The 576,716-nt window shown below is 40.7% G+C and overlaps 12 protein-coding genes and 4 long non-coding RNA genes across 59 annotated transcripts; 7 read left to right on the plus strand and 9 right to left on the minus strand.

The window, feature by feature from the left end:
* Window positions 1-369: 369 nt before the first annotated feature.
* XXYLT1 (xyloside xylosyltransferase 1) lies at window positions 370-35,293 on the minus strand. The gene is made up of 4 exons (XM_057421846.1): window positions 34,875-35,293; window positions 27,406-27,553; window positions 14,509-14,641; window positions 370-973 (listed from the first exon to the last, which is right to left on the minus strand). The coding sequence occupies exons 1-4, from the start codon at window positions 35,283-35,285 to the stop codon at window positions 577-579; spliced, it is 1,089 nt and encodes a 362-aa protein (XP_057277829.1). The 5' UTR covers window positions 35,286-35,293; the 3' UTR covers window positions 370-576.
* Window positions 35,294-35,375: 82 nt separating this feature from the next.
* On the minus strand, window positions 35,376-103,699 carry ACAP2 (ArfGAP with coiled-coil, ankyrin repeat and PH domains 2). 8 transcript variants are annotated; one of them, XM_057421842.1, is made up of 26 exons: window positions 103,567-103,699; window positions 85,461-85,518; window positions 82,651-82,770; window positions 81,408-81,461; window positions 77,749-77,807; window positions 77,067-77,250; window positions 74,748-74,792; window positions 73,894-73,989; window positions 68,821-68,895; window positions 67,457-67,468; window positions 62,069-62,181; window positions 58,666-58,686; window positions 55,423-55,474; window positions 53,986-54,086; window positions 52,955-53,060; window positions 52,348-52,556; window positions 52,062-52,131; window positions 50,616-50,710; window positions 49,061-49,245; window positions 48,621-48,725; window positions 48,152-48,244; window positions 46,679-46,866; window positions 46,287-46,396; window positions 45,177-45,287; window positions 44,876-44,937; window positions 35,376-36,231 (listed from the first exon to the last, which is right to left on the minus strand). In XM_057421842.1, exons 1-26 carry the CDS (start codon window positions 103,617-103,619, stop codon window positions 36,173-36,175), a joined length of 2,436 nt encoding a protein of 811 aa, XP_057277825.1. In that variant the 5' UTR covers window positions 103,620-103,699; the 3' UTR covers window positions 35,376-36,172. The 8 variants fall into 8 exon arrangements, with proteins under 8 accessions (XP_057277825.1, XP_057277821.1, XP_057277822.1 ...); XM_057421838.1 differs by lacking the exon at window positions 35,376-36,231 and adding an exon at window positions 39,138-40,022; XM_057421839.1 differs by lacking the exons at window positions 35,376-36,231; window positions 67,457-67,468 and adding an exon at window positions 39,138-40,022.
* A 3,945-nt stretch (window positions 103,700-107,644) lies between these two features.
* PPP1R2 (protein phosphatase 1 regulatory inhibitor subunit 2) lies at window positions 107,645-120,751 on the minus strand. The gene is made up of 6 exons (XM_057421675.1): window positions 120,618-120,751; window positions 115,908-116,015; window positions 115,369-115,449; window positions 114,979-115,082; window positions 113,590-113,769; window positions 107,645-109,090 (listed from the first exon to the last, which is right to left on the minus strand). The coding sequence occupies exons 2-6, from the start codon at window positions 115,988-115,990 to the stop codon at window positions 109,023-109,025; spliced, it is 516 nt and encodes a 171-aa protein (XP_057277658.1). The 5' UTR covers window positions 115,991-116,015; window positions 120,618-120,751; the 3' UTR covers window positions 107,645-109,022.
* Window positions 120,752-121,794: 1,043 nt separating this feature from the next.
* APOD (apolipoprotein D) lies at window positions 121,795-130,629 on the minus strand. 3 transcript variants are annotated; one of them, XM_057421665.1, is made up of 5 exons: window positions 130,510-130,629; window positions 126,459-126,612; window positions 126,059-126,180; window positions 124,226-124,314; window positions 121,795-122,957 (listed from the first exon to the last, which is right to left on the minus strand). In XM_057421665.1, exons 2-5 carry the CDS (start codon window positions 126,579-126,581, stop codon window positions 122,722-122,724), a joined length of 570 nt encoding a protein of 189 aa, XP_057277648.1. In that variant the 5' UTR covers window positions 126,582-126,612; window positions 130,510-130,629; the 3' UTR covers window positions 121,795-122,721. The 3 variants fall into 3 exon arrangements, with proteins under 3 accessions (XP_057277648.1, XP_057277647.1, XP_057277649.1); XM_057421664.1 differs by having other exon boundaries at window positions 130,495-130,629; XM_057421666.1 differs by lacking the exon at window positions 130,510-130,629 and adding an exon at window positions 127,105-127,774.
* Window positions 130,630-135,898: 5,269 nt separating this feature from the next.
* Window positions 135,899-149,503, minus strand: LOC130605866 (uncharacterized). 2 transcript variants are annotated; one of them, XR_008973814.1, is made up of 6 exons: window positions 149,282-149,503; window positions 149,010-149,120; window positions 140,506-140,656; window positions 137,845-137,949; window positions 136,915-137,092; window positions 135,899-136,745 (listed from the first exon to the last, which is right to left on the minus strand). It is a non-coding gene; the product is annotated as an uncharacterized LOC130605866 (long non-coding RNA). The 2 variants fall into 2 exon arrangements; XR_008973813.1 differs by lacking the exons at window positions 135,899-136,745; window positions 136,915-137,092 and having other exon boundaries at window positions 137,782-137,949; window positions 149,282-149,303.
* A 3,465-nt stretch (window positions 149,504-152,968) lies between these two features.
* On the plus strand, window positions 152,969-169,736 carry BDH1 (3-hydroxybutyrate dehydrogenase 1). Its single transcript, XM_057421672.1, has 7 exons — window positions 152,969-153,102; window positions 154,418-154,549; window positions 157,591-157,663; window positions 159,724-159,834; window positions 164,784-164,925; window positions 166,508-166,660; window positions 167,930-169,736. Exons 2-7 carry the CDS (start codon window positions 154,467-154,469, stop codon window positions 168,397-168,399), a joined length of 1,032 nt encoding a protein of 343 aa, XP_057277655.1. The 5' UTR covers window positions 152,969-153,102; window positions 154,418-154,466; the 3' UTR covers window positions 168,400-169,736.
* A 48,178-nt stretch (window positions 169,737-217,914) lies between these two features.
* Window positions 217,915-381,705, plus strand: DLG1 (discs large MAGUK scaffold protein 1). 32 transcript variants are annotated; one of them, XM_057421725.1, is made up of 25 exons: window positions 217,915-218,044; window positions 218,338-218,469; window positions 231,805-231,971; window positions 278,245-278,409; window positions 316,702-316,800; window positions 320,436-320,489; window positions 322,882-322,932; window positions 323,938-324,062; window positions 325,374-325,543; window positions 325,963-326,102; window positions 328,768-328,912; window positions 334,780-334,906; window positions 337,024-337,180; window positions 338,316-338,418; window positions 350,515-350,629; window positions 357,066-357,242; window positions 358,013-358,082; window positions 363,270-363,369; window positions 366,760-366,801; window positions 369,906-369,956; window positions 372,556-372,657; window positions 372,908-373,080; window positions 376,651-376,760; window positions 377,141-377,232; window positions 379,972-381,705. In XM_057421725.1, the coding sequence occupies exons 1-25, from the start codon at window positions 218,026-218,028 to the stop codon at window positions 380,076-380,078; spliced, it is 2,793 nt and encodes a 930-aa protein (XP_057277708.1). In that variant the 5' UTR covers window positions 217,915-218,025; the 3' UTR covers window positions 380,079-381,705. The 32 variants fall into 32 exon arrangements, 31 of the variants coding, with proteins under 31 accessions (XP_057277708.1, XP_057277710.1, XP_057277715.1 ...); XM_057421727.1 differs by having other exon boundaries at window positions 363,273-363,369; XM_057421732.1 differs by lacking the exon at window positions 363,270-363,369 and adding an exon at window positions 364,075-364,108.
* A 2,516-nt stretch (window positions 381,706-384,221) lies between these two features.
* MELTF (melanotransferrin) lies at window positions 384,222-402,212 on the plus strand. Of its 2 annotated transcripts, XM_057421674.1 has the most exons (16): window positions 384,222-384,682; window positions 386,967-387,121; window positions 390,747-390,846; window positions 391,750-391,932; window positions 392,219-392,375; window positions 393,241-393,308; window positions 394,126-394,313; window positions 394,504-394,684; window positions 395,598-395,749; window positions 396,149-396,245; window positions 397,085-397,279; window positions 398,391-398,547; window positions 399,640-399,707; window positions 399,806-399,993; window positions 400,830-401,028; window positions 402,036-402,212. In XM_057421674.1, exons 1-16 carry the CDS (start codon window positions 384,637-384,639, stop codon window positions 402,104-402,106), a joined length of 2,205 nt encoding a protein of 734 aa, XP_057277657.1. In that variant the 5' UTR covers window positions 384,222-384,636; the 3' UTR covers window positions 402,107-402,212. The 2 variants fall into 2 exon arrangements, with proteins under 2 accessions (XP_057277657.1, XP_057277656.1); XM_057421673.1 differs by lacking the exon at window positions 402,036-402,212 and having other exon boundaries at window positions 400,830-401,604.
* A 330-nt stretch (window positions 402,213-402,542) lies between these two features.
* PIGZ (phosphatidylinositol glycan anchor biosynthesis class Z) lies at window positions 402,543-405,103 on the plus strand. The gene is made up of 2 exons (XM_057421771.1): window positions 402,543-402,711; window positions 403,268-405,103. Exons 1-2 carry the CDS (start codon window positions 402,594-402,596, stop codon window positions 404,827-404,829), a joined length of 1,680 nt encoding a protein of 559 aa, XP_057277754.1. The 5' UTR covers window positions 402,543-402,593; the 3' UTR covers window positions 404,830-405,103.
* A 2,232-nt stretch (window positions 405,104-407,335) lies between these two features.
* On the minus strand, window positions 407,336-408,144 carry NCBP2AS2 (NCBP2 antisense 2 (head to head)). Its single transcript, XM_057421772.1, has one exon. The coding sequence runs from the start codon at window positions 408,090-408,092 to the stop codon at window positions 407,817-407,819; it is 276 nt and encodes a 91-aa protein (XP_057277755.1). The 5' UTR covers window positions 408,093-408,144; the 3' UTR covers window positions 407,336-407,816.
* Window positions 408,145-408,209: 65 nt separating this feature from the next.
* Window positions 408,210-411,202, plus strand: NCBP2 (nuclear cap binding protein subunit 2). The gene is made up of 4 exons (XM_057421700.1): window positions 408,210-408,333; window positions 408,447-408,628; window positions 409,467-409,605; window positions 410,170-411,202. Exons 1-4 carry the CDS (start codon window positions 408,253-408,255, stop codon window positions 410,239-410,241), a joined length of 474 nt encoding a protein of 157 aa, XP_057277683.1. The 5' UTR covers window positions 408,210-408,252; the 3' UTR covers window positions 410,242-411,202.
* A 1,790-nt stretch (window positions 411,203-412,992) lies between these two features.
* LOC130605892 (uncharacterized) lies at window positions 412,993-422,962 on the minus strand. Its single transcript, XR_008973817.1, has 2 exons — window positions 422,895-422,962; window positions 412,993-413,228 (listed from the first exon to the last, which is right to left on the minus strand). It is a non-coding gene; the product is annotated as an uncharacterized LOC130605892 (long non-coding RNA).
* Window positions 413,680-416,620, plus strand: LOC130605893 (uncharacterized). The gene is made up of 2 exons (XR_008973818.1): window positions 413,680-413,960; window positions 416,370-416,620. It is a non-coding gene; the product is annotated as an uncharacterized LOC130605893 (long non-coding RNA).
* A 5,708-nt stretch (window positions 422,963-428,670) lies between the features above and the next one.
* On the minus strand, window positions 428,671-449,155 carry CPB1 (carboxypeptidase B1). Its single transcript, XM_057421691.1, has 11 exons — window positions 449,025-449,155; window positions 448,843-448,918; window positions 447,089-447,213; window positions 444,737-444,836; window positions 443,169-443,270; window positions 441,750-441,851; window positions 439,384-439,494; window positions 439,195-439,285; window positions 438,286-438,488; window positions 430,067-430,151; window positions 428,671-428,903 (listed from the first exon to the last, which is right to left on the minus strand). The coding sequence occupies exons 1-11, from the start codon at window positions 449,093-449,095 to the stop codon at window positions 428,716-428,718; spliced, it is 1,254 nt and encodes a 417-aa protein (XP_057277674.1). The 5' UTR covers window positions 449,096-449,155; the 3' UTR covers window positions 428,671-428,715.
* Window positions 440,395-449,905, plus strand: LOC130605882 (uncharacterized). The gene is made up of 3 exons (XR_008973815.1): window positions 440,395-440,554; window positions 448,778-448,956; window positions 449,626-449,905. It is a non-coding gene; the product is annotated as an uncharacterized LOC130605882 (long non-coding RNA).
* Window positions 449,906-476,070: 26,165 nt separating this feature from the next.
* On the minus strand, window positions 476,071-494,174 carry AGTR1 (angiotensin II receptor type 1). 2 transcript variants are annotated; one of them, XM_057421767.1, is made up of 2 exons: window positions 493,709-494,174; window positions 476,071-477,656 (listed from the first exon to the last, which is right to left on the minus strand). In XM_057421767.1, the coding sequence occupies exon 2, from the start codon at window positions 477,601-477,603 to the stop codon at window positions 476,524-476,526; it is 1,080 nt and encodes a 359-aa protein (XP_057277750.1). In that variant the 5' UTR covers window positions 477,604-477,656; window positions 493,709-494,174; the 3' UTR covers window positions 476,071-476,523. The 2 variants fall into 2 exon arrangements, with proteins under 2 accessions (XP_057277750.1, XP_057277751.1); XM_057421768.1 differs by having other exon boundaries at window positions 493,683-494,174.
* Window positions 494,175-576,716: the final 82,542 nt, after the last annotated feature.

The following is a 576,716-nucleotide window of genomic DNA, read 5'->3' on the forward strand; positions in this document are numbered from 1 at the left end:
AGCATTCAGTTTTTATTTGTAAGTAGCCAAATTTAAAGCAGCTTTTCAGTCTTTAAAACCCTCTCACCTTTCTGGAACGCTTCAAAAGGAAGATAACCTGAGGATGGTGTCTTCTCTCCAGAGGGATGAGACAGATGCTCTGCATGAGGTGCAGAAATGGACCAACAAGGAATGCCAAATGAAACCCAACTGCCTGGTTGTGGGCTCCTGCTGCTCATTAGACAAGGCAAGGCTGCACAGCACCCTGCCACATGAAAAAGCAGCAGTCACCTTGGCTGTCCGCATGCCTGAGTGCCTGTGGCACAGATGGGCACCACGTACTTGCCCCAAGAAGAGCCAGGAGCTGAGCTCCAGGCATGGTGAGTGTGAAATGTCCTGCTCCAGCTACTGGACTGCACTTCCTCCTGGAGGGGTGAGGCCATAGGCAGTGAGATACTGAACATTCTTGGGATCCTAAGGGATCCCCTGGGATGCAATGGATGGGGGCTGGCCACCCTTCCCAAGGGATTGCTGGTGCAGCCACTACAGCTCTGCAAGGCTGGCTGCAGCCCGAGCTGCTCCAGGGGTGGTGGTGCCCTAGTCTTCAGGGATTGGAGTGTTGCAGTTCCCATGATAAATTTTGACCTCACCCTTGCACTGGAAGTACTGGTCGAACACGTCGCTGTATCCATGGTCCTTCCACCATGTGCAAAGCTGCCGATTCCACGTACAGTCAAGCACATGGAAAAGCTCTGGGTGCTCCATCCCCACCATGGTGAAGAAATCCTGGTCCCCAAGGTGGCCCTTGAAGTGGTACTTCTCTGTCAGATTTTGCAGCATGGAGGGCTCCAGCAGCTGGTTGTAGAGCTTGGACTGCCTCATGGCTTCCAGGTTCAGGAGCAGGACACCGCTGTTGAAGCCAGGCAGCCCATCAGGAGGGGGCTCCCCCACTTTGGTTTGGGGGTTCTCGCGGCGGTACTGCCAGAACGTGTGCCTGCAAAGAGAGGAAAAACAGGAACAGGGGAGTCAGGGAGTGCAGCTCAAAGAACAGCCATGTCAAGCCTGGGCACGTCTGGATCACAGCACAGGATCTACCACTCAAGGGATCTCGCAGTGTTTGTCTTTTGCTGGCTGAAGGCACCCAGAGCAGCCTGCTGCTTCACAGGCTGTGTCACTCTCCAACCCCCTGCACAGGATGCTGCCCAGACCTCAAACCACTACTCTTGGTCTCTCCTAAAGCCCCTTTTGTTTCTAACAGCATCACTCTGGCGAGCCAACTGGACACAGGATCGTGTGACAGCTCACACGGCTGTGCGGGTAGACAAAACCACATCCCCAGTGCCTAGGGGGAACCAGCAGAAGAGCCCCCTAGCTGATACATGCCAGGAAAATGTCCTGCAGTTAATGGGATCTCAGCAGCAGAGCTCACAGCATCATTATTATTTGATTACAGGGAAGCTCCAGATCAAAGATCAGCCCCAGCTTGAGGCTGTGCAAAAAGGCTTGAAGTAAATCTGAGTAGCAGAAACAGTTCTTAAAAATAGAAGAAATCCAGTGGCAACAGGTCATTAGCTAAGCGAGCACTGCTGTAGTAGCTCTAGCAGATGCAATCTTCACTGGCTAATTTCCAGCTGCCAGGGAGAAAAGAGCAGTGCAAGTATAGCAATGCACAAAACTAACTCCAGAGGGTGATTCAAACGGGAAAAATTTAGACTACCTGAGCAAGCAGCCCAAAAATGTCTTTGGCTCCTTCCTCAGCCCTGGGGCAGTGAGCACACCCCACCATACACACACTGGCTGCTCCCACTTGCAGGAATTGAATTCATCCCATGCTATTAACCAAGTGGCTGGGGTTGAATCAGCCCCAAAAGACCACTCCCATTCAGACTGAAAGCCTTCTGCCCCAATCAGCACCCTTTGCTGCAAAGCTGGGCAGCTGAGAGCTGGCTGAGCCTGTGGTTCAGAGGGCAGGAGGGACCTGTGGTCCTATCCCACCATTTGATAGCCCAGGCCTGCCAGCACTGAGGTTTTTTTCCAGCCCTAACACTTCAGGTAAAGCTACAGCAGTTTTGGGTTTTGGCATTTTGCACCTTGCTGTGAAGATGCCAGGGAGAAACACTGTTATAAAGAATAAGCCAAGCCTGTCACTGGTTCCTCTCCAAATCTGTCAGACACTGACCAGAGTCTCCATGCATTTCCCAGGAACAAGAAATTTTTGGTACATGGTGTGAATTTAGCACCCAAAGGTTTAAAGTGTTCCCATGCTTGAAAGCTGAAGCTGTGCTAATTCAGATGTAAGAAGATGCAGGGACATTAGCTGCTGGGACACCTCCAGAGCCACAGTAGGCAGTCCCCCACATTTAAATTGAAATCTTTCTTGTAAGAAGCTGTGTTCAGGTCCAACAGGCACTTGCTCAGGAAATCCTACAGTTTGTACAGAGATCAGATATTAAATCCATCCTTCTGGCCTGTCCTCCGGATCTCCAGCACAGCACTGCAAGACTGGCCAAGGTGAGAGCCAGGATTCAACAGCCACCAGCAGAATTGTCCCAGCAGAAAATGTGGGTCTATTAACGATGCCAACTGCGAGCACCTTTTCTATTCCCTGATCTGGAGCACCACAACCATCATGCAGCATTGCTTCCTTACAACTGTCCATTTAGATGCTTTAGAATCAAACCTCTGATATTTCTCATTTCAGGAAGGGTCTTTACACTGCTCCCTTTCACCCGTTTCAGGACAGAAGGGGGTTTTCCAAGAGCCAGTCCTCCATGGAAGGAGGGCTCAGACTTTGAGCAGCCATTTCCAGGCCTCCCAGGGAAGGGGAGCGGAGGATGGCTGCCTCACCAGAGCCCACAGGCACCAGCACTCCTTTGATCTAAAGGGCAGGGAAGGGATAAAAGGGCTCTGCCTCTGCAAAGAGCAGTTATGTCTTGAGGAGAGGCACCAGGTCACTGCGAAGACAACTCATGGATGCTCATGCAAAAAGGAAGGTGAAATGCTCTCCGCACTGCATGAGAGGGAAGCTCAACCTGCAAAGACAAGACACGGCCAGGGGCTGATCAGCCTCCCGAAGTGCTCAGGTCCAGGGGACTGAGCAGAGACTGGCTCAAGCCCACCTCTGCACACTCTGCTCTTTCTGCTTCTCCCTGTCAGTGCCAGGAAAGCCATTGCTATGTCCAAAAATTGATGCTGGAATCTGGCAGGAGGGAAAGTGGGAGCAGTGCTGTGGAAGAAGGCACCTTTATACCTCCACCGCAGCAGAGCTGACTCCTTCCACATTCTTACCTTTAAAACACGCTGCCCAAGCTAAGGCATGGGATTACTGCCCCTTGCAGCTAAGACAGGAAAAACACAAGAGCCCAAGCCCTCAGTATCTCTAGGCCATAGTGGGGTGAAGCAGATCTGTATCAAATGACTCAATTTTTCAGCAGCGCCATTCCCCAGTGGATTACTCAGTGATGGCTGATAACAAGGAGGGAGTAATGTGCCCTTTTCTTCAGACTGAGAAGTAGCAATTGTTCAGCCCTTCCTCCCGGCACTGGCGTGATGGGGCCATCCTCCTCTGGCTGCGCATGGGGACCATGGGGAAGCAGGGCTGGGTGGGGAGGACGGGGATGTCTCCAGGGAGTGATGCCGGGGAGAGATTCAGGATGCGATGAGCTGTGGGTGGCTCTGCAGCACAGATGGCTTGGGAGCCTGGCCGAAGCACACCGCAGCCTTGCCAGTACTGGGCTCAGGCCAACCAAGGGAAAGGTATTCTGGTATGGCCACTGGCAGCACGTGGATTTCACTTGGCTTTTATCCTTCTAATCGAGAGTTTTGGTGCTGTCCTTCTGTTGGGGCCAGGACAAAGAAGAGCGTCAAAAAGCACCTCCACCCATTTGGAAGTGGAAAGAGCAGCGGGTACAAGAGCACTGTTTTCTTTGGAGGAGATGGAGCTGGGGAAGCACAGCAACCAGCCAAACAACTAACCCAGCCTGTGCCCTTCACTGCTCTGTCCTGCCCAACATCAGCCCTTGGCACCCACCTCAAACTTTGGCACAACATGGGGGAAAATCTCAAGGTTTGATGAGCACGCTGCCAGGATGCAGAGAGGGGGTGTCTAGGCTAGCCCTAGAGACAACCATTTAGGAACTGAGCCCCAGTTGGATACAATGGAGATGTCTCCCTGCCCCAAGCCCCTGGAGCAGGTGGATCTCCCTTGGGACAGGCAGTTCAGGCAGGGCAGCCTGTGACCAGCCTTGGCTCTGGGGTGCCCTCCTCCCTGCCCCCCAGCAGTGAAAATCACGGCAGGAAGGCAGCCTGGAGATGCCGGGATGCAACAGGGCCAGGATGTAATGGGGCAGGAAGCTGCTGGCCGGGATGAGGGGAGGAGAAAGGAAGAGGAGGCATTTCAGGCTTTTGTTAACCTCTAGACTGGAGGGGAAAGAGGTGACCCTGGGCTCCAGCCCCTGTAGCATGGTGTGGGGGAGCCGTGTGGGGCTGCTGCCGCAAGCACCCGCTTGCAGCCCCAACGGGCTTTGCTTTGAGAAGCTGTTTATAAACAGAGCCGGCGTGTGCTAGGAAACATCTGGAGAAGAGCATTTCCAAGCATTCAAATGCCGGGCCCAGGCAGCCCAGATAAAAACCCCTTCTTCCACCGTGACTTCCCTTGCTGCCTGGCGCAGGGCGCTCCCGGCACCTCCCCTGCCTCGCAGCCCAGTGATCATGAGCCTCAGCTCAGGCAGAGCTGCCATCGCACCCTTTAAAACAGAGGATAGCTGCCAGAGGCAGACAGGACTGCTCCAGCTGTCAGCTGTATTTTGCCTGTCCTTCCCTTGCTTTCATGCACAGCAAGAGGAAAACACTGGGTGGGTGGAAGACTTTGTCCAAATCCATGGACTTGTTTATTTCAGCTCTGGGTTCTGGGACAACTTCGTTGGATGACTTGGAAACTGCTGGTAAAGCAGCAGGGTGCTCTTGCTGGAAGGAAAGGTAAGGTGCCAGCTGGGTGACCAACAGCAAGCCTCGAGCACTGACCCCACAGGCAGCAGACTGGGCTTTTGTGCCTGTACCCATCTGAGATGTTCAAGAAGCTGCAACCTTGCCACATCAGCTGCATGGCTGCCACTGGCCTTGCTGATGAGGATGTGGATCCTCCCCATGCAAGATGGGCAGCAGCAGTGGGCCAGCACTTTGAAGACATGCTTTGTTACCAAGTCCCTTTCATGGGGATCAAGGCTGGGAGACCCGGAGCCCCATCCCGCCAGGCACAGGGCTCCTGGCACAGAAGGGAAGCATGGGCTGTCGGCTGTCCCTCTCTGCGTCACTCCAGCAGCAGCCCTGCCAGCCCAAACACCAACTAAAACAACAAGCGCACGCTCTCGCTACTTCTAAATACGCTTTTTGGTTCCTGAGCCAGAAAACAAATGTCTGGCGGCATTATCCCCAGCTGCAGCTGCTGGCAAATGCTGCTGTTCCTGTGCAACAAGCATCGAGGCGTGAGCGTGCTGCGCTCCTCACTCCATGCCGCTACTAGCGCTCCCCTGGGAGGGCAGGATGATGAGGCATGTGGCTGCAGTTCGGACGTGCAATCCCCAGCCAAGCTGCCCACCTGCTGGTGCCCAGCGAGCCGGCTGAGGCAGTGGAGAGTATGGGAAGTATGCAGTGTTCTGAATGGTATGGAGGACATGGCTGAAATGGAGGAGGGGAGAGCAAACAGAAGGGGTAAATAACTGTAAAGGCTTCTGGGGTAACAGACACATGCTTAAAAGCAACCTTGTCCCCTGCAACCTGGATGATGGTGTCTTCATCCAGGGGATGATGGTGGCTTTTGCCCTTAATCGTCAGCAAGAAGTAAGAGCACAGCCAAGAAATCTCCCTGTACCTTTCTCATCTTGGCTAAACCTTGCTGTGGCAGGCAGCTGCCTGCCCCTTGCCACCACTCTGCTCAACCTAGATTAACTCTCTGGAAAAGGCTGTTGTCCCTTCCTCCAGTTCCCCTCCAAAGGCACTGCTGCAGTGAAGATGGGCCCTTCTGACTTTCTGCCACAGCTGGAGGTAAGCAGCTCCCCCAGGGCTGCATTCAGAGTAGCATCTGATCTACACTCCCCCTTCCCACCCCAGCACTGACGGACTCTGGCTGGGGTGAGCTCAGCCCTGCTGCATACACAGGCTTTGCAACAAAGTGGCCCTTGTTGCTAATTGCTTATTGCACACGTGCAAACACTAAACCCCTTAAGGAGCTGGGGTGGCAGGTTCAGTACCAGGCTGGCACAGAGAGCCTTAGCTGAGGCTGAGCAGCTTGTGTAACCCAGGAAATCTCAGCTCTGTGCTTCTTGGGAGCAATGGCATCCCCAACACAGTGAATACCCCTTGTTCTGCAGTGAAAAACATCACCATGGTGCAAACCAACCCCCATTCCCAGCCCAGGACAGCATGCAGGATGTGTTTGTTGGTGTGCACACCAGGACCACCTTACCCTCCTCTGATGAGTTCATAGCGAGGGCCCAGCTCACGAAGGACTCCAGCCCTCCCTTGGAAAATGCTGACAAATTGCGTTCTTCAATGAAGACATCAGTAATTCCGTAATAGATTTCTCACGTAATGCACAAATTATGTCTCTGCAGCACTGTTCCCTACTACAGCAGCATCTGCATGCCAAGCTTTTAAAAGGCCTGTATTTGGAGCAGCAAATTGATTCTTGATGATTACATTTCTGCGTGAACTTAACAGTCCAAAAACGGGCACACTTAAGTGAACTGATCTTAAGTAGGTGACCAGTAGCAACTTGTGACACAGCTTGCACGCAAAACCCTTCCTTTGGACATAGATTTACAACTTTCCCCCAGATTTTTGCACCCCAGACTGGTGCTGAAATCACCCTCTGAACAGAGGTGCGACCATAAATCCTTGTCTGGGTTGTAGATTGGTTTCCTTCCCTTTATCAAGCATGGCACTAGTGGCAGGGGAGAATGATTGGCTGTGTGCATCAGACCATCTGCTCCTTCAGCACTGGGGAAGGATGGGGTCAGCCTGTTCGTGAGGCACTTTAAAACACTGTGAGCCTAATTAGTGCCAGAACAGCAGATTTCTATTAACTGTGAATGGACTCTGCTCTGGCAGTGCTCTGCTGCCTGCCTCAGAGGCACAGGCAGTCTGTCCCGGGCCACCCTTCCCCACCAATGGGTCTCTCAGGAACAGAGAAGATGTTCTCCCTTCACAGATGCTCACCTGGTGCTGTGGGGAGGAGAAATAAAAGGCCTCCATGCCTGTACAGGAGTCTCAGCCACGGAACGTTTTGCTGCCACAGGGGGGTTCTGGCACTGAGTTCTGGAGGGAATTGCCACTGAGCTTCAGAGAGCAAGAGGACATTGTGGGAACCCCTCCAGAGGATTGTTGTGAGCTTCCTTGTGTAGCACCAGCACCGTATCACTCCACTAAGTATTCCAGCTATGCACCCAAACCTCTCCACTTCCTGCTGTTTGTTTGTTCCTCCATCAAAGGGCTTCAGCTCTTGGAAGCTCCTTCTCTACTAAGTGCTGGTGAGGAAGCCCTTGGCTGAGGGGCCCCATCCGCTACTCCCTGGCCCACCTCCGGATGCTCAGCCCCAGCAGTCACTTTCCAGAGTAGACTCAAGAGCTAAGCTGGGCTTGTTTGAGACCTCTGCTACCATCTACAGCCCAGACTCCCCTCTCCACCATGCCGCAAAACCTTCTCAGGTGCAAGGAGATAAGAACGCCTGCACTGCAGAGGCCACTGCCCATGAATAGCATTTTTCTTAGCAGCCCCAAAACAGGTTGTGACCTCCTTCACAAGCATCATTGCCCAGCATGGACCTGCTCTTTTTTCAGCACATGGTTTCCCATGTCAAAACGTAACTACTGAAGATGACAGCAGTTGTGCAAATACCCAGCTGGATCTAACCACCAGCTCACATTGTTCAGCATGCAGAGGCTGGTGAGCTACCAGTGCAGCCAGGTATTCCAGCAACCCCAAGATGCCATCAGTGTGACACCTACCTCTAGACACTGAAACTGAGATGTTCAGGAACTGTAACTGAGAAGTTCAGGAGTTGAAGACAAGTGCAGGCACGGTAACTGATGCATGTTCACCCGATGCATCCTGGACTCGTGTGCTATGGCCAACAAAAAACCTCAAACCAAAACAATATAACAAAGTCACAGCAAACTTCTCAGGCAGCCCTTGCACGGTAAGACTGCCATCCACGTGTGCTCTCTGCAGTACTGCAAAGCAAGTGGAAAGCAAGCTTGAACCCATTCTTGAAGAGACCTGACTGCCTCAGCCAAACACACACAGGTGTCTTGGTTACTGGAAAAAAATCGTGGCTGTAATGTCCAATATGTCCAAAGGGACAGTTAATAGTATTATCAAAAGTATTCATGCTAATTGATGCACAGTTGTGGTTGTCAGATCTTGTCATATTTATTAATTAGTTTAAAATGACATTTCAAGTTTGCTTGGTAATGGGAGTAAGTGCAACAGGTCCTATATATCACTGATGTGCAGAGATGTAAAACAACAAAACCCCTCACCTTTTTTTTTTATTTTTTAATCAGAAAGTAATGCTGCATTCCTGAAATCAGTTCTGCTGCCAGTTCTTTACAGGTTCTGCTTGTTCCGTAATTTTGGCTGCTTCTTGGTAGCCATTGCCAAAGAATTCCTAGAACTGTTCCCTGTGCATCAATCAGCAGCATGTGCTACAAATGAAGTCAAAGCCTTGAAATGGTTTCAAATCCAAAGCGTCCAGGGTCTGGCTTGCAGGGCTGTGGGCAGGCAGCACTGGCATCACCATGCCTGGTGGGGCACAGGCAAGGCAAATTCCCCTGCCTTTGCTGACTGAGGGGCTTGGGAAACAGCCTGTCATGACAGGCAACTCCCTGCTCCCCAGGGGAAAAGCATTTGGGAAAACAGCAGTCTCCACATAAGGGCAACGTGCCTGCATGAGGAGCTGTGAAACCAGGAGAACTCAGGCAGCAAGACCTGCCTGCTGGAGATGGTTATCTGCAACCCTGGAAAGCTCCATCCCAGGCAACAGCCCACCTGCACTGCTGTATCATACAAACACCACCCCTGCCTCAGCTGGTACTCCGGGAATCCAGCTGCTCCCCTTGCCTGCAGCTGTCTGCAGCACTTTGGGTTTTATTTAGATCCCAAGAGAAGGTACAGGACGTACTGCCTCAGCCCAGACATGCCGACAGCCCAGCCTTGCTGTGGATTCAGCATTAGCCTTCTTGCAGCCCAGGATAATTCCATTCGTCTTCCAAACATCTGACAAACTGACTTAGCACCGCTGCCGCTGAGCTCCCAGCAAACACTGAGCACTGAAAGTGCCGTGCCTCTGGGTCTGCAGGTTGCACAGGCTTGCTTCCAGTCATTAATGGACTTCTCTGGGTTATTTTACCAGCTCTCAAACAAACAAAACCCATGCGACAGAGCACACAGCACACCTACAGGAGCTCTCACATGATCACAAGCAGAAACAAAGTTTTTCCTTTCACAAGACAATGTCTCATGCAAGCTCTCCCCAGGTTTGAGGCAGAAGCAAATGCAAATGGCCTTGCAGCCATACAAGGACCAAAGTGTTTCTCCTTTGTAGTCTGTAGCTGTCTCTTTGATGTAGATATCCTTTCCTGCAGGACAAACTTATATCAATCCCAGCAGTGTGCATTCCCAAGATGCTTCTAGCTTTTATTAGCTTCTTGTCACACAGGCAGCAGTGAAGATCTCACCCAACATCAGGAATGGAGGCTGCAGCCACCCTTCCAGTGCCAGCTATGTTCATCCTTGGACCTGAGAAGGTCTGAGACCTCTCCTGAGGTCCACCATCGCAGCAGTACCTTGCTCCAACCTGGAGCAAGGGGGTAAAAGCAACCACCTGAGGACCTCCTATGGGTGAGGTGCTTTCTGTTGCCAGCAGACCATTCCTCTCCAGCGAGAACTCAAGGGGAGCAATGTAAGGGCAGCACTGAGGGCCCTGGGTGGTACCAGAACTAGCAGGCACCCAGAGTTCACCAGCACACGGCAATGCCAGTAACACCACCGGCATCACATAGGAAGTGAAGAGGCCAGGATGGCGCTCGGTACGGGACGGAGAGCATGGCAGGGCACACTGGTCCAGGGTCAGCCCGAGGTTGCCAAAAGCAGCTGTGCAATCACTGTTCTGCTTCCTCTCACACACCACCAATGTGACCGGAAGGATCTATAACCTGGCAACTTGGTGAGAAACTCAATAAGAATAGGGGTTAAGCTCTGTCTTCTGTAATCGGAGAGTTTCCAGGACATTTCTGGGAGTGCCGCAGTATTTCCCCTCTGTGTTCATCTCAACCGTGGGACTGCTTTGAAATGGGCACACTTCTCCCTTTAACACCTGGCAGTGCTGAGCACCTGACAAATGCTGAGCCGAGCCAGGCTGGCAAGGAGGCTGGCAAGGAGGCTGGCAGGGAGGTCTGGGTTGCAGCAGCATCTGCGTGAGGATGCCCAACGGAGACCTCTGCTGTGCCCCAGGTGCAGCCCCTGCTGCTCATGCCTGGTCAGGAGGCTGACCTGCAGCATGCCCTGCTTCACTTGGCCATCACCCAGCTCCACTGCAGGGGTGACCATGGCCAAGCCACTCTCCAGGCCAGATACATACCCTGCATGCACATAGAGGACAGTGACCTTCCTGCTTGCCTGGTAATAGGCTGGCAGGCTGCATCTGCAGTGCATGTTTCTTAGCAGGGCTAATTGCACAGGAGGACCTGGACGTCTCCATTTGGCAGGATCTGGCATGGAAGGCTCAATGCAACATACATATTTACACAGAGCATCATCATTCACCCTCTGTAGCCTGGTGAACAGGACACTGCCAGCACTCCTGAGTAGCTGAAATGCTACAGGGGACAACAGCATTTTTAATTAAGGTTACGAAGTGCAGAAGCACTTCATAGCACAGAAAGCCTTTTGGACCAAGCAAACTTAGATGAAGATTTTAATCTTTCCATCAAAATCATTCTCACTGAAGCAGGAGCTTCCAGTCTTGGCTGTGTGTGGATCCTGTTCAGGCAGACACACGAGCAAGCATATGTCAGTGCTGGGAAGAGGCTCTGCCTGCAGGCCAGCATACAAACATCAACCTGGCAGGAGGCATCCAGTGCTGCCATGGAAAGCCCACAGGTGTCTATGACCCTAGTGCATAGCACCAGTGACTCCAACAATCCTGGCAGTGGGGCAGTCTCCTGTGGGATAAAGCTCTGCCTGTGACTCCATTCACAGAGGTGTTGACCATAACTGGTGTAACACATCGCATCCAGAAGCCGCAGGAAGGACAACACGCCTGACCCACGGACAGAGTGCCGCTTCCTCCGCTGCAGCTGAAGAGAAGCAAACCCTATGCCAATGGTCTTGGGCCTCAGAGCAACTCCTGCACCTGACATGGGCTCCTGCAACCTTCCCCTCCACACCCAGGACCCTTGCCAGACATCAGCCTGTGGGACATGGCCAGGAGGTTGATTCGCAGGGCCATCCACATACAGCTTCAGCAGGAGCTACTGCCCTTCACAGGCTGCTCCAACCCACCCTGAGCAACCCCACAGGCTGTGCAACAGTTAAACCCCAGAGTTTGCCTTGCAGGAGGGCCAGGAGATCCTGTTGCTCAGAGAAATGCATTTGTCCAAGACAAACAGTGGCCAGGCATTGTTTCAGCATGAGTCAAATGAGTGGAAATGCTCCCTTGCCATCCTGTTTTGCTGTTTGGAGGTTTCTCCCTACCTTCAGGATGTGCAAGCAGGCTCCGGGATGTTTCCCATTTGCTGTTCCCTTACTCCTCCATTTCCTGTAAGCATCTGTGCTCAGTACTGCTCAGTGTGCACCAGTGCAGCAGCATGGGCCTTGTGCAGTCCCCAGCCTGTGCTGGGAAAATGCAGCCTAAAGCCAGATAGCCAGCGAGCTTCTGCTGAGGACAGCACTGCTTCCCAGAAAACAGTGCACTGTCTACAAAATTTGCTGTTCTGCACTTATTTACCTTCTCTGATGTGCCAAGTAGGTAGCAGAGATCCAGCACAGCCAAGAGGACTGACCTCCATGCATCTTCTCCACTGCTACAGAGAGGGGACCCAGGCGTTTCCCAGCCACCAGCTTACCCTGCCCTGAGGGTGCCAGTCCACAGCTCTGTGAGCAACCTCAAGAAAGCTCTGCTGGCTCACCCCAAGCCTCTGGGGCAAAGTTGGTACTTCAGAGAGGGCAGGACAATCTGAGTGCCAATGGGGAGAAACCACCACTGCTCCATAACCCTCCTCTACCCCCACTGCCACTTTTCCAAGTGATGCTCCAAGCCTGCGCATGTGTCAGATCACACGTCTTGAGCTGGCACATCATATTCACACCTACAACACATTTTTATGTTGCTGAAATTATAAAAATAGTGAAAATATATATATATATTATTTTTTTTTCAAAGATGCTCATGCTTTGTCAGCTTGTGTTTTCGTCTGGAAACTCTTTTAGTTGCAAGGTGTGAGCCCTGCAGGGTGCAGGCTTGGCAGGAGGGCAGGCTGGCGTATGCACAGCCTGCCCCGCGGCGGGTAATTTGGCAGCAAGAAGTATCAGGAACTTGTTTTCACAGGAAGATCAAAACAGCACAAGAAGAGAAGCACAACATAGCCCAAAGTGACCCAGAGTGTCAAAACTGCAACAACAGAAAGTTCAGCCCAAAAATGCAGCCTGTGAGGGCCGTTACTGCTTGCCCTGTTTGTCCCCACCACAGGTGGCAGGAGGGGGGAGAACACAGCTTCAGCTTGGGTCAGATATTCCGTGCTCAGCCCTGCAGTCCCGTGCCTTGTCCCCTGCCGTGCTGGAGAGCTCTCCCTCCAGCTGAGCACCCCAAAGTTTAACTTGGCCCCCTCCAGGCACGCCCAGTCCCACAAATCACATCCAGGCAGCAGAACACCATCCCTGCACCATAGCTACGTGTGGAAATAATGCAAAACCAATCCCCGCAGAGACAGAAACACAGCGATTCCAACATGGACCAACTGAAGACAAACAAATGCTCCATTTGTGCTGTTACAGGCTGCACTGCTAATGAGTGGGATATGCCCTGCTGGGCAGCACTGACTGATGCTGAGAGTCCAACACAGCCCAGTGGCCACACTCAGCTGCTGTTTCCACACTGCTTTAAGCTTTAACAATTGGATATGATAAACTAGGGCTGGAATTACCATTCTGCGCACCAAAATCCTGCCAGGACACCCAAGGCAGATACAGGAGTCCTCCAGGGACTGCAGACTGTATAGGGCCTATGGAGATGAGACCTCAGCATCCATGTTCCTCTGGACCCATCTCTCTCTGCCACGAGCGCAAGCCAGGAAGGGAGGTGACACTTCTGCCACAGGCACAGAGATGTCTTTTCGCAGCCTGGGAACAGTGGTGACTTCTGCAGTCTGAGCAACCAGAAATGCTCTCATGAGCATGCTCTCAGTTGGCTTGGGATTCTAGGAAGCGATTGGTGGTGATTAATGACCACCAATTCCCTGCTGAACTTCTCTCTGTCCTTACCCTCATCCCTTGTGGATGCACTTGCAGCAGGAATGGCTGCTCCAGATCTTTGCAGCTCAGCTTTTGCCTAAAAGTGCTGGTGGACATGTCTTAGGATGTTCAGTTATTGATCTTACTATTAAGGTTTCCAGTATGGAAGGAAAAGACATACAGAGCTCTTAAGCCTTTTTATCTTTCTCCAAGAACATTTCCATTAGGATTAGTGAATCTAGCCGAGCCATCTCAGATGCTCAGACTCTGCTCAGCTGAGAAACCATTAATGTACCCTGTGTTGATTATATGATTCACCCTGGATTAAAAAAAAACCTGAGGCCCATTCTTGGAACAATGCAGGTTAAATTAAATAAACTTTTTAAAGCATCAACCTGGAACTATGTCCCTGAAGAACACCAGTGGTTCCTGAATGGGAAGAGCTGGGCCCACCCCTTGTGGTTCCGACTACAGTTCACACAGGCTGATGGACAAATGGTCTGAAGAGCAAGAGACCATGGGGCTATTCTCATGTTTGCAAGCCCAGGTCACCAACAGAGCTGCTCACTCAGTCTTGGCTGGGGGAATAGTTCTTCAGCAGAAGGTGCACTGACACTCCAGGGACACAGAACCTCTCTCTTGCCCAGACTCAACCCCTACTCTCTACAATATTCACAGCCAAAACATCTGAGCCCTGACACACAAACTGATGCTCCAGAATGCAGTCACAGCACCTCAGCAGGCATGGCTGGGCAGACACTCCTCTAGCAGATATACTATAATCTAGGTATGGATTCTGGCACTAATGACCAGGATCTTGGCTCTGGAAGCGCTGTGATGGTGCGTGAGACCAAGGAAATCACAGGGATGCTGTACAATTTTGTTCGTATCTACAATTCTTAGATTAAGTCCCCCTGCAGGGATTAAAGCAGGGAGACTGCTTCCCCACAGATTTTCTTCCAAAGACCAATGTGAATTGGAGACACTGCCCTCCCACTGCTTCCCACGGGGAGGGGGCTGTACCTGTACACTGGCTGCATTTCCCTGGCAATCCCAATGACTGCTCCCTCTGGAAAGTTGTCAAATTCATCGAACAGGTCTCGGATGTTGGTCTTGTACTTCAGGTCCAAGTCTACCTGAATGACCTGTGTTATTTCTGAAAGAAAAAAAAGAGGAGAAAATCAGCTATATAAGCCAAAATTATAAGCAGTGATTACCAATGGCTACTTGATGAATTACACCCAATAAGGATTTGGTGCCATGAGCCCCACAGACAAATACAATCCAGCTTCAACCTCTACATGAAGCTACCAACCTTTAACCATCATGACAGCATTTACCACTGCATATTTTAGGAATTATTCACTTCAGAAACCATTTTTGGTGACCTCCTGCTTCTATTCACTCCCTCCTTCTTCCAGAAGACTGGTTTTCCATGACTGACAAAAGCAGGAGGTAGCTTCAACCCTGCTTCCTCTCCCTGTCTGAAAGTGCTTCTGCAGGAGCAGCCACACAAAACCTCATGCTCACATTCTGCTACATACTTCTGGGAAAAGCTACCAACTCTATGAGTGTTTCCCATCTCCAGCCTACACAGCATCCACCCCTGGCTTGAAGTACCAGACTGATTCCCCTCACAGACAACATCAGTAATTCAGTCAGTCACATAGGGCCCTTGGTAACACCTGCACAAGCTCATTAGCTGCCAGCAGTCTGACACGGGCTTCCCTGAGGGCATTTTTAACATCCCCCCCCCCCCCCCCCCCCGCCTACACAGAACTGCTGACAGTCTGCAGCAGCCTTGAAAACGTTATTACTGCCAGCACTACTGTCGGAGACAAGGAGGGTCAGGCAGACACGGAAGCATTTTCCACTTGCAGGGGGAAAGTCAAGAGCAAGGGGAGGCTCGAGGGCATCATTATGAAGGCCAGGCCTGATCTCATTAACAGGTCAGGCTCCTGCCTGCATTTGTCAGTCTCCTCTGCAGCACATGAGACCGACTGATGGAGATGTTGCTTGGGAGAGGGTGCAGGAGATGTGTCTCGTCAAGACTGTTTGTCCCAGGCGGATCTGGGAATGTTGTACAGACTGCAGCAGGCCAAGCGGGATACAGAAAACAGAAACACTATGAGAGATCAGACCATCAGCTGGGTTCCCCAGGCAAAGCCACGGTCACCTCCTGTCCAGCCATGCTCAGCCCTCCCTGGGGACCGTGAGCAGAAAAGAGCCATCTCCCACAGCATTACTAATGCCACACTATTTATGTGCATTGTAACAGCCAAGAGCAAGATGGCCAGGTTTCTTAGCCCTCGGCACTAACTGGATTATAAGGATCGTCAACCTGTTCTGGCCCCACTCATCATGCACAGCTGCCGTTACAGCTTCCAGCAGGCTGCATGTACGTCACCTCTGCCTTCCAAGCAAACCAGGCCCTCATCCTTCCTCCTGCCCTCCAAACCAGCCTGCCCTCATGCTCTGCTGCCTGCATCCTCCGTGGCTATGGGCAGGTCTTCTCATCAGGCTGGTCTCACCCTCCTGCCTTGACACCACCAGTGTGCTTGGGACAGGCTGCTGGCCACCACAGGTCTGCAATCACTCAGTTTTCAGCCTCCAAAGCCACTGTCGAGACCAGCGACACAGAAGCACTGAGAGCAGGCAGGCACGGGCTGCTGCCCTCCAGCACAGGAATGTAGCTTTGCCGTTTCAAATGTGTTCATCACTCAGTGTTTGTGCGTCAAGCAGCTGCTGGGCTGTACAGCAGCTCTGAATTTTTTGCAGATCCTGCACTAATCTGGGGCTCTTGGCAATTGGTTGTATCTACCACACTGTCCTCATTTAGAAGGAAAAAGCTCTGTGAGGTTAAGCAAAAAATATACTGCTTACTCTGCGAAGCATCCAAGCAGAAATATAAATCAAGGAGAAAGAGTATCTGAGCTTCAACCCAGGCTGTATCTCAATTTATTTTTTTTTAACATCCATCACTCCCTATCTGCTAAGAGAAAGGCCACACTTCTTTCACAGCCAGCAGTACGGCAATCCCCAGGCCTACCTAGTATTTACCACCACCATAATCCTCTGTTTGCAAAGATTTAAAACCTAGGCATAGTAATTCACTAGAGGCTAAAGCAGGTCTTGACCTGAAAGCAATTTCCCTCAGCCTTCCTAGATGCCTTAGAAATTGCTAGCACAACTCAAGCAGATGAACAGGCAGAGTGAAGGCTTTATGCAATGGAGAAAAAGACATGTATTGCAAATACCTCAAACATCCCCAGTGGTCCACACAACAGTGGTGCAAAATCCCAAAACCTTAATGCACTTGAGAACATCCAGATCTGTCACAAAACTCTATGGTGAAGATACCCCAGATCTGCAGCACAAGCTCAGCTCAAGAGAAGTAGGACTGCGGGGAACCTGAACCTTCTGAGGTGCTGCCAAGGATGGGGAGAGGGGATGGAGCTCCCAGGAGGTTCCCAGCATGCTCACCCCAGTGCACAGCAGCCCCCTGATGCCTCATCGGGTTTGAATTAAATCACCCACGACACGTCATCCGATTGTTCTCTAACATTACAGATGAGTGCAAACTGCAATTAATCACAGTGGAGAATGAAAGCTGAGCTTGGGGGACGCTGCAGTCCCACCCCTGCCTCAGCGCCCCAGTGGGCAAAAGGCTCCGGAGAGTCCCAGTGCAGCTGCTGAGAGCCTTGGGTGCAGCGGGGAGCAGAGCATGGGTACAGCTGCAGTGCTGGGCAGAGATGTCAGCACCACAGCAAGTCCAGTGTGGATAAACATGGCTTTTAAAACAAAGATGCTGGGTTCTCCATCCTGCCCTTCATTAGAGGCTCCCTGTGCTTGGTTCACCCTCCCTGTGAGCTGGCCCCTGCTGTGCTGGCAGAGCCCCCCAGGAAAAACTCATGACAAATTAGACCCACATAACACAAAGTACTTTTTCCTTCAAGCACGAACTGCAACACTGAGACAAAAAACAAGCATGGGTGACATTAAGCGCCACTTTGCGAGATGCAGCGTGCACGGATAGATTAATGGCAAAGATTATTTCTCTGCCTGGGACTGGCAAGAGGCCAGGCACTAATATTTATGATGCATCATTCTTTTTTGCCCTTCCACCAAACACTTTGTCCTGGCTGCCATGTGGGGATGGAGGAATCGTGTGCTCTCTTAGGCACAAACTGCTTGGAGGAGTCCAGCTGGAAATGTGGGAAAGGCTGAGAGTGTTCTTCTCGGCAAGGGATTTTTCTGACTTTGCCATGCTGCATATTACCCCTTGCTCCTCTACTCCTTTCAACTCTGGCTCTTTCAGCCATAGTGCATAAAGTGGAGTTATGCCGCTCAAAGCGGAGATGATCTCCATTAGCAGTGACAGCTTTATGGCACAGGCTGGCCCCATTTAAAGCTCATAATGTTTTACTGCAGCCTCATACCAGTAGCCACAGCAGGGCTGCTCTCCAGGCTTGCCTCAAACCCTCCCTCCAGCCATGTCCACAGGAGAAAGACCAGCTTCAGGGATGCGCAATCCTGCAGCAGTGTCTGCGGTGCTGAAAACCAGGAGAGAAAGGCACCACCAGTGCCTAAGCCACCCTGGGCACTGCTGCCAAAGAGAGAGAGAACCAAGGTTATCCCAAAGAGACAGCTGCCAGTTGCAGACCCCATTTGTGTAGGTGCTCCCTCCTTCCTGCAGGAGCCTCAGCCCAGCAAGGGGCACAGGCAGGCAGAGGTCACTTCCCTGTGCCTGCTGCCCAGCATCCTGTGCCAGGACCCAGCAGAGCGAGCAGGCTCCCCAGCTGTGTGCTGAGACGCCTGTCAGGTTGTATGGATGCTCTGAGTGGAACTCAGGAGCCCCTCTGCAGGGGACAGCTTCTGCAGCAAGTCTGATGGCCCTTCCCAGGAGGCACAGTGGGGACAAGGCAGTACGGGGGCAGGCCCACCCCACCAACATGTGCTGTGACCCTTAGGAACAAATTGTTCTTCTCAAGGCTGGGAAAGTGCTGGCCTCAGCTTCTTCCATACAAACCATGCCAGATCTGGGGCAGAGGCATGCCACCACTGGCAGCCACCATTGTGCTGTGGAAAAGGGAAAGGAGTGAAAATAACTTGTGTCAGGGAACAAATAGAACATTTGAGAGCTGCCATCACAACACAAAGGGCAGAAGCTGTCCAGCAAATGGTGTGGTCTTAATCATTGTTGATTGAGCAGTGGTTTAACAGCTTCAGAGTAGAAGCAGCAAGAATTGGAATCTCCTAGAGGTGGTGTAGCCCTCCAGCCCATTGACAAGTTCTGTTCCCTCCTCAGAGTACAAAATCTGCCAGCAGCTGGTCTGGCAGCAGACACACTGCAGGTGACAGTGGAATGGCAGGAGGGGACAGGCCACCACCCTGCCAGCCTGTTCTGTGCCCAAATCTCACACACACTCCTGAGGCAACTGCTTGTCACCAGTGCTGGTAGTGATTTTGCCCTGCTTCCACCATCCTCTTCACCAGCGTCTCCATCTATTTCAACAAACCTGGTTTTGAGGACCTAAGCACCCTGATACACCATGGTAATGAGGACACACTCCCTGAACATAGAATTATTTAGGTTGAAAAAGACCTTTAAGATAGAGTCAAAACGTTAACCTGGCATTTGGCATGTATCTTGTGCTTTCCCTGCATCACAGCAGCGACATCTGGGGCCAGAGCCTGGCACCCTGTGCCCATAAGAGCAGAAGAGGTGAGATCAAGGGGGACACCGCTGGGACTGCCAGCCTCGCGTACTGTGGACCTCCCCCTGCAGAACCACAGCAGTGAGCTCTGCAGCACAAGGAGGCAGGAGCCCCTCCACCCTTCTGGAGATGGCACAAGGGGCAATGACCTCGATGGGAAGGTACAGACAGCTGCCGATGTGGAGGGGCTCAGAGACTCTTCTGCAGGGACAGCAGTAGGTGAGACGGCTGCGTGACACGGCACAGTGAAGGGACAGGAGTGTCCCCTGCTGGCTGCAGCTCTGGGTGTCGTGGGGCTGCTGCAGGGGTCTTGGAGGGGCCAGGGGGTGGCTGTGCATTTTGCCACTTGATTTGAACTGTTGGAAGGAAGACGGCTGGGTGGACCAGGCTCTCCAAGCTGGGGTCAGCAGGATTGGAGAGCTCAGGTCCAATGGTCTGCAAATGCTGGGCATACCTGCACAGCTTCCCCTCCATTGCTTTGTGTTTATCTCTGACTACCTGACTTTGGCCAGGTTTTGTAGCTGTCCGCATCACAACAGGGCTAGATTCCAAGGAAAGCAGGAGGTGTGAAGGCCTAGTAGCCACTTTTGGATCACTGCCTTGGGCAATAAAGCTCTCGGATCAGGGTGGCAGCAGCCCCTGCTCCAGCGGGCAGCGTACAGACCAGCAGCAACTCAGGGCACTAAAAAGCTGCCCATGCTGGCTGCGAAACCAGGATCCTCTGCCCGCAAGAGAGACGCGTGGCCAAGAAAAACACCGCTCCCACGGCCAGCACCAGGACTGGGCATGGGCGCGGGGGGTAGGGGTGGGTGACAGGGTCTGGAGGGTCCCTGTGCAACCAAGGTGGTGCTGCTCAGCAACAGCAGCAGCCAGCCACCCTGAAAAGCCTCTGGTGTAGCGGGGAGCGGAGCATGAGTGGAGATGCAGTCCTGGGCGGATATGCCTGCACCCCAAGCAGCCTACTGTGGATACACACACCTTATTTACACAAACACGCTGGGCTCTCCATACTGCCCTTCCTTAGAGGCTCCCTGTGCTTGCCTCACCAACCCCAGCGATGCCAGCTGCCCCTGGCCGTTCTCCCTCCTGCTGTCAGCAGGGCTGTGAGCAGCTTCCTCTCTGGCCATGTGCTCCCCCTGCAAGGTCTTATTTTCTCCACAGTCTCCCTCTCTGCTTCCAAGATTAATCACTGCTGCCCTGACAGCACCAGAGAGTCTCACCCAGAGGAAGGCAGCCAAGGTAGGAGCATGCACATGTCTGCAAGCACAATTCACGCTCCACAGAGCTTGCTTCCAGCATGCTGGTGACTGGGGGGGGGGGGACTGCAGTCCCCATCCCAGGGCCTGGTGCTGCTCCAGAGCCCACCCTCCCAAGAGAAGATGATCCTACAGAGCCCTGCACTGGCAGGGCAGACAGCTTGCCTTCCAGGTGCCAGCTTAAACACAGGTCCTTGCCCCTGCTGGGTGGCCAAGGGTCCCCTCTGTTCCTTGGGGCAGTCTGGCAACCTCCCTTCCCTGCAAGCAGGGCACCAGGGGAGGGCAGGCAGTGAGGGGGATGTGCCCAAGCACCCCAGTCGCTAACCAGGTTTCTGCAGCAGTGATGAGGCACCCAGCAGAGCAGAGAAGTGCTGCTGCACAGCAATCCCAGCCTATCCGCTAATTACAGATTTAGGCTGCCTGCCAGAGACAGATGACAAATCATCACTGCCACCCACAATGGGCAGCACCCAGCTGAACTCGGGGTCTGGTGCAGCAGCAATGATCCTGGGTACCAACAGCAGCATCGCCCCGCTTGCCTTGCTCCACATCCCGTAGCCGTCTCCAGAGGGACGGGAAAGAATCGGCAGGAGATGGATGTACTTTGTTCCAGGAAATTATTTTTTCCTGTGCATCCTAGTGTCTCCTTGTAATCCATCAAGGTTTGAGGGACTAATATTTAACAGTGCTCAACACCTCGGTTCTTAACCAGACTCCAAGGCAGCGACACCACTGAGCATGTGACAGCTTTCAGGATGGAGCTGAAGGTGTTGCTTGCTATGTATTTAATATACACTGCTGCTGGGGGGAGAGTGTGAAGACACTTTTTGGAGCTGCAGGAAGAGCAGCAGGAAACCTTCTAATCAGAAAAAATAAGGTTTAATTCCAGATTGCCATAAATTACAAGGCAATGTGGATGGAAAGCTGTGAAGTATCGGATGGATGAGACTGAAAGGGAAACCAAAAAGAGATACAGCAAAATAAATGTATTAAGGTAGATGAGCTCACATCCCGATTAACTGCACGTGGTGGTGGAAGGGGCTGCAGGCAGATTTTTCTTTGCCTTTTCCTGCTAAGCATTAATGAGCTACGCCAGCAGGGAGCAAGGCCATGGGGAGCGCGGCCCCAGAATCAATGCTGGGTGACCCCCAGCAGCTTCACCCTTTAGTGCTAGGGGAGTGGGGCTGGCTGAGGAGGGAGGGGCACAGTACCCACCGAAGCACCAGGTCCCAAGACCCTGACGCTCCACATGGAGGGGGGAGTAGCCACACGCGCCTGCCCCCATCTGACAGATCTAGGGCATCCAAAAAGTAACCGATGGTGACACTGCAGCGAGGGGTGGAACGATGAGGAGTGACACCACCCCCACGGGCTGCGGGTTGCACTGGCCCCTAGCAGCAACAGTGCTGCAGGGAAGGGGCTTCTGCCATGCTGAAGCACCCAGGGGGCTGCCAGGCACCTGCCAAGCACCATCTGCAGCCCTTCCTGAGGGGCTCTCCTGCCAGGGAGAGACCCGTCCTGCAGGCAGCTGAATGGGGTTATTGTCTCAGTTTGGCAGGTGAGAACCCCCATACAAGGCAACAGCCTCCGGGGCCTTTACCTGGGGTGAACTTATTTAGAGGTTTGCTGTTGCCTGCTCCCAAAAAGAACCACGAAAATAACTCCCCTGGCACAACAGGCTTGCCCCAGCAAGGAACAATGGCTGGCACCACCCTCCCTGTTGCTCGCAAATCCATCACTCCAGCCTCTTCTCATCACAGGATCTGACGTGAGTGCGAGCAGCCCAGAGACACACTGGGGAAGGAATCTGGCAGCTGTGGCTGCGGTGTGAAGCAGGCAGGGAGGTTATGAGAGCACAGCAGAAACCATTAACACCTCCTCCATCTCCATAACGATGGGAACATTTTTGCCAGAAAATAAGCCCTTCAGCTACTGCAGCATCCTGTGGGAACTGCGGCTTGCAAGGATGTGGCTCTGGTGCCAACTCCCATGGCTCTACCACAGACTCCCATTTTCTGTGTCTCTTCACAACATCTCCACTTTGATGATGTGTGATCAGGCCTGGAGCATCTGGGACACAGGCACTCTCCTCCTAGCACTCTTCCAACCTGCTGCATTTCCGCATACCCCCAACATGGTGGGGCTCAGCAGGGACAGCAATGTTCAGCCAGCAGGAAAGGATTAGGAGTGATGCACTCAAAACGCTCATTTATTATAGTGTAAGCCACTGAGTTTTGTGGGTAGCTGCACCATGCACCAGTAATTGCTCTACAGCGGACAGGAGGAAGAAGAAGAGGTGATGCTTCCCCATCTCCCTCTGCCAGGCTCCACTTTACAGACCTCTGATGCACATTTCCTTGTTCACTGTGTGACACAGGATTAGTGCACCATAACCCACTGCACACAGGTGCTGTTGAGGGGAAACATCACATGTAGTCACCTGGTACCCTGTGGGCAAACAGAGCCCAGCGTAGGCAATCCTATATTACAGATCCAAATGTTTCAGCTGCAATAGCAAACCCTCACAGGCAAGGACTTACAAATGCAGCAATGTTTTCAGGATACTGCATGCCTGCTTTCACAGAGGGTACTAGCAGAAGACAGTTACTTGCCAAGGCATTGTACCAGCAAACAGACTATTTTCCTGACACCTTTCTGCTTAACCCATTCCCCTAGCTCCCAGGCTCTCCACCTCTACGGCCAGCAGCAGAAGTGCTCCAGGTGCCCAGCCCCTGAGAAGGCAGAGCTCAGCTCAGCACTTGCTCTAACATGTCCCCTCCCTGGCCTTTGCCCTTCCTCCAGCTACGCTCCGTGAGAAAGGCGTAAACCGATGCTCACAGAGGCCGCTGTCTCCAGGCCAGGACTCCAGAGTAGGCAAAGGCTGATAGCAGTTTTGTGAGAGATCAAGCCAGAGCCAGCAGCTGGAGTCTGCTGCAAGCAGCATCAAACCCCAAGCAGCCTGAGGCTTGGTCATTAACAGGCAGCTTTGACAAACATCCTTATAATCTGGTCTATGCTTCATAATCAGTGCAGACATTGATAATGAGCTGCAGGAATTGCCCCATTCAGAGCCTGAGCCCAGGGAGACTGCTGGACATCCCATTTGATCCTGCTGTGTCACAGATGGTAAGTCTGGACACCCACTGTGAAGCCAACGGCACAGCTCCCTGCTGGCAGCCATAAATTTCAGCAACACATAATGATCAGTCGCTTCTCATTTTCATTTAGTCAAACGGAAACATAGCCACTTCTTCCACCCAGCTCCTACTGCTCTTATCCATCACCTCTCATGAGCACTGCAACCAGTGGTCCTAATAATTTAGTCATATGTCACCTCACCAATGTCAATAGTGATAATTAGTCCAGTATTTCCTCACCAAATGTTTTCTCCCAAATATTTTTCAATACATCCGCTTTCTCACCCAGATTCCTAACAACAGAATAAACCAGATGAGGAATTGTCTCTCTTCCCCATCTCGTCCCATGCTTTCAAAGTATTTAAAACAGGCTGAGCGTGAAACAGCATTTGCCTCTCTCCCTAGATGTTAGCTAGACACCTTCTGATGGCTCTCGCCATGTGCTCTCGGACCCTTCAAACACACAAGTCATCTCTGGGATGAAACAGACATCAAAGCACAAGAGAGGCTGGGCACGAGGCGGAATCATCCTGTTGAGCTCCTTTCCGGGAGATCTCCAGAACTAACTTTATACATATGCTTGTAAGAGATCCCATTAGCAGAATTAAATGTTGCACTCACACCCCTCCTGCTCTGCACTCTTCCCTCCACTGCCCATGTGAAGGCATTAGGCTGAGCCACATTAGCCCAAGCAGGGGGCCACTCCTGCTGGCACTCTCTCTCCTTGACGTGTCCATAAGGAGGGTGATAAAAAGCTTGCCAGGTCCTCTAAAGTTACATGACTAAAAAGACAAGCAATTAGAGGGATCGAAGCCAGTTTGGAAGTGAGAGTTCACTTCTGGATGGGCATACTGGAAAGGAAAGTGAAAACGTTTGAGTTCTTGTCCTCCTTCCTTCTCCTAGCACGGCTCTGAAAGTCCCCAGAGCATTTCATGCTGGCATCATCCTCATCCTGGCAGCTCCTCCAAAGCTTGAACCCTGCTCGTCCCTCTCCCTGTGTAAATTTCCCATCACTTCTCCCTTGCAGAACCATTGTGATGCATGAAGCCTTCTCCTCCAGCTCCTCAGGCCTGGCCACACCACATTAAAACAGGATTTATGAGCCTCAAGCAGACAAGAGTTATGCAGTCTGCACTTCTGCACGCTGCATACCAAGTCCCCAGCTGGTTTAAATCAGATTAACTCCACTGATGTAAGACATTTAAGGCAAGAGCATTCCATGATTTACACCAGCCAAGAAGCTGTTACATTATAGTTTGGCAGCTGCAGGTTTTAGATCTGAAATTTTTCGGGCGAGGATCCCAAACAACAGTGAAAGACAGCAGCTGAGTGGCAAAACCCATTTATCCTCAGTGCAATATGCTCGCAGCCAGCACGTGTTCCACAAAAGTCCTTAGAAAAAAAAAAAGAAAACTAACCCTGGTGTTCCGTTTCTGGTCTGCAAAGTCAGTGCCTGTCACAACTCCAAGGCTCCGCACAAATCCCTAAGTCATGACACCACGGAAATGGCTCTCTTTAAAAAATGATAAATCTGGGACACTAAAGCCAGGCAACTTTAATGCAAAGGTTGCCAGCTATAGACTGATTAATACAAATGCAAACAAACACACAAGAGAGTTTAATATTCAAATCAGGGCCTTCATTTCTGATGGAGGATGATTAAGCTTCCAATCAAATCTGGCTCCCACAAAGGAATGGTGCTAACAGCATGGAGCCAGATATACCTGCAGAAGCGCACAAGAAGATGCAGCATTCAGGGCAGGAGAAATGGCACAGAAACGTACCAGGAAACTGCTTGAAAAGGAGGGTTTGGTTCTTTCTCTTCCAACTCAGCAAAGTGGCTTCTTTACGCCAGCAGAGGCTGTTCAGGGCCAGGAGAGTGGCAGGAGCTCAGTGCCCTTCCCACGCTGCCTGCAGCCTGCAAGCGGGCAGCAGAGCTGCAGCCTGTCCTGCTGCCTCCCATCTGGTGCTGGCTACGCAGGGAAGAGGCCAGGGAGCCCCACCAGCTCCATAAATCACCAGGCACCCAGTGCAGCAAACCTGACTGCCCTTGCAAAGGAAATATAAATCAGCTTTACTAGCAGCTTCTGAAACAAAACCTAAGCTCCTTTGACTATAAAAATGCCTCTTTAAACATTGTGTGCCCCGAACAGGCCATTGAAAGCCCCATCAGGCCAAGGGAGAGCAACAGGCTTTCCAAAAGATGAGGCAACTTGCAGATTGACAAACCGAGAAAAAGCACTTCAGACTGAGCTGGTTCTTGCTGGCAGGCAGCACGACACGGATATCTTTAGCACATAGTAAAGACAGGGCAGGGAACAGTGAGGAGTGAATTAGTCGGCATTAATGCCATCATTTGTATTCAGCCTACTTCAAGGCACCCAAAATGCAGACATCATCAGACACAAAATAACCTACCCAAGTCTAACGGAGAGTAAAGTACAGCACATTTGCTGGAGCCCACTGAGCTATCATCAGTAGGGGCTGGACTGGACCCTCAGGGCCACCTCGCTGCACAGGCTACCTCCCTGCCTGCTCTTCCTTAATGCCTGCCTGCACAACTTAAACACCACTGCCCCATGGTTTCATAAGCTAGCATGGGATGGTTGTACCAGGAGGACAAGGGTTAAGTTCAGAGGAAGCCTCACAAACCAGTGCAGAGGCAGGAGCTACTGGGCAGAGCCAAACTGAGACAGACACAGCTCAGCAGGGGCACAAGGGAGTCACACACTCCACTCATATCTCAGCAAAAGCAAGACTGTGCCTGAGATCCATGGTAGGACTTCTGCAGGGAATATTATGGCTGGGCAGAGGCTACAGATGCAGAGGAAGCTGCTGATGCCAGTGGTGCTAGCCATGGGAACACCTATTTCAGCAACACACGTGGAAATGAGCCACCACCATGTACCATCCACAAACAGCTTTGAGAGGCTGGTCACCTCCTGGGGTGGGCGCATGGCCAGGCAGGACCCCAGGGCTCCCTGCTGCCACTGCCACCTGCGCCCTGCTGCAGCACAGGAAGGGCACCTGGCTAGCCTAGGAGGAGATGCTACCATCACTGGTGTGTCAGGCCAGCAAGGCAGCCAGCTGCGAGAAAACAGGGACCAGTTCCAGGAAGCAACAGGCAGGTCTGTGGGGAGCTCAGGGAATGGTGTGAAGTCCAGGAATGAAACACCCTCTTTGTGTGACTGGTACAAGTCTAGAGACTATGCTGGTCCCAGAAGAAGCACCAGCGGTACAGCTGGGAAAGGAAAATATGGCATCAACTGAGCCAAGCCTCTGCTGCCAGCTGCCTTGTTTTCCTGTGATTTATTGTAGTTTCCACACTCAAAAACAGGCACAATAAGGAAACTTAAGCGATCAGAGGCTGCTAATCAGCAAAGCTTTCCAAGAGCTCACCAAAGCCAAGGGGAAAGGCTCAACAACCACTCTCTGCTGATGTCACACAACAGGCATGTGGCACCTCTTTCTGCTGACACCCCAAGGGGAAATGGGGCTGTAAACACACAAGAGCAAGCATGCTTGCTCCTGTCTCACCTCCCCTACCATCTCAGGCTGCAACACCAGGGCTAGCTGCCGTGTGGCACAGATAACCTCCTGCTACTCACACCAATGGAGTCCTGGATGTGGGCAGTCTTGGACTGAAGGGCCTGCTACTCTGCAAGAAAGGAGCAGAACCCCAGGAGCCCATCCCCAAAGTTTATTAACTTTCCTTGCATTTCAAATAGCACTGGATAACATCTCCATGCAGAACAAAAGGAGAGGCTTGTTTCCAGAAGCAGCTGCTGCTGCATCTCAGAAGTGCCTTACCTTTGGGCATGATGCGATGCATTGCCACCGACAAGAAGAAGATGGAGTCACTGTAGTAGGTCCCTGATCCTGCGCTGAAGTGTTTCTGCATGGCTTCAACGATTGGAAACAGCTTTTCTGTCAGTTCATTCACATCATGGACAATTACCTGGGAAAGACACCAGAAACACCACTGAGCTGCTGCTTCTAGGGATGGGCCCAGCTCTGCAGCCTTTGCTCAGCCTGCACCAGCACGGGCAAGGGGGCAGGCTGTTAAAGCACAAATACAGCTGGTGGCACTGCAGCTGCACAAAGGGGTCTGACTGCCCCAGTCCCTGCATGTTCCCCACGACAGCCAGCCAAGTGCAAGAGGGGAAAGAGGGAAGGATTTTTACAGCCATTTCATAACTGTGAGATGGGTAGAGGCTTGAATCCACTGACACAATTAAGCGTGTTCAATGTCTTGTGGTTTTTTCTGGTCTGTTCCCACTGCCTACTGCAGCCACATATCTGGTCTTCCATATGGAGTCTATCAGAAGAGGCGGCAGTTTGCTCCAGGCTCTGGCATCCTGCTGTTCTGAAGCAAGCCAGACCATGTCACTTACCCTGAGGAGCAAGACTTGCTCCCTGCTCCAGAGGCAGGCTGTGACAAGGATGTAGCCCGGATTTCCTGAACCTCACCCCAGCATGGAGGCAAGCTTTGCAGCACGTCCCGCTGCAGCTGGAGGGGGAAAGGAAGGATGGGACACAGCACGCCGAGAAAAATCCAAGCACCAGGAGTTACAGCAGAGCTGAGAAACTTCTCTAAATGGATCTCAGCCCACTTGTGCTGGGGCTTTTGCTCAGCCCTGCTGGAGCCCATGGACCAGCACCAGCCCTGGCATGCCTGTGCAGGTTGTGGATATAGGCCACAAACAGGAGCAATTGCAAATGTACCCTTGTCAGCTACTGAAATGTTACAAGCTTAGAATTAATTTTGGTCAAAGTCCAATGAACAGGAACTCTGATGCAGGCTGATGCTCGTTATGCACACAGAAGGACACAGGTCACTGAATCACATAAGACAACCAGAGGGATTGTCAGGGTAATTAAGAGGGACACGACCCCGGGGCGGATAAGGGGGAGTGCAGGAACTCAAATACGGAGGTTGCGCTGCCTTCTCCAGGCCAGGGAAAGCAGGAAGAGTCCTGCAGGAACTGAAGGCCAGCAAGGACACAACTTTGAAGCAGTACTTGAATTTCAGAAAGGGGAGACTATACCTCCTGTCTGAGGGATATCGAGGCACTGCCCCAAGCTGGCCCTGCCTTCAGGGGCCATGATCTCCATAGGTCACTTCCAAACTAAACTATTCAATGATTCTATGGTTTCACTCCTTTTCCCTAAAAATTTAACTCCTTAAGAGAAAGGAGCCCTGCATTATACACTTAAACACGCAGGTCTGTAATGCATGTAAGGCATTTGCCTTAAAAAAAACAATCAAACCAACAATTGAACCAAATCAAGTGCTTCAGAGGAAAAGATAGTTCTGAGCTGAGGCAATGACCGTCCTCTTTATGGGATGCACCAGGGGCTGCTGTGATGTTCAGCAAGGCTTGCACAGAGATGGAGGCAGCAAGAAGTCTCTACCTTCTTGCCCCCCTGCCCTTCTTGCGGAAAATGTTACCCATACAAAAGCACTTTCACATTAGAGCAGAGCTCACTGGAGGCAGGAAGCCGCTCATGGGACCCACCGTATGCCGAACACGGCAAGGTGGTGGACCCGTCCTGACCATCTGCACAATGACAAAGTTCATGGTGGGGTACATACAGCCCTCATGGCCCCTGCCCTGGGGAGAGCACCCCAAACACCCATCACCACCCGGGCACTTGCGCAGGCTCCGTGGCCAGGGCGTCCCTCAGTGGGATGGCCACGCTGCCGGCATCCTGGCTGCTGGGCCTGGGGCCAAGCGCCTGCAGGAGGAAAAACACAGAACACCATGTACCAGGAAAATGCATCGGAGAGCTCATCAGCAGCCACACCTGGCTTTGGACAGCACAGTATATTCCCCAAGACACAACAGGAGAAGAAACACTGTTACCAGTAACATTACAGCAGCCGTGACAAGCTGTGCGCCAGCATCACCATTACAGTTAGCACCAGCAGCACTGCAGGAACAGGCAGCAGAGCAGCTCAGCAGCATCAAGCACTGCTGCCAGCAGCGATCCCAGGTGACCAAATACAGCAAAACACCACCACTGCCCAGGGGCAGAGGCACTTGCCTATGCACGGAGCTGAGCACTGCCAGCACCTCCACCACTGGGATGCACAATGCTCTGCTCCCAGCCCAGATCAGCAGAGACAGCTTCGGGGCCTGGCCAGACTGAAGAGAAGCGTGGAGGAGAAACACAGACCCGCAACCACCCTCCTGCACTCAGGAAAGGCAACCTGAGGTCTGCACAGCACACAGGAAACAGCTGAGCAGGGGGAAAACAAAGTCAAACTAATACTAGTCATCTCTGAAATAAGCAGTGCCAAGCACCAGCGGATAAAAATCATGGGAAAAATACTCCTGAAACTCCAGACACAGCATCAATCTGCCTCCCATCCCCTGCCAATGAAAACAGGAAAATTTGTGCCTTTTGCCCACCCTTTGGTTAGGCACTTCTGCAAAGCAAACTCCTGAGCAGCTGAATTTTCTTTCCGCCGCCACAGGCCAGCCTCTCCAAGACTGTGAGGGCTTCTCCTCTCCCTGCTGCTGACTTTAGCACAGCTTGTTGATCTGCTGCTAATTTTGTACTTTGTTATTTATTTGTGTAGCAGCTTTCAGTAAATCCCTGTGGCTAAATCTGACCATGTTTGCTGAGGGCATTAATGAAAGTAAGTTCTAGGGGTTTCCTCTGCAAGCAGTTTTATAAACACACGTCCCACACAAAGAAAAGACCTTTTCAATTCATTCACTAGGAAAAAACAATCCACATTTTGTTTCTCTTCAACTTTCTCTCCTTCTCACACCAGGAATCTCTTCAGCTCTCTTGTAAGAGGACAACCACAGCAGCTCAGTTACATTCACCTTAGCATCTCTTCTCACAGCACCAGACCCACAGAGGAGTCAGCATTTGGCAGCATCCTGCACAGGGCTGATCTACACAGGCCAATAGCAAGAGAAGTGAGCAGAGCAGTTAATTTTATTCTCGCATGGGAACGGAATAAATAAGCGATATGAATCAGCACAAGGAGTCAGGAGCACGCAGCCCAGAGCTGCAGGAAACGGGGCGAGTCGGGGCTCTTTGTAAGCACAGTATCGGTCACTGGGACATGTCCATGCTAGCCCCGGGCGTTTCCCACTCGCTGGGAAGCAGGAAAGGCTGCAGGATCACCCGCAACCCACGGGACAGGACATGCCCTCTGCAACTGCCAGTGGAGAAGCTCTCGTAAAAGTCCAGGCTGTCTGAGGACGAGGCACGGGCGGGAAGGCCAGGTCCGCGCTGGGCTCCGGCGTGCGGCAAGTCCTTCTTCTGGCACCGCTGCTCGCAGTGCTTTCCGGCCAACTTCCTCAGGCCGCACCGCTCTCCACTCCACACCGAGCAGCGGCGCGAGCACCACATTGCAGAGCAGGAGCTCCATCTGCCGCTCACCGCTGTCACGCTGCGCTCTCAGCTCCGCATCTGGGACACATCTGTACAGACACTGCGGGACCGGTAACGCCACGTCATGACTGCCCCAGCTCTGCCCTGTCCTAGGGCCCAAGCTGCTTCACACGCCCTACTGCCGTGCACCCCAAAGCCCCTCTGCTCTCTTCCTGGCAGGCGGCAGCCGGCTGCTTCCATCTCCAGGTGATTTTGAAGGTTCCTGAACTGCCTTAGGGAAAGAGAAGAGCTGGCTCGTGACCTTATCCAAGGGTTGGGATTCAGGTCTGATTCCTGGGCTTCACTCCAACAGAGGACCCAACTAATCCCAGCTCTGTTGAGAGAGGGGACAAGGACAGCTCCAAAGGGAAAACCCAAATCACAACCTCATGAGGAAAAAGTTGAGGGATTTTATCAGTCCTGTGTTTTATCAAGCTTTGTCTCTGGGCCTGCTGTAAGAAAACAACATAAGAACCAGTAAAGTGTCCTAGGGACACCAGGTGAACCAGGAAAGAAGTCTTAGGATGGAAATGGGTTGCTACTGGAGCTATGATTCTACCTGAGCATTCAACATTTTAGTGGCACCAAAGGTCCAAGCTAGGGTGATGTTTCCTGCTGATAAAGAGGAGTAATGGGGTAGGCTACACCAAAAATAAAGACCACTGTCGCCCACTTGCCCACCAGAAACTATGCAGAGCTAGGGGCAAGGCTGTACGCTTGAGCATCAGGGAACAGTGTCTGCTCTGCACTAGGAACTCTACCCACAAACAGGTTAAGTGAATGAACTGCCTGCCAGTCACAGGCTAGCTAATGAAACCAGGGCAGAGAGAGGAAAGAAGGTGTCCCATGAGTACATCCCCATGAGATCTCACCTGAGCCCTGCAGACCATACTGCTTGCTTACACCCAGCTCTGGCCCAAGACCTAATCACCAAGCTGTCAGCTAGGCTTTGCTTTGAGACCACAGCACCAAAGATGCCCACCCTGGAACAGGCACATTGCTGCAAGCCCCACCCCATGCATATTCAGCTCACAGGCCTGTGTCCCCCTGGAGACATGCTGGCAAGGCTGCCTGCAGAGGAGTAATTAGGTTTCTTAGAAGAGCAGACAGCAGTGCACCACGTGCACCAAGGGGAGTATGGGAGGGATCTGCACACCATGTCCTACTCCATGGGGATACAGTATCACAACCATAAGAGAGGGTGCCACATCCCGCATTTGCACTGCACTGCCATGAGGCAGCATGAGTCCACCCCGCTGTGACAGGCACACAGAATCACAGAATCAGCCTGGTTGGAAAAGACCTTCAAGACTACCAAGTCCAACCGTTACCCCAGCACTGCCAAACCCACCACTAAACCATGTCACTGAGGGCAAACTGATCTCAAGATCAACCCTTACGGCTGCTCCGCATGATCTCCACTCATAGCCACCCCTCATCTGCCCCCCATAGTGGCCCACACTGCATAGCTGCTGCCACTACCCCCACCACGGTCATCCCTCACACCCCACAGCTGCCCTTGCTCCCCCCTCATAACCTTCCCTCACGATCTCCTGACTGTCCCTCACCCCTCATGGCCACCCCTCACATCCCATGGCTGCCCTTGCTCTCCCTTCATGATCTCCCCTCATGACTGCCCTTTCTCTTCCTCATGATCTTTCCTTATAGCTGCCCTTCCTTTCCCTTCATGATCTCCCCCATGACTGCCCTTCACTCCTCATGGCCATCCCTCATCTCCCCTCAGTATTTCCCATCATGACTGCCCCTCCTCCCCCCTCACCATCTTCCCTCATGGCCACCCTTCCTCTCCCCACATGATCAACCCCCACGACAAACCCTCACTCTTCATGGCCAACCCTCATCTTTCCTCACACTCTCCCCTAACGGCCATCCCTCCTCTCCCCTCACAAATTCCCTTCCTCTCCCCCTTATGCTCTTCCCTCAAAGCCACCCCTCCTTTCCCCTCGTGATCTCCCCTCATGGCCAGCCCTCCTTTCCCTTCACGATCTTCTGTTACGGCTGCCCTCCCTCTTCCTCTCATGATCTCCCCTCACAACTGCCCTTCACTCCTCATGGCTACCCCTCATCTCCCCTCACAATCTCCCCTAATGGCCATCCCTCCTCTTCCCTCACGATCTCCCCTCAAAACTTCCCTTCCTCACCCCTCACGTTCTTCCCTCCTGGCTGCCCTTCCTCTCCCCGCACTATTTCCCCTCACACGACCCCTCATCTCTCATGGCCACTCCTTGTCTCCCCTCAGGATCTCTCCTCATGACTGCCCCTTCTCTCCCTCACCACCTTTCCTCATGGCTGCCCCTCCTTTCCCCTCACGATCTCCCCTCATGGCCAGCCCTCCTTTCCCTTCATAATCTCCCGTCATGACTGCCCTCCTTCTCCCCACTCATGATCTCCCCTCATCCCTGATGGCCACCCCTCATCTCCCCTCATGACCTCCTCTCATGACTGCCCTTTGCCCCTCATGGCCCTCCCCTCATGTTCAACAGTGTTTAAATTAATATTGTCCCGATTTTGTACAACAGCCACATGTATGCACTGCAGAGCCTGTTTCCAGCTCTCCTCCCATAATGAGGATTAATCACGTGCTATCTATTGCATATACTCCCTTCCCCACTCTGTGTACTTCTGCCTCTGCCTCTTTTTGCTTCTCCCACTATACAAACCTCACCAACTTAGCTACAAGGCCAGATCACAGCAGAGCAGACTCCTCTCTGCACTTCATGCAGGTGGGTGTTCAGCACGTTCTGGACCAGGATCTGATCCTCTCTAATGCGCGCCACTGTGCACATCCCCTCCCTTGCAGACCACTGAGCACAGCCGGCACCGTGCAGGTCACCGGCTACAATATGGGACCTGACCAGGCACCAGCACTGCTAAAGTACTGTTTCAAGTAAAAGCAGAGGTGGGATTGTTTACCAACGACAAACAATCTAATATGAACAACACAGTTTACATCTCCAGTTACATCTCAGGAGAGTTCGGCTAATATTAAATACCTGAGAGATGAGAAATTAAAAGTTACAGCAGAAGTAGAGGGCACTTCCAAGCAATACTCCACAGCAGCACCTCAGGACACGAGTCAAGTTACCCGAGTCTCTGAACTTAATGCTTCTCCAGCTTTCAGACACTTGTTTAATGTGAAAGAAAACTTCACTTTGCATGGACTGCACCGACTACATTTTTGGGAGGTAGAACCGTATCTCTGGGAGGTGGCAGGATGGAAATCCTCCAGCCTTTGCAGGCTCTCCATTCCTTTTATTGAGAGCCTCTAGCAGCGGGGCGAAGGCCTTTTCTGAACACAGTCCCACAGAACCACTTGGGAAGCCATACACACAAGCCTATGTGGTGTTTCTCCCGAGGGGCTGAAGACAGGGTCTCTGAAAGAGAAACTGCGTTTCTCATAGCCACTGCTGTCCTTCAGCACAAGTAGTTTACTAGAGATGCTCCCAGGTCATGCAGCTAGCCGGTCCTGGGTAAGAGAACCCCGGACAGGGGAGAATCCCCCACTAGGACACCTCTGTGCGAGGAGCGGCAGCGAGTGCAAGGTCTCCGCTCACATAGAACAACAAGCCCTCCAAAGGCTTCCCTGGGGAGGGCACTGGGGAGAGCCGCAGCCGTCCCCAGTACAGACGGGAAGCAAACACCCTCTGTGGGAGCTGGAGCAAGCACTGTCAGTGAGAAAGTTTCTCTGTGGGGAGCTGCTAGAGCGCTGCTCCCTTCGCCTAACAGGAGCACCAACGCTGCTGGGAGCCCCCTCACGATGACTTCTAGCAGAAAGGCGGCTCAGCCAAAGCCCAGAGGACGCTCCGCATTGAGGCATCCCAGCGGTCCGCGACCGCGCCCCCCCGTCCGCCTTCGCCCCGCACCTGGTGCCGGAAGGCGGCGCCGCGCAGGTCCCGCAGCAGCCCGAGGCCGATGTCGCGGCTGGGGCCGTCGGTGACGAGGTGAATGTGCAGCGCGTCCCCGCCGCCCAGCCGGCCGTGCCGCAGCAGCGACCGCAGCGCCGCCTGCCCCTTGGCGCGCAGCGCGGGGCTCCGCTCCGCCTTGGTGAACATCATGAGGAGGTGCAGCTCGCGGGCCGCAGCCTCGCCGCTGCGCTGCGGGTGCCGGTGCGCCGGCGCGGGCGGCGTGGCGCGCAGGCGGCGGGTGGCGCTGGAGAAGGTCTCGCCGCCGCCGCCCAGGTAGTAGAAGGCGCAGACGGCCAGAGCGGCCGCCGCAGCCAGCGCGCACGGCTGCCAGCGGGCCCAGCCGCGCGCAGCGCCGGACAGCGCCGCCATCACGGGGCGGGGCCGCGGCGGCGGGACACGGCCCCTCCCGGTCCGATCCCGCCCCTCTGGTCCGACACCGCCACCCCGGTCAGAGGCCGGTCACAGCATACAAAGGTTTAATCGAGTCCGGTATTTACAGTCGTTACAGGATGTACAGTCGAGTGGCTACAAAGGTAATAAATGCGTCTGCTCTCATTTACAACGACCGGCTACAGAAAACTACATTCAAGTTTTAAATACAAAGTCTACAGCCTGACTGAATGGTTGTAAGTTCTTTACAGCTGCGCCTTAAAGGGGAGGAGTGCATAGGAGACCACAAGCATTTTCCTGCTGGAATGCTTAAAAACCAAGTACAGAGGGACACGTGGATAAAGGGGAAAAAAATAAAAATCATTCTTTCACACAGAGCAACCTCTCCACTAAAGGAAACGATTTCTCAATGATTTCTATCAAAACATGGAAAATCTGACACTGTAACAGAAAAGGGAGTGGGGGTTTTTATCCTCCTCTGTCATCTCCTTCCATGGGAAGAGAAACAAGAAAATACTGTATGCAGAAAGGTAAAGCAAGCACATGAAAGGGGCTAACACACAGTGGTATATTCATCCTTTTCCCCAGTATTGCCTTGCTGGAGCTGTCCCTGTTTTAAAAATGTGTTTCTGTGTGAGCAAGACCTTGATGGTTCTCAAGCTTCACAAACAAGTGGCATGAACTCTAATTTGGGAAAAGGCATCCACCTGTGAATGGGCAGAGGGCAGTTTGCAGAATTGACTCTCAAAGTACTTTCAGTGTATTAAGTAATCAGAAAAATGTCCTTTTGACAGTGTAAAAATATGACATCCGTAGAACTTGTACATCATTTGTAACTTTCAAACGGTCCTTTTGCACATATTGTGTCACTTGAGATTTTCATGATGAAGAAGCAGAGTTAACATCCACACTTCAAAACAGATGGCTGCAGAAAAGCACCAAAGTCGTGGGAAACAGCATAGCCAACCCTACCCTTAAGTCTAGTTCTCCTCCTTTTTTTTCGTCAGTGCTACAAAGTTTTTGCTCCATCCAGGAAAACTCTCATAATTTGGACAACATTTGCGTACTGACGGCATACTGCAAAACAGGAGAAACTTCCTCTTGTATGGGGGTTTGCTGACAGTGATTGAAAGGTCTGGCTGCATTTTCTAGGACTGTTTCAGCTCAGTATAAAAACAGGTAAAACATAAAACCCCAAAGTGAAAAATGCAGTATTCATACAGGTCCTTTAATGCACCGACAGTAAAAGCCACAGAAGGTACAATGCTGCTGAAACCAGGGGGAAGACTGCCACCGATTTCAGTGACTTCTTGGATTAGGTCCCAATTGCTAAGGAGATGGAAGTCCACAATGTGCTAATGAACAACCAAAACAGGTGTTCAGACTGCGATAGCTGTAGCTTGTGGAAGCAAAGACAGAATTCTACAATTTAACACCTTCACCCAACTTTATAGGAACAAATTCCATGTCTAATATACTTCAGTGGCGTAATTCAGTATGATAAGTGTACTGTACCGGCATTAACATAAAATATGAAACCTTATGAACAATGAAAAGAATGCAGACCACTAAGGAGATGCCACAGACATCAACATGCAACAAAAGTAAATTACACCTCTGAAATCAAGGTGCATTAGGATATATGTTGAGCTCATGGACTTCTGTCTTTCCAGGAGACTTTTGGGACACATGATCTAACGCTGGCTGGAAAAATATATATAAAGAAAAATAAATCATCTTTCAATGGACTATCTAGTAAATCACTAAAAATCCATGTGAAAGCTGATTTTAAACTGTGTCATGCATCTACTGCTCTGTATCTCACCAATTATAACCTACTGTATTTCATACCTACATAGAAAAATGAACTGGAATTGAAGCTTTTTAATATCAGGTACAGAGCAGATGATAACCCACAAAAGAGCCTGTCTACTATTCTAGTTATACTCAGATTTATATTGTAATAAAAATGGAAGTTTCCTAATGTTACTGAGTAAAAGATTAACACTTGAGAACTTGATATGGAATCCAGATCTTCAGCGCCCTGGTGATAATCATACTTTGTACTATTATTGGGGGTTAAGTCCTGTGAGTTAGAGAGGCTTCAGAGCACTGAGCTGTCCCATGTCTCGTAGGACTAAGCCCTCAATACATTTCATGTAACTTAATAGCATTTTCGTTGATGAGCAACATACTAACATGTATTGAACCTGATCTGGTAAAAAAAAAAAATAAAAAGCTTTAACTAAATGTAAGTAGGACATCCTAGCGTTCCTGTAAGGATTGGGGAACAAGGCTGCAGGATCAGAAGTGACACACATACTCCCTGAACCATTAAAACTCCGGAGCTCCTGACAAGAAGTAATACAACCTGTGGGTCAGGTATGTTAGTAGTCCTTTGGCATAAATAGACTGAAACTGCTTCTCAGACAGATGGGATTTGGGAATGAAGCACACTGATCTGCAGAGCTACAGGAAAGAAACTTTTTTGTCTACAGGAAGTCATCCTGCAAAATTTGTCACAGATTTTTGCAGCCGAGAAGGAAAATACTAGTGGAAGTGTCTCAAACATTTTCCAGCAGTATCGATTGAGACAGTGATTATGCCATTAAGTTTTATGTAGCTTTACATTACAGCCAATCGCACTACATATGGCATACCTGTCATGTAGGCTTCAAAAGACAAATCTGTAGAAAAAACTATGTGTAAAGTGTATACTATACATAGTTACATTGTCCCATCTGTACACTGGGAATTTTACTTTCTCTAAGGTCTACTAAAACATCCACTGCTGCTAAATACTGCAGATTAGGAAGTATATTATCATTTCAGATAGCTATTTAACTTACTTGAAATTACTACTTACAGGTGATATTCCTAAATTTCTTATTATTCAGACTATATGGACTCTTTAAATGGGCAGATTCTGCTTTTCCTAGCACAGTAAGACCACACATGAAGCAACAAATGGCTTGTAATATTCTTCTGCTTGGAGAAAGAATCTATTGGACAATTCTAAAATGCTATTAACTTTGCAGCAATAATAATCCAGATGTGATGCATTATTATATATTTGATGCAAAATTATAAATATTTGAAGTGTCTTATTAAAATTTAACATGTCAGAAAGTTTAATTTTACCATAGGTTACAGAATTTTTGTACCCAATTTTGCTGATCTTAGCCAGCTTGGAGAAAAAAAAAAAATCATTTCCAGACTATATTTAAATAGCAGGTTAGCATAATGCCATGGCTGTTAGGATTATTAAAACTTCACATTGATGCTATGCTGCCTAAAAATTCTCTTTGAGTTGTCCACAAGGTAGACAGAGCATAAAGAATTGCATTTGCTAGTTTTGGGCTTCAGGTGATTACTATCCAGGTATTAAATAACCTGACACAAGCATGTATCTAGAGACACCATTTATGCATGCACATTTTCAGAGTGGAGCTCACTCCTGAATCAAGCAAGTTGTGTTGCTGTCCTCGGAACACAGCTGGAGACTATGTTCATCATTACTTTACAAAACGTGCAGTGAAACTCCTAGGTCTTCTTGTGCATATTTTAGTTTAGACAGATATATATACACATCTTTGCAGATTATATAAAGGATACTGCTTCCCAACATAAATGACTCATTGCCCTAAATATAGGGTGGCTGCATTACATGAGAGATTTTATATATTCAGCCTAGGGCTAGTAGTGAAGACATCAAAAAGTAACACACAGCCTTCCTAGGTTTGTTCTACACAAACTCCATTAGCTCAATATTTACTTTCATGTCTCAAATTTCAAGTCTTGATGTCAAAATACTACAAATCTCATATCATGTCCAGAGGATTAAGTTTATTTTTCATTAAAGGTTCCACATACTTAAAAGTATACTTGCTGCACAGAAAGCTTCATTTAAGAGACAAAAGGTAAATAGACTGCTCTTAAAAGTTTGGTCCTCCAGGATATATACCTATTGTGACTGACCCGCAGCCACTAGCATAAAGGCCAGCCTGGTGTAAAAGCTTCCACTGTGAAAGAGCTTGCAAAAGAGCAGGAATTACCACATCTTGTTATTAATAGCCTACCTCTAACCAGGGTCAGCATAGGAACAAGAGAATCTGTTAAGTTACAGACCCACAAACAGAAGGACAACCAAGTCAGTCGTTACCTGATTTCCCTTCCAAACAGTCCCAGAAAATGCAATCCAGACCTTCTTGTCAGAGGCACATTCTTTACAGCAACAGGGAGACAGATGACAGTAGGCAGACACTAAATAGCAAAGCTGGTCTGATCATCCTGCCATCCAGAGTCTGCAATGCACGCAGCTTTGCTCTGCTACCTTATGGTACGAACCACAGACAAGGTTTGCACTTGCTAACAGGTACTGTTTTTATACTGAGCTAGCAGGTATTCCTTTCTATAAACATTTTCTTCAGCTGCTGAGGTATACATACTGTAGAACATAAAACAACTCATACTTTCCCCCAGCTACCACAATCTAAAGCTACACTGGAATGGTCATTTTACCCAAACTATCTAACAAAACATGTATAATTCATTCTGTTAAAGTAAAAAATGACTTGCACTACAAGGATCAGGTTATTTTTCTTCTTGACACTTAAGACTTCTGGGAATCTGACTGCTGGAAACGGTTTAGCTTCTCTGGATTATTTGATGCCATTTGAGAAAAGTCACGGAAAATGTCCTGATAAATTTCATCTCCTAGGTAGAAAAAGAAAAGGAAAAGAGTTTTAAATACATTTGCATTAGTTAACATCACCCACCATTACACAAATGCCCTATTGTGCTACCAATTACTGTGTAACACTTATTCATGTCTAAAGATTGCTTAAAGATGGAATGATGCTGATGTGAACTCTTTGGGACTGTTTACTTGCATGCATGTTCTGTAGAAGCAAATTAAACAAAGCCAAACTATACCTGAAAGTGTATACCTCACAGGCAGCCACACAGAGGAAAGTTCAGAGTTAGAAACGAAAAAATGAAAGCATTTTAAAGCAATGTAAAAAGAAAAATGTTTATTAGCCATTAAAGAATAAAATCCTTGCTTTTGCAAGGAGGTGCTAACCAAGATTCTCTTCAGAAAAGTTGAATTATAGCATAATTTGTAATGTAAATAAGGTTTACTTGGAAACATAGGTCAGAAGTCTTACAGACAGAACTTTCTATGAAAGAAACAAATCAGCAAGCAACAGTATATAAAAAAAAGCAATCCTAAGCATAGAAATTATTGTTCATATCTCCCTTTGGTCTATTACTTCAGCGGATATAGATTTTTACATGTATTACTGAGCATCCATTACATCTTTTAGTTTTATCTAAAAGAGTGATGATATTTTCCTTAAACATCTTTACCCTTTGTGCTTAAACACAACTCGACTACCAGGGCGTATCCCAAAATGAGGGATAGCAGCAATTTCCACCAAGCCTGTCTCCCTCCCCCTTCCTGTCTACACAGGAAAACACGTTCAGGAATGATTACTTCTTGACCCCCTGCCAACTCATTCTTTTGCCACTTTAAAATGGACATTTTTACATTCATCTGCTGCAGCATTCTGGGCCTTGAGTTCAGGTTTCATTTTAAAACATTAACCATACCCTATTGCCCTTCAAAGGAAATTAAATGCATAAAACATTTAGTCTGGTCAGGAACTATGCAGCTATCCAAATTTTACTGTCTTCCCAATGCAGATAACCACAGAGGACACAAGATCCCAGCACTACGGTTTCTTGCTGACAGCTTGATTAATAGCATAACAAAGAAATCAACCCGAAAATCTTTCTCACCATGTATTTGAACATGAAGATTTTATCTGCCCCCCCCCCCATGACTGCAGAAGTATTATTCCAGAACTATTTTCCCCAAATGGCCATTTAAAAAATGATATTTTTGTGTTTAAAAGTTTGCACTACAGTGAAAATCTGTATTGTCTGGATTTGTCCATCTTTTAATGCACATTTCCAACAACAGAACTATTATTCTTTCAGAGATGAGATTCATTCATCTGAAAACACTTTCAGAAATGATAACTGGCCTTTCAGATGTATTTAATGTGCATGGCATGCGGGTTTATATCAAACTGTAATGATACAATTCTTCCCAGACTTCAAAAGATAAAATTCATTCCATTCTGCTTTACTAGGATAAGTCAGTTCTAGTGAAATTCCCTTTTGGTTTTCAGATTTAGTTTCACGTATGTTCTAGAGATGAAGCAGGCACAGGACACGTTTTTTACCGTAACGGTTTCTGGTTAATACTTGCACTGGGAGATAAACGCAGAATGGAGTTGTAACATTCACCAAGAGAACAGCTATGATGAGCACAAATCATAGTTAAGCTTGTATGATAAAACCAATAATGCTTTTAATACAGCAGTGGGTTCCACTGGTGAACTAGTACTGTAGGTCAGGTTGCCATATTTGGTTCTTTAAAATTCAGTTGAAAGAAAAAACAAAAGCTATTTCTGCAAGATACACTGAGGCTCTGGTTTTAGCTCTATTACATAACAAAAATATTACATACAAAAATAGACTAAAATAAAGTGCCCCTTTAGTTTGTATGCTGCATTAAAATACTTAATACTGTAAACCTTATTATAATTATTTTAAACTCCTACTTTAAAATTGAAATCTGGAAATTCCCTTTCTAAGCAATGTTTTTTCTAAAGTGCAGATTTTATGTACAAATACACTATAACACTGCTTTACTGTGTAACACCAGAGTAACTCAAAAGGCACACATCATACATTCAAGAAAAGATAGGAAGAAAAAGTAGCATTACTAGTATCAGATAGTTAGCAGACATACTGTAGCACCAGAAGATGAGCACTCCAGTATTATACAAGAAACAGTACAATGGTGCATATGGCTTCTACCACCAAAAATGAGCTTTTTTGTGGAACAAGCTGGTTTCAGCTAGCTCCCATTCTAGGAATATTTTGGAAGACCAACTGTACCTTGCAAAGCAATATATAAACATTCTCTCAGTAGCTCCTACCAGATGGGTATATTTAAATTAGATATGTTGATGCCATTACCTACATTAGTAATTGTTCCTCAATTGCATTACTAAACTGGAGAAATAGGCAAACTCACACATTGATATTTAAACTGGAGAAATAGGCAAACTCACACATTGATATTTACCCTCATGTAGCTTCCAGCAAACATACAATTGTCTTGAAAATTCATTATTTTCATTTAGAATCATAATTTTGGAAAAGAGGGGTTCTAAAATAAGGGTGGTGCAGATAACTTAACAAGCATCTGCAGCGAAACAGACCAGCCTCCTCTATGACTACATAAAGGTATCATACCTCACAAGAGCAGAGACAGGTTTTGTGTGTACACTTACACACTGACACAACCGTTCAACAGCAGGCTAGCAGGCATTAACATTTAGGATGCTCAAATATTTGCTTCAACTTTCAGAAGAGACTTCAGCAGCAAGTAAAGAATCAAGCAGAGGAAGAGCTATGCTGTTCAAAGATACAGCAAGATCTCCTGCTGGGACACTGTGCTACAGCTTGCGGCCTGAATTTAACAATAATTCTAATGCTACCCTTCCCAACATTTTGGGCAAGCTTCACCCATTGTGGCAGCTCTACTAGCCTTCGTCAATCTCGCCTGTTCACAAGGATCAGATACCAACTGTAAAATACCTGGATAAGATTGTATCAACTGCAGTCTCTAGGTTCTACTGTAATACAAACTGATGCAAAAGTCACAACGTTTTGAGTGACAGACTTACCCAGGTTTCTATTTCCCCTACCTAATTGAAGAATTTGTCTAAAAAAACAATTTAATCAAGATGTCAGGGAAAATAGTCTCCACCACCTCCAGTTTAAACACGTTCATATTTCCATGTAAGTACTGCCTGTATTTGTTATGAATGAAACATTTTACTAAATATTTGTAATGTTTAACGACCAACTAAGGCTTTTTGTACAGACTACAGTAACACATTTTCTGGTTTATAATAATTTTGGATTTGTAACAGGTCAATTAAGTGATCTAAAATTTTAATTTATGATTTAGCACAGAGCTTTTGAACCAAAATACCTATCGCCCTTAAAACAGTGGCATCTTACTATTTGAAACTGATAGTTACTAGTTCTACCTCTTAAAATAAAAATGAGGAGACTCTAAAATACTTCAGTATTTGTTATGTTCAGCCTGTCAGTGAAGTAGTATGCATTGTATCAGAAAATAGCTCTACATTCAAAATGGCCAAACTGGCAAAAGCCTCTTTCATATACGTAGCCTGCTGCATTTTTTGAGTGTGGAATTTTTACTCATTTAGGCTCATAATCAAGGGTATACTTTTAAGTTATCTGTTGCTTTATCAAAGAAAGCATTTGGATGTCTGAGTGTCTATAGAACTTTTACTGTTTTAACCTGAATTTCCTAGAAGATCTGTTTAAATTTGATAAACATCTATTCTTAAGGAGAAACTAAATAAATTTGGTTTATTTAACAGAGTTAATCTGGAATATCAACATGACACTCAGCGTTGCCCCTTGAGTATATTCCAGCCCCGATCTGATAACAGGCATAAGCACACACAGTCCTTGTGAATCGATAAGAAATACATAAGGGCTTTATAGGGGTGAGCCAAGAGTACTGAGCATTCAACCTTAAAAATAAGGCTTTCCTTTCGCTACTGCCAGGTACAGCAGCATGTTTTTAGCTGTCTAACTTAACAAAAAGTGTGCTTTCATTACTGACATTTGTAGGAGATGAAATTACATTCCTATGGAAGCATACCATAACAGAAGAAATGGTTTGCATAAATATCGCATCAGAACATAGTGTAAATTGGGACTGAGTGCCTGAGAATACAGTTTGTTTAATTAAATAGTTTGTTACTTTCTTGTAACTGTTGGCTCGAATGTCTGCCAATTTTTATTATTTTAATCAAATGGTAAGATACTATGCGTACAAAAATACATAAGAATGACTGTTTTGTTTCTTATTTGTATCTTAACAAAAAGTATTTAAAAATAAAAATCTGAGGAAAAAATACTTTCCTATTTCTGTTTGAAGTAATTTTGAAATGTTTGATGTACATTCTTATATTGGTGTGCAAACATTTTTTTTCTTAAAATAAAGAAAAAACAGGAGCATTCCACAGGAAGGAAAATGATATCCTGTCATAAGATGAACTCAACTGCCTCTGAGCAACCTGGGTCAGAAGGCTGCTATTGAATAATGTCAGGTAAATCCTAACGTGACATGAGTTTCAATGGAACATCAATAGGAGAAAACTGTATAGACAACTAGCAGCAAAGAGGTTGGTAATGGCTGTAGTAACCTACACAACTATAATAATGTACTTTAAACACTCTCCTTTTAGGTCCCCTAAATACTCTGACAAAGTCACACCAGCAAATTTCAATGAAGCTTTAACATGTGTCAGTTGTTGATAAAAAACATTACTCTATGAAGCTATTTTAAATTTCCCTCAGATCCTAAGAATCTAATTGTAAACTGATAAATTCCTGAATACATTTCTTATACTGCATTTCAGTATGGTTATTAGTAGAGTATTGACCTGGCTGTCCATAGAGTCCTTCTGATTCACGCATTTCTTCATTCATCCTTGCTAAACGCAACCTGTGATTTAGAAGACAAGAGAACAGTGTCATATTTGAAGCACTAAGAGACTGCAATTCAAGACCTACAATGCACTTCTGAACCTCACACCAGAGGGGGCATCTATGGATACTGCACCCTCTTTGATTTTTCTTTTGCTCTGCCTGTTTTTATGTAAAGGAATTCTGACATTTCTTTTATTTTTAAAGTTGAAACAGAAAACTCTAGTTACCCGGGCAAAACCAGGAGGTACAACTTACAATGTTACAATATCTGCATTTGCAGCTTCTACTGCTATACTCAATGGATCCTTCCCATCTTCATCAGTGGCATGCTGGTTTGCTCCTCGTTTTAGGAATAAACACACTTGTCTGTTTAGAAAAAGCATTTAAAAATCATTTCCATAACAATAAAGGAAGAAGGCAAATAAATTCAAACTGGATGCAATGTATTTGGCTTAAATCACCCAAGTCTCTTGAACAGATCAAAACAGCACTGCTCATCTAGAACAACTAAGATGTTAACACACTAGTAAGCAAAACCTTACTTATTTAATCCACATTACAAAGAGCCTAACTCAAATCACGCTAGCGCAGCAAGAAGTTGAACCCTTCAGAAGCAAGCCTCTACCCTCCTGTATTACCCTCAGGTTGTAGAACCAAAAATCTCATCCCTTTCACGACAACAGACAAGAAGCACTGAGCAGGATAAATCAATACAGGAAAGAATACAGCTCACACATGCCTGATTTACCCAATAGGAACTGATTTGATTTTTATTCTGCTACTATAATTTTCCATCTTTATAAATGGGCAAACTGACCAAGATTACACCTTGAACTCTCCCAAGCTGTTGTACTGTACTTAGAATTTATGAATGCAGTTTGAGCACTACAATCAGATTGTTGTGTCCTCATCTGAGCTGAACTGTTACAGGGTTTCAGTTAAAAGCCATGATTCCAAAACTCGAGATGTAATGCAGTACATTTTGAAATGAGATATACTCCCAGTGCAACACACAAGAGGCATGAGTGAGCAAAAGCCTTGGCTGTTGCACACCATTTCTCCTATTTGTATCATATTTTCTGAGAAACTAAGAAAAATCTCATGAGTCTTCACCAGAAGTTCACACTATTTCAAAGCATTATTAAATACATGTTTAAAATTAGACTAGAGTGTTTTTAAAGGTGTGCTTTGCTAGTGATGGGACTGCCAATTCAAAGTGTTATTTCCTTTCTCTTCACAAAAGTTAAGAAAAACCTAGATCATGAAATGTACTAAAATGCCAGAATATTTGGTGAAATTAAGAAGCTTCACATTAACAACTATAGTAAAGGATGGCCATGTACAGATCCTGGAGCAATGAGTTACCCAGTGTGTCCTAGAACTGTGGCGTGGTGCAGAGGTCCCCTTCCCTTCATGTCCCTGATGTTCACATTGGCCCCATTCTGCAGCAAAAACTCACAAGTAACCAATGAACCCTATGGAATAAAAGCAAAGAAACAATTCAGCACCAGATCTCTAGAATAAGAGCCAAACCTGCTCTGCCTTCTCACTGAGTCATGTGGCAAAGGGAACAAAAAGAATTTGCTTCCATATCAAATTTAAACACTGCTACGTTATACAATTCCAAACAAAGCATTAACAGGAAAAAAATAGTTCAGAAACAACTTTGTTGTTAAAAAAAAACCCAGTGACACAGAAATATCCCTGTTATTCCACTTCCCTTACTCCCACATCAGTTAGTGCTGTACATCACATACCCCTCGCACTGCCTGAATGAGTGGTGTTGCTTTGTTTTCTTCTAGGTTGACCCAGTTTACTTCAGCTCCATGAGCCAATGCTTCCGCCATATCAGGAAGATTCTTCTCAAAGGCAGCTTGATACAGCTGCAATCCTGGACTATGCTGCTTAGAGTTGCAGAACACAGAAGACTCGTGCTTGTCTCCTTCTGGAGGGAAAAAAAAAAAAAGCTTATCCAACCTCTTTTTATTAGGTACCTCCTGGAATTCTGAGCAAAAATGTAATTTCTCTGGTGTAAGGTAGCTCCAGTTTTGCAGAACACTATGCATTGTTGTCTCATTCTGCCAGGACAAGTCACAGATGCCTTTAGCTTGTTCCAGCATTCAGGCATGGCCACTTCACAGAATTATTATTGCGTAGAAAACATTATCTCCCCCAGTACTGGCATGTGTGCATATCCTTCAACTTACAAATTCCATATAATTTTTAAGAAATTATTTCAGGTTAGCAGTGTGGTTTAACCTATACAGCAAGATATGAATAGCACTAATTTCCTGCATATAGTCATACAAATATACCTTCATCTGCAACAGCTGGATAGAGTTGAATATGAGACTAATACTGTTCTGACCTGATTTTTGTTAAAAGATAGCATTGTTATTTACTGATTACTTGTGCTGCTATAATCTTTTGGACTAAAGCATAATCTCTCTTATCATCTTGATAAGTTATACGGAATGAAGTCTGAGAGATAAAGACTTTGTCATATATAAGCTTTCATGAGCTACAGCATCCTAAGTGTTTCGACAACGCAGTCAAAAAAAAGCATCGAAGCCTCATACTGCTTGCCTACAAACCACAGCTGTGAACTACTGGATTTAAAACATACCTCAGAAGAGTGCTTTGATGTAGAAGAGTAAGTTTGCTTTACAAATAATGTTCTGAATATTTTGACAGACCATACTCAATACCTCTGTCAGACAAGAATGCTAATATTAAATAGCAAATAATTTCATCAATAAGTTTATAAAACATTCAGTAAAGAGGGAGTAATACTTAAAGACATGGTCGATTCCACATAAGCAGAAAACAGAACAATTAAGCAAGAATACTCAAACAACATGTAAAAGCCCGTTATCTGTGACTTAATAGCAATTTCATCGCCAAAGATTTAACTATTTATAAAAGGATTATACATTTCTGTGGAGACTTGTCTATAAAAATGAAGCATTGCTCTGTCTGTGAAAAAATGCAGTTCTGGCTTAGTATCATCTGACTGGAAAAAAAAATTACTCTTTGAACTCATTTAGAAGGATTCAAAGTCATTGTTGCTACCAAGCCCAGAGGACAGAAAGGTCACTCAAGCAATTACCACTATTATTAAAAATGTTTCAGCCCACCAGGTAGGAAAGACATGAATCATATCTTTTTTACAAGAACATGCTACCAAGAAGTGATTAAATTTTCATTTTACAATAGAAAGCTCAACACACCTGGTTCATACAAGCTGTTGGCTGATACAGTAGAGGCAAGGTGTTCTCTGCTGTCATTAACACTCTGCTGGATCCCACTGTCACTGCTTTGCACTGTTTTGGAGAAAAACTGTGATTACTATGCAGACTTCAAGTTACCTGCTCTTCACAGATACCATGATAATAAAGCAAACTCTTATACTTGGTCCCGAACACATAGGTTTTTTTTTAATGACTAGTAATTATTTGATAGTGCATCCACAGAAAAATATGAAGACACATATTGCAACCATAACATCTGTAATAATAATAAATGTCAAAGATTATTAGAAAGGAAAAGATCAGGATAAGTAAAAAAGCTTAAGTTATTTCATGAAAACACTAAGCAATGCAGTAGCCTGGAGGAAATAGATTCAAGGCAGGGAGATGGCCACAACACACAATGGATCACTAGTGCAAATACTGAACACGCCATAGCTGTAGTACTTACTACTACGTAGTTTTGAAGAGGTATCAAAGTAGGAGAAGAGTGAATCTAGTTCATCGGGACAGAACAGAGACTCCCGCCTCGCCTCGTCGCTACTTACAGCAACCGCTGGGACATGCAAGTTAGCAAAGCACAAAGCAGGCAGTAAGGAGGGGATAGGGCAGGAAAGAACGTTATTGGAAAAAATAAGAAGAATGAAAATATGGAGGAAAGAAGGTGGTTAATATGTTTCTGAATAAGCATCCCCACTCCAAACTCTTCCCCACCTAAAAATGCACGTCTGAATAAACCTTTTCTCCCCCATACTTTTGAACTAGGCTATGACCTATTTAAAAATCAGATTCTGGTTTCTCTGCAGGAGGCAGGAAATCAATTAATACAAAAAATATGTTACTTAAAAAAGAATGTGGGTAACATAGCTAAGGAGAGAAGTGTGTAAATACCTTTATGGGCTGCCACACCCTGTTCCCCTGCCAAAAGGGATTTTTCAGGGCCACTGTGCCTTTTCTCTTCCTTACTTTGAGGCAAACCTTTTGTTCCAGATTGAGGCAGAGATACTGATGCAGGCTGCTTCTCTACAAACTTTCTTTCCACATATTTTGCTCTGATGTATGCCTCCTTCTCCTGCCTGTCATATAGAAAAATACTATAGTTCATAAGCTAATATTTTAGTATTAAAACAATGTCCACTTCATACTAAAGCCAGTATCCAAAACTGTAGTTTGGCGTTGCATGTAAGACACATTTTCAGTACATTTTCAGAAATACAAAAAGGACGTTGTATAACTCCTTCTGGATTCTTGATTAAATTTTGCATAAAGCTCAAAAGAAGGTAATCTTGTTAAGTTCGTATATGTTGGTTTTCTTATGGTTTTTTTTCTTCAGGCAGAGGACTTATAAAGTGGTATGTGGAAGAAATAAGCATTAATTACTGTATGTTACTTCTCAGTATTAATCCTTTATACATGTTTTACATTGTTAATAACCAATTAACACAGCATACATTTAGTTTCTTAGGTAAATATAAACTGCAACATTTGTTAAAGAACATCAAGATTGCACAAGAAAACAATAATAATTAGCCTCAGGTAGGCACAGCCACCAGTTCCTTAACGTATACGGAAATAGTTTTTCTTGTAACCTGAGGTTATCACCTTAAAACACACACTCTACTTGTGACAAACTGATGAAATGGCCTATACAAGTATTACTATAGAAACTCCTGATAAGTAGTTATCCCTAGAAGGAAAATGTAGCAGATCTCCTACACTATTTATGTTATCGTTGTCTCCTAATTGCCAACACTTTATAAGCTGCTGTTTTCTTTACCACAAAACTGCCTGATAGAAAGAAGTACAAAACGGGAAAGCTGGTAAAAAAAAAACAAACTTTAAAAAGAAATCTTATGCAGCAGAACAAAACATTAGGAAACCACCTTCAAACACAAATTAGTGCCAGAGAGAAAGGGAAGACAACAGTACAATCATAAGAAGGTTGCTGTAAAGCAGCAGCACTCATGTACAATGCAAACAAAGAGAGCATTCTCGGGATCAGGGAACAAAAGTTGAACTCAAAGTCACTGTAAACAAAAGGCACAGCTACAGGTTCCTTCCAGGAGCGCTCACAGACCAAGTAAAGCTGGCTGAGATGGTACAAAGCAGACGGGAAACAAAAGCAACATGCCCACACTAGTGAGACAGAACAGGATACTATAGAGTTGTCATCAAAAGGAGAGACCAAGATCAGAAAAAATAAACAACCAACCAATCCACATGAACAGAAACGTAAACAGAACATGAAGCACAAAGGGACCAACAGAAGGAATTCCCAGTAAAGACAGAAAGTGAGATAAAGGGGAACACAAAACATACTGATGATAGGGGGAAACAGAGTAAATCACAGTTAACAGTTAAACACAGTTAACTGACAGTGTCTTTTAAAGCTGGAGGCTGAATGAAGCAACATGAAAAGGAAGAGGCACTGCTAGTAAACTCCTACCTTTGGCTTCCATGTTGTGGCTTCTTTACTCCCACTTTTTCCAACTTGGCTTCATAAATTCTATTTATGACATCATTTCCCAATTCACACATAAGCTATGAAGCAAAATAAGTAAATTCAAATACAGCTACAAAAGGCTTCATCTACTTAGTTGTTTTTAACCTCACTCAGCCTATTTTTACAACTTAGTATTTTTATTGGTAAAAGTACACTTGCAAAACTAAACATGGGTTTATATCATGATAATGAAACGATCAGTGAATAGAGAGCCTAAATTCTGAGTAAGACAGCAAGAAAACATGGTCACTCTTAAAGCACGATTCCTTTCTGAAAAAGGACTGCAAAAATTACCATCTGTCATTCAAGATTTTTTTTTTTGTGCAATCAGAATGACATCTTCAGGCCTCATTAACAAAGGTACTCTTTTCCACCAGCTTTGCTAGTACCTATTCCTATCCCATCAGCAAGAGACAATTAAATCAGTTCCATTCCATCTTGTCCCACAGACAGTTTTGCTAAACCATAATGTGTTATGTCTACAGAAAAAGACCAAAGGCAGTAAGTAAGCCTGCAGACACTACTTTAAGGAGAACTTGGCCCAAGAAGTCCAACTTACTGATGGCAACGAACAGGCTTCTTGCTTCCAATACCAGGTAGAACATTCTGCTCTGGTATTTACATGAGCAAGACAAGGGGTGTTGTTTTGTTTTTTTTTTTTGTTGTTGTTGTTGTTGTTGTGTCCTCAGCATGAACACACTGATACTAAAATTATTTAAGGTTAAACCACAGGACAAACACCCCTACTTATATTGTGTCTTTTGATTATTCAGAATGGAGAAGCAATACCTAACTACCAGAACGTCACAGCTAGAAACAAATGCCTTGCATTAGTTAGCCAATTGCACACAAGCCTCCCATGCATGAGTTCCTATTTCGGTATTTCAAAGTTACCCAATTTGCATAACCATGTATTTCAAGCTAGAATTTTGGCACACGAGCAGTTGCACAGGTGTCCCCCTACAAGCCAGGACAGTACGGAATCAAGATTTCACTGTAAGAGCTGGTATTTGAATTTTCAACTATGACCATGCTTTAGGCTGATGTAACACTTCCAAAATTTTTAAGCCCACTACATTATTGGTCTGTAAATAGATTTCCCTTTTTATATATTGAAGTACCAGATGAAACTTACTACTCAAAGTGCATTTGCAAACCTGAAGGTGTCACAAGTTCCTCTGACTTGCAAATTTGTACCAGGAATGACTACTGCTACCACATGTATTATAAGAAAGTATGAACAAAAAAACCCAACTATGAACATTTTCTACTCAAAGGCAGAAACATGCACTAGGAAAAAATGCGCTTCCCCCATTGAACTTTCTGATGCAGAGGCTTTAGAACAACAATTTAAGTACCAAATAGAAACTCATTTCAAAACTATCATACCTTTAGAAGTTCAGGTTCCCATGAATCCAGTGTTAAAGATCTTACTTTTGAAAAGTGGACTCCCAAGCTCCTAAACAGCATGAAAAAAATACTAATCTGTAACTACATGCTATGTCTTACCTCACACAGCTTTACCATTAATTTATGCAAATAAAGCAGTTACCTTAATTCTGTTTACAAACAGGGGTCTCTAATCATGCTTCAGTATACATTTGAAGAGGCAAACACCACCCTTCCTAATTAAGTCAATGCATACATCAAATACAGTTCTGAAATGTTCCCCAACCTGTGTATCCCAGAGCACTCAATGCACAGCGTGATTCCTAAGTTGATACTGGCCCAGCGAGGATCTGCCAAACCACAATCACAGCAGGCAGCATTACCAGGAATACACTGAACTCGCTGCAGAGCACTTTCTCCCTTTAACAACTTCTCTTTTGTCTCACTCCCAGATTCTAGGCTTCCAGCAGAAGGGGATGATTTCTTTTCCTGTTTCTAAAAAAGGAAACAAACAAAAACAGAAACACACACCAAATTAAAGAAATAAAAGTCCTATGGATACCGACTGGGCACTAGGATCTTAGAAAAGTAACTTCTGCATTTAAGGCCAAGGAGGGCCAGACGACTGAAAAAGCTATTTTAGAAGAAATATAGAACCAAATATAGGAGTAGCTTATGAATTTTAATCACACTACAGAAAAATCTCATCAAAACATACAGGCCAAAGTAACATTATTAAGATTAGTAAACACAGCCTTCAAAGTTTCACTGCATTTCCACTGGAAGACAGTGGATTCTTTTTGTTCCTCTCCACTTGCAAAAAGATGTTTTCTCTATTTTTAATTTCCAGGATCTAAAGGGGTGGTTATTGTTTGGTTGATTTTTAAACTTACCTCAGATTCATCCCCTTTCTCTCTATATGCTGTAGCAATACTGGTCTGAACAGCTTTAATCCATGCCTGCCGCAGCTTTTCCGAGTCCGCCTGAAGCATGCAGCTTCTGTGACAAATTACATGTGTACTCAAGATTCAGAGACTGACCAAGCAGCTAACATCAAACAACAAATTGTTCAATAAAATAGAGAAAGTCTCTTTTATCACAAGTATATTGTTTAGCAGGCATCATCTAATATACCCAATTATTTTGAGAGAACAAAACAGCTAACCTTTTATAAGTGACAAACTTTTCAAAACTATTTGCAGGTAGTGCTAAAACACAGATACAACTCTTCAAATAACCCAGAGAATAAGTTAGCTTCCTATTCCCTTTCTTCTTCCAATTTTGTCATTTTTATATGCTCACATGCATTTTACCTCTGTGACTAATTACACAAGACAGAAGTATCAGTCTTACATATACAGTTTAATTAATGTAAACCTAATTAGTTTACAATTTAATTAATGCAAATATGGTCACATCTAAAATCATTAATGAGAAATCCACATCCTGCCCTTGCTGTATGCAGCAGGACTGCCATACTTCTCCAAATACAGCTGATAAACTGCACTGCTAAAGCTGAAAGATAATCTTTATTTGGTGGCTTCATTTATTGCATTATGAAATGTAATTTAACACTATTGAGACAACAACTTATTAATATGCTTCTCTTTCAATACACCAATCAAATCTGGAGAAACCGAGATCTGTTTTTACATTACTGAGTAGCTCACTAGTATCAGTAACTACTAAGTTACAACAGCTCCTCGCAAGAATGCATGTTTATTTTAATGCCAAAAGTGAACTAAACACTAGGAACACTTCTCACAGCATCACTTACTGTTAGCCAAAATTTCAGGGAACAGAATTGTTCAGATACTTTTCCTGTTTAGATCTGTCCCAAGAGAAATGTTAATCTCCCATTTGAAGACAACTGAATGTAACTACTTTTTATATTTTTAAATAAACATGCTCCATCTCTTCTTACTTTGTTGGAGAAACCACCTCAAAACAGAAACGTCTTTCTATGTCTTCACAGTGCTTAACTGTGCAAAGCCGCAAGTCTTCAACAACTACTGTGGGATTATCCTAAGAGACAAAAATTAACAAAAAAAGTCAGAGGAAAGCTAAAGTTGCCAAGAGTTCCATATTATCTAGAATTTAATTCTATTTGCTTGTTTACATAATTTTTTTTTCTCCAAAATATAATTTTAATTAGGTGGAATCAGAGGTACTTTGCAGGAAATATTTAGATACATTTTAATGCTTAGTTATATTTAATGAACATTTACCACAAACTTTGTAAATTCCTTTTTGCCTACAATCCACTTCACTAAATAATCAACACCTTATTCAAAACAACAGTATTAAAAAGAGTTTAAAGATACTTTCTAAGAAATACAATTAACTCACAAATAACAAATATTATTTTGAAATTTTGAAAATTTTCATTCTGAAAATTTGATTCAATTCATACAAATCCTGTTCTAAGCTAACAGCTCTTCAAAGCTGTATTGAAAAAGTAATTGGAATTCACAAATGCAGAACGCCCAACTCAAATGTGCTCATACAAACTCAACTGTTTCTTTTCCCACTACAAAAATTAAGATCTTTGATTTGTTACCACCAGGTAACAAGGGACATGCTCTGAACCTGGTCTGTTAAGACTGAAGAGAAATGAACTCAAACTCTTCCTTCTCTACACCCCACGCCCCCACCCCACCCATACAGTTCTCTGCTTTTTTCCAGAATGGAAAACAGCTACAGCTATGTGGCACAAAAGCAGATTCTAGAACAGTGAACAAAGGAGCATAGGCCCAAATGTTGCTTGAAAAGGCTGGCTTTACAGCCTGGGGCAGTGCTATGCTTGCTGCTGTAATATACAACTGTACTTTCTCACCAGCAGAAAAACAGATACTGCTGAACCACCCCACATTTTTAGTATTAAATACACGTATATGGTATTCCTGACTGTTTCCTGACAAATGATTTCATGCCATTTTTAATCCTCTGCTCTCTCTCCAGCTGCTAAATTGGGTATGTGAACCCAGTAAGTAACAGGAGGGAACAGGTCCTGAAAGAGTTAAAAACAACTGCTGGAAGAACAGGATGGAGTATTTCCCAGTCAGCAAGTGAGTACAAGCCTTTTGGGACCAACAACTTTTAAGGCTCTTCAGAAACCTTTTCTGCAACAAGGTAACAAACCCCAAGCCAATAATTATGTGCTTACAAGTCACTACACAGGAATCCCAAAATCTGTAAGCACAGCTATTAATCTAATTTTACAAAGGAGAAACTAATTTAGAAACAGCAGTAGGCTGTTGAAGACCACACAGGATGCCAGCATCAGCACTGTTTGTCCTTCCCCAATCAATCAGGAAAACCATCACCCAGGCCCCAGACTATGCCAGCTTTTGATACCTACCTTAAATTTCTTCTGGTACACAAGTTGGTTATTTTGTATTGAGAACCAGCGCCTATTCAAATGAAGAGACATCCAGAGAATACATAACTAATTTTACAGTGCTTATTTGACTGAAATGTGCTAATACACAGTCTACAGAGAGACTGCCTAAAAGAATTCACAAAATTAATGCCATAGTCAGTTTTGCCAAGTATTGAGAGAACAATGAAAAAAAGGTAAAGCAGAGACAAAACAGAAAAGAGAGCAAGGTTCAGATAATTTGAGTCATAAACAAATACATTCATGTTACGACATTAGTTAAGATACCACACAAAACATTTTCATTTCAAAGAGCATGTACTTCTGTATTTCAGCAGTAAATTACATTTTAAAGTAATTGTTTGATAAGACAAATTCAGACAGTTTGAATAACAAAAATCCTTGAACTATGTGAGCTACTCACTCCTGAACTATTTTTGAGTATAACTAATAAATAGCTTACTAAGGCACTAAAATTCCTACCGTTGCTCTCCCCATGCAGGTTTTACATCTATCTATAGTTAGTATTTCTTAAAATTTTAGATGCTGAAACAAAAAGATTGCATACAAAACCAAAGCAAAACCAAGAAAACCTTTTAAGTAAGATCCTAACTTAAGCCTCAGCTTTGTAGAAAAATATCGAACAAAAGATTTAATGAAGGCAGCCTATAAAATCCAAAAGATAATGTAACACTTACAAACTCCTCTGAACTCTATCCTTCCTTGTCAAACTCACTGTGCAGATAGGATACTGTTCATAAAGAACGGAAATATCATTCATGTTTTGGAAAAAATTGCAAGTCCTTCAGATCTCTAACAAGGCATTTTATCAGACTGCTAAATATAAAAAAGCGGCAAATATAACCATACATGTCTAGCTCTTCTGGGGATGAACAAAACAAAAGCTAACCAATCATCACTGGTTTTGAACTGACAAAAAATGAAGGGAATGTAAAACATAACTGAGCCCTGCAGAGAAATGTACACTTCTTGGTTTTGTTCAGGTTTATAATGTGAACCTGTGTTTATCACAGCATAATTCCCCAGTGCCTCAAATACTCCACTTATACCACATTTCACTTTCCCCTGCACTGCAAATAGTTTGAATGGCAACACGATATAAAATACTGAATGCAACATATCTTGTTATTCTCCACAGGCTGTTGAACTTGTAGATACAGGTTACTACAATTAGTAACAAGAAGGGTCCATGTAGTTTTTCAACCACCACAAGCCATTCATGAAAAGAAGCGAAGATTAAGAAAAATTAAGATAAAGTTAGATTCAAATCAGAAATTCTAATATTTGTTAGAAAAGTTAGTATTTCATAGACAGATGAGATTCTACCTTTTAAGAATATTTTCAAATGTTGTGCAGATATATTTAATTTTAAAAGTAATTTTAAAAGGAACAACAGGATCTTCTTTTAATACTGGGTTTCAAACATAGTAACAGACATCTTTCTGCCTTAAGTTAACTAAACAGAATAATGAAAAAGTTAATTACTTCTTCAATTTATTAACAGTAGTAGTTTTGGTCACTGCTATTTAAAAGGTATCACCTTTACCATGTATTAAAAAAAAAAACCAAACCCTACAGATGCAGTAACTAAGCCTCAAATATGAGCGTAAGTTAGGTTATTGCTAATATTTAAATAGGTAACTTAAAAAGTAGACTAGAAAATAAATTCCAGCTTTTTTATGTGCTTTTGTCAAACAGAACAGCAAATAGAAAAGCACGGAAAGCAGTGCTTAAGTGATAAGGAAGAAAAAATAAAAATTAAGCCTTGCCCCAAGATAACATGCAACAGAGCAAATCCTTAACAATAGCCTTAGGTGGTGTAATTAACTTCATAAATGTAATGCTTCATTTATTCTACAGCTAAATATTTAGTGAGTTACTGAAGTAAGAAAGCTCCAATCTGATTCACTGGATATAGGTGAGCACACAAACTGTAAAACAAATTTGTGTCATCTTTAAACCCTAGTCTAAAAATTTTCAAAGTATTTCAGACCCTTTTTTTTCCTAGTAGAGAAATTAAATCTGTTTAAGAGAACTTTCAAGTGCAACCAAAAAAGGGGGAGGGAGTTGGTATTTATTTGTTTTAAGGAAATATATTGAGCAAGATCAACAATTTAGAATGTAGTATAACTTGAAGATCACACTTCTGAAGTAGATGTCAAAAGAAAAAAAAAAGTTAACACATTTTATTGTATGCTTGAAAAAACAGAAGTGTCAGACTGCCCTCCAACACATGAGCACCACAGCAGTTTTATTCAGGCCAAAATATTTGAGTTATTTCATATTAACTATGTACCATCAATAAATTCCATTAATTACTGTAAAGAGAGAAACTGCTGGGGGTCTACAGCAGTAACAGCCAAGAGGCTTTCAGGTACAATAAATGTACAGAAGGTGCTATTATACAGTATGCAACCTCTATCCTGTTGTAAGATTTATTGCTCGTAAACCTTTAGGCAACATGTGCGTATTAAGTACTGACCATTGTCAAAGTTTCTTTAAATGCGTCATTCTGTCAGTAACAGGAGAGGAGCATGGTGAAGGAGAAAACATACTTGGGGAATCTTTGAGTAATTTGCACTGCCTCAGTGGTGCTTAGATATAGCTGTTTGGGTTTAGAAACTGAATGTTTTCCAACATTTATACCCACACAATAAAAAATCTAAAGTAAATCAGAAACAATACAAAATTCATTGAAAAACACTGCAAATTTTTGAGAACTGAGTAATAAAAAAAATCCAAAACCTTAAATTTTTATAATTAAAAAAATGAATCGTGCTTATTGATTCTCAAAAGGAAATCTTTTTCTTCACCAGTTGCTATCAGCATGCAAATAAACCAGAGTGATTTAAGAATGCACAACATTTAAAAGTCACATCTTTATTTCCAATGCAGTTGATAAGAAAAAAATCTCACCAACTTCAACTGGAAAAAGTCAAAAACACCGATCATATAACGCTCACAAGTTTGAGTGCAGAAACTTTAATTCCTTTTCAGCTATATCTAGCTCTATCTTTCTTATTCTTTTAAAGTTGTTGAGCAGCAGGTATACTGGGGCATCCCAGGCAGAATCCTTCTGTTATTTTCTTAGACTAAGCCGTTTATACATCCATTGCAAGTAATCAAAATTAAATGCAGGGTTAATGAAGAGCTGTTTGCGTGCCAAAGAAACATCGGGAAGGTAAAAAAGAAGCTGGTTGGTACCTGATGTGATCTGGCTTTTTCCTGTCATGTGAAAAAATGGGGTAGGATTAAAACATAAGGGAAAGAAGGAGAAGGAAATGAAAAATGCAAAATGAGCAAAATAAGCAAAGAATTAGCATGATCTGAAAATACAGCAGAATTAAAAAGGAAAACATTTAACACATCCAACCTAAAACCTATGCAGATTATAGCAGGGCATAATAAATGTGTTTCTCCCTACACACATTTATTTATGTATATCTTTGTTCATGATACAGACTCATTCTTCATTTTAATTTCTAGGAACTAAAACAGCTTTCCACCTGCTGCTCCACAATAATAAATGCACCTGATTTCATCTCCTGATGCCTTAAGAAAAATGGTATACGATGAGATATTATTTACAAACAGACATACTTCCAAAAACCAGGTCTCCATTGCTGTAAGGCCTTCCAGTATAAAGATATGATTTTGATTCCACTAAAGTGTATTATCTGAAATACTCACAAACATTATATGCTATCAATTTAGTCACAACAAAATGAGGCTGCAAAATCTTCAGCTCTTTCAAAACACAACATTGAAATGCAAACAGCTTGTGGTTTACTTTGTAACCTGTTCAAACACTATTTGTTTCTCAAGTCAGTGTCATGCAGAACTATTCCAAGAACATGAAATTTGATGCAATAGCCCAAATAAGTATCAAGTCTTGAGACAATGAAACCCAAGATGCCAGCTGATCCAGGAAGAAACTACATCATCCTAGAAAGAAACTAGCTTGGATTGAAAACAAACCAGGTCTTCATTTATTAGAACAGATTTGCCCCACTTCAATGGGCTGCATTACATGTTTTTGTTTTTAATTTCTCTCCCAGCAACCAGACTTCTCCCAAAATAATCCACTATGGTGTCCATAGATTCATTGACCAAGACATGGACGAAGAATCATAGAATGGTTAGGGCTGGAAAGCATCACAATTTTCTAATTTGTTAGCTAGATCCGTACTGATGTGCATCAAACCCAGACAAAAGTCATTGTAACATTTCCTTTTATCTTATGTTTTTAATGCTGGCAATTATATACTAATAGTGGTACTTGCAATGAATTCTGGTATCCTTAATTCTGTCTTAAGAGTACTTGAAAAGGCCTAGAACCATCAAAATACCAACTGATACCAACAGAGGAAAAAGACAAGCTATCATTTCCAACACAGGTTACTACTGACAGTGCAATAAGCAGTTAGCAAGGAAGATCAGTGCCATCATCTTTGGTTCAGAACATCAGGAAATTCCAGTATTTCTTTCTAGGCCAGTTTTGTTTCAGGTGGTTGATTTTCCACCCACTTCCCAAAAAGACAGGACATAAAATGAAGCAGCAAACTACCTATCCAGTAAGAACACTGAAAATATCTTGTCTGGCTTGGGGCTTTTCACTTCAGCTCTGAATTCCCTCACATAAAGTATGTAATTCTCTAAATGTTTCCTCCTTTGGTATGTCATTATAAATTTTTAAGCACAAAACAGTTTAATGCAATGACACAGTCCTTTCTTCTGCTCTGCCTTGTGATCGGAAAAACACTCACCTCTAATAGATGGTAAACTTTAATCGGTATTATCTCCCAGCAGCTGAAACTGCAATTGTACCTAAGCAAAGCATTCCATCACTGGAAAGAGGCAGCGGAATGTGGCAATGACCACTTCAGTGCCTACCATGTAGCAAGCAACTACAAATGTATCCAGAAATAAAACTAAGATAAAACCACATCTTTATTTTTAGTAAAATGGGTCTAGATTCAGAAATTAATATAAGTTGCCTTCATTAAGAAGATCTCAAACATGTATTTTATGTATTATAATAGTAATTTCATAAGAATTAGAAATGGTTTGTGAATGTGAAATACAAAATTAAAATGACTGATTCAATTTCTAAACTGTGTTGATAGATAGCTATTCTCTGCCTAATTCTGAAGCATCCCACTAGCCTACTGCAGTTAGATAAATTATCAAGATTTTACATTTAAAAAAAAATTAAAGGTTTAGCTCGACTGAATACTCCTGCAACAAGCAGAAGAAAAAAACTATAAGCAAATAAAAATTATATAGTAAAAGTAGGTAACCTTGACTCATTACCGAGCTGTTTATCTTGGCTCTCTTAAATACTGTTTTTATATATGTTCAAACCCATAACTTAACCTGAAAGAATGCCACTGCAAATCTTAATTATGACTTTCCCATATTCATTTTGTGTCCATTCACACCAGGAACCTAGGAAGCATATCTCCCAGTTTTTTTCCTTTCACTGTCCTTTAATGCCCGGCAGATTTGTTTTTGGGAACTCTGAATTCTGCTTGGATGAAACTAACCTAGAAAGTACATTACAGATGGATAATCAGACCACAGGACCAGACTAGAAGTAGTCCAAAGCAAAATCCCTTATACTAGTTGCACATGACTTGGTAATACAGATACAGTCTTATTGACACCAGCGGCCCTTGTAACAGTCTATGGGTTTAACTGAAGCAATCCCAATCTGTCATAGACTTGTGGTGTTCTGAGATGCTCAATGAATTATAGAATAATTAAGATTGGAAGGGACCACATACCCAAATGCATATTCTGGCCTTTGAAACACAGCAAGTAGTTTAACAGAAGCACTGCTCTAAAAATTAGAGAGAATAAGATAGTAAAAAGACCTCTATTATCACAATAAATTAACTCTGAAATGCAAGAACTGTATCCAACTATACTGTAAATGCTTCAGCATATATATATTTCCTTGAAAAAAAGCTTATACCCTTGGAAGTACAAATGAAATCCTGTTCGGGGAGAAAAAGATGTAAATAATCATAAAATATACATTGTTAAAGGGACATGACTAACAATGTATTTTGAATTGCCAACTGGAGATTCAAAACTACTAAGCAGAATTCACCTCACAGAACAGGAATTGTAAAGGATAACAATTATGTGCTTATCTTTCAGGAGAAAGAACTTCAGTCTTTCACCAGGTTTCCCTGCTTCCAATGGCTATCTAACTTCCATTTTATTTGTCCTCTAATGCTTATTTTCCAAGCACAGAAATTTGCATTGCTTATTGCATACAATCATAAGGATTGCTCTGTTTTAATCTCAAAGTAAGGCCAAAATGCAATTACAGAGCCAGACTGTACACAAGACGACAAGGTTTCTACACATAGGACTTCTCCAGATTAAAGATAACACTTAAAAATGCTTGCAAACAACTAGGACATAGAAGAAGGGAAAAACATTTTTGAAGTATAATCTCTACATTAATTAACAGAGTCATCCAAGTGTTCTGTCAAAACTGCGAAATCAGTGAGTGGCATAGGTCATAGTCAGACCAGAACTTAACTTAACAAGCAGTATCTTAACAAACTAGTAAATAGAGGTTCTGAATAATTACCTGTTCCAAGTCTTGAAGGCATTGCTGGCTCGCTTAAATAGATAGCCTTCCATAACAATACCATTGGCTGCATCTACATTGTATTCTAGTTTAGTATCATCACTGGAATAATCCTAGTACAAAGGAACAAGACAAGAAAGAGACATTGCAGTTTCAAATGAAAATTCCAACTATGGACAGTATTAGTGTCAAAAACAGTAAACACCTAGGAACAATGTTTTGCTTGCAACACTCATTAGTCAAGCTACGGTTCTAAGCCCCAGCATTTGTTTTTAAAGCATTTTTAGGAGATCAGAATGGTGAAGATTTTTACTTTACCTGCACACAAGGGGAATTTCTTGCTCAGGTATGGTGACCTCTATAGCCAAGTAGAGGGCAAATATTACTGACAGAGCCCCTGATGCTTCAACTGTCTGCTCAAATGGTCTCACATATATTCCAAAGAAAGGGAAAAGTAAGGTAGAGGAAAGCAAGCAATGGGAGTTAGGAGTCAAAACTGAAAAGCAATTGCAGACAACTGTATGGAACCAGTCATGCTTTAGCATTTTCTTCAGTTCTGTGATCTTGAGAAGTGAGCCAGATTGGAACTTAGAAAATAAGTAATCAAATAAAGACGATGCTATCAGTTATCTCTAAATTAAAGTGGTCAGGGTGTTGACAATGACAACAAGAACTTAGCAGTAATTTTTTTTTAATGATCTTTGATAAAAATATGAACCTAGAAGTAAGGCAAGGGAATACACGCATCCATCAATCTAGTAACAATAACATCTAATAACAGTTAATAATGTATGTGGTGATTATTTGCTTTCCTATTGTCTGAAACAGCATGGACTCTTCCTGGGTTGCTACAGAGCTCAGGTATTCAGCGAGAGGGAGGCTAACACCTACTAGGGGTGCATGCAAAATCCACATGGATATCATTTATCATAAGCTATGTCCAGAGATCAAAATAATATTATAACAAATATTTTATTTTATATTACATAATTATATTATATAGTATTATAATAAACATGTTATTATTTAATTTCACTGTTAGTAAAATATACCCTTAAGGCAAACTAACAGTATATGGCTTCTTCCCATTAATTAGGGCAGAATAGACAAATCACTGAAAATTAAGTTTCAGAACAAAAAACCAAAAAAGACAAAACAAAACAACCACCAACCCCAAACCCCACCAGGTTAAATACAGGACACTTCACAATGTTACTGTGTCACACTCAGGTGTTTTTTTGTAAATTGAAATATTAGCTCTGCATGAAAAGTAAATCTGCATTTTGTACCTTGCTTTTTAGAAATTTGTCTACAGTAGAGGAAAAAAAGCTATACTAAAAAAAATAAAAGTTTCAAAACCAATGCATTAACCCTATGTAATAGTCCAACACCCCCCCCCCCCCCCCCAACTTTTCTTCTACACACGGCATATACTCTTATACATGCAGACAGCTTGGTCCTGTCCAAGGTTAATTAAACAAGACAGCAAAGTGGTTACAAATATCAAAACAGCCTTTTACACTCCCAGGCCAGCACGGCACCAAACTCCATAAATCTACAGCGTTTTCATCCATTACCAATATCTGAGCAGACTAACTAAATTTGAAATGTTAAACCTAGATTTTTATTAATTCAGAGGCTGAAGATCAATGCAAAAGTAAGAGTTCCAAAACAAAACATACTACAGTATCACTGCCATGTAGTGATCTGAATGAACATACAGGCTGCAAATAAAAGCTTCTCAAAAAACACAGATTTGTGGATTTACTATTCAGTACTTAATAACTTTTTCTGCCTGTTTTCTAGATCAGAACATGCTGAACATTAAAGACTTCATGTAAGCACAAACAGCCATATATTACAGTGCAATTTTAACTTAAGTATTTCACAAACATGAAAGTGTTAAAAGTCCTGTTTTTTTCCTTCCCCTCTCAAAAATAGAAGGGGGGAACCCCTATAAGCACAGACTTGGACATGCCGATGTCACATTCCCTCCCTCCCCCAAAACCTGGTAAATTAACTTACCAGCTCCCAAACATAATGAAACCTGCTAAAGATTTGCATCTTCCTGCCTCAGTGATGCCTGCAACTCCTTGTCTAGTGAAGACACCTTACATTCCCTCAGCCTTTTCTGTCCAAACTACCATGTAATCACATTTTCCTCCTGGTTTGGAGAACTGCTGCAGAAAACCTGTGTTTTTCCAGTGTATCCAGATTCACACTTTGAAGACATACACAATGATGACAGAAAAACTCCTTTGGATCATTTATCACACTACGCTCTCAGTCCAAATTGTCTAAAATACTGAGTCTTTCTCATGAAGTACACTCAGTGTCATTTTTAATGGCTCCCCTAATTGACTTCCACCTTTATACAGCAGATAAAGACACAAGAGTATACAGACAGATGTTTAATATTTTCCTAACTATACACAGCAGACTGCCAAATGGGGGTGGGGGTGATAAAACCTCCATATATTGATAAAGTGGTGGTCAGGAAAAAGACAAACTAAAAAAAGAAACAAACAACCCCACACTTAATTTCAGTTAAAAGGATAAAACTAGAAAAAGGAAGTAGATAAGCAGTCTCTGCTATTTTATAATTAAAGAGTAGGAGAAAACCAGTCATATTATAGTTTATTTTTATCTTGGCACATGGAAAAGTTTAGTGAATCGTGAAAAATAATCAGGGGGTGGAGAAAAATACATCCATATCTTTCCAGTATCCTGCATAAGAGAATCACATGTTAATAAACCCAGTCACTTTATGTGATTCAGAAATTCATATTCCTTAAGCAAAAACTCATGATAAAGACCAAATTTTAAACATTTATTTACTAATTAGATGTCAGTTAGGAGTAAAGTACATTTCACCTAATCAGAGCTAAGAAAATTAAGCCAGTATTATTAAAGTTACACTGAAATGCTATACTGCACATTTCATTCAGATCTGAAGGAAGGAATATCTATGGCTTCTGTTCTGACAGTTGGTTGCCCAGCTACTGGAAAAGAAACATGTAGAAGTGGGCTATGTAAGCGAAGCAGACAGCATGCTTTCATGCCTGGTGTTTTCTTCTTTGAATGTCCATGAGGCATAGCAAACTAGCTGGCAATGGAAAAACAACTTTCACTTCCACAATTAATACTAATCTGATGGGTCACAGAATACTTACGAGTCTTGATGGTCTTTTAGTGAATGCATTTTCATAGAAACTTATAAATTTATCACATATATTGGATTAATTTCATAGCTTGCACGTTTTCTGCTTCTCTACATATAATTTTCTTGTTACCAAAACATAAGCCCTAGTACTTTTTCAGCAGCAGCAGTTTTCAATTTACTTTCAATATGAGGGTTGCTAGAAAGTCATGAAAGCTATTCAAGCCATTTTTCCAGTAAATCTTAGGGACTGTATCAGCATTTTAATATTGAAAATATATTCAATATGGGTTTTATTTTAGAGAAACAGATTGTTTTAAGTTTTTAAAAGGCAGTAAATGGGGGTGCATAAGTACCATATAAAACACTACTCTGTAAAGTTACTCCAGCACATACTAAATAGAAGACACTGTGTGATTCTCTCATTTAGAAAGTTGCTTCCATTTCCTTCCCATCAGCAAAAGAATGTCATGCTTAAGTCAAAAGTCCCTTGAGAAAGGGCTTAAAACAACAACACACACAAGTAACAACACTTACATTCCAAGATGAAGTGAAAGAAAGCGAGATAGTGACGGAGTATACATGCCACTTGAAATACTGGCACATCCTTGCTTTTTGAGACAGGATTTAGTTTGCATTACTTCTCAACAGCAGCTCTGATTTATGCCTGCTTGCTGACTGCAGTAGCATCTGGTTTCCTATCACCTTGCTTATTCAAGATGTTAAAAATTTTCACATCACTCTCACTCCAGCTGTTTCCTGAGCAGCTCTTTGGAAGTAGAATATTTTTCTTTTAATGACAAAGGGATTTGAATACAATAAAAACTATTTCAAGTTCAATGCAAACATTTTTCCTGTTTCATTTCCCTCATTTTAGAAATATCAGCTTTGTCCCCAAACCAAAAGCCATAATGCTGTTTACACGTTCAACTGATTTTTAAATTATTTCTTAATTCAACATGTTACTACAGCAATGGGGTGCAAACTGCTCAGAAAACAAAAGTCTTAAGTGATATTGACACTCTGACCACTGTGACACCACTCTAGATACAAATCTTTCCCTATGAAAATACATGGCAAAACATTCCCGGAATGATCATGGCATTTCTAGATTAATTCATAGTATGTGTTGCTCCAGATTAATACAGAAAAATATAATTTCTTACAATAAAAAGTCTCCTGCATATTTTCTGAGTAAATAAGACCACAAAAGTTAAAAAAAAAATGAGACATCAATTCTCTGAAAATTGAAATCAGACTATAGTGGTGACCAAGCCCTTCCACGGCTTTTGCATTAGCTTCTCAGACCACAACCTAATTAAACAGGATGATGATTATAAAGAAAAGTGAGATGAGTTAATTAGTGCAACTATTCTGCATGCATATGCACATATATGCAAACACAGGTAGTGTGTGGGCAGGTGTGTGCACATGTGCACTTACCTAAACATTTCAGAAAAGGAACTGTTCTTTATCCACACAATGAAGAAAAGGCATCATTCTGAAGCATTAGATTAAAACTTCAGTATATTAAATGCATATATACCTCATGGAATATTTAAGACAAGAAGCAGAAGTTTCAGTAGTTATAAAACATAAAAGGATTTGGCACTGGGAGATTTGGGAATATATGCCTAAGAGGCAGCCCAGTGGAAAGCAACATGACAAGCCATGAGAACAAGGTTGCTATCCTGGTCAGGTTGACCAGATGACAAATAGAGAACAAGATCCAAGGTCTAAAGCAGTTCAAGATTCTGAAATCCTGATGAGCTGGAAGCAAGCTTGGTGGTAAGGTTGGGAAAAGCAGGTAGAAAGAGACAAAAAAACAGACAACATGATCTGAATAAGAAACAAAGAAAATTATTTGACAAGATGTAAGAGGAACCTGCAGTAAACCATGCCCTCCAAAGCCCAGATACATTCATCTAGGCATTGTCATCACAAAAACGCATCAGTGACTTCACTGATAAGGACAGGAGACAACATACATAACTTGAAACACAGAACTTTAGAGGACAACATATAATACAATCTGACTGCCCTGATTATATTTTAGAGAGTGTAAAATTGTCATTCACTTAAAATAAGGAACAAAATAGAAATAACCTCTGTGACTACAATTTGTACTAGAAAGCAAGAATATTTGTACTATGCAAAAGATAGAATTTAATTAGTTTCATGAAGCTTAAAAGTTTCAATAACCATTGATACTATTAGGAATATTTTACCTGTAAAGCAGCCTTAAGCAGCATTTGAAGAAAAAACAAAGACTGTAAACAGCACTGGCAACAGCAATTACCATAATTCACAGTAATATGTCATTATTTCTATGGGCAATTAAAAGAAAATTGAGCATAACTTACACCCTTCACCAAGCACTGTTGTTCTGTTAACACTAAAATCCTCAACTACTGCCCACCCCTGAAACACGGCCTATTCAACCCAAATTAAAATTTGAACATCAGTGTTAATTCTCCAGTTCCATCTCTTTCCTATTTTCCTTCTTTCTTCCCATTCCTCACCTGCAGTTACTTTCTGTCTGCCCCCAAACAGAGCACATCAGCACTGCCCTAAAATCCATCATCATGCCTGCTCAATTTCACAGCAATCCTAATGCTTCCCACCAACTCCAGGAGGCATGATGGGATGAAGCAACAAACCCATTTTTAGCAACCAAAAGCATTACCTTTTCCCATCAGTATTAATATTGATTCTTACTAAAGCTACCTAAATTATAGTCTTAACAAGTTCTCATTCCTGAATTTACTGATCAGATTTAATTTACATTAGGCTTTTTTTTTTATGTCACCTGAATGGATACAGAATGTATTTGATTGAGAGTAAGAAGTGTTGCATTACCTTTAAACTGGTATCTAATCCCTTTCAAAACTACCTGCAGTATTATCTCACTACCAGAGAGTTCAGTGGAAATATTTTTAACTTCTAGCATTATACCTGCAAAACCAATACTAACCTAGAGCTTCTGAAACATCCAAACAACAGAAATCATTCCCCCGCATCCCAGTATGGATTACCTAAATTGTTCTCAACAAGCAAAAATATTGCACATACAAATCTTCTCAAAACAGCAATTTATTGTTATCACTTTTTTGTACACAATTGAACACCGTACATTAGACAGCCTTTATGAAAGTTTACTTTTGCTCTTTCTATGCAACAACAGCTGCCACACTACCTAAAAGTGCTGCATTCTTATTTGGCACAGTCCAGAAAGCAATACATGACTGAAGGACTGTGCAGTATAAACATCTCTTCTACAGACACACTGGAGGGAAAACCAACAACCTTTATAACTAAATTCCTATTACAGCTTAGATTGAATAAAGAGTTCTATTGAAATGTTAGAGTCCCAGCATTCAAATACACTGTTGTATATGCTTCATAACTAAACAATCTTCTGTAATACAAAATTAGTATCTGCAATCCAATCCTAAGCTTAATGATGCATAAGTCTCTTTCTCTGCACTAAAGATACCATCCCTCAGAGTACTGATGCAAAGATGCACTGCTGGGAAGAAATGCTAGAGACAAAAATGTGTGTGCAGTCTGCCTTTTACATTCTCTCAAGTACCTTTTGTTGAATAGTGGAGTGCTTTTGCTCCATATCTCTCTTCTCCTTTGCAGCATCTACAGCCAACTGATCCAGCTGTAAAGAGAAACAGAAAATTGTATCTTTAGATATGAAGAGAAATTTGGCTCAGTAGATTTCATAACACTGACAAAAAAAGAACACATTATGTCTAGACACTGCATGACTTTTCTTTTATTTGCATAGTATAATTACTTCTCTGGTCAGAAAGTGTTTACCTTGAATAACCACTGAAGCCTTGTTTAACAACGCACTGTACTACCATCCTGAATTAAACTCTATGAAAGGTATACATTTCTTGTAAGCCTTAGAAGAAATGTTTCAAAGAACAGCATGGTGCCAAGCATATGCGACTCTATACCGCATTGGTGCTCAGACTCTGAGGAGAATGACTCATGCTTTAGCTGCTCTGGCTGGCTGGCCTATGCAGCAGCGCTGGCATTAGCAGCAAAAACTAGAGGGAGCAAATGCTAGTGATTTTTCTCCTCCACAAAGTGGAGGGATGGCCCCAACCAGCCTTTTGTACTAATAGTTTTGATCAGGTCACCAGCAGCACTTGAGTAAGTCTCCTTGAAAACTTAGGTACAGCCATTCAAACTGTTTCTAATTTCAGAAGAAACTGTAATATGATTTTGCACAGGAGACTGTCACCACAAAGAGGGTTTCAGTTAGCATCCTTACAAAGTCTGTGATGACTGAGGAAAACCCCACCCCACTACCAAAAACTTGCTGTGAGCTTGTCTATAGCACTACCATATAAACTTTTTCCTTTTAATACCAGAAGGGGAAAAAAAAAACACAGCAGGAAATTTAAGATATCCCATAAGAAAGTTGCATTTGGATTTTTTTGTGGTTGTTCTGTTTAGGGTTGGTTTGTTTCATTTTGGTGTGGTTTGTATTTTGGTTTGGGTTTTTTGGGGGAGGGGATGTTTTTTGTTTGGTTGATTTTGTAGGTATTATTGTTTCTGGTTGGTTGGGTTTTGGGTTTGTTTTTTTTCAGACTTTGATGTTTAAATCAGAAATATGGTGAAGTGAAGGAGCAGACGCTGCTCAAATGACCAGCAATCCTTGTACTTATGTGACATGCTGCGACATCAGATGAACTCCTCCTTATCCAGCCTGTAATACAAGACTGCCATTAACTCCAGTCACTGCATCTTACTGAATTAACAATGTAGATGCAATCCTTAACACAGCAGTACCGCCTGAGGCTTTACACCTGTGGGACAGACCTTGCCCCACTCCAGGCCTAGAACAAGTAAACGAGGAACAGCACAACAGCAGCTTTCCAGCTGAAGTGAGTCACGTGGCAGAGGGCACAGTATGACTAACAGAACCTCTAATTCACGCACACAAATAGCGCCGCCTCCACCCACTCTCACAACCACAAGTGAGAACCCCTGCCAACTCTGGTCATTTTCCTGTGTTGAACTTCTCCTGCTTGAAATCACAGAACAGAATCACAGAATATCTTGAGTTGGAAGGGACCCACATGAATCATCGAGTCCAAATCCCTGCTCCTCACAGGACTACCTAAAATTAAACCATGTGACTAAGAGCATTGTAAATACACTCCATGAACTCTAATGGGCAATGATACCTATGAGACTAAAAAGGGACAATGACTGACTCTTACACCCTTGTGCTAGACAGTCTCTAACAATTATGGAGCCATCAGACAGCCAGGATATCTGGATCTAATTCCATATTCTGTCACTTCTCTTAACTCCTCTCTCTCTGATTTCTTCTCCACTAAAATGGCCATTACCAGCACTTTTACACCTTACAAATATTTGTGAACACGGACATGTTAAAGACTGAAGTGTCCAGGCATCATATTTATGCAGCTACATGACTCCAAAATTATAGATGAGCCTCTAAAACAGGCTGTGCTACCACTGTAATCAAAGACAGTTTTGCACCAAGAACCCTGGGAAACCCACTCTTTTGTGATAAAGGTGAGAACTAGCCTGAGGACTGCTCAAGACTTTATAGGAATCAAGTTTCTTACTAAAACCTCAGAGTCAGGAATCTGCACATGGCCTCCAAGAAATTCTTTCCCCTACCTTGCTAGATCAAACAAGACTGCCAAGTTCAGATTAGGGTAATGACTTCTAAGTTATCTTAAACAAAAGCGTTTGAGGGTACATATACCACAGCATAAGTGCCAAAATAATGTTCTTAACAGCAGTTCACTTCATCATTTACTTTTGCTATCAAGACAGCATTGTATCATCCCAGTTTTCAAGCTCAGACCAGAATTTCCTCTTCTGAAGTGACCAGCACATCAACTGCCTTAAACAAAAATGACCAACAGCATGCAGCTGTCAAGAGCTTTGGCCAATCAGATAACTGAGCAGTCGAAATCCCTGTCATTATACCACTACTTAATCGTCTCCAAAAACCAGGGTTTTTTTTTCACAATACTGCATTTACTGATATATCATAGATTCATGGAATGTCTTGGGTTCATCCAGTTCTAGACCCTTCCACAGGCAGCGACACCTTACACTAGATCAGGCTGCACCAAGCCCCATCCAACCTGGCTTTGAACACTGCCAGGGATGGGGCAGCCACAACTTCTCTGGGCAACCTGTGCCAGTGCCTCAACACTCTCACGGTAAGGAATTTCTTCCTAATGTCTAATCTACATCTTCCATCTCTCAGTTTAAAGCCATTTCTCCTTGTCCTATCACTACGTGCTCTTGTAAATGTAATATTTTTTATAAACATGTAGTGCTGTAAGTGGTATTCTGTAAAGAACTAAATCACACATAGTTTGTCTGTTTAGCAAATGTTTAGCTTTTTGAACAGACATCTTGGAATGAAGATTCAAGTAAGTTTTCTTTTTAAACTAACACATTTCACATGAAAAATACCAAATACTGTAGTTTCCATGCAAAAGCTTGTATTACATTTGTGCACCATTGAAGATTCCCCTACAATGATCTGATTCACAAGTAATCCTACCCTGACCTAAAATACCCAGAAAGCAGAAATTGCTCAATCCTATTTCATCATATAAACCAGTTACTTTGAAAATGCAAACCAGAAGAGCTACAAAATAACTATCCTCTTTAAAATCACTTCAATTTTAATGTCTTGGGTGCTGTTAAACCTTGTAATTAAGATCACCCACAAAATTTACCTGTGAATGAAAACTCACCAGCAGAAACAATATAACCGTATTTTCAGAAAAATCTAGCAAATCCCTGTTTTATATCACAACATACCTTCTCTCTGACCAGTTAAAGACAGAGGCTTCAACCAGTGCAAACTGCAAAGCCATTCATTAACTGTTAAACTTCCATAAGCTATTTACAAGTCTGTTTCTGTCATGAAAAATTCCAATCCTTAAATGTCAAGGTCTGCCACAAAAGAGTACTTCAGCAAGGTGTACAACTCCAGGGTCTTTAGTCTACCTTTGTTCCAATTGTAATATATTTTAAACATTCTCAGTTCTGGATTTTCTAAATTTAACTCCTTCAGTTGCTATGATACCAGCACCAAGATGTGTTACACAATGCTCCTTACCAGATCAAGGAAAAGGATGCCCAGCCACTTGAAAATAACCTTTTGTTCCTTGCTTAAATAATTTCAATTAAATGAAAACATTAAAGTGTAGCTGGTAGCATAAACCACTACCAGCTCCATAGGTTTTGTCTGCTTTCCCCATCCCCTCCTCTGCAGAGGTACAGGACACGCATTCTCTACCATCAAAACACTACAGTTCAAGAATTACAACCCAAAAGGGAAGGATGTGAATGAACAAAAGTCATAACTAAGGACAGTCGTGAACACCTGAACCTTTCTAGTGTCACTATTGCACCAAACACAGAGGTCTGTAGCTGTACAGTCACTTCCCTTCTTGATGGCAGTGCCAGCTCAAGCAGCCTATCTCTCTTCTCAACTCAAACACTTGCCACATGCATACACACACACAAGCACACACCTCCCTGACGTGTATTTGTACAACTAATTAAGACCCACAGTAACTTGACTGGGGACTAGTCTAGCAGAAAAATAACTATTTAAACATTTGATTGTTGGAGTTATTTCCTACAATTCCCGATCTGCTTCACTGCACAGACACAGTAGAAGATTGAGGGGCACAGATGACAACAGCACTGTGGCAGGAATAACCAGCTCAGAACAATGTCATTTCTTAGACATTCAACGACACATATACTTTAGATGAATGCAAATAAACAGTTGCTGTCATTTATTTCCTTTTGTTTCTGGAGATAGAATTTGGGTTGGCTTTGTTTTGTGCATCAGGTTCAAAAGAGGCAAAAAGAGGGCTTTGCATCAGTGCAGCTGTTGCAAGCCCTTGGACAGAGGAAAAAGGGGGGGGGGGATGTTGCACAAGTATTTCCAGGTCTATTCAACTTGCAGTGAAAACAAGTCAAGACACCACTGAGTCTTCTTCCTACACCACAGACAGATCTTCAGTTGAATACTGCAAGCTCTTATTCTATTTTGCATAACCATTTTCCATGTCTCCCGTGTGCAGTTGGCTGTGGTCCAACCTTTTTATGAGTCTGTCACTGAACACCCAAAAGCTGAAACTGTGTGTTCTTAAAACAACAAAACTGGGCAAGAAGGACTCTGCACTAGTTATTAAAATCAGATTTCTGGTTTATGGTCTAAGCTGCTAACATCATTTTTTTTTGTCATATTGCCTAATTTATACAGTAAATAATGTATACAATTAGAAGGAAAAAACCTAATCTGCTCCTTATCATTAAATATATTTACAACATGTCATATACAAAGCTTTTTAAAATAAAATAATCCAATGTCCTGAATAGAGTTCCTCAAAATCGCACTACATGGCTATGTTAAATATGTACTACCTAAACACAGAATTTTAGAAAACAACTTTCAGTTTATAACTACATTCATTTAAACCACAATGTATTTTTAATGCTTTGCCTTTATTACACCACAGGCCCCTTTTTGTGGAACAGATCTACAATGTACCTGATATATACTAATATATCAAATTTTCATCCAGTCCAGCTTACAATTATGGATTTTAAAGTAGTTTGTTACCTGTGCACCAAGATCTTTCATGTAAGGCTCAAGTTCACTAAAAAGATCGTAGCCTTGATGGAAAAAAGCCAGATGGGCATACATAAATGATAACATCTAGAAAGAAAAAAGGTATGTTTTTTAAAAGGATAAATGTTTATAAACTATCACATAAATATATCGCTTAACTAGTCCACATGAACAAACTTAAAATACAGTTCCAAGCTTAATTTCTGCTTTCTTGTATCCTGGCAATTTTATCTCAACATCTCACAGAGCTTCTAATGATGTAAATAAACATGCAAGGAACCAAGCCAAAAATCTCAAAAGTTAGTTAACAGGACTAACCCCATTATCAAAACAAATCTACTTAAGGGCAGAAAATTACTTCTAATTTGGGTCCCCTGAAACTGTAATCATCTCCTGTTTAACTAGAGAAGGGCTACAGAATGTATTTACTAATGATCCAAAGCCAAAGCCCTTATGAACATAAAGAAATACCCTTCTTGTAGAAAGAGCTGAATCCATATTCAAATAGATTCTAAGTATTACTTATTGTTTATAAATGAATATAGCAGACCTAAACAGCAGAATTCTTGGCAAAGTTTGATTTTAACCATGGAACACATACCAAAGAGTCCACAGCAGTGAAAACCTTAAAGTGTTCAAATTTGAACCAAAAGGATTGCCAAGAACAATTAAGCATGAATGCCCACTTACAGTAAAGGCTAAACTGATAGTCACCAAAGGGCCAAACGTATTGATAATGTTTTGACAGGTCAAAGAACTAGCTTTTTAATATACTGCTTTTAACCACATTTTTCGTTTCAGATGTATTTAAATATTTTCTATACAGAAAATAAACTTTATCTTACCGATTTCAAGATTTCTGCTCTCCTTTTAGACTGAAGAACATTGATCTGGGAAAAAAACAACAAAACAAAATTTAAAAAAGAAAAAAAAAGCAAACAAGCAACTTACTTCATTCTACTTTCCCCATAGAAAGTAAACTTCAAATTACTTCCAAATAATCATATCAAAGCTTAGAACACTGAAAGAGCATACCTCCACATCAGACTGCACAAAACATGTTTAGAAGATGCATGCTAGTTTTGTCATGATATTAAATTGATGCAATCAGAAAAAACTTGCAAAGCTAGAATTTCACAGCAGTAGTCACAACTTTCATATATTAGAAGGGAAAATAAAAGACACCACATGCTAGCTAGAAGTAATATAACACACCTTTCAAGAGATTGAATTCAACATGTTTGAAATATCCTTTCTGACAGTATGAGCTAACCCAGCCCCCAACTTCTTAAAGAAGCTGCACTCCACACACTGCAGTCTCCTGACAAGGGAGAAAAAAGGACAGGGCCATGTTTATTTTTCCCTATGCTGACATTGTCTAAAGTGTCCCAGAACTGGGATATAACCCCAACCTCTGAAACAAGCAAGAACATGCTAGCTTCAGTAAGTAACTTCTCATATATACCTGCACTTTTAAGCTAACTGAAGTCACTGATCAATAGTTTTGCCTTAGAACTTGAAGAATTTCACATTCTATAGAAAAAAAAGTGATATAGTGATATTTTACATTCAGCTAGTCCCTCTATCCTTTTTGGTCCCTAATCTTTAAGGCTGCCATCCAGAACTACAGATTTCACTTTAAAGCCCCATTTAGCAGAAACATACAGAGGTGTTAAATTACAACACCATGCATCAATTTAAAATTCCAGCGAAAGAAGTAAACTTGCTGAAGCTCTAATCAAAACCAGATTGTATTTCAAAATGGTCAGTAATTTTGGAAAACCCTCTGCAGCAAAAATAATTAAGATCTGTTTGCATAGAACAAACCTTCAACTTGCAAGGCAAAAAAAATGTTGAAATAAAGTTAATGCAAAGGTTCTGAAATACAGTTTAAAGCCAATATAACTACAAAGAAACCAGAGCTGTGGAACCACTGTTTGAGAAGAGTCACCCAAGCAGAAAGAATTCCTAAAGCTGAATTCATTTTAGCCTGTATTAATTAAGAGATGATGAAACTTTTCCTTGTTATTTTAAATGCATCTTTATCACAGGAACTGCTCATACTTTAATATACGAATTCTAGGAGGCAAACAATTTGCAGTCCAATGCATACACAAGGAACAGTCCCAAAGTAATGACTAACAGCTTTCCCCCCCCACTATTTGATGTTAGCACAAATAATTAAGTGGTACATAATTCCCATGACTTTTTAAACATCAGAATGAACTTTGTCCTTAGTGCACGAAAGGCAGGAGTGCAGTGTTGACCACTGACCACCATATCTGTGCACTTGCCTGGGCTGATCCAATCAATTCTGCTTCACTTTACAGGTAATACATGTAATTTAAAGAACAGTTAACTAAGCGTTAAGTAACTGACTGTCGCAAATCAAGATGATAAAGTCCAATATAAAACCAACATAATTTTAAAGGGTTGTTCTGTGCTTGATCATAGGAGAAGCCAAGACCCTTTCAGGAGCCCCCAACTCCTCATACCATCCGAGTTGCAATAACCCTGTTTTGCTGTAGTTGTGGGAAACTGTGAAAGAGATGAATGATAACTATCAACAGAAAATATGTTAGTATTTCACAGGATTCAAAGTAGTAGGACAAAGAACACCTTCAACACCCTAGGAGATGTGCACTAAAAAGCAAAGGAGTAGCTACATTCTTGATTTCACCTATGGCACAGTGTCAGACTCTGACGCTTCTAGACAAGTAGGATTTGTTAAATAAAACCCAATGCAAGCAGCTGAAAATGTAGTAGTAGACAACACCCTAAATCAGAATTATTCATGTAATTCATATTTCCTAGGCTAGGTTATATTTTTAAATTCAAAGATATAAGGAACTACAGCATAGCCAATCATAAATACTTTAGGTAAGTATCAAGCAAAACCTGCTTTTTCACAAATAATGTTCAAGTTGAAAAATAAATTGTCATTACAGCAATGAATAACGAAGCACTAAACAATAAGAATGCATCATGTAAATTAATTTTGCTTAGATTTTATTCAAAAGAGAAATTACTTGCAAAGTTACTCCTTTTTCACTTAAATCCCCATAGCTTCCAAGAAGCTTACAGCAAGAACTTCTAAATGACAGATCTTTTAACTATATGCAACAGATAGTTTTGAAGAATATAACTTTTATTGCTGCACTTACCTGAAGAACATAATCCAGAGCTATGTGTCGAAAACATTTCCGTGTTGCAGTCAAAATATTGGTTGCTTCCTCTACTTCATGTTGCTTATTCCTTTGAACTTGTGCATTTTTCACTAGAGCATTCTCTTTTTCTTCACTAACTTTTTCAAACTGTTTCTTAGCATCTTTAAATTTCCTAATATCTCTAAAGAGAAAGACGTATAACAAATTAATTCCAAAGCATGAAAAAAGTGTTTAAAGATGAACTAGATAAACCATGCTCATGACTGTTATAGCTATTTCTTTTGTTTTCATACCCTTCAACAAAGGCTTGGATCAAATGGAAATCACACGAAGTATGATGGAAGTTTTGCCGTCTTTCTCTTCTGAGTAAAGGACAAAATTAAAATTTAAATAAATGCATCTCATGCGTACTGTGGAAAAGCTCAGGTAAGCACTTTTTTGCTAAGCTTAGACAACGACAACGTGTAATTAAGATCAGTAATTCATACTATTTCAACATCTCTGTAGCTGGAACTAAAGCCTCACTGATTTGGGATGGTTTTTGACAAGCCTTAATATGCACTTTTCAATTTATGGCTAGCCATTCTCAGGAATGATGTTTCACCAATTCCCACAAATCAGATGTTTTAAAATTCTATTTTACCTATAATTTTCCCACTATAAGTGCAAATTAACTTACTCTTTAACGAAAGTCTGAAGCTGTGCTTTAATTGACCTTTGGGTTTGGTCAAACAGGATCTGAAAGAAAAGCATTACCATGTAGGTCAATAACTTTGGGGTATTCGTAACTTTCAACTTTAGATATACACAGTTACTATGCAATATTAGATAGGAATTAGAATTAAACCAATGTATGTCTTATATTAAAAGATAAAGCCCTTCAATGTAGTTTTAAATAAATAAATAACGAATAAAATAGGGAAAATAACACAAACCCAGCAAGTTTTTCTGGTCTCTTTTAAAAGGCTGTGGTTATAAGGAGAGAAAATAGCTTCTGGCATCTTATTCTTTAATCCTGACAATGCAGGACATGCCCATTCTCATAGAACATGTTTATTATTATTATTAAACAGTCAAGAATATTGCTGTACTAACAGCCTTGAAGCAACAACTTTGAAGTAACCACTTTTTTTATTCTTACAGGCTTCCACTACTAAAAGACAAATGAAACCACAGAAAGAATATGCCTTTAAGTCTCGGCAAAAAAAGTCCAGACCAAAATTAATCCTGAAAATGTAACATACATGAGTAATTAGTACTAGCTCCTTTACATAATACGTTTGTAAAAAAACCCCAAACCACCCACTGTTGAACTAAGAAGAATGGATGCGTCTTTTGCTAAGATTAAGTGTTCTAAACCATGCTTGTCAAATTTCTTATGATTTGGCGAGGCCTGGGGGTGGGAGGCAGCACAGAATATAATCTACTAACTCAAATCATAAAGCATGAGAAATTTGTTACACTTCCAAGGCCAAAGCACACCTGAATGTTAGACAACTTCTATTTTCTCTTATGACCCCAGAAATTCTAATAGAGGAATGAAAATGCACATTCCTTCAGCTTCATGTCTGTCCTCTGAGTTACAGGATAGAATGGAAAAGGTCAAGGACCATGAGACAAATCCTTTGCACCTCCCATTGTGCAGACTACAAATAACGCCTTAATTTCCAGCTCCTCTACACCTCCCATTCTGCATTGTTGAAATATGCAAGGCATGATCACAAAGAACATATGAAGAGGTGAAAGAATATATGTAAGTAGCAGTTGGCCCAACTCTCCAGAAGCTCTTCCAAAAGGTAAAGATGATATTTAAGTGTTAAATAATTTTATTCGAAGAGCAAGTCAAGAACCTAAAGTTTCAGATCAATGCTTTATTTAAACATTCAGTCTGGTTTTTTTTTAATAAAAAAATTGGGAATGACAAGCCATTCAATGCCAAGCACTGACAGCAAAGCCCTTACCAGCTTATTTCTCTTTTCTAGAAATACTAAATGAAGGAAAACATGATGAGCTTAAGTCAGTCATTAATAGTGGTACTGTAACCTCCATCCAGTCTCCATTTTCGGAAGTTTTCAAGACGAAACGGAATAAAACTCTAAGCAATCTGCTCCAGCCTCAGAGGTGACCCTGATATAGGCAGACAGTTCCATTCCAACCTGAGACATCCCATATCTAATAGAAATACATGGAAGACCCTGTTTGTATTCCCACTTTGGGAAAACAGAAAAACAGACAACTAGGATAGGTAAAGAACTTCTTGACAAGCTGGACGTCATGCCGGGACTACTCCCACTGCTGACATTTAAGCTTGCCAGTGCCTGAGGAGTACACCAATCAAGATCAATACCGAAAGTGTACAACCAGATGGCAGATGATTAGTGGACTCCCAGAAATACAAGCCTTGCAATTCTGCTTACAGTAATGATGAAGAAAGAAGTGCTAGGCAGAAAAATACATACAGAGTTTTCCCAAGAGAACAGAAAAAAGTACCCAGACCATGATCTGACTAGATTTACAGCCTTTCCAACACATCACCTTTCATGTACTCCAAACCTAGTCTAAGAAAGTTGCTATTTGACATAAGTTGTCAAAGCTACTCCCCCACTGCTGAATCAGTGAAGATGCTGCATTAGTCTGGTTTCTAGCCTTATTTCATAGAATCACAGAATGGTTTGGGTTGGAAGGGATCATATAGTTCCAAGCCCTCTGCCATGAGCAGGGACAATTTCCACCACGTTGCTCAAAGCCCTGTCCAATCTGGCCTTGGACACTTCCAGGGATGGGGCAGCCACAACCTCTGAGCAACCTGTGCCACTGCCTCACCACCCTCACAGTGAAGATTTTTTTTCCTAGTACCTAATGTAAATCTACCTTCTTTTATTTACAGCAAAGCCTTCTACGAGAAAGCTGACAGTCATCCAAACCTCAGGGGGACCATCTCCTCCCTCTTCCCACCTTTCTCTGGAGGAAACCTATTACTCCGCTTTTTTCCTCTAATTTTTTCTCATGATGGCTCTCCTGCCAACTTGATCAACAACAGAGCTGGCATTCTGAGCTAGTAAAGTCCTGCTGAACTAAACAGACTCACAAAAGCAACACAGGACCGCAATGTGTCTGGCAAAGCTCTACATCAGAATGCTGTAGCATGCCTCACTTCTCAGAATTGTGCTTTTTCGTAAAGGCCACTGTTCTACTTGCTATGCACAGAGCAAGGAAGTACAGGGAAGAAAATAAACCAAAAAACCTCCGAAGCAAACAAAAAGCCCCACAAATGATCCTATGTAGATCTGCAAAGAAATCTTCTTTTAATATGGTTTATTCTTTGCTTTCTGCCTTCAAACTGCCCTAGAGGGAGAGCTGCGCTGTGCCAGATTTTACCTAAAAATACTGCAAGCCACAATCACATAGGACAACGGCAGCAGCAAGAATGCAGAACCTTGGTCAGATGTGTCAAAGAGAACACCATATAGCAAAGACATGGTTAAGAGGATAACCATCAGCAAGAACTGCTTGAACTGCATTCTCTGAATCTCATTACATTTTGAACTCCTAGAAATATATTAAACAAACAAACAACAAAGTTAAGTGCCCTGAATATTCTCAGCACTTTGAAGACATTTCAGTTGGTTTCTAGCAATTTGCTGGAAAATAGAAGAAAAGCAGTAGGGGCAAAAAGAAAAGGAATAAAATAGAATGACAAACACATCCCTTTGGCTCTCAGGATACAAGACTGAAGTCTTCAGAGCAGGAAATAAATCCAAAAAATAAAAATAAAAAAAAAGTTATTTTCCATCCAGGCAAAACTGAGCTTTCTGATGATGTCTGACATGCTGGAAACCAATATTAGTTTTAAACCTCATCATTTTCTCCTTTTTCTCTACACTTGTCTAAATCTGTCACATTTCCAAAGAGAAAACTACACATAGATCAGAGGTGCTTCATTTTGTGCATCATAAAGGATGAGATAAAAGTAGAAATCATGGAAAAGATAATCATTATTTCAGTCCAGCAAAAAAATATGCTCATAGTTTGTCACTGCTGCCCATCAGTTTGATTAAAACTGATAAACCAACCCAGTATTTACCCTGCCTTACACAGCATTGGGTTTTAGCAAAGCTTATAAACTCCAAGCAAAAAAAAAAAAAAACTGCAGAAAAGGGGATATTTATAAATACTTCGTAATAAAAATATAAATAAAATATTTACAAGTATAAAATGAGAGATACTCAATACTACTTAAACCATGACTTTGTAAAAACTATCAACATTGATTTTGGCATTATTCTCTTATCAAATATAACTGGAAGTCAGTGTCATATTTCAACTAGAAATACTTACATTGTGATAATTGATCATTTCCTGTAATGTATCAGAGAACTTTGTCAAGCTGGTCTGTAAAGAGAAAACCAAAGTGGTTAAAGTTAAACCCTGCCAAACACACAGCACAAGAGCAACAGATTTAATGAAAAGAACCTGGGAAATAATTTTCCTTAGCATGATTGTAAACTAAAACCATTGTGCTAGAAGGAGAACATGGGGGTAATATCAAGTAAATCCGTTAAAGCTATAAGCTTTAACCTACCTAAAATAAAGGGCTAAGGAGAAGCACAACAGGAAAAATTCACATTAAGTTGACTAAATTACAGGAAATTCACATAATTTAACATATTAATTTAAAATATTCAATATTACAGTACTTATTATTCATTAATGTTTAATACTCTAACTCCAAAAACCTGGTTAACATGTTGTAATCATCAGTACACACATATTTACTGTAGGAACTACTGCCCCACAGCTAATGTGCTTAGCAACATCAATCTGTAGAATCAATGTCTTAAACACCATTAGAAAACAGTGATCCCTAATATGTCCAGAAAACTGCTTAAGCTGCATTCCTAGCAAGTAAATTTCCAGACAAAAGCAGTTTCAGTTGCACACAGACTATATTGAAGTTTGCACCATATCTCTTCCAACTAACATGTGAAGATGCATACATGTAATTGATGTTCTATTGCAGAACATGCATTAGATTATATACACGGAAGCTTGCACATAATTGCACCTGCATATTACACAATTTCATTCTTCATTTAAAGTAATAGACATAATACTAGGTGTTCCAAATTAGCCTAACAACATCAGTCTGAGGTTACACAATCAAAGTGGGCTCTGTACATTTAAAAATTTGATTTCAATTTATTAGAAAGTGCCAGGACCCAAGAGATCAACTCAGGAAATTTTATTGCAGAGAACCATGACTAGAACTTTAGCAAAATAGGGGCAGGAGTTCATAGCTTCAGCCTTTCTCCACTCTTCCCAGGATGACTAATCCTAACCTAAACCACATTTTCTGGAATTTGGAGAACCCCTGCCATCACAGGTTAAAGCTGAAATTAAACTTTAATATCAATAAATAAGACACTTGCAGTGCACCACAATCAAAAGACATTGCAAAGAAAAAAGGAATAAAAAGGCAAGTAACAGTATAAACTTCAAATACTTTTCTTGCTAACTACTATATTTCATACCTTTTAAGTTACACTTTTCTCCTTCCATTTTCACCTCTTAAAGAACTTACCTCAACCAATGCATCTTTACAGGAATATTGTGCAAGGTCTCGAATTCCATTCATGAACTGCTTGTTGGCTGTACAGAATGCTTTCCCGGTATCAATCATTGCAATACACAGCTTCACCAGCTAAAAAGAGGAAAAAAAAAAAAAGACAAAGTGGAAGTTTGTTAGTTTTGTTTTATACACCACCATACAAACATGAGATACATTGAGCTTAGTTAACTCTAAGAAACAAAGATTTCAAAAGTTAAATTCTAGAATTACAGAGCCCCACATTTATGAAAAGCTTTATACTGTACAGAGATAGCTATAAAATACTATTCCAGGTCAACTGCTATGCCACTGAGGAGGTTACTACTTTTTATATTTTTTTCATTACGTTTTATTTGTTTTATTGTTAACATATTGCACATATTTCAAGACAGTACTCCATGAGGGCAAAGAGCACAGCAACTAAAACATAGCTGGTTAGAACCCAAGCAAATTACAAGTCGTTCGTGGCTTCTGAGCAAAAAAAAAAAAAAATAAACCAAAAAACCAAACAAAATAAGCCCATACCACTTGTTTCATTCAGAACACAGGCACAGGAAAGCGAAACACTGTGCACAAAGCACAGCTGAAGAGATACGGTTACATCTCAGAGGGTGAAATAATCATGTTTTCACTCATACAACAGACTAGACTTTCTGTGATGGGTTTCTACCATTATCACTCATTGCTTCTTTCAGTACCTTGGCACATCAGACTTTAGCCATCAGTCTTTTGTAATGGATGTTTTCCCACTTTTTGAACCACTTCTGCACTGGGCCATTAATAAAAGAATGATTAGTGCAAACACTTAGATGCTTTCTTAAGAGAGGGCATATTATTATCAAGCTCCCCAACCCTAAACCAAACTGAGAATAAAATCAGAAGATTGAGCCTCTCCCTCTGAAGGATTTTTCAAGGATGTAGACAAGCTTTCATGAATAACAACACCAAAGTGTTTGATCCTATGTTGGGACAAAGAAACCACCCAAGTGACCATTGTGCCTCATTTACCCAGTAATTTTTCCTAAGAGAATCTGAGTCAACATAAGACGAAATCTGAACATTTCCCACATTCTGACAAATGGCCAAGATGATTAAACAATGGACAGAAAAATCACTGACAATGTGATCCTTTTTCCTTCACTTTTGCTTACAGTTCACAATCCTGAATCCAGTGTCCTTTCTTCCAGAGTGGAAAAAAAAAAAAAAAAGCAGATAATATAGCCCCAAGTCACAATTGTGGGATAATAAAACAAAATTTAGTATGAATAACTGCGCAGAAAAAGGTACCAACCAAGTCTAGACAAATCATTACCCTCAGGCCATAGTTACTTCAGCTCACACAAAAAGCCTGGCTTTCAACTTAAGCATTAAACTAGATCACTTATACATCACATTACAATTAAACTACTTAAATACTTACCTTGTGCATTTGCTTTCTTGTCAAGGGAGCAAATGTGTTTGGGCGATTTTCTTTTGAGGAGTACTAGGACAGTCTCTCAGGGCAAAGGGTAATACTACAGCTATAGCTTTTACATGCTAAAATGGTATATTTGGTATAGGCCTGCTGTAAGATGCTGGGGGCAAGGCACTGAATAACACCCCTTAAGGAATCCGAGAATTCTTTTCCCCCAGAATAACCCTTTTAGACTGGTGGAAAACACAAACTTCCAAGACAGACTTTTCAGATCCTTTAAATACTTCCATGGTTTAATCTACCAAAACACATTCATCACACTTACAGTAAAAATGTGTCTTAAACCCATCAGTTTCACCAAAATTCACACCAAATCAAAGAACCTTAAATTTATTTTTAAAGAGCATATTGTTATATTATTAAGTACAAAAGCTAGAAATATTATTAGAAGCAGTAACAAAGTCTTCAGACTTAATGCTTCATTGGACACTGACTTTGTCTCTATCTTTCTGCAGCCAACTCACAGCTGCAGGAACAAAAGCTTGTATTCAAAAAGTAGCTAAGAAGGTAAACAAATGACATCTGCCTCCCACATTAACACACAAGCAAAAATAATTTTAAACATTTAGCATAAAATGCTAAGGAAAGGACACTTTCTACAGATGTAAAACAAAAAAATGCCACCTTCAAGATACTAGCAAAGAAAGAACTAAAGCCTCCAAACACTACTGGTTCAGGAACCAGTAAATGGATTGTAATGCATTTAAAAGATGCTACAAAAAACCTTTTATATACATGCACAAAGCATGACACAAAGTTTGATGAATTTTACAGGAGGTCAGTCCTCCAGACAAAAGCGTGTGTGTATATATATATATATATATATATATATATATACACACACCCCTATCCGGCTGTAACTGTGCTGCAAACTACCAAAGACAGAAAGCACTGACTGACTTTAAATCTCTAAAACAGAGTATCCATATGTGCTTGCAGTATGCTGCTGTCATCATACAATATAAGCTCTCACTGCAGAGATGGCCAACCCTTGGCTTTTAACTCACATGAAAACTGAATTAGTCTGCATACAGCATACTGCATGACTGCAAAGGGGCCACGAATTCAGAAGGGTATTGCACAATCCCAATCCTCAGCTGGTGGAGAAAGGGAATTCACACTGGATCTTGCTGCTCTTACGAAAGCTTGACCCTCTGAGGCCCAGCTGTGCACTGGACCCAGATCTATTTCCTCTCCAAGATCTGAATGTTTGGTTGGCTGCTGCCACTTCCCAGCTGTGAACTTTAAAACAAAACCTAAACACATCTTTGTATATTTTTCAGAACAGACATTGTTGAATTACTCGTACCTTGTCAAGTTTCAGTTCCAGTTCTGTCACATCTCCTTCTACTTCTTCTAAAGCTGCCCTGCATGGATGAAAAATTTTTCATTAAAATTTTCCCTTAAAACTTTACACAAAAATAGTCTGGGACTGGACAGAAGGAGCATTAATTTAATTAATTTAACACATATATTGCCATCATAGTTTCACTTAAATTTCAGCTATAAGACAGCACAGATTTTAGAGAACCACAAGAACTGCAGAAAATTTGATGGTAAAAAGAAGGAAAAACTACATCACTGATAAAACAAATAGCTTAGTAATAAAGCTTTCAGATGAAATTTTATTAATTCTAGTGTTTGTCACACTGAAATAGTTTTACTTTGTTCTTGCATAGCTGACAGTCTGTATGTTTGAAGGTAATAAAAAAAGGAAAGAAATTAGAAGTCTGAGTGAATTTTCTTAAATAATTACTTTGGTGACTCTCGTGGCTCAAAACTGCAAACCTAAAAACCTACAGGTATTTGAAAAATGACCTTGTCATTAGATTATGAAAAAACATAGCATTTGCCATGAGTCAGCTGTAGTAACTTCAGTTACTTAGCAGTAACTTCAGATGCCACACTTGATTATATCATTTGCCTCTAGTCTAGATTGGTTGCAACTTTTAGGCCACATTTTACTTGCCACTATAAAAGTTGCTTTCCTGAAGCATTTCTAAAACATAACTTTGCTTGAGAGTTGATGTTTCCTTTGACACCTCCTTCCTTGCTTTTGGCTACCTGAAAAAAATAGGGAAAGACTAAGAAAGGATGACACTTTGTTCAGGGAATTTATGAACACTGTTGTTCCATCAGGCCGCTGCCTTGAGAGCTTGAATGTACTAATTTCTGGCAATGAATGAATGCCCTTGCTCCTATCAGAGGGTACCTCATTCTTTCAGTGATTCCAGCATAACTGTTCATGGAGCCACACTGTTCACCAGTAGTAGGTCCACCTTGTAAAAAAAACTAACAGGAGGTTTTCTGTTATGCTTTCTGGAAAATTGGATCAGATGCATTTCAGTCCTACAAAAAACTCTTCCTGGAAAAAGTGAGACAAGCAGGGAAGTACGATTTGGACCAGGAATTTCTTAAGCCAGCTTTACTGCTGAGGAGAGAGTACACAGACCACAGCTTTACCGACTGTCTCTTGCTAATTCCTTTCTACTCACATGAGTTCAAGCCAAGAACAAAAAATAAATAAAAAAAAAAAAGACTGGATCAGGCCCCAGACTCAGGAAGAGCAGTTTTTACAAGAATAGTTCTGAAAAACACTGCCAATTGCCCGCAGTTCTCAAATGACAGGCATGACATTCCCAGCTTTTGCAGACTTCATTACACATAGTTGCATTCCAGCTTTTGTATCTAAAGGCATTCCCACAGTTACATCCTAGGTTTTGTATCCAAGCACATTCCTGTGCAGTTGCATTTTGGCTTCTGCCTCTTCTCTAGCTTCAGACCATGAAGTATGAAGGAATTCAGGCGACATCAATTTCTCTTTTATTTACTTTGTTTTCTTCCATATTCGATTAATTTCCATTTAATTAAATTGGTGTATTGTGTACAGTTCTGGTGTCCTCAACATAAAAAGGACATGGAACTGTTGGAACAAGTCCAGAGGAGGGCCACGAGGATGGTCAGGGGACTGGAGCACCTCCCGTATGAAGACAGGCTGAGAAAGCCCGTAGAAGAGAAGGCTGCATGGAGACCTCATAGCAGCTTTCCAGTATCTGAAGGGGGCCTGTAGGGATGCTGAAGAGGGACTCTTCACTAGGGACTGTAGTGATAGGACAAGGGGTAATAGGTTAAAACTTAAGCAGGGGAAGTTTAGATTGGACATAAGGAAGAAGTTCTTTACTGTAAGGGTGGTGAGGCACTGGAATGGATTGCCCAGGGAAGTTGTGAATGCTCCATCCCTGGCAGTGTTCAAGGCCAGGTTGCACAGAGCCTTGGGCGACATGGTTTAGTGTGAGGTACCCCAGCCCATGGCAGGGGGGTTGGAACTAGATGATCTTAAGGTCCTTTCTAACCCTAACTATTCTATGATTCTAAGTCTCTAAAGTTAAATCCTATTTTTCCAGAGAGCATTACAGAGAATAAAAAAAAAAACAATCCAACACACACAAAGGAAGGAAAAGTATCTCAATATTCAGACTGCAGTTTTTATTTATTTGTTTTTGATCACAGTGCAACAAGGTTTTGTTTGTTTCTTTAGTGTTAACATAAAAGCATGATTAAGTAGTTTGTTTACAGAACTGCAGCAAGATCTGATAAGAATTGTTTTTTTAGTGTCTTTAACTAGCAAAGAGTTCCAGCTCCACAGGAATTAATGAGCTAAAAAGTCAGATTCATGATGAAGATGAGAGAGAGGCAGTTAGAGCAGGCAGAATGACACATCTGCTCAGTAATTAAAGCTCTGTTACAAGGGGAAAATTTTAAGAGAGAATAAGCTCAACCAAAACAGAAGTAACAACAGAACATCAAAAGACTGAAAAGATATGGGGCAGGCCAAGAAAGAAGGATAAAGCAAAGCAGAAAGAGATATCATGCGAGAAGGGAGACACACAGCCCCTCCACCACCAGATTCATTGCAGATCATGTCTGAACTACTACAGGCCCCTGAAGCACCAGGCTGGTTCTCCAACTTATTTCCCACCGCTGTCACGTGGAAGGAAGACACATCTGGCTGGCCCTTACAGCTGGATATGGATCAAACGGCTGTTAGGTTCCAGCCAAATCCTGTTTAAGCTCATTGTTCCTTTTCACAGAACTCTCTACTTTCACTATTTCCATTATAAACTAGAAGAAAAGTTATTCTCATGCAAACATATACACAGTGTTAGACCAATACTGGATTACAAGCATATGAACAATGGAGAGATTGCCCTCAGAGTATCGGAATACAGTTAGATACCTATAGCTAATAATTTATTAACACCAACTAGTCACAAAGATTGTTTTCATAGCGGGTTAGGGAACACATTAGGAACAGCTGATTTGAGCTGGGCTACGGTAACATTACCCTTTTTTTCTTAGTACGTTTTGAAGCCACAGAATACAAAAGTGCATTTCTTTCTCCAAAACATCTGTGTCAGGAATTACTTAAAGCTCACAGAAAATTGTCATAATTCCAAGTAAATCTCACTTTCACGGCCAAGACCCAATGTCCAGCTACAAACACAGGAAGTGGTCATAAAACAGTTGAGGACTAAGTCCAGACCTGACATGTACCAAAAATGCTGCTCCTTAGTGAAGTGAGAGCTGGGAGCAGGGTTTGCATCAGAGTAATCTTAGCCAGAAGGCTCTGGCACTGGGTACAGAATAAAATCTGCCTCAGTACATGAATCAAACATCTGTGGCTTCCCAAGATTTTCAAACACTGCATGGAAACTCACAGAATCAGAACAGCTGTTTAAGGGTGGAGGACAACTTTTATAAATGACCAGTCTCCCATACTCTTCACACTCCTTAATGTGGACTCTCAGGAATGTGTTTCTCCCCTCTGCTGCTCCTCCTCTCCTGCATGTTCCCTCCTAAAACACAGTTAAGTTTGCTAGATACAGCTTCCTGCAGAACCACAGCTGGGGAATACAGAACATGATGCAAGAAAACTCAAGATTCAACAGTCTTTTTAAAGGAGGATAATATCAGCTGGACAGTTAGCTAGTCCAGCATAATGATGAAGGAAAGCTGAACTCTAGTGTCCATCACATCACTCCCCTCAACTGCCCAGTGAAAGTCCTTCCTCCAGCTTAAGGTGCGAGGGGGCTTTAAGTATCCCAGGAACCAAAGGGAAAGGTGACAGCTAAACTCTCATCTAGAAAGAGAATCGGTCCCTCTTAGGCCACAAGTTGTGGACACGTGCTAAGGAAATAACTTAGTCTGGACTAAACCGCTATATACTGCTGACCATAATGCCAAGCATACCGTGGCCACTGGCCAGTGTCTGCGTAAAAGGGGGCAACGGTGAATGCTTTTAAAGTCAGCTGTTCTTCAACTGTTACCTAACTGCCATTGAAGCCACCTCCTGGCTTTAGTCTTTCACTCATTCATCATGTTTAGAATGTGTTCCTGAAAGTGACGAGGCTGGAATCAGTAGTCATTATAAATTAGATGCTGACAAGCAACCAATTGGAGAAGTCAAAGGTGATATGGATAATTATCAATTAGTTATTGTTAATTCTCGAATTAACACATCTCTCTATTAAAAAACATATTCAAACTAAAAGAAGTCCATTAATGAAGTATTTTCCCACAGTTTTTTTTGTTGTGTTTTTTATTGTTGTCATTACTTTAATATTTTTATTTTTTATTTTAATTGAGGAACTTTTCAAACCTAAATCTTCAATCCACCTCTTGAATATACTTTCAGAAGAACAGGAAAAAGTACACAAAATCAAATGCTTTCAAACTGGGACTTCTGAATACATTCATGCATTGGACTCATAAAATGGGAGTAACAGATTCTCACCATCACAGTTTTAATAACGTTAAAGTCTGGACTTCAACTTGGAAAGACAAAGCTCCCCTATTTGCATGTATTCTATGCAGAATAGCCCCTTGATGCACAACTTAGATTACACTGCAGGTGACACATCCCTTCAGTTATCATCTACTGCAGTTCAACAGCATGAATTTCACATTCAAGACTAGCCATACACTATCAATAGCTAAATCAAAGTATCTGAGTAGTCATATTCAAGTATGACTACATTCACTTTTTCTCTCATTTACTGCCATATCTTTTCATGAGACCAGCTGTGTATCAGAAGAGTGCATAAAGAAGCATTACCATGCCAGTGGAGAACAATCCAGCCTTGGAGGGGCAGAGAACACTAAGCACGAACCAAGAAGCAAATGGTACTGTGATTAACTTCCCTTTGTTCTCTTCAATTGCATTTAATTTTAAACTTTAGGGACAGTAGGAAAACTGAAAAGCAGTTACAAAGATATGTACAACTTCCTAATAGCAAAGGTCATAGCTGGATAAAGCTGGTATGTAACTAGCTGAAGTAAAAGCAATTGATCATTCTAACTCTCATGTTAAACACAAACCCCATACAGACACTAGTAGAGATTAGCTGCAAGCTATCTGTGCGTCCCACAGTGGTATCACAGATTAAGATGAAAAAAAAAAAACAAAAAAACAAACGATCAAAATTACCAAGCACTCATGCTATAGCTTTATGTGATATCAGACTTAGGTTTCAACCTGTGCTGCCCAAATTCAGACAAAAAGGACAGCAAGATAGTGACTTCTAATCCTCTTGATCCCAATTATCAGAGTGAAATGAACTCAGCAATGGAGTTGCTTATAAACCACTCCTGACAGTGACTGTAGTCAGCATTCTCAGTAACAGAGGGCAATAGGAGTAAATCAGTCACTAAGTTTCTTAGTGATACAAGAGACTTCAAAGCAAGCTAACTTCAGAACACCTTAAAGACAGCTTGGGAAGGGGGGGGGCGGAGTACTACTGAATGTGAAAAACTGGATATAAGATAAAATACAGAAATGCAAGATAAAAATATGCACCTGATGATATATAGCAATGTCTCCTCTATGCCAGAGCCTATCAGGGAACAGACAGCTAAAAGGCTAGTAGACATTAATCAGAGGAGGACTACAAGGTGTAAGTATGATGCAAAGGCAAATTAACATGCGGGTATACCACACGAGGTATTGCACTGGCTCACCTACTGTTCTGCTCACTTGCTCACTCTTTCTCCACACTTACATAGCAGCTGTACCTTGGTATCACACTTCAGATGCTAAGCAACTAGTTACAGATTTGTTTAGAAACAGCCACAGGCTAACTGCTGTGAGTAAAGGGCCAGGGCAAAACACATACAATGACTAATGTCACTGTACAGAGAAAGACAACACTGATAGCAAAGTCCTCTAAACAGAAATCTATTGTGAATGTCATGGAAAAGATAAAATAGCAATACCATACCAAACAAGTAAACAGTCAGCTTTACTTGAGACATGTTTCAAGCCTCTCTACCTCATGAGCCCTCTATTAAAACACCCAAGGAACAACACACACTTCACCTACAACAGATTGTAACATAATGCTGCTATGACAAAAGCACTTTTTTGTGGTATAATTTGATTACATTATTAAACCCAAAATAAGTTGTGAGTGCTTTCCTTCATTTTGGTAATATCTTTCTTTTACTAGCAGGGCCCCAAATTGGTCACAACACTCCAGACTTAGCCTTGTGACAGCTAAATACTGTGTAATCATCTCTTCCCCCAACTTGCCAGCTATGCCCTTGCTAATGCAGCCCAATATACTGCCAGTTTTCACAGCTGCACAGACATGCTGATGACAGATGGTCCATTTGCTGTTCAGCAGGATGCAAAGGTCCCTATCTGCCAGCACAGCTGCATGGGTTCTTTCCTTTTCAGAGGAAGTCTTCACATTTGCCTTGGTTAAACTTCAGGAGCTTTCTACTTTTACTTTCTTCTACCCTGCTGAGGTCCTTATGAATGACAGACCCACCCTCCAGCATATCAAATGCTCCCTCCAGTCACTGTGTGCTTTGATTTTCTTCATCTATAGTCAGATATAAAAAGGTATCTAGAGGCATCTTAACCAATATGTTGACAAGGATTACATTTGGTACATGTATAATAGCATCAGACAACCACAGATCAAAAAAGAAACATGACATATTGAAGGACAAAAAAGTCACATGACTATTGAAGGACAGAAAAGTCACACACTGATAAATAAGACGTAGTAACCTTGGATAACAGCACATACAAGGAGAGCTTTATAACTCATGAGATGTGTCATATGGTCTGAAGAACATACACTATTGCAGCCTGTCACAGAACTCATTGAAGCCCTGGTTTGGCACCACAAAGATTTTTCCCTGCTGGCACAGAGCCGCTCAACACGGAGGAGAAGATGATGAATGCTCCCTGACATGCCGAGATAAACTTCCTCATTCATGTTAGTACTCCGTACATTATTAATTCTTCAGTCATTGCCACAAAGCATTTCATCAATAGCTTGAAAAAACCTCATAACATGAAGAGTAGGACTTCCAATCAAATATGTGACATTTGCTTCATCCTTACTATGAAATCCTAGACACTTTCTATGAGCTTGGTGGACTGAAGTACAGAAATGCATTTCCTGAACCGAAGATTATCATGCTGATGAATAAGACAAGTCTTCCTGGGCCTGTAGCAAGCACTAACCACATTTCAAATTTCCCAAGAGAAAAGAAATAAGAATCAAGACCTCAGAGCTTTTCTTCACTCCTCCCAAGTCAGGCTTCTTTTATAAAATAATCAAATTAAATAAGACAAAGGTATTTATTGAATTCACCTAATCATTAAAGCAAAAGTCTGCTTGTAGATACCAGTCCTTAAGGGCTTCTTCACCTACAAAATTTAACTGATCCTAAATCACAGTCTCTGCTGTAACAAACCAAGAAATAGGACAAATCCCTTTAAGATGCATGCTTCACTTGATTCATTCTTTACTGCAAGACTACACATGGCTCAAAAGATAATTAGCATTATAAACAAATCAGTCTTCGAAAAGGAAGAAGTTCTATTGCATTTAATATATATGGCTGAAAGTCAAAGTGATTACCACTAAACTTGCAGCAGAATTTTATGATCATACACAGCCTGCCAGGACATCTGTGCTACCTGCTAGCTCTGAATTGTCAAGTTTTTTTTTCTCATTACTCTTTCGCAGTAAATTACCAGAAATGCCCAACAGTATTTTTTTCCCCCTACTAGTTTTGCCTAATATTTTTCCACTAAACTTCTTTACCTTACGAGAGCCTGACAGTAAACCTATCTAGGAAACCAGCAGGCCTTCCACAAAGATTCCGATAAGCAGGATTTTCTTCATCTTTCAACTTAAACGTTTTGCTCATGGTAGGACAGTTGCTAACAAGATGAGGACACAATGCTGACCATGAAAGCTTCAAAGACAAAAGGTTGATTAAAATTGCTAAATGTAAACTCAGATAAGAATGCAACACATCACAATGCCTGTCCTGAACAACTTTGAATAGTAATTCCAACATCTCAAGAATGAGTCAAAAGGAGGCCTTACTATCAGATAAGGAAGTAGGACTACAGTATCAAGATGCTGCAATAAAAAAAGAGCAGCAGAAACAAGCTGAAGAAACTAATAGTGCGGTGCAGAAACTTCTTGTTGCTGAAAACTTGTGAACATTACAGGGCTCCTTTAATCTTGAAGCTCAGCAACCACCCAGGAGCTTGAACACAAAAGCAGCAGAAGGAATGAAGGATTTCAATATTTGAAAACTCAAATACGTAGTAAGGTCAGGAAGTGGAACCACAAATATAACCATCAAACAACCCAATTGCAAAAGATACAAGGTAGGACATCCTTCCATCTAAATGCTACACCCTAACTATTGGCCTCAACAACTGGAGTTAACTAATAAGATGCTAAGGAGGCAACCCTTCTTTTAAAAGCTACGAGAGACAACATCTGTGGAAGAATGACAAAATTAATCCCTGATAGGGAAAGATAACTCTTATTTATCTCAAATGCAAGCAATATAAAAGACAGGGTAGCAGTACCTGGAAACTCGGAGAGTGATTCCCCCAGTACATGGTTCTCCATATCAGTATGTTCAGAACTGATACAGCAAGACTTAACCACCTGTACAGAAAAACTCCTATAAAGCAGAGGAAACTGAAGATCAGAGTACCCTCTAATTATCTAAGCGCATACTTTACAGGTATCATATAATCTTAAAATGAGCCCTGTGTTTGATTTCAGAAAAATAAGGCAATATCTGTCCCCTTCCTTTTGTCATTTCATAGAATAGTTAGGGTTGGAAAGGACCTCAAGATCATCTAGTTCCAACCCCCTAACATGGGCAGGGACACCTCACACTAAACCATGTCATAATTTATACCTACTACAGTTAGAAAAGTACTGTTGTGCCCAAACCACCATAAGACAGCAAAGCCTTTAACACTGATCACCATGTTTCCGAAGACCTAAAGTTCAATAGCTCTCTACAATTACATCAGGTGGGTCTTCTCTACCAAAACCAGAGGAAAGTTTCAGATTTGCTATGAAGACAGTCCTCAGCAAGTATTAACCTTTTTTGTCCATTTCAGAAGCTGAGTATTTTGGTAATACATTTTCACAAAATCAGAATGCTCTATTTGACAGTCAGAGGGGAAGTTGCAGGCTTTGTTGCAATAGGCAAATTCTGGATTTGATTTTTTTGTTTAGCTATTAGGTGCATACACAGATGCATATCTCACAGCTTAAATTCTACACCTCTGATTTGCCAGGCAGAAGGGATGACGTTCATGGCCAAAAGTCAGATTCTGAATGCAACAGGCCTTCCCTTTGTACTAAAGGAGTGAATTCAATTCAAACATCAATCTACAAAATGTCATTTTAAACATCAGTACACAAAAATCTGCTACATGATATACAGCATTACTTAAGTTATGCATCTTTTTAAAAATAATTACAAGATCACTAACAACTGAAGACTAGGGTATTTTAAATGCATAGAAACACTGAGTGTGTTCAATACCTGTTTTCCTACTTAAATTAACATCTGGCACCCAGAAAGATGGAAATCTGAAACTCTTGCACAAAACCCCTCCCTCCCCAATTTTGACAGAATATATTTCACTACATATGGCTTAGCCAATTTCCTCTTTATCAAGCTTAAAATAAAATAAAACACATTTTGGAAGTTTAGAAACTTAAAAATCACAATGTGCAAACTAATCACTAGCTCTGCTTTATGTTTATTCATGCAAAATTGCCAACAGCGGTCTTCCCTGAATGACTATTATGGAAGTTATATCAAAAATTCGTGAAAAGAGTAAAGGTAGTTTGTGCATGTGCACTGACTGCTGCTTGTGCAAAGCCACAATATGACTATTTACATCTCCATTATTACTGACATAGGAACTCTAAAAATTAGTGAAGAGTATCATGTCTGCATATTGTAGAGTCTTAGAATTTCAAACATAAAACTTACAAGTATCAAACAGAAAGTGTGATTCACAGAAAGATTCTTGCCGCACACGTCAGTCTGCCAATGACCTTTTTTTTAGTCTATTCTTGCATCTTGTCAGTTTCAGAATGTATATAGGACTTCATCCCATAAATTAGTTATTTACAGTGCATCAAAACAACTGTTTGCCGTTATTTACATTGCATCAAAACAACAGTTTGCTGTGTGGTTCAGCTGATATGCTGGAGGGAAGGAATGCCATCCAGAGGGACCTTGACACACTTGTAAGGTGGGCTGATGCCAACCTTATGAAGTTTAACCATGACAAGTGCAAGGTCCTACACCTGGGTCGGAGCAATCCCAGGCACAGCTACAGGCTGGGCAAAGAAGAGATTCAGAGCAGCCCTGCGGAGAAGGACTTGGGGGTGTTGGTCGATGAGAAAATGAACATGAGCTTGCAGTGTGCACTTGCAGCCCAGAAAGCCAACTGTATCCTGGGCTGCATCAAAAGGAGCGTGACCAGCAGGTCGAAGGAGGTGATCCTGCCCCTCTACTCTGCTCTTGTGAGACCTCACCTGGAGTATTGTGTGCAGTTCTGGTGTCCTCAACATAAAAAGGACACGGAACTGTTGGAACAAGTCCAGAGGAGGGCCACGAGGATGGTCAGGGGACTGGAGCACCTCCCGTATGAAGACAGGCTGAGAAAGCCTGTAGAAGAGAAGGCTGCATGGAGACCTCATAGCAGCTTTCCAGTATCTGAAGGGGGCCTATAAGGATGCTGTAGAGGGACTCTTCATTAGGGACTGTAGTGATAGGACAAGGGGTAATGGGTTAAAACTTAAACAGGGGAAGTTTAGATTGGACATAAGGAAGAAATTCTTTCCTGTTAGGGTGGTGAGGCACTGGAATGGGTTGCCCAGGGAAGTTGTGAATGCTCCATCCCTGGCGGTGTTCAAGGCCAGGTTGGACAAAGCCTTGGGCGACATGGTTTAGTGTGAGGTGTCCCTGCCCATGGCAGGGGGGCTGGAACTAGATGATCTTAAGGTCCTTTCTAACCGTAACTATTCTAGGATTTACCCTAGGTCTGAGGCCTTGCTACTTTTAATATTCACAAAGCAAATGTTATCTATAAAGTAACTATTCTGCCACACATGCAATGACTCCTCTTGAAGGGATGAGCAGGATGGAAAAAGTGATGTTTTGATCTATTTTACTGGACTGCTTAAAACTGTTTAGTTTATGATCATAATGATAGCGTCTACTGTTTCTCATGGTCTTGATCTAATCTTTTAGTCATATAAAAGAGTGGCAACAAAACCAGGACTCTACTTGTCACACAGATAAATAGCAAAAACTCCTGCATATACTAAAAATCGTCACAGTCCATATGCTCATCTGTATTTCCTCATAATGGTCTTCCATTGCATACAGCTATTTTAGCTGTTGTTTTTGTTACAAATCTGCCACTATCAAAAAGCAAACCACGTCATTCATCACCTAAACCTCAAACAAACAGCACAGTTTCTGCTCAAAAAGCTCACAGATGCACTTACACAGTTTAAGCTTCTATACATGTTTTTAAACTGAATTCTGCATTACAAGTGAGAGACAGAAAAAAACCCAAGTAACTAAATCAGTCAGAATTTATTCCTTTATTTCCTACCCACGTAAACCTAAGGCGATGCAAGACATAACGTTAAGTAACCAGGTGAGGGTTTTGGTGGGGTTTTTTTGCACTCCCTCATGACACTTCTGCATTTGCATCTCCTTGAAATACTAAACTAACTGATTTAGTCAGAAAGGCCCACATGAAGACCCAGGTAAAGGGTTCTTGGCTCTCTAAGCTGTAACTTCAGTGGGAACATTTCTGTAGTCAATGAAAATTAGATATTTTCCTTTCTTTTTTGTCCCAAAGTAGGTTTGATTTTCTCCCAGATCAGGATAGATTTCACTTTGGAGACTTTTCAGAATAATTTTCTATAGTAAAAAATTACCAATAACTTGAGTCATATTGTTCACTGCATGAAGTAAGAACAGGAAAAAATGCTGACTCCACATAAACCAGTTCTGAGTACAAGGTTGTCAAGAAGCTAAGTCTGAAAGAAGATCACAGGATACTGCTAACAGAGCCAAACCAGCACATTTGCTATTCAGTGGCCAATGATTCCACAGATACTTTCAGGAAAAAAACAAAGCTACCCCAGCCCCATCTAGGTGAAGATAGACTATTTTATAGTTGCCTCTTCCTTAATCAATACTCTATTCGGTAACCCTACTTTTCAGATATTTTAATATTGATATTCCCCCCCAAAACATAAGACTGTCATCTCCATAACTTTAGTTCATAATGTAATTACACGGGATGAGCTTAGCTGACATAAATGAGACACCCCAGGCTAAAGAACCAAACCTCTTAAAAAACTATATTTAAAACCTGTATGACTGCAGGAGCTTGTATAATTACAGTTATATTGTACACATACAAATAAGCTGTCCTTCTAATACTGCAAGTGCTCATTAAAGATCAGTTGCATATGCTTAATTAATATCAGCTCTTCAGCTACTGATCCTGTGCTACAGCAACATTATGAAAGCTGGCAGATTTTGTTACTGCTTCCACTGTAAGTACCCTTCTCACTGTGGTTTTTTTTTCAAACATGCCTAGAGAAAAACTTAAAAAGACCAAACCCAAGGAAATGAACATTTTAAGTTCCTATTAGCAATCTGAGATATAGTTAAGATTTTTTAGTTTGCTGCTACTTCAGGTAACTCATATCAAACAACAAAGAAATAGAATCAGATTCGCCATTAAAAACCCCAATCTTTGTAATTTATAACAGCCAACTTTGTTATAATTAAATAAAAAATGTAGGTGCTCAAGACGACCTGATTTCAGGACACATTTATCCAACTTCCATTTGAAAGGACTGTAACAACTTCATGTTAATATGAAAAGTCTTTAAAAGGTTTCAGTATGATAGATTATGATGAAACTTCTTTAGTACAATTGGTGTAAAAGAAAACGTTCTAACATTGGGGTTTACCTTCCAATACACCCCCCTTTCCTAGATCAATTATTTTCTTAATGAATTTATGAAAGGGGTAGTCACAGATTTAAAATAAGAGTAGAACAGCACATTCACTGCAATCTCCACAGAAGTGAAAAATTGGAATTCTAGAAGCACTCTGTTTAACTAACTCCATCAGACTCCTAGCAGTGTAGACTGACATGGTACACGTGTAACTCACCAGCATCCTGCCAAAATAGTCCTCCATGTCACTACACTTCAGCTATGAAAAGTTCTGCTCTACAATCACCTACTGAGAATTATAAACATAACCACATTAAGTATGAAAAATGGTAAATGCAAACTTACAAGCAAATGCTTGGCAGCTTTCCCTTTGAACTTACTGTATCTTTCTTTTCCTCTTCTTCAGCAATACTTTCCACCCTGCTTTGCCAAGTAAGTTACAAACTTGCTTTTCAGTCCCAAACACCAAGGGCAGAAAGCCCAGACCAATCATTTCTTTGAAAAGTCCCCCTAAAACAGCTAGGTAAGCCTCAGGAAAACAGATTTTGCATGCAGACACAGTTCTTGGTCACATACCTCTTAACACCTTAAATGCTGAGTTTACCCATGTGAGCAGCCTCAGTGATTTCAGCAGCACCATCACCACACACAGATTATGGGTGCTGTAACCCATACCGAATAAGAGGGGTTTATTTGCTACTTGCAGTACTGCAACGAAGCAGGCTCAGAGGCAGCCTGCACTGCAGCACTGGACCCACTGGAAGTCACTGCAGAAGGGACAAGATTACCGATATTCCAATTCCTATGTTTTCTTCAGAAAGAAATAAGCAGACCAAAGTATATGGGTTATGCACATATGATAAGTTCTCTGACTACTGGACAAGCTCTATTCCAAATAGGCTAAATAAATCACTTTTTTATATTCAGGTTTTAAAGTGAAAAACACTTCCTGTTACCTGGGAAACTGATGCTTAATGACTACACTTTGGTTACACAGTACTGGAGAGGAAAAAAAAAAAAAAAAAAATCATAAATCTAGAAAGCTATAAAGTAGCATGAGTGAGCTATTCAGCCTGCATCCCCTACATAACCCTGAGGTACATCTCAGCTGGCCCCATTCAGGTAGGCCAGAATCAAAGCCACAGAAAACCAACACACATACCAGGGAACTTCAGTAACAAGCCAGTGGAGGCCTGCCTACAGAAATCAGTACTTCAGTTCAATATAAACGGAAGACTCCTCAGACAAGTCCCCCTGAAGGAATACACTAGAACCACAAGTTCCACACATAAGCAATCCATAATATACTTTTACTAAGAATGGCAATTTGCACCAATTTCATGTTACATTCTTTCACCTACCTCGTTCCTCCATCATCTGCTCTGCAGCTGGGGTTTCAGGAAGCGAACACAAAATCAAATGAAAATAACTTAAACTTCAGCAACAGTAACAGATAAGGACAAAGAAATGATCTCAAAAATGCACAGCTTTTTACTGATGCTTATTTAAAGGCTGGAACAGACTGAAGGCTCTTCTGTAGAGTTCTTACAATTGCACACATCTCAAGCAACAGAATTTCGCTTTTCTATTGTTTGCTGTTTATCAAGATTGCTCACTGTTGCCCGGAAGCTGATGTATTTCCACAGCACTTAAACTTGCTTCTCCTTTCTAAAAATTTAGGTTCAGAGTGATTCATGTGGCTGCTACAGCGCATACCTCATTAGGAGAAAACATGTTCTTTTGGTACAAGAATTAAAAACGAAAATGAAACACCAATACAAAATCCTGCTCCATTAAGCACTGAAGCTTAAATTCTCATGGTTTAAAGATAAGGAGAAAGTATACTTTCACAATGCTATTTGTATAACAAAAAAAAACAAACAAAAAAACCAAACAACAAACACTCCAGGAATTCCTAGTTATATACATAGAACTTGCCAGCACAGCTCAGTTCTTAGTACTCAAAGACTGCTCTAAGGCCCCTGCCAGGCAACTTCTTCATTTGATGGGAAGTTATGGACACACTATATTAGAACTGCAAACACATTTCCTTACTAGATCTTTGGTCTGTCCATACTTTAAGAAGGGAGTCATGAGGGAAAAGCATGTGATTTCAATGAGATTATATTTCAAAGTGGGTTTAAAAAAAACATGATTGCAAACTTGCAACAGTGTGCCTGAATTCATACCCTTTTCAAAAGCAATTTCTAAATATCAAGTTTCCAATCCCAAACTGATCTGGTATAAACCTAGTGATGCAATAGGCCATCATTGCTTCAGTTTTTATAATTCAGAGATTTCTTTATCTACTGGGGGAGGGGAGCATGCCTTACTATTAAATAGCCCTCCATACTTCTGACATGAATCTTTACAGCCATTATTATCTAATCACATATCAGCAACTCAACAGCAACAACCCATGCTCCCTCTATATGCACTTCAAGCAAGCAAACGAACCTTTATTTCTTTGATTCAAGTAACTATGATATTCCCAATTACATCTCAAAGCCAAAAGACACCAACATGAACTTCACAGGAAGCAGATAAGCAAGTAAGTCATGTGTCTGAAGGTGTACACAGTGGTATGTTTTAAAAGATTTCAATCATTCCCTGTGAAAATAGGGATTTGGTGACTCATGAACTCCAACTCACCCATGTCCTCCCAGTTGTCTCCACAACCATAAGAAACTAGACCATGACATTTCTATACACTCTATGCCTCCCAACAGGTTTATTTAACTGCTCCAACAGGTATGCTGATGGGAAGGATGAAGACTACACCCACCTACTCAGCAAGATCAGGAGGAAGCTGCAGCTCTGCTTCGTTATGAGGAACACAGCACAGGAAGGCGCTTTATGTCCACACTACTCCCTGTAAGAATGCCAGGACATAATGACCTTGTTCTACATTAGGGTCTCTATCATCCCTTAACAAAAACACTGCAGTAAAATTCATTTGGAAGGTTTCTAGTATTTGGTTTAGGTACATGAAAAACACTACAGGATGTTTACTTCACAGTTTTAGCCACTTCCTGTTAGTTAAAGGTTGGAAGGATATTTTGGTGGCATCAGTTAATTACACCACAATGCTTTCTGCAATTTCTTCAAAGGCAATAGTTTCAGAGACTGTCAGAAAGACCATAATGCACTATACAACCCCAACAAAAGGTTTTCCTTAGCTTCTCTCCTTGCAGTAAAAGAACCAAGAGGGGCAAAAGGAGAATGATACAAAGTGAATCCAAAGTAACTAGTATGTCTTAACTTGAAAAGACAGCAGCATGCTTCTGCTCACAAGTTTTAGTCACTATTTCTTGCTTTCAAACATGTATTCTACACTTCAGCAGGTATTGATAATTTAAAGAAATTATACTTAATGGTACAGCTCTATGGTTAAGCTAAGCCAACCTAAGATTGCATGGTCACCACAATGGACCCAAATTAAACATACTCATGACAGAAAGTACATAAACTAGCGAGCATGTCCAGCTCAGGGCAAAATTTTGTGGATCCGCTAAACCAATATAAAAGCTGCCTGCTGCCTCAGGGGAGGTCTCACTCCCCACTGCCTTCACTAGTCTTGCTTCTGGCAGTGAAGTTTCCTCCTCCTCCTCCCAGTAAGCTTTAGTAGGTCTCACACCCTTCACAATGCTGACTCAACTCACTAGCCTAGCAGATAACCATCCAGTCTCTTCTGCCAGGGCGGCAAGCTCACAGAAAGGTCCAACAATACAAGTCACCAGAGAACCATGTGGCAGAAGCAGCAAGGGACAAGCTGGCACAGAGAAGAAAAAGAGGGAAGAACAGGAAGTCCACCTTCTGCCAGGGGTAAGCCATTCAAACCTTCTTCAACTTCCTCCACATCCTAGAACCACACGATTGCTAAAGCTGACACAAAGAGGAGGCGTGAACACACAGACACCAGAGGAAGCACAAAACTATTTCCTTCAACAGCCAGAGCTCACCCAGCCTGTGCAAACCACAGTGCCACAGCCACTCCAAACATGGGCTCAGTATGGGACAGCAGGGGACAGCAGTGACAGATCTCATCAAGTCAAGGAGTTGTTTGCCTCTCCATCAGCTAGAAAGGTGATACCAGGCACGGACAGTGGGTCTGTGCATACAGACCAGCCACACATTCAACAGAATTACACTGAGTAGACACAATGGAGCAAAACACAGAGAGAGAATGGCTAAAAGCACAGGGACAGGTAAAAGGGAAAGTTGCCTAACACAAGCAGAAGTAAACCTACAGGACCGACAGTCACTTGAGTGGGGAAAAACAAAAGAGCACATGCCTTGGTCTGACAACAGGAAGTAAGATTATACCGAGCTTGTTTAGTACTGGCACCTCAATAGTGGGCAGACTGAGCATGGTCAGATGTAGTGGACGCAGGCAGGAGGCACTGGGAGCTGAAGTGTAAGCACAACCATGAAGAACTAGAGACGGACCAACAGGAGTTCACGCTCTTGAGCTGGATCAGGCATTGCTTCAGCTACTGATCATTTCCCGCACCAGCTGCCTACCACCCTCCATCTGCTCAAAGGGGGGTGACCCCAGCAGCGCTCACTGTAGACTGTGCCACCGCCGCACCAACCCCAGTCCCACGTACTACAGATGCTGCCTCTCTCCTTGAACTTCCCAGCTCCCGCATCACCCTCCTCAGAGCGCCCTCACACTCCAGCAACGCCCTCGACCTACAGAGTCCCACAACAGATCCCTCCTGACCGCCTCACATCGCTCCTCGCAGCCACCCCTCCACACCCGCTGTCCCTGTCCTTCCACTCTACGCTCCCCAAACCCTGCCCCTCTCCGGTCCCAGATAACACCGCCCAACACAGCCCCGGCCTCATCCTGCCACTCTCCAAGGAGCCGGGCGCCCACAGCTCGCCGCCACCTGTCACCCCCAGGGTCCCCAAGCTCCCGGCCCGCCCCGCAGCCCCCTCCCCGCCCCGCTGCGCGGCCTTGCCACCCTGAGACACCCGCCCCGCTTCCTGCCCTCCCTGCACGGCCCCCGCCGCTCCACCGCGACCTGTCCCCCCGGCCCGGCCGCTTCCCGGCGGCACCTGAAGCGCGGCGAGTCCTTCAGGCACTCCTCGAAGTCCACGGTCACCTTCATCCTCTCCTGCCGCGGGGCGCGCCGCTGCCTCCGCTGGTGGCGGTTGTGGTGGTGGCAGGGAGAGCCCGAGCCGAGGCCGGCCGCCGTGCGGGGCGGGACTAGGCGGAGGAGGCGCTCATGGAGAGGCGGTGAGGGACGGCAGCGGGACGGCTGCGGCGGGAACGCCCCGCCGAGCACCCCTCTGCCCGCCGAGCACGTCCAACCTCGACTGACGGCCCGGCCAGCCAATGGGCGGCAGCAAGCAGCAGAAACAGCCAACGAGACGCCGGCGCAGGCGGGGCTTCCTCCAAATCATCGTGGAGCCTCGGAAGGGCAGCCTGCCCACCCAGTCGCAACAGCGGGGAAGCGCTCTGGCCAACCACAAAGCGAGAGGGGCGGGCATAACAGAACGACAGCCCTCCTCTTGAGCGCCACCCAGAGGAGGCAGCCGGGTGCCACAGAGATCACTCCCGCACAGGGCGTCCCTGAGAGTGACAGCCTGGTGAGCCGACGGGAAAACAGCCTTTGGCCTCCCACCAATTGTCAAGTCCCACTGCTACGGCTGTCCTGAAGGCCAATCCCATCGCTGAGGGAGCCGCTCCAGCGCTGCGATAGGCTGCCCCTTGTCACTCGTTGCCCAAGGGGGTTGCGGCGCGGTGGTTGGTGCCGGTGGTGCGGGGCCTGTGCGGGCCGGGCCGTTCGGCTCCTCCGGGTTAACCGTGAGCAGGTGAACCCCTGGCATTCGGCCGCCCGCCTGTGGAAGCCGGGCCGGTTGTAGAGAGCAGCTGGTCCCGCAGGGCCGCGGCGCGGGCAGGCAGCCCTTGCCCTGGGAGCTCCCCCTCGCTCCGGCGGGGAGCCCGTGTCGCTGCCGGGGGTGCAGCAGCAAGTGGTGAGCCACGGAGGAGAAGCGGCAGTTCGGATGCTCTCCGGGGTGTTGCAGGTCCCGATCCTGGCGGTGGCCGGAGATCTGTGTTGCTCTGTAGGAGGGAGGCGAACAGCAGGGCTTTCTGTACTAGGAATGCCACGTGTGCGTACATGGGTTTTCACGGAACGTTTGCCTGGGAATACTTACTGAAGGATTTTCGGGCAGCAAAGGGGCTGTATCATAGAGTGGAAAGGATCGTGTTGGTCCTCTCCTTCTTCATACGGAAGGACAGCAGAACATTGGTGATCACTGATCAAGAAAAAAAAAAGGAGAAAGATCGGCTCTGGCACGGCTTAGTGTTCCCAGCTGTAAAAATGACAAAGGCACATCAGCCATCCACACTTATCCTCAAAGACAGTGACCGAGGAGGACAACTTACTGTACAACTTAGAAAAAATGAAGCAATGTCACACCAAGTCACGGGCTCCATCCAGCAGGATGCGGTGCTGGGAAGCAGACACGAGCTGATGGCAGTCATTCTCAGCTCCTTCAGGAACCTGGAGCCTCTGTACCTGCTGTCATAGAGCCTGCTCACTCCCTGCGGTGTTCAGGCTCCATCCCTCCAGTGCCCCGTCATCTGCACCAGGCTTCGCCTGGTTTTTTTTTAACCTTTTTTCTCATCCCACCCTTTCTGGCTCCCCTGATGTCCTTTTGGTAGCACAAGAGAAACAATGAACATGGAAGGATGGAGGGAAATTTTAGACTCCTCTCCTCATGGTTGAATGCCTGCTACACCCTTACTGTCCTTCCCTCAGTTACAGTGTCCTTTCAGAGAAGCAAAGAGAAATGTTTCAGTTCAGTCAGTTGTGGTTTAGGGTGTTGGGTTTTGTTGCTGTGTTCCCCCCCCCCCCCCCCCCAAGACTGGTGAAACATCAGATGTAAACTGAGTTACACAGGTGTAATGATTGTATATTATTGTGAGCTGCCCCTCACTGAAACTAACCAAACTACCACTCCTTTAGGTTAGGAGTTGAGTACCTCTATCATACCCACAGAGGAAAAGCAGCAAGTTAAGAAATGTTTTTATCACTTGGGCTGCAAGTGTTGTGAAAACCACTTTTCAAATAAAGTATGACATTGGAAAGAGAGCCCAGCTCTTCTTTTCCTTTTAGGAACAGTTTTACTTCCTGAGGAGTAGTTGGTGTTAGTCATTTTCCATTACTCAATGCCAGTAAGCGATTACTCAATGCTGACCATGAAGACAGATCAGTGTTGCTTTAAATCCTACAACACACAAAGAAAACTACCTTGGAAAATGCAACCTATTCTGTGGTGCTGCTGCCTTAAATTCATGATTCAGGCCCCAGATCTATGCTACACGCTGTAGCCAAGCATGTACAAACTGATGCACATCAGTTACACTAAAGAATACTTCCTTCTTTGCAGTGATGAGGAAACCGCAATATTGGTTTAAGTATTTGCCCATGAACACACCCCACAGAGGCTGCCAGTTTCTTCTGAAAAGCTCCAAGAAGTCAAACCAATACACCTAGTGTTAGTGCCATAAAGCAGCAATGAAAACAATGGTTTTATTTACACTGTGACATTTAACACTGGTTTCAAACAGGACAATTACATTGGTGAGGTGGTATCATGATAAACGCCACAAAAAGCATGTTACAGAAAGAAAATTCTAGTAAGATACACAGGTTTAACATGAGAGCAAGCTGTGGAAAAAAAGTATTTGCAGTTTCTATGAACTGCAACTTTTCACACAAGTGTGTGAAAGAAACTTTAAGGACAGGGAAGAAAAACTTTAAAAGGCAGAGTTAAGGCTCTTATTGCAAGTTGTCTTGCTACTGGAAGCATATTGAAATTACTTCCTCCAAACAGGGTGCAGCGTGGGGACTTATCCCTGTGCATGAAGCTTTACAATTACGATGCTGTGGAACTCAGTCTCCATATTAGTAAGGGATGCATGTGTTGTCCTTCCTCTTTACTGTATGAATGAGATTTTACCATAGGTTTCCCCAGATGAAGATATGCATGCAACCTGAGTCCCCATCTAATGTAAAAATATAAAAGGCATTTCCTTTCTTGTCCCCATTTACCAGGGGACTACACTTTGTATTTCCAGAATAGAAGGAAATCAGATATCCCTTTGTAAAAGAAGCTATATCGAGTATATGTAGTTACTGCAAAGTAAGCTTGCCTATTTTAGGTTTTAAAATGCATGAAGGCATAAACCTGAATGAAATAAGTAAACCAGGCTTTCAGTTAAAAGTGGTGTCAGGTGCATTGGGTTGGACTCTAGGTGAGCAAGACAAGGGAGCACAATTTTTGCTGAAGAGAATGAAGAGTACAAAGCCTTTAATAACACCCATAACTTAAACCAGCACAAGTTCCAAAATGGCATTTAAATTGGAAGCACCAAAAAGGGAGATCACCCAGATAGCACAAAATAGCTGACTGATGAAGGGATGTTCTTAGGTTCATTCAAAACCATCTTGCTGCATTTATGTACACTGTACCTCCCTCAATGCTACATAACCATTTCAGCCAGGATTTTGGAAGCCATTACAAGAAGGTTTTCACTGGAAATTAGCAGAGCCTTTTTTGTTTATTAAACAAAATGCTTTGTAGGCATTGTAGCCTAGAAAGCTGAGCACCAGAATGAAAATGAGGTCTTGAAAGACCAGAATGTGAGTGACAGGAGGGCAAGACATAAGCTTATATAAAAGCTGCTTCTGATGGGTTCAGCTTTAATTGCGGGAGCAAAGTACCCAATTGTACTTACCACAAAGTACAAGTCATCTGTTTTACAGCCTTGCAGAAGACATCTGCATTACCCATACACATTGGTCAAATTCTCTATATTGATAAACTGGCATCACTACACTAGACCAAACAGTGTTCAAATCTTTCTTGTGAAAAGATGGTATTAATCCTGATCCAGGCCGTTATTAAACCAAATATCCCACAATGGACAACCCTGTGGAGAGGAGAGGATTGGGAAAGGAACACTACAACACCCAGTTAGTACAACTCACAGGTATCTTTGGCAATGCATCCATTCCCGTTAATTACTCCCGTATATATCTTCCAAAGAACAGCATCCTATTACCTTATTCATTCTCAATCTCTGTGGGATTTCATGAAAGCTCACACTTGAGAAGGCACGTAACTGTAAAATAACTTTCATTCCTTTATTCAAACTTCACATGTACAGTGGACAAAAAGACATTTTAAAACAGGTCCATATAATTATATGGATTTTTGCAACATATCAAATTCAGATCAAAATTAAGATATACACTATATTTCATAACCAAGCTAAAGCTTAAGTGTATACTTCATTTGTGTAATAAAACCCAGAAACTATTCTGTATACTGGAACATTCACCAGTCAGATTTCACCAAGTGGAAAGTTGTTTACAGCAATTTGCAGGTTCAGAATCCCTCTTTATAGGGACTGTACAACCACACTGTAGGCAAGTATCTGAGTTAAGGAGTTTCCCTTCTATTTTTCCAAAGAGCCTTCACTTTACAAAACCAGCTGCTGTCAATTGCAATGGATACAGGAAGATTTAGACCAGCAGTTTTCAGTATGCAGGTTGCCAACCCCAGAAGTGATCAGCAGCAGTTATCTTTATATAAAGAACAACCAGAGCCTAAACTCAGCTCATCTTCAGTCCTGATGTGGTTTTGCTTATAGTTGGGTGTTTTTTCCTCAGATGCTAGTAGCAAAAGCACTCTTCATGAAACTGAAAAGGACCAAAAGTTTGATACAAGAGCCAGAAGAGTGACAGTACATGTGGTTTTAAGAGAAAAGCTGGAGGGAACATCCACATTCTCAAGATAACCTGAAGAGAGCTCCACAGAACATCCAGTCCCGATGGAAGAGATAAGGACAGTTAAATGCAAAGTTCAAGTTAGCACATTTCCAGTGTAAAAACATTCCCTCCACCAGATGTTAGTACTGCCTTAGTCAGAAATAACAACCAGTTCTGAACACCAGTCAAAAAGTAATACAGTTCTTCTAAAGATGGGGAAAATACAGGTAATAACGTACTGAAATCTAAATTAACAGGTCCACACTTTACAAAAAAGTTGTAAGACTTAAATAATCCCTTTTTAAACAGCATAACACATTTGATAAATAGCTTGCATGTTAATCTGATATATGCTGTACCATTTAGCTCTTGAATCCAAAACCTTTCCATAGGAGACATCACACCTAGCACACTGTCAAATAAATAGTGAAAACCCAAAAGATACTGTTTCAAAGCGTGAAGAGTTAACAGTACATTACGCAAGATAATCAGCGTTATACATACAGGGAATGCCATACTGGTTGAACAGATTATGAAGCAGTATTCTCCATGAAATACTAGGCACAAGAACAAATCAATTAGACAGGCTTTTTTCTGCCCAAGAGACAAGTCTAAAATGAACATTCTTGGCAATACAACATTGTAACTGATATGGTTCTCAATATTTAAGAGCCTTAATAGCAAAAATTGTGAAGCGGTGTTTATATTTGTGTCCTTGACAAGCAGTTACAGTTCTGGACAGATTTCTTCTATGCTGTGTGCTCTACTTTCCAGCTGGTCACGAGTAGCATGTGCTGCATAAGAAAGATTACACACAAAAAAAATAGAATAGGTAATTCTTCACACTCCTTGCATATTTTCAAAACACACACAAATACCCTCCTGAAATCATCTTTGCTTCTCCACGGGTAATGTTTGCAAAGCCACCTTAGCAACGTACAAGCTTTTCGTTCGAGCGCACAGAAACTTCTAGAATAGTTATTTCACCCTCATGTTCCAAGGGGATGGCTAACAGCATTGTTCAGCATAGCAAGCACTGAATGCTCACCACCCCTGGTACTGGGGGGACGTTTTAAACCCTCAATTTGCAAAACTAACACATGAGGTTCCTGAAACACAAGCAAGCATAGTGCTTTTCAGGACAAATTTCAGTTCCAGATAAGACAGTTTAAAACTAAACAAGCTCATAAATGAGCAAACAGAGTCTGTTGTGTTTTTCAGGAAGTCGTTAAACTCATGGTTTTGACCCAAAGAACATCAGTAAATCAGAGAAAGCTCCTTCTCATTAGTGCATATGAAAAAGCCCATCTCTCTCTATATGTATATACATATATATATATACACACATACAATGGGCACCTCAAAAAATCAGTGGCATAAAGCACAAATCAAACCACATCCAGATTATAATAATCTCTAAAAAAGGTCAGTTAGGCTTGCACATGAGTTATGCTTGGTATAACAAGTGCAGTTTAACAAGCACATAACATAGCTAACAAGTGAAAATGATGAGTGTATGCTCCCAGGCTTCTCACTTCAGTCATCTTCAGGGTGATACCCACCCTGGTTAAGAAAACACAATGTATTCTGTATCTCCCAAAGGCCAAAAGGGCACACTCAGTCATCTGAGAGCTAAATTCAGGAGCAGTATCTGAGCAGTGCTATTATAGCAATAAATGCTAAATGAACCATAGAGAGGGAACAATAGTTTTACTGCTTGTCAAATGAACTGCTATCGATCACACCCTTGCAGCTGATACTTTTGTGTAGCAGAATTAAAAGACAGATCTGCACTGAAATCATCATGCTTAAATTTACCTACATCAGGCATCTTCAGTGATTTCAAACAAAATTTCTAAAGGAAAAGTGTTTATGAAGAGGAACAAAGGTCACTTCTGCTATTTATGCCGTTTGCAGAGTAATAAATAGGGAGTAGCCAAAAAAAAAAAAATCCAGAGAAGCTGAAATGCTAAAGCAAGCAATCCTAATGCAGTCTATTACAACTTTAGCTTTCTTTTCTACCAAAATGCTTGGGTGCTAGAACCCATGCACATGGGATAAGGTACAGTTACTTGAGGCAAGAAGGAATGACCTATACAGTTAAAACATTTGGTAGCCCAAGATGAAAACGGGCAAAAATACGAAAACAGTTCTCACCATTACTGACTGGACTGGCCATCTTCATTTCAATCAGCAAGAAATCTCAGTCTGTAACCAGAAGTGCAACTTACATTAGCGGATCTGGTGGTAGCTGACAGAAACTTTCTTAAATACCTGTCCTAAGACTTTAGTCCTTTCTTCAAAAGGAGAGTGTAGAGATTAGGAGAGTATTGTTAGTTTTACTCATATACAAACCAGACAGGATTAGAGTGCGGAAAGGAACATCAGATAAGAGAAGCACAGGACCTTTAAGGATCTTCATGGACAAAAAATAAATATTTCTAAGTGAGAAAAGGGTCTTAAACTGCCTGAAAAACAACCTAGGAGCTATCAGGGCCCTGCAGTCACAACAGACCGCTAGGAAAAACCTCTTATGTCACATCTTGTCCTAGAATAACCATCATAAATCATGCTATTCCACTGGAATAGAAAGACACAGGATGCCAGGTCCTGCTTACATAGATTGACAGACTCAGACATAACAGGGGACTGGTGGCCACATCATCAGATGATATCCAACTTCAGAAGCAGCAAGGTTGAATGAAAGAAATTATCAAAATGTAGCCACAATACAACGTGCAGAAAGACAGACAATTTCTCTGCACTTAAAGTTCAGCATCAGAGCTGTTATTTTAACAGGGCGAAGCCAAAATAAGACATCGCCAAAACCAGGTCCTGCACCACCCAGTAATACACTGAATAAAGAAAATCCTCCTTTTCTGCTCTGTAAGAAAGCATTTCAAAACACTACTTGAAGTCACACAGCTCTTTGAAGAGCTCATCCAGATGAATAATCTTTCCACACACTTAAACCGAACAGGGAACTTTCGGGAACAAGAATATTAACAGCATTTTAATCCATTTCCATGAAGGAAACAAACAAACTGAAATACTGTTTTAAATACCCAGCTGCTCAATATGATCAAAAGCATAGCATGACCAAACGCACAGACTAGCAAAAAAACCCCAAGTAGCGAGTGTTAAAACCAGCTATTTGAGGAAACGCTCAGTAGCTGACATGTTTAATTAACATGTGTAAACAAGGAGATTCGTCTGTGCCTTCAGAATACAGATGAGAGTGATAAAGAGATGTCACCTTAAAAAAGTTATTTCAGTAAACTTTGACATTATTTTAATATAGCTGTGTTGCTGAACATTTATCATCAGTATAGCAATTTCTTAAAACATGGGCAGTGGCAGAAGATACAGAGGTTTATTAACAGTTTTATCCATATTCAGCATCCTCTGACTAACCCTGCCACAAAGAACAACACATGATCAGTCTGAGGGCTTTAAATTCACCAGCTGCTACAAAAGGAAGACCACTACTTGACCTCAGAGGAATGATCAGGTACAGAGACCAAAAGCAATGATAGCTGATAGAGACATTAGGAGACAAAGAAACATCAGAGTTTAAGCAGAATGATAGAAAACAAAAGTGAAGAACTGAAAACTACATCAGATTAATGGCAAGTATTTCTATATGCCCTGTTGTGGAAGTGAACTAGTTAGTTAACAGGTTAATAAACTGTCTAGCAGTTATGTTAATAGAATCTATTGGCCATGAGCAGTCTAAAATTGATAATTACCAGTGGTGGCTCTGAAGCTGGTTATGAAGGAAGGTGGAATGGACTTCAACAATAGAGATGGAAAAATGCTGCAAAGGTGTGCCTTCTTTCCACTGGTGAATGTAGCTGGCGAGCGGAGTTGCCTCTGTTTTACAGCAGAGTGCAGGATGGCAGCTTCAAGCCATGGAGAAAGGTCATAAGGTTGCCTATTGGAGCCCTCCTTTCCCCTGGAGAGTGAAGTTCTAGTAAATAGCCATTCTAAGGCATATATTAAGTTACTGGGTAAAGTCAGTCCATTATTAGGAGGTCTCAGACACATACCAAATGACCCTTTTGGATCATTTATGAAGGCTTTAGCCCTTCTGTAATTAGTAATGGGACTAAAATGTGCAACCCACAGAACTTGAACATACGCAACTTTGCAAATCACCTTTTTATTGTGTGGAATTTATTCTAATTTTAGAAGAGACCCTAGTTCATATGGTTATGAAGAGCAAGTGTGAACCAAGTTAAACCCATGCAGCATCTTCCCAAGTTTGCAGACCGTGCTAACATCACATAGCTTTGCCAAGCACCAGATGAATGAGGCTTACAGACTTCATTGCCACTACTCTCATGAGCAACAGATGTCTATTTTTTTTAGTGCCAAAAACTTGTTCGAAGTGCTGTTAAACACAGAGGTGGTGAACACAGGGTAGTGAACAGCTGTAATGATTCAAAAGAAGGCCACCACAAAAAAAAGAACAAAAAAAAAAACAACTAAACAAAAAAAAAAACCCACACCACAAAGACCTTCATTATACAGTCTACCCTTTTCACCCAAAGAGAAGCTTAAAAGATGGAAGAGGAGGTGTCAAGCTCTAGTTTTAGGAGTTTCCTATCAAGAGGCAGCCCTGCAGCAGGTTCCAAAAGGGCTCCCAGCTAAAATCTGACTTGCTTCCAGCAGCTGCACTAAAAGCAAAGCTGCACTAAAAGCAAAGCTGAGGGTCTTATCCTATGCTATAGAAAAGAACATTACTGCTTAAGGACAAGAGCATACCAAAGTCCTAACAGCAGTTTTACATTACAGTAAGACAGGCAGAAGTTCTTATGCAGGAACTTAGATACACTACTCTCAACAGGGAGGAAGCATTCATGCTAGTTTCCCACTGCTGCCTACAGGATGGTTTGGGAGCAGAACAGGAACTGAACCACAACATAAAGCCAGGCTCCCCTGTGTGGCCACAGCTTTAACTGCTCCATACAAGGCAGCTCTTCCTTTAAAAAGGAAGCTGGCAATTTCACTACCAAGAAACAGTTATGTTGGGGAAGACAGTAGGAAGCAGAGATGTTCGCTCTTCTGTTATGTCACAGCAAACAAAAGCCCACACCCTATTTAGCAATACTGATGGTTTTGGTACCATGCTACAGATCTACCTATCCAGACAGCATGCAGTATTGCACATGGAGAGTTCCATACATACTGTACCCTTTCTGTTCATTCTCACACTTAAGTGTGTCCACTTCCCAACAGCTGAAAGGACCACTAATACTTATACACATTTTTTGATTAACTGGCAGCTCACCATGATCGGCAACTTCTGTATTCATTGTTTCTACATCTGCAGCATCATCCATCTCTTCATCCTCATCATCATCGTCCTCTTCACCTTGTAGTTCTTTTGCAATGAGCTGTCTTGCCAGTTTGATGTTTCGCCCTTCATTGTAGTGCATTTTTCTCTTCATTTCAAACTGTTTCTTTTTCTCTGTTGACAAATGCAAATACTTATTTAGTCCCTTAAAAAAAAAAATCAGCTTATTTTCTCTTCAGAGATGCACTAACTGCTTCCTAGGTCAAATTTATCTACCTTGAAATTCCACTGATCACATGATAAAAAATCCCTGAACTAAAATTATTTTCTTCAAGCAGTGGAGCATTCTTTTGAATGAGTCTGACTTATAAAAAGGCCAGTAATTAATCGACCAGAAAGGCTGAAGCACTTGTAAAAGAACCCAGCTCAAGTAAGAGCAAGTCTGAACCAAGAGAAGCATCTAGTAACAGCAAACAAAATTCTGAAGTTCCATAAGCGTTGTTTCCAAGTAAACTTAAGGACAAATTAAAAGTACTGATGGGACAGAAGATGAACTTTTGCAGATGTCCAACTTGACTCCTGGCTAGCTACCAAAGGCCAGTTATGAGAGATATTTACCACATGAAGAAAATATTTTCCACTGTCTCCACGGCCTGAAGCCTAACTTTGCTCCACATATTAAACATTATCAGGTCTAGCAGTAACGCATTAAAATTAAACTAAACTTTGCTTCTTGGCAGCCCCAACACTGTGGGGTTTTTTTCCTTCCTTTAAAATAATAACGTTACACAATCAAAGTTGGGGCCAGGAAAGATGAGAAGCTACAGATAGATAATACAAGCCTGAAACCTTAGAAGTATTATTGTTTGACTGTTTCCTCAAAATGTTCTAGCCCAAGCCAACACAAAACATCTCTTCTGAAAATGTGATCTGCTTCAGAACAAATGTAGATTTCCTGCTGGATTCATCTACCAGTTGTTTTGAAAACAACAGAAATATCATCTGTATGCTTGCAAGCAATTAGCAGCATCTTAATTGTGGCGGTACTCATTGAATTATTAAGTCTACCTGAAATATTTTTGGAATAGGAACTACTCCCTCACCCCAAAACCGTAAGAGCTGCTTATTTGACAAGTCTATGTTTCTTAAGAGGAACACCCACACCTTAAGCTTGTACACAAAAGGACAGACAGTAACAGCAAATTCCTGTTTATTGTGTAGATCCCAAACCAAATGGTCCTGATTAGAAACAGTGTATTTGTTCAATCTCTCTTTTCAAAATCGCAACATTTTTCTGATAGTACTTCTTCCCAAATATATTTACCAAAAATCTGAAACTATTTATAGGACAAAAACAAAACAAAGGAAACAACTTATGCCTACCTCGTTCTTCAGGTGTTAATTCCTCATCCTCTTCCTCTTCCTCACTGCTTTCCTCTTGCTTTGCCATAATCTTGGGTCCTTTGCCTTCAGCTGCAGCTGCCAGTCTACAAAAAACATGCAAAACAAAATGCTAAACCAGCAAGTTTTTCACATACATTATATTTCAGAGCACTCGGCTTTGCTCATTATTTTTGCTATATTCATGTGTACTAACAACCTGCGAGAGGTTTAAAGTACCAGTAGCACTATAAAACACGGAAAACGACTAGATTTGTCAATAGCAAAAGTTGGACTTTACAGAAGCTAGCAAAAACTTTCCATAAAGAAAAAATACTCCAGGAAAGAGAAAATTCTCTTAAAAATTAGTCAATTTTCTATGACAATACTTACTTTTTACTCAACACATCTGGTCTTACGGGCTCATTTGCTTCTGTATCACTCACTGCATCTTCATCATCTTCTCCTACCATGCTTGGAGGGCAAACAAAAAGTAGCCTTTATCAATAATCTGCTGCTTAAAATTTGCTTGATAAAACAGTGAAAACCTTACAACACTCCATTAGAAGACTCCTTCAGTACTTTCAAAACTTTCAAATCTAATCTAAATATCAATACAACTTTATATTCTACTATACAGATGTTAACTGAAAAAAAAAAAAAAAAATCAATACAAGTCAGGCACACCATTCAAAGCCTAAACCCTGCTAGACAAAAACCTCCTAAAAATTGACTTTGTCTTTTTGACAATCTTCCTCAATAGCTATAAGCCTTATTCAGAAGCTTTTTAAATCTGAATGCTGTATATATCCAGTAGGTAGGCACATTCTGTCAGGCAATCAGCTGTAATAAATATTACCCACAAAGTCAATTTTGTCATAAAACTACTATGTCTCCTGCCCTCATTTAGGGCAGCAGTTTAGCAAGCCTACCTGCGATAAGGAGTAGCTGGCTCATCTATTTTCATCAAGCCATAATCTTTCCCTGCTGGGTGGTACGTAGCTATGATGTTCATTTCATCCCACTTCTGAGATTTTTTACTAAAATAAGAAAACAAAGTCAAATTTTCTTTTAGTCTAAAAATACTTAGTTCTGTTTGGCCACGGGAAGAATGTTTAGAAAGTGTTTTGACCTCCACTGCATACTAAGCACACAGAATATTGTTATGACACACAGGAACATTCAAAGAATGGCTGTTAAATACTGTTCTACACATACTTTAGTTAAGTCATGACAAAGTATCAATGCAGCTGAATTTCCCTGGAAATTCACAATAGCTAGATAAACTCAGTGATCCATAAAAGCATTCTTATTCACATAGTTCAAGAGACTATTGGCCCCATTCAATCATTGTCTTGTTAGCTGTCTACTCTTGCTACAAGTTAGTGTAAAATCATTCTTCCTCTTATTACAACCCACAACACCTCAACAAAACCAAGAACTCCCACCTCACCTCTGCTCAGTGGATGAGCTATGATTATTAGTAAAACTGCTACATAAATAATATCAACCAACAAACAACTTCCTGCAGTAAAATAAATAGCACTGAAATAAGCTGGTTATTAGTACTACTATTGTCATCTAAAATTGGAATAATAAACCACAACTGATTCACTGCTGTAATTAAACTTAGGGAGTTTCACAGTTTACACAGACAGGCACCAATGATGTTACATTATTTAGAATTTCCTCAGCTAATCAGAGAATGTACCATTTCATGTATATTTGCAGAAACAAAAGCCCACCCGGACTCACAAAAGTCACAAGGAAAACAACTGCCTTGTGACCAGAGTCACCCCTCCGCTGATTTAAAAGCCACATGCAAGGTGGTCTTTCCCTTAGACTAAACCAAGGCATTTAACTTTAGAATAGTACAATAATTCCACTAGTTAATATTTCCTTGCACATTAGCATATTAACGTATTTCAAATTATTACTTTAAGGAAGTCATTGTTACAGTGCTTTGTTGTTTGAGGGTTATGTTTTGTTTGGGCTTGTTTTTTTTTTGGGGCTTGTTTGTGTTTTTTTTTTGGGGGGGGACAGTTGGCTAGAGGACTAACTGAACTACTCTTATTTAAATACAAACAAATTTGAAATATAAATTCAATCTCAGTAACACAATTGTTCTTGAGCAGAATGCTATCTGTAAAACAAAACTGATAAAACAAAATTCCAAGTACAGACTAAATTTTGTATTTATGGAAAGCATAATTACTTTCCAAATTATGGACTGCATAATACAATAGGGGAAAAAAACACAACCCAAACCTAAAGGGATTTAAAAAAAACCCAGGTGTGGGAGTTGATGCTGAATCCTATATGCTAAAGTCTTATATTCCAGAAATGAATACACATTAAGCGAGCTTAATCCCCTTAGCATATAGCAACCGATGCCACGCTCTCATATTTGAGGCTTCTATGTAATCATTTTGCTCTAACACAAGGACTGCAAACTAAGCAGGCAACACGTGAGTCAGATTGCTTGCTCTGGCAGGATGGAGAGTCATGAGCTTCATGATGACAAAGCAAGAGCTCTACTTTAGGAATGCCAGCTATTCAAACCTATCTATTCAGGAGCTGAAAAGTCACCAGTTAAACATCAGCTAAACATCTGCTTAAAATTCACCTATGACTAACACAATATGATCATACAGTTACACAGGGAGCGCATGTAGATTTTTACTAGCCATAGCAGTTGGACAATGGCATGCAGCTCCTGTGAAAAGACAGAGCTTAGTTGAAGAGGAAATACGACAGATCGCAGAAACTCCCATCACATGTCATATGCTCACCACACTTGTCCAGAGAACATCATGGCTTATTGCTTGGACTCACGACTTAATACCTTGTAAGAATACTGGCAATCTTAGAAGAATCTTTTTGGCTGCTCTCTAAATTACTCTACAGTTAGCAGTTCAGTAACTTACAAACACAAGACTGAGGGACCTTTTAGTGGTTTAAGTTTTTCACACTCATTTCTTTCAGCTCTGATTCCAACACTAAAAGCCTTGGCTGCGGAACACCTCCCAAAGCACAATTTAAAATTCAGATAGGAAAAAAAATACCCTCATCACTAGCGGCAAACAGACAAACATGTCATTTCACCCCTCCATGTAAAAAGCCATCACAGGAGAGTGACTAAGTACTCTAAAAACCGACACCTCCCTTGACTGCGATTTGGCATGCTTAGGCATGCTTGAGCAGCATAACATTAATGACATAATTTAGGACTATCACAGGCAAATGCTTCCCGACACCCTTTCAGATAGAGAAAGAGGAAATCTAATCTTCCTTAAGAAAATGAGTTTTGAAAAAATCTCAGGGGTGCTCATTTGTATTCTCTCGCATCTTTAAATATACATAACAGTGTGATATTTTGACATGACACCTTGACAGGCAAAAGGTTTCTGCAGCAGTATTACTCACAGGAACACCTCTCACACCTCACTTACTCCTACCATAAAAGAATCTTCTCTTGTCTGTTCCAACACATGTACTTTGGGCTTTTTACAGTTCCTTTGTAAAAGGATCAGATTGGTCACAGGCTCTTACAGGACCCTTAAGGCAAAAAATACTTTATACAAGAAATGCCAAGAATGTATCTACCATTAGACCACAATCTCAGCTTTTAGGATGCAGTTCCAGTGGTGTCCCAATTTCACGAGTTCCCTCTCACACCATATTTTCATTGAGGAAGTTTTCCAAAGAATTTTGCCATCACTAATAACAGCGCAAAGTCAGTGATGATGCAAATACATGACAGCTCTACTGAACACTATGCTTTGAAAGATGACAGCTGACACAACAAGCTCTTTCATCTGCAGCTATTTTTAAACCTATTTAGACCTGAATTTCAGCATTAGAAATAAGCAGAGACTGCTGCTAGAGATGTATGAAGAAAACAGGTACTGGAATATATAAAGCAATTTCTAATCTTTGAGGAAACTCACAGCTATACCACTTGCCATTCCTTTAAGTAAAACATTATTTTGCTGAAGTCAGAAATAACACTGTCTTAATGAAGCACTGCTGATCACAAATAGTATCTACACACAAACCTAAATACCCTATACTGATGTTTCCAGGAAATCTAATGCAGCCAACAAGGTTTAGACAATACCCTTTAAGCTGCAAGGCAATTTCAAAATTAATCTAATTTACTTTATTTACTCATATTGGTAAACAGGAGACAAACCTGGACTTCTGCCCTCTTACCAGCATGCAAGAAATTATGTGTACTGTAACCAATATACCAATATACTCAGCTCACCAGTTTGTACTTTAATTTCCCATCATTCTTCAAGATGGTACAAAAGAGACAGCAGAAAATGAAACAGAGGCTACCAACAGCCAGTTTTACTTCATGTCTGATGTGGCAGTAAACACCTTGTGCTACACTATATTAAAACTAAAGAAGACGGGAAAAAAAGAATCACAGTGTTTATGTAGCACATTGCTACTTACAATCACCTCCTTCAAAAACATCATCTCATTTTTCAGTTGCAATAATTTCTGCCTGGAAAGCAAGAGCAGCTGACACAGGCAGTAAACCAAATACTTTTCCTTCTTGCTTTGCTGACTTTAGACTTTATTCATGACTTAGGCAAAGAGGAGAGGAATATTATCATATTATTTAAAAAAAATATATAACTGCACATCAATTTTATCATTATTTCCCTCCTTGCAACACTGAGCAATGTCACAAATAAATATAAATGACAAAGGCAATTTTATAGAGTTCTTGTCAAACCCTGGACATCACAATGTGAAGGAGTCTCAGAGCAACGTTGGGCAGTGCATACTGGGTGCTAGCATCAAGAAAAGCACTAGAATTCTTACTGTCAAAGACAGCTACTTGGCTGGCTGAAGGCCACTTCCTCGGTATTGGGACTAATTCAGCATGTTACAATTAAACCAAGACCTTCCTGTCACTCAAAACACAAACCACACGGACAGTGCCTATTCTCAAGCGTGAGATCTTTACAGATGAATCTAGCATGACCAGAAATACTTCTTACTTACGTTTCAACGCAGAGGTCTTCTCCCCAGGTACATGCTTCTGCTTACAGAGAAATAAGCTACCTTTAAGAAGACTGAGAATAAACCTGCCATGGCAAAGCGCATGTCTCGAGTGGTAAACTGTCCTCGTAGCATCGGTAAAACTTTTCTGTTCATCTTTCTGATCGAGCATTAAAAAACGATACTATTTCTCCCAGGGTTTCATGAACAGCAAAGTATCACAGCAGCAACCTCAGCCGCCACTCACCCACTCTAAGCAACAAGAGCCAGGACGGAGTTTCCCTGCCCTCCCTGCAGAAGCCCTTGCTCTCCCCGCCTAGGCACGCCCGTTGTGAACACGAACCCGTTGCGGGCAGTACCCCGGCCTCGGCGGGCTGCCTGCCGACGTGCGGAACGCCGCTGCAGGGCCGCGGTGCACAGGCAGCACACGGGCACGACCCACTGACCCGCTTACCGCGTTACTGCCCCGCCCGCCCAGCAGCACCCCTTGGAACCGGGAGCCCCCAAGCGGGACGCGCCACCCCGCAGGGCCCGCTCCGTTCCCGAGCGGGGACGCGCTGCAGGGGACCGCCGCTGCTGCCTCACCAGCACCGAGGCCCCGCGGGGCTCAGCACGGCTCTCACCCATGCTCATCTTCGTCGCGGGCCGAGCTGACCCGTCGCGCCCCAGAGGCCGCTCCATCCACCTGTGCCTTGCTGCCGTTCTTCTTGAGGATGCCCTTGATGGGCGCGCTGTCCGCCGAGCCCGACGCTGAGCGGCCCGACGCTGAGCGGCCCGACGCCGAAGCGCCCGACTCCGAGGGCTCGTCCATCGCCACTCCGTCCGCTTCCGACCTCCTCCGCCGCCGCTGCCTCCGCCTCAACTAACGCCTCCCCACCGCGCGTCAGAACGGCCGGCGCGGGAAACAGGCCCTGTACCGCCACCTCAGCCCGCCGAGGCCGCGCCCCCTGGCGGCAGGAGGACCGCCATAGTCTTCCTCCGGGATGCTGTGCGCATGCGCGAGCGTGGTTGCCGGCGCTGGGGGGTGCTGCCCGCCCGCGGAGCCCCGGCGCGTGCTTCAAGTCGTGCGCGAGGCGAGGTCCCGGCAGCGCGCACCCGTTGGCGTGCTCCCATCCCTGAGAGCCGGGCAGCAGGAGACTGTGCAGCAGCGGTGAACTGACCCGCATCAAAATCCCGAGGCCCCTGGCAGCCCCCGTGCCGGTGTCAGCGTCCCGGCGGGTCCCTCCGGCACCCGTACAGCCGGGGTGCGGGCGCTGCGCCGTTAGGATTTAAACCTTTAACGGGGATAATGGCTAGAACGTGGCAGTTGTTTCCGGTGTTCGCAGGGCCTCCCTCCCACCTCAGCCTCGTCCAAGTGGTGAAAGATGGTGGGAACACTGGCTCCCTGCTCAGCTCCTGTAGCTCTCCCAGGGCACGGAAGTGCTTTGCTGCACATCTATGCCAGTAAGGGTCCCACCACAATGTGTGGAACATTTCCTGCAGGTTTAGAGTATGCTACATCTACACCATTGTTTTTCATGTCAGTAAAAGCAGCAAGAGAGGGGGGGTCACTGCCAGCCAAAGCCACAATGCTGGCACAGCTCAGACAGTGGTGGAAGCCTGCACATCCAACCCCAGAGAGCTGGAAAGACCTCCAGGCTCCTGAGGCAAACCATCTAACTTCAGACATGGTTTCTTACATGGCACTGCATTCCTGGTCTGGTGGTGCTGTGGCCTCAGAGGAGGGGCAGACCCCACACACCAGGCCCCTCAGCCCCTTGGAACGGTCATGCATCTGGGAAGTACAAAAGCCCCAAAGCGGATGTTTTAATTTCATTTTTAATGAGCTGCATCAGTGCTATTCAAGCAGAGTTGTCGTGGTGCCTGGTGGACACCTGCCAAGGCAGTTGCAGTGCCAGCGGGCACTCAGTGCGTACAAAAGCGGTAAGCAGGACATCAGGCAGAGCCTGCCATCTCTTCGTGTTCAGGGAAAAGCTTCCAGAAGAGAGGACAGTGGAGCAGCCCCATCTCTTTCTGTCTTCTTATGAGCACGCTCAGAGCTGACCCCTTGGGTGTGCAGGACCAGCCTCACTAGAGGCGAGAGAGGACACATACAGACACTGGGGATGGAGCCATGCTGAATTTCTGGACATTTTTAGACTTTAAATACAAAGGGCCAGATCTGATTCCTAGTCAGGAGGCCTGCTGATGTGGCAGCAACGTATGCCAGCAGGCCTGCACCAGAAAACACTCAAGACCACAGTCTAAGTTCCAGGTCTGCAGGACTGACACACTGTGTTTGGATGCCGCCCCTTGTAAGGCAGTGCCTGCAGTGTGGCTCAGACACCACAGACTTGCAGCAAGCCCAGAAGCATCAAGACAAAAATGGAAAACAAACCTGGGGCTGTGCGATGAAAGGTTTCTCGTGGGATGAATACTTGTACATCATGTCTCATACCCTTTCCCATCCACACAGAGGAGAACTCACAGAAACAGCAGAGCTTCACGCTTGCACTTCAGAATTTCTTTTCTTCACCCATTAGCTTTGAATCAGTCAGTTACTCTGCGAAAGTCAGAGTGAGAAAAAAGGGGAAGAGTGATAGAACAACAGCAAAGCATAACTCAAGGCTGGCAAACTACCGTTAGCAAGGGATTACTACATTTCTCTGTTACATAGAGAAATTCTAATGGATAAATCAGAAAGCAACAAAGTTCATCACTGTCTGGTGCTGTCACTGCATGCCGGAGTTACATCTCGGAAGGGCAGTTAAGTTGATCCGTGGGCATCATTTTCTCAGTGTCGATCTTGTAGGACTGGAGAACACTCTTCAGGTGCTCCACGGTTTCTGGGTGCATGTCTGGAGCTCTTGATAAAATCCAGGCATAGTCAATGTGGAAGAGCCAGAGAATGTTGGTGCAGGAGTAAACCAGCGAGTAGTTTTCATAGTCAGTGGAGATGACCCAGTAAGGGGCTGAAGGCATGACTAGGAGAAAGAAGAGCACCATGAACGTGATGCATAGCTGACTCTGCACTGCTCTGCAGCATTAAAGCCACAGCTCCTGGTGCTGTTCCCGCTTTGGCTGCTCCTGAGCCATGTAAGTATGGTCAGTATAGGGAGCTATAATTTATGAAAGCCTAAAATAAAAGCCTATCAGGACTCCTTGTTCTGTCCAGCAGGGCTCGAGAAAACCACAAAGCCCTGCCTAGGAAGGTCTTGCTGTAAAGTTAACACTGCCCTCATCAGCTCATCCAGGCCACCAAAAGACAGCCCAGCTTGCACCCGTGTGAGGGTGCTTGCTGTAGAGCTGGGAGCTGACACTGGTGATCTGAGGAGCACAAACCAGCACCTCTCTCCACGCCACCCACTGCCCCAGGGTGCTCTGCTCATAGAACCAGCTGGAACCCAGGCAGTGGAAATCAGTATGGCCCAGTCCATCCCACCAGCACCAGCCACCTGGGACAGATCCTGTTCTCCATCAGGCTGCTATGCCTGAAGCATTTGCTCCAGTGGGGGACAGCCACTTTGCTTCAAACCATCAGGCACAAAGCAGAGGTGGGTCCAGGAGGTAGGCAATATTTGTTTCTGATGCACTTAGGAGTGCAAAGTGCTGTTTTCTTGAGGCTCACATTCTGTAAGGATGGTTGGGGTTGCACATGTTGTGGCTGAAACGGCTGCAGGTGAGATACCTTAGCAGAGCATAATTAAGACTGGCTGTGCTCATGAACAATAATTGTATCTCCTTTGCAAGTGTCCTGCTCCACCCATTTCTCCAAATAACCTCTGTATGTGAGTGCTGTGAAATAGCCAAGGAAAAGGTGTGAAGGAGCAGAATAAAAAGGGTGCCAAGGCAAGGCTTCTGCTCACTTTCCAAAATGTTGCTGCAAAGTGCTGTGCAATGGGAATAAAACACACTGCACCTCAGCAGGCCCATCATGTATTACCTTGACAAGGGAAGCGAAGGCAAACAAAACCATATTATTAATGGTTATTAAAAGGCACTTGTAAGCAGAGGCAGGGTGGGCTAGAAGCTATACCACTACATTCAGAAAAACAAGCCTATCGCTGACCCTTGTTGCAGCTCCCCCATCTCTCCCCTCCCAGTCCCCATCTGTGAAAAGACCTGAAGAGACACTAATGCTGCTGGTCCCTCTTGCTTTGACATCAGCTGGTGAAGACCGCTCCACCACTGTGACTGTAAGTGATGTATAAATGTCACCAGACCACTGTGAGCCTTCCAGCCACACACTTACACCAGTTAAAGCGGACACCCAGCTTGGCCGGCTCCTTTACGTCCATGTGCATGATTTCTCCTTCAACCTCGTTGACTTTGCCATTGGAGCTAAGGGGAGAATGACAGAGTGAGAAATTAAATCAGATCACTTTGAAATCACTTTTTTTTTTCTTTCTGCTACATAATCCCTCGTAGTGCATCCACCTGCCAAGAGGAGGCCAGCTAACCACAGCATCCCCGTAGGGACAGCTCACCCCGGGGATGGTTTCAGCAGCACCCTGGGCACACCAGGTCCTGGCCCAGGCACAGCGGGGGACATGCTCTCCCAGGTTAAAGCACCCCAGCGCCCCAGAGTGCCTCTCTCCAAGTGCCCTGCCACTGGGGTGTGCTTCAGTGCCAGTGGGACAGTGACAGAGAAGAGAGAGAGCAAGACCCCTCTGCAGGATGGGAGGATCCCAGCACCCATGTGCTGGATGTGCCAGGAAGCAGCTCAGCTTCTGCTAGCTGTGGAAGGCATGTGCTCACCTCTGCTTAATCACCTGCATTTTTCCCAGGGCACAGCACATTCCTGCACACACACATTACCTGTCCCTGCTTGGTAAGCCAGGATTTGTTTCACTGCTGGTTCAGAGCACTGCCCTGCTGGCAACAAGCCCTACGACTCAAACTGCCTATCTTATAATTGCATCTTTCCCTGGCTGTCTCAAGACCTGGACGCTGCCTGTGGGGCAGGAAAGTTTTGTGCTTCCCTATGAAACAGGAACACCCAAAGAGGCAGAAGCTAACGCTGCTACCAGCAGAGATCACAGGGCTGATGCTGGGCCATGCACAGTGCATACCTGAACTAAAATATTCAGGGTCCTGAGCTGCTGCAGTGGTGCCACCACCGGTCAGATTGATCTCCCACAGATCAATGCAGGCACAGATCAATGTCCAGCTGTTTGACCAGCTCTGCCCTAGCAGTGGAGCTGCAGAGACAGTGCTGCGCAGTCAGTGAGCGGCATGGACACTGTTCTTTGCCAGACACAAGGGATGTGTGGCTGCGTTGTTGTCATTGTGAGCCAGAACAAAGTCCCCATGCCATGCCAAGGGAGCACAGGGGACAGCGCTGCGTTCACCCCTCACTCCCTCCCTCTCATTCATTCAGCTGCTCAGAGCAGCACCAGCTGGGGATGGTGGTAGAAGCAGATTAATTAATGTCTACATCTGCCCATGTGGAAAGCCAGGAGGGCTCGAGGTAATTGCAAACCATCACGTATAATAATGGGAACAATCAGTCCATTAGCTTTGCTCACTGATTTAAACTGGCAACAATTGCTGATCCCCTTACACAGCAGTTACTACCAGTACAAAGTAAATGCTACAGAAAAAAGCTGACAAATATTTGCTTAAGTAAAAATGACGCGTGTGCTTCACCTTCCCTGGCTCTTTTCATCGGGTCCCTTTACTCTGGAGCACAGAGCACAGGCATCTCTCAGGTCACGGGCACAAGGTGGTGGCTGCCATACCCATATGCAGCCCTATGACCCTCCCTGGGACAGGGGCATCCAGCTTCCCCGCCATCACTGGGGATCAGAAACCAGTCAGGAGGAGACCCAGGCTATTTCACACTGGAGGCACCACGTGCATGTGATCTGTTTTCTCACAACTCACCTTGGATAACAAGACAGAGACCTGGTGAGCCCCAGGGAAGCAATGGCAGAAACCAGAGACCTGCATCTCTGCTGTAACCACAGCAAAGCCCATTGTCCCAGCAAAGCTACCACAACCACAGACCAGAAACAGGCAATTTGGAGACAGGACAGGAGCGCCACCGCTGCAGGGAGGACACAGCCCAAATGCAAACACTTACAGCAGCTCCTTGTTGATCACCTTGAACTTCCCATTTTCCTTCAATGAGTAATTTGCCTGGATGCAGCTTCCTTTCTCGAAACCTGAGGGCAGCTTCTCTATCTCGTACCATTTGCCTAAATACTGATAGAAGAAAGCCCAAAGAGATGCTTTTAGCATGAGAGGACGGAGGCAGAGCGCCCTGCCTTGTTTGCCAGCACAGTTTTGTATGCTCAGTTCATTTGAGTCTCCCCCTCTGTGGTGCAGGAGGCTGTGGGGGTTAGCAGGGTCGCAGACCCTGGCATGAGGTATCAAGACCAGATCTGGCCATCCTCCCATGACCCAGGCACTTTGCCATCCATCCCATGCCCCCTTACCCTAACTCACTGCCTGCCCTGAGACTTTTAGAAACCTTTTCACACCTGGTTGATATCGAAGTCTTCTTGGACTGCTGGGTCTGGGCATGGTCCCATATGAAACATCTGGCATTTCCCAAAGCCAAGGAGGCTGAACAGGACCAAGAGCCTCACTGCTGTGGCCAGCATGGCTGCACCAGGATGCAGGCGGGAAATGGACCTGGGGAAGACAAAAATAGCCCAAATGACCTGTGGCAGTGGGGTTGGAACTAGATGATCTTTAAGGTCCCTTCTGACCCAAGCATTCTATGATTCATGTGTCAGGATTTACACAGCACTGCAGGACAGGGAAGTTGTTCAAGAATTCAATCAGCACCAAATAAAACAAGAATCGACTACCAAAAGCATGCTGCAAGGAGAGGAAGGATACATTTTCCAGTGGAGCAGAGGTGGGAGCTGTGCTGCTCACTCCCAAACAGCCCCTGGAGCCAGGATGCTGCCCATGTGTTTCAGGTACTTGGGGCAGGTTGGCACCTACAGACCCTGCAGCACGGGGCTGCTCTGCTTCCTTGGCCAGAATCTCCGCCATAGGAACAGTGCATTTTGCCCAAGTTTAAAAGAAAAGCCCATTCTGCCTCCAGCTGTGAGGCATGGGCTCTGCTGTGGACGCACACACAGCTCCCAGTTTGAATCTCTCATTTCAGAAACGTACCTTGGCTGAAGAGATGGAGTGATGCTCTGATGAGGGCCAAGGCTGCAAGAACAGCTCTGTGGTGAGCTGTCCACACCACCACTTTATAAGCGCACTGCGATCATCATTATTCAGCATCAGCACAAGCCACTCCCTGGTCCTCAACGTGTTGTGTTTTTTTGGCAGGCCAGTCAGCTGCCTTAGATCTGCAGCTGGTACGAAGCTGGAGATGGGCTGCAACTTGGCCGCTCACCCAGGCAAACAAAGGCACCCCATGTGTCTGCGTATCACTCCACAGCTGCAGAGCTCTGTGTGCAGAGCCATTCAGCTGCCCTTGAGAGCCTCAGACCTGGGTGCAAACAGCAGGGGACTGGGACAGCAGCAGCTCCTGTCCTGCTCCCTCTGGACCCAGAAGGAGCCATCGCCATGCTTGAAGGGGGGACATGCAACTTCCTCTGCCATGGGCCATTTGAGCCCTGGAGACCTTCCAGGTCACTGCAGCATCCTCATCCTTATTACAGTCACTCACAAGAGTACATGGGGAGGGTTAAGTAGTGGGGGTCATTGCTCATCTGGGTGGCTGCAAGGCCTCTCAGTGATTTGTCCTCTAGACTTTGAAATCTCATTACAGGGAAAGGTGGTGCAATTAGTTCTGTGCTGACCTGGCAGTTTTTCCAACAGGTGCCCAGCAAATTACTTTGACAGCAGAGCAGCCATCTGTGAAGGCAGCTGGTACTGAGAGTTATGCAAGGAGAGCCAAGTAACAGCCAGGATGCTCTCTGTGTTTAATTACATCTTCTTTTAATCTGATCTCTGTTGAGACTTTCTTCCTAGGTGTGTTTTTACATGCTGCACCTCATGCCTTACACATGCACACACATACTCTTGAGCCCCTGGCTGCCCAAATACCCCCCCCTAAAAGCAACAAATAGCTAAGTCTTGTCCCTTTCCAGGGTGTAAGGGACACACTGCCGAGGTGTGCTCTGAAACATGGCTGCAGCCGAGGTCCTCCCAGCACCTCAATGGCCATCAGGGCTGAGCGTGGCTTATCCAAAGCAGATGCAGACCCAGCAGTGCCAGCTGGGGATGAAGAGCTCAGGGAAGCACCACGACCCTACCAGCAGCATTTGGTGTGGGGCAGGGGAACACCCAGGGTCTCTCCCTCACTGCACACAGCTCCCTCAGTGATTTGGCACAGCCTGTCCCTGATGGAGTTGCTTTGGCTGACCATGTCAAAGTCAGACCCTCTGCAAGCCCCCTGTTCATCTGCACCTCTTGTGATACAAGCAGGTTAGCAATTAGAAGAACCTGACCTAAACAGTATGAGAGCTGCCATATCATAGTGCACTGCAGAGGTGGGATACCCCACACGCAGACCAGCAAGCTCAGTTTTAATCCTGAAGTGGGCTGCTTGCATCCTGCGGAGCAACGGGAGGAGAAAGCGCTGCAGTTTTGGCTCCCAGCACCGTGTGGCCAAAATCACTCCAGAGCAGTGAGGCATTTACTCCAGCTGTGCTCCATGAAACCCACTGCAGGAGTGTGCATTAACCTGGGATATGGTCAGGAGCGATGAGGAGCCATCAAGAGCTGACACTCCTTGAAACAAATCTATGTCTTGGCAGGAAACACAGGGGTCCCACCTCCACCCAAAGTCAGCACCTTCAGAAGCCCAGGGGCTGCTGCATGTGGAGCCCCACTCCAGTGGCTGCTGCCAGCCAAAGGGCATCCCATGGATGCCGAGGCACCGCATGCCTTGATGTACAGATGATGAGACCTGACAGCTGAAACTGCTGCTGGCTGCTGGGACCCGTCTCCATGCAAGTGCTGGCTGCGCCTTCCCCAGGGGCACATTTCTGGGCTCTGCCTGACCACAGAGGGAAGCACCCAGGTATGTGCTGCTCCTGTGTTGGAATGGAGCAGGCTTGGGCTGCTGCAGCTGAGTCCCTGCCCAGGGCCACCAGGACCCTCCTGTTATCTCACCTCCAGCACTCACCAGCACTGCTTACCCACACAGACCCAGGCCCTGCTCCATGCCCTGCCAGAGCAGGACTCTGCTCGTGAGCCTGTCCACCTTCAGTGCACACAAGAGCAAGGGTTTGGGGAAAAGCGTAACATTATAATCACACCTAATTGTGGGGTGGGGAAAAGTCATCTCTACCTGGTAAGCAGTTCATACCCTGGAGCAGAGGAGGGGAGGCACATCAAAAGGCAGGAAGCTGGAACAAGGTTGGGAGGGCAGGAAAGAGGAGAGCTGGAGGGTAAAACAGGGCAAAGAGGGGGGGCACCAGACATGCTCTGAGCGCTTCATGCAAGAATGAAGCCTGCCCCACATTTCTGGGTGATGAGGAAGCTGCAAGCTGGGTGTACAGGGTGCGTGCCCAGTGCAGGGAGCATGGAGAGCTGCAGGGCTTGGAGGACAAGGCAGCATTGCGTGCGTGGGTGCAGATGGGGTGTATGGGCAGTGTGCGTGCACGGGGAGGCAGAAGTGGATGCAAAGCCTACCCCACACTGGGGTGAAATGGCAGGAGCTTTACAGTATGTTCAGGTGTGGGCAGGTGAGGCAGCCCACTGTGCGGGGCACATATAGGCTGTGCATGGGGTGAGGCAGCACTGGGCACATGCTGGGCATGGGGTGAGGCAGCACTGCATTCGGGGCATGTATGCCTGGGCTACATTGGCCAGGAGTTTCTTGTGTTACTAAGTTGTGTATTTCAGAGACAAGGCTTGTCTGGCTCTGGGAAGAGGAGGCAACAGCACTGAGCGCTGAATGCTCCCTTGTCAGAATAAAATGGAGCTGCCGATAAAATCCAGGCCTGGGACCCACGAATTCCTGCCTGCAGCCAACCTGACTTAGTGCGGAAGTGAGATGGTCCTATTGCGCACCCTAGGCCACCCTGAAATCAGCTCCTGGCACATATGTAACAGAGGTTTAGCTGGCCAGGTCTGGTGGGGACCCCGCGCCCCAGGGAAAGGCTGTCTTATCACGCTATATCCCCATGCTGGTTTTCTCCCTCCTCTAAAGGAAACGGGGTTTTGGGTTGGCCAGACAAGTTGCGACATGTATATAGAAACAAAAATGAACTTGCAGGAGAAAAGGCAGAGAAAGGGAAGGCAGGTGGGAATTTTCCTGTTTCTAGGAGTGGCAGAAAGTGCTTTGAAATCTGTTTATGCAAAATGGTGTAAAATTACAAATCACAGTTATGACAGTAAAGGAAGTAAACAGGCTCTGGAAGCATGAACTGGCCTCTGAGATATGGAAACTCAATCTAAGGCAAGTGCACAGATGTTGTGATTCACATATATACAATTACTGAATAGTTCTCCACCATGGAAATTATCCAATTAGGTAGTCAAAACACAAGAAACCAAAGAGAGAGATTTATGAAGCTGGAAAACTAAAAAAGATATTACATTTAAGGGACAAACCCTATTGTGGCAGGACAAGCAGTGGCTCTCCTGGGCTCTCAGGAAAGTTCCCTGAACTGCTTGGCACTGCTGCCAAGGTCTGAGTCCCTGGAGAGAGAAGCCAGAGGGATCCTTATTCTTCTGAATGTAGAAAAAAGCAAAACAGAGAGAAGAAAAACAAGAACAAAGGGGGATAAAAGCGACAGCAGGCAGGTCTCTGCAGACAGGGCTACACTGCAGGGTTGGACTGGTGATAATGCTTTGGCCCTGCAGCATCTCACCCCTGCAGATGTGCTCAATAGAAAAAGCAGAGTCCAAGCAGTGCACCTAATCCTGGCTTTTCAGTATGTCCCAGAAGTGCCTCACATTGAGCAGCCATTTGCTGCTAAATAACATTAAAAAGTGTTTGTTTTTGCAGTTTGTTGCTAGGTTATCACAGCACATGCCAGGTACTGCACAGGGTGGGCATAGGCCAGGAAGCACATACAGAAGGGGGCAGACTAGGACTTCTCCAGTGGATGCGGGAGCAGATCCCAAGCTCTGATCCCAGGGCCCTGGTATGTGAATGCCTGCTCAGGTTTAAGTGCTGGGGTGCTACATGGCCCTGGCTGCTGTAGCTCAGCCACAGCTCAGGTCAGGGTGCTGCTCCCCCTCTGCCAAGCCGAGCCTAAACAGGCATCCTGGTGTTAATGCCAGGCTCTGCACCCCGCTTCTTGGAGGATCGCTCCTACATTCCCCCATGGATTCACAACACTTTTTTCAGGACTCTTTAAGCAGCCCCCACCATACTGAAACATAATTTAAAAGCTTTAAAAAATGTCATTAAATATACTTACAGAGTGCCTCTGCAAAGGAACTTTGTTTTCCCAGAGGCAGTGATCTGTTCACAACACCATCAGCTCTAAGAGATGCCCAAGTAAGGCTGTTTAAAGCCCACAGCCCTATTTTCTGCAGCTAAATGCTATTTCAGCACCTTAATTCAGGAATGCATTACTGGAGTTACACAATTATATGACCTGTATACAACCTACATCTTCCTTGTGACACAGATTTACAATGTGTGTGGAAACCGCAGCTCTGCTCACAGGAGGAGAGAAAAGACTCTATTGCATTAACAAATACAGTTAAGAAATCTCCTGCAGATGATGCTGTCCTGCCACCCAAGTGAGGAGCCCATCAGCAGGGACAGGGACTCTCCTGCTGCAGGAGCACTTTGGAGCCAGCTTCAAGTCAGCAATTTGCAGCAGCTACCAGGAGTGCAGGAATCACGTACAGTGTTTGGGGTAGCCTCAAACCCTCAGATACCCTCTGGTCTTACACACCTCAAGATTGTTCTATATATATTTATGTATGCATCTGGAAGACCTAAGGGTGGCACTTTAGCCCTGATGGACTCCTCCACCAGCCAGGACAGCATTTTCAAGTCCTGTCTCTGAGCCACCCAGTCTCACACCACAGTCAGAGGAGAATTCTAAGAATCGCCTTTCTGAAAGAGCAAGTCACATCTCACAGCCTGCAGAGCGCAAAGACACTGGCATATGTGTTTGGCTTTGCCCATGAATAGCTGTACTGAGGCCAGTGAGCCCAAGCACACATGCCTTGCTTTGCAACACAGGCCCAAGTGTTTGCCAGACTGAGCTTTACATTATACAGAAAATAAGTAACAGATTTGGTGGTCAATGCTCTGACTTTGATTTAATATAGTTACGGTCTGAAATAGCACAGAGATACCATTCATAGTGAGTTTCACTTGTTGATAAAGGGGTGCAGGGAGGGGATGAGGCTGGGACTTAGTGCAGGGGCTGAGAGTATGTGAAGATGACGAGGAGAGATGCTTCCTATATGTGCACATGGTGCCTTGGCAGTTCCCAGTAAAAGCACCAGCACCTTCTCCACAACAGTGCTGGCCCCAAGAAAATTCAGTGTTGGGAGTGCCTTGTTGGGATGGAAAGACCACTGCACCCACCAGATGACTCCATCCTGCACCCACCTCCTCTGAGCCACCTCATGCCACATAGCCAAGCCACTGTGCTATCTCACCCTCTTTAAAAATAGCCTTTCCCAAGCCCCCAGGTGTATTTTCTGCAGGCACTTTCCCCCTATGAAAGTGCACCTTGGCTATATAAGAGTACTTGATCTCCATCTTTTCTGAAGGGTTGTCAGGGTACCTATCCGCACAAGCATTCATGCACTGTTTTTTACCACCTGCTCCAGCCACCCACTGGATGTCCCTGGTGGGATGTAGGGACTGCCACGTCCCTCCCTGCAGTAGATGATGGAGGTGTGGGGCCTTATCAGGGGGTATTCCCTCTCCTGCCAGTTCCCTCATTAGCCATGGTTGCACTTCATTAGCGTTGGAAAGGGAAGGTGTTTCGCTGTGGTCTGAATGCTTCAACACCTCTGAGTAGACAGAAACCAGGAAAGGAATGTAAAGACGCAGGGTGCTGTCATAGTAACCCTGGTTAAAGTCCCACCAGGAAAATGACTTCTCCTGCAACACTTGACCCCACAAGGTGACAGGTACCACCAGCACCCCTGGGAGCACAATCACTCTGGCAGGCAGCCAGAAAAAGACCATGAAGAGCTTTCACCCAAGCTGCAGTTCAAGGTCCCTGGATAAGGTGCATGTGGGGTTATGGTTAACCCTGGTGCCTGCTAAAAGCAGCACAACAGTGTTAATGGCTACCCTCATCCCTGGCACCTTCTTCCCTGAAGCTGTAAAAGTTCAGAGAACTTCATAAGCCACCTGTAGCAGTTTTCCTGCAGGAGACTGGAAATGACACATTTTTTGTTCTGCGACAAAAAGTAATCCAGCCTCTGGAAAGTGGGATAACACTTATTCTGGCATCCATTATAACAACAGAATGAGCAAACAGCACTGTGTTGCATTGCAATGTGTACTTTGGGGTTTTCTGCTTTACAGCATGGGTAGGGTGGTGGCAAAGATGCTGGAATGGTAATGGAGCTTGGTGTAGGCAAGTGACTTGTTCAGCACACATAGCAAGCCAGTGACAGTGCCAGGACCAGAAGTGCTGGATCTCAGTCCTAGACAGAAGCTTTTCCACTATACCATTAAAACAGACCAGCTCTTACCTGGTTACTCCACTGGGTGCTCTCTTTACAATCAAATCAGAAATTCTTTCTTTCATTTTACCTGTCTCTATTTTAATTGATGTCTTGGTAAACACAGCAAAGGAAGATCTGCTAGGCTTGCAGGTGAGCAGGGCTGATCCAGCTGTGTGCTGGAGCTGTTAAAGGCTCAGAAACTTCACTGCTCTTCACAACATCATCTGCAGGTCCTGCATGAGAAAGAGCTTTTGTACAAGGGGCTATGCTAAGGGGATGGACAACCTTGTGCCATGCTGGCTGGGAACAGGCAGGCACAGGGGATGGTAAAAGCAAGGAACTGGTAGGCAGACCAAATGTCACCATGTGCTCTTCAAAGCAAATCCATAAAACTCACGGTATTTGGGCCACTTCTGTGATGCAAGGGCTATGAAACTGCAAAGCTGGCAATGGAACAGCAGTACTGTAGAGTCTTAGAAACACTCACTCTTAAAAATACAGGTATTTTTCCATGGAGCCAGAAAAATTCAGACTCTTTCTCCATGTTGATTCCTTGGGGCTTGAAGCTGCCTGATAGCAGTCATTCCTTCAGTAAAGGTGACCTGATAATGATGCTCCTTATCAGAAGAGATCAGAAAAATGCCTTCCTGACCATACCTATGGGATAAAACACAAGCAACTTCTCTGTTAAGGGCAGAGGAAAGCGACATACACAGGAAAGAGGATGGGCAGAGACCCACTCTTTTACTGCACTGTGGACAAAAGGTGTTGTGGGGGTAACTGCCCTCAGGGGACCAAATTAAACCACCCTGAGGGAAGCAAATTGCTGCATGTTCACTGCACCATGTGTGTGATAACTGCACCTGAACACTGCCTGAGGCAAGCGCTGTGCCCAGAGCTGGCCCTTACACCAGCGAGCCAATGCCACTGGCCAGCCTTGCTGCCCGTGTGCCTGGAGCAGGAGATGTGCTCACCACACAGCGCATCAGGTCAGTACACAGCAATCCACACATCCTGAGTGCTCTCAGAAGCTGCTTCACCAACAAGACACCACAAAAGAAGTCACTGCATGCTGCAGCAGACCTGTGCATGCAGCCGCTTTGTGCCTCCTGGTAGCTTCTGTCAGGGCACAAGTGTTATTTCTCATCCCTATTTTGAGGTGGACACAGGTCTGCTCTCTTCCTCAAAGGGCACCAGGGGAGCAGATGATATGGCTGTATCAGCAGTACCCCTGTGGCCCTTCCAGCACCACTGTGAATGAATTAAATGCACCTAGCTGCAGGCCAGGCCCCAGAGGTGGAATTGGCTCTTACAAATTCTCCTGCTATTTGTAGCATCTCTCCAAATCCCAGGGCTCAGGCTGCTGGCTGAGAAACCTGCTGGTATCGGGTTTGGTTTGTTTCTAAGACATTTCTAAGCATTGTGATTACACAAGATGCTGAAACCTCATGTTCCAAAACCACAGGCAAAAGGACAGGTGCTGCCATTGCTCTTTCACAGCATCATCATGTTTGAGGGATGTCCAAGCTAGAAAGATAAACCCATCCTGGATTTCCTAGATCTTAACATTTCCAAAATGCTAAGCAAGGCTCCTTTCTGTTCCAGGGTGCGCTGGGTGGCACTGTTGCAGAGCTGGGTGCCGATGAGCAGAGGACTCTGCAGGAGCACCAAGCCTGTGAAGGCACCCTGCTCCCTGCACTGCCCTGGCTGCAGGCACAGCGGCTGGGCCAGCATCACTCTGTGCAAAGCAGGACCTCAGTGGCCTTTCTGACCTGTTGCAACTGTTGCAGAGTTCTGTAGTACAGCTTCCTAACCTTCATTTGACATGTTTAGCACTTAATCTTTTCCAACTGATAGTGCTGATGCTTTTCTTTGATCTTTTTTCTCTAGGAAGACAAGGACCTCCCCAGGAAGCAGCCTGCATGAGAAACACTGGGTCCCCCACACAGAGACTTTTGGGAGCAGGGAAAGCACCACTAGGGAAGCAGAAGCAAGGTCACGACCTGGAGCAGAGGCAAGCTGTCCTGAGAATCTCCTATTCCTGGGACGTTTTGATCTGTGTTTTCAGGGCTGTTGTGATGTGTAAAAGCACTGCCATCACTGGCCTCCTTTCCCCAAAAGCATTTCTGGCAGTGGGCACTTCCTCAGATGCAGGTTTAGAGTCAGACATGCAAGAAGTGCTTCTCAAATCCTAAACTTTCCCCTAACATTAGTGACTCCATCCCAGGTGTCAAAGCAACAGGTTACATAGCAGACACTGCCAGCACACCATGAATCAGTCATACACATTATCTGAGTGGAAACAGAAGCATCCTTTAGCTTGGAGCTACTAGCCAAAGGACAGTGGCTGCTTTGTTAACACTTGGCATCTCTTGCAGATTTGTTTCTTTGCCAGTGTTCAGTAACCAGACAGCATCTACAGGACCACCACTTAAGAGGAGAGTGGCATACTGAAGTCTCCTGATTGTCAACATTATCTAAGTGAAATCACATCCTGCTGCCTACAAACATTCCTCCAAATGCTGGGTCCTGTCCAACAGTGCCAAACAGGTTCCCAGTAACACAACATAGGTCATAGTTGTATTGGCTCTGCAACTTTTCGAGATCTTCAGCTACATCAGAACAGCAAACCTAGGACATCAGCCACTTGTGACACTGGTAAAGACTTTTGAAGCCCAGAGGAAGAAGCATTCATTCCCATCCTCTGCATCGCTCATTGTAAGGATAAACACATACAGGACTATCAATATAATACAGGACAATCAAGGGATCTCTATAGCAACTTGCTGCTTCTCACCTCTGCCCGAAATGAACCATTTCCTCTGCAGCTCTTGCCACTAAGAAGACCCTTGGTTTCTCTCAGCTTTTAAAGATCATCTTCATTTACTTCACCTGCAATAAAGTGTCTTATAAACTCTCCCTTTGCAGCTAGTAGAGGTTTCATGTTGGGCTAAATCAGGAACCACAGGTGTCATGAAGCCTGGGACATACACTCAGACTTGCCACTGTTTCGGGACTTGTTTTTTTGGTCAAGACAGAAAGAACTGAAGAAATCTGGAGTATCTAGACTCACAGTGCTTACCTGGGAGAACCCAAGAGGCCCCTTGCTATGTTAAGGTAAACCAGAGCAAATGTGACATGCAGAGGAGCACCTTTTGGTTTCCAGAATCATTGTAGAGAGCCATGCAGGCCTGAAAGGGAAAACACAAACACTTTACAAAGGCTAAAGGGTGCACCAAAGACCTGGATTATTGCTGTCTTCCAAAGCATTGTGAGAAACGTGCAGAAAAAGGCAGGACACTGCCACAGCCTCAGCATCTGGCCCCTGATGGGGGAAACAACAACAAAAAAGTCAGTCACCTTTGGCAGTCTAACTCCCCGTAGGATACCACAGCAGCTATGAGCATGGACTTCCAGGGGATTCCACTGAACTTCCTTCTGGCTGCTCCATCCTCCAGCTTTAAAGATTAGTGTCAAATGGAACTGAGATTTCTTCCCTCTGTTACTCATCAACAAGACAACAATCTGTCCTCAATGCCTGCATTAATGCAACACTATGGCAGAACAAGGGTCTGGCTATCTCAGGGAATGGATTTCAGAGCCAGATTTCATCTTGGCTTTGCTCTGCTGGCTCAGAGACACAATCATCTGCACAGCACAGAAACACTTAATACTTGCTCTTCCTGCCCCAGCACTCTGCTGCTCTTGCCACAGAGCTCCCCACCCAGGCAGCCATTAGATCACTGACAACTCACCTGAGCACTTCTCAGGGAGGCAGAGGAAGGGACTGGAGCTCACATGCTGTGATAGCCTAACCCAGACTCAGCCACGAGGCCTTGTATGGCTCTAGACACTTCTTGGTTTGCAAGTCTCCATTCTGTCTGAGAAGAGCTCTTTATCACCACTATAGAATTTGGATTAGTTACATGCAGAGTGCTGAGGCAATACATAATGCTCTACACCACTCTCTCAACACTGTCATTTGAGGGGAACCACACAAAGTACAAACACTGATGGTGTGTGCTTGCAGAGAGGCCACTCTAGCTGCCTTCTGCTGATGAAATGGGTGTGCTGCCTATTCTGCTCCAGGCAGTTCTCACCAAGCCTTCATAGTCCCACTACCTGCTGAACTACCACCACCTCCTTAATTACTGAGCCCCATTAAATCTCAACCTGAGCTTCAAAGTGGGTAGAAAAACCAGTGTAGGAATGGGCACTGGAGACATGTGCTTTAAAAATCTCAGTTTATTTTATTTTCTGTGCAAATCAGTACTACTTAACATTACTCACGTTTCACAGTGCAGCGGGCAGAAATTATTACAACACTGCATAAACTGCAGCTCAGTGAGATCGTTCTGGGTCCTGGATCCCAGGCAACTTCCATGTGCTGATGATCTGGAATAGAAAAGAACTGCACAGCCAGCATTTCCAATAGCTGTTACTTGTAATACAAGCTACCTCCACAGCATCACCAAGGGAAGCCTCCTTTCCTCCTCAGGTATCACAGTTGCATGCAGACTCCAAGCATTTACAGCCAGTGGCATATAGAAAGCTTACAGTAGTTTCTAAGTCAGAGCTAGCAAAGACAGATGAGGAAAGAGTAAATGATAAACTCTTTTCATAGCCACTTAATCTCATGTAGGACAAAAGAGAACGAAGTTGAGCAGTGGAAGGGAAAGCTGGCCCCTAGAGTAAGAGGGTATGGTCCCGGCCTGGCCAGCAGCACCCACAGCTTGCTGGCTGCTCCACTAGCAGTCACCACTGGGACAGAGGGAACAGGGCATGAAGCCAGGCAGCCCTAGCACTTGGAGAACTGACTGAAATCCTGTGTATACCCAACAGGAGAGACCCTTGGGGATACTGTACAAAAGTAGCTCATACCAGTTATCAGGAGGTTTCCTGAGAAGACAGTCATGTGTGACATGGAAATTTCATTGTGCAATATTAAAAGAAATGTGTCATTTAAAGCACCCTTCCAGAGCTCAGTCAGGCCACACTGATTTGGGAAAGCAAGAGCCAACCCCACACCAGCAAGAGGGACCCCAGCATGAGGTGGTGACATGAGGGAAGCAGAGGGACGGCTGGACAGCATCTGTACCGCAGTTGGATAGTGCAGGCACAGGTCCCTAAAGTGCCATGAGAGGAGCCACATTTGTTTGCTACATCAGATTCAACCCTGTCCCACAAAGCTCATTAGCAGTGGGTGGGTGGAGAGGCTGCAAGTCGCAGCATCCACAGGGATGCTGAGGGATGGCTCAGACCTCACTCATTACTAGAAGGGCTTTCCCCTGCCCAGCCTGTCTGCAGTCCCTGGATCTGGCACCTCCTGGCCACTGGAAGGTAAGAACTCTCCTTTGAAGAGATCTGACCCCCCCCACCTAGGTAATGAGGCTGTTTAGAGGCAGTGCTGCTGTTTTCCAGGAAAGAACAGACAGTCACAGAGCAGCAGAAGGCTGTGACTGACCCATTTTCGATCAAATAGAAAACTGTTTTTGTTTCCCATTTTAGTTTCTCCCTTCAAGACATCTCATAGCAACAGCTTTGCTCTGCTATTAGCAGCCTACCCTTGTAAGGAAAAGCAAGAGCCCATTAATGAGCCAAATTTATCACCGGGAGAATTCTGCTGACCTAATTTACACTAGCCAAATATCTTGACCCATTATGTTAACCTTCCTCTGCCTCCTCCACAGTTAAACACTTTTCACCTTTAACCGGGACAGCAGGGAATACAAACAGCGAGAATTAGGAGAAAAAAGACCAATACAAACCAAAAAGCCATGCTGTTCTCAACATCCACAGGACTCCATTACACAGGACTTGAAGCCATAACCCAAAGTGAAAGCACAGAGAGGAGACTTGACGTTCTGCTGTCTGTGGGAAGCAAAAAGCAATTGTCCCAACTCCCACCAGCAGCCCACGCCAGTCCAGCTGCAGAACTCTGGCAGCTTGTGTTAGATCCTGCACTGCCTAGGGACAGTGACAGCAGTGATCACTTCTCTGTGTGTACCTGCCCTTCCCCAAGACAAGATGTGTGCAATTATGGTTTCAGATGCACTTGAACAGGCCCTTTGAAATCTCACCAGCTATTTATACAGAGAGATGTTTCACAGCCATGGAGCATGACACCCTTCTGCAGCTTGAAATTTTAGCTGAGAAACAAGTGGGCAGCTCTGCTCTCTCATTCCACACCTAAGTACAGCTTGGAGGGACTGTGAGAACCACCTGCTGACCTGATGGGTAAGCTACCTCTTGTGAGAGGTGCCTTGCTTAGTGGGTACTTCCTTTCTGGAAATGGTATCTGAGCAATCTTCTCAATATAACCCCATTTCATCCTCACAGAACACACAGCTGTGCCAGCATTCTCCCACATGTACTAAATAAAGCAGCTCTTCAGAGTTCTGCTCATACATTTCTTTTTTTTTCTTCTCCTATTTTTTTTTTAATAGGAACTAAAGACTTCTGATAAGACTGTTATTTTGTAAGGTATTTAAACTGGCTGTTATTGACTCATTTATTCCACCACTGCCACTCTGCAAGCATCTGCTGAATTGAGTAACATGAACGGAGAAGATTTAGTTATCCAGACGCAAGCACTTAATGGATGCTGGATGCCAGGATCATCTCATCTGGCCTCCAGATTACTCTTTTTCTAAAGGTGGGCTGGAGTCCTGTATTATATCTGCCAACACGGCACAAAGGTCTCCCATACCCTAGGATGTCTAAGATAGCACCTGCTGTGTAGGTGCCTGGACTGCCCCAAGAGTGGCCTATACTACCAATTGCTTATACAGAACGTTCAGCCCTGCTGCCTAGTTTGGCTGTGTGCCCCAGACCCTCCTTGGACTGCACAGGCATTCCCTGAAGCACACTCCAAGTCATGATTTTTAGCTACATCTCTTTGCTGTGCTGCAAAAGCTCTTTCCACATCTTGCCACACTCCCCACCATGTACCTTTAGCTCTGGGAATGAAGGCAGGGAAGAATTTGTCATTCTTATGGTGCCCTACAGGCTGATCTCTGCCACCTTCTTGTAGTTGTATAGACTTGCAAATTCTGCCACTCTGAAGGTGAGATGCCAGCATTGTTCACCAGGACCCACAGACCTGCCAACAGACACATGGTTAGAGAATGTAATGAGGAAAAGTGTCACAGAAAAGTCACCTTCTTTGTTGCTCAAGGTAACCCAACCCCTTGACAAAGAGCTGGGTGCTTCTATAGAAAAAAATTGTAGAGAAAACCAGCAAGAAGAAGACACACGCTCTTGGTATAGCAGAAGTGAAGCTGGGGGGGGGGGGGAGCTTGTTTGGAACACCTGGGAGAGTGATGGGGCCACACAAGCATTGCTTCCCTCAGTGGCTCCTCTAAGGACAAATCCTGCCCTGGTACTTGGTACAGCTGGATCTGTCTTACCCTCTTTTATGCCTCCTGTCAGTCCCAGATTTGTCTTCACTCAGTGACTTTCATCATGGTGTTTGCAATTTGGAAGGGGCTGGACTTTCCTTCAAAAGTATCTTGGATATCTAAATCCCCTTCACAACTCTGACCCACTGTTTCAGACAGTGCACGGTACCGATTTGCATGTTCATGGCCTAGTTAAAAGCCACTGTATTTTACTCCAGGTATTTGGTTTCCCTCAGCCCTAACTGTGGCAAACTTACAACCAACCCTTAAAACTACTAGACTTTAAAAAAGAACATCTTTTGTACATGCAGTCCTGCCACCCTTGACTTGAATGCACTTACCAAGAGATTCTGCACTGAGCCCTTTACATGTCCAGGACTTAGCAAGTCACTGAGGATTTGACCCTTTGAAGTGATTACTGCAGGAGTCCCAGGGGCAAGTGTATTTAGGACTGAGTCCATACTTTAAGAATTTGTTGAAGCACAGGACTATGCAGCCAAAAACAGGAGGAGGAACAAACAAGAGCTGGAACAAGATAACAGAGTTGTTTCTCATTAGGCATCCTGCCATACACCATGGTTATTTCTCACTTTGTAAGTACTCAGTTGAAGTCTCTTTCCACTTCCCAATCTCCCTCTTACCACCAAGAACACACACAGGATTAAGAAAGAGTCTCCATGTCCAGGGAGCTCTGACACTGCTATCAAAAGCACCCACATCATGCCACCCTGTTGATAAAGTTTATTAAGCTCCCTCTCAAAGTTTTTGGGCTGTTTGCCCTGTCTCTGTTCCATAGCTTCCTGCCTGATGTATGAAAGTCTCGACTTCCAGCCTATATTTATTCATGGTCAGATATAACGTTGTATTGTACCAAACACAGCCGTCTATGCAAACTGCAATATTCCACCATTGTCCAATACATACCAATGGAATTTATCCTCCTGGTGCATTTAAAAACACCAACATGTTCTTGCTAGCCCGGCTCTCTGGTCTCACACCAGGCCTAGTAACCCTGCACTATACTCAGCTAAGTCTGCTCTCCCTGAAAGCTGATGGCCTTCACAGAAAAGCTGTGTACAGCAGACCAGAGAGTCACATGCTACCCAGTGATAACAGTGCATTAACCATTTCCTCATGGTCTGTCCCGGACTGGATTTGCCTTTTATAGCTGCATTCCCATATTTTCCAGCTCTCACATAGTGATCCCAACATCCTTTTGCCCAGCACACCTGTCTCTGACTGACAGTGGTGAAGATTTCTTCAGTTCACTGGCCTGCAGCTACATCCTCCTCCAAAATAACCCTTTCCCAATCCCCACCGGGTCACAACAGCCCCAGGGGCTGTTTGGGATGCCAGCTAAATCATGGCCTGCAGCAAAAGCCAGAAAAAACATCTTGCTCAGCTATCCTTACTTCTGGTTTTATTAATTCAGGTTTCTAAAGGCCCCAGTTGGGTAGTTCTATTCCTGCTCTGCTCAAGATCCCCTGCCCATCACCACTGGCCTTACTGAAGCTGCCAGCTTTAATGGGCCAAGATAACTGAAATTCACATTCATCTGGCAGCCAGCACAGCATCTCAATCTGAATGGGGTCCCTTGCATTGCTGCAAAGCAGGTTCTAATCACTAGCAGGAGGACCACGAAAACAGGACATGGATGGTGTAATTTCACCAGGAACAAGAAGCTATCCAGAGCAAATTTGGCAGGGATTTGCTAAAGCCACAAAAGGCTTAAACTTTCAGTCCCAAACTGACCTCTGCAGAGTATTCCTGACTCTAAGTTTCAGTATGACAACTTCCTGTTTCTTGGGTTATGAGGTTAGATTCAGGGATGTTCACTTTATTGACAATAGCTCATTCTTGGAAGTTCATCACTCACCAATCAGGCCACATTATATACAGAACAAACTGCTGACATGTACCCAGTCACAGGGCTGTTTGCTAGTCAGGGGTATGTTTATTGAACAGGACCTTATCACTATTACTTCTTTAGTGTCAACAATACAGTGGGAACTGCTAAGACTGAAAACAAACAGGGGCACTCCTATCAAAATGAGTTTAGCCTTGTGTACACAGAACATGGAGAAGAGGTATATGAGTACAGTGCAAGAACAGTTCTGCACTAGCTCCTCTGGGGCCACACTCTGTGCAACAAGCACCTCTGTGCAAGTCACCTCGGTCTCAATAGTGTCTGGGGTTCCATCCTTACTTATTGAGCACTATTTCCTGGCAAGCCCCAAACCTCAATCACATTGATGGTCTTAAAAAGAAGCCTTTGCTGCTTTGCACGCTGTGCTGGAGCAAACAACTACAGGATAAGGCTCTCAAGAGCAGGAGGAACCAGTCCAACTTGCTGATCAAGAATGGAAGACTTTTGTCCCTGCTTCACAGAGGGTTTTGCAAACACTGCTGCATTTATAGAAGCAACATAGCTGCTCCCTTACAAGCTTTTCCTCAGAGAGAAATGGTTCTGTGCCACCACTGCTGTTGCTGTGCTCTTCAGGAACAGCTTGAGAAGCTGTGAAATGTATGACAAGGGCCGGGTGACTGTGTAGGAAGAAAAATCATGCAGAGAGAACGTGTGGGATCCGAGCTTGTACATTACTCGGTTATATTTCATATGCTTGTTTTAGGAGGGTGTGCTCATGTAATTTGTATGAAGATTAGAGCTATTGTTATTTACTAGCCTTATACTTGCTGGGAACAATATACTTGCAGGCCCATAGCAGTGTTATCCAAGCTTTAAAAAGAGCAACCACGCTCCAGCCACCCGAGCCCAAGGTAGTAAGAACACGATGGCTCTGCTTTCCTGTCTGTTCTATTCCTTTCTTTCCTCCCTACCCTGCTAACAATAGAGATTGTTACTATTGTGGGGTTATTTTTGTTTAGGCCAACATAAGCACAGTTCAAACTCCAAGTTTTACCTAGTCACTTCCAGACAGGATTACTGCCTAAGCCTTACAGCCTTGCTCAGGTGAGACACAACAAGTAAAACTGAAAAAAGCACAGATTAGCCATGCATTTCCATAGTGGGCTCAAGGTGTAATTCACCAAATTACTTCTTGAATCACAGGCTCTGCCACATTAGGGAGGAAAAAGTTATGAATTGGTGAGTCACCATGCCTGGCTGCCACTCTTCTTTAGCACTTGATACCAACTCCCACAGCACAAGGGCAAACAAGGTGAGCAACCCTCCCACAGTCACCTGCTCAGCTGCCTCTGAGCCAGGCTGAGCTAAAAAACATGTAACCATCTAGTCTTTTCTATATATATCTTGGGCTATTTAATGAACACAGTATACAGCATCTCACCTCCACCTTTAGGCCAATAAACAATGATGTGTGGTGAAGGAAAAGAGCTGAAACGTCCATTACAGCCTTGAAAAAAACAGGGTAGCTCTCAAAAAAAAAAAAAAAATAAATATAGTTACGTTGGCATTATGACAACAGTAGGAAGGAGTGGCTGGCCCCACAGCTGTGTACCATTTCACAACTGACTTATTTCCAGGTAACACGAAACAGCAAATCAAGACTTGAAGCTCTTTCAGTACACATCAGACACTGACATTCCAGCCATAGGCCAGCAGCTTTAAAAAAAAAAAAATCAGTATAAATGGTTTGTATTATTCATATTGAAATGAATTTTCCCCTAGCACCAATGCAACTCAGTCTGCAAAGTTACCTTACCAGCTACAATTGTTATCAAAACATACTGATTTTGGAAGATTGACTTCAACATGCAGTATCAATTGGAACCACTTTTCATAGCTGCAGACACCACTGAACTGTAAAACAAATTGCTTAACCCTTATGCATGGAAAACCTCTTCACAAATGAAGCAGCCACGTATTTTTACAGACAGAAGTGAACATCATCTTAGGCTCTGTGGTTCTTCAGCAGTAAAGCACATTCTCTGTTTTCCTTCTTGTTTTTTTTTAACAGTAGATTTAACTGTAGGCCTTCATGGCCTTGGGACCCACCAGCAGGAACACACAGCAGTGTGAGTCGAGTGGGGTCCTGGCAGCAATGGCCCAGCTGCAAAAGCTCACTTCCTCTCCCTTTGCTGTCACGGTTTTTGTCAGATTTTTGTCCTGCTGGAGGATCTCCCAGCTTCCCTATCCCAATCCCATCAGAGCTGGAAGCTGCCCTGCCCCAGCCTAGTCTGCTACCCAAGTACTCTCCAGAGGCCTTCAGTGGGACTTAGCCATTTCCTCCCCTGTACCTCATTTCCCCCGGTTATCCTGCCTCACCGCCCTGCACGCTCTGGCTGCCCACCCCACCCTCTGCCCAGCACGGGCAGCTCCAGGACCACAGGAGCCTTCACCACCTCACAGAGCAGCCTTGCACCAGCTTTTGGCTGCTTCCCTTTCCCCTCGGTCGCTCCTCGCACCTGCTCTGGTTTGGAGGATCCCAGTGCAGCCGGTGGTGGGAAACAGACAACACCCAGGGGCTTGTTAGGAAAGAGCCCTCCTGTAACACACCAAGTCACGGATTTGTCCCAGGGAAGTTTGTGGGATTCAGGATTAAGCCCTGGCAAGCACTTGGGCACCACCAGCAAGATGTCAGTGAGGATCAGGAAGCCACAAACACAATGCTCAACACCCATGAATCCAGCCAGCCTGCTCCCTCTGTGCAAATCCCCCTGCCTCCCCTGCTGCTGCCTATCCACCCGCTCCCTTCCTGCATTTCCTGACCAGAACACCTCACACTTGTCATCACTGGATTACACCCAATTGATTTCAAACTCTGTCTGGTCTATTATCATAATTTTGAACCCTATTCCCCAAAGGGCCTGCAATTTTCCCTGCTTTGCAACATGCACATTTCCTTCCAAGTGAATTCTCTATTCCAGGGAGCGCTTCCAAGAAAATTTCCCTGGGACTGAACAGCAGTCACAGGCTTAGAGTGCAAGTTTGCTCACAAGACTATCATGAGGGACTGCGTCAAAACCTGTATACAGGATACATTTATTCCTTTCCCTTTAACCACTCCGCTGCTTAGCCAGAATGAGATTAGACTGACATGGTACAGCCTGTTCCCAGGAACATACAGACAGTGTGTATCACACTATGAGCTAGACATGTGTAAAATTGGCAGATCAGCGTGACGCAATTTCATCTAGCACAATGAAGGTGAGCTGCCTGTTTGGAAATTTCAGAGGTCTGCTCCCTTTGGGAAGAGAAAGGCAATAGCTGCCCTCTTCCAGCCCTGTGGAAATGCCCTGGCCTCCAGGTGCTCCTGAAAATACCACCCACAGGGCAGAAATAACAATGGCTCATCCTTTAAATGCTCTTCAGCATATTTTGTCAGGCTTGGTGAACTTGTACTCATCCATTTATGCAAACATTCCCTGTTCTTTCCCTTTTCTTGCCTGCAGTCCTCATGAAAACTGCTGGTAGAAGGTGCCTGAAAACAATTTATCCTTTTATTTTCCAGTAAGATCTAAGAAAATAAGACAATGATTATTTCAAGGTTTTCTGTACATTCTACTTTTCAGGTTATTTTGTAATCTATTTCTATGTGGCTTTCCATCTTAATCCTGATATATTAAACATTCTCTGTGGGCTTAACTTGTCCTTGCTAAACGAAAACCCTTTTGCACTTGATCTTCTCCAGTTCTATCCCAGCCTTCTTCAGTATTCTTGCTATTCCTGCAACTTTATTTCCTGCAATTGACTGTCTGATCATTAAAAAGCTCCTGATACACCCGAAAGTGTATCATCTTGTATTAATGCAAGAGTTTTCTGTGGTAGTTAGTACATCAGAATCCTTTTAACTCCCCATTAAAAAAACACACAAGTGATGATGGACTAACTATGAATGAACTAGAGCCTGGCATCTGCTCTATGACAACTGCCTCCACACCTGCTCTGACCCTGCAGTGAATCTACAGTAGCTCATACTTCTCTCATGAAGGATAGGCTTCCTTGAGTTTGCCATGAGCAGTTCCATGCACACTGCCAGTTACACGGTAGCTGCATCCTCAGCCACATTGCATGTGCACTCCTTCACTTACCAGCAATAATCCCTCATATAGTCATATCTTGTTCTTCACAAATGATCTGACATAACAGCTTCCTGCCTTCACTGATGTTTTCTGCTTCTTTTGGATCTACCATTCTTTTCTGTAGTCACCTTGTACTTTCTTTTCTTGAAGTAGTCAGCTCTAGATTTATAACCATTTTCATCCTATATACAGTCTATCATTAGGTTCTCAGTAAGGTCCTGCTTATCAAATTTTAAACTTCTAGGCTACCATGTCCCTCAACCATGTAAAACACAAGGCTATTCCATACAGGATGTTGTGTGTCCCAAGAATTAGAGAAAGCATTCGGCTGCAGCATTTTTGCAAGGGCTATCCACCAGACCCTGCCCTTCAGATGCACCTAACAGCACTAAGACAACACTAACAACCCGGGGCAGGGGGTGGGGAAGAGGAAGCATGAGTGAAGACCTGGGGCTCTGAGCCCAGGTCTCCTGAAAATTTATTAACACACAGAACAAGAAAAAAAGTCACATGATCCAACTCCCTACCCCTTTAGGGTCAAGTGCTCAGTTAATCTCCTGAAAGTCACCTGCAGATCAGCTATGATTGGTGATGCATTTTCCACTTCCACATGAAAGAATACAAGTATGGAGCCACGAAAATTTTGGTTCCAAGATGTTACCACGCCAGATCACAGGGGATGCTGAGAGCTGCCCAACCATTTGGGGACAGGTAATAAGTAATCTGTGATCAAGAGGTAATTGTGGTGTGTTTTTCCATCAATAAAAAGAGCAAGCAGGGCTCACTTCAGGAGCAATTAGTTTCTTTCTGTGGCTTCAAATGGAGCCTGGCCCTCTGCACCACATTAGTGTGCCGACTTCTGAATAGCCCTCTCACACTACCCCATCTTCCCTCTCATTTCTGTTCCCTACATCTACTGCTCTGCACAGTAAGTGCCTGACTTGCTATCACCACAGAGACAGGCATCCCAAAGCAGTGTATGACATGCCTACTGAAGGATTTACAGAGCCTCCACATGGAAATTTCCAGCCAGTGGCAATTTTCCAACAGGACACTCTTGCTCTCAAGTTACACAATATGTCAGCTGATAATAACTTTCCCTTCTGGTGTGATGGAAGAATGCAACCTTCGCCAAGATCACACAAGCAACAAAGAACACCTTTTTTTTTGTTTATCACCTTCCACACTACTCAAGAATCTGTAGTCATCACTCCCTGAGCACCTGTGCTGAATGGCCACCTTTGAACAGAGAAACAAGTGGGTATGAACTGATTTTGAACAATTCAGGTCAGAAATTACATGAGGTTTGACTAGCAAAGAAGAAAAAAAAACCAACATAGCTAGGATGAGACCCCAGCTGAGTTGGAAGTGGACTTGTCCCAGTTTATAAAGAGGATTACGTAACACAGTTACCTGCATGACCAGGGACTGGGATGATGGGTCTGCAACCCATTCTGATCCAGTGTGCCTAAAATGATCTCTTACAAGTGATGCCACATGCCATAAACAGGTGACAGAGTGAGGCCTACATACATCAGAAAAGATTCAGCTATCCAGAAACTGAATAGCTTCTACAAAAGCTGTAGAAGCACAGCTGGAAGACATTTTGGAAACAGAACCTGAACAACGGAGGAGAGGTGGCTTGGAGATGAGTTTGAGGAGAGTGCCCCCAAAAGAAAGTGGCAGAATGAAAGACGCAACAGAGATGCCAGGGAAGACAGAAAGCCATAATGCCATAGCAATTTTGGACTATCAAGATTTATGGAGTGTTGTGGTATTACTGAGAGGCTTCTAGCAGTGAACAATACCTTACTGTGCAAGCTACTGTAGAAACATTCAGTTAACAGACACTCCCTGCTCCAAAGAGCTCAGAATTACAGGACTGACAAGATGCACAAGCAGATGAAGCAATGAAAGATGCAACAATCCCTGCCCACTGCACTTCTCCCACGTCTTGGATGAGGGCAAACAGAGGCTACACATGAAGATGCTTTCACTTGAAAAGCACTTTTCTCCAACTAGAGAAGAATTTTGATCAATATTACTACTCACCACATGCAAGTATCCAGCAAAAACAGTAAATCCCTTTGCATGAAGCTGTTTTGCCAAGGCACGTCCAAAACCTTTGTCACAGCCTGTTATTAGCACCGCCTTCTCTTCAGCCTGCATGTGGAAAGAAAGCAATACAGTATCATCAGATATTGCAATGCTGCAGGCATCACCAACACCCACCGATACAGCACAAGAGCAGCTTGCAGCCCTGCAGCCAGGGCCAGCCACTGCTTGGGAGGTACAATTCCACCTATACCTGTCTGCACACTAACCTGACCGCAGTCTAAACCCCACAGTTTCAATGGAGCTTCTGCCGGTCAGACAGTGTAAACAAGGTGACAAGATTCTGGTGTACAAACACAACCAGCTCCCAGCGATTGTGTGAACCCCCAAATTTATTAAGGTGCTGGTCTGTCTCAGTTTCTGTTGCCTTGATATCCAAGCTAGAACAGCTAAACTCTCTTTCGATTATCAGTGGCCAAAGTAAAATGGAAACATTTTAAAGGAAGTTATCTACCAGCCCATACGCATTACAAGAAAGCATAGAAAACATCCAAATGGTAGTATGCCACCTGCTTGAGCTGTACAGTAGCTCTTTTAACTGCACAGTGACTTTCTGCTCTCTGTTCCCCACCTACTCCTACTTCATGCAGTACTTTTTATACTGTATTTCAGCATACAGGTTAGGGTTTCCTTCTGAAACACTGCAGTCTTAAGAGGAACAACTTAGCAAATCCTACAGTTCTCTCCTACATTCTTATTATCGTTTGAGTGATGGATAAATTAAGGGAGGTTTCATACTCCGTATGATATAACATAACAGGCTTGTGATAGATCCAAAACAGGAATCCCAAATCTTGGAGAGAAACCTATAGCAAAACACTGCCCATTCACCCTCTTTCTTCGCTGAAAGCCATCTCGCCCCTGCTTTTCTCACCACAGCCGCAAAGCAATGAACTCCTAATACTTAACCCAACCAGCAGGCACTCAGCTGCAGTGCTGTACATTGCTCCAAACTGAAACAATATTCATGAGGCAATAATGTGATATAGATCTGGAGAATGCAATAAGGAAGTGAGGTCACTTCCATGTCTGTGGAGGTATCTGCAACTAATATTCACTGTAACTGTATTGACAGCAGATGAAATATGAACAGTTGTATTTTATAATACTCACTCTTGAATTGCACTGGCTTGTCCATACACTTTTTTGGACAAAAATGAGGCAATCACCAACACTCCCTGATTGAACTTGTTTTGCTGACATGCATGGTAGTGAAGTGGAAATAAGGAATAATTGCAGGGTGATAGTGACAGAGCATTGCTGCACAAACTCAAGATGAGCCTAAGCAGATAATAATACGCAGATAAGCTACACCCAGTTCTATAACTCAGGCTAAACTTACTGCTTTCAAAGGGAAGTCATGATCTGAAGTTGAAATGAGAACTGATCAAAAGCCTATCCTGCATTTTTCATACAAACACCTACATTAACACAGACAAAAAGCTCTCAGCAACAGGCTAGCTCTGTTAAAGCTCTGAAAGTAGTTAAAAGACAAACATAAGTGATAACTAAATATAATGTGCTCAGTCCCAATTTAATTTAAAGTGCCACAGCTCAAAAAAAGATGAGGATTAAGTACAAACCAGATCACAGAATTTGCCAAGAATTTCCCACAATAATTCAGCAAGATAGCCCATGGAAAAGAAAGGATTTGACTTTTCTCTCTGCCTCACCTCCATAGACCCTTTGCCTCTGAATCCTGAAAACAAAAACCTTCCCCAAAGGATGGGGTTTGTACAGGAAATAAGGACTTATAATCACTTCCAGAACCAAGGCTAAGCAGACAGAAAAGATACCCAATCCTCATCATCATTAGCTCCTTCATCAGCCAGTCTGATAAGGAAAGAGCTCAGCTGCAAGACATATTGCAAAGCAAATGGCTGAGCTGTGCTATGTACAGAATTATGTACAGCTAGTTTTAGCTCTCTGCAGCTGGTTTGCTTTCTGTGATTAAACCCATTCCCCCCCCCCCAAAAAAAAAAATCCAAACCAAAACACAAACCCAACAAAAACCCCACAAAATGTAGACAGAAAGGGGAAGGTTTAAAAATCTTCTCAGCTGTCAGTAATAGGGAAAAAAGTGAAGAGAAACTTAAAACCTTCCCAGTATGGGAAGGTTCCTGTGGTTATTTGTTACTTACCCTAATCGCTGGTAATAAAACATGTGAATACTGCCTCATCTTTGTGCCATGCCTGATGGAAGGACAGAGGGCTCCTAGGGTTAAGAGCAGATAACAACTCCATTCCTAACAAAAAAAGATCCAATTCCCAAACATCTCTGAACACAGAAAAGCTCAATCACCCTTATCTTTTGAAAGTCCCAAGCTAAGGCCTTATGGGCCTCATTCCAGGAGCTTGATAAAGTCAGTTTGCAGCTTAGCTTGACACAGTGCCAAGACAGGCAGAGAGGCCCAGTTATCACCCCTGTAGCAGGCATCACTGTGACCTTATCAGCATTTTGAGGAACTTCAGGTGCCTCACTCAAGTAATGGTCAAACAGTGCTCTCAGGAAGCGCTGCTCAGGAGAGGCATTGTGTACAGTGCTGCCACGCCACCTGAGACCTGCTAAGAGTGCAGAACAACTTCTACTGGGGATGCTGCTGGGGTAATACTGACTGTGTCTCCCTTGTGTGGTACATAGCACTGTAATACACATTCCATGCAGTTCAAATGGTCCCAGAGAGGCAGCCTGATTTTAACCTGCAGCCAGCTCAAATGCACACACCTCATGAGCTTTTCCTACTGGGATATGATCACTTTCTTAAATAACAGAACTTATTTTACTCATGAGGGTGATCTATCAAAATAATACATATTTATCGCAAAAGAAGCTAAGTAAAGCGAAGCTATGTTTTTTGCCAGTCTCTCTGGATAATGTGGGAATCCACCACACTTGCCTAGACTTCATCTTCTTCTACTGCGTCACTTGTTTTCTGGTCCTGTTCCCTTTTAGACCCTCCCCAGCCATCTGCTTGTTATCAAACGTATTAATGCAAAGATGAGAGCAGTTACACAGTAGACTTTGCTTGTTTTCTTTTTCCATAGTCAGGAAGTTGAGGGTTTGAATCCCAGGAAAAGCAACTGAAAATATTCACTAAAGGGAAGGTATTTCGTCAGGTGGGACAGTGATGGGGAACATGAGGAGCAGAGCAGAAGAGTGAAGTGGGAGTTTGCAAACAGGCCAAAGCTGTTATCTGGCCGTGCCAGGCCTGGCACAAAACCATGTTCACTTGCAAGTTCTTCCCAGTGCCCGCAGAAAGGTTGTCTGGAGCATAAACAAGGGCTAAGTTAATTCCAATCAAATGAAAAATAACTGTGTGGTTTTGAAACATACAGAAGAGAGTGGTTATGCAATTCTGTTCCATTCACAGGGCTTTCTTCCTCCCTTACGCTCATCTCCATACTTAAAGCACTGGAATCAAACCCACGCCGCCGCCGCCGCCGCCGCCGCCGCCGCCGTCGTTTCGCGCCCCCCGTGGAGCACAGCGGGGTCACGGCCCCCGCCCGGGCTGTTCGCGGCTCCGCACTTCATCGCCCCTCGCCGGGCCCGTGCGGAGGTTCCACGCGCGCAGGCGCGACGTCTCAACCGCGGCTCGTTAAACTGCAGAGGTAGCCCTGAAGGCGGGCGCGGTGTCATTTTAGGCCCCGTGGGAGCCTCCGTCGGTCTCTCCCCAGCTAGCCCCAGAAGGGGCTGAAGTCCCCGGCCCTTCGCCGCGGTACTCACGGGCAGGGCAGGGCAGGGCACTGCAGGGCAGGGCAGGGCACGGCACGGCACGGCGGGACCTCCGCAGCAGGACAAAAAGGCGACGGGCCAGGAACCGCCCGCCAGCGGCATCGCGGCACCCAGCGCCAGAGGCACCATCGCGGCTCTCCGCAGTGGCCGCAGCCTATCGCCGCCGCGTATCGCCGCCACCGCCCGCGCCCGCCCCAGCCCTTCCCCCGACCCGCCCCCCGCCGCTCCCCGGCAGCCGGGGCACCGGCCCAGCCTCATTCAAACAGCAGCAGCACCCGGCAGGCCCGCGGGCTCCAGGTAACGTGTGGGTGGCTCGTTGCCGCCGCCGCCGCCTCAGGGGCCTCCAAGGAAAGGGGGCAGGCGGGCTAGGGGGATGTCGCGGCGGCAGCGGTAGGCCAGCCCTGCCGGGTCGCTGGTTGCCGGGCCGCCCGGGGATTGACCTTGCCCGCCCGTGGGGAGGTAGCGATGCTGGCTGGGCAGGCCGCGGCGGGAAGCGGGGGGGATGGCGCCGGTATCAGCCCCTGCGCGGCCTCCGCCTGCCGCCCGCCCCAAGTCGGTCACGCGTGGAAGGCCGCGCCCCGCCGCTGCCCGGGCGCGGGACCGACACGCGCTCGCGCCGCCATGGCGAGGCCGTCAGCCCGTCCCGGGCCGCGGGAACCGCCGGGGCGTGGGGCAGGGCCGCGGGCGCTGAGTGGGGAAGGCCCGGCCCCGCGCCGCCTCCTTACAGCTTTCCTCACGCAAACTGTGGGCGTAGCGACCGAGCTCCCGAATTTGATCAGCAACCCCCCGGGTTTCTGGGGGGTGCCGAAGTCACCGGGGCCTCCCGAGCACAGACCTCCTAGCCTGAGCTAGGAGGTGCCCCACCGCGGCGCTTTCTCTAGTAGCTGCCCCAGTTTTCGGTCGAGGCCTGTTTCCCGCAGGCCCCGAAGCTGCCGCAGCAGCAGCCCAGCCCCCGGCAGAGATGCAAATGAGCCCTAACAATTAGACACCGCTTCTCTGCTATAATAAAGGGGGCTGGGCATTAGGCTGGGGAGGTTGTTTTGTGTGTGTGTGTGTTGGATCGGATTTATCCAGGATATATGTGATTGAAACTCAATTTCTGTACTTAATTCTCCTTCTTGAGCATTTTTTACCCCATAGTGCACAGTGATTCCCTGTGCACAGTGCAGCATCACCTTCTACTTAATTAGAAATAAATGTATTTTTAACTGCATGGTTGTACTAGCTGAAAAGCCCAAGGATTGCTTTCAGAACATGTAACAGCATCCATGACTTGAAGTTTTATTTTAGTTTAGCACTGTCTCATATAGCTCACTTGAAATAATCTATTCCATGAAGGTACCTTAATTTTTAGCTGGTTCAGAGTTAAAGATGTGCCGAAGAAGGAGAAATTTAGATTTTCTTTAGATGCCTAACTGCTGGTTACTTCACTTATAATCTTTTTTCCTTACTTAAAAGCATCTTGAGGCAGTTGAAGGTTGAGCTGTTTATCTCACTGTGAGGGACTGCAGGGGGAAAATATGAGTTCCTTTGGACTTTATTTTCATGTTGAAATATGGAGTCAGCATGACTTACAAAATAATTGAGCAACAGGTGCTATCTTGTATTGCAGAACAAAGGAAGAACAGTACTGCAGTTGGTAGAGTGTGCTAATTGAAAGCATGTTGGCTACTAAACTGTCCCGGCCTCTCCTGAGCTTCTCTGTGAAAGCCCTGAATTTCAAGGACCCAGGGAATGGCCTCAGGTAAGTAACTAGGTGGAGGAGAAGAAGAAAGAGTGAGATCTTGAGTAAAGCATATATAAAGGGCTCATATAATTTCAATGGGACAGTTTATTTACAGAATCAAAAGATGGTTGAGGTTGTAAGGCTCCTCTGGAGGTCATCTGGTCCAGCCCCCCTACTCAATCAGGACCTCCTAGAGCTGATTGCTGAGGACTGTGTCCAGGTGGCTTTTGAGTATGTCCTAGAATGGAGACTCCACAACCTGCCTGGGCAACCCATGCCAGTGCTCTGTCATTGAGCTGAGTACAGATGGACTCTATCTGCAAGGAAGGGTTGGCAACATGTTGTTTGGTGTTTTTTGCACTTGGACAATCATCTGCAGCCAAAAGGAGATTGAGCAGAGCATTAATTCAGTGTCAAGCAAAGATTTATTTCTGAATATCAGCAAGTAGGCTTTGCTGCAGAGCAAGAAACCCTCATGTATTTCTGTGACTTCATCAAAGAGGCCATGAATCACAGGAAATAAAGAGAAATTTGAGGGGAGGGGTTTAGTGAAGACCAGAGGTGGGCTGAGTAATGAAGCTTTTTTTTTCTGAACATGTACAGAAAATTGCCTATCTAATTCCTAGCTCTGAAAAAAAAAAAAAAACCTTTTATTTTGATATATGATCAGAACCCTACTAGTCCAAATTCAGAGCAAGTTGAGTGCTTTCACTGGCTTAGGGCAGGGTTCCCAAACAATGGTGTGTTTACCACAAATTGTTCGTAAGCTGTTTAAAAATGGCTCATGGCCTGCTAAGCAAGAACTGCCACCTCCAGTGTTTTTCTACTGCTGTTGGTAGTGGTGTCCAGCACCATCACTGTCAAGGACGGCTCCAGTAACAGAGCTGTAGAGAGCAAAGACAGCTAAGCTGTTAGAGATTTCCTGTGCAAACAGACATAGGCCTTATATCTCCTATTTACTACACACACATACCCCAAAGCTGCACCAGCCTTAAAAGTACAAATTAATGCTTGAAAAAAGAATTATTGACTTGAAAAAAGAATTTTCAGCATATTCTTCTATTTTGCTTACTGTGTATTTGTGCTTCGTGTGTCTTGTACTCGGGGCAAAAATGTGTTGCATTTTTTGAAGTACCCACAAGCTGCTAAACCTGAAATGGAAATTTGTTCATCTGGAAGGCAGTGTTGTCATTATACTAGTATCTTAATACCTTGAGGTAGCATTTATGTACTTGACTCTTCAAGCTAAGGACTGCCTTTTTTGGTGTAAGTGAAAAAAGTGGTCCATGGTTACAGGCACAGATTCAATTCGAGGACCATCTGTGCACTTTAGAAGTCTCAGTTGTGGTCTCTAGAATTCAGTCATGCAGAATGACAAAAATGGCTTGTGGTACATTAGCATACTGTGTGGGGACTAGCATTGTATAGGCTTCGTAGCTGTTTCCTCTGGTGATGTTCCTGCTTATCAGCAGCTGGCACCTATTTGATGCCCTTGGCTTCAGGTCAAGGTAGGCAGAATGTCAAGTAGCTATTCTCTGCAGGTTATTATGAATAGAGTGCAGCAAATCAGTGCTCTGCAGTGAAATAACAGGACCAGACATGACACTGAAAAATAAAAATCAAGTTCATGCAACTAAAAGAAATGTTATCAACATTTCTGGACACTTTTAAGATACACAGAGAAGCTTATTTGTGAGATAAAAGTTCCAGGTCATGTTTGCAGGTCAGTGATGTTAACACAGACCTTGCCTGGGGACTGACCTTTGCAGCGATTATATCGGCTGTAGCTGTTTCAAGAGCTGATTGGGTTTGTGACACTCAAAGGTAGAAAACAAGCTAAACTGTTGCAGGAAGGTGAGTGAACACTGTTGCCTGAATATAAACAAGCTCCATTTCCATCTGGTTCAAAGCTTCTGCCCAAGCAGACCCTTTTTCTAGCCTTGTTTTCCCAAGGTGGAGCTTAGAAGCCAAAGTGTCTGCAAGTTGCTGTTCAGTGTAGCACAGGTCACCCTGGGAGTGCTTGTAATGTGAGCAGGAGATAATAGTGAATGATGATGCAGATTCACTTACAGGATGGAAGAGCAGCCTGGAAGATAAGCTCTGCTGACAGACAGATGTTGTTAGGGTAGATCAAATACAGCAAATCTAGGGGAAGGCCAGAAGTCTCTGGGAGGGCAATGTCAGTGCCCAAAGCAAAAATGAAAAAGCAGATACAGTTCAGAGAGGATGTTGGCAAGGACAGAGGCTAGGGTCACTGTGGTGTGTTGTCTAGGCCCAGTTTGATGAATGATGGCAAGACCTAAGACAGCATGATGCTACTGGTAGCATAGCTTTTCTAAGTAGAGTCTTACTCCATGGAAGGCATTGTTGCTTTGCTTGATCTGTCTTTGTGAACATGGTTTGTCTTCCTGTGAGTCGGACATACTATGTGGAGGAGCTTCAGACCTGCATGGCAGGTATTGCTGAAAGATGTGGTGTCTCTTAGCTTAAACAGTTGCAAAGAGGGGATATAAAATCTAATAGTATCTAAAGCTGTAGAGGAAGAAATGTCATCTAAGATGACAGAAGAGTAGAGCGGTGTGTAGAAGCAGGAAGACAGATCCAAGCAAGTTCAGCCTTGGGGTAGGTATCAGAGTCAATGCTATGGCAGAATACTTTCATCAGGCAAATGAATAACTTCCTCTACCTCAGCTTTGTGCAACTGTTAAGTGAGAGTGTTGTTGCTGTTGGAAATGAAAACACTCTACTGCCCATTTTGCAGTGGAAGCAGCTCTGTGCCTCCAGACCCGGAGCTGTTTTAGAATTAGTGATATCCGGACATCTTCTGCAGCTGGAAATAACATCAAGCTCTTTGAAGAAACAAATGTTTCATACAGTAGAAAACACACAGGCTCAGACTAAGGAGAACTGTAGGCTGGATTCTGTCTTCTGAAATGACAGTATACATCATGCATAAAGACAATACTACATTCCTTTTCATGTGTAAGCTGCAGGATGAGGGTGCAGACAGGATATTCTGTGCCTGATTGTTCTGTTGTTTTTGTTTGTTTTACCAACAGACCTGTGCAAAGGTTTTGCTTCCCTCTCTTGTCCCCATGTGGCAGCCGCTCTTATGCAAATGAAGTTGATCAGGTGAGTATGATTGTGTTTTCCAGGAACTAGTTCTGTTGAGCTGAGGTTTTAAAATCCCTGAAGCCTGGTGACCAAATTCTTCTTTCCGAGTTGCCAGAAAGACTCTGAGCTGGACCTCTCCAGCATACTCCACATTCTTTCCTAGCAGAGAGCTTCCATTGACGTAGCATGGTGCTAGGGATGGAAATAATCAGACTACTTGGTTTCTTCTATTTTTGGAACTCAGCAAATGAAATCTTCCACCTTACAGTGGAGGGAATTTGCATAACAACTTCCTAATACTGTGCTCTTTCTGGAGTATGGTTGTGTAAAGAGATGTAAATAAATCAGTGTGTCCTCACCTTTTGATCTGGAGAGTGGCCATCTTCCTTAAGGCCCTCTGCTGGAAGGTGCTAGTTTGCCAGGAACAGTGCCAGGCAATAAGAAGGGGCATGTTTTGCCCCCTTACCTGAGGCACAGAACTCAGCACTGTAGCAGTGCTAGAACATGCACATCTTGCTTCGTAATCCCTGAACAGTCTCAGAGGAATTCATATATGGCCCTTGCATCGCTTCTGGGCTTCCGCTGTGACCCTGATGAATCCCTGTGTATGCTGGGGAAAGCCAAATTGCTAGTTTGTTAAGAGATGAGTTGGAATGATTGCAAGTAATTATTATCTAATCCTACCCACAGCAGCACCTTGCTGCATGTGCACTTCTTGCTGCTGGAATGTCCGGTAAGCCATGCAGCCTTTAACATGTCACTTAACTGCTGGCTCTCTTTGGGTTAGAAGAAGGGGTCTGGAGAAAGAAGGAGGTATACTTCTGTTTTAAGTTTTAATTGGAAAAATAAGATGACCAGCAAAGAAACAAAAAGACCTATGAGCAACCAGTTTTAATTTCAGATATTAAACCCACTTGATTCTGCTTACCTTCTGAAACCCAGCACTAGAGGGTTTACATGCTAGAGAGAGAAAAATGAATGAGCAATCAGTAATGTCAGTCCCTATTCTTTCTTCAGCTAAGCTATCTACCCCATGCCCTATGGGCTGCATGGCACACAAGAGCGGGCTCCTGCCTGCTTTGAACATATAGGAACAGTTCCTACTGCAGGAAAACACATCTGGGAAACTGTCTGGTATATTTTCACATTTCAAGATGGGTGTGAGCTGCCAGAGAATGGTGTGCTTGGTCTCTGCCTTGGGACCCTGTTGCCACAGGTGCCTGTCGTGATTTAAGCCCAGCCGGTAACTCAGATCCATGCAGCCACTTGCTCATTCCTTCCCTCCTTCCCCCTGCTGCTCCTGGAGGGACGGGGAGGAGAATCAAAAGAATGTAACTCCTGCGGGTTGAGATAAGAACAGTTTAGTAACTAAGGTATAACGCAAATCACTACTGCTACCACCAATAATAATAATGATAAGGGAAGTAACAAGGGAAGAGAATATAAAACTAAAAGGGGAAAAAGAAAAGACTATAATAAACACAAGTGATGTACAATACAATTGCTCACCACCTGCCAACCAATACCCAGCCCAATCCAACCAGCAATCTGGGCTTTCTGGGTATCTCCCCCCAGTTTATATACTGAACATGACGTGCTGTGGGATTGAATACCCCTTTGGCTAGTTTGGGTCAAGTGTCCTGTCTCTACTTCCTCCCGGCTCCCTGTACCCCTCCTCACTGGTAGAGCCTGAGACTGAAAAGTCCTTGATGGGAGTAAACATTACATAGCAACAAGTAAAAATGTCAGTGTGTTATAAGCATTGTTCTCAGGCTAAAGTAGAAAACAGCACTGCACTAGCTACAAAGGAGAAAAATAACTGGTACAGCTGAACCCAGGACAGTGCCAATGTTCTCTGTGTTGGAGGGACAGTGATTCTGCCTCACCGGAGTGAACTACATATGAAACCTTCGTTTCTTGTCTTCAGGAGGCACTGGGTGGCAGTATTGGCAATGAGAGCAGACAACATCCCTGGAACAGACTGCTCCTGGCAAAGGACATGGTTTTGTTCAGTGTACTACCAATCACTGATTTCAGATACTCAATTCCAGCGCATTTTGTTCTGTTCTGTTTTGCAGATTGGTAGCAGAGCTGTGCTTATAACAGGTTGTGACTCAGGCTTTGGATTTGCCTTGGCCAAGCACCTGCATGCCAAAGGCTTCATTATTTACGCTGGGTGCCTGCAAAAGGTAGGGAACACAAAAACTGTATTCTTCATCTGTGGCATGTGAGCAGACATGTAGCAAATCCAGTCTTCCCCCTCCACTCTGAACAGCTTTCTCCCTGCGAGAAGGAGGGCAGTTGATAGCCCAAAGGGTTATCATGAGTGCTTGAATTTCATAGAGCATAACCTGGTCTGGACCAGAACCAGGTCTGAACATGGGGAGATTCTTATTTGAATCACAACATTGTGGTCTGTTCCATATTTGATGGACTGGAAACCTGAACCTGACTTTATAGGCTTATCCATAAGCAAATTTTGGGATCAGGTTAAGTCTGGACCATTGGCCCTGCTCTCGAACTACACATATTTGTGCAGGGTTTATCTGTAATTGTGATGTACACCAAGCCACCAGTGATTCTATGGCATATGGTATGAGCGTATTTTTCTATATTCGTAAGTAAAGCTTTACCTCAGTGTGTATTGAGGATGTTCTGAAATCACTGTGAAAGCAAAAAGAGTTCCACTAGTGCAAGTGAGAGCAGAATCAGGCCACAGACAGCTTAGTGGTGAAATCTTGACACATTCTCCAGGAGCGCTCTGTACAGCAGTCAGAGGTGCCTGGTCATGGAGAACAGGAGAGAGCTTTAGCCTCTCCCTATGAAGTGCTGCCCTTTTTTAGCTGCATGTCCATTTCCCAACAGAAACAAACTTACTCCTTGGGGTATCCTGGGGTGGGTCTGATGATCCTAATCTTTGAGCTTACTCATCACTGTAAGTGATGGTTTAGTGTGAGGTGTCCCTGCCCATGACAGGGGGGTTGGAACTTGATGATCTTAAGGTCCTTTCTAACCCTAACTATTCTATGATTCTATTCTATAAATGTATGTTGAATAGTTATATTATTCAAAGAGAATTTGCCAGCTGTTTTTTTATGTTATCCATACCCTTTGTACTGTTATTTTTTCCACTATTACTATGTTTTGCTTAAATTACTAGTTTCTTTCTGCAGCATTTTTTCAAGAGAAGGTTGTGTTTCTATAGCTCTGTTCCTTGTGTCTCAGCTTTGGGTCAGGGGTTTATTTGTTAACCTGTGCTCCCTCTACAGGCTTCACAGCAGAACAAGACGTCTTATAAACTGCTGCTTTTCAAAAGGTGTCAAGAAGAGAGAGGGTAGATGAGTACTTTTTTGGCAGATGTTTCTACTCAGCTCTTTTAACTGTGGATCAACATTAGAAAATACAAGAATGTTGCAGACTTAAAATCCATTGTTTAGAATAAGAGCCTGCCTCTATGTTGGCAGGATTCAAAAATTTGAGGGCTGCAAAGTTACTTCTAAGTTTCACTTCCCCCGTCTGAGCTGCCAGAGACCTAATTCTCAGTGAGCATGCCTTTAACTGTCACTGAAACTTCCCATTTGGTGTCTTCAGTACTCATTCCACTGAATGCATGTTAGTGGAAAATCTGTGCCTCTGACAATTTTAGCATAAGCTGACATGCAGCAGCATGCCAGAACTCTTTTAGGCTTTGATCAACATTTATTTCATTGCCAAAAATCAGCAAAAGGCTCTGCGGTATCACTGTGTAATTAAATATTTATTCTGTAGCTGGACTCTCATCCCATGTTCCAGAATTTGTGTGACTTTGGCAAGACTGGAAACAGAAGTTGTCATCAGAAAAACACTGTAAAATGCCAAAGCTCCTTTAGTTAACCAGTTGGCCTCCTGTGTGCCTTCATGGCATATATTTTATGTAGAACTGCCCTGTAGAACTAAAACAACTCCAGGAGACTGAGCTGATTTCTCATTGTGTCTCAAGTTTCACTAACAAAACTATAAGCAGAATTCTGATCAGTATAGTTATTGCTGGTGCTGATTTTAGGGCAGAAAATGCCTGGTGTGTTTTTAGATGCTAGATAGAAGTGGAAGTAGAAATAAGAAGCATCATTTTTTGCTTGAGTGTATTTGACCTAGCCCTGACAGTGAGGAAATGGCTATGAAACTTCAGTGTTGTTTTCACAGGACTGTTTGTCACAGCACACCTGCACATCAGAAGCATACTGCAGCTTGGGGAGCCATCATGTCCTCAGGGTATGCACTGTTCTTGGGAACATCACATCCTTATTGAAGATCAAAAGTGTGTGCAGTGCTGACTTTTCATTCAGGAAGGGTTTTCTAGAGAGCCAGATCCTGAGCATCTGACTGTTTTTACTGAAGGAAACCTGAGAGAAGTGTTTAGAGCCACAACTGAGGGGAGCCTGACGATGGATCTGTGCTAACAGTATGCTATTTCACACACAGTTTCTTCCTAACATTTTCACCAGCAAACAGATTCATGTGAGGGTTGTGTTGGTACTTCATTGCCAAAAGACAGCGGTAGACTGGATCCAATGAATGATCATGCTGCAGCTGTCTTATTTTTTCCTCTTTGGTCAATAGCTGGAGGAGCTAGCTGACACAAGATGAAGAAGGTATTTTTCCATCAGTATCTCATACCAGTGGACATACGTGATGTTTGTCATGGCTGTCAGGAGTGTGATGGAATCCCTGTTTGCTTTGCTTTGTGTGCTCGGGCCTGCTGTGGCTTACAGGAGTATGAGAAGGCAGAGGTTATCTGAGCAAGCCAGCATGCAGACCAGTTTCTGTATGTCTCAGAAGAGTGCTCAGAGTCACAGGGTGTTACATACCACTTGAAGGACACACTGATAGAGGTACAAACTAAAGCCCATGGGCCCCAGAAGATAACCATGCTAAGAGGAAGATGAGGCAGCAATGTGTTTTTTTTCAGTATGCAAGAGCTGAGTCCTCTTGCCATGGCCCTGGGGCTGACAGCAGAGATGTACTGGTCTTTTGGTATAGCATGAGAAGGTCCTTCCACTGCTGGTTACTGGCCCAGGGTTGTGGGACACGCTGCATCCCGCACCAGGACAGCATGACACAATCACAGGGTGCCTGCCTTAAACACCACCTATCTGCCCTTTCTGGAGAGCCAAGGGAATGGCCCTATGAGTCTGGGTTAATGCCCGGAGCCCAACTCTCGACCAGGTTCCCAGCCGCAAGGGTCCCTGTCCAAGCACCTGGCTGCTTGGTGGAAGCGAGATGCTCCCTTAAAGGAGGAAGAAGAGGATGTTGTGAAGGTCCCAGTAGAGCTTACAAGGCCTCTGAGGCTGCTGTGTTGCTATGGCCCAGGGATTTTGTAGCATTTTTGTAGATCAGGGAAATAAGCATGTTGGCCTTATTGTTATTCCTTTTCCTTTTAGTTATATCTGCTGTTTTCAAGGGACTTGCATGCTTGTATTTGCTGATTCCCTACTGGTATTCTCACATGTGCCACTAGTATGTTTTTTAACGCTTTGCCATACACACTGGCTTTGGCACCTGTTGAGTGAACAGCAAACTCTAGCACAAAACGGTTTTCAGTCACCGTAGAAACAAACACTACTGAGCTATGCATGGGACTTTTAACTGCTCCTTTGTGTATGCAGTGCGCTTCTGTGTGAAGAGAGTGCAGTAGATGCCTTCTCTTAAGAACAAATACTAACCAGTATTAACAGCTTGCAATGGAGTAAGGAAGGGTGGAGAAGAAGACAAGAGGGGACATCAGGTATTTAAGTTAGTGAACTGTGTGAGAACAAAGGATAAGCCCAGGAATGAGAGGAGCCAGGAGAAGGTTTTCTGGAAGTCAGGTGGCACAGAGACAGGGGGACATATGGCCATCCTTGTGTGGTATCTGAAGTGTGGTGTCTGAAGGGAGCTCTCACTTGAGGCAGAAAATAGGCAGCCTGGATTCAGACTGCAGAGATGGGCACCACTTCATTGTCAGCTGACTGCTGGCAGTCTCTGATGGGGAGTGCCTGTAGCTTGAGGTGTTTAGAATGATCTAATGTCATTCAGCAGGCAGAAGACAGCCCTTCTATGAAGAACCGGCCTGTTCCAGGTCAGAGGGAGAAAAGCTATCTATCCAAAAAAGCCTCATCTCTCAGGAGCGAAAAGCACTCCAGTGCTTGCCTGCTGATGCTGACACAGGAGTGGGGCTACCTGGAGAGTTGAGTGGTGGGGGTGGAGCACATCAGCCATTAGATGATCCTGTGGGACACACTCCATATCTAGCCTGTTAATGGGGAGTAAAAGACTTCTAGTGAGGGGTGATATTGAGGGGACAGAAGGAGTTCCTCACAGCAGAGGTAGGGTTGTTCCAAAAAAGTGATTATTTTCAGACCTAGACCTCATCATCCTCTACCAAAGTACCCTGGAGTGGCCAGCACAGTCCAATAGCTTACAACCATGAGAATGATTCAGGGATAGTCTCAAACTCATATTAATAACCCGTGTTTCTGTCCTGGAAACACCACAGCCACATTTGACTGCTGTGAAGGGACTAGCTCTGGGTGCAGTAGCCTTGTTGCTAGTGGTGTGTGGCCCATATGAAAGGTATCCCAGGGGTTGGCTGCAGTTAATTGGCTGGGTTGTGAGTGGATATGTGTATACTGAAGGAATCTGTTGTTATGAGCTGGGAATAAAAGAATGGAGATGGGAAACCAGAGTGAGAAAAAGCTCATGGTGGGAGGCAGAGAAGAGAGCAAGATGCTTAAAGGACACCAAGGGGAACCTGCAAGCTAAAGTGAGAACTGCACCATGTTCCCATCACTGCAGCAGGGGGGCATAGCTAGATCTCAGGAGCTTGTACTGGGCAGGAGTCGCCTAGCTGTCACACATCCAGCTCTGGCTTCTTTCTTGGTGGTCAAAACAGTTTGTACCAGGTGATTCAGTGGCAGGGCTCCTGGTCAGATGGAGAATTGGAGGAATGGTGTTCTGCAGGAGCAGCCCTGTCCATCCCCTTCCTCTTAGAGCTGCAGGACTTCTGATTTTTCTGTGACTGCCTTGTGCGCTCTTTTGCTTGATCTGATGGTTGCTATGTGTATGATTTTCTACACAAGTTCTTTGGCCAGATTCAAGCCAATGCTTTCTTCCCATCTAGGACAAGGGAGAAGGTGGGTCCAAGGAACTGGACGGTATGAACAGTGATCGAATGAGAACTGTCCAGCTCAATGTCTGTGACAGCAAAGAAGTAGATCGAGCTGTGGAGCATGTGAGTAGCAGCTTGGAGGACCCAGAGAAAGGTAGGTGTCTGCAATGGGCTGTAAGGTCACATAGATAGCAGAGCTCCCTTAGCTGGGCTCTGAGAGCATTTTCAGGGTATGTTTAAAAAGCTGAGCATATGGTTGAAGGGCACAAAACTCTGAGGAGCAGTAGTGCAGAGCAAATGGCCTGTTAAGTGTTGTGCCATGACAGTTAAAGAAGAAGTGGGAAGAAAGCAGCTTCCCACTTAAGACAGCATCTAGAAAGAAAACTGCTTTTTTTCTCCACTAGCTCCTATAGGGACACTAGTAGAAATCAGGGTGGTGGTTAAGGCCCTGGGATTAGTGCTCTGTTCCTGTGACCTGAAGTTTATTGTGACTCCATTTATGTTGTAAAATCTGGCTAGCGCCCAAAGCTTGGAGATTAGCAATGGAAATGTCTCCTGCAAACACAGAAAAGGCAAAGGAAATGGAGAGGTTTTCCAAAGGATTTCCCTTTTCATGAAGCTAGCTGATTATCAGTGCTATTGCAGATACTATCATACATTACAGAGTTCAGGGGGTATCTGTAACTAACTGACTTTCTTAGCCTGCCTACCTCATTGTGCTTAGGTGATGACAGCAAATTCTGCTCTGGTACAGTGAAAATCCCAGTCCCTGAAACCTTTTCACCCTTTGGTAAACTGCACTTTTTTCCCCTAAAGAACATCCACAATGGAACATGCGAAGATTGTTTAAAAGCAGAACAACCAGTAACGTTTTATTTTGGATTTTGCATAAACCTATTTCTTTCACTTTTCTTTAAATACTATTTTCATATATGGATCTTCTATATGAATTGAGTTTTCTAGCCCTGTGTTCTCAAGCATAGGCCAGAACGAAGTTGCCTTTTCTGGGCTGCTTCTGAGAACACAGATCTGGACACAGTCAACAGATAACAGTGAGTTTTTCGAAACAGCAGAGAGAAGCCATCCCAGACTTTGCCCAGTCTGTTTCCTGTGCAATCAGAATGTTATATGAATTGAGTTCATTTTGTCCCAATTTCCTTTTTAATCTTTCTTTTCATTGCCAAATGAGTCGGTAGTTTCAGTTGTTGCCAATTTGGATGCAGCAGAGTAAAAGGAAGAGGCTATTGTATGTGTCCACCCATGCCTCCTTCCCAGCATTGCAGACATTCTAGTTCTTATGGTGACACAAGGAATTTTATTTTGAAAGAATTTCTCTTTTGTTTCTTACAAGGTCTTGCATATTCTTATTATTTGCATCTAGAGACTAAACTTTGCTGCTTTTAAAAATTCACAATGGGTAAAAAGAGAATGCAAGGAGAACAGCTTAGACAAGGATGAAGTTCTCCATTTGCTGGCTCATAACTTCCCTTTAAGGGAGTCTTATTCATGGCACTTTGTGGCTGCAGTGTTGGGCAGTGCAGGCAGATCCTGATTGTGGTTACATTTGCTCAGGAGACTGAAGTTTGCTCTGGACTCTCTTCTGTCTGGCTTCCATCATTAGAAGTTGTAATGAAAAGCTCTATTGTGTGGTTCAATAATCTATTAGAAAGGCCTTTTCCAAGCTTCTCTTATTAGTCTCAGAGAGGGAAAGCTTTCTGCTTGATTTTATTTTCTAGGGCTCTGGGGACTGGTTAACAATGCTGGGATCTCCACATTCGGGGAAGTAGAGTTCACCAGCATGGACACCTACATGGAGGTAGCTGAAGTGAACCTGTGGGGGACTGTGCGAACTACCAAGGCTTTTCTCCCACTCATCCGGAGGTCTAAGGGTGAGTGATCTCCTCTTGACGTGGAGCAAGTCCCTCATCCTGCCCCATGTCTTACTGTGTTAGGGGCCAAAATGTTCTCTCTGCACACTGGCCACCTTCGTACCTTTACACCAGAATGTGACCCACAGCATACACACAGATGATAGATTACCTAACTGCTCTGAGAAACACTGCAAGGCAGCAGTCCTGAAAAACAGTTCACCCTAAATTCGTGTGCCAGGTGCAATCATCCCCTCTATACAAAAACCATCTGTGCCAGTGCTGGCAGGGTGAACAGCAGCAGTGCCCTATGGCATGCTTATTGCAGGGAACTTGTCAGCTATGAGCTGTGTTACTTTGGGAGCTTGTAATGTATGAGAGGTGGGGTTTGTACAGGAAATGAATGTAGACCTGGAGCTTGCATGGGTCTTGGCATAAAGGGGCAAAAACTTTCCTCTACTTAGCCCAACTACCTGACTAAATGAGAATATTTTTTACTCTTGGAGCATGCACAGATGAACAGTGTTGTTCTGTTTTGCAGACCTGGGCTATATGGCCCAGGTAGCACTTCTTCCACCATGGAAGGGTATCTTCTTCTGTGGTCAAAGTTTCTCTTTCTAACACAACTCAGCAATGAGCAGATTGAAGGTGCAGAGAACTTCAACTTCTGATTAGAATGCAGCATCCACAGTCTTCTACCAGCATTCTCCCCAGCCAGAACTGATGGCTTCTGAAGAGGAGAAAGGCCCCAGCTCTGTGCCTGGAGCCATAATCCAGCTGTTACCCAGAAAGGGTGCAGTGGATTTAGACTCTGCCAGTTTGTGGTGCAGGAGCAATCCATTCCCTTTTAAGAGGTACACATTATAAGCCATCATTGGGCTCCTGAATTTTGTGCCTTTGACTTGCAAATAAACAAGCTTAGCCTTGGTACCAGAGGCTTTCTTTGCCTCTTGTCTGGGCTCAGCCCTGATTGCTGCTGAGCAATCCTGTTTCTCACTATGCAGGCTCTGTCCAGCCTCTTCTCTGTTCCCCATAGTACTGAGCTTTGTGTGTCACCATGTTCATGTGCCCTCGAGTATAATGAGCCAGGGCACACAAGCAGTGGACTTAATCTCCTGACTGAAAGCTGTTGCATAGAACAGCAGTGCTCAGATAGAGCAAGAGCAGGTTTGCCAGGCAGACCTTACAAATGTGTAGTGGGCAGGTGGATGCATGTGCAGGAATGTGTTGGGTGGTGTGTTGGGTATCCGCTCTGGATGAGGTACAACAGTTGAGCTGTGCTTTGCCTAGGTCGTGTGGTGAACATCAGTAGCATGATGGGCCGCATGGGCAGTCCTGCCCGCTCACCATACTGCATCACCAAGTTCGGTGTGGAAGCCTTCTCCGACTGCCTGCGGTATGAAATGCAGCCCCAGGGGGTGATGGTCAGCATCGTCGAGCCTGGCAACTTCATTGCTGCCACCAACCTGTACAGCCCCGAGCGCATCAAAGCCATCGCAGACAAAATGTGGGATGAGCTCCCTGAGATAGTGCGCAAAGACTATGGCAGGAAGTACTTTGACGAGCAGGTCAGCAAGATGGAGACGTATTGCAACAGTGGCTCCACAGACACCTCGCCAGTCATTGAAAGCGTGACCCACGCGCTCACCTCCACCACCCCCTACACTCGCTACCACCCCATGGATTACTACTGGTGGCTGCGTATGCAGATCATGACACACATGCCTGCTGCCATTTCCGACCGGCTCTATGTCTACTGAAGCTACCCAGGTGGGAAATCCATTGTAAAGAGAGCATTGTACACACTTCCCATTCGTCCTTTTAAAGTTTTTCTAACCTCATTTCAGAGTACTGTATTTTAGCTCTAAAGGGTTCATTTAAACATCTGACATAACCTAAAGGGCAATAATTTGCAAGGGTTGCTTCATAGGCAGGAATGCATTATGTTTGTGCAGGGACATTGATTCTTTGCTATTTATTTCATGTAATAGTTGGGGTTTTTTTGCACCTCAAATTCCAAGTTGTAATCATTATTTAAACTGCAGTTGCTTTGAAATGTTTTTCAGAATAATTTTTGCTGATGGCCAAACACAATTTTCACAATTCCTGCCTAGGATGCAGCCTTTCACACCATAAAACTGATTTGCCCTCCATGCTGTAATGGCAAATCACTGCCTCCTAATGACAAAGAGTGTCCAACAGACTTTTCCAGGTCACAGTAGCCCAAGGCAGAGCAGAGAACTTCTTTAATTTGGAAGCAGAACTCAGAGTGCTGGAGGTGCTGAAACTGAGCAACTGACCCTGTGCATTTCTCTCTTAGAATTATACTGAAACCTTAGAGAAAAAGGAACCGGTCTGCTTTTCTTACACGCATCCAGGGACTCAATCCTGCAGACCTTTCCCACTCCCAGTTTCTTACTCACATGAGCATTCCCCTATGTGAGCAGCTTTACGCACAGGACTGCAGGAGTCAGGATTGGCCTGTAGTAACACTTCTCAGTCATTGTGCATCAACTCCAGACTTAGTTTGGAGAACAGTTTCACTCAGCTCCTGTAACTGTGAGGGTCACCGCTAAGCAGAGGGAAGCAGCAAGGGTTATAGCCCCATCAGACATGCCATTCTTACCGGGGACCTCAAGTTTACGCTGAAGTATTTGTACAGCACCTGCACAGAAGGCCCTTAACCCTGACCGGGGCCTATAGGCACTGTTGTGGTGCAGGTGATGATAACAACGGGAACTTTCATTGAAGGAGTCACTGAGCTGAAATTCATCTAACATAAATCTAACAGAACGTCCATGACAATAAAGTTAATTTTAAGAGCCGTTTCATTTCCATGATGGTTGTTTATATGTCTGAGAAACATTCATTTTGTACTGTAAGAAAAGACAAAGAAAAAAACCCATAAACCATAGAAGAGCCTTTCATGGGAATGCAGACAGATTATTTTTTTTAGGCTTGGAAGACAAAAAGTAATTAAAATGACCATTGTTAGTAAAGTTAAAAAGAAGGGATCTCATGTGCTTTAGTAGCATATTGTGACATGATCAAACTGCTTTGGCTTAATAAATGTATACATGAATGGTAACAAAACTCAGAGGCTGCCTATCTGTTCTTTAAATATTTAAGGTGAAAAGCTCATATTCTTTAGTGGTGTTTTTCTAAATCTGGTGAGGTTCATGCCTGTTATGCATACACACTGCAGTCAGAGGCTGATGTGCAGTCTTGGGTCTTGCATGTCCATGTTGGATAGTGCACAGCTTCTGCAGGAGTACCAGATGTATCCTGCGTCTTGTGGCAAATATGGCTAACCATTGGACTCTGTGTATTCTTAAACCGGCATCTGCACTGAACTCCCACAGATTACAAAGGATTATTGGGGATTATTCCCAGTGAGCAGGAAGAGCAACTGAGCTCTGAAGAGGGGAGGGGGATGGCAGTGATTCAGCAGGGCAGCCACAAAACAGATCACTGACAGACCCCAAATAAAACCCTGGGAGAGACTTGCTGGCTTCCAGATCCTCATGATTTTCTCCAGAGCCCTAGCAGTGGTAACTGCACCTTGTGGGGCAGGACATATTGCCTCATTTCCTAATACGTGGACTTCTCTCTGGTTCAAAATGTAAGAGTATGAGCCACAAAAGACCCAGCAGGCACAAGGGCTGACTTGCAAGGCAGATCAAAGCAGCTGGATAACAAGGTTTTGCAGATAACATAGCAGAAACAGAAAAGTCTTTATGAGAAAGTTCTTGTAGTCTAAGAATTTAGCCCAAGATGCACAAAAAAAAATCACGTCATTCCACTTGAGATGCTAGCTCTCAATTTTACATGTACTGCTGGGTTTTAATGCCGACATTAATGAAGTTAAGATATGGAAAAGCCTGAGTGCACAGCTGAGTTATCTCAGTTTAGCTCAGATATCCCCGAGACCAATGTAGCAAATGCTGAACAGTACCACATTCATTCCCAGCCAGAAAGATAAAGCTCATCAGTGATAACTGTGCTCACATCTACCCAGCATCTCTTCTGGAGGCTTCTGCGTTCTTTTGCATGAGGTGCCCACAGGGGGCTCTGAAGCTGCCACCACTCTGGAGCCAGAGGAGATGTGATGGTACTGGGGCCCTGCAGTGATTCATAGGGGACCGTGTGGCCACTCACAATGGGGAGGCCATGGCGAGTGTGCTCCCATGCATCGCAGCTGATACAGGTTTCTGTGCAAGTTGTCCTGACATTGGGAGGGTTTGGTAGCCAATTCATGGTCAGGAGGGCAGCAAGCTGGTTAGTTTTCCTGCTGGGATCTAGGCAATCCCACAGTCCTAGGGTTTGCCCTGAGAAGTGCATTAAAGGCTAATCCCCTCAGGTTTTGCATGACTGTCCTTGCAGCCCAGCGCACTTGAGGTCCTGCCTGCACAGTGTCACCACGGCTCCTGGAGTAGCTTCACCCACCAAGTTTATCTGAAAACTACTAAGAGCAAAAGCTTAGCAAATGAGGATTTGGCCGGGCACCTGGTCTTCTGCACTGCCAGAGCTGCCCCACTTCCCCCTCGGGAGGAGCTGGGCAGCCTGGAGGGATCACTTTGTGGTGTGCCCACCCCCAACTCTAGACCTAGTCTGATCCCAGGTAGGTAGAGGGGGGCAAATTTCTCTTCCCAAATTTCTTGCCAAAGACTGTTGGCGATGACGCAACAAATCTTATGTGCAGCATTCCTTGGGCAACCTGGAGTTAAAAATAACTTTCCCTTGTGTGGTGGGAGGCAGCAGAGATGGGATAATTTTAACTCATAGCTGTTACATCTTGTTCTGAGCCTTAATGAAGAAATCATGAAGTCCTACTCACTTCAGAATTTTTTGCTCCTAGTGATGAGGGTGGTGAATGCTGCATTAGCATTAAGTGACCCCTTCCTGCCGCATTTTCTGGATGAAGTGCAGGGATTTCCCAGTTAAACAGGGAATGATTTCACCACCAGGAAATCCCTCAGCTTTGGGAGAGCTGGTCCCAGGCCCGTGCCTCAGCTCCCACATCCTGGAGAGGTCTAGCCCAGCCTCTCTCCCAGGTCTCAGCCCTGTGTGTCTGGCTGAGAGTCAGAGTCCTGGGCTGGCAGTTCGGAAACAGGACTGCTCTTGAAACAGGAAAGAGGAAAAGACCGCTCCTGTTCAGGCAGTGTTAAATAGCTTGAGCACAGAGTGTCTGACTCAACTGAACTAAATAGAACAGTTAAACAGATAGATGCTCAAATATATGAGTGGCTCAGTTGCTGAGCTGTAAAGTCAAACCTCCGTCTGTACTACAACCAGACTGAAGCCAAGGGGCCTCGCTGCAAAGTGCATGTGCAGCTGCTGCACTTTGTGGACCATGGCTTTGAAAAGAAGGTATCTTCCCAGCAAACAAGAAGGCAATCAGGAGCATAACTCACAGATCTGATGACACCTTCCTGGGGAGATACCACTCAGGAGCACAGCACTCATTTGTCTTCGCTCTTTCCCAGCAGTGATGTAAGGCTTGCTGGTGCAGCCTTGGGGTGCTGCAGCTTCGGGGTGCTGCAAGGGGAAGGACGCTTTCTGGTTCTTCCCTGTGCAAGATGAAGCGTTGGTCTGGTACCACCAGAGCAGTGGGCAGCAAGTTCTTCCTCACTGTGCACAAGTGCAAGAAGCAGGAGCTGCTGCTGGGGTGAGGATCAGACTGTGCACCGGTCACACAGACGGCAGGTAGCAGTGGCAGTGCCACCCCCTGCTCATCACCTGGGCATCACAACCCTTGCTGAGTGGTGGGTGAAAGGGATGCTGTGAATGTGCCCAAATTCTGGCAGTCAGCTGGGATGACACATGCTGGGTCAGATACCCTGCCACCATCATCACCTGCCAGCAGAGTGGGGAGGGTGGCGATGGCAAACACAGGACTTCCAGCTTGGCCTGTGTTACTGGGGACTTCCAGTCACTGCTGTGGAGAGAGGGACATGCAGTGGCATAGATGCTGTCCTGCAGCTCCCCTCCAGTGGGTGAGGGACAGGCAGAGGTAGTCATCACCACCTTCTGCCTTCCAAAGGGCTGCAGGACTTCAGCATCACCTGGAAAACTGCAGACCAGGCTGCTCTGCTCCCATAGCCAGAAGGCAGCTCACTGCAGGCTGCAGGAAGCACAGGGATGAGGAGTCTGGCTATGATGTAGGCTGCTATCTTAAAATAATTGTTGCTAACAGGGTTTTGTTTCCTACAAAGTGTAGTTATTCGAAGATGCCTTTTTGTCAGCATCTGTCCCTGATCAGTTTGTCTTTCTGGGTCTCTACCACTATAATTAACTGGAAGAGGGACTGGACCTGGCAGCAGGGTCCTCCGGTCATCCTTTCCCCATCCTTCTCTAGCACAAGGTTGTGTAATGATTTGTGGGATGTGGGACATCCTTATCAGAAAAGCCTGGGAGACCTGTCCTTGCCTCCCCTATGACGCATGGGGAAACAAAGCTTTCTCAAAGCGGGGATGCTCTGGTTTCACAGCCATGCAGCCAGCAGGTCATTCACACACAAACCACTTGGGATCTGACTGATGCTGAGCAGCTGTGCCCTGGGATCCATGGCCTCACTGCAACTGCCCCAGTCCCTTGGCAGGGACTTTGGCCCATCCTCCCTTTGCAATTCTGACAAGCTTCAACATGCTGGTCCTTAGGGTATTTGCTCCCCTCGCTGCTTACCTCTCCATCAGCATACTGGGCTGGGCACTGATGAGGGGTCATGCCTTTCCCAAGGGAAGAAAGGACATAGATGACTAAAATCCCCTTCCCAGGGGACAATAAATACCTACCTTGTGCAGGTGTTTGTCCTTGAGCACAGCCTTACTTTATTTTCCAGCCAGAATCATGTGTTGGGAAGTAACAGCAGGCTTCTATCCCCCTCTTTGAACACCAAACCCCCAGAAAGCTCCTTGCTGGAGCCAGGGGTGAAAGTGTGATTGTTCCCATCCTCATTTCTCCTTGGCTGTGAATGTCAGAACAGCAAATAGGAAAATGCAGTGATACCTGGCGTGATCACTGCGGTGGTATTTCTGTCTTGCCTGGAGCAAGATGGACCATAAATCTTGTGAGAGAACATGTTGCCACAGAGACTTCCAGCCAGTTTTTCAGGCCTTAGGAGTCTGAACGCTGCTGGGGAACCTGAACCAGCCCACTCAGGGCTGGGCACTGCTAGCACAGAAAGCAGCAGGTTTCTGTTGTACCCATAAACACAGGGTATTTGCTGCTTAGGCTGTCATGAGATCTTGAGGGTATTGTGGGAAACCTCACCAGGAGCCAATCCACCTCACAGTGAAACTGGGGTATGGGTTGTCACAAGACTGAAAGTATAACTGGTCCGAAGGAGAGACCAGGAAAAATTACTGATTCAGCAGAAGCTTTGAGTTGTTGGTGCCATCTGTAGATCTGCAATGAGTTGAAACCACTGAGAAGGATGTTCCTCCCTGATGGATCAATGGATCATCAGGACTTGACCAGCCCCAGCTGGGATTCCCCTGCCCTGCCCATGGCCCAGGATCCCATTTCAGCCCTGCCTGCGGCATTTCATCCCCACCCTGGGGGAATGGAGGGTGCTGGTCTTTAGTGCCACTGGGCTGGACTGACCCCTACAACCTCTCCCTTCCTCCAGTGGAGAGCCCCTAATCCTGCACCAGGCACAAACATCACTGGGAGCAAGGGCTGGCTCTGCTCTGACGGGGATACTCCTGGCAGTCCTGACGCTGCTTTTACTCAACCCCCTGCGCTTGCGGATGGTGCTGGTAGTGCCAGGAGGTCATCCCCTCTCTCCTTGTCCTGCCGTTGCTTCTTGACCCTGCTGCTGCTTCTCACTGCTGAGCAGTCCCTGCAGCCGGTGGCTGTGCCTGTGGCTGGGCGCTGCATGCAGCAGAGGGTGCTGGATCAGCAGGAACAGAAGGAGCCGCTTTCCTCTGGCTCACCAGCACTTTCCCAGAAGCTCCTCTGGATGCCACCCTGCCTCTCTGAGTCTGCTCTGCAGGGATTAGCTGTGCTTGGCAGAGGAAGGAATCGCCCTCTGCTCCACGGAGGTGGGAGTTTGCGTTCCCTCTGCTAACGCTGCGGGCCAGCTGTGCCTCTCTGTGTTACAAGTTTCCTGTAGCACTGAATCCCTCAGTCCAGCTCACCCGCTGTGGAGCAGCATTTCTCACGAGTGAGCCCACCAGCACGTCCAGAAAGCCCATTCCTGTGCAGGAGAGAGGGGGTCAGACCTCTGGCACAGCACAGCCCTGCCTGGCCCTGCTTGTACTGCTGCTGCCCAGGCAGCATCCCCCAGGAATGCAACCCTTCCTCCTCCTCATCCCTTGCCTCCTTCTCAATCCCTCCTCTGTTTCTCAGCTCCTGAGACTTCCCTTGGGATAACTGCTTGGTCAGATCAATATGTGTCCAGCTGTGTTCTGGCACTGATCAGCAAGGGGCTTGGAGGGGTGAATGTCCCCGGGGCAGCAAGTGGCACCTGGGTTCCTCTCCTCAGTGGCTGTTTTTGTCATGGTGCTTGCGGCTTTGTGCTGTGCCAGGCTCGTGTCCCTCTGTTTCAAGGGTCTCACCAGTGCAGGGGTAACTCATGTCGGAAGCTGTGTCAGGTAGAGGCCACCTCTTCTGTTTGGGGTGACATGTTCAGGGCTGCGGGTTAGGTGGCCCAGGGGGTAATGTCCCTGTGTTTTGCAATGCCCCATGGCTATGGGGGTGTCCACTCTACATGTTGTTGCTGAAGAGGAGACAGAAATGCAGCACATGCAGGTGTGTATTTGGAAAGATTTTGCTCAGCTGTAGTTTGCCATCCAAAATCTTTTCTGTGCCTGGGGGACAGTGACCATCCCTGACTGAGCTCTCTGCATCAAAACTGGGAATGCACCCATAGCTAGAGCTGCTGGACCCTGTGCCAGGGAAGATGAACCACTGGCAGGGATATCAGGAGCACCTCAACAGGCTCGTAGATGTTTCCCCCTCCTGTTGTTGCTTAAAGCAGGTTTTACTCACAGATTCAGCTGGGACCGTGGTGCTGTGGGGCAGCTCGACACAGGGGCACTGCTGGGTGAGACAGGCACACAGGGGTAGGGCAGGGGTGCCATGGGGGATGGTGTGGCATCTTGGGGAGGCTACAGGGGCACAGGGTAGCCTGCTGCAGGAGGGTTGTGCGGGGATGTGGCTGGACAGTGAGTCCCTGTGTGCTCCTGAGGGATCTGGGAATCTGAAGCAACTCTGCCAGCTATGGCAGGGAGCCGGCTCACCCTGACAACAGCTTTCTCATGGGCAGTGTTTCCCCTGGCCAGAGCAGCCCTGGAAAGCTCTGAGCCCACACTGTGCTAGCGCCAGAGCCTCCAACCTTGGCACCGCTGGAAGTCACTTGTCTCTAACCTGCTGCCAAAACCAATGCAGGTCAGTGACCTGAGTGAATCTGCTGCACCACCTCCAGCCAGCTCCTGCCCCAGCTGCACAGGAGGGCTGTGCAGTGGTGGGTCGGAGGATGGGCTGCCCCCAGGGTACTGGCGCCAGGTTGAAACCCCTGGTTCCTTCCAGCTACCTGGCTTCTGCACACAGAGGGGAGCTGGCAGTCCATCTCCAGCTCATGGTATGAGCATGCAGCAAAGCCTCTCTTATGCATCAGCCTGGCCTCCTAAGTGGAAGAGGTGGTGGGACTGAGGTAGGCAGATACCCATGCTCCTTGGCTGTAAGCATTGAGCCATTGCTCATCCCTCTCCCTGGTGCAGCCCAAGGAGGTGAGGCTAGCTTGTCTGCAAGGCCAGGCACCCAATGAAGCCCCATATGTGGTGCCTTATAGCTGTGCATTCCCTTCGGTTCCACTACACATGCAGTGGGTGTTGGTGCTGTGGCCCAGCTGGGTGCCACAAGCACTGGGTGTCCTGAGCACTAGGCAGAGGTGAGCAACAGTCCCCAGGCCCTGGCAAGGTCACTTTCAGCCCCAGCAGATGAGAACAAGGGGCAATGCATCTGCCAAAGCCAATGGGGCCGCCAGCACAAAGTGCAGGTGGAGCAGAGCCACGTGGTGCTGCTGGCCATGCACAGGCTGGTACTGCACCATGAGGCTGAGCCCAGTCTCGTCTGCCACCATGAAAGGCTCTTTGTGGTGCTGGCTGCTGCAGCTGACCTTGTGCCACCCCCTCTGGTCCCCAGCCTGCGGCAGGGTCCTGCACACAGATGCTTCTGTGGCTTTCTGATTTGGTGTAGCCATGCTCTGGTTTGCGCAACTGAAACCCATGCTGAATTGCTCCAGAAATCCCTCAGAGTGAAGACTGGAGAACCAGCAATATGCATGCTTGGGGTTTGTTCTAGATGTGGCCACTTCAGAGCTGTTCTGGGCAGAATGCCTTCAGTGCTGGTGTCCAGGGTATGATGCTCTCCCAGGACACGCACGGCATCAAAATGCCATATGTCCCGTATGATGTTGAAAGTCACCAGCTCCATTCCCTAGCAAAGACCCATGCCAGAGTCTCTCCCATTGCCTTGAGGAGCTAACCTGGCCCAAGGTGCGCGCTTGCACACTGCTCTGCCCAGCAGCACTGAGGCTTTGCTTTGCACTGTTTGGTCTTCCGTGGGATAGAGGATTTGCTGCTAATGCTGTTACTTGTGAGTAATCGGAGCCTGAGGTGTTCCTAGCCTGGGCTGAGTGGTGGTGTGTGCCTGGCATGTGCAGGGGATCGCACCAGGAAAGCAGAAATGGGGCAGATGTCCTGGTATCTAACAGTGGGCATTTCTTTTTCCCATTCTAGAAAAATGTTGGTGCCCTGGAGGATTGTATCTTCTGACTGTTGTTCCCCCTCTTCTGTAATTCTTTAGGAAAAAAATCCAAGCATGCTTACTCTGTCCCAGAGATGGAAAAAATGTGTCTGAATTCCCAGCCCAGCTGATAGCCAGGTCTCGGAGGAGGCAGGACATACGATACAGCCCTTGTGCTTGGCATCTCCAGGGGATGCCCGCCAGGCTGAGCTCCTGCTCCTGGAAAACACCACCCCAGCGCTGCCTCCTTCCCATCTACCCAGCTCCCAGCCGGTCGGGATGGGACTGCCAAGGTCACCGTCTTCGAAATGTGCTTTTCGACAGGATTCACCCTGGTTCGATAGAGCAGAGAGAAAGGGAATCCGCAAGGAATTACCCAGGGGCCTGTAGATGGCTGTTAGACTGCGGCGAGGATGAAAGCAGATGAGCTTTTTTTAGGACTTGGCTGGAATGCTCTTTAAGATCCCCTCTCAGTAGTGCTTTGAGCTGAGCCGGCGGCTTTGATCCGCAGTGCGCTGGGGGAGCTCTCGGGAGCTCCTGCAGCGCCGCGGTGGGCAGGCAGGAGATGTGGAGCTAATAACAACGTTCCTAAAGCAACCACAACTGTTTCGGAGGATTCCTGGCAGCGAAGGCAGCAAAGGGGCAGGGCTGGATGTTTAGCCAGCAGGTAACCAGGCGGTGGATGTGTTAAGCTGTAACCGCAACAGTGCACATCGCACCCCTACGGCAGAACTCTTAAAACATCGCATTCCTTAAAAGACCTGATTTTGGAGGTGGTACAAGTAGTGTCAGTGGCAAAACCTACTGAAGCTTCTGCAGCAGCAGCTGCCGAGCAGCCGGGGGGAAATGCAGGCGTGGCTGTTGAGATGCTTCCCCCAGCCTGGCAGTCTGTGTCCGTTGGGATGAGCTGTGGGGTCATCTCACTCGGGCTGTGACCTCCCCGACAGCCAGGTCCTTCTCACTCTCCCACCCCTTTAGGAGCAGCCCTCTTCCAGCCTGATTACAGGCCTGGCTGGAAACGCAGACAACTCATGGTTTCGGTGTGAGTCACAGAAGGTTTGGTGGCTTTTCTCTCTCTGCAGCTCCAGGCTCTCCCGGCTGGAGCAGTTAGCTGGCAGCGTCAGCCTGCTCGCCCCAGGGAAGCAGATCTGCAGCCCTTGTACTCATGAGAGAAGTTTGGATACTTCCTGAGCAGGCTCCGGGGGAGCAGTAACAGTCCCAGGAGTTACTGTGAATCCCTTCCCCTGTCTGGGGAAAAGAGACCCCTGACGTGCGTGCTGGGGAGACTGGGCTGCTCAGGGACCCCTGGGATGAGGAGATCTGCTCATGGGGACCTGGGTTAAGTGCCTGCCTTTCCCGGCCCCAAGGCTGGCAGAGCCACTCAGCTCCATGGGGAGCGCACAGACCTGCCAGACTCGCTCCCCTCCACCGGCAGAGTTCCTGCCCTGCCAGGTTTGCACGGAGAGGCAGGTTTCTAACTGAACAGACTGTTACAGCTGGAGGACACAGGCAGGTGCTCGGGCAGCAGAACCCTTCCGGTGTCTGTTGGTCCAGTGCAGGACCTCAGCTCGCCCTGCCTGCTCCTTGCACTGCTGGGGACAGAGATGGCAGTTCTGGTATGCAGCGTTGCCCCGGAGGTCATGTAACATCTGGGAGGCGAGGGGAGGCCTGTCTGGGCTGCAGTCACAGAGTGCTTCAGAGAGGGAATGTCTTATCTGTGTGATACATGCCACTGCCTTTTATCTGGTGTGCTGTGCTTGGGGAGAGCATGGTGCTGCGATAAGGCAGGGACCCGCAGCTTGGTCCCCCCCATGCACAGGCACTGCCATCAGATTCTCCCAGGTCTTCTAAACCAAGCACCCAGACATGCATTTGAGCACCAAGTGCCACAGGACTGGGACGGACCCTGGTGTTCCCACAGACCAGCTGTGCAACATGGGCTCTACCACACTGTTTGCTCAGGTACAACTGTGTCTGGGCCCCACAGTGTTTGCAGCGTCTTCCATCAGGACTGTGCAGGACTCCAGACATCCCCCATCCTCTGCTCTGTAACCTTCCCTGTCTTTCCTCTGCCTGGGACTGGAGCCTGGCAGGGACAGGCAGTTCAGGCTCAGCGGGCTCCCCTGAGCACCCTGCTCAGACTTGTGACACCTTCTTTGAGGCTTCTGCACCCTCCAAGACTGCTCCCAGTCTTCAAAGGTGCTGATAAGCCCTTAGTACTCAAAGGCTGAAGGAGCCTTGCAGCAGCTACAAACTGTGGGAGCTGTCTTCTGTGTAAAACACTATCATTTTATTTTGTTTGCACTAAATAGCTTGGAAACACTGTCAATGAATAGCTATGGAAACACATCCCAGAGCAATATGAAATGTCTCAGGGTGAACCTCTGCAGTGGGCAGCACTGATGTGCTGTCTGGGAGCCCAGTGACTCCAGCACTGCTGCTGCAGCTTCAGCATTGGTTTGTAGTATCAACATAACCCTTCAGTATAATAGCAGCCCTGCCATTTATGCTTACTTATCAGACTGTTTATAATATTTCTAAGCAAGCCTGTTATTTACTGGGATAAAATTGGCTATTCAGAGAGGCTGAAGTCTGCACAGGGTTAGGAGGAACATGAATACCCATTTTCTAGCTCTGACACTATAAGCTTCCCAGAGGCGAAGGCTGTCAGTGCTATTAGCAGACATCACTGCACAACGGGAAGACAATTACTGTGGGAGAACCGTTTCTCCTGGGCTTAATGATTCACCAGCACATGAGAGTGCCATTAATCCCCAAGGGACAGGTGGCTATTCCCTGCTCCAGCCTTGCAGTGTTGCTGGCGATGCTGCAGAGAGGTTCTCCCTTGCTCTGGGTGTCTCAGAAAACACCCTGAGAGGGAGCAGTGCTGCTCTGCAGCTCATGAGGGGCTGCACTGGAGCTCGATCACTCTGAAACTCTTGTGCCAAACAATTAGATGGTTTGTATTAAATCATAGGTGATTTCTGAGCATAGCAGGCACAATTAAAGGTATCATGATACACAGAGGAGCTTACACAGAGGTGCTTACACAGAGGCTGCAAAACGAAGACATTCTCCTTCTCAGCAAATGCTTGTACACTGGATACCCTGACTGCCTTTGTGGAGGGAAGGTGTGTAAGAAAAAAATGAATAAAAGACCTTCTTTCCCCCCAAGCTTAAAAAGCCTGGTAGAAATCCTTGTTCTTTTGTTATTCATTGCCACAAAATACTTGTCTGACAGTTGTAATCACTGCTAGCACCTCCAGTGTGTCTTAAAGCTCACTTGCCTGAACTTTTCTGTTAGCAATGAGATAATGCAATGACCTTCTTCTTGCCTCAACAATTAATTTATCCCATAGCAGCTTGTGGCGCCTGCTGCCTCCTCCTTCAGCTCCATGTGCCACACTCCTGCGAGCCTCCACGAGGCACAGCACGTACAGCGGAGCTGCAGTGGGTGGTGATGGAGGTGAGGAAGCCTGGGGGAGGAGCGGCTGTGGGGACCGGGAAGGAGACATGGATGAGGCATAAACATGAAGAGTTAAGCCAGCGCGGATCCTTCCTCCAGAGCGTTCCACCCAGCAGGTGGAACAGTGCCCAGGAGCTGGGGTTTAGGGCTCCTCTGACAGAGTGCAGCTGGGGCTGGCAGGGAGCGGAGGTGCTGCTGCCCTTGACACGGGTCAGCTGAGGGCTTTGTGTGCTCCCTCCTCGCCCTGTTGCAAGAGATGCTCTTGCTCAACTGAGCAAGAGCATCACCCAGGCGTTCAAGTCACCCTTGAACCCCCAGGTGACTGGTTACTCGCATGGCCCCTGCAACAGCTCTGTCTCGGGTACCTCCTTGGTAACAGCAAAGCCACTGGAAGGAAGGAGGAATTGCTCTCCTGTGTGCTCCAAAAGGCAGCATGATGTGAAACTCATTACCTTCAGAGTAGTTTTGCCCCCCCTGTAAAATACATTTTGTGTCTAATCTTGGTAATGCAATGTCTCTTCGCCACCAGCCTGGCAGCACGTTTCACTGCTGATGAGTAACAAGAAGCCTCGCTGCGGCAGCGAGAGCAGCCCTGCCTGGCAGGCACATATGGTACCCTTTTTCTGGAGATGTATTTTCCCCTGTCAGGCTGTTTTGAGCTTCCTTAACTTGAAACCACCAGCACTTGTTTTGCAACGCATCATGCGCCAGGTGAGATGTCGCCTCTCTAGCTCTGTGACAAGATGGATGTGCTCCAGGGATGGCATACAATGCTGAGCTTGGGTTCCAGCCCAGCTGCTCACAGCCCTGGGGTAGGCATGGAAGCATGGGGCTTGTATGCCTCCAGGAAAGCCTTCAGCCCATGGTCAGAGACTTATTGTCACACCTGCTCTCCAGAATGAGCTATGACAGCTGTGTTAGACCAGGACAGAGTTCATTTCTCCTTGTGGACACCTATAGCCCATTGAAATCTATTTAAAACAGTCTGCAGAGAGGAGCATTCCTCCATTCTACCTGCAAAGCAGATGGTGCTCTGCGGGTCCCATGTACAGAATCCCAATCTATCTTCAGTTCTCCACTGAAGGAAGGCAGAATAAATGTTACTGGTTATGATGAGCCTTTGCTGAACAAGGGAGGACAAGCTTTTATGTAATGTATCAGGTTGGAGGAGTTAGTTAAGGAGAAAGCCAACATCTGGGAGAGGCTGCAGAACCAGCAGAACCACTGCGCGCCTGGAGCTGCGGGCAGAGGCTGCCAGAGCCCCCGGTGCCTGCACCAGCCCTGCCTCCTCCTGCACAGTGTGCCTGCCCTCCAAGCCCTCTGATGCCCTTACCAGCTCTGCTTACTGTCCCCTGCCCTGGGATAATCCCAACCACTGGTTGCTATTCAGTTCACGTTTTGGAATAGGGGGAGGAGGGTGTAGCATCACTCCCGTCCTTGTTCCAGAATGAGTCACCAGGATGAAGGAGCTGAGCAACAGGCAAGAGGATAATTCGCCTTGTGATGGTGATTCAGCCTCTGCGGGGTGGTGACAGAGTGAGCAGAGCTATTGTTTCTCCCCTTTAGCTGATGACAAAAGCGCTCTTGCCCCTCTTATTTTTCTATTTCATTGTAGAAGAAGAAATGAACAAGGTGATGTGTAAAATAGTGGTGAGTGATTGTCCCAGCTTCAGGAACACCCTCTGGTTCTCAGTCTACCCTGAACTCAGGGCAGCTTGCTGTGCAAACAGCCAACCTCTCTCTTTACCCAGCGTTGCTGTTGCTCCTTGCCAGTCCCAGGAGCACACAAGGGATGAGGCCATCTCCGCACATGGAAGGGATGGCAGCCAGCTCAGTGTGTGCACACTGGGGAGCACTCTGCTGCAGCAGCCTTCCTGTGCCACGCCAGCTGCTCCTACATCAGCAAATTCCTTTACCTGCGGATCAGCCAGCACAAAGGCATGCACCAGCACTGTCACCCCAAAGAAGTGGTTTGTTAGGGATGAGGCACAGACGTGCACTGCAAAGATGATTTCAGGTTTGAGCAGCTTCCCCGCAGGGGAAGGTTCAGTAGGTTAGGATGGTTCTAGAGACTGCAAAACTAAATGATCCAGGGAGAATATTATAGAGTCTACTAGATGCTGAGTGCTGTGACAAATAGGGAAGAATTATCCTCTGCCTCTTCCCATATGAGGTTTGGGGGCATTAGGTAAAACTAGCAGAGCCCTGTTTGCAACAACAAATGAGGAGAAACTCCTTTACAAAATTTGTAGCTAAGCTGTGAAACTCTTCACTGTGTGGCATAGAGGCGACTAAAACTTTACAAGGATTCAAAGCAATGATTCATTGGATTCATGGAAGAAAATACCTGGTAGTCACTAATTCAAATACAGCCCCAGGATTGAACCAAGTGTCAGCAGAGGGGAGGACATTCAGGAGTCATCTCTGCAAGCTTCCCTGGACACTTACTCTTCCCTTATACTTGCTGGGGAGATGCACCACTGGTCTGACTCACTGTGTTTCCATGTCCCTTTGCTCAATATACGTGTGAAGTTTATAGGTTTCTCCGTAAGTAATGTGCAGACTTTCAACAGATGCTGCCTGATAAGTTACTGCTCCAAAATCCAGTATGGCAAAGTCAATATGAAGCTGAACTGGGAAACTGTAAATCAGCTTTTGCTGACGTTATTATTTCCTTCTGGTTCTTTACATATTTTGCATTTGCATTTTAGATGAAGTCCTAGGAGCTGTGTGTAAGATTAATGCAGCATGTAAGCAGCTTCAGGATATTTAGGCAGCAATAGTAAGTGTATTATTGACAGTGAATATTCATAGGGATAGATCAGCTTGGGGGATTAAAAAACACATCCTAGAGGGATGGATAGGATGAAAATGGGGGCAATCAAGTGAATAAAGCAGAAAAGGTGCAACTTAACTGGCCCTTTACAGTCAGTGTCTCTGAGTCTCCTTCAGTTAGTAATTACTGTTGCCAGAAGATAACAACTATTAGCAGTGGTTAGAGATCCCTGGCCTCTTTGAAGTCCTAAACATTAGAACACAGGAGGTGCTACAGGACCTTCTTCATTGTCTTAGTCTACACCATCCCTGGGTCATATAAACCGCTGCTGGCTGTTTCCACCAGCAGCATTCCCAGTCACCTTTGACTGCAGCCACCCTCGCAATAGCTTTGAGGAATAGGCTTAATTTTGGTAGAATAACAATAATTTGTTGCCTGATCATATCAAAACAACTGCGAGGAAGGCAGTCCCTATATCTGCCTGGGCAGAGAGGAGAGGTAGGCTGGTTTGGGCAGTGCCGAGATCCCACGAGGGAACTTTCTCCCCTCCTGGCCAAGTGGCTCAGCCCAGTGACAGCAACATCTCAAGGCTGAAGTGGGGTTTGTCGTGGCCATGGTTTTGTGCAAGTTTGAAATAGAGCATTGGGCTCATCCTTAGATCCAACAGGCACACTGAGATGCAGAGGGTGCAGAAGAACCAGCACTTAGCTCTCAATTAAACCTGCAATCTAATACCAAAATCTCAAAATTAAACCCAACATGGCTCTTTAGTTCAAGTGTGTTTTCCTTAATTGCTAACAACTTACAAAGAGATTCCTCCTGCGCACAACAAAAGCCATAGATACTTTTTAATTTCTCCGTAAGATAAAAACACCATTTAACTGTTCACCATGTGGTTTTGCTTTAATTTCATGCCATTAGGATGTTAGAATCTGGCAGCCCTGCTTTCGCACACCACATGGGGACAAGCAGATGTTTTGTTGGCTTGCCCACTGCCAGCTGATTTCATCTGTTTTGTCTAGGGCTTTGCAGCACCAGTAATGACTGTGCTGAGCATGAGGGGCTTACGTTTCCCATGTGCAGAAGCCATAGGAAGGTCAGAGCTCTCGTTTCCTGCATGCCTGACACCTGCCAGGTGCTGCTCAGGACTTTCTGCACCATTTTTGCACAACACCCTTGTTATGGTCTAGGAGCAAGCATGAGTGCCTTTGTGGATGGGGAGAGTGCTTTGGTATCTTCACAGGTGTTCTCTGACTTAGCCAGCTCTGAACGTGAAGGCAAAACCACCCTATCCTTGATCACCAGGTCAGGAGGAAATCCATGGATCCTCAAATCTGATCACATTCCATCTCATGCAACCAGATGATGTAACCCCTTTCAGAAACAGCAGCGCTTGGCCTGCGCTATTCCTATATGGAAGCTGCTGCAGGCTCCCACAGTTCTGATGGGGGATTTTGGTTTAGGGAAAAAAAAAAAAAACAACAACAAAAAACCAACAGTATCAGAGCCTGAGTTTTAATTGTGGCCAGATGATATCAATTTGTTCCTGTGGCAACACCAGCCAAAACCAGCTCCGCTTACTCCCAGCTGTTCAGGCACCCATTAGTATATAGTCACTTCTGCTCTGCTGTTTCATTTCCATAAGGGAAGGTGTGAGACTGGTGGGGGTTCATCTGGATTACCAGTTTGATGGTTGGGTGAGTACATGACAGGGTGACAGCAGCATCATGCAGTGCTGTAAAATACCATGGAAAGTGGGAGTGAGGGCTCTGCAATAACTGGAGGTGAAACTGACACATCTTAATGTAATAGAGAGGTGGTGAAAGGTTTCGTACCCCTAAATCAGTGTTTTGCTGTAATCAGAGTAAGGCTGCTCTTTGAACAGTGTAAATACAGATATCCTGCATGAGTGAATTTGTTTTAGACCTTGTTATTTGATTCATCTCCTCTTGCTGTGCCCTGTGGTGGGTGCGATGGAAAGCACTAATTTCAGTCTTGCTTTTTACTTCAGCAGTTTTAAGTATGTCTTGAGATACCGCAAGAAACTCTGAAACATGCCCTCTGTGTCTCCAGGAAGTCTCTCCACTGCTCCATCTCTGAGGCTGGGGGTTTAGCTGTGCTTTGTACTGTGGGTGTTATCTGCTTCTTCAGGGTCTCCCAAACTATGCCACAAGCCTGGAGATGCTTGATGCATCTCTGAGTCTTGACTTGCCCCCTCTTGCATCCCAAAAACTTCCTGAGCTTGACAGGTTCAATTGCTTGCCAGGAAAATGCTACCACTCTTTGGAGAGTACTCCAGGGAGCTGCAGTCCAGTAGTACTGGCAAAGTCCCGCCCTCTCCCAGAGGGTGAAGCACAGGGTGTGCATCCCCTTCCCAGCCAGTGGGCAGCACCTTTGTTATGTACACATCTCTGCAGTATGTGAAGCTGGAGTTAGTGGGCAGAGATGTATTCTAGTGCCAGGGACATCCCCCTTGCCTGGACCTCTTCTGCACCTACCTGAACCAGCTGGGTCATCCTACCCTGCTCATGCCTGTGGGGCCCCTGTTCTTCCCCAGGTCTTCCTTCAGCCCCTGCACTGGGGGCTGCTGATGTGAAGCAGAGGGGCTAAGGAGGCAGAAAACAAGACCCTCATCCCTAGCCATATAGCCACAGATCCTGAAAACTTCAGGATAACGCAAACCTTTTGTTAGAAGCTGCTCATCCACCATAGCCTTGACTTTCAAGCTGAATCTACCTGTGTTTAACCTGTAAAGCCATTCTCCTAGCCATCTGATGTGATGTGAGTCCATGGCTCTGCTGGAAATCCTTGCTGTCAGGTTTGTGATTCAGTGTGCTGGCTTCTGGTTCTCCAGGGTGATTGCTGCCTAGTTTCCCCTTGTCTAGCATGCTGAACTTCAGAATTTTCCTGTTGCCTCTAATGAGGTTATTTCCTTGCTTGACTGTTCCCAGCAGCCTCTGCCTTTTCCTATGCCCATCACTGTTGTTCTAGAGAAAAGGAATTAAAACTGCTTCCTTCTTACAGACATGAAGATCTCTAGTTCTGCCCCACCATCACTGTGGCACAGCCTCACTTCTTTCCTTGCTCTCATATGCATGGTCAAAAATCCCAGTGTTATTTACTGGTAAATTGTCTCTGCAATCTCAGTGCTGGCTGCTGTTCCACCTTTCCATCTGGCTCTGGGCTCTGCAACTTCACAGGGCTCCCTCCCCCAACAGCTGGATGTGCGCATTCTTTTTATGCTACCAGCAAGTCTTTTCCTCTTCATCTTGGGTTCAGTTTTTCCTGGGCTGTGCAGCACAGAGTGGCTTGGCAGCTCTTGGTGCTGCAAACAGCCCCTGTGGTCTGGAGCTGCCAGCAATTTTGCTGTGTAAGAGGTTTCCTCCTCTCTGTTGCTCTGACTTTTCCCTGCTCCTGTTGCTTTACCAAGCACTTGCCTTGCCTGGGAGAGCAAGAGGTTCCCTTCTCATCCTGGGAAGCAGGGCATGGTAGGATGTTGGTGACCCCTGCCCTGTGCTGGAGCTGGTTTGGGGCATGGGTTGCCTGTGAATTAGCTGAGTACAGGCAGGTCTGTGGGTAGATGTTTGCCAGGAGGAGACAGGCGAGAAGCTGTTGCAAGGGGTCTGGGCTGTGTTATGGTGTATCGCTGGGTACCAGGCAGGCTGGTCCTGGCAGCATCCAAACTGGGACAGATGCTTGTAACTCTGCAGCCCACACTAGTTAGCATTGCCTTCTTTTTTATTCGTTTTGTTTTTTTTTTTTTATTTATTTAACCATCTTCATCAAGGTTTCTAGGTCTTCTCTTTGATTTCTCTGCTCTGTGCACACTTGTGCTTCAGTTTCTCATGGGTGGTATAAAGCTGATGTTTGCTCATGGGTCTGAAAGCCTTCAGATGTTACAAATGCTCCTGCTGTCCAGGTGTGAAGCACTGCTCTACCAGCAAGTGGGGGAGGTCTGCCCCATGTCTGGTTCTCCACTGTGTCTCCATCAGGAGGTGGTGTGGAGCATGCTGGCAGACACAACTGGGGCTCAAAATAATAATGAATTGCTGCAAAAGAAATCTGTGGCTTGAAATGATATTTCTGCAATAGACTTGTGGAAACAGAAACTTCACTCACATTTTGCTGACATCTATTGCTGTCAAATGTCTTTGTTTTTGCCTTTGTGCTTCTGTATTGCTGTAGATCACATTCTGCAGGCAGGAGAACCTGTCCCTGATGGCAGCATGAGAGCTCTCTGTGGGGATATACAGTAATGTGTGCCCTTTGTAACCATCATGAGATAACCTGGATGTTGCTTTCTGCACAGCTCTTGGTTTTGCTATTTTTGCTGCCTTGCTGAAGATCCCTGTGTTTCCTGACACTGTTTTGGTTTTATTACAGCTCTTGCCCTTCAAAATACCCTGTTATTTCCAGGTTTCCCATCGCCTCCCAGCTCAGTGAATCAGATCCTCATTAGCTTCTGTCCCCTGCTGCTCTTTCCTGCTCTGCTGCTTTAATCCTGCTCTGAGCTGACAAACAAAGCAGGTTGAAACAGTGGCTAGGATATGCCCTGGAAATAATGTTTCTCTTTTGAACCTTTGGTAATTATCTTTGATGCCCCAAAACTTCTGCTTATTTTAGTCCAGTTGTGATACCACTGCCTTCCCTATATTGACTACTGTTATCTGCTGCCAGATACCTTCTCATTAAAACCACTGATGCTTATATCCTCTATGCTGTGTAACTTAAGAACACAATGGTAAAGCCACATCTATTTTTAACTGCATACAAGACGCAGGGAAGTTACGCACCATAAGGCAACTGTGTACCATGCATGTCCATTTGCCGGTGGGTGTGCAACCAGAAAGCAGGATGGCTTTTGTCCTGTGAATGTGGGGTGCCAAAGGACTGCAAGTGGCTTTACCAGTTCAATACATTGAGCTGTCTTTGAGGGCTTGCAGGTTGGGACTGAGCTTTTTGTGACGCTTCCAGTGTACACCCCTTTAAGTGTCACTCCTTTTAGTGGCCCCAACAAGGGAACTGCTGGCGGACTTATGCTTGGCAGGAAAAGTTAACAATAAAACTTCAGTTCAGTAAAGTATTTCCTGGCAGGGCCTGTGGGTGTTTAAACCTAGAGAAGGTTATTAACTCTCCAGTGAGTGGAAAAATGAGGACTAACTGACAAGGCTCATACTGGTGTGATAGGCAAGCTGAGTTTGTGTTTTCCCAGGAACTATGGAAGGGTCCAAACCAGCATCCTTAAACTTCAGAACAACCTTTGTCCATATGAAATCTTTCACTGGCCCCTTTATCAGCTTTGAGGTTACCCTGAACCTCAGATTTAATTGCTTCCACACTGCTGCAGATCTGTTCGCTTGCTGTTGTACGCTGCCTAGAAAATTCATTGCAAAAACCAGCATGTGAGTTATTCAGCTCAAGGGCCTTGGCTCGTCCTCATTCAAAAGCCATGTGTGCCGATGAACATCAGCACACAGAGCAGAGACCTGGGGAGTGACAATCTGTTACAGATGGGGCTGTGAGGCAGGAGATGGGCAGTTTTCACTGGAGGGGATGATGAGTTAGAGCCCTGAAGGGAGCAGCTGGGGAAGGAAGGGGGGAAGGGTGAACAACTGGACATAGGCTCAAACTTTGCGGGTTTTTGTAGTTTTGCAGCACCAGTATTCAAATGGTCGCAGATTTCTGATCATTCGCTTGATGCTTTAGAGGGTATTGCAAAAAAAATACCCTGTTAATGTGGAGTGCTGCTCTATAATAATACTAAACACTGATGTAATAGTGGCAAAAACGTTTTAAAGCATTACTCTAGCAGCATCTTGCATATGTCAGTCAAGAAATCTTCCTTATTACATGGAGAATCCAGTGACGGTGCCTCTGTGCCATGTTGCATCTTGTTTCTGAATATTCATTATTCTCATGCTTCTGAGTTCTCATTCTTTTCCATGTCTGATGTGTGAGGTAGGAGAGAGGGGGAAGAAATGAATAAATCAGAATGAGGAAGAAAAGTTGCTCTATTTGCATTCAGAGTTTTGAACAGTCTACATATAGGCCTTTTTCACAAACCCCAGAATGTAGAAGCGCCAGTTGTCAGCAAGGAAAAATATTAATAGACAATTGCAAAACATTTGTTCCACAGGAAAGGGCCTTGCAGCAGCCTGAGGCAATGTTTCCACAGTTTTCCAATGGCTCTGGTCACTTATAACGGGTTTTCTCTGTTTTATGCAGCTGTGGTCTGGCATGTTGTATGACAGGGAAGATGTTCGAGTTATGGTTTGCAGACACTGGGTTATTTAATAAGTCCTGTACAGACAGAATAATAACTGCCTGGGTTTGGGTTTTCTTCAAAGTTTGAATTCTTTTATACATATATTTTTCTTTCATCCTCAAAACCAGCAGGCTCCAAACATAATTTTTCCAAATGCAGGATGATTTTGTCCTTTCATGTGTGAAAATATGAAATGAGTCTCTGCACCTCTGCTCCTATCATACAGGGCAAAGGGTAAAGGTTCCTGGATTTTTGCTTTTTTTAGTCAAATTATCTAATCCTTTTTGTGCCTTTGTCCAAGCCCGGTACATGTACCTACTTTCCATGCTTGTCCTGAAAACAAGCACTGCAGAAATTGGAGTTCTTGTATTGAAAGTGTAAAGAGAAAAGAGCTGTTGCTTTCTTCATGTGCTGGCCTTGGAGCAGGTGCAGTGCCTGGGAAGGATTGGTTTGCACATGGCATTAAGGTGGGATATGCTCAGATTGGGTGCTGGCAACGGGTATCATGCTTGCAAGGTGTAGATCAGGGACTTTTGGTTCTTAATACTGAGCTTTTGTTTTACAGCTTGATGAGCAGAACTAACCGTACTCAGTGCTGTAGCCAGCAGAAACAGATAAATGAAGCCTGATCATTGCCAGATGATGCCCAAGGCATTAAAAGCAGATATGGTTTGCATAACACTGCAGCCGCCACTAATGGTTTTCTGGTGGGACAGAACTATGCTTCAGAAAAGGTCTCATTCCAAAACAAAAAAAAACCTAGGTAGTAATGCAGAAGTAACAAGCCTGTATTGATCCACGAAAGAGAGACTCGCCTCCCAGCAGGCTGGTTTCGTTTGTGTTTTGCTATGGCAGATACTTGGTCCTGTTCTTCCCTCCCTCATGTCTTGTTCCTGTATTCCACCCTTTCAGTTGTGCATATGTAATAGTGCAAAAGCCTTGCGTAGAAGAAAAATCCAGGGAATTAATAAAGTAACAGGAATACCAGTAAATTCTTATGCAAAAACTTTCTTGGGAATAACTCCCTTTTATACTCAAACTCCCCTGGCTGTCACAGGGGCTGATGTCCGTCACTGGAACTGTCCCGAATAATTTCCCCAGGCACTGACCCATACCGAAGTCCTGTGTTTTTGCCAGCAGATTTGTATATGCAGTGGATCCATTTGTAATGCTATATTAATGTACAGTGAATGGCAAAATTATGCACTATAACCACTGAATTCAAAGCAGAACACCCTCACAGGTGTCCGGTTTCACCTGGTGTCAGACAGGGTGTTTCTGAACACCACTGCTGCTTGTCTGGAAAAAAGAGCAAGTTAATTATTCCCTGCCTGACATGGAACTGGTTTTGTGCGATTTGCAGATTCTGATCCTTGTCTCCTTAATCTGCTGTTTTTCTGTCACCACCCACACAAAGCTTCTCTTTCTACCTACTTCTAGCTCCCGTGTGATGATACCAGTTATTACCTCCATTCACGGTGCCAGGCCTAAAATATTCTGACATCAGTCTCCTGCCGCAGCTGATGGAAGCTGCCCTGTTGTGCTGCGCACCCAGGGAGAGCAGCCAGTGGCTGTCCTGACCTGCTGCATGACCGCAGGTGTTGACAAACAGCACGATCTGTCCATCCATCAGCACCGCAATTGCTGCTATGCCCAGGGCCTTGCTGGGTGCTCTGCAGGCAGCACAGCTGCACTGCCTTAGACAGGCAGAACTGGCAAAAAATCAAGTGAATTGACTGGCAGCCCAGGACAAAGCCTTATTTTGTGGATTCTGTTCATACATAAACCTGGAAAACCCTCCTGACTTCCAGTAAAACCTTATTTATGTGGAAATTCTTTAAAACACCTCAGTGCATTGCTCCTTTGTGTACCATTATCTGGAGGGGTGTGTTGGTACCTGCACAAATATGCACAGGTGCAGCAGCAAACAAATGTCAATATGAATAAGACTGATATGGTTCTGTATATGCAGATGTTTGCTGACCTTATGTTTTCAGCAAGAGTGGTATACTGTAGGCTATGGATTGGGCAAACAAGAAATGCCTTTATTTACTTTTAATGGGCCTCATGTTCCAAGCATTATTATCATTTAATTAATGAAATGGACTTTCAAGGTGCTAGTTGTAATACTTACCCCACTGTGAACTAATATAATTCTGTTCTGGTTTTTACGTTAACTGATGGAAAAACTATTGTATGCATCTATGGGGCCCTCTTTTTTGGCTTGTTTCTTGTAGGAGGTAAACTGGGAAGCTTTTGCTGATTCAACTCGAAGCTGTTTCTCTACCTGTTATCTTTTCACGTACTACAGACCAGAGTCAAGTTGCACTGAATTTGCCAAGGAATTGCTGCTTCAGACAAAAGTTAAACTGGGGATAGGACTTGAAGTTATTCATGTGAATTTATGTATGAAAACTTGGTTTTAATAACTTTCCACATCACAAACATTTCTCACTAGAGAAATAGGTCACGATGAAAATCACCTATTTGCATATTTTTCTGGTTCTCTGGGAGACTCAGTAGTTTGACATTGTACAAATATTTTGATATTTGTTCATCTGGCACTGCAGTGAGTTAGAACCATTGTTGTAGTAAGCACACAAGCGAAATAAAAACCAAGACACATTGAAATATGTAGTGCCGTGAATATAATTACTAGATGAGACATAAACATAAACCTGAACTTCTCCATAAAGTGTGGTTTTACTGTTTTGCAAGATTGTTCTTTTATCAAAAAGGACAAACGTGGATCAGTTTGTTACCCAGATGTTTCCAGAGGTTTCTGCCAAGGTCATTCCTCCTGAGTGCAAGACAAGTGATGTAAGGATTAATGGGCAGCAGAACAGAAGAAAGCTGTGGTGCTTGCAGGGGGATGTAATCACCCTGGACAAACCCTTGCTCAGTGCTGCATGTGCATCTGCCTACTGACTCCTGAAGAAGAAGTAAATGTTTCTCTTGCAAGCAGAGTTTGTAACTGCTCTAAGTGAAAGAAAGCCTGTCACAGGGTTAGAAACAAAGCTGAAATCTCCATTTTCCCCTCACCCTAGCCTTCTGTGAGAGAGGTTCAGGCCTGTTTGGGGTCAAGAGGGAGGCTCGCTTTGGTTTCTGGCACTCGCTGTAGTAACATCTTGCTTGTAAAGTGCTCATCTTCCCGCCCCCCCCCCCCCCCCCATCCCTTGTCCCCAGGGAGCCCAGGCAGAGCAGATGGGACAGTCCACCCCTTGTCCCATGACTGGCTGCAACAAGTGCATTTTAGAAATGCAGAGGTGATACATGCTGAGCTTCCTTGTGTTATTTGCCCCTGTTGAATCCATTTGGCACTCTTCAGCTCCTCTCTGCCTTTCTGTTCAAGGACTCCTGAAGGGCGGATACTGCTCTGCAGGAATGGCTGGGACAGCCATGTCTCTGCTTTGATACCTCCTTAGCTCTTTACCTAGCACTCTGTCATAGTGTCACAGTGCAAGCTCATGCTCTTCTGATCACTGTTGCGTCCTTTCCAAAACTGTTGTTTTCCCAGCTGTTTGGCAGTTTCACTGTGACCATGACAGATGGAGACTATTAACCAGCAGGAACTGGGGTGCTACGAAGCGGCAGGGCTCAGGAGGTGGAAAACTTGTCCCACATTCTGGGTTTATAGACTGGGAGCAGAATTAATATATGTGTTTCAGCATGACTTCATTCATTTGCCTGGGAGAGCTAAAGCTATTGTGGTATCACAGGCATAGCCAGCCCTGGGCAACAGCTTGGGCTTGATGCTTGGACTGAATAGCTTGAAGGCAGGCATAGCTGAAGGTCAGGTCCTATAGGCACACACACCTCGGTGACCAGAGCTTCCCTCAGGCAAAATGACCTGCTGCTCAGGCTTTGAGGATAATCTCTCATCAGCTTCATAAAGTGAATGCAGCCTCTCCATTTCTGCTCTGTGCAACAAGACCTGAAGAGACTTGATGTGGGCCACACCAAGAAAGGCTGAGGAAAGCTCAGGTCTCTTTCCCGTGGTGATGGTGCCAGTATAACTAGCAAGGCTTTGCGGAGAGGTTGCAGAACTCTGGCCGCTACTAGCTCATAGTTGCAGGAGCAGTGCAAGAGCTCTACGCTGCCTTAACAGAAACCCAACTGGTTGAGCAGTGGTAAGTGTCCTTATAGCTGCCTAATAGAGCACAGGCTTGTTTTTTTCTAAGTTAGTGCTGTTATTTAGCACTGCATTGTAATGTTCAGCCTCTAAAAGTACTAGTGGAGCAAAAAACAGCAAAGGGAATGCTCCAGCTTTCACTATTGCCATGGTACCGTAGAGACAGATGAAGAATGATGTAGGGGCACACAAAATGCCCCATTTGGATCAAAACCCTTTCTGCATATTGATGTCCTTTGTAAGACTGTGCTTTTTTAGGCTCACTTCTGTAATTACGAATTGCAAAGGCACATCCATGACTAACTACACTTCTATGTAAGGCTGAGTTACTGTAGTAAAAGGCTTTTCAGTTACTAGCCTGACACAAGATCACTACATTACTAGCAGGCAGCAGCAGGTTTAAATGAGCTCTGCAGTATCATGGAGGTAAGATGATAGCTACAAAGGGGATACAGCTTTAGGATGAAGACTGAACAGTCTATATTAATTAAGTAGTGATGGGAAGCAACTGGTAAATATCTACAGCAAACCATGGGGGAAAGACTAGGTGTGCAAACATTTTGGAAAGTTTGGCCTTTGAAGGAGATGCGGAGATCTCTGCACAGTTCCCACATTTGTTCCAAAGCAAGGATTGTTAATTTTCTCTCTATGCAATTAGCCTTGCTGTGAAAGTTCAGGGAGGGATATTTTGCCATGTCCCTTGAGAACCTGGTTCATTAGTTTATAATTTTAATTAAAATGGGGCTGGTTAATTTCTTTGAACTATACTGACTTCACCGGAATGGTGCCATTATCTTGCAGAACACAAGGACACACCTGATGCTGGCTGGCTTTAACCACTGCTGTGCACTGTCCTGAAGGAAAACCAGAAGGCCCAGGCACTCTTAGTACTTGCAAGAACATGCAGTTTCTGGGAGCGTTTGCCTGATACGTGGCCATTGCCACCTCCTGCACCCACCATTTGGGTCCCATTGCTGTTCCCATCCCTGTTTAACAAGTCACTAACTTCCTTGATGCTGCAAAACACTGGGCATGTCTTCAGTGGTGGACAAGGCAGATCATAGATGCAAGAGGCAGAATGACAGGCTGGGTTTGTGCAATCCCATGGTGCGTTGCTGGGATGGGAGATAAGAGAGAAAATGGACGTACCAGTGAAGAACCCCATGCACACCTTAACTGGCAGTGCCTGGCCGATAACCAGCCACATCAGTCGCAAAATTTGCTGGAGATTAACAGTGGAGAGATGTATTAAGTGCCCTGCAGAGCCTGAACAATGAAATTAACCTACAAGTGAGGAAAGAGCCTGTGCCAAGAGATTTTTATCTTCCATGAATGAGCTGGATACTGAAGGGCTCCTGGCTTTATGAAAGGCAGGAAACTCAAGCTACTATTTTATGAGCTGAGAGACTTGACCACTGTGAAGCAATGTCTGTGTCAGTAACTTGGCCAGACGGCCCAGAATATGTCAGGATAAGGGCAATGACTAATGCTGCTAGAAGTGTTCCCAAATTACTTGGGAATTGCTGCTCCAGGGGGACCCGCTGTTACCAACGGGTCTATCCCAGCAGCACTGGCCAGTGTTGCAGATGTACCAGTACTATGGCAATTTGAAGTGAAACTCTGCCCAAGCACAGGTGGAATGAAGCAGGCAGCAAAACAGAGGAGCTGCGTGTTTCTAGGGAATGGGATGACTTGCCTAGTGTGGATGACTCCATGTAACTGCACCCACTACCCTGTCCTGTCTGCTGCTCTTCACAAGTGAATCCCTTTTGATCTGGAAATGAGTTTGGCTTCTTGTCACGGCTGCCCTAGCAGTGCAAGGGCTAATGCATGCCAGGTGTACCCCAGCCAGCCTGTGCTGCTGCTGTTAATGGCTGAGATGACTGTTTCTTCTCTTGGGCCTGTTTTCTGGTCTGTTTTAGAGAGGAATGTGGTGGTCTCTGTTTTCCTTTTGAAGCCTGAACTATCCAGACATTCAGTCCTTGCTGAAGCAGGCTGTACCCTCTTCTGGTGGTACCCTGCTTAGTGTCTGTTGAAATTAACTCGGCTCTCTTACATGCAGGTGGCAAGAGCAAACTTCATTTGTTTACATCTTTTGCATAAGAAAATACCAAACTCAGTGGCAGACTCTTAAGGACCCGTGGTAGTAATGCCTCCCTTGTAGCCAGTCCCTCCCTATGTTCTATCTTGTCTTTCAGCAGGAGCATTTTCAGTTTGCTAATCTCCCTTTGATCAGCTGCTTCTCTGAAGTCTGAAAGGATCAGCTCTAAGGAGCTTCTTCTGGCTTTCTAAGGAAAAAAGAATAAAATCTGACAATTTCTTTTTGTAAAGTCCATATTTTGTTATTGTCTTCTTTGTTACCTTGTACTATTACAAAAGCTGTTTTATCTTTCTGCTGCAGTTAGATCATGGGGCCTCAGTCTTTCCTCATCACTTCTCTCAAGTATAGATATTGGTTTGCATTTCCCTAGCCATATGGTAATGTCCCAGACTATGCTCAGATACTGCTATTGCTGCAGCTCCATGTGTCAGCCCACTCTAATTGAGTATGTGAAACCCCACCTCTGGGCTGAAAAAAATCAATGGCCAACTACAGTATTTATCTATAATATTTATCATATTATCCATCTCATCTTTTACCTCAAATCCAACATTACTGTTTTCCTATTGAAAAGTAAGGCAAAGAGTTAACTTAACCTGAAGCCATCCTGAAATCAGCATTTACCTCATTTTCTCTGCAAAAAGACCCTCCCTCCTCCTTTCTTTGATCTACCTTTTCTCATGTAGTTGACTAAACTTTTCTGTTTGTTTAATACCTACTGTGAGGTGTTGTTTGATTTGAGGATTGCTGGAGGTGATAACAAAATGTTTTTTGACTTGTCATGTATTGGTACTTTTGCTTTTATTCCCTATGCATTCCACGTGGAGTCTGAGTGCTCTAACTACTCATCTGAGGTGGTCCAAACTTGAGCCTGCAGTTCTCCCCCAGAACTTAACCCTTTTGCACGAGATACAAGTCCTAGAGCAGTTTAAGAGCTTTTCTTCCACTTTTGGTCCTTGAATTCCTCAATTCCTCAGCTTCACTAATTCCTCATTTCCTGGAGCTGATCAATTTGCCTTTTGGAATTTGGAATCTGGAATCACACCTATGTTCAGAGGTTTGGTCTAAATTATATATGTGCTGAATTGATAATTTATTTTTATCCATTCCATTTTCACTGGCACTACATGCTGAGGCAACCATCACCATGTGTCCCTCTCAAGGGTTATGTATATCTAGTGGTATTTCAATCTCCTGTCTCTAAGCATTCCCTTCACACTGCCTGCATAAATGTACTCATCTTTGTCTCTGCCTCCCAGGCAGGTAAATCCCTGTTCTCTTCACTGCCCTTGGCTGGTGACTGCTTAACTCCTTCACTCTACTGCCTCCGTCAGCCCTGCCCTTTCATTTAGGGCTCAGCAGTTCATGTTCCATCAGCTGAGTGTGAAACTTAAATAGGAAAAGGTTTATTCACATGGATCAGGTGATGGGGCACTCCTGTAAAGCCTGGCCTGGGCAACACAGCATTTTTGGGGCTTGGCAAGTTGCCTCTAAACATGCAAAACCCACCTCCTGTGCAATTCCTTCTCTTAGGGGAAGGGATTCAAACCTCCCCACATAGCCATGGGATGCATGTGATTGTGTAGGCACACATGGCTGCCATGCCCTTGGAGGAACTGGCAGAGGGGATCACAACTAGTTTTAGCTTCCTTCTTATCAGCTTTAGCTAAAAATTAATAGCATAAAAGCTCTCTCCATGCTGTCAAATTTGGGCAGCCAAAGCCTTCCCTTGTCGTGGTTCGCAGATACACACATTCTGTTAATTATATAATTGAGATGTTTTCCAGTGATTTAAAAGACTTCTGACTAAGCTGTTGGCATAAAGGGGGAAAACTGAAAGCCAGAGTCAGGGGGGAATCAAGAATTCAACAGAAGCCTTTGAACCAGCTTTTGATTTACATATGAATAAAGTTGATCTGCAAAGGGAATTGCATCCAGTCATCCCCAACAGAGGCACCAGGCAGGAATCAGCTCCTTGCTGGGAATGCTCCCCCTGTTCCTACTAGGATTATTTTCTCTACAATGCTTTCATGACCACCTATTTCTGCCTAGTTACATAGGATATCGTCCAGATAAAAATTCCCTCGATCTCAGAGACGTTGAACCACAGAGTGCAGATTTGACTGTGGTATATATAATAGGAGAGATGTGTAGTCCTGGGGGTCTGGGAGGTATCGCGTGCTGATGTAGAAACAGAAGCACGGAAGATGTCGAAGTGCCCCAGTGCCTGTGGTGGTGCTGGGACCCTTCTGCAGGGACATTTGCTCTGCTGCACAGGGATGAGGTGATAACTCTGCACTGTGTTCTGACCTTGTGATGTGTGTCAGCTTCTTGTACTGCTGGTTGCCAGTTCTGTTGTTTCTGAGGGTGTTGGAGATGAAGGATTTTGTCGTTTTGACTTATAGGAGGCACTCGAGCATGATGTATAGCCTATAAACTGCTTAGGAGACTCTAAGCTTTACTTACTGTTCCTTCTGGGGTAACCAGCATCATGTGCCTAGTCTGACTAATGCTTTTTAAAATGCAGTAGATTAAAGGTGAATGTGTTGTTTTGGATTCAGCAGTGAACTGACAGCATTTCTCATCGCTGTTCACATACAGTTCATCTGGGAAGATGAACACTTCCTCTTCCTGAAACCTGCCAGTCATTCCTGAACACGACAACAGCAGTTCAGTGATTGCTTCCCTGCCTTCTTCACACATATCCATAAAACACCTGTACGCTGTTGCCTTAGCTTCACCTACATGAGGATATATTAGCAAGTCAAAGCTAGAACTTTCATATACAGGCATTATGATTTTTTTGAATGACACCTAGAAGCTGTAGTCAGTAGGTTGGTAGTTTGCATTGTTACCTGGCCACATGGAAGGGGGAACTGGCCAGAAGTGTTTTGAGCAGTGTACAAGAAAAGAAGACTTGCAAATACTGTGTGTCTCTCTCGGCACAGGCTGGCGATCCATCCCTAAAGGGGGCTGGCTCTGCATCCCCACACCTTTGCTCCCATTTGCAGTAATGGTAGTATGACTGTAACTGAGACTGAAACTGTACTTTAAATCTTGCATAGTCCATGCAAGCCTTGTTTGGATCTCGGTGTCACTCCAAATTCCTTAGACAGCATAGGAGATAACAACCAGTGGTCACTAGGGCCCCCTGTACTCACTTGGCTTCTTTCCTTTTTGATCACTCTACCCTGCATTTTGCTGCTTCAAAACTTCTTTTGCACTGCCCCAAACTATTTTTTGGTACTGATAGCTTTTAACTGACCTAGGGTTTGATTTGGGATTTCTTGCTTTGGTTGCAGGGAGAAGTGGGGAGATACTCATAGGCCTTATTTTTACTTACGAGCACTCTGTTCTCTATGCCTGCAGTACACCACAGGACATGTCATCCCTGTCTTGCTGGAGCTGCTTTAGACCAATCCCACATTCACAGCAATTTATATTTAATCTGCTGTCCAGATCTAGTGTTTCTGAGCCACTTCAGTCCACGCGCCTCCTTCTCCTTCCTATTTTGGGCTCCTGGGTGTGCTTTGACGCTTCTGTGTAGCTCAGCTTTCCAAGCTTCAGCTTACGTGAAATCCCCAAGACAGCCAGCTTATGTCACCATCATCCAGCAGGGACAGCCACAAAGAAATCTGCAGCTCAGGAGAGCTGTTCTTGCTCCCGTTCCTTTGGGAAGGGGCAATATAAGCTTAGTTAGAAGGCAGGCACATTAGAGTTGTGTACGTAACATCATGCCATTTAAATGAAAGAAAATGTAAAACTCAGATTTGTTACAAACCCCACTTTTGAGTATGTGCTACATAAAGCAGTTATGTGCTGCACTTTATTGTTAGAATTAAAAAAAAATAAGTCAAGCATCCTGTACAGATATGGTGGTTCTTCTCTTGGCAATAGGGAATTACTTTATTCCTGAGATGATGTGGAGGTGTCCCATAGAGCTTGCCTGAACATAGGGTACCAGACACAGACAGTGTATGTCTCTTGCCTCTCTTTGGTGGAGCTTGGCCTTATCACATCTTCTGTTTCCTCCTTGCAGGGCTGATGGAGGCTCTAAGTGAGGAGCGCTCTCTTGTTCTGCCACCATTTCAAAGGCTATCAGCTGTTTTGCAGAAAGGCTAGCAACTTCTGCATCCAGTGACAAATGAGCTGTTCCTGCCCTATGGCAAGCTCAGGGCGCCATGCCCAGGTCACGATCACTCATTTCAATGGAGCCTCAAATGCAGCTCTGCTGCTGGTCTGCTTGGTGACGTTGGTCAAGTCACTTTGTCTCTCAGGTTGCCTCTTTGCTGCTCCTTGCCCTGCCAGTCACCAGGGACTGGGCTGCACCTGCAGTACAGATGTGAGACAGTCCAGAGGTTCAGCTGGCCCCATGGGCTCCTTGGCAGGCATCAATAAAAGCAGAAAGAGAGCACAAGATGAGGGCATTTGACAGCCACTCTTCTGCACACACTGCCTAGCACAGCAGAGACCCAATCTTTGTGAAAGAGAGCAGCCACCACAAAAGAGGTAATGGAGTGTAACACCTCTTGTTACTAAGCAGGTAGCTATTATCTGCTTCTAAATCCCTTCTGGTCCTTACCAGATCTACTTGCTATTTGTTTCCTAAACAGCCTTGTACCATGCTGTTAAGTAACACAAGAATTTTGTGCTTGAGGAGTTGGATGCAGGTCTGGTCTCTTAAATGGCTGTAGTTCTGTGTTACAAATCGAGAAGATTGCACTGGGTTTGTAATCAACAACAATTAACTTGCCACAGAGGTTGCAAGAGAAAACTTCAGCCCACATCACAGGGTCTTCTGATCCTTTCCACAGCTCACATAGTTGTGTATGTCTTGCACAGCTTATTTTCTGCACAGAAGCAGGGCTTGAGATGCCTGGAGGACTCTGTCCCGTAAGCCGAAGTCACCATTTGGAAGTGCAGGAGTGAATAACCTGGAGTTAACGGAGTCCCACAGAAATGTGTTCTGTGCCATGTCACTTTTGCATGCAGACTTGGCTTTCACCACCCCATGCCAGGCTGCCCTCCACAGGGTGAGTGGATAACTGGGACCGCTCTCCATAGCAGTGAGATACAGGAAAGCCTGAGCTCCCTGCAGATCCCACAGGGATCTGTGCTAACCTGGCATTTCTCTCACTTTCCCTCAGGATGGACAGAGCACCTATAAATATGCCCTGGGCCAGAGCCTCCATCCAGAGACCTACTAAACTTGTGTTGAATTTCCTTTTAAAGAGGTTTAACATCTTTTCTGCCTATCCAACCCTGCCTTTCCTGGGCTGCAATGCCGTAGTGAGTCCTCCTTCATTGGACTTGAGCGGGCGTCTGTAACCCCTGGGACAAAGGAGCTTATCTGGCTTGTTGCTTAGGGAATGTGCCATCCTTGGAGCATGGCTCAGTGCTCTGCCCCTCCAATGAAGGCAGGGAGCCAGATGACCAGCCAGCTGCTTGTGCAGATAATTGCAGTATCTGAGACATAATTAGATTATGCTTATTTCACGATCAGTTATGTTCAAGCTCTTACAGAGACATCTTTATTATGTTAAATTAAAATTAATTAATTGAATCACTGATTCTGGGGAAAGATTAGCATATAAAATCTGTGTGAGACTTACAGGGCTTGCCTTGTTTGTAAAGGCTTGCTCTTGTGAAGTCAAGAATGGAACATGAACTGCATCAGCTACAGTCAACTGGATGTAGGACCTGCATAGGAGTTTGGACTCAGCTCACGCATCGCTGGTAACTGCCTGCTTCAGTTTTGTGGTGCCTGTATATAAACTGGCTCAGCTGGTGGATGGCTGAGGGCACCTGCAACGTGCCTGAGAATGGTAGCCAGGAGGCAGTCCATTTTGGGGCAAGGAATTCAGTTTGGTACCTGTGGCAAGGGGTGCTTGCACACATGGATGTGGAGGTAGCTCTGGCATCTCTCCCCCACATCAGAAATACTCCTACAGATGAATACTGCCCTTGTCCCTCCCTGCCCACAACTGGGAGACTGCTTCTCTCCAAGCACAGCCGGCAGATATCTGGAAGGTGAGAAAATATTGCCATTTTTACCTTAATTATCCTGAAATTTCAAGGTATTGGGGGATCACAGTTGTGTAAGAAGATGAGACTCTCTAATCCATATTGCCTATATCCAGAACTAAAAGATGGAGCAGCACCATACCCAAAGACTCCAGCTAAAAGTGTACTAGCAATATGTTTGAAAGCAGACAACACTGCTCCTGTAGCGGCCAACAGGAGATAGTAGACAAGCACTCTAATCAGTTTCTGAACATGGGACTCACTATTCGGTGTCCATGCTTTCCAAGTGGCTTTGGAAGTAAACTTCAGTGGGTGAGCAGCTCTTGTAACCTGCTCTACCTCTGCTGTCTTCCTGCCTGCTCCCATACCAGCATAGATGTTCTGACAGCTCCGAGACTAGTGTTTTATTTCTGTCATTCCAGTTTTTCTCATGTATTGTTAGATCAAGCTGGATCTTGTCTCTGTCTCTTTTCCTTCATCAAATCCGCTATAATCTAAAAGCAGCGCTGACAGTGTTGCATTACCCCATCTACAGGTATTTATCAGCAAAATTCTCACCCCAAAAGCAGAGTAGCTCCATAGACACTATTTGTGGATGTCTCTGCTGCGGTGAGAAGAGGATTTTCCACCACTGTGAAAACCACAGACTATAGGACGTGCCCTAGGTCAAATGTTCCAGAGTAATTCTTTAAGTACAGATCTCAAAAGGAGATTCGCATCCCACTACACAGACTTTTTCCAGGTCTTTGATGCTTTCAGGCAAAACATTGCCCATTTTTGTTGGAAATTTTCTTTGAAAAGGGACTTCAAGTAAAATCCTCACTGTGCTGAGGAAGTGTTACCTAGCTGTGTATCAGGTCAGGTTTGCTGTGAGCATAGGTAAGATCAGCTCAGTCTCATCTCCCAGCATCCATGAGATCCAAACCCAAAGCAGAATGCAAGCCTCCTGGCCTTAGGTACCTTTGGCTGAATCTATTCTGCTTTCTTTACCCGTTTTCTGCTTCTGTCAGTTTTGAGACTGAAGGAGCAGGAGTAAACGCACCATGTACATCAGATGTATATTGCATTGATACAGACTTTGACCTAAAAAAGGAAAAATACTCTTCATTTGAGTCCCATAACCTGTAACTGCTATTTACCCCCTTCCTTTTCAATTTCTTTATGGGCTTTGGAGGGAAGGAATGACTTGCTGCAAGAAGAGTTATAGGGGGAAAACCACCCACCTTTCTTTAATGGACTTATGTCTTTCAGGAAATAAATGACAAGCTGCAGATGTAAAATAAGGGGCAGTGTATATTTATCATGTGTAGTTCCCCTTTGATTGATGGGTGTCTGCCCTGGCTCGTGCTATTCATGTAAAGTCACAAAATCCATGTCTCTGTTTTACCTCCTTGTTTCTTCCCCCTGAGGGAAAACAACATTGTAAATTCCTGTGGCTCGGGCAGGGGTATTGAATTCCCTGATGATATAGCAGCTTTTCAGACTTTCCTCATCCTCAGGGGACAGTGGGTGTGTGCACTGTGCAGTGCCAGGAAACGAACACTGCAGCATTCCTGTTCTTTGACTGGAGAAGTTCACCTGAATATTTAATTATGTATTTCATATCACACTTAGATGGGGCTAAGCAAGTACAACTCCTTTGGCTCCATGGGATAGGTGTCTTGCTCTGGGTCCAAGCTTGGCTGCTCATTTTTAAACATGATTAGAGTTCAGATTAAATTGCTTCCAGCTGCTTTCCTACAGCCCCAGATGTTGCCAGGGTCCCACATGGTGTCCCTCTTCTGCCAGACTGTGGCCTCCTATAGGGAGTTCTTCAAAGACCAGTTTCAACAAAACCAAATTATTTTGGAATATAATTGCTTCTCATCCCCTTAAATTTCATTGTGCTCCAAAAAGTTTCCTGTAAATAGATCTCGTTCTTTAGAGAAGCCATGCTATTCTGCAGTGCTGGCGGAAGCCAGCCCTCGCCAGGCTCTGCTCCATGAGCAATTCTTGGACATGCAGTGCTTAAGTAGCTTGTTATGTGATAAAACGTCACATTTCTTTTCCCCACCACCACTTGTGCTGATATTCAGCTCCTGCAGGAAACCATATGGCTTCCAGAAGCCTACCCACATACCTGTATGTGCCTACACAGTCCGTGAGTCACATTTACTGTTTGGATGCCCCCTGAGTCATGCCGAAAATCTGTGAATTTTCCACGTTTATTTTCCATGCAATCTCTTACGAACTTTAGGCAGTTATGCATAACCATTTGCATATGTATAGTTTTTCCTTTTCTGCTTTCAGTTTCATGGGTGGTAATGCAATGGCACTTCTTTTGAAGAAAGTCGAGTCTGGATGATTGCAGAGCACTGACTGCAGCTCTCTCAGGCTATGGGATTGCACTGATAAAGTGAGAGCCTTTTAAAAGTAGGGCTTCAGAAGCAGGAAGTCCAACACAGAAACCCATGGACATGGCTAGTTGCTTTAGCCCTTTCTCACTGCTCTGGCAGAGCCATACCTGCTCCCTCTTGGCCCTTGCTGTATTTCTGTGTCCAAAGGCAGCTGCTGCACTGCCTTCAGTGGGATGTGGGCACCCCGGATGGAGCCTTTGCTGCTGCTTCACTGCACTAAAGCCTGGTACTGATGGAGCACACTGGGATCACACAAGCATGTCCTGGGGGACCGCGTGAGGTCAGCAGAGGAGCAGGCGTCTATCTTCATGCCATTAGCTCCTCAGCTTATGGACTCAAGCCTCAGACAAGTCTATCTGCCCTTTATTGGTCTCATTACACGGTAATTTGGCTTCCTCAGCACAGCGCAGGCAACTTTGCCTGTTGTGGGCTTTTTTTTTTTTTCTGAGGAAAGTGGAGCAAAGGTAGCTCTTCCATCTTCCTCTACAAAAGGCCAGCACTGAAGATGCGTTATAGCCCAAATTAAGAACAGCAGCCCAAGGTTTGCTGCAGCAGCTCTGAATGATGCAACCAGCCTGCCAGAAACAGAGCTATTTTTGCAGCTGTACCCCAAATACTAACAGTGTTAAGTGTTAAGCAGAAAAATCTCACAACCAGACTAAGGGGAAGGAATGTGTAGACACGCTGTTCTGCTGTGGAGCATGTGAGTTGGCTGTTTACATTAAAAACAGCTATGTCCCCTCATAAGCATTCCCCACCCTAATGATAATTCCGTGGCTTTATGGAGCTAGAAGAAGCATCAGAGGTTACACGTGAGTGTTTTGTGTAGCTGGAAGAAGCAATGTGAGATTGTAGAGAACTTCTTGCTGTAATTTAGCATAGTAAAATTGGCAGAAATATTCATTAGGGCAAACAATCTAGCCACTACCCTCACTGTGACAGAATGTTACTTTACTCATCTGCCCAGAAATGTTGCTCAGTGGAGGCAGGGGCTTTCCTAGAGCTACTGTACCGCTGTGAAGTGTCTAACCTGGAAAGCTGAAAATCGGCACACAAAACCATTGCTAATTTAGCCCCCTCCCACCCTCCTTTCACATTGGTAAAATTTCAAAATTCACTCTTTTAAAGTTCACCCTGTAGGATTAAAAAAATCCCAACCAAACCAAAAAATACCCCCCCCCCCCCGAGCCATTTTGCAAGAATGTGCTCGCAAATCTGGACAACTTGCTGTATAGTATTCAAACAATATTGAAAACTGGTAGTGACTGAAAGGATTTAGAGTCTGATGGCTGCTCTGGAATAAGTTTTTTTCAGCCCATTTCCAAGAGGGCAGGTTTGATGAGCGTAGGCAGTTTTGGTATTTCTTATTAGCAGTCCTATCTGAGACACCATAGAGGATATGTTTGCATCCTTCCATGCAATGTTCAGATGCTTGAAGAGCACCTGAATGCTGAAGAATGTTGAAGAGAGCTTGAAGAAAGCTTTCCTTTGGCTGCCTGCACAGCATCTGTTCTGGGAAATTACTGAGTTCAGGAATGGGAATACAGAGCCCTTCAAAAACCTTAACAGCATTTTTAATTTATAATAAAAACCCCCAGTTTTAATATTATTTCAGTGAGCTTCAAGGTATACTACATACAAATAGGACAGGAGAGTAGAGAGCAGAACTTAAGGATCGTGGGTACATGAGACGACAGGAGGGCTTTAACAGAGAACTTCACTGAAAGATCCTTCGATGCAGAGGCTGCAGGGGTGCTGGTGTGCCAAACCACTGATAGAGCACTGCCAGAGGAACAGTTCTGCCTGCAAAGGGTACATCACCACTGAATAGACAGCTGCTTGAAATACTGACAATAACATGTTAGTTAATCAGAAGAGGAATAAGAAGATGAAGTGTAAGTAGAGATTGAAATATCCTATCTGAATGTATGCTTTTGCATAAGCATCAGAAATAAGCTGGGTGGCTGCTTTTAGGAAGATTTGTTCCACAAGTGCTGCTGGAGGGTTTGGTGTAACAGATCTGAGCCCACGTAATGTAGCTCTTTAGGAAGAAGAAAGTTTACAGGTTGTTTCTGGCAGAGTCTATGATCACTTACAGCAGAAAAAATGCTGCAGTGGAGTGTCTGTGTCTCAGGAAGCTTTCTGGTGGTCCCTAAGAGCCCTTGCTGCCTTGTCAGCCCTAGTGGCCTGCTCTGTAAGAGCACATCACACCAGGCAGCCCTCTCCCCTGCACCAGGGCTCTTCTTATTCCTGAGGGGCATTTCTGAAGCTGTCTCGGGTTCAAGCAGAGATACCTTAGGTGATCTCAGCTGTTCCAAGGAACTCAGTCTCCAGCTGAGCCTCCCAAAAACTCCTAGGGAAAGGTGGTGTTCCTCTGCAGCTTTCCAGGATGAAGAGGCATGCAGGAGTAGGAGCAGCAAGCCTGATACATGCATGATAAGGCTGGGCACCCCTGACCCCTGCTAGCTTGCGCTACTCCATCAACACAAACTATCAAGGACTCTTGTTTTGCACTTCCCACACATTACCTCATCTTTCCTTCCAGCTGAGTGTTTTTCCTCAAATGGTCTCTGGACCTCTGTAGGATGGGCTGCTTTTAAGGATATTCTAAAAGTGAACCGAGAAATTTAAGCTTATTGTTTTATGAGTCTAGAAGTGATTCCCCAGGTCTGCACAGACATTGAAAAGCTTTTAGGAGTCTGTAAAATGAAAACCTGTGTTCTCCTTTCAATATATATCATTGCTGTGACTGTTGTGGTATGAGGCCAATGATTTCATTGTGACTGTGGGGTGATTTCCCCAGCCTTAACAGTGACACTGTTGTGAGGATTGGACTCTGGCTGCCTGAGCCTGCAGGCTGCTTTCCACTGCAAGCAGCAGCAATGAAATGGAGTTGGTGCATGTGTGGGCTGTTAAAATCTGCAGGGTATTTGGAGGAGTTTTATATGTTTTCCACGTTTTCAAAAGTACTTTCCATCCATCCAAAGAGTTTACAGAAATAACTTGCTGCAAAAATATAAAAAGCAGCAAGTGTTTGTATTATGTGGAAATGTTAATTTAAACTTACTGGGGCTAGACCACATAGTTTACTTCCTAGCACTTAGTGCATGGCAGTAAGCATACTGCATGCTTTCTGAAGCACCATGAATCAATAAAGACTGAAAGTCAGCCAAGGCTCCTTTGGTCCCCTCACTGGTACGACTGCAGCCAGCAAGATGCCATGGCCTGGCATGGAGAGCACGGTGCTATGTACGCTTAGGGAGTGTGGAGAAGGGTAGCAGCAGAATGGAATGCATCTTGACTAAGTGACTTGTATGAAGTCCACATAAGGAACCCAGCAAGTGACATCTGAGGGAGCTGCTTTATTCTGATGCAATATCAATATGATGCTTGCAGCTCTCTGGGCCTATATAAAAAGACAGACGTGATGGGTACCTAGCAGCTAATTTCAGCCACAGATAGAAATTAGCACACTTCAGTTGCTAATTCCTTGAAGATACAAGCTGCTTCTGATATAAATATTAGCATGAGGCTCACTGTGCAGTGACTACCCACAAAATTATCATTTTTAGTTGCATTAAGCCAAAGCAGAGAAAAATGAAATCTACAAAGGCAAAGATGCATCAGAAATTCCCTGGAACTACACTAAAGATGTACCCTGCATAAAAAGCCCTAACAAACAATAATTAACACTGCCAGCATGCTTCATCATACTGTTAAAGAGAATAGAAACAAGTTAGTTAATCCCATCTGAATTGTAATGTAACACCATACATAATGATATAGTCTTCTTTCTTTGGACTGTTGGTTTTAAGTGATGGAATGTCTTCAGAGAATCTAAATTTACTGTTCACAATGAAACTGGATGCTTCCTCCAGTATGTCACAGAATCATAACCAAATGAGGTTTTTAATTAATAATTGAGTAAGTCCTTAGTGAGTTTCTGAAATGTGAGGCATGTTCTACATCTGCATGATGCCAGGAGATCTATGAGGATTATCAGCTGTTTCTGATTAGGAAAGTAAGTAGGAGTCCTTGAATCTGGACCAGTGATGGTGGATTGAGCTTTCCTCTCAAGTCTACTGTTAGTGCACAGATCTGGAATTTCAAAGCAATCCTAGAGCACAAATGTAAATTCAGTGCAGCTTTGAGAGGAATACCACTTCTGCTCATTAGCTGATTTTTGCTCCTTCCTTGATACGATTAAATATAAAGCAGTAAAAAAAGCAAACCCCAAACTAGCAGAGCTTTTACTCTGTCCCTTTTGTCACCTCCCATTCACCACAGCAGCGTATCTGTTGTTTTCCTATGCTAGAGATGTCCTCAGCTCTCAGAATAGTCCTCAGGACTCACGGCTTTCAGTTATCTTGAAGCCGCTGTACCTTACAACACTGTCCAGATCACCTACCAAAGGGCCTCAGAAAAGTCAAGTATGAAGGCACAAGAGAAACTGTGTGTGAGAGAGAATTTACTGGAATAAAGTAAAACCAAAATCTGTATCTTTGTTTCCCCTCAATATAGAGCAATTTCAATGCAGTTACAGCCCGAACACACTTTTCTATTTAAATACGTGGTGCAGTCTGTGAGTATTTGAGGACCTAAGGCACCAAGCCTCTAAGACATAAAATTGAAAAGCCACTGTGTGCACTATAGAGAGCAATGCTTTTACTGTGTTCAGTCTACTGTGATGTGTGGCTTCATCAAGTCTCACCTTGAGAACAGCTAAGTGACTTGTGTGTACTCTTCTATTTAGGAAGCAGCTTCAAAGCTCTTGTCCCAGGAAGCTTTCTGGGGGAACCTTGTTCTTTTTCCTCAATAGCCTTGCAGACCTGAGAGTATTCTCTGGGGCTGTGCATTCCAATCGTTGTCCCAGAAGCTCTACTCTGCCTTCTTCTAGTGCAAATTCACCTTTGTTGAACACAGATGGTCGTGGTTATGTATTCTAAGTGAGACTGGATTCTAAGTGAAGTCTCACTAGTGTTTTGTACAGGACTATTAGGATAACTACCTGCTGAAAATTTCTGTCCTGAAGCCCACATCTCAGGTTCTCTTTTCATGGTCACGTCTCCGTAAGAGCTCCCAGTCATTCTGTGTTGAATACCCACGTTTTTTGCCTCTCCCTCCTGCCTGGTATGACTTTGATCTGTATGCTATTCAAATTCACAGCATTTCTTTTGCTGTAGTTTTTCACGTCACCCCACGCTTCAACTATAAGTCTGCCTCTGCAGAGTGTAAAATATTTACTAATGAAAGAAAAATATTTTACCTTTAAGTCCTAGTCCATATGGCCTCTTCAACCAAAAATAAATAAAGGAACTTTGCTGCTTTCAGCATTAAGCAAATACATAAATGTAAACTATCCCAGAAGACGGGCCTGAATATCAACAAATTAAAGTTTTCTTCTGACACATTTCTAAAGTATCAGGGAAATGGGACAAGAACGGCAAGCATACACCTGTCTTCCAAAATTTCTTGTCCTTATGAGTCAGTCTTGGTATCGGACAAACCAGTTACTCAATGTGCTCTGCTGTTGCAATAGTGTAGATCTGAGAAGGAATGTGGTACAACCTCTGGTGATATCATGTTCTACCTTGCAAAAACCACAGTTGTGGTTAGTGGAAGATTCTGCTCCCACTCACCCCAAGCAACCCCCTATAATGGAAATCTGAAAATAAGTTTGATAGTGTATCTGGAAATAATCTGTATTTTGAGAATAAAAAGCAAATGGAAGGAATTAGGGTCACTGGAATATCAGTAGTAAATAGCCTTACAGTACTTGTCTCTGAGTGTGCATGTTTGATTACTGTGGCCAGCTAACCTGTAGCTTTCTGGAGTATATAGCTAGATCCTTGGACCCAGCTGGAGAAGTCAGCTCTCTGTGCAAGCCTTTGCCAACAGCAGTAAAATGTTCAGGTCAGTGTGTTCAGAAGTAGTTCTGATTCTGAGAGTCTAATATAAGATCTTTCGAAAGTTACCATCAGAAAGTGTTAAGATGCCCACTGCCCTCAACTTGCAAAAGTATTTGATCAGGGAATTGGAGCAAGATAAGCGATATGCAAGCTGCAAAACTTAAATGTGCTTTCACAGAGGATTTACTGAAAGGATGAACTGGAATCTGCATGTAACAGGGTCTTTGGACTCTGATAATCTCTTTCATATTCAGTAAGAGTAGACACAATACCACCAGGATTTAAAGTGTGGTTTTTACAAAATCCACCACGGCTCTCTGAAAAGTGCTTTCTTGAGAACACAGCAGGTTTACAAGGACTTTCTGCACCTGGTGCTGGCTCCAGTAACTCCTCATCTCTATTGATCTCTTTGCAGAAAATTTTTACAACCTTGAAGAGCAGGCAGTGAGGAAGGGATACTAGAGGGGAAGCATGGAACTTGGGTACCCGTAGCATATCCTGTAGCTAGTAGCAGGCAGAATGTTACAGATGGAGCTGAGGTTTATGAAGAGCAAGTGAGCAGTCTGCTGTCTGTGCTCTTGCTAATAGCTCTCAAATATGTATTTCTTAAATTATCTGGTGAGTTCAAAAGATAGGTGTTGGCATAGGAAGAGGGGATTTTAAACAAGCTGTCATCTCAGGTAAGAGAGAGGGGTTACTATAGGAGCTTCACATGCTCAGTGTTTTCCTGCAGTGTCTGGAAATACTCAGTGTTTGGTGTGAATTAATACCTTGCAAGAAAACTGCTTGGAGAGTGATTCTTAGCTTTTAAAAGAAGGTACTTTCTGACAAGTATGATTTTGATTCCTATAAAAATCACTGCACACTTCCTTTTTAGTTTTCCCACTCACCTAATGTAGCGACATGTGTCTGTAATTCCAAAATACAGGGACTGTTTCTTCAGGTACATGTGACGGACAACGTGGTGGCAAGCAGATGTATGTGGATCTCAGCCTTGTGTAAGAGGCATAAAGCTGGGCACAATCCTATGCTCTCTGCTACAAATATTACATTGTTTGGGTTGGGAAAACAAAGGTATCTTGATGTGATATGCTGTGATGTCATTTTGCTGTGTGCTACTGGATCGCGTGGTTCAGGCACACCACTTTCTGGGGTCAGGCTTGTACTTAGATGCTGTAGTGTCTGAGCTGACACTAAGACAGTGCAAGGACTCTGGCTGAGGTGGATTCTCCAGAGAGCAGCTGTCTGGAAATTAGAAGAGAGTAAACAGAGTGATGCATAGTGGTTCCACTTCAAGGCATGCTGTGGAGTGTGCTGCAGAAGTAAGGAAAAGGCATTAGAGTATAAGTAGCTTCTGTGCTTCCTGGGAGAAGCTGCTACTTTGCATGGTCTGTATCTGAATCCCATGGTGAGGTTTAATAGTACTTTCTTGTATTTTGTCTGAATTGGATAACCTTGCTATTTTGGGGGGATTTGTTACATGTTCATATGACGTGAAGAGTTAAATTTATTTTGAATAGAGTTTGTTTTAATTGGGTAACACTTAAAAAAATTCCAAATTAACTGTTTAAACACAGCGTTTAGCATTTGATCCAGCAAAACTCAAAGCAGCTGCTGCACTTCTCTCAGGAAAAGACTGCTGAAGAGCACCTAGCCTGCTCTTTGAGGGTTTATTTCTTGGGCCAGGTTTTCACACAGACACACTCATTCCACACAATACACCAACCTCTCTGCTTAATTTGACTGAGAAAGTTAAAATAGGCAGGTTATGTAATGATGTTTATCTTTACATCAGGAAGTCAACTAAGAAGCTGTTAAGCTGATATTATATAACGCAGCCCTGGTTATAGAAAGTGTGGAGGAAGATGATCTAGCCTGATGCATGTCATATTGGTGGTAACTGTGAACGGTTATAATTAATATTGGTTTGTATGCCTTTGTTTTGGATGTTTGGCAGCCTTCCAGAAGGTGTTTGAGCATTAGCAGCCAGGCACTGAACTCTTAATTGTTCATGGGCATTCCAGTTGTACTATTCTATACATTAGTTAAATATACTTAAATATTCAAATAAAATAGAAGTTGTGTATCATTTCCTATAAAGCTCTAGCTCCTGAGGTCACTGGAAAAATAAAATTCACTCTTTTGTAGGATTGTGAACTGTCTCAAACTGAACAGATATTATAGGAGCAAAAGAAAGATGAGATGATTTTACAAACATGGCATACAACACCTAATTAAACAAGAGCTCAAACAACTTTAGAGCACACAAACTGCACAATGATGGGGGAAAAAAGAATTATTATTATTTTTTTTAATTAAAAGAAAAAAGACCAATTCTCTTACTCTCCCTGTAAACAGGAACATGTTCATCTACTAGTCATACTCAGCTGGACTCTCTAACAGTAAGAATAAAGGCATCCTTTATTCTGATCAAGGTCGAATTAACCTAAGGCAAGTTTCAGTTATGAGGATAAACACTGGATGTATGGTTCACAAATTAAAAATAATAAGCTTGCATTACTGAGGAAACAGTCTTCTCTGTGTGAAAAAAATTAAAATCAAACAGATGCGTAAGATGATTCCATAAAAATTCTACTGAGTAGGCTTCATTAAGCTAAACCATGATTTTTAATACAACTTTGAATTTAACAACTGGAATAAAATTGGATTCTTCTGTGTGTGATAGGCAGCAACTTATTTTACCCACAAGAATGACGATGATAGAAAAGAGTGAGCTTGTATTTTGACTGTTAACAGTATATATACCAGGCACGTGACTCACTGGTTGTCAGCAACTGCACAATACGATGAGAAGAGTAGCTTTAATCTTTAGTAGCCTCATGAAAATTAGCTGTATGTAGTAGCTCTTGCAGAAAAAGACATGCTACCATGCCAAGCTCTCATTCAAGCAGAATGCTTCTATAAGAAGTTGTTTGCATCTCTTAACCCACAACGTTACAGATCGTATAGAAAAGGCATTCCGCTGAAAAGACAGCTCCTGGAAAGCAAGGCTGTGGCATGTGATCCAACCTTATCTGACATCAGAGAATCCAGATGAGTGGAGGCATAATGAACAAGCTAACTTCACTCAGACTGCATTCTTTATTAGCCACGGGAAATTAGGCTTGATTAGTTTCATTGCTTCCGCAGTTAGCTGTGAAGCATTGCACTCAGTTTGCAGGGGAAGTGAAGTGAAAGCTTTTCTGCAGCTGTCAGAGATCCTTTCATGAGTAACAATTCCCAATTTTGTATGAAAACGGGAAATAATCAGCTCTGTATACTATGTAGTGACTGCTATACTATATGGTAACTTCGGGCATTAAACAGATGACAAATACAAGATAAAAAGATCCAATTTTCTTGTTCTTGTGTTTTCTTATACTAATAAGCACAATATAAAAAAAAAAAACCCTCTTCAGTTTTACTCTTTACTCTTCAACTGGCAGCAATTATTTTGACTAAAGTTAGTATTATCAATGCAAGCAATATGCCCATATATACCAGTGTCCAACTTGAAATGAGTATGAATACATGTACCAGTATTTATTGAGTAAGTCTACCCCACCTTCTAAGTTTGTCTGAGCTTATTACTATTGTATTTATTTGGCCATACTGATAACTGGAAACTCTTGCAATGTAGCGATGTCTGCTGTCCTTTTTGACTTGGTTTTCAAATGGTTATTGTTGTGTTGATAGGTGTGTTATGTATGGATCTTGTGAATGTTTCTTGAAGACTCTTTTAAAGTTCTGAGTTCATCAAACCTCTCCAGTTACTATGTGGGGTGCCAGCTGCGACATTCAGAAAGAACAGTTTTCAAAGTGGTGTCTGGCAGCTGGCCTGCCTTGAGGAGATAGGAGCTGGTGTACGATCAGGTACAAATTCCTAGCAGAGGTCACTATTGTGATTTTTCAGAGCAGGCAACTACCAACAAGCTCTGGCATAGTTTCTCAAAATGGAAAAGCATTGTCTCTGTTTCACTGTCTGTGTGTAAACTGGTTTTATTAGCCTCTCTCCCAGGGCCTGCTTTTCTCATGTGCACAAATGTATGGACTAGGAGCAGGTGGCTGTTATGGAAAGTATCTTCACATCTGGGTAACATGCTTGTGTTGTGCTTGCCTCCTTGCTGCCAAAAGCCTCCTGCTCCCATATCGCACACCCCTCTAAACACCATGTCTTCAAATGGGTAGAGAGATACATGTGTTGAAGCAAGCTGCTTGCTTGTCCCAAACAGAGCATCCCACACAGGTGTACTGACAGTGGTTGCCAAAGAAGGGATTTTAACTGAGATATGAAGGCAGGGAGAGAGAGCTTTAGGTCAGACCCTCAGCCACTTCTCGGGCCAAAAGGGCTACAGCGGTGACAGGCTGCTGCTTTGTATAATTGTTCTGGAGTTACTACACCAAGGGTCATGCTGGAACACAGCCAGGATGTGTTTAGCACAGCATAGCATAATGCTGATTTGTATGCTGACCACACCAGTCACAATTTAAGTACAAGCCTTTCTGTATGCTGCCTATAAGGTACGATTAAGTGATATTGCTTAAGCCATGGCACAAACGATGCTCTGGTTCATACCCAGTTTTCTCCTCCTCCAAGGGAACTACACAATTTCCTGAAAACTGGAGCCTGAAAAAAAAGCGATGTGTAATACAGGGCAGTTTTGCAACAGTGGCTTGCCATTTTCCATTCATAAGGTTTTCTATATGCACTGGAATTTCAAAACTACTTTATATATCGAAGTTTAGTACTGTGCTTTCTGGTTCAACCACTTTCAATCGACAAATATACTCCTCTAACTGAAACAGAAGTGCCGGGAATCAACACAGCTCTCTGAGGTACAATAAGGCTCACCTAATTGCTTCCTGTCTTGCTGATCCATCATCCTGACCCCCTCTTTGATGTCTTTTTTTTTGTTTGTTTGTTTTGTTTAGTTTTTCCTGGAGCATTAGTAACAAGTGAGAAACACTGTCTCAGGGTGTTATATACGGGATTATTTCTCTACCCCCAGCACAATGACCATATGTAATGGGATTACCTCTTATTTTAAATAAAAAAGCCTTGGAAACATCAAATACTGTTTATGAAAAAGTAGTTTCTTTATTGAAAAAAAAAATCTTTGTAATAATACATTTTTGTCAGTCAGCAAAAGCAGCCTAACTGCTGCAGATGTCTTCTTTCTGCTCACTAAATTTAGGCTGTTCTTCCTCTCCTTCTGTATACATATTCCTTTGACATCAAGAGGACTGTGGCCTCTTTAGAGTATATTTATTGCTGTTGTAAACAGGGAAAACTGATGAGGCCAGATGCTGGAGTCTTCTGCAGTGTTCCTTCTTAGCATGCTTTAATTTCAAAATACTTGTACCATTAGTGCCAAAATTCTGAAAGTATGAAAATACAACTGGAAATGGGGAAAATGGGAAATGTGTGTCAGCACTAAATGTATATTCTGTTTTCTTCAATGAGAAATGAACAATTTCACAGGACATAGCTGTGGGAGGAGAAGAAAGTCCTGGTGCAAACCTACAAAACATGGGACTATCGAGGAGAGGGGGAGAAGACAGAAAGAGGCCTTTTCTTGATCTGGGTTAGGTTTTTTGCAGTGTAAGTTGTCTGTAAAATTAGGACTTTGCTACAGCCAAATCTAGTCCTGATTTTTAGACTTCAAATTTGCAAGAGTTGCCCAGGAGATTTTTTTTTTTGGTACCTGGAGTAAGCTCTTGTACATTTTTAGTTGTGCCTAAATCAAAAAAGTGTAAATGAAAATGCAAACTTCAATCAAAAAAATCACATCAGCAGCGTTTGCTTTGAACTTTCAGTCCTCTCTGCCTCTCATACGCACATCCACGCAGGGTATGAAGTGTTTCAGATCTGACGGTCTGTTTGAGACCCGATTGAGAAATAAGTAACATTCCCCCTCAGTACAAGTATTTGAGTACCCCTAAATTCACCAATTTTAATATACGTTTTCCCTTTAATAGGGCTCTAGAACATGCCACAAAGATCATCATGTTTCTATCCAAGTCACCCATTTTTATGCCGTCTCCTCCTAGCTGTCATGCAAAAAAAGCAAGCTGTTTGTATTGCTTTTGAAGGCACTTCATTACTATTTCTGTGCCAGGTTTTAGAAAGCAGCTTTCATGATTCTGATCAGTCCATGCTGTCAGCCTACACAACCCACTTCTTAAACTTTCAGATAAGCAAGGCTTTTCATGCTTTCTCCCATGATGTCCTCACATTAACCTTATGCCCTCTGTTAACCTCAGCAAAGTTATTTCTTTATCCTCCTTCAAATAAGCCCTTCCTCCCTTTCTCTTTGCCAAGATGACTGAAGCAAAAAGCCCAGCAACAGGTGGATGCTGGTGCTCTATATTGCTCGGTAAGGTCTGTAAGGTTTCTCTATTCCTCCATGACTTTCTGTCGTGTAATTGGGCCGTCAACTTCTCGGAGCAGAACATCTAAGCACGTTATTTGTACGGCAGGTAGCACAACAGGAGCTGATCCGTACCTGGGGCTCTTACCGTATCACTGCCAACACAGTTATTTAGTCCATTTTTGCCCATTAACTGCTGCCAGCCACGTACACGTTCGGCAACGCGGTCTAAGGGGGATAACCGGTACTGCCAAGTAACCCGGTGGCACAGTTGTACCTGCCCCTCCCTCCTACAGCACACACCGGCCACCACCGCCGGAGCGCCCGGGACAGCGGCCCCACCGCCGGGCACGCTCGAGGGCGGGGTTCGCCGGGCGGAGCAGCCCGAGCCCGGCGGCGCCGGCGGGAGGAAGGGACGGAAGCAGGGAGCACGCCGCCGGCCGCGAAGGGGTGGGCGGAGCGGGGAGCCGGACCCGCGGGGCTCCCGGCGCCGTGTAGCGGACCCAGCCTCTCTTTCTGGCGGCGGGCTGGCATTTGCTCCCCGGCGCCGCCCGGGCCCCGCCGGCTCCCGGTGGCAGCTGCCAGGCGCCCTGAGGGCCTGGGGTGGGGCGAGACGAGTCCCCGCGCACCGCCATCCCGTCGCGCGGACCTGGGCGGGGCCGTGCCGCCGGGCGCCGGCCCCTTTAAGGCGGGCGGCGAGCGCTCACCTTGCCTCCTCCCCCCCCGCCCCTCCGACTAGGTACCGACCCCGAGCCGAGCCCTGATTGGGCGGCCGCTGGGCCCGGTCACGTGGGGAGTGTGGGGGGGCTCCCCACAGCCTCCAGGCCGCCATTTTGGCTGGAAAGTTTGGAATTTCTGAGCAGTGCGAGCGGGAGGTGGCGGGAGTGCCTCAGCCCTGCCCTGCCATACCCTAACCTACCCTAGCCTGCCCGGTACCGGCCCGCCGCGACCCGGCTCCCTCGGAGGTGCCACGGCGGAGGGAGCCCCGAGCGGAGGCGCTCGGTCTCTTTGCCAGCCGACCGGCGGGTGTGCGGTTGGGTCGGTCGGCGGGTCGGTCAGGCGGGGCGGCCGCCGTGCTGCCCCTCCCGCGCCCGGCCGGCAGGGGGAGCCGCGCCGCCGCCGCCCCCGCCGCCGCGCCGCCCCGGGTCGGGCTCAAAGTTTGTGAGGCGGAGTCCCGGTCGGTGGTGGAGCGCCATGCCTGTTAGGAAGCAAGGTGAGCGCTGGGTGCTGAGCGGCTATTAGAGCCGGTGCCCGACAACAGCTGCGCTGGGCGGCGGCGGGACGGGCGAGGAGGGGCGGCCGCTGGTCCGCGGGCTGCGGGCGGTGGGAGTCCGCCGAGGGACATGGTCCCGCCCGCGCTTTCTTAGCTGCGAACAAAGAAGCTGCTGGGCTGGGCTGGGGCGGTCCCGACCGCGGGGGCTTGCTGCGTTCTCCGCGAGTGCATGCATCCCCCGTCCTCTTACCTGGTGCTCCGGGGTCAGCCGTGTCTCTGGTCTCCGCTTGCAGATACCCAGCGAGCCCTGCGCCTCCTGGAGGAGTACCGCTCCAAGCTGAGCCAGGCGGAGGACCGGCAGCTGCGAAACTCCATAGAGCGTGTCATCAGTATCTTTCAAAGTAACCTTTTCCAGGCTTTGATAGGTAAAGGCTGACTTCTTTCCGTTTGTGCTTAAGCCGATCGTTTCTTGTTTGTGCTATCACTTGTAGCGTTAAGGAAAAAGAAAAGGTATTTTCCCCTTATGTTAGAAGCCACGTGCTTTTTGTCGTTGTGTTTTTGTTTAGCATAGTAACACACGTGCTATTAGAGAGCAACAGTTCGCTTGTTTCATGTACCGCCTTTATTCGAGTGTTTTTGACTAGCCCAAACTGCTTGAAACTGGTGCAGTTTTTTCTTTGACTTTTTTTTTGTCGATTACTTTAGACTGGTTTTCCACGTAACTGTTTGCCTGAAAATTTTCTAAGGAGTATTTTTTTATTATTTTTTTTTTTTTTTTTGGCGAGTCCGTATGTAACAGATTAATTAATGAGTTAAAATGATTTTAATGTGAAGTTGGATTCAGCAGATGTTCCTGAAGAAGAAACTCTAGAAACATCATAAAGCATGTATCTGAAGCGCAAAGTTAACTTTAAGAAGAAACTTCTGATGCCTCAGGGTATACTGCAATGATTTTTTTTTCCCCCTCCATGTTAAAGTGTAGTGAAAACACTGTTAATTCTAGAGAATTTGTAGTGCTTTGATTAAAATTTTCACACAAGTCTTGTTGTACTAACATGTAGCTTTTAATTTCCTTCATGAATGTCTGGGGGGAAGGGGGGAAGCATAAGTACAACTTTCAGAATTCTGACTTTATTTGGAAACTTCTGCAGGGAAGCCCTGAGCTGTATTTTCTCCTTGATTTTGATTGTTACTGCCTTTTTGACAGCTAATGGATGAAAGGGCTTTGTTAGTTTACCTTGGAGTAAAATTTGTCAATTTCTGCATGCTTGTTTTCTAACAGAGTAACCTGTGTCTGAATTGTACCATTAACAAACATTGTAGCTACATTTATTACTTGGCTTACTGCGTGGTTAATGTCATACAGGTGTGTATCTTACTTCATAGAACCACAGCCTAGAATCATAGAATAGTTAGGGTTGGAAAGGACCCTAAGATCATCTAGTTCCATGGACAGGGATGCCTTGCACTAGACCATGAATCTGTCCAGTCTGGACTTGAAATATCTTTTTGTGTTGTGACAGAAACACAGGCCAGGCAAGACATAAACATGCCTCCCTGCATGAGTGTTTTCTTCTGGATCATATATCTTAAGTAGGTTTTCGGAAGATGGTAATCTTGCTGTGTCTTTCTTATCGTGTATGTTTCTGAAAGGTAGCTGTGAAACTAGGTCAGTTACAGAAATCTTTTACTTGGAGGAGCTCTGTGAATTTCTCTTCAGTACTCAGTTGTCATTAACCAACTCCATCATGAAACGCTAGAAAATCTTTGTGGGATACATATGAAGAGGATTCACTATTGGTGATCACAGTGTTGAAGTCTTGTATCAGAAGCTTAATGTACTGCAGTTGTACTTTTTATTTTCACCTGGCAAACTTCAGTGTTGATTACCATTTTTCTTGTTCTGTGTGTGTACATGTGTGGTGTGTTTTTTTTTTAAATTACTTTGTTATTATTTAAAAAAAAAAACCTCTTGAAGATCCATGCAGTAATCCATTTTTCCCCTTCACTGAATAAGTTACCCATCTATTAGCTTTTGATAGTCTAACCTGCAAGACACAGTTTCTTCTCGTATCCACGTACGGATATTCATTGTTTTACTAGTAGCACTAAACTTGAAACAGCAGGCAGCCTCATGTCTGTTGGCTTTTCTGCAGGAGCGTAAAGCAAGCATGTGTTCCCTGAGTGGGCTACATGGCCTGTTTTCTGGTCTTGTTAGATGTTGCACGTTGCAATCATAAGACCCTAGTTTTTGTGCATACATAATGGGTGTCATGCTTTTTTTGGGAATATTACATTAACTTTGCATTTACTGGTTCAGTGTATAATTGTTTGTTACAGAGCGTATGCGTGTGTTCCCAAACTGCTTTTCTGAAAGGTGCTTAATGCAGAAGGTTAGTACTTCTCAAGCAGTTTATGCTGTCAGCTTGAGTCTTTCCATGGAAATACATCAGGGGAATTCTTGCTTATGGAAGGGTGCTCCTGGCTATGGTTTTCCTATAAACATCTTTTTATGTTGTGACTATTTCATGATGGGGGTAAAGAATTGGGGGACTCTGTGGAAAAGATGCAGTCTGGAGGATGGATGCAGTTACTGGAAAGACCTCGAGCCTGTTCCTACCTGTTGTTTTTTTATGAAGATCTGGGAGCAGACTGAATGAAGTATTTGGTTTTTCTTCAGGATAGGCTCACCTTGAATACTGCATTTCATGTTACTTTGTGGCTGATTAAGTGTGCCTTATAGAGAAGTTGTGATCTGTTCCCAACTTAAATACCTGATGATGTTCTGACAAAGTTTCAGGTTCAACTACCAAGTTATTTCTCCTGTAGATACTTCTTCCAGAAAGTGTGCTACTTATAGTTGTGGGTTGGTGTGTGTTTTCTTTTTTGTTTGGTTTTGTTGTGTTTTTTTTTTTTTTTAATAATACTGAAAGAGAACTTAATTCATTTATTTTCTGGTTTTTTTGTTTGTTTTGTTTTTAGTTTTTTTTTGTTTTGTTTTGTTTTGGTGTTTATGTATTTGGTTTTTCTGTTTGTTTTTTTTTCCAAGACCTGCCTGTTCTTGGTAGGTGAGAATGTTTGTGAAGGCTGCAGTCAGGATCTGCTGTCAACTTCATGTTATCTTTTGAGTATAATTTTTAACTTGGCAATCAAATGCTGTTCTTTCAAACAATAAATAGACATTACTTTATGCACAGAAATGTATCTTTGGGTTTATAATGGGGAAAATGAAATATTCCTTAAAACTACAGATTTTTTCAATATTTCATATTTAGGTACACATAAAGTAATTAAAGGTTACTTCTCCCTGAATTTGCATTTGGATGCTGAAAAGTAAATGATATTATTTTATATTTGAGCCCTTTTTTTAATGTTGTCCTCTCTTTTTAATTCTATCAAATTTTAGCTCAACAATCTAAAAATTTGACCTGTTTTTTAAATATGTAATTATGGCTTTAAATGATTTGAATTGGACCATTAGCCAGTCAGTGTGAACAACCACTGCTCTGAAATTGACATCACAGCAGTGTTACATCTTAAATAACTGTAAGAACTTTATATTAGTAACAAAATTGATAACCAAAGGTGGCTCCTTAAAACAGTTTGTGAAAAAGCCCATGGTATTTCCCACTGCCATTGCTTCAACCAGCCAAGTGTAATGATGTCTATGACTTTAATTGAATAGCAAGGGCCTGTAATTAAAATTGGCTTGAGAGTAGTGTCAGTTTTAGGTAAATTTCCCATTGCACAGGCTGAGAATTGTATGGTATCTTTTCTATCTTATAATTTCTTGGTTGTAGTTAAAATAGCTTGTTACTGATACTCTGATGATAAGAGAGGTGAGTCAGTTATTAAGACACCAAAGTAAGATATCCACATATGAAAGCATGAGATACTTAATTTCACTTTGGTGAAGAATTTCAGATTTGTCTTCAAACAGTGAGGTAACAGTTCTGCAGAGAAGTTCTGCTTCTAATTTAGGCACTTTTACCTTCTTGAGAAGGTACGGGTTCTTGTGAAGGTATAGATATGATGTATTTATCTTTTTGAAAATATAAGAGGAACATATGCGTGCATAAGTCTAGCCTTTCTGAGGGGAAAAAACCAGACTTATCTTTACACACTATCTTTTTTGTATACTTTAAGTCTGTTTTTAATGGGTTAAGTGCTCCAGTTGACCGTATTAAAATAGTCTTCTAAAATTATCACTAGTTATAGGTGGAAACATAAGGTAGTTTACTACTTTAACAATATTCCTTTTCCTGACAATAAACCTCCATTTACACAGGTGTCAGAACAAAGGAATTCTGAAAGAGTCATCTCTACATTCTCTCGGTGAAGTTGGCTGTGTTACCTTTCTTGCCTTGTCTGTCTTAAGTGATGGGACAGTTTGCATTATTGGAGTGCTGCAATGGATGGCTACAGGCTCTTCAGAAAGGATAGGCAAACAAAGAGAGGCAGTGGGGTTGCATTGTATGTCGGAGTGCATCGACTGCCTGGAACTTAATATTGTGAGAAGGTTGAATGTTTGTGGGTGAAGGGGGAAGGCCAACCAAGCAGATATTCTGGCTTCCCAGGGAGGTGAAGGAATTGCTGTCCCTGTGTTCAAAAACTGTGTACATGAGGCCCTCAGTGACATGGTTTAGTGGTGGACTTGGCAGTCCTGGGGTAAAGGCTGGACTTTATGATGTTAGAGGTCTTTGCCAACCTGGTTGAATCTATAATTCTATTTTTTTTTCCTATTTATTATTTTATAGCTATGCATATAGAGGCTTTTTGGTATAAATTGGCAGATCTGACTAGGGGAGCTTGAATGTGTTGAACTTCATATGTATAAGCAGTCTGATTTATTTCGCTTGGAGTCCTTTTGCATAAAGATCTGCCTTGAGAATTGTGCTTACACACTGGCTATTCCTAATGCTAAATATCCAGTGTGGGAATTTTGCAGAAAAAAATGTAGTGGTTTCAGTAATCCTGACTGAACCAAAGAACAGCTTGCCCCCGGTAACCATTAAGGTTTTTTTTTTTATCATAGTTTGGATTTGTGAGCTTTATGAATCGGACAAAATATTTAAAAAATGCTGTTAAGATGTTTTTACACACCAGAAAAAGAGGTTTGGTCTCTGAAATTTATGTAAAGTTGATGGTTGCGTTAAGGTAAATTCTTTGTTCAGATTTATCAGCAGCTTGACTGGGCTGAAACATCTAGGAACGTGAAACATACTCTTCAGCTTCCTTAGTGCGGTTCACACTGACTTTCTGAACTGAATTCACAAAACAACCATAGATTTCAGGCTGGGTCAGCACTCCTCAAAGTTGGTACCCCTCAAAATGGACTGACCACATTCCTGCTGTAGGTGACAAGTGGCCCCGTTTATCTGAGCAGTGTGTGGTGTCTCTAGATGTTCTTGCTCTTTTAGCTCCCTCTCAATTAGCTGGCATGGAAATACTTTCTGTGCTTGCTGGCTAAATTGAAATCAAACATGGTTAAAGCAAAAGCTTTTCATAACTGAAACCAAAAGTACTTGCTTTTGGTGAAAATTCAGTATCAGCTTTTCTTGCAGTGATACAGTTAGTTAATAGAGCATATGGCATGATGACACAGTTAACTTGTCAAGTCAGCCTAGGCCTTGTAGAGAATTTTAGTTGTGGGTATGTGTCACTGTGTAAGACTGCTCTTCAGTTAACACAGAGAAGACTACTGGGTGAACTGCTTCCCATTTCTAAGTGTCACTGAGGCCCCACTACAAGTTCCTTCAGATTCAGTTGAAAAATATTTACATTAAGAGTCCAAAAATTTTTGGTATCATTGGGCTTTTTTTATTACTACTTTTTTTAATTATTATTAAAGGTTAGAGAGAGTTGCATCTTCCGTTATATATAATGGAATATTGCATCTTCCGTTATATATTAGAGTTCCGATACTACTGGAACTATTGCAGATGCTAGACAGGGTATTTTTGCTTTGAAATCCTACCCTTACTGCATTTTTTGTGAATTTTTCTCCAGACTGCATCTTCTGTAATACATCTTTGCTCATTTGAGGCTGACACATCCATAGAATATAAATCTTGCAACTTTGAGGTGTTTGCTTTTCAGACAAGTTTCCTGATGATATACTGTGTTTATGCTTATTGTTGTCTCCTGAAACTTTTGCAAAGGTGGGTCAGTTTCAGAGAGACTTAACCTAGGGTTGTATTGTCAAAGTTAGTTGAGTACTTCATGTATTTTTGTTTATCCAGATGGAGGGAGGATAAAATGTTTTGGTTAGTGTCCAGATGATTGGAGTGTTAACTCAGTCTTTGTTAGCATGCTTCTGTTGTGTAGTTTGTCACTGCTTCGAAATGTCCCAGTTTTTGCAAGAACTTTACGTCTTCCCTGTCAAGGTACCTAATAATCGGTCTCATTGCTTCTCCTGTTTAAAGAACTACCTCTTGTTTTGTATGCAAGTGATGCAGTTCAGTAGCATGGAGAGTTTTGGGGTTGTTGTGTACTTGCTTTTTAAAGTGTTTTCCATGCTGTATTACATCTGTGTGTGACAGTGCAGTGTACTGAATTTTTGGGATTAGGTGCCGCTTCTGGTAGCCTAAAATAGCAAGTAAGACCAGTGTAAGTTGAGGAGCTACTGGTATGCAGATAAATAGTATTGTGGCAAAAGATTATCCTTGTGGTCATTATCCTGACTGTGTATCCAGTGTTGAATAGCTGCATTGTAGAATTTATCAGTTGCAGTATTCTCTTCACAGAGTCTCTATTAAAAAGGACTACTGACAAGAAAACTTTGTCAGTAAATCTGCTGTTCATTCACGGGCTGAAAAGAAAGTTGAAATTGGAATAATTGGTATAGTTTCCAGGTTCTGGGGAAAGTTTTTCTTCTATCCTGTTCTTGCTTCGCTTTATTTCCTATGTGCTTTTACCTGTTTTTTCCCTAGTTCTGATGCCTGTCTCCTCCCATGCTGGATATCTGGCTTTTCTCCTAATTTCCTTCAACATTTACTTCCGTACCTGGGTAAAGTACGGAGGAAAGGGGGAAAGCATGAGGCAGGATATTTGGCCTTAATCTTAGGCCTGCTTCCATGATGACCCCAGCAGCAAGGGCAGAACATCTTGTTTAGCTCTGCAGCTGAAATGCCATGTGCCTCCTGTGCATCTGGTTTCCTGTATTTTGCAGGATGGTGCTTGTCTTTATGCAGGTGGTGTGAATCTTTAGAGAAACTGAACTCTAGCAGCTGACTAGTCTCCTTGCACAGATGGCGTCCCGAGTTATAACTAGGCCAGATTTGCAAGAGTGTTAAAAGACCACAAAAGGTGTAGGGCTGGCACTAGAATAACCTCCTTAGCTTCATGTTCCTTCTTCAAATTAGGGGCAGCTCTAGAGCTCTTTGGTAAAGCTTTTATAGGAATCTTGTGCATGTGAGTATCTTCCCAGCCAAGTTCTCATAAAAGCTGAGTTATTTTGGCTTGAAATTAAAAAGTTGGTCTAAGACAGAGGTGCAGTAAGGAAAACGTGTGGAGAAACTGTGACAGCATTGCAAATTTAAGTCCTGTTTTCAGAAACATGGTTAGAATTGAGGTGCAGGAAATGTGCAAATGTTGCCACTAGTAGAGATACTGGATGTTACCACTAGTGGAGATGCGATGCTAGCCATCCTTGTATTGCTGACAATGTCAGATAATTACCTTGGAGCTTCTGAGCTTATTGTGGGTAGAGGAGACAGCACAAGCATCAGTTTCTTCTTAGCTGAGTTTAGAAGCAGCACACAGTACCTGTGTGAAAGCTCTACTTGGAATGTTGAGTGAACTCATCCTGAAAGTAGTTTCTTTTTTTTTGTTATGTCCTATATGGACACTCTTTGAGGCACATCCTACATATAAGATTTAACAGTAAAATTTCACTTGTTCCTGAGAGTTGTTTAGATCCAACTAAAGGCAATAGTAAATACATCCTTTAAAGAAAAATAGTATGTTATTCTAGTGGCTAATATGCAACTGGGGTTGAGGTATTTGTAGGGAGTGAGATAACTGGGAGTTCATTTGTAGTTTCAGTGAGGTTTTTTGTTTGTTTGTTTTTAGGCTTAGGTTGATGACTAAGAGAGCATGATGTGGTGTTAAAGTGAAAGGAGTCTGGAAGAGCAGAAGATTATTATGTCACTTTTTTGGCTGTGTGATGCCAACTTAGATTTATTTATTTATTTATTTATTTTGTTCCCTACCTTAGTTCTGAATGTAAAGAAGACCCTGTAGGTTTCTGGAGGAAAACTGGGAAGAGGCAACGTGCAGATATGGCAAGATGATTAGTAAGCAATGAGGAAAATGCGAATGAATAGTTTGGAAAGCATAAGTGGACAAACTGGCAAGGAGTTGAACATGTCTGACTGCAAAAAGCAGCTATAGGAATAAAAACAAACAACTAGATCCGAGGTTAGATGAGGGCAGTTTCAGTTGAGTGCAAATTAAGGAGCATTTGTGTTAGAAGTGGAAAATAGCATCTCTTGGAGTTTGAGTTTAACAAAGTGTATGCTGAAGGGAGGTTCAAAGTGTGGGACACAAGTTGCTGAAAAAAGTGGAAGGGCTGAGGATAAGTAGCTGGATGCTGTAGCTTGTAGCAAAGGGTACCATAGAATAGAACTTGTGTGGTGAGAAAGCTGCACTGCAACTTGTAACTTTCATTTGTAAGAAGTCTTTATTGCACACAGCAATAGTCTGTTTTTAAAGAAGAAATAAACCTTAAACAACAAAACCCCAAACCAAAATAAGACAACAAACCTTGAAAGGGGCTTTACATGGGTTGTGATGAGGTTGGTTTTCACTTTTCATAGTATGAATACAAACATCTATTTTTGTCCAGACGCACCAACCGTGACACAAGACATCCAACCGATGAATACACAAAGAGAATACTTTGTTGACTCTGGTCATTGTTTGGTAAATAGATATGAAGCTTTTCTTTGTATTTGTATTTTCTTGTTGATCATTAATCGTATACTTTAAATTTTGGTTTACTACTGTTAAATGGATATGGAGAAGAAATTTTTCTTAATATCCAGTCTAAACCTCCCTTGGCACAACTTGAGGCAATTTCCTTGTCCTGTCACTTGTTACTTGGGAGACTGACACCCCTTTGCTACAACCTCCTTCCAGGAGATAAGCAGTAAATTCCGATGAAATTTTAGTGATTCCTTCTATACCATAATATTAAAAGTCCAACATCAGCTACCTAAATAACAACATGACATAAAAAAATGCAGTGAGGTGCTTAATAATTGTTAGAAAGCCAGAGCATACTAAAATATGGGCAGGGAAGAACAGGGAATGGGAGACTGAGTGGTACAAGGGGTGCTTCCCATGGAGTTGTATGGGATTGATTGTTTCTTCTCACTGTTGTGTTTTCTTGAGGTTACTTTTGACTGCTAATATGCTCTGTGCTTTGTTCTTCAGTACGTTGTAGTTCCATATTACAATAGAATTTCTTGCATATACAGTCTGTTTTACATATGCTGGATGCTTGTTCTTTATTCTGTTATCCCTTAAACTGTTCATGCCAAGTTCACAAGGTTGATCTCCTTTGACCAGTAATTAGCAATTGGGTTGCTTTTAGCCTTGAGGTCTCCAATATCAACCTGTGCCTTTATTTTCAAGGCCTCTGCTGTCATTGTGTGCTTGGGTTCCTCTATGCAGCTTTTTGTTCTGGGGTCATAGGCAACTCGTTTTCTACAGAATAACTACTTGTTATGATTCCTATTAGCTACAGAAATACATACATACTTTTATGTATAATCTGTGTGTGTGCGTGTACTGAAGTACAGCTTTTTACTTGGCTTCGAACAATTGAGTGACGTAAACCCTATTGGTTTTACATACAAGTATATATGGAATGTAGAGAACATTTATATGCAAATTTATATATTTAAATATTTAAGTATTATTACTGTGTAAGTTGTGTGTATTTTATATATAAATATTTATTAAAATAGGTGTTACATCACGCAATCATCTGAAGCTAAGTGAAAGCTATTCAGATTAGGTAAGTCACCTGGTCTTTAGATAATTGCTGTTGGACAAGCTAAAACAAAGCTCCAGGTAGGCCAAGACAAGTCCATATGCCTGGTTATTAGCTTAGCATGGGGCTCATGGTCTGTTATAAGCAATGCCAACACCTTGTTTACAGGGTTACACCATTAGCTTAAGAAAATGCAGTTATAGGTATCTGATCTTTGACTTGCAAAGTTACTGTTATCAAAAGGTTCCTGCATAAGTGAATGCAGAGAAGAATTCTGCTCAGCTTTATTTTACTGGCTGACTATACTAAAATTACGTATTCCTTTCTATAGGAAAGGTGCATGTAGAGATCTTGCCTTGACAGATTTTTAGAACATGCTGATGTTAAGTTACCCTTGATTACAAGTGTACTTTATGAATATATAGCAAAAAATATCAGACACTCCGCATACCAGTAGAAATGGCAAGCAGAGGCCTTGTGTCTGATTACTAAGGAGCAGGGAAGAAATCTATCTGAAGGAATGGTGTCATGTTGCAGCTGGAATCCTTGTCCTCAGAGGCAGATCCTCTAGACAGAATTGTTGTAGGTTCTTGCAGTGCCGTCAAATACAGTTAATTTACAAGATGTTGTAAGAATTTGTTTGCTTCTGCAGTTCTGCTGCTCTTTCAGTTACTGTGTTGTAGATTTAGTAAACCTGGAACTCCCCTGTGAAGTTGATTTGGGTTTGAAATTATATTGGGTAGGTAACTTGCTTGTTTGCTTTAATAATGAGCAGTGTTAGCTTCTAGTGTATCACAATACTGGTGAATGAACCTATTCAAAGAACAGCTAAGATGAGTGGAGAATATGAGGTGAGAGGGAGCAGGGAGTGCACCAGCAACCTGCTTTCAGTTGGTCAACTTCTACTGTAAGGAATACTGAAAAAAACCACCGTGTTTGTCACGACTGCTTAGCTTTTCACACTACTAGTAAGTTAAGAAGAAAAGTTTCCTAAGAGTCCTCCTGTTCAAAACTGGTGGTCTGTCACTTGCTTTGTATAGACTTTTATTCTTGTTGCCATCCCACATATTGCTGATTTGGTCACTTAATGTAGTTTTACTTGTAAGCTGATATGATTCCAGGATGATTTTCTGTGTTGCCTATCATAAATCACTTTTTGTCAATTTGGCTTTCCTGAAACTTTTCCCCTATTATTTTCTAGTGTCAGTCAGCTCTTCTAGTGTTTCCCCTCTAGTTAGAAATGTTCCCCATCTGTGTTTTCCTTTTGTGTAATGTCTGATTTGAATTATTTTTCTGTAACTTTGTTTGAGCTGTAATATATCTTGGAATTAATGTGGGAGGAAGGGGCTGGAACATTTAAAAAACAAGAACGAAGAAAGCACATCTAGCTTTAAGAGGGAATCTAACCACAAGTATAACTAAAAAACCCCCAAAACAGCCCAACAAAAAAACTTAGTATTTTACTACCTGCTACTTGTAAGAATTAGGAAAATGTTAGAACTTTTCATATGCTAATAATGCATCCACTGATTAATGACTTAAGTAGATATTTAAGTGTGCTCATGTGATTAAATAATTTTGTGAGCTGATACATAGCAGTAGACCAGAAGAAGAAATATTTTAGGTTGAATGAGGTATGGCCTGAATTTCTGTCTTTAAAAAAATCCAAGTGTCTAGCACTTATTCTCTATAGGCCTAATGCACAGGGTGCATAGACTGCTTGCCTACACTCCTAAGTACTTAATGTTTTCATTCTGAATAGCAAAAATGTAAATAAATTTTAAAAAAGAATAGTGCATATTATTATATAGACACCAAGTTCCTAGAAACTTAAGGGATTTTGGAGCAAGTTCAGGATAAACAGAAACTAATACTCAGAAATAAGTAGTGTATATATTTCTGACATCTTTCAGTAATAAGCCTATTGTAGTGTTTTCCACAGAGAAGTGGAGAAGATGTTTGGGAAATAACATACTTTTTGAAACAAGTTATTCTGCAGTATGAGTAAGTGGCTACCTCCGCTGGCAGGGACTTAAAAGAACAGTAGCAGAATTGAGAAGTGGTGCCCTAGATTTCTGCTGCAAAACAGTTGCGCAAATAGCCCCTTCCCATAAATAATGTAGTGATCTTCCTGGCTTGGTTGCTGGTGATTGCAGCTATAGAATCAACTGAAAGCACTGCATATTTTAATATACAAAGTACTCTTGGGGGGGGGGGGTGATTACCTTATTGTTCTTGATTGATATATTACTGTTAATGCAGCTACAAGGCAAATTTGCAACTGAGGGAGCTAATGTGAAAGATGGATTTAAAGGCAATTTGTATCTCTTAGGCTGCTTTGCTCCTTTATATCTAGGTCACTTAACATCTTCAGCAACCCACACTGCTACTTCTTCCAATCAGCAGCGCTAAGAGCAAGTATAACTTTAAAAATTAATGTAAGCAGTTGATAGGAATTTGACTCTTGCTCAGGTAAAGGATACAAATGGAAAATGAAAATAGCAGTTTTCTGGACTAGTAGAGAGCAGGAGTGCAGTGTGTGTGTGTATGTTTATATATATATATATAAAAAAATAATCTAAGACTGGACCACCACCAACAGTAAGGCTTCTTTTATGTGCATTGTCTATCTTTTGTGGTGCAGGTCTATAAAAGAGTTAATTGCTATGTCTCTGCTATGACCCTGAACAGCTGTTGAAAACTACAAGATTTTGCAGTTCAGTGTCCTTATTTGTGCCTGGGTCCTATTTACTTCTTGGACCAACTGTATCTATATATTTGTCTTCTGTGAAGTTGGTGTAATTTACAGCTCCTCTTTAGCAGATTTATACCTCACAGAAGAGACTAAAATCTTTACAAGACAACTTCTTTGTCTGCCCTTTCCTTAGCCTGTAACTTTTCAGATGTCTTAATTTTATCTTTTTTAATTTGAGCGTTGATAGATGTGTTTATAGTTGTGGTAGCAAATTTCATATCTTATACTTGATAGAAATACCTTTGATGCTGCTTTAGATTGTGTTATTTTTATTGGTGCTTCATGTAGTGGATAGGATGTCAATAAAAAACCCTAATGCCACTAGGTATTTGTTCTACCGGAGTTTCCAGTTGAGTCTTCAGGGTTATAAAAAAAAGAAAAAAAGTGTTTATTAATTCGTAAGTATGACTTTTAATTCATACTGTTAAAAGTTTCATCCAAGTTGTGTTACTTAGGCTGAAAAAGCAGATGATGATATGTCCTGATCAATCTTCTTTTTCCTAATTTCTTGCAACTTCTCTCTTGGTGATGTCATCAGTATATGTATATAAAATGATCACTTTTATTTCTGTGGTCATTTAATTAAAACATGTACTGAAAAAAAAGACCTTCTTATACTACCCTTGAAGAGTAGATTTCAAATAACCAAAAGCTACGTTAACTGAAATTACACATACCGTAACTTGAAGTATAGACAACCCATCCCTTCCAGTGTTCTACTGCAGTTACTCCATACACTTCTGCTGTTCCTGCTGCAGATCGTGCTATTGGGGTCGGTAGCAGAAGCCCAAAGTAAGTGGGGACATATTGGCTCTGAGATACAGGGCATAGAGAGTGAGTTGTGTGGCCTTTAAGGAAGTTCAAATGACCTGGGTGATAAACCTTTGTCTGTAATAGGTAGATAAAGTATTAGGTATCTAATTTGTTTTGCAGGGGGAAGATATTGTTAATATCAGAATGTTACAGTAACTATAAAGCCTAACTTCTTTTTTTGGACATCCTTAGATATTCAAGAATTTTATGAAGTGACCTTGTTGGACAATCCAAAATGTATTGATCACTCTCAGCCATCTGAACCAATACAGCCTGTGAATACCTGGGACTTCTCCAGCCTTCCGAGCACAACAGTGACATCAGAAACACTGCCCAGCAGCCTTAGCCCAAGTGTAGAGGTATGATAAAGAAATCTTTGGTTTATTTTTCTTTTTGTGACTATTAGCTCAACAGTGTTCTCTACACTTCCTTCATTTTATAAAATATTTATTTCCATAGAAAACTTGAATTAAGATTGATAGTAATATAGAGGATTTAATTATTGGAATGTTTAATGAAGGTGTGTGCATTTTGCTTAGTCAAAAATTTATAAACTTGGTTGTCAAATATACCCTTAAGTGACCATTAAATTGGATTCATGCTCTGAATTTGGAACTTTGATGACAGGCTTAGTATGCTTATACTCATCCATGCTGACAACTCTTTAGTCATTACTTCATTAGCAGTTTGGGAAATCTGAAGTTAAATCTTTTCTGATAATAAACTTCTCCGTTTCTTCATAAGAAATTCTCTGCTACTTAAGCAGCTGTGTTCTGGAAGGAAAATATAAAAACACATTTATGTATATTTTTTAACATGAATAGAGTTATTGGAGAGTGGTGAAAAAACGGAGTAGGGAAATGCATGTTGATGTGTACTACATTGAAATCTCCCTGCTCAAGTTAGTTACACCATTGCTTGATTTTTTTTTTTTTTTTTTTTTTGTGTCAGACCTATTATTTGTCCCCAAAGGGGTGAACTTTCTTTCAAGTGTGCCCTCAATCCTGAGCATTGGAAAAAGTGTGTGTTTCTCAGTCATAAATGAAAGTAGTGTGCTGTGATGACCCGTTTTCATGAAGTGGCAGTAGAGCTCAGGAAGAGCACTGGGGAAGACCAGCCAAAGGATGAGTGCTGCAGCCTGCAGGGAAATGTGGGAGCTCGTACTACCCAGCAATGTGAGGTTGTTAGGATGCTTTATTGAGTAACCTCTGTTAGATACTCTTTGGGCTGTGTAAGAAAGGTCACTTAGCTGCAGGACACAAGCAAGTGTGTGATATGCTAGTGAATTTGTGCAGGTAAAACCAGAAAAGTGCTTGTGCTTATTCTATTTTTTTTTACCTTTGTCATACTGAAGCTAATATAAAATTCATCAGAAATGCCTTAAAGGAAACTGTAGAGGAAGTCCAAGAGTCGTGTTGTGTTCTGTCAAAGTAGAAAATGAGCAGATTAAAGATTAACCTAGTTAGGGACTAGGGACAAGTTGCATATTGCCAAGAACAGTCACTAAAATCTCTTTATGTGAAGAAAATGAGCAGGTAGGTATACTGTATTTTACAGGTTTATAAGTAATTGAAAACTGAGACATTAAAAGTTTAGTTGAACTTAAGGTGTAGGAGTGGATTATTTTCCTTTGGTTTTTTGTGAATCTTGATTATGCACTGGATAACTTAAACGGTCTTTCTTCTTGGAAACTTAGTTACCTGAAATTGCATAGAAAAGGCCGCTGTCATCATAGTAACCTTAATGAAAACTCTAAGAATTGTCATCTTTGGAGAAAGTGGAATAATGATAGGGTATATGAGCAATAGTAGGGAAAACACCATTGTGCTATGCCTGTGATTCTATGATTCTATTTATTGTATGACATCAACTAAGTCTTAGTCTTACAGCTGTAGAACAACTATGGTGGATATGGTGGAAATAGAATCTCTTAGAAGCCAGGGGCAAAATGAACTGTAGACAGTAGGGTAGGCAAGGATAGGCAAAGATTATTTTGCCTTCTGAGATGTCTTGAAATAAGCTGGTTCTAATGCATTTTATGTTTTCATGTGCAAAGACCTTAATAAGGCAATTGAAGAGTCACTACAGTTGCTCTTTTGAAGTTTCAGAAAATTGCAGATGGGTAAACACTACCTTTTAAAAATGGCAAATGTATGAGCAAGGCAGGAAAGGAGGATCCAGATTTAACAGTTACTGGGAAGGATTCTACAGTCTTTTTGTAGCTCCTTGAAAGTGATAAAGAAACCAAATAATAGCCATCATAGTTGTTAAGTTTTGTCAAAAAGCTGCTTTCTAAAGTGCTGACAGTACTTGTGGTAGGAAGAAGTAGTACATGGGATAAATTCTGATATCAGTAAAACTTTTGGCATGGTTTAACTGGCTATCTTTTGAGACAATATATCAGTTTCTAAAAAGATGCATCCTACTTTGAGTTTTTAGTGAAAATATTCTAATTAAATTATAAATTAAACCATGGGAGAAGAATGGTGTGTTGCTGCTTCAGAAGCTAAGACTAGAATGAAGCTTTGAGCACCTGAAGTAATTAATGGGAAGGCTCTAGTTCAGCAGGACCAAGTACAGTGTTGGTTTACATTGCACTTTGGCTGTATTAAAGTAGCACCTGTAGAAGGTGAAGAGTTAATAAATTCTTTCTTGGTAAAGATCTGGGTCACTTGAATCTCAAGGTGAGTCAACCATGTCATGTTAATACACGAAAAGAAACACCTTATTGACATCAGTGTAGTTCAAAACTGTTCTATTTGGTCTGCATAAGGACTTGCTGGAAATGCTGTCAGATTTAAGGTACTGTGGTGTAAAAAATACTTAGAAGAATTTGAATGCTTCAGAGAGATTTACAAGGAAGATCTAAAGCTTCAGAAGAAATGAAGAGTGATGGAAAGACTTGATGCTGTTTAAAAGAATTGAACACTTATTTGGGAAACTGAATTTTTCTGTGTTTGTAGGCAAATGTAAAAAAGGAAGATAACATTTTGTGCCTATACAAGATGTAAGAGGCTTTGCAAAAATGTTTTAAATGTTTTCCTAAGTACCAAAAGAGCTGTACATGGGCAGTTGCCCTTACTGAAGGTCTTGAAAAGCAGTACAGCTGATTTAAGTGTTGCTTCTTATTACCTTTTTTTCCTCTAATACACCCTGGAACAGTGTAATGGACTTACTTATATTCCTATCAAACTATTTTGTTACTGTTAAGCATGCTTCTAATTCCAGCAGCTAGGATTGTGAAGCAGGTATCTCCTACTATGAGATTTGTGTTATGCTGTTCCAACCGTAGCACATTATGTGCTTCCCCTACAGGGGAGACCTGTTGAAATCTGAAGTGCAGAATAGTGCATACTGTTAAATCCAGGCTTTGTGATTATTTTTCCCCTGACCCCCCTCCAGAAACTGGAAAACTAATCCTATAAAAAGTTTGATCATTTTGTGACTGAGATGCCCACAACAAGAAAGACTTATCAGGTACAAAGTAGTGGTATCCCTTTATCTTTCTAAATTTTACATAAAGATGCGTATGAAGGTATAAATTATAAAAGTGCATGTTTCGTTATTATTCTCATGTGCTAATAGATTGCCAGGAATACAAGTGCTTGTCCATGACACTGCAGCAATGACAACAGGCACATTATCATGGCAAGATGACTGATGCGTTGAAAGGAAGAATGGCCTTACTTGGGAAGTCTCACCATAGACAAAAGTGTATGTTCCCAGCTGAACTGTTTGCTAGATAATACAGCTGTTTCTCCAGTATGGTCTGGTAGCCATGGTATATAGTGTTACTGAACAGAACCTGATATAGTGTGCATTGCTTTGTTATTTCTAGGTGGCCCAGATTTGAGCATTGTGACAAAGCCACCTGTCTTCCTTCAGACTTCTCTCAAGTATCATGTGAAAGTCAAACAGTTGCTTGACCTTCTGTATATGAAGGTCAGAGTTTACATTTACTGGAGTATTTAAAAACATAGTTGCTTATATTGGTGTTGATCCTAGTTTATGTGAAACTGAAACCAAATTTTTCTCATAGTTTGTCACCTACAGTAAATGTCACCTTGTGCATTTCATTAGGTAGAATACTGCTTCCACTTCGTAGTAGTAAATGTGGACATTTTTGAAGAGTAGTAATTCAATATTGGTTTCTTTTGCTTTCTCTAGTATATGTGGATGTCATAGTTTAGCTTAGCTTTCATATATATATATATATATATGAAAATTGCTACAGTAAGCGTATAACCTTGTACATTTTATTTGCCTTAATTCTTTCTTCTTCAGTGACTGTTTTATTTTTTTTGTGTGTGGTGTTTTTTTTTCTTTGTATACCTGTAAGGCAATACCTTTCCCTCAATATTCTGAAATATCATGAAATTATGAGGAGAAATTTCAATATATTAACATCTTATATTCCACCTACTTGCTATGTGTAGTACCTGAAAATGAATGTTTTTATCCTGTAAAACGTAATGCATTTTGGTTTCAATAATATGCTTCTTTTTTTAGGTCCCTACTTGAGATTTATTTTATATATTTGGTTTTAATCAGCCTAAGCATATAACAGTTCTGGTATAGTATGTGTTCAATAATTTGTTTTGCTTGCTGAAATTTACTAGATATTGGAGGGAACCCGAGTGTAGTAGGTCAGATTTTGTTCATAGCTATTTTTTTTGTTTGCTTAACAAAGCCTGTTACTTTTTTAGACTTGCAAGTTTGCTGCCCAATTCAGTGTTAGTTCATTAATCAGATACAACCAGAGCTACTTTTTAATCTCTATTCTATTGCTTGCTGGGCTGGTAGGACTGTAGATGGTAAGAACTGGACAGGTTTTAATCGTTTGCAAATTATTGGCCTTGGAAGTAATACTTTTCAATGCTTTCTTTTACCTTAAGGATATATGTTGTTGTAGTTACTGTGAGGCAAGTAAGTGTTCTTCCAGTTGATACATTGATCGTATATCTGAGAGTTGCTTGAGCGGGAATATAATGCTCCCCTAAAGTGATTAAGGATTGTGTTACAAGAACTTTCTACACAGCTGACTTTGGGAATGACTTTTTAGCAATGTGTGCTTGTGTATGTACATAGCATAGTGTTGTATGTACAAGCTTAGGTTGCCTGAGGACTTTTAGTGGGACGTAGCCTAGTTCTGCTTTTGCCTTCCTACTTCTGGATTAAAAGACTGGAGTTTGTAATCCCCATAGGTACTGCATTAGAGAAAGAGCTACATATTGCAGTTTTCCCGTTCACTTCAATCTGTTCTCTTTTCCATGTTTTATGTTTCCTGGAGCCTTATTTGACAGTTTTATTCGTTTTGATCTGCAGTAGAGAAAGATGATGCGGCAAAAAAACCAAACCAAAAAAAAAAAACCCACCCAGAAAAAAAAAGGTTCAAGACAGTGATAAGCAGGAAAAGAATGTTAACCCTTTCAATACTAAGAATTAGCGAAAGAAAAAAAGAGTATAGATTCAATTTGGAAAGGATGAAACATGCATACAGTTTTCTCGTTAAAAATTAAATAATGGGTTTTAGGTATGCATTGGCAAAGCAGCTAACAAATCTAAAGCAAGATCGCTTAACGCTGGTAATCGTGTGAGGGAAGTATGTGTATGGGAGAGAACAGTCTGTTAAACTGTTTGCTGTGATCTGTAGTGCCATCTGTAGGTGGGATAATTTGGCTTTGAGAAATACGTGGTATAACTTGAATCGCTGGTAGAAATCTCCTTGGACCTAATTGTGTGTGTTGCTAGGGAAATAGTAGTTTTGTGACATTCTTTTTTAATTCTTTAATCTATAGGGTATGTCTTAATATTGTGATAATTTTAAATCTGAGAAGTTAAAAAGTGTTTGCTGTTCAGCTTAAATTAAAAGTAGCCCCAGTAATTCCATTTTGGATGGATGCTGGAAAAAAATGCAAAACACTGAACACTTACTCAAAATAAATGTTTTGTCTTAGGAGGTGGAACTGGATCTTGAGTGGCTTGGGCTAACAGATCTCTGTAGTGAGTAATGGTGGCTGAAGTACTTTGGTCTGATCTGTGGTTTCCTGGTTTATCTGCACATGCCCATGTGTTTAGTGTCTGGCATGTAGAGAGACCGTCTGGCTCACTGTCTTCTAAGGCCTTTTGCCAATTTCTTTTAATAAAAGGAAAGCAAAAGAGGAAGTAAGGAAAATAGCTGAAACTATAGATGTGTCATCTGATTTTGGTGCCAAAGCAGTGTGGAAATGAAACTCTAAACATCTTGGAATCATAAAATAATTCAGCCTCACCTGTGAGGTTGATCAGAGTGCAAAGGGTTTCAAGCAGCTGAGCGCTGATAACCTCCAAGTATGGGAACTGCAAAACTTTTCTGTCTGATCTGTTCCAATGCTTGACTATCCTCATGCTGAAAATGCTTTTCCTTGTTTCTGGCAGAAATCTGTTTCCATTTAATCATGTTTTCTCGTGTCTTTCCATAGTGCAGTATGCACTTGGCTTTTGTCCTCTGGGCAGTCTCACTGTAGGTACTGGAAGGCTGCTTGTAGGTTCCACAGAATTTTTTTTTCTTAAGACTAAAACAAGTCCTGTGTCCTGATTCTCTCTTTAAGGGGCAAATCTTCCAGGCCTTTCACCATCTAAATGGCCCTCTGCAGAACTTCCTTCAGGTTATCAGTGTCCCTGTTGTATTGAGGGGCCCAAAACTGGATGCAGTATTCCCTATGCCATATTAGAAGTGCCAGGTGAAGAGGAATAATAGTTTTGCTTGATAATACTGATAGTGTTTCTGCTAATGAAGCTCCTTTAGCCCCTTCACTATTACGGCATACTGCAGCTCATGCTCAGTTTGCTTAGTATCTGTAAAAAGACAATAGTCAATGTTGAGTACTTTAAAAAGGAATGAAGTTAAACTCCCCTAATTTTCACCTACAATATGGGAGTTGGGTGGTGATGTCTTGTTAACAGCTGTAAAGTTTTGATAGTTTGTGTGACTTCTTAATAAGATGAGTTGAGATAGTCTAGAGGAAAAAACTTTGGGTGTATGGCTTCTAGTGGAATGAAAAAATTGTATTTAATCAGTAGCAGTTTGTATTCAAAATGGAATGTCGCATCAAGCGGTTAATTGGGATCTTGGAGGAAATCTCAGAAAGAGGTATCTGTATATGAAGAACACATTATTAATGCCTGAGGATACTCTAGTTCTGTTTTGCTGTTTCTGAATTTTTAATGGCAATATTCTCACCTGGTGTTTCCAAATGCAGTCAAATTGTACCTGTTGTAATAACAGGCTATTCCTGGGAAAGTCCCAGATGCATTGTGCTGTCTTCAAAACCTTCTTTGCCTTAATATTTATAAAGACTGAGTACTGGTTGACATGATGATATGCTATATCTGATTGTCATGCTCTCTGTTAGCATTCTGGTCCTTTATGCTTATATCTATGTGGTTTTTTGCCCATTATTTCTATCAGCTACTTTTCTGCATATTGTACTTAGTCTTTGGTCACTCAGGAGCTTCATTGCTTTCTCTGTGTTAACTTTCCGGTGGGGAAATGATATTTGGCTTGCTATGTATTTTGCCTTCAGCTCTTGAAATCTAGGCTGTTTGTGCAAATGAAAGAATGTGAATTTTGAACCAAACTTAAAAAAGCTTTCCAGGGGCAGGCTTCTTGTCAAACTGAATGCAAAAGCAAACAAATCAATGCCAAGCCCCATGCTCAGTTCAGAATGCATATACAAGCAATAAAATCTGCTATAAAAATCTGCTATTTGTAAAAAAACTTACCTTTCTCAATTCAGAAGTAGAGAATTTATAAGAATAAATTGTGTGAATTCAGTATTTAATTATGTTTTTTTTAACCCTTGTCATACTGCGTCTTGCAGCCAGGTTCAAAGGTAGCTGAATAAATTTGGTTACAGCGTCTTAAGATTTTAATGTTTTCTTTAGTAAAGGAGCTGAGAAAATGCTTGCAGTGGTGATAGTGCTTGATCTTTACCGAGTCTTTGAAACATCTCAAATATGCTGAGGTTGGGCAGTTGACACACCTGAGTGGAGCAGGCTTCTCTGGTTACACCTGTGGTAGCTATGTGTTATGCAGGTTTCCTCATAGAATCTGAGAGCAAATTAGTATTTAAATAACCACAAATACTCTTAAATTTGTGGATAGATGAAGAAATTCTTTATTTGCAAAATAAATTTCCAAAGCATTGTTTTCACTTGTGTGATTTATTTCTATGCATGGTTTATCTGTGCATGAATTTTCCTTCATTTAGTTACCTGGTGACTTTGTAGATAGAATCTCTCACACTAGGAAAAGAATAAGCCTGTGAAGACACAAAAAGTGACTGTCAGACATAACCCAAAAGAATCTGTAGATACTGCAAGGCAAGGAAAAAACCTTCCCTTTGTTTCTCACATGAGAATTGCCCTTTGTTTTTCAATGTTAATGCCACAACTAGTGGTGAGTGAAAATGCTCTTCTTCCTTCTGGCCAAATGGCATAAAATAGTTGTTGCTGATTGTTAGTGAGATCACTTGGAGCTGACAAGACAGAAAGATTCATTTTCAGTAAATACAAATGACATGAGCAGATGACAGTGCTTCTTACAAATTCTGGAGAATAATGGTGATTTGAATGGCTGACAGTACTATGTGTGAATGCCTTACTCTTCAGTGCATTAAAAATGGGGAATTTCAAGATTTTGATTCAAGTTTTGGTGTGCTCTTTAACATCTTCCTGTTGCTCCTCACAATACAATTTAAGGATGGTTTTAACTTATTTTATTAAACTGCTTAATACCAATAGTTTTAGTTCTGGTTTCCTTACCTAGTTCTTGTTTCGAAAAAAAAAAAAAATGTTTATTCTGAGGTCCAAATTGTAACATGTGCTTGCCTGGTCAAGGAGTTTTAAAACTTGTCAATTTGTTTTGAATATTTATTTCTTCTGTGTGTAGTATTTCTGATGAAAAGTCTGCAAAAATTGCTTTTGAGCAAAAAATACCTTTTTTACATACAGTGCTCTCTCAGTGCTTATCCATCTGTGTACTACAGTCATGAAAATGTGTACTGGTGTTTGCTACGGAATTTTTTGTTCTACCACTATGGTGTGTGTGATTGTCTTTTTCCCCTCCCTCCATGTGGACATTCTATTGTTTGTGCTTAGCTAAAGATGGGGCTTGAAAGAACTGTGCAGACATACCAGAATGGCTTTTAATCCGTAACAGTGGTGCAGTGGTAGGTAAAGGGCCGTAATGTCGGTTGGCTGGACGTGTTACTCTGGTGCAATGGATGTGCTATTGTCAAGCATGCTTGTTATGAGATGACTTTCCCTGTATCCTTTGCTCTGAAGTGTTAGTAGTCATGATGAGCAGTCAGATCCACAAATGCTCAGCAAAGAAATGCCTGTTCCCCACCTCTCTGGGTAGTTCGCTTTCCCCATCATATAGTCTTCATCAGCAACCTGAGAGAAGTTTTGTGCTTTTTATGACAAGACTAACAGGCCTCAGGATCTTGTCAAAAGAATGGTGGGAGGGGAAGAAAATGGCATGATGACGATCCTTAGTTCTCAAAGACTGCCAAAGAAGGCAAGACAATAAAAAATTGAGGGGGGAGTAAAAAAGAGTGACCCTGAATGTAAGCTGGTTGTAGCCAAGATTAGTCTGCAAAAGCTTACTTTTGAACCAAGGTGGCTGAGAGATTTGAGTGATGAGAAAGTATCATTCATCTTTGCCTTTCATGAGCAGAGCATGAGGGATGAGTAGAGTTTGTGTCTGCTTTTGGGGTTCCTAAAGCAAAGACTGTGCAAGAAACAGATGTGGACTGACTGCATGCCTTGGACTAGTCACTGGAGGTGTTTCTGAGCAAGACGCTGGACATGTGCCAAGTCACCTAAAAATGCATTTCCTCATTTTTTTTTGTACTTTATTGGATGTTTGCATTTTGTTATTTTTTCTGATCTTTGCAGTCTTCCCAACAAAAGACTTGAGAAATGCAAGGACAATTTTTATGTGGGGTGCTGTGTGTGCTGTGAGTAATTTCCCCCTTGTCCCCGTCCCATTCCTGTCGTGTGTCCCCCCCCCACATTTCTGACAAAGAGGAAATCCTCATCAGCTTAACTGGTGCTTTTCTACTTTCTGAAGTCAGTATTGAGACTTCTGTCAGAGTTGAGCCTTATCAATCTGAAAGATGCACATTTTTTTCCAGTGATGCTCTGTAGCAGTGAAAACTTCACCTAGGTGTTCATAGTAGAAATTCTTCACAGACTTTATAGAAAACTATCTCTGGATTGAATTGGACACACAAGGTAAAAATCCTGGTCTTGGTGGCTGAATGGTATAAAATTTCCCTTGAAATTCCATTCAAGCTGAATAGCGTTGTCTTTCTAGCATGCAGTCAAGCTTTTCTTCTTTAATGGTTTGGGTTTTTTTGGTGTGTGGTTTGTTTTGAGAGTTATTTTGTTTGTTTTATAAGTCTGAGAAGTAATTTATAATATCCTCCTCTTCTTCTTTGTCCTGTAAAAGTACTACCTGCCTGCAAAATAAAATGTTTAATTTTAGGAAGAATAGTTTCCTTGTTTGTTTGGTAAAGTTTCTGGTGTCCTCCACCTTCCCACCCCTGCATTGTACATATGGCCGAGTTCAGGAATCAAGTGGGGAATAGTGTGAATGCTCTAGATATATACTTAATTTATTCTGAGTTTGCTGATAAGAAACATAATCAGTTTGGGTAGTTGTACATCTTGGGCTAGAAGGAAAATGCTGCAGATGAGATCTAATAGTTTGAAATTATTTATTGAATTTTTCCAATATACTTCATTGTGTTTGCAGCAAAGGTATTAGTGGGAGACCTAGCAGGGCAAGGTAGTGGAAACTGAGCTAACTAGTTGCTTTCAATGCCACTTGTTGGAAATTAATGTAATAAGGTTCTTACTAATATATGAAACTGTCAATTTTGTGTTTCATAGTATGTAGCAGGTTTTATTGTGCCCAGGTGTTTGAGTTTTCCCAGCTGTGCTTATTAGACTGAGAAGACAATACCTGTGCATACAAACTTTGCCTTGTCACTGCATTACAGTCTTATAAAAGAAAATGAAATTCTAGGTTAATTCAGGGCTCAAAATAGCGTTTCTCTTGCAATATGCATTACTGTTTCCTTGCCACTTTCTTCTCTCCCTCTTCTACATGGAATATTCCATTCATTACTGCCTAAGAAATCAGTTATTTTGCAGTCTGCAAATGCTGAAATGACGTTAGGGGAGAAATACTTGCTTGCAACCAAAACTATTTTTGAACAAACACTTCATTTTAGAAATTGTAACCGGCTGAGAAAAGCTGAATTGAGGGTGGTGTTTTTTTTTTTTTCTGTAAAATAATTTTGTATTGCATTGCATCAAATGATTCCCTGTGATGCTCATGTATTAGGTAATCCTGAAAGAGGAGTATATGGAATAGAATACGAGGAGGTACTTAACTGGTATGGAATAGGATTTGACATCTTTTGTAGGATATTTTCAAGGGTAAATTCAAGTTTATCAGCTGTAGATAATCAAAATAGGCTAAGAATCTTCCGTGAAACTTAAAGCATTTGTATTTTAGCCTGCTGCTTTTTTTCCCACGGTGTTTCTACCTCTGAATGAATTCAAAGGGAAACCTGACATGCATTCTGCTGTTTTGTCTATTAAATAAGAGTGCTCTTTCTCCTTCTGTTGAGATGGTGTTTAGCTGTGATTGAACATAAACCTTTTAAATGTTTGGAAAGAGACCTGCTATGCTGAAACGATGGATTGCTTATGCATTGTAACAACAAAGGTAAGATAACAGCTTTTGATTAAAGCCTGCAATCTTGGAAGTTCTTGTTGAATCATTTGTCCAGTTTTTGTCTACCTGTAATGAAAACATCTTGAAGGTTTTTTAGCGTAGATTTTTTTTTTTACTTCAGCTGCACAGACTGCCAAAATTGATTCTTTAGTTGTTGCTAAGAAAAATCATAGATGTTAATTCTTGTAAGAGCTGATTATGCACATGTTAAAAAAACTAAAGTGTAGTAGAATGATTTTTTTGTTTTTTTTTTTTTTGTGGGTTTTTTTTCTGTTGTCATTCTGCAGTAAGGTTCTCTTCTATAAAAAAATTCACTCTCTCTATGGGCTAGAATAGTAGCTTGCTTCTTATTACAGAGTAAGTAATTCCAAATGTTGTTCTACATCTTCTTTATCAAGAAATGTTTAAAATAATTCTCAAAGAAAAGATGATTAATCTGGGTAGTCCTGTTATGGATGGATATATTTCAAGATGCTTTATTTTGACATCTTGTGATTGAAATAAAGACACTCAGACATCTTAGTGTCATTACTTTGTGCTAGGATGAAGTTTTAGCACATTACATGCTAGGATGATTGTTTTTAACACAGTCCACTGCTAAAGATAATCTGATGCAGAAATAGTATTAATAGTGTGTTGTCTGGCATTTTTGGAAGTTTTTATTTTCCTGCAGGTGGTAAACTGTTCTCTATCACTCTTTTTTTCTGAATGTATATAAAGCTACAGGTTTAATGTTTTTCTAACAAGCTACTTCTAGCATTCTTCAGATAATATGAAATCATAAAACTTGCTCATACAAATGTCCTTCTCAAGAAGTATAGTAAAATTGAGCATCTTTAGAATATTATGTGGGTTCAGTGGTAGTTTGTATAAGAGAAAAGGTCAAGATGTTTGACACAAGGAAGCACAGGCTGATCGGAATGAAGTTACCTTGTCTCTCACCAGCAAAAGAGACTTTCTGGTGTCTGAACTGTTGGGGTTTTATTTGGAAGTGAAACATGCCCTTTGAAAATCATGCTTGATTAATAACATTCATTTGGGCCATTTCTGTTTTATTTCTTTTAGAATAGTCTCTTTGTACAGTGAGATTAAGGTTGGATATTAGGTTGGTTACATCAGCATGTTACCTTAGTTTTGTTGTGCTCATTTTAAAAAAGGAATGGGCAGTGCTGTCATTTTTGTAATCAACTGCTCAACTTTAGTTTTATGTTGTGCATTTATTTACCTTCCCATATCTACTTGTTTAAGGTAATAAAGATAACTTATATGGAAAGTTAAGCCAACAGAAAATGTGTTCTGGAAAAAAAAATTACTGGTTTTTGGTATGATTAGCCCAGCTCTATGTTTGCTAACCAAGTAAGACTACTCATGGAAATGCTGCATGGGAGAGGAAGAGATCCTCCTCTCTGCACAGCATAGTCTCACATGGGCTTAGACTGATCATGCATCTCCACCTGGAGTTATCAGCACTTAATTCTTCCTGACTCCTTCATGTGAAATTTTGGACTCGTTTAACTGAATACTGCTGTAGTAGCTTGATGCTTCAGCTAAAGTTTTTTATTTAAAGTGGGACTTACAAAAGAACTGTTTACTTCCCTGTGAACATGTGTGCATCTGATGACTTGAAAGTTGTAGTCTAATGCAAAATGCATTCCTTGGTTATCTGTCCTCAAAAAAAAGGAAAATAAATGCATGTACGGCAGGCAGTTTTTAAATCAGCATTAAAGAAATTTATTATAGGATTAGTAATAGTGTTAAACGCTTCCCCTTTCTCTGCCTTGAGTGGGGGAGTATTTGAAATAACTCATTGTTAATCTTTATTTCTGACTAGGGAAGAGAAGAATTTGGTCAGTGAGATGAATTTTCTAATTAACTTGAGAAGTCTTTTATAATTTGATTTTTGATAATTCTGTTTTGCTTAATTCAGTATTAAGATCTAGTTGTGATGAGTGAACAGTTTCTTAGACCACTTTTTGTTCTGTCTTGTAAGGTCTAATTGGTTTACTTTGTCCTAATCTAGTACAAAGAATACTGATTAATATTTTTTTTTTCTTCTTATGTGGGCACATTCGGTTTGATGTAGGTAGGCAAATTTGCATCACTGCAACCATGGATACTATTAAGAGCAGGCACGTGGGCTGAGCTTACAGTAATGATTTTTATTTAAGTAACAGTTTAAAATGAGTTCATGGTACTTAAAAGTACAAAATACGATTTTTTTTTTTACAGAAAAAAACAATTTTTTGAGCATTCGTAGCGTGTTTATTCAGTACTGTACTTCAGTACAATGCCTGAATTTAAAGCGATGTAAACTGTCTTTGATTAGTATTCCTAGTAAGACTAGTGCAGAAGAATTATTTCTTTGTACAATTTTAATTTTGAAATATGAAGAAGCATGCTGCTTGGACTACACCACAGCAGCATCAGTCTAGTCCAGTACCTTGTTTCTGAGAGTAGCCAAAACATGGTGTCTTGGGAGAGGGGAAGCATGTATGATGCATCAGCCTATTACCAAGGGAGAAAGATGAAAGGTCACCAAGGTGTTAAAACTTATCATGAGTTCTGGGTGAGCACAGTGATACGGCTGTGCAGGGTGGGAGGCTGCATGGTGCCTGAACAGAGGCACAGCTACAGCCAGGGTGGCTAAGTTGGAAAGACACTGAGTGTATGTGATTCCCGCAGGCTTCCTTGCTTGGTTGTGCAGTGTATTGTAATTCAGAGTCCCATTGTTATTACTGTTAGTTTCAGGAATTTCCCTCAAGTGAAATCTGCTGCCCTACCTACTAGTTGCAAGTGAAAAGGGAATGACAGGATCTCTTGAACAGGGAAGTGATCTAGTCCAACTACCTGCTTAAAACAGGGTCAGCATCACCTTCAGACCAGGTTACATAGGGCTTTGATTAGGTTTTGTAGTCCTCACCTTCTCTCAGTTTAAGGTTGTCTTTTCTCCTGCTGTGCATAGCTAGGGCCACACTTTCTCTTGATAACCTTCTCTTGGGTATTAGAAGCTGCTACTAGACTCTTTCAAAGTGCAAAGCCTTCATTTCTCCAGGTTGAACAAGCCCAGTTCCCAGTTCTTAATTGTGCTTCAGCCACTTGACGATCTTAGTGTCTCTCCACTGTTCTTATTACTGCATTCCAGCTACGATCTACCAAGTGTTTGAAGAAGCATAAAGAGAGGCTATAATGCAAGTTTTAACATTCTGAGCTACTGTGTACATAAAAACTAAAAACTGATGTTGGTAGGAAATAAAATATGATAGAGGCAATTGTGTGAAAACGGAAACTATTAAAATCCAAGCTTTTACATATAAACTTGATGCAAAAATTACTTGGTAGGCCCAAAGGAGGATGCTTTCTCAAAGTGGAGGAAGAAAATACAGAATTTTGTGAATTTAAGATTGTAGATGGATGGAAATGCAGTTATATGGGAAATTCTTACACTAAAAGCTTAAGAAATACCTTGAGTGCTAAATAGTCCTCAACAGCCCTTCTAAGTTGGCACATGTAGATGATGTGTCATGATGGGTTTTGGCAAGGAACTTCATTTTGCCAACATCCCATGTCCTCATGAAAAAGCAATTTGCTTTCCAAACATATTTGATTGGATTGTGTATAAATAATAGTTATCTGGTGAGCCAATTGAGTGGTGCTAATAATACACCACTTGGCTTTGATATGCCATCTGGTTGTAACACTGAGGAAATGTGTGCAGAATTAGCCATCAAAAGAACTTTGGGAAGTGAAAAAAATCGTGCATCACTAACGCTGGCAGTGTCAGCAGATAGTATGAAATTACTCTTGCATGCAGTCTTGAAGTATGCAATGCCAAGAAAACAGCTGCCTACTAGATAGTTGGTAAGTATGAAAATCAAGGATGGCAGTCTGCAAACTAAAGGATTGGCTAACTTTGATTTGGAATAGGAGGCGAAGTGTGTGAGTAATGTGTGCCATAGGTTTAAAGGGTATTTGACAAAAAAAAAAGGAATAATACAATCGGAGACTACTAATCTTGTGGTCATGCCAGGAGGAATGATGTTCAAACTGCATGTGTTTATGGTCATGAATAAGCCTTTAAAAAGTTTGAAGCTTTAATACACAAAATGACCTTTGGCAGGGGGTCACGATTCTAACCCCTACATGTCAAATAAAAAAGCCCAATGCAGCACAAGATGGCAGGAGATTAGTTAAATCCAGAGGTTGAAGCTAAAGAACTTAAGAAATACTTCGCTTCTGATTCCATGGGTGGAACTGAAGGTGGCTTGTCTGAGATTTGAAGATGTATGGATTTGAAGGTGGTGAGTGAGGACACCAAGAGTGATGAAGTTGAAGGTGGCAGAGACTAACAGTAGTGGAAATGATAAAAGGAACCTGGTATGCAAAATCTGAAAAGCTGTACTAAGAAGGCATGAGAAAATAGTCTTAAGGCAAATAATTAATAAAACTTTGTTCTTACTATGTATCAATTAAAAGGATATAATAAGCTTTCTGCATTTAAGTTCTTTTTAAGGGTATTCTCTTAAATTCAGAATTCTCTTTCACTTTATATGTTATTTGGTATTCTCCCAGTGACAAACAGTTCAGGTTTCAAGGGCTTTCTGGGCAAGAGGTGGTTGCCAAAATGCACATAAAATACAAAACAAAAGTATAAATCTGTGGCATGTGCTTTGTATACAGAGCATCTCCAGAGGTAATCTTTGTTTACATGTGTTTGCTTCTAAGTGACTGCAGTATGCAGGGTCATTTCATTGCTAAACTAAAAATTATTAGAATTGTATAGTTTTTCAGGCAGGCACACCAGTGGAGTTTGTATTTTTTTGAGTTTGTGTGCTCAAAGAAACTGGATGCCACACACCTGAGGTGTTTGCATGAGGCTGATCAATCTTACATGAAGCTCTTGAGTTGTTGTGTTTAAGTTATTGCTTATCTCCCTTCCTGTTTTAAAAGAAAAGCTGCTGATTAATACTACAGATAAGTGACAACTGTTTTTCTTGGTTGTTTTTTTGTATAAATAAGACCCCTTCAAAGCATATTCACAACTCCATTTTCTTGCCTGAAACAGTGTGGGTTTATTTTGGAGGAGCTGATGATCATAACCTGACTAATCTTCCAGGTTGTTTTATTTCTAGGTAGGATTCATTAAGGGTAATTTTTGCTTTGCTATCCCTGTTACCTATGGGAGCAGAATTCGATCCATGGCTTCCTGTCCGTTAGACAGAATCTTGGGCAATATGGTCTAGTGTGAGGTGTCCCTTCCCATGGCAGGGGCATTGGTACTAGATGATTTCAAGGTCCTTTCCAACCCTAACCATTGTGTGATTCACAAGTGACAGTGAACTGATCTACTGGGTTGCTAACTGCAAGTACTTCTGCCTTCTTCACTGCACACCTACTAGGAACCTAGTAGAACTTGGTATGCTTTTCTGCTGGCTAGTGAGTGAAACCAGCTCATGGGAAAGTATAATGAGCACTAGAGTAATTTAAAAGTAGCTGCTGGGATGGTGAGTTAAAAAGTATTGAGCAGTTAAATTGACTCAGCTGCTTGTGAAAAGACAGGTAAAATCAGACTTAAGAGCTTAACATTTTCAGAAGGAGAAAGGGAAGACAGCAGTGATGCTCTTGGCAGCAGGATCAAAATGTTTGTTCTATTTGACTGCTAGTCATGAAACTGGACCCTCAGAGTGAAGAGCTTTGGCATAGTTTCCTGTTGTAATGAAAACAGTGGGAGAGAACAGTGGGTGAGTAAGCGTAGGGTTGTTCGTAGTTGGACATATGGTCTTCAACACGATTCCTCCAGTAGGCAGAGGTATTTAGATTTCTTGATGGCAAAAAACCAAAAGGCTTTCTCTCTTACTTGAAGAGAGATTTCAGGGTGGCTGAGCTCACTGGCTGATCATCTGGTATGCCACTAGTCAGTTTTATTTTATTGCTGACACTATGCTTGATCACTTCTCTTTTGTGAATGCAGAAAGTTGCACCAGGGCTTTGTTAGCATGAGGTGTGTTTTTATGCTTTCCTTGAGGCTTAATCATAGCCTGATTTATTGTCAGTGGCTATTACTCATACTTGCATAAGTGGTAATAACATTTCTTGAATCTTATTCCTAGGACTGGTATTTACCAGACAAAAAAAAAAAAAGGAAAACATTGAAGACTTAGGTGAAGACTGACACTGTTAAGTGATTCAGCCTTGTGAGGTTTTGTTTTTTGCTGGGTTTTTGTGTTTGGTGTTGGTGTGGTCTCCCCCCCCCCCCGGAAGAGATGGTTCTTTGAAGACCACACGCTGTTACATCTTGGATCTGGAGGAGGGAAGGACACAGTTTAATGAAATTCTAATACACACTGAAAGTGTAACTAAGGGCTGCTGTCTTAAAGGCCAACATGGGCGGAAATCATTTCATGAACTCATCTAAATGCCCAAGAGAGAATAAACAGTCCTTCATGTGTTTCAGTGACAAACCCATATTGCCTGGAGCAATGATTCCCTCCCTGCCCTCCATTGTGTGAAAACATAAGAACAATAATTACTTCCTTCTTTCGGTCTTTGTGTATACTTTAACGTGGGTTTACTTGCACCCACGTATAATACATGTTGAGGACATTCTTTTTCCTTCCATATCATGATGGGGCTGAGTGTGCCAGCCACCATCCAAGTTTCTCTCAAATGTGCCATTGAGGTGAAGCACTCCATTGCAGTGACTTTTCGCTCCTCTCTGGCCTCTTCTTTCTTTCCTTTTGGAAAAATAGTGTGATGGTTGCATTTAGCCAGCTGCCTTTGGGGTGCCTTTATTACCTGGTGAAGACATCGCCACTGTGTGCTCTGTTTGCTCATTGTGTGTGCGGCAGATGATCTGCAAGTGGTGTGGCTCAAGCTCCAGAGCTCTTCTCTCAAGCAGACCATCATGGCTCTTCTGACTTGGGCCTGCTGGGGTGGTGCGTTGGCCAAAAGTAGAAGCAGTGAATCCAGAACTGAGCAGTCACGCTTCTTGCATTCCTGCACTTAGTTTTTATTTATCTTTGTAGTAACTCTCTTGAAGTTCTTGGAATGTTACGATGATGAACTTGGTCCATTTCTCTTCTGTAATTGAACCATGGCCTTTCACTCTTGTACACACATTATTTCTTTGAAAATGCATAGTAGTTCAAAATTGTGCATGTTTGACTCTAGTTTATTCCTGTATCTCTTTGTAACTGTTTTACCCAGAAGGAGACTTATTTCTTATTCTTCTATTTGCTATATTGCTATTTGGGGAAAAGAACCCAAATAAAATTAATTCACATATGGAAAAACATAACTATTTATTACATAACTGACCCTGAAAAATCTACTTTGATTCTTTAGCTTTAGTTTAGAAAAGTGCAACAGTTGTGGAATTGGGTAGCTTTCCTCAAAACCCCTCACCCCTCAAATCAAAATGAAGAAATGGTATAATCCTATAGTTCAGGGTGATAATACTGTTGCAGTTTATTTTAAAAAGTAAAACCAAAACACCCCGCACACCCCTCGCCAATCAAACCACCTTTCTGCTGCTACTTGTAATTAAGTTTGATAGTAACTTAACTCTGACTCAAGAAGGTAAAAGTAGGACTGTTTTATTACCCAAAACTTTTTTTACATGCTGCTTTCATTCTCCTTCAGTCTAAGAAAATGGCAAGGGAATACTTCAGCTGGCCACTGTTTTATATTTTTATTGAGATTGAGCTCTTTATATGCTATAAAAATTCCAGTTAAGGTGAGGAGTGGCTAACTTAGTGACCATTGTTAATAAGTGCATCTTACAAGCTCTTTGTAGAAAATTTTCTGGAGATAAGCATCATCTCTTGTATGGTGAGAAATGCATCCATTTTTCAATTTCCTCACTTCCTAATAAGTTGTTTACAGGATCTAACGTACACAGCTGATTTTATGCAAGTCACTGGAATTCAAGTGACTACAGAAGTCTCAGGTTGGGCTTGAAGCAGCATGGTCTTTAGAACTGTCTTCCTGATATTATTTTGATTGATTGTGAAATACTCTTTGGAGGCTGTCATGGTATTTTGAGGAGATAAAAAGGTACTGTTTCATACAGTGTTATATAAGCACCCCTCCAAATTGTACATCCAGAGCTGGAAGTACTGTTGGAGGTGGTGAGGGAAGTGCTGTCTTGGAAGGAGGGAATAAAAAAATTGCTGGAGGAGCTTGTCTTGATGACATAGGGAATACGTTTCCAAATCAAGATGGCAATGACTTTTCAAATGAGAAGATGTTGAAATGGGAGCGGTAAATTAAGCCCAAATAAATTAAATCTGGAAATTAAAATATTCCTTGTTGCTGAAGTTTTTAATAAAAAGCCTTTTATAACAATAATATAGATAACACAAGCTCATTATGATCTAGGTAGATGATTTTAAAGATCACATTTTGCTGTATTAAGTATTTAGGTTGGTTGAGAGACCTAGCAGAAAAGATCTGTCTCACTTTGCATAATTTTGAAGGAAAAGCATCAGATTGGGCTGGTTCCAGAAATGAGGATTGTTAGCCATCTAAAATCACGTAAGCACAGTTTGTAGCTTACTCTAATGTAACTCTTCTGTCCAAAGGACTGCAAAAGTAGCTACCTGATAATGTTAAACGGGAAAGTTAATTAATTACACAGCAGGATTATTTCAAGTCCCTAAATACTCACTGGGAGTCTAAAAACTTTTACTTATTCTTCAGTTAATTAAAATGTTTCTTCATATATTCATTCAGAGAATAAAATTGAAACAAGATTTTGTGCATCACTTCACCTGTGCACTGCATGCTTGAACAACTTCGGTAGCAGATTGGGACTATCATGAAGGAAATGAAAAGCTTTCTGGCAGAATCAGCTTGTATTTTCTCTGGATTTTTTTTTTGTTTGTTTGACTTGGTAGGCTGTGAAGTGTATTTCTGTAATATGAAGACTTTGGAAAAATAAATTTAATTTACTATGGACTCCTGTGGTTTACATCCTTGTCTTTAAATGCTGCCCGTAGCAAGCCGAGAAATGCTTTCGAGTGGAAATGGAGAAATGCTGCCCTCTACTGTTTATGGAGTGCTTTTATCACATTAATAAAAGGAGGACAGTGCAGGTATCTTCACTTTGGAGACTTCCGTAAGGCCTTTTCAGCCTTTTTAGATTTAAAGTATGTGAGGACAGTCTTTTGCAAGGTAGAGGATGACAGAACTGTAGTATTATCTTCCATGTTACATAGCTAGACTTGTTGGTTTGGCGATCATGAAGCTGTAAAATCTTGTTTGAAATTACTGTGTATTTTTTCATTTCTGTATCACTTTGGGAATTCCTTTGTACAGTTAATGTTCTTCTACATCCCCTATAAACAAATAGGCATGTAGTAATTTCTTAGAATTGGATTAACCCAGCCTCATTGGCCTAGGTAATGATTTCCTGGCATATGAGAACTGGCAACATGAAACTGTTTTTGTTTTGGTGATCTGTTTTTTCTATGAAACGTTTTTGAGAACTTTGACAATACTGTTTGTATACTTCTCCTTTCTGAGTTTAAACTTATGTCCTCAGTAACTCAAATACTGTGAAAGTGTCCTCAACTCTGAATGATAACTTACCTTATAACATCAAATAAAAATACTAGAAATATGAAAACTTTGACCTGCATTTTGTATTCAATGGCTTATGTAGGCGCTACAGGGCACAAATGTGTTAAACCTTTTGTAATTTTCTTTCCCTTTTTGTTGTTCCTGTTTGTCATTGTATTAGCATCTCTTTAACCAATGGTCAAGATGCCCAGTGGAAGCTTTGATTTAAGTCTTTGTTCTGCCAGTAGTAGGTGATAGAAATTGAATCCTTCAGACCACAAATACTCTTTGAAAATGAAGCCCTGTTAACTTCTGTCAAGAGCAAAGTTAGTTCAGTCGGCAAGGGGCTCTCCCATCTCAAGCTTTTTACTTTCCAGCTGATGTGGTGTTGCCCATGTGTGTAGCAATAATTATTCCTTGGTTAACCCCTTTGATTTCTTTCTGCTGAACTGTTCTCTAGAAACCATTGATACATTTCATCTCTTTTGTATGCAGCAACAGTTTTCGTCTTCTTTACTGCTTCCTGTTGGTTGCACTTTGTGTTAGTTTCAGACAATGTGTAACAGAATTTGCAGAAGTGATGTCTTAATTCATCTCACAACAGGTAACTTGTACAGGTTTAAAATATGCTTCAAACAAGCTACTTTTTGGTTTGGTTTTGTTTTCTTACCAAGAGTAGTACTCTTTTAGGACTGCTTTAGGTGACAGATGTAATTCTCATGTCTTGGCTTTAATGCTTTTGTTCAAGTGCCAAACATTAATACGACAACTTTGACTAGAGTTGGAAATGTAGCTTGAAAATAAAATAACAAGACTCTCCTGGACATGAATTTTCCAAATTCAGAGCTGCTTTTTGTTTTGTTTTGGTTTTGTTTGTTAAACCTCTTACTGGAAAAGAGGGTAGTATTTCTTGATTGCCTCACACAGCCTATTTTCAATGGAGGAAGTGGCATAGCAACTGAAGTTGCTTTATTGCAACCTGACTGCTTTCATTGATGAATCAGGCTGTGACGCATTGGAGGGAGAGCAAGGTAAGTGCTCTTCTGCTGCCTAAGTAGTTTAGAGTACCCATACTAGTATCAAAAATATCTTCTCTGTTAGGTTACTGTGAGAGATGATTCTTATGTGCTACTACCTGAAGTTACCTTCAGATACATACAACCTCTGGTTAATGACTAAAAAGAAATTATTCTAACAAAATAACACTAATGCAAAATTCTTAATTTCTTCAAAAGAGTTGGCTCACAGAAACCAAGGAGGGCATAATGTATGAAAAGACATGTATAGGATGATATTGGGTCAATTGCTGAGGTGAGTAGCTCGAGAGAGGATGCCTTCAACACCAGAGCGGGGGAAGCTTAGCGTCCAGGAGCCTCAACTCCGAGCGGCAAGAGCCACCGAGGGAGCCTCAAGTCCTCGACAGGACTTGCCCAGGAGCCGGCAGCTCAGCTGACGAGAGCGAGCAGTTGACTCACACGGGGCGGAACCAGGAGAGGGGGCACCAGCCCTGACAGGTTAAAAACCTGCCCCAGGGAGCGCGAGCGACCAGGGCATGGCACCTCAGTGTGTGCGGCAGTTTGGCTGCGTCGGCACCAGACAGAGCCGATGAGAGGGGAGGCTGCAGCGCAGAGCTCAGGGTGTAGAGAGTGCCTGCACTGGTCTTGTGCGGGGAAGGTGAACAACGGGCAGGGCCGCACTCGGTGCGCCCTGGTGGAGGTCCTCCTGCAGCAGGGGCTGAGCTGCGGAGGGCTGTCAATAGGCTGAAACATGTCAGGGGAGCTGAGAGGGAGCAGGGCTGCTTGCTCCAGGCCCAAACTGCAGGGGCCTCAAGTGTCCGTTGTAGCTCATGGAGGAAAGGAGGGCATTCACCCAGGAAGCTGGGAACTAGTAACAAAAAATACCAACAGAAGAAGGAGGACTAGGACAATTAAAAGCAAGGGGCTTCCTCCTAAATCTGATGTCCCCACCCAGAACAGCTTTGCAGTTCTGCAGGGGACTAACAAGGAGACTCACACCACATGAACAACTGGCTGATGCACTGGTAATGAAGATCACTATTGGTGCCACCAGGAAAAAGTGGTGAGTCATAGTAGTAGGGGACTGTACTTTGAAAGGCACAGAGGCACCCATCTGTCAGCCTGACCTAGTCTCAAGGGAGGCCTGTTGCCTACCAGGGGCTCTGATCAGGGATGTTGCAGAGGGGCTGCCTGCTCTAGTAATTCCCACTGACTATTACCCACTTCTAGTTGTCCATGTGGGTGCTAGTGATATAGATAGCATTAGCTTGGAGAACATTAAGAAGCACTAGAGAGCCTTGGGAGAGGTGGTTAGGGGCTCTGGAGCTCAGATTGTCTTTTTATCAATTCTCCAGGATACAGGGGAGGATCCTAAAAAGGCTGGGAGGATTGGCCAGGTTAATAAATGGTTAGAACAGTGGTGCCATGGTCAGGGGGTTGGGTATTTAGAACATGGGACTCAATTTGAGAGGCCAGGCCTACTAGAAGCTGGTGGAGCTGGCCTGACAACGAAGGGGAAGAGCTGTTTTGGAAAGAGGCTTGCCGGACTTGTCAAGAAAGCTTTAAACTAGATGTGTTGTGGGAGGGGGGCATCATTCCATCCCAACACACCCAGTCAATTGCCAGTACCTATAATAAATGCTTGGAGCAATGTAGAGATATTTCAGCCTCTCCAGCCAGTGAGCTGGCTTCATTTGGAGCTCGGCTTAGATGTCTCTGTACAAATGCCCATACTATGGAGAAGAAACAGGAGGAATTAGAGATGTGTTCATGTCTATGGGGATATGATATCATTGGTATTACAGAAACATGGTGGGATGTTTCCTATGACTGCAGTGATGGAAGATTACAGGCTCTTTAGAAAAGACAGGCCTGGCAGGCGGGGAGGGGGAGTTGCCCTTTATGTTAGGGATAGGCTGGAGAGTATGGAACTCTGTCTGGGGACAGGTGATCAATTAACAGTTTGTGAGTCAGGGTCAGAGGGAGAACAGCTTGAGGGATATTACTGTGGGGATCTGTTACAGACTGCCTGATCAAGGGGACTCTGTGGATGAAGCGCTCTATAGACAGATAGGAACAGCCTCATGCTTGCAGGCCCTTGTCTTCATGGGGGACTTCAACCACCCTGATACCTGTTGGAAGGATGGTACGGCCCAGCACAAGCAATCCAGGAGGTTCCTCGATTATGTGAATGACAACTTCCTTCTGCAAGTGATAAAGGAGACGCCAAGGAGGGGTGCCGTGCTTGACCTCGTGCTCACTAACAGGGAGGGGCTGGTTGGAAGAGTGATGCTCCAGGGCAGCCTTGGTGTAGCGATCATGAGATGGTCGAGTTCAAGATCCTCAGAATGGTGAGAAGAGCATACAGCATGCTCACTGCCCTGGACTTCAAGAGAGCAGACTTTGGCCTCTTCAGGAACCTGCTTAGTAAAGTTCAATGGGATGAAGCCCTAGAGGGCAGGGGGGCCCAAGACTGTGTGTTGATATTCAAGTTTCACCTGCTACAAGCTCAGGAGTGTTGTGTTCTGGCTAGAAGGAAGTGCGGCGGGGGGGGCAGGAGACCTCAGTGGATGGATAAGGAGTTGTTGAGGAAACTTGGGAAAAAAGAGGCTTATAAAAGGTGGAAGCAAGGACAGGTGGCCTGGGAAGAATACAGGGCCGTTGTCCAGGAAGCTAGGGGCCAAGTTAGGAAAGCTAAGGCCCAGTTAAATTAAACTTGGCTAGGAATGTGAAAGATAACAGGAAGCGATTCTATAGATACATTGTGAATAAAAGACAGACTAGGGACATGGGCCCTCTCCGGAAGCTCTTGGGAGAACTGGCTACCCTAGATTTGGGAGAAGGCTGAGGTTCTTAATGAGTTCTTTGCCTCAGTCTTCACTGGCAAATGCTCCAACCACACTACCCAAGTCTTGAAAGGCAGATGCAGGGACTGTGAGAATGAAGACCTTAGGCCCACTGTAGGAGAGGATCTGGTTCGAGACCATCTTAAGAAGCTGAATGTGCACAACTTGATGGGACCTGATGAAATCCATCCATCTGTGGGTCCTGAAGGAGCTGGCAAATGAAGTTGCTAAGCCATTGTCCATCATATTTCAAAAGTCATGGTAGTCAGGTGAAGTTCCTGATGATTGGAAAAAGGGAAATATAACCCCCATTTTCAAGGAGGGGAAAATGGATGACCCAGGGAATTACAGACCAGTCAGTCTCACCTCTGTGCCTGGCAAAATCTTGGAGCAGATTCTCCTGGAAGGCATGCTAAGGCACATGAAAAGCAACAAGGTGCTTGCTGACAGCCAGCATGGCTTCACTAAGGGGAAATCCTGCCTGACCAATTTGGTGGCCTTCTATGATGGGGCTACAAAACTGATGGACAGGGGTAGAGCAGTTGATGTCATCTACCTGGACTTGTGCAGAGTGTTTGACACTGTCCCACATGACATCCTTGTCTCTAAACTGGAGAGACATCAACTTGATGGATGGACCACTCAGTGGGTAAAGAACTGGCTGGAGGCTGCACACAAAGAGTTGTGGTCAATGGCTCAGTGTCCGGCTGGAGACCAGTAACGAGTGGTGTCCCTCAGGGATTGGTGTTGGGACTGGTCTTGTTCAACATCTTTGTTGGTGACATGGACAGTGGGATTGAGTGCGCCCTCAGCAAGTTTGCCGATGACACCAAGCTGTGTGGTTCCGTTGATACGCTGGAGGGAAGGAATGCCATGCAGAGGGACCTTGACATGCTTGTGAGGTGGGCTGATGCCAACCTTATGAAGTTTAACCATGCCAAGTGCAAGGTCCTACACCTGGGTGGGAGCAATCCCAGGCACAGCTACAGGTTGGGCAAAGGAGATTCAGAGCAGCCCTGCGGAAAAGTACTTGGGGGTGTTGGTCAATGAGAAAATGAGCATGAGGTGGCTGCAGTGTGCGCTCGCAGCCCAGAAAGCCAGCCGTATCCTGGGCTGCATCAAAAGGAGCGTGACCAGCAGGTCGAAGGAGGTGATCCTGACCCTCTACTCTGCTCTCATGAGATCTCACGTGGAGTATTGTGTGCAGTTCTGGTGTCCTCAACATAAAAAGGACATGGAACTGTTGGAACAAGTCCAGAGGAGGGCCATGAGGATGGTCAGGGGACTGGAGCACCTCCCGTATGAAGACAGGCTGAGAAAGTTGGGGCTGTTCAGCCTGGAGAAGAGAAGGCTGTGTGGAGACCTCATAGCAGCCTTCCAGTATCTGAAGGGGGCCTATAGGGATGCTGGGGAGGGACTATTCATTAGGGGCTGTAGTGATAGAACAAGGGGTAATGGGTTAAAACTTAAACAGGGGAAGTTTAGATTGGATATAAGGAAGAAGTTCTTTACTGTGAGGGTGGTGAGGCACTGGAATGGATTGCCCAGGGAAGTTGTGAATGCTCCATCCCTGGCAGTGTTCAAGGCCAGGTAGGACAGGGTCTTGAGCAACCTGGTTAAGTGTGAGGTGTCTCTGCCCATGGCAGGGGCGTTGGAACTAGATGATCTTAAGATGATCTTCCAACCCTAACTATTCTATCATTCTAGGATGAGACCAAAAACGTCATGTAGCCTAGGACTGTTTCTGAGCGTAACTGGTAATTCATCATAAGAGAAACTTTAAGAAGTGCCTACTTCAGTTGCTATCCCAATCCAACAGGCAGTATTTTAAAAGATTTTCTGACATAGTGATTACACTTGCACGTTTTCATTAGACCTTAGTCTACATTTGATTTAATATTTTGTAGTTCCTTTGTGAATGTTTGATTTCCTCGGCAATAAGTTCTACAGTAGTTTTTTTTGTTTGCTTTTAAACATCTGCTGGATAACTTAATTGTTTGCAAATTCCTGTGTTAAATAGTTAGTAATTGCTTTTAATATACCTTTTCTATGCCATTCACCTTTTAAATGATCTTGTATCATGTTCCCCTGCTCAGCTGTTTGCTTTGTAAGGTGAAGGGCTTTGTTACTTTTATATTTTCAAATGGAAGCCACCGAGTGTCTTAATCCTTGTTGTTATTCTCTGTACTTTCTCAGTTTTTGTTGCTACTTTTCTTAGATGGTCAGAAATGTCTTCAGTAGGCAAGATTTATGAACCATCTCAAAATTGTACAAAGAATGATGCTTTCTGCAAGTTTCTTTTTCTCCAAATTTTTTTTTGAAAATTGAAACGATTATCTTCTGAGCTAGATTGGTGGTTTAAAACCTCTGTCTTTTAGTTAAGGTACTATTTTCTAGGTGTTTTAGAGGCAACAGAGGGGAGAGGGAAGGGGAGAGTGACCTACATTTGTTATAACATGCTGTCACACTCGGGTACTTGGGTATGAGCTCTTGAAATAGTTTCAAAGCTGAAGTAGGGTACTATTTTCTGTAGCAAGGTATTGTATCTTTTTTAAACATGCTAAAAAGAAATACTAAATTTTGAAGAGTTGTGCAATTAGTTTGCTGGTAGCTGCTGGTGTTTCTTAAGGACTGGTGTGTGTGCGTGTGTGTTGTCCTACATTCCTGCTGAAGTACTGTGCTTTAGAAACATGCCCTAATACACAGGGGCTGCAGGGCTGGTAAGTAGGATTGAAAGTTTGGTTCAGAAACTGTGGATACAAACCTAAACCAAAGTTAAGTTTGATTTAAGCTGCTAATATGGCAAATGTTTTGCTAAGCTTAAAGACTATGATTTGGTATTTGTATGCTTTAACAGTTGTGAGTTAATAGTAGGCAAATATTTGTCACCTGTTTCTGAAGATTGCTTTCAACAGGTTCAGATCTTCCTGCTAGTCAAAGTGCTTAATATTATGCTTTTGTTATAATAAGGAGTGTTCCTTTTGCCTTCTCTTGTGATGAAGTTTGGAGGAGGGGAGAAGCAGGACTTGAAAGTATTAGTAAATGAAATATAGCCAAGCTAAACTGGAGTAAGCTTTTGGTCAGGGTAATGGCACTTAGTTATAATAAAGTATGTAATGCATCACTGCTTGAATTCTTGGCAAAGTTTGGCTTTAATTTGGCAGTGGTTTTTACTGTTGAGGTTTAAGTGTTTTAATCCATGTTAGTGTTAACATAGTTCAACCTGCTGTAAGAAAATGTAACTTCCGATTCCTTTGTGAAGCTCAAATTCAGTCCAGGTTAGCAGAGCACACACTTCTCACTTAAGCTGTTCTGTCATGATGGTTAAGTTGTAACTTGTCTTTTCAGTTTTTAAAAGGCATAACGCCACCACTCCCCCCAACTCTTCCTTCTTTTTTTTTTTTTTTTTTTTTTTCCCTCCCATCAGCTTGTTACTTGCTGATTTCCTCCTTACTTGCAAGCTCTGAGAGTGTTTGCTGCACTGGCTACCATAGTAAAGAGCACTGCATAAAGGAATTAATCTGCTAACAGCAGCACAAATACTTGGAAAAACACTTTTTTAAACATGGAGAAAATTGATACTCACTTTTTACTAGTATTGGCTCTACCCTAAACTTTCTTATAGTTTGCTCTGTCTCTTACTCAGCCAGAACTATCAGATGCTTCTTGGTACAGCTGTTAGTCCTAGTACCAGTGCATGTATTTGTCTTACCCTTGCTGTAGAGCTTGGCACACTTTTTTGTAGAGCTACATGTACTGCCTTCTAACCCAGTCTTCCAGGTTGAAGATCTGTCCTAAGGTCCTGCAATTTCTTGTGTTAGCCACTTTAGGTAGCAGAGTGTCACCTGTCAGTTTCCTTGGGTGTCATCATGCCAGCAACTAGTGAAAATGTTGAGCAATATGGGTACCAGTATCTATCCTTGAGGTGCGTTGCTTGTTAACAGCTATGAGCCAAGTGTTGTGCTATCAGTCACCTTCTGAACCTGGTAGACCAGAATATTTTCAATCCTTTTAACAGTCTGTTTGGCCTGCCTGTGCGTCCTTGATTTCTAGATGAGAAAGCTTTAAGAGGCTCTGTTAGAAGCTTTGCAAAGCTTTCCTTTTTCTGCCTGTCTGTTCTGTGCCTTCTTGCAACTCTTCTTTTACACTTTAGTGCCCCAGAAGATGGCAGGAGGGTTGTAACGGCCTGTAACAGTTTTCCTTAATCTGTTCTCAATAACAGAGTGTAAACCACCAGTATCTTTCCCATCTGGATTGAGATGGCAAACTAAATCCTTCCCTGTAAGGATTTTCATTTTAAGATGGGGAAAGCGATGGAGTTGCAAGGCACTGAAACTGTAGGCTAGCAAATTCTTTGACCTACAGAAATTCAGTAGTAGTATTATAGATCTTTTCCCTTTTAGAAGAAGGAGTCATCTTTGTTTTTGAAATGGTCAAATCTATTAGAATGACAGAAGAAATTTACTATGGGAGTTTCCCCTTTAAGCATTTGTATGAAAAAAGCCTTTTTGGAAACAGTTCTTTCTTACAGTCCTCTGTACTCAGAAATGTATGGCAGATACTTGAGCATCAACAGAACAGTATTGGTGCCTCGATTCTGCCTGGCTCTCAGTAAATGATTTTGTAATTCATGTGTGATCTGTTTCTAAAGCAGCAGGACTGGAGGGCTGATTTGTGTTTGTTTCTGGGAACAACCTTCTCACTGTCTGCAGTGGAGAAAAGAAACACAGTTATTAGTATTGTGTAAACACTTCCTCTTCATTGGCTGTGAGAGGTTCTTAGCCTCTATTCTGTTGGTACTATCTCAAAGCAGTAGAGCAGAAACATGTCAAATTGCTATTAAGGAAGTATGAATGACTGTTGAAATGAATCTAGAGTAGTATGATGCTTCACCAGAGAAAAGGCATTTATTATTTGTGTATATCCTCTTCCTTACTTCACTTTTTCACCTGTGTGCCCTTATTTTTCCAGGGGAGGCACAAATGCTTCATTAATACTTTGAGAGTTACTTAGCAGCAGAGCTATTTTCTTGGCTACATTGTAAGGACCATTTAAAAGGTATTCCACTATTGTACTGAAAAGTGCTGCTACAAAAGGAACTCTTTCAAAAAGATAGGATGGGATGACTCAGATTCTGAGCAATCCTTCAGTAACTGAAGGATCTTCATACGTTATCTATTCTGAAGTAAACTTCAGAGATGTTGTCTGTTCTTCTTTCCATTACCAGTCTGACTCAAACTAACTTTGTCTTGCCCCAGTAGGTGCTTAACAAAAATGTTTTGGAGGATATGCTTAACCTAGTCAGTTTGAGTCTTACAGGGAACAATCCAGAGTGATAAATTAGATCCTTGCTCCAGCCTGGTCTTTGTACAGAGAAGAGCAGTCCCAGCTAATCCACACCCTGCTAGATTCAATCTTTCTCAGTGGGTATAGCCTTGACAGTGCAACTTTGCTTCCTTAGCAGTCTTTATCACTTGAGTTTAGAGTCTGTCCATTTCAAATACAAACTGGGTAGAAGCTTCACTGAGGGTGTGGGGAAGAGATGAGAAAAGGGTGTAAAGCTTTCTCTCAGGTCTGTTACTTATTAGGCTTTTACAGTTTATCAGTTTTTATTTTGAGATTCAGTGTCTGTTTTTCACTGAAAATCTTTCTGAGAGTTGGATGGAACTATCTAGGGCTAAATGTGTATAATTTTTCTCCTCCGTGGACAGATGGGAGCAACACTTGAAAGGCAACTTTAGAATAATCACATACTTTTATTCTAAATGATTCTAGTAGTGTTTTTTGAATGCAAAGATCTCACAGTTCGTAATTTTAAAGGACTTTTCAGGTCAGACCGGTACTGGGTTTGTCTGGGACAGTTAATTTTCTTCACAGCAGCCCATATGGTGCTGTGTTTTAGATTCTGACAAACTATTGAAAAACACACCAGTGTTTTAGCTTTGCTGAACATTGTTCACGCAGTGTCAAGGCCTTTTCAGTTTCTCAGTCTGCTGCCCTAGAAATAGGCTGGGGGCGTGCAAAAGGTTGTGAGGGGACACAGCTGGAGCATCTGACCCGAACTGACCAAAAAGATACACTGTATTTTTTAACACGGTGTTCAGAAATAAAACTGGGGGGAAGTCTTTCCAAAGTAGCTCTTGCTCAGATTGGCCATTGGTCTGCTGGTGGGAGGTGGTTGGTAATTTGTCTTGCCTCACTTGCATGCATGCTTAGGGTTTTTTTTTCCACTTATTTGTCCTGACCTATGAGTTTTCTCCTCTCATTTTTGTTTTCCTGATTCTCTTACTCATCCTACAGTGTGTATGTGTGTTTGTGAGTGAGTGAGTGACTGGTGGGAACTTCCCTGCCATCCAGGGTCAACCTATGACAGACTGTTTCCAGACATGTTAAATATGTTTGAAACTCTTTTTGATTTTTAGGGATATCCTGGTTGAGTTGTATTCTAATCGCTGCATAGTTTACTCAGAATACAGTCACCCTTTTCTCTTTTTTCCTTACATGCATATTACCAATATAATAAAATTAATCTTCTGCAATGAATTTAACAGAGGAGGTCAGGTAGGATTCAGTTTATCTGCGACATTTAGTTTGTCAGATCAAACTTTGTCTTGCAAAAGGAACCATTTATTTTCAGTCCTTTCCTAGTCTCTTTTGAAATTGTTCTTATTTTGGTGGTTTCAGGCTAGGAAAAAGTAACTTTGGATTTTGGATTTCATAGTAGTCATACTAATCGATTCTTTAACTTCTCAAATTCTCAGGAGCTTCCTGTGTGGAAACTAAAGATTTAAAGGCATGTTCCAGTAGCGCTAAAATACTTTCAAAACATTAAAAGACATGGAAGAGATTCTACTCTGGGCCTTTTTAATTACAAAACATGAAATGGCCTCATACTTGCCTTACAAAGCATGACTTCCTATAACTTTTCTGTCAAGGTGTGTTACCATTTTAATATATGCTACTGTATAGCATTTTACTATACTTTTCCCCCCTTTGATACTCTTAGTATCATTCTAGTTACACACATTCTGCCTGTTGTTGCTTAGGCAGCTTTACCCCCTCCCTGCTCCCCCTTCCTTTGATGGGTATTTCTTAATATTTATCCCCTTGCCTGCTACCTACTTCTGAGAAACTGGCAAACGACTGATACCATCAAAGACTTCTATCCCTCCAGTCAATTTGGCTGAAATTAATCTATAGTGTTAGAACTGCTAAGAGGCAGGGGCTGACAGATGAATGCTAGTATCTTTGAAATACCTCTGAAATCACAGTTAGAACACGGAGGACCTCTATCCAGTGGTAATTGTCAGGAAGCTCTTGGTTTTTTTGTGAAGTTTTGCTTCTGAAAGCTCTTCAGTCTGTCATTATTTTGCAGCTGGTATTCTGAAGCCTGATCATTTTTGCATATAGAGGGCATCATAAGACAGACACCTCTGGGTTTGTTCTCTTGATATTTTCTTTCTCTGTTTTGGACTGAAAGGAACTCCAAAAACAAGTTTATAAAAATGCCCATAATGATGGTCACTTTGGGGAGGAGAGTATTCTTACCTGAGTTTTTTGGCTTGACATAGCAAGGCGCATGAAGGACCTTGTTGGAGTCATGTCCCAGACCTGTCTTATACTTACCAATGTAAGACTTGGAATAAACTGGGAGAAAAAATCACGAACACCCACTGAAAAGTTTCTATTCATAGGACTTGTTCTGGGATTAAATGCCATTGTGGGGCAATTTTTAGAAAACACAACTATTAATCAAATTCCTCTTCACTACTTCTTAACACTTTGCCTTCCAATGTTAATTAGGTCATGGTGTTCTTCAAGACTTTGGAAACTAAGTACATGGACAGCTGTATTTTTTGAGAGGTTGGTGATGATTATTTTCAGCACAAATGGGACAGACTGGGCAGTGCAAATTTTGTTTGAGACAATTAGCTTCTTAAGAAGGGCAGATACACATCAGCATTCTGAACTGGAAGTGCAACAGTGGCTGCTGGTTTAACTTCTGCAAACATGCTCACTTGCCAAGTTCATAAAAAGTGCTTCTAAGGAATGGATACTTGTTAAGGATAGCCTTTAGAAGGGGAATTTTCAGCTCGTGGTGTTTTCGGTAAATAAACTTCTTTGCCTGAAAGTACAGTGCAAATGGTTTATCTGGCAATTTGGAAACGTGCAGGAACAAGCAGTACATTTTTTGGCTGCTTTCTCAAAACTGGCTTTGGATGGTCATCTGATACTTCAGGGAGCAAGAACTGCAAAGCCAAAGAGAGCTTTGTGGGTGCTGATGGATGCAGTTTGCACCAGACATTGGTCATGATGAAAGGAGGGTTCAAATTTAATTTACTTTATAGAAAATGCTTATAAAGTTACTAGTCCTTGAGTAAGGAATTCTTAACAGCCTAACAGCCATTACATTAATGTTCTCTGCTAGAATGAGGTAATCCTTAACCAGTATCCAAGCTGATTTTCAGAGTGGAATTTTGGAATTCTGTGTGCTCTTTCAGGACCATTCAGGCTAAGATTATGCAGAGCAGAGGTTAAAGTAAGTTTATTAGATTATGCTTTTCAACATCCAAATTTTTTTATTTTTTATTGGGTTGCATTAAGTATCCTGGAAGGATACCAGTTCAGGCTTCTGAGATAGAGGGACCTATGCTAGAGTCCCACCAGCTTGATGGATGCCTGAGGTGACACTTAGGCGGATATTGTTCTGTCTAAAGAAATTTGAAGGTATATATTTATATTATATTTAGTATATATATTATAATATATATATATTTTCCCCTTCAATTTGGCAGTCTGAATAGCTGGTACATTTGTCAAGTTAGACCTCCAGTTACTTATTTCATTAAAAGCTCTATGTCTTATTGCTTATGAGATTGCTGTTTCCTAACCTGTGTTGTATTAAGGATCTGGGTGGAACACATATCAATGAAACTGGTACTATGTGTGTTTAGTAAAGAATAGCTGGCAAATGCCTAACAGAAGCATTAAGTTTCTGAAAGCATTGTAGTGTGGTTTTTTGATGCCACCTAGCTCTTGATTCTGTCTTGATGCTTTGTACTGTGCGGGGAGACTTCAAGTTAGCTTTCTTATTTTATGCTAATAACAAAATTAGACTTGCTTATTGATTAAAGATCTTAACAATGTTCATATTTTTATATGCATAAAGATGGGTTCTTGCCAAGTAAACATTCAAGCCAAACTTGAAATAAAGGTAATTTACTTCTTGTAGTGTTTTCATAAGGATGGAAACAGTCCTTTAGCTGGCAACACAGTTGAGTAAACATGAATTTTTAAATGTTTTGACTTTGTTTCTTTAGGTTGTTCTAGTTAAAACTGTCATGTTAACGTTTGTATTATATCAGGTGCAAGAACAAAATTTAGGTTTGTTTGTTTTTTTTTTTTTTCCTGTATTCGGTGAATACTGATGTGTTCCTGACTGTACAGCATCACTGGATGAAGCCTTGGCTCTGTGTGTATCTTGCAATCTCCCAGTTTAAAAAGTGTTGCCTTGTATAATCAGCATGGAAACTATGGGCTTGAACTGTAGGAGCTCAAGCTTGTATGTGATAACACGAGATACAGACTGATAAATTGGGAGTATTGATAGATAGTTAAGGAGTTAAGGCTGTATTCGTCTCATCAAGAGCTTAGTTTTTTGTGGTAATAAATTGGTTTTTGGTTTTGAAACGTTAATCCAACCTTCAATTTGAATCAGAGTAGTAGTTAAATAAGTGGAAATGTCTCTTCAGAGCTCAAAAAGAGATTTCTAAATAATCTGTTGCTTATGTTTCTCTGTATGTACCATACTGTATTTTCATATTCCAGAAAGTTTTATGTTCACAACTGTGTATTTAAAGAGGCTTTGTGTACAAATAATTGTTTTGAACAAGTGAAACCTTGGTTACAGTTGAATCTCTGAATTTAGTCAGCAAAATATGTAAGAATATATTTTAATTTTACAATCTTAAATATTTGTATTTTTAATCTTGTGGACAGCAAGATATGTAAAAAGTTCCATCTTTGTATAAAGATCAAGACATATAGTGTAATGAATTTATTTGTTTACAGTTGCAAATATATGGCTGAAAGATTCAGATGCTTTATCTAGTCTTCATCAACAATGTAGATGTAATTGCCTGAAGTTACTTAAGCTTTCTCTTCTTCATTGTATCTTACTGATGGAATCCTTTGTGGATGTGTAGACTCGTATCTTCCTCTTACTGATTTGTCTGTGCCCATGGCACATTAGAGCTTGTATTTTCTGCATCACAAAAAGCTATTTCTGCAACATTCAAGAACTGCTTTTGGCTTTGACTTTATTTGTAGTCATGAAATTGCCATGCATTTGTGCATTATTTTAGTGAGAAACAGTGAGTATTACAATGTGATTGGAGATACGGAAGCAAGATGGATTGTTGATCTGTGGTGCATTGAAAAGGTTGTTTTTGTGGGATGGGAACATTCTTGTGTTTGGGAAGAGGCAGCAGCCTGTGACTGCTTTCTTTCCCCTTGTGCATTTTTTTCCTTTTTCCTTTGTGGTGGTAAGTTGTGCTCTGCCCTATTTCTTCAGGCAAGAGACTGTATGGTGACCCCCAGTCAGCTCTAGGAAAATAAAGAAGTTCTAGGTTCTTCATCATTCTGTTCTACTTAGGGCTACCCTTGGATTTCAATATTCTTGCAAGAAAAACTTCACCTAATTTAGCTAAACGAAGAAGGAGTATTCTTTGTTGTTGTTGGTTTCTTACAGTCTTTGTTTCTTTTTCTGTGGTGTTGAAGGCAGTGTTAGAGATTTCTTCTTTATTTTTTTTTTCCTTTGGTCCTGCCCCTATTGCTGTACTTGCATGCAGAAGATGACCTGCTGTGGGAAATGATGTCTAAGACTATTTGGTGACAAACTGTAGGTCACAGCACACAGTGGAAAGAAAACTGTTCTTATTAGTATGGAAATGCTGTCCTCAGATATTCTACCAAGAAAGAGGTCCTCATGCAAATGAAGTTTATTTTGAGGTTTACTGTGGGCTGAGTTACACATTTTTCTCCAGACATTTTGCCTTAGTTTTGGTTTCATCAGTCTGCACATTTATATAAAGATGACTGTCTCAGTATAATTCATGAAGTTACTCATTTCTGAGCTGTAAGTGCGGATGCCAATTTTATACTACATTAAACTTTCTACCTCAAGGGGTGCTTATCAGGTAAACCAAATCAAGTAAAAGGGAGATGACAGAAGGCTGCTACAGATGTAAACTTAGGTGAACAGTCATGTCCTAAAGAGAGGGGGATCTAACAAGGATTCTCTGGAATTTTTTTACAATACAGTACAATTAAAAATAGAAGTGGTGGCTGCTATCACAGAATTACAGAATCAACTAGGTTGGAAAAGACCTTTAAGATCATCGAGGCCAACCTTTATGCCAGGACTGCATGGAAGCTTTTTGCAGAGGTTTATTAGGTCATGGTATAAGAGCAAAGAAATCACAGAGGATGTGGCTTTGATCACATTCTATAATGTGATTTGTTAAAATACATAAATCCTGTGGTGACCCCTGTATTTTTTAAAAAGGAAATAAAGTTTGAATCCTTACAGGGCTTGATTAAAAAAACAAACCAAAACATTTTAAAAAAAGAGTTTTGTGTCTTAAACTTGCTACACACAACAAAGACCAAGAAATCTTAAGGAGACCATGACCATTTTTACCTCAGTTCTAAGGAAGAAAGCTTTTTTTCTTCAAACTCTTATGTTTAAGTGCTCACATGTACACTGTGCTTGAGGTGCTATAGAAAGAACTCCTCATAACCAAATTGATGCCTAGTCCAGATTACGCATGATTTCTTAGAGATAACTGGGGAAAAAATAGCAGCTTTTGATTTCATTGAGTGGTGAATTTCAGGAATATTCATGTGTTTCTGTACCTGTTTCTTTATTGCTTTTGGTGTAGACCATTAGGAGTTTTACTAGGCAGTTAAGAACATTTTTTTTGACATGTGTCAAATAACCTTGAATTTTTAGTGTTTGCAATGGGCTAAATATCCCATAGCCATTCATTCTGTGATCTGCTGACTCTTCCTTGAAAAAGCTAGTGTAAACTGCAGATCAGCAAATTCCCTGCTGTTATGCTTACAACTTCGCTGGGTTTATCATTACGCACAGCTGATTTTTAAAGCGGGGTTTCACATGCTCATTGGTGCAGTGCGAAAGCACCTTGCAGGAAGCGTTAGGTTTCTCTCTGTCGGGCCGTGCAATGAGTCCCCTGCTGCAACATCTCGCCCCTCCCCTCAGCAGCCAGCGCGCACTGAGCATAGTGGCTCTGCTGGAGTCGCTCCTGTTTTCATGGAGGAGATAGCAGTCCTCGCACTGCAGCAGGTGGAGCTGCCTTGGATCTAACCCGGGGTGCTGGCTGAGCTGATCGCGGTGTTACTTTGGGCCGTGAGACAGTTGTCCCTTCAAGCTGGCGCTAATGTAATTAAATACAAGGCTGACTCGGGAATTTTAAACATGGACATGGGATTTTTTCTTTGCTTTTTTTTTAAGATCTGGTTTCTAACGTGAAGTAACATCTTTCATGAAGGATTCAACCTATTTCTGTAAAGGCTCATTTTTGAACACTATGGACCTAGATTAAATGTCAAAGACAGGGAGCAAGCAGCGCTTACAGAGGCATTTTTCTGGAATCTCAGTCACGGATCGATTGAAGTGCACAGGGTTTGAAAAAATGTCTCCTAGCATAAAAAACTTGGATTGTTTTTCTCCGATGCTATGCCACTGTAAAGTAGCATGTACCAACAACACAATATCTTTAATGTTTGGATGTAAGGTGGGTCTATAAGAGGACTTTCCTGAAAGTATGAGCTGCATTTAATGAATGATTGCCATTATGTTTAATGTAACTGTGCCTTAAATTTCTGGTTAAATAGTGTCTGTTTTGTGCCATGCCTTACTCGGTTATCAGAGCTCTTGGTGGTTGTGACAGAAGTAGTGAATTATCATGCCTACTGCTTAAAGATCCCTTGGAACAACATTCTGAATTTACTGAATGCCGCATGTAAAATGTCGTCATTCTCCATTAATCAGCATTAATCATAATGTAATCAGTTTTATTGCAGTTGGTTTTCATGTTCTTCAGCTGTAGAGAATTAAATACACAGGAGACTTGCACTGAGATGCAGGGCTGGAAATGCCTCCTGACATCGTATTGATGGAAGCAATTGTTAGTGGCAGGTTTGGGTTTAACAGTGCCCTTGGGCATTTAGTCGTTTTAGGACTACAGCAGCTGTTTAGGGTTCAGACTAATAAAACATATATAATTTGGTAATTCTCAGAATAGTAAACAGAAGATGTTCAGTGTTACGGCAAAAATGCATTTTTGTTTTTTTCCACCAGTAAAATTAACATGCAATGTGAAGGATGTAACAAGAAGGCCAGGTACTGGAAAGCCCGTGTAGAATTAAAGGGATATATGTGTGAAGTTACTTGTGAGACAGTCAGAAATGTTTCTCTCTAAAACTTACTTTGAATATTCAGTGTTTCTAAGTTGTTGCTTATTTAACAAAAAATAATTGAATTAGATTTTATGAATTGGGAACAGTTGTGTGTGTGTGTACATGTATACATCCATGCATACGTGTGGTGCATTTCTAGATAGATGTGTCTGTATTGTAAAACGTTGGTGTTGAATAAAAGTCACCGAGGTGGGGGGGAGGAGCCTAAATTTTTATGGATCTTTTGATAGTGTGAATGATTTATTATGAAGCTTAAAGTTGAATGCTTTATTTCCCAGAGGGAAGAATTTAGCTTGTCTGAATCTACTTATCTTTCATCTGTCCAAAGCATTTTTCAGTTGCAAATATGTATATATTTATTGATGCAATTTGGAAACTAATTGCTATAGAATTAAATTTCTTTCCTTCCTTTTGTAGAACTGCACATCCCTGTTTTATTTGTAAGATATTCTCATGCTTAAATAATGAACTTGGGAAGAAAAGCAGAGAATGAAAGTGCTATCTTGGTTTTAATTTTGCCAGTTGAAGTGCGGAAGGGCGATGCTGATCGCTTTAAGACCAAACTAAAAATATCCAGCAAATAATCCGGAATCCACTTTGGGCGTTTTGTGTCGGATCTCGGCGATGGCGCCGTTTTTCGCTGTACTCTCGCGTCAGTGGCTCTGTCTGTCCGAACGCGTTAGTGACTCCTTACCTTGCCCTGACCGGGCGCGCCCGGCCCTGCGAAGCGGGCAGCGTGCGCGGGAAGTGCGCGGAGCTGCGCGGGGCTGCCCGCCGGAGGGCGCGCGGCCTGTGTCGGGGCGGGGGGGTGGGTAAGAACCTCGTACAAAACGCGATCGGCGGAGTTCTTTATTAGTGTCGTTTTGGCAGAATGCTGGTAATACGTGTATCTCGAAGACGAACGTACCAGCTTTCCAGTCCTAAAGGGACCGACGAGAAAGCTGGAGGGGGACTTTTTACAAGGGCATGTAGGGATAGGACAACGGAGGATGGCTTAAACTGACAGACAGGAGATTTAGGTTAGACATTCGGAAAAAATTCTTCCCTGTGAGGATGGTGAGGCAGTAGAACGGGCTGCTCAGAGCCCTGGCAGTGTTCAAGGCCAGGTTGGAAGGGGCTTTGAGCAATCTGGTCTTAGTGGAAAGGTGTCTCTGCCCTTGGCAGGGGGGTTGAACTGGATTATCTTTAAGGTCCCTTCCAGTCCAAACCATTCCATGCGCAGTTAATGTAGCAGTAATGTGTTTTAAGGTACCTTAATTTATTTCTGCACAGGCTTTAATTTTCTTCAAATAGGCATGTACTGCTGTTAGTACAGACTAGGCTTTCTGTACTATCTGAATCCCCAATGAACTGAAGGATTTATGTTCAAATAGTTGTGACTGCCAGTAGTGCAGAGAGATTTTTGCACTGGGCACTTTGTGTTTTTTGAAGAAAAGTTGCAGGGTTGTATTGCGCTAAAAATTAACTATCCTTATTCTCTAAGATGGCTTTTGAATACTGAGTCAGTATTTAAATGACAGTGTGAAACAGTAATACAGGATTTACCTGTTCAGTCCTTTAAAAAAATAATTCATCTCAAATAAGGAATCCTGTGAAGAACAGTGTTTTCCTTCACTGATTTTTCACCACGTATGAAAAGAACATTGAAAATCTGACTGTTCCTTCTTTGGACTCTATTCTGGAGCAAGTAAACTTCACTGTAAATATTTCTGGTGTTTTTGTAAATGTGTGTACATATCTTGAATTCTTGTGGTGTTTCTGGGTATCTGTGACATGAAGCATTACATAAACACGTTTAACACTAGCTGTGCATTTTGACATAGGATGGAATGCTATGACCTAAATAAACACATTATGAGCAGTTTTATTCTAGATAAGTGTCAAACTGAAGCTGTCCAGAGTGGGCTGAAATGCCTTATATTTTTGACTTGGTTCTGATTATTGAAAGAAAACTTTACGCTTTTATTTGAGAATGAAGTAGTTAGCTACTCAAAGTACCACACCTGTGTTTAAAAAAAATAAAGCCAAAAAGCCAATTTTGAGTAATTCAGTTTATCAGAACATTGAGGCCTAAATTGAAAATTTTACTGTAAGTCCTTTTCCATGATCAGTGAAGTAGTTCTGAAAATCCAGAAACATGTATCCTCTTTTCTAACATTACTGAAGTTGCTCTTGTTAGCTACAGACTTCCAGTTTTTCAGTGTGAATTTTTTTCACCTGCAAAGAGACTTCCTCTGGTTTTCATAATTCTCCTGATGTTTACAAAGCTTTTGAGTTAAGGTCAGTTCTGGAGTGGTGAAGGTCAGTGTTTGGGGAGGTATGGGGAGAACTGTATTTAGATTTTTCTGTTTATCTGCTTTGACATGCTGCATCGAAGTACTTTTTATGCTGAAGGTCAGACTGTTTCCCCACTTCAGTTGCTGGAATGATCTTTTGAAGGGTCCTTTCAGATTTATTTTCACTTCTGAAGTGGAGCAGTGACTAAACAAGGAAAAGAATGTAAACCTGCGGAGTCAGGTGTATACTCTAAAGCCACTTTGGTTTTCATGCTGCCTGTTCATACTGCATCAGATGAGGCCTGACCCTATGAGCTTCTATGTATTTATCAAATTCAAAAGATCATATTTACTTGTTGAGGTCCTCACTTAATCTCTTTCAAAACATGGGTTGGCCTTCTACAATGAAAATCAAAATTTACCTGGGGACAGGCTGTATAAATCAGGCTGCATGTTTTCATGTGTTTTGTTTGTAGGTTTTGTAGTTTGAAGTATGTAGTAACTTAGGAGTTGTATCATTGTGTAGGTAGGGTGGGTTAGAATCTGGAAGGTCAACCTTTTTTTTAAGTTTTAAATTTTTTTTAGCATCCTTTTGCTCTTACATTAAAGCTGGTTTAGCACTGATTTTTTTTAATTTGTGTGTGGAAATTATACATTACTGTGCTTTCAAATTTGTTTTCACTTAAGACAGTAGATTGATACATGTATCTAATATGAATTGGATTTTGATACACATCCCATTTTAAAGAGAACTCTAGTTACTGCTGCCTTGCATTTTGTCTTTTAAGTTATCTGGTAGTTAAGACATTTTTCTGTAATTAATTTTCTGCCCTTGAACGTGGCGTTCTGTATGTCTTGAATCTCTGGAATTCAGTGCTATTGCGGATATGGGTCACTAGTATGGGGCATAGGATTGTTTAAGTGTTCTGTAAGCAATTTCTTTTCACTTCTGTTACAGTAAGATTTTCATTAGAGGATCTTAAAAAACAACCAACCAAACCAAACCAACACCACCCCCCTCAGTAACCCAACCACAATTTAGTTATCTCTAGGGGGCAGATTATATATGAATGTTTGAAATGCCTTCTTTTAAAATATAGGTAAGAGACGAGGCAGACTAAAGTGAACCTTTTTTTGAATGTTTTCTAAAGCTTTTCTGCACTTTTTCAGTGATCAAGTGATCTGTATTCTGAAAAACAGTGCTATAAAATCTGTGTAATCTGTAAAGTCTGTAAAATCTTTGTTCATCCTGCACTTTGCAGCTACTTCGTTCATCCTTGTTTTTGTCTAAGTCTTCTAGGCCTGTGAATTGAAGCAGGCAGCCTGTGGGGCCTGATCAGTTAACACAGTGGGTGATTTCACTCTTCTGAGTTTGGGCTGTCTTCTCCTCTCATGTAAACTAGCACTGGTTTATTGAAGTAAATGGATTTTTTTTTTTTTTTTTTACAGTAACTAATTCAGTCCGTAGTGTTTGGTGGCAGTTCAAAACTCATTGAAAGTGTAATGTGTTAAGAAATCTTTGTAACTATCTTGCATCAGAAGAGAAATGGTTTAAATTACTTTTGACACACCTGTATACCTACAACTGAATCCTTTAGGGCAGTATCTCTGTCAGAAGTATGTGTTAAACATTTAACACTTGATTACTTAGGACTTCAAAGTAGATTATAAACCATACGACAGTCCATAAAGCTTCTTCAAAATTAGTTAAGTTGCTTGGCTACTACCTGATTGAGTGCTGGTGAGCATCCGAGGCAGTGTGTCTGCAAGTTCAGAGCTGCTTTGCCACGTCTGGGAAGAAGAAAATGCTTTCTCTTTGATCCACTGCTTCTCTGGCTCTTCTAAACTGGTGTCTCTTTAGAGCCTGGATATTGCGGATATTTATGTTTTCATGCACTTTGTGTCCATGTCTTCTATTTGCACTTTGAAACATTATCCTGTAAGTATATCAGCATATTTTAAATATGAATTTTGGTTTTAGTAGTTTCAAGTAGGGAAATACTTTGCAAATAATAGTAAAATCAATCTTGAATATTACATCAAAATCCAGTTAGTTCACGTTTAAGATGTTTACTTGAAACACTTGTAGCCCTTGTTAGTGTCTAGTATGGGAGAATTGTTTACCACAGTATTTTTTCATTTTTAATCTAAATGTTGTACTGTTCTATTAAAACTTTATACACACTATGTTGCTATAGGCACTGATACATTTTATAATGTAAACTTAGGTTTCTTACTGAAATCTTAGTGAAACCTAGAGTCTGTTTACACTCAGGCATGTCCAAATACCTGGACAAAGTAATCCTGTGTTGTTCTAGTAAAGGAAGTTGATTTTGATTGACCTGTGACTTTGTTTTTGTTTGTTTGTTTATTTGTTTGTTTTTCCTTAATAAAACTGGAATGATCCATATCTGGCTTTCCACATGGTCTTGCCTGAGATGATCTGGGAACTTAATCCACCCATTTTGCTCTATTTCATCGTCAAATGAAAGCTTGAGATCTGGCAGGGACATCTTGGATCAGAAATCCAGCAAACTACTTCCTTCACCAGTGGAGCAGGCTCCTTTAGGCTAGCAAAATTCATACTTTCTCTGGAGTTTCAAGGCATTTCCTGTGCTTCTTGAAGCTCTAATATTTTTTACCGATTTCCAGTGTGATCTTACTTATGTTCCAATAATGTTCACTTGTATTTTTGGCCAACACTATTCTTTAAATGATAATTCTTCCCTGTTTCTGATGTTTTTAACATGGCTGTTTTAGAGAGTTAATGTCAACTCCTTTTGGGGTTTTATTTTGATAAATTAAAAACAAATCGGTCTCAGAAGATGGATGAATGGCAGGAGTCTGAGGCTGAGTAATCTAGCATCTCACTGCTGCTGGGAAAGCAAAGAACTTTTACCTTCTGCTAGTAGTGAGCTATTAAGTTGGCTAAGTCATCTCATGAAACTCTCTGCTAAATATGTGAATAGTTAGGGCTTTTTGAGTAACTATTGTGACTTTCCACAACTATTAGCATTCACCTTTGGCATCCATCTAACTGGAAGGTATGAAAGTGTTTGGAAGTAGGTTGGCTGTAATAACATAAGTCTTTAATGTTCTTGCTTTCCTCTTTGGGATTATTTATTTTGCCTTGTGCTTCTCTGCTAATCATTGGTATTTTTAGAGAAAATATACTTGTATTCCTTCTACTTCACAATTTCTGATACTTCAAAAGCATAATTTCTCTCATATACTAGAACTTAATCTCATATGGTCTCACCAGTGAAGGATGAATTGAGTAGAGTGTGGATCAAGATTTTCTCAATTTTATTTTTTAAGTACAAAAATAAATCAGGGTTACTGATTTACTTCAAAGATCTCTGACATCTCATCAGTTACTGTCTATAAGAAACTGCATTTTTAGGGTCTGTATGTATGGCTGAGTGCAGGTTTGTGCTGCTGTATTGAGGTTTGGAGACGGGTGAGGATGTGTTTGGAGACAGAGGTGTGCTGTAGGGCAGGCTGTGACTGGATGGAGTGCGATGTACGATAGAAGTGTAAACCTGCAAGTTGTTCCTTTTAAGTTAGTAAGGGAACGTAGCTTATCTCTCAAGTAATCTTAGTGTTGGCAGAACAATGTGGTACAGGGAAGAACAGAAAGAGAAGAACAAAGAAATCCTTCCTCTTTCAGCCCAATTCACTTTACGACCACTTTAACACACCTGATCCATTGAACCACTTCTTTACTGGCAAAACTGCACAATATTGCTATACAGTGAGTCTACAGACTAGACTGATGTATATATAGCTCACTTCCAAAAGACAGAAATCCCATCCTGATTTCATCCCTCCTTTTGCGCTGTCTCTGGTGTGCTTTGAGTCCTGAATGAATTAGGGTCAGCAATCCAGTACAAGTCTAGCCCATCAAAGGATGAGAAAACAGTAGGCACTTTTCTGCTGATTTGAGTGCTGGAACCAAAGAAAGGGAATGGGTATAGTGCTTTCCCCAGAGTTTGGAAGACCAGGAAGAATAAGATACTCCTGTTAGGAGTTTAGCTGTCCTGTTTGACCATGCTTAGAGATTGTTTTTTGCTAGGTAGACAAAAAATTAAGTCTTACTGCAAGACAAGCACACGCACATTGGTGAGCAGGAAATAAGCAGGTTAAGCCTTACAGGAGCTGATAAATGATGTATCATTTTAGACCGTTTCTTTGTGGCTTATCCTGTAGATTTTATGACACTGTAATATTGCAAAACTTTTCTGTGAAGAGCATGGATCTTTGTGGTAGCCTAAAATCGTACTTGCATGCAGCTGTTAAAAGGGTTAGTTATTATACAGTGTTTATCAGGTATTGCCACTAATTACGTATAGTGTTCACATAATTATAGACAAATGGGTTGCTTGCAGTGTTCCACTGGATTATGCTGTAGAATTGGATTACCAAGATTATGACTATTTCTGACTGAAGTACATAGATCTTAGAATTGTGTTTCAAAAAAAAAAAAAAGGCAACAAGGAAATGTCTTCTAAATATACTTTAATAATAGAATAGCTTTTTTTTAAGTTTGAAACTACCATGTCTTTAGAAGGGTTTTTAATAATGTGACATGCTTTCTCTGTAAACTAGTAACAACCATGTATATACTCCAGAGTCTAGTAATGGTGTGTGAAAGTCAATGTGGTTATGTCGGGTTGTGTTTTAGGGACACAGTGAACTCTGCTGGGAAAAAAGTTCTAGGACTTCAGCTTTGGTTTTAACTAGTAATAAAATGCGTGGACTACCTGAAGTGCTTCAGAATTGGCAGAGACCACAAAGATGAACCTGGGGTGAACTTTTTGTTAAGTATGTTTGGAATTTGAGCCCTGTCAGCTCTGGAATTTGGGGATGCAGGATGAGCAGTTAACTTGTTCAGAGAACAAGTTAATATTATGTATCCTCCTGATTTCATTAATATCCTTTTAGTAGGAATCTGCAAGTGTGGATATAGCATAGTCTGACTAGAACTCATCCCTGCTAGATAAGTAATAGGTTCTGTTTTGTCTGTTTACATTTTGAAATTAAGTGCAAATTACAAAGACTAAGACTGCATAATGCTTTGTGGTTCTGTTTGAAAACTTGGGAGAGCTCAGTCCATCTAGTGGCAAATCCACATTTTATGTTTCATCATAAAGTTAGCAGTAATGAATTGCTATATTGATACCTCAGTATAAAAGCTGAAACTCTTTAGCTGGCAGAAAGTGCTTTTGGCAGATGTACTAAATTGGAAATACAAAAAGAGCTTATGAGGCTGATAGCTTTTAAAAGCAGAAGAAAGTGACAAATTCAGAGTTGGTAGTGAGAGTGTCTGCTATTAGTGAATAATCTAGTGTTAAAGAGTTTGTAAGAAAAAAACCTGTAAAGGCAAAAGTTCTTTGGAAAAAGCTTTGGGGACATGTTACTGTATGCAAACAGGCAAAAGACAATTAGGTAGCTTTATAGCTAGGTAGGTGAGACTAAAAAGGCTGGAATATTTTTGAACAGGATGAATCTTTACACTGAAAATACTAATTACACTTCTAAGCAGTAAAAAAAAACCTTATTTCTGACCTAGGTTTTCTGGATAATTTTTTCACGTTTCTGTGGTGGACTGATCTTTTTTTTATCCTTTTTTTCCTCAGAAATACCGCTACCAGGATGAAGATACACCTCCACAGGAGCACAGCTCTCCACACATTACCAATGAGGTGACGGGTCCAGAGCTGGTTCACGTATCAGAGAAGAATCTGTCACAGATTGAGAATGTCCATGGGTTTGTTTCCCATTCTCATATTTCACCAGTAAAGGTAGGCATTTTTAAAGTTTAAGGGTGAACTCTTTTCTTTCACTCTCCAGGAATATACTTTTGTAGGGAAAAACATGCATGAGATACACACCCGCTTCTCTTGCGGAACTGCTCTTCTGTAAAATGCACTGTGTAGACAATTAAAGCGTTGACTTAGTAGTACATGTCCTGACTAAACATGACTGATAGTAAAATGCCCAGATGACAATGTAGGTAACTTAAGGTCTTGGATGTAGTTTTGAGGGACAGTACAGTTACTGATGTAAGTTATGTTTTGGGTTTTCTGTCAGGATCCTATAGAATCAGTTCTGAGTTTTCTTCTTGTAAGCATTTTAATTGAGGACCTGAGTGGAAAATGTACGAAGCCAAGGATAATACATATATCTCTGGAGATTTTCAGCATATATACTTAAGACAGCTCTTGTAACTTCAAGGCAAATTTAAAAAGAACAAATTGCGTGTGAGATTTTGGAGGGGGTTGTTGGAGGCAGTTTTATTTACTGGCTTAGTAGTGAAATGGAGCTTAATCACTTTCTGAATAGCATAATATTTTAGTGTGCCAGACTAAATACTGTTTTGTGTAACACCTCTGAGTCTTTATGGCTTTTTTCAAGAAAAAGTGGGGAAATGGTTTGATACCAATGAGCATTTGGGCTTTAGAATGATGAGATGGGTTTACACTGTACTAAGCTTATAGCTTGGTGTTTTTATTCTTACAAATTTTGGGGGTGTGGTAGAATCCTTTGTGACTGAAATTGGCAGTGTACTGTAACAGGTGCCACTATAATTTAAGAAAATGTCATTTTGAGCCTAGTTACATTCCAGATGTATTTATTTTTTTGTTGTGAAGTCTGCTGAATGTATCAGCTCTGTAATTCACTTGTAAGGATTCTATAAAGGAACCACCAGTAGTGGGTGAGTGTGTTTAGCAGCTGTGATCCAGCTTTTCCAAGATTTTAAAAATGTATATATTGGTAATGAGCAGTTACTTATTTTTACTTTTAACTCCATAATGAACTCTTTGTGTTTCTGTAGTCTTTAGGAGCTAAAATAGCTGAATTGTTTAAGCCCTAATGAAAAATCCTTTTGAAGTGAGCTCTGTTAATCTCTGAAGAGCCTTCTAAGAATGAGAATTCTTAGAATTCTGTGTAGAATTCTGAGAATTCTTCTAAGAATAAGGCAAACCTTTGATTTTGAGAACAGCTGGGATCTCAATCTTCTGTTACCTATTAAAGTAGACACACAGCACACTTTTTTGTGTCTAGTTTCCTGAATTTATTGATACTCAGAAAGTAATACAACACATTTTGTGTGCAGCTATTAGAAATAAAAAAAAACACAACTCTGCCTCTGGTGGCTTAAGGTCAGCTCTGTTTATTCACAAGCTCTTCCTAATTCATAGCACAGATAGTCTTGCATTTCAGAAAGCATAAAGAGATCAAAAGGGCAAAGAGGCAAACTGTCCATAATAACTGATCACATATAACACGCTTCACAGTCTAGAAACTCAGAGAAATAAAAAATAAAACTCTAGAATGGGCTTCTGAGACTGAAAATCAGTTTCTTGGAACTGACAAGGTATTACTTCTTTATACTTGTACAAAAAAGTTGTACTTTTAATCATGTTTAAAGGGCTATAGTTACCTTGATTTCCTTCTGGCTGACTAGATCTCAGGGAAACCAAACTACTCAGAATAGTTCCTGTGTTTGACTTCAGATTATTTTTGCGAACAGACAACTACAGAAGCACAAAAGTAAGGATTTGATATAGGCAGTATTAATATTCCATGGCAGATGACTTAATTGCTTACTGTCTGCGGTGTGAATGATCTGTAGCTTACGGAGATCCTACCAGGGGTCTCCAAAATAAGTGAGGTTTGTGTTTAGAGTGTTACATGGAACCCTGAATTGCCTGTTCTAGTTGAGCTTTCTCTAGCTGTAGTAACTTTCTGTAAAGACACTGACGTAAAACCCAGAACAGTTTTACAGAAATCGGCATGGATGACTGTACTCTGCCTTACTCTGCTCAATGTGATCTAAGCGTTTTTTTTTAAATTTTCTTGGGGTATGTTAAATACACAACTCTGCTGCACTGTTCTAGAAGAAAGAAACCACCTCTCATTTAAGCTGTTGTGGAAATAATGTTAAGTAGTGTGTAAATATAATTACAAAGTATGGTGAGGTCTTTTCAAAATACTGTGTATCTGAGGTCTCTGAGGAGGATTACTATTATCTTTCTGAAATGTATAAGTGCTGGGAAATACCACTGGATAGGAAAGAATGTGTGTATGAGAAATACCACTGTGCAACTATTACTACCGTTTATACCATACATCTGATTATTTTCAGGTGACTTCTCTTTTTATTATTTTTATTTTATTAACTTGAAAGCAATCTGGTAGAACTAAAATTTCCCAGAGCTTTGTTTGTCTGAAAACTGGGGTGGGTTCTCCAGGTTCCAGTTGTTCGCCAGCTTTTTGTGGAACTTTGAATTCTGATACGAAGTTGGGTATTTGGAGTGAGGAGTGCATCCATAGTTTCATAGGCCCTGGGATTCTTCATGGGACCATTTTAGAGTAAAATGCCTTTTTTGCTCAAAAAATTTCTTTTTGGTTAGCAAATGGTTTGCTGAAGTTATTGAAATAAAGGCTGTAAAGTCTTGAGTATGTCAGAAAAAATCCCAAGGTTGCTGTTGTATTCATTAGCTTAGCTGGTCCTCTTCTTTTGGCTTGATGATCTGCAAGGTTTTCACAGTTTTGGCATCGCTCATGGTGAAGATGAGTTTAGTAACAACAGTTCTATAATTAATTTGTGTAATTCATTTGGTAGGTTGGCTTGGTGTGCTTTGTAGGGATCAGGTCTTGGCTAATACACAAGATCTTGATTAGCTTTATTCAATAGTATATTTGCTCAAGGAAACCAAATGTTGATAGAGGATGTTATGTTTATTACACCCATGAGATAATGAGAAGATTTTTCTAAAAAATATTGATGTTAAATACATTTGAAATTTTAATTTGGAGAACAAATTGTAGTTTTATGATCATATACTGCTTTTTAAGAAATGCTGCAGAGGGCAGTAGAATCAGATTTTGAGGAATACCTTCTTTTATAGCAAGCCCTCTGCAGTATAGAGCAGTAATACAGAACACGAATAGAATGTAGTGAAGAAGGGAAATGGTTTAAGTAATTCACATTTTGTTCTTGAGAGGTTTTCAAATTTTCTAGGGCTTAAAGCAACCTTTAGGACTTGCTTGGATAGGGGGATCATTATCAAAGAGCAGCTTGCAGTGACCAGAAAGAGAAATGTGTATCCCAAATTTTTAGAGGATGAGCATATGACTAATATTTATCGAATATCCCACTTTGAGTACTGTAGTAACTCAAGGTGGTTTACCTTCTTGACAGAGGGGTGGGCTACCTCAGATTCAGGTTAAGATACTGCATGCTTGCAATTACCATGAAATAATGGGTGCTAGCTGTACTGATTTAAAAGTTAAACATGAGGCAGGGCTTACAGCTTTTATTTTGTTACGGTGGAGTTTTGTCAGTTCGTACTTCATGTATCTCGAGCCCCAAAGAAGTACATTTGACCCAGGAGGTTGTGTCCTCTGTTCCCCATTTAATACTGTGTGAAGTGGAACTGTATTTCTGTAACAGTGAAAATGGGTCACTTCAAATCCTTCACAAATCCTGTCCCAAACAAAATATTTGGAAGAATTCTTCGGATTTTTTTGTTGTTGTTTGTTTGGGTTTTTAGGGGAGGGTTTTTTTGTTGTTGTTGTTGTTGTTTCTGTGGGTTTTTTGTTTTGGGTCTTGTTTTGTTGTGTTTTTTTTTTTTTTTTTTTTTTGTTTTTAATACTATTTCTTCAGTTTGAGGTTTCCAAATTCCAGGAAAAAAAAAGGGATCAAGTTGAATTCTCTGTGATTTTGTGAATTTTTGATGTAATTGAAGCTATACATTGCTGCCAAGATTGACCACTAGATGGTGATACTACAACAGGATTTATTTCAATTTTAAAACTGAATTCGTTTTCTCTCAGATCTTCAGATTGACATTTTTTACTTTAACATTTGTTTTTGTTAGATATCTTCAAGGAAGTGAAATCTGACATAGGTGTGATACACTGCCAAGCAAGTTTTTAAATTGTGAAGTAGAAGTTGGAGTTTTCTGTCAAGGAAAAAAAACTTTGAGTAATAGATTATTACAAGGCTTTAAAACAGTGGGTCATGATGTAATAGTAAGAATTATTACTCTTAAGATCTATTTAAGATAGATTTTAAAAAAACCCCTATCTTAAATCTCAGTATTTGTTTTAAAAAAACTGCATGAAAGGGAAAGTATTTTATTTATAGGTCTACATTTACGATGTAATGTGGCAATTCAGTATTTAAGTGTAAGCCCTGATTGGGTTGTTATTTATGTTATTATTAAGTTTGTGTATTCTGTTGGTATCTGGGGTGTCAGTACAGCAACTTCAAAGAAAACATGCAGTTATTTGTAAACTACTAAATATATCTTGTACTGGGAAGGTACACCATGAGTAGTGTGATAAATATTCATCTTGATCCTGGGCTGTAATATATTCATAATATTACAGTATTCACTGCAGTTCCATTATATCCCCAATTCTCATTCCCCAATTTGTACAAGGTTGGTTTTAGAGAATTTTTCAACTATTTGCTAAATTTATAAATGGTACTATGCTATGGCTGCCTGCAGTAACAGGAAGCTGGACTTTCTGATTCAGGAAGATCTCTTCAGTTCTTTTTTAACCAAGTATTTTTTTGCTGATCTCTCTCCGGAGGTTTTCACCGTAACACCAAAGGGTGTGAGAAAAATGCTTGCACTTGGTTTGTTCCTTACACATATAGCACACATTGACAGCTGGCATAAATGTTTTAGTTGGAACACTGCTAGCTTTCTTAGTCTAGTAAGGTATCTAAAATTGCTTATTCATGCTATGTAGTAAAATTTTAATTACTGACTAATGTAGCACAGCCATAAAGAACTAAAGGTATTCTACTGGTTGAATATTTGGCATTGTCACAATAGCTTTGTGCAGTCGTCGATGAAGTAGCAAGACAATCCAGGAATTGTGAGAAATAGGTTTGGGGTGGGAAAGTGTTAATCTTGAACTTCTGGTTATGTAATTCTGGACTCTTGTATGTATTTCAAGCAACAGAGTTGGCTACTTTACTGTTGTTGTGTGCTCACAGAAATAATGATCTCAGTACAAGTGAGGCTGGGAAAAGACAATAACTAGGAGATTGGGCAGTGCAGTGATTGACCATTTTCAATACTGGCTGCCTGTTTGATCTTATACAAAGACCTGTCATTCCAGCTGAGTGCTGTGATACTCCACTAGAGTGCCTGAGCTTCAGATAATGCAGTAAACAATCCCTACTTCCTATACCAGAGATCTTTGTAAGAATTGTTTTAGGCATGTGGATTAATGCTGCTTGCCCATTTCAAGCACATCAGTGGAGTCTCTTGTGGTTATATAAACAGTGAATAAAACTATGACTTCATAATATTGTGACATTAAATGCAAATTAGTTACTGGTTTTCTACATTTGAGCAATGAAGTATTTCAAACTAAGGTGAAGTACTGTTCCCCATTGAAAAAAGACATAAGTTTTTTGCCTCAAATTTTAACAAGTATCTTTTTGCCCAAGTGAAGCATCTGGTACTCGTGTGCAAAGCTAATCTCATAATGTGTTGAATACCTTTGAACCAGTAGCTTTGCCTTGTGTCAGTGCCTCTCTGCTTTATTTGTGTATACCTAGCCGTGTATTAAACTTACTTGGGCTCAGTTTGCATTACAGAGAAAGCGGTAAACAGTTCTACGGCTGTATCAGTGTCTGAACTGTTGGAGCTTGGGGTGGTGTAGTGGGAAGGGAAGGATTACTCTATGCTTACAGTATTAGCTACTGAGACAGGCAGTAGGTTAGCTGGGCATTTCATTTGAGATAGTGCTGTGATTATGTCCTTGCTGGGTGTAAGAAGTATGCTCTTCAGCCTTACCTTTCCTCTTGCTTAGAAGTCACGTCCCCTGTTTCTGTGCCAGATACCCCTACTTAGTGTAATGCACACACCGTTTCAAAAAGGTTTCTAATAATACGTATCAGCAGTACCCAAGCCATCTACATGACAGGCTTTGTAATCCTAGTACAGCAGTGTGGTTTACTACATGCACTGTAGTTTTACTCTATGAAATAAATGTCTTGTGCCCACTTAGTGTGTGTTTGCTTTTTTTCACATGTTTAGACATCTTTGGAAAATTATTTCCAGGACCTGATGGTATTTAAGCTTAATGGCTTTAAATTAACTCTAGTATGAAACTGCTTATCTGTTAGTGCTGCAGCGCTGTGTAACAGTCTACATAAAATGACTGGTATCACAGGAATGAAATATGGTAAGGTGGTACTTGTTCTTAAAATAGCATCCAGAATGGAGAGGAGAAATGAGAACTTGTGCTCATTTATCTACTGGCAAAACATGGTAAAGCTTTATTGAAGGGCAGAATCAGTGATTATGTGAAGAAATTACAGATGAGAAAGCAGTGAAAGCATTGTCAAGGGAAGTTCTGCTGCACAAATCACTTGGAGCATGTACATAAAGGTCATCTTGATGTAGGTTTATAGGGTTTTTTAGGTCCACACAATAGAATTCTTCAGAAAAGCTTACAGAGAAATCTAAGCTGTCACAGAGTAAGAAAAAATAAAATATCTTAGTATTTAATTGTAAAAAAAAAACAACAAACAAAACCCAAACAATAGCAACAACAGCCAAATCCCGAAAGCAACAAACCAACAACAAAAGGAAAGTAAAGGATAAGAAAGAAGATGAGTAATCATGATGGATTGAGGTTACCAGAGGGATCTTGGAAGAACCTGTATTCTCATCGCATTATCTCAGTGGAATGAGAGCTCAGGGTTAAAACAGATTAATGGAATAATTATGTCAGTACTCAAGTTACAGTCAAAAAGCCAAATGCAATACAAGAAATATCTGCAGAAGCAAATGGGAATGAAACTGCATTATTTTATCACTCTAGAAACTGCACTGTTCCTTATCTTGATGAAGACAGCCAGTCAATCTAGAAATGGTTCATAGAAGAGGAATAAGTAGTCAGAGCAGACAGCAGCTACTATGCCATGAAAGGTGAATCTGTTTCAGTCCTCAGTTTGTGGAAAAACTAAGTCAGAAGATAGGGATGTAACTACTTGTCAGTAAAGTTGAGCCAGTAAAATTATGAAAATTACGAGGGAATTGTTATTTCAGAAAGATATAATTCTATTTAGAAACATAAATTAGCAAGTGACAGTTGTCTTATAGCCCCTAAACACAGTGATCTACTGTCAGTATCTGACTTCAGAATAATCTTTTAGCTGCTGATAGTGTTTCGGTTTGTGGCTATACCAGTAAAGGTATTGCAGCATCCACTGCTTGTCTCTTCTGCCCTTTTTCTTCAACTGGAAGTAACCACTTTTATTTAATTCTTTCCCATTAATCTGTATGGGAAACAACTGCTTATATAAGTGTGAATATACACACATGCTGCTTTTAATGCAGAACAACTTCCTTTCCCTGTGAACCTGAACCTTGTACTGATAAACATGGTAGGTTCCATTCTCTTTATCATCTGGTGTGTCTTCCTTCCAGTTCCACCCATATCCTCAAGTGCTTGCTCAAAAGTCTTTCAGAGATTGTTGAGCTTCTGTTAAAATAGATTTCTCTGTACATTAAGAGAGTTTTTCTGCTCTCAGAAAAAATTATTGTTACAATTCGAACTATGCACATTCCAGGTTAGCCACCAGTTCAAGTAATTGTAACTTCCTGTTTCCTCTAGTGTGTTTTCTTGCCTGTATGGTTTCCTAAATCCTGCTCTTGCCTGATCAGCAAGGTGAAATCACCCTGACGATGAAGATGCTGTTTTCAGTTAGAAATTAAAGATAAGTTGACATGTAATTGTCAAGATTAGTTATGACCGTGAGAAAGTTGCTGTTACCTTTTTTCTAAATTGAGACCTTTCTAAAGCTTTTTGATATCTTGAGCAGGAAAACAATACTTCTGGAATCCGGAACAAACCTAGAATACAGGAAATTATAGGGAGACTTGAACGTCCCCTCACAAATGCTCATTTTTAGACTATCATATTACTTTGGTGGTCACTCTTGAGAGGAGGTTCTCTGCAATATTTAATTAAAATGCCCAGCCCAAGTTCTTGATAGGATACTACTTACAAGCTTCCTGTAATTGAAGAATATACAAATATGTGCAAAAGTGTCGGTTTGTGTCTTGTAGTAAGAAGCAGTTGACCAAATCTGCCTTTTCTCTCTGTGGATTTGCTCCACAAATACTTGCCAACAGAAGCAAGAAAGAAAAGCTCTAACAGATGGACCATGGATTAATCCGAACATTAGAACAACCTAAGATACAGTAATCACCATCAAGTAATTTTAATAACAGGTTATACTCTTTTTGCCTCAGATTTCTCCTGAGCCCTTAGTGCTCTTGGGCTCATTCTGATGACTAATGAAAGCTTAAAGAAACAGAAACTTGCATTAAACACAGAATGTTTTTTATCAGTCTGGCGTGCCAGAAAGATGAGCAGGATATTCATGAACAGGGTACAGAAGGCTTAGGCAGTTCAGTCTGTACAGATTGGTAGGTTGTCTGAGGTGTAGTATGAGTAATAATGTAATAATCTCTGATACTCAATATTTATACCAAAATGTGTCATTATAAAATAATCATGCTGGGGTGTTTACTTATAAAATACTTTCAGCAGTAAAAGATTTAGTTTTTCGTATGTAAATTATACTTGATCAAGCGTTATCCTTTCAGTCCCATTTCTCAACTAAAAGCTAAGTTGAGCTTTCTAATGTATGTTAGCAGAAAGGGTTAACTGTTTCTTTTTCCACAGTATCCGTTTTGAGCAGTGTACTTTTAGGCTTTGGCTTAGAATATTGTGTATGCTTGTTAATGAGATTTAAATTTGTTTTGCCAGTAAAATTTCATTACATATAGAATTCTGAAAATTGTAAAAAGTAAACATTAATTTATGTCTGTATTTTCAGTGATGTGGTTTTGTTTCCCTGCCTGGAGAGTTAAAAGTTGCATAATCTATATTTGGGTATTTAAATAGAGTTCCGCACATTCCTTTTGTCTCTATTTTTTCCAATAAAAACCTAAGTGATACTGAAAATAAAGTAAGTCCCTACCATTGTTTTACGTGGTTCTTGATTTTTCCTTCTTAAGTGTATCACTTGATTCCTTTAGGGTCTGTGCTTATTTTAGCCAACATTCTGTTTAGCAGGATGGCAGTAAAACTGGCATAATATACTTTTCAAATGCTTCAGGGCTTTTGTTGCTTTTGTTTAAAAAGGGTAATTGAGATAACTGCTGTTTGCATATACAGCTTTTTTGTTAGTGGGTTTTTTTGTGTGGTTTTTGTTTTTTTTTTTGAGGGGTGTGTGTGTGTGTGGGGATTGCTTGTTTAAATTTTAGCCCCATCAGTTCAATATCCAGAATATGGAAAAAGGGATGACAGAAGCTCTCACCTCTCTTCAGGACTTCCTGAGATTCCCTGGTGAGCTTCCCTCTTCTACCTTCTGGCTCTGGAGTCAATCATTCACAGATGAAATTTCAGCTACCACTTCTGTGCTGATGATTCCTAGATTGTCTCCTTTCTCTGGCTACTTATTTTTCTGCCCAAATAGTGCTTTCTCTGATTTCTACTTGTAGGTGTTTGACCCACGGTTGAAATGCTCTTTGACTGAAACAAGCCTTTGTTTTTACTCCCACCCATCCTTTTTTCAGCTGTACAAGTGACCAGTCTTCTAGTCTGGACTCCTCTGTGTTATCCTGATGTTTCACCGTCTCTAGAATTATGCCTTGCCGTTATCTTCCGGTTGCTTTGTAGCTCATAAAAATCAGTATGTGTCTCATTACGACAGTACAGGCTCCTTCTACAAATAACTGCAACTTTTATCTTCTTAGGCATCAGCGAATCTTGCTCAGTATCGTTACCATCCATATGGAGTGTAGGTGACACAGATTGCTGTCTTTTATCACCAGTGAGATTGCATAACCTTCTCCTGAAATACTTTTCTGGATTTCTGTCTCCCTTGAAATTAAATCATCATAGCTTTGCTTTTAGGATTTTTTTTTTTTTTCTCTTTCCCCATATGAGCCTTCCCTGAAGTGCTGGTTTCTGGAGTCTCTTTTTCAGTGTTGCCACAGTTAATCATTGGCTGGGTAGGAATCAACCTTGAAAGAAACTGTATTAAACCCCAGCAACCCTGTCTCATCTTAGGCAGACTGATAAAGCAGCAAGAAAAATAGGCACTTGGTGCATTGCTTGTCCATGTATTGTGGTGTTCCCTTTCAGAATTTTAAACAATACTCTACCATGTGACTCAGTTTGGAGCCTGTAGGGAGAGCTAAATATAGATATATAAATGATTTCTTAAAAACACCTTAACATTTTTTTGAAAGCTATACTAATACTCTTGTGCTTTCTGATCTTTTAAAAATGCCCATCAGTGTCAACATTTAAGGCAATATGAAGAAAAACGTGAAAAATACTTTCACTTTAACTCTTTATAAAAGGATTCAGAATTTGAAGCATGTAACTTGCAGTGTGTTTCAAATATCTTTAGTCATAGCCAGGGATTAAGAAATATCTCCAGTAAGAAGCTCATAGGCATTTTTCAGACTAAGTATTTTCTGTGGGTCTGGAAAAGGTAGGGCTTGGGTAGGGCTGCAGTCTTCCTGTGAAAAGAATTCACATTATAAAAAGCTTGTCCATTTAAAAGGATCATTGAATCTGTTATTGCTCTACCTCCATTATCTATCTTATGAACAAAGCTTTGAAGACACTGAACAAGTCAGACCAGGTTTCATATGATTTACACTGATAAGTCATTGTATTTTTTATGGATATTAATAAAGTACCTGAAAGATGTACTCAGAATATTTGTATATATTATGTTATTGAGCTGTACTAGTGACTAGAAGTAAATAGGGCATTGATCTTATTACCACAGCTTTAAATTAATGTACTTATTATTTCTGTTTGTAATGTAAGCTCTCAGGAAGAATTTGTCACAGAGAATAGGATAGCTGTCAGTAAGAATTTGTTAAGTAAAAGAGTATATTGCACCAAAAAAAAAGTATATTGGGGGTTTTGGTAATCCCCACTAACATGTACATCATGAGTCAGTGGGTTTGTAGAATCGTGATAAATTGAGGCATTGTGAGGAATTTCTCTACTTTTGTTTGTCAAATGGAGAGTTTTCTTCTCTTTGGAAATGTTTGCCCTGGTGTTACGATTGTGACTGTTAGAGCATTTTATACAGGAACATACCACAAAAAGTTCTGATAACTTGGCACTGGATTTCAGAAGGCAAGTTTGTACTGAAAGCTTTGCCATTTAGCCTATTTCCTGAGTAATCTCATTGCTGAGAGCTGGAGGAGGTGTGTTGTTTTATTTTTATTTAATAGTTGACTATAAAAATATGTCTGGTGAGTTCTGTAGGGTGACTTGAATTGCATCTAATCTTTTAGATACTTACTGTGTGAATTCTTTTTTTTTTTTTTACTGTGAAGAGAGCAGAGAAAATCCACTCTCTAATGTTCTTGTGATTTGCAATGGAAAGTAATTGTTACTGAAAAGTCATTAGTGCATAATAAGAATTCTTTTTTTTTTTTTTAACCAATTCTCCTGAGAGATGATGCTGGATCACAAATATATTCATTTATTGCTTTCATATTATGCTTACAGTAGGCAGAATTTTAGAAACGGGTGTTATGATCATGACACATTAATCATAGAATAAGAACGAGAGTGTTGGACTTAGTGTTTAACCTTAATATCCTTTATCTTAATGATTAAAAAAACAGGGCAAAACATACTGAAATAACCCCATTCGACATCCACTGATACGCAACGCAAAATTACTATTTTCTTTATTTTTTTCCCCCTATAGTTGTTTTATGCAATAAAGAAGGGGGAAAAAATATGAAAGAACTGTTTGCTGGTTTCTTCAGTATTCTTTTCTGAACATGGTGTTAATTTCTTTTTGCACTGTGGAACGTTTTCAGAAAGACAAAATCAGGGAAGAAGTGCAGTTCCGCTGCATGCTCCCTATTTTGTTCGGTTCAGGTTTATAATTTATGCAAGCAAGGAAGTGAAAAGATGCTATTGGATCTTACTACAGGCAGTGATTGAAACTTGGTTATTTTTGATCTATGCTTTCTCCACCCAGTAGCTCTTATCATCCACCACCATCCTCATAGCTGTGAATTGGTAACATTGTACTGTACCTGCTACCTAGATTCTCTTGAAATATCTGTTGTCAGCTGGAAGAGAAAACAAGCTTTCAATCCTGTGGGTTCTGAAAGAGGAAAAATAAGCAAAACGTTTGCTTGCCTTTTTATGTTTTTTTTTTTTTTAATTGCTTGAGATTGTGTTAGTCATTGTAATCGCAGGTAGAGAAGGGATGTAGGGGGTGGAAAGGCTTGGAAGAAAAATAGCATCAGCTATCAAGAATTTTGTTTTCCCGGTTTGTAAATGATGCTGCTGTAATTCTATCTGCATTTTTTTTCCCCTGCTCATTCACCACTCAGCAGCTGGTAGGGAAGTAAGACTGCCTGGCAACCACCTGCAGAGCTGCAGAGATGAATTACATTTTCGGAAATAACACACTCCTCTATTCTCGGGCCAATCGAGGCAACACTAGCTCAAGCCACAGTTCTGTAGGCCCAAAGCACAAGCAGTGGGCAAAGAAAGGCTCAACAGATGAGTTACGGAATGAGCCTTCCCGTTGGCAGCAGATAGTTGCATTTTTCACTCGGAGACATGGGTTCATTGACTGCATTTCTGTTGCTGCCAGCTCCACCCAGGTAATATGCCACTTGTTGAAATTATTGTGTCTGCATGTTTTCTGGTTACTTGCTAGTTAGAAATAGCAATTATTTAAATATGCATGCTGTCATTTAATCTCTTGATTTATGAATGCTGTTTTCTGTCTGCTTTCATTGTCCTATTTTGCAGAGCTCTGTACAATTTTTAACATTAAAGCATGAAAATGGAAACACTAGATAAGGTCTGATTTTTGTTTAAGTTATTTTACCAAGTGATGAGCCTCCAGTGAGTTTAAATATGAGATATTATAATGAAATAGTTAAATACTGAAAAATGCAGTTTGCATTCTCCTGCCTAGCTCTGGAGGGGAGTAATGTACTTAAGAAATAACAATTCCATGGCAGGAGTAAGATGACAAGTCAAATAAAGACTACATATTTCCTGATTCAGGAATTTCATTTAAAGGATTAAATAATTGAAAGTCTTAATTATACACAGCACATGAAGTTCTAGTCTGTGTCATTTTTCTGGGTTTTTTTTGGCTGCTAATAAACCTTAAGTAAGATGACAGAATGCCTTCCTTACAGAATATACATTTAGTAATACAGAAAACAACATTTTTTTCAGCTTCACTGTCTAAGTGATTTTTTTATTAATTATCATTGAAAGTCATGTAAAAAGAGGCAAGCCATATTTTATGTGTGTGGGTTTGGGGTGAGTTCTTAAGGTTGATACTGAGAGAAGTTTAAACTTACTGACACTAGCAAATTAGTATCTCTTTTGATAATATGATAAGAATCTATGGAATAATGCCGAGATGTCAGCATTGTTTGAAAATGTGAGATTAGATTTGTTTTACTTACTGTCAAGCTAAATTCAGCTTTAGTCAAGATGTCATATAACCTGAAGTACTGCAAAACTTGTAAAAAAAAAAAATAAAATAAAGAAAGATTTGTTGCCCTCAGACACAGCAGTACCATTAAGATAATTTGTATTTGTTGGTAATCGTTTCAAAGGTGATAAACTGGAATTTCTTCTGAAGTCTGGTTATTGTTACCTGTTTTCTGCTTGTGAATTTAGAGTAAACAATGAATAGGAGACCTTAGAGGGGGATTTTCACTTTTTTGTTGCAAACATATGTGAAGCATGAAGGTCTAAGAGGACTCCTGTAGTTTCTGTAATGGGTCATTATACAACTCTTAAGTGAATCATTAGGTAGACATAATAGCTTTTAAGAACTGATTTTTTTTGTTTGTTTGTTTTTTTTTTCGGGGGGGGGGGGGGGGCTTAAAGCCAAAATATACAGTATTAGTCTTTTGAATTAATATTATGGTTGCTCTTATTTAATGCATGAACAAGTAATGTTAGAATGCCTGAAACTTGCAGTTGGTCTGGTTAGTCAGGGCTATAAACTTGCTAATAAATAAAATACTGAATCACTTCTGCTTTGAGTGTGGGCTGAACCAGATAAAGATCCTGAGATCCCTTCAAACCAAAGCTGTCATTCTGTGAATATCCCAGTGTTTGTTCCTATTTTTCTGCTATGAAAAAGGTAGCTTACCTCAGTGAAAGCCTGCCAGATTTTTTCAGAAGTCTGACAATTCTTCTGTTAAAAAGAACTGCTTGCTTATACATGTTCATGGCCAGAAGGAAGGAAGGAAAAAAAACCTTAAAATGTTTTGAAGTGGTTGTGAAAAAAAAACAAAACACCTTAATGAGCATATTAAGAAGTGATGCACTGAAAACGTAAGAGCTTGTTGCAGCCTCTTCCTCTGGAAAGATGCTGTGCTGTACTGTACTCATCCCTTATCCACCCGTTGCAGCTGTTCTAGCCTCAGGGAGGAAAAAAGACATTTGGAGAGTTCTCATTGTGATGCAGTTTTGTTTTTCAGTTGTCTTCAGTTTTTATTCTGTGATGTATTATTCTGAAAATTCTTGATGACTTTTATTCATTTAAGATACTTGAATGTAATCATATTTGCAGAGTGCAAATAAATAATTAGATGTGATATACTCGTCTAACCTTGTCTGTTGAGCTTCTACTTGTGGAGCTGGCCTTTATACTCTTACTGTTGTGACATCATGATTTTTAACATACACAAAATCAGACTGATGGTTTTAAAATACTGGTGTCAAGCTTTCCTTGTGCATCTGCTGCACAATGCCCATTTTCAGCTGTCCCTTCATTTGCTTGGCTTTCTTGGATGGGATGGGATGAGATGGTGTGAAATGGTGATACTTGCTTAGTACCTTCCATTACTAGTGAAAGGGAAACTGCTACTGGAGGTTGGGCAGCATGCCCCTCTCCTCCTCTGGGGCTTGCAAAAGGTCACCACCTCCCCAGCAAGGCAGTAAGAGGACTTCTGCTAAAGAAGGGACTTTGGATTTTGGAGTAGGGTATTCTTTGAGTAGAAGCAAAGAAATTGGTGGTGATGGATACAGTAGCACTGCTTTTTGCTGTAGTTATTGCTAGGTATATGCCCAAAAGAATGCATGTTTGCACAAATGCATTGTGGCATGGAGGACTAGTCAGGAGTGAAAAGCTACTGTAAAAAGCCGCAGCACCCTGAAGACTGGCAATCCATTTTCAAGCATTAAGGGTTCCTTACTTCCTTTTAAATGGTATTAGAAGATTCAAATCCCCCATCTCTCATAGGAAAAAGGAGCAGTGGAAACAGATGGTGTGAACAGATACAAATGAAGACAGTATAGTGGTCATCCGACTCTCTGCTTGTACCTTAGCCACAGTTTTGAGGGTGCTTTGCATACAGCCTTTAGTGGTTGTAGTGATTTGTAGACCTTGCATTACTGTACTAACAAGGAGCTCAGTGGTTGGACATTGCAGTCTATCTGTAGAGCAGCAGTAATTCCTACTGGCTTAATACCTCTTCCATTTACAGCGGTGAACCCCTACCCTGCTAACCACATCAGTCTCCTTTATAAATCCAAGGAAGCTGATTAACGTGTTTGGGCATTTGAGGCCTTTTTTGAGTTTTCTAGTTGCATCCCCTAATGTGTATTGCATCAACAACAGTAACTTTATCTAGGACATGTCTTTCTCCGAAGTCTTTCCAGAGCTCTGAGAAGTACCTATTCCTGACAGTAAATACAGCTGTTGTGTTTCAGAATGCATTTTAACTGTCAGTAATGTTTGACCCATGTTGTGCTACAACTGCAGAAACTCTGATTTGTTTGAAATTCACATGGCATTAACCTGCAATGCTGTTAGGCTATTCTTAGCATATGACATAATATGCTTCTGGCCTTTGATACTGAAAAATTGTTTAGGTTGTTGAATATGCTGTGCTAATTGATTTTTTTTTTTTTTTTTTTTAAGGTAACAGAGGAGAATAAAGAGAGGGTTGGGGAACAGAAACCCCCTCCTAATTCCACTTACCCATTTCAAAAAACTTGACTTTACATTTCAGAGCTTATCAACTGCTTCTGTGGGCTGTCTGAGCCCAGTCATTTCTTGTCTTTGTCTTCATTTTAAGATCTTGATAAAATTTTTACTGTATGTCATTATTCATAGAATATTCCTTTCAAATTCACGGAAATATTATGAGCATAGTTATAACATGTATGAAATGGTGTGTGTAATCAGGCAACATAGAGTTGTTGCAGGGTGCGTTTAAAAATTAATAATTTAAAAAACCTCAGGTCTCTACCCTAATACCTTTTAAATGGTACTTCTTACAGGTCAGGGATTGAAAAAAATGATTCCTTACAGCAATATTTACCGTATCTGCTATAATTTTGATATATTTAATTATTAATATTTTTTTAGACATTCAGATCATAACATCATGTTAGAAATATGTGAGATTAGAGAAGATAAAGTAGTCCTGATGTATGTGGAGGTTTAATCAGAAGATGAAAGGTAAAAAAAAAAAAGGGGGGGTTGAGGGCCTTAATATTAAGATATGGAATTAAATCTGGAACTTGCAGCAGGAAGATGCTGCAACTAAAAGTTCAGAGAATTTGATAGCAGTCTTAATGACTAAATATCTTGAGCATGTCGGGATGTGTCACAGTGGTGATATGTTTTATGAACAACATTAAACTGTAGTGTGGGTGTGTGACTGTTTTAGCATCCCCTCAAGTTTACTAGTGAAACTGGGACTTCATTATGCCAGCCGTTGCATAACGTGCAGGTTTTTTTTTCCACAGGATTGGTTTTATGAAATACAATTTTTATTTATTTTTATTATTATAATATTATTTTTATTATTGAAGTTCATTTTATTTTTAAAGCGGTGATAAAGAAGAAAGGATTTACCGGAGTAACTGTAGTGGAAATTTATGTGAATACATAGAACTGTTGCCATTGTTAGATTTTTAATGCAGACTTTTCAGTGAGTTTTAATTTAAAGTATATATTGCCTGAAAGTTGTTCCTGCTGATATTGTGGTGAATATGTGAGAAATCAACTTTAAGTATTATTTGTGTTGGATGACATGAGTTCTGTTGTGATGTTTCCTTCTTCTTGCTTTTTAGCTATGTTATAGTGCACATTTGTAACAGGATTAATTTATCTTGCAAATTTTCTTCTGCCATTAGAGGACATTATAGCAGAGATAAAAATGGTATGAATTATTCTGTAAGAGGAATGCGTTAATACATGTGTTCTAATCAATAGACTAAACCCCAGAAAATTCTAAACAGTTTAAACTCCAGCATTAAAGGACTGTCTCTGAAACCCTTGGTTGATTTTGCAAACACTTTCAAACTGTACAGCAGGGATAGAAACTTCTCAATAATGTGGAGTTTGCTTGACATTTCAAAAAGAGATGCAGTTTTAAAAGCATATTAGAATGAACAGCAAGTAAGAATGTAGATCATGAATTATGTAATATCATGTAGATTGTGTTAGCATCATGCTGGTTCCCTCCATAGCCTTATGGAGTCAACCAGTAGGCCCATGGAGTAATGGGGGTGTGCTGCTTCCTGCCCAGACCCATGTAGGTGACTGTAATATTGGTATGTGCAATGTGTTCCTTCAGTTCATATCTTGCAACATGGCAGTGATGATAAGAACTGAGCCAGTGCTTTGGCTACCTGCAGGCACTGCTTACTGCCAGAGTTTTAGGTTCCACTTTCACCTGTTTTCTCAAAGCTGTTGTTCCATTTCTCTCAGAGTTGATAACAGAATTTCTTTGTATCTCTGTTCCATTATATCTCAAGAAAATTACTTTTTTCTAGAATGAGCCAGAAATCTGGTAAGCAGAGGAGAAGGGGACACAGAGTGTTTAGCTTATGGAGTACTACTGCTACTGCAGAGGCTTTCTGTCTACACTGTGCCCAAGGACCTTTAGGCAAGGCAGGCACTAGATCTCCTCTTAATCCATTATCTTCGACTAATAGCTCAGGTGGATTTAGCAGGGTCTTACTGCATGAAGCTGAGTGCATGACTTGAGTGCGTGAAAGAGGTAGGACTCTTCAGGTCTTTTATATCATTTTGTTAGTTTATTTTATATTGTGATGGTTGCCCTCTCAGTTGAGGCTTGTATTGATTGACAAAGCATTTTGAAAAGTCAAATACAGGCCAGCCTGCCTTTCACCAGCTGTCAGCTTGCTGAACAGCTCTCTAGCATAGCTGTTGTGGTATAGCATTTCTGTTTTGCTGCCAAAGCTGCTGTATATGTTTCAGTTAATACAGTTACTAAGTAAATGACTGTCTGACAGAACCACTGGATCTGAAGTGAATACCATCTTCTTCCTGTTCCTCTGTTTTGGTCTACAACATCAAGAGCACTCTCAATTACGATCAGGGATGTGCAGGATGTTTCTTTTAGTTTGAAGGAGCTAATGCAACAGAAACATCTTAGATGATTTTTAGAAAACATGACCATCTTTTATAATGATCTGCTTGTTTGAGAGCTGACATGGTATAATGTGTTGTGCAACCTAAGAGACTTTTAGTTTATACCCAGCTCAAAGTCATGCAAAACTTCATGTCCAGAGTCTTTCTGGGCTTTATAGTAACTCGAGAGGAATGGTTGTCTTGTTAGACAAGACAAATTGAAATCTCTATGTGCCCATGAGCTATGCAGTTTCATTTGGAAGAATTTGATTCTTTTTTGTAGAACCTCTGCTGGGGCCGGTGCTTTCTCCTGTACTCCGAAACAGAGGAGGTACTTGAATTTGTCTTTGTGAATAGTAATTATTTACTAAAATTTTCAGTGGAGCAGGAGCCTCTTGAGTGCTGTTGGTTTGGTGGGATTTTTTTTTTTTTCATTTTCTTCTCTCCCTGAAAAGCATTTTCTATAATTCAGTTTTCTGTAAGAATGTTTGAATCGTTTTATCTTTGTCGGAATTTGATTTTTTTTTTTTTCCCTAGTTCTCAGAAGTGTTCCTACACTGTGTACACTACTTGCTGTTTAGTAAAGTCCTAGTCCCAGATACTTAATTCGTATTTCTCTATTCCTTCCTGATCCTCATCTGTGTTTTATAGTGTGATTTTTTTATTGTCAGGTAATAAGCAGTGACTCCTGTTTCGTATATATGATTCTGCTATCTCTTGAGACCAGTTTTCTGTATTCTACTGGTACATTTTGAGACCAGCATAGCACTGTGTATTGTGTGCCCCTTGATACTGAGTCAGCTTTCCAGGTATTTCAGTGCACGGAAAGCATGCAGAACAGTGCTGTTGTAAAGTACCAGAGGTGCCTATCTGTAGATCTCTTCATGCCTTGCAAAGACACCTTTTATAAACTCTTTTTGACTAAGCCTCCCTGTATGGGCTATGCACGCAACTTTTGCCATTAGAGAGTTCTGAGTGAGGAACATGTCTTTTTCACTGCTGTCCCTGGGAGTGAGTTCAGACTAGTGCTTGACACGCTACTGTTGCTGAACTTCAAGCACAAGCATATTGTGAAGCATTTCCAGTATGGTTAATTTCTTGTATTACTTTGACAGATCCATCAAAAAGGAAAATGTCAGGAAAACATCCGCCTCTTCATGTGATGTATCTCATGTGCAGTTGAAGTGCCTCATCCTTATTTATTAATATAACCACATCATTCACACTTCCTTATCGTGTAATGGCTCTGTAACAGAAGGGTCCCAGTGATGCTTTCTTCCCTTGAGGAAGGATACTTCCTTTAATGCTGTTTGTAATCTCAAATTAGAATATAATTCAAGTGAAGATTCCATACTTCTGTATATGATTTGAGGAATGCTTAAAGGTTTCTCCAGTTAGGTGAGAGAAACCCTTCTGATCAGTTGGAACTCTTTCTGCAACAGATGCTTTGCTAACCAGGTGCTGTTACGGAATTCTGACAGGCATGAGCCTTAAAGGGCGCTGTGGTTGCAGTGATGGCTTCAAGGACATAGGCAACAACAACAGTATCAAATGCATCAGCCTTTGAGAAGGACATAACCACTCTGTCAGATGTCATGTTCATGTTAAGCCAGCACTCTCAGTCCCCCGGTTTGATTCCTTACAAAACATGTAGGAGCATTCTTTTTTTACAGCAAAGGCTGATAACCTTGTGCCATCTGTCAAGGAAGGGCAGGAAACTGTAATACTGAGGCCAAATTCAGGACTAAGACCTGACTTTTTGTTAATACCACCACCATCTAGCAAGTCTTCCCTGAATCCCGAATATACCTTTTGAGGACCTGCGTTTTTTGATGTTGCCCAAAGTAGCATTAGCAACAGTGCTTTTGTATAATTGGGATCATCACTGGCTACTTGCAGCAGTCACCTTGCTACTAGCTGGAGTTTCTTTCAGGAACTGCTTGGACTCCAAGGCAATATGCCCAATATGGCTTCCTTTGACCCTCCTGAGCCGTGTATGTTCTCTGTACCCTCATCATGGTTTACAAATGCAGGAAGCAGCTCCACTTGACCGAGGTGGATGGTCTTCTGGTGGGTAGAAGCCACCTGTTCCACACTGACATGCATTTAAGAAAAACTGTCACATGTTTTACAATGAGGAGGTGGGGTAGGAGGAGGCACTTGTTTCAGTGGACTGTGGTCCTTTTTTGTTGCCTGTTTTTCAGGTCTTATCATGACTAGTATGGTGACCTTATTCCATATGAAACAGTCAGGAATCCCCAAACTTGTAGAGTTCTGTGAGTGGCATTTGAAAGGTTTACGGTTCCCTCCCTTATACCAGGTTTTTGTGTGCATCCACGTGCATGCACAAGGCTCAGTGTGAGAAGGGCACTTTGAAGGACTGCAGTCAGTGAAGGATTCCTTTCTGAGTTTATCTTTTATAATTAAAAAAAAATCTTTTCCACCAACCAAAGCACTTCTGGAGTTGTTTTCCAGTTTGATATTCCTCAGGGTGTCTCTGTGCTGTTTATCGCTATTCCATGTGACTTTGGTTGTCAGTATTGAATTTCATCTCGCTGCCTGTAATACACTTCTCTAATACATCATGTTTGCTCTACAGCTTGTTTCTGTTGTGCCTTTGCTGCTCTTTCTTTTTTTCTTTTTTCTGTTTTTCTTTCTGTGTGTGTGTGTTTAGCTGCCCATTAGGATTAGTTGAGCTGGCATGTTCTCCAGACAAATAACAGATATTTATGACTCATTTTGTCTCTCTTGTAAGCTGATCTTGGCATTCGTGAATTTTCAGTCTTTTGCCTCCATTAAACTGTTTGAAATGCATATTCTAGTCCCTTGCAATAGTCTCTTTTGTGAAATGATACAACGTCTATGCAATGATTTAAATAAATCCAGATCACCAGATCCATATTTTTTTAATAGGAAAGAAGAAAGGGTCAGGACACATAGCTTAAATTTTACTAGGACACTGATAAAATAGAAATGATATTTAATTTTTTTCTCATGACCTTGTAGTCAGCTTAGGAGTATTTTTTTTTTAAGTTACCTTTTGTTTTTTAACTATGTGGAAGTTAGTATTACTGTTATTGGAGACAACTGTCTGTGTAGTTGTGGCAGCCTTTTAAAAGGATTTAAGATATTTTATGGGATGCAGGTATAGTACAGGATTTTTCTTTGACCATGGAATTATTCAGTATCTTCCCACTGCTTTGTGTGGTATTTACTGGAAACTGCCACACAGTGGGAATGTTTTGAACGAGTCTTCTAGACTCTCCTCCTTTATTCTCTTTATCAGTGCTGCCTCACAGTATGTATGCTTGCTTATTTAAAATTATTTCTCTAAGACTGGTGCCTATAGAAATTAGTTGAGCAACTTGTATTATGTGCCTCCCAGGTAATAGTGTTTGGTTTTCATAGTGGAGTAGAAAGCAAAGATTGCTTGTGCTTCAGGTGTATGGTTGTCCTTTAGAGCAAATCTAACGTAGTAAGTAAACTGCATTTGTTTTTCTTAGGTAACTAACCGTGTCTGCACAGTGTGATGTAGCAGGTGAGAATGGCGTCAGCTTTCCCTTTGGAGAAGTAAAGAGAGGGAACTCTGGATTCTGTCTGTAGATTGTGCTCAGGAAGACCTGCTTTAAAATGCAAAATTTAAAAACTGCTGCTTAGTTCATCCAAAGGAAAAGGAGGAGATTTTTTTGTCTATAAATAGACTATAAATAGATAGGGATAGATTTTTGAAAGTAGAAAGCTACAAAAAGGCATCTGTACTCCAAGTCAGGGAACAGAAGTTGGACTTGAAGCTAGTTTTTAAAAGCTTATTACAACCCTTTACTGCTGCTTTTAGTTTTTATTTTATCTCTATAGGTTTTCATACTCTTTTTAAAAGATGGACACCATGGGGGGAAAAATTCTGTGTACAGCTTTTTAGAATTTGAGCACATGAAGCCTCATGGCAGAGCAGCATTTCAGTAGTTAGACATTAAATCAAGTGTTATGCAAATTGACTGTGAAATACTGCTGATGAAGACGGTGATAGTACAGACCTGAGACTGGTGCTCCATGCTTATCTGGAGCTATACGGTGGATGCCTATCTCCATGCAAAAAAAAACCAAACAGCTAGGGCTGTGCAACCTTTGAGCTTGGAGTAGTTCTAGGACTCATTTTACTGTATTAAGAAGATTCAGGTGCCAATAGAAAAGAATTTAAATTATTGTGTTAAGAGGCACAGGTGATCAATAGCAGATGACATTTATTCAGGATTTCTTAAGGAACTTGTGTTTAATATGGCTGAACTGTCGTGTTGCGTGTGACCTTTTAGTTTAAACTGTCTGGGTATTCCTAGAATAAAAATTTTTAAAAAGCAAATATGATGCCCTTTTTAGAAGGAGCTAAGCTGTACTCTCTCAAGACTGCAGCTGAGCAGATCTGATTTCCTTATTGTATAAACTTTGAGAAAGTTCTTTGTTATTAAAAAAGAACGAAGAAGTAGATGGATTAACAGATATATTGAAGGGAAGTCAGCTTGTCTTTGTAAAAGGAAAACACAGACTTGCAGATTCTCCAGACTCTTTGAAACCAGGGAACATGTAGATAAAAATCTGCATGGGAACATGTGGTCATCAGAAGGTCATTATAATTATGGAAGTCTTTGAAAATATTGTTTCTTGAATTGAAGGCTGTTAAAATTAATGGTGCCGTAAGATAAAGGGAAATAATGTTTTGTAGTTTTTTCAGTTGATTAAAACAGGTCCCTTCAACTGGGGCTGGATTCCCAGAAGGTTGTATTTGTCAATGTTTGGGGGTGGGGGGAGGAGGGAGAGGGGAAGCTGTGAGGCAGTTGTCATTGGTGGGTTGCTTGGTTTATTATTATTATTATTATTATTTTCAGGTTAACTAAACTAGGTGCAGAATATAGCAGACAAAAATAGCTGCTGACATTCATTGTACAGTAATGAATGAGGGACAGATTTAGAAGGCTAATCCTGTGTGCATGCATGTAGTGATAGGCTACAAATGAAGTATTTCTATTCTAGAAGGAGGCTTTGGGGTGGTCACTGGTTCTCTGAAAATGTCATTCACAGTACTCTGCAATAGTGAAAAGGGTAGATGAAATGTCAAGTATTACTAGAGAAGAAGTAGAGAAGAACACAGAACATGACACTGAGTAAATTTCTTGTGCATCTGAATTTTGAGTTTTGTGTGGGGTTCTGTTTGCCTGGTATTAGAAAGGACATAGTGTAAGTAAAAAGGAAAGAGTAGTAAAGTGTCAAGAGGAATACTCTTGTTATCTGTAGGGACTGTTAACTTAAAAGTAAACCAAAAAATCCTTGAGGGAGAATATGGTAAAGAGTTACAAAATAAAAAAATCGGTATGGTTCTCAATTAGAAATTATTTAGCAGTTCTCTAATTCTAAAAGCGACACAACTGTTGTGTGAAGTGGTTGCCACAAATTGCTGTGGAGAAGGCTCAAAAAGAGAATGATTTCAAAATGGAGTTAAACGAATTGCAAGGGGTAGGTGGCAGGTAGCTCTTACAGACAGTGGTTCAGGAAGACCTTGACTGTCAGGCTCTGAGATAGCTTTCTGGGGAAATTACTGGGCATATGTCTAACTCCTACTTCCCCATCTGTCATTTTTTGCTGTTTGTGACATTCTTGACCAGTTGGGCCTTTCCTCTCACCCACTATGGCAGGTTGTTCATGCATTATTTTTTAATGGAGAAGGATGTGAACTGTCAGCATAATTTATCTGTGTCTGTAGTGCATTGTCTTGTTTGATGTTTCTGAACAAATAAAACTAGGAAAAAAAGCCCTGGGTAAATCTTTAGATAATGTTCTGAAGCTTGGCAGTAAAGTGAGTTAAATGCATGGAAACGGATCTCACTTTCTGGCCTTTGTGTGTCACTCAGCTATCATGATCATTTGACCTAGAAATCTCAAAAAATCCTAAGAAAATGCCATCTGATAAAATCATCCTGAGTGATGCATCAGTCATGAGATGATCGGATTGGCAGGAATTAAACTTTAAATGTGTTTGGGAAGCACTAGTGGTTAGATTAATAGTTTCAGAGAATGTTATTAAGGAAACAAGTAGCAGGTGAATTCTTTACTGTTGTCCTTAGGCATGTCTAAATTAGAAACATTGTGTTTCACTGTGTCTTCTTTCAAGTACAGTACATACATTCCTGTGCATCTTATAAAACTATAAAATCTTCTTGTATTCTAATGTAATTGAGAAGTGGCAGGAGTGCTGGCAGGGTGCTTTTTGTCTGTTTGTTAGTTTTTATACCATCCATTATTACTTTCACCAAATTTCATGAAATGCGGGACTTGGAAGATTTGACAGCTGCTAATTTGGATTTGAGCCTCAGTAACCAGCATAAAAAGATACATTTTGATTTCTAGTTCTTCAAATTTTAAACAGTTTGATAGTTTTCTGTTTATAGCATTATCACTTAATAATTTGGTTTTACATATCCATTAGTCCACTTTCTTCTTTTACGTGTTTTAAGAACAGCTTCTGCTTGTGTGTAGCCCAATGAGGGGAAGAGAGTCAGGGTTACAGGACCTCTTTTTGGCATTTTGTTCAAAGATTCTTAATGCAAAACAGTCTTGGAAACGGAACTCAAGTTGTTTTTAAGGAAATAACCTCCCTTGGCTGGAGAGTCAGATTAATCTTTTCTGTTCTGCTACTGGCCCTGTTTGGTTTTAGTATGTGTCTTCATAAGGGCAGGTAGGGGTTAGGCCAGGGGCCATTGGAGTGGTCTGTGCAAGTTGCAGCTTGGGCACCAGCCTGAAACCCAGAATTTCACCCATGGCCTGACCACTGTTAGAAAGGTGTGGCTAAAGGTACATTTAGCTCAGTGTCTTCTTGTTCTGAGGATGAATAGAACATAGAATGAACAAAGTGTTTGAATAATAGCTGCAGGGAGGTAAATAAATGCAGGCTGTGACCTCAGGTCTTTTTCACAGAATCATAGAATCGTTAGGGTTGGAAAGGACCTTAAGATCATCTAGTTCCAACCCCCCTGCCATGGGCAGGGACACCTTACGCTAAATCGTATCACCCAAGGCCTCGTCCAACCTGGCCTTGAACACTGCCAGTTTCCTTTAAACCGTTAAGTGTACAAAAAAATGTATTGTTGTCTGTTACCTTCTCAGTGTTGAAACGCTTGAATCATTAGTGGAATTGTGTTATATAGTGTTCTTGGAATTAAATAGGGATTATAAAAATGAAACTGCGATATTTTCTTTAAATAGTTTGTAATCTTGCGGGTTGTCTGAATCCTGTTTTGTGTTAGGTGTTTTAATCATCTGAACTAAAAGGAAATTGACAAAAATTATTTTCGAAGCTAGTATTCTGTCAATATTATACAAAAAAATTAATGACATTAGAGTCATAACTTAATAAAAGCTTACATTGCTTCATGTATTTTAAAGTATTCTGAGAAATTTAAGCTACTTCTTATAAGAGTTATTGTTACCTGCTTATTTTGTATCACTTTAATTAATATTTCTTTTATACAGAGTAAATGAGGTAAGGATATGCCACACAAAACATCTGATAGGTGTTTTGGTTAGTGTGATACCAACACAGAATGCTGGCTTTGCATGATCCCAGGGTTTCCCTAGCAATGACACAGAATGGCAAATCTTGCACAGGAGACCTAACATCTACAGAGCCATGTGGTTGTCAGTGCAGTGTTGTCTTCCCAGATGAGCTTTACCACCTGATCTCTGGGCTGAACCTCATCCTCTGGCTCCTGTGTCTTTGTCCTTAACAGGCGAGTCCTCATGGAAACGGGGGAGCTGTTTAAATTACTTCTGCACTAAGTTGGATACACAAGTGCTTAGCTCCATTTTAGTTCCAGTTTTATCTGACTTGGCCTAGTTCCAGTTCTTGAGATGGAGAGGCTGTTTTTGTATGGAACCCAGAATGGCTCAGGCTTCTTGTTCTGCAGCTTCTGTGCTAGCTTGGGTATGGGTGCATGGTTGCACCACAGCTGTGGTTGTCTAGCGTTCATCATAAACTGATCAAATCTGACTTGGGTTTCTATGGTGCAGTTAAGTTGAGATCCAGATAAAATGTGTATGATAATCACAGACCAAAAGTCAGCTAATCTGTAAACCTTGTTTTTAAAACCACATTGTTTTAGTCAACATTGTAAGCTTAAAATTATGCATAAATGTTTGTTTTCCATTGTAAGGTTGCATAAGGCCTTCTTTTCCTCATACTGAAAAATGCTAGAATCCAGAAATCTTCAGCAATCAGCATTGAAAGAAAAAAGTAATCAGTCTTGGGGAGTGAGTTTGCTGAAGTAATGCCAGGCATTACACCTGTTAACTTTTATAGTATTTTAATTTGCTGAAAACAATGAGGGTTTGACACTGCATAAAAGCTGCCTGTTCTGCTGAAATGTTGCAGGACTCCTGTGACTCATTCTAAAGCCTGGATGTGTTGTATAACGGGACTTATTTTGAGATTGTATTATAACTGCATGTTGTCATGGAAGCAAGTCTGAGGAGCTTCCAGTGTTTCCATGGTGTAAGAATGAATAAAATAATCTGATGAGATACCTCACTAGTAATTGCATGGTAAAGATTTTAGCCTTAGCTCTGAGCAATGAAAAGGCAAAGCATCTGGATAGCAATACAAAGCAATCAGAACTGCAGTGAAAGTAATAGTGTATATTTGGGAAGAATTCATCACGTGTAATGATAAAATGCTAATGCCACTTATGTGTACAAAGCTTTTTGTAAATAAACCATGGAGTGGCTTTAGTACAAACCCACTTTATGTGTAAATCAAGTAATTAATTTTCCAAAATGTTCTGACATTTATGTCCTGGAAAAGCTAATGCATTTTAATTAATGGGTTGTTATAGATGGCGTTTCTTAATATGGTTTTCTGTTAGCTGTTTATTGACGTGAGGCAAATGACTGCTCATGCTCAGTGTTTTAGGGCAAATTTTGTTTATTTTAATAGATTTTTGGACAGATACAGGACTCTCCTTAAGTATTTTGAGGGCAGTGAGGTGTTTTAAGTAAGTGAATGTGAATGTTTCTTACCCTGAAGAAAAAACTGATCATGCTTTAGATGACGTTCACATGAATCTTTATTTTATGAATAATGTCTTATACATTTTTTTTCAGCTAAAACTAAATCTCCAACAAAAAACTTTTGTGGAAAAGTAATGGGCTAGTTTTTAGAGTTAACTGATGCATATCAACTATTGAGAGAGATAACTTCATTGTATCAGAACTAGACAGATTTAGGATATCCATGCTATTTTAATGAATTATAAAGAACAAAATAAGCATGCTGTATAGGAAGGTTTAATTATTCCCTGATTAATTTGGGAATTATTGGAAATTGTGTTCTGAGAGTTTATAAGAAGTGTCATATCTGTTGAAGCATGTAAACAGTACCCAACTTTTATTGCTGTTTTGATTTAATAGTGTTCTCGGGGGTGAACAGAGTCTGTCACATCTGTTTCCACCACAGTATACCCTTTCTGCTGTGAATTTCAAAAACTAAGATATTGACACCCTAGAGCTGCCATTATTTTTTCTATAATAAAGTCTTAGAGCACATTTTCTCTGTGCCTGGTTTCTTCCTTATGCTGAAACCCGGCTTGGGCTTCTTTGTGGACTCTTTAGCGTTATAATGACAGCTACTATTCTTAAGGCTAATGTTACTTTAAATGGAGTTTTCTAGGCCTTGCTTTGAGTTGCAAATTAAATCCATTAAATTAATTCACAGTAGCACTTACAAACCTAAATGAGAAGCCTCCTAATTCTGTTTTGAGCTTGGAGTGCTGATTTGCTTGGTGAATACAGATGACTAAGCTGCTGCATAGGTTTCTGTGCTAGATGTTTTGTATTGCAAAAACAGAAGTCACAAATTACCTTTATTAAAACCAATATGAACTTTGTGTACAGTTTGTATATTTTGGGTTTGGAATATAGCTGAGATTGAGGTATTTCAGCAGTCCCTGAGGGATTTTGCAGGACAAATTAGTTTGAGCTAAGTAATTCTTTCTGAACAGCAAATTTAAGAAGCGGACAGCGGTGGTCTCTTTCATATGAAACTTTGACTGTTGTGCCTGTAAGGGTCCATTTTTAGATCCTGATAGAGAGGGGACAAGTTAGTTGCTGCTGTTCAGCAATTTTTGTAGATGAAGATTGCAATAGAGAATTGACAGTAAATAAATTGCTAGATTGTCTGTAAGTTCAGGTCATTGTCACCATCTGTGATTTTACAGATACTCTGCTGTCACTGTTTTTCCCCTTCAGAGCTATTTATTTAAGTTTTAAGTTCAGAGATTGAAGTTCATTTGAGTTCATTGTAAAATGCTGTGGGGTTTGAGAAGGAAACTAGGTTAGAGAATCAATTTGTTGACTGAGTTAAAAAACCCCAATGAACTAAACACAACAAAACCAAACCAACCAACCAGATAACCCCTACAGTTCAGACCTATTTAGCATGCTAGCTGTGTGTCTTTAGAGTGCTCACACAGATAAGATTTTTCAAGAGCCACAGTGTACTCTGAAATAAGTGATGTCTGAAGTCAAGTCACAGGCATTAAGACTGGTCCTTTGAATCTACAAGGGCTGCGTAGGTAAACATTTTCATTTCTGGGATCCAGAAAAACTTTACAGTACTTACCTGGACTGATGTTACAGCTCAAAGATGGCTTGCTTGGCCTCACAATCTCTTAGTAAAACAGTTATGTACTAACCTGTGCATCTTCATGTAGGCATACCCTTACAGGCTTCAGGCTCAGCTTTTTCATTTCTGTGCTTTCTGTCCAAACTCTTCTAGGAGAAACCTGTAGCGTAAAGGTGGAAGATGAGGTGTTATTATTCCTTCATCCTTGGGAGACCCTAATAATCAGTCTTTGCTCCATCACAGCAAGGAACAGGGAGAGCCCTTGAAGGAGTAGGAGGGTCAGAAACACAAATCTGAAGCTAAAAAGCTTTGTACCCTTATTGTCAGTGAAGAATGATAAGCAGGCTTAATTGTAACCACCCATGGGTTGAGGCTATGTAAATTAAGCTTCTAATTTACCCTGGCCAGTCTCTCTTAAAGTTTTGTGTATGTTAAATTAATGTACTGTTGAAAACCAGTATGGAGTATGCTGACTTGGATAGGAGTGTCCCAACAACACCCTTACCTCTAATGAAGTACTCATGATAGAAATTTGTGACACCATTTGTACATGAGAGGTTAGGGCTGAAAACGTGCATGCATTTCATCTAATTTTAGCCACTGTGTGTGAAATAGATACGGCATGCATATCAAAACTGTAGTTACTGTAGTAACATTCTGAGCAAGGTGGACAGGTGAGTTCATTTGCTGGGAAGTGCATTTTTAAAGCAGTGGTCTGTTGATAAGAGAACCTTTCTCACATGGAAGAAATAACAAGCCTGTAGAGAGGGAAAATCTTGAGTCATACTTATTAATGGCATTCTCTTTTTTGGAGGTTCTGCTTCCATTTTTCTGTATTATATATGCTTTACCCTCTAGACTAGTTTGTCAGCAATGGCAGTACTAATGTCTGGGTATTAGTACGTTTTCAAAAAGTACTGATTTTTCGCTGTTTTCAAGATTCAGATGCACGCAGCATATTAGTATGTCTGATTGTGTTATGTGCTGTTTTGATATATGACCATTGTTTGGAATTTCAAGTCAATACTTGTATTATGGTTGGTTATGTTTAGATAGTTCTACACTTTTTTAGCTCTTGTGAAACTTGTTAATATTTTATTTTATTCTATTCCTGTGAAATTTTGTTTTGGCAGTAGGGAAATGTTGTGGTATGTTTTGTTTCCAAATACCCTTGACAAAACATTTTTATTTTAAAGTCCTGGAGAAGTACACTAAGGAAAAATATGCATGTCTTAAATATATTGCTTAAACAATGCAGGTCACTGACATGCGGTACTAAATACCTGCCCAAGTCACAAGATAGCACCGACTTAGGGAGAAATATGGCAGAGATGGTGCATCAGTGTTCATGCTAGCTGTGTGGTTGGATTGAGGTGCTCTGGGCAGCATATAGCTAGCATGGTTTCTAAATGACGATGGGTAGCAGTTGTGCTTTATTCTTACCACTGTTGAACCCCACCAAACAGCCTGTAAATTCCTGAAGGTATGTTTAGATAAGTATTGACTTTTGTGATTTTGAGGAAGATGGACGCAGAGTTCTTAAAATAGCAGGCTTCACTAGTGAAATGTCCTGTGGCGTTCTAGGATGTAGTTGAGAGAAAAGATATAAAACTACACTGCCAAACCTTAAATTATATATCTTTAGAAAGGAAATACACCTGTTATATTTAGCTTTGTCATTGGGTATTGAATCAAAATTGTTTCTTCCTACCACTTTTAAAGTTTTGTTCAATTTGGAAGCTATTTCCTACTTTCAAGATTCCATCAGTCAAGTCGTATTAACAGATGTTGCTGATTTTTGTGATATCTGCTTGAAGGCAAGGGAAGGGATGAAGTACAAAGTTATTTTTGGAGGATTCTCCCAGCTATTAGGATTGCTTTTTTGAAGTAGTGATTGATGGTCATTGATGTTTTGAAAAAAAAACCTTTGCAGTCAGCGTTGCTGGTCAAATAGCGGTAATATTTTCTTTTTCTGTGGAAAAGGAAATTTTGTCATATGGATATTATTGTCACCCAGCTATTGAGTGGGTGTTGTACAGAATATGGAACGAAATGGTACTTGACCTAAAACTACTTGTAAAAGGTTACTGGCACGATTAACAGGTTGCTGCAGAGAAGCGCTGTACATTTGATGTAGTAATTCGAAAGACTAAAATACTGATGATTCAGCTCTGTGTTAGCAACAGATTGTTCCGAGTTAGTATGTAATATGAAAGCACAACCTAATCCTGAACCCCCTCTGGTTACGAAAAATCACTTAGCACTTAATATTAGAGTAGAGCAGTTCATGCTGCTAATGAATACAGTCTGCAGAGAACACTCTCAGATTCAGACTCTCTGCAGTCAGAAGATGAGCTGCCAAACCTGTGCAGTTTTAGTTACGTAAGTGCTTTTTCTCGCTTTGAATTATGCATACGGCCCACTGCCTCACCAGAGACGTTATTATTTTTATTCCTACCAGTGAGACTGCAGGGCAGGCTCTGCCTTATCTCATGTGTGAATGTAATTGAGCAGAATGATCACCATGACTCTCAAATATCTAACTAACGTCTCTGAGTATCTTTTGCTTTCTCTACTCTCTCTTTTCCTTGTGTTTTTCTTTTTATTTTTTTTGCTATTGTCTGTTTTCCTTTTGTTTTCACAGTGATCACTCTAGATAAGCCTTACTATGCGTTAATTATGTGTTCCTTTCCTCTTCTCCCCATGTTTTTTTTGGACCAAACCACTGTATTTGCATTCCATAGTTGCATAACACTGAATTACAGTGTGGTGTAAGCTTTTTCACTGGAAGTTGTCCTGGCACACCATGCAGATGGTTGAGTGGATGAGTTAGGTGTTCTGCCTGAACCCTGCATTCGTTGGCTGTGTTTTAGTGCTTGGACTGTTGCTCTTCTAACTGCAGGTGCTTTCAAGTTTTTGTTTTGTTTTAATTATTGGTATCTTACTGATATCATCTCGGGGACCAAAGGCATGAGGGCTTCCAGAAAGAAAACATGTGCTGTTGTCAGCTATCTGCTACATTATCTTCATTCTTTTGCCACTGAAGCCAGCCTGTCTGAGATCACTCTGGAGAGCTGTGAATTCCTTTGTCTTTTCTTCTGTATTGTGTCTTTCCTATTCCTGTTTGGAGGGGAATATAGGAAACCAGACAACGAGGTTCCCAGGAATTATGGTACCCAGCATCTCCTTCCTTGCCCTCACTTTCTTATTTAGCACGTTTCAAAGCTGATTTTCTTTTAAATCAAGAGGTTACTTGGTCTATGTGTTTTCAACAAAGTTGATTCCTCCAGGAATAAGATGTTCCTTTTGTATGTGGAACATCAGTTATTTTGGGATTTATTATGTACGCAAGAGAAAAGCCTTATACACAAACCCACTTCCTTCTTCGTTTCTACATTTTAATAATTAGCCAATGTCATGCTGGGTAGAAAATAGAGAGTTACTGATATGCAAGTAAAATGGCTGGTATGCATGCATCGTGCTAAACCGCAAGCAATCTTGGTAACATCAAAAAAACCCCCAGAAGTTTGAAGTTTGTGGCCTGCAAAAGCAGCCATTTGGCACACTGTTGCCAAAGAGGATACTGATATAGAGGCTTTGATACAAGGCGTTCATCCAAATAATCCCTGCAGCCTGGAGAATGTGCCTTGAAGTTGCTCAGTATTAATGCCTCTGTGGAAATTTCTCAAAGGGGAAAAAGTTAGTTGTGATGTGCTATTTTTGAACTGTTTATGCAGCTTCACAACATGCTTCCTTTCTGCCTTTGCTTTTCAATTACAAAATCTAGCGATTACTGTTGTCTCAAATAGAGCAATCTGGGTGGATGTGCCCATGTGTATTAGTGGGGGACAGTCCTCCAGCACCCTGATAGCTCAAAAGCAAAAGATGTTACCTACCATGTGCATGCACAGTCTGCGAATGTTTGTATGACCGACATGTTTCCAGCTTCCTGTCACTGGGCAGAAACCTTTCTGTCTCTGCATTTATGAATATTACATTAATGATACGTTATGCAGTCCTTAACATCCATTCTGGGCAGATGATGAGACATGGCAGTTCTTGTTGATTAGGGCGGCATCTGTCAGTTCCTATTTATCTCTTAATATCTATGCTAAAAATAACTGGAAATCTTTGTACTTAGGTCTGTATTTCTGTTTATTCTGTAAAAATTATGCTAACTCATTATTTAAATATTCAGATGTGCTGTAGGAAAGTGTATAGAGGGAGAGGAAGAATAACCATGTTTTAATGCTATGAACTAATGAAATATCTCCATTTTACCTAAATACAGTACAGCTGACCAAATCAAGCTTTGTTTCCGATGGGCTAGTGTCCTTCATTCTTATCATATCCAGCATCAGATACTCAGGTTCACAGCATATTCCTGGCTCAGACCAATGGTGCAAGAGGCAGATGGTTTTTGCTGTGGCTGCCTCACCAATGCAAAAAGTGCTGGTTTGTCTGCTTTTGAGAAGACTTCATGACCACTGCTGTGAGCCTCATTCTTCCTTCTGTAAGGCTAGGAATATAGGTGTCACTGGTTAGCTGTCAGTTTTCACATACACTCTGGGAAATTAACACTGATCCTTCCCCTTTTCAGAATGATGAAAAAAAAAAAAAGCCCGGTAAATATAATATTCAACAACATGATTAAATCAAGCTAGCTGCTCATTGTATGCTTTATGTGGGGGTGTGGGTAGGACTTGTTTTGGAGCTTTTTTGTTTTAAAAATTGGGGTAAATATATAGCAATCATGCATCCTTGGCATTAAAACCTAAATTAGTAAAATAAAGAACTTGTATTTCTTTAAATTTCTAAACAATGTGCACCTTAAAATTGTGGTCTCACGGTGCTGCTGTATTTCATGAAAATGCAACTCTTGAACAATAACAAGAATTACTTTTTCTTAATAATTTAATGGTCTGACCAGATTTGTTTTCTTTGGAAGTTTAATGTTAAAATCTTGTACAACATATCAGCCCATTCAGAATTCATATACTTTTCATCATAAACTTCTTTAAATTCCTTAGTTTGCAGCTCTCCTAAAGTGTTCAGAAAAGTAGAGGAATTTGAAAATAGATGTAAACCTTGGACAAGTTTTGAGGTGGTAAAATACAACAGATGTTAGGGACAGTAGGAGTTTATGGGAGAAAGAAAATAACTAGAACCTTTCATAGCTTTTTAATAAAGTCAGATGACTTTTGCCATCTGTTCAATAATTTCTGCATTGCATTGATTATTTATACCCAGCAAATTGACTGTCGTGTGATGGTTCAATGGTGCTCTTTAAATAGAGTAGGAGAGTACACAACATGCAGTACTAGCTAAAACAGCATTTAGTCTTTCTTTCTACGACCATAATCCAGAAAACAATCATATTTTTACCATTCTGGGTTTTGGTTTATTTTACTTCCTTTTTCCTGCTCATGATGGTGAAATGGGAACACTCAAGCTCACTGATTTAACAAGGAGCCCGAGAATGGAAATACATCAGAATCTTCATATGCAGCCAAAGCAGCCTTCCTGGCATCAGCAGCGAGCACTGCGCGTTTGTCCATCTTTTAGTTCATCCACACAGCCAGGGCCTTCCAAACACAGAGGAAAATTTACAAACCTACGCGATAGTGTAAAAAAGAGTCCTACAAAAAGCACAGCAAAAGTAAAAGCTGCTAGTGGTTGGGTGTCTGACAGCTCATGTTCTAATTGTTCTTTAGAAAAGGTATGTATTGCACAGGTATTTATAGATGCGCATTTTTAATGCCAAGTGTACAAAGTATGTCACACTTTTTTCTGTCTATAGTTTTATTCCTGCTATTCTAGAGACTTTGTGTTACTTGTCTTTCATATTGTACTTCTAAAAATCAAAGTAGCAATAATTGAAATTTGTCTGGCAAAGAAATATTTCTGCTCGGTGCTCTTCCATTTAAAATTGTTGCTTTGTGGTACAGTAGGGGCTTTTTGCAGTAATTTCTTTGAAGGTGAGGAAAATCTGGCTTGCTTTTGTTCTTCGAAATGTATCTTTTACGACGTTACGAAAAGCAGCATTATGGAGTTTGCTGGTTTAGTTGATCTGCTATAGGATGTGTATGGTTCTCTGATTTAATTTCAGGTTAGTCTGTATTTCCTCACAGAAGGAGCTACTCTGTGTTGGTTAAACATAAGAAAATGGGTGTGTTCCTCCTTTTCACAACATCTGGACTTAGTATTAGATTTGGAGGCATACATTTAAATTGATGACATAAAGGCATTATTATCTTAGCTTTTTTAAACATATCACTTTGTAGGTGTTGGCACATTTATTTGGGCTGACAGGCTCTGTTAACATGAGATGTTGTTCAAGTCATGCATTCCTGTATATAGCAGTGTATCATATTTGTTTGCTGTAGTTCATGTATATTTAAAACATGTTTTGTAACTGGCCTGCTACCTTCTCTCTAATTTGTGTCCATTTAAACCAGGATCATTAAATGTTTCAGTCAGACATGTTTGTTTAAAGGTCAGACATGTTTTTATTTTGAGGATAAGCTTTTTTTTTTTTTCAGAATTTCTTAGTGTATTTTTGAGAATTCCTAAAAATTACAAATGTTTCTTGAAAATTCTTGCGAAGAAAAGCATTGGAAGTTATACTCTGGACTATTGGAGCTTATGCAGCTGCTCTCAGATGCCTGTATGATATAATCATTTCCAGACTGATTATTTGCTATACTAAAAGAAAATTAGTGGTGTTCTTTTACAAGGAAGTCCCAGGTCTTCTTTTGCTGACAATTAAAAATACTTCAGTTTCTTGCGTTGTCATCACTTGTGGTAGTCATATTGCCTGCGTCAGTTCACTGTATTCCATGAAATGTCCAACTGAAGACAGTCTGACCTTCGTTTGGAGTTGAACATCCTGTGAAAGTGGTTGCCAGTGTTGTCTCCTCTTTCCTTACCCCCATAGTAGTGAAGGAGACTCAAGAGGAACACAGCCAGGAGAAGCAGGGAGCAGCTTTTTTCAGCTAAACCAACAGCACAAAGAAAAAAATATGACAACAGTGCTAACAGCTTAGGAGACTGGACCCAGAAAGAGTTAAAGGATTTTGAACAATGTCAGTTTTGAAATAATGATAGAAAGTGGAACTGTTTGTAAGGATTCCTGAAGCATTTGGGAATGACAGGCCCAGAGAGATGTGGGAGTTAAGAACTGGGCAAAGAGAGAAAGCAGGGAAATAAAGCTGCTGGTGGGGTGCAGATTGTTTGGCCCATAAGGAAATTAGCTTTGACTTGATCAGTTCTTTTGCTAAGCAGAAGGGCAGGGAGGTGTAGGGTCAGTATCCAAGAATAATTTCAGTTTGTTTTTAACCTTCGTGTATTGCAGAAGTTGTAACTGTAAAGCTGGATTTTTTTCTGTCCTGCTACTGTTTAGCTTTTCAGCACTAATGCTGTGTAATGTTTTGATATGTAATTTGTGTATATCTGAAATTGTGGTTAACAGGACTTTTACTATGTACATACATGGGAAGCTGCTTACTTTGGAACAGGGCAGACTTGAAGCAGTGGCTTATTTTTCACATGTGTAGAGCTAAATGATTGCTCAAGCTGTTTAATTCTATCTGTCCTCTAAAGGTTACATCATTCTTCCAGTAACTGGAGGTTTGTTGTCCTAAGTATTTCCTGCATCCTTTGCAGAATGTGTAGTATCACTTTTCTAGGCCGATTTAGATGTTCCCTCACCCTTCTTTTTTGTAACACTTGAAAGATTGTGCTGTTGTCTATAGATGTAATGATGCCTAAATTACATTGGTAGTAAACTTTCAGTATGCCAAATCTTGTTCTTACATCTTCTGATAAGTGAAACTTTTTCCACCAGCTGTTCATTTTGGGTAGATGGAGTTGAAAAAACCCTTTGTAGAAATACCATGCTTACATTTATTAAGGGTTGCTGCTCTTCAGCTGTTTCAGGTTTCTTTAATATTTGCTTTTACTCTTTTAGTGTATGCTATTGTTGTATGATGCTTTTTGTGTTTTAAAAGATCTGACTCTTAAAATATGCTTAATACTATTATGTTCTGGTATTCTGGTTCATTTTCAGGATTTAGTATTTTCTATGTCATTATGCTTTGTTTATATTTAGAGATCACAAGAATGTCTTGTAACAACTAAGTTGCAAGGACTTTGATGTGCTGTTCAGATTGTAATTTCAGTAATAGTTGCCAGTAGTTCATGTTGCTGACAGCTTGTTGACAACCAGTATGTTAACATCTAAAAATGATTCGAGTCAGTGTTTTGCTAAAAATGCTATTGGTAATCTTGTTCCATTGCAGGTGAAGTGTCAGTAGGTTTTGTGATTATAATTTTAATGATAATTCCTAGACTAAAATTCTTTTGGTCTGAAGGTGTGTTGTAAACCTGTATGAAGATCTTTGAAACATAGATTGAATCTATTTTAGGAGCTTCTGCCCATTTGACTAAAAAAATTTCTTTGGGATTTTTGCCCACTTCAGAAACCTTAATGTACTTCTGATTATACCCCTTTATTGAAAAGGAGTATTAACTTTGTTCAGTGCTATCAACTTTAGCCACTGTTTCCTTGCTTTTGTACACTGCTGTATATTGGTGAGGGGCTTCTGTTGTGAAACCGGTCCACAAAAAGCCTAAGTCTGTCTGTTGATATGAACAGGTTTTCTGTTGGACCCCAAAGTCTCATCACTCTGTACTGCAGGGTGAGTAGCTTGTTATAAATGAGCACTCTGGATATGTCTTACTACTTTGAGGTCTTTGACATTAGCATGTTACTGAGAATGCACTGCCATATACTGCATGGTGAAAGGTGGCTGTTTGTCTTCAGTTGTAGGTATAGTCTAAATCCATATGCTATTTCAGATTTTTTTTTTTTTAAGCTGTTGAGGTTGAATTTTGTTGAAAATGTATTCTGGTTTTTGTTACTTTTGACATTTTGTTGGTGATTTTTAGCCCACAGAAGCTGTTCCTTCCTCTTCTCCCATTGTCCCTGTGATCCCTGTCCCACCAGTCCCCGCTGAGACCACTGTCATCCCATCCACCATACCACAGGTTTTTATTACTTTTTTGTTGTTGTTTTCTTTTTTTGTGTGTGTAAATTTGTTCAACTCTTATTTATGCAATTTATTTCATTGTGTTTAAATTCACTTTTTGGTACTCTCATGCACACAGGTCTGAGATGAACTGTGAAATAGCCAAATTAGTAATGCACTAGCTTCATCCTAATTTTTGTTTGTTTTTATAGCAGGTTTCAGTCAATTTAAAATACCTAGATTTTCATATGGGAGCATATTAATAAGCTGTGAAATAACTAAAGAAGAAAAAGCAACCAAAAGAATGGAAAGAAGTAATAGGACGTTGTGTGTTCACATAATACTTTTAGAGCCATTTGATCCTTGCTGAAATGTTATTGCTTGATTTATTTATTTATGGAAAAAAAATTCTCTGTCTCATATACAAATACTTAATGCATGTCTTTCACTGATTGCACTTGCATGAAGTTTCCAGTGTTCTTCAGGCATTTGTTAGTATTGGTGTCCTTGGGGTGCCACTTGAGGGTTCAATTCCCAGTGTATTTGACTTATAAAATGTGCTTCCCTTTTGGACCTTCATCCTTTAGGTCACATAATGTCAACACGCACAAACCCTGGGGGTGGGGGGTGGTGGGGGATGGTTAGAGAAACAAAAACCCTCAAACCCTGTCAAGAGAAATGAAAGCAGTAAACATTAGTTAACATTAATATCCTGCATATAACTTGGGATATGTGACGACAGCATGGCAAGCTATGGAATAATTTAGGATAGGTAGGAGTGATATTTATAGAATCGCATTCTGCTTTGACTTTTTTTGGGGGAGTAACTTTTCTGTCACTTTCAGTGCAAGTGTCTCAAATGATGAAAAGATGGACTACTTTTTTGGAATTATGTGGTAGCAGATGCTTACTGACTTTAAAAAGGAATGAAGCTGTGCAGAACATTACTGGAATATTTTTGAAGTAATTATGTCAGTATTTTTTTTCTGAAGGTCTGCTTTCAAGCCACATGGCTAAACTTTTTTTTTTTTTTAAAATCTCTTCTACATTGTTAAATTTTGCATACTCCAATAATTATCAAAAGTTTTACAGTCGGCTGTTTTATATTGCAAAGTCTGGTGGATGTGTGTCTACACAAATTTGTCACCCATGCTTTTCTCAGCAGACAGACCAGAGATTTGATTAGTTTCAGAAATATTTCTTTCTTATAGAGGGATTTATGCCCACATCAGGATTTGAGGCACACTGACAAGTGCAACCAGTGGGCTTCTGCTGTCAGCCTTGATGGATAAAGATAACTTGAGTCTCCAGTGGCTTGTACTTCAGGGAATTGCCACTAGGCTAAAGTTAATCTAAAGTAAAATAATTAGTTCTGTGTGTATTTATACTGTCTTTGGCTGCCATTGCTATGACAGTAGTACTGCCCACTGATGATGCTGAATTACAGGCAGAAAAGCAAGAATTGTGTGATCTGTGCCTTTGCTTTGAGTGCATAGAAATGTCTGCAGGAGTTAGTATAATTCTACATCGTTGCTGATTCTAAGCAATTAGAAAATACCACAGAAAATTATAATCAACTTTGAATTTGGCAGATGCATTTTTGAGGAATAGATACGTCTCTGTGTTTTGTTAATCACTTTTACCCCTTAGGCAAACCCTTGGTCTGCTTGTAAACAAACTTGTCAAATGGCTTTTAAATATTTGAGCAAGCCCTGGCACAGAAGCCTGAAAGTGTTAGGTAATTTGGAGAGCTGTTGCAAAACAGACTGAAATGCTAGGTCATCCTTCCAGAAACCTTTGATGTTTTGATTTGTATGTTGTCTTGTGTCTTTGCAGTGTCCAGGCACACCTTTGGAATGCCTGACACAAAGCTATTCTCCTTCCTGCTTGGAAATGATGGTAATTTACTGCTTCTTGATGGAGGATTTGGATAAATGCAGGAGGAAGTTCTTTCTTTAAGACATTAAAACACTTGTCAGCCTGGAGAACAGATTCATGGGAAGGCAGCTGACACTGTCACAGCTTTTGTTAAATATCCTTGGATAGTGCATGAAATTAATAATATTATTTAAAAATCAAAAATTGAGTGAAACGTCAAGAATGTGACTGAACTTTCAAAATGAATCTTTGTTTTCTGTTTCTAAATTAAAAATCTTTTCACAGTCGCTGCACAAATATGAAATGAATATATATACACTGGTCTCTTGTAGATTCAGTGGAGATGAGAAACCTAATGCCTCATGTTTTGTCAGGCTCTCATTAATACAATGCATTGTTTTGTTTAGGTTTTCTTAAAATTGTGTTAATTGTAAAGCTCTTACAGGGATAGTGATGAATAATTTGATTGGTATTTTTAATACAGGATCTTTTCATTTAATCTTATTTTAATAGAATTTTCACTTGAATAAGAAATTGGAATGTAACTTAATGGCAGAACATCCGAGGGATAGCATTGTTTTGACAGATTTTCATTGGAATACTAGTAAGAGTTGATTTCTGTACATGCTTCTACTAAGAGAATTGCTGGGTGAGACAGGACCTTTTTGATAGCATCTTTACAGACTTTAAGCTTTAGGAATGATGATTTCTTCAGAAGTAGGTTGTCATGGTATTGAAATTAAAATGCAGTTGAATAGCGTAGGTCTGTGGGTTTAATGCTGTTTAATGCAGCCTGTTAAGCTGTCCCTAAATTTATTTCCACACACATGCACACGCATAAGTGATTAAACAAATAATGTTTTAATTTGGATATATATATATATAAAAATCTTCACTTCATGGAAGCAGTAAGGACATTAACTTTCATATATCTGTACATTTGTTTGCTTGGTTCTTAGAGAAGGCTAGATGCTGCCTGTTTCAAAGGCAGATATTTGATGTAAAAATAGGGAATCTGTTCAGTTGGATGCATTTCGCATATAAATCCCGTAAGTCTGCATGGAAATTTTTTTTTTCCCCAGTTGAAACCACATTTTTTGCAGAAGAAAAATCTCATTAACATCAGAGAGTAAAAGTATTAGCTTACTCTACCAGTTCCTGCCTAGCAAGAATGGTATACTACTTCATATGTTTAGCAGTAATATCTGACTACTTACTGCTTGTGAATCCATTACAATTTTCTGATGGTAGCACATGCTGCTGTGGTAGATGAAGGTCTGCTGTGGATTTGCTTTCACAAGTCAGTTTTGTAGATCCTTTTACCCTAAGTCTGGATTTCTGTAAGTTTCCAGTTTGCAGGTTGAAGAGGAATGGGGGATGGGGGTGGGGTAAACGTGTTCCTGGCATGAAGAAAGAGGAACACTGGTTGATAAAGCAACTTCTGAATGTCATACCACAAGTACTATAGTAACTGACATATCAAAAGATAACATGACTCAGTTTTTGTTTTGCTTTGAAAAACAAGATAATAAATGACAGAACTTGTGTATAAAATATGAGCTCGGAGTTTTGAAGAGCGTTGCTTTGTGAAAAAAAAAAAAGAAAAGCAGTTCAGGGTAGAAACAAATGTTTCAGTAGGTGAATTCTGGAGGTTCTTAAGCTGAGGCTACCTTTTAATAGAACTTTGAGAAACACAGCAAATTAAATATTTATAATTACCATTAGTATTGCTTTCTCTTATGCTGTATAATTGTGGTTTTTTTTGGTTTGTTAAAGGCAAACCCTCCTCCCGTGCTGGTGAATACAGATTCTTTGGAGACACCAACATATGTAAGTCTACACTTCCTTTCAGCTATAACTTAAGATAATGCTTTATGTATGTTGTTGTGTAGGTCTGTTGTTACTGTTTAATAACACTGACTTTACCTCTGTGGCGCTTGATTTCACCAGCTGTCCTGATGGTCAGTTTGAAGTCCTTACATACCTGTTTCATATATTAAAAAAAAAAAAAGCAAAAGCAAACAAAAAACCCCACAGTTGTTTGAGGTTCCAGAGTTTATGTTCAGAGAGCAGTCTGTTTCTTCAACTGTGCGGGCAGATGCTTTAATATTTAATGTGCCATTTCTGTTGCATTTCTCATGAAAACACTTCTTCATGCAATGGCTATGCTTAAGATTTTAGTGTTCTAAATTTTCATAACAATGACTTGGTTGTGTTTGAAGGGGAAGTCCCTGCAAATAAAGCCTGGCTTAGTATATGTGAGAGCATTGCAAATGGTGGAATTGGCAGTGATTTTTATCATTTGATGTATCCTTGCTCCTGTCTCTACTAATGTTTGTTAGATAAATTCAAAAGTATCTTTTTTTTTTTTAAAAGGCCATAGATCTGAGCTAAACTGGAAGATAAAAATGGTGGAGATTCTTGTTTGCTTCTGTTTATCTAGATGATATTTCAAAATGGGGTTGGAGTTTTGTACATAGAAATAAACAATACTGCAAAACATTGGCTTTGTTTTGCCTGACAGTAATGACAAGATAAATATCTGTCCTTGTTATTTATAAAAAAAAAAGCGCAAAACAAAACAAAAAACAAACCCAAACCAAAAACCCCACATACTGATCAGTCGTCATGAACCATTTGCCAGGTACTGTAATGCTGGATGACTGGTTCAGTTAATACATGTTGTCATCCTTGTAGGTAAATAGCTCAAGGAATAAGCTAACATACAAACTTCCTGATCACAGTGGATCCTTTTATCAGTGTAGTAATAGATACAGTTTCATGTATTCATAAGGTCAAGACCGCTTCCCTTTTTAATGAACAAATATCACGTTGAAACCACAGTAGCTTTTCCATTAAACAAACCACTAAGGACATGATAATTTTTGAGATACTGCACAGAGAAGTTGATAATAATCTGTTATGTCTGGAATGGACATGGCTGGTATTTGTGTTAAGGGGAGAATAATTCTAAATTGAGGAAGGACTGTAGTGAGGGATAAATGAGCTTGACAGTATGTAACCTGTGAAGGTTCACGTCCAGTTTTTGGAGCTTTTAAATATGTTATATAAAGATACAAGGAATCAAGTAGATGCGATTTTAACTTTATTTGGGTTGTATTGAAGTCCCCTTTTTTTATTCTCTGCTAGAAAACTGTACAGATCTTTTAAAATGCTTTCTTGTATGCATGTTTTGTGTCCTTAAAATCTTGAATAGTCTATTAAAAAGTACAGAAGACTACCAGGTATCTTAAGAATACACAAGATGCTTTGTAAAGTAGTAGTATAAATGCTGTTTCTTACTTTGTTAAATATTTCATCCTAAAAGGCTTGAAATAGGAAATTTCCTGTACCTGCATGGTGTATATGTTGCTCTAGGTAACTGTGGAGGAATGAATTTGAGTTCCAAGATATCTTAGTAATTAAAAAATGTTATTTTTTTTTATAATTACCTAGTAATCATAAACATGTTTATAATGTTTTTATATTAAATACTGTTAAGAATTTGATATTTCATTTTTTTTGCTTAATATAGGTATGTATTACTTCTGTTACTTGATTCTATTCCAGTTCTGTAGATGCCAAAGAATGTCCTTTCTGGCTTACGGATGACAAGGCTTACTTCTACTATTGGGGCTTTTCATCCAGCTTTATGAAATAATCTTCTAAACTTCTCTTTTTGGTCCTGTTTTAATTGGTTGATCTTTAGTGTATATATAATATGATAAATACTAATAGAATAATATAAATAGTTGCTAAACATTGCTTTATAAGGGTCTTACCCATTTCTAGTGAGAAGTGGCATAAAGCATAAGTCTTTGATTTTTCTCTGCTCCATGACAAGCAAGTTTGAAACTGCTCTTTTCTATGTAATTTCTCCTGTAGCCCACGATGTCTTTATTTTTTTCTCAATTTCAACTTGCCTTACGGCCTGAGGAACATAGGATCGCAAGAGCATTTTGATTGGTTTGGTGGTTTTTCCTGGCAATCAGAAGAAGAGGGCCCCTGCTCTAGATTATCTGCATAGAGCAGCCTGCTCTCTGAAATCTTGACTTTTAAACTCATAGAAATCCATGTACAGAGCAGTGTGAAAATCCCATGTCCCCTCTGAGCTCAGTGGTCACTGAATCCGCTGAGATTTGGTGGGAGTGAACTGCCAGCCAAGCAAACTGTTGTGTAAAGTGTAAAATACTTTGTAAGTCTCAGTTTTCTTTCTTTATAGGTCAATGGCACGGATGCAGATTATGAGTATGAAGAAATTACTCTTGAAAGGGTAATGTGATAACTGTCTTTCTGTATAATACTTTAATACTAAGAATTAGCCCCTTGATACTGCTAAATGGCAATACAAAACAAGCCAATCTTTACTGTTTGATTCTTCCTCTTGCACCTCCCCCTGCCTTTTTTTCCTTTAGATTATTTAAATAAAATAAAAACACACCCAATTGCTGGAGCAGGAATAGAAGTTTTTATTAATATCCTTGACCATTAAGAGTAAAATGGGGGAAGGATCTTCCTGAGACATACTGCCTTTAATGTTATTTTCTAGGCTTGTAGGGATCAATAATACAAATTATGATTTAATTTCCTGTATTGCCATTTATGATAGGTGTTTACTTATACCACTAAGTTTTATATTGAGATTCAGGCTTCCAGTTGAGGTTACAAGTGACATATGCATTGCTTTGTTATATTTACAGTTTTGAGCTCCATCTCAGTTCCCTTTTATGGAGCTGCACTGTTAACAAAAAGGAAGAAATGGTTATATTTGATACCTGTGCAGTTCTGGTGGTTACTGAGAAGGTGAAGAGGTCTTGCAGTAAGGGAGGGCAGCCTTCAAAGAGAAATGTCTGCCTGAATCTCTGCATCTGCGAGGGTATACTACATATGTGGCACAAATCACTTGGGGCTTCTCCGGGAAAAATAATTCTTTACTAATAATGAGAAGTAAATATTTGTATGAATAATCTCAAAGATCTAGCTCACTAGTCAGGGAAGATTTTTACCTAGTGCACTTCAAGGAGAAAGCTGTGGAGTTGGGACTATATCTCTTAGGGTTACGTAATGATTTAAGTTCTTGTTACTTCTGTGAAAATAAGCATAATTATATCTTACAAATGGTTATATGTAGTATGCTGCTTGAAGTGTCCTTTAACATTTTTTATCCCTGAAAATTATGCAGATATGGTTCTATATTGAATCAAATAGATATGCTAGAGTATCTTTTTCCCCCAAAAAGAAATGTGTAATTAATTTTTTTCCCCCCCTCTGCCTTCAGGGAAATTCAGGACTTGGCTTTAGCATTGCAGGTGGTACAGACAACCCACATATTGGGGATGATTCAAGTATTTTTATTACAAAAATTATAGCCGGGGGTGCAGCTGCACAGGATGGAAGATTACGGTATGATGATTTTCTGTGTTGGGTTGCTAAATGTTTATTGTTATATTTTCAAACAGTAGCTAAAACATTTTCTGTTACTTCCAGTAGTTTTATCATGCTATATTACAGTCAGTAAGTTTTTCTTACAGAAGTGGTTTGTAAGCAATAAAAAATGCTTGAGTGGACCAATTTCCACCCTTCCCCCCACCCTCCAATAAAATCTGCATTTAAGTAAATTAAGCATAATTATCACCTTGTCTATTTGGTGGTATCAATTGATTATGCTGTATATTTTATAGTCCTTAATTCAGTATGCAAAGGAAAAGCTTGGATTGCATAGGTAGCTCTTGGTTTTCTACGTCCAGATTTTCTGATCTGCAAGATAGTTGAGTTTAATAACAACCCTGTTTTATGCTTGGCATGCTGTGTCCTTAATTCAGTATGCAAAGGAAAAGCTTAGATTGCATAGGTAGCTCTTGGTTTTCTATGTCCAGATTTTCTGATCTGCAAGATAGTTGAGTTTAATAACAACCCTGTTTTATGCTTGGCATGCAGTGTCTTCATTTTTCAAAGATACTGCACATCTTCAGAGGCAATATTTTTTATTTAAATCGAGTACTCCTTCTCCAGTATACCCCATTTTCTGATTTGTGGACTGATACTACTGCTTAACTCCTAGTGAGGAAATGTTGGCATATTACTACACGGTAGCAAATGATACTTGTAACTTCCCTTGAAGACTACTGTTAGAAGTTAATAGCAAATTGTGTTAATTATTTTTTCTAACCCGGAACAGTTTAAGTATATTCCTGTATTACTGTGTGGAAAAAAACACATCTGATTGTAGGACCAGCTTTTTTCCATGTGTTATCACAAACTTGCCCTGTCATTTGTTGTGCAAATGATGCATTAGGGTTTTTAGTCCTAGTAAGCTTATTCCAAGGCTTCATTTTAGCCTCCCATTGTCAGAGGTACATCTGGCAGAACCAGGTGACGGGTGGGTCAGGCATTGTTCTTGTTGTAATGAGAGCTCAGTGTTATTATAGCAACATGTTAAATAGAGTGGAAGGTCAGCCCTTAAACAGCTTGTGAAAAGCAGGAATGGAAGTTGGCTTGTTCCTTTCATGGCTTAAAACTAGTGTGTTCTCATTGTGTGTCTTCTAGATTCTGAATTTTTTTATTCTTTCTTATAGCCCTAAAGGTAGTTTGTACAAACCTCAGCTCAAAATACTGTCTAAAATAATGTTAGTATTCTGTAGATAAAATATTAGGCTCCTAATTCGTCTGCTCTGCTGTAACACAACAGCTGAACATGAATGTTTCTGTCTCTAGAGTTAACGATTGTATTCTACGAGTAAATGAGGTGGATGTTCGTGATGTGACACACAGTAAAGCAGTTGAAGCATTGAAAGAAGCGGGATCAATTGTACGATTGTATGTCAAAAGAAGAAAACCAGTCACAGAAAAAGTAGTGGAAATCAAACTTGTAAAAGGGCCTAAAGGTAGGTAGGAAATACAAAGCTTCTGTTTCACAAGAAGGAAAAAGTTGATGATGGGTTTCTGCATTTATTTTCCAAAATAAAATAGTACCTTGTATATAAAATTATAGGAAATGCAGAATAATGAAGGATAAAATAATGGCATCTTGGATGCTTCTGGATTTTCATCCATGTGTCTTGAAACTTTTTTTGTTGAATGCGTATTTTTCTTTCAAGTGATAAAAATGTTTTTCTGATAACATCTATTAATTTGAAAGTATATTACAAATGGGAATAAAATATTTAGTTGAATTATCTGGAAAGGGTCTTGAAGAGATCAAAAATATATGAAGTATTGCATTGTTTCTGTATGTGTAAATGTTGGACAGTGGTTCTTATAATGAATGCTAAAAGGTTTCTTGAGTAATGACTTTATCTTCAAGCAGGTCTTGGTTTCAGTATTGCCGGTGGTGTGGGAAATCAGCATATACCTGGAGACAACAGCATCTATGTAACCAAAATCATTGAAGGCGGGGCAGCACATAAAGATGGCAAGCTTCAGATTGGAGACAAACTTTTAGCTGTAAGAAAGAGCTGCTTGCTTTTTTTTTTTAATTTATTTATTTTAATGGTCATTCACTTTTAAGCACAGTAAGGGCATGATTCATTTTGTGGTTAAGCAGCCTGCTGGTACAGTGTTATTTCATAGAAATCGGTAGAAAAATTGATATTGCCAGAAAATCACTGATAAATGTTAAATCTGCAGCATTCAACACCCTCTTATCAGGAAATCTGTTCCTCAGCCCAGTGTTTCATGCAAAATGTATATGTCTATTTCTGATGCCTGCATTTATTTTTCTGGGATCTGAGTGACAGGCTTGTAAACCAGCTTACAATGGGATTGTTTCTCTTTCAAATAATAAGAACAGAAAGGAACTCCTTGTACTGGTGGTTTGCCAGCTTGCAGTGGAACTGCTGCTTACATTGGATTTCAGTGTTTGTAATGCTTTCAGTGTGGTAGACTTATTTATTTTTTTGGGGGGTGGGGTAAAGGGGGTTAAGCTTAAAATACTTCAAAGTTGAATTTTCTATGCACAAAGTAAAAATAACTTTGAACTTTCTTAAATTCCATCTGCAAATGTAGTTGTCCAGCTAAGAAAACAAGAGCCAGAGCCAGGCTCTGAATGAATGTCTGAACTGTAAACTAAACTCTTGTAAGGTGTAACTGCTCCACCCTCCTACATCTACCGGGCAGTACCTACATCTGTAGGATCTCTGAGTACGTCTTTACTCAGAATAGATGACAGCAGAATATGTGCTCTATTGCTCTTTGATCAGTAAGAAACTGACTAAATGTTTATTGCAGTTTCCCATCTGTAAAAAAAACTTTATGGATAAGTTTGTTGCTTACAAATACAGAGCTGGGAAAACTGACGCCACTTACAGATACAGAATCCTGCTTTTTTTTTTTTTAAGTATTATGAATGAGATCTTCATGTTACAATGTAGTTCCGTGGAATCAGTTCAAGACGTGAGAGCTTAATATGAGAATTCGGAGGAAAAAACAGATTGTTTACTATATATTTTTGTATCTATCTACATAAATACGCTATATTTCCTATTAACTGCACACATTCATATGCATGCAAATTCACAAAGCCAAGACCCAGCTGCTTGATGATAATGCTGTTAATATGTTAGGTTTTAAAATCTGCATCATAGGAAGTTTTTTGATTATAGGACTTCCCTGCAATGCAAGAGCACTGGAAAGCTTGTTTTTAATGACATACTGCTTTCCAGTGTTATAATTTGTCACCTGTACAAGAAAAAAATCATGCTAACTTGCTTGTATTGTAAAATACATGTAACGTTTTAAGGAATAGAACTTTTTATTGTAACTTATTTAACTCCTTATTTTAAGGAGTAAGGAATTGTTGCAAATATCAGAATTTTGTGACAAATTTCTTTGCCCCGTATAACTTTAGCCATTAAAAAAAATTGCTTGACAAAATAAAAGTAGCTTTATAGCAATATGAAATACTGTTTTGGGGATGTAAAGAGCATATGCAATGTGGAGTTTGATATAGCGAACATGATGTTCTAATTTATTATAACTGAATTCATTAAATTAGGAAAGAAGGGAGTAAAATGTCATCTATAGTATCTTCTGGTTAGTTGAATTTCACCTAGTCAAAGCTTTGCCCACTAACGTAGAGGTAAGCTGCCACATTTGGCAGAATGTAACTTTCTGTGTGTGTTTAAGTTGTACTGCATTGTCAATGCTCTGCAAAATGTCTTTTCCAGTCATCAGGAGTGGCTGGAATTTAAAGCTGTTCAAAAATAAAAATAAGTAAGAGGATTTTAGAATAAATAACCAGTAAGAGGATTTTAGAAACTTTTTAGAAAACTTTTAGAAAGTACAAATAGAATATATTTAAACAGTAGAGTTTTCCTCCTACAAATAACAGCTGACAATGCCCATTTGTTTTTACACAGTATAAAAAGTGAAGTCATCCAAGGCAAGTGTCTTTGGTCCTTCAGATTCAGTGAGGGACAAGCCCTGTTTCTCATGTTACCTGGAGCAAGCTGCAGAAGTTACTTCGCTCTTCAGAATATGGAAAAGAGGGCAGCAACTCAATTGCTAAAGCTTTATATGATACAGAAATTGTTAAAGGATTGTTTGTTTGTTTGTTTGTTTTAACTGAAGTGATAGAGTTTCCCTTGTAAAATTAAACTAGTTCTTATTACTTGGCACAGAAACCAGTCACTTTGGGATCTTCTCTAAGTTTTGAACCCTACTTTTGACCTCTTGCAAGATTATGTTGTCCCATTGTAATGTCTAGAACTTAATTATGTCATGACAAGAATATGTGGGATTTATTTGTACTAGAATAACTTTTTCTGTTTAATGCTTGCAGTAGCATATTGTGTCAGTGCTGTGATTGTGCATACTTACTGCATTTTGAGTGTCGTATTTGTCCCATCATTTTTCCAAAGACGTGTGCTGCCTTTACCGTGTTACAGTCAATACAGTTTATTATAATTTCTCGAGTAAAGACTTGCCTGTCTTGTATTTCAGAGCACAATGAAGCATCTCTTATGTAACTTTTATATAAACAATTGTCTGTGGCACATGAATCCTAGTAAAGACCAGAGCCAGACTAGAGTGCTCCAACAGCTTTCAGTGAGTGTCCTGTGAAAATGTACCTTTTTCCATGTTGAGAATTGGTTTATTTTTTTCTCTTTAGGTGAACAGTGTTTGCTTAGAAGAAGTTACTCACGAAGAAGCAGTGACTGCCTTAAAAAACACATCTGACTTTGTTTATCTGAAAGTTGCAAAACCCACCAGCATGTTCATGAATGACAGTTATGCCCCTCCTGACATCACGAACTGTAAGTCAAGCTTATCTTTGTGATTTAATTATTTTTTCCTTGAAGGCTTTAACATACTCATTTTTAGTATTTTAACGGTTTAAAGCTTTTTAAAATTATACAGTGAAAAAATCTAATACAAGAAAGTTGGTTAGTCAGGAGAATTGTATGCTGAATAGAATAACATAATTTATGTACTGAAAAGACAGCAGCAGTGGAGCTCAGTGCGTTTCCATGACTAGTGGCCTAGTCCTATTGTCTCAGTGTTTCTGATCACTTGCCGATAGTACAAGGAGAACATGTGTCTCATTATCCCGGGGGCTGTGAAGAGTAACAAACAGTGCACTGCATAGATGTTCAGTGTCCTGTGTACTGAGCAAAAGACAATACTGTTTCAAGTAGAGGTTAGTGATGTTCTGACTTCCCCCCTCCCTCCCCATTTTCTTGCTTTTTCATGAGCTGCACTTACTTGAATAAACTGGACCGGGAGGAAGGGGGAGGTCTTGACCTCTAATGCCTGTCTGCAGATGTTGTGAGATTCCATGTTAACTTAAAATCTTACTTCAGTTTTGACATATGTGTTGATAATTCGAAGGGAAAATCAGTGAATGCTGTATTGAAAATAGTTCCAAGGATTTCTTGTCTGCATAAGGGTACTACTTACAGGAAGGAATCTTTTTGAAGTCAGATGTCTGAATCCGGAAAATTAAGGGTTGAACTACAGTGTAAAGAATAAAATTGAATTTAATGTACTCTTTCTTCAAGAGAAATATTACCATTTCATGTTTGGAGAAAGGGATGAGGATCATGTAAGACTGAAAAGGTGGACTTTTCTGAATAACCTTTTACTCATCACATAAAATGGTTCTGGGGGAGAGTTATTTTTAGGGATTTTTTTGTTTGTTTCCTGCTGTTAGATATGAGTAATTGGTGTGTAGCACTCATCTGTTCCAACTATTACTTAATTTGAACAAAATAACACTTTTGGACTAAAAAGCCAGTGATATAATCTGAACCAGTATGTAAACAACCAAAAGTGTTGGATAATCATAGCTCTTAGTCTTCTGTAGTAAAGTCCTGTGTCAGTAGGAAATGTAAATTGCATCAGTAATACATATAAAAATGTTGGCCATTCAGTGGATCTTGGAAAAAAAATTCCAGTAGCTTGTTAGTATAAATGCTTTTAAAGTTATTCAGCTGAAATATTACTAAAAAGGTCTAGAACTTGCTATTTAAAAAACCCCATTACCTGTATAGTGCAGTGTAGTGCGTACTCTAGACTATCAGTCAGGAAAGCATCTACACAGTTCAAGAGACAGAGGATTTGCTTCGTATACAGGCTGCCTTTGAAGACATTATTAATGATACAAGTTCAACTTCTAGGGAATTTTGAAGTATTTTTCCTTTGTGTCTCTGTGCATTGATACAGTATATCCGTCCTGCATTGGGAAATAAAATACCGCAAGGTAGAGGATAATCAGTTCACTCACTAGAGACATAAATGTCTTACCATTCTTTAAATGGCATAAATAAAGGAAGAGAAGAATATGTAATAACAGTAAATGACAACAAAGTTTTAATTATATTTCCTATTTTTGAGATTACAGGTGTGATGGGTGTTCTCAGTTTGCAGATAATAGGGAAATAATAGGAAATCATCCTTCTTTCTGTGTAGAACTGTTATGGCAAGGGAGAGGGGGTGGATTTGGAAATACAATTTCCTCATGAGAGTCTTTGACTTTTCCTGTCAAAACAAGTTCATTTTATGTGTGTAATTTTCTGTTCATTCAAAACACAGTTCCTGTATCAGTTACATCAGTAATAATATTTACTTGGAAGTGTAAGTTTAGGTCTGATTTAGTATTCAGAAAGTGATGGCTTGCCTATTATTTCTGTCACATTCCTCAAGAATATTTTTTGGGTATAATTTCCAGCTAAAATAGTTTAGGAACGGCACAGGAGCTGTTGTTTCTTTTTCCCCAGAAACTCCATACAGAGCCTTTTTATGCCTTGTAGGTTTGCTTTGATAGTGTTGAAAATATCAGCCTTGAGAAAGGACCTGACTTTCTTAAGCAAGCAGCATGTGTGGAACTTTATAAATGACAGTAGCCAGTGCTGACATATAGCAGTCCAGTGGTCTGAAATAATAAACTGTTAAATTGCTTGATAGCACAGTTTTAGTTACATGGGGAAAAGATACAAAATATCAAAAATAAGAATGTGTGACGGGGTAAGGTGGTATGTATTTTCTAAACATGATCGAGTGAAAAGCTTTAGGAACCTTAAAAACAATCAGATGAGTACTAAGTCAATGAACATAGAATGTTATGAAAAATCTAATTACTTCCTATAAAATATGCATCATTATAGCTGTCACTGATTTGTTAAAAGCAATTGGAAATTCATTTCATGAAATAAGATGATATAGTGCATTAACAGAATGCAAAGAGCTGTTATACTGTGCTACAGTTGTTTAGGTTTTTTAAACCAAAACCCATTTTTGACTGATTGGAAAAGATTTCATGAAGTCTGCATTCCATTTTTTGTGCTTTAGCTGTAAAATTTTCTGAGGAAAAATTAAATAACTGCATCTACAGTGGTCATTTTTAAAGTATCACTTGCTTTAAGCAAAATGTGGGTAGAATGACATGGAAATACACTGTTGTATTAAAATACATGTTTTTTAATTGAAAAGTAAGGATTGCCATATGATTTGGTAACTGCTGTGAAAATCTGTAGCCAAAACTCCAGTGTGGCTAAAAAACTGGGTTTTGAAATTGACTTTAAGCTATTCAAATCTGTTACACATTTGTGAATAGAAACTATTGTGCTGGGGCAGACAGAAAGAATTAAGTAGTAGCATCTATATTCTTTGAATCTTTGCAGAGAGCAGAAGAATGCAGATGCAGTGTACATGTGTTGCATCTGTTCTTACAAAATGGTTTTAGGAGTCACCTGTCTTGAACAACTCCTAATAATTAGGGACTTGTCAAATATTAATGCTTTTGTTGATCACTTGGTTTTAGCAAAAGCAGTGCTAAAACTGCTAAAAAGGCTGCAGAGGGTCCAGAGAAGTGCCACAGAGATGATCCAAGGACTGGAAAGCCTGGCCTCTGAGGACGGGCTGAGAGAACTGGGTTTGTTCAGCCTTGAGAGATGAAGGCTCAGGGAAGACCTTATCACCATGTTTCAGTAAAAGGTGGCTACAAAAAGGATGGAGACTCACTTTTTACAAGGAGTCACATGGAAAAGAGGAGAGGTAATGGGCATGTTACTACTGGGAACATTCTGACTGGACACAGGAGGAAGAATTTCCACAATGAGAACAATCAGTCATTGGAATAATCTCCCCAGGGAAGTGTTGGGTTCCCTGACACTGGACATCTTAAGATTTGGCTGACACGTGTTTGGGACATCTAGTCTACGTCACGCTTTGCATAGAAAGGTTGAACCAGATGATCCTTGAGATCCCTTCAAATCTGGTATTCTGGTATTATTGTTCTTTGCTGTAGACCTCATGAAGTTGACTTGAGGAAGCTTCCTTTTGTCTGTGTTGTAGAAGGGGACAAGGCCACCTCTTTGCGCTCAGATTCTGAATTTTGCAGAAACCACATGTGAATTCAGAGTAGCAATTTCCAAAAGCTCTGCACCGTCCCAGACCAGAGCATGCAACTTACTGAGGGCTGGTGTATCTGAATAGAACACTTACTTTATCGTCTAGTGCTTTTAAACTATCTAAGCTGTTAATAGAGGATTTTAATGCATGACGAAACAGAGTCTAGAAAGCTGAAGGAACTCAGATACTGTGACAAAGCTGTAAAGAATGAGAAGCAATCTGACTAATCAGATATGATACCAGATATTATATGTCAGGCATTAAGTTGCTGTAGGTGGTTCCCTATCTGGCTCTGACCTCTTGCATTAGACTGTTGCTCAAGGGTAAGACAGTGTTGATGTAATACTCCATGTATGGAATTTACTGCACACAGATTTGCAGTTTGGGTGTTCCCGAAGTAAGAAGGACATGGAACTGTTGGAGGAAGTCCCGAGGAGGACCATGAGGATAATAAGGGGGCTGGAGCACCTTCCGTATGAGGACAGGCTGAGAAAGTTGGGGCTGTTCAGCCTGGAGAAGAGAAGGCTGCATGGAGACCTCATAGCAGCCTTCCAGTATCTGAAGGAGGGCTATAAGGATGCTGGGGAGGGACTATTCATTAGGGACTGTAGCGATAGGACAAGGGGTAATGGATTAAAACTTAAACAAGGGAAATTCAGGTTCGTTGTAAGGAAGAAGTTCTTTACGGTGAGGGTAGTGAAGCACTGCAACAGGCTGCCTGAAAGAGTAGTGAATGCTCCATCCCTGGCAGTGTTCAAGGCCATGTTGGGAAGGGTCTTGAGCAACCTGGTTAAGTGTGAGGTGTCCATGCCCATGTCAAGGGGGTTGGAACTAGATGATGGATGTTGAAGGTCCTTTCCAACCCAAACAATTCCATGATTCTGTGATTTACTAGAAATCTAGAATAATACAGAATCAATTCAGTGCTGATTAGATAGTTTGAAAACTTGCTATTTAGCAAACCTGTTATATAAAAATAGTCTTGATGAAATGTGTACATGACCCAGATGTGTTCTGTCAGTGATCTAAAAAAAAAAAGGAAAATATACACATCGCTTTTGCAGTCTGCATCATGTCAGTTCAGTTAAAATGCTTTGGGTTTAGTGTAAATCCTCAAAGGTCCATCACCGTATCAGATATAGCAAGTGAATAAGAGAAAAGAGACCTGCAACTTTAATAACGTTCAGTCTGTGAAGCGTCCCCACTCTCCATGTTTAAGCTGCAGAGCTTGAAGCACCTACACCAGGAAAAAGATTTTTCAATTGTAGAATATCCTGCGAAATAGGAGACAGTGGGCATGACTACGCCTGGTAAATGGACACTAAAAATTGATGTATTCAACTTGAAAATATAACGCACCCTCTTAATTATTTATTAGAACAGCTCTTCTGGAATTGTAGGATATTTTCCATCAATTTAAATCATGAAGATGCTAAAACTTTCTAGTATGAGTTGCGTGGTTCAAATAAACATACACACTTCATGCACTAGATTTGTCCCCTCTTGTGCAAGAGGTTAGACAAAATCCTTTTAATACTCCTTTCTAGTTTTAATCAATGAATCTGTAAGTAATGCAAGTGACCCTTGCCAGTACAGTTGAAATTTTTTGCACTATGTGGTTTATTCCTCTCGATAAATTGATGCCTCTTACCTTGAGGAGTAGGAGGTGGAATAATCCTACCTTGGTCTCCTGATGTGTGCTGTTGGCTGAGCACATGCTAGCATCACAATCAGCACCTGTGCTATTAAAGATGGTTATGTTTAATGTCTGAGAAATGTAACATCGCTCCCTGTTCAGACCTGTTAATCAGAATGGCCTAGAGAATTATGGAGATGCCAGTATGCTCCACGTTAAGGAATGCAGTAGGTAGACAGCTTGACAATTCAAAAGACATATAACATTAAAATGTTTTTTTTTCACTGGTGGTCCAACATAGTTGTTTTAAGAAACCAAAATTCTTAATTGACTTCAGACAAATTAAAGTCAACTTTAAAAACAGATAAATCTCCAGACTGTCCTCATGGACTTCAGCTATCCACAGTGTCTTATCCTAAGAAAAGGTTTTTGAGACGTGGACTGAAAAATTTCTTTACTGGCATAGGATGAGGAGACTGGGAAGTATGTAGATGTGAGACAGTATTTTAGAACTATGTCGTTTGGACTGTTATATTTTGTTTTTAGGAGAGGTCACTCCTTATAATACCTTGTTTCAGTTCCTCCAGATCCTTTTCCTCGTTTTAATGCTTACTTTATTTTTACCCATCTTGGAAGCTTATTCTCAGCCAGTGGACAACCATATCACTCCATCTGCCTACCTGGGACAGTCTCTGCCTCCAGCATCACCAGGGCGATACTCACCGATTCCCAAGGGAATGCTTGGAGATGATGAGATTACCAGGTAAGGAATAACCAAAGCTACATGTCAAATTAGTTTACTTTGGAAACTCATAAGATGTGTTTGTTGGCAAAATACTACTGAATACTGTATTTCAAGGAATAAACGTTACTTTCTTAACACTTGTAAATGTTCTTGTAAGGAGAAAACTAGATATACGTGTATAAACATATGAATGTAGGAATAGTATTAACATCAGAATGCCCTACCAAAGTGCTCCAAGAGTTGACTGAGCATTTTAGGATGGTAGTATGAGCAGACTAGAGGTTATTTCTTATTTTAAAGACAGCAATGTTTTTTTTTCTTTTGTGCCCCCACCCCAAGTTGTTTTGATGCATTAGTTAATCCAGAAAGGCTAGAGAGCTCTTAATCCTTTCCCATTAACAGCTCCATTCATTCCTTCACTAATTTAGTAGATTTCATTAATCCTTTTTTCATCATCCCTGATGAAGGGAAGCTCTTCTAATTCTGTTACCCATCTGTTATGCAAATATATAGGGATGTTTCACTGCATTTTCAGTACGTTGTTGCTGAATTCTGTGTCACATTGTCATCTGATAGGGATAATGTCACACACTTTCTGAGGCAGACTCTACCCAGTACTGAAATCTAAGCGTATAAATTGGAGAATGAATTTTGTTGTATTGGAAGGTAGGGTATGTCTTTGTAGTTATTTTTAGGGTTAGGTGGACATACAAACCAAAGTGATTCTGTCCTGCTGACAGCATTGCTGAGCTTGCGGGTTTATAGCTTTTGTTTAAACTTGCTGTAAGAGAAAATTTTTAGACTTCTACTGAAATACAAGAGCTATTCAGAGAAAGCCTTAGGGGATTTTCTTTTTCCCTGTCCCTCTTCCTCCATTCTAACCCTCCATTCTCAAAAGAGGGTTAGAATTTGAGAGTAGTATTTTAAAAGACACAGCATATTTATGTTCTCCAACTGCAGCATTTTTATTAATGTGTTAGTGTGATCCAGAGCAATATACAGAAGTTTTCAGTGCTTATTTGTAATGTAATAGTACTCTGAAAAATGAATGTAATAGTTAATAGGGGGTGAAATTTAAGAATTTGAAAGTTGATTTAAGAGCTAGTGCATAAATGGAGTGATTTTTAAAGATTGGATTAGGTGATGGTTGGTTTGGAAAAATGCAGCTACTTAGTTTATCCTATAAATTAATAATTTAACATCTCCAAATACTTAAGAATGTCCATTAATTGCTCGTCAGTGCTCTCTAGTGATTTTTCAAATGCAGTGCAAGGTTGCTCTACTATATTAGAGATGTCTGTTTCTGAAATCATTTATTTACGCTTTTCTTGTATTGGGTCAAGTAGCAGGTTAGTAGATTTTTGGAAGGAGCATTTTTGCATTAGAAGTTGACTGGCCTTATCTTAATTGGATCAATATTTATTCTTTCCTCATCCTAGTCAGGAGGGGATCCTATGAAAAGAATGCAACACTTTGGTTTAGATTTAACTTTCAGTTGCAGTTTCTGCAAATAAATTGCAAATATATTTCAGAATGCCATAAATTCTGCTCCCCACCCTGAAGGGCTTATGCATACTTCTTGAATTGGTCTTTGCTATTTATTGGTTGACCAGCTGGAGTCAGATTAAAGCAGTAAAGATGTATTTTTAATTATTGGTGTTTCCATTGGAATTCGTTCTTTGAGTTACAGAAAGGGAAAATAGTATTTTGTTGCATGCTATTGCCATTAGAGTAAGACTGTGAGCTATATTGAGGCTCTTGAACAATTCTGAAAAGTGTTAGGTAGTGACATTTGGTGCTGAATAGGATTGTAGCATAACAGGAATTTAGACTACATACATACTTATGGGTTGTTCAGTTCGCCTAACAACAGGGAGGGGATTTTGTGTTGCATCTAGAAACAGAATTGAAAGCGTACAAATAATAGAACCTATTATTTGGGAGTATAAGCTTTGGTGGGCAGGACTGGGTAAGGAGGTGTGGGACACATGACATTGTTGCTTTAAGAAATGTGTAATTTTTGATACCTAAATTTTCAAAACTACTTCTCTCAAAAAAAAATTTATTTTCTAATTGTTTATTTTACTTTTATTCATACTAGTGCCTAAGATCTCGTATTCCTTTCTTTCATTCAGGGAGCCTAGAAAGGTTGTTCTGCATCGAGGATCAACAGGTCTTGGTTTCAACATTGTTGGAGGAGAAGATGGAGAAGGAATTTTCATCTCTTTCATCCTTGCAGGAGGGCCAGCTGACCTGAGTGGAGAGCTTAGGAAAGGAGATCGTATAATTTCTGTAGGATTCCTTGCTTCTTTTATTTAAACAATAAAAGTTTTCTCCTCCCTGGTTATTAATGCCAATTAATTATTTATATTCAAAGAATACCATTAACTGAGCTAAATTTGAGAAAATGGAACAGATGTCAGTGTACTTCCAAAGTATCTGAGGGCTTTAGACTGCCTCAGTTTCTCATCTGTAACCCGATTAAAATAGCATTTTTGTAGATACTCAGTGATGCTATTCAGTGAAGACATTAACATATCTGTATGTCTGTAGCTGAGGTGTGTGTGTATCTAAATTCAAATAATGTGGGCTTCAGAAATAAGCCTTCTACTGAGATTGGAGACACTTTGCAGTAGTGTCTAAAATTGGGTGCTTCTTGGAGTAACTGCCAGACTTCCCGTTAGTCTTAAATAGATCCATCTCATACCTGCCTAAGGGCTTTTTTCTGTATTGGTACTGAAGGTCGTAAAGATTTTGCCAGTGTGTTTTTGAAATTACTTAATTTATGGAGAATAATTTCTTTGGACAACTGCATTGTAATTTGGTAGTTATTTAGGAGGATTTGTTTTTTTCCTCTTAAATTTTGGCTCTGCTGTTACTAAAATGCTGGTATTATTTTAGTTTGAACTATGAAAAATGCTTTTGGTCTAAAGTGTGACACACATCTTTTTTTTCTGATGCTATTTTTAAATGTGCTGCATTGAAAACAAAGCTAGACCTCCACACCATGGAGGGCGTGGTCTGCCACTGGATGTTAAACACAGTGGTCTGTAGGCACACTTTTTGACTAAAGAGATCACTGAAGCCCTGTTCACCTCACCTTTTTGCCATCACAAGTAACTTTCGCTGTGTCTCCTTTAAAAGAAAGAAAAGGGTCTTAAACAAGAAGAAAATTGGCCTAGCAAATACAATTGCATTAAGTTATATGCTATGTCAGTTACAGTATTTCTTAACAGATGGGTATATATGTGAGAATGGATTTATTGACTTTTCATTTCAGTAAGGATCAGTAATATTGGAAACAGGGAAAACTCACATGGCATGAAACTAGTTTGCATCCAGTTGTTTGTTTTTATTCATGAGTCTGTTCTGTGATGATAAACAGAAATTATTACTTTGATAAAGAGCTTTATTGTGTTACCTGTAGGTAAATGGAGTAGATCTAAAAGCAGCAACACATGAACAGGCAGCAGCAGCCCTGAAGAATGCAGGCCAAGCAGTAACAATTGTAGCTCAGTACCGTCCGGAAGGTAAGTGTTGCCTTATGTTCAAGTTCACTTCTGCAATTTGAAACGCAAAAGATAATATCTTTAAAAGATAAGCTGTCCTCTCACCCCACCTAAAGCCTCTTTCGGGGAGAGAAGAAACAAATAATGCAGGAGATGGACACATACGTGTTAGCGTAATTGCAAGCAACCAGGTAGGAGCATGTGTAAGTGTTAGTGCAACACGATACATTTCTTGCTCTAATGGTGTTCAGCATTTTGATTTCTTCAGTAAATGTTAACACTGTCATAACATGAAAATTAGGCTAGTAAATCCAGAACTTAGTAGAAATACCACATTGTTACTTCTGTTTTTCATAATTGCCTTCAACCTGTATTTTCCTTAGTGGTAGAAGGATAAAAGACTCATTCCTTCTCTGTTGAGTTGAATTAGGTGATCTAAGGAGACTGTCAGGTTTTCATTCTTCTGTTTTAATATTGAGCTTGTATTTCTGTTTATCCAGCGATTTCTTCTGTCCAGATTAGACTGCAGCTGATGCCGATTAACCATACTTGTGTGTTCTGCAGAAACTAAGTAAAACTACATCATCACAATACACCTGTTTGTCCTCTTGTATTTCTACAGCGCCTTTGAAATTTTAAAAATTCAGTAGCCTAAAATCATGTGCTCACCTTGAGTCTGTAAACCAATATATTATTGTTTATATAATATTTTTGATGTCTTATTATGAACTGTGATGATCAACAGCTTCACTGATTTTGCTAAAATGAATGGCCCATCACTAAATCTTCCTTGCAGTGACGTGTCTGCTTAAACCTTTTGTTTAACAGTACTGGTAAGGAGTAAGCGTGTTTATCAGGATTGGACACTGAGCAGGACTGCTGAATTTAATTGAAATTGTTAGGTAGTTGACTACAGTGCACTTGTTCTTCATTCTTTATTTCTTCTCTTCTGTTTCTTCTATCCTTTCCTTTCCAAGTCTTTGAAACATCAACTTTCACATTCCCTTCTTCTCCCTACCCACTTGCATCAATATCATGCATCTTCACTGACTTAGGCCAGCTGCTTCCTTTGTGTCTGGTTCATGGTCAATTCCCACAGCCAGCCATGTTGCTTGATATCTATTGTCTTGAGGGTGTGCATCCTGTTCACATGTTGAATCTGTAGATTGCTCTTGTTCCGGGATTCATTTTCTACGAGTGCTCACTCTGAGACTTTCTTTTAGAAAGAATGGTAAGATCAGCATTGTTTCTGGAGTATTTGCTTTGGCTTTGTATCAGAATTGTCCGATATTTCTGTTGATACACTTGGCCTGTCCTCTGCTTAGCTCTTTAGTGTTGTAACATGTAGGTCAAATCATTACACCTTGCTTCTTGTGCAGGGATCCCTCACCTTAGTTAGAAGTAAAACTTGTGCTTTTATTTGCCTATGACCTGGCCTTCTGAGCATCTGGCCACTTTTTTGTTCAGGGAGGGCATTCTTGGTCACCGCTTCTTCTGCCAGGAATGTCCATTGAGACATGGCTGCTGGTAGCAGAACAGATGTTTCTGTGGTAGAATATATCTGAGAATACAAGTGGAGTGTGTTTTTTTTTTTATTTTCTGTTTTGTTTTTTTTTGTTGTTGTTTTTTCTTGCCAAAAACATATCTGAGCTTCATGCAAAAGCAGCATTTTTTCAGACCATCTTTTCTGGGATTCAGAAAATTCTTTAAAAAGAAAAGAATCCCTTCATGCTCTGAAAGAACATTTTTTTTCCTCTCGGAATAAGAGAACTAAGCATTTTGGATGGCTGCTTTTCTTTCTGCATTGGAAATAACAGCTTTCTTCATTACCGCTTGTCCAAGTAGATAACTTATTTTCTTAAAACATGTATTGAGGTGCTTGACTTACTGATGAGATTTTGAGTCATTGCACAGAGATTTGCCCAGAGCAGCATACGCTGCCTGTTAGCAATTTCTCAATGACTTGTCATTTATAGACTTCAAACCTAAAGCTGTACTCATCCCTTCATGATTACTGAAGCATTCAGTACAAGACTGTGTGCATTTGAGCTGTACTGGGCATGCAGTTCTCAAAGAATTATAGGGCCCATTTGGGAGGATGCATGAGGGAGATGTTAGTTGAATTATTCTACATTATGGGCAGACATCTGACATATTAAACAAAGAAAGAATTTTTGATTTTTTTTTTTTTTTTTTTTTTTTTAAGATGCTTGGTCTGCATGACTGTCTGAAATAGTGTTTCAAATCTCCAGTCACAGATATTGGAAGCATGCTAGGGCTTACTCTACCCTTTTGAAGTATTCTGTGAGGCAAAGGTGTAACTAGGAGATGGAGATCCATTCTAGTTTGGAGGCAAAATATGAACTGACACATGGCCAACCTACCTCAGAGAGCTCTAGTTACTGATACCTGACTTTGACATCTCTGGTTGTCTTTTTCTTACTGCTCATAAAAAGACAGTGAATGGAATTCCAGCTGCAACCTTCTTTCAGGACTGCAAGAAAGCTGGAGAGGGACTTTACAAGGACATGTAGGTGTAGGGCAGTTCTGTTTAAATGCGTTTAAAGAGAAAAGGGAGATTTAGATTTTAGAATCAGGGAAAAGTTCTTCATCGTGAGAGCGGTAAGACATTGGAACAGGTTGACCAGAGAAGCTGTGGATGCCTCATCCCTGGAAGTGTTCAAGGCCAGGTTGGATGGGGCTTTGAGCAACCTATTCTGGTAGAAGGTGTGTCTGTCTGTGGCAGGGGGTTGAAACTGGATCATCTCTAAAGTTTCTTCCAACCCAAACCATTCTGTGATTCTGTGTGATTCCTCTCACTTGAATCATTTAAGTTGGGAAATTATACACACATATATATATAAAATTATCTTCACTTTTTGTTCATGGTGTTCAAAAAAGCATCAACAAGTATTAAAATGAAGAGTTCATAACATCGTTGATTGTCATTGGTGTTTCTCAAATGTCTTTGTAAAGATAGATGACATCAGTTACAACTGCTTATTGTACGCATATTTTATTTGCATTTACAAATCCAGCAGGATTTGTAACAGATGCTGACAGCTAGGACAGACCAAGGAGATTCTAGACATCCATCAGAGTTCATTATAACCATGTGAATAGATTAAGTATGATAGGAACATTTGGAAGACACTTGGGACCAATTCACTTCACTCCCTTTAATTGTATATGATGGTTTGTATGTTCATGGATATGGTGGGGAATGCTAATTTATGTTTTCATATCCTACCACATTAGATCTATTAGAAATTACCCATTTGTCTTTCTCCTCAGATTTTTGGGAAAAGAGGATTTTTGCAAGCAGTTCTTTCATAGAAAAGTCTGAGTAGGCTGTAGAAAAATTAATCTTGGCAAAACTACTGTCATGGAAAGGGTTGAATTTTCAGTATCTGTCTCTTCAAATCCATGGTTTATGAAACACTGGTTGCTGGATTTGGGATAGGCTGATATGGTTGAATGATACTGCTTGTATTATATCTCAGCTCAAATTACATAACTGCTGACTTTTTCCCTTAAATCTCAGAAATGTTCCTTAGTTACAGAACTGGGTGAAAACAGATGTAATCTCATTTCTAAAAATGCCTATCTGGGCATTCATTTATTGTGCAGCAGTTTTCAGTAAATTTGAGAGATGTCTTATAAAATTTTCCTACTGTACTGAATCATATTACAACAGTTTACCAGCACCTTTTGGGATATCTAAAAGCCAACTAGGGAATGTGAAGGTATTTTCCTGTTTACAAAAGTGACTCACGCATCAGGTACCACTTTGGTACAGCAGTGTCACAGCTGTAGTCAACTGACTGCGTTTTCTTCTTGTAGATTCTGTGCTTTATCTTGCAGCTTACCTAGGATGTGCTTTTATAAACTGTTGAGTCACCAGTTGGGTTGTACTTGTACATCCTTTTATATTACATATACGCACACACATGTGTATATAAAATCTCCCTAGTTGCACAGATCAGTGGGTTTGAACCTGCTAGGGCTGGATGCTGCAGAAGAGGGGTCTGTGGTATGTGAACAGCAGAAGTTTGGGAAGTCTTGGAGTTATCCTTTAGAAGTGTAGTGGGGAAGTAGGGATATTGTTCTCATTTTCTTCTTCATTTGGAAGCTTTTCCTTATTCCCTCACTTGTAATACAAATTTCTATCTCCTTTCAAGACAACATTCATTAATAAAAATGGATTTTGCTTTATTGTGAGTTCCACTGGAAATGAAGTACCATGACCTGCAGCAGTTTTAAAGAAAGTGATGTTGCTTCAGTGCACAAAAGCATTTTGATGAGCCATTTTCGTTTGTAGAAGTTCCTGACCCATTTCATTTTTTTGTTGCAGAGACACCTCAGTGCCACACTGCTGTCTTCTTTTGAGTTTTCTACAGGTGTAGAGTAGCAAGGAAAATTTGTGTATGAGTGTGGAAGAATGAGAGGAAGCTCTAGGCAATTTGGATGTATGTGTATCTTCTTGGAGTGGGGATTCAGAGATGGTTAGAATTATGATCATGCTACATAGCAGAGGTAGAGGAACATGGGAGTCTCAGGGCTTGAAGAGGCTGTAGTGAGGAGAGAAGCAGCAAGGGGGAAGTATAGGGCTATCTAGAGGTGTACAGCACTTAGAGGGCCCTCCCTTCATTTCACATTGCACTTTCCATTGTTATGTCCCCTACAGAGGTCATCTGAAACTTTCTTATGTGTTTTGAGGATGACATACTAAGATTGTTACCTCAAAATTCAGAATTCCTTGAAAGTTAGGTTATGCTGTTCTGAAAGGGTATGTGGTGCCAGTAGGCTACATAACTGTGTTATAGCTTGAGTGCATTTAAGTGTTTAAAAATAAGAAAAACAGCCAGATAAATACATTATAAATCTAAAACCATATTTGGTTGAGTTTGGATGGAGAATGATTTTGTGTATTGAACGTTTGTTTTTTTTTTCCTTATAATCTACAAGATCAGAATGGGGCAATTAATGTGTTTGTAATTGCAGTTAATTTCATACTTAATTGTGTCACCTGCTCTTGGAGGGGCTTGAAAAATTAAGCAGGCTGATGATGTGTGTCACTGGTCACCATGCCCTTCCCCCAAAGCAAGGGCAAAATTCAGAAAAGTAGCATCACTTTTTTTTCTCAAGGATCCGCTTGATATACAAAAAATAAAATTATAATTTTAACTACTGCAGCAGTCTCTTTTCTTGTGAGTTATTAGCTGCCTGTTATTTAGAGTTTAGAATCTACACTGATACTCTCTTTGTAATTCAGCTCAAATCCATCTCTATGTATCCATTTCATTTCTAAAACAGTAGTAAGACAGTTAAGTGATGAGATTAACTCCAAGTTCTTAGGTGATTGGGTGGATCAGTGTGGGTCTTTCCAAGAGAAGATTTCAAGGTATTTTTGGTAAAACCTCTGCTTCTGAACTTACATTGTTCATATAGGTAGTTAGCACACATTTTTTCTTTTGGTTTTATTAAAGGAAATAAGGGGTTTCTGTCACAAAATGTATTCAAGATTTATAGGTCAATCAAAACTACTCTTATGTTGTTAGCCAGATTTTTAGGTTGATTTTCATGTATTTTTATTTTGAAGGAATGCATCCATCTACTGAAAATAAGATCCAAGTATGACAGCTTTGTAATTGTTTGTTGTTTTTTTTTTTTCTTGTCTTTAAAACAAGTGAGTCAAAGGGGAAAAAATAAAAAAACCAATGCTTTGTTAGAGCTCACCTTTCAGTGGCCAGTATTTGGCCAATTTTTCTGTTACTGACACTTCATCTATGCAGTGTTTTCTGTTGGAATTTAAATAAGAGATAACTAAGCCCTGGGAAATAGTATTACTTTCATGTGTATAAGCTAAGATTATTTTCTGAGCATTTGTCTTGAAATATATTGTAAATCTTCTATTGGTGGAAGTCCAGCTGGGGTAGCACAAAGCCAATAATGCTTTTGCAATACTTAGTTTTCAGTGTTTGTTTTGTATCAAGAGGGTAGCTGAAAAACAAAGGTAGTTTAAAAGAGAAATATATCCCAATTTCATAAAATGAAAATTTATTATAAAAAAATCCTGCTTTGGAATATGTGGTCTTTAGTCTTCCAAACCTTTGTTCCTGTGTGCTTGTACCTGGTTCTACTCATTTGCAAGTAATCCAGATTAGTCAGTTAAAGTATCTTTAAAATCATGCCCATTAAGATTAGAAGAAGGGTTCTGCTATATATATAGTCCTGATAGATGCTATAAGGCGGCTTATACATGTTTTAATCCTTTAAAACCTCACTTCTGCTCTCTAACATAATTAATAAAATTGCTTGTCTGTCTGAGTAGTGCAGCCTTTTACAAGATGTGAATGTGTGGTAAATCTTCAACAATAGTTTTGGTGAATTCACTTCAGCAGTGACTGGATCCAGTCTCTCTGATTTTTGCAGGCTCTGCAGGAGGTGTTCTTAACTAAGTACAAATGCAGTTTTTCTAATCTGTTTTGAAATACCATCGGCCTAGTCTTTCAGGTGATTAATGGAGTACAAGCTCATTAGACATTAAGAATGCATGAAAGCCACCAATAGCATGTGGAATACATTGTGGTCTCTCTCAGGTCTTGTTAATATAAAATGACAAGCATTGAAGCCAGATACCTCCTCAAAAATAATTTATGGTGCTTTTATTGTGGTCCATGCATTTTAATAGGTAACCTCTTTGCTCGTGTCTTTGAGTGGTAGTACTACATATGCTAAACTCCACAGCCTCTTCTGCTAACTTAAATTTATAGTACAGTCTGGAACAAGGAAAGGTATGCAAAACTAAATAGTACTTACGAATTTATCGAATACCAGGTAGTGGTACATGATTAGACTCATAAATACAGTTTCAGTCATCTACATGCTGTCGTAGTCCTGCCTCAGAAGCTTAGAACTGAAAACCACTGGAAGGTTAATACAAGATCAGTGTGGTGGTGGCCATCCTAACTCGCTACCATTTCTCATGTCGTTGGCACCGTGAAAAGGAAAATTGAATATTCTGAGAGTGGAGAAAGGACTATAAATCTGTAGTTATATAAAATTTATCATAGGAATCCTGCTTTGACAGATCCAGTGGGCCCTGCTAAAAGAAGGGCTTTCCACAGACAGATGGGAAGAGGGAAGCAAGGGGCATACTTTTTTAATTAAAGTGAACTTTTTCAGCAATTCGTGGGTTCAATATATGTAAGATTCTCAGATTCTCAGTGCTGTGCTGCCATCTGTTCCCTGTATGCACATCTATGCTTCCTTGAATTGCTTTTCCTTCTGTGCTGTTAGCTTAATTTTCTATTCCTTGTCATAGTCTTCTATTCTTTTACCCCATTTTCTAGAATGTGTTCCAGACCAAAATAATTTTCATTGCAACCTCTTTTTCTCTTCCCCTGCCTGTGCAGACTACTCGCCATGTAGCCTCTTGTTACCCACCAGATAGTCCAGGAATGTTTCACTGGTCAGATCCTTTCTCTGAAGGTTTAATTTCTGTTAAACATTGACATTGAAAACACTACAGTTTTCTAGGTAAAATCACTTTAGGACTTCGGGAGCAGAGTAATCTTCTAGGATTTCCTAATTCCCACCCTACCCCTTTTTTTTCTCTCTTCTCCCTTTTTTTTTCTTTTTTCTTTTTTTTTTCTTTTTGCTGTGCAATACATACAGACATGAAATTGAGTTAATTTAGTCTAGTTTTGCACCATCTGCTTATCCAGTATAATTCTAAAGTTTAAACTTGATCCCAGATGTATCCATCCAATGTTCTTAAAAACTGATTATATGTAAACCTGAGTAGGCTTTTTCTTTTTTCTTTCCCTTTGGCAATGGTGGGGCACTGTTGGGTAAGTGCTGTGAATTGAAGCAGCAGATGCTTGTGCTTCCTCAAGCTCTGTGTTGTGATAGCAAGTACCACTCCCTCCCTGCTCCTAAACTTACTGGAAACTTTGAGAACATTCTAGCCAAGAAGAAAGGCTGTTAATTCTTATGTTATTACTTCATTGCATTTCATGTTAGTCTTGCTGCATGTTACCCTTTGTTTGATGTATAATATTAGTGGCTTTCCTAAAATTCAGGACACCAGAAGAGATCATGAGTTAAGTCCTGTTCATTGCTGTTGCATATACATCAGGTTTCAGATCCTGGTTAAATTATTACGTGAAAGGATTGAGGGTTTGGATTGTGTGGTTCAGTCTTGTTTTTAATTTCATAGGATGTACAGGGGGATGTTTCTTGTGCCACCATTGTTTTTATTTAAATACTGTTTCAGAATCTCGGTGTTTTGAATGGCTGCGGAAATTGGAGACATATTTGTACCAGCCTAGTCCATTTGGGTTAAAGACAGTTTTGCTTTTTCATTTAAATAGCTTTTGTCCTTTGTTTAGTTAACCCTAATGATATTATATCAGAGATCAATCATTTTTCTCTTCTCAGCCAAGCTCTTCATTAGCTCTTAGCAAAGAAAGAGTGCCCTTTTTATCTTGCTTGCTGTGTCTGTTCCAGCTCCCAATTTCTGGAATGTTGAAAGTTTTATATTTATATGTACATTGTATGGTTTTGTCACACTTAGCCATGTTGGGAGTTTATTGTGCAGTTCACTGTATTTTAGGGGATAAAAATAAAATCAATTTTGTCATACACATATATATGTAATATTACAAGGATGCTTGAGAGGGACTCTTGATTAGGGACTGTAGTGGTAGAACAAGGGGTAGTGGGTTCAAACTTAAAAAGGGGAAGTTTAGATACAAGGAAGAAGTTCTTTACTGTGAGGGTGGTGAGGCACTGGAATACGTTGCCCAGGGAAGTTGTGAATGCTCCATCCCTGGCAGTGTTCAAGGCCGGGTTGGACAGAGCCTTAGGCGACATGGTTTAGTGTGAGGTATCCCTGCCCATGGCAGGGGGGTTGGAACTTGATGATCTTAAGGTCCTTTTCAGCCCTTACTATTCTATGATTCTGTGATTATGTATTTCCCATGAGAAATAATGGAATTATAAAGAAAACCATTCTCCAGCATTTGGGAGAATGTTGTGGGGATAAGCTGAATGAAATAGGTAATTTAGGTATACAGTGGAATTCTGTAAACATTGAAAATGTTGGAGAATATGAGAGTACATGAAGGTGAGGTATCACTCTCTGCTTGCCCAGTGCTCATCCCTAAATCCCTGAATACTTGCTTTCCAGTCAGAGGCAAGTGTTAAGCTAAGATTGTGCTTTTGTTTTTATCCAGTACTTCTGCTTTTATGTTATTTTATCTAAGAGGGTTTCCTACAGAGTCATCTCTGTCTGGTATATCAGTTTATATAAAGTCTTCCATTAGTGTAAATTTGATGCTACTTCTTTTCAATTTGCTGCCTTTTTGTTTTGTTTTGTTTCCTTTTGTTTAATAAGTAGTAAGGTATCACTTCAGGGATTGATTAAAAACAGGTGTGTAGGTAGTTACAAATTTGCATTTTGTTTGGATTTCATTTGATACACACATATCTCAGATAGGAGTCTGCAGTCTTGCTACCAGCTGTTGGCTATTGATGGTCCCCTCTTTTACAGCATGTAAGAGGGAGCAGCTGTGGACCATCTTCTGACTGCTGTCTTGCATCTACTTTTCTACATTTCATAAACTACCAGATGGCATCAATTTAATAAGAGATTGAAGGTGCTGAAGACAGTTCTGAATTACAGATAGAAATACAACCTCTCCGAGACAGATCAGCAGAGCTCAAAATCCCAAAATCCCAACTGGTTTTCAGCCCCAATAATTTTGAGATTTCTATCCATGCTGTTCCTCCCAGAACCTTCTGTAAGAGGAATATAACTCAAATTTTTAGCTTGCTGTGCACCATATTCCATCTGCACAGAGTGTTTAAGCTTTTCCTAAATATGAAATCTCTTGGCACCCCTTCTTTTTGAACATAGAGCCTTCTCAACCCCAGCCCATTAGTTTCCTTTTCGCTTTATTGGTGTGGCAGGAGCCTCTATGTAGAAATTATTCTCCTTTTTACTCCTACAGAAGTCCCTGCCACTCATTCGGGACTTACTTTCTAGGAGTTCTGATGTGAAAAATTAAATTACTCCAGGAGACTGCAAGACCAGCAACCCAAAGATGATATCTAGGATAGAGCTAAGTGATAGTAAGGAATAGCCTTCCCTGTTAACTCTCTTATGTACTACATGCTACATAGGAGGGTATCGATTCTTTCAACATTTGACACATGGTACTTTCTTAACAGAAATTTGTGGTCTTTTCCAGTATCTGTTGCAAAGAGCTGCAGGTATTTTCAGTACTGAACAGGCTGTAGCACTAGAAAAATCTTGGGTTATCTGATGTTTTCAATACTTGGTTTCCTTTCACAGGGAGGGAGAGGAGGGGAAGAGAGGGAATCACTTATGTCAGAAATCTCAGCTACCATTCGTACAGTATGTTTGAATTTGACAGCTTCGATCTTCCAGAACACCCAAGAAACAGATGGGAGGCTTAAGAGATAATTTCTCAGGTATAATGAGTAAAATGAAGTGACTTGGCTAAGGCCATGCAGTACAGCAGTAGCACAGCAGGAGTATGCTTCTCTCTCTGCATCTGGGTCCTTTCCCTGAAGTATATTGTTTTCTAAAAGATGTAATTTTTTCATATTCCTCTTAGGTTACCATCCTGTTACTTAAATTCTTTTGCTATTAGTGGTAACACTGGTACTGGTGGAAATAGTTTTTGTTTCTCTTGTTAACCAACCTCATCAGTCTGATTTACTGCTGGTAAATTACTTGATCTGGACTTTGTTAACATGCACTCATGCTGTCTTAAGAACTAACAGCCTTTGGTTTTAGAGGACAAAACTCAAGGTTGTTAAAGACACTGTGAATATTGCCATGTTCTGGACAGGCTTAATAATAGTTGCTAGTGCTTGAGCATCAGATTCATTAGTAACCATGATGAAGTGATAACCAGAAACTGGTTCACAGAATATTCTTCTGTAACAATTTTTTTGTTTTTTTTTTTTCTTCTGTGGTTAGCTTGTGCTCACTGTTTGAGTTTGTGGGGAGAAAATGCCGCAGAATGCAATACGATAAATCAGTCATAGTATTTAGATAAGTGTTGAAGGAATCTTCAGTGATTTTTTTGCATTTTAAACCCCTGGCTTGCATTTCCTGTGTGAATTGATGCGGACAGGGAATAAAGGTGCAGCTAGGACGAGCAGCAGAGTACCCAGTTCAGCAGCTGCCTGCCGCACACACCCTGGCTCTCCTAGTGTTGACTTGTTCTAATCTGGCATCACGTGGTCTACTGGCAAAGGTGGTGGCTGCAGAACGTTTCTTTTAACTAGGAAGGTTTTACAAGTGGATCTGTTGATCCTGAAGTCCAAACTATTCAACTGAAGGAAAAACTAACTTGTTGTGAGTTCATATTTTATGCTGACAACATGTAAGTACCTCACTTCAGGAAACGGTTGTCCTGAAGAAGCTGTTATTATTTTACTTGCCTGTCTTTGTAACTAAAATCAAATGCATTTAGCTTAGTTGTAAAGATACACAGTGCTGTTTAAGAGCACAATCCGTTTTTCCAGGATTAACATTGTACATAATTCTTGAGAGGGAGTTAGAATCGCTAGTGCTGTTTAGAAGTGGATTGAAATTTATGTGAGAATTCTGGATTTTTTTTTTTTCCTTTGCTCAGCTCCAATGGAAACATTGTATTATTCAGAAGATGTTCTGCTTATTTCCCGCCTTGTAGTGCTAAATTCTTTATGTAATTCAAGTCCGGTAATTTTAGAGTACAGACACTTTTCATTTCCATTTCTTTAAAATTTCAAATATATAGTTCTTTATTATAAGTTTATGCATTTCACATGTATGTTTTGAAGTTTTCTTTTTGTCAGGGGTTAAACTTTAGCTGTATCAGTCTTTATTACTATAAAAATGATATTGGTAGAAATGGTTGTCTTAATTAGAAAAAAAATAGTTACTGTAACCTATAGATTAAACCCACAAAATTTTGAAGTGTAGTTTGCTTGTTTATTTGCTTTGTCTAATCACAATTATTTCAAATTTTATCTCAGTTAATTTAATTGCTGAAGTTCAAGGAAAATTAATTTCAATGCCTCCCTTTCTTGCAGAATACAGTCGTTTTGAAGCTAAAATACATGATTTACGGGAACAGATGATGAACAGTAGCATTAGTTCAGGATCAGGATCTTTGAGAACCAGCCAGAAGAGATCCCTCTATGTCAGGTAATCATATTTCTCATAGTATTGCTAGTGTGTTTCTTCTGCAGACTTGTATTTTTGTATTTGGATTTTTAGACAGTTATTCATTATTGAACTTAACAAATGTATGTTTATATGTAAAATATATTAAAAATAAAATTTCTTTTAGATCAGTTAATATAATGGTTTAAAAAAAAGTAATAGCCATGAGAGCTCTGTATGTGTGCTGTTACTTGCTTTTTATCTTGCTTCAGAGATCATAATCTTCCAGCAAAAACGTTCTGAAAGTCAGTGTATGTGTGAAGTCTTAATATATTGCTTAATTCAGTTTGTGGTTTTTTGACAGTAGTCTTCATATTCTTCCTTGTTCAGTTCTTGAATTCAGATTTGTCTCCCTTTACTTAGGCTTTGACATACTTCCATCTTACTTCCTTTAGCTTTATTTGTATTCTCAGCTTGTATTAAGAAAACTTAATTCTAGATCCAGTGGCATTTTGTTACAGAATATTTTCCATGGTAGCCAAGAGAGCAAATGCATCAAATTAAATGAACTGATTATTCTTCAATAATTTATTCATATAGAATTAAACATAAAGGAGGTTAAAAGGAAGTGGAAATATAAAAGAGCATGAAGCAGTTAAGAAAATAGGTGGTTTCACTGGGAAATTGTGGCAAGGTGCATCTTATTAATGTGCCAGCTAACTCCTACATCAATTATTGTACACTGGTACAGCATAATATTTCAGATAAGGAGTGTGGGGAAAAGGGTTGCATTTTTAAGAATAAATTTATTGAATTCCCCAAACCAGCTCATCCCTGGATAAAATAAGGGCCAGCAGTAGCATCTTGGCAGGGTCCAGACCATTTTAGTAGAGCAGATAAAACTTCCGTAGTGCTGGTTCTCAGGTTAAACTTGTTTTAAAATGTTGTACAACCTCGCTGGCATACCTGCTGAAATCCTAGGTTCAGGGGCTATTAACTTTTCCTATCCAAAGCAGATACATATAGTATACAAAACAGTATTGAGCTATGGGACAGGAAGCAAGTCTTACCTGAGTCATTGCATCTATGCTCAGGAAAGCCTCAGTCTCTACAGCCTGTTTTTGAATGCTTTGAAACAAATGTCCTCATACAGGACTTCTGTTTAGATTGACTATAACATACAGTTCTTAAGTTTTGACCTATCATTTTAGTAGCATTATCTGTGGGGTTTTTTTTGTTTTTTTGGTTTGGTTGGGTTTGTTTTGTTTTTTTGTTTTTTTTTCTTTGTCTTTTTTTTGAGGGGGTATTTTTCTTTTTTACTTTAAATATTTTTGAACGTCAGAATTTAAAACTTAAAACTTTTTAAAATTTAAAAAGGGTAAATGCCTTAAATACTAAGCATAAGTGCTTGATATCGGTTGTCCATGTTTTAGAATTTCTACAGGTAGGTGTACATATGGATATTGTGGCGAGATCTTTCTCCTTTCCATAATCACAAGATTTATTGCTTTTAGCCCTCATCATATAACTAAGCCTAAGCAATTCTAAATGTTTTTCTTTTGCTTGGTTACCTATAGCCTGATTAGGTTCTAAACCGCTTATGCTCATGTTCACGCATTGGTCTGGCATCTTAAGCCACTGGCAAGCATTTTATGTTTATGTAGCTATTATTCCACTGATGGAAGTCTTTGAGCTTTTGACTTTGCCAGCTGCAGAAGAAAATGCAGCCCTCCCCAGGTTGTTGGCAGAAAAGCTTTTAAGACTCGGTAATCAGCCTTATTAAAAGTCAGAACAAAAATCTAAAATGCAAAAATTCCTCAGGAAAAGTACTTTCCCACCCACATCTCCAAACAGAGGGTGCTGCTGGGGCTTTTGAGATCTACTTGTCATCACACCAAAAGATGCCAAAGATTGGTAGGCAACTTATTATACACAGGATGGGTTCACATCTGTTCTGTCTGGTTTCTGATGTAATTTTGACCTCACTGAAGTAAGTTTTATGACTCTTTTCACATATTGCTAGATACTGGCAGAACATGTTAGTTATCCAGCCTCTTCCTTCTTATATAAGTCACTCTGGTATGAGCATCCTGTACTCTTAATTGTACCAATTCAAAGCCTATTTTAGTAACTGAAGTTACCTTTTTTTCTATAATATTTGGGTTTGGATTTTCCATAAAGGATTCCAGTTACATAACATAGTGCTGAATTGATTGGTTAATCCAACAGTAAAATCTTTATAGGCATTCAACCGCAATTGCAGAAAACCTATCGAATAAAACCACTCCAAAAATAATACTCTGATTTCTCAAAATCATGATAACAAAACAGCAAGTAATATCAGGTACATCATTATGTCCCTATAACTGAAACTTGGTATCTTTATGAATAGTCTGCCTCTAAAGAGTGTTTTGGAGGTGTTATATAGTATTAAGGAAAAGATTGTGTTTGTCTGAAAATAAAATTTGAAGTAAAATGCCAGATTTTTGTTCTTAACTGTATGTATATCAGTATATGGTGAGTACCAATTTAACAAACACTCTTTGGAAGGAAATGCAAATATAGCAATTCAGCAGCAGCTAACTCTCCATTTGTAAATGTAATACTACCCACCCTGTCTCCATCTCCTCCCCCCAACTAATTGAGATGTACTGATTTAATGGCTTTCCCTTATTTTTGCTTCATATTTATTTTGATCTTTAAGAGGAGAGAGATTCTTATACAATATTTCTATTTCGCATCTGAATTATATCTATATGCTATCCTCCTTCACCTGCAGATTCAGAAAGCAAATGTGAAAAGATAGCTTAATGGCTATATGAAAATATGTTGATAGGGAATAAATTTGATCCATATTGTATCTCATCTTGCATGCCAAATCTCAGTCTGTGCAATGTGCATAGAATTCAAAACTGAAAATTACTTTTCCCTTTGTGCATTTTTCTGGCATGATACATTTTAAATTCAAGTAATGGTGCTGATTTCTGCTTGAGTCAGAGCAGAAAATGGTTATGTGTCAAAGTGGAGTAAGCTTTACAGTTTTAAAATCGTTATGAAATCCTAACTAAATCAATTGAAAAAATAAGATCTGGCATTAACACTAGGCCTGAAAAGTGTATTTGCCTGCAGGAGGAGCTTAGTTGGGCATTCCTATGTTATTCTGCTAGTTAAAACATCTAGTTTCAAACAGCTTTCCTTAAAAACTCAGAATGAAAAAAAGGACCTCCTTTATAACCTGAACTTCATTCATTCTGAAGTGGTAAGATTAATTCATGTTTCATGAAATAATACACAGAGATGCTTTTGCTGCAGGAATTGCTTTGTTCAGCAAAAATACCCTAAAAGATGATATGCGTCAGAAAAACTTGATCAGCAGCCTGTGATACTGAAAGTAATTAGTATAGCCCAGTAAAAAGATGTTCTAGAAAATCTGGCACTGTTAACACAGCCATTAAAGTTTTGGCTTTGAAACGTAAGCACTCATGAAACATGCAACAACTTCACTTTCTGTCGACTTGTAAATGGAGGAACCAAGTTACCTTTTTTAATGCTGAGTAGTAGCTGAGTAATACAAGGTAAAATAAAAGGGAGGATGTGGTGCTTTCACTGTAAAGTAATTTTTAGGAGTAGTTGATCATCAATACCAAGTTTATTTTTAAGTAACTTTGTGTTTATAACTTACACTAAATAAATATATACATGGTATTGTTAATACCACGTATTAACAAGTAATAGAAGTCTCCATACAGGGAATTAATAAAGGAAACTTTTTTTTAATATACCAGTCTGTAGAAAAATATGTCATCTTGGCTGTGAAATGAGTTCTCATTTGGTGACTTGCCAAGCATACAGGAAAAGCCGTGTTAATCAGTTGGAATCCAAAGAGATTTTTGTTAATTCTGTTTGCTTTTTGTCTCATTTATTTTATCATTCCTGGTGTTCCTCTAAATTGTAGTGCAGAAGTTGTCACTACTGTGTGGTACTCTAATTCATCTTACAATAAAACTATCTTTATCAGCTTTGACGTCATCCTCCAATAAAAGTATTTTTCTTGAAGTGCCCTCACCAGAGGAGAGGTATTTAATGAAACAGCCTTCCATTGTGCAAAAGAACTATTCTGTGTAACCATGTATCTAGTTTGAAGAGCATATATTGATATTATGTTTTTATCCATTTATGCTTCTGTTTCACTTCTATGAATATTTTTTGTCAAGCATACAACACAACCGTTAATGCTGTTAGGCCCAGTTCACTACCCATATTTTACATTCAAACTAAAAGTTAGAAATAGTGGTGGTAGAAATCATTGCTTGAATGCTAACAAGAATTCTCAGGAAATAAATTTCATGATGCATTGAATTAAGTCAGTGAAAATGTATACAACTTGAATCTGCATTAAAAAATATGGAGTATGTGCAATGTATTTTGAGACACAGAATGATGCTTGTCCAGAGTCCTTCCTGAACAAATACGTGCAAAAACAATCTGGAGGAATAATTAGAAGGGGTATAATTTTCTTACCTGCAGTATTCAGGCTATTTCAAAGAAGAAAAGGGTTATAATTTTTTAAAAATAATTGGGACATTTCAAGTATGTTATGGAATTAAACTAAAACATAGTGGAAGTTGCACTGCTGAAGGAAGGTTGTATTTCAACCTTCAGGCTATTTCAAAATTGAAAGCCTAAATTTTTTAATGAATTCAACTAAAATTATCGCATGTTTAGATAGAGGGCTTTGTGTATCATGAGAGTAAGCTATTTTTAAAATTTCTGTCTTTTTCTAGACATTTTAGATATTTGTTAAAACTTTTAGCCCTTTCTGAAAAGTTTGTGATACTTTTTATGGCCCAAGAAAGGCATGGGGTCTCAGAGAACTCCGATTTTCTGGTAGACCTTATGCTAAAGATAAATTGATCTGACAGAAAATTTTAAACTTCTCTGTAAGCAATTTGTCATGAACAAATATAGTTCAAACCCAAAGATATGCACTCAGTTCTTTAGAAAGGCAAAATTCACAAAGCTAAAATAAGTTTTGAAGCAAACGGCTCCAAACAAGTACTTACATGGCTTATTAAAAAAAAAAAAAAAAAAAGAATCAGGGATTAAAAATCTAGCAGAAAAAGGTACATAAGATCAGTGTTCAGCATGAAGAAACAAACTGAATTTGGACAAGGACACCATTTTAAAATCATTACGTTGCAATCTATTGGTGCTACTTTGTGATGAACTTGGAATCAAGTCTCTAAATAGAGACAGGGTATCGTTTAGAAGGTTCATCGCTGACAAACATGTGGCCTTACAGATGAAATCAAGTTGAGGTTTTTTTGGCCTCGGTCATACAGGCATGAGGTTCATACACTTATTTCAAATGTAAAATAGGAGTCCTTTATAAGGCATAATCTTAGTATTATTTTAGGATTTGTAAGGCATAATCTCTTAGAGTTTGGTAAGAGGGCTCTATTACCATTCATTTTCAAATCCTCATGAAATGCTCCATTGTGCTGGGAGAAAAATACTGTGGGTCTCTTCAGTTCCTCAGGAAACTGACCGAGACATAAAATGAACCAACAGGGAGAAAAGAAATTGGTATTAACCTAGATCAGTTCCACAGTATGGTGGACCATGTGCTTTTCTGGACAATTTTGCTATCATAAGCAAAACTAGGGGTAGGGGGTTAGGGGGAAAGGAGTCTGTGCAGAGCAGGCAAAACTGGGTCTGAGTAATAGCAAACTTGCATAAACCAACCTTGCTAGCAAAGGGAGTATTAATAAAACTGTAGTCACACAGCTGGTGTTCAGATACTACTGGTGCCTGTTATTTGAAAATGGGCACTTGGAAAATCCTTACAAGAAAGGCTGAGATTACCTTGGAATAGTTGGGAATTTTCCAAAAGAATGCACATATGGTTCTTTGCGTTCAGGCACGATAACAAAGTTGTTGGGGTTTGGTTTTTTGTTGTTTTTTTTTTTTTTTTTGGTTGTTGTTTTTGTTGGGTTTTTTTGTCTCTGTGAGCAGGATATTTACTTTCATTTTAAAGAAAGAGTTTTTACTTACTAAAATAATTCGAATTTATAATTTTACATAAACCACATTACAGAACTTTAAACAGTGCTCTATGCTGCAAATACTTGCTTGCCTTTTTTATCCTGGGCTGACATGTAACTTGCTCTGTGCTAAGTACATAATTTTAATTGCAGGAGGCATCTGCTTGTAGACCTGTTGCAAAGAATTAGTTTTGCTCTGGATTAAGTTTGTTCTCATGCCTTAAAACCTAGAAGTGTGTATGAATACTATACTACATATTGTCTCTCTCCGTGTGTGTGTATGAGAGAGTACATTCAGCTGCCTTGTTTTAAGCAGTTGACAAAATGAGGCATTTATGAACACAGGCAGCTTGCTTCATATTTTGTGCTTTTCATACTCCCCTGTGTTTTTTCTTTGCTTTATCAATGTCTTTTTTTTTTTTTTCTCATTGTAGAGCTCTTTTTGATTATGACAAGACTAAAGACAGCGGCCTTCCCAGTCAAGGACTGAATTTCAAATTTGGTGATATTCTCCATGTCATTAATGCTTCTGATGATGAATGGTGGCAAGCACGGCAGGTAACTCCGGATGGAGAAAGTGATGAGATTGGAGTTATCCCTAGCAAACGCAGGTATGTCATATTTCATTACTTTGGGTTATCTGCTATTAAACTTCTGATATGATTAATGCATATATTGCATATACTTTGCTCTTCATTGTAAATTCTGTACACACAAGCCACTAGTTTGCTGGAATTACTTGGTTTTAAATAATGTGTAGTGGGATTCTGACTAACTTAACGAGAAGTTTGTTAAAATCCTATTTAGTTTTAGAAGTTGATAAGTCCCATTTTTCTGTTCTCCCTGTAAGCAAGGTATGGGCTTAATGACATTACATATGGGTTTAATAACATTGAACCATTTGTGTATGAAAAGGTGCAAAGTTAATTTTATTCAAATCATGACACTATCATGAATTCTTTCTACACAGAACCCAGAAACCTGTTAAATCTTTCTTTGTTGTCAGAATAAATGGGATGAGGTGTTTGTTGGTGTGATAGAAACCCAAATAGGAGATTAGGTGCTCTGAATCTTAATATCTGCTGTTGACTCAAAATTGAGGCTGTTCATTTACTGTGTCATGTTTTCTCTTTGCACCCTCTGGGTTTATTGAATCTATATAATCACAAAATACTCCAATACCCTCACAGCTCAGTACTTGAGAAATAATATCTTACTTTTCCAATGCAGTTCCCATTAGTATGCTTCCATTTTCTGGTGTCATCAGCAATAAAAATCTGTCCTACAAAAGGTACACCTATATGCTTGCATTGTAACAAGTAGTAACTTGAAGTTCTGGAATATTGCTGATTTACCATTTTTGTGATGTTTTTTGTGGCAGAGTTGAGAAAAAAGAACGAGCCCGTTTAAAGACGGTGAAATTCAATTCCAAAACAAGAGGAGATAAAGGGGTGAGTTAATGAAGCACTAATTACACCTGGCATTGTGAATGGTAACCTTTTTCAGTGGATTATCTATGCAGGCTCAGTTTCAGATTTTAGTGAAAAGATGAAATTTTGTCAAATAGAAAAATAAAACAATTCTGAGCACCAAAGCTAACTTTAATTGCCAGAACAGTGCTAATTGTTTAAAGAATTAGCTTATAAATATATACTGTCATTAATACTATAAGGTAATAGGAGTTGTAGATACTAATCATGTATTGAATAGTGCCATTTCTAACAGCTCTGCAAGTGCTGTTTATAAAGCAGTTTAGTTCTTTAGTCTGGTAGTGTGGATTGTATTCCGGGACTCCCTTTTTGTGGGAAGGAGCTTAATACCAATTTTCAGGAAATGTTTTTTTTTCATTAAGGTATTTATAAATGCATCAAGAAGACAAGGAAGTAAAGCTGAACAGGGTCCCTGTGGTGAAATGAGGTTTTACAATGTACACAGTAGGGAGACAGCATAAATTCTTTTTTTGCAATCATGGATGTAGCAGCTTTGAAGAATTTCATGCAAGGGCATAGCCAACAAAAACTCGAGGCTAGTGCCATTGCTGCCCAGAACCAGTCCCGGTCTCAACAGCTGTTTTTTCTTACTGCTGCTTTCTGTTGGCATGAAACCTGTGTGGCTGGGCTTGAATCATATAAAGTAGCCAATAGAAAAGAAAAATAACCCAATCCAAAAGAAATCCTGGTTTTCAGTTTAGTCAGTCCCTTGGTGCAGTTCGCTGTGCAATATGCAATCTCTGTCCGAGTACACATGATGGGAATGAGTAGTGAGAAAGCAGCGTAGCTACTTAAGTACCTATAGGAATGTTTGTAGCCAAAATTATAGCAATTTCATAATGGTACAGCAGCCAATTTTTATTATTTTGAGGGTGAGGCTTTTCTGCAATGTTTTGGTTGGTTTGACATGCGAGAAACAATTTCACAACCTCACAATTTCTACCAATAGTGTATAACTAGTAATTTCAGGACTTAGGTATATGCATTTTAGATGTAAGAGCTTTCTAAAGTAATAATATACTGTCATTTTTTAAAATCTGAAACATGCTCTAAGCTTCTGAGGAAGCTATTTCTTAAATAGTTATTATTGTTTTAATAGCACTAATGCTGTAACGTAAGTCAGTCATTATTGTAAAGCCCCAAAATTCCTTTTAGTCATGTATTTCAGTTACAACATTTTCATTACTTCAAAAATCACATATATAAAATACTAAAGCTTCAGTACTTCATCCTGATAGTGTAGGACTTTTAAGACTGTCCAATCCGTATGTGCGTCCCTCTGCTAAATGGCAAAGGTTTCAGTTTAGTTTATTAATGAAGTAAATGTCATGCTGTTTTCTGTAAGTATTTGTTTAAAAGGAAATCAACGTCTAGTTATTTTCTGATGAACAATTACAGTACTGCTTTGAGGGTTCAGTGAATTATTTGCAGGTTTTTCCTGTTTTGGTGCGCTTATATTTTGGTATTGGGATAGTGTTATCACCTTGTAATTTTTAACCTGATCATTTTTATAATTTGCGTTCACTTTTTAGAGGTAAAAAAAAAAAAGCTTAAATATTTCAGGTTATTTTAATTACATGAAGTAATTTTTCAAGTGTTACCATGTTCTTTGAAAGATAGTTGCATGGTTTTGTAGAGTCTACAAATAAACTGGAAACAATTAGCTTAATTAACAGTGTGTTTGAAGCACTATTTTGACAATAGCAGAGTTAGTGCACAGCCGCTGTGTACTAGTGTATCACCAAAGATATGCATGGAATACTGAGTGGAAAAGCAACTACGCTTGCCATTGATAAAGAACTGCAGTTCCTTTTCTTTAGTAACATTTCATTTTGCAAACATGCTTACACTGTTCACAATCTTTTGCTTCAGCTGTAAATGTTTTAGCATCATGGTTTCTTCTTACGGTGTTCTTTCTGTATTTGTCATGATGATATTTTTTCCATTAAGTTATCTGCACCATACATGTCCTTATGGACTGTGTCCTTTCCTGTGTCTGTATATGATAATACTTCATGAGCAGGATGAAGTACCAACTTCGTACAATTACTCAGAATTTCTGCATTAAAACTTTAAAGAATAGCCGTAGTGATGGCAAACATTAAAATCCATGTTCCTTTCATTCTGAGGAAAGCTAAAAAATCTGGAGCAGAAATGATTAAATTTTTCATGTTTGTTTCTTTCATATACACATCTCACTTTCTGTGCTGCTTGTTTTAATATGTTATTGCTTACGATGCCTCTTTATGATTTGCAGTGGGCTTATGAAAAAATTAATACGATTACTATACATTTTCAACTAATAAGCAATTCTCTCTAGCTTTTTATAATCGTAGTATCTTTTAAAAATAATCTTTTGGCTAATCTTTTATGCAAAATCAGTACAATATTAGTTTTATTTTCTCTTTTTTTTTTGGCAGTGGAACTGACTCTGACCATTATACATGCAGTATATAAAATTTAACATTAGTTCAGTAAGATTTACTGAATACTGAACAAAGTTAAATTAATTGTGGTTATGAAATATTTTCAAAACTAAAATGAAGAGCATGATTACATTTTATGAAGTACAATAAATCAGCCACTCCTTTTATTTTACCTATACAAATTGCAGAGTCTCACCACTTCAGTTAAATGGCATCATTTTAGCTTTGTTACATTTATTTCCCCTGTTCTTTTGCTCAAACTGAGGGACTTGTCTGAGTGGAGCAATTACACAGCTGTGGGATTTCCACTTTTTTAAATTCATGTTACAGTATTTTGCGGTATACTCAGCAAAGATCTCCTCTGGCCACATATTTCTTTGTTGCCCTTGTTCTGTAGATTATATTAACCTTTCTGGTTGTGAGAAGTCAATTGCAATGACTTGTTGACTTCAGATTAAGAAGGTCAGAAGGACTATAACCTAAAACCTCATCCATGCCAACTGTGGTTCCTGCAAGCATATGATTGGCTCGAATCCAGTTCTTTTGTCCATATGTCAGGTTGATAATTTACCAATTCTTACAGTGGAATGACAGTTCTAGTTGAACACAGATGCCAGCCAATTAAAGGTTTTACGGACTTCCTACTTAACACAGTATTGCTATTTCCAGAGTTCGGTGTCACTGTGCTCCCATGGTACCATGTCCCTCTTTAACACCTGGTAATCTTAAATAATAATAAAAAAAAAAACACCAAAAAAACCCACCCCCAAAAAAAAAAAAAAAAAACCACCAAAAAAACCCCACAGTGGTAATGAAGATATTCCTGGATGTTTCAGTATCTGGTACTGCCAAGCAAATCTGTATTAAAACAGATGGCGAGGAGGATTGTCAGTACTGTAGCAGGATGCAGCTTTCGTGTTGCACTATAGGCCTTCTATTTAGGAAGGCCAAATACTAGTTTTGTAACTGCACCAAAGAAGGTGGCCAACTGTTTGTCCTGTTTGACCCCTAGTTGTTACTGTATTTCATTCCATACTTAGTGCTGGTAGAAAAGATAATGTACCTTTTGCAACTGTGTTGCAGATAATACAGGAAGGTAAGCTCAGGCTGGCTGAAGGCAGACAATCACTTGAAAATTAATGTGCTCCAAATTTTAGAAATAGCTGTGAATAGTCTTTAATGTATGAATTTAAAATACACATTTTTTTAAGTAGCTTTTTAAAAATTTTTTCTGTGCAAGTTTTAGCACTTCCTGCTGCACATGGGCTCTGCTTGGCTTAGAAATTAGCAGCCTCCCTGCAGCAGTAGGGTCTCAACATCAAGTTTTGGGCATTTTCTTACTTTTTTCTATTACTTCCCCTAATAGAGTTTCTGCAAACCAAATGACAAAAACATGATAAATTTTCATGGCTTGGCAGAGCTGGTCAGATGATTCATGCCTAAAGATGAAAAGCAATTTCAGCTGGCTTCAAGTAAGCTGTATTCTAGTGCAGGGCATAACTGCAATAAAAAAATTAGTGATTTATTTGTACATGGAGCTTCTTTATTGTTGTAGAACAGTAAATTAAAGGTGCTGTAGTCCCATAATGTCTTGAGCAGAAGATATGGCAGGTGCTTCTAAATTCTGTGTTAATTATACCCGTAGATGTATTTGTACATGAATGAAAATACATTGATGCTCCCCATCACTTATACACAAGGAGCACAGTAATAGTTTGTATGTTCAGATGGGTGGCTATGTGTATGTATATGTAGGTAACTCTAGAAATTATTGTAGCAACTGAGATACAGAAATTCTTCAACAGCACAATCAGCTAATGTCAAAATTTGCTGAACATAAGCATTGAATATACAGTTTTTCATGTGGTGTTTCTCTATAGATGCTATAATTACCACGGGGGGGGGGGGGAGGGGGGGGAGGAAATCAGTTTATATCTTTTGGAAGTTAATCTTGGTATTGGGATGCAGACTTAAGTAGAGCAAATTAATTTCTTTCATTGAACTTGCAATGAATCACGATTGTGAGAGATTGCAACAAATATAGGTTTGTTTTGGTTGTTCCTGTTTTTTTTTCTTATTGTTTGGATACTGTAGCTAGACACATTTCTATTTTTCCTGTTTTCCTATTTTACTGTTACTTAGTTTTATCATAAGAACATTCAGTACAATGCCAGCTTTTAGCTTCCATTGTCTTTTGTCATTTAGCAGTTGCCACCAGAGTATTTACAGTTTTGCTTTTGCAAATGGGTAATACTGGTAGATGCTTCTGGTGTGCTATTACGATGTCAGCTGTTCGCAAAAGCTTGTTTAAAGCCTCAGCATTTATTTTTTTCTTTTAAAATACTGTAATCTCTATAGTAGATAGTATCAGTGATTTCATTGACTTTGAATTCATTGTGGTTTGGCCATCTTCTAGCAGTCTAGTTTTTTTCACATCTTTTACACTCCCAGGAAGCCTAAATTTGTGAAATACAGGTCAGGCCATAGAGGATGAACCAGCCTGCCAGTTCTCTCAGTACATGTGAAGCATGTTAAGTAGGGAGGGTGTGAGCAAAGCCACGATCCCAATCTCTATTTTTAATGAGCTGAGAAGATAGTGTTAAACTAAATATGCACTGCATAATGTGGTTATAGGAGTCAGCTTCCACAAAGCTGCTGGTCTGGGCCTTTGTTCACACAGACATTAGACATCCTTTGTTTTGCCCCTCCTTCTCTTCTTCAGCAGTCATTCAATGACAAGCGTAAAAAGAACCTCTTTTCCCGAAAATTTCCCTTCTACAAGAACAAGGACCAGAGTGAGCAGGAAACCAGTGATATTGACCGTAAGTATGTGGCATCCGATGGAGAGTGAAGCACACGTAGAAGGGCCTGCTAGCTTGCAGTAGGGTGTTACTATGGAGACAGTTTCATGAGCTGCAACAGGCTAACAAAGCTTGAGGTGCCTGTGACAAACCAATCTACAAAATCAGTACAACTGCTTGTTTGCTGCTTAAGTAAACTTTAACCCAGGAGCATCCCAATCTGGAATAAACTGGGTAATATATTGAATGACAGTACATACATAACTGGAGGAGGTAGCAGCCTTCCAGCGCTGTCAATGATGGTTCCTCATTCTGACTTGGAGGAGAGGGCACAGCAGTGATGAAAGTATAATGGAGCTCACCAGCTTCTTGAATCAGTCCCTTTAGACTGGTTTCTTCAAAGTTATTAATTTAATTTGGTTTTCCTAATAAAGAGAGTTTACTTTGATTTTCATCACTGTAGCCAGCACTAAAAAAGTGTCTTCTCCAAAAGCAGTTGCATAAGTTTGCTAATGCAGACCAAGTCTGCTGCAAACTGTGTTTCTGTGCCATTTGCATCACTGATTATGCTTTATGTGCCAGTCTGGTCAAATCCTAGAGACTTATCTTCCCCCTGTGATGTTCTTGGAACTGTCTCCTGTCGTAGCGCCAATTTTATATATTACTGACTATTATTTTCTTTGTGATTGTCTTTTTATTGCTTGCCCCCTGGGGACTACTCTGCAGGAGGTCCCTGACGACATGGGATCAAAAGGCCTGAGTAAGTGATCAAAATACTCCCAAGTTATTTTAACCTCCGTCTGAAAAATTACTACTATTTTTTTTTTTAACAGATCTCTCTGAGACTGATGCTCTACTGGCATAAGGAGGCTGACTTTAAAAGTGTTGCATAAACTTTTTCTAATTTGTAATGTTTTGTTTGTTTTTTTTTTCTTTCAGGAACATATTACTTTATGTGACTGTCACATTATGGTTTTTTTTGTTGTTTAGAAGCTTACCAGTGCACACTTGTCTTTAACAGTACTGTGTTTTTAAACTTGGTGATTATTTTCTTTGTCACATTTACCTTGGTTTTGTGTTTTTATTTATTTAAAAGTAACTTACAGATTTTTACAGTAGTAGTACAACGATTGCTGTAATACTTCAACTAGTTACAGTTTTCAGTCTTCTCTCTAGGTGACTGATGTCTACATCATCTACTTAAAAAAACTGCTTAACAAATGCCATGAGAGTTTTTCTGTCCCATTTGACCTCTTATGATGCTTTTGGACCAGGTAGAGGGGTAGCTGATAGAGGAGACACATAAGTATTTGTTGCATTTCTTGCAGAAATGTTAACTGCTTGAACAGTAAGATTCAAAGCTTGATGAATACTCCTAACAGATAAGTTGGTCTACACAGGTACCACCACTGTACATGACAAATAATGACAAATGAAATGACAAAATGACAGATAAAAAAAGTTGAAAGCTTGCTTTTAACACATACGTTGTGAATGCATTTATAGAATAGCAAAATTAGTCACTAAAGATCTGTGACTAAAGGTAATTGAGAAGAACACTTCTTCCCAGGGCATAACTGTTATGCATAGTGTTCCTGAAGTTACATGTGAGAAGCGATGTACTTCTATACTTTGTCTTAATCTTTAAATAAAAATTCTAGTAGCTATAATATTAATTTTCCATTTCTGAAATGGCTACTTTCAAGGAAATTCTCAGTCTAGAATGGAAGACCTTAGCAACCTTTATGGCCTTATTGTTTACAGCAGATCATAAGCAGCTTTTATGGCTGTATGATAACACCTAGTTTAAACTGTGTAATACGGAATACTGACAGGAATGTCAGTAGGTGATTTTGTTATAAAAACAAATGGCTTCTAGTCTGTTTTTCAGCACAGTCAGACTTTTTGAAACTGCCTTACCACACTTAATGCAAGCTGTGTTACATGGGCTCTGCAAGACTGCTGTTCTTGCAGGCATTTTAGCCTTTATATTTTTACCAGTTCTGACCCTTATCAGACTATCACAACACTTGTATTCTTAGTTGACAATGTCTCCCTTTCATGTTCCGTCAAGAGTCTTTTAAACATCAGTTTACCTCTTCCATGCCAATGTGGACTTTTTTTTTCAAGACAAGAAAATTGAATGGAGGTAGATCCAAATTAGTGCTCACAAACAGATCAGCTGGTTGACCAGTCAGAAAACCTGACTCTTTTTTCTGCACAGAAATGAAATGAAGGAGTTCATTCTAGCCAGAGATTTGTGATTTAAAGAAGTCAGTTTACTTGATCCAGAAACATTTCAAAAGGTTAATTAATTTATGTATGATGACTAACATTTAAAAATGTTTATTAATCATTAGAAGCATACTTGCTTCATTAACTGTATTCCTACCTCCTGAGTCCTCTTGCTGCTTTCTCTTAAGTCTTGTAGGGGAGGAACCACACTGAATTTAATGTATTATAAAGGCTCCTCATGACAACAGTATGTAATATCACGTGCAGACAGGTACATAATTTCAGATTAATTGTATTTAATTTGTAGAGGTCAAACACAAGCTTCCTTATGCAGTCTTAACCTGTGAATGTTACTTGTTTTCCCTACAAATAGACACACTCATTGGGTGGCACGAAAAAGGGTTCTTTATGATAAAGTTCAGCAATGTCAAAGTTCATATTTGTTCACCCAATTTATAGAATTTTCAAGTAAAAGAATAGATTGATACCTGAAATTTTTCAGTTGCATTAATTTTAATAGTAAACATATTTTAACAGAGTTACATAGCTTGAAGAAGTAAATCTGAACACCTTGTAGCTACTGAAGTGTTTTGATTGCTACACAAAAGGCATGAAAGAGTCCAGAATAAAAGTTGGGTGCTTTTGAAAACTACAGATAGGGTGGAGGAAGAAACAAATCTTAATTTTCCATTGCACTTCAAGTACGATATTTAATATAGCATAGAAAAGTGCCTATTATTGAAGGTAATACACTGTGTTTACTGCAATATAATACAGTATTTTCTGCTACAAGACTCTTAATGTAATAAATAAATTGCATAAAAGTTGAAATGCATAACCCCATAATTCACAATAGAATTCATCTTGAAGTGAAAACCTAAAAATGGCAGTGTTAGATAGGAACTATGCTTTAGTGTGCTTTTTGTAATCTTATTTTGATGTGCTATTTAATGTTTCTCTTTTTATTAACATCAGTTCCTTTCATATGAAATTAAGCTTGATCCTGAGAGCTATGAGAAGTACCTTAAAACTTTTATATGCGATATGTATTGATTTCAGCATTTTGATATCAGTATTGTCTTTCATCTGGATTATTTTGTGTCAGTTTGCTTTCTTTTGGACCCATGCCATTAGTGTATGTTCCTTATTTTTTTTTCCATTGTGTTGCAATTTCAGAGCATGTAACCTCTAATGCCAGCGATAGTGAAAGTAGTTACCGTAAGTGTTTTTAAGTTTTTTATTTATTTAGAACCTTTGTTTAGTATTTCTTTCTTTGGTTTTGTTTGTTTGTCTTTTCTGGGTATTTACATGTTATATAGAACTTCCAAGTCACCTTCAGGTGAAATCCACATTCATGTATTTGGTGGAGAACTGCAAATTGTGCTCTGTCTTTGTTTTTAAAAAAACTGGATAGAGAGCATCACTGCAGACCTTCTTTATGGATAATTTATTGTGATGTATGATTTTCTTAATTCAGCTTAATTTGAACCTAATGCTGTTTTTTTTTTTATAAACTATGTGAGCTATCTAGACCTACTAAAACCTAAATCTAAATTTAATGCTAACAAACATATGTAGTTGAGTTTAATACTGGAAGTGTAACTAAAATGTAATCTGCTAAATAGAGCAATAACTACACTTTTTCACAACAGATAGTTCTAATATATTTATGCTTCTAATGAAAGTGAAGATAAGCAAACATGTATTTACCATTGCTTTCAGCTTTCACTTTTTTTTTCACTATTTTGTCAAGTGTGGGTGCTTAGTATGAACTGTCTTCAAAGCATACGATACGCATTCATTGCTGGAGTCAGTTATGATAAATCAGCATGCTAGGCACACATGCACATTCTCTCAAGACATCACATATTTCAAATACTAGACTGAGTTATCTTTTTTATTAGCCCAAGCTAAAGCAGTACTACGTGTTAACAGTTGGTAATGATGCATCGTGGTGCTGCTCTGCAGTGAATGTCTTAAACCAGAGCCAGAACTTCAGTCCAACTGGTTGTTTCCAGAGAACGTCTCCTTAGTAAGGTGCACTGTCCAGACCTGGAACCCATGATAGAGCAGAGCAGGAAGATGAAAAAACTGAGGATTTGAAGAGGAATATGAAAAAAAGGAACAACAAAAGAAGTCTTGCAGTGTGACGCTGAGTGGCTCACTGACCAGCTGCTAGTTGCCTGTTACAACTGCGTGAATGCTTCAGAAGCATATGGTTTATGTTAGGGTGATAAGGAAGGGCATTCATTAGCAGATATATTTGTTTGGAAGCTGTGGGTCTTCTCAGAGGTGATGATCCACGTTTTTAATTCCAGATGATGGCACTCAAGGGAAGAATTGATATATGTATATAAAATGCTAACAGTGCTGTCGACTGTAATCGAAAAGAAACCGTTTTGGGGAGGCATTTGTGTTCCCTGAGAATAACATAAAATGGAACATGTATGGAAGTTGCCTTTGATAAACTTACACATTTTAACCATTTTTAATGACATGCCATTAAAACTATCTAACCATGGCTCTTTCTTCCTAAGTTTGCTGCTTTTGTCTCTTCCCTTCTTTTTCTCAAAGCTTGCTTTATTTTTGTTTAAAGCTTGTGGTTGATACTACTAGTTAGTTTTTCACTCCCTTATTCTTTGGGAAGCCCTGATTTTATTATGAATGTCATGGATTTGCTTATTTATGTGTGTAATTGCAAGCACTTTTCATTAAAATATTTTTTTTAATTTCTTCTTACTGCTGTCTAATATGAAAGTTATCTTGATTACAGATGAGTACGGTTGTTCAAAAGGTTCATTCTATTAATAATCATTTTTTCCAAAGTATTAAAAAGCAGTGACAATATATACTTTTTGCCCTCAATCAGGGGATGCTTTTTACTTGTTATTATCTCTTTAGTAGTTTCCATAAGTAATTTTTGACTGTATAACAGTGTGACTTCTCCAAAGAAATACCTAATCATGTGTGAGCTGGATCTTCCATAGTTGACTTTATAGTTGGTGATTCCCTATTTCTCTCCGTAGCCTAAAAGAGGTTCTGAAAGTATATACTGTCCTAAAATCCATTTGCATGAGTTACTTTTTGAGATACTAAAATATACAGGTTGCATGTTTTTGTGTCTGTCTTAAGGTATTCCTCACTTGCAATAATTTAAAAAAATGTTCATTCATATATTGCTGTAGTACAGTTTGAATGCAAATTTATTGCAAATAAGAGAAATATTTGTCTTAATGGTAATTTTTTTATTTGAAAGATCAGTGATACTTGCTATGAAATAAAGACTAAATATATAGAAGCAATATATGAATTTATAAAAGCCTTCATGTGCCATCTGTTTCTATACAATGTGGTATAGCATTGGTATGTTCCTTGGCCTGTTATGAGAATGGCTTATAAACTCCAAAGAATGTTCCAAAATTACACAAGTGAGTTATCAAAGGACTGTATTTTGATCGAAGTTCATACTAATGTCATGTAATTTGAGCTTCTGGTTTCAGAATTATAAATTCTCTGCTGTAATAGAGTTTTAGTGATTTCACTGCATGAAATCTTACTCGGACATACCTTGTTAGACTAGAAGTAATCTTTTAGAGAGATGGCAACTGCGGTATATTTCAGGTGCTTTCACTAACATTTTAAAAGCCTGCAGCTGTTGAAGGTCAAAATTTAGTTACTTTAGTTTCATTCACTGCTGATGTGCTTTCTGGAGCTGAGAACAGCACAAAGCATTCTTTGTTTTCAACTTCATCTTTAAAACTTCATTAATAAAATAATAGTTATTTAGTATATACAGTCATAATTTTTGTTAGAATTAGAGTGGTTGAGGATGTTTATATAAATGCCACTTCATGAGAAAGTTAATGGAAGATCTGTACACTGTGACGAACATGGTCATCAGCCCTGCATAAATACAAGAAAAATATTATTTTAAATGGTGGCTTCAAAGTGTGCAGAATGTTGATGATGAAGGTGGCATTGCCTATAGCAGTGAGTGCATGCATGCATTTCATTCAGGGGAACGTGTATACAAGCATTTCAATAATGCTTTAAAATTCTTTCTGTGCTTGATGTCAGTTCACCATGCTAACAGAAACCAGGCAATTATTTATACTGTATGTGTCCTATGCTTTAAAATTTTGTGTTGGCTTATCTTTGTGGTTTTTATAAATCATTGCTCTTGAAAAGTGTGCTTCATCAATATCATTGTAATGCATATTACTAAGGAATGACTGTATCATTATAGTTCATTAAATGACTCAACTTGAACGTGTTGGTTTAGAAAAAAAATAGATAGATATGTCTTTGCATTTACATTTTAGGTGGCCAAGAGGAATATGTCTTGTCATATGAACCAGTCAATCAACAAGAAGGTTTGTAGATCTTACTCATTATAAAATATCATCTGAATTATCAGAACACTTCATGTGCCCTTATGTTCTGAGCACCGTGGCAAACTTGATTGTTTAGAGCTTGTTACCATTATTCACATGAATGAAGTACAAAGGCATAAATTATAAGACGGAATTGCTAAATTGTTTTGCACAAAATACACAGGTCTGCTACTTAAAGTAACTTATGCATGGTTTACATTACAAGGAAAATATGGTGCGTTTAACAATTCTGTTAGTGTGAACCTCAGAAATCATAGAATCATAGAATCAATCAGGTTGGAAAAGACCTTTAAGATAATCAAGTCCAACCCTTACCCCAGCACTGCCAAGGCCACCAGTAAGCCATGGCACTGAGGGCCTTGTCTACACGGTGTGTGAACACTTCCAGGGACAGTGACTCCAGCACTTCCCTGGACAGCCTTTCCAATGCCTGAGCACCCTTTGGAGAAGGAATTGTTCCTCGTCTCCATCTAAACCTCCACAGTGCAGCTTGAGGCCATTTCCTCTTGTCCTGTCCCATGTTCCTTGGGAGCAGAGACCAGCTCCCTCCTGTCTCCATCTTCCTGTCAAGCAGTTGTAAGGAGCGATAAGGTACCCCCTGAGCCTTCTCCAAATTGTAGGTTTTTTGTTTCTCACACTTGCATTTAAAACAAAATGCTTTTCACTGATTTCCACTGAGATGCTGTCATTCTTTTGGTCTTGATCTTGCTTCACTGTGTATAATAGATACAGATTTTTTTAATGTTCCCTTTCACCACAGGTACTAACAGTTGATTTACATTCTCTGATACATAGCTTATGTATTTGTAAATTAATCTGTAAAAGGGATGTTCTTTGGGGGATCTTTGATATCTATTAGCTAACAAATAAGGTGGCAGTCAAAATATGCATAATGTATTTACATGACTTTTGAGTGTCAAGATTTCACTTTTGGTTTTGTGCAGGGAGTGGCACAGCCCAGTTTCTTCTAATAGCATTATGAAACATGCATGCCTGCGTAGACTTTCCACTCTGGCTTGTTAATCATGGTATATGGGTTCCAAGAGTAGCAAAATTTGTTATATGCGACTAACACAAATGGCATTGTTTCGATCATATAATTTGTAATAATCGTAGGCTCCAAATAAAACCATGGATGAGAAATGCATGAATTAAGACCATGCTAGAAATGGGGAAATGGTAGGCTCTCTTTGATGTGCTAAGTAAGTTCTACCTCAGCTAGGGAACCAGAGGTTTGTTGCACCCAGATGAGCAGCTGCTGGATCTGTGTAAGCACACACACCAGAGGAGCTCCCAAAATGAGAAACATCTTTTTAGCTGGCATTAACTTCCCAGATTTGGATAGATTACTGATTTAGTGAGAACAATAGAAATATCAAGTGAATTAATGTTAAGGTTAAAGAGACAGGATGTGAATGAGAGTTTGCACAAGCTCATGCTTTAGTAACTGTCATATTGTAAAACTAAAGATTTTAGAGAGTGAACTGCTTTGGTGTTTACATACATGACTGTAATTCCCTTTGAGTGTAACACACCGTATGGTAAGGCCATAAAAGAGCTAGCACTTCATTACTCTGCTTAGGAACAGTAATACATTCCCTGCATAAGTTATCTGCGTTTGTCTAATAATTCAGTTGCACAGTAATTTATTTTGTTTTTTCCCCCAAGAAGCCCAAATGAATAAAGTACTGTAATAACCAAAATAGATTTAAAGGTGCTTGGACTTGAGATACTTGTGGGCTGCCCTTAACCTTTAAGTAAAGATTTTTGTTGTTAAATGAATAGGTTGACAGTTACTGGATTCAGGACATTCCTTCTATGATTAATACCCTGGAAAGGAAATAGTTCTCAGAGTTAAATTAAAATGTATTTTATAGGTTAGACTGTTTAATTTGGATTTATCTATGTAGTAAAGACATATTGAACCTAAAAGTAAAATTTATAAAGTGGTAATTAATATGCTAATACTAAGATATTCAGGCATTATTTTCTTCACAATTCTTGAAGTGTAATTGGGTGTTTTCTGCTTAAGCTTAATTTCCCAAAGCCCTTTATAACTTTATAAAAAAATAAGCTGCTTAAAAAAATGCTATGCTTCACTTTATAGGGATGTTAATATAGTTAGTAAAGCTATATGTAGTTGAGTCTTTTCATATATGAGTATATAATTGTGGTCTTAGAGGAAAAGAAGCTTCTCCCAACACAGAGCTAGACTTTCATGAACTCTGCTGCTGCTTAAGTGCCTCTTTAAATTGAAGAGATTTTTGAACTTCCCCCGTTTGCTTTTTCCTTTAGAATAAGGGATTCTATGGTTTTGGTTTGGTTTTTTTTTAAACCAAGACTTCGGAATGTAAGATTTCAGTCACCCAGCGTAGTTGGTTGAGAGGGAAGGTGTAACATCTTACTGTGACTGCAGTATTAGTTGGTTTACATTGTTCAACATGTTTTCCCTTTCTTTAAGAGTAAATATTCTTTTAGGTATTATAATCATTAATATGTGATAAAATTATTTTTCTGAACTCTAAAAGTTACCAAGCATACTAAAATGTATCTAATGTTATTCCTTGATGTTTAATAGTCAGTTACACTCGACCTGTGATCGTTTTGGGACCCATGAAAGACAGAATAAATGATGATCTGATCTCAGAATTTCCAGACAAATTTGGCTCATGTGTTCCACGTAAGTCTCAGCAAATACTAAAGCAATTTTAATTTTTTTTCCTGTTAATTTTCTTAAAAGGCATCCTCTTTCTGTTGAGTTTAAGAAAAGTTAATGTATTGTCTAAACTTCACAAACCTATTGTGATTGTCAGTCATCGCTTGTGGAAATTCTGTGGTATAAATGGAAGACTATTTTTAGTTATTTTATGGGGGGGAAAAAACTAACTCTTTTTTGTTTTGCTTTAAAAATCACTGGTTTATGTTTAAAGATACTACTAGACCAAAACGAGATTATGAGGTGGATGGACGTGATTACCATTTTGTCACTTCTCGAGAGCAAATGGAGAAGGATATTCAGGATCACAAGTTCATTGAAGCTGGCCAGTACAATAATCATCTTTATGGAACAAGTGTCCAGTCAGTGCGAGAAGTAGCAGAAAAGGTAAATCAGTGCCAGTTACTTTCATTTACAGATGTGGTTATCTGACTGTGCTGACAGGGGAGAAGAGAAGGATGGCAAGAAGCCATTAGGAGCATCCTGACTTTAAAAGGAATTTGTACAAAACTAGAAACAAAGCACATTGTCATGAATGCATTTTGCGAAATAATGAAGCTTTGGAATAATGAAAGCCTCATGATTAAATTATGGCAAAACAGCAAACACAGTTTGTGTGCTCTTAATAAAAAGAGACTAGAGAAGAAATAATTTGAATTACGGGCTAATTAGCCTAGCTCACATACATAGATCATTAAATAATTCATAATAGTGGTGCTGGTTTCAATTAATATGATGATCCATTTGATGCAGGCTTGTGCAAAAAAAAAACAACTTGTAAAAATACTATTCTTTGTGCCATTCATGGATTTAGCTGGTAAAGGGAAAAAAGTAAATGAAATAAACTCAATCAGATTTTTTACATAACTACCACTGCATTATGGAGACTGAGCTTATTGTCTTTATCCTGAACAGATTTTACTTAACTGTTTATTGAAAAATCTAAATATTTCTAAATTCAAACCGAAGTTTACTTGAGTGCTCTGAAAAATGTGGGAAGAGGGAAGTATATTTCTTTGAGTAAGAGCCTGTTTTAAGAAAAATTTTTGGTGAAAATTCTTTGAAGTGTTCCATGTGAGGTTGATGAGTTGTCCACAGATCTGATGCATTTACAGTAGACAATGTTACCTGATCTGTATGAGAGAAGAAATGGCTATTTTCTAGGTGGGAACTCACACGTGTGAGCACTTTCAAGTATGGTCATGCAGGGGGTAAATTTGGTTAATCCGTGGAAAGAGGAGTGTAGTTAGTCCTCTGGAAAACAGTTTAGGCCATTCTGGCCAAATGCTGAGTATTGTTATTTCTGTCAATTTAATTTATTGGAATTGAAAACAGGGCAAATATGGTGAGATTCTGTAGTTCATGTGATGAAGTTTTTTTCTGCTGTCTTTCTCACTCTATTCTCAGGAATAGAACCTGGTCCCATGGTATATAGCAAGAAAAATAAATAAAATAAGTTACAAAATTATTTAAGTACATGAACAGTACTCTGCATGGGAGGCTGAACAAAGTTGTGAAACTATCATATAGGGTTCAATGATGAAACTGTTTATTGAACAGCTTAAACATTCTAAACTTGTCGGCAATTGCTTTACCTGCTAGCACAAATACAGGCCTTCAGTTCCATCCTAGACCTGAAACTGACTCTGTTCTTCTGCTCATCTAGTGGGATTAGAAAGGTACAAAATGGATTTCAATCTTTTATAAACTAGCATGAAGAATTAAGTACTACCAGATGTCTCCATGCTATTAAATCTCTTGCACAGGCACCATGGGACTTTGGGTAGATACAGCAGTTTCTCTGTTCCAGCTAACATTATTTTTTCTGGGAAACAATGGCCTATTCTGCAGAATTTGACTTCAGAATCTTGACAGGACTGTGAATCGGTCTGTCTGGGGCTACTCCCTCCTTGTATTCATCTCTGCCCCACTTAAGAGATCAGTCTCTTCAGTGGGTCTTACTACTGGGATACAAAGGGCCATTTCCAAGTTTTCTATGATGTATTTAATGGAAGACGCAGCAGAAGTGACTGCTACCACCCCAAAAGTAGCAGAAGCAGTATTCTTGCAGTAGTTATAAATAGCTTTCATTTGCCCATGCTTCCAGCTGTTCGCTCTCTCTAATTTTCATGCCTATACAGAACACAGCTGAAGATGCCTTTTGGTGATGTTCAGTTACTGTAAAGAGCACTGAGGTGTTGTGCTGTGTTTCTCAATGAGATGCAGTGCAAGTAGGGAACTTAAAAAATAATAAATTAAAAATTTGTTTAAATATACTGTGCAAAGAGCAAAATAGCTTCCCTGGATGAAAACTAGGCAACTATCACAAATTACTTGCGTTTCTTTTCCTTGTCTTCCAATCTTCACATGAATGGAATTCCCATATTCTCTTCTTTGGAATTGCTAGAAGCTTGTAGATCTCTGTATCTGAGGCCACTGTTAATGAATGTTCAATATTGATTTGGAATAAACTGTCACAGTTATATTCTGTAAGGTCCAGCACAGGTATAGTGCTCACATGCTTTGCCCAAAGTACTTCGGCACTTGGCATAAATTGTTGGGCCAAACACAGCAAATACAAAGTGTCTTATTCCAAAAAGGAAAATGGACCGGACAATGCTCTTAATTCTCAGTTCCCAGAGCTTGTGCCATATTTAAAGAGAAACCATTTGAAATATGTGGACAGGCCAGCACATGCAGTAAAATCCTCTGCTAGAACATGCAAACACCTTTTTTAAATGACACCAGTCAGCATCCAGATCAGTGAACTGGATCTGGGAAACAGCTGTTGTCAGTTGAAAGTGAGCAATATTTACATGGAAAGAACACTTCTATCTTCTTCAAAAATTCCTGAAGTAAAATTTTGTGGTTTTGTTGTGCAGGAGATCAAATGCAAACGATCCTAGTGATGTCTTCTGCCAAGAAGCAGAAACATGTCAGTCACTTCCTTGCTCTTCAACATGCTCCCCAGTTATGATCTCCCAGGAGTTCAGGAAGTGTGTTGTATGCTATAAGTAACCTTTGGGTTTATGGTGCTTGTGAGTCTCTTTCCTGGCTCACAGAATTCTGCCATTCATTTTTTTCCTGCTAAAGAAAAATATTTGCTGCTATATTTGACTGACAGTCATTTTCTGTTCCTCTCTCCCCATCCCTTTCTGAAATTATAATAAGCTGAATTACTCATGCTATTCAGAAAGGAAAGAAATAAAAATGCATGAGGTGGAAATGAGTATATCAGGCATGAGGGGAGCTGAGGAAAAGGAAGAGCCTTTGAGATTAGATATCTCAAGGAGCTGGAAAAATCACTTATATGGGAGAGTAGAGGTGGAAAGAAAAGCAGCCCTACTACATTGTCCTCCAGCAGCCCAAGAAATGGTTAAGTTATATATGTTTCTCAAAATGTGAAGGAATAATCAGCCTAGATAAGTTGCATTCACCATCTCAAACCTGGTATTGTATTGTGTGGTACCTGGGGGGTGGAGCGTGCTTGTATTCATTTCCATCTAATGATTCTGATGATGGCATATTTCCCTGCCATCAGGGGTGGTTGCTCCTTTAGGTCTGCCAGTTAAATAATCTGGCTTCTCTCTAAACTGCATCTGTGACATGGCCACCTCCGTAAAGGATCCTCAAATTATTAAAAAAAAAAAAAAAAATAATAATTTTGCTGGTGTGGCTGAAGTACAGCTATTCCTCCAGATGATTCTGCATTGCTGATTGGGCTGATTCTCCAGCCTCTGGTGGGGAAAGGAAGGAAGGATGGTCAGGAACATCTCAAATGATGTATGATCTCAACAGAGAAGCATTGTGGGACTTTGTGCCATAGTGGTGAAATCATATTGATGCAAATGCTCTAATTCTTTTGCCTTCAGTGGAGACGTGTTTTCTTAATTATTACTGTGCATATCTGTGACATAAACTGCTTAGTATCATTTTCCCTTCTCTCTCACTTTTTAGGGTAAACATTGCATTCTTGATGTTTCTGGTAATGCGATCAAAAGGTTGCAGATTGCCCAGCTATACCCAATCTCCATTTTTATTAAACCCAAAACAGTGGAAAATATCATGTGAGTAAAAGTGAAGTACCTTAGGCTAAATCGTTTGACACTGTCATTGTCTTTAAAAAGCCAACTGCAAGTTACGTGAAGATAAATGTAATACTTGCATTTTGAACAATATTTAATTTTCTGAGTTGCATTTTTAGAGCCTTTTAGAGAGGGTTTCTAATCCAAATTAAAGTGCTTGAGAACAAAGGCCATCGTGCTAAATTCCATCCAACATAGTATCAGAACAACTCTTTCCTACTACAGTCTTTGCTTAGTATGTCATTTAGGAGACTGCCTTTTTTTGGGGATAATACTCTGACAACAGTTTAAAATGTTATTCTAAAAGGCTCCAAGTATTTAAATGTATAATGTTTTTATATGTATAATGTTTTCAATTTCAGGGAAATGAATAAACGCTTAACGGAAGAGCAAGCCAGGAAGACATTTGAGAGAGCCATGAAACTGGAGCAAGAATTTACTGAACACTTCACAGGTGTGTTTTCCTTGGGACTGTTCCCTTTGCCAGAGTCAAGGTTTTATTGCTTGCTGTAGAATAGTAATTGCCTCACTGCTGAGATAGGCTGTACTTTGTTTTACGGATGATCTGTAATAGTTTTGAGGCACAGAGCCATCTTAGTACCTCTACACTGATTTCAATTTGATAAACTAATTCAGTATATACAAAAATTTACTGGGAACTTAATTTATATTTTTAAAAACTGAGTCTTTCTACTGTTTCCCTAGGTTACTGTAGTGCTGATGTTTGCTGTGTTGGTATACTATATGCTTAAAGCTTATTTGCAGAGCTGAGATTGCCTAGCAAAGTTCCCTGTAGAAAAGGATGAATTTCCCTCCTCCCCCTCCCCCTTTTTTTTAATCAGGAAGATGATCAAGAATTATGGTAATTAATTAAGCCTCTGGAAATTGGGTGCTACAGTATTAATGGCACTTGGCAAATTGAATTAGTGTATGCTGTGTACGTAACTGTAACAGTTAGCTGCAAGTACTCAAGCCTGCCAGTTGTTTACATTGTGGCTTGCAGTAGGGGGGGATAGATCAAGTTAGGATCTTCAGGAGGACAGAAACGAGCTTTCCCTATTCCTGTCCTAGAGACACTTGTTCATTTCCTTCTCTTTATGATCTGTTGCAGGGTTTCAGTTTTTGCTGCCCCGTTCACCTCCTTTCTGTGACATGGCACCTCTGTCCAGTTCCTTCTTCCACAGCTTGTGTGGGCAGAGCTGCAAATGCCACAGTCTGCTCCACTTGGGCAGAGACACAGGAAAGGAGTGGTGGCTTCACATGGGAGGAAGATAATGGAACCAGTAGACTCCCTGCCCTGGTCTTCCTGCAGCCTTATTCCCTCTGTTGTGTGCTACCCACACAGTGAAAAACTTGAGTCCATTCCTTTGTCTACCTCCATCTTCCTCTGCTGCCTTGCAGCTGTCAGTTTATCCCAATGCTACATCTAGCTCTCCTACTCTTCCCATAGCGCTGTGTCTGCCTGCACCCAGAAATTTATGTGAATCTCAACATAAATTGTAAATTTTTCCTATTATAGAGTCCCTTTCAAAATGACTGGCAAATATGTCAGGTTTTGTTGTGCAGGAAATGAGTTTATTTTCATAGCTATTACTTAGCTGGTGTTCTCCCAGGCTGTCTCAGGGCATTATATAGGACACTTTCAGGAAATTTTCAAGGACATAATTCAAGGTGTTTCAAAAACCTTTAGGCATTTTTAAGTGCTGTAGTGCTCAGGATCATAAGTATAAGGCTTGTTGACAAAGGAAGATAACAACAGTCAGACTTGTGTGTCCTTGATAATCCACTTCAGGGCAGAAATCCTTTTCTGAATCTGTTTGGGATACTTGAAGACATTACAGATCCTACTTTCTACTTAGTTTGGAGGCTGCCAACCATATAAGTCAGGTGGTAAAACAGAATATATGAGCATTCCCTAACCTGCTAAAAAACCCACATTGTGTGGGGCAACTGAAATCAACTTCATCAGCAGGTTAAGTTTAAACAGAGTTAAACTTTGTACTGAAGCATATGAAGAGCGCATCCATCTTCTGTTTGGAGGGTACTGAGCTTTGGAAGAGGTGTGGTTAAACACAGCTAGGGAGAAGTGAGATGCTAAAGCTTATGGCTGTTTGAATTGCAAAAACATTTCTGAATCTTTCTAATGCACTGTAGTGCTGTGAACATTATACTTGACCTATAATAATTGAACAGGCTCTTCCTACAGGCACAATGACAGTGGGCTGCAGATGGGGAGAGAGTTTTTATGAGATGGGAATGATGAGTAGGAATAAAACTGAAGTAATTAGCATGAAAGGAAAGCTTGGAAGCAGCAGTAAATCCGGCCTACCTCTAAAATTATCTTTCATGCTAAACTTTTTTTCTTGGATTATTAATACAAGGTGATGATCCTGAAGTTACTATCTCATACTGGTTGCTTTTTCAGACTGAGGTATGGTAAGAACAGCTCAAACTTCATCCTCATTTTCACCAGATGGTGCTATACTCTGATATATCAGAATACATCCACATTGGCTTATCTCTAATTATTTTATATCCTTGGATAAAATATCTAACTTACACCATCTGAATATAAATTGCATGTTTAACTGTGTGAGGAAGCTTGTTGTCTATAAAACTTAACTCTTTTAAGTGGGCAACAAACTCCATGAGCTCCTCCTCTTTTTGGACAAAAGCAAAGGTAGTGCTAGCAGGTGGAAATCCTAAGGTCAACCAGCTTTGCTGTGAAGCTTCAGGATGCAGCTGGGAAGTTCACCAGTCTCATCACACCAAGCCTGACTCAGCCTGACTGCATGAGGTCATAGCCCTGTACTGTCTTGCCTTGTTGTGTTGGAAACACACGTGAAGGTTAGACCAAAAAGAATACTGGAGGGTGCAGACTGACTCAGGGAAACAACATGTGGTTAGGAAAAGAAGACCTCCTCAGTTGTATGTGTATGTTTGTAGCAATGTGAAAACCACTTCCTGACCCAAAGCCTCTGAGTGGGTGAGATGGTACTTTGTATGTCCTGTAATGCCATCAATAATGTGCTTCACTCCAGCACAGAAACCAGAAATCTCAGTGTGTGTCTGTTCCTTCAGTAATCTAAAGTCCTCTTGCCACTCAGAGAAAAGAAAAGCTTGGCTTGAAACATTGTGGTTTCTGTACGGTGCTAGGAAGAATGATTGCTGATTGCTACATTATGTTTTGCAGCTATTGTCCAAGGAGACACACTGGAAGAAATCTACAACCAAGTGAAACAGATCATAGAGGAACAGTCTGGGCCTTACATCTGGGTTCCAGCAAAGGAAAAATTATGAAAACAGATTTTTATTTTCCATTTTCTAACTGACATCACCTACTACATCTGACAACTCTTAAGCCCTTCCAGTGGAGCCTGCCTCTAGTTCTTTCCAGCGTGGTTCATACCCTAACCATCACATTCTGCAGTTCCCATAATGCTTTACATTTGGTGTCTCTCTTAGTTTAAATAATTCGTATTATTGTGCTCTGTTGGTTTGCCATTTTTCAAACATGACAATGGAATGGCCTGACCAGCTATTAGTTTGGGGTGGGGGTGGGAGGGAATTGCTTGGTAAAATTCCTTAATGTTTAAGGGAAAGTAACTTTCAAAGATTTTTCGAAAAAGCTTTATAGACATTCTTTTAAAATTTCATAACAATTGAAGGAAAAGTTGTATTCAAGGAAGTTGTAAATCATTAGTAACTTTGCACGCTTAACTTTTAATAGCATGGTTTGGTCAGGGCAATCAATTTCAGGTTTTATTTTCTGAGTTTAAAAATTCTATTCTCACAGTAATATTTTTTTTTCCAGGCAGTTAGAGAGAAATTTTCAAATTTTGAGTTAACATTTTCATTAAGTCACTCAAGGGATATTCATTTTCATAATTTCATATGGATATTCTTAAAATCTATTTTTTCATTTTTTGCCAATAAAATTGCTAGGGACAAAGATGTGTAATGTTTTTAATCTTCCTTGTGAAACACTATTTATAGTGTCTTACAGAAATTGTTTATAGGTAATGGTCATCACACTTTTTCAGCCTAAAATATGTTTAGGTGCTAGGAAACCTTGTATTTTTCAGAGGACTGCCAAATTTCCATTGGCAGTAATACAGAAAACAGCTGCAGAGATGGTCATTAGGGCAATGAGAGAATGATTCATAGCTTAAAAATGTGTGTGTTCTTAGGGGTCAGATTTTAATGAATATTTTACCCACAATAACTGCCTATTTTGTTATAATAAATATATATATATTAAACTTTCTTTAACTAAACTCTGTAACTATGGGAATTATTTTCTTTACATAGTTGCGCACACGTATAAATATATATATATAAAATATATATTTTTCTTTTACCACCTACTCCTAGCTTTTTGTTTTGAATAAAATTACAAATCAGAATTTACCTTCCTTAATTATGAGAAATCAAACGGGCTATGGCGGCTGGGCATAAAGTCCAGGGAGTATTAGTTACAAGAAAAAAATACATGCAAGTTCTCCTCTTTTCTACAGAATTTCAGGTGTTTGTATTCGCCACCCCTCACAACTCCCCCCTAATATGCATGTCTTAACGAAAGGGAGAATTTGGAGTCAACAGTACATTTTATTTTTCTGTACATGTTCATCTCTGATTGCACAGGCACAAGATCTTCCTTTTACAATGCACAAACTTCTGTGCCGAATGTTATAAATACATTGTACCAAAACACAGAATACCTTCTGTAATGAAATTCTCTAATTCCCATCTTACTTGGTACCTGCCATTGCTTGTTTGCAACTGATGGTTTATAAGAGGGATGTACTTATGGCAGGCACGGGGCAGTCACACAACCAAATTAGCTTTGGTTTGTAACAAATTATCGACACTATCCATTCCATTTGTTAGAAAGAGGAGAACAGCTAATAAACTTTATTGTACAATATATTTGTCAAGTGTGTTTTTAATCAAAGGAAATACAGGTGTTGTAGCATTTAAAATAATTGACTCACACTGTAAGTGAAAATAATGTGTTAAAGGAACACTGGCGACCAGACTGGGGCTAATGAAGTTACTACATTAAAAGCTGATCTAAACTTGTGATACAAATATTGCTGGTGTTACGTGGAATGCTTATATGACTCACAGTGAGTGTAAGCTGCTGGCAAATAATTCTTGGGTTTCTAGATTTGTGAAGTAAGGTGTGTTGTCTTTCTGAGACTCCTGTTGATGGAAATGCAGGTGTGTAAGACTGATGCAACTTTTGATAAATAATGTCATAAATTTTTAAAGGAGTTAAAAGTGGACTGTAGTCTGCCTCTTTGAAAGTGTCTGATTATCTGAGGTGTAGAGTGAGACACCTTAAAACAGATCAACTTTAGAGTAACTAGAAGGATCTAAATCTCAGCTATTAAATCAGCAAACCATTTATCTCAGACCGCTGTACTGTGTACTGGGGGGGGAACCTTTCCCCCTTCCCCCCCCCTTCCTTTTTAAACCCAGCAGACTCCTGTTCATCTGAGTAGGTAAATGTGGAATTACTTTTTAACACATGGGGAGTGCCTGAATAACTTTCACAGAACTTTTCTCCCAGGTTGTCACGTACTAGACAGGTGTCATCAAATACTATACTGAGACTGAAGTCCACAGTACTTACCTTGCACTGTTACCATGCTGGCATGAGAACAAGTCTTGAATCAAGAAAGCCCAAAGTACTGGGGTATCTTCTTCACATTTTTGGTTTTCTTTCTTCCAGATGTTGCTTTTGAGCCCTGGCAGAAAAGTTGGTAGTGACAGCGCTGATGATCCTAGTTGACTTGTTTTAGCTCGTAATTTTTAGGATTTTGTGTTAATCAATGTTTCTGGATCTCTTTTCCAGTATTGGGTGCTAATGTCTTTGATTCTTGGGAACACTTTACTTTCTGTATTTTAAAGACACATTTTACAATACGTGTACTTCCAATTTAACAACTAGAATGATTAGGAAATCTAAATGGTATCATACCTGATGCGTTGTTATCCTACTTTTGCTGGCCCAGTGAAGGCACCATGGGTACCTGTTAACCCAACTATTTGTGACTGCTATACAGAAGCATGCTTGATTGAAGTATTTGTTGCTCTTTAAGTTATATTAATTTCTCTTGTGGGCATTTTTGCTAAATTGCACTGAAAATTAGGTTAAGAAATTTAATATCTCCTTAAAGCACAGTTATGACTAAAACAGGCAAATGAGCTAAATTTTTATGAACTGTGCTTGTGTTCACCCTAGAGGGGGTTGCATTCAGAATAGACCTCCTGTACAAAAAGGCTGCTCCTCCATCTTCTGAACCTTTCCTCAAGAGGATCAGAACCACCACAGGAGAGGCCTGGCATTGAATGCATTTCTTATTAATCTTGCCCTTGCAGTGTTAAGCAATTGGTTCTAGGACTATGTATCAGTCTTCTCATCTGTATGTGTATGTAGGCCACGCTGCAAGCATCAGAGGAGATTAATATGGAGAGGTTAATCTAGACAGTGGGAAGGGCACAGGAAGGATCCAAATAATGGATCCTTCTAGAAATTAGGAAGTACTTCAGAGGTGCCAGGTTGTTTTTTAACACTTCAGACAACAAAGGAATGACCAATGCCAGATTGTCTGGACAGCCAAGAATCAAAGTAAAGCCATAAGGTTTTGTTTGAGAAGAAGGTCTAAGGGGGTCATTATCCTTTTTTTTTTTTTTTTTTTTTTTTTTTTGAAGTTCCAAACTTGAAATAGCAATTAATTGACTTAAACTCAGCTGTTGTCTTACAGGTGCTAGTAGGTGTTAAAGCTAACAGCCTGGCCAAAGTGCAGTCAAGTAGCTGTGTAACTTAAGTCCTGAAAGCACCTCTGCCGGATGGACAGACTGGAGGATGCAACAGTTGTGTATTTCATGCATGTTCTCAATACAAGATGGTGAAGATGTGTGTGCGTAGTGATTCATGGCACCACAGAGCCGTTGTTCCTCTGGTAGCTGGGTGCCGAGCTGAGAAAAGGCAGTTAGTAGAGCAAGACAGCATTAAATGGCTTTTATCTAAACAAAGCGTTACTGGCTGCTGCAGTTCATTGACTAATGGGAAATAAAAAGAGCTTCACAAGTGAGTGTTGCTCTGTAAAAGCTACTCTAAAAGTCATGGCAGCTTTTACCAGAGCTGTTGTCAACAGAGTTTGTTCCCTTTCTGAGGGACAGAAGCCTTCCTAAGCTTTCTCTAAAACCTTAAAAATCAAACTACTTCAGCTATGTCATAGCGTTTGCTATTAGATTTCAGGAGATGCATGTACTGAACCACCTGTAGAATGTCTGGGCTTCACTGTTCTGAAAGCCTTGATTTCTTGTTTTGGCTTTATTCATTGACAATTCATGACAACGCTTGGTATGTGGTGTAAAAAAAAAAAAACCACAACAAAGTGGCCATCAGCTCTGTCAGATGAAGTCAGATTGAATCTACTTTTGCTTCCTGAGCCGAAACACATAGGGAATACACAGAAATGAAAATGAGGATTTCTTTACACAGCCTTGCCTTACCCCTAGCACTGGGGTGTAGCTGTTTATCTAAGTCTGTAAGTGGTGCTAAAGCAGTAACAGCCTCTCATTGGTGCCTCAGATATTTTGCAATTTCCTAGTCTGAATGTTTTTGCAAGTGTAGGGCAATGTGAAGAGAGGTAGGCTTCCCCCCCGGTCATTACGAGGCGACGTGTGCCAAGGTAAGCAAGATAAACTGTTGAACAAAGTGCATCTGCAATTGAATGCTGCTGGTTTTCACTGAAGAGCAGGGTGGGGAGAGCACGCTTGCAGAAGCCTTGGTCTCTGGGGGTTCTGAAGGCTCGAAAAAAACACAAATCCCAAAATTTTCACCATGAAGTGCGCTAGAAGTGTCTTCTGTCTTCTCTTCTTTCATGCTGGTAAGTGCCCTCCAAAAACTGTTGCTGACTTTGGGGTTGCCTTCTATGTGATGTGAGAGAGCAGAGGGAAACTGGAACTGTTTCAGAACCAATCTCATATGGCCAGGAAAAGAAATGGAAAGAATGAACAGTAAAAATAGAAAAGGAGTAGAAAAAGTGTATTGGTTACCATGTACGTGTCTTTCTTGACTCGTTGGCATTAAATGTTGCATTTCCTCCGCACTGAAGCTACTTCTTTTGGTTCAGTGGTGTCTGTTTCTCACAATTGTGAACAGTTCTGTGACACGTGTTTTGTAAAAATAGAAATAATTACCTTATTCCACTTGTGGGCTGTGTGGTGCGTTGGCTCTCTCCTGTCACTCCCAAATTCTGATGGTGAATGCTTTTACTGTCACCAGCGGTGTAGATGCCGTTTCTTGAAGCACTCAGAAGTTCACCAAAAAGTAGTTTTCCTAGTTCATGCTCCCCACCCCCACCCATGATTTCTGTTGAAATTCCTTCCCAGTGTATTTATTAGTGGCCATTTGGTGTTAGGCAATTTGTACTGTTACTTTCAGTAATGGAGTTCATTTCATGTTTGCTGCTGTTAAATTGTGTGTGTGTTTAGGACCTTCAGTGTATTTCAGAAGGAGTTTGCCAGCTCCCGTCATTTCACGCTGTATGTACATCTACACATATACAGAAGGATCTGTGGGTTCAGAGACTGATCTGCTGTTTTAAGATGTTCCTGGTTGGCAGTAGGAAGAGAAGCTGACTAGAGACTTCTCGTCTGTGCTCAAACCCATTTCAGTTGGGTTGACTTTTAAGGAAGGACACCGGAAATTGCCCAGGATCTAAACAACAGTTCAGCAGTTTAGGAAGGGGCAAATTAAATGCCTCTTTCAGATGAGTGAGGAAAAATGCAACAGAGTCATGCTATTTCACTATTTTGGCTGAAATGCAGAGCTTTGTTTCATGTTTCAGGTGTACATGGATAATGATTTCTTCATGCAGTATCTTGTGTGTTTATATCTAAAACCAGAACGCTGAAGCCAAAGAATGTCTCTTACTGGGATACTGAGACCCCAATTTTCATTTGCTTGTGTTTAGAAGGAAAATTCAAGGTTCTTCCTCCTGCCCCAAGAAATTAATGGTGAAAATTTCACCAAGGTGGATGAGGCAGATGTTAAGTTTCCAGGAGGTGCCTTCTTGCCGTGACCCTGTTGTACCTTTCTTTTTTCTAACCATCTTGGTTGTCAGATTTCCTGTAACTCGGAGGCGGGCAGGTGTTTCTCCCTCTACTGGCACATGCTGCCGTGAAAGCTTCCTGTAAGCTTTCCAAGTCTGACCTGATGTTTGTTGACAGCAGTAGAGTTGGCTCTGGGTTGCAGTGGCACAGCAAGCCAAAAGCCTCTGTTCCAGTATCAGGTGCAAAACAAGTACATGACAACTCACAGTAGGCTCCAAGTTGTAGAAAAGCAATGGAATGTGCTGCCCTCTGCTTACAAAAATGATCTGTTGCCTGTTTGTCACCATAAACTGTACTTTCATATGCATTTTATGTACGGCTGCACTGTTTGTGCATATCCTTAAAAAAGCAACCAAGTGTTTGTAGCTTTGGCACATAAAAGGATAGTGTTTGGGCCTGCTGAAAGGTACCTTTCTTCACTGATTAATGGAATCTCCACTACTAAACTTGAGTCTTTCATAGAACCACCCTTCCATTTTGTGACTCTGAAAATGGCCTCTTATAAAAGAGTGGTTTGAAGGGACAAGTTTACTTTTCTGTGTTTTGTAATAGGCCTAGTGGCAAGGCTCTTGAGCACCTAAGATTGCTTTCTTTATTCAGACCAGAAAGCGCTGGGGCAGGATGCCAGGTACTAACTAGTACTGCTTGAGACAGTTCTACCATCTCTTTGTTTTTGTAGTGTACCATTTTAAATAATCATTTCAAATACTTTTGAGTCAAGAAAAGATGATGTATTCTGCAAGGTTTTAAGAAAGGTCTGGACACCCTGACCTACTCCACAGTACCTGTATTTCTTATGCCAGAAACAAATGTCATGGGGTTTCAGTATCTGAGTATAAGCCTATTCTATTTCTAGTCCAAAAAACTTCATGTTAATCTGGATGAAAGTGGGAATTGTCTCTAAAGACTTAGTGTTGAAAGAGCCCTGCTTTCTTTTTGTTTTGGATGGAGGAACGGAATGAAAGGTTGGCTGTTCAGGAACCTTCAAAATGTAAGCTCTGTAACGAAGGCACTGATGTGTTTTTATAATGTTTTCTCTTGATGTTGTTTTTGCAGCTCTCAGCCTGGAACGTATCCGGTGGTGCACTGTTTCTAAGCAAGAACTTTCCAAGTGTTATGACATGAGTAAGGCCTTTGGCAGGGCTGGCATCCTTCCGCCTCTACAGTGTACAGAGGGGGGGTCAGCTGCTAACTGCACCCAGATGATCAAGGTGAGTTGTGAGGGACAGCAGTGTCATTGATTTAATTCCTCGTGTGCCTCACAATAATTGAGTGGTGATGTACACAGCTCTGCAGCAAGTGTCTCATGATCGAGGCAGCTCACCATATGCTTCCTGGCATTCATGTCTGTGAAAAAGTATCGGTTTTAAAAAAGTTGTAAAGGCGCACATATGAACCTGAATGTCAGAATGGCCCCATTTCATCTCTTTGGCTAGTGGCATATGGCCAGTCGTTAGGAGCACAGCAAAAGCCTTAAATATTTCCTCCCAGATGCTAATCTTTAGTTTAGGAATTGTGTCAGATGTATGTAGCAGATATTTAGGAAAGGATGAAGCTGTAAGGTGCAGACGCGAGTTAAAGCTGTGCTGCTGAGCCTGTATGTAGATTGTGTTTCAATAAACTCTGTATCAAACTCCCATTTCAGGGTCCCATCATGGAAATTGCTGTATATACAGATGAGATGAGTGTAAGGCCAAATCAAACCTCCCAATACCAGAGTACAAGAGAAGACAAAGCAATAATAAGGGTGAGCAGAGGGTGCGGAAACCCAGCTGTATTAATTCAGCTGCCCAGCACATGCTCAGTTTCCAAAAGGAGCACAGCTCTGGGGAACGTTTTGAAGACTGTAAATGTATGGCTTTGCAAAATGGTGTATGGAAAATAATTCCCTGGGAGGCAACAGGTGGATATTGGAGGAAACATGGAAGCAGTCATAGCTGTCTCCACTGGCAGTGTGGGAGCAGAGGAGGATGGCTGGCTGTGCTAATAAATAATATTCTTTGTATCCTGTGTACAAATGGCCAGAAATCAGGGTTTTGTTGAAAAGATGCAGCCTGTCAAGGACAAGAGGTTCAGAACCAGAAATGAGGCCCAGCAGAGTAGTTTGAAGGGACAGGAGACAAGTGGTTTTGTGGCCAGAAAAAGGAACGAATTCCTGCAATTGGAATCTTGTAAATTTTTGTCAGCAGAAGCAGAAGGGTTGTCTGACTACTAAAGCCACCTCACTGCCTCTTGATAAATACTGTTCTTGGGTGAGGGAATCAAGACTGTATTGAAAAACGTTAGGAGCAGATATAAATACATGTGTGGGTCTTGCCTCAGGATTACACAGGAAATAATTTCTGATGTCAGATCTCCCTAAAGCTGCTGATGGCCACATTAAATAGGAGGACCTGTTAGACTCTGCAGAGAGGTTGTTAAAGGGGCTGGTGTGTGTCTTCTGACATCCAGTGCACGCAGAACTGCATTTCTAAGTCCCTGCAAGCAGCAGGCACATATCTGAAACCTTGGGTTCCTGTAAAACTTGATTAGCTGAACTCAGAAACCTGCAGGCAGATAGCGTGAGTAGCTTTCTGATAAAATGAATCTTCACTGTAAGGCTTCAGATGAGGCTTTGTCCTTGTGACCTCTTTTTTTCCTGTGCTAATAATCTGCTAAATGTTTAAGCTGGCCTACTCTGTGTAGGACTGTGAGGAACCCCTGAGTCTGCTTCCACACTGAACTCTGCTCCTTGAGGCCAAAAAGGGAATGCGACGCAGTGGCTGAAGAGGCAGAAATACGCTGTTTTATAACTGCATAACTTGGACTTGGTCCTGTGAATGTGTTAGCACATGGATAAAGTAAAAAACCTTTTTATTTGAAGGTGTTTAAAAATTGAGAAATGTCTAAATATTAACCTGGGGAGCCTGGCAATATTTAATGTGACCAGAGCTGTTCTTCAGCAGGTCTGTCAGTACTTCTGTAGGTAATTCTCAAATGTTGTGAGACAGAAATGAAGTCCCTCTGAAAATAATTAACGGGGTATTACCATGGCACATAAACTTACAAAAAACCCACCAAATTGTGTGTGGAATAATCCTGTGCTTTTCTGAAATGTATTGGCAAATACTTGTTACAAGGAAAAAATAGAATACCCACACTTGCTGATATGCAACCTCAGAAGTGATTGTATGCATCTGGAAGAGAGGTCTGTAGCCTGTGAACTACTTCACATTAAATATAACAGGCATTGTTTCTTGTCCTGTTGTTTATACACAAGCTATTGATAGGAGGCTCTTCTGCTAAACAGAGCTCAAAGGCTCAGCCTTCCAATCTGACATTGGAAGTACGTCCACATAACACAGTCCTTGTCTTCTGTGTCCAGCCTTTCCCATTTTATCTGCTCTGTTCCTGATCCACCACCAGTTCTAGAAGCCCATTTTATTCTGAGGGTGAAGTCCTTTTAACTCCCACCTCCTCTTCTTCTTCTCACTGTCAGGTGTGTCTTCTAAACAACTGGCCATATTTGATTCCTAAACTTTTGTCCTGTGCTCTGACTCTCACTGATGGAATATCAGACCTGGTTATTCCTGAAGGATTGTGAATGCTCTTTAAGATGCAAATATCTCCCAACACAGCTCCTCTCCAGGTTCCTTTGGAGCTTTGTTCAGCTCTTATGAAAAAGAAGCAACTCTAAGAAAATCTGTTGTTTCAGCTAATTGATAAACATTTTTTTTATTTCTCCTTTGAACCAAATAAGCAAAATATTTTAGATTACATGGGAACTTCAAATCTGATTTAGGTGCCAACATCAATGTATTACCTGTGCTCTCGCATGATCCCTTAGAAAAATTTCAAACCTTTTATGTGGCTCAACCTGTAGGAAATTGCTGTGTTATACTGGGCAGCATAGTCTTAGCCCTACCCTAACCAAGGCTCAGCAAACTGCCAAGATATGGATAAACTAATTACCCCTCCAGTGCTGAACCAGAGGTTAAGCAAACTGATAAGAAACTTGGGGTTAGCTTAGCAATGCAAAATGACAAGCTGCTGATTATTTTCTTGGCCGTATCTTGTCCCTGTGCAAGTTGCCCTCTCCTGACTTCCGCTAGGTTCAGTACACAGAGTGAGTCAGGCTCAGCTGGTCAGAGCTGTGTTCTAGCAGTTCTCTAGTCCTTGATGCCATGGGATTCCAGCCAGATTGGTGTTACAGTCAGCTGAAAAGATACAGTATTGTGGGACACCTTCCCACCAGTGGGTGCCCCAGATTTGTACTCCCCCACTTTGGGGAGGTTTTTTAGATGATCTCCTCCTCTAAAATGCACTGTCATCTGCTCCCCCTCTCCCAGCTGTGTGGCTGTTTGTCTGCTGAGGTACAAGCCAGCATACTTTAGGGTTGCTTTTGCATGAGTATACTTTGGCATTCAGATTTTGCAGCCCAAGAAGACATTACTTCAGACTATCTGTGTATAACTTCAAAAATATATTTATTTAGGTCTTTTCTTTAGCTGTAGAAATGAATGAAACTCCAAACTAATGGGCTTTAAGATTCAACACTGAGTTGCAGGATCCATTTCTAATATTCCTTTGGACTATGAATACTGGTGAGGCCATCACAGTCCAGGGCTGGTTTCTGCCTTATTTTTGAAGGAAGGTGGCTTTGAAGTTCGAAAATCCCTCGTGGTGATTGTTCTTTGGAAATATGAGTGGCCTTAAAAGAGCTTTTTGGAGAAAAGAAAACTCAGAAATGCAGATTAAGGAGTGACTTCTCCTGAATTCACGGGTATCCTGCCTCTGGCTGTTGAAAAATATGGATAGGTAAGCTTCAGCATGTATTCTGCCTTTGTGTCTGCACAGGATCATTTGGCAGATGCAGTGACACTGAATGGTCGTTTGATTTACCAGGCTGGAAAGGAGCATGGTCTGAAACCTGTGGTTGGGGAAGTGTATGATCAAGGTATGTTCTAAATAATGTTTAGATGACTTAGTATGATCTTTTATCCATTTTTACTGTTTCCATTTTATTTTGGGGTCCTCCTCTTGAAGACTCTAAACAGTAGGTAATGGTCAGGTTCCCTCTTGGATGTTCCTGCCCGTAACAGAATGTGTGGGGGAAACAAGATTCAGGGTTGTGGCAGTGTCTGTCCTGAAATAATTACATCAAAGTAACCATTCCTGTAATAGGTTTGTTGGGTTGTCCTTTGTTTTGGCTTTTTTTTTGGTATTGTCTTGCTGCTTACTGTCTTCTCTGTTCCATACTTTGCAGATAAATTAATGAATTGCAAAGCATAAATTGTTATTAGGTTTGTCTTGCAATCCCATAAATTAGAATTACTACATTTTATTTTTAGTAGCGTATATGGTTATCTGCTGGAAGAAAGGAAGTGATCAATTCTGCCCCTTATCTGGGTGTCCTTAAGCTTTGAATTCCGTTCGATACAGACAGTAATTAAGTGGTGACTTGTCATCCTGACTAAGGACTCAGTATCATCAACCTGTTTGTGTAATTCAGAGCTGGAAGATGTCTCTTATAACTTTCAGAGACCCAAGGCAAGGAACAGCTCTGGAAGCAGTCTGCAGGCAGTGGTGTCCCACCACTGTTGTGAGATGCAGTTGGATTTGATTTGCAGCTTGGTCTCACTGTCATCTGGCCAAGATATCCTCAGTGAGCCTGTTGGTTCTGCAGCAACTGTTAACCATATCGTGACCCTGGTGAGGGAACCGCAGTTCAGTTTCTGAAAACCAAGCAGGTTTCATGATCCAGAAGCTGGCTATCTCCATTAGTCAGGTTCTGAGCTAACTGTATCTCACTGAAATGCTGCTGTGAGGCTACTGCATTCTTCTCTTTCTTCCTGTGCAGAGATTGGAACTTCCTATTATGCCGTGGCTGTGGTAAGGAAGAGCTCCAACATCACCATCAACAGCTTGAAAGATGTCAGATCATGTCACACAGGCATCAACAGAACTGCAGGCTGGAATGTGCCAGTGGGTTATCTAATTGACAGTGGGCGTCTGGCAGCAATGGGATGTGACCTTCCAACAGGTAGGAATTACAGGGCAAGGACCTGTTCTTCAGCAAGACGTTTCTATATGGTGGACAGAAATGCATGGTTGTAGCTGCTGTTTGTTCCTTAGCTTTGATGCTCCTTGTAGAATGTAACTGGCTTAATACCATTCTGATGAAGTCTGCAGGTTCTTTTAGACTTGGAAGCCATCTTTTAAGAACAAAATGGCTCACCCCTTCTAAGGTGTGATGTACTGAGTAGTTGTGTTAAAATGAGATATTAGGATCTTGTTTTTCATTGCAAAATTTTCTCATTCTCATTTAGCTGTAAGTGACTATTTCAGTGCAAGCTGTGTTCCTGGAGCAAACGGTGCAAACTATCCCACATCCCTCTGTCAGCTCTGCAAAGGAGACTTGACTGGGCAGAGCAAATGTGAACAGAATTCCCAAGAGCAATACTACGACTACAGTGGGGCTTTCAGGTAAAAATCATGGCTCTGTCAAAATTCTTATCACTATGCTCTATCCGTTGCCATCATGTCCAGGCCTCACTGACACGGAATTGAAGCCAGAGAGCTTCCAGCTGATCTTGTTAGAAAATCTGCTATTGCATTAGGACAGCCATGCTTTAAACCTAGAGACTGAACAAATGTAATTCTAACCCCACTATTACAAGTATTAATACCTGAGTATTAAGGCCAAATTGATATTTAGCACCTATAGTGGGCAGGCAAATCCCTTTGCTGTTTGCTTTGGCCAGCAGCTGGGGACACAAGTCTGAGCACTGGGTTTTTTTTCAGCAGGCTGTATCTTTCCCAATAAAACCTGATGATCCTTTGAGTCTGAGCACTGAATTGCCACCCTTCTCAGCTATTTCAGTCATCTCACCTCAGTTGCACTGAATTACCAAGTTGCTCTGCCATCTGTTTTTGCACACTAATCTTTCCCTTATGTCTGTGTGCTGTGTTGCAGCTCCCACTCCCTAAGTAATAGCATTAACTGAGCAAGGACAGAATTTGCTCATGTGAAACACTTGCTCCTCTCTGCATATTCCCCAAAAGATTGTGTCACTGCCTTAGACAGACAACTATCCTGGACAAAGAAGGTCATAGTGTTTGTTGCAGGCAGCACTGAACATGTTGTCCATGTTCACCAAATCACAGTGATAGTTTACTTCATGCTCTGACAGCCACCGGTCTCTGCCTTGAGCAAAACTCTCAGCACAGGGAAGTAGGTCAGTGCCTGATGGAGTGCAGCATCAGGCCCTCTGGCTGTTAGCCATCAGTGTCCAGTGCACGGGAGCTGTGCTTTGAAATGCATCTTTGTGGTTGGATTTCTACCTATTAGGTGTTTGGCTGAAGGTGCTGGAGAAGTTGCTTTTGTGAAGCACAGCACAGTGCCTGAAAATACAGATGGTGAGTAATCCATAAGCCATTGCTAAATAATGGCTTCAAGGTCTGAAGTACAGTGTCTGTAATGACAGTATAATGTCAAATGACTGATTTATTTGAATTGAGGAATCAGTAAAAAATGCTCTAATAGCAAAAACAGATGTACCTACGGATTTGTGCACAAAGAGATAGAGGAGTCCATGTGATTTTATTTATTTTAAATTCTTGATAGTTTTAGTAAAGGTTAGAGGTGAAATCTTAAGCTTCTTCCGGAAAGAGCTTACTGCACTAAACTCTTACTTTTATGCAGACCTTGGCTGTTACACTGCTCCTGCCTACCCAGGGATTTCAGCAGAGACTAGCAGAAAGTTAACAAGATGCAGCCTGCCCCATCTGGCAATTTGTGAAATCTACCTTGAGCATAACAGTGCTTTAATATCATAGAATCAGAATAGTTAGGGTTGGAAAGGACCTTAAGATCATCTAGTTCCAAGGCTCTGTCCATCATGGGCCTGTCTGACCAGCATTTACAGGAGGGAGGGGAACAATCGAAAATGTTACATGCAATCCTAGACTTCGGGATGCTCTTGATAGTGCTGCAGACCCAGTACAGTTCAGTGCAGTCTCACAAGTGTTAAGCTGTTTATTGTCTTACCACAGATACAAGACTAAAGGACTGTGTAGATGTATGGGCTATATTTTGCAGTCGGGAATAGTTCAGCAACACTCAGAGATGTGTGTTTTGCTCCACATGTGCATGCGGTGCTTAGAGCAGACATGGGGCCAAAAGCATCAGCTGCATCTCATGTCTGTTCCATAACCATGTTATGTCTGATTTCAGGAAGAAGTCTGTCTTCATGGGCCCAGCGGCTTCGCTCCCAGGACTTCCAGCTTCTGTGTCGCAATGGTAACAAAGCCGATGTGACAGAGTGGAGGACCTGCCACTTGGCCCGAGTCCCAGCTCGCGCTGTGGTTGTGCGGCCTGACACGGATGGGACAGTCATTTTCCATCTCCTGAACCAGGGACAAGTAGGACTTTTCAGCAGTGTGTTGCATTTTAGAGGGGTTCTCCCACCCATCCAGCTGTGAATTGAAGACAGGATTATCTGGGCACCTTCAGCTCTGTGGGGTTTGAAGGGAGATGCAAGTGTCACATGTCCTATGTAGAGGGAAGTGTGACAGGTCTTTTTTTTTTCTTTCTTTTATTATTTCATTGCAGCAAAGATTTAATGGGGCGGGCACCCAGTTTCAGATGTTTGACTCCGCAGCCTACGGTGCACAGAATCTTCTGTTCAAAGACTCCACCACAGAGCTCGTTGCAATCACAGATCAGAATTACCAGGCCTGGCTGGGTGATAACTATCTTCATGCCATGCAAGCTCTGAGCTGCGACCCCAACAGTAGGTTGTCTTTAGATTCCTATTTATAACCAAGAATAAAGGTAGCTGATAACAGAGACTATCTTTATTCTGCTTTATTTTCTTCTGACTCTTGGGGTGTTACGGCATGATGCCAGTCTAATCTTTGAGCTTGGAGAAAGTACATCTTTTGACCTAGAAATATCATCACGTTGCAGAATACTTTTCTGTGCAAATTGGCCCACTTTGTGTTATAAGAGGCAGACATTTTCTGCCCTTTCTGGTGTATGAGAGACATTAATCTGGTACGATGCTACTGCTGCCTGGTACTCTGTTTCCTAGCTGCAAACAAGGGAAAATAGTAATATGTTGCTGTGTAAATCCTCAGCTAATCTATAAAGAATGTATGAATGGGAGAGAATTTCCTTCAGAAGCTGAAGAAATCCTCAGTTGCTCTTTACTGGAGTGTTAGGTCTTTTACACTATCAGAAGAATGTAGAAATTACTTGATGTGCATTCTGGCAAAGTCGGAAACACAGGTTGTAAGAATCCATGCCTTGAAAAGCTTAATAATCCTGACAGCTGAGCTTCCCAGACTGCTCTGTGCTGTGGCAAAGCCCCTCCTCTCCTGACATGTCTCTTCTGGGCATTGCTCCATGACTGTCAGGTATGAGCAAGGCTGTGTTCAGGGTAGGGTTTTTGCTGCACTCAGCTAACACATTCTGTCTGCACTTAAATAAGCATAGGAGTTCTAGTTCCTTTGCTATGGACAGGCTTGCAGTGCGGACATACCACTAATTTGGGGAGCTCTGTGGTTCCTAATCAGATGTGTGAGCTGGAGAGAAACAGAAGTAAACATTTTTAATAACATATAAGGTGTATATGCAACAGTGGGCAGTATCCTTGTGTGTCTATTACAAAGAAAGTGAACTGTAGTATTTGCTTCTCTGCGCAGCATTGCCAGAAAGCCTGAACTGGTGTGTTGTATCCACTGAAGAAATTTGGAAATGTGGTGAAATGGCTGTTGCCTTTAAGAAAAAGAATTTGAAACCAGCAATTCAGTGTGTTTCAGCCAACACTAAGGAAGAGTGCATGGAGCTGATCCAGGTAGGCTGCTACAGTCCTTGTGCGGTAAACCAGATTAATGCAAGGTGCTCTCTGCTGGGTGGGTAGGATCACAAATATGTGCACTTAGGTGACCAGTAGAAATACTGGATTTCAAGGAGGTGATCATGACATGGGTGGGCCTGGACTTTGGTTATCTTCAGTTGTGATGAGGACACTGTTGCCAATCTATCTCAAGCCTGTATGTATTAAATCTCCAGTCCTCATTTCACTGATGATGCTTTATGCAGGTTTTAGGGGGTTTCTTTAGCAGCGTACTGGCTTTTTGTTGTCAGAGTTTTCCTTTAAGATGCAGCGGGTGTGATGCTTGAGGTGTTACTGTAGCAGGGAAGGTATCCGCTGTTTTTTCACGTAAGTCCTAAATTATACTTTATTTTTCAGAAAAAGGAAAGCGATGCTGTAGTTCTCGGTGGAGCTGATATTTACACAGCTGGGAAGATACACGGCCTTGTACCAGCCGCTGGAGAAAGTTACTCTGGTAAGAAGGTCAGGAAATAAAAATATAGACTGTATTTTTCCAGGTTGTTTGAAAACAGCTCTAAAAGCACAGCCACTGTTCCCAAGCCCTGCCGGAAAAGCTGTTTACAAAGGAAATGAGAATTACTATCCTCACATCATGGATAGAGGAGGAAATAAATATGGGAGAGGTTCCTACAGTGAGTTTGTGACAACTTTTATCTCCTGCTGCAGGACCAGGTTGAATCTTTGGCAGTTTTGAGTCTTAAACCTCTTTGTCTTCTCAGTTCTGAAGAAAAACCCTTACAATGGGAAAAAACAGTATTCACAAAATAAAAATATTTTTAGCAGAAGCAGAAATACGTAATTTACACACTAGATTCTAGTTAGAAACAAATTCTTCCTGTCAATGTGCCTGCTTTAAAGTCACCAATGACAAAAGGGCTTGTGTTACTAAGGCAGAATGTCAATATGCTTCAAAACTCATGGAAATTGTAATGCAAGCTTGAAGTTTTCACATAAAAATAACTTCTTCAAGCAATTTTGCTAAGTTGCTAATGACCCAAATGTTTTTCAGAGGGATGTATTTATAAGAGCTGGTATTAACATGAACACTTTCATGTTTGTCTCTAGATTATTCAGTTCAAGTGCACAGCAGTACTAGTATATAGGCTATAAGTGAATGCAACACTGTGAAGTAGTGGAAATGAAAAGTAATTACGCGTACATTCATACTTCCTGACTAGCTGATTGTTGGTGCAATTGAAGTTGGCACAGATAAGTGTAATGGATCTGTAGATGATCACTAAGCATTGGGAATGGTTAGGGGAAGCTGTAATGTGTTTTGTTTTTTTCTGCAAGCTGATGACAACAGCAGTGCATACTATGCTGTGGCATTAGTGAAACGAAATCTGACCAATGCATTCACCATCAGTGACCTGAAAGGGAAGAAGTCCTGCCACACAGGAGTGGGGAGAACTGCCGGGTGGAATATCCCCATTGGTATACTAATTAAGAGGGGTATTATTAAGACCAGAGACTGCAATATTCCTCAAGGTAAGACAACAGTACTATCTATCAAGAATACACTAACAGTCTAATGATAAACTGGCATTAGGGAAGTAATTTTGTTATTTCATAGCTCTGTATTAAGCTTATCTGTTTGTGAAGGGATGTTGTGTTTTTAACGTCACAGTTTGAAGTTTTAAGTTTGCCACCAGAGTAGACTCACGGAGGGGTCATTTTGAGAATGTTGTATCTGACATGGAAGGATTCCTCCCCTTTATCACAAAATCATTGGCTAATTTAGGTTGGAAGGGACCTTTGGAGGTCATCTAGTCCAGTCAATTTCTCAAGAGCAGGTCCAGTTAGATCAGATTGCTCAGGCCCATGTCTGGGCAGGTTCTGAGTAACAATTAGAATGGAGATTACACACAACTTCTCTGGACCTCCGTCTCAGTGTTCAATCTTCCTTGGTGCGAAGAAATTCTTTCTTCTAATTTACCAGAATTTTCCTTCTTGTAACTTTTGTCTGTTGCTTTTCACCCTTCTGTTCTGCATCTCTGAGAAGCATCTGGCTCTGTCTTCTTGAAAAACCCACTATGTAAATGATGACAGAAATACGCTATTAGTTGTCTTATCTCAAGGCTGACCAAACCCAGCTCTCAGCCTGGTGTAACTGCTGAGTCATGTGCTCCAGCTCTCTGAGCATCCTACTCTCTTCCACCATACTTGCTCTAGAATGTCAGTGTCTTTCTAACACCCTCTAGGTGGTACTTCCAGCTCTGAGATATCATTGCAGTATATGATGTATCTCTGTCCTGAATATTATTGTGTTTATTTTCAACCTGGTTTTAGTAATGGAGCAATGTAGTTCAACAAGAAAAAGATCTACAACCACAGATCGTAGATGTGAATTTTCATAGCCTATTTCCTATCTCCCAGGAAGTTCTTTGGTTTCATTACGTAATCATCTAAACAGTGCTTTAAAAATATTTTAGAAGCTGTAGTTTGTGTAGGCAAACTGCAAACAAAGGCTGCTGTAACTCATGTTTCTAGTGTTCTACTGAAAACTGCACTGGTTATAACTTCATGGCAGTGTAACTAGATTTCTGGTGAAGAGCTCATGCTTTTCACTCATTATATTGGTTTGGCTTTCTTTTTCCAGCTGTGAGTGAGTTTTTCTCTGCCAGCTGTGTGCCTTCAGCTGAGCAGGACAGTTACCCATCAAAACTCTGTCAACTATGTATTGGAGATGGTAGTGGAAACAATAAATGCAGTGCAAGTAGCCAAGAGCGTTACTACAGCTACAGTGGAGCCTTCAGGTAATTAATATGTACGGTTGTTTATCTAATCTATCAGCTTGTCAAAATGCAAGGAGGATCTGTTTTCAATTCCAGTCAGCAACAAGTGGTTATCATTGCCACAGTGGGTGGCACGTCCTGTAAATTAAGTGGGACATGTGTCCCCAGATGTCTTTAGCAATACAGGTATGTCATAAGGCATTAGATCATGTTAAAGCCTTTTGCTAGCTTCCTGGCCCACAGCCAACCAGATGACCAACAACCAAATCCATATGTCTATTTACAAAGCAGCAGACACCCACCTAGTGAGGACCAAGCAGATTGTCATGAATCTCCAGTCTTGCTTTAATCTAGTGTGACAGACAGCCTGCCACTCTGAGTGCTCAGGTCATGCATAAAGAGCTTTAGCAGGGAAGCAGGCAAATAGAAACCAGAATCTGGCTGCTTAAAGTCCATGATGAGTGATGGGGAGCCAGAACCTGGGTCTTCCCTACCTGTTACTCATTGGTGGCTGTATTGAAGGCAGGTTTTCGAACAGCACAAGCAGCTATGGCCAATGTTCAGATATCAAATCCTCTTCAAAACAATGTGTGTTAAAGGTACAGGAGGAAACAGTATAAAATGAAACAAATACTTTGTGTAACAGTTGGACATGTGTATATGGGACCATACCCAAGGACTATGAAACTCTTAAGATATGGAAGAAGCACTTCCTTTTCCTGACCTGCACCTCTGAAGGTCACGGTGCATGTAACAGCAAGCAGTCTTCTTCCTGCAGCGTAGGAGACTTCAGCAGCAGCTGCCTGGCAAATATGGAAGTGCTAGACATAGATGACTACTTTTTACAGATCTGTTTAGCTGTGTCCAGCTGCTCTGCTGGGGCGCATGCCTTGCAGGCAAACTCCAGATCCTCTGCTGTACTTCACAGATTAACAGAGCTAGCTACCAGTCATCAAATCAAAAGGCAACAGGGGCTGGTTTCACTTATTAACTTTGCAGGAATTTATGTAAAAAAGAAAAAAAAAATTGAATTTTAAACCTGTCAGTTACTAAGAAAAAAGCAGTTCACATGAAAACACTTTGAATTAAATTTTTTCATCTTATTTCCTACAGGTGCTTGGCACAGGACTCTGGGGATGTGGCCTTCGTGAAACACTCGACAGTGTTTGAGAACACAGATGGTACTTAGTTCTACCTATCTATTATAATTGTTATTTTTCTTGAGTTTCTTTGCTCTAAAGCATTCAGTGAGTGACAGTGGCTAATTTCTTTTTCTTAGGTAAAAACACTGATAGTTGGGCCCAAAACTTGAAGTCCAGCGATTTCCAGTTACTGTGTCCAAATGGTGCCCGTGCTGAAGTCACCCAGTTTGCTGAGTGTCACCTGGCTCAGGTGCCAGCTCAGGCTGTTATGGTTCACCCAGACACCAGCGTCTTTGCCCTATATGGACTACTGGACAAAGCCCAGGTATTAACAACCCATTTATTCTATGGGAGAGTTATATATGGTCTAAGACAGATCAAGGATAAAGACAACAGGACTATACTGCCATATTACGATGCCCGCATCATGGCACTGGCAGCATCTCCGCTGCACAGAGTCCTTTTGTTTGAGTGGGATGGAGAAGGTAAAATACAGCCCATGTAACTCTTGTAGTAAAACCACCCTGCTGCACAAGGGATTTATTTTCAGTTTTTTGCCCAGCCACTGGTTTCAGTAGTAATTTTCATGGAGCTGGACATGTTTTCCCAAACTGCATGACTTTGAAATCTACAAGAAATTGAGTACATGCTAACACTTCTTCCATCCTGGAATTTTCCTAGGACTGCAACAGAACGTTGCTTGGTATGCTTAAGCTGCAGCCATGTACAGGATAAACCATTTAGTATTATCATGCCTGGCTGCCACAGCTAGGTTCCTGTCAGTACTGAAGTTAACCAGTTTAAAAGCAATACTGAGTATCTCCATGTTATGCTTCAATAATTTCTGTAACTCCTGTGCAGCCAAACCATCTATTACACAATACTTAGGTTTTTTGTTATTTTTTTTTTTTTTTAATACAGCCGCTTCCAGATACTAACTGAAAAAAACACAAAATCACAAATGCTGTTCTTGTCATTGCCAGTGGCAGAATTCTGTATTAATCTACTGGAGCGTCTAAAAGCAAACGCATAAGAGAGATCCTGCAATTGTGCATGAATATTTCACCTACAGAACAGTTCTTATCATCTTTCATGTTGTCTGAGGGGAATGTGGCACCTTGTGTTGCTTGCAAAATGCTGAAATTTTTGCTTTGTTTTCAGGTCTACTTTGGAAATAGCAGCAATGGAAATGGATTCAAAATGTTTGATTCTTCAGCTTTTCAAGGAAAAAACTTGATCTTTATGGATTCTGCTGTTGCAATCGTGCCAGTAGGAGAGAGGAGGACATATGCAGAATGGCTGGGGAGTGAATATATTGAGTCCCTTGAAGGGATGCAAACACCACAGTGCTCTGGAGCAAGTAATAAGATAAGACAATACCTACTCATGGCTACTGTCATTCCCCTACTTATTTTATGTCAGACACAATGCTCAGACTAGCGTGGTCCAAATAGTAACACCCAGATCACCTCTGCCCTACCATCTTTTGTTCGTAGCAGCCATTTGGATAATACATTGTGCTGACATTCGAATGCCTCTTCCTGCCTCTTGCAGGGCACGTGCTAACAGCACTTGCTTGTCAGGGGAGTGGGCTGGGGCTGGAAGCTGCCCCTGTCTGCGTGGATGGGGTGGGATTTGGGGCAGAGGCCAGCAATGCAGTGTCAGCGTGGTTTACAAGACCAGTCAAAAACTGGGGCATCTCTGCCTTTTTTGCTCATGTTGAACCACCCCTGGCTGGAGGATTCCCAGGTGGTGTTAGATGAATACCGAGTTTCTGGCCTGTAGAAGAATTTCTGCATCTTGGAGAGCTTTATCAAAAATCTTGTTTAGTGAATTCCATCTGGCCTCTTGGCTGGTTATGTTCAGACTCCTACATCCCTGCTTATCCTATCCTACCCTTGCTGGGGGCAGCAGCTCCTCCTGAGCTCTGCTGCCAGGTGAGTGCCCAGACGACAGGCTCTGGACAGAGACAACCTGCAATCCAGAACACAGCTTCAGCCACAGGCAAGCCCCCCCCCCCTCCAGCAGAAGAATGTAGGGGGAATCTCTAAAGACAGTGGATGACAAGGCCACAGATTCTTGAAGGGGACCACCTGTTGGCGGAGAAAAGAACAAAGCCAAATGTGTGCATCCACTGAGCTTGCTGACTTTCCTCAACCAATACTCACTGCTTGGGAGAGATGCCTATGACCTTCAATTTGATGCAGTCTCCATCAAGAAACTTGTATTTGTCCTCCTTCTGTCCACGTGGGGTTACCTTGAGTGCCTGTGCATGAAACTTGTATTTCACTGTCAGTGAAAACGGTTCACGTTCTGATTAACAGTCTCTGTATTTACTGGTTTGTAGCATTCAGGTTTTATCCGTAGCTGCAATAACAACAGCTGTTGCTGTGTTGCTGGCAGGCAGCATCCTCCTCACTACGGCTACTACCCCATGATCCTGGGATCAAAAGACATTCAGTGTAATAAAAAACTTACAGAACCAGATGATAATAATAATGTAAATAAGCGAAATTAACAAATAAACATGAGAATTATAGTTCATCCGGACTTCAGCCTGAACCCTAAACTCCTCTTTTTCCTCACTGTTCTGGGAAACCACCAGGTGCCCATTGCTTCCCTGCCCTCGGCTGATGCAGGGCAGAGCTCGGCCGCCCCGGTGGTCGGTTTGGCTGCGGGGCTGTGCCGCAGCCCCAGACCCCGGTTACTGCCAGATTCTCGCCCAGATGTGACTGCTGCCGTTTCCCCTCTCACGTTTTCGGCCGCTTCTGCTCCGGTTGGTGTCCAGCGTGCACTGTACCGCCGCCGCACCTGCGGGGCGAAGGGTGCTGCGCATGCGCGGGGTGTCCGCTGCTGCGCCTCGGCTAGAGCGCCCGCGCGCCCCCTGGCGGCGGCGGCTCAGTCTCTGTGTCCCCGCAGCCCGGCATGGGGGCCAGGGAGCTGTGGGCGCTCCTGGCCGCGCTGCGGGCGGGCTGGTGCCTGCTGCCGCAGGCCGGCTACCTGCACCCCGACGAGTTCTTCCAGTCGCCCGAGGTGATGGCAGGTAAGGCGGCGGGCGGGGCTGGGGCGGGGCGCTGGGCCGCGGCCCCTCAGCGGGCGGCGGCGGCAGGGACGGTTCCGCCCGCTCCGGTCGGCCGTGGCTCGGGGTGGCGACGGCCCCCGGGTGGGGGTGCGTGGCCCCCGGCAACCCCACAGCGGGGGCTCCGCCGAACAGCGGCATACACGGGCGCGTAGCCGGCTCTTACCGGCGCTGGGACGCGGCCCTTCCTCTGCGGCAAACCGCCCGCCGCCGCTACAGCGCGGCTCCTGCGGCAGGGCAGCGGCGGGCTTGCCGTCTGGGGGTGCTGCTTCTGCCGTGCGCTGCCCAAGGCAAGCGGCGCCCGGAACCCTTCCACCCAAACGGGGCTTACCTTCTGTTCTTGAAAAACTGTAAAAAACAGTTGTACCCTCCTAAACGTTTCAAGGTTGACTCCCGTCTCAGAAGTTCAGGGCCTGCTCTGCATCATGATGTCTCTCATACTGAGTTGTATCCGTAATGCTGAATTACTAAATAAAATATATTATGTATCTATGTATTTTTATTTTTTCTTCCTTTATAGGGGATATTTTAAACCTACAAGTCTATTACCCTTGGGAGTTCCTTTCCAGCTCTCCTTGCAGGACAGTTGTTTTCCCGCTAATGACTTCTGGCATTACCTACTGGGTGATCAAGTCTTTGCAGCAGCTGGACGTATGTTCAAGTTGCATCAACAGCTACACCCTTCTTGTATCACCTCGCCTTCTCTTTACAATCTTTTCTTTCATACTTGACTATAGTGTTTATCGATTAGCTCCTTCCTGGGAAGCAGATCGGTGGAAAGCACTGGTGCTTCTTGCTGGATCATATGTCACTCTGGTATTTTATACAAGAACCTTTACCAACACACTTGAAGGACTTCTCTTTGCTCTTCTGATGGTACTGGTTTCCTCAAGAAAGCCTAACAGCAGCTTAGCGGAGCCTACACACAGCCCTCTCATAGGTATTGTAACAACTGCTGGGTTTTTCAACAGGCCAACATTTTTGGCATTTGCTCTAATGCCCCTGCTTTACTGGGCAGGTTTCATTGTTGACTCTCAAAGGAGCATTAAAACTGTCATAAACCACTTCTTGAAGCTTGTCCTATGTGCATGTTTTACTGCTGTTGTTTTCATAACAGCTGACACCTTCTATTTCACCGCCGTGGGCTTAGACAACCTCTACAACATTAAGAATAACAGTCTATTTGATGTAATAGGTCAATTAAATGAGAAAATTATAGTAACCCCTTTCAATTTTCTCAGTTACAATCTTAATCCTCATAATCTTGCACTGCATGGAAGTCACCCACGAGTTACACATTTTACAGTCAACGGAATGATGCTCTTTGGGATCTTGCATGTTCTGGCCATTGGTGCTGGTTGTAAAATGTTAAAGCAATATATTTGTCAGTTAATACGGGTCAAATCATGTTACCATGGGTCGTCTGGGCACTTAGTGCATTCCAAGGGCAAGCCAACATTACTGCTGTTTTATTTTGTTCCTCTGGCATTTCTCTCTCTATTCAGTCACCAAGAACCTCGGTTTCTTATTCCTCTCATCTTGCCGTTAGTCCTGTTCAGCACGTCACAGAACAGAGCTATGAAGTGGAAATACGTCATTGTTATTTTCAACATGCTCGGGGCTTTGCTGTTTGGGTGCTTACACCAGGGAGGACTGATACCATGTTTGTTTCACTTGGAGCAACTCGTGCATTCTCCAGAGTCCTCAACCCATTCAAGGCACTACACTCTACTTTTTGCTCACACCTACATGCCTCCTCGATCTCTGCTTAATATCAAGAAGAGAGACACACATATAGAAGTCATTGATATGGCTGGGTCTGAAGAAGAAACCCTCTGCCAGATAGTGCAGCAGCGAGCAAATGATTTTACCTGCAATGACTGTCATGTTTTTGTTGTAATCCCTGGTACAATCAGAGCCACAATTACAAAATGTGGTGTCTCATTCCTGAACGAGACTTTGATATTTCCACACTTATCAATGGAAGACCCACCACACATACCGTTTCTATTAAGCAGAAGTTGGAGAAGTCAGTTAGGACTATACATCCTTCAGCTAGGCAGAAATCAGCAGAGCCTTTAGATTTCAGGAAAACAAGGTTTTAGTCTGTGACTTCACTTGGGTGCTCCCCAAAGGTGCTGTGAGACCTTCCTCTTTACAGACCCACTTTCAGCATGAGTAGTGGCATTGCGAGCCCCCCCCCCCCAGGTCTCTTTATACATGCCCTTACCCTTACCAGTAGAGCCAGTTCTTGATAGAACCTGCTAAAAATTTGAGTTATTCAGCCTCTGTGGTATTTCACGTGAACTTATGTCATTTTCCTGACAGGAGGGAATGACATCAGAAAACCACCAAAACTGTGATTCAAGCTAGCACTTTCCATGTGAGATTCTTGAAAGTTCTCATCATCTGACAGAAGGTTTATGAACTGTGTGTTTTTTACTGATAGCAGGTATTAACTTAGCTGCCAGGGGTCACAGGACTAAAGAAAAGCCAGTCTGTCTCACAACGGTTTTATTTTTAGGCTCTTAAAGAGTCCCCACTCAGTCATCAGATCAGGCTGCAGCGACAGTGTAAGCACCAGCACTCTAATATGGGCTTGGGTGGTTCTGTCTTGAAAAATCCCCAGCACTGATCTGACAGAATCTGATTTAGAACATGGAAGGTGCTTCAGCCTAAGTACTTCTGCTAAATCCTAAAATCCAAGCTTTGCCTGTTTAATGTTTCTTGCTGCACTTCCATTCTTGTAGATATGCTACACATGTACTGCAAGGAGCAGCTTGAGAGTGCTGCATTCTGATGGATTAAGCCCATCTGTTGTTTAGCTACTGCAGGCAGGGTAGTCCTCCCCATGCGTGCTCCTGCTGCACATCCTGCAGCTTTCCTTACTCCATCGCAGCTCCAACACTGTCAACAGTGCAGGGCAGGCCCTGCAGTGAGCTGGTTCAAGGAGCTGCACAGACAGAAAACAGGCCACTCGGAAGGATTTGATCCTTTGTATGCATTTGACAAGATGGATCTCCTAACTGGCTAGAGATCCCCCAGTTCTGCTGCAGGGGAGCATGTGAGCATCCAAGGGAGGCACCACAACCCCTATGCCCCCCCTCCCCTTTAGAAACTGCTCCCCATTAAATCAGCTTCTGAGAATGACAGATGACTTCCTGGCTCTCTGATGGAGAGCAGTCTGATTTGGAAGTGTGATACAAATAACTGAGCTTCAGCTGGGAACAATGTGTATGTTTAATAGTATAGTACTCCTAACGATGTTCAGGTTTGCCTGTGTGAACTTCTGGATCAGAAACATCCTAACACAGAGGGAAATAGTAATTTGGCACGTACTTTGTAGGTCAAGCCTCTCTCTGTGAACGAATCTTACACTGGAATTCTCTCTGCTCACAAAGGTAGTAATGCTTGTTGCAGTTCTTCATCCACACAGCTTTATATAAGGGCTTATGAGCCAGTTTTTCAACAGACAATAGTAATACAGATTGACTTCATGCTCTAAAGGGAAGCAAGGAAAAATCCTGTTGAAGGATTTACCTTTATCTTCCAAACGACACATACCTCTATGTTAAGGAAGGTAACTCTCTCTCTCTCTCTCTTGTAAAGCATTTCGTGTTGTCTCCCCTACATATTCATCCCACATCCTTCATCCCTCATTATTGGCAGGCCTGTAAATTAAAGGTGCATGTTTCTGAGGGTGTGGGGTAACAGGGGTGAATGTATCTTTGTACTGGTGACTCCTGAAGTAGTGAAAGTAGTTGTGAAAACATTGTGACACCAAATGTATTTTTCATGTTAATTTCCTTTTTGTTCTTGTACACTGGGATGACAGCATGTGCCACAGCTGGTACTCCATTTCCTCCTTACTGTTTTCAGGTTTCTTTAACAGCTTAAGTTTTTAAAATTTATATTATAAGACTTATGACCTCTGGCCATCTCAGTGGGGTAGATCTTGAAACTGTTCAGGGATGTGATGGAGCACCTCCCACAGCACATTGACTTCTCCATCACTGCACTGTGACGCAGCCAGGAGGAGAATCTGGACTACAAATACTAACTCAGCCTGAAAATACACCGGTTTTGTCTCACTGACTATATGCAGGCTTTCCATCTGTGCACACCTAAGTCTTTGCTGGTGGGAAGTTTAATTTTACCAGCAGTGCTGGAAACTATCTCAGATGATTCACAAGATTCTTTCCACCCAGGATGATACAAATAATGGAAATCACCCCTCAGTTTTTAGTCAGGTGGATTAAATATTGAAACGTGCAACAAAAGAATGTTAATTACTTTAGTCTTGTAGATGTTGATACAGCAACTCAAGTAAACCAGCCCGGTGCATCAAATACTCTGAATCTATTCTTTTCCATATTTGTATTTAGGATGGCTCTGTTGGCCATTTACTCCCTATAAACCCTTCTTGCTACCACAGACTTGAGGTGTGCTGTAACTACTGATCTCTTTTACCTACCTGTAAAATGGGCGATTGTCCTATCCATCACCATCGACACTCAGACCTCTTTGTATCAAAGCTATATGAAATGTAGAGTATTTCTGATGTGTAGACAGAAACTGTTAAAGGAACTCCTGTGAGAAATACGGGTTTATTTCGAGTTTCTTATCGAGCACTGAAAGTGACAATCCCGACAGTATTCTGGACGATGTTTAATGCGAGTCTCCCTTCTGCCCGTTACCGAGTACTACGGAGGGCGCACGCCGATTCTGCAATGAGAGCCCATGGCACCGGTGAGCGCCGCGCTTCCCGTTCTCACGCTCAGACGCGGGGACGTCTCCTGGCGACGCGCGGTGTGTGGAGCAGCAGCCGCAGCTCGCAGGCCGGGGTCACGCCGGGTCCTCCGCGGCTGCCGCAGCGCACCCGTGAGCCGACCGGTCCCGGAAAGGCTGGGGGAGGCCCTGCCGCCGCCGGAAGCCCGTCACCCAGGCGCCGGGGCCCGCCCGCTGCCGGCTCCGCCGCGCTCCTCCTCCAGCGCCCGGCGGTTTCTTTCTCCTCGTGGAAGGGTCCTGTGCCGGCTGCTGCTCCGTAGCTCCCCTCAGCTCGACAGCGCTCAGGGTGCAGCTCCGGGGCGGCCGCCCTGCCCCGACCCGCGCCTCGGGGGCCAAGGCCAGCCCCGCGCGCTGCCCTTCAGCTCCGCGAGCACGGCGTCGCGCAGGCGCAGCAAGCAAGGGGTCAGGCTCCGCGCCGCCTGGCGGGCGCTGAGCTGCCCGCGGGTGATAGCGGCGGCCGTGAGGCGGGCGGCGGCGCGGACGGGCCGGGACTCGGAGAGCCGCTCCACCACCCGCGGGCTGCTCAGCAGCGCCAGCAGCACCCGCCGCAGCACCATCCCGGCCCCGCCAGACACCGCCCCTCTCGCGAGAGCCGACACCTGCGCCTCGCCGCGCCCCGCCTGCTCTCGCGAGGGTCGTGGCCCGCCTCGCTATTGGCTGCGCGCTTAGCGGCCGTCGGCGGCGCCTGCAGGGCCGGTGTTGAGGGGCGGCAGCGACATGTGTTCCGCGGACACGCTCAGCGTCTTGCGCAGCGACTCTTACGTTGACCTCAGCCAGTACCGGGACCAGCACTTCCGGGTGAGCGGGACCCCGCCGCCGCCGCTGCTGCTGCCGCCGCGGGGGGTGGGGGCAGCGCGGAACGCCTGGGCCGGGCCCGGTTGTCGTCGGGTAACGCTGTCGTTGCGGCTCAGGGGACGCGGTATGACCAGGAGCGGCTGCTGAGGAAGAGCTGCACGCTGTACGTGGGGAACCTCTCCTTCTACACCACGGAGGAGCAGATCCATGAGCTCTTCGGTAAGAGCGGTGACATCAAGAAGGTCATCATGGGGCTGGACAAAGTGAAGAAAACTCCCTGCGGTTTCTGCTTCGTGGAGTATCCTTCTAAGGGCCCGGCCCCGCCGCCGCTGGTGGGGCCGGCCCGGTTGGTGCTGCGGCTGGAGGCGGGGGCGGGCGAGCAGAAATGCGGACTCCGGGTCACGGGGGCACGAACCGAGGGTAAAGCTACTCGGTTGCCAAAGCGTGCGAGGGAGTTCTGGGCGAGAGGGGGCAGCGCGAGGTTATTTATTGTTTTAAAGGTTTTTTCCAACCTGGATGATTCTGCGGTTGTAACAACCCTGCACGTCGAGTGGGGGTTATTGGGTTGCTTTCACTCTGATGCTTTCAGCCGGACACTTGTTAGATAGTTGGCCTCTGTAGTAAAAGCATATTCTCAGTGCCCAACTAAAGAGGTCTTATTTCATACAGTCTCACCCATAGTTTCTGTTGGTATGTGGCATCCCTGTAATGTGTTGGCTTTGTTACGTGCAAGTCTCTTTAAAGATCATTCTGTTACTTTGTTCCAGCAAAGTCACCAAAATGGTGAAAGATTGCCATGTCAACGGAGCATGCTCTTTGCCATGCAAACAATGCGTGGTGCTTTGCATTCTTGCTTTGCTAATAGAGCTTTGTGCTTTTACAGGTGAGTGTGGTTGAAGAACTTCATCCAATATGTGCATTTTTTGTATTGTTGAGCTCCTGCACATGCTGTTTCACTAGCAGTTTTCTTAGCTTGTATAGCTTCATAAAAGCAGTTGCTTTTAAAGCTAACCAAGCAAGAACCTGATGCAAGCAAATACTTGGTTTTGTGGCCCATTCAATGTTGATTTTCCCTGTGTTGAAAATAGAAGCCCCCCCCCCCCCCCCTTTTTTTTTTTCATTAACTTATTCCTAAGGTATTATGCAAGAGGAGATGCTGAAAATGCAATGCGATACATCAATGGAACCAGACTTGATGACAGAATCATAAGGACAGACTGGGATGCCGGATTTAAGGAGGGTAGACAGTATGGTCGTGGAAGATCAGGGGGCCAGGTAAGTTGTTGTACAGTCTAGATTTTAATTTGACATTGCCAAATTACTGGGTTTTGAATGAACACACTTGGAACAACTTAAAAAATAGTAACTTCAAAGTCATTGTTTAAGACATCATCTCAATGATGATGTTATGTACCAAGAATAAATAACTTTTTCATGTATTTAATTGAAAGTACTTTCAGAAACTTTGTGGCTGCTTGGGGAGACAACACTTAAAATAAGCCCAGAAAATGTAAGGCTGTCAGGAACACAGAGGACAGCACCTAGCTTACCTGAAGTTGAGCAGGTAGCAGATGCTTTTACTCCTGAAGCATGAGGCTGGTCATCCTCCCTTGGGTTGTTGTAATTAAAGAGTCCCCCTGGGCATTGTTAAAAAGGAAGTTAGTTTACGCTGTGTTCTGGCCTTCTGTGTTATGTGCTTTGCCTTCTCTTTTGTCAGTCAGCTCCTTGTGGCCACTTATTTGTTGTGAACTCATTTTGACTATTCTGATGTTGTAATAGTTTCTGAGACATTGTTTTAATTTGTCTTTACTGGAATTCCCTTTTTCCCTCCTTTGTAAGGTCCGAGATGAATATCGGCAAGACTATGATGCTGGAAGAGGTGGCTATGGCAAAAATGTTCAGTGCCAGTGAATAGTGAATGACTCTTCAGCCTCACAGAAGTAGATTTGTATTGTAAATGTCACCAGGCACAAAGTAGGTCTGCTGCACACCAATTTATGTAGCTAGAAATTCACAGAAACTACTACCCGTGATCTTGTGATTGCGTATGTTCAGTATCTCTTTTGTTTTAATATCGGGATCCAAAGCATTGCAGAGTATGTTAATACAGAGGACCTGGGAGTGAGGTTTTAAGCAATAATATGAGTGAGGCTTTGGTGTTTAAACGCTGCTGTAACTTCACTAAAGGAACAAAGTCTTAATGGTATGGTGCTTTTTTTCTTTTTCACTGTCAAAACTTGATTATTCTGTCACTGGGATTTGTTTACATTGGTATCACAGGGTGGAGAATGGCAATAAAGGAGGGTTGGGGAATGTGTCAGAGATGAAAGAAAAAGGCAGAAAGCACAGAAAAACAAGTGGAATTTCTAGTGAAAATTTCAATTTCTAGGGAAGACTTAAAACTGCAGATTTTCTGGTTTTACTGGATTAGCATCCTTTCACACTGAGGCTGTTCCTAGCACACCTACATGAATGGCCACAATAAACCAAGTCAGATTGTGAGCCCAGGAATCATACAGTAAGAAGCAAACCTAGCAGAAAACAGCCATGCCCTCTTCTACAGAGCGTCATGTAATTGCGTGAAACTGCGTGATACAGAACCATTTTGCTTTGTGGGATGCCGAGAGTGTAAGAATTACAGTTGCAGTTATTTTCACAGTTGGAGTAGTAATATTTTGCTCCTGTCTGGCAGCTCTCTACAGCCTCAATATCTGACAAGCAGTATCTTTCCTGTGCCTAAAGAGGTGGCATGAAGCCACATTGTACAGTTGCCCCCAAAATGGGATGTTTGAGGAACTGTATGTATAATGAGAAAGTTTGTTTTCAAAATAGATTTTCTAGTTGAGAAACTGCAGTACAAACAAAGGTAAAAGTAAAGAAGGATGAGTTTGAGGAAGAGCTTTACTTTCTACTGAGCATGTGGTAAGAATGGTGAAAGAATGCAGGACTGCATAGATTTATTTTGGTTTTTCCTTCTTCTTCCTCTGAGTCCTGTTAATGCTGCTACTTTGTATGATGGGATTTTGAGGTACTGCAGGTACAGGAATAAAAATAACTAGTGATCCCAAGATCTGTGAAATTGACCTGCTAAAGCAAAATAGTTTAAAAGGAACTGTTACAGGGCTTGGGATTATTGGTTCGATTTGGTTGGTTTGGTTATTTTATGGACTTCTGAGTTCTTTGGAAATTGCAGTTTACAGAGTTTCATCCACATATCTTGTTCATGACTCCTTAAAAGAACTTCAAAATACCAGGTATGTAAAAGTTGATCTTTACTCACTGAAGATATTGTTGGAAATCTTGATCAGTTTCCTGTGAACAGTTAGTCACAACTGCTCCTCTAAATTCAAAATACAATGAGGAAGAGCACCTACAATGAGACTTCGCTTTCTTAGGAAGCCAGGTTGTGGGTGGGCTTTGGGCTTGCTTGGCACATGGATTAAAACTACATTTTCAGGATCACTCGGTGCTGGTCTGTAAACAAGACTTTGAATAAAGTTACCTTTTTCTATATAGTACATTTGATCATGAGTTTACAGCTTACAATCTGCTCTAGGGAACCTCTGAAGTTTATTTTTCATTATATCAATTTTGTATTAAAAATATGTATTACCAAAACTTTTCAGTCACTGTCAAATAAAGCTGCAAATTTAAAATGGATTGTTATTTTTATATTTTCTTTACAAAATCAGCGAGAGAAAGAAGCTGTATTGAGACTTGTTCACAGCCTTTATTCTAATGTCTTTTAAGATGGAGAGAATGAATATTTCTTCCCTCTGACTGGATTTTCAGTGTTCTTTAGTTCTTAGCTGGATGCTGACAGCTGTTTGGTTAATGCTGTTCTTTCTGATACTTTTTGGATTATGAAACAGAAATGAAATTACTGATACTGAAGTGGATGTGAAAGTCCTTGTTGTGTAACAAGTAGCTTTCAAGGTGCACTTGCTTATAAAAATGAGGCTTTAAATTATTTTTTATTTTAAGTGCTGCAAGACATTCATTCTCAAATGAAATGGAGGTGATAGTAAGATTTCCGCTCAAAACCATCTTTGTCTTTTGCTGCATATGTGCAATGTATACGGAAAGATTTTGTCTTAAAGTGAGATTTTCCATTTTGAGAGAAATTTCAATCAAACTGGTATTAAAAAGCACAAGATGCATCATGTAAAGTCATAGTATGTCAAAAGCTTGTACATAGGAAATTGGATTGATTTTTGCCTTCCCTGATTGAAATTGGACATGGCTCTGCTGAAACTAGTGTTTAACACAAGTAACTGAATTAAGTCTTTAAAACTTCATTGAGGGGCTTCTTTAGCTTTCTTCTGTGCCAGTTTATTGGGATTCGGTTCTCTTGGAAGTACAGGATCTCCTGTGATTTTTGACATGCCAGTCCATTATGATAATATACACTTTCCTAGAAGTTTAAGATCTATATTAGCTTTTCTAAATACTTGTTCATTATAATTAGGTACTCCTATGGAATTGTATCCATAAAGAAATACATCAGCTAAGAATGTGGGTGGAAGCTTAGTCATGCCTTGGGGGAAGAGAGGCTGTTACAAATCAAGGCAGCAAGAGCTTCAGTCTCCCACAGGCTGTGGTGCAGCCTCATGCTGGATTGATTTACATGCCTCTCTTTGGTACCAATAGCTGCAAATAAGATTTGTATTCACAGCATTTGAGTTTTTGTATTGCAGTGTAAATTGGAGCATTAAAAGCCTTCATTTTCAATGACTGACAAAATAATCCCTGTTACCAGTGTAGCCCTGCAGGCTGGTTCCAAGGTGGTCTTTATATCAGTCAGATTACTTACTACCCTGTGCAGCAGCAGAGTTTGTGCTCAGATTGGTGCCAGTGCAACCACCATTGGTGTTAAGATTCTTTCTACGCAGGGAATTCTGAAAGACAAAATGATTGAAGTATTTAAATTAATATCCATCCAAGTATTTCATCTTTCACAGCTTGTCAGATCAGGTTTCTTGTGAAGGTAAAAATCCATTAAGAGCTCTACTAAAATCAAGTGGCTTATACAAAGGCTTTGATCTATAGTCAAAGACAATGCTAGTCAAAAAGGAAAGCAGTCCACAGGGACTCAGCATCTAATAAACTGTTGTCCATTTATTAGATGTTCAGTCCATCCGAGTTTCTAAAGGACAAATTGTACCTTATGCTACAGCATATAAATGAAGAAGAATTAGACTGGGTACTTCGCAGTTGCTGGGATTTCTGCTCCGAATTAACTTTGGTACTTTTGGGTAAGTGTAGAGCCTGATACAACTACAGGTAAAGCGCAAAAAAACTGTCAAGAGACTGCAGAGAGAAGCGTCCTGGGCTTTGAAATGTCTGTCATGTTTGGAAAATAATGGCCTGATTTATTAATTTCCTGCTTTTATGTGTCTCCTGCTTGTATCTGTCTAAATAAGCTTTTGCACAAGGGACTGGATGTACTCAGAGCTGCTCTACAGTAACACACGACTCCTCTGCTCTCCCTTTGGGGTAACTAGATGGTGTAAATGTTTCTTGTGGCTTGGGGAAGTTTCTCGTGTCAGAGTTCCATAGTTCATGAAGATTACCTTCCTGCCACTCTGCTTCCCAGCCTGCTTCCAAAGGCAAAGATGTACTTCAGCGAGGTAATATTCTTCAAAATTATTTTGACTTCTACCTGAAGGCTATTTGAATGCCTGTGAGGGTTCCTTACAGGGAAAAAAAAAAAGGGGGGGTGGGGGGAGGGTGAGGAGGAAAAGTGTGGACAAACTCTACTTTGCGCTGCTTACTAGTTGGTATGTTCAGGTCTGACACAATCTTTCCCTTTAGCAGAGCCGTGAAATTTTGTTTCAAACCCTTGAGGAGCGGCACAAGTCAAATGCCAGATGGCTCCCTCTAGTGAGTACAGAGGTAGTATGCTTTTAAGTTCCGACATCTCCAAGAGGGCTGCTGAAAGCTCTGTGTAGTGTCCTGCATGTCATCCGGTCTCAAGATTTTGCTTTTGTGTCGTAAAAATGGGCAAAACCATAATTTTCATCTGTAGACCGTTTTTCAGAGTGGTGGCAACTAGAGATCAGGGATCCATGATTTTGTAGCCCGTTGTTTCTCTATTTAGTAGCAGCTCAGTTGTCTTTTATACTGGGTATTGCAATATGCTGTGTCTGTGGTGATCTCCTTCACTGCCCCTAGCAACCTCTTCAGATGTTGCCAGAGGCACACCTGTGATACTGAAGGAGGGCTTGACTCTTAGATGCCAAATCCATGCTTCGCAACCTCCCAGTAATTGTATTGGTTAGCTGTGCCAGAAGATCTCCTTGTGCCAACCATCTGTTTTTCAATCTCTGGCGGGTTATAAAGTGAAGTTCTGTGTCGCACACAACAAAGTAAGTGTATGCAGCTTGGCAAGACAGTAGGCAGGGTCTTAAATGTGCAGTTTGTTTCTGTGGAGTTGCAGTAGTCCTTCAGGCACTTTGCAGACTTCAGTGTTTTGCTTCAGAATATCTCTGCAGGGAAAGTACCCTTTTGTGTCTTACAGGTTTCTGATCTGAGATATAAGGGGGTTTATGCTGTGTGACAAGTCTGTTGTGGGTGAGGAGTTGAGCTTCCAGTCTCCTCAGTCCTAGCTCTGACAAGTCTTTCTTGTGCTAATGTACTTCATGACACAGCGAGTGTAGGAAAGACACTCAAGTACCCTCCTCACATGTGGCTTAGGAAGATGAGCCGTATGTGCAGGATATAGATCAGGTCTTTTAAACCATTTTTAAAAGATAATCATAAATACCTTAGGAACGCAGTAGGGGGCTAGTGGAATGAATCCTCTTCATGCAGGACTGATGTGATTTGTTTCATATTAATACCTCTCAAAGCAGTTGTAGACATCTTTGCTTAAGTCTTTCACTAGTCTGATGGAAGTGCTGTACCATTTTACAACTAGTGAACAGTTGAGTAAAGACTGTGTTTAAAACTTTCCTTCCCAGGAGCACCTTTGCCTGAGGGTGTTTCTCAGTGGTAACATGACTGTGTGGAATGGCTTTTCATGTAAATCCCTTTGCAGAATAGAGGGTCTTGGTTGTTCATTGCACCTTTGTGCTGTGCTAAATTTGGCAGAAACTAATTCAAGAGTGCATAACCTGAGTTAAATGTAGGGGGAGGGGGTTTTATTTATTTGTTCTTCACATTTGAAGGCCAAGTATTAATTATTCCTGGTGTAGGATTTTATTGCTTTGAAGGTGCTACAGCAGACATTTGCTTTTGGAAAACTTTTCTTGACTGTTCAGCAAGAGCAGCCATTCTAGCTAAATGTATCTCTCAAAAGCTTTCTATGTTCTCCAGTGCTCATCTCTGACTACATAAAACCTGTTTTTACTTTGTTCTGTTACTCTCCACCAAAGTCTGTACAAAGCCAGTTGCTTCTGCGCTGACAGGAAAATCCACCACTGTTTCAGAATCATAAAACTGACTAGGTTGGAAAAGACCTTTAAGATCATCAAGTCCAACCCAGGACTGCCAAGTCCACCACTAAACCATATCACTGAGGGCCTCATCTGCACGGTTCTTGAACACTTCCAGGGATGGTGATTCCACCACTTCCCTGGTAAGCCTATTCCGATACCGATTACCCTCTGTGTGAAGAAACTGTTCCTGATATCCAGTCTAAACCTCCCCTGGCACAGTTTGAGGCCCTTAACTCTTGTCCTGTTGCTTGTTACCTGGGAGAAGTGACTGGCCCCAACCTCACTACAACCTCCTTTCAGGTAGTTGTAGAAAGCGATAGAGAGCACTTCAGCACCTCAATGTCTTTCCTGTAGTAGGGGCACAGAACTGAACGCTGAATGAGGGGCTGAGTCAGGATTTCAAATGCCAAGTTGCACAGGGAGAAACTGAAATACCTTCCATCAGAAAATAGTGTGAATTGAGCGTTACTGAGTTAATGACCTGGAAAACATCTTTCTCAAGTGCCTTGAGGATAAGTATGTTTCTGAAAATAAGACTGTATGTTAAGTAATTTGAATGAATTTTACTTAATTAGAGGTACCTCTGATTCCCTTTTCAAGGTGTGCCATTTATTGATCCTTCTTGGACTGGTATTTTTCAATTAGAACAATATTGAACCACAACTTAAATTATTTCAGGTATAATTAAAAGACTTTTTTTTTTCCTGAACACAATTTGAAAACAAATGGCAAATAAAATTTGCTATTTTGATATTTCTCCAGTTACATGCAACATAAATATCAGCATAAATTAGCCTAATTGGGTCAGCTTGTAATTAAATTTCTGGACAATAAAGCTTTTCCCTTCTGTACCAATCTCTCCCTGCAAGCCACAATTTAAAAAGCAGATTATGATTTTCTAGTGGGTAAAAATATATTAAATATTCATAACACGTACTTTAGGTCTGTAGCTCACATGCTTCGAACTGAACTTTTGTTTTTCTGACTTTATTACTTTAAGGTAATGTTCTTATTTCATACTTTGTGTTTTTGAATACGGGGAATTTTTCTGAGTTAAAAAAGTGCTGCTAGACTGTTCAGCGTGGTTTCATTTAAGTTGGTGGGGTTTGTGTTTGGTTTTCTGTAATATCACTGTTTTGCAACATCTAAAATTACTTTTTGTGAAAACAGCACCCCGTCAGCTTGTCATGCAGCCACAAGATGTCATGAGAAGCTGTGCCTCGTTGCAGGAGGAGTGAGCTTTGTGCTTTGTGAGCCCTCACAAGGGGTCAAGTCGAGCAGTAGTTCTGGAACCAGGTGTTCTGGAAACATCTCAGTTCTCCATACAACTATTGCAGTGTCTCAATTTCTTCAATTAACCCTTTCATATTAGGGTTATGCTTGAAACAAGTGGCTAAGTAACTGCTTGAACTGTCTTCTAACATGCCCTGAAGCAGCAGATGTAGGAGTGCCTTAAGGTTCCCAAGATGTAGCATGCCCTGTAACATTAAGCACTGTACAACTGAAAGGTTCTCTATGGTAACCATGATTGTGCGTGCTGGAAGAGGACTGGTTTGTGGTTTGGGTTTTGCAGGGGTTTGGTGGTTTTTTTCCGCTCTGAATTTACTCCAGTAAGAGGAGAAATGTGCTTCCAGGAACTGGAAAGGACTTTCTCCCATTAAATCCAGGAATGTCCCAGAGTCTGCACTTTTGCTTCTGCTTTTAAATTCCCAGCTGAATTTCCTCTTTGAAAGCTACATATTAGCTTGAAAAAGCTATCAAGCAGCAACTTCGCATAAAGTAAACACTTAATATGCTAGTGTGCCCGCAGAGTTCTTGAAAGGTCTCGTGGGAGCAGTATTGACTCCTGAGTTGTATCTCGGCGTGAGTCAGGGAAGCTGAGCAAAACAGTGTCACAAAAAGAAACCACAGCTTTCTGGTAGGAGGGATTAAAAATCCCTCAGGGTAAGTGTCCAAAATCAGTTGCAAGACAGTATTTTTCTGAGAATCCAAGGCTGTGAGGACCAACAAATATTACTCGGTCTACAGAGTTGGACAGAGAAAGACCTTGGTTCAGGCGAGCACAGAAAGTTGGCAGTATGTGAGAAGTGAGGGAAAGATTCCAGCTAATTTGTGTTAATCCAGTCATTTGGATTCTAGACGCAAAATGGGTCACCAAGGCAAAGTTAATAAAACATTAGAAGAGGCCCAGCAGCCTGAATAAATACATGGTGTTCATCAGCAGTCTCTGGATATGGTGTTGATTCTGTGTTTGATCATGTATTTTCCCCTAAAGATATTTAATTGAACTAAAACTGGTGTGAGACTGAGTTTGTTATGATTGATTCACTCCCTGTCAGAAAACAAAATCACTTTGATGTATGTGAATGAGTGGTGCTGTTTCTCGTTGTGCTCTGTGAATTGTCTTCCCCATCGAGCAGAGTACTTCACAGGCTGGCACACTCTGTGAGCAGTGCACGCCTCAGCAGGCACAACACGTTTGTTGTTGTCAGTATGGAGATGAATAGAATAGAGAACTAAATAATTTTAATCTCTTTATAGGAAAGAATGATTCAGGGCTCCAACTTCAGACAAATCTGAAAATAATTAACTGTTCCCAGACCTACAGCTGTCCTGAGAGGCAAGAAAACATCATACAAAGCTGTGTGCTTGAAGTACCAAAGCTTTAAGGTGCTCAAGATTGTGGTGGACTCTTGGGCTGTAGAGTTGGATGTGCAGCACTGGAGAGAGCCTGTTTTCACTGGATATTAGCAGGATGTGTGTATCCCACCTCTTGGAGGACGATGGGTGTTATAGCTGGCAAAGGCTTCAGAGCATATGTAGAGCTGTACTGCAACTGCCTTGTGTGCAGAGGGTTGGGACACTTTTCCCTACATATGTGGCACTAGAACAAAGCTCGTGATTTTCCTTTTTTAATGATTATGGCAGGTGCCTCCTCTGTTCAGGAAGAGACTTTCATTGCAGCTGTAAAGTCTAGGGGAATTTAATGTATTCCATGGATATACAGATACAACAATATGGGTTGAAGTACATGAGGTTACTGGAATTTTTTTTTTTTAGCTTTTGATATTTTAAGTTATAATAATTTGAAATGAATATTTTAGTGCACATAAAATGCAGAATTGCCTCTCAATAATTATTTTTTCACTGTTAGCCAGAGGTTCACTAAGCTATGCAATTTAACAATGCAGTTCTCCTCTTAGCTGCGTATCATTACAATCCTAGGGAATCAGTTTCTTCATGAGTTCCAAAATTCACAGATATGTGAACAAAGTCCAGCGTAAGTATAGTGTAATAGGGCTTCTTTAAAAGCTGTTTTAATTTCTTCTTCTTTTTTTTTTTCCCCTTAGTGAAATGGATTTTCTAATGTAGGAAGAATATAATACAAATTCATTTTGTATAAGAACCTTTTATGATTATTCATTATTTCTAGACTTTTTTTATTGATAAATATGTTGTCGCCACAACTGCTGTCAGTGACAGTATAACTTACATAGTAAGTATAACTTTGAGAGGCTAAAACTACAGAGGAACAGTGGTGACAAAAGGTAGAACTAAAGCATCGTTTTCTCTTTGGCCTTCCTTTTAAAGGGAGGGTAGGTATTCCACATTTATAAGGATTATATTGTTGCTTCTCAGAAATGATTCAAAGATACATATTGAAAGATGGGAAAGTATAAAACATCGTTGTGTCATTAGGAATTCTAGTCCCATTCAAATAGGAAATGTTCGATTTATGATCCTTAAAGAAAGCTCATGAACAGCTTTTCCACTTGAGGAGAAAAGCGTAAGAATAGTTTTCTAAAAGTCTGTATAAAATGAACATTTCCTTTTGAACCCTTTATTCATTCAATTTCTGGGCATATTTAAAAAATCATTGAAGAATTAATGGAAGCTATATGAAAAATAATATTAAAACCCCTCAGTGAAATGCCAGTGGTTTGGGGCTTTTTTTCAGTATTCATGGTTTAGTTTTTGAGTAAAATAAATGTTGATTTCAATAGGCCTGAACCTATTGAGCAGTTGAGCACCACTTGAGGACCTGCTTCCCTTTCATTTACTCCAGGGTGGATGAAAAGAGAATTCACAGACCTCGGTGGCATTACTGTGCATAGACCTAAGGGTGAACAGAATATCTGCTGTCATTTGCAAGGGCTATTTATTTAAGAGAAAAGGATCTCAGTTTCTGGATTGAGTGTGCTATAAACCTTGGCATTGGAATATTTCTGCTAAGTGTGTTGAACACTTAACTCTTTGTGTATGTGGGGTTATTATCTTTATGCACACACATCCTATGAGCAGGGATGTGAAACTATCAGTGAAAAGCAGGCTTTTTGTACCTACTGCTGTATTTACAGTCTCATAATCTGAGAATGTTGCATCTTTGCAGCGATGGTACCATGCTGAGGAATGATGATGATCATAGAATAATAGAACGGTTTGAGTTAGAAGGAACCTTATACATCATCCAGTTCCAACCCCCTGCCATGGGCAGGGACACCTTCCACTAGAGCAGGTTGCTCCAAGCCCCTTCCAACCTGGCCTTGAGCACTGCCAGGGATGGACCAGCTACCACTTCTCTGGGCAACATGTGCCAGCGCCTCACCACCCTCGGGGAAGAACTCCCTACTAACATCTAGTCTAAATCTGTCTTCTTCGAATCTTATTTATAGAATCACAGAATCACAGAATAGTTAGGATTGGAAAGGACCTTAAGATCATCTAGTTCCAACCCCCTGCCACTGGCAGGGATAGAACTTTTACGGCTCGGCACGGGTCGGCTCTGCACGGGGGAGGACCAAGGAACCGGAGCACCGAGGGGCTCTGGGGCAGCCCGGCAGCGGGAGGTGGGGGAGTCATGGTGGCCTGGGGCTGCTGTCCCGGGATGCAGCGGGGACTGTGTCCCCCTTCCCATCCCTCCCGCCGAAGGCACTCATGTTCCCCACGGCCGTTCAGTGTCACGGTCTCCTATAGCAAGAAAAGCCTATGCCCTGGCTACTGTGTACCAGCACCCAGCAGAACCAGGCGCTCCTCTTAGCAAGTCCCAGAACCATCACAGGAGCATTTCTGAGAGAGGATTTTGTATTTAATGGAATTCAGGCTTTGTATGATGGGGGCTCTTTAACTCTGGAATTGCTGAACAAGAGAACTCTGTTCTGGCAAATCTGAGTTTCAAAGAATATTCTCCTGCCATCTGGGGAGCCTTCTGCTTACAACCCCTCCTCCTTCTCCCCCCACCCCGAGTAAAAACAGAGCCATTCAGCCCAACAGCATTCCCACCTTTGGAATGATCCCTCAAAACCATCTGATTTTAACAAAGATCTGCCTGAAAAGCAAGAAAAAGAAAACCCAGTTTAGCCCAGCCAAGCCCAGCACCCTTTAGCCCAGTTGAGACCAGTTTAGCTTAGCCCAGCCCAGTTTAGCTCAATCTAGCCCAGTTCAGACCAGTCCAGCCCAGTTTAGCCTAGTTCAGCCTGACTTAGCCCAGTGTAGGGCAGTTCAGACCAGTTTAGCCTAGCCCAGCCCAGTTTAGCTCCGTATATCCCAGTATAGCCCAGTTCAGACCAGTCCAGCCCAGTTTAGCCCATTTCAGCCTGTCTTAGCCCAGTTAAATCTGGTTTAGCCCAGTTCAGACCCATGTAGCCTAACCCAGCACAGTTTGGACCAGTATAGCCCAGTTTAGACTAGTTAAGCCCAGTGCACACCTGTCCAGCCCAGTTTATCTCAGTTCAGTCACTGTACCCCAGTTCAGCCCAGCCCAGTTTAGCCCTGTTCAGCCCAGCCCAGCCCGATTTAGCCCACTTCAGCACAGTTTAGCCTTGTCCAGCCCAGTTTAGCCCAGTATAGCCCAGCCCAGCCTTGTTTAGCCCAGTTAAGCCTAGTTTGGCCCAATTCAGACCAGTCCAGCCCAGTTTAGCACAGTCCAGCACAATTAAGCCCAGCCAATAACAGTGCATTTTAGCCAGTGCATTAGTCCAGTGCATTTTAGCCCAGTTCAGACCTCTCCAGACCAGTTTAGCCCAGTCCAGCCCAAATAAACCCAGCCAAGAACAGTTCAGCCCAGTTTAGCTCAGTCCAGGCCAGCTCAGTTTAGCACAATTAGCCCAGCTCAGACCAGTCCAACCCAGCCCAGTTTAGCCCACTTAAGGCCAGTCCATTTAGCCCAGTCCAGACAAGTTTAGCTCAGTTCAGCTCATTTTAGACTTGTCCAGCCAGGCTAAGACAGGTCCACCCCACCTCAGCCCAATGGAGTCAAGGCCAGCCCAGTTTAGTCTGGTCCAGCCCACTTTAATCCAGTACAGCTCAGTTTAGCCCAATGTTGCCCATCCCAGTTTAGCTTACTCCAGCCCAGCTCACTACAGTCCATGCCGTTTTACCCCTGCCCAGCCCAGTTTAGCCTAGACCAGCCCACTTTAGCCCACTGCACACCACTACAGCCCACTTGATCTCAGTTCAGACACTTTATCCCACTTCAGCCCAGCCCACTTTAGCCCTGTCCACCCCATTCCAGCTCATCCCAGCCTGTTTAGCCCCGTTTAGCCCAGCGTAGCCAACGTTAACACAGTCCGTTCCAGTTTAGCCCAGCCTATTTTAGCCCTGCCCAGCCCACTTTAGCCGAGTTCTGCCCAGTTCAGCCCAGCCCAGTTTAGCCCAATTCAGACCTGTCAAGACCAATTTAGCATAGAATAATTTGACAGAAATACTGCCAACAATGATGTTAGTGCTTCATCACAGCACGTTCGGCTTCAGAGTCCTGTTTGTCATGTTCTAAATTTATGAGCATCTCTTGACTTTTGTAGCAGGTTGATTAGATTAGGGACTGACTCTGGTAAGAACAGAGATGTTCTGAGCCGCATCACTTGTGAACATGAACTGGTTGATCTTTGTGACAATGAGCTGTACTCTTTGTCCTGCTGTCAGCAGAAGCACAGGGGTCTGCAGGGATGACAGCCATTACTCCTGAACTGTTTTTTTTTTCCTTTTTTTCTTTTTTCTTTTTTCTTCGTTACAGTCTTTATGCTGGCTCTTATGGCCTAGTGTATTATAGAGAAACATGAATATTTTGTTTCCCATGAAGCCAGGAAATTGGGAGTTAATTTTATATGAAATCAATGTGATTCATACTTTTATAGAGTCATTTGCCGAGGTATCTCCAGAGAGGAGCCTTCACCACCGGAGCGAGGGGAGACACCGCGCCCCGGAGCCTCAGCTCCGAGCGGCACGAACCACCGAGGGAGCCTCCAGCCCTGGCCGGGCCTTGCCCAGGAGCCGGCGGCTCCGCTGAGGCGAGTAGGGACTCACAGGAGGGACGGCACCGCCCTGCGCAGGTAAAACACGCCCCAGGAGCGCGGTGACGAGAGCGAGGCGCGGCAGTCAGCGTGAGCGGGGAGCGAGCGGGGTGGTGAGCCCGCGCGTCAGGGCCCGGTCTGGGAGCTATGCTCTGGGTGCCTTGGCGGTGGGCAGGAGTGCCTGCACTGGTCTGTTGAGAGGGTGCGCAATGGGCAGGGCTGCACTTGGGGCGTGCTGGTGGAGGTCCTGGCGGAGGGTATTCATCCAGGAAACTGGGAGCTAGTAACAACACACACACACAAAAAAGCAGGAAGAAGACAATTAAGACCAAGGGGCATCCTCCAGTATGACGACCCCACCCAGAAGCGCTTTGCAGTTCCGCAAAGGGGGTTATGAGGAAACGCCGACAGCACCGCCAGGAAGCAGTAGTAACAATCCTCTTTACTGGTGGATCAGGTGTTTGTTCATTTGGTGCGGTGGGCAGTTGTGGGGTTTTGGTTTTCTTTTTTGTTGTTTTTGTTTTGTTTTGTTTTTGTTAGTAGCTTCCTGCATTAACACCCTCCTCGTTTTCTGTATGCGCTATGGTGGACGCTTGTGGCCCCTGCACAGTTTGGGCCTGGAGCAAGCAGCCCTGCTCCCTCTCAGCTCCCCTGACATGTTTCAGCCTATTGACAGCCCTCCGCAGCTCAGCCCCTGCTGCAGGAGGACCTCCACCAGGGCGCACCGAGTGCGGCCCTGCCCGTTGTTCACCTTCCCCTCACCAGACCAGTGCAAGCACTCTCTACACCCCGAGCTCCGCACTGCAGCCTCCCCTCTCATCGGCTCTGTCTGGTGCCGACGCTGCCACCACCGCGGCAGCCAGAGCAGAGCTCCCAGACCGGGCCCTGGCCCTGACCCTGACCCGAGTGCTCACCATCCCGCTCCCGCTGCCAACTGCCCCGCCACTCTCTCCTCGCCGCGCTCCCTGGAACGGGCTTTACTCGCTCCGAGAGGTGCGGTCCCTTCTGCCACCGCACCCTGTGAGTCCCTGCTCGCCTCAGCGAAGCTGCCGGATCCCGGGCAAGGCCTGGCCAGGGCTTGCCCCCTCGGTGGCTCGAGCCGCTTAGAACTGAGTCTCCTTCCCCTCGCTCCGGTGCTGAAGGCTCCTCTCTGGACCTCCACCTCGGCAAATCATCTTTCCTTGAAGAACTCCAGAGTTAAGCATTTTAGGTCATCTGTTACATGCAGAAAGAAAAGACATAGCCAAGAAAATGGGGTGCTCTGTTTAAAAAAGATGTGAAAAAAAAGTTTTAGATGTTTTGCAATATTTACCTAGTCCTTGGCTAAGCTGTGTATGTTCATTTATTGATAGCAAACTCCCTGTTTCCTGTAGTTGCAGACTTTACTGCAAGTAGACTAGCATCTTTCCGTAAAGGACAGGAGCACAATCCCATTCTTGAAAGGGGCATTAGGCTGTTTCCTCTCTTGGGGTATAAGACTATGTAGCTGTAATGAAGCTGTTCTGAGTGCAGTGGGGAGCACAGAGGCAACCTGCTTCAATGCACAGCCCACATCTGTCCTTGGGAGAATTGAAAGTGGCAGGAAGCATGCTGAGGCTGTGTGTCAGCCAAGCAGAGTTCAGAACAGGCTGCATCTCAAGCTTCAGTTTAATTTCTAGCAACAGTTTTTGAGGCACTTGAGTCCAGATCATTAAGAACAAAAGTTTCCTTCTCTGAATTACCACTGTGTGTCAGCAGCTGCTTGGGAACTTTGAGCAAACTTGGAACTATCTTCCACAGAAGCACGTGTTTAGCTCTTACACAACTGTTGGGACTTAGGCTGTTTAGTTTCATGTGTGAGTTACCTGCTTTATGTGTTGAAGAGCCAACAATTTGAACGTGCTGCCTTTGTTGGGCCTTTGCAACTGTGATCTGTACCAAAGGGACATTTTCTTCCAGAGTGGTCTGGTATCTCCAGTATCACTCCTGCGAGACCTGGCACGTGGACAGCACATTGTCTTTAAAACACTTCATCAGTTCTTACTCGCTTTTGTGTTTTGGAGGACTGAAATGAATTGACTGTTTCAATCTATTTAGCTAAACAATAGCTTAATACGAGAAAGATGGGAGCTTTTTGATGTGATTCTTAACCAAGAAAACACAATGTTCCTTTTTTATTTATCTAATTAAAGGAGCACTGTAAATCAAATAGAAAAAAATGAAATTGTTCCTCTCAGTCCTCGATTGACCTGCATCAGGCAGAGATTAATTTCACAGGGTCACAGAATAGCTGGGGCTGGATGGGACCACTCAGAACTATCCAGTTCAAACTCCTGCTCAAAACAGGTCACATAAAGCGGGTGGCATAGGGCCATGTCCACTCAAGTTTTGAACATCTCCAAGGGTGGTGACTCCAGAACAACTATGGGCAGCATGTTTCAGTGTTTGGGCATCCGCACAGTAAGAAAAGTCTCTTCTTCTGTTCATATGGAATTTCATGTGCTTTAACTTGTGCTGCTTATCTCTTGTCCTGTTGCTGAGCACCACGAAGAAGTCTGGCTCTGTCTTCTTTACACCCTCACATCAGGTATTTATGCATAGAGGTAGGATCTCCCTGATCTGATCCTTCTCCAGGGTGAACAGTCCCAGCTCCCTCAGCCTCTCCTTATATGAAAGATGCTCCAGTCCCTCAATCATCATTATGGCCCTTCACAGGACTCACTCCAGTGTGCCCTGTCTCTTGTACTGGGAAGCCCAGCACTGGACCCAGCACTCCAGATCTGGCCTCACCAGGGCTGAGGGGAGGGGAAGGATCACCTCCCTTGACCCACTGGCACCACTGTGCCTAATGCAGCCCAGGACACTGCTGGCTTTCCTTCTGATGAGTGAACATTGCTGATATTTCTTTGCTGCAGACTTCAATTCTTGACAAAATTCCAACGTATGTCAGTGCTGCAGAGTTATTCCCCTGTTTTTTTCATTTTTTTTTTTTACATAAACATGATAAGGGTTAAAAATATTGTTATATGCCACAACACTGCAGTGTAGGCCTGTAGTGTGCACAGTAAAGACTCAGCTTGAACTGCGCAGTTAAAGAAAATTCAAAACCACAGATTGTGATGTGATTCTATTTATATTTTAACATTGGTAAAATATTTACTGTTCCTTTATGGTTTTACTTGGTTTTAGAAAGCAAGAAAAAGATCCAGTTTGGAAAATACTGGAAAGTTTTCATTAGAACTGTTGAAAAAGTCTAACTTACAAATGTCAAAATGCACCTGAGTCATCTATATAATATGTTTTTATTTCTTTTCCTGTGTCTCTTCTGGTTTTCTGTAAGAGCTATTTCATAAGTGAGGGATTAGTTCCAGAGAGCTACAATGGTGTCTTTGCAAATATGTTATCAATCAGTTTTGCATGTGGATTTTCTATGTTTTTGAAAGCAATGCTGAAATTTGAAGCCTTTGCTTCCTCTCTGTGTTTTCTTTCAGTGCCTCTGCCCTATCAGCTTGCCAGCTTGCACAATGTCCTTTCCTGCTTAAATTTCTCTCCTGTATTCTTTGGTTTATGTTCCAAGCTGCATGGATGATATATCATGTTCAATTGCTCTTCTTCTCTGCAGCTATGTAATTTGACCAGAGGTGCTAGTGAGTGCCTTTTGTAGAGGAGGCACAGAAAGCTGCTTATCACTGCCTTGCTGGGATTTGACTCTGTGATTGTCCGAGCTACCAAATGTGTGCACCGTATTCTGCCTTGGGGTAACAGTTTTAAGTTAACTGGGGTAACCCTAACATCATTGGAGCTGCTGGGTGCTGTGACCTGCCACTCTACTGTATTTGCAACTGTGTGTTGCCTGCAGTGTTACAAAGAGCGTTCCTAGTAGTCAGTGATGCTGAGTATAAACAATTCACCTTCCAGTCGGTGTGAGGCCTGTGGTACCTTCCCAAATAATATAGTCAGGATAGTTCCTGAATGGTGTTGAGTACTTGGTTAAAATTAGCCAAAATCTTTTATATTCTAAGTAATTTATTTTCCTGCCCTTTGTGACATGTTTGGCTCTGGTGGCTATGTTCTGCCTGCATCTTGTGCTGTTTTCAGTAATACTGATTACCCTTCCCCTCACTTCTGTTGCAAACCATTATGACATGTCTTTTTACTGGTACGTGCTGCTTTCACACATGGATTGAGTTTCACCAGTGATCAAAACCAGATGGATCAGTCATGTGTGAGTACTAATTTAATCTGAGTGCTGCTGGGCTAATTGGAGTGGGCTAGTGGATGCGTTCCTTTCTTTTTCTTATACATAAATGAAAGTGTAATTTTAAATTGGACCTTGTCTTTCTGTTTCACTCTACAGAGAAGGGGCAAAAAAGGAGAACACATAGTTTTTGAAAGGTCTGAATTTGGTGATTTTCTTGGGAGAACCATTTTCTCTATAAGATGCATTTCATGGGCTATGTTGGGTGCACCAGCTAGGGACCTGCCAGAAGTAGTGCTAATTCCAGGAGTAGCAACAGATAGTGGAAATCTCTGTTCAGAGCTTCCAGCAATGGAAGGGAGATAGCCATGTTCTGTGTTGTCATAAGGTTTTCCCCTGTCTTTCTGCAGAGTGTGTCCTGTATTAGCTAAGCTCTAAACAGCATTAAACACATTTTCTGCAGCTGCATAAGAAAGCTGCCCAGAGTGGCTATTTATCACTCATACTCTGACCCACTCAGACCCACATTACCTGTACAGAAAACTGATCGGGAGGGGATAATTCTTTGCAGTTTCTCATGAAAGAAACAGGAGGTTGTGAATGCTCCATCCCTGGCAGTGTTCAAGACCAGGTTGGACGAGGCCTTGGGTGATATGATTTAGCGTAAGGTGTCCCTGCCCACGGCAGGGGGGTTGGAACTAGATGATCTTAAGGTCCTTTCCAACCCTAACTATTCTATGATTCTGTGATTCTATGATCAGACTTCGTCTTCACAGCTGTTTACAATTCTTCCACTCATGACAGCAGGAACATGTGGGACCCCAGGAAGTACCAGGACTCTGAGAATATTTTGAGAGGTGCTGTAGTGAGTGTGAGAGCCAGAAATGCTGGGTATTTTATAGCATGATTTGTGTCAAGTCTTGGTCTTTAGAACTAATAGTAATTATAAGCTTCAGCGCTGAGTTCAGATCAGACCAGCAGTGACCTCAGCTCCAAGCTAGTTTTTATGGATGGGGCAGATTCAGGGTAGGTTTTGAGAAAATTCACGACAGCTAACATAATTTTAAAACTATGTGATGTGAACTTTCCCTTGCTTCTGTTGCCATTAAGGCAGTAAATGGTTGGATGAAAACACATTTATATGAATAACCTAGCTGATTTCATTCTGTTTGGCATTCAGGCTGTATAAGTTTTAATACTCTGCCCATCTGTTGTGTGTAAAGATAATTTTAATCATTAAGGCAACCTTTACCTTAAGTTGATTAAGCTTCTTATGTTCTTTCTTTTTAGACCCCCCCTGACTATATAAGTTGCCTTAATAAAAGATTATTTCTCATGACAAACTTCTGTTAACCTATGATGGACTGAGGATATGAATAAGAACATTAAGTAATGAGAAATAGAATTCTATTGTTAGGGAAGAATACAAAGAAAGGCATCTTTGAATAAAGCCTTCTTTAATAGATTTTAGAACTCCATTCTAATACAAGTGCTCAAGGACGTAATTAGCAATATATTTAACAGCCAGTAAAGTCTCTTCACAGGTTGGCTTTATCTGAGATTCAGGGAGAATAAAACCATATCTACCAGTGTCTCGGAGCTCAAAAGTGAAAGAGTACTTGATGCCTTGATTGTAAGCCCAGTCATCGGAGCCCCCTGCAGCAGGATCTGTTGATAAAGAAATAAAATAAAGCTTAACTGGAGAAGTGTGGCTTCACATTGAAACGTGATATACTTTGGAGTCAAGTCACGTAGCCAGAAATGCAGAAAGGAATATTGGGTGAATTGATCGATTTCTCCTGCTCATGGAGAAGTTTTTGTGATTTTAGGCCATTTGTGAGTTTCGTTCCAGCTGATAGTGCAACCAAATGCAAACCAGCTAAACTGCTCCTCCTTGTTAATACTGTGGGGAGACCATGGGAGGAAAGTGTAAGGAACAGGAGAATGGCAGGCTTGCATGGGGTTGTTTAGAAATATTTGGTATCAGAAGCAAATACCCTCTCACTGAGTAGGTCATACAGATCTGTAAAGAACTGCGGATCCGAGGCACCAACTCCATCTTTTCTTCTAGACAAAAGGTATCCTCCCTTTCCAGTACTTAGGAAAAATGAAGGCAGTCTCTTTCACTAAGGAAGGAGCCTCCAGAATTCCCAAGCATCACCAAAACTTTCTTAAAGGAACAATCTCCATAAATATTCTAAAAACTGGGAGAAACTGGTTTTTACAGGTTTTAAAAATGAAGGGAAAAGAAATATGGAAAAGAGATTAGTTTCCATATTTAAGTAAATGAAGAAATCTTAGATATAGAAGATACTAAGGTTCCAGAAATCTAGATGTGGCAACCTCAGCTCGCCTTTTGACGCTGCAAGGGCCAGATCCTGACAGCTGAGTTCCCAAGAAAGGTAGAAGAATGGAATCATAATTAGTGTGTTTCTCAGACTGTAATACAGCGTAAAAGAAATAATTATGTGTGCTGCTAGAGTGATTGAAGCCATTCTTTAGGATTCACATCATCTTTTTACTTTGACTTGGAGATACTGGAAATGCAGAAAATCTCAGACTTTTATGTTTAAATCTAAGCTGTGTATGCTTTAGGAATTCATGCTGTGCACATGAATTCCTACATGCTTTACCACATCACTTTATCTTCCAGGGGTCACATGTTCCCTGGTATCCTTAGGAATATATCATCTTGTATTTTAGAAATGACAGATGCCATACATTCCTTTGAGTATGTGCATGTGAAGCAAAAAAGAAAGAGGAACAAATCACTAGAAAACTGCAACTGCATTTAGTAGTCTTAGCACTTAATATAGATGGGTATTACTTACAGATTGTTGCAGCTCCTGGGCCATATGTATATTTGGTATTATACAGACTGGTCAGCTGTTTGGTTGCAGCACGAGCAATAGATTCCTATAGGAACAGAATGATAAATGCAGATTTGCAGAAGCTGTCTGAGTGAATCTCAGCAAGTACATCAAGTATACTGAAAACCCATGCTTGGAAGTGTTTATTTGAAAACTGTGTTTCACCTCTTGGTATGACTAGATGTCAGTAGCTGACAAGGCACAGCTTGTCCTGTTGTGAAAAGTTTCTTAGTAGAGAACTTGTTCCTCAGGCTTTAATGGAGTATAGTCCGCTCAGTATATTGCTGCACTAATGCAACAGTCTGCTGCATAGTCCAGCAGCATTTGGATAGGTAAGGTGACAATAGGTGAAAGGATTCTCTATACTTAGAAGAAACCTGCACAAGATTAAAACTAAATAAGGAATCTTATTGAGAGATACGAGAATCTTAGAGAATAGTAATAACTTGGTACATTAAATTACGAACGTACAATAGTCTTTCTTTCTATTCTTGCAGCTATAAATTTAGAGTCAGCTTAGTCAGTGGAGTTGAACTCTGATACAAGTGGAAGCAGATTAAGGTCTTATAAATATTAACAGCCAGAAAAGGCATAAATTACTCTGGAACCATATGTAGTCTCATTAATTTAAATTAATTTCCTGTGCACAGGGACTCCCTCAACTCCCACTGATTTCAGTGAGGGTTGGATCATTCCCATCAATAGTACTGTAAAGCTTTGTATGTTTGCATTAAGGAAAATTACAGACTTTTCTTTGGATCATGTGGCTTTTCAAGTTCTTCATTATACAGCATGTTGGTAATAAAACATGAAAACTATTACTAACAGATGATAAATATGAATGATTTTTGAAAGCAGATGTTCAGCATAAGAATAAGCAATGGATTGCCATATCTTTCTTTATAGCTTGCAGCTGAATGGCTCACTATTCCAGGATATCCTCAAGCATGTCTTTCTCTGTAGGTTATACTTTGGAAGATATATCATAAAATATTCTCTGTTCATCTGTATGTTGCAAGTGTTCCTCTGAATTCCTGAAGATGTGTTTAGAAAATCTTAGTTAAGTGAGAGAGCTTTTCAGCTTCTACAGAAGAGCATCAAAATATGTTTGTATTAGCACAGGCGGCCTACTTTACTGCAGAACCGCAAATGTTTCCCCATTCCCAAATATTGGATTTTGAACATTCTAGAATTATAGAAGTTTGATCCCATAGGAATTAGGAGTAGGAATTTATAGCTGTTTAGTACGTTAAGAATATTTAAACAAGGCAGACCAAAGAATATTTGAAGCTTATAACACAGTGTTACAGTGTCTCCTGTAACACTGGCTGTAACTGAAGGTGAGGCTTGATTCCTGGCCTCCCCATTGTCCAAACACAAGCAGTTGTAGGACGAATGTCATTGCTTTGCATTTCATAAGCATGGATTCAGAGTAACTGGGGGAGCTGAGCGCTCTCCAGTGTTGGTTGGTTGGTGTTTTAATTCCTTAACAAGCTGATTTTCTAAAATCAATAATAATTTTTAACACACATTGAGGGAATTGTAGGGGCTATCTGTTAGTAATACCATGTTTTCTTCAGTCATCTTTTGTCTATAATATATACATTTAATCAGCAGCTGAGATTAAGTAAAATTTTCATTCAACAGTAAATGGATTTTTAAATGTCAAAACTGATTTTTCCTCTTTTCAAATATATGCAAACTGGAAATCAAATTTGGAAAGATAGTCTGATACTACGTATGGATCTGTTGGTGACTAGGGTTTGCTTTCTCTTTAGTAAAATGCACAGTAGGGACAATAGAATACCAGAGATGGTCTTTGGGAAGAATAGGGCATTCCTTTCACTCAGCTGCCAGATGATGGCTTTAAATCATACCAGAAAAAGATTTTTTATTGTTGGCCAGGAAATTGTAAAAAGAGAAATCTGTAGAAAGAGCAGTTGAGATTTCCAGCTGTTAAGAGCATGGAATCCAAATAAACAACTTCCTGAAGCTCTCCAGGTTGGAGAGTAAGGTGGTATTTTAAATGACCCTCTCTAAGTGAAAAGCATGACTGAACATTTATGACTTCATCAAGAAAAGAAACTTTATCAGAAGTTCTGGTATCTGATTTTTTTTCCTTCAAGTGACTTACATTTGTTTCCCTAATAGATTTATAGTCTAAAACCTGAAAGTAAAAAAAATACTTCAGCTTTAGAGGAACTAAAGTAACCTCTCACTACTAATAATGTAATCTAAACCAGCAATAATAATAAAAAGTAAGTAAATACTTGTGAGTATAATTCAAAATATGAGGAAAAATTTTTCATTGCTTTTTTGTTTTAAGATAGCACAATTACTTCAAACCATCCATAAAAAGAAGTAACATGGAGATTTATGGAGGTGTATATAAGTAATGCCCAACATTTCCTAAAAGGAACAGTGATATTTAGCTTTTGAAAAGCAGTTTGGATTTTCAAGTCTATGTGTTTTTTGGAATACAGATGCAAGGAGAAACCTCGTTATCTTTTTTGACCTTTGAAGCTACTCTTTGCAGCTGAGTGATTTTCTAGATCTCTGCAGTACTGGCTTAATGGAATTATTATGGTTGGAGTTTATTTGGTTGTTGGTTTGGGTTTTTTTTTACTGTTAAGAATCCCCCTGTTACAAGGAAAATTTTGCTGAGAGTTATGGTAGCAGAGACACAACTGGTGCCCTGAAGTCCTAGAAATAACTCCAAATTTATACGTTGTAACTGGGGACAGAAATGGCTTTTCAGGGTCTGACTTGCAGCAGAACTTGTGAGCTGGTTATTGCAGTAGAAGGTAGTGTTCCCTGCACTGATCACCCATCTGTTTACACAGCAATTACTAGTATTTATCTTTTGTACAGAGTGCATGGGCCAGTGAGACAGCAGAGTTGTGTTCTTAGTTGCCATTATCTTACATAATTCACAACCTTTAAACCTATTTTTTTCAGTTATTAGCCTTTAATGAAAGATATGTTTCTGGCCTCTCTCACTACATCTGGAGGTTTGAACTAAAGATGAATTATCAGGCTAACTGTATGTTAATGGGTAATTTTTTGGGGAGCATCTCCCTCATTTTACTTTTGTATCATCAGGCTAGGTTTGCCAGCATATTGTGGCTGATTAGAAACACTTCAGGGATGTTGATTATGCAGCTGCTGCATATGAAAAACTCCCTTTGCCCTCGTAGTCTGACAGTGCTCTGGGGAAGCCTCTTCACTGATTGACTGGACCTCTTGCTCTCTTCGCTTCCTGGACTGCAAACTGATTTGCCCAAGGCTGAAAACTGTATTTTCACTTTACCTTGCTCTCATATGCTACTTAAGTGACCCTCAAGGAAGATCTGAAAATGTGGTATTTGCAAAGTTGAAGCTAAACTTCTGAGGCTTCTTGTTTTGCCAATAAAACAGACTCCTCTCCAAAGTGTCCATGACTAATGTACAATTTAGTTCACTATTCTGTTGTTGCTTATAGTTTAGCATGTCCCCCAGGAGTCCAGGGAATCCAGCCAGGTGGAGAACTTTAGTATGAAACTTTTTTTTCTTTGCAAGTCTGTTTCTTTATGGCAGTCTCACGGTGCTTAAGAAAGCAATCCCAGGTGAGAGGCTTTCCAGTGTGATTTAAGGTGATTGTGCCCTACACCTCTTTGGAGACTGCTGTCTTTCAGCCTGATTCATACAAGAGCTGCGTTTGAAAGATGCTACTACTAAACCCCATCCTTTTCATAATTGTAAGACTGTCAGTACAGAACAATTCTGTTGTGGATATCTGTTGTGGTACATTTGGTGGAGGAGCTGTGAAGCCAATTCCAAATGATGCTTTTCTGCCCACTTTCCTGTTTGTTGCGCTTCCCAGTTGACTTTAACAATATTCACTTATAACAAATACTATAATCACAGGAGTTTGCAACAGGACAGGTGCAACAAAAGCATAGGTTGTAACTCCTCACTGATATGTCTGACTCTCTTAGGATTTTTCCTCTTCAAAAATTCTTACCAACAGGTCATCATATGTCTTAAAACACATTTAGGACTTTGCTCCCAGGTGTCAGGTTAAGTAATCAGACTGATAATCAGGAATTTATGCAATGTATTTGAAATTCGGTCTTCCTGCAGGCTGTACAGACTCTGGGCATATCTCAGCTTTCTACCATATCCTATTTTAAGCATTCAAGAGGAAATGAAATGATAGACCAACCTGATGCGAAAGGTGAATTTTGGTGAGCTGAAACAATAAACAATGTGGCCAGTATGCATTAAAATGATACAAGCTGAAATATTGTATCTAGAAAATTATTTTGGGTTGTAAATCAATATTCTGCAGATTGCTAAAGTAAAATAATACACATACTTTAATCTGACAATGAGGTTGAGCTGGCTGCAGACATGTATTTGGTACCGAGTTTGTTGTTTAACTGAGAGGTGGAATTGAACCTGGAAAGGAAGGAAGGAAGGGCACAATGCACATTCCTCTGCTCTATCAAACCATAGTTCAGAGCCAATTTAAATACAAACAAGAAATGATAAAGCTAGATAAAGCTGAAAATGAGGAAAGCATAGGGTGACCTAGTAGGAAGCTAAGGCCAGGATATGAACTGATTAAAAACAATTAAATGAACTGTTTATGACAAGTGCAATTAAATGCAGAATATCTTATTGCAAGAGGACGAAAATGTAGGTAGTAAAATAAAGATGAAAATAATGTTTTTGAGGTGTGGAGAGATACTGGTCTTGCCAAGCATGTTTTTTAATTTAAAAAAATCTACTGCTTCTGTTCTCTGTAGGAAATGGATTCAACTGTGTGTTCTGTGTGCAGGGTAACACTCCGGGGTATAGTAAAGAATGAGTCAAGAGGATTATGAAGGAGGCAAAATGTGATTCACCAAAAGGAGTACATATTTCTTTCAGGGTGTCATCACAAGAGTATTGTGTAACTTCTGAGAAATTCCTGACCTAGATTTTTCTGTCTTGGGTGTTTTTATTTTTGTTGTTCAAGTATTGTTTGGATAACAGTGAAAGTTTTGTGCAACACCCCTGGGACAGGGGTGGGAAATGACAACCCTGAATAAAGGGAGAAAAGTTTTAGGAAAATCCTTGGGAGTTGTGGGGTTTAAATCCTCAGAGATCCTCTTGCATCTAAGAAGAGTTGGAAGTTGTGGAAAGGAAGAGACATACATGACTTTCATCATGTTTTACACCCCAAGGCTGGAGGTGGTTGAGGGATAGTTCTAATCCCCAACACCAAATAAGTTGGAGGTTGTTCTGATTTGCTATGGCAATGCAGTGGAACATAAAGCATATCTCAGATTCTCAGATTCTGTTCTACTTGAGAAACCAAATCCAGAATGGTTTTATATTTTCTGGTGATTTCTTGAAGCTGTGAACAGATAAAATCTTTTGAGCCCTAAGGACATGCTATTCAGTACGCTTGCAGGAAAGGAAGGTTACAAGCATTTGCTAGATCCTTCTTTTCTGCAGACTTAGTGACTTCAATATGAAATTACTCAGTTTTTGTGCCCTTCTTTATCTCAGACACTGGAATATAGCTTAAGCCCCATGCTATCGTGCTACCTTTAATTAAATACAATGAAACAAAATCTTGTTAATGATAAGCAGACGTGAGGTTTTTCTTTAAAAGATAAAGATAAGAAAAAGATAAGAAATCACAACTATATTTCCTTTAATTTATTAAATCTGTCAGGGTAAAAATAATATCTGAGATAAGATAATAGCAGTATAAATTTTGTTTCCTCAATGAAAAAAAATATTTATGATCCTTTTATTTGCCCAAATGATTTCTGTTAAAATTTGAGATTCTCATTCTTCAGCATTTTTCTAAATTCTGAATCTAGACAGAACTTTTAGTCATGAAACACGACAATTGGAATACAAAATAATACCTCTCTTTGTAGCGGTCTCATTTCAAGCAAGTGCAGTTGTTATTTGAAAATCTTAAATTTTCTTTAGTTGCAGCTTAAATGAATATGTTTTACTTATTTAAAGTAACCTGAAAAGCTGCACTTTCGAACCTGACCCAGAGCCTGTTGAAGTCAGTCTTTCTATTTAATTGACTGACACTGGAATGAATTAGGCTCTTTCTCTTTAATTATAACAACTACAAGCAGTGTTGTTTGGGTGATGTTCTGATCTCATGCTCCAAAAGAAGCATTTTTGGCAAGAAATCTTCCCACGTTAAAATCAAATATCGCACAGGTTGAATAGCTCTGTGATTCTGCTATCTTTTTGTTGGGATCACCAATAGAAGAAATATTTCCCCTCAATTAATACATGAAAAACACTCATAAGGTCACCTTATTGTGATTGTGAGATTTGTGATTACTTTGTAGTAGAAAATAATGGAACTCCCTCTGAAATCATTTTGCCTGGTTTAAAATATAAGATAAAGTGATGTTGGACAGACTAACTTTAAAAGTGAAATCAAATGGTTGAAGGGAAATATATAGCCTGCATTCCTGAGCTATATTTTTTTAATGCTGAATGGTAACAGCAGAATTGTCCTCTATGGCAGGAAAAGAGAGTTTTTATTGATAACAGTTGTAGAACCTTAGTATGGGTGATTCACTAAATTTTACTGTGTATTAGAATAGAATCTTGCTAGTTTGAAATTTTAATTTAACAAAAGAATTTGAAAACCTTGCAAAGCACATAGGTTCTTTCTCATTGTTAAGGTTTGTTTTAATAATGAGCTATCAATGTAAACTTTTTTCATTTAATAGTGTGACAAACGTGCTGTACTTCTAGTTATGTTTCATCACATTTGCTAGTGATTCAAAAAACTGGGCAGAATGTCATGCAAATCTTTAACACATGGGAACTTTGTGATATTGACAACAAAGCAGCTTCAAGAGTTTTGTGTTATTTTATTACTGTAGACTGAACTGCAGTGTGTAAACTGAAGCTTTTGTAAAAATTTAAGATAAGAAATTACTACAGTTCCCTGGAATAATTACAATTAAAAAGTTTCTCAAATATAAATTAAAAAAGCAAAATTTCATCTTAATTTAATCCTCTCTTTTCATATGTAAAAAAAATGTAGCAAGAAACTTCACTGTTGGCTCCAGTTTGTATTTGTGCTTCAGAATCAAGACATCTACTTGGGAGCACTCATAAATCTGTCAAACCTGCACAGCAGATCAACACTCTGTGTTGTTGCCTTGGACTTTTGGCAACATCCAGGAAAGAGGGGGAATCAAGATTTGTTTGTTTTGTCTTGCTGTGTTGTTTTCCCTGCCAACAACTTCTAATTGCTAATATGCCAGAGAAATGAAGTAATTTTATTATTCATTGTTGATTTCTGGCCTTATAAAATGTTTACAACTTTTATAGACATTCTGTTTTTTAAGGATAAAAAACCCTCACCATATATATCTATATGTATTTTCTCCAGACTATTATCTTACTTAAATGGCATTAGAGCATGGCCTTTCTCTAGGGTGAATAAAAGAGTTGTTGTCCTTCAAAACACCACATTCATCCTTTCCTCTTCCAAATAAAAGGTGTGTTTGAATCAAGGCCTGTTTAGAAAGGCCTCAGAGCTGAAACATTTTACCTAACTGTTCTTAAACTAGCTGTTTTATAATCTGTTTTTAGTTATACTTCTGACAAAAACTGCTTTGTTGTCCTGAACCTGTATCAACAGGAGTTTCACCATTTTACTTCAATGAGAACTAAGGTTGGGTAGGAAGTGGTAAACAGAGATCCTTATCAGCTTTTAAGGATACCAGTTCAAGTCATTTCATAGTTATTACAGTCTGTCAAGCTGTTAGCTTGACTTATAGGGCATAATTCTTCTATATAATGTATTAAAGCTACATACACAGCCACCTCTTGAGTCAGGAGGAAGCAGTGCTGCACAGCATATAGTGGATTTCTGTATAGCATGACTGGAAGACAGACCTGACCTTGTGGAAAATTCATTTTGTATGGGAAATTAAATAAGTCTCTTAAGTTTCTCCTGTGCTTGAACTATCTTGAAGCCATCATGGTTTTCCCTTGTTCTTGCTGTGAAAGACTGAAGTATTTTCAAAAACTGGCAATACAGGTTCTTTCCAGATGTTAAAGGATTTGCTTGAAGTTAAATGGACCTAAAGAGTAAGTGATGTTTTTTTACTTACTCTTTTCATTATGTCAAAATGACAAAGAAAGAGACTTACCAGTTCTTCATAATTCGATGGTAAATTGTAAGTATATGAATAAGGAAACAGTAGCAGCTGGGAATACGAGTGAATCGTCAAGTATGCCTTGATTGTAGAAAGGTGTTCACGAATAAAATCAGCCACAGCCTTGGTCTCCTTTTCAGACTCAGGTGCAGAGCCACAGTAAGTGGAATCACAGGGGTTGTCTGAGGCCCCAAGTGCTGGGAAGGAAGTTGAATTTATTAAGTATTTAATGACAAAATTTTGTTGTTAGGAGAGTCAGGTTACACTGCTTTTGTAGATAAGCCTTGGAAATCCTACTGACAAATGTGCCATATCAGAAAGGATGTTTTATTGCATAGTTAAGACCCTGGGCAACATGACAGCATTGAATAAATATGCCCTGTATAGTGTGCGTAGTTGGAAGAACATGTATATTGATGTAAGGCCCTATGTTATGTAAGTGATTTGGGATATTGATTTGCTTCAGTACTTAACATATCTCCCCCATTTCTCAGGTGCTTCCAGGAAGCAACCAAGTGAAACCACTCAAAAGAGACCCCTCTCTACCTAGTGAAACCAACTAAAAGAAAACTATTCTGGTTTCTGTTCTGAACTCATAGAAGTGTGTGTGCATATATATACATGCATATGTGTGTGTAGACGTGTGTGTATACGTATATATGCACATTTGTGTGTATATATATGTTCATAGAAGTAGCCATACCGATGATGCTAGTAATAACCAAAGTCTGTTTTTTGCCCAAGACTACTCAAAAAATTGAACACAAGCTACTCTACAATGCTATACTGGTAGTGTTCACTCAAGCTTGAGCTGGACCAACCACAGGGTAGGGAAAATCCATAATTAATTATCTTGGTTATTTCACCTATGATCACTTGCAGCTATTGTTAGGAGACACTTACTGCACCAGCCAGCATTAAAATTCCTGTTGAGATCTGTCCCAATACAAAGGCTACGAGCATTTTTAGAGCGTGTCTTTCTCCACATGCGGTTCTGAAATAGAACGGTGAAGCACAGATCAAAACTAAGAAAGTGCTCTAACAGTCGGCTTTTGCAGCAATAAATCTCTTGAGGAAGAAGAATGTACTTACGTTTGTCCAAGTGTAAATGTAACCATCAATGTTAACAACAGGCAAAACATAGAAGTCCAAGCTGTTGAGAAGTGTGGTCAGGACAGTATCTGTTCCATAGGTCTCAACAGCCTAGTTAGAGAAAAGTTAGAGAAGTTAGAGAAAAGTAGAAAAAGATTATGATGCCTTCACAGAGCTGTATCTTCCATGTGATTTAAAGGCCTGGGTCTGAATTGGGAATTAATGAATGTGGTGGTCAAAGTCATCCAGGTCACTCTACCACATGAGATGGCAGCTCTCTGGTTATTACATATATTTAAAGGATTTACACTGACTCAAACCACACTGCTGTTACAAAGCCATCTCATTCTCATAGATAAATTATATGGTGAGGCAATGTCGATTTTGAGCAGGATAAAAATTCACCAAAAAGATATTTTTGTCTATTAGTTTCTTTTTTTACGGACGAAGTTTCTGTCCATATATTCTCTCTACATCCTGTCACCTTAAAGGTTTGGATTTAATTTATGTGAGAAGGAAAAAATATTTTTTTATATCTGTGTTGCAGAAAATTTTCAGCAGTAACCAGAATTATAGAGAATATTTCCAAAGAACATCCTTACACATTGCCAGTCATAATGCTGTGGATGCACATATTCATAAGGAGGCAGATTTTTCTCTGTGCTTTTCTAGACACATACATCAAATAACAACCATAACTCTTGCCATAACTTGTATATCATGACTGTTCATGGCCCAGTGTTTGTATGCTTGTTTGCAGATTTATATCGGTGGCGAGGGAGCATGCAGTGATCATGGAAATTTGCTCTGTTTCTTTTACACAGACATAAAGGACAACACAGGGAGCAATGCAATAGAGAAAGGCATCTTTTGTCCTGTCACTAGCAAGTGGGAAGGTCATATGTAGAAGCTAGAAAAGATGTTTTAGATTACTAGAACTTACTTTTTCCTGGTTTTGGTTTGCTTGCTTGTTTGTTTGTTTCCTGCTTGGTTTTGGGGGAAGATATATAACAATCCACCCCGCTCATGTTTTTCTGTGGTGTTTTTTTTTACTTTGATGTCTAGAAGCAATCCCAAGTGAACCGTTGATGACGTTCAGAGGACTGCACTTTTAAAGCACTTCTGCCTATCCACACTTGGATCCACTGAGCAGAGCCACTGCTGGTGTCAGGTATACCCATGAATTAAGTGACCAGACAGTGAAAATGACAGCTGTAGTGACGTGAATTGCTAAGAGAAAAATGTTAGCACATACTGTCTGCAGCCTTATTAGGGGATAATGAAATCACATTCCCATTGACTCCACTGAGATGTCACTTTCAATTTCCACTGCTCCCTGCACAAAACCGCATGGCTAGCTGATAAGACTGAGATTATACTTGCCACCAGTAAATGCCTCTGCCAGCATGGCTCACTCATGTAATGTGGCTTTCCTTGGGTTTTAAATCCAAGCTGCTGTTTCCAGGTTTGTTGTTTGGTTTGGGTTCTTTTAGTAGGTGTTGTTTTTTGGGTTTTTTTTTTTCACTCTTCAGGCAGGAACTCTTAAAAAATTTGAGATTCAGCCAGAAAACTGTTCTGCTAAGTTGATCGATCTTCCCCCCCACTGAGGGGGAATATACCTCTTCTTATGCAGCATGCTGCATGTTTTTTTCTACAAAACCAATCTCTCCTCGCCACCTGCTTTAAATTGGTGGTGAGGAGTAGGAAAAGACAAAAGAGATAAAATCGCTTAATTCAAGGCCTAAACTATCCCAGCCTGAAGTGAAGGTACTTTTACCTGTGTAGTTCTGTCCTAAATATGGTTTCACCATTCCATGCAACTTGAAGTGACAGCTCAAAGGGATGTGTATGCATTTCCCTCTTCCTGAGTGAAATTTAGGAAGCTTCATATATAGTCGTCTTCCTCCTCTTTTGGGTACATTTGCTCAGTGCACTCTGTGCTTAGCTGAGGGCAGGTTTCCACCCTCTCTGTTGCCTTTCAGAGTAAAGCTGGTTGCAGGGTATAATACAGCACCTAATGCTGTAGGAAGATGGCTGTTCTGATGTGCATTCAGGTGCTTTCTGATGTCCCCTTGAATTTCCTTATTCTCCTTATATAGAGAACATGACTATGTTTATAGCGTTACTTGACCTGTTTGCTTGTCTCTTACACATGCTTTTAGGTAGTCTTAAGCTACTGAAAGATTACAGGTCCAACCATTAAGATCTGGTTTAAGTAGATACACCCTAACCATATGATGTGCAGATAGGTATTTAGAGGTAAAAAGTTAATCTGCAGTGGCCTCAGCTCCTACTGCTCACTTCAGATTTTTTTTTAAACACGGTTGCATTTTTAAAATTGTTTTTTCATCATTAAGCTCACTGACTTCTTTCACAAACCACTGGCAGAAAGCAGGGGTGATCCACTCTCTTGCATGGAAACCACAATCAATAAAGATGGCCTTCTTATTTGGACCACTTTTTCCCACCTAGAAAACAAAAAAAAACAAACAAACAAAAAACCACCAACCCAAAACAACAACAACAGCAGCAAAACCAAACAGGTATTAAACAAAATAATTCGTATGCAGAACAAGTCAGTCAGCTTCCTGACCTAAAAAGTCAAACTTTATACAAATACAGCATTCCTTGATTAAATTGAAACCTATAGGATGCTCTATATGTAGCTGACCATGATTTGCGCTAAAACAATAGATTCTTAATAATTTAATTTTTATTAATGTAGAGATGCTTTTTCCTCAATTATTTGATTATTCTGCACTGTTGACTTATTGTACTGTCTCTAAGATCTAATCTTGCTTGCTTGAATGATGATTATTATAAATGCTTATGCAGTTTTGGGCAAATAATCTTTATCCTTTCACCTTTAAGTCATTGCACCTTATTTATTCACAAGAGTTACACCAAAAAAATAGCCATGGTTTAACCTCAGCCAACAACTAAGCACCATGCAGCCACTCACTCACTCCCTCCAAGGCAGGACAGTGGAAGACAGAATTGGAAGGGTAAAAGTGAGAAAACTTGTGGGTTGAGATAAGAACAGCTTAATAATGGAAATTAAAAAAAAACAACAAACACAACAATGAGAGAGCCATAAGTCCCAAGGAAGACAAGAGATGCAAATGAAAAAAATTGCCCATCCAATCCCTGAGTGGCAGCCCCCCTAGCTAACCTTCCCCCTAGTTTATTGCTGAGCATGATGCCGTATGGTATGGAATATCCATTTGGTCAGTTGGTGTCAGCTGTCCTGATTGTGTTTCCTCTCAACTTACTATGCACCCTCAGCCTGCTTGCTGGCAGGATGGTGTGAGGAACAGAAAAGGCCTTGATTGTGTAAGCACTGCTCAGCAATAACTAAAAGACCTCTGAACTATCAACACTGTTTCCAGTACAAATCCAAAACATAGCCCCATACCAGCTACTATGAAGAAAATTATTGCTACCCCAGCTAAAACCAGCAGAGAATTACATTTCATGAAGATACAAACAAATTTGTTCCCTGTTGCTAGAAAGACTGACATTTATAGATCCTTTCAGGGTAAATGTGTTTACAAAACAACAGATGGAAAGAACATAAAGGTAGATGATCATTCAAACAGCTCTTAGGAATTTGATTGGATTTATATCTTTGAACTTCTAATAATTCATTATGCCCCTTTTAAAAGGTGTTATATTTTCTGCTAAATATATAATACTAGCTTAGCATCATTGGTGGTTTAATAGACATCAGAATCTTGGGAGGTTAATAGAGAAGAAGCCTGGCACAAAGAAATCTAAGCACTTACTTTGAGAAGGTAAATTGACCGTCCTTCGTATGTTTCCCCAATTACACTGCGAGAGACAAGGTCTGGGTTCTGAGCAGCAATATCAGCAGTCCAAGCAGCTATCTGTTCAGTAAGGAGGTTAAATTTACTTTTGCCTCTGTTCCTCATGTCCAGGCTAATTAATTCACAGACTTTAAGCCAGAGTGTGTAACTTGACCTCATATTTAATAGTTTGTAGATTTCCAATAATTAATTACAACTTGTACTAGAGCTATATGTCTGAATTAAGATTATCTAGCATGAATTTCTCTAAACCTGTCATTGGAGTATGGCTACTGGATTACAATAGCCTTTGAATGCTGATCCTATATACTTCTAACCTTGTCACCCCTAAAACTCTCTTAACAAAAGAAAACTTTTTCTCATTAAGTTAAATAGATGGAATGCCTTAAATCTTCTATATGTTGTAATGTTTTCAGTGTATGGCTTTTATTCATCATCACTTTTGAATTACTGACAGAAGTTCTGGGCAGGGATTTGTAGGAACAGTCCACAAATGCCAGATACAAAAGAATTAATATCTCCTTAATTCTATTTATTATTTAAGGGAAGTAATAACAGCCTTTATTATCTTAACATTGGAGCAGATTCCCTTTGTTACAGTTGCCTTCAGAAGCTCACAAAGAATGTTGTCACATCCACACAAAAAAAAACATTTCATACCCAAAGAGCTATCTAGAAACTAAGAAAAATACAGGAAGCAGCAGACAGATCTAGACAAACTGGCCAGGAAATACTGGAAATAATGGTTAACATTATGGATGTTACTGGGTTTTTTTTGTATGCCAGTAAGCTTTACAGAGTCAGAAATGTTCTTATTTTTAAATAGCCTTGTAAAAGGAGAATTTTATTTTTGTTGTTTCTTAGGAGAATTGTGGTGGAAGAAAATTGATTACTTCTGTATATGCTTTATAGATACCACCTGGAAAGGAAATACATTTTCTTGTCTGAAAATGTAACGGCTGCTTCGTGGGCAATGATCATCACAAAAATTAAATATTTTTGCAAGGAAAGACTTGAAAGGGAGATTGTCATACTTTTAAGTGTAAGAACTGTGATGCAGTGCATGGTAAGGGGCCACTGCAAAGATGTGAAGAGTGACATGGTCAAGATTACGTGACAGGAAAAATAAGCATGTCTGTGAAAAAAGCAGGGAGGAGGCAAGACTTGTGGAAGATGAAGAGCTAGAACTGGGACAGGGAAAGAAATCAGGTGTTTTAGCAGAGGAGATGAGAGAAGGAGTGAAAAGGGAAAAACAAATTAGTAGTGAAGCACGTCAGGCTGGTCATTGGATTTCTGACAGTTGCTTTGCAGCGCTGGGAGCAGAAATAGAGGAAATAGGTGTAGGGGCATTGGTTATACAGATTACCCAAGTAATGAGCAATAAAGAAAAAGAGGAAGGAGAGTTTGGAAAAGGAGTTATCGTATTAATGTATGCAACAGAATAAGAAGAGGGAAAAAGGCTGGAAGCATATCAGAAGCCATTTTGAGCACAGGGGTTGATAAAATGGTAAACTTCTAGACTTTACCGTTTCCCAGTTGTTGTACTTTTCATAGCTGTGTCCGGTAGTACGAGCTTTACTGTCAAATTGGGCATCCAGTGCAGCCTGCAGGTTGTCGATCAGAACTCTGCAATAAGGCACCATGAAAAGTGTAAAGAGAAACATAAAATTTGCTAACAGGGGAGTAAGCAGCAGGTAGACATTTCAGGGTCTTCCTGGAATTAAGGCCACATAGATTGTGAAGTGAAATGTGGGGTGTTCGATTTATGCCCTTGAAAATAAGATACATTAGGTTCAAGTTTCAACTTACGTTGTGTCTCAGCCTTCCCACCAGAATGGTCAGAGAGCAATAGGTTCCTCCAAAGTAGCACCTGCCTACTTACTCCCATACTAACAAACCTCCTGGGTGGCAACAGTTTGGTTTAGGAAGACCCAACCAAGCTTTCAAAGTTTAGGTGTGGTTTAATAGCTCTATTGCAGGTAACATTATCCATCCTTCAAGCTACTTTACTGCATGTGAGTTGGTCTGTGAAAGTAGAACACACAATGGCAAGGAAACCCCAGTATCCTGTCTGGTTAGATTGGAACTCTACTGTTCATTTTTCTCTGGGGCTGACACAAAGGCACAGCTCATTGTTGAGCGTACTCTTGATGACCTTTTGCTTATATTTCAACCTTGGCTATCAAAAAACTGAAGTCCTCTTGTTTTTCCAGTGCTTGTCTTAACATTTTTACAAATCTTACTGATCCAGGATATGTCCTTGATCACTTGTGATTTGGATAGAAGCAAGAGCAGGAGGCCAGTTTGAGAGACACCACCAGCCTTCAGAACAAACAGTGCAGATGACTACATTGACATGATGTCATGGCACTGCAGCTGCACTTCAAAAGAATTGTAACAGCTTGGGTTGTCACAAGGACGCTCCACTCAGATTTGTCAGGGACGCCTTCCAGACATTATGGCCTTTGTTGCAATCAAAAGATTTGTGCATGGACCTGAGGGAGTTCATGAATATTACAGGAAAAACTAACAAATGTACAGTAACTCCTCCTTAGCCAAAAAGGAAATTCCACCGAAACTGGATTCCTGTGCTGTATGTGGGATGTGATATTATTAAAAATTATTTCTTCTAGAGTGTTTTTAGATTCTGTTCCCCCGGTGGCATCCAAATAAGACATGGTTAACATGAGGCCAGTAAGCTTAGGGATGGATTATCCTCAGATTTAGCAGACTGTAAAAGCCATGTTTCATGAAAACTGTGTTGTGTCCAGTGAAGGAGTTTGGTCTAGTGGCAACAACAGTGGAGCTGAGAGACAAAAACTCTCCATTCAGCCAAATGAAGTCATGAGAATTTGATCACGTAACACTGACTTTCAGTGTCTGAATACATGACATTGACAAAATATCCATTACTCATTGAAGAAGCCTGATAATCAAGCTGGGCTGAGCCAATCTGCAATGCTCAGGTAGAGCTAAAAGAAGAATGAAGACAGACAACTCCCCTCCACTTCAGCCCAAAGTCAACTTCTAATCTATGGTTAAAGCTTAATTGGAAGACATGAAGTAGAAGCAGTTGGCTGGTCCTGCTCTTTTCTCCTTATGTTCTAATTAGTGCTGCTCACTACAATGCTTCTGTTCTCAGGGGTGTTTAATGCAGCAGTGTGATCTGTTTCCTCCACTTAGGCTACAGTTGTATTCAGTCACAGAAACTCAGAGCTCTTTTACTTCTGGGTAATATACTTGTGAAATATTTAAGCCAATTAAGAGATCTCTCACTGGAGAATCCTTGCCATGTATCTGCTTGAGTGAGCCCAAGGCTGTCCTGGGAATCTGTTCTCCCCACTGTCTTAGTTCTTCACCTGGTAGCTGTCTTCTCTTTGTCACAAGTTGGGGTTTTTTTTGCCCCTCTAGCTGTTGTTCTGCAGCCTAGAGAACTCAGTGGGGATCCCCTCATTATGGTCCCTGGGGCTCATCATTTTCTGGCTTCAGTTCCCTGATACTATCATGCAAAGCTACCTGGTGCACTTTCTGGCTCTTTCTAGACCTTTGCTGCATTTTGTCTTTAGTGAGAAATCTTCCTTTTTCCCTCCTTTAGTCCAGCTTTGTGTACCACAATGAGCTTTCACCTCCGGGAAATTCCTGGTAGTAAGTCTTTGCTTCCTCTCTGTTACGTCTACCAACATTTCACCTCACCCCTTAAGCAGAGCAGGTACAGTTCATTTGAACAGCTGTGGGAAAGCTGAACCCAGAAGAAGCATCCGCAGGTGCGATGAAGTCTGTGACAGGGAGATAAGCTGACCAACATGAAAAGATCAAACACATTTTCCCCAGTATTTAATTTCCTTCTACTTAAAATACGGTAGTGAGAACAAACATACCTGTACTCCACTCCATTTTCTTGCAAAAGATCTTCAACCTCAAAAGACTTGTCAGCTTCAACTCGGAAATCCACTTGCATTTTTGGCCTTACCAGTGTGACAGAGTCTGGCTGCCAAAAGTCAACCTGAAAGAAGACCAAAAGAATACATAAACAAATAAATACATACATATGACTGTTATTTTTAGGTGGGCATATGTGTGATGGTGATGTTGACTATGCTTAATCTACTGAATTTCATTCATATCCTGTTACACTGACCTAACCTTGCTTGCCAAAAACACCAACCTAAATTTTAACTGGAAATAGATTAAGAAGATTTTATTAGGCCCTGCAATTTATGTGGCAGAGTTCTGCAAATGGCAGTGACAGTTTCACAAATGGGAAGTATTCTGTAGCATCAGAGTGCATACAGACTTGTGAGTATAACTATCTTTACAGCTTCTTTCATTCTTTGGAGGTTTTGCATATAAGCATTAGACAAAAGTGGGCTCCTTACTCAGTAGCAGAGGGATGCTATGTGAATATTTTACATAAATCATCTGTGAAAGACTGTTGTCTGCATGAATGCCTATAAGACTCAATTCACTAAAGTCGGTATGAGGAACCTGTATCTTTGGAAAGTATTTAGTTCTGGGTGGAAAAATGACAGTGCTATTACTATTTGACGTATTTTTGCTGAAGTCGGCTTCCAGACCTCAGGATTTAGTGCCTTATTAAAGGCCAATGAAAGCAAAGCTGGCTTGCCAACCTAATGACTTTTCAGCCTTTCATCTCATGAGTGCAAAGAAAATTGGGGCCGCTGGGCATATTCATGAACTATGTGTCTTTGAGTGAGATGGCTCTTCCAGGATATACTACTACATCAGTCCTGACTGATTGCTTTGTGTAACAATGGTAGTTCAAGGATCCTTTCTTTGTTTAAAAGAAAACAAACAATCCCTTTATATACACACTTAAAAGCCAGCATGGTATATTAATTTTCTTAATATTGGCAGCATCATTGCAATAGTATATACTTCTGCAGAATACTGTTCCAGCATGCTGTACTAGCCTGTTGATGATAGTTCTCCACATCTGTACTTCGTTAAAAATACCATCCTTTTATCCTACAGATAATGGTGTCTTTTTCACCAACAGCTATTTTGCAACATCAAAGCTGAGGAGAAATATTAAAAACACATTTGCTGTCTTTATTGTTTTTCTCATGTCATTGTGTCATCATATATTTACTTCAAGGTCAGTAAGAAAGATGCAACTTGGTTGGAGAGAAAGGAAGCTTTAATGGAAAGTCAGAGAAGAAAAGATGACATGAGAGACTAGAGGTCAAAGAAAAGTTAATTTGTTGGGAGTAGGGATTTTTATATTATTTACATGAGCAAAATGTTTTGCCTGTAATGGTAAAAGTTCTGGTAGTTGGAATTTCCATGTTTTATCTAATGTGTTCTTGACAACACACTGAACACAGCTTTTCAGATTAACTTATTCTATTAATAAATTATGGTGGACACTTTGATGTTTGGACTGGGGTCACCAGGCTTTCTAGGAAGGTATTGGAATGTATTTGTAGTGCTCTAGCTTTATTACCTTGCCCTATTCTTTCTGAATAAACACTTCAGCTGACTTGAATGGTATCAAGATTAGGTCTTTAACTCAGTAGCATGGTTTCGTTTTTTTTTTTTTTGCTAAGATATATGTTAGTTGAACAAAAGGAGAAACGTTCATTTCAAATACAATATAGCCCATGTTCTTTACCTGCATGTTGTTGCTAAGGGATTTGATGATTTCCACCTGCTCATCATTCTGCAGAATCACACGAAACACCTTTTGCCTGAAAGGAGAAAAGAAGATTGGAATTGAAACAGGTAAGTCAATTGAAAGGCTTTTGCTCATGCAAAAGAATTTGTGCAGATATAAAACCTGATGTCTGTTCTTACCTATCAAAGGCAAGATCCTGCAGGTCAGCAGAAACAGCTGCAGCACCTATGAGAACCAAGAGCGCCCACATTTTTTTTGTGAAGAAAATTCAGTTCTTCTATGCTGCTTTTATAACCTGTTTTGTCCTGCTTTTTATCAATCATATATCAGAACAAGCCACTGAGCAACTGATAGATTATTCCTTTGGCCTCGTTTTATGTGTGTACTCTTTATGATGTGTGTTTTACTCCACACCTGTGAAAACAGCTGAAAGTCTCAAGGGGGACTGGCTACAGAATCTTGCTATTGGGCTGTATAAACTCTTGGTATAAGAAAGTGAATTTAATTTACTTTGTTCTTTTCTGTTGGATGTGAATTTTGAACACTTCCCCCATCCCCAAACCCCCAAATGTTTGGTTGCTGAATTACAGGCTTTATAATACTTCATTGTTTCTTTATGTAGTGGTAGATGTCTGTGAGATGTTGTTGCAGTGTAAATGGTCTAAATCACACAGAATTATCCATTTTTCTGAATGATATGGGGCTGACTGACAAAGGAAGAGGAAACACAATTGGGATGTACCATTTATCCTTTTTTTTTCTTCACCTCCAACAGAAAAGTCCTGAAGTTGTTCTTTGCTGAGCCATTTCACTGAAACTTCTCGGGTGTCTACAGAACTGAGAGTGTACAAACTTCCAGTAACAGTGCAGTGGTGCTTATATTCCACATATACTGTAATAATAATCTTGCATATTCTCTAATCACATAAGGATCAGAGGCAAATATCTTAAATTAAGCGTACATGTAGGCCAAGAAGAGTATATGAAATGTAGTCATACAAAAGCATTTTTAGATTTACCTTTCATGTTGTGCCTAAACTATCTGAGAAACAATAGTGTGTTTGCATCACTGCATTTGCATCTCTTTAGTTTTTGAGTACTTGGCGTTAAATGTAACGTCGGTTGTTTGTTGAGGCTGTCATGAGATGACTGATGTTTTCAACAGGGAGCCTCTAAATGGATTGGTGTATAAATATATAAAGAATGGAATTTATGAGCTCCATTCTGTGTTCTGTTATGCTTAAGTGACTAGACAAATTAAAGAGGTTCAGACACAGGTAATCTTGGAGATGTTCTTTAAATCCAAGACTGCTATTTTGCAGAAAACTACATATATGCATATCATATAATGTGAAAAATTATTAGAAAATTAACATATATTCACCTTAGATTAAAAGACATAGTTATATTTTCAAAATGCGAAAACTTAGTCAGTGACCATTTTAAGAATGAATGTGGCATCCGACTCTGCACCTAATTTTTTATGAGGTTCTCCGGAATCAACTCAGTAAAGCTACAGCATCTTTACAGAATACCGAGAAATATATTTCTAAAATCAGTGTAGATAAAATGCAGCATTTTATGCTTAACAATATGATTCATGATATGTTCCTAAAAAAGGAGACTCCAAAACTGCACTGAGCCTAATTATCCAAAACTGTCTTTGCCAAATCACAGGATTTGAACTTACCTTACAATTAATGACCTAATTTGTAGCACTGCAGGCCCTTGCCCAGCAATAATTTTACTTCGAGTCAAGTCTCCTAAGCAGGATGACAGCAGGAGTTATTCTGACAGAGTGCCAAAACAATACTGCAAAGTCTGCAGAAGTTTTAATTTTATGGTGATGAGATCTACCGTATCAGAGAAAATGGTCTGATCCCATGAACACTGCTAAGACGATAATGTGGAGATGATCAAGCCCATATCTTGCAATGAATAAATGATCAGAAGAAGTAATCAAACAAATTGCAGATGTCATCATTCTCTGTTGAGCACTGAGAAGCATCTTGAGAACAGAAGACTGCCAGATTTCAGCGCTTGAATTTACTTTTAAGAAACTCCTTGCTTTTTCGTGCAGTTGGAGATGATGTTTTTTTTTTTAATTGTACGGGGCTTTTTTTTCCAAGCAATCACTGATGCAGCATTACTGCCATCAGCTACTGAGCTGGCAAGCATTATTGAGTACTATAATTTCTAATGGCAGTCTTTGCTGTTTCCATCCCAGACTAGGTCAGGAAAAAACAGTGATCTGGAGTCCTACTTAAGTGATTTATTTTGCATCTCAGAATTTATGATTATTTGTCAGATTAGCTCAGAAACTAGATCTAAACATTGTCTTGTTCTTCTAACTATATAAATGTTTAGTATTTGTATGATAAAGGGGCAGCATAAGGGTAAATAAAATAGCAAATCTGTTCTTTTTAGCATCTGATTATAAGCAGTGCATCAGTTGGCAATGGCTGAGTAAACCTTGGCCTTGCCTCTGTACTCAGTGTAAAGGAGCAAAGTTTCACCTATAATTTTAAAAACATACAGAATGCAGATTTAATTGTTTTTAATCAAGAAAGTAACAAAACCAGCTGAATCCCAAAAGGAGTGTGTGTAATGTTTTCTTTCAGGATATGTATTTTGTCTTACACTAAATGTAAGCACAGCTGAATAGAAGTGTCAGCTATTGCAATTTTGTTGCAGTTCTTTGCTTTTGTGATGATTAAAAATTGAGCTTCTGTAATGCTTCCACTTACAAAAACTGTTCCCTGTGTTTAGTGGCATAAACTGTAAAAAGTTTGATGCTAATAATTAGCTATATACCAGCTGAAATTAAATTTTGTAGTAATTTCTTACTTCAGTTTTAGGAATAAAAATACTCTGATGCTCCACTTTGAGGGCTAACTGCAGGCTAAAAAAAAGGAAAAAATACACATCAGTTCTTACAGTCCTTGATTGATAAATTTATCTTCTTAATATTGTTTAATCTTAACATGGCTTATGTATGCAATGTAGTAAAATCCTACCATGTGCCCCAGAACAGCCACATGTGTTATGGGGACCCTCTTTACATTATTTATTTGTTAAGATAATATGTGCTAATCTTAGTTTTGAAGTTATAATATTGAATATAATCTGAAGACCTTTGAGAGTAATTTGAAGAGGTCAGGATCAGCAGAATCTGCTATCCAGCATGTGCTCCAAGCTTTCTTGGTACTTTTTCTGTATTTATATATTATTAATATTGCATCTTTTAATTCATCAGAGGCTTTTTCAACTTTAGTGCCCTGGGACATGCTCATATCAAACTGTTTGGTAGCTATGTGTAGGTATCTTCTTCCCCCCCACTCCAGATACACAGATGCTACTTAGTATGTGAACAGTAACTGCATAAGGAGATAAAAGAATGGTAGTGATGAGATCTAAAGTATAGAGTAAAAAAAGCTGGCTGTCATGACTTTGGGATGTGTTCTACTTCTGCTATGGACTCATAAGGTGAGAAAAAACAAAACCTGTAACTGTTCTTTTCTAGGGTTGGTGGATTCTTGCCAAAGATTCTCCTGTGAAATAGGTATCATATTTTTACCACTGACCTCTAGTAGTTGGGATTAAGGCTGAATATATTCATTATGTGATCAATGCACAGATTGCTTAGTGTTTAAAAGGTATTTTATATCCCTAGCTAGAAGTTGTTGCATATACCATACTCAGATTCTTATTTGCTTGGAAAAAAAAAAAGAAATCTGAAATACACTAAAATACAAGCAGTGAATAAAAGTATTGGCTGTGCCAGAATCCCCAGAAGCCAAGCACTGAGAATCTGTTTAGAGCCAAACAGAGAAAAAAATACTTAATGAAGAAATGAGAATGACTGACCTCACACCCATTGATTACAGACATCTTCTGCTGGGTTAGCTTGTCCTTGGGATGGGCCTTCTGTACAAAGGTGTGGTGGGTTGTCATACTCAAGCCTATTCCCTGGCATCTGTAAGGCTGGCAGGGTCACAGCTAGGGGTTAGCAACGTACAAAATAAGTTGTAAGGTCCTTCCCCTCACAACTCTAAGGCACTGAGATCAGCATGTGGTAGGTAGTGAGAGATCACACCTACAGTGAAAAGTTCATAAAGTACATGAGTAAGTAGGCACGCAGTGCTGTTACTAATAGAAGCCAGTTGAAACTTTCATCTTCTTGCAGTATCTGAAGGGTGTACAAGTTTCTCGTCTGGTATAGATCAGCACAACATTTACACCTATATAATTTCTCTACTGATGTCAGAACCAGATGTTCCTGAGGCAGTGCTGGAATTACTCTGTAATGAGACACAGGAGTATCTGCCCACTGTTGAGGCCTCTTCAGGACATCTAACGTGGGTTGTTAGCACATTGTCTTCTTGGTATTCCCCTAGTTCCCATTCTAGGCTCTGCAGGGGCTGAAGGTAAATCAGGCTGTCAGTGTGCAATCATCCACCTTGCATTTTGACAGAAGGGTTTAGACAGATGAATCTCCATTTTATCCAGCTAAATATGATCCAGATAGCGATGCTGTATTGGAGTTAACACAGCACAGCAGGATCACTATGAGTGGGAGTAGACAGATGATAGATAACAGAAGAGACCAGGACCCATAAAAAGCCATCAGCAAGAATGGTTTGAGGAAGAGAATGGACTGAGCAGCTTGATTCCATACTTAGGCCTAATTGATTCTTTTTTTTTTTTTTTTTTACCATTTGCTGGGTAATTTAATGTTCCATTTTGCTTTTTGTATCTGGTGGCCTTCATGGATGATGTAAATCATGAACATTCATCTTCTGTATAGCTTTTTTTTCATCTGTAGACCTGATAAAGTTTAGAGCTTAGTGGTTGAATACTTACCTTCAACTCTGAATGATCTGGAGCCCTTTTCTGAGAAGCAGGTTTTATCAACTGCAGTTATACCTGGGTAAAGGTCAGGGATTTCTGCCGCTTCAGAAAACCAAGACCATTTAGAAATTTTCTCAGTTTGCACTTATTGAAGTAACCCAAAGTCATAAGCTGCAGAAGAAAACAGAACTCTACTCTGATTGAGTAGAACTTCAGCTAATTCTCTGGGTTCCTCTCCAGCAAAACATATACATTAAAGCATCATTAAAATTAGTTCCCTTCTTGCTTTCTACCAGAGTTTGTAGTTGGATTTTATATGTCATATTGTAAAAAGGAAAAAAGAACCCAAAAAATCATGTAAGAAACCACCAACCCAAAAAGTCCAAATAGATTAATTGGGTACTCTGCACATCAATTTTTTCATGTAACAGTGTGTTCCTTTTCAAAAGACTCATGGTTCTTAAATGATCAGAAGTACTCATAAAACTCTTCCCAAAGCAATTGGACTAATAACCTATACTTGGACAGCACTATTAAAACACACTAATTGCAAAAAACATAGTGATAACTCACTCATTATAAGAGTATGGGGTAGCAAATTAAGCTGAATGAATTCATCTTGGCACTCTTTGTTCCTCTCTGAATATGTATGTAAACAAAGTTCATACTGAGTGGAGAGCCTCTGTCTGATTTACGTAAGTGTATTAGTTATTTGTAAGACATTACAAGGAAAAAAATTACAAGATATCAAATTAACAGTACTGAAGTGTGACTGAGGTGTGGATTTTTCTCTAGGTAAAAAGTTCTTTTTATTTAGTTCTTTTTTATTTAGTCAATGAATAAAAATAAAACTGGACTTCTCAAGAAATTAATAGTTTTCTATTTTTCAGTAAACATGAGGCTTCACAGAACAAAAAACACCCACAGAATGCAAACAATTTCATCATGCAGCTGTCAAACAATTTCATCAGGCAGCCATAGTCTAATCTCGCTTTCATGAATTTATCTGAAAATTAATTCAGTTGGACACATCTCTGTTAAACATGTATGAAACAGACCTTGATGAACCAAAAAAGAAGCAAGCTGCTGAAAATAAAACACCAACCATTCTAGGGAAAATTTTTTATCTGTACACGTGGAAGCGTTTAGGCACCAGAGATAAGATAGCTGCTTTAAATTCAGTGTCCAAATTCTGCTTTATTATACCCATGCAAATCTGGATGTTTAAATTCAGTTGTTTTGCTTCTTTGCTTGGTAGAGCATGATTGAAACAATATTATTTTCACCAGCTTGATTGGAAATAGTTTGTAAAACTAGTTTGTAATACAGGTATTTCAAAGACTGGGACCATGCAAGTCTGGTTTTAGACAAAGGCTTTATGCTACTAATTTTTGCTTGGCTCTTACTTACAGTTCTCTGCAGTTCTCAGCTTCCAACCCTGAAATCAGATCTACTGGGAAGGGGTAAGGGAAAAGTAGAGACCATGCTTTGATTCACTGTCTCCTGAAACAGCATGGCTACTTGAAGTCCTTACATTTTCTGTGAATTATTTAAAACATTTTCTAAAAAAAGATACATTTTGATGTGGAACTGTTGCTACAGTGCTTCATGAAAATGGTAGAAAAGGTGTTGCAAGGCCCTATGCTGTATTCTAAAGCCAGTATGGCACACCTGTGTGTTCTGTGACTGAGGACTCCAGCCATGAAATACAGCAGCTCAGTTGCTGCTTTGGTGCAAATGTCACCAGAAGATCTGGTCCAAGAGCCTGGCCAGTCAGAAAAAAAAATTAAAAAAAAAATATATTTATAAATACTATTTTTTTGCTCTATAAAACCCCATAATACTACCTTAAGATGTTTCATAGTGAAAGGTGAAGTTCCTTCCCTGCTGTGGTTAGCTGGTTTTTACTACTGTGTAGTAGTTTGTTTGTAGAAGGGTGGGGGAATTATTTCCTCTCCTTTGCTGCCAAAGATTTTCCTACTTAAGCAAAGGTACCTCTTGGTTTGCTCATTATGTCACTCACCTTTGACTTTGCTTTCTCACTGAAAGGTTTACAACAGAATATGTGAAGTTTAGAATTTTGCGTATTTCAGATTCATATATAGATTTAATTAAATATTTTGCTTTCTTTATGCTGCCTTTTTCCCACCCCATTTTCTGAATTAGTTGAATTGCTGGAACTTCTCACATGTTTGAAGAAACCGGTAATTCTTATTCAACCCAGAAAAATAAGAACAGCCCACAATGTTCAATACCTCCTCCTAACTAAATAACAGGTTTTGTCAGGGCTAAATAACAGAAATAGAATCCAGTAAGGTTGTCAGTCATACCCCAGTACCCTTGAGATGCAGAAACTTTCCCCCTTCCCTCTGGCCATTTTAAGGTCTAGATTGATGCTCCAGCACATGCTAATGGAAAGTCCTATTCTTCATGAGTGATCCATGTGGAACAAGCCAATGAGGTGTACATTATAGGAGACAGACAGGCAATTCTTATGTTTAGTAGGCATGAAAAGTGTCCTTGAAACGTTTATGCAATCCCAGAATAAGCTTTCCAAATTATGCTGAATGTAGAGGTATTGAAGATTAAAGGAGAGATGTTTTTAAATGATTTGCTTTACTAGCAGTTAACATCTGATTTAAACTTGAATTGCAGAGTTGAATTCATCACACTTTTAGTAAACACGTTAACGTATTAATAGAACATATAATACTTGGATTTTAATTTTTTAAATTATTTATTTATGTTTAAGATTTACAGATTTGTGATGTATGGGCAAGGGCTGTTATATACTCGATGGCAGTGTAATCTGTAAGAGAGGGGTTTGACTAACAACGCTGCTGAAAGAATACCTAGGCCCAAGGGAAATAAATCTGCTTCTCCTTACCCTACTGCTGTTCTCTGATTTTCATTTTGAATGAAAAATATGGTAAGGATTCATTGGTCCTGTAACGCACATCTCCATGATATTTTATGAGTGGATTTACAGACTTCCAAAGACTTTGTACACATGGAAAGCCCACAGATGTCTTCAAGGTGAGTTGCTGTTCATACTTTTATCGTGGGTAGTGTTTATAGGGGTCTGTCGGGATGGTGAGATTTCCAAACCCATATAAACCCTCTGCACTAATAAATGGAGCATGGAGCAGCCTTGCTTAATATTTCAGGCTCTTGAGCTCATGAGGCCATTGTGGCACAGGTAAAGCAATGCAGATTTGCTAGTTTAAGTCCTGATATCTTGCTGCTGCAGGTTTTTCTACAGATTCAGGGTTACTCTTAATATGCTTGCTGAAGCTGATATGCCAAAGATTGATGTAATATGCTTTGCATTTCCATTCTGTGGTCTGGCAGAAGTGAGACAATTACTCTTAGAGCTTTGCTATTAGTAAAATGAAGATATCTGAAAAAATGCTGCTTGTGAGACCCAACATTTTATGAAAGATTTGGGATCAAAGTACCAGCAGTTCTAACTGGATGGCAAAGCAGTTCAGCCAACACGCTGAACGAAAATTAGAAACAGTCTTTAGAAACTGATGCTGCTGAGTTCCACCTGAATTTGTCCCCTGGCTGATCAAAGGCAAAACAGAGATAAGAAATTCTGAAGGCATGATAAAAAGTGAGAAGCCAAGTTGAGAATATGATTAGAAGTCTTATTCTATCTCTACTGCACTATCAGCAGACTTTCAGTTCATTAATGGATGCAGTCCTGTTAAAAAAAGTAAAATAAAAAAACCCAAAACCTAAACCCCCCAAAACCTGGTTGTCATTAGTAAGTTATGTGTATGCTCATGTTTGTTTACTGTATGTCTAAGTATTATTTAAATAAATGCTGTCTTCAGCTGCCAGAAAAGAATAAAAGCAAGAAAAAAAAAGTAATATACAGACCTCCAAAATGTTCAACGTACACAAAAAGTTGGTCTTATATCTATTTCCCTTGATATTCCAGATTAATGAATGCTTCAAAATCAGAATCTGTGTAATGCAGTTCACCAGGGGAACAGGACCTTTGTGCTTCAAACCCAGGTTTGCTGTCTGCTTTCTTGGGCATCATGCTGTGTTATCCTGTTCACAAACATATCAACTGACACCTTAGGTCTGTTTAGCCTAGTGCTCTCACTCCTACCATTGCAAACTCTTTCTGAACATCACTCTTCTGATGGTTGAAACTGTCTTTTAACTTATAACCTGAAATTGTTCATGATAAGCTGATAATTATTCAAGTACCAGTGTCGTCCCTTAGCTTTAGAAAAGCTTCATTTTCTTTTCTGTAATGTATTTATGAGGAATAACCCTATCTTATCTTAGATTTTATTTTGCTAAACTAAATAAACCAAAGCATTTGCTGGATTAAACAAGCTTTTCTATGTTTGTCTGGCAGAGAGGCGTGCACTCCATTCTTCACTGCCTTCCTCTGTGCTCTCAACTTTTGCTTCAGTGACTAACCAAACTAGCATTTCAGAGAAGGAACCACTAGAGACTTTGCTTAATAACATGAGTGTTTTCCTAACAGCACTTCTTGTCACATATTGTAGCATTGCAATAGCTTTCCCATCATGGCATTGCATCAGGAGCTTATGATCAGCTTGGTATTGACCACAGCTGAAACATGTATGTTTCTGCAGAGCAACAGCATCTTAATCAGCTGATGAAGAACATGCAGGGCTAAGTGTTTTATTCAATCATGTACTTTAATCTTTTCTGTAGTTAACTGACACTTTGCATAGCTCATTACTTCAATGCCCAATGCCACTGGTCACTTTATAACTTCCTTTTTAAAATTGCATGGACATGCAAAGGAAGTGTACTGTAAATGCTGGCATTAAGCTTGAGAATTTTAATGCAAAACCACCACAACATTCAAAATTATTGGTAGCAAGCAAAAACAATGGGCCTGCAGCACTTCGTTTATCAAATATCTATGTAAAAGCATATAGATATTTCTTTATGAAAAGTGGAAAAAATATAGTACTTGTAGGGAAAATATTTGTTTGTGAGTTTAGTTATTTTTTCTTTTCAGATTTACATTTTCAGCCTCAAAGTTCATGAAAGAAAAATGACTAGTTTTGCCTACTAGAAGTAATTCTGGATCAAATTAAGAATTTATGCAGAATGAAAGAAGAAAAAATGCTCTTTTCATCAACTTTCTCCTTCATTACCTTCTAAGATGTGACCCTAACATCGAAAATAGTTAAAACTGTGGTATAACTGTTGTATTTCAGTAAATTCTTATGTCATGAGTGGTGGATGGGGTCAAAGGTGGGTCACTTTGTTACAAGGAAGGTTCTTCACATTTTACAGGGAGGTTGCTTGGAAAAACATTTGTTTTGAACCATTTTGTAGCTCTTATTCTTTGAAGCTCATTCTTGTATCTTCATAGCCACAAAAGAAAGGAAATACCTGCTTGCTTATTCTCTCACAACTACTATGCAAACAAACTGTGGTTCAGTCATTGAATGCCATTGCAGATACAGGAATGTGTGAGGGAGATATTCACTTAAATGGCTGCTTCAATGCTGTTTGGTTTTTTGGTTTTTGGGGGGGGATGACCAAAGAACCACAGAAAATACTGGGGAGCCAGATTGGAATTCAGAGGTATCCCAGACCTACTAACAGCAGCACAATGAAAACTGGAGTCCTTGAATGATAATAAAACTACTGAGTTAGTAAAAACTCAACTGATGGAGCTCTCATGTGGAACATACTGTGTCTACAATGTTACAGGTCATTTCCTTTGCCTTTCTCTATAAACATATTTTTCAAATTGGTTTCAAGTTCATCCAGCTGCTTAAAGCATAATATATTGGAAGCATATTAATATAACAGATAACTAGCAGCTGTTGTTGGAAAATTGACAAAACGAAGGGTAGATGTTGCTTCAGAGGATGAACTTGGGCTTTCAGGCAAAACATCTTCCTCGATATTTTACTTCTCTATGAGTTTCTCGTTGCAAAGGCTGGACCAATAACACAAAGAGGTCACATTTTTTCCAGATACAGCCCTAGCCCAAGCATGTCTTGTAAGAAACTGATATGCTGATGGACTAATTTTCAAGGCTTTGAATGACAGGCAAAAAAATTTTCTTAATCTCTCAGCAATTTCTCTCTCTGTTAAAGAAGATACTGTCATCTGTTAACCCTGACTCTACCTTATTCCTATTCATAGAACTATATCTGTATTAGGATTTGGTGACAGTGTATTTATTTGGTGACACATGCTCCTGATGAAACTCTGTGTTCCAGAGATGATCTAATCCATTTAACCATGTCCTACCTCCTATCTCTTCAATTCAGACTTTGTTTTAAAATTATTTCCCCCAACCCCCAGAGACAGTTTGGTTAAAACACCGGAAAGCTACACTTTACATGACTAAAAGAGGTATAATTTTCTTTACTAACTGTGGGTTTGTTTGGTTCTTGGGTTTTTTTTTTTTGTTGTTTTTTTTCTTCTCTAAACCACTGCATGCTTGGCCTGAGAAAGAGAGAAAATACACCACAATCCATTTAACTAGCAACATTACATTCCTATTTTGTATTTAAATCTATCAAGACACATACTGCTTCAGGTTTATTGCTTTTATGATCTTACAAGTTTCATACAATTCACATTGCCTGTAGCTGTCAAATACCATAAGGCTTCCTTAATAAGAGAGAATAAACATACATGTACTTTGATCTACTTCACTGCTTCAAAGTTTAAAATATCCTCTGAGAGCTTTTCACAGAATTTCAAAAAACAGTTATTGAGAGGAGTAATTATGAAAGCAGTAATTTTCTCACTGATGTTTTTCTATAATTCAGAGTTGGGTGGTAAAAGCATTATGTTTCTTTATATTTTTTTCCCCCCACAGTGTAATAATCTGCAAGGACTTTTGATTTATAACATTTTTCTTTTATAACTCACCCTGCCCTGAGGAACTGCAGTCAGGCAGAAGGCTAGGAGACTGGAAGAATGCAGACAGACTATGGAAGCATATGTAGCACCCTGACAAACACAAAGCATTAAAAAAAAAAAATAAAATCAAATCTGCATTTCAAATAGACTTGCATCAGGAGTTTTTAAGCTTGTTTCTGGGCTAGGCCACATGGTTAGAGGAAGATTGCCTTGTATCGTCTGTTTTCCATTCAGAAATAGTGCTGACCTTCATTCCTTTCATAATTTTCTCACATTACAGCAGCAATTACTTATGTAGAAAAAGGATTTAATGGATGTTATACTTCTTTTTATGCAGTTTAGCATCTGGAAACTTGGGAGGAAAGATTCTGCTTCCTAGGGACCACATTTTGAGAAGTGCTGACTTAGGTCACAATCCCATGCAGTCAGTCACAAGGATGCAAACGCATGGAGTTCTTTGCAGATCATTACAGGGAGTTATATAAAGTTACAAGTTGATTTTTAAAAATTGCATTAATACTACTTCAGGTACTTATTTGATTTTATTTTTTTAATTTGTTGCAAATTGCACATTAATGCAATAGCTGTTTAAGGTTTATGCTTCTTTAGGAAAAATGTGATCATGTTGTTACGAATAGCCCAGTACTGAGAAAAAAAAAAAAAATAAATTGTTTGTTTAAAAAGAAAATTGAAGTTCTCTAAATAACAAAAATGAAACTTTTTGTTTACTTCTTTTTTGTCTTAGCTCCTCTGAGTCTTTTTAAAATATCATTTAGAACTAAATTCTTTCAGATTGTTGTTTTTAATTCTTGTGTAGATCCTGAGAGTAGTTTCTGATATGTCTGCCAGCTAGACCAAATTTTTAAGGCTGTAGAGAGAAGGGAGTTATATTTTACATGTAGGGTCAAATAACTCATAGGTTTTGCAATCTAAGAACAATCTTCATTGCAAATCCACAAGGTCTGAAGAATTTTTTACTTTTTGCAGGTCTTTAGAGTCCTTTCCAAGGTTTTACAAGCTCCACAGGGAAAATGATGAATCTTGTAAAACATGTGTTCACAATACAAACGGTTAATCATAAATATGTCACTATGACTTATGCCTGTTTCAGAATGTACAAATAACAGCATAAAGCAGTCTCTCCTGCCATCTTTGAACTGTATATCTTCTATCAGAGTTGTAAAGTGTTTGGTGGGAGACACATCACATTCTGAAAGAGTGAAAGGTAGTCCAAGAGGAATACCATCCCAAGGGACAAGAAGTCAAAAAATATCACAGTGTGTGCTGAAGCTCTGCCAAGGCCTTTTCTAATTGTTCCAAGCTTATCACAAGCTGTCTTTGCTCTAAATTAATGTTGTCAGTATCATGAACTGCAACCTTAGCACAAGGCCAACACTGTCTCTAATGAACGGCAGTGAGTTTGCATGCTGTTACGAACTGCAGCAAGAACTGAGAAATCTGAAGCTGTATAATAAGTAAATTATTCCATCACTTTTCCCTCTGCCTCAGAAGTAGCCTCCAGAACAATAGAAAGCTTCTTACAAGTTAGCTAGTCCACTGTTTTTACCCAAAGCTGGATAACCTGTGTTGCTGTTGATAGCTGTCCAAACTACCTGCTCTTAATTCTTCAGTGCTACAGATGCCAAAATTTCCCCTCGCAGGTGTTGCAAAAAAGAAACGGTAACCTTTTGAAAGAAGCTGTTTATGAATGGATGAACCTGGTTGAACTTTGAACATGGTTTCTAGTCTAATGAGCTGAAAAGAAAATGGTAGAGGCTTGTAGTGGCAAGTTCAGGGCTGTAAATACCCCACTTGTCCTGCCTGCTAAGGAGTTTTGGAGATTTATCACAAGGCCGAACAAGACTGAGCTGCACAATTTTTCCTGGTTGGATTTTTTTTTAATTATTATTATTTTATTTTTAATGCCTGTCAGGTGGACAATTGGTTTTGGGAGAAACCTTTGGTTTATCTTAAATCACCTTAAATCTCCTACTAAGCTCACACTTGCCCCCAGAGTTGACAGTCTTAAAAGGAGTTAAACATGACTGAAATTACTTTGGCGATCACGACCAAACCACTTCCTCATTATGAATTCTGAAGCGTGATTTATGTAGGACGCAATGCTAGTGTTAGGTGAGGTTGTGTTTTATACCTGTGTCTCACCTTCAGCCAGATCTTGACCCCAGAGACCACACGCAGACTAATTTCAAACCTCTCAGCTTTCTTTCAGGATTGTGCCAGGTGAGGGGCACCAGAGTCAGACACGGTGTAGGACAGCCAGGCAGGGCCATGGAGATGGGGATAGCCTAGGGACAGACTGGGTTGGGACAGGGTTGGAGACCAGTGTCCTTCAGTGTCACAGAAGCTGGGACAGCCCCAGGCTGGGCTGAAATGGGGGCCTGGGCTGAGGGTAGGGTGGAGAGGTTCTGGGTGGGGCTCATCAGGGTCGTTAAGGACCGTAAGTATCCTCAGGGGCCCAAGGTTGCTCCCTCAGGAGCTGGGCTGCAGTCTAGGGCATGCCCTGGGGCAGAGTCTTGTCAGGGGCTGTGAGGGTGTAGCACCCAGCTGCTCCTCTTCTCTGTGGGGGTCACCCCTGTTTGGCCTGGGGTCTCTGTGAGCCCAGTGCTGGATGGAAAACAACCTCCTTGTGCTGGAGGGAGTGAAAGACTGGTGTAACTGCCTTCCTCTTCAGCTGGGGACTTATGCGAGGCCGCGGGACTAATGCCTTACCAGCTGCTGCCAGCCCAACAGGGACAGGACAGTGCTGTTTTCTGGGGTAAGCTGATCATTTGGTGGGCTGTGACACGACAGAATTACAGTGATCCTTGCCTTTTGTGCTAGCTGATAAATGAAGTGAATAGGCGGTTTTACTTCTTATTTATTACTGGGGACACAGTCAGTGTCCTCATGAAAGGCAAACGTGCTGTGAGCTGTATCTGACACAGGCAACGTGATCTCTGCCATTGGTGAAGTTACATTATGGCTGAGTTTGTCCACGCATCTGTAAGAATTTATGTCATGGGGGTTATGCTTGTTGGCCCAGGAAAGAAAGTACATGGCCAAATCCTGATCTCAGTTGCACGTGCGCAGCTCCCAAGGCAGTAGGGCTGCATCCTGGCTCAGCACATGGCCTAATGAGGTCTTGCATGATTGCAAATAATGTGAATGGCACACTGGAGAGTGAGCAAACAACTGTTCCTTGTTTTGCTGTGCTCTCTGCACTGCAGCATCTGTTTTGCTTCATCATTTTTTAAAAGAAAACCACAAATATTTTTCACCAGAGAGCTGATAAATAATAGTCCTTACAGTTTAAAAAGTTTTAAGGGGGATAAAAGCATTTAAGGATAAAGTCCTTATGTTTGGATTTGAGCATTAATTCACAGATTGTCTCTTTATTATTTGGTTCCCAGCTTGGGAAATCCTATGGGGTATGGGCCCTTAGGAAATCACATGGGGTGATGTCTTAGTTTGATTTATTTTTATTTGTGTAACTAACTTTGCACAGAGTTGTCTTTCACAGCAGCATATTTTAATGGGGATTTGTATTTCTTGGAAAATTCAGCAAACTGGGGAGTGTTTAACAATTTTTCAATGAAACTTTAAAGGAAATTCGTTGTGACTTTGCGGATGCACTTGGGATTGGGTTAATGGGCGTGATGTAGTAAACTAAGTAGCTATTTTAAAGGGCTGTGGTCAGAAGATCATATGGGGTTTTTTTGTCTTGAAGTAGCTGCCTGAGAGGAAATGTATTCTAGCAAATGGCAGACTACATGTATAAACAGAAGCAGGGATAGCCTGAGTCTAGTCTTAGTACTTCTCCAATACTTTGCATTTCTGTAGTACTTCCGTGTTTCATATGGTAGATGACAGTTCATGAAGAGAAGTAGTTTTAGCCCTCCTGTCTTTCCTGTTCTTGAGGTGACAAAAAAAAAAGTCTAAAAATGATTATCAAAAGGATCATTTAAACTGTGGTAAAGAGAAATCTTCAAAGGTTCATGTTATTACTTTAAAGTTATGACTGGGTAGGTCCTGAGGTAAGCTCGGATACTTTTGTGATAAGAAAGTATATATTTTTTTATATACATATTTTTTTCCCAATGGCTCAAATGCATACTGTCTTGTTTCTGAGTTTCTTAAGTAAACATCAGATTATTGTATTGCTGTTTATCCAGCATCACAAATATATAAATTAATTTTAGAGCAAATGGATGCATTCTTCTCTCTTGTCCACATCATAACATTTCTTTTTAAGATAAGACATAACAAGATCAACAACAAAGCAGGAGAAGCTGGGTACACATGAGAATTTGAAGAGAAAAGAGAATAGAGCTCTTTGCTCTTGTGGGGTTCTCTCCTTATCAACTCCATACAACTTTGTGCTCTCACTTGAAGAACAGTGAACATAACAGGAAAAGCATGCGTGTTCTAGAAATTGGCGGCATAAGCACGGGACAGGAAGTCTTCTGGACAAAGCGGCCTGCAGTACTTACCTGTTTGTTAAATGTATCTGCTTGGTTGGTAGGAAGTAAGACTGTTGCATTTTTATCTTGCTTAAACGGTTACACGGTGAAGGTGGGGGAATATGTTGTTGTCTAAAGTTTCGAGCCATTTTTTTTGAATTATAAAGTTAGGATCAGGCCTTTTGAAGTTTACTGAGATAATGCGATTAAATCAAAGCCAAGATTTTAACATCAGAGAATACCAAGACAGAGGGCCTTGTTTGGGGGGAGGGAGAATAGGAAGAAGGGGGCTTATACCTAGATAAAAAGGTTAATTAGAAGAGGCATGTGAAGTAGAAAACAAAAACAGGCAGCAAGATCTATGCTTTTCATAAATGAGAAGATAATTATAATAGGTGCACCCCATCCACATGCACTTGTGCCCCCCCCCAACAAGTAAATAAGTGAAACCCAACAGAGCCCACTCACCACCCTCTCACTGATGATTTCTCAATGTTGCTTTTCTGTATTAAGCAGTATTGCAGTCTAGTTGCATCAGGGATACTTTCTGATTTTTTACTAGATTGGTGATTAGAAAAGGACATGATCCATGTAATGATGGGTCTGAAACATGGTCCCTCCTATGAGGAATTGTAAAAGTTCTATGCAAGCCTTGCCTTAAAGCAGAAAAACTTTTACATCCCATGACTGAATAGATGTAATAATTAGCTAATAGCAGAAAGGTGTGCCTTTGTTTATGTCATTGTACAAATGTTGAAGTGCCTGAAAGACTTTGTGTAGGCTTGACATTATTACAACACTGTTTTTTTTAAATAGCATTTACCTTTCTGTCAATATTTCTCACTGAATTTATTAAAATTGTTTCACAACTCTTTTTTTTTTTCTTTTTTTCCCTTCCAGTAATTCCTTCACTATAATTGGATTATATATTTTCCATTGTTGTGCAGCATAATGTAAGTACTAGGTACTGAAGTGCATATTATTACTTTAAAAACTGATTAGGTGACAAGAATTAATTACAATTATAAATTATTACACAAGTCTCCTGTTCTACAGTGGGAGCGTCAGTAAAATGCTGACACTGGATAATTAACTGGTGCTAATCTGTGTGTTCAGTTTTAGATAGTCCAAAGAAGATTTGATGTTCCCTTTCCTGAAATAAACAAAACCAGCTTCCCAAGTATCAAAAGTAACAGTAGCTCTTAAGGGCTAATCATTACCAGCCTTTGTCATGGGCTTGTAATTGTTTCATGAATTCTGCTTCAATCAGGGAAAAATATGCTTAAGTGCCAATAAAAATTTTTATGCTGCTATGATTTCCTCCTGCCTCATCTTCCTCCTCCCAGTTTATGGCTTTATTCCACTGTCTCTGTTACTAAGCAACACTGTACATGTTTTTAATGCAAATGACTTCAAACCCTCTGGTAGTAAGGCAGAATAACATCAGGTTAATTTCCTGATTAATATATGCTACAAAGAAGTGCTGTGCACTAATAAAAACAAAGATGGCTAGAAAGCTGCCTCATAGCATAAGGAAATAAAGTTGGTGGTTTGGTGTTTTGTTTTTTTTTTTTATTTTATTTTTTTGGAGGGGAGGGGGTTGTTTTTGGTTTTTGTTTGTTTTGGGTTTGGTTTTTTTTTTTTTTTTTTTTTTTTTTTTTTTTTTTTTTTTTTTTTTTTTTTTTTTTTTTTTTTTTTTGTTTTTTTTTAATTGTCTAGGTTGTCTTATCTGTATTTGAAACAACCTTTCCAAGCAGAAGGATCAAATGCTAGGGTTCCATCGTTTTGGTTTGATCTGTTGTGTGTTGAGCCACCCAGCTGTTTGTGCAGCGTGTATGCCATGATGATGCAAGTAGTTTTCTTGTGGTTGCATGCTCTATTTTCATCTTTATACAGAGGACATAAATGCCTTTTTTTCACTCCATTCCAAAATTAATGGTTGCATGTGAGGCTTTTTAGGACTGAGTGTTGTCTTTTCATTCAAGCCAATAGTAAAATTCCAGCTGACTTTAGAGTGAACAGGATTCAACCAACATTCGTGCTTGCACCATAAATTTCTTTTGCATGCCACTGTACCACTCCCCATATTCTTAAAGCTCTTAATTATTGTGTATTTCAGGGGATTGCATGATTTTCCTCTTCTTTTTTCCCCCCATAATGTGAAGTCCTACTTAATGGGCTAGCAACTATAATCTTGTCCAAACAGCAATACCATTTTAGATGGAAATAAAGCAGATTTCTTTCTGTACTGCATTACAGAAGTCTTAGGAGTGGTGTTTAGACTGCAGTGTTTGCTCATAGGAACAGCTGCGACAGGCTTATGGCCAATGTTTGCAGAACTGCTTTGACATCTCTAAATCAATGGCAATGCTTGCTATTACAAAGTGGAATTTGAAAGTCTAAACATAGAATATCAAAGGGTTTAAAATACACTTAAATGCATATTTGCAACTTTGATTCCTCTGATGCCTGAAGATTTATGCCTTTCAAACAGCCTGAAATAATATTGAGCTTCCAGACAAGTTCTTAGATAGGCTCTAAGTTTCAATCCTACCCATTTTCAACGTAACAAACTAATAGTATGTAATGCAGCTGTAGGAACCATGTCATCAAATGTTTTTTGTTCTGTGTATTATTTTTTCACTCTGTATAAAAATAAATAAATTTTATCTCCTGTTACTTAGGCCTCTTGAAGGAGGAAGAAATACTGAATTGCTGCCAGCAAAAACCTGTCAAATGCACAGTCAGCAGAATGAACAACAGACCAGGAACTTTGTTTAAATTTTAAAATGATGTTTAAATCATGATTTGAAACTTGTGCCTAAGAATATTTGTTTGTTTTTAAATTTGGTAGAGCCCTCCTGAGAGAATTGTACCATGCTTTTGGGAAATAAGTATTTCCCAAATTAAAAACATATAGAGAAAGTTTTTCTTTGTTTTCTGTGAAAACACACATTTAAAAACAGTGTGGGATTAACACAGTTATACGGAACACATCCTTAGTACTGACCATGTGTTCTCTACTTTTATGGTGAACTTAACAGCTATGCATGAAATACTCTTTGTGTGTTTGGAGAACATATCATAGAAGAACAAATGTTAAATTTAGACATGGTTAATTAAATACAAGTCATTGCCAAATAAAACAAGCCATAGTGTGTTTTAGTGCATGTTTGCAGCATGCTGGAATGTAGCAGTAGCATGTGTATGGTGTGCGCTGGATAGCAGTCAATAATATATATTGGCAGTAAATGCAGGTATTCCATTGTAGGTGAAATTTAGCCATGTCTCTGTCTGCACTTTGTTATTTCAGGATGCCATTGCCTCCATGGTGGTTTTGGGCCAGAGGCGTGAACTTTATTTTCTGTAAATGAAACTGGATTTCATTAATGTGCACTGAACACATTAATGTTCTGTGTAAGCTTGAATGCTGGGGGTGCTGATCTGCTTGTGGTTGGAAATTATGGAGCTTTGCAGTGTTGATCAGCTTCTCCTGTGACATAGGCAGATCATCAATCAAATGATATCGCAGGAGAGGTAAAGGCATGTTGTGTCATGGAATAACCTTGTCAAAATATTTGAATTAACTTGGCAGAAAATTCAGCCTTTAAACAGCTCCAAGATAAGCATTGAAGTGTAAGGAAAATTTTATATTGCTTGTAAAGTTTCCAGTCATCTTTTGGGCTGGAGGCAAGAATATGCCTTTAGACGTGGTGGGGCTTTTTTTGTGTTTGGTTAGGTTTGTGGAGGTTTTTTGTTTTGTTTTGTTTGTGGTTTGGGTGTTTTTGTTTGTGATTTTTTGTTTTGTTTTTTTTTTAATGTACTGTATACTTTTAAATAAATTTAAATCCAGTGCATATTCGTGCATCACTGTAATGAATGCTGATGTTTTGGCACTGATCTGTGAAGCTCTTGAAACAGATTTGATATGCACATTAGAGGTGAGTCCCACAAGAGGCCATGGGCAAAAGAACTGTAGGAGCATATCCCTTGGTAGAATGTATCTAGACTTGAGCAAAAAGTACGATGTTTTTTTCCAATATACATTTAAAGTTTTCTTTAATAAACAAGGTAGTCACAAATGTTGATCAAAACAAAATTATGTGCAACTTCAGAATTTCAGGGGTATGAGGTGTACAGATAATGTACATTTTCATTTAGAATCAGTGTTCTAGTTGGACTGCTGTCTTTGTTCTGCTGTGTTCAGAGTTAAGGCTAAAAACACAGTACTTGTAGGTTTGAGAAAAAAAACTTGGAAGAAACAAACTAAGCATATGGCATGAAGATTAAGCTAAACCAACACTTATTTAAAGTTATTTCAGATTGTTTAATATTTTCAGTATTTCAAAATACAGTTGGTCTGATTTAGGTGTTTCTGTGAAAAATGCTTGCTTTTCCCCACAATTATGTTAGACAGAAATCCATTTTAAATGTGATAATTTTTTTCTGAAACAGAGCAGTGCATATCTACTGTCTAATCTCATGTAAAAATTACAGATGACAGTAAAGAGAGCTATCATAGATATGCAGAGAAATTAAAGAATAACAGAAATATAGTTTTGCTGGATTTAATATGTATATACTGCACTGTACAGTCTAGTTTATAATGTAAAATATTCCTTTCTGTATGCTGCCTTACACTTCTATCTAGAGTAATCATATCACAAACTCCAGGCTCAACATTAACAGTTCTCTAGTCGGTGCAATTACATCTTATGTACATTTATCTGTGACCTGTGTTTGAAAGGTGTCGTGCAAATCATACCCATTCTCTCACTTTATAGGTGCTTTTATGTAGAAAGGGGGCTTTGGGTCTGCAAATTTTTGTCATACTTGGTAGGTTTTCTGACAGTGCAACACTGAATCCTTATAAAAGATTTAAAAAGCTATATAAATGAATAAAACCTTGTGACTCCAAACATATTTTAGATCCTTTAGTATTTCATAGCTGTTCAACAAAATCAAATATACATAGCACTACTATAGTATATATTATATTTTTGTGAATTTTTTTTAAGTTTCTGGGTTTTTTGGTTTGGTTTTTTTTTGTTGGTGGATTTTTTTAATTTTGTTTGTGTGTGTATTTGTGTATCATGTGACAACTAAGCATGAGGAGGAGTTCAGGGTAGGTAGAGAAAGCCCATGTTAACTCTATATGCAGCACCTTGCCTTCCTTTCATGGGCATATAACTACCTGATGGGTTTCTAGTGCGTAATTGAACTTTTTTTTTCTGCTGAAATAAAAGTCAATAGGAGCAAATCAGCTGCTAATGTCTTATATGCATCTATTGACTAAATAATTTCTGGTTATTCAATTTCATAAAAATGGTGGAGTTCACATTTGCTTGGAGATGCTTGAAAGTCTATGTGTATGTTTGTGCAGGATTGTTCCTTGCTCGTAAAACCTTTCAGTATTTTCTGCTTTTAAAAAGCTTTTTAGCTCTTTGGTTAAATAAAACCCTCTACATATATTTAATTTTTTTATTTAATGACAGTGTGAAATACCTTCACAGTTTTGTATTTTTTCAACAACAATCTTTGCTTTCCACCCTATTTTAACAATTTTTCACTTTCTGATTTGGCTATAAAGCTCCAAGAGATGGTATGTCTCTGTGTATGTATGCCGCCTTCTGCACCAGGGCCTGTGCTTGATTTTAGCCTCACAGCAGTGCCAACATATAAAGCTTAGGAATAGTTAAAATACATAGCAAATAAGTAAGTTATTTAGTAGGTAAGCTATCAGAATTTCTTAGGCCCAGCCTTCGACTGTTGTTGGGGGAGGCAGAGCACCAATCCCCTCTTACTGTGCTGGAACCTGATCCCGTTTCCACTGAAGCCACTCTACAACGTGGCACTGCTTAGAAACACCAAAGCTTATTCTAAGTAAGTGGATATATGTACACTGAATACTCAGCTGCAGGAGCCTGAGTCTATCTTTTCAGGGCTGCTATTCATACTGTAATGTGATCCTACAGTTGATGCAATATTCTGGGTAAATCTGTCCCTTTAATTTAATTTAGCTTCTAAAAAGTTAAGCCTAAATTATCCTTTAAACTCTAACCCGTACATAAGAAAACTAGCAATTTTTAAAATGCTCACTCCCAGGAAATTTTATTAACAGTCAGTTCTGGAAAACACAAGTGAATTGCTGAACTGCAGTATTACAGCTGGGTTAGATTTTGGATTAAAAGGAATGGTGGGATAAAATATTACCACATTACATAGAAATACTTTGGTAAGGATGATATTGCCTCAGATACACAGCTATAGATACATGGATAATAGCATAGTACTTACAATAGTACAGAAACATTTCTTTGCTTTGGGTGGATTGATACAGCAGTGGAGATGGCTTTCACAAAGACATCTGTTGAAGACGTGCACGTTTCTAGTAATGCTTCAGACAATGGAAGTTCTTATGGGGTAAAATTCTACAATATAAAACTAGCTCTATTGAAATAGGAAACATTAACATTTACTACTTCACAAATTACAACTGCACATAAATATTTGACAGAAAATAGTATCTAGTTCTTGTTACTTAATTTACCAAATACTTTTAAAGCTGCAGGCCATGGCACTTGTCCATTAAAAAGATCACACAACATTGTTCTCAAATGTTATCTGTACCTCTTTCTCAAGTGTCCAGCCACATCTGCAGTACCCCTCAGTAAGAACGAGCTTGACAGCTCTGCTATTAACGTTGAGGATTTGTTAATTCAGCCTTGTAGTGAGGTCTCTGTTGAAATGGGCTCGATGGATAGAACAGCCTCATCGCTTTGCACAAGCTGGTGGGATGATGGTCTGGCCAAGCCTGTTATGTGATGTAAAAGAGTAGACCTGGAGACACTGACCTTGTCAGCAGGGTAAGAATAGTTTGGTATTTTCCAAACTGATCAGGATGTTACTAAGAAACTTAAGAGCCTCTCAAAACTTTTTGGAAGATTTTAGTACTTAGTTGAAAGATTTGCTCTTAAGGGTTTCTCTTTGCTTCTGCTTTAGGTTATGGTGGTGTGGATTTTTTTTGTTTGTTTGTGTTTGTTTTTTTAATGTGTAGCAAAAATAAAATTAAGTATTTACATTTAACACTAAATATTCCCCACATCAGCAAGTCCCTGCTTTTGGCCGCCTTCCACCCCCTCTCAAATATGTTTCTCCTTTCCACAGCAAACTTCTTGCTGGGAATACCTGTGCTTCAGTACAGTCAAAAAGGAGGTCATAAAGATAAACCATTCCTGAAGCTATGCAAACAAAACTAAACCAGACCTGGGAATCCTACTATGTACTCTGCTGCTGCCACATAAGATGATAAAAACCATCGCCTGAATAGTAATTCTGGTAAAGTAAAGGACTTTTGGCATCGTACTTAATCTGCAAGTTCTTGATTAACAATGTAAGCATGAGGAGATTGTTAACCTGAGAAGGCAAATTAATCCCCACTGTATCTCTAACGGTTTTGTTGGAATTTGGGCGGCCCAGTGCAGATTATACAGAATGACTTAGGATAGGTGTGTAATAAGCAAGAAGCAGAGAGCAGAGTATGAGTCATATAAACATAAACATGAGTCACATAAAATATTACCACACAATAAATAGAAATAAATATTATGCATGTCAAACATAATGTTGATTTAGTAATTATTCTGCCAGCAGAAAGAAAGTATTCATTTAAACAAGTCAACGGAACATAATTGTGAAAGGACAAGAGTTGTGATGCCTGTATTTAGGGCTGTATGCTGTCTCCTTTAATTGAGTTCTTTGCAATAGGGGTGCACAGGGACAGGCTAAGAGTTTGCCAAGTATTTTACTTTGGTCATCCCAAGAATGAAAAGTATTTTGGATGCTCCTTTCAAAAATAACAACATACTATTGCATCTTAACTTTGTGTTCTTTAAGATAGTGGGAGTTTGTTCTTAAATATACATACCTAGTTCTTATTTTGATCTTAAATTAAGAGGGCTTAGCCCACAGTTCCCCCCACATGGCAGTCATACAGAGCCAAATCTTATTCTGTCCTCCTCTGTTGGCAAGGAGTAGGTTCTTACACCAAAGAATGTCCTGGCCATCTCTTACCTGACCCTCACTGGCGCCATAGAGTCAAAGGTCTGCAACAAAGGCCAGATTGTGCGCTCTGTCATGCTGCTGCTCTGCATGCCCCATGCATAGCTTTCCAACATGGTATTTTCAGCGTATATGGGCAGGGAACCTTAAGGCTCAGCAAAGGTATTTCTGAAGACCTGTACTGGCTGCAGCTAGGTGCATGATGGAAATGGTGTGGGTGTGCTGAGGGAAATGGGGACTTTCCAGCTAGCTCTCAGTTTGGGGCTTCATGGGGATGCCTGAAACTGCAGGATGTGGCTGTATGCAGTAACTATGTGCTCCAAAAGAGTTTACTCTCTGCTGCTGGCCAGTTATAGTTGCTGGAGAGTTTCATCTCTGTATCTATTGATATGTCTATTCTTTTTTCCTTTAAGGAAACACTAAACCAGGATTCAGTATATTTGGTCAGCTGATGACCATTTTCCTATCCTTTAGGAGAACAAAAATTTCCTACTATTATTTAATGGCAGCTTTGCCCTCCACTTTCTTTGCTTATCAATTCAAGGTCAGTCTTGCCTTCAAAGCACACCAGCTGTAAGTCCTTCCTACCTTTCCTGCAGCAACACAGCCAAATATGCATGCTTGTGCTTTTCTCAGTGACCCAGGTATGCATGGGTGCCACCAGCAGCCCAGGATACACAGGCTCTTAAAAATGCAGGATCTAGGCTGAAATGATCAAAATCATTAGCCAATGGCTTCTCTTTTTTTCTCTGTCATCTTTATTGTTCAGAGTCACTACTGATTCTGCTTATTTTTCTTCTTGGTGATAAATGTGTCCTTTCAACTAAGTATTTCTCAGTTATCACCCATGCAAATATGCTTTGATTTTGATTTTTTTAATACATATATATTTTTCTCTTGGGGATGGCTCTTGTAGTAATGCAATCAATGTTTCGCAAATGAGCTACCTTTTGTGATCATTGGGCACATTGGATTTTGGTGACCAAAGGGATGAGAAAATGAGGAGGAAATGCTTGTTTAACCCCTGTCAAAGAAGTTAACTGCCTTCCAGATGGACAAGTTTGTATTTTGTTTCTACATGAGTCTGCCCACAGGTAAGGATCTCCAGATCCATCAGGAGGCAGGGAAATACTGCTATCTCTTCCTGTAACTTTTGAGATGAAAAACATATTTGTGGCTGCATCCAGCAGGTGGCAAGCACAGCACACTGAATTATGTCTGAGACAGAGCTACTTCTGCCAGGGGAAGTTCCTGGTGCTGCTCAGCATGTGTACATGACCAAAATATCATACAGATAAATGGCAAGCTCTGCCAATACTTCATCAGCTCACCAAGTGGTGAGGCAGTGGTACTGTTCTGGATGCTCTTTATAATGCATGGGATTATTGCCATATTCATTTTTAACCAATGGCTGTCTCACTTACAAGGATATAGGCTAAATATAAATTATTCTATATAATCATTTAACTGTGTCTTTAAATGACACATTCAGGTTTCAAATTTAGAGAGACTAGCTTGCAATTAAATTAACTTAAATAAGAACAGTTTTTTTTTTTAAATATGCAGCTTTAGAAGTTTTAGTGATTCCTCCCAGCACCTTGTGACATGTAAGTAGAAATTGTTCCCATTTTGCAGCTAGAAGAACAAAGGCAAAACTGAGGAAATTTGTCTTAAAGTGAATGAAAAAGCAGAAGAGGCACAGGGTTCCCGGATCTGGCTGTAGTCCCATTTTTTTCTTAAAAAGTATTAAATTACATAACTTTTTTGTTGGTTTTCTTTAAGTAATTCTCTAAAGTATAAAAAGAATTCAAAATATTTGTGTGTATGCAAGAGACTGATAATTGGACAATATGGATAATCCAGCCACTTGGTACTTGAGAAAAAGCTGCATAGATGTGCAATTTTGAAGACTGTAAATATTGCAAATTGTGAAGGGTCATGTAGTTATATTCATGATATATAAAGCTTTAGAATTTTTCTTCAGTTTTGTTATGTCAGAAAGTATTTATGAACTCGTTTATCTTTGAAGATAATAAAAGAGTGTGAATTAAGAATCTGGAGTTCATTATCTGAGATAAAAAGGACATGAGAGATATTATTAATTCAAACTTCCTACAGTGTTTATTGCCTTTCCTCCCTCATTTGTACGGGAAGTTTGATCCAGACCTTTGTTCCGATTTATGCTAGTATAAGTATGAATTTGTTCCTATACATAAGAAAAAATTCTACAGGGAGAATTATTCTAGGCTTAGTTATATAAATGAAGAGAAATTCTTTAGAAATCAAGAGTAAAGTTTGGTCTCAAGTGTTTTGTGATGTAACTAAAAGCATTATTAGTTAAACTGTAATATAAGCATTGTCACACTTTTGCTTATCAGAATGTGAATTTATTTAATGTCCAGGAATGTGAAAAACTGAATAGATGGTAATTTCTCTTGCTGAGTGCACTGGTTATTACACAAACACAGTTTTGTTTTCTGATCACCTCTGTCCCAGAAATCCTTTTCAAATACAGAATTTTACTTTTCGTCTAAGACTATGGAGTCAACCACCTCCATAAGTGATGTTCTTCAAAGTCACGAAGTTCTTCAATATCACGAAGAAAGACTGAGTGAACCCTGTTTTTTTTTGTGTGTGTGTGTATATATATACTTTTATACTGCTATAAAAATACCCACTGGGATATAGATGTACATTTATGAAGCAATGGTTGAGAACCAAATAGGAATATAGGATTAAAAATATATTTCATCTATATTTAATAAATAAATCTGCATTTTATTGCATATATTATGAAAAAATTTGCCATTTTAAAATTTAAAATAGTAGCATAAATCAGAATGAGACTAATTTCAAGGGCCTTAAGTTTCCTTTTGAGTTTAAAATTTGGCCTCTCTATATAGCATATATTTGAAAATACATTATAAATATGACAATATGACCTCATAAAAAAAACAAAAACAAAACCAAAAAACAACAAAACAAGCAGTGTAGCTCCATCAGCTCCTTGAACAAAATTCAGAATAGCTCATCTCTGCGCAAAACACGTCCTTCATAATTCATGTAACTTATACAAGCTTTTTCTTTAAAAAAGACCTCTGAACTTAAGTTAGGAGTTTTCTCTACCCTTTGTCTGTAGTTCTGAGTAAATGGCAGGATGCTGGCAGAAACTGTGATGTGCCTTTCCACCATTAATGTTGCTTTCAGTAAAGAAAAACAAAATGAGAATCCAGCAGTCCTCTTCACAATGTAAAATAAAAGGCCACTGCTAAATCTTTACAGTATGATTTCCCTGAGGTGATCTGATGTTTCCATAATGAGCAGTAAGCTGTGATGTTCAGGACTGCAGATGAATTTTGTCATTCTTGCTGCTTCATTCACCAGGTTGTTCAAAACCAGCATATTGCAGGACACATCATTCAGTGTCAAAAGACCCAGCAGTCTTTTTAGTGTGCAAGCGTATATTTTCTGGTGGCCGATATGAGAGGGAGCTCATTTTTGTTGTTAGGCTTGGATGTGCGCTGACATTTGGTGGAATGTATTTTATTAGCTGAAGGAAGTATTTTTTAAAGTTTTTTCCAAAAAAAACATAAAAAAATGGATTCAAACAGTTGTTAAAATAAGCGATGCAAATGGTGAAGGGCATAGCCGTATCCACAATATCAGTGATTTTGCAGTCTGTTATTACATGTAATTGAATTAATACATCCAGAAAAGTGAACACTTGATGAGGAATCCAGGAAAAGAAGAAGAAAAATACTATTGCCACAATCATCTTAAAAATATCATCATTTCTAGTCTTATTTTTTTGAATTTGATATGCTTTCTTCAGGGTCTTCCAAATTAAGGTGTAGCTTGTTAATATGATCAGAAAAGGAATCAAAAAGCCCAGCAGATTTTTGGATAAGCCTAACCCAACCCGGAGCGTTGTGTTATTGTTGTCATACCGAAAACCGCAGACTGTCATATTCAAGTTCTCAGCAAAGAATATATTACGGTGAATGATGACGGGCAAACTGGCCACACCAGCGAGAAGCCAGATGGCAATGCAAGTCATTCTGGCAACAAACATAGTACGTCGAATTCGGGACTTCACTGGATGTACTATGGCCAGGTACCGGTCAATACTAAGGCATGTGAGGAGGAACACACTGGCGTACAGGTTGAAACTTATCCCAGCTGATGCTAACTTGCATAAACAGTTGCCAAAAGGCCACTGGTACTCCATGGCCGTGTAAGCTGCCCAGAGTGGCAGAGTTATGAGAAAACACAAGTCAGCCAGTGCCAGGTTTAGAAGAAAGATGCTGGCTACTGTTTTTAATTTCATGTAGCAGTAAATGACAATAACGACCAGGCTATTCCCAAATATGCCTATGATAAAGATGATGCTGTAAACAGTTGGAACCATAATGTAGATATAACTGTGCCTTCCTGAAACGGGACAGTCAACATGGATTCTTTTAATGGTTTCTTCAGTGGAATAATTTGGAATCATCTTGATCTTTTGAGCTGTAACCTAGCTTCAAGGAGAAAATACGAAGTTCACTCCTAGGAGGGGAAAAGAAGAAGAAAATATTGTTCATGACAGGGATTTTATTTTTAAAAAGTTTAAATAAAATGTCAAGCTCTTTTCATTGTGTATAACACAATGCGTCAATGTTTTTGAATTTAAAAATAAGCCATCTTCAAGTGTCTTCTCAAACAATCTCAATCACTGGCATTCCTGCCCATGGCAGGGGCTTTGGAACTATATGATCTTAAGGTCCTTTCCAACCCTAACCATTCTATGATTCTATGATAATTGTTATTTTAATATACACTTTGCAGAATAAAACAGCATTGAGAATGTTAGGAATTGACTGAACACTGTCTAATTCTTTTCAACATGTATGAAAACTAACGCTTCTTTCAATTACAAGATTCCAATTTAAAATAAGACTGGTTACTGAACATACGTCATGAAAATATAATATAGACTCAAAATAAATTCAAGATTATGGAAAGAAAATAACCTGCTAAATATGTGATATATGTAATGAACAAAGTTATTCAGATTTCTCAGAAAATACACTTAAGCACTCTGAATACTAGTTCATCCTGTAAATGCAAAGTCTAATGCATTACAAAAATAAGTGAATACAGATGAGGTATTCATTTTGATCTCTGATGTGAATCACTAGAATTTTTTTCTATACATTAAGCTTAATCCTTTGAAACAATTTCTACATCACAGAGAGACTAAGACACACAATCTAGTGTTACGTTGTACCACAAATACCTCAGAAGTTGCCTAGCTCCCCATCTGGCTTGGAACTATAGTATTTAATTACTAATGAGAAAAAAAAAAAGATGTGAAAATCAAGCCGCATGCAAATTTGTTGCACATTAGTAACTGCAGAAAAGTCTAAGAAGGGTGCAAGGGGGAATGAAAATTTATTTTGCCTTTTCAGTTACGGAGAAGTTCTGTTACCAGGAGCTGAAGTTGTAGTCTTGGTGTATGAAAAATATTTCTAGACTGTATTAAGTGCATGACAATGGTATGAAATCTCCTTTATGGGGCACCTGTTTGGTTTGCCGGGGCTTGTGTGTTCTGCAAGAATGATTTCCTTATTAATGATTTTAGGAAGCAAGTAATATGCTCTTAAGTAATGTTTACACGAAATCTTTTCAGGATGTACAAATAGTCTTCCCTCAAAAACAGTCATAATTTTAAAAACTAAAATAAAAAACTGATAGCAGAGTAGTGTTTATTGCTGGCTGCAGGAGCCTGACAGCTGTCAGCCAAACCCAACTTGCCCTGTCTCAAACACAGATAAAGTGAAATATGTTGGTGTTGAAAAAAACCAAAAACCAAACCAAAACAACTCCCCAAAAAAACCACAAACACCCAAAGCCCCACCAAACAAAAGCACAAACATAAAAAAAAAAAACCAAAACAAAGTCCTTTTATGTAGATAAATATACATGCCACAGGCAGTGCAAACACATTCAGGAAGAAAAGATGCCTGTCATTACAGAAATATGGCCTATGTTGTGACTTAGGTAGTTGCTCATTATCTGCATTGTGCAGCACTGACTTTTCTGTTAACTGCAGAATGCTGCTGTTAAGTGTTTGACATGCTCTTGTTGGGAGACAAACCTTACTGCAGATGTACCATCTCCTTAATAGGCAAGCAAGGCACAGGCAGAGCCCACACAGGAAGTATGAAGCTGAGGCAGGAACTGAACCCAGAACATGGATTGCAGGCAGCATCTTGTGAGCAAGGTCACCCTTTGGCTTTCTATTAGCTTTTAGAGACTTGATATTTCTCTGTCTTAGCTCACATTCTATTATGTGTTTGCATTAATAAGCTGGTTAATTTCCATAGAGCTGTGGGCAATTTCAAGATTTAGGTTCTTAATAATTCTATCAAGTTTGGAATATCTAGTTAAATGCAGTGAATAAAGCCTCTGTCAAGATGTGCAATATGACACCTCCCAGTAGCTCAAATTCATTCTGTGAATTAGTCCTGCTGCCTCAGCTGGTACAGATGCCTCAGTGACTAGCTATTTTTGACATGTTTTAGAAAGTTAAAAAGTCGAGCAAATACAGCTGGCACAAAGAAATGTACACCATTCTGATCACACATGTCATTGTAATGCAAAGCTTCCTAGCTTTCAGACTGTGCCAAATCTAGAATACATGTTGTTCGGCTCTTTGGAAGGTCATGTTATTCACAGGACAGGGAGAACCACAATAAAAAGATTTCAAGATTTCTTATCTCATCCTTTGGTTGTGAAAGTGCCCAAGGAGATTTGACAATAACTGATGTGTTCTGCAACATCAAGGTCTGGCAATATTTGCCCTGTCCCAGCTACATGTTAGTGCTGTTTGATCTACTCATTATCGTAGCCTTTGCTCACTTACATAGATACTGAGATTACAGCTGAGAATTCAGCCCTAAGAAACTAGCGAAGCCTCTACCAAGAAAATTACCCACTGCAAGTTACACCTGCAGTAAAGTGGATCAGGGTCCAGTTGAGGCTGATCAAGCCCTTTCTCTGTGATCAGATTAACCCAATGGTGGTGCCATTTGGCAAATGCTTCATTCTCTGTGTGAACTAACTGGCAGATTCTGTGGCTACAAGGCAAATGTAGCTGATGATGATTACTCCCCCTTTGATGGGATTTTTTTTGCAAAGCAGTAGATGCCAAGGCACCTTTCTCATGGTCAGTTCATCCACACCTTCAGTGTGCTGTGTTCCATTGTTTAAATTGCAATTTCCCTTTTCTATCCACGTGGTGGCCTGTATTTTTTCATGCCAGTAGTAGCTTTAGTGGATATAATTAATAGCAGATGCCTCCAAGAAACTCTTATAATGATTATATTTTCAGAAATGTGTTAAAATAAAAAATAATTGAGTTGAGAAACTTGTGTCTGGTGCTCTAAGGTACTGAATTCTCTGAGCTTACTTTGGAGTGCTTGGGAAGTAAAAAAGGCAGACCAATTCCCATAAATAACCAGGAATTTGGTCAAGAAATAATATGTTTGATTTATCTCTGTAAGGCTCTGTAGCCCTTTTGGAATTAAAGGTCTTGGTGTAACACTGAAGTCAGTGAGTTCCGCAAAGGATGTGCTTGGTATGTTACCAGTTTTAAATTACTAAGGAATTATAAATAAAGAAATCCATCACTGCTTTTGGTAAATAAAAAGGAAGTGGGAATACATAGTGTGATTGCTTTTGGATAAATAGATATGAGTTGCCATATGTGTATCTGAAAACAGTTTGAATGTTGCTGTGAGAATGAACCTTATAAGAGCTTTACATATGAAATGCAGTGAGGAAGGCACTGTTAATACCAAGCTGAATTTTTAAGTTTCCTGAAAATTTTAAAGTTTCAGAGCTTGCCTCAGGTAGGTCTGCTGCCTTGAGGGCATCTCTGACTTCAGAGCTTTAAGAAAAGCTTCAACACATGAGAAAAATGTAATTTGTTTTAGAAGGCATGGGCCCATAGCAGTGCCAAGTGACGAGACAGCGCACCTGTGGTGATGTAAACTCCTTACAGGCAATGATTTCTTTTCTGTACCACTGTCATTTTTGCTGTTATTCTCACAGCTCACCTGCTTGTCCCAAGATCCAGCAGATTGTTTAAAACATTACAGGAATAGATGGCTGGTGCATCTTTATGCTGCCAGAATTCACCAGAGCAGGTGAAACCACAGGCCAGTTAAATGCAAGTACTGAAAATATGCACATTGATAATTCCATTTGAATCATCTCAAATGACCTGAGTTAAAATATGATAATTGGATCATTTTAAGGCTGATACAAAAGGAGCTTTTTCTTAGAGGGTTGATGTGACTGTGAATGGTGTGGCAACATCAATCTCAAAGCAAATTATCTGGTGAGCAGCAAACCCCTGTTGTACGTTACTGTCCTGGCTGACCTTTTATCTTTTTTAATTACAATGATTATAATAAGTCACTGGTAATGAAATGCTTCAGACTGCTCTACCAACCACTATTTACCATGCCATTCGTTGCTTCTGTTGGGTGAACGTGCATCCTAATTAACCTCCTTATGGAAACAAGGAATGCTGAGCCCACTCAAGGTAAACAGCACTTTGCCAACTGAAAGATTAAGAGAGCACTGACTGTGGCTTTCTGTACTAACTTCATCAGCTATAAATAGGTAAGCAGCTGTCACAAGTCAGATTTAAAAAAAAAAAAAAAAAAAGTGGTTTTGCTGTTTGCTTTGACAAAGACTAAACAAACTTAGGGTGACCAACCTGCCACAGCTGAGCCACCTCACCAGTAGGTAATGAGAGGGTTTTTTTCTTCTGATGGTGGATTATTTGCTTTTCTTACAAATGAGAAGGTATTGCAGTGTTTAAGAGGGTGATGCCTTCTATTTTTATATGAAATTACTGCACAGGGAGAACAGAGGCTGAAAAATGTTTGGAACAATATGTTCAATACAGTAGCTGTGTTTACTGGTTGCATAAGCTTTTTTCATTTATCTTTAGTCCTCCCCTTTGCTAATTTCTACTTCTTTTTTCCTAATTGCTGAGAAACTAATGACATTTTCTACCTGCTTTATTTCAGAGCCTTCCCCCCCCCCCTCTATCCAGCAGAACAACCCACTTTATCCCTGTTGCCTTAATTAATATAATTTCTTATACTTCATATGTTTACTTCAGCATCTTCTCTGCTTTCCTGGAGTTCCTGAGTAGTACCACCACTGTGAAGCCATAAGTTTACGTTTCCCCTAGCCCTTATTTCTGCTGCTCCTTCTAACCATCTTTACTCCCCATTCATGGCTTTCCTACGTGTTTTTAGTCAAGTTGATAGGTGAAATGCAGAGGGTGTGACAATGCAAACACTGGGGCAAATAAAGGCATGTTAATTCAAACTGTCATGGCCTTGCAGTGTGCACAGGCCTCCTGTCATCTCTGCCGTATCTTCCACAGAAGTCAGTGTCTGACTTCATGGTAAATGACAATAAATCAAAATATCACTGAAATAGAACTGCAATAAGCAGTATGGGACCAAAACACTGTTCATGAACACATGAACATCAGTTCATAAGCACACAGAACAGAAAGCTTCAGAAGATCTGTATTAGTAACTGTCAGGCTGGCTGTTGCTTTTGCAATTTTTGCATCAGGAGGTGGTCTGACACAAGAACAAACAGAATTTTCAGGACCTTGTACTGACCTGGGCATTTTTAATAGCTGTTCTGGTCAGTCTTCCATGAAGCAACTGCCAGTCTGTTGAAACTGCTGTTAATTTTGTTGTGTTTGCTTTTTTTATTTGTTTATTTACAAGTATTTATCTTTTAAATTCTCTAACCTATATGGGCATTCTTCGTGTCTTCCCCTTTCAGGAGTTGAAGCTGGTCTGCTTCATTTGTGCAAGCTCTACATGGCTGGAAAATAACTGTCTGTGATCTTTTTAGGATCCGGTTTTTCTATAATATCAAAACTCCAAATTGCTTATTACTTATTTAGTGCTAGCGGAGGACCAGTTATTGATACCTTGTAAATGTGAACTGTTTATGTACTCTGACCTTCTCTGTAAGAACTCCTCTGTATTTATTTTCTCCAGCACACTTCAAAAGAGTCTGTCCTTCTGTATCATGGCTTCATATCTTATTCTGAAAAGAATGAATGTGTCTCTTCTGTTTGTTTTCATAGACTATTCTGATTAATTTTCCTTTCACTTCCCCAGTCTCTTTCAACTGTGCTCAGTTTCTGTCATAAAATTTAGGTGAGAAAAGGACAGATGAAGGGACCTTTTCCTCTGGGAAAAATCAATGCTTGGGGAATGACTGAACGGTGGAAGTGGGGAGATGTGTAATTTCGAATAATGGGGGGATGTGTAAAAGGAAAGTAACACGGTTAAAAATAGTGACATTTAAATTGAAGTTTAACTTGTATAATATATATTTCAACCACTAGAGGTCTGTATTTCCTATTTTAAAGTAAGAGAATTGCTTTATTTTACATTTCATCACTTTTCAAAATATCCTCTTCCTTCACGATTATTTATGATGCAAACAAAAGGAAAAATACCTATCACTCAGCTTCTGCATTTATGTGAAGTATAACGTACCACAGTGAAATATTTTCAGTTTATTTTAGTATCTACTAGCTTACATTTAATTTTCTTTAATATTTTCCTGGTTTTGATAACCTTCAGTCCAATTCTTGCACCTCTAAGTCATGGAACCAAGATCCTTTTATTTTATTTTTTCAAAGACATATGCACCTTAAATTCTCTAATATTTCTGAACCAAATTAAAAAGAATATTTTTAAAGAGAGACTAAAAGTACAGTTTAACAATGCAGATGAAGAAATAGTGACATATACTCATTAGACTAAAGGATTATTTTAAAACTAACTAGTTACTGGCATGTTGTTAATCATACAACTCTTTTTCCACATATTGGCAAGGGCGGTATTCTTGAAAGTAATTCTAAGTTAACTTGACTCAAATATGAATTCTTCTTTTTGGAGGAAGGTATTTTTATTCTTGAAAATGCCAATTCAGAATTACGTTTAATCCTTCACTTTTTAAAGTGATTTTTTTGAAATTGAAAAGTAACATGAGTCTACACATTTTTTTGTTATCTAAATGATGATTTTTAGACCTCAAGCACCACATATTTCATGAATTGTAACACATTTTACAATCTGAAAATGAAATCATATTTAATGCTTTTTAGCCCCTCTCTTCCCACCTCATTTACACCTGGGATTGTCATTACCCCTTTGGACAGTGTCAGTGCACAGTGATGTGTTAGCCTGTTTCAAATTATTTAGATGAATAGTTCTGCAATGCTAGTAAGGGCAAACAGTTTTCAATCAGGTAGAGAAGGCTGTTAGTTTTATGGTGGCATCTATTTTATTGAAACAAGTATATGAACAAAGTAGAACCAAAAAAAAAAAATATTATTATTGTCCTGAGTCAGATAAGCAGAAATAATTTGTATCTTGTCCTATATTTGTACCAAATTGTTTATAGAGTGTCAGTGCAGTACCTCTATGCACTTAAGGTCTGTTTGGGTACCAGCATCTGACATATCTTGAAGCTGCTAAAAAGGGAGCATTTAGAGAGAACAGAAGTGATATTTTGAGATAAAAAACTAGCAAGCAGCTGGCTAGATTTAAAACACAGACTAAAGGAAACTAATTTTCATTTGCACACTGAAGGATTTTGTATTAGAAATGAAAGTGGCAAAAATCGGCATGTGAAAGGCCACCTCTAAAACACTGATTTATGTGGCTGTGCAGTGATGAATAAAATCTTCCCAGTACATTAAATGCTTAAATAATACTACAATGTAATATGTGACTAATTTTCTGCATCCTCGTTTTAACAACCCACAGTATAATCATGTTAGAATTTTAGCAGTTGCAGCAACAATGAAAGTTTGGACTATTTTTTGCATAGTCTCATCGTACTTAGAGAGTCCAGAAACACTGGAAATATTTCTTCATGCTACTAAGTTCTTTGGCCAAAGTTAACTCTACCAATTCCCTCCTTATGTATGGGTATTCTTCCAGAAGTTAGGAAATACTGATGTACATATTTGTATAAAATGTTACTTGCAGATGTTAGTGCCAAGGCAGGATTACTCAACTTCACTAGAGTTTCTCAACCTCACTAGAACTTAGTGGTTTAGGGAACACTAGAATAGTGTTTACTATTAGATTAGAATAGATTGAGGCTTTTTTTAGTGCAAAAATTTGTTGATTGATTGATCCACAGAGCACTCATTCGCCAAGTCTTTCAGTTAAGTTTCAGTATTTTAGTTGATGGGTTTAATTTTTCAGATTTTCCAGGTTTAGGTTTAAAAGTAAATACTGTTTTCTGGAAGCTTTTCCTTTGTACACTCATAATTTTGTTCTCTGCTGTCAAGGGGAGGAAAAACATTCTTCGGTTCAATAAAAGTTAAACTGGACTCCAAAACACTGAAGGATTAACCATTCTCAACATGCAATGTATTTACCTAATCTCTTGGGGAAGATCATGGAGGTGATGGTCTTAGACATCACTGGTTCTGGCTTGACAGTGCACCTGATACTCCAGATAGCTTAGATTTTTCCACAGAATTTTCTGATCTCTTTCCTGCGTGCTTACCCACCAGACAGATCTCTATTTTCTTTCTTTGACCAGTGCTGCATAATGTGTTGCTGCCTCTCTGGGGTTTAATATGTCTTAGGTATTATGTCTCTTTAAGATAGATGAACATAATTTTATATTCACAGTAACTTAAAACTGAAAAGTTAATTAAACAAAGTGAAATATATTTCTAGCTTAATAATTTAGTACTTCTGAAACTAAACATCAAAAGGCTAAGCTTCAGAAAAGATAATGTCTGAAAAGCAAATCTCCTTGTGCTAGTCACCTCTGTTGCTCTGTCTTGACAGGAATGAAGATCATCTTTTTCTTTTCTAGGTTATCAAACCTGTAGCTGAATTAGTATTTAAATATGAAAAATTGTTATAGCAGGTGGCAGTCACTCTTCTTGTTTATATCACAAGGTAAAGAACTGCCTCTTTTTCCAAAAAGAGACTGAAGAGCCTTAGACTCTTGAAATGAGACTTTGAAATGAGGACATTAACTATCACCATCAGTCAAGCACAGAGTTTTGTTCCTCTGTTCTAACCAGGCAGCTTACCAAAAAGGATGACAGGCACCCTCTTAGGAGCTAAAAATTATCAATAACCAGCAGGCTAACCTAAAGTCCGCTTACCAGCGACATGTCATTTCCTCATATTGCTAACAATGCCATCTACTGCACATTAGAGCCTAGAATCACAAATTCCAGGAAAAGGTTCATAGATGCCAGGAAACAAAAAATAAAACTGTTTCAGATCAAGGCAGGGCTAGAATTTCTATTTTCAGCATTGACATGAGAAGATTTCTGAAGGGCAACACAACATAAAGCGCTGTTTCATTATGAATATAGAGCTAACCGCACATTCATAATTTCAGATTTGATGCCTGGTTATGTAGTATCTTTAGGGCATTTGGAACTACCGGGAAGAGTCAACAGTTAACAAGAATTAAGCTATCAAGTCCCAGAACGAATAAAAGTGAGATTAGTTTGAGCTGTGAAAGGTTACATGCTGCACAGTTACTTTCTCTGAGTGACAGTAAACAAATGGATTAACACATTTCCTTTATTGCAGCTGGAATTGCCTATATAAAATATAGTGTGCCCCGTGTGATCATTTTTAATAAAAGACAAATAAAACTCAGATTTGCTAAGCGCCAGTGAAATCATCTGATGGATTTTAAGTTTCTATTCTGATAGCTTTGTTCCATGGAATAAAAAGTTTTAAAGTATTCTTTTTTTTTAATTACACAGCAGTGCACATCCTACACAAACGCAGCTTCTGGATACCTAACCACACACCTAAAATTTCTATTGGCACCATTATTCCCATATGGAATGAACCATAAGCTTCTACTGTGAACTCCTCCAAGCTGAGCAGTAAGAGAATTTACACTAATTCTGGGCTTCATCCAGATCAATATTTCAGCCTTATATTTTAAAGGCTGTGGAGAGGCAAAAGAAAAAAAAACAAACTTGCTGAAATAAAAAGCACTCCCTAAAAACACACCTCATCATGTCCTCTTCTAACAGAACAGAGATCAGATACAATGTGATCATAGAAAAAAATAAAAAAATCACAATTTGACTTACTGGACATTACATATACCTATTAATCTGTCTTTAAGGTTACACAGTCGTCTTCACTGAAGCGTGTGGGTGCCTCCCTAAGTACATGAAAATAGCAGTAACAACTGTTCTTCCTTCCCAGCTTGTAGGAGAAATACTGTGTTATATTACTGTGATTTCAAGCATGCAGAGCTTAATAAGGGGTTGCAAGACATTTTACATGCTGTTTTAAGTATCACTGGTCTCTGGTCATCCTTATTTCTTCCTGGAGGTAATGTTTTTCTGCATCCAACACTGAAAGAGTTCTTAGTTTCATTGCCTGTATCTTCTCAGTTTTAGCCAATAGTCAACTGGCTCAGCAGAAGCTGACTATTATCTGGAGTGGCCTTTGGGGGGCAATAAAGGCTACTTCCACAAACTGCTATGAATGCAAGACAGAACCTTTCTCTTCTACTATTGTTCAAGGGAAAGACAATGTTCTGAGCAGCACAGAGAGACATCTAGGCAATTAACTTGGTGCTTTGCTGCTGTTTAACAGTATTTGAATTTATAAATACAATAATTTCAGCTCTAGATGCAACTTGTAGGTCCCAAATGTCCCAATAATTGCTGAGGCCAGAACTGGCTCTAACAGGAATAAACAGTATTTGCGTGTAAAGATCTTTATAGAATTGAGTATCTTTAGGCTTTTTATGCTCATTTTGAAATTCAAAACTATTGAAAAGGTGTCAATATGATTATCAAACTGAGATAATCTCCAGTGCTCAAGGAAAGGGAAGTTTTCTGATTTCTCTTCTTATTGACATGATCTCATTCTGAGATTAAACCAGCTGACTTGTCTATACTTCAGCCAGCCACTTGCTCTTTCTCGTTTCACTCAGGCATCAAGAAACTTGCCTTATAGCTATGTTAGTCTTCTGATGAAACACTGTTTCCACTGCAAGCCCTTTAGCTTTACAACTTCTTGAAAACAGAATGTGCGTAGTCTACAAAGATCCCCCAGCAGAAATGATTAATTTCTATTATCTAAAATACTGGAAAGGATGATGCTTTGGAGTGCTACTGCAAAAAGCACAGACGTTTGTAAGAGGGAAGCTGCTTTTGCTAACTTAAAAAGCCCATAGTTACCACATGGTTTTTACCATGTAGATTTTACAAAGCTCCTGAAACTTGGCCAAACTTTGAAAAACCTAGCCACACTGGAAGGGACGATGTAATCCTACTGAGGAGGAGGTCTTTTTACAAGGGCAGGTAGCGACAGAACAAGGGGTAATGGCTTTCAACTGAAGAAGGAGAGATTAGGTTAGATATTAGGAAGTTCTTCACTGTGAGAGCATTAAAGCACTGGAACAGGTTGCACAGAGAAGTTGTAGATGCCCTACCCCTGGAAGTGTCAAGGCCAGGTTGGACGAGGCTTTGGGCAACTTCATCTAGTGGAAGGTGTCCCTACCTCTGGCAGGGGGGCTGGAACTAGAAGATCTTTAAAGTCCCTTCCAACCCAAACCATTCTATGAAATCTTTGCTTCTTTAGAGGTTATGAATTGCATTCTGAGATTTACCATTTGATGATCATAGTTATGGTGTAAGTAATGTTTTAGGACCTTGAGAGTAACAGCTACTCATGTAGATTATGGCTTCTAGAACTGAGCCCCAAAATATTAGTGTCTCATAGGGATTTCTTGCTCACAACTACTACTCTGTCTTGGACATGAGAGGACATGTGTATGTATTTTCCTCACAGTTTTTGCAGCACACAAAACTCTAACATGCTGTTGTATTTTAATTTGAAGCCTAAAATATTAGAAATGTGCATCACTTAACATGGTGGCTGGCCAAAGCAGTTTCTGCGACAGATTCTTCTACAGGGATGTGGTGTACAGGCACACAGGTTCACTTCTCCTCTAGACTCACTCCCCTACCTCCCATGATGAAGATTCTCCACACTTTCAGCTTTATTAATTGAAATGAGCTAATGACAAAGGTAAATGTTTTTTACAGGCAGCTGTACTGCAATGTGATGTGTGTTAAATACTGTGTCATGAAACCTGGACTACTTCTGCTTTTTGGTCCAGGCAAAAAAACCTGTGGTGAACAATAAAATGTCTCACAAATTCTGTGAAAAGTGTTAAAATAACAAAACTGTCATATTTTATTAAAGGATGGAAAATAAGTATTATAATGGAGAGGCAAGAGAAAAAAAAAGGGGTGGGTGGGAGGTGACACACCAAAAACCAGTATGGCCAGATAAGGGCTGGTTATAAAAGAATGGTATTACAATCTATGCTGTGAAAGGTCTGATCCTGGAGTCAGTAAGTATATGTGTACCAAGCTCTGTTTAAGCTTATGCACTCTTGTTGTGCATCAACAACTGGCAACAACTGGCTGTTGATAATTTAGCAGAAAATGGGATTTCATGCATCTAAATTAGAAATGATAATATTCTAAAACGGTTAATGCATGAGTGATATGCACAGCAATATGCAATCACTGTCAAAATCTTCTGTCAATGGCAGAGATCACAATAGAAAATCGAATGGGAATGCCAAAGCTACAATTGTTTCCTCATAAACCAAATCACCTACTTCTGAGATAACTTTTCTGAATCTAGGTGCAAATTCTTTGGCCTTATTCTGGTTTAGAGCTAGCTTTAGGTTTACAGCTAACTTTAAGTTTACAGCTAGCTTTACTATGAAAGTCAGTGGTGTTACTATCATAAAGCTACTGAAAGTGATGTTTTAATTGAAGTTCCTGCTGATTCCTCCAGGAAAGGTATTTGTAGAAAGAAGGGTAGGGGACATTGCTAGTAACTTAGATGTGTAAACAAAGATGGGAGGTGATAAGGCTTCCTTATGGAAGTTAATCCAAGTTACCAAATTAATCCAACTAAAGGCTTCCTTGCTTTGTCCTGCTAGTTTATTCAGAGGTGATGATGTCATTTGCCTACTCTCCCACAGTTGTGTTACTCTCCTGCTAAACCAGAAGATGCAGAGGCAAAAATTAACATCTGTATGCAGCTTAAGTCCCTGAACAACTTTCTTTAGTCAAATGTGAGCTAATAACCTGATGAGCAATGAATTCTGCAAGATATTAGTTCTACCTTTCTGGTACAAGGAAATGCCTTTCTCTATTTTCTTGTAAAACAGTAAGAAAGGTCCTAGAAGAGAGCTTACATACATGGATTTGTTGTGCACAAGTAATGCAGCAAATCAGTAACATTTTGACATGCGTGGAAACATTCTGATGGGTGTGATATTTTCCTGCCATTAAGCAAAATCACCAGGGTGGAGTCATGACATTCCTCAGAGCTTTACAGGTTTAATACGCAGTCCCTTTTTCAGAATGTGCTTTTTACTTTTACTCTCCCTCTCTCCTCCCCACAAAAAAAAAGAACTGTAAATTAATGAATTACAACCTTTAGAAATGCATTGTGCAAAGCAGTACAGTTACCTTCATATGCAATAATGGCTAATCCGTCAGAAAGTTGGAGAGAAAAGAAACACTTAAAATTCTCTACTTCTGCTGCAGAAATGGAGAGATGTCTGTTAAACAGAGGTGTTCCACTTTCTAATCTAATGGAAATTGGATGAGTTAGCTGAGAGTAGTTCATGTTGCACATTATTACCTAAAAAGACTTTCCCTCTCTAAAAACCTCTAACAAATCACATCTCTGTTTCCTACCTATCACCACTGTTGTTGGAGGGACTGATAAAAGCTTTTGCCTAAAAGCAATAAAAACGTTAACTGAAAAACAAACACACATGCAGATGTAGCATGTCTGTGTAGACACAGCCATACCTGTATCACTACAGTATCTGTTATGCCAACCCAAACTATTCTATGATTCTATGTTAACTAAACCAACTAATGTGGAAGTTTTATCACTACATTTCCAACACAACCAGTAGTGATTTTCACATAACTTCCTTCTAGACAAAGCATTACAGCTCTGGGGAAAACAAACCTCACGTTGAACATTTTTATTTTTCTTTTCCCTTCAATCTGAAAAAAATAATGTTTGTCTTACTGGAGAAGCAAAAGCGAGTATATTGTGGGTTTCTGTGCAAGGAAATGGGTGCTAGATTTAACACCATTCAGAGGAAGCTTTGTCTTCCATGTCATACTTCAGCAATACATAATAGGATTTGGTTCGCTGTGTCTGATTGAGAAACTTGATTACTTTTCTTTTATACAATTAATTTAGATATCCTTACAGTGGGAAAATATCACACAATGGCAATATGCACCAGAAAAGACTTTTCTTCCTTAATGAGAATGTTGGGAACAGCCTGGAGGGAAAAGTTAAAAGACTGAAAGCAAAGGATCAGCATGGAGGCTTCTTAATGAATACCTCATTAGGGTCAGAGAAAGGGAACCAAAGGCAGAAAGGAAAGAAAACAGTATGAGTAACTGGTAAAGTACAAGAGTTTATTCAGACAAAAAAAAATCTTTTAAAATGGTAATGCAGCTAAGCCCAAGAGAAGTTAGTATCACTGTAACTGTTAGTAAGTATAAAGTGGAAAACATAGAGGTCTGATTGTGCTTTCACTTGCACAGAACTGCTGTTAAGGGCAGATCATTATGAGGACTAGAAGAAAATTTGAGTAGCCAGATATAAAGACAAACAATGTATCTGTGATTTTTGTACAGCTGGACTACTGAGGTGCTGAGGGGTTTATCAAAGACAATGAAAGGTCAAATACAGACACCTTAATCCATGCAAGTGAGAAAGCTATTATCACCCATGAAAAAAACAAAATACTGTGAGGCTTAGTGCTTTGTCTGGAAGGCAGCACACTTAATAGAATGATACCAAAACAGATGTTCTGCCAAATTTGTACAGCTTGTTTTCTGGGTTGTTTTTTTTTTTGTTTTTGTTTTTGTTTTGTTGTTTTTCTTTTTTCCCCAAGGTAAAATTTATTGTTCTATTTTGAAAATAAAACTTATTAGTGAACTCCCTTCACTGTCCTGGCTCTGAGATGTTCCTTGGGGGTACTGAGGACCAGCAACAGAGGTAGCAAAACAAAGTAGGCTGTTACAGCCAGAGTGCCAGCTAAGCTATGATGCAGTGAGCCAGTGCATCCTCAACAAAGTGCACTCTTTGTTCTCAAGCAAACATAACTGCACAGATGCCCAGAAAGGTAGCGAGAATTACTGACTGAGCTGAGCAAATGCTTGGATGTGTGGCTGTCCTCTACTGACATGATTTTTTTTCTCTTTATTTGATGGTATTTTTAAGAACATGGAACAGCATCATAAAATGTATCTGAAGGCAAACTTTTTTATAGAATCAGAGTGGCTTGGGTTGGAAGGGAACTTGAAAACCTAGTTCCACCCCCACCCCCACTCCCACCCCCATTGGCAGGGACACCACTTTTGAAGAGTTTTCCTTTGAAGTGCTTTTTGGGAAGCTCATGGTTAAAGAAATATACTTTACAAGAAATAAATCCTGATTTGAGAAAAAGAAACACTATAATTGCCTTATGATAAGCTGCTAATAACAAAGCCAAGAGGAAAACAATATAGACAGAAATCTAACAGCAGAGCTGGAGTCCAACTCTGAAAACATAGGTTGATTCCTGACCCATGCTTTCCCCTTCTGATTGTTGTCCATTAAGTAAAGAATCTGAGAAGGGAGGAAATTCTGAGCAGCTTGAGTAGCAGCAGACTAACTCGAGCTCAGTGTACCTTGGGGGAGGAGGGAGGAAAATGGTGAAAACTTTTAGGCTTGGGTAACAAGGATGAGGGGAGAAAGGTGAGAAGGTGAAAACTAATAGAAACTTGTGAAGAAAAAGATGAAAAGGCAACGTACAGCCTATAAACTTGGATTGGGAGAGGCATGCATGGTTCCTCAGTAAACAAGTTCAGGCTGTGTCTTTGTACATTATGTGCTGCCTGCTTCAAGCAAAGGGTCTGGCCAGGCTGTGCTGATGCTAAAGCAGGGTTAAATGGAGGCTAACTGCCAGCAGAACATTTTTTAGGGAAGTCAACTTGTGCATTTTTCTCCCTTGCGTAAGCCCCCCAACATAAAAGTACAGCTGTTCAGTGGTTTTCTGGAATGTTTTACTATTTCCATGGGTCCCTCTGAGCTAGAAATGCTGAGACACAGTACTCTCATTCAGTGTATCCCTCTCAATTTTCAGAAAAGTGAGGGGGCTCAGGAATGCTGTTTTGTTTTCTGTTTCTGGTCTTATATTTCACCTACTGATTATTAGATTCTACTAGCCAAATCTATCAGTAACTGACAAACTTGTATGACCTAGAAGTAAAGGAATAGGTGAATTAGCTGAAATGAGGTGTTTGGTGAAATTATTCTTTTTTTCTGGCCTTCACTCTAATTATAGCTTTCATTTCAAACAGTGAAATACTTTCTGAATATTGACCTTGCCCAAATTCAGTACCTGTTTCTTTAGAGGTTGGCAGTTACCTTTTGCTGTAGCCTGCTTTTTGTCTTGTTTTCAGTCATGCCACTCACTGATCCATTGACAATCTGATCTCACTTTCCTGCTGTGAGGTAGTCTTCAGTTATTTCCCATTTTTTGTGCCTATAAGAGAAATGCCACTCAACTACAATAAAAGGAGATAAACACCACAAATAGTAACCAAGCATTCTAGCTAGCATTGTTATACAGCAGATACCTGGACAGTTTTGCTATCAAACAGAAACCAAATGGAATGAAAATTGTGAGACACCTGACAGACCAAAATCTGTAGTTCTTTCAGATGATGGTGTAATACAGAATACTAACAGCATGCCATTTGCAGCATGGTATTTTCCTACCCATAGCTGAAATTCACTTGAAAATTCCAAGTAATTTTAGTATAATCCATCATTTATCTGAAGATAAGGACATAAATGATTGTGCCAGGCATTCTATTTCATACATGCTTTGTCTCAAAACAATCACAGCTCTTAGGACTTGCAGTCAAGATAGCATCTTTTCATTTGCTTGTTACAGCTGAAGTAACAAGTATCATTAATCCCCTTGTGTGTCAGATTTGTTAACTCCCTAAAATGTTCAGAAATTACACAGATTCTTCTAGGGTACATCTGTCAAATCATAATTTTGGGTTTTTTTGCAAAGGATAAGTTTTAGAAGATGGTACAGAACATGGTATGCGTGCTCTGAGTACAATGACTGTCTTGGTGAAAGTGATCTTAAGAGACAAATTTGTTGATGGAAAGGGAACAAAAAAAATAATATTGTGGTTGACAAAAGCTTACTGGCTTGCTTTTCACTGCAGGGTTTTTAGGACCAGAAGGAGACAGAAAATAACATTGTGGCTAGTAATTTCTGTGCAGTAACAGCCGTATATAAGAAAACAGCTCTGCTGGAGCCTTTTGATCTTCAGGCTGTAGCATTTGGGCCTCATGCATGAGGTTTGTACACCTTTAAGCTCTAGAGTAAATTTTATTGCCATCTACTCGAACTCTCCAATATAGCTGAACTTGTCTTGGGTATACATGCCAAAATTTTAACTTTGCATAAAATTCTGATTCGAGATAAGTAGCTGAGGTTCAATTCTCAGCAATAACAACCTGTTTATTCCTGTTAGCATGGTGGAAGAGAATCCTACAATAGTGAAGAAAACATAGCAAGTCTTCCCTCCACTTTCCCCTCTCTTAAGTGAACCACATTTACCATTTTGCTTTCAGAGTTCCATGAGATATCTAAAAATTTCTCTTTGTAATGCTCTGCAATTTTATCTTCCTTAGGTTCTCAAACCTGATCCTAACAATGCAGAGGCTGAGCTCTTAAAAATACCATAGTCACCCTTAGGACAAACTGCCCAAAAATCTGAAATGCTATCCAACGATACTGCTAAATTGTTAATTAATATTTGAGAGCAACACGTGGTAGAACATAACATCTGTGTCACTGCATTTCCAATAGAATTATTGTACAGCTGAGAGCATAAGGCACAAACATCAGCAGTAATCTAGATGAGGATTGAAAACTGAAACAAGATTACCCAAAGGGTAGAGATTTAGGTGCATATGCAATAGAGCCTACAATACACGCAGACAGCCATGGGCCTGTTATGGCCAGGCTGTATCTTGACCCAGTCCTCCCAGTAAGCTGTAACTCTTACCATGCTTGCAATTCTGAAAGGATTCCAAGATTATACTTCTCTTTCTGTAGAAAGATGATGCTTGCTGGGTTGCCAGTAATCCCCCCCATTCCCCTGATTTAGCCATCTGGCTACTTTCTTCGGCATACCTAATATACTGCCAAAGCAGATCTAGTCATATGCCGATGAATCCTGATAACCTGTTTCCCAATTCAGCTCTAGGTATAACATATCCAAATTAAATTTTAGTCTATTTCTCCTCTTATTGAGGTGTCTCCTAGAAGATAACCATTAAATTCAGGTAAAAAAAGCACAACGTTAACCATCCAGTGTAAGCTGGACTTAGTATTTGATTAAAAGGGTGCATAAATATGCATGTTCTTTATTCAAGTAAAGATAGAACGTGACCTTTTATGAACCCACCAAGGCAGAAAAGAAGACTTGAAGTGAAGGAACTTAGATACGTGCCAAGCACCCAGAAACAACTGTATCCTTCTCACAGGGGGATTAGATGCCCTAAAATGTGGGCAGTAATAGCCACATGAGAGATTAGCGATACTCCTGGTGACACTAGGAGGCTCACTCAAAAAGGTCCAAAGAAAACGAGAGGTAGTCAGCAAATGAAAGTAATTTGTGACTGCTTGAAATGTTTTCAACTAATACTATACTTTTGCAAAAACGAGAGTTTAACTAGGACAGTGTAATCAGAGGTTGTAGCTTATGTAACCTTAAATTACCATATTAATTATTGGAGCTGCAGTAAGGAACGACAGGCAGTGCCAGAAAAATGACTACCTAAATGTATCATTTTAACAAACACAACAGATAGAACTGCCACAGTGCAGGAAAATGCAGTGAATGCCCTTTATCAGAAATAAGATTTTTTTAACAGGAATTAACTCTGACATATTATGTCCATGTCTGCAAACACAGTCCACACGTTTCTACAGAATTATTCTAGAAAGTGTAAATAAATCACCATGTTTACATTCTGCATCTGCCTCTGTTTTTATAGTGCTACAAAGAGCAAAAAGAGATGAAATACATTTTCAGATATTTAATACAATTAGAGATAATATTGTTCATTCAGCAGTAACACAAATATAAATCATCCATCTTCTTGTTCTAAGTAGATTGTAAAAAGTAGGTTGTGAGGTTGGGATGATTTAAACTGAAAGGCAGCACCCTCCTCACTTCTGCAGTGCTGCGGATACAAGCATTTCAGACTGGTATTTACTGCCTTTTAAACCAGTGACTTCCAGGTGAAGTTTGCACATGCTGTCCAACCCAAGCAAGGTATCGTTTCCAAGCAGGCAGGCAGGACACCTCACACCACACCATCGGAAGCGGGCACACCTCTGTTCTCCTCCGGTGTGAGAATTAACCCTTGTTTCTATCTACTACCTTGACAAAAGTAAGGTGAGAATGAAATCGACTATTTGCAAATTTAATGATAAATGTGACTCTTAATTGTACAGGGCTGCTTTTCTTTCTCAGTTTAGCAACATAAACTAGGAAGCACTCCATAGCTGTAACTGATTTTTCTCTGCTATGTAGTTCAAGTTGTGGAGAGGAAAAGTGTAGAGAAACACCACAATCATTCTGGAAAGGCATACAATTAAAATTCTTAATATATGAATGATAGCTTATTTGAAGGCACTTCACCATAGTTTTGAAAGATGCTGTAGTTTCAAAGATTATGGTGGTAACAAGCAAAATGGACTGCACAGTCAGGAGTGTGAAACATTTATCTGACACTGAAACAGAGATAAAAGAGCCTTTCTGTATCACCATGGTAATTACCTGCTCTACACCATATTCCATCTCCCTATTCAGGCAAAAATCTACTTATGTTAGTGGCGTGGGTTCACGCAGGTCAAGCCCTCCCAACTCCCCCACTGAACAAAACTCCCTCTTTGCCCTTGTCTTTTTTTGGGGGTTTGTAATTTTACTGAACCCGTTTACTAGTCCACGCCATGCTATGCACACAACACAACTGAAACAAGCACAGCTACTAATGGAGGGGACGGAAATTTACAGTGAAGTGTAGCACACCCTGGACAAAATCCTGCTGTCTCTTGCTGCCATACATCTCATTAATTCTGGTGGGTTTGCAGAAATATATAAATGGGTGTCATGAATCCTGCAAATTTCCTGCCTGTATGTACTGTGATCCCATTGAGTTATGTAGTTACCAATATGCCACTGGACTTTCTCAGAAGAATATAGGGCTTGTGCACCTGTTAATAACTGGTAACATTTTAAGTGTTTTACTGTATGGAGAGTGGGAGGACAGTAAATATGTTACAGGAGCTCACCTGAACATGTTGAAGAATTCTAGTCCAGTTTCATTTTTAAGAATCCATGCTAAGTTTAAAATCTGGGAAAAAAAGAGGGGCGTTTAACTTTTACCAACTAAAATCTAATCTTTGGTTGCAGATCACTTTCTTTTTTTTTTTTTTTTAATAGAAAATGGGTAAGTCTGGTTATGGAAAGCATATGCTACCCAATTTTGATGAAACCAATACCAGTTGCTAACCGGTGGAAGTTGTATTGCCTGTTAGACTGAAAAACAGATGTGTTTGTGTGAGTCTCAAAAATCATCAACATCGCCTTTAGTGATTTTTGATTAATTTATATCATGAGTCTAGCACAGTAATAGAATTTTCAAGTGCTCATTTGATCATGACCAGAGGTTAGCGGCTGCTTCTTGCAGGCTGGTGGGAAGAGCTTTCATGGCGAGAAGGTGTTATTGCCCCGGGTGCTGTACCTTCTGTCAGAGGGGGCATTTGATTTATCTTCAAAAAGGCATCTCCTGTTCTGCAGGACATGAGAGCTCACATACGCGGCATGGCTGTGAGTCTGCAGAATATTTAGCTGTGTCCTAAATAACTATGTGGTGTGGGCTTCCCGAGCGGGCCTCGGAAGGCAAGCCTTCGAGGGGCACAGGGCTTAGGTGTCCGCGTTTTGCCCGGAACCGAGATTTCCTCTGACAACTTCATCTTAACAGTCTAAATTCAGCAGGAGACAGCCACCAACACCTTCCTGTCCCGGGGCGCGGCAGCGTGTTCCCGGCGAGACGTGGGGTTTTTAATCGGCGCGACGGCAGGCTGCCGGCCGGGCTCCTAGAAGCCGCCCCGCGCCCGCGGAAGCCGGAGGGACGCGCCTTACCTGGCTGCGCGGAGGGCCTGCCCTGGGGCGAGGAGGAGTGGGAGCGACCACGGTTTTGCTGGGGCGGAGTGGGGCGCGATTCAGCCCCGACAGCGTTCTCCCTGTACCATGTTCGGCTCGGCTCGGCGCTGGACCCTGCGTGGTCTCTGTTCCCTCTGCGCGGCCCCTACATTTATAGCGAGGGGCGTTGCAGCACAGCCCAGCTCACCCTCTGTCTCTCCCCACCCCTCTCCCGGGACAGACCCCTCTTGACCCGTCTCCCTCTAAGTCCCCTACTTTCCCTACCCCCCCCACCCCCGTCTCCGCCCGCTGGCACGCCCGCATCCGCAGCCCCCCCGCCCTCTGCGGGTGCGGAGGCGGCCGATCCGCACGGGTCCGCCGGCAGCGAGGGACGGTCCAGGGTGGGGGGGACAGGCAGGACGGTGTCTCCCGGCGCACGGCATCGCAGGGCAGAGCCAACGCCCGGGCACCCGCGGGTGCTTTGGGGAAGGAGGACATCCAGCGCAGCGCAGGCTGGGTGGGAAGTGCGAGGGATGGGGCATAGAACGCCCGTTGCTTCTTTTGCCTTCAACTTTCTGAAGTAGGGGTCTCAAGCAGTGTACAGACATTTCTTGTTTCTGTAGGAATCCCACAGGCCGCCTGTAAGCCCAACTGAAATGATCAGATCATCTCTAGTGAAATTGTAATATAGCTAGAACTGCCATCATGAATCTATCAAACTTTATAGCAGAAGGAAACAGGTATGTTAAGCCCCTTTGGAACACATGTCCTAGGAGGTCTGCTCTTCACATCGCTGCTGACTGACATAAAGATTTTGTGTATGAGGTATTTTTTGTTGTTGTTTCTCTCTTCCCTTGCTTTACTAGATGGGGCGAGGAGCAGCTTTTCAAGAAGGATTTCTGAGATTATCATTCCCACAAAGAACAGGATTGTCAGAGGTTTTGTTTTATTTTAGGGTCCTCTAATCATAGTTGTGGAAAAAGCTGATGTTACCAATGGGAACTGTACAAATGCAGATGGCTTTCTAATCTTGTTATACACCTAGTGAGTTTTTGAAGGCCCTCTGAAGAAAGACATTGTGACCTAGGATGGTAGTATCTTTCAAGGCTTGGCAGTGTAAATTCATTGTGGATAAGAGTAATTTGGATGTAGCTAGTGATAGTGATAGGAGAAGGTAAATCGAGGAAACATTTGTATTCTGCAGTAATAACTTTAGCTGAAATAGTAATTTCTTCTCAGCATCTGCACACGTATAATCAGTGAGATCTTGTCTGGGTGTAATTTGTTTTTGCAAGTCTGTTAGCCAAATCAGAGGTTCAGATAGAAATGAAGAACTGAGGCCCATTTACTTGAACTTAATTGTTCCAGGCTGTGTCTGATGGACCAAGAGTGCGTTGCCTAGCTGGAGGCACTAATTCACCTGTGACATAATCTTTTGTCCTGATCTTACGTACGTTGTGTCAAGAAAAATCAGCTGCATTTTCATCAGAACATCAGTCAGGACTGAAGCAGACTATATTGGCAGCATACTACCCTCCTGCCACTTAAGCAGTTTGTAATTGGCTTTCTCTCTGAAGAGCTCGTGCTGAGATATCTTCTAATGATGAGCTATGTGCATATTCGCAGATTTATCATGACAGAGACTGGGAGCCACTTGCCAGTAAGTACTGTTCAGGATTCTATGGTTCCTGAAGTGTGCACACTACAGCAGTGTACTCTTTTATTCCTATATGTGTTGTTGGTTGGATTACATCGCGCTTTTGACATATGGGACACATTTACTGTATCCAAATAACTTTTTACATGTATGACTGATTACAAAACTCTAGTGAGTTTCAGTGTATTTGGCAGGTTTTGAACAATTCTGCATCAGTCTTTTCTATGGAAAAAACAGCTGGATGTTGCGAATGAGGAGGAGATCTCCATAAATAAGGTGGTGCTTGTGCCCTATAGTGGTCTTTCAGTTCTCTTAGAGATGAGCTGAAGGAACTGCAGCCAAATCTCAATGCCAGCATCAAACATTAGCTACTTAGAGTCACAAAATGCCTCTGGATGTGTGAATCACTGCGTGGGATCAGTTGTTCCCTTCACTACCTATCATTATCCCTTCTCTTCAGGAAAGGTATAGGAAAAGTAGTTAATAACTGTATTTTTAACCAGAATTTAAAAAAAAAAAAATCAACAAAAAAACCAACAGCACAAAGCAAACAAACAAGCAAACAAAAAACAAAACCAAACCCAACCCCCAACCCCCAATTTGCTTTTAAAACTGGATTTTTTTTTTTTTTTAAATGCATGTATAATTGAATTTGGGTCTGTATCTCTCTGTTGAGTTCAGTCCGTCTCTGGTGGGTGTACACAAAAGAGAAGATGTAATTTCATGTAAAATCTCACTACCAGCAGTTTTGTGTCTGGAATCCCAGTGAAAGAACTGTAAGATGATAAGCATTAAAACATGCACCAGCTATAGAAATATAAGTTACAGGAACATCCAGTGAATAATAGACTTGATGACTAGAATTGTGTTTTCATTGAACTGCTGTAAATAAAGGGGCTTCTTCTCAGCAGACTGATTGTGATGTCTATAACACAGAACGGGCTTTAGGGAGCAGGTTTCATTTTCCTGCATGTGTTAGAAGAAACAGTTGTCATTAAGAAGCAGACTGGTCTGGACAATTTGATTGCTATCAAATTAAATAGATAGCTCTTCCAATAGCAATGTTTATTTAAATCAGTAATACTATACTGGGAATAAATTGTTTAAACCAAATCTTCATTGGGACCACAAAATCACATTGCCTTTAAAACTAAATCATACACTTGGAATGATTCACAACTTAACCTTTTGCTTGTGGGTTGTTTGGTTGGTTGTTTGGGTTTCTTTTCACATTTTCAAGATGCGAGAATGAGAAGTAGAAAGTTATTTTCTTTGTTGACAGTTGCTGTTCCATACATAGGTTCCCATGCCTCTGGGCATCAAGAGCCAAGCTTGAGGAAAGCACCACAGGTTGCAAGATACGTGGCATGCTGTTTCTATTAATTGTATTTTTTTGTGTACATTTCTGATGCATTTTCCCACTGTTGCTTCTTTCAGGGAATAGATTGGACTTTTGCGCGTAGACTATAGCTGTGTGTTTACTTGGAAAAAATTGAGTGATTCAGAAGTAGGTCTTTGCCTGTACTGAAAACCTGTACATGTCCTAGTAGCAAGGTGTTTTGAGTGTGCTGATGAGAAATCTGAAGAGAAACTTACAAATGCTTCTTGTCAAAAGACTCCTTCTGCTATAATGAATATTTCTGAATATCCTGCTTACATATTTAAACCTTTTCTGAGAAAAGGGACCAAGAACCAATCCCAAGTCAATGCGTCTGTTATTAGAATTTTTCCTTCTCTTTTGTCAATGAACTGTGTTTTCAGTGTTCCCTTCCTTCATGTCTGCTTCAACTGAAAGTTACTGGAAAATGCTGAGGAAAGAAAATTTTGTGAAAAAGGTAAATGTACCTCTCACTGTCCTTCTCTTGATCCCAAACTTCTTCAGCTGTAGGAATAATGTTAGTAGCTTGTCTTGTAGGAATAGGAATATATGTTACTGTTGTCATCCACTCTACTTGAGATCATTTGAAACAACAAGGTTTTGGTAAGGCTAACAGACTCTACTGAAAGTAATATATATTTGTGTATGTGAGTGAAGGAGAGAGTGTGAAAGGGAGAAATGTGTTCTGGAACAAGCGAGGGAGGTCATTTGCAGACTTCTAAGCAGCAGTGGTGCTAATATCCGTGAGGTCTGCCTCTCCAGAGTTATGGAAATTTACATTATTATTCTTTGTCTGATGAGGTCCTTGAATAATTAAGACAGTTAATCTCCTTCCAGGAAAGTATATACTTTAACTTCTAGTCTTCCTCAGCTTGTATGCTTTAATTGTATCCCTTATAATCATCACAGCAGACAGCAAAGGGGAGGCTGGTAAATATGAAGACTTTAAGGAAGCCAACGTTTCAAATCTCAGCATTTTCTCAACACTTTAAAGTTTAACTGGTTTTATTTTCATAGACAAGTAGCAGATTTTCTTTTTGTTTTGACTTCTACTGTGAATTTAGGAAGCTGAACTGAATGAGGAGTGTGTTGACATCCTCATTTTCTAAAGTTTATAAAATTGGGCAATTGTACTTGTATATCTAGATTGGGTTTTACTAGATCATTAGTTTAACAACACCAGCTGTTAAACTGTTTTGGGGGTTTGGGCAGCTGAATTCAGTGGCAGATACAGCATGTGCAATGGGCTTCCAAGCAGGGGTTGTTGTGCAGGTGCCCAGCATGAGCAGGCTGACTGCTGCCTGGGTCTGGATTGCAATGAGACTGTTGCAGACCTGTGGTGTCCAGTGGGTGCAATGCATCCAGCCCTGCATGGGCAGCTGCTGTTACTAACGGGGAAGTATTATTAGCTGGTTCTGTGGGCAGAGGAGGGATAGAGACTTAGATTCATCTTTATTCCTAGAGAACAGCCAGTCTTGATGAAACTGTCAGGTCACCAGACTAATACAGAATTCTGACCCTTCTCCCAGAGCTTTTCTGTGACGGGAGGTTGTTGGTTGCCTTGGTGCAAACTTCATATCTTTCTGTAGATGTTATTTGGGCTCACAGGGGTGAAAGGATCTGTAGGAAGCAGAGGTGACAGAGCCATGTCGTTTTCTCACTGTACTGTGAAGTGATGACAGAGACCAGCCTATTTTTGAGGCAGGGATCTCCGCAGCAGCAGCAAGTACTGGGTGCTGTACTGCTGGGGAGCAAGACCTCAGCCAGACAAGCCCAGGCACTGACAAGACAGCATCCGGGGGCTGGGCTGTGCTCCCTGAACTGTGCTCATGCTGCTCTGCAGTTCACAGGGTCAGGGAACCATAGAGAAAATAACTAGAAAGAATAATATTTTGGGAGATATTTCCTCTTCTTTTGAAGACATACTTAAATGTTCATAACATTAAGTTCATTTGCTTGAAAAATCCTAGACGGCAGTGTTAAAATATGGTATTATTCAATGAACACTTACTATAATCTTGCCTCTTTTCTTAGTTCTCTCTTATTTCTCTTTCTTAGGCTGCTCTGTTAGTTGGTGGAGCTGCAGTCTGTGCAGTGTACTCTCACCTTCCAGTGCAGTCACAGGCCATGTTTGTGGATGTGGAGAGAAAATGTAGGGAGGCAAGATTAGCTGCTCATATGCTACTCCATCTGCATAGTCACAGCAGCTGCTGCAGGACTAGCAGTTCCAAAAAGCAGATACCTGTTGTCCTGTGTGGGCAAAATATTTGTGTCCAAACTGGATGTAAAGTAGACTGTGGTTTACTGGACTCATTGTTTAGTTTAATATTAAAGCAGACTGGAATCAGGAATTGGTTTTATTGTTTTTTTTGTTTGTTTTTTTTTTTAAATTGCATGATGTTTCCTTCCTGTGCATCCTTCCTTTTCTTTACTTTTCTCATTTGTGTCTCTTTCCCGTCATAAATCTGGTTTTTGTTTGAATGAATAAAAAACACTCTTGATAAGGAACCTTTTATTCCACTCATGCTGCCTTTCACCTGACTGGAGAAGGGAAAGCCAAGAAAAGTGGACTTTTGAGTACCTCTAAGAAATGCCGGAATGGAGTAGAAGTATGCCATTTGTGAGGAGGCAGGTATTTCGGGTCCTTTATTTATCAAACATTTTGCTATGCTGTTGGAAACCAGCCTTTTTCCCCTCAGACTTGTAGGTTTTACTTTTTAATAGTATTTCATCACAGATACATATTATTTAGCTTGGTTTTGCCATTTAAATTAGATCATGCCATTCAAAATAATATTTTTACAAAATTGAGCTCAAGACAGTCAACACTGAATGTGGTCATGATCCAAAAGTCTGTGAAGCTTGGCTGCAATTTCTGTCACTGACCTTTGTGTGAGATTCAACCCTGATCTCCACACAATGCCATGCTAGTGGCATCATTTATGCTTCAGGTGATATAAAGGAAGGATTTGAGACAAGAAAGTATTCCTGTAGAAGGTATTATGTTTAAATTCCTTAGAGCTGGAAGCAGTGATGATGGTGGTGAAGTACGTTTGGAGAGGCCGTGTGATTTATTCTCAGTATGTGATGCTCCGTGTGAACTGAACTGAGGGGGAACACATTCTAGTCCTTCGTTTACCCTTCAAGTAACTTTATCTCCTCTGAAGCAAACTTCATGTAAAAATTATGTTCAGGGTAGAACTGAGTTAAAATTTGAAAGGAGCATATTAAATAATCAGAAATGTAAGTTGTAAAATTTGTGACTGTAAAATTTGTGTATGTACAGTAGAACAGGATGGTTTAGGCATCTTCTGTTGATACGTTGATGATTTAAGGCTCTTGTAGGTCATAAGAACTATCCCATTTAATTTTTAACTGATCATAAAATTAATCAGTTTCTGGAAAAGGCTGGGGTTATGGGAAAGTGAGATGTTGTTTGCATTGCTTAATCATCTCTGAAAAATTAGACTAATGTGTAATTAGTAATTTTTAAAATGTCTTTTCTCAAAACAACAAACAAGACTTCCCGTTGTAGTAAAATTAAATACAGTATGTATTAATAAAAACTCATTTATACTTTGGAACAAGAAGAGAAACAAAAATTTGTGTTTGAGCTGGCCTCTACTTCTTGCTGAACTCAATCATTATGATGAAAATTTAATGGAGAGTGTGCAGTGTTATCAGTGATAATTACTATGTGAAAAACTCTCTTCTCTGACTTAGCTGTAGAAGAGCTTAGAAGCCAGGTTTTACTTCTGGAATTCTGTAAATTTACCAACAATTACAGATACAAGACCCTCTTAACATTATTTGCCATTTTTTTTGAGTTAAACAGAAGCACAAAAAGATGGGGGGTTGGTTTCTTTCTTTTTTTTTTTTTTTTCTGTATTTATTGGAGAAAACAGTATTTTGTAGTTAGAATGGGGTTTTGCTGTTTCTGAAAAAGAAATCTAACGAACAGGAAAGTGAAAGATGGTATTTTTAAAACAGAGGTATTAAGCAGGTTCGTTTCTCTACACAAACCCATCATTTTTTCCCTCCTCATCAGAGCAGTTAAGAGTAAGGATAATAATTATTGTAGTTGTGGCTGAATACTCAAATCATATACTGGTCATTGACCTAACCCTGCCCAATTCCTGTGGGCCAAAAGCAGACAGGGCGAAGTAACTGGTTTTGTCATCTTATAGGGGAATCAGGCTGTTTGATCACTCAGTAACTTTTTGGAGATCCTCAGGAAGCTTATGGCAGAGTGAAAATTCAACACCCCTACTGTCTCAGCCCCAAGGCAGTGCTCTCTGCAAACCACTGTGGTCTGAGAATCAACTTTCTAACTAAGATATTGGAAATAAGAACAAATATTTTGTAAAGAAAGAGTAGAAGCAGCCAAACTCCAATACTCATAAGCTTGATAATGTTAAAAATAAGTGCAAGTTTCCAAGTATAGAGTGGTACCTGATCTACTACAGAAGTAACCCTTCCTTGCAAAGCTGTTACTTCCATCAAAATCTAATCAAAGTACCCTGTATGCTGCAGAAAATGTGTGTATGAACTACAGAACCAAAAAGCTTGACTCTTCATTGCCTTATGTCACATCTTACACCTGTATGTGGATGAAGTATAATGTCCTGGCAGAGCAAAAATGAAGGCAATTAATACCCAATGTGAATATGTGTAAATGGCTAGAAAACAGGAGCTACCGTTTTGCAGGAATTCTCCACATTTCAAAATGTGTATTTGTCTTGAACTGAAGCAAGTAGTTGGCCTCTCTTATGTAAAAAGTTTGGAAAAGACTGGAATCTTTCAAGACAGAATGACAGGATTGATTTGAAATGTGATAGCGTAAATCTTATACATGTTGTGGTAAATGTAATACACAGTAGTATTATCTAAGATGGTATGAAAATTAAGTAATATTTTTACCTTAAAAAACACATAATTGCATCACTGAAGTAACTTACTTGGCCAGAGTGAGCCTATCATTGTGCAAAGATCACTAAAGAGAATGTATCTCTTAGTGTTTCAGTGCATGCATAATATTTGGTTTAAGGAGCATGTGACTGTAGCATTAAAATAAGAACTTTGAATAATCACCTTAGATCAATAACGTCTTTTTTGAAGGTCTTTTTTACTTTCCTGACTCCTGTGAATAGCTTAACAAGTACCCTTGCTGTATCATAACTGTATCACACACAGTATCACAGTATGTTAGAGATTGGAAGGGACCTCGAAAGATCCCCCTGCCGGAGCAGGAACATCTTTGCAATGCAAAAGCCAACTTCTCAGTATGTTGCATTGGAGTTTACAAATTTATTTTTCCAATAACTGTGAACCTAGATCAGCTTGTAGTTTTCAAACACTTCACCAGTTTGGAGTTTTTGCACTGGAGGCAGAACTTGGGTTTGCTCCAAATTTCAAAGCATAAAATCCACCAGAGCTCTAGACACTGAGCATGCATTTCAGTTTCTCCATGGTGGAGCTGGAAGAGCACTTGGGAGAACAGACTATGGCAGGTGCCCCCTGCTCCTGTACCTGCCATGTAGCGGGAGCTCTACTCTCTTACCTGCAAGAGCTGTGTTGCAGGGCTGTGCCGGGAGGAAAAGACTCTTCTGCTGTGCCTTTCCCTTCTGCCCCTCTGCTGCAGGTCACAGGCTGTGGAGGGCCTAGAGAAACATTGTGTCACTGCATAAAAAGCATGGAGCAGCACTGCTGGGGCACGCGGTAGGGAGATGAGGCTAGTTAGTGGGGCTAATGCCCCCTTGGAGCCATTTTCTTTGGCAGTTAATGAATGTTTAGAAAATCCATGGGGTTTGTGCTATTTTGGGTTGCTAATGGTCCAAAGGGTCAGGGGGTATCTCTGTATGTTTCCGTATGAACTAAAAGTCTACTTTAGGTGGCTGCTTTTTTTTTATTTTTATTTAATTCTTGGCCAGAGCACACTGTCCTCACTGTTTGTAAGTTATTATGTCAGTGCTGTGAGGCAGCCTGGCCAGGCTGGGCTGTAACTTTGACACTCTGGTTTCACAGCTTTTAAACATTATCTGTTTTCACTGCATGTTTTGGGGGCTGGGCTGTTTATTCAGACATTGACTGTTTTTCGAAAAAGTAAAACTAGTTCCTAGGCAACCTTAATGAACGGTAAGAACTCATTAGTTTGTTCATAATTTAGATAACTTTAACTTGTTTACTGTAATGTTCAGTTTATTGCAGTGGGCTGGCTTAGCTTATTAACAGTGAATTATTTAAACACGAGGATAAGAATGTGTTTTTATTGAATAGGTTTATATTGCAAAATTTTTAACACCAAAGAGTGGCAAAGTGCATTTAGAATGCTTTGATCTTTAGAAAATAGGAATTACAGAAGGTGAATGACAGTTTTCTAAAGCCTGCCTCAGTGCACCTACAAAGAATCATAAAAATGTGAAGTCGTGTAAATATATCTATATATAGTGATATCCTCTGTACACTTGAATAAGCTATGTAAAAAACCATGCTATGTGTTGTACATATACATTCAAAATTTTTTTTTTTTTTGCAAAGTACAGATCTGTGTTTTCGATGTGGTTGTCCTTAATAGCAGGCACGTAGGCTTATGAGGACAATCATGGTCATAATGACTGATGTTCCTGATTTTCTCCTCTGAAACATACAGAAAGCGTCAGGATCACTCCATGTTATGAGTCAGCAGTCATTAAAATCTCCTAACAGGCAATGTCAACATGTTGAAATGTTGCTAAACTCAAAATACTAGTACAAAGATGTATAAATCTTTTTAGAAATTAACTGGATGAAATATATGTGCTTCCTACAAGTAATCAAGAAGTGAGGCTGGATTTATGAACACCTTTCATAGAATCACAAAATAGTTTTGGTTGGAAGTGACCTTAAAAATCATCTAGGTCAAACCCCCCTGCCATGGGGAGGAACACCTCCCACTAGACCAGTTTGCTAAAGGCCCTGTCCAACCTGGCCTTGAACACTGCCAGGGATAGAGCATTTACCACTTCCTTGGGCAACCTGTTCCAATGCCTCACCACTCTCACAGTAAAGAACTTCTTCCTTGTATCTAACCTGAACTTCACCTGTTTAAGTTTTACTCCGTCACCCCTTGTCCTATCGCTACAGTCCCTGATGAAGAGTCATAATTTAATCTTTTAGGTTGATTATCAGTAAAGTCTTGAGAAAGAGAGTGTATTGCTGCCATTTCCAGTTTATATTCAGCCCAGAGTGTGTTGCCCTGGTCTATTTGCAGGAATTTAGATACCTGTTTTCTGAAGGAAGAGCTGACACAGCCCAGCTGAAACAGTGTTGTACCACTGAAGGAATGTAGAGTGCTTTGACCAGTTGGTGTAAAACATCCTGACTACCTCTCTGTCATGGCGTGTAATTCTAAAACATAAGCACATTCAAATCTTAGTGAATTAATACTACTCTGTAAACATCTGTTTGGAAATGCCAGGTATATGTCTTTGTTCATATGTCAATGAACTATTTATAGGCACTAAGACCCTGCATTTTTTTCAAGCACTGTTACTTCTTTTGCAGTATTTGGGGTTTTTAGCTTTGAGCACATGGTTATAACCACAAGAGATTTACTTCAACATTAAGGAAAGTTGACTGAAAACAATGTTCTGGTTTAATTACATTAATAAAAACAGAACAAAACAACCCCCCAAAACCCAACCAAACAAATAAACCCCCCAAAACCCAGAATCCATACAGGAAGTGTAGGTATGTGATAATGACTCTTTCTCAATTCACAGAATCAGCAACATTCTTGGTAATTTGCCTTGTATCTGAGGAATGTGAAATCAGTACAGTATAATTTGTTCTGATTTGTTTTTTAGAGCCAAAACATACCATTCATTCTCTCACAGAACTGTGTTTTGTTTTCTAGTTTTCTATTTATTCCTATAGTCCTGTTCAAGCAATACGCTAATTCTAGTTTGGAGTGACATAGAAGAACCTGGTATTAGAAAACAAGCTTTTACATTCCTAGAAGTTACAACTGTAGTGAACTCTTCAGATTTGCATGTGAAGAAGCTGGCAGGACAAGAGCTATCTGATGCATATGTCAGGTCTCACTTTCATTGCAAGCTTTGACGCAAGAATCCAGAATTTAAGAAAGTCACAAAGATGGGAGAACAGTTGTTGCCTCACTGAACAGCATGTGTGCAATGGGTTTCAGCCTGAAAATCTTGGGACAGAGTGTGTCGGCTGGGTTGCAATTCAGGGCGTGAGTCTGCTTCTCTACACCAGGCCACAATAGCACTCAAGAGGAGATTGTCATAGCTGGGAAAAGAAACTTGCCACATTGCTTGTGTGTTCTTTATGCTGTGTTTGAATCAGGGATAAAACAGGAAGAGCCAGTGTTGGTTATAGGTTACTTCAGAAGCTGGAGTCTCATAGAGGTCAGCCTCTGGGTATTAGGGCAATGTTGCCTTTGGTCAGGCTGCTCTGAGGGAAACAGGACCTGGTTGTGCATTCCTCAGACTTTCATCCACAGGCATCTTGATGGGAAGCCTTCTGCTTCTGTACTCAAAGTGGAAGCAGAAGGGGTCCCTGCTGATGACAGGGTTGGGGGTGGATCTTTAAGGTCCCAACCCAAACCATTCTATGATTCTATGGTCTATTCTCCTCTTCTGCTTACTGTGTTTGTTTCCCTTTTCTTTCTCACGATTTTCTTGCCTTAGCACCTCTAACCCTTTCTTAACTTTGACGCCCAAGGGAGGCCTTACAGGATTCATCTGCCTTTGCAAATTGTTTTGGGATCTCTCCTGCTTGTGTTCTCTGAAGAAAGTAAAAGCAGAGGGTTTGTTTGTTTGCTTGCTTTTAAGAGCTATTTCAAAAGAGCATTAGCATTGTAGAAAAGCCTGCAATAATTAGGAAATGAAAGAGAGGGAAGAACATAAATTCATAAGCAGATATTTTGTCGGCTTCCATGCATTCTCAATTGAAAAAGTCTCTTGGTTTTCTTTTTTTTTTTCCTTGTTATAGTGCCGTAGTATCTTAAAGCAGCATTGAGCTATCTGAGTGACTCTAGCAGAAGCTTTTGAAGTGCTCATCATTTCCTTCTCTATTATTGCTGAGATAGAAGAGTAGACAAACCCCAAAACCTAATATATGGCTGATCAGGTTGAAAAAATGGTACACAAATACTAGTATCGGGTGTCTTTGGATTGCTCCGAGATGTGTTCAATTAGGGTAAATGAGAAGAAAATGGCTTAGGTTGTTTCAGCTGGGTGGCAATGTGCCTACTTGGAGATATGGTGTTTTTGCTATAGACACATTACACCAATAACGTGAGCAAAATAAGAGGACTAAAGTCCTGTTTTGTGTGTTTCTTCCTGGGTTTAGTGGTATGTGTCTATAGTTTGATGGTAGTGGGGAAAATCATAGTAAAAACAAGAGTTCAGCTAAGTGCAGTAGGATGTTGATAACAGGAACTCATAGTAAGAGTTCATGGAGACAGAACACAGTCCTGAGCAGGAGGCTCTGTAAATCAGAAATTATTATTTTTTTCTCTCCTTGGCCATTTTTCTATTTTATTTTGTTGAAATGTCACCAGTGCTTACAATATTCTATCCTTAGTATCTCTAAGATATATTTTGAGCATTTTTTGGAACACTTGTTAAAATAGCCAGTGCTTGCAAATGTATTTGAACAACAATATTTTCTGATCTATAACTTGGTTTTTATTTGGTTTTGAGGGTTTTGGTTGGTTGGGTTTGTTGTTATTTTTTGTTTTGGGGTTTGTGTGTAGTTTGGGGTAGTTACTTACATTCCTGTGTCTCCTAAAACTTGGCTTAGAAGACACCAGTCTGCTTTCAGAGAAACTCTTAATTTTGTTTAGGTTAAGTGAAAGTGATATCATGAGATTTAATTGGCCTTTCTAGTGAAAGTTGTAAGTCAGAATTGAAGTGCTGCTGCAGGCAAAATTGAATTCAGTAGAACAAAATTGACAGAAACAAATAGCAACAGGATTTTATTTAAAATGTAATTTTATTTTAAAAGTGGTGAAATTGGTCAAGAATAAAATACAAATGGAAGAAAAACTCATCAGAAAACCAAAACATTTCTAGAAAGCATATCTGCCTGTTCAAACAGTCAGGTTCTATAAATGTGTAATTCTCATGTCTTTAAATGCAAAGATTATGTGCACATGAATGCTCCATTTTCCTTCTTCTTATGGCATGAATTTATGGAAAAAAGGTATGAACCTGATGTATTTCATGCTGTTCTGTGTTTGTCTCTGGGATACATGTTACTGACTGAAGCTCGGCAATTTGTTTTTCGTTTGGTTTCTGTCATTCTGCATGCTGCTTTATGGAGAATGTGGGAGGTTCCTGTAGTGTTATTATTTTTTAGCGTGCCTCAGTTTACCAGTTTGCTGGCAACTATTTGGATTACAGATACATCATACTATTTGGAGGGAATAATCCAGTTCTGCTAAAAATTAAAATGTTTGAAATGCATAAAAGTTTACAAGAAGGGTTTGGAAGATGATACCTAGAGGGAATCAATACCAGGCACCTGGAAATGGCAGGCTCATTCTTCCAGTGCCATGACTATGTAACTAACAAACAAAAGCTAACAGTTTCTAAGAGTCATGAATAGGATTCTCCAATATTTGAATATGACTACTGAAACTGTCATGTGGTGGAGATGAACGCTCAAATTCTGTCATTACTTAGTGGAGACCGGAGTATACATAAGGTATGGTGAGCCCTGTCACACTGCAGGAAGAGTCCCAGCTGGTGGAATGGCTGGATGAGATTGTTTTCTTTTGAAAGTGATGAAACGGTGTGTTCTGGATGTTTAAACTGTGGCAGAGCAAATTGGTTCATGTTATTTTGTTTAAGAATGAACGGAAATGATAGACTCCAAGGAAGCAGCTGTTCTAGCTGCAGAAATATGGGAGAGGGGGCTAAATTGCAGTAAGTTCACCAAGGTGCATTCACATGCCTCGCCTTAGGAGAAAACAGATGGAAAGGAAAACGAGAGGAGCTTGGTGAGGGTCTGTTGTGGTTTAAGCCCAGGCTGTAAATCAGAACCACACAGTCTACTCCCCCCCTCCTTTCTTTCCCCCACTCCTGAAGGGATGGGAAGGAGAATCGAAAGAATGTAACTCCCACAGGTTGAGATAAGAACAGTCCAGTAACTAAGGTATAACACAAATCACTACTGCTAACACCAATAATAAATGATAAGGGAAATAACAAGGGAAAAGAATACAATACCACCCACCGACTGATACCTAGCCTGACCCAGCAGTGCACTAGTCCTTCTGGGTAACTCTCAGTTTATACATCCTGGGCATGACGTGCTGTGGTATGGAATACCTCTTTGGTTGGTTTGGGTCAGGTGTCCTGTCTCTGCTTCCTCCCAGCTTCCCCTTCTCCCTGCAGAGCATGAGACTCAGAAAGTCCTTGGTCAGACTAAACATTTCTTAGCAACAGCTAAAATCATCAGTGTTATCAGCACTGTTCCCAGGCTGAAAGTCAAAACCACAGCACTGCACCAGCTATAAAGAAGGAGAAAAAATGACTGCTCTTGCTGAACTCAGGACAGGGCCTATGCCAATAGTAAAATAAGAGGAAATATAAATCTGTCAGAGCTAGGATTCATTAAAGAGAATAACTCTTCTTAGCTGCAGAAAAATGTAAGTACTTCTTCAGGGTTAAATTCTCCAACTCTTGAGGGGTTTACATGGGCTTAACTCCAGCTGGATGGAGCTACAGCTGCAGAACTTGGATGATAGAGGGAAGCAATGACTTAGAGGTCAAGCAACAGCAAAGAAAAGGCTTTATAAGAGGTGGCATATGAAATGTTGCTTCTAGAGTGGGGGAATAAATAAATTTAAATATTGAAAAAGGTAGGTAGCTGGAGGAAATGCAAACATGTGTCTGACTTCAGAAAGGTTTGATACTGCTCATAGTGTATGTGTAAAACTACTCCTTTGGGAAGGAATACAGTCATTAAGACTTAGGACTCACCTGCAGAAATGTAATGCAATTCGTTCCTTAAATACAATCAATAACAGGAAAGCATTCAGATGGTATACAAGCATCTGGAGAAAAATGGGTGCGGTGATTCAGATAAGAAATGTGCAAATGAAAGAAGCGTGTTGTGGTCAATACTGTGGTGGGTTTTGGAAGTAATTGCATTAGAGCCATTATAGGCCTGGAAACTTAAAATGTGGGTAGTGATTAAGAACATAAATTGCAGTTATGTTTCCAAAAGGCGGCCCAAGAAGGAGTGGCAAAAGCCAGTTTTCTAGGATAGGTAGTAAATTGATATGCATTTGAAAGATAGAAATGTCAGGAAAAGGACTGTTAACTTGTCAGGAGTCCTGAGAATGTGGTAGGTAGGTGGTAGGAAAATGCATTTTCAGTTAGCCTTTTTAGGCAGCTTGCACTGTACCTGTGTAATAGTAACCAAGTAACTGAGGTCTCAGTTAGGAATGTGGGAAGTACAACGTTCTATCAAGTCCAAACCCTGCTATCAGAGACAGCTGGTTTGTGTATTCTTTTATACAGACTAGTTGTATTCCTTTGTAAATGGGGGTTTTGCTGTACTATTTTATGTTGTAAAATGCTTTATGTGGTAACGTCTTTCTTCCCTACAGCAATACTGCCTCTGGTTTGTATTTAGAGTGTAGAAAAGAGGCCCTGGCTACTGTTTGTTAATTTGTATCCTCCGTTTGAATTTAGAAGCTGTATAAAGTTATGACTAATGCACTTCGTGTGTGCTGAGGTTAGTCACCACCAGTGTGAAATCAAATATAAGCATTCCTGTTACAGTAGTGTCACTGTTCCTTCTACTGCTGTCCTATTCTGCTTTCTAAAATTTATGAACAATTTTGACAGGTCCAGGAGTTGCCTCATACCAGTTTTAAGCCTCTCACCTGTTTTAGAGCTGCCTTTTCTCTCTGTTGTAATGGTCGTGTTCCACATTCATGTAGGCATGAGAGCATGGATTGCAATATTCTGCTAGTCTTCAGTATGCCTGGATCCCTTATGTAGGCTACAAACATTCTGAAGGAGACCAAAGTTAATACATTAAACTTTGTTTCTAAGCCCGTCTGCTCTATAATGATTACTGGAAAGTCCTAAACAAGTCAGGGTTTGGTCAGCAGATACTTATCCAAAGCATTTACAATGTGAGGTTTGCCATAAGCCAGACGCTGCTGCAGTCAGTCCTCTCCTTTCATTTTGGACACATCTAAACATGCTTGTTTTGCTGACTAAAATTTGCACAGTTAAGTTTATCTGTTTTGTTTGGCGTTTATCTCTTTGTATTTGTATATATAAGTGTCATATAATATAATGTTCAGTTTGCTTCCCCTCCCTGTTTCCCCTCACGTACTCATGGAATGAAATGTCTTATGAAGGTCTTAACAGACTGTTGTCTTCTTTTACTTCAAAAAAAAAAAAAGTTAAAAGCTTCTGTTAGTTAATGAAAACGCTCTAGTTCTGCTTCACATGAACTTGTTGAGGTTGATTTTTGCATCCACAGATTATACGATTATGATACTAGACCTGAAACTTTACCTTTATGAGGTTTCCTTTTTTAAATTTGTAGATAGGGACTTGGTAGCTGCTAGCTCAAAACAGCCAAGGTGCGTATTGTGGCACTGCCCGGGACTCAGAGGTCTTACCCAAAGTCCACTGACATTAACAGAAAGATATCCTTTAGCTTTGTATTACATAAATTCATCTGTACTGAAGGGCTTATCTGTAACACAAGCACCTAAGATGGATACAGCAGCGGCTCACAGAAATTGTGCAAACTAATGTGGAAAGAGATGTTAACAGTGTGAATAGTGTGATCTGTGTTACCAGCCGTGGTATTTCAACCATGGTAAGTGGCAGATTAAATTGTCAGTGGAATTTTTCTTTCTTCTTTCAGGCAGCACTTGCAGCATGCACATTCCCTCTCTAAAAGGCATGGTTATGTACTTAGTGAATACATGTCACAGCTCTTTGCAACAAAACTATGATACTTTTTGTCAGATTTTTATGCCATATAGTATTTCTATTAAAAGGAAAAGTGGAAATAAATTAGAACAAGACTTTTCCCCTCCCATTCTTCCTTAAGAAATTCAAGAGCAGTTATAACAACTCTTTTCCTACTCTTTGTATCTAATACTGGAGTACTTTACAGATGCTAATTAGGTTTTACAACAGATTTGGAAGCAGGGAAAAATTGTTTAGTTCACTTCTAAAACACAGCAAGGTCTGGAGTGGAAAATGATAACTGTTTTAAAGCTAATTGTGATTCTATGAAATAATCTGAGGGCGAAAATGGCACATATTGTGGCAACCAAAATTTTTGAGAAAATTAGGGAGGAAGGTAGTAACTAATTGGGGAAAAATACTTGGATAAGTATATCTCTTTCTTTTTTTCTGAGAAAAGTTCATGAATTTCACAGTGACTGCAGAATTACCTATTTTTTTTAATTTGTTAACAAATTGTTTTCTCAATTCACTCTGAGATGTAATTATAAATATGGTATCTGGCATCAGTGACCTCATGTTGCCTTGTAGCACTTTGGAAAGCAAACAACTACCACAATCAGAAACAGGAGCAAGATTAATATATGCTGTTCCTACAGCGTCAAATGATTTTAAATGTTCTGTTGGCTTAAGGCAAAATCCGTCTTTTCTCTTGTTGTGCAATGTGCTCGTGGCTGATAGAAAGGTGCAGGAGCAAAGGGTGCTTGGTATGGGTGGGGGTTAAATGTTATACATTACACACTTTAGTGCTAATCCTAAAAGAAGCAATCGATGCACCGTCTGCTTCCACCTCAGCAGCTGTTCTCTGTCTTAGGGGCCTCCGATGAGGTGGTGAGAGTATAAAAAGGTGCATTATCTACACCTCCCATGTAGCAGTAGATGTGTAGTACATAGTGAACTACCCCAACTGGAGCCCCAGTTCACTTATAGCCTGGTGTATAGTCTGCTATCGTGGAGGGATTTGTTTTAATTTCTATAAGCTGTGGGGTGGGTCTCCAGTGTTTAAAAACAATATTAGCTGATTTTTTTCTTTCACGTTCAATACATTGAGATAAACTGTTATTATTATCTTCCCCGCAAATTAAATTTTGTTTCCAAAAGGTCCTAATCCTAGCTGGAAGCTTTCTGGAATAACAATATTGGATGAATGTTAAACGTACTTAAAATTCATGCAATTAATATACTTAAAGTCTTAGAATGATGTTGTCCATGAAGTCTGAAATTGTGGGAGGATTATATACACTCTATTTCATGTTTAACTGTGTATATTTTAATAAGATTTTAAATTTATGGTTTGTGGTTTTATTTCACATAACAAGAACAAAACAATTACATACAAAAGGGATTTATGAACTTAAAAAATCCCACATAAAATTCACGATGTGCACTAGTGCTTATTATCCTAATTACAGCGGTCTCTTCTGAGGCATGCTTTGGTGTAAAATAATTAATTTTGATGCCTGCAGCTTAAGATGTGGAACTTGCTTCAGCCACTTGTCCTGTTGTAGGCCACAAGGGTGGAAACTGATGCGTAAGTATATTTTGTTATTCTAATCAGTCTTTTTGTATCTTTAGAAGCCCTATCTGTGTTTGAGAGATCAAAGCATAGTGTTACTCAAGGTTAATATGGATGTTCCCAGTTAAAAGAAATCTAAGAATTTCCTGAAACACATAGGAATATAGAATTGAATTAATTTTCCTCAAGTTGGCTAGCAGATGTTTGTATATCCAACTGCATAACTATCTTCTTTCCCCATATCAGGGTTAGTGTGCTATATCTGGCTAACTTTTGCACACTTGTTTCTAGCAGAGTTTTCAAAGTTTATCTTGGAAAGGCATCAGTTTGAAAAGGGCTTCAAGGCATTCATGGTGATTGTGACTGATGGGGAAAGTAGATGATAAATATTGGAAGCAGGCTGAAAGAATGACAGCCCTGTCATTAATGAGATACTGTGAGTGCTGTTAGCTTTTGCCTGCCCCACTGGTGAAAAACTAACAGTGGAGGAGGGGGCTTAAATGGGAAGAGGTGATACAACCCAGTTAGGGTAGTTATAAATGTGGCTGGGTGCAGCTCCAGTATTGAGCAGCTTGCAAGCTGGGCTGTCTGGCTGTCCCAGAGAGAGGTAGATCACGTTGTACCTGATGATGTGCTGAGAACGCTGAAATTAAAATAGCTGGCAGAAATGCCGGTTTTGATTAAAGTGCTGTGTATTTCTGTTTAGGTCTGCTTCATAGTCTTTGTTACCTCCAGCCAGAAATCTCTCCATGGCAGCCTGTTGTCTCAATTCCTTTAAAGCTGCAGAGAAAGAGCTCTGTCCTTCTTTAGTAAGGCAAAGCGGTTCACTGTGATTAGCCTTGCCTTAGGGAGCACACGCTTAGTTCAATGCTGGTAAGAGAAAAACTCATCATTTAACACTGGCAGGAGAGCAGGAAAACAAGGGAGGCAGAAATAAAATAGAAGATAATGTTGTGGCCATTTATAAAAATGGATTTGAAGGAGGTTATGGTGGGTATATACATATAGTTCTTAAATGCAGTTTCTACCAGAGAACTGTACATTGTATGCTTTTCTATTGATGAAGAGATCAGCATTGTGATTTTTTTACTTTTTTTATAATTTAATTTGGCTCATCTGTGAAGATGAGGTGCCATCCTTAATCTGGGTCTTCATCTGAGAGTGGCTAGAACTTGGGTCCTCTTTTTCTCTGAATATGTACTTCCTCTTACGTGTTTATACATTGTGAAACTTGGACTGAGTAAGATCTGGATAGCTGAATATGTTTATGGGATCACACACATTTTACCCTTGGTTTTATTTATTGTCCTTTTCATTTTCTTTCCAAGCATTCTTACAGGGTTCAGTGTTATTGGAAAACCCTAGTTTCCTTTACCTAGACTACGGTAGCAGCCATCTGGAAGACCATCAGCCCTTGAGGCCTTTGTCTGGCTGATAGACAAAGGATGCTCTTTTCTCACATTGCTAAATAGAGAAATGCTATTGAAATGTTAGTTAAAGCTTATTTTTCGCTGCTTACTGTAAAGTCTATAGTCTATTAATGACTTTAGATGAAAAATAAGGGACTGAAGTTGCTGGCTTTGACTGTTCCTCCCAAAATTAAAGCTTCAGATAAGATAATACAAAAAGACCCTTTCAATGATACAAAATATCTTATGTCTAACACCATCAAGTTCTTCCTCTGTTGCGGGCACATTGAACTTTGACTGAGCAGCTTTTTATCTAATGTTGCTCATCTATGAGGACTACGCAAACTGAAAACAGAACTGCAGATGCCCATATGGCCATCGCTTCCAAAACATGAAGCATGTACATAAATGACTTGTGAAGAAAATGAAGCACAAGGTCTGGCACTTGTCACTTTTTGTTTTAGGCGTGAAATTAAGTAAGCAAGACATGGTATCATGCAGAACAGAGAGAGACAAGGATGGTTTTCTATTTAATTTATTGGAGTGATGAAAGCACAAAATCAATAATTAATTTGTTCTTTTGGTAAAATCTGAAGTGTTGCAAATGTGGGTGTTTAATGAAAATCTTGTCCAAGTTACCTTGTGATCGGTTAATTGTTGGTATTTTGGTCAAAGTGAATTTAATATCCTAGCCCAATATCAACAAAATGCTCATCTGTTTTACTTAGTGGTTTGAAGAAATGTATGTGAGGCAGGTTAACGTGCAGTCTTGCCATGTCTTGTTTTGTCTGTGAAAAAATTCTCAAATGTGGCAAAGTGCACATCTGTTTATTTTACAGTAAGTGATAAGAAAATTCCTCATCACTGTCTTCCTTGTTTCTGACCTTCTGCATATTCTCAGTTGGCTAATTAAAATGGATAAAGGACACACATACCTGGTTTTAATTATGGTGTTTATTGCATAATAAGCAGCAGATTCCTCTTGTTCACAACTGATTTGTCAAAACATATTTTGCATTATTCTTCTACCCTGGTTTTTTACACTGTTAATGTATGCAAGTACATCGGCATCAGAGATGTGCTTGCAAGGTGGTCAGTGGCAGCACCAGTAGTCCCTTGAACAGAGAACACCTTGTTAATTTGTGGAAGTTATTTTGTGTTAATATGTTAGTCTAACATGCATAGGTGTTAACTTTATAAACATACATACTTATGCATTTGATTAATCCTGTCCTTTTTGTACTTGCTGATTTATCTTTTTTGATAAAAATTTTGCTGTGTATTCGAAACAAAACTGTTTTTAAAATACAGGGCTCAGTACACTGTGTTAGCAAACAGCTATGTTTTCCATTGTAAACTGTGAAGCCTTCACTCCAGGTCATTTGAGTTCTCCCTCCTTGCAGTCACTTCCAGTGTTTTATTTAGCTGTAAACGGTGTTGGGTGACTCCTTTGGTTTGTTATCTGTCCCGGCTTGTCTCATTAACATGTCTTCATACTTGACCATGTGCTTCCTCGCTCAGTAGCAATGCAGTCTAATCCTGGACACCCACCTGCCAGGGTATCTTTAACTTGTCTGGTTTAAAAATAAAGCAAAAACTGATCATTCTGAGTCTGGGTTTTGCCTGAGGTGACTTGGCCTAGACAGCCTTACCTGCTTTGGAGCTCAAGGTGGAGTTTGCTATTCAGCTTACCATTGAGGTGGCTGCAGGAAAATATTCAGGCTTGATTTCTGACAGAGCTGTGTAACATAGATGGAAGCAGACCTTTGTCCACACTTCGGATGTCTCTTTTTAGCTTTGGCTTTTTCATTAGTTTTACCCAGGGAATTAGATCCTCTTTGTATATATCCAGGAATCATAGAAATATACATTAAAGACAGTTTATCTATACTGCATTCTTCCTCCTCTGATGCATTGGTGTTGTTTTTCCATCTGCTTTCTAATATTTCTTTTGCGTGATGAAATATTGTTGTATCACTAGGCAAGCAGTGTATGGTGTTTACTAGTCTGTATGGAAAAGATCCTGATCTGAAAAACACTTGATTTCCTTTGGCCGTGCTTATTTTTAAGAATTAGTTTTCAAAAAATCACAATGTGTTATGTTAATTTCCAGCAGAATAACAAGTGCCTGCCTGCCTGACTGAGGCTTGCAACATCCTGTGTGCTTAAGTAACCTCTTGGTTGTTTTTGTTAGCCTATGCATATTTTGCTGCATTGACTGAAGGACGGTTGCCCTGAAGTATAAATGGTCTGAATATGACACTTAGTGCATGTATAAGTAGTGTTGATAAATACTAATTTTACTAGATTTTAGCCTTATACATGATTAAAGTATGGCACTTGGCTCCAAAATGAATCAGGTTGTATTCTGGGCAAATTGTTTATAATATTACATCTGCTTAAAAAAAAAAAAAAAAAGCCCCTCATAAAATAATTAGCCTTTCAGCATTCTCTGAATCCATCCTTCCCATGCATGCCCTCAAGAACATGTATTGGAGAGAACACACTTCTGTTGTCACTAACATCTGTTCCTTTCTTAAGAACCAATTTAATCCCCCTGAAATACTATGGCTGACTGGCAGACTATTACTATTTTTCTCTGCTGTTGGAGAAATTGCTGGTGAAGAATAAAGCAGAAGATCACTAGTTAAAGAATAGGATGTCCAGATTTTCAAAGCATGACTCTTGTCAACAATTATGACTTTCATGAGAAGTCAGAAATGACTGAATACAATCTAGAGTTACGGGATACCAAATTTACTTTCATCAGACCAAAACACCAACAAGGTGTTAACAAGCACTGCGTTGTGTCCTGAAAACTGATCTTGGAAAGTAGCAAGGGAAGGGAGCGCAGCTCTAAGAAAAATAAGAATTACTTTTGTCTGACATTAACATTGTCTAATTAAAATATGTTTTTTCTGCATATTTTACATATGTTCTGTTACCATTGAAGAGCATTACGCTTCTACTGTTAGAATAATACTGGTTTTAATTGGTTGTTGATACAAATGGAGACTATGGGACTGGTCTGTGTGTAATAAAATACTGACTTCGCAGAAAATTCAGCCCGTATGTATGGCTCATAGCAATCTAATGAGAATGCTGGCCCTTCAGAAACTTCCAGGTTGTTTATCTGTGATAAACATACATCAGTCTGCATTTGGTTTTTGTTTCCTCTGCTTGCAATAAATTCCTTATGAGCTGATAAATATCTTCCCTTAAGTTACTCAGGACAAATGGCGTTTTCTGTTTCTAACCTCAAACCAGTTATTATGATGCTTTCCTTCAAGCTGTATGTTGTTGCAATAGTAATCCTGCTCAGTATGAGAGGAACCACAGGTTCAGACCCCTGGTGCGTGCGCTTGGCTGAGGAGCCACTGGCGCGAGGCTACCATCTGCGGGCTTATGACTGAACGCCTCTAAGAACCCGCCTAGATGCTTGTTGTGCTATTGCATCATCAGTCGCTTGTGATTGACCCAGGAGATGACAATCTCGTTCAGAATGCATGGGTAAAGGTCTTTCTGAATCTTTGTTAGCAAAGCCAGGCCTTCCTCATAGGAGACGGAAAACTCCTATCTTCAAACCCGGGCTGATGGAGCTCGTCTAGCCTTGTATGGTCTTCCATCAAAGAGAAGGACACTATTACAAAACCTAAGACCTGTGGACTTCACTGTCACCATCCTAGCTAGCTGGGCTGTGGCAGTTAAACCTCAGGTGTAAAGGGTGGGGCCAGTTCTGCAAGCTGCGCTTCACCTAAAAAATCCACTGCACAGGCTGGAAGGGCTCACTCTCACTTGGCTGTATGGACGGGTGAGGGTCTAAATGGTAGGTGACAAGGTGCATAGGAAGCTGCAGATGTGGGCGGGCCAGCGCATGGGTAGCTCGAGTTAGCTCAGGAGATGAGAGTCGTGGTCGGACACTTCCTGATTGCCCAAGCAGCCTTTTTTTTTCCAACCAGATTTGCATATCCCACGTGCCCTTGGTCATCGTGCTTGTAGTAAGCGTTGTTAAAGCCCTTCCCAAATCTTCGCTCGTGAAGCCAAGCCATCAATAGTATTTTAAATGAAAGAATAGTCATGATAGAAAGCAGTTGATTGAACCTCTCTACTTGAGGAGTCACGTAGCTCCCCTATGATTTTGTTAGGCAACGTGAATCAGATGTATTTTGGTGAGCCTTGCATCTTGCACTCTATCCCTGGCACACTGTATTTCTCTCACACACATTTCTCTCCTTACAAGAGAAGGGGCTTGCTGGTACTTGAGGAAGAGACACTGCCCCTTCACTGAGCAGTCCCAGTGATGCTGCATGCTGAGATAAGGTCTGTTTGAAGGCTTATACCTGAGCTGAGCAACGCAGCCCATCCCCTGCTGTCTGTCGGGGTGTGTCCTCCTTGTGCAATGAACTGGGCAGCTGTGCTTGTCACCTGGGGTGCTGGTTCCCACAAAACAGGAATAAATGTGAAGTTTGCCTGGAGGAGAGCATGGTTCCTCCTGAGTGAGCTTGGTTCCTTCTGTGGATGAGTAAGTCTTTATGGCATTTGTAAATTTTCGTGACCTGGATTGTTTTGAGCAAGAGGTCACCAGAGAAGGGATAATAGGAACCATGAAAAATTTTCTTGATACTTGCTCTGCTTCTATGTTAGGTGTGTCTTTAGGGCTTTCTGGCAGTAGATTTTATATGGTGGTCTTGTTCTCATGCTCCACTAGAAGCATTCAGTGGTTTCTCTGATGTAGTCATCCCAACTTTGTTGCACTGCCTTATTCCTTTGTCAGCAAATGACAGCAGCTTCTAGCTTGTAAAAGAAAAAAAGCTCTATTTCTTAATTTATTTACTCACTGAAATAGAATTATATGTAGTGTTGCTCTAAGTGAGACCAGAGTAGGGTCTTAGAACTACATTTTAGTACTTAACAACGGCAAGGAATAATACCTTGTTACATCAGCTCTAAACATTAACTATGCCACTCTGACAGGGATAAAACAGATTAATACTGCTTTCCCACATGGGCAGGGATGTCACTGTCGCTTGTAGGAATGCCTGGTCCCTGGTTTCCTGTAACCCAAAGTTATGCATCTTGTGCAGCAAGATGTCTGTTCTGGGGCTCCCTGGAGCTATGACGCATCTTCTGTTCTCATCTAGATACAAGTCTCATTGCCTCGGAGGACAGTATGTTGTCATTACTGTCACATACACACATTGTACTGCCAAACAGCTGTTGGGAATGTGAGAGTAATGTTCTGCTACATTTATTTCACACTTCAGACGTTTGTTCTCACCTCCAAAGTAGTGCATGGTGCTGTATCTAATCATGTTTTCATTTGCAGGGAAATGAGATTTGCACTGTAACTCATAGAGTGAATGGTTTATGTTAGTAATAAGATTACTTGCTATATTTGAGAAAGCCGATCAACTGGCTCTATGCTATATCGACAGACCATATTCTAAATTAATAAAGATTTATACCTCATGACAATCTGTTGAAAGAAAGCTGCTAATGCAAAAGTTTAGGTGCATGGTTTGTATATATATATTTATACAAATATATAAAAAAATCCCTTATATACAGCTTTCACATGCATACATACATTCACTTCTAATGTACTCTGACATCTACTGTTTGTATGAACAGCTACTATTTATATAAACAAAATTACAAAAAAAAAAAAGAAAAGGGCTCATAAATATAGTTGGGAAGGGCCTGTTAGCTTTTAATTGCAACATATCATAAATACCAGTGAGTGGAGTGCATTCTACTACATCCTGTGCTAGACTCTGATTTATCTGATGTATTTCATGAATTGCTAAATAATTCAATTCTGAAACACTGGAAAAATTATACCCGTACCATTTCAGATAGTGAAAGATTTAAAATGTAGTATAACACAACAGTATTCAACATTCTGCAAAATAGGTCCCAGTCAGCAAAACCTAATAGTAATTGGATATTATTTAAGGATATAACTGTGGACATTTTTATTGTGTAATCTGTCTTCATTTGTGTGAACAGCACCATTGGTAAATAAGAACTTAACTTCATTTAACACCCATAAAATTGCTGATTGCTTTGAAGTTGAGCAAAATTAATTCATGGTAAAGGAGGAGATTATGTTTTGGTCCATTTTTTATTGCAAGTGACTCAAAGAGCAGCTTCCTATTAATCAGAGTTGGATAGCAAAAGGAAAGTGCTGGAGTGAGACCCAAGAGATTTCCAAAATGAGTGGTCAAATTAGAACAGTCCCTCAGCTGTCAGGTAGAATAATTTTGGAGTTGTTTTGTCCATATTTGAAGATAAGAGTTCATACAAACAAGCCAGGGTTAATGTGTTGCCTCTTAGTGTATTTCCCACAGTAAGCCGGAAACATATCCTTAACAGGAGATGCTTTTATATTTATGAAAAATGGTTAACCACTTTTCTGTATCATCGTTAGCATTCCCCTTGGATAAAATCCAGTGATGAACAACTTCCTGATGGAAGAGGTTGTGGCATTTCCCTTTCCCATAAGTATTAAATGTCAGTAATATGTCTGAGAGTAGAGATGCAGATAAAGATTTAGAGCCATGGGGCCAGTGGCATAACAAAATATAATGTAAGTTGTCTGCTGAGACTCCTTTTAAAAGAGGCACAGAGCATATTTATTATTAGGAACAGGGTAAGAAATTAAAATTCTTTGGATTTCTTATTGTACCTACAGTACCCTAAGCACGATACAGCCTCTATCCACGTACAGGAACTTGTTAATGAAATGCTGCGTTTGTGCTGCGTAACTATGGGGAACTGTGGCATACTAGACACAAGATGTAAAGAGTGAATGAAAACCTTTAGGCTTGCAATTTTGTTATTTGAAAGATGCAGAAGTTTAGTCTATTTCCAGACCTTATGAAAGGTCCATACTGACAGGGATACTTCAGTCCTTCCCCCAGCAGGATGGAATCCATGCTGTGGCTGGCAATACCCTGCAGCTTGTGTGTGTGCGTGAAGGACTGCTTTAGGCATACAATGTGTTAATAGCATCACAGAATAGTTAATCTTCTTTCCAGTAATATTATTTAAGCTGCACTGTGGCTGGACATTTTAATTTGAATAACAAACTCATTTATTGTGCTTGTATAGTAAAGCAAAATACTCTCTCCCCCCGCCACCACCCGAAAGTGCACTTTCTGATCTTTTTTCTTGGTTACTATCAGGATCCTAAAATAATACCTGATTCATCGAAAGAGAAATGTTAATACTTGTACACTGAAGACAGCCTAATAGGATCTTTCTTCTTGCATTATTAGTAGAACACTGTCACCTTTTAATTATGAGCTTAAATGAAAAACATTTCTTCTATTTCTAAATGAAACCTATGACCTTTATTAAAACTTCTGAAGGAGACACTTTGGTTCTGAGAAAACAGTGTTAAGTTAAAGCGATGTTTTTTCTTTGACAGTCAGACTTGTGTGGTCATTTCCCCTTGGCGTCAGAGCTAAACTGTTATGAGATTTAAGTTTAAATGTGTGAATGAAGAAATGAATGGATGATTCAGGACTCTTCTCTGGAACAGGAGAAAAATTGCTTTCAAGAAAAGTATCTGGATAGATTACAGATTTAGTAAGAGGGATGAGATTTTATTTCAGAAAGTGTTTAAATTCAGTTCAGAAGCTAATACTTTAAGGCTTTCTTCTCTACTGCACAACGCAATAGCAGCTACTGTTTCCAGGGAAAACCATTTAGCTCCTGAATGGATATATGAGGTAAACTATTCTTATTTTATGATTAATACCAGATGTTGTATTTATGAAAAATATAAATATGTCGTCCTGATTGATAATAACAGGCACATTTGAAACATTCAAACCTTTTTAAACAAACATCCCCAGCTAAACTGAAGCCAGAGAGGTATGTGAAGAGCAGTGTCTTTGGAGTTATGCTACTGACTTCAGTAGGATCAAGAATTTGGTCCAGTTGACAGTGAGTACCACATGAATTATCACAGAGCTGGAGCTGTAGGCTGTTCATGAGTATTCTGTAGTACAGACCAAGAGCTGGGTTTTTGTGTCCTGTTACTTTCTGTGGGTGGTTGCAAAAATTGCCTTTATTTGGTATACTTTGGTGTGCTGCCGTTTTCCTTAATGTTGCCTGTCTGAAATTGAAAAATCTTGAAAGGTTTTAGACAGAACTGTGTCTTGAACTTTGAGTGTATGTTTTTTCATAGTTTTTTTTTGTTTGTTTTGTTTTTTTTGTTTGTTGTTTTGAGGTTTTTTTTTTTTGGAAGGAAGATGTATTTTAGTGAACTTTTCTATAAGAGGCCCTAGTACGGCTTTAGTCATTTTTGCATATGCTGTTGTGGGAAGAAAAAAAAAGAGAAATCATTTTCTTTCCTGCTTCCTCATATCTGACACCTTGCATTTGTGTGTCAGGCCTCAAGTTGAGGAATATAGGTCTGATGCTTCATGATGAGAGCCGAGAGGCCACAGATATTGCAGCTTTCAGTTGGCAGTGCTAGTGGTGGAAATTCCAAATCTTGTCTCTGTGAATTTTGTGTTCTCTGTTTTGTGATCTGTGAACTTGTTTTTTCTTATTTATGCATACATCTGCAAGCTGATCATAATGATAAAAATTTTGTGATTTGATGGATTGTCTTTTTAATGAAAAGTTGTTGCTAACAAACAGGTTGAAAGAATGGGTCCAACCACTTTTACCTGTTCTTTGGCCTGGTTTTATAAAGTCAGCCTAATAAACGTCAGGCAGCAGAGAGTCAGTCAGGTATTTTACCTTCACTCCTGCTCCAGCATGAGGCATGGTTTAGTTTCCCCTTTTTCCGGGAATATACTCAGTAATAAAACTCCTCAAATGCTTGGTTCTGTAAAATCACATTGGCCAAAATCCATGTTACCAAAGGAAAGCCGTAGCTTATTATTTAAATCTTCTTTAAAAAGTGAAATGGTTTATGTATGTGAAAGTTATATATATACCAGCCCTGGAAAGATGAGACTGTTACACAGAGTGCAACAAGGCATACTCTGTTCTGCAGTCCTAAAGTATAGTTATCTGTACTCAGTAGCATACAGCCGGCATAATTTACTGGCTATGAGACCTTTTAAGGGATGTTTGCATGTGCTAAAGTAGTTGCTACAAAAGCTTTAAACGGAGCTTGAATGTGGAGAGGCCTTTGAATATACATATCTTTGACTTACTTTGTGCTCAATCACTAGAGCTACTTGCCATGATCTTTATCTCCATATAGTGATCTGCCTTTTTACTAAACTATTCTAAACCAAAACCAAAGAAGCTGAAATGCTATCAAAGGATATATTTAGCCTTTTATGAAATAGTTCTTCCTTCACATGTAGCCCTTGTTGCTGTGCAATAAAATCAAGTGGTAAATTCTAAAATCTATAAAGTCAAGTGAAACGTTTTAAAGATGAGCTTGCATCTGGTTCTCTTAGGCTTTGTGCTTTACTGTCTCGTGTTACCAACCTAAATCTGTAGTGGTTTTGCTTTTAACGACAGATGTATAAAATAATCTAAAAGGTATCCATGGAAGTGTCACAGGAGTTCATCAGCTAACAGAAAAACAATTATTCAGCACATGGTAATTTTATGGATTTCCCCCTACCCCGCCTTCCAGTGAAGAACGGCCTGATTTACAAACTGAGGGAGTATTGCACAATAATCCCAAAAGCATCTTCGAGATGGAGTTCTTGTGGCATAGTGTCACATGAGTATAATCCTAGTGTGTGTTCAGCCAGCTCCCACACTGGACATGAAAACAGGAGGAGGTTTGGCACAGAATTGCTTAGGCCTCTTCAAGGGCTTCTTCATTAAGTTTTTGGAGTTATCTTCACTAGGATCCTTTGTCTGTGAAATGACATCTAATTTTATAGTGGAGTTGGAACACTTGGAGGGAGGGTCATAAAAAAAAATAATAAAAAATTAGAAAGACAAGCAGTAGAAACAGCTCAAAGAATACCTAACAAGATTTTTGCATTGCAAATTTAGCTTAATGTAATTAACATACTGAAGTATGTAAAGGGGATGGAAAATTTCATTTTTCCTACACTGTTGACATCTTTCCTAAACCGTATTCCATTGACTTTGACAACTTTGAAATAACGTGTTTTCCCTCTTGGCACAAGAGATCTCTTACTCTTAGTTATTTAGAAAAGGCATTCTTGGTGACCTACATTATGAATAAGTGTAGGCAGTATTTCTTTTTAAGAATGTTAACAGTGTCTTTGTGTGATGAGTGGTATTTTTTCAGATACCCCCCCCCCTTCCCCCCCCAAGCAATTTCTACAGATTTTATGTAATTTAGATAATCTGTTTTCATAGAAAAGGGCATGCCTACCTATCCTGGGGCAGTAATTAGGACAGTCTTGAACCATGGGATGATAGACCTAACTTCGAGCTTGAGCTCAAAATAAGATTGAGGAGAAAATCCTCTCACCTGCATGATAACAGTTGATTTAGTACATGCAAAGGTATTGCTGTCTTCTAAGGTATCATGGACAAAACAAAATCATTTTGTTAATGCAGTGAAATTTGGGCAATAAGCTAATGAGATATTTTACATAAGATATTTAAAAAAATATTATTGGATGAAATTTGCCAAACTAGAACCAAATTAATAATTCAGTTTCAGTTTCTATGAAAATGTGGTTTTATTTTGTCTTGTGTGTGTCTGTCCAGCTTTAGTTAGTGTTACAATTTGCCATTACTGAGTGGTTTCTATGGAGCATGTTTGGTATAAACACAAAAGACTGTTCTGTGTATTAGGGCATTTTAGTCCCAGCCTCCACCTGAACTCTGTGAGAGTTAAATCTGCCTTCCTTTGAAGTAATGGAAAGGGTCCCTTGATTACCTAAAAAACTAGAGGAACCTGAAGAATTAATCACTTGGTTCCTTACCTGAATTCAGTCAGAATGCTTTACTGTTCCAGAACTGCTATTTTTTTTAGCAATTTTAAGTGAAATTTAATGAAACTTTGGTTCTTATGCTGAAAAACATAACTTTCTTAGCTAGTAAGGGCAAGTGCATGCTGGTTGTTTTAGGAGTAAAAAAAAATAGGAGAATATTATATTTATGACAATACTTTCTTCTGTCATTTAGCAAATATGCAAATTTATTTTAAACTAATTATTTGGAGTATTTTTTATTTTTAAGAGGGGATGTCTTCTGCTTCTTTCAGAGGATATGCAACCTCCCATTCAGCTCCACAGAGTCTGAAGTATATTTTGCCTGTCTTTGCCCTTTAAAAGTCAGAGTGAATTGATAAGCATCAATGAATGAGGGGAAAAATGTGATATGGAAAAAATATCAGCTTTGCCAGCAGTCTTGCTGTTTCCTGGCAACGTGGAAATATGAAGCATGGCAGGCAGGTATGCCCATGTAGACACTGTATATATCTGGTTGTTTTTCTGCTCTCGATTTCATGAAGTTATTCTTGGGACATTTTGTAATGTAATACCCATTTTCAAGGTTGTAAGATGAATTGAGTAAATACTTTAAAGGAAAAGAAATTATGTTTACCACCACTCATCCTGCCTTTTGTCAATATGAGCAATAAAAAAGTCTACAATATCTGTTATTTCTCCTTTGTGGATTCCCTTCTGCATGTAAGTAGTCTCTGAGTAATAAAATTAATGAAGCTTGGCTTCCCTACATTATCACATATGGTATCACACTCCTCCTACCTATGGACAAGAGGACACCACAGCTGAGAATATGAAGACTGACCTGGCAGTGGTCCCTCAAGGTCACTGCTTCTCATGACTGCTTAGAAGGTCTGCGGAAAGCCCTGACTCTTGGCTGCTGCACATGAAATAAGTGGCTTTAGGGGCAGCGTGGCGCTGTGCAGTGCCTCTGGGCATTTGCAGTAGAACATTGTTGTTTGAGACCTGCACTCCTCTGTCAAATTTGGTTAAAGTTGGGCAGTGTGTTCTAAAGTTAGTATGAGGTACTGACATAAACATGTAAGAATCGCTTCCTTGGAAGACTGCTCAGAAGAGGGTTTTTTTTTTTCCCCCATCTTTGGCTGCCAAGCTCCTCTTCATGGCAGCCTCGACATCATTTCTGGACTGCTGTCTTCATTATGGCATCCTCCTTACCTTCTGTTTTTCAGTTCATGTTTCTTGTAAGTGAAACTGCTATGAAGAAATACACTTAGGGCATAATTGCAGTAAGCATGAAGGGCAAGCAAAAGGAACAAGTGCCTCTGCTGCTGTAATGCACTAACTTACTGTGAACAGCTTAACTGAGAATTTTAGTGGCCTGATAGGAGAACTAATACCTAGTTCTTCTAGAGTCTTGTTACATGAACATTCAGTTTTTGCCCTTTGGCTACCCTATCTGTAAACAGAACCTGGTTATAATTTTCTTACTTTGGAAAAGTTCTTTGAGCTCTGCAAACAAGGTGTGGGGGCCTTACAGCGATTTTGGTCATTCTCCAAGTAAGAGCAATTCAGAATGACAGAAATATGTTTCTGGTGAATCCAGCATAGCTTTGGGAGTTTTGTGTTTTCAACCCTGTATCTGTGTATTTTTTCAGTTTCCTAACAGTTTTATGTTTGCTATTGTATTTTTAGCCTAGTTTTAGTTTAATAACAATCCTGATCTTCATCTAAGTATGCTCTGTTTTTTTTAGTACACCTGACTGGCAAATGTCATGTATGGAAATATAATATACCCCATGACTGGAGCTGAGGACTTGTCTTAATGATTTGACTTGCTAAGCATTGAATAACTTATTCCCCTTTGTATATTTGTGTTTTATTGTGAAGTTTGAATGGAGAAAACTTAGTATATTGTTCCTTGTGTAATGCCAGTGAATTTTAGAGAAGCTGAGAGGGAACAAAAGATACTGACAGAAATAAAAGCAGAGCATGGATTTTCCAGTCTTCTGCCTGCTAAGTCACCTGATAAATCATACCATCAGTTGAAATAGTAGAGCTGAAATGAAAAAAGGCTATAATATTTGATGGCACCTCATTCTTCAGTTACAATGCAAGCTATAAAACCCAAGCAAAAAACTTCTCCCACTAGCCAAATTTCTATTAATTAAAAGAATTAAAATCCAGAAAAAAACAACCCAAACCTCAGTTTATAGACAGAAAATAGTAAACTTGGAATCTACTCCATTTTTAGCATTTTAAAATATTTTTCTATTAATGGAACTTCTTTGTTTTGAAAGTGGCTTTTTTTTTCCTTCCCAGGAGATGCCTTTTAACATGGGAAAATTGAAAAAATCCTTTAAATGAAATGCATGATAATTTCAAAGGAGTCTTGTCAAGACAGTAAAAATAAATGGGGATTTACAATTTAGATTTATTATACAGTTGTGGAGGGGTAAACCATCTGTGTTATCTGGTTTAAACATAAACACAGCAAGCACTTCTAAGCACAAGATATGTAAACAGTTCTCAGTATGCTAAATATTGTTGTAGTTTGGTGCATATACCCAGTGTACAGGCAATTGTATGGAAAAGATAAAACACACTGTAAAAATATTATAATCTGCAACAAATGGAATTATTTCTTTCCTTCACTGCTGATTGTCCATGGATGATCTATGGCTCAAATTGATTCTCTTTTCATTTGGCTAGTATTAATATCTTCTCTGTGCAATCGGAATAAGAAAAAAATGTAAAAAGTAAATATGCGGCTAACATACAGTTAGTAAGGCTGAGTCAAATAGAAATATCTTTCACTGTAAACTCCAAAGCCATAGTGAAACTTCAGACTGCCTTGGATCTGGTCTTAGTTAAAACCTCAAAGTTCCAAAGAGCAGAGAAGTCTTCCATACAACATCTTCATATGGGAAAACCATGGCTTGGCTAATAAAAAAAATCCAACAAAAAACCCCAAACAAACAAGACTGCAAGTCAAGTAAAGCTGTATAGAGAAGACACAGTGTAGGTAATAGCAATAATGATTTACAGGTGCAGTTTTTTGCTAGTTTGTATGGCAGAGCTTCAGCACCAGTTTATTTCAAAATAGGTATTTTTTTACTTTATAAAAACTCCATCTGGTAGCCACTTGTCAGAGACAAATGTTATAGCAGAATCAAGTGAAAATTAAAATAGGGATCAGAAAAAGAGATTTATAAGAATTAAATGAGAGAGGAAAAAACCCAACAACTTTACCTAGGTACAACATCAGTTATCTCAATAGTCAAGAATAACTGGCATGAAAGATTGTACAGGTATATCCATGTTTCGATCCATATTTGAGTACTTTTTAAGGGGGAGTGACGCTGTTCCTTTGTGTCTGTGACAGCTATGTGACATCTGAATACGTGGTTGTCATGCTTTCAGTATTTAAGGTTTATAGCCTGCTGGGAGCTGTAAATTCTACATGGAATAAGGGTCCTGTATATGATAAAATTGTTCCAACACCCTCATTTTTAATGTGAAGGTCTTAAGAAAAAAAAAAATTCTCTTTTGTATCTTGTATTCTCTTGACATCTGACTCCAGTGCGTGTAGGGAACTCTAGTTCCTGCACTGCAAAAGGAGACTGCACGTCTCCTAGCGTATTCACTTTCACTGGGAAAATTGATTTTTCTTAATAAAGTCAGCTCAAGGAGTTGGAATGAAAGAATGGAATTGCCAATATTTCTATGTTTTCATCTGAGAATGACTTGGAAGCTGGGAAGATGACATCTAGCAGCTATGCTATTGCTTTAAGTCATTACATGACATGCTTTATATACAGTCAAGTGAACAGAGCTTTGGAACAGGGCTAGGATACTACATTTTGTTCCTAAATCTGCTACTGACCTGCTGTGAAATGTGGGTAAATCTTTTAATTTCTTCTTGTCTTGATTTCTCTACGTGCAGAAATAGCATTCTGATGACTTTTGCATAAAAGAAACATTCTAGATCAAAATGGTAGAATTCTTATTACTGTTACTGATAGAATGTCATCAGTTCATCTTGCTTAATTCTTTCTATAAAGATAAAAATATTGGATGGTGTTGGAGCAGTGTAAGATGTTAGAATGTGCCACTTGTCTTCATGTTTGGATACTAAAATATAATGGGTGTAAATAGTCATACACACATCACTAACTCCTGTTCTGGCTGCTTCTGGCAAGAACAGAGGCAAAAGGTTGTTTATTCATTCGGCTCAGGATTGTATAAAGTAACAGACAATTTACTTCAGAGTCAGAGGTTGACCACAGCAATATATAGTGTCCTGCCAAAATCCACTCCAAACTGTTGTGAATGATATCAAAATTTTTCATTTCATTTGTACTTTTGAAAGTAGCTGGGGACATTACAGTAGCCAACTCTGGATAAAGTAAGAAATCAAACAACTTCCAGTTCCAATTTCTGTTTAGTGAGTACTAATGATACAAGGCAGCCCACAGTCGAGTTCTTGAAATATCTTCTGCAGCACTTTTTTTGTGTGTTGTTTCAGATGCTGTTAACAGTAGAGATGTTCTTGTTTACTTATCTCCAGTTCCCTCAGTTCACTTCTAAATGCAGATGCAGAATTGTGGTCAGTGCACTTATGAACTCCATATTTAAACCATTTTTGAAATTGAGGATATCAGTGAACTTTGACGTACAATATAGAAAAACATGCATTTGTATAAATATGGTTTGGTAAAGTGCAGTGCCTTTTCCTTCATGAGGGATAAAATATTTTCTGTTTGTACCTTATATTCTATGGAAAGTGGCCACTAGAAATACATATATGAACCCGTATCTCCTTAAGGTACTGTAGAAACAGCTAAAAAAGTTAATATTCAGGATGCTACTTGTGCCATTAGGTGGTGCTTTCAAGCTTCTGTAGCTTGAAGAGAGAAGCAAAAAGAATGCTTAGCTTTGTGCAGGATGTGATTTCACAGGGTTGCAAAGGGTGCAATAATGAAGCCCAGCTGTGTTTGTAACAGGATACAACTGAGGAGTTGTGGGAGAAGGAGGCGGGTGAGGCTGAGATTGGCCTGGTGAAAAATCTGATGGGGGAAGTCACGTGTGGTGTGTCTAGAAAATGATTCTGAGCCAAAGAAGTTAATGAGTTAATGCTGGTTTATATTAGCTGTTTATGTTAACTGATTGTGCTGATTTTGGTTGCACACTAGTGTCTTTAGATTTCTCACTTTGCTGTTGGTTGCCTGCTTTGGTATGCTTCCATATTTGTTTAGAATGAAATTAAGCTCTTTTCTACAAAACATCCTTATCTCTGGTTGTAAGAAAGGATTTTAGAGGTGTGTACAGGCTTTGGTAAATGGGGGGAGCATCCTGGTGTCCCAGTTTTACTGGGTTTGAATTGGGTCAGTTCCTGGCTACTGGGAAGCTCTCCATGAGGAAAAGGAATAAAAAGTTGAATCTGAGCAATTGGGTGCTGAATACTATTTGCCTATGTCAGTTTTGAAGGAGTGTTGCTTGAGCACTGATGAGAAATGTAGACACTCTACGTATGTTGCATATGATGTACTTAACTCTTCATCATTGTATTAGAGAGTGGGCTGTGCTGAGCAAGTATGGTTGATGTCTGGGTGATTCGTACATAAGTAAGATGTCCTCAAGCTCCTTGCTACAGTGGTGTCCTGCTCAGTAGGTATTCTGAGGTATCTCCTCAGAAACTATTTTCTTGATTGCTGCACCTGTGATACAGAAATGATGTCTGGCCTGAGCAAACTGCTGAGCTCCCTCAGTACTTTTGCCTGCATCATGTAATGAAATATGGGGCCAAAGCCTATTTTCATTGTTCTCTTACCTTTTATATTAATGCTATGGATGGAGAGCAAGCCCAGTGCTGAAAATGTTCTCGGGGCACATCTTAATCAGTGATGAAGGTATAGCCATTGGGATCTAAGTAAAAATGTTTATGGGCAGAGCAATGTGCGATTGTCAGTTTGGGGGATTATGTCTGCCTCTGGAGAAGTGTTTGAAATCACTGTCAGAGGCAGTATGTTTATGGTGTTGAAATACAGCTATGGTCTAATATAGCAGGTCCAATTTTTATAGTAATATTACCTTTTTTATATCTATATCTCATCTTTGCCAGTCTGTGACTGGAGTTACTTTACAGTTACTCTGTGGCTAAAATTTACTATAAATTGATTCCTTGTTCTGAAGTTCACTTCTTTGTTTTTTATTGAAATTCCAACTTAGATAAAGCTCATGGTCCCATTAACCAGCTGCTCCTCGGTTTACAGAAAGCTTGTGGCGGCAAGTTCCCGCAATATTATAAAGACCAATGATTACATGTAACCATTAACAATCCATCGTAATACACTGCCATGAGTTTATTTCCCTAGAGAAGCTTGTGCTTTTGCACCTTTTACATTCATTTTCAGTTTCCATGGAAAACTAATTCACAGGTGTTTATTCCAATGACTTTTTTGGACTGATACTGTTTTTCTTTTCATGGCAAGATCTGACTTGGTTAATACCACAGAATAAAACCACCTTATTTCTAAGCCTAAGTTTAAATAATATTGGTATTCATTCATCCTGGGTTATTTTAAAATCCAAACTTCCTATTTCTGCAGATGACTTCTTGACCTCCTTGTCTGGCATTTGTGGCTGGGATCCCACAAGGGTCTGTATAGTTCACAAGGAACTATACAAGAACTCTCTTAACTTACAGCACTTCATTCCTTATTAAGAGCTTAAAATATTTTTTGTTACATTTGTGCCACTATTTATATTAAAATAGTACTGACATAATTTATCCAAGATTGAAATTCTTTTCAGAAATACACCACATTGCAGGATTTGAGTCTACAGAGACCAGGCAAAGAACAGGAGCAATAAAGTATTGCTTCAGTGCTATAGATGATGAAATGTATAAAGAATAAGTGATGAGTGTCATGTTCCTTGAAAGAAGCTTGAGTTAAAAATGTCCAGACTGCTACTTTCTAGGAGGTAAATGCTTATAGAAATGGGGGGTGTGTGTGTGTGTTTAAAGAGAATTCCTAAATGAATAATAGAAATACAAAATGACTCTCTGGATTTTATATTGATAAGAGTTTGAATATATAACTAACAGTATATAAATAGAGCTGACCATAGTAAGGATTCATAGAGAAAGAACCCTTTTCAGGCATGCTGACATCTAAAGGAGGTACTATTAAGGACGGATGAATTTGAAATACAACATGGTTTTGTTTCAGACAAAGATTTGTCAAGGAGGATTGCATTAATTCCATATTGTAGAAGTTTCCTGCTGGATCTCTTTGGGGTTCTGCTCAACTTGATGGATATTTTAAGTATTCTTGCAAATCCTGTTTCCATATTTATATCTACTCTTTTCCTTCACAGTTTCACTACAACTGGGACCTACGGCTATTTGTGCACAAGGGAAAAGAGAAAATTTATCTCCCATGGCTTGAACAGGAGAGTTAATAGTTTCTATACAGAAGTTTACAGAGAAATTATAAATACTTTATACTTCACTATTCTCCAGAGCCTTTGCAATTTAAATCTGTCACTAGGAAACAATTAGTTAGGGACTGGAAGAAATAATGGCAAATTATTAGTTATGATGGCAAGTGGTTAACAATGTACACGGCACATAAGGAACTGTTTAAGATATGTCAACAATGAATAGTTATGAAAAAAGATTGGATGGAGACTACTTCTTATTTCCTCAAGGATTAGCTTGGAGAGAATGACTTTTGTTCTGTGATTTTAATTAATGACTTTGGCATAAGCAATGTGATTATGCTAATGAAATCTATTGATGACAAAAATTAGGAGGGACCATAAAGACAATTATTTTGTATTATAAAGAACTGGCAGCCTTGGAGACTGAAGAAATAGAAAATCAATAAATCAAACCCCAGGGCTGGACACCTGGGAATTGAAACATCTCTTCCAGAGGCTCACAGCTGGAAGTAGTCACAGAGGAAGAGGATCTGGGTACATTGATTGCATACTCTTCCTAAACGGGGAGAATATTGAGCCATCAGTGTGACATGGCCATGGAAAAATGAAATGTGTATCCAGTGAAGTGCTCCCAAAGGGTGAGTACTGATACTCGTATTCAGGCACTTGAGAGATCTCTCTGGGTATGTTGTGAGCAATTCTAATCACTCATGATCAAACAGATGTGGATCCAAACTGGAATGTCCAACCAGGAGGAACAGAGAACTCCCTGTACAAAAGGAGATGAAAAACATGAGTTATTTAATGAAAAAAAAAAAAAGCTGAAGAGACTATTGTGGCTGTTTATATCAGGAAGGAGAAGAGCTTTTTTTTTGTACTTAACCTAATATTATTCAAATGGTACTGAATAGCCATGCATAAATTTACAACTAGATATATGTATAAAATAAGTTTCTCATTATAACAATGTGAAGGTTACGAAGCTGCCTAGTTACTTCAGTATTTTTGGTCTGATTTTAAAACCAGAAGGACAAATTGAAACATGTTTGTCAATGTCACATAATGTCCTTTCCCTTCGGAGAGTGCATGGCAGAAAGTTCTGTTTATGAGACAACAAAAGAATAATGACTTTCTAGGTCTAATCCCAAATTCACAGTAGTCAGTAGGCAGTGGGTAAGCAGCAGTTGCTTGAACACTTTTTATAGGTTGAGGCTGGAGCTCCGGGTTGGTGGCCCAAGGCGACTCATTTATCTGATCTTTAACAGTGCAGTGTAACATAGTCTGGGGAGGAAAAAAATAACTTACTCAGCCTTACTGAGATAAACATTTAAAAGTATTCAGGTAAATACTTCATCCTGATGGAGTTTCAGGTTGTAATCTCTAAGAAGTTCCTCACCTCAGCTGTTTCTTTCCCTCCTTTTATGTGAAGCCCAGATCAATTGCAAATTCTCTATGGACTCAGCTACTATTTTGAAACTCTGTATTACTGTGGTTACAATTTTATTTTTAGTCTTCAGTAGTATATGTGGAGAAACTAATGATTCAGTTCACTATGATTTGCAAAAACAATTCCCCTTCAGAACATGCCAGTTGTGGTCAGATCTCCTGGTATTTTTGGCGGATTACTGTCCAGGTTTGAATGTCTGTTAGGGGGACAGGCTGGGGCAGAAAGGAAAATAAAATGCTAATTCAGAGTTGAAAAGAGGGTATTTTCTGCCTTTTGCTTTCCATGAATTCACCGCTGATCAACCTTTGCTAGCTTGTGAAATACAAAACACTTTCAAAATCCAGAGAGGGGAATGCAGAGTGCTTTGTGCATTACGTTACATATGTCATTCATGGAGTCTTTATGCAGAACTCCTATATAGAAGAATTTTCTTTTATTAAGGAATATGACATGGAATGTATATGTAGAATTTGAAAATGAATTTTTATTCATAAAATTAATCAGAAGAGTACAGAACACATTTTGAGGATTGTTTAATTTTTACTTTTTCATGTTAAGATCACTTTCTATTTGGGAAACCATACAGCCAAAGTCCCAAAGCAATACCACCTGACTGCTCTCTAGGAAGTATCTGCAGCCCAAAAGTATGTGACAAGAAACTGAATTCCAAAATCCCCACCCCTCAAAAAAAAAACAAAACAAAAACAAACCAACAAAAAAAAAAACAAAACAAAACCACTAAAAGCAAAACTAAAAAAAAATCCAAACAAAAAGCCAAACAACAACAAAAAAAAACAAAACACCAAAACAAACAAACAAACAAAACCAACCAAACCCAGAAAGAACTGATGTTCACTATATACATCACATGCCCAGCTCTGTTTTTAGTCAGGAGTCAGAACTGCGCTTGCCTGGACCTGACTCTTCTAGGCAGCCTTTGTTTTTCAAACCTGAGTCTTGGAGTTTGAAAACATCGCATCCAGCTCAGAGAAGTGTTCTGCCTTTCCTTTCCCAGCCTCCCCCATGAACAAACAATCCGCTCTGAATGTGTAGCTGTAATAGTGATCTGTGTTTTAAATCCCGGGGAATCTCACTGTTGGGATGGTGCTTATGCCTTTTAGTTGAATGGGAGCCATACTGGCTTTGAAAGACACTGGATTGGAGCTGTAAAGTTAATTTTCACATGAATAGCTGTGTTCATTATGTTATCAAGGTGTTTAATTTGATGGTTTGATTTTTCCTATAATTGCTTGTCTTTTAACTGCAGACAGGCAAGATGGCAAATTTTTCTTTGTCAAGTGAGGAGTTCTAAGTTTGATGCTGGGGGTTGCAGACAGTAAAAACTTCAGTTAAACTTGCAGGTAAATTGATGTTCAGTTCTGTTCTCTATGCTGTGGGCAGTAGTGTCTCGGTAGCAAAAAGGGCAATAGTAGCAACTTAACTGCAGCTGTCAAGTTGTTATTTTGGTGCAGATCGGAAGTATCTTTACGTATACCAGCTGGATTTTATAATAAATAAAAACTGAAGTTCAGCTTCAAAACAGAAAACACTATGTTCTGTTTCTGCTACCACAATGCTAGTCTCTACATGGATCAGTGATGCATTGCAAAATAACATGGAAAGGTTATTATGTGCTGATTCTTAGATTTCAGATATGACCCTTGCTAGGTTTTTCAGTTTCCTCATCTTTGGCATTACTAGGAGCCCAGATTTCTGTGTAATTTGATCAGGATTAATCTTCAACATCCGTGCCATTCTTCTTTTCCCATAGTTAAAATAACAGATGTAAGCCCCATTTCTGTGCAGCTTTATTATACTGTATTGTTGGAAACTTCAAATGTCATGAAGATTTAATTTCTATGGTAATGGGTATGGGGCCAGAATAATTTTATCTTAATTAGCATTTACAATTAGGTTGATCTTTTTGAAATTAGAAAACAATACAAAGTTGTTTGCTCTGTGTATCAACATATGAAAAGAGCATGCTGTAAACTGAACACATGTAACCAGTTTCCCCATAGAAGGCGTGCAAAGCAGAAAACCAATCATCTGCTCTTTCCTTGTGTGAAAGAAATACTCCAGTCTGTTTGCCATACTATTATTTGCTCTTAGATGCATCCTCATCTTTGGATGACACACTAATGGGACAGCAAAGCTGATTCTGCCAATTCCATATCCATTTTCATCCATACCATGCTCAGTTGAATGGTACAGGAGAGAAGACGAATTATTAGACAGAACTTCATAGCTTGTTGTCTCCATGGGAGTTGTTTTTCATAGGACCCTGATGCTCCCAAATTAGTGCTATGTGCTGAAGAAGTGAGATAAATGACAGCAGTAGGCCAATACTTCTCAATATAAAACACCTGTAGGGAAAGTTCAGTCTGAAGTTTTTTAAAATCAGGGAGAGTCTTGTTGTCAATGTACTTTCTGTACTTGTTAAGACACACATTTATCTCACAATTTAGTAGAATGTATGTTATTGACTCTTGAGGGTTAATCTCTTTGAGTATAATAGACTTGTTTTGCTAAGACTAGGTCTTCAGCTGGTTTGAATTATCACAGCCTCGTTGCTTTTAAGTTCTTCTCACTTCAGTGAAATGCTGTTTCCCTATTCCTAGCTTTATTTTTTTGGTGGCTTCACCTTTAGGAAAAAAACAAATTAAAAAATTGTATTGCAATAAGGATTAAATTACTTTTCTTTTTTTTTTTTTTTCTCTCCGTTTTTGTAAATATGTAGTGTAACAAGTTGTAATGTCACTCTGAGTGGAGCATTTCTGGCTTGTGTTTGCCATTTATCTCATTATAATGATGCCAGAGGTTCAATGTAAATATCCTTCTGTTCCGTCCAGCAACCCATACTTTAATTTAGTGTAATCAGAAAATAATAACCTCTGTAAAATGGCTTATCAGGGAGAAGTAATAGGGCTGTTAGGCATTTGGCAAAAATCCATTGGAAACTGCTGAGATACAACATTAGAGTTTTGCAGGACGTTTGTCAAGCGACTGGTTGCTGTAATGTGCTGGGAAGATCTTCCTGTCATCAGATAGCACCTGACAGAAGACTCTGAACAGCCAACTCTTTGCAACTTAATGAGCAAACCTGGAGCAGTAATCCTGTCAGGAAGGGCATGTAGTGTAGCTCTGATTACCGTATTTGTAACTTACTGTTTTCATATGGTCCAATTTTTTTTCCTACTGAGAAATTATTTTTCATGGCATTAACTGTGAATCAAATAGACTCTATGGAGAAATAACTTTGAAAGATATCTGCATCTTTCAGCTTTTTTTTTTATTAATTTTTATTTGTATTCTTTTTTTTCCCTGTATTTTAACTGGATACTATTTTTCTGAGCAGGATTTTACTTCTTTATTTGCATTACTTGAGGAAGCACCAAAATAGGCTTTAAAGTAGTTGTTGGAAGAAGGTATGGACTTCCCTTATCCATGCTGTAGTGACTGGCAGCAGTTCAATTTGCTGCAGCCAGACTGCTTTTAGCACATCCAATATATGGACATGTGTAAATGTCTTGCATATGGAATCCCATGTGTTGAGAAATGTGCTACTGCCTTCTGTGCAGTCCTGAATACAGTTATATAGGACTCGTAAAAAAAAAAAATGAAGGAGAAGGAAAGTTTTCTATTTAAAGAGCTGAATAGAGGAAGGAAAACTGAGGGGGAAAATGTAAAAATGCAAACAAAAGCCATTCATTGAGTTACACTCAGGACAAATGAATGGAAAAAACTGAAGTGATACTTTTTCAACGGATAGTTCAGAACCACTTTTGTAGGCCTCTTTTCAGTGAAAACCAGTTTGAATTGCAAGCTTTCCCAAGTGAAACAAGCTTTGACCTTTGGTGATAAAGGAAAAAATGCACACTTGCTTTTTGACTTGGGAGGAAAATATTCTTCATAGCATTTATAATGTGTAGAATTCTGTAAATAAAAGGATCTGGGATATCAGTCATGTCGTGTTGCTTTTTAAAACATATTTAATTTTTTTTAATTGCTTGAAAGTACATCCCAGAATAGATTCCTAAGTCCTGTTATGAAACACATGATCACCAATGGATGCAAAGTTGTTCTCTGCACCAGCCAGAGTAATTTCTGGAATGCTGGGAGTCCTCTGGATAGCAGATAACTGGGAGGAGTGCTGACAGCTGTCTTTCTTGTGGAGATTTTGTTTTCCAAAGTGACTCTGTGTTGGATCATCACCTGGAGTAAATCACTATTGCTGCACCTGATCATATAATCAATATTTTACATTAGGTGTAGAAGATCAAAAATATGTGAATTTTTGCTTGTTGGGATACTTTTTATTTGTTTTTTAATTTCCAGAGTAAGTCAAGATTTTAATCTGATTTTAAAATTGGGATAATTTGTACCTCAGTTGTGTACTCAAGTGTTGTTGAAGATCTGTCCTCTGGAGTAGGCTCTTGGGAAATGTTGCTTTTTTCTGCTCATGGCAGGAGGGGAGGAAAAACATCTCTATCAATCTCTTTCATCCTGTGCAGAGAATAGTATGGTGTGAGCTCTCTAACCTCACAGCACTGAGCTCAGTCCTTGTCTGGTTCCTTAAACCAGTCCAATATTGGTTGCAGAAATGTAAACTGTGCTTGGTGCTGTTATTTTGGATATCAGCACTGACTGATTTCCAGGGTTAGATCAAAGAGCTGTAGTTGCTGTTATGTTGGATATTGTGTTTCAGCTCTCTGAATGGTTAGTATATGACGAAAACTGAACCCTTGTGTTCCTGAATAGCAGTTTTGGGAGTTACATGTGGTAGAGCTTAACACAAATTTTGAGGACTGTAGCAGATGTGAAAGTAAGCAAAAGTGATCAGTGTATGAACACAAAATAAAATCTAGGCCTTGCAATTCCTTTTGGAAAAAGCAAGCTGGAGCACAGGACAACTCCCATGGTGCTCGCAGCTTCTTTTAGTACGTAGAATTACATGCATCTCTGTTTCTTGTTGTCTTTGGCTTTCTTGGTTTGGAGTGATCATAACAACACCCCCAACACCCATTCCAGGCTCTTTCCTTTACTAAAAGTTAATTAATTAGCTTTGTAACATTGTAAGAGCAGTTGTTCCCACACAGTCTGCATTATCTTCCAGCTCTGGTGTGTCTCAGTGTAGTATTAGATTGAACAGTATGTGATACGACTGTAGAGATGCTTCTTAGTTAAGTTAGTGTTCAGTGGTAAGGGCAGTGTTAATCAGGGTAGTGATTCATCTAATCAAGATATAAAATCTAACCCTGAGGAAAATGTGAAAGACACTGTTTTAAAAGCATTTAAATTAATTTTCTATCTATAAATTATTTCATTAGCAGAAACTTTTTCTGCCTGTCCGTACATTACACTAAAACTCAGAATACAGGATTTTCCTTGTAGTACTTAGAGAAGTCATTCAACTAGAGAAGTTTGACTTTGCCAGTTGCCTAAATTAATGGATGTTGCAGTTTACATATATATACAATGAATTATTTGCAGTTATTTTTCAGATATTTTAATTGAATAATTTAATGATTAGTTGAATAATGGCTGTTTTTTTTTCAACTTGGCTATTAGAATTCACTATCTGCTTATGGGTGTCTTGAATTAAATAAAAAGTGCATGTGGGGAAAAGAGTTGTAACGTATCCATTCGGATTTACTTATAGTAATAATTTCCTTCTACAGAGTCTGGTAATAAAGAATAACTGAAATATTTTTCTTTTTGGTTTCATTAAACTGGTGAACTATAAATAAACACTGTCTATGGAGTATACTATGCATTACGTTTATGTATGTTATTTTAAAATGAGAAATAATTTTAAAATGAGGACCATCTAATCTGTTTTGGATGCAGATGCATTTTTATTAGTCTATCAATCTGTAGATCATAAGGGTCTGTAAATGTAATCTGCTGTATAATTTTTGATCTTTTCTAAATTTTCAGTCTTCAGAAATAAACCAGAGTTTTCTGGAAGCGTTCCCTACAGAAAAACTAACTATTTTTATATCTTACTTTCTTAAATGTCTCTAGTTTTCTTTTGGTTCGATTCCTGCCCTACAGCAGAGTCTTCTTGATTTCTGATTATCATCCTACTGTCCCTCATCATAGCATTTTAAAGTTTTACTTCATAGCATAGCAAAAGAGAAACACTTTTCCGGGACCATACTGCCATTTCCTTTGTATCTTGTTATCCATATTTTGCTCTTATATTAGGTAACCCTTGTAATTTTTGTTTCTGGATGAGCCTTCTCCTGCCTTTGTTTTCACCTTGTAGTTGGACCTTGGTGAATTTGTTTGTGGTGTGAATTTTTGCTCATGTCCAATACATACTGAACCAACACAGGAGTAATGACAGACTTCACTGGCTTCTGTCTTTAAGGCTCTCTTTGGTCTCAGAGTGCAGATCATGTTTTCTCTGTAAGGATGAGGCAGTTCCTACAGTGTGGAGCTTTATTCCTTTTGGCAGAGGGCTTAAATGTTCTAGAACAATATGGAGAAGCATTGCAAGAACTGCTACTTCTTCCTTCATCTGTCCTGCTTAATTTTTCAACCTCTGATTATCTCTTTTATCTTTTTTTATATATATATATTTTTTTATTATTATTATTATTATTTTTCCTCCTGACAGTTTATAAAGATAATGTCCTCCTTGGTCATGAAGGTATCAGGTTGGAGTGTTCTGGTTTGCTTTTGTTTTGATGGTCTCCTAGATTAAATCACCCAACACCAAGGCGACAGTGGAATATCTGACAAAAGACTAGTTCTGTAAGAAGCTGTTACACCTGAATTCTGAAAAAGTGTTTTCTGTCAGTTATTCTGTCATCAGCAGACTGTTCACTTGAGGAATGTTAGATGTGAAAGTTTGAAGCTTTTCAGGAATGCGGTAAATAGGAGCATATGCTATTTTGGGACACTCCGATGAAAATAATGTTATTTTATTATATATTAGTGTTTCCATATCAGCTGCTCAAGATGAACACCCTTTGTAATTATGATATCCTCCTAAAGCATTACAGTTTTGATCTTTAACTCTTCTGCTTTTTTGATGCAAAGAAAATGAAAGTTTTAAACCTGTATGAATTTTCAAGGTGCTGTATAAATCTCTGTATCCTGATTTTATTCTCATGCTTTCCTGGGACTGCTATACTGTCTTGTTTCAGTTTGCTTTCAGTGATGACAAAGCTCCATCTTTCTTCCATGTGCTACTTCTGATTTTGTCACTGTTTAATTAATCGAAATCTGTCTTACCAAATTAACTACCTCCCCTCATTTTCCCTTGTAATTTGCCTTTATAGTGTTGTTGTACAGTCATGCCTTATTTGCTGGAGTTATTTGAATAATGTACTTTATTTCCATGGTTGGAGCTACCTTCTACTTGCTTAGTTACAAAGCCTTACTCATGAAAGCAGCTTTCTCATTTGGCTCATAAATCTCACTCAACTGTGCAAAGTTTAGTAACTTTTGGGTATACAAAGGGCGCTTTATGATCCAGTAAAAGCTCTGAACATGACATTTCTCTTAAGGATTAATAGATGTTACGATGTTTGGAAGGTGGCAAAATGGCCAACTATGTTCTTTTGTAAGTGCAATTGGAGAAGGTGCTAGTTTTGAGAACATGCTCTGTATTTACCTGAATTTTTTTTAAAGCATTGAGCTGTTTGTATTCTGCTGCATCTAAATCTAACCTTTTTGATAAAGCCAGATTTTTTTATAAACATACGTGAAAATTTGTATTTTATCCAAGACCAACCCTCACTGGTGCTGAAAGATTCTCAGATGTGGATTCCTTTCCTTATATAAGCACTTCTACAGGTACAAGCAAGCCCTTTCAGTTTGGATATTAATGTTCTTGTTAAAACAAAATAGATAAAATATATTTCATTTTCTCATTATCCTATAAATAGCTTTTCGCATTTCTTGTTTACCTATAGTCTATGTGGTGCATACAAATATAAGACCTACAGTCCCTGCTATCACAATGTCAAAAGCAATGTCTATATCATTCCTGGCTACATGAATATAGTGGTATTAATAATTAGTTCTGAATCTAAACTGAAGGACCTTTGTCAAAAGGTTTATTGTGTCTTTCTCTATGGAAGTAGGAGAAGATGAAATAAAAGTTCATGGCAGAGTTTGATAAGACTAAGACCCACTGGCCAAGTTTTCATCTTCTATCAATTACCAAATGTTAAAGCAGTCTTTTGTAACAGACCAAAAATATTCCTACTAAATGTATAATCTTCAGTGTTTTCTGGAGCTGGGAATAAAGATTGCCATCACTTCCAAACAAAGTGTGTGAAAAAAAAAAAGCCAATTAGAATTGTGATGCATTTGTATTGGGCAGCTGAAGTAAGATGCTCTCTATTATCAATTTTTTATCTTTGAAATATTGGAAACCTCAATATGAGTTTCTCCAGACTTTCTTGTATACTTACGGTATAAAAGCCATGGCTGCTTTTAAACTGAAGTGTGAGATGTTTTGGGTCACAGGACATTAATCTGTGTGTTAAATTGGGTAAGATAACATGAGATAAGAAGATAGGAAAAGAGTGACCTGAGGTGAGACTTATGTAACTGTGGAACTCTGCTGGGAGATGCAGGTTTTGTGATTTGGTCACTGTGTCTCCTGCAGAATAACCCTGGCCATCTTCCCCTGGCAAGTTGTGCTGGAAAGTAAGAAAATGCTATAATTCTCTGCTGCCAGTTTGTGGCAGGTGGGTATGAGGTGGTGAATGAGGAAATGAGAAGTGAATGTTTTGTGTTCTAAGGCTTCAAGTATTTTTGATTTGATATAAGAAAAAGGAAGAAGTACGCTTGTTCTTTGTAAAGACCAACTTTCTGGCTTTTCTGCAATTTTGTGTGAATGGACAGCTTCCAATAGGAATAGCTGGCCAGTGTGCAAGGCAAAGGGGAATACGCCTACAGAGACTGGCCAGATGACATCTGTTTGTACTTCCAGGTGGTGATGGTCTCTCTCATTGTTGACTATGACTATTTGGAGCATGTGGGGAAAAATAGAGTCATGTAATTTGTTATACTGAGGGAAGATTTTGCTCAGATAGTTTTGTGGGCTTTTTTTAAAGATAACATAGGAAGCTCACTGAGTGAAAAATTATCTGAAAGGACTTTCTTATGAGATTTCTACTAATTCCTAGTGTGAAATAGAAATTAACTGCTATGAACAATATGTATGTTCCATCCCACATATTTCTGCTAGCTGCAAGTCAAAGGTTTGTACGTGGAATTTATACCCTTGATTGAGGAGTGGTTAAGATAATAGTTCTGTAGTCCTTGTCCAATAAAAGTGCAGTCTTGCTTGATTTCTTCGGGGGGGGGGAAGGGGTGTTTAAAAAAGGGGGAAGAGTGGGCCTAGAGAGGCTCTGTTTGGTCACATAGCCATGATCACACCCACTTCTTTCTGGCCTGCAAATAATCCCATTTTTCTCCTTTCTCCCTCAGTTCTGGCTCTAGGACATCCTCATGGAGCCAAGATCCATATTTCACATGGAAAATTAAACACCATGTGGACATGATCTGTAGCTACCCTTGCCCCATTTCTTAATCGGAACATTTAATGGTATATGTGTGAAAGTGATGGTTTTGAAACTGATTTTCTCCTTGCCCCATATCCATTTATGTCAAGTTAGCATTACTAAGAAATTGTCTGTGTAATATGTAGTTTGAACAACTTACTTGTGATTTTTGTGCATTTCCTTTAAAAAAAAAAAAAAAAAGTTGGCATTTCCTTTCTTTCCTTAGACTTATAAAATCAAAACACTTTGCAAGAAGCATTATATGAACCACTTGTTTATGGTGTCTGGCAAGTGTAATGTAACTTTAAGAAGCTTTTTGTACACTCTCTATTGTGACAGAATGAAGTTGATCTTAATGTCTGCATCTGATATGTGTTTTCATTACATGTGCTTTGAATCAAAGATGCATCTGTCTACAGGGGCACCTGCAATTTCTCAAATACTACCTTTTTTTACCTCTGTTCCCTGAAAACAGTGGATTTAAGTGTTGAGTAGATTTTAGGATTATTGTATCAAATAACTGAAGTGAAAAATTCTATCAAGTACATGATATGTTATAGTTATCTTTGGCTGGACCCACACACATACACATTGCCAGGACAGTTCCACCACACCCATAATATTCCTTAGAAAAATAAAAGAGTTTTTTAGACATTTGTTTTTACTATGTTCCTTTAGCTTTCACAATGGCCAGATGGCTGAGCTTTGTGAAAGATAAATCATCCTGCAGACGTGCACTCCCCAAATAAATAAGCAAATGAATGATTAATTTAAAAATATTTGTTGTGAAGGGCTAGTAGTCCTAGAAAAAATAAGCGGTGCCTTACATGTATATATACTGCTGCTGCATTTCAGCTGCTTATATGCATCTTTCAACGTGGTTTTGCTCCATATTTTTAATAAAATTTTCTGAAAATTTTCTGGAGCAAAACCCTTTTCATCTGTAGAATATCTGAAAAGTAAAATGATGTAACTTGTTTATACAATAATATCAGTGGGGTAAGGGAAGGAAACTCATGGGAAAGAGGTGTCCGAACTATTATGCAGAATTTTTTATTAATCTAGCAAAAAGAAAAAGTAAATAAAGTCACTAAAATTAAGTCCTTTAATATAATTAATTAGCGATTTAGATAATCTTGTCATGAATGCCATAAATGACGTAAGCTTATTTTTGTTGTTATTGGGGGTGGGTTGTTTTGTTTTGGTTGTTTTGTTTTCCCTGCTTGTTTTTTTTTCCCAGTGAATGCAATTTAGTTGTGATCTGAATACAAGGTTCTGTTGTTTTGGACAGAAAATAATATTTTGGTATCTCCATGGCATTAGATTTCTGAAATGTATTTTTCTTAAAACAGTTCCTGATATTTTTTCATCTTTCTGAGACTGATTATTAGTCAAGCAGTTTGTTCTTATTAATGACTTTTATAAGGCCATATGTTGTGATACTGTCTATCCATTTCTTGTTTTCATTGATCATGTAAATGAAAAGATGCTAATGCTGCCTTCTCCAATTGAAGCCCTGTTGACTTTGATGGAAGCAGTGCTGGGCCCCAGTCATTAACAGGGGGTTTTGAAGCCAGACACTAGAACGCTGGGCAGATTTTATTGCTGTTGAGAGATGCAATGTTCTTTGTTATTCTTAGCCTCTGACCATTACTAAAGCTGAATTTTGCCAGTTTTCTGTTGTTTATCTTTTGAGTTGTGAAGCCTGTTATGCCTTCAGGGCACCAGGCAGCAGCTGGTAAATTTATGGGACTTTTGTCTTTGTTTGAATGCCCTGTTCTGGTCTTGAGGACCATTTTGAGATTGCATGTCTGCACATATTAGATTTCCATTCTGTAGCATGATGTACCTATAGTTGTCTAAAAAGTAATTTGTAACACAAAGAAAAATTTTGGTCTTGAACAAGTCTTGTTAAAAGCATATCTCATGTCTTACAGCATTACTGTTATAATTAAGATCAAGTAATGAGGTTACCATTTTTGTTTTTGTTGCTTTAGGTTTAGAGCTGAGTTCATCACATACACTAACACTTTCATGTAACAGACTGATAGCATAATTAATGTTTAATACCTTTGTAGCAAAACCCCTACGTATTATCAAAGACTGAAAGAAATCCCATCTGCTAAGGTAAAAGTTTTCTCTTTGTATTATTGCTGTGGCTTCAGTTAGAGTGGCACTATTCTGTTAAATGCTTACAAAGTATTATGGATTCTTAGCATTATGCTGCAAACAGGACTCTCTTGGATGAACAAGGGTGCAGATTATTTGTAGAGTCTAGACTTGCCCTTTACCTGATAGTGATACGTAACACTGAACTGTTCCTCCTGAACTTTCTTGTGTATGCATCTACGAATGAATATCTTTCAAATGGGCACTTGATACAGGAAAAGTAATAAGCTAGATTGCTTATAGCTATTACGTTTTCTGAATTTGATTAGATAAAAATGAACGTGACTTGGCAGAAAAGCTGTCTTCTTGAAGCACAGACATCCATCAGTTACGTGATTCATCCACACACCCTCCTCCACAAATGTCAATGAGAAACTTCTTTCAGTGTCCTCATCTTAAAGTTATATAAGTCACTGTGATCAGCTGTCATTAATCTTATAACTTGCTTTCTTTTGAAATAATATTTATTACTTGGAAAACAAAATAACAAATTCCATATGCCTATTTCAAATTTCCAAATGTCAGCACAGTGGTCCAGCATTAGAAGTAGGTTGTCTGTGTAAAATGCAACCAATTCATAACATTCTTTCTTGATGCACTTAATTTCATACGTACATCAAAATGGACATATAGAATCAGCCAGCTGTCTGTCTACTGCTGATATGCTGCCTCCATGGCCAGGAGAAGAGGCTCTATAATAGACAGTAAGAATGTAACTAGTGTATGGTGACTGCCAGCTTCTGGCTGGCTGGTTTATGTGCTTCATTATCAAACTGAACAATGAAACTGTTCCCTCACAACATGCAGCTCAGGGTACCGCCTAAAAATTTGCCATCAGTAAGGGCCATATAATTTCAGCTGACTTTCATCTGAGAAAAGTATTAACAAAACAAGACCTGGATACATTTGCCCAGGGAAGCTGTAGCTGCTCCATCCCTGGAAGTGTTCAAGGCCAGGCTGGACGGGGCTCAGAGCAATCCGGTCTAGTGGAAGGTGCTCCTGCCCATAGCAGGGGAGTTAAACTAGATGATCTTTAAGGTCCCTTCCAACCCAAACCACTCTGATTCTATAAGTAATGACTCTATGTAATCACATATAAATATTAATGAACACTCTGCACTTTTATTTACTACTGTTATTATTAGAAAAGTCAGATAGAAATTTGTACAGGACTAACTGCAGAAGTTGAACATGTTTGATATTTAAATAGCCCTTGTTGGTCTTATTGGTGTTAACTAGTCCTTTCAAAATTTATGTAGTCATCACTGACTTTCTGGGAAGACTGCATCTCTGTGCCAAGGTTGTTACTAATTCAGACTTACAAATTTATTTATTTAGCTTTTCAAGCATATTATTTTGCCTCTGCAAACAACTGGAATGATGGAAATCTCTATTTTTATTTGTAATTATTAATGTACTTTGTGTTTCATATTTTTATTATAAAGTATATTCAGGCATGGCAGGGATTACTGGAGTCTTCTGTGCTATTTGGATATAGGTGAAGTGATTATTTAATTACACTGTGATAATAGGCAGCTGGTGGTTCCTGTAGCTTGTAGCTATGTACAGCATGTATTCTGCAATGCCATAGACAATTGTATCCAGCTTAAAAGAAGTTTTAATGTTACAAAAGGGAAGAATAAACATCCTTGTTTAAATTAGGTTAGAAGGCAGATTAAATTGTGAACTGATACTTTTCTACAAGTGATGTAATAAACAATTAAGCCTCATGATTACTGCAGTAAACTTCATGGAAGATGGCGTGTTAAGTCAGGTACAAGTGATTCTGTGGCCTTTACTCTTTTTTTTCGGTGCAAATGCAAAATGCTTTCCAAAAAGTTGTATTTGAGTAGTTAACAAATACTAGAATACTGCATCTGTTTCTGGGGCTGATACAAAGGTACAAAGAACTTGACAATGTCTGCAGAAGAGCTAGAAAGATACATTTGTGTGTTGAAGAAATGTTACTGTGTTGAGGAGTATCAGTCAATCCAGTTCTTTAAAAGGTCACAATAATGCAGGGCAGTGAGTTTTTCCTAGAAAGGTAAGAGCAACATTAAAAGACTGTTTAAATTGTGTGGAGAAATTCAGAAAAATGCTTGGAATCTGCATCCTGAAAAATTCAACTGAGAATAAAGGAAAAGGTTCTTGATTTAAACCAAACAAGCAAACACTGAAGTTTTTATAGAAACCAGCAAGCAGGGGGCATGGTAGACTCTCATTTTATAACTTCAGACAGTTATACATCGTTTTGAGAGATATGCCATCAACAAACACTGACAACTGTAGCAGGACAATAGAGTAAGATTTTTTTACCCATAGGTAATCTCTATGAATCCAAGATATAGAGAAAATGACAACCAGGCCTAGTGACTGTGGCAACTACTGTAAATTTAAATTAGCTTAAATTAAATGAAGACACTTCACATGTAATTGGAGAATCAATCCTTCACTCTCTAAGCATATATATTCTAAACAGATTAAACCAAAGAATGTATTTTTGAGTATTAATTAGCACAATAATAAACCGTAGCCGGCAGAGTAGTCCACTGGTGAAAGCAGCAATATTTTTCAATTCTTTAACAGTCGAGTAGAAAGCATTCTATTTCTGTAAGGAGTTCTTATAGTATATCATTATGAGCAATAACCAGCTCTTTATGTAGTTGAGTAGTTAAGTGTTTACTCTGAGAGAGACTTTAAAGGACTCCAAGCTCTTATGTTACATCTGTATAGGAGCACAGATGTGGAGCTAAGGGAGGCAGAACGTCACAGAGAGCCTCTGGGGGCTACATTGCCTGAGAATATTCATGGGAATTTGTTAATGTGTGTTATTAAGTATAAGCAATTAGTGACTAGTGGGAAGTATCTACCCAGGGAGGCAGATAACTTCCATCCCTTGTGGATCACAACATTTTCCTCTGTATTTCGTTGGAGTGGATGAGCTTTTAAGAGGTATGTATGTACCTTGGCAATTAGGTAGAAGAGAACGTTGTATTTAGAAGAGAATGCTGAGTTTTTTTCAGACTTACTGGATGGAAAACCTCTACCCATAAGGTTACACCAAACCCAAGTGGGCCTTCAGGAAGGCATTTCTGTGAGTTTTTTGCACAAATGGGCAGCATCATTGCTCTTTTGTTGAAAAAGAAAGGCAAATCTGTATGATGAAATGAAAACTTTTCACAAATGTGAGTCTGGGAATGTCTGTCAAGTGACATAACTGAGGTAGAAGCAGTGAGATGCTGTTTCACATGTTTTTAATAAAAGACTCTGGTATTAGCTGAATGTAGCTGAATTGGAGCGACTTGAAGGTTGCTAAGGAAAGAAATGGTGAGAAGAGAATCATTAAAGATAAATGATACTAGTGAGATAAAAAAGAAAGAAAGCAAACTTTAGAAGTACTTAAGACCCTTGAGACTTGGACTGTGACCTTTTATATACACATGATTATGATTTGTGAAGAGAATCTTGAGAAAAGTATTTCCTTCCCTTTTCAATTATTTCAATTAATTTTCAAGAATATGCAGTGTGTTATAACCACACTGTGGCTAAGAAATTCTGAGGAGCTCAGACTTCAGGCTGAAAAGAGGCCAAATTGGAGGGGGCTATGAGTAGTACTGGAACTTGTGGGAGCAATGCACATCATATTGTTTGTGTGAGCACACTTGTAAAGACGGTGAACTGTCAGGATAGAAAAAAAATCCTTCAGCAAAAGTTGCCAAGTCTGATGTCTATTTTGAGTTAATAAGGGGAAAGGTATCCAATTCCTGCAGGAAAATTGAGTGCTTTAGGAAGCATAAAGCAATCCAAGGTGCTTTTATTTCCTGTAAGGACAAATGCGTAAAGAGGAGGAGACATCAACGGGTTCTTTACTCTCACAAGAGGAAATGGGTTTTGATAAGATCATCCCTATTTAATTTTCCTCATGTTAGTTCTCTCCATGTGTGGTTGTTTGATGATGCTGATGACTAAAGATTCAGAATATCAAACTCAATATGAATTATTGGTTATGTGATAGAAACCTGGCAACCTACCTTAAATCCTGGACTGAAAGACTGAAAAAGGTGTACTTCCCAGTATTAAATCATTAGTAGTTCCTGTTGCTTGGCTCCCTGTTTCTCTTACTTGACCTATTCAAATCACCCACCATGTGAAATGCCTTCAGCATGCAATAACTGAAACAAGACAAGAGAAAATATGACTCACATTACGGATTTTAAAAACAAATAACTTTTGGAGAGTTCCTGAGCTGTCATAGCTGGAACAGAATTGCAATGAAACATGTGATTTCTGTAAATAAAATATATTGAATTGCAATTCTCATTGTAGACCCCTCATCTCAATATTTTTACACTGGGGTTATTGCTAGGCTGAAGTTGCCATGAAGTCTTTATTTCCTTGTTTGTAACATTCTCCTCATTTCACATGTAGTTGTCACTCTAGTAACATCACCATGACATTGGGTTTTTTTGGTTGTGGGGTTTTTGTTGTTGTTGTTGTTGTTTTGGTAGGGATTTTTTTGTTGGTTTGTTTTTTTTGTTTGCTTGTTTTTTTTGTTTGCTTGTTTTTTTTCTTTTATGAGTGCTCACATGCTTTTTGTCTCTTCAGGTTGCAATGTTGATTTAAAGTCGATTGTGACTAATTTAAATTTTGGATCTATCACAATGTCTGTTTGGAAAGACGATTCCTTTTGGACTCAAATCCAGCATTGTGGAGCCTTTGAATTTGTGGCCTTAGCCATTTACTTTAAGGGACTGTGTGTCATCTGCATTCTTCTCAAAGATGAAGGATTTAGTTTCCAAAATGCCTATATAATTAAGAGAAGAAAGTAAGCTAAATCATGAAATTACTTCAGTGCCCAATTCCCCTTAAGGGCTGTTCTTTATTTGCTTTTATAGTTAGCTGTTTGCTCTTAGCAAATGAATATGTATGTATTTGAAAGAAGGCTTTCAGAACTGTTTTATACAGCATCATTCTTGCTGTCTAACAATAATTATTCATGGTCCTCTATCCCAAGCACTCTGAGTAAGAGATCCAAAATGTTCCTTCCCTTTAAAAGACTGTTTGTATAGTCTTGTTTTAAGTAGCTTTAGCTTTGTATTCATCAGAGCTCCATAAACATAATGGGAATTCAAGTTTTCATAAGGCCAATCCACAAGCCTGTTACTTCTGCCAAAATCACTTTCAGAGAAAAGCAGTTATGTGCTCTAGGGACACACATGGTTATCACAAATAGGTAGTAAGGAACAGTTCAGCATTTGCATTCATTTCAATTCCTTTTCAAAATTTAGAGAAGTGGAGAGAAATAATAAAAACCAGAAAGGATTAATAATGTTAACTATATTGCATACAATTTTCACAGGGACTTCAAAATGTGCTGAGGTAAACTTTACGAAATTAAATTCTTGTCATGATGCATTCTGTATTTGAACAACTTCATATAAACAAAAATATTTCATAATCAATGTGAAAAGCAGCAGTCGTGCCATAAACCAATTTACGATATAATTTAAAATACATGGTTAGCAAATGCTTTTGTAAGAATTTGTTATTTCACTTGGAATTTCTCTTAGGAGTTACTTAGTCACTTTTAAGTATGCTGGCAGTGAAAGTAAATGTCTGCATAAATGAAGTAAAAGGTAAGGTTTTGGGTGTGGAAGCAGATTTACTGGATTACTTAAACTTCTGCGTGCAGTTCTTTTATGAAAAGAATGTGGACCTTAAAACTTTGAAGAAAAAATACGCACTTGGGGTATAGAACAGGTAATTAATGGTTGCCTGTAACACTTAGCCTGTTCAATCTGTGTAATTAGAGCAAACCAGGCAGAAACAGTGTTATCAGCTGTTAAATGCTACTGCACTACTTCATTTCTTTTTTTTCCACTTCAGAGGAGACATGACACCTTAATTGAATGTAATCTTGATGTTGGTGTCAAATTGTAAAGCATATACACGTGTCTTCCTCTTACCAAATCATAGTGAACAGTTTTAAAGTAGTTGACACCATCTTCCAGTAACTGAAACGTATATAGACCCTGCTGTTCAGTGCATGAATCAACAATAGATAAGGTTAAGGTCACTAGTGGTCAATATTCCTGTGATACTGTCACTGATGAGGGCTTTTATCTATGTTTGTTGGCAGCTCTTGGTATTACTGAATATTGTTGTGGATGTGCTGGTAGATCTTGGTGGAGAGAAATGAAATCTACAGTACTCAATCCTTCCTCACAGACAGTCTCTTGAGGATGCTGGTCACCTGTGTGTAGTATATTAAATATGAGCTATGTTATTGCACAGTCTCCTTTTTTTCATCCTGGTCGGTCTATGAGGCAAGAAGGGTAGGGATGGAGGGAGGAAGGGGATTGGGCTGTAGTCTTTCAAATGACATAAAACTGTATAGGTGCATCAAAATATCCTTGGTTGGAAGGCATGGCAAGGGGCTCAAATTTGATCCACAGAATGCGGTGAAGAAACTAGTATGCTTAGGTTATTATCTTATATATATGATATCTTATTAGAAATAAATTATGTTCTCCCTTTTTACACTACTTGTATCAGTAATAATAAATACTACATTATAATGCAAGTGATCTTTAACTTCATTGATTTTTACATCTAGACTGCTCACATTTACCAAAATACTCTTTTTGTGTGTGTATGTGTGTGTGTGTGTGGTGTTTTTTCAATCATACGAAGATTTGCAGTCAGTGTCTTCTAAAGTGTTAGCTTTTATATTTGAGAATATTTGCTGTATGTTATTTTAGTCTAGTGCTGGATTTCCCCACAGCAGCAAAATCCTAATATGTCTAAATTATAACATTCAATGACTTTCAGGATTTCGATGTTTGCAATGGTCAATTGCCATGACAGCAGCATGTGAGCATATGCCTCTATGCCTCTAGGATCTTCTTTAACCCATTGGGTCGGAGCTGAAAACTGGATCTAGTTAGGAGCTTTTGTCTTCTCTGTAGCAAGCTTAAAAATCTAGCTTGCTTATTGAAATGTTTAATATGCAGGGAAAGAGACATGAGTGTGTGTAAGCAGGGAGCGCATTCATGCCAGAATAGGCTTCAGAGAGGTAGTTTCTTCCATCGGTTTCAGAAAAAAAAAAATACCAGAGGGAAGGGGAACCCTTTAGCCTTCCTTAAGGCAGTTGGAAAAGAGACACATTTAGTTACCATCTCCCAAAAAAGACACACACGTACAAAATGCTGCTTGTTGTTTTTTGTATTGGTGGTGGTGTCTTTTTTTTGATTGGTAGGTTTGGTGGTATGTTGTTTGGGTTTTTTTTTAAACCACTTCTCTAAAACCAGATAACAAGAAGGAAATGAAATTGAAGTAGGTCAGTACAGCAGCTTTCTGCATTGATGAAAGGAAAGGTAACCACTGTAAGGACTTGCCGACACCAGTCTAGTTAGAAATTCTCTTGTGAGCTGATGCTAGAAATCTAGGAAAAGCCAGAGGAAAAACTGAAAGGATATGGGTTATGAAGGTTCATGGATCTGTCAAGTGACATGAACTATCCTCCAAATCTATAATACTATCTTCCAGCATTGTAGAAAGATTAAAACTAATGTGATAAACTCAACTGTTTAAAGCACAAGGTGTTAGCAGCAAATGAAGATACATCCACTGTCAGCTTCTTTCCATGGTTTTTATGGGCGAGAAAGTGTCTTGCAGCAACAACTCCCAAATTCCAGTATTACAAGGGAAAATCATCTGAACATAGAATAAAAAAAAAAAAAAAAAAGAAAGAAAGTATGTTGTGTGAAGATAAAGAAGAAAATTTGGAGGAACAGGCTTTATTTTTCATACAGAAGACTACATGCTTCTGTATTACAGTACTTCAGAGTAGCCTTCCCTTCTCCAAAGAGCTGCAGAACCTTAGAGAGAAGCAGTGCTTTCTCTTTGAAATACTGCCAGTAGAAAAATGCTTCTAGTAGCCCTTCAGAGGGAGACGAATTCCTCTTCAAGCGTAGCTGTGTTATTACTCAGCAATGACAGAAGAGATTACTTTTGAATATAGTTGAGGTCACCTGCAGAGGAGTTGCTCACCAGCTTGTAAATGGTATTTGTTAGTTGTGGAGTGGCAAAGCCTGCAATAGAAATACTACTGAAGATCACAATCATCTTGTGTTAATTGATGATGAAATAAGCTCTGGTTCAGAGCTATCTACTAGATGTTTGGGTTTTTCCCAGTCATGTGGAGATAGTTTGGGTATATCTGTTTCTGACCTTCAGGACCTAGCAATGTAAATAGCATTGCCTGGGTATGTTCTACTGACAGAATTCAGTTTCTTTTACTGAATGTTAGCATGCAGTTACAGGTATTAATTTAAAATGAAAATAGGAAATTAAGTTGTTTTTTGAATCCTTAAATCACTTCTAAGATCCTGAACTATGAAAGTGTCCCTATATCTTTCAAATGAATAATAGCATATATTAATCTCGGTGGAAAAATACTTTCACCTCACATCCTATGAATATTCTAAGTAGGATCTTTAAAGCTATTCTGACATTTGAGGAAAAGTCTGGTCATTGAATATCTAAGTTTGCTGTTACACATATTGATGCATATCTATTAACTTTGATATATATCTTTCAGTCAGAGGATGTTGACTTTATTGGTTTGTTTTGTGGGTTTTTTTTTTTTCCCTCAGAGGATAAAGCTACTGAAGAACTTAAAAGAATTTCAGATTTTTATTTCTTCTCTGCCTGTTTCTAGAATGAGTATGAATCTGTTATGTGTAGTGATACATAAAATAAAGTGTTACATAGGGCTGTGGAAATGTGGCATAAAAGGAGAGTTATGGTATGATATTTGGGTGCTTTCTTCCAATGTGGATATGCTCAGACACATTTTCCTTCCATGTTTCTTCCAACACACTGTTACTGCCAAGTTACTATTAGCCACATTCAGGGTGGGGGTTGGAGCATACATCATGGTTTTTGCCTGGGGGAGGGCTGCTTCTCAATTCCTCATGCTTATTCTTCAAACCACTTCAAAGTGAATGGATAGGGGAAGAAGAATGTGAATTCACTCTGTGTTGGAGCTCACACCAGGATGTTGTTAATCTTTCTGAAATTCCCTTTTAAAACTGATTTGCTGGTGATGAGCATGCATGGAAGTTAGGGGTTAGTGACTGAATAATCTTTGTAGTTTAGCACAACAATTGCCCCCTTGCTTTGCTGGTGGATTTCATGCCACTTTCTACTCTTGGAGGGAAACCTTCTTGAGTGAGCCATTAATTACTGTGGTGTTCTGCACAAAGCCCTCCTGGTTTTCGATGTCTCTCTTTATTGTGAGAAAAGTAGAAAAAAAGTACTAAAGGCATTAGAAAAAAATGTTTTGTAATGAGATTGGGGTCAATAATCCTGTTTTTTCGTATTTTTGTTTAAGTTTTTGGTGGTTGAGCATAAAAACAACAGCATTGGAAATGAGTTTGCTCTCTCTGTCCCCTTGTTTTCTTCTGATTATGAAAAGCTTCTCTTCGTTTCTTTCTTAGGTCTGTGGAGTCTCCTACATTGGAGATATTCAAGGCCCGCCTGGACAAGTTCCTGTGTGAGGTACTCTAGATTACCCTGCTCTTCCAGGAGGGTTGGACTAGATGATCTTTTGAGGTCGCTTCCAACCCTTGGGATTCTGTGAAAGAAACGATAAAAATTATATTTACTTTTTTTTTGTTTTATTGAAACATGCAAATAAATCATTTTTTATTTAACATCTTTCTGGAGACATAACAGGTCATTAGGAAGTTGTAGGGCATTTTTGGAGATTGTTTTCTCTATATGAGTGCTGGTCTACAAAGCAAACTTGTAAATATTTTAATATTGTAGTCTATTTTGAGAATTCTTCTTTTGTGTGGTTTTTTTTGGGGGGTGATGTGTTTGGTTTTGGTGGGTTTGTGTGTTGTTTTTTTGGTTTGGGGTTTTTTTTTTTAGAACACAGGGCCAATCTTGTAAATATTATTTGAATCTAATAGTTACATATATTTTTTTTTTCTTGTTTTTATCTTGGGCAGATATCCAAAGAACTATGACAGTGGGTCTGGTTTTTTTCTTGTCTGTATAATTTGTGGTAAGCTGTATTGTTTAATGAGTTTTTAAACAGAACTCCCCTCAGAATTAACAGGGTAGTCTACGTAAAATCAGTGTCACAGGATAGTCCTGCGTATTTGCATACCTTAATTATATAATTGAATTGTGCATCTTAATTATTAGGATTACATGCCTTAAATGTGTAATTACAACTACTTATGCTAACTGCATGACCAAAAGCATGAAATTAGGGTTTGTAATTACAGTATATATGGTAGTTGAACAAGTGTGATTTAGCTTTTCGTATACTAAATATAACTTTAAAATAAATAATAAATTTCACACTTTGCATAATATTCTCTCCAAAGGTTATTACCAGGAAGCTGGTAACAACAAAGCCAACAAATGCTTCATTTTTATTTGGGACATAGGTGTGTCTGGCTTATACTTCACACCCTGCCAGGGGAGAAAATGATACCTGCTATAAGACAATGGTCCCAAAGAGTGATCTTAAATAATCATGAAAAATTAAAAACAGATCTGTCACAATCTTCACCTATATTTTTAAAAGTCTGTTTCTTGAAACTTTGTATCTATTTGGTATGTGTTTCAATGCTGAAAGTCAGGGTTGCTAGGGTCATGTGGAGAGACAGTAGCATCAAGTCAAAATGAGTCACCTGCTTTAAGCAGAGCGAAAATGCATTGTTCAGATCAAATAAAGTTTGTATTTCCTACCATATATTTTAAGTAGTGGCTAAGTTAAAGAAAGACATTTAAACGTGTCTTTCGTTGCACAGTCACACCAAAATAATGTGTCTTATCTGCCCTGATTATTCAGAGATGCTGGAGGTCATGCCTGACAATTTAAGCAGCTAGTGACTCTACGTGTAACCCCAAATTGGTGTGGTGAATAAACAACCTGGGGAGAAGAGGAAGGGACAAGCAGTTCCACTTGAAAACCCTTTACTTTAAAGAAGCTGTTGGCATCCTGGGTTTTGTTTCAGACAGCCTTTCACTTGTAAGAAATCTTGTACCTTCTTACTCCCTCATCTGTCATCTCCACATGAAAATACTGTTGAATTCACAGCTCTGCCTCTCCACAAAATGTTCTACAGGCTGGGATTTTCCCACCATGGAGCAGGCTGAAGCTGTAGAAGAGTTCTGTCCAGGAATTTTTGTAGAGGAAGTTCAGTCTTAAGGTCCAGCCTTGCTACCTGTCTGGTCTATTGCAAGATGCCTGGCTGATTCTTCAGCTTAGCTTTACAAATATTTTAAGATGAAGGCACAGATCATTTTCTGCTACTACAGTGTCTGTTTTGTTTTGGTTTGGTTTAGTTGCTTTGTTTTTTCTGTTTTGGTTTTGTTGTTTTTTGGTTTGTTGGTTATTGTTTTTTTTTCCGGAATGATAACTTTGCTGTTCCTGGTAATTTTCTGCGGAGTCTGTACAAACAGTAAACTTTTCAAAGGAGATTTTCTCCAAATATGCAGTGTCTCTTCTGAACTACAAACTTTGTTATCTTCAGCAACTTGATTTTTCTATGTCTCAATTTCTGATGTGCACAAAGATATGATATTCTTTTCTGTAAGGCAGAAGTGTTGTAAGAACACTGGAGATTGCATGGCCTCAGTAGGAGTTGTGTGGGTACCTTTTATAGGTAGGAATGAAATAGGAGAGATTGCTAAGGGTGAAATGAGTGTTTCTTCTCTCTCTTAACACAATCGGAGGAGGCGGCTTCTGTTCCTGTATGAAGCGGTAATAAGTTGATGTATTCTCTCTTCAGACAACTGGCACCAGCCTCACCTCCTGCTGTTGACCAAGAGAGCCACTAACAGCAAGGACAGGTCTTCCCAGGGAGAAAGGGATAGGTCTGGAGCCCCAAAATGGCAAAAATCAGTTTAACAAGACTGGTCATTTATTCACAAGGGCCATAACTTTGCCTCAAAGAAAAGGTCAGCAGTAAAATGATTCCTGCTGTGCTTTAGATCTGAAATGTTCCTTCATTTCTGAGCCCTGTGTGAGTGGATCTATTTGTGTATACTGTCTTCTGTTTGTGAGAATTGTATTTTGAGTTATATAACATATTTTCTGGTTTTATCCAAAACCAAGATGATAATTGAGTAGCAAAAAATAGCCCACTCCAAATTCTACATCTTCAGAATGCCTTGGTGATGTGGTTTAGATTGTATGACGGTAATGGTGAGGTTAGATACCTAAACAACTACAGAACTGATTGCGCCATATTCAGTAAGATGATTGCTTAACTCAGAGCTGCAGGTTAAAAGATCTTTCGGTTGAAGATTCATGATTTTTTTCTCATTGTTGTCCTGGGAACAATTCTTTTAGATATTTTTGTGTCCAAAGTAGGAGATGTTTCTTAGAGCATTTACTGTAATTCATTGGTGTCCTCTGGGAATGACAGGCATGGGATTTTGGAAAGCACTCATAATCAGCTTCAGCCAGTATTTCTGAGTTTACTATGCCATCGTTTTAGGGACAAGAAAACAGAAGCACAGGCAGCAGGAATATCAAAAGCATCATAGGGCGTTCAGATTATGAACTCTTTGGACCCACTGAATTTTCTGTTTGGGAAATTGTCATTTTTCTATTTGGAAGAGTGGTTTTCCTCAAATATCATTGTGATCCCCTGGGAAAACTAGGTGTGAATGTTATTTGAAAAGTATTGATGGTGAAACATGGAGCAAGTACCACTGCTCTTGTCACCATGCAGGTATGTTTCAGGAGCTTTTCTACAAGGCCGATAGTTTTTGTCTAAGACTTCAAGTTATTATTACAAACTGCTTGTTTTCAGTTAGCAAATATAAGGTCATATTGATTTGTTGGTTTTTTTTTTCTTTTTGAAGTAACTCAGGGTGCCTAATCACCCTCAGAATTTAAAAGAAAAAAGCTCTATGTGTATTAATGGCCACATATAAGAGTTTTCTCATATACTGGAAACTTTTGCAACAAAGCCAGGGGCTTGCAAAGGGATGTCAGGATTGAAAATGAAACTGTTCTTATAACTTAATGACTTTTCGCAATTTCACAGATTCAATATACACCTCACACTTTCAGGAGCTTTTTCTACTTTGTTCCTCCTCTGTGTTCTAAAGTCACTTACACGTAAGAATATTAATTAAAAAATTAATTATAAACATGCATAGAAGCTTTTTTCTCCTTTTGTGGCATTTTTGTAAATCCATGGTGATAATTAAATCCTCTTTGTCTATCATTATTGCTCCTGTCATTCTTATGTTCACAAATAACTATTAAACACCTTATGGGGAAAATGGAACAGTCTCCTGGCATAGGATTCCTCATTCTGTAGGTTCCCAAGAGAGTTTGCATACTTGATGTATATAAAACCCTGCTGAAATTTAGCTGTTTTAGATTTGTAATAGAATCTTTGATTCATTTACATTGTTGCTTTGGAGGAGACCACAAAGTCCTTTCCCATCCTCAGTGAAGCTGAATTGTGACTAAGATCACAAAATGTGAAAAAAAATCTCAATAGAAATTAAGAAATAAATGAAAATAAGAGCAACACAGCCAGAAAACAAGACTGGCAAAATGTTCTTGCCACACGCTAAGCTTTGTAGGAGGTATATGAGTGGATTAAGACACTTCTAATTGCTTGACACTGGAAATCTCCATCTCAGGTTTCTAAAAAAAAAGAAAAGAAGATTTGGAAATTTTTATAACATTGAATTTCACCATTAATTAGGATGTGAGCCATGTTGTCCAGTAGTTAAAGCCAAGGGCTTGGCAATAAGAAGATCATGGTGTTCTAATTATGCAGTTTGGATAATTTTCCATTGTCTTTATTATTTGTTTATTTTATTCACATGTGTGCAGTAGGTGTTTTAAAATGTAAAAATCAGACTTAAAACTTTAAGCTACCTATAATTCTACGCGAAACCTCTATATGGAGAGCTTATGTATATTTTCTTTTATATTTTTTTATTCTTCCTTTTTTTCCTCACCTGCTCAGGTCTTTCAATAACAGTGCACTGTTCTCAGCCTGCTGGACAGAACCAATCTCCATCTATGCATAGGAAGAAATGCTTTTTGCTCTCATGGCTGAGTTTCCCAATGACCTGTTGCTGCCAGGGTTCATTTGGAGATCCCTACTTTCTTTGCACATTTTAGCCTGAGTATCCACACCAGTATTATCAGGAAGGGAAGACTTCAGCATACTGGCTTCTGTAGAGGCATAAGTTTTATGTTATCCTGGCCCACTTGGTGGATCATGAAATATGGATTTAGGATCTCCATGTGTTGCAGGTGACCCTCCTGAATTGTACTGAATAGCTGCAGCCTCAAGAACGTTCTGCACGTTCTTGTTAGGATAAAGCTCTGTCTTCCTGTTGAGGGATGAACTGATATTAGTAAGCACAGATTTACATTTATATGAACCTACTCCCTGTGGTCTGGAACCTTGGTTGCCTTTTGCAAGTATCAACTTGTCATTGTTTTCCAATATGAGGCAGGGCTGGGGAAGAGGACCTGTCTTTTTCCTGTTTTGAGAGAACATCCTGTTTGTGAAGTATCTTCTTCATGGAAATTAAAATAGATAATAATTTTTGCTCTGGTTCACAGGGGAGAACATTGCCTGAATTCAGTGATACTTCAGTTTCCTTTTTCGTGATGTGATGATGAACACAGTGGGAGTTGTGAATCAAAGGCAGCCAGAAGAGGTGGAATAGACTGAAATAATTTAAAAGTATAAGTACTATGCTTGACATCAGGAATTGTGTAAGGACATTGACTATTATTATAATCAAATAATACAGGTCAAACAATAGGTCAGAGAAGTGACATATCCACAGGTGCTCTGTACAGAGTGGCACGGTTAGCTTACTCCAAGAACACACCGTATTGTTCCAATTAATTGAGAAAATAGCTTGATACTTCACAGGTTGGAGCAGCCAGATCATTCTAAAGCAGTGATTATCTTCCCTGCTACAAAGTATGTTTAATTTCAAACTTAATTGTATCCACATTTCCGTTTCTAATTAATCTAAATATAGAAATGCTATAGTAACTGAACAGCATGTTCTTTGAGGAAATAAAACACAGCACAATCCCGTGGCACCAGAGTAATCTGATTAAAGATATGTTTATGTAACACAGGTCTTTAAAAGTTAACTAATTTCCCATATGCTTACTATTCCTGTGATGCACTTTAGTTTTAAAGGAGAGATGAAAAATCTTCATCTTGCTTGTTTTAAGCTTTGGGATTTCCACTTTCTCTGGTTTGTCATGGAATTGATGGAAGTGATTGAAAATGTAGTCACCCACTTGATAGCATATGCTTTTGAATAGGGCAAGGATCCAATTTTTATATGAAATTTCCAAAACTGGTATGTGCACAAGGGTTAACACGCACTGATTTTATAGTTAACAAGGTGTACTTCTATAGTCTTTAGCATGTCTTTCTGAGAGGGTTCCTGCAGGTGGCCAGTATTCACAAGAAGGGCAGAATGTCCTGTAAGAGGTTAGGGCCTAGTTTTCCCACCTCTGATTTTGCGTGTACTGAGATAAAGGGCTGTGACTGCTCTAAGGCTGTGCATAATTTTTTGTATATCTGAAGTGCACTGAAAATCAAAGATTTATCAGTGCTGTCTGTGACTGACCTCTGCCACTGGTTTGTCAATTGTCTTGCTGCTGTGTAAATATATAACCTTATAAAATACAAAACCTGGGAGGAATGCATGGTTGAAATAGCTCTGAATATTTCTTTTTATCTAAAAGAAAACCTTTTTTTTTTTTTCTTACAAGCAAGCTGGATTGCTCTGTTTTGTTCTGGGTTGTTGGTTTTTTTTTTTCCATCTGGAAATGCCGCACATGCACTGATCCTGATGGACAGTATTATAATTGATACTTTTGAGGTTGATTTGGAAGTCCTGGCCAACCAGCATTTTCCAAGAAGGAAAATGGAAAAACTGTAATGTTGACCTTTATTGTTAGTAATACCAATATGACACAAACCACATTTGGATCTTTAATACAGTTTTGGGCTTGGAGTTTAATATTTAGACATGCATTGGTGGAAATTGAGTGCACTGAGGAAATCTTGTTCATAAACTCTCTCTGAGGAATCCTGTTTCCACTTGATACAAAGCTAAGATACAGATTTATTTGTTTTACTTAGCAGTTTTACTTGTTTTACAGATTTATTTGTTTTACTTAGCAGAGAAAAGAGCTTGTGTATCTTCTTTCCAGCTGAAATTAGTCCTGATGACATTCAGCTGGTGGGCTGGATGAGCGATATCAGCTAGAGAGAGATCAGCGAGAGAGAGGCTGGATGATGGAATGGAGGCTCCAGAGGCAGAGCTGCAACAGGAGAGTTGATAAATGAAGGGGTTCATTTCATTCAGAGCTTCAGGAAAAATACCCTGCTTTAAAATTCTGACATAGAAATTCTGGTTCTTCTAGAAAAAAAAAATAAAAATCACTTCTGAAAACTGATGTGAGTTCTTGAAAACACGCACCTTTTCCTTTCAACACTTAAACCAGACTTAAAGCTGTTTACTGAGAAGAGAGCACCACCTTGTGTTAGTAAATCACTACATCTTGTAAAACAGGATGTGAACATTTTCTTGCACAACTGAACTGAACTCGAAGAATAAAGATGTACTTTTTTTTTTTAAATCACGTAGGGGTCTTGCGCTTGTGCTGTAGAACGCAGGTGACTTTTTCTTTTTTTTTACATTATTTAAGCTTTATTTCTCTTATACTGTATGTAGTCTTGTTGTGAAGGAGACAAGGAGGAGTTTGAGATCTCATCTATTTTCTCTTATACAAGGCTAAATTGATCATGTTTCATTTTTTGTGAAGCAGAATATTCTCACAACCAAATTATCCAGGCCAGTTTACTTTGTTTGTTTGTTTGTTCTGTGTGTATGATGATGAACATTTCATTAACTTAATTCGCAATGTACTACAGGACCTTAATCCATAATATTCTCATATTATACAAATAATCTTTGCTTTTTTTTTTTTTTTTTTACAGAGGGACATGTGTTGTGATTAGGAGCTTTTTTTTAAAAGGAATTTAGCTCTTCCACAATGGAAACGAGCCTGGAGAAAAGTATCACCATATGACGGAGCCTGTGGAAATTGAAGAATAGATTTCTGCATGTCTAAGTTTGAATACGAATGTCTGACTCTAAACTAAAATGGGATTGTAAGTAAGGGAGGAAATAAAAAAAGAAGGAAAAATATGCCTCTGAAGAAAAAAGAACTTAAAGCTGAACTCTGAAGAGGAGTTTAATGTATTTGCATTAAACCTATTCCCCTATGAATGAAACAAATATATGTGGTGTGAATGAAAAGCAGACAAATCTTCTGCTTCCAGGAAGTATGCTAGAGATGTAGACTGAAGCTCTAACATACTTTTCAGATTCTTTAAAAGGGTAGCTAAGCTTCAGAACTAATTATTTGATCTCAGAGATGGAGACATGATATATAACATGGTGCCCAGCAGTGAATACTGCATGCCGATAGAGTCTGGATCTGTATATAGTTATGCAGCTCTTGCTTTGAGTATTTGCCCTGAACCATATAAACTAACCACAGTGGTTGTCAGTCTACATATGTGTTCCCTGCTGTTCCCAGAACCCCAGCATGTGTTCCCAACATGGGTTCCCAGGATATTCCAGCTGTATACTATCAGTTCTGCTCTGAATCCTGTGTAATACATAAGGTGAAGCCTGTTTTCCCACCATGGAGGCATGGTAGATTGATGCTTTTGGCGAAAGGAGACAGAGATGCTGCAGATTTGGCGAGAATTCATAGTTAGTTCTGGTGCCTGACTTAAAGTTATCACAGCTGCATCTTTAAACGTGCAGGAAATTCAAGTGTCTTGTACAAAACATCATCTCCAACAGTGCATTTGAATTTCCTGTGCAAATGTGTCATAGATGCCCATTTTCAGAGAATACATTGAATCAGGAAGACATTGACTTAGTAAGACTGGTTTAGGTCAAAAACTTGTGAAGAACCAAGGTGTAAGAAAATATTTTCAATCCAGCTTTTTAGAATAATTTCAGATCAAAATCAATTGATTTCCAAAAAAAACCCTCATTCCACTTCTTTGCTTTAGTACTAGAGTAACTCTAGTGCTCTAGAGTACCTCTAGTGCTCTAGAGTTTGTTATTGTTGATAATCTTTATATTAAGGGGATCTTTTTTTATTTGGTTGGTTTTGGTTTTTTTTTGGTTTAGTTGGTTTTGGTGGGTTTTTTTCCCAAAAAACTGGTTACAGCTATACTCTGTAAGGGTTCGAAGAGGAGGAGCATAAAGACACTACATGTTTGTTAGGACACTGAGACAGTATCTATGGGGAGTGAAGGTTAGTACAGAAATTAGAAGACATTGATATAAAATCAGATTAGCTTTGAGTACTGTGAGAGACCATGGTATGAATGTGTATAGTAAAAAAGGCTAAGCAAAGCTCTGTTGCCTTGGACTTAAAAGAAAATTCAAACCAGAAAACCCTATACGTTTTTTAATATGTATATATGCATTGAAATCAAGATACTTTTTCTCTCAAGAAGCAAAAGAATTTATAATGCTGTCCTAGTTGTCCTGAACTTTGTAATCAGCAGTTCTTTCCAATATGAGAAATGTGAGTAGTGCATATGGAAGGTAAACTCCTCAAATTAGAACCGTTTTGATATTTACGGGGGGGGGGGGGGGGGGGGGAAGGAGGGAATCTTTCCATTAACTAAACCTGTCTCAAGTTTCCTTTGTAAAAGGTTTCTCAGGTCTAGGACGGTCAGAGTCTGAATGACAGTGTAGCAAGGTGGCTATGGTATTTCCATGGCGTGTAAGAGACAGGGATTCATTTTCTGCTCACAGCAGGAGAGGTGAGTGAGTGTGCTGACCTCCAGCATCCCCAGGGAAATGTCTCCTTTTTATCCTTTTTATTTCTTCTTGTCTCCACCCTGCTTTGCTCTGGTGGTACATCTGTTTCTCCAGGTAAAAGTACTATGAACACCCAGTATGGAGAAAGAAAACATTTCAAGAAAATGAAGGGGAGAAAAATCCTCTTCTCAGGTAACTCTAGGTAGGATGTCTCCCACTACTCAGTTTTACAGCACAAGTAAACCAGTAATGTAAGCAATGGGTAATGCCTTCCTTGTGTGGAACTCTGTATCTCCTGTTCCTTGCAGAGATGTGCAAAACAGCACAGGACACAGGGAGCTTCTACAGTGGTAACTGTCATCTTTTTACAGTTGTCCCAGCATGTGTTCATGATACAGCACAGATAGGGAGGTATCTGGAATTTCTGGGATTTATTCCTGATCAAAGCTGTGTTCACAGCTTACTGAGCAAAGATGAGAAAAAATATGTTGTCTGGTGAAGAGTATGCCCCAGGAAAGCGTGTGCAGGTGGAGCATGTCGTCTGGGCTGCTCCCCCAGCTTGGCATATTCACCATGTGGAGCTGTGAGGCTGCATCCCCCTGCTACACTGTCCCATGGAGGGAAGAGCTGTTTATGGTGTTCCCAGGCTGCATTTACCCTGTGGAGCAAAGGAGAACTCAGCCACGTGCTCCCCAGGTCTCTTTTTCCACATGTCTCAGCATTTGTGCAGCAGGCTGGGGCTGGTCAGATTGGCTATGGCTGCATCATGTTTGTTCTTCCCTTTCTCTTTCCTCTGCCTATTCTTACTTTTCTGGGACAGGAAAGCAGTTTTCTACCCTCCACTGCAGTTCTGGCACTCATCTCACCTCTCATGACCCTCAAAGTTTACATTAAGGATGACATTTTTTGGCTGGCATTTGGTCCCAAAGGTCATCCTTAATTCCAGTGGTTTTATCCAACTAGCTCTTTCCCGGAAAGGTAACCTTTCCTGTTTTAGCAATATGTGGTTTCTTACCTGTTGTTCCTTGCAATGCTAATGCTTCATTGTAACTGCAGTTAGTATACCAGGGCTCACAGTGATGGGATACTGTAAGAGGACAATTCTGAGGTTATGTTACACTGTGTGTAGATATCCTAGTGTTACCTGGTTTAGTTTGTCCTGCTGTTGTGGTTTAAGCCCAGTTGGCAACTCAGCCACGCAGCCCACTCTCTCACTCCCCACCCCTTTCCTCCCCTTGCTCCCAGAGGGATGGGAAGGAGAATCAAAAGAATGTAACTCCCATGGGTTGAGATAAGAACAGTCCAGCAACTAAGGTATAACACAAACCCACTACTGCTGCCACCAATAATAATAATGATAAGGGAAATAACAAGGGAAGAGAATACAACCTCTCACCACCCACCGACCAATACCCCGCCCAACCCAAGCAGCGATCTAGCCCTTAGGGGTAACTGTCCCCCGTTTATATACTGGGCATGACGTGCTGTGGTATGGAACACCTCTTTGGTCAGTTTGGGTCAGGTGTCCTGTCTCTGCTTCCTCCCGGCTTCCCCTCCTCCCTGGCAGAGCATGAGACTCAGAAAGTCCTTGGTCAGAGTAAACATTACTTAGCAACAACTAAAAACATCGGTGTTATAAGCACTGTTCCCAGGCTGAAAGTCAAAAACACAGCACTGCACCAGCTACTAAGGAGAAAAAATGACTGCTACTGCTGAATCCAGGACATCTGCTAAACAAGGATCTCTTTTGACTCTCCCAAACTACAAAGCCAGTTTAGATGTGGAAAAAGTGGGTGTTACTCTGCACTACACTATCTCAACACACAAGCAGTTTATTAATGCTATTTGCAGTATTCACAATCCTTCCTGCATTTTAGGTTCTTGTCCTGCTGTGCCCAAGATTGTCAACAGTTGAACAACTCGGTGACCACCATTTTCCTTACCTTTATAAATATTTGTTTCCCTTTAAAAGTGCATCTGTATTTAACTATTTACATGCCTGAAAATTGTAGACTAATCCTTAAACATTTCCTATTGTTCATGTTCAAAATTTTGTGATAAATATGCTTTCAGTCACTGCCTGCCTTCATGGGTTACACCCTTTTTTGTATGATTTCAAGAGACATTCGAGAAACAATAATTTGGAAATTCATTACAATGCCAGGGTTTATATGCTCTCATTAAGCATTAATTGGTAGTTGATGGCTATTGCTATTTTTAACACCATTAGTTCATAGCAATGTAATTAGTGATGCTAAGTACAGGATCCACATTAATAGCATTACTAATTGTAAATCTGGAGATAGAAACACAAGATGACTGGTTAATTTCTAGGCAATATCTCATGATAATTGGCTATAGGACATTTTTGCTGAAGTAGAAAGGTAAATAATTTAAAATCTTTTCTTGTAGTTTGCACTTTACTTTGCCATACTAATACAGTCTTGTGAAATGCAATACCATTAGTATCTCACAGCCTTCGCAGTTATTAATTTTCACGCTTCTCAACTATTTTATATATACTAGCAACTATGAATTAAGAAAGAAGCAGAAGCAATAAACCACCAACTTTAAGGACACCTGCCTGAGAAGCTTAGTTTTTGCAAAGCAGTGTCATATAAGCAGAAAACAGGAAATTTAAAAGAGATTTGTAAGATTTTAATTATATAATGCATAGACGGCAGATGCTTACCAATGCTGCTTGCTTTATTTTATGTTTTTTTTAAATTAGTTTTATATTAGCCAGAAAAAAAAATTTGGTCTCATTCTTGGTATTAATAATACAGTGATTGCAATATTTAAATTCTATTGAGCTAGATTTTAAGCAATTTTTGCTTCAGCAACTATGTGATAGGCCTTTAGATGTAAAAGTTCCTATGTACAGATGTCCAAAGTGCTTTTCCACATCACTGTACAGGCTAGCATAGAGCCTTTCCCCAGTTTAACTGAGCACCTCCTAAATATTGAAAGAAAAGTAACAAATTGACATGATCTTTTCAGCTGCCAGCAAGTAGGAGAACATGTCTTGATTAGATCCTGAGTTATATAAATAGTATAAGAATTGATATTAGAGAGGGAATGGATGTATGTGAAAGTGAGGCTGAAAAAATTAATGATGCATCTTTACAGCCTTACTGAGACCTCATTGATTTCCATGGAAACCTTCTCATTGACTTCAGTGGGTCTCTTTAGTCTGATGCTAGAAAGGGTGGTTGACAGCGAGGTGCGTGCTCTGGTCTCTGTTCCATTGTGCTCAACAGCATTGCCTGCTGCTCAGCAATGCTTTACTTTCAGTGGATTTTAACCGCTTCCTGATTGAAAGAGGCTTTAATTTGAAGCCATTTTCTGTGGTTAGGTAATACTGATACATGCTTCCATGCCACAGCATGTAAGGTAGTGCTATTACTATAAATACAGATACACTATAGGTAAACCAAGAAATACAGGGAAAAGGTTAAGTTGTCAAGCTCCATCCCAGCAATTTTTCCCAGAGGTATCTTTGCCCCTTCTGACAACATAGTGAAAAGCTAGGAAAGCAGTATAAAGCCAGCCTTCCCCCTCTGGATTTCTTTTACCTAGGATTCCTTCCCCCCAACTGAAAACAGATTTGTTTTCTGTGAATAGGAGGAACAGTCTGTGTTTCTTGATTTGTTTCATACCTCTCCCCCACTGTCTTGTCTCATCTGATTTGATTACTTCCAAGATGAAGACCTGAGAATAGGTGAGAGTGTTATCATGGTGATTTAGCAGGAGAACTCCTGTCTCTGCTGGCTGGAAAAATTGTTTGCGTAATCTGGGCAATATTATTTTCTGGAGAAAAAAAACTTGAAAGTAAGAATAGTGAAGTTAAGTTCTTTTGTAAGCACAGACATTATAAGATACTTTATTAGAGTTCCTACTGCAGATGTGAACAGTACAAGAACTCTGGAAATTACAGTCACTCTTGCTGTCATTTTTCTTATTTTATCAAGGCCTTGATTTGTTCTTGATCTGTTTGACAGGTGACAGTGATGTCACATACTAGAAATATAAACACTCTATTTCCCCAGTTTTTGTTTCTAAAATCCTTGTGTGATAGCAAACTTGTATGAAGAAAATTCTTTTTTTCCCTCAGTGAAACAGTTCCACACTTGTATTCTGAGAACCACCTATTTTCCTCTTTCTATGTACTTAAATGTTTTCCTTTAGAATTTCGTTCAGACTGCAAAGCCTACAGGTACTGAAGGAGAGCTGGTTTCCATTACTGGCAATACAAGGATTGTTAACTATGCTTTCATTATGGTGGTGGTGATCCCAGCTGACTTTCAGACCTAGACTGAGTTAGCATAAAACATTCTTTACATTTACCTTGTAAAATGAATACTTGGATCTGGATACACAGGCACAGTAAGGAGCAAACCGTCAGTGCCATTGCCACAGTCCTTAATAGAGCTGAACTTCTGTTCTCTGCCAGCTAGGGACCCATCGTGAGCTGGGAAAAAACAGCTTCCTCCTCCCATGGTGGATGATGGCAGCTCCTCTGTCTGATGAGGTCTAAATTCTGCAGACAGACTTCTCAAATTAGACTCAATATGGTTCTAACATCTGTAGACAACAACACATGTAACGGAGTTAGCATTGTCCAATGCATTTTTGCATATGTTTACTTTAGTGTATCTTTATTTCTGCAGTGCTTATTTATTGTCACTTAATCTTTTTCCTGGTCTGTATTACAAGCAGGCATATCCCAAAATTTTGCCAGAATAGCCATCTAAATATTTCTGTGCTAATTTCCTCCTTTTCAATTATTGACCAATTGTGAAATTTTGCTTTATAGTTTGCTGTCTAAATTTCTGTTCTTTTTTCTAACATAGACCTGTTTGGAGTTTGTATTTTTTGGGGTGGTGTGAGGAAAGGAACAGAATGGAAGGAGATGTCTTTCCCATGATTTAAAACAAAACAAACGCCCCAAAAACTCGAATGAAACCATTTGCAGGTAAACCCCACCCAGTTTCACCCATTGCCTCAGAGTAAAATATTTATTAAACTGAACCTCATATGGCAAACAGATACCTCTCTTTTTCTTTTCTTTTTTTTTTTCCTGTTTTTTTTTCTTTTTCTTTCTTTTTTAATTCTTTTTTCTCCCTTTTACTTCTAAGGGTGTTCATGTTTGGTTTTGCTGCCTCTTTTGGAAGAGCAGAGCAGACAGCTGAATATGATGAATTTGAATGGGTTCTTATAAATTACTATTTGGGAAAAAAATATCATAGCTTAAGAGTTTAATGTTTTTCTGAAAGGATAAGGTTAGCTCCAGCTTGAACTCCTTCCCTGCCACATCAAATGGGAAGGTTTGTACATATGTTTAGGTTTGCATGTGAGAGGTTCTGCGCTGCAGGGAGATAGAGTTTTTGCAGAACACAGATGACAGTGGGGATGTCTGTCTTGGAGGTTCTGAGCCAAGGAGGTTCACCAGGCTTTTCTGAGCTCCTGGTTTTAGTAAATACTGAGGTAGCTGGTTATAACCATTAATGCATGATAGCTGTAGCTGGTGAGAAAGCACATATGCTTATATATAAATTGACTATTTTTTCTGTAGAGGTGTTACATACACTTTTAATCACAGATGGTGATTAAATGACAGTTTTCTGTAATCATAATGTTAACTGTTATACTAGCCTTTGCTTCACAGGGGCTAGGGAATGGCTGAAAACTCGTTAAACCAAGGACTAATTGGTTATTAAGATTTTATAGGGGGGAGGGGAAGGACAGGTAAAAGTTGACACGGATTGTTTTTTTCTTTTGTATGTTTGGGGGGTGGGGGGTGTTAATTTGGGGGTGATTTTTTTTTTGTTGTTTTTGTTTGGTGGTGGTTTTTTGTTTTTTGTTTTTTTTTTTTTAAATGTGAATGATTTTGGTGTCATTTGACACAATATTCTGAAACAAACAGAAACCTTTTATGCTGACTGGGGTTCCCAGGGACGGGTATGTTGAGTTACAGAGTTTGTGAGAGTACCAAGAGAGTGGGATGGAAAAGGGCATTTGGAAAAAACTAAAAGATATTTCCTGGTACAGGACCCTCATCAGATATTTTCGCTGTCAATGAACAGTTTCCGGTGCTGCTGCAGCAGAGCACAAGTCACGCGTCAGGCACAGCGGCAACCCCTGGGGTGCGGAGCCCACTCTGGGCATGGTGTGCTGGCCGGGAAGCCCCGGCGGGTGAGCGCACGCGCAGATAATTACGGTGTTAATCACCCTCCGGAGAGCGCTCCTCCGCCGACGGGGGGCGCTAGTGTGGCGGGCGCGGCACAGCGCGGCAGGGTTGGGCCGGGGCCGGGGCCGGGGCCGGGGCCGGGGCCGGGGCCGGGGCCGGGCGCACTCCATGGGGAGCGACCGGCAGGAGTTCTGTCCCGTCCCGTCCCGTCCCAGCTCCATGACCCGACTTCCTCCACCACCGCCGGTGTGCCCTGCTGCGAAAGTCCCGCTCCGCTCAGCCCCTGGCCGGGGGAGCGGACGCGGCGGTGCCGGCAGGGGTCTCTGCAGGGCAGCGGTTCCGAGGAGCAGCGAGGCTGGCCTGGCGTTACACTGCATGCAGCAGTTAAATGCTGAAACTCTGCTAGAAACAGGCAGGGAATAGCGTATGCATTTAGTGTTTGACTGTAGTATCAGAAATAGCTGCTCCTTATTTCTTTGGATGTCGGAGTTACGGAGAGGATCGCACACGGACACAGCGGGTGGGACTAGTCTGGCTGTACTGTGGCTTGGAACTGGCGAGGGATTCAGCGTTGTGCAGTTCTTGAAAGCGCTTGTGCAGAGCTTTAGAGCCTTGTGCTGCCCCTTCCAGTCCTGCTTTCTTGTGAAATGGTCACTGTGCTCCTGGAGGATAGTCTAAGCAAAACTAGGGTGAGGTGCATCTGTAGGTGTGCAGTATTTAAGCATTTATGCATCTTATACATTTGCTCTGTGGGGAAAATAGCTAGCTGTAACTCTGGCTTTTCTAGGTAAGTCAGAGGCTGGGTTAAATCGCTCTCTGGAAATGCCCTGGTCCATTTCAGAAAGAGATTGAACAACTTGGACTGGACAAGTGAACGGCTGGAATTAATAACCTTAAACAGGTGAAGTCAAGCTAGATAAATAATGACCATAAGAGCTAGACTGCACCATTTCTTGAGCAGAGGCTTTCTCCTTTGGTAGTTGCAGAGTTTTCTGCAGGACCCTGATCTATGACAGGCTTCTTAAATACTGTGAGGGTACAAATAGCAATTAACTGATTTGGCATTATGGTTCTCCCTACACTGAAACAGGTTTCTGCATTTCAGGCCTGTCTTGAGAGCTTTCTGGTTTTTTGTGACACTTGCAGTCTGATCTTAGATCTTCAAGTAATTTACCATTGGATTTTTAATTACACAAACTTTTAGTACAAATTCCTAAGTGATCTTCATTTCCTGATACTTAGGAAGTCTCTCGGATTTCCTGATGATGAATAAAAAAAACTGTAAAGTTGTTGGGGTTTGTTTTTTTTTTTTGTTTGTTTGTTTGTTGGTTTGGTTTGGTTTGTTTGTTTTTTAATTAATGCCTTTACAGGGTATTATCTTAACAAATGTGTATTTTGTGATACTTGTGTATTCCATGTATTTGCTTTATGTGCCAAAAACTAAAATAAATATTGAATTAGGAATGAGAACACTTCAGCAATGTCATAGAATTTCTGCCCTTTTTCCTTTCCTAGTACAGCAACTTCTGTGCCTTGTAACAAGAATATCAACTTGATTCATAGAATATTGTGGAAACCTGAATTGAGTACTTATCCTTCGAGGAAGTCTGCCTTTTCATTTTAAAAAGGCAAAACAGAACCAAAATGTAACCCA

The sequence above is a fragment of the Pezoporus wallicus genome, unplaced genomic scaffold, assembly GCF_028554395.1.
Source record: "Pezoporus wallicus isolate ANWC-B61680 ecotype Strahan unplaced genomic scaffold, APGP_CSIRO_Pwel_v1 scaffold_7402, whole genome shotgun sequence".
Classification (NCBI taxonomy): Eukaryota; Metazoa; Chordata; class Aves; order Psittaciformes; family Psittacidae; genus Pezoporus; species Pezoporus wallicus.

What these genes read in the sequence shown, in the direction of transcription:
- AGTR1 (XM_057421767.1), bottom strand. Translation starts at nt 477,603, where the DNA reads ATGATTCCAAATTATTCCACTGAAGAAACCATTAAAAGAATCCATGTT.
- NCBP2AS2 (XM_057421772.1), bottom strand. Translation starts at nt 408,092, where the DNA reads ATGGTGCTGCGGCGGGTGCTGCTGGCGCTGCTGAGCAGCCCGCGGGTG.
- CPB1 (XM_057421691.1), bottom strand. Translation starts at nt 449,095, where the DNA reads ATGTGGGCGCTCTTGGTTCTCATAGGTGCTGCAGCTGTTTCTGCTGAC. An exon ending in GCCAGTGGTTTGTGAAAGAA is followed by an intron (nt 439,495 to 441,749) that starts GTCAGTGAGCTT and finishes TTCTCTAACTAG; the next exon opens with GCTGTTGAGACCTATGGAAC. An exon ending in TTTTAATGCTGGCTGGTGCA is followed by an intron (nt 438,489 to 439,194) that starts GTAAGTGTCTCC and finishes CTTCCTTCCCAG; the next exon opens with CACTTGGGGCCTCAGACAAC.
- PPP1R2 (XM_057421675.1), bottom strand. Translation starts at nt 115,990, where the DNA reads ATGAACATCATAGCTACGTACCACCCAGCAGGGAAAGATTATGGCTTG. An exon ending in CCAGCTACTCCTTATCGCAG is followed by an intron (nt 115,450 to 115,907) that starts GTAGGCTTGCTA and finishes TTGCCCTCCAAG; the next exon opens with CATGGTAGGAGAAGATGATG. An exon ending in ATTAACACCTGAAGAACGAG is followed by an intron (nt 113,770 to 114,978) that starts GTAGGCATAAGT and finishes ATTTGTCAACAG; the next exon opens with AGAAAAAGAAACAGTTTGAA.
- DLG1 (XM_057421725.1), top strand. An exon ending in CCCTCCTGACATCACGAACT is followed by an intron (nt 328,913 to 334,779) that starts GTAAGTCAAGCT and finishes CCATCTTGGAAG; the next exon opens with CTTATTCTCAGCCAGTGGAC. An exon ending in AAGGAGATCGTATAATTTCT is followed by an intron (nt 337,181 to 338,315) that starts GTAGGATTCCTT and finishes TGTTACCTGTAG; the next exon opens with GTAAATGGAGTAGATCTAAA.
- ACAP2 (XM_057421838.1), bottom strand. Translation starts at nt 103,619, where the DNA reads ATGAAGGTGACCGTGGACTTCGAGGAGTGCCTGAAGGACTCGCCGCGC. An exon ending in TGAAAGATCTTGGTGCACAG is followed by an intron (nt 68,896 to 73,893) that starts GTAACAAACTAC and finishes TTCTCTTTACAG; the next exon opens with CTGGATCAGTTGGCTGTAGA. An exon ending in GAGTGCTCTGGGATACACAG is followed by an intron (nt 52,132 to 52,347) that starts GTTGGGGAACAT and finishes CATGCTGTTTAG; the next exon opens with GAGCTTGGGAGTCCACTTTT.
- XXYLT1 (XM_057421846.1), bottom strand. Translation starts at nt 35,285, where the DNA reads ATGGCGGCGCTGTCCGGCGCTGCGCGCGGCTGGGCCCGCTGGCAGCCG. An exon ending in GCGCCGCCTTCCGGCACCAG is followed by an intron (nt 27,554 to 34,874) that starts GTGCGGGGCGAA and finishes TGTCTTTCCCAG; the next exon opens with GTAATTGTCCATGATGTGAA. An exon ending in GCATCGCATCATGCCCAAAG is followed by an intron (nt 14,642 to 27,405) that starts GTAAGGCACTTC and finishes TTTTTCTTTCAG; the next exon opens with AAATAACACAGGTCATTCAG.
- APOD (XM_057421664.1), bottom strand. An exon ending in GTGATCAACAAGGAGCTGCT is followed by an intron (nt 124,315 to 126,058) that starts GTAAGTGTTTGC and finishes TTCTCCCCTTAG; the next exon opens with CTCCAATGGCAAAGTCAACG. An exon ending in GGGTGTCCGCTTTAACTGGT is followed by an intron (nt 122,958 to 124,225) that starts GTAAGTGTGTGG and finishes TCTTTCTCCTAG; the next exon opens with TCATGCCTTCAGCCCCTTAC.
- MELTF (XM_057421673.1), top strand. Translation starts at nt 384,637, where the DNA reads ATGAAGTGCGCTAGAAGTGTCTTCTGTCTTCTCTTCTTTCATGCTG. An exon ending in GACTACAGTGGGGCTTTCAG is followed by an intron (nt 392,376 to 393,240) that starts GTAAAAATCATG and finishes TCTACCTATTAG; the next exon opens with GTGTTTGGCTGAAGGTGCTG. An exon ending in TCTGAGCTGCGACCCCAACA is followed by an intron (nt 394,685 to 395,597) that starts GTAGGTTGTCTT and finishes TTCTCTGCGCAG; the next exon opens with CATTGCCAGAAAGCCTGAAC.
- BDH1 (XM_057421672.1), top strand. Translation starts at nt 154,467, where the DNA reads ATGTTGGCTACTAAACTGTCCCGGCCTCTCCTGAGCTTCTCTGTGAAA. An exon ending in GACCCAGGGAATGGCCTCAG is followed by an intron (nt 154,550 to 157,590) that starts GTAAGTAACTAG and finishes TTTTACCAACAG; the next exon opens with ACCTGTGCAAAGGTTTTGCT. An exon ending in ATGCAAATGAAGTTGATCAG is followed by an intron (nt 157,664 to 159,723) that starts GTGAGTATGATT and finishes TCTGTTTTGCAG; the next exon opens with ATTGGTAGCAGAGCTGTGCT.
- PIGZ (XM_057421771.1), top strand. Translation starts at nt 402,594, where the DNA reads ATGGGGGCCAGGGAGCTGTGGGCGCTCCTGGCCGCGCTGCGGGCGGGC. An exon ending in GTCGCCCGAGGTGATGGCAG is followed by an intron (nt 402,712 to 403,267) that starts GTAAGGCGGCGG and finishes CTTCCTTTATAG; the next exon opens with GGGATATTTTAAACCTACAA.
- NCBP2 (XM_057421700.1), top strand. Translation starts at nt 408,253, where the DNA reads ATGTGTTCCGCGGACACGCTCAGCGTCTTGCGCAGCGACTCTTACGTT. An exon ending in ACCGGGACCAGCACTTCCGG is followed by an intron (nt 408,334 to 408,446) that starts GTGAGCGGGACC and finishes GTTGCGGCTCAG; the next exon opens with GGGACGCGGTATGACCAGGA. An exon ending in TGCGGTTTCTGCTTCGTGGA is followed by an intron (nt 408,629 to 409,466) that starts GTATCCTTCTAA and finishes CTTATTCCTAAG; the next exon opens with GTATTATGCAAGAGGAGATG.